The following is a 566,241-nucleotide window of genomic DNA, read 5'->3' as shown; positions in this document are numbered from 1 at the left end:
TACTGAACTAGAGAAAGCAAGCAGGAACTATACACAATAACAATTTTATCATATGGAAAAAAAATCATAGGTGTGGCCAACCAGCAACTAACTACACAAGCTAAACAAGCTACCCACCCAAATGATGGAACAAGAGCCAAACCCATAGAAGGAAAATGATAAGAAACTTGAAATGAAAATGTATAGGCTAAGGGTAGAACAAGATTCACCTGAAGAGTTTAGAGGAATTAGAAAAGACTTGTAAGCGATACCAACAAAGAGGCCCTAGTGAAAAGGAAAATGACCTTGGCTTCTCACTTCAGATATACAACTTAACCTGAAGCAAAATGCTATGCAAAAGAAACACAACAGAAGATAAGAATATGCTGTATTAATATATATGTGGTGAGTGTTTGGCAAATAGAAACACAATAATTGTTTAAAGACTGAATGGATATTATCCCCCCCCACCCCCCCACCCCCACAGAGTCAGCAGAAATTACAAGTCTCATCTGGTTTGATTTAAAAGTAAATTTCTGGAATTAAAAGTTTCAGCTCAGACCAAAAAGAAGAAAAAGTAAAGTGTGTGTAGGGCGGGGTGCAGTGTTATGGCATAATGGGCTAAGCCTCCACCTATGGGGCCAGCATCCTCTATGGGCACCTGTTCCTGTCCTGGCTGTTTCACTTCCGATCCAGCTCCCTGCTATGGCCTGGGAAAGCAGTAGAAGATGGCCCAAGTCTTCAGGCCCCTGCACCCACATGGGAGACTTGGAAGAAGCTCCTGGCCCCTGGCCCCTGGCTCCTGGCTCTTGGCTTCAGATCAGACCAACTGCGGCCATTTGGGGAGAAGTGAACCAGCAGATGGAAGACCTCTCTCTGTCCCTCTCTCTGTCTATAACTCTGCCTCTCAAATAAATAAATAAATAAATAAAATATTTTAAAAAATTAAAGGTGGATAGGGATATACAGTAGATTTTGTAAAATACAGCATCTCCAAAGTTTTGGTTCTTAACATGATAGAATTTTTTAAAAGATTTATTTAGTTATCTATTTGAAAGTCAGAGTTACACATACAGAGGAGAGGCAGAGAGAGAGAGAGAGAGAGGGAGAGAGAGAGAGAGAGGTCTTCCACCCGCTGGTTCATTCCCCAATCGGCTGCAATGGCCGGAGATGTGCCGATCCAAAGCCAGGAGCCAGGAGCTTCTTCCAAGTCTCCACATGGGTGCAGGGGCCCAAGGCCTTGGGCCATCTTCCACTGCTTTCCCAGGTCACAGCAGAGAGCTGGATCAGAAGTGGAACAGCTGGGACTTGAACTGGCACCCATATGGGATGTCAGCACTGCAGGCAGCGGCTTCACCCACTATGCCACAGCGCCAGCCCCACATGATAGAATTTTTTTTTTTTTTTTTTGACAGGCAGAGTTAGACAGTGAGAGAGAGAGAGAGAGAGACAGAGAGAAAGGTCTTCCTTTTCCATTGGTACACCCCCCAATGGCCACCGTGGCCGGCGCGCCACGGCCGGTGCATTGCGCTGATCTGAAGCCAGGAGCCAGGTGCTTCTCCTGGTCTCCCATGCAGGTGCAGGGCCCAAGGATCTGGGCCAACCTCCACTGCCTTCCTGGGCCACAGCAGAGAGCTGGACTGGAAGAGGAGCAACCAGGAAAGAATCTGGCACCCCGACCAGGACTAGAACCCGGTGTGCCAGCGCCACAGGCAGAGGATTAGCCTATTGAGCCACAGCACCGGCCCCACATGATAGAATTTTAAAATGTATTAAAATAAAGTTGGTGGCTTCAATGACTGATTATTGTATCATGATGTATATTTTCTGTGTGCTTTCAAATTTCATTAAAAATAATAAAAGGGTGCAGGCATTTGGTGTAGTCATTAGGTTGCCACTTTAGGATGCCTGCATCTTATATCAGAGTGCCTGGTTACAGTCCTGACTACTCATCTCCCAATCCATCTGATATGGGTAGACTGGCAGTGTGTGACAAGTAACTAAGGACTGCCAACACCCAAGCCGTGCACACCACCCAAATCCTATCAGCTTTCATGGTGATTCAACAAGGCTGAAGACTCGGCACAATCACTCCTCATCACACAGCTGGAGCCTCCTTTTCCATCAGGCCCCAGGTGCCACAACACCGTCCTGGAGGTCACCATATGCACAGCAGCCTCACCCCAAAGCTTGCCTCCTTTGAGCATTCAGTCAGGCCCTGCCCTAAGCACCAGCCCTTACCCTAAAAAAGGGACGACTGCAGCCTGAGTGGGGCTGATTCTCCCTCATGAGGTTGCCTGCACTCGTATCCGAGTGTGCACTATGCTTTGCCTTTCAATAAGTCCTGCTTTCAGCTCACCTCCATCTATGTCTCCTGGGAGTATTCTTACACGTGGGAATGCAAGCACCCGGACTAAATCTAGCCAAGGGTCTCCCTGAGCCCAGTCAGGGCTCTGATTCCCCACAATGCAACTCAGAGGTTCCAATCCCCACAACACATCTCCCTGCTAATGCGTACACTGGAAAGGCAGCAGTGACGGCCCGAGGACTCAAGTTCCTGCCACCCACGTGGGAGACCAGTATTGAATCCCAGGCTCTTATTCCACCTGGCCCAGCGCTGGATGTAGCAAGCATTTGGGGAATGGAAGAATGGAAGCTCTTCTGTCCATCTGTCTTTCTGCCTTTCAAATGAAATAAAAATAGGGGCCGGCGCTGTGGCACAGTGGGTTAATGCCCTGGCCTGCAGTGCCAGCATCCCATATGGACACTGGATCAAGACCTGGCTACTCCTCTTCCAATCCAGCTCTCTGCTATGGCCTAGGAAAGAGGTAGAAAATGGCCCTAGTCCTAGGGCCTCTGCACCTGTGTGGGAGTCCCAGAAGAAGCTCCTGGCTTTGGATCAGCACAGCTCCGGCCGTTGCGGCCAATTGGGGAGTGAACCACTGGATAGACAATCTCTCTCTCTCTCTCTCTCTCTCTGTAACTCTGACTTCCAAATAAATATTTTTTAAAAATGAAATAAAAATAAATAGATAATAACAAGAGGGAGGAAAGCACAGTGCAGTAGACTGGGGTAGCTATAGTTTCTGTTTGTCCAGCACACTTTAGAGAATGCTCCTTGGGGTATGCTGTTGCACAACTATCCCCAATTTTTTTAAAAAAAGATTTATTTTATTAATTTGAAAGGCAGAGTGACAGAGAGAAAGGGGGAGACAGAGAAAGAGATCTCCCATCCACTGGTTCACTCCCCAAATGGCCACAAAAGATGGGGTTTGGCCAGGCTAAAGCCAGGAGACTGGAACTCCATCTGGGTCTCCCACATGGATGGCAGGGGCACAAGTACTTGGACCATCTTCCACTGCTTTTTCCCAGGTACATTAGCAAGGAGCTGGATTGGAAGTGGAGCAGCTGAGTCTCAAACTGGCACTCATATTCAATTCACTGTGTCACAAGGCCGCCACCCCGTCCCCAGTTCTTTACCTCCCTCTATGCCTTTGTATCTTGTCCATCAAAAAATGTTTCCTTACCTCCCTAAAGCTGAGCTGGCCTTGGGGTTTGCTTTGGCCAATACCTTGGCAGAATTGACAGTGTGTGAATTCCAAGTCTAGACCTTAAGAGGCCATCTCGCTTCAGCTTGATCTATCGGAAGTCTTCAACCACCATGTGTGCAAGCCAAGGCAAGCCTATTAGAGAGGAGACACTAGGTGACGGAAAGACAGTTGTCACAGCTAAGGCCATCTAGACCAGGCTGGAGCCAGCCCAAACATTTGGGGAGTGAACCAGTGGACGGGAGATCTCTTTCTCTTGTCTCCCCCTGTCACTCTGCGTTTCAAATTAATAAACTAAATCCTTTTTAAAAAATTGGGGATAGTATACCATGGGGAGCATTCTTTAAAGTGTGTTGGACAAACAGAAACTTTAGCTATTCCAGTCTACTACCAGTTATGACGGGCAGGAGTGCATCTCTGTGCGACAGCTGACCACAGACACCTGGGTAACCCTGCTAGGATTAAAAGTGCTGCCAGTTGACTTGTGAACTCATAAGCAGCAAGAAACACTTGGTGTTTTATGTCACTGAGGTTTTGTGGTTGTTTGGTAGACTGCAAGTGTTGGTTTGGGTTCTCTGGGAATCCAGTGCTGAGATAGAGTTTGGAATGCCAAAAGTTTTGAGAGAGAGAGAGAGGAAGAGAGACCTCTGAAAGGAGTAAGGACAACAGAAAATTGATGAAAGCAGACTGTCATATACAGAGCTGACAAAGCCTCAGCAGGCCAACAGGAAGCTCCAGGATAAAGATCAGAATTCTACTTTCAATAGAAAGGCCCAGGCTCTGGAATCCCTGCCACCTTGCCCAGTCATTGGCTAAGGCTGCCTGAGAGCTGACACACACATGGCGGTCAGCTCAACACATCCTTTGTACATGGGCAGCAAGACTGGCTTGCCTTTTTTTTTTTTTTTTTTTTCAGAGTTAGAGAGGGAGAGACAGAGATCTTCCCTCCTCTGGTTCACTCCCCTAGGTGGCTGCAACAGCACAATGCCAGCCCCGCAAGGCTTTCTTGAAGGGAGTTTTGAGGGGCACACATCTGCGTGGCCCACAGCCCACTCCCTGCACACACAAGCTCACTTCTCCACACCTTTAGGGAGTGGCCCAGCTTAGCCGCCACCACTGCAGTTGGTCTCAGCACCTCCAACAGTACTCACGGTCCCTCTTCTCTACTCCGTTCTGAATTCCTCTCACCTGCAGCTGCTGCTCCTGCTGGTCTTGGTGGCTTATCTGGTGACATGACTCAAACTTTCAGCATTGAGTCTGCTTAGCCCCGTGTGATCATATCCTTCTCAGCCTGGGGTTCCTTCACTCGTGTGTTCACAGTAGCAATTGACCAAAGGATAACCAAGAACCAAGAAGCACCCAAAATGGATTAGCCATATGTCTCCCTATACCCATTGTGTAAACTCAGCCTTACCTCCCACTTAATCAGAGTTAATTATCCTTGACAGGACCATCACTCTTCTCATCTGCAGGTCTCTGACCCCAAGGAACACGAGGTGCCCAGGTGACAGCCACACTATGTAATTCAATTGGACCTTTATCTCCTCTGCTGAGAGTGCATCCCTGTGCACAATAGAACCCCTAACACTATGCAGCCCAAAGTCCCCAGTAGGCCACTGGGAATGCTTCTACCCCTTCATTCCCAGACCCATGTATTCTTCTGATTAGAGACAAGGCGCCATATAAAGGTCTCTGATACCATGTATATACCACATTCTAGAAGATGAAACCTTACCTTCTCAAGGTATTGCCTTTGACTTTGTACTTCAGCTTTGCCTTCAGCAAGGATATGCATGTACATATTAATGTGTGTATAAATATATCATATATACAAAATAATATATATCATTAGCAGAAATAAAATATATAGAATGCCCATATTCTATATGAATATAGAAAATATATTCCTGCTGAAACTAGAGGTAGGAAGCTCAATATACAAAACTTTTTGAAATAAGTGGTATTTCATCCACCAAAGCAAATCTATAAAGAATGTGAACATAAAAGCCAAACCTCTCAAAGTCACATTCACAGAACAAGTGATTATTATTAGTCCCTCTCATAAAAATGCAGCCTATATTGCAAAATCAAGACCAGGGCTCTTAGGAGCTGTGGCTCCAGTTTCAAAAATATAATCAAATACCTGCAAATGTCAAAAACAAGGGAGAATTTCCTGACAGAAGGACATTTTTATTCAAACTCTTGACACATTTGAAAAAGAAAAATGTTGCTGGTTTATATACTGTGACCTGGAGCTTCTAATGTTTTTTTGGGGGCCAGGTCAAGGTTTAATCCTTTTTTTTTTTCTTTTCCTGTCCATATTTTAACTTTCCAAAAAGTGCCGCCTTCCTTTTTCTTCGCTGCTCTCTTTCAGTTCGTCTGTCTCTCTTCTCTGTCCACACCCTTTGGTTTTCTTAACTGCTGTGTGCTTCCATTTCCTCCTCTGTAGAATGGGGGTAGTAGTAATAGCCATCTCACAAGGAAGTGATGAAGATCAAAGCGACTTGGTGAATTCTATTGCTGTAACAAACTGCCACAAACTGAGCGGCTTACACAACAGGGATGCATTGTCTCACAGTTCTGGAGGCTGCAGTCCAAGGCCAGGGAGCTGGGAGAGCCGGATTCCCGCCGAAGGCTCTAGGGAAGAGTCTGTCCTAGGACTTTCTCCCAGCTCTATCCCAGATTAGGTCGCTTTAGGAGGTTCTGGGACATAAGCACAGAAACTGGGGCAGGAAGAGGGATAATTAAAGTCATAACATACATGTAAAAGACTTAGAACAGCCCCTGGCAGCTACAAAGCATTAGGTATGTATTAGCTGTTTATGGAGTACATACCACACGTGGAGCACGGTGTCACGTGCAAAGATGTAACAGGGAATCAGACACAGGTCTGCTCTTCAAGGAGCTTATGGTTGATAAAAGCCATGGTAGAGGTGTTGTAGGGTGACCAGTTATCCCGTTTGTCCAGGCGTGGTGTGTGTGTATGAGGGTGGAGATAGGAGTTGGAACACAAGCCTTTCAAAACTAACACCAGAAAAGGCTCAGGTAAACCAGGCCAAGTCATTCACCTTGGAGGCAAATAAAATAGGGAGGAAATACAATCCTAGAGGTAATGTGGGAGAGGCACTGTGGCAAGAGTGCCAGTGTCTGTTCTCTCCTGGGCAGCTGGTAGCCAAGAATAAAGACTGCATTCCCCAGTGTCCCAGGGCACTAGGTGTGGCCATGTGACTAAGTTCAGGCCAATAGAAATGGTGTATACAACTCTGGAGAAGTGCATTAAAGGGAAGGAGCATGCATTTCTTCCCTCCTTCCCTCTGTGGACTAAAATGTAGATGTGGTGATCAGAACCAGAGCAGCTATCTCGGCCCACAAGTTGGAAGCCAGATGTTCAGGAGCTCAAGGAAACCTGGACCCCTGGTGATCCTGGGGAAGGTACAACCACCACATACACAGACCTCTACACCTCAGGATTTTGAAAAAGAAATACACTTCTCCCTTGTAAACCTTTTTTTTTTTTTTTTTTTTGCCAGGCAGAGTGGACAGTGAGAGAGAGACAGAGAGAAAGGTCTTCCTTTGCCATTGGTTCACCCTCCAATGGCCGCCGCGGCCAGCATGCTGCGGCCAGCCCACCGTGCTGATCCGATGACAGGAGTCAGGTGCTTCTCCTGGTCTCCCATGGGGTGCAGGGCCCAAGCACCTGGGCCATCCTCCACTGCACTCCTGGGCCACAGCAGAGAGCTGGCCTGGAAGAGGGGCAACCGGGACAGAATCCAGCGCCCCGACCGGGACTAGAACCCAGGGTGCCTGCGCCACAAGGTGGAGGATTAGCCTAGTGAGCTGAGGCGCTGGCCGTAAACCTTTCATTATTTTGGATTTTCTGTCACACAATTAATTTAAGCTAAAACAGGTGTGAAACTGCCTTAGGAATGAAAGGAGTTAAGAGGGAAGGCAAGCGTTCAAAACAAAAGAAAGGGCATGTCATAGCTTTTAGCAGACAGTCTGTAATAACTTCTGCCTTAATAGAATAAATTATTTCTAAATATCCTTAATAAATGAAGGGAAATCTCCAAGGGCTAAAATGAACAAGGAGTTATAACCAGAGTCTTAATGATAGTTGACACACATAAGATGCTATTCTACGTGTTTTACATATCTTCACTCACTTAATCCTGACAACAACCCTGTGAGGCATATCTTATTTCTATCTTCATTTTACACAAAGGAACTGAGTGACATAATGTTTATAGAAGATATAATGACCAGGCACAATGGATGTGCAACCAGAATTCCAGAAGCAAAAGAGAAAAGAATTGGTGAACTGCAACATTTGAAAACATAATGATGGGAAATCATCCAGAATTAATAAAAAGCATGACTCTTCAAATTAACAAAGTACAACAAATCCTAAATATGTGTCTAAAACACTAGTGATACAAAACATTATAGCTAAATATATTGAACACTGGAGGGCAGTCAGTTTTAGAAGTATGTTATATAAATTACAGCGTTTAATCATTACAACCACATTAAAGGATGGTTTCCACCAATGTATTCACTTTGCAGACAAGGAAACAAAGTCAAGCAACTTTCCTAAGGCCACAGAACCAGTAAACAAGTGGTGAGACCAAACTCAACCTGACTCAAAAAGCATACTTCGCACATCCACTCCTTGAAACATCTTTTCTGGGGAGGAACAATGCATTTAGGACACTTAAGTCGCGAGAACCAGATGGCAATTAAAGTTGTGGGACTTTGCATCGTCCAGTAGAGCTTATTGTGATGACGGCAATGCTCTGTGTATATCTATGTTGTCTAGTGGTGGTAGTGATGAATCACACTGGTCATCGGACGCTTGAATATGGTCAGTGCAATGAAGGAAGTAAATTATACAGATTATTTTTAAAGATTTCTTTTTTATTTATTTGAAAGGCAGAGTTACAGAGAGAGGCTACACAATCAGGACTGGGCCAGGCCAAAGCCAGGAGCCAGGAGCCTCTTCCAGGTTACTCATGTAGGAGGCAGGGGCCTGGGGACTTGGGGCATCTTCCACTGCTTTCCAAGGCATGTTAGCAGAGAGCTGGATCAAAAGTGGAATAGCTGGGACATAAAACTGGTGCCCAAATGGGATGCTGGCACCACAGGCAGTGGCTCAACCTGCTGCACCACAGCAGTAATGTTCTTAAAGTTTTCTTGTTTAGAGGCCAGTGTTGTGGCACAGCAGGTAAAGCCACCGCCTGCAGTCTAGCATCCCATATGGTCACAGATTTGTGTCCCAGCTCCTCCACTGCTGATCCAATTCCCTGATCACACCTGGGAAAGCAGTGAAAGGTGGCCCAAGCATTTGTGGGAGACTAAAGGAAGCTCTTGGCTCCTGGCTCCTGGCCTAGCACTGACTGTTGCGGCCAGCTGGATGGAAGCTCTCTCTCTCTCTCTCTCTCTCTCTCTCTCTGTCTCTCCTTCTCTCTCTGAAACTTTGACTTTCAAAATAAATGAATAAATCTTGTTAAAAATGTTTTTCAAAAAACCATTAAGTGGAACTTCTGCTTTTATTTATACATTTATTATTATTATTTTTAGATTTATTTGAGAGGTAGAGTTACAAAGAAAAGGAGAGACAAAGAGAGAGCGATTTTCCATCCGCTCCCTGGATGATTGCAATAGGGACTTGGAAGATCTTCAGCTGCTTTCCCAGACACTTTAGCAGGGTGCTGGATCAGAAGTAGAGCAGCTGCAGCTCCAACTGGCACCCATATTTGATGCTGGCACTGCAGGTGGTGACTTAACCCACTGAAACACAGCGCAGGCACCTTATGCATTTCTTTTCTTTCTTTCTTTCTTTCTTTCTTTCTTTCTTTCTTTCTTTCTTTCTTTCTTTCTTTCTTTCTTTCTTTCTTTCTTTCTTTCTTTCTTTCTTTCTTTCTTTCTTTCTACAGGCAGAGTGGACAGAGAGAGAGAGACAGAGAGAAAGGTCTTCCTTTTTCCGTTGGTTCACCCTCCAATGGCTGCTGCGGCCGGTGCACCGCGCTGATCCGAAGGCAGGAGCCAGGTGCTTCTCCTGGTCTCCCATGCAGGTGCAGGGCCCAAGCACTTGGGCCATCCTCCACTACCTTCCTGGGCCATAGCAGAGAGTTGGCCTGGAAGAGGGGCAACCAGGACAGAATCCAGAGCCCCGACCAGGACTAGAACCTGGTGTGCGGGCGCCGCAAGGCGGAGGATTAGCCTAGTGAGCCGTGGCGCCGGCTCCTTATAAATTTATTTTCATTTTGTTTTGAAAGGCAGAAAGAGAGACAGAGACAGAGGGACAGAGAAAGATCTTCCCTCCACTGATTCACTCCCCAAATGCCTGTAATAGCTGGGGTGAGGCCAAGCTGAAGCCAGGAGCCCATAACTCAATCCAGGTCTCCCATGTGGGTGGCAGGGGCCCAAGTATTTGAGCCATCATCTCCTGCCTGTCAGGCACATTAGCAGAAAGCTGCATCAAAATCATAGAGCAGCAGGGACTCAAACCCAGGCCCTCTGATATGGGATGTGGGCATCCTTAACAGTCACTTAACTGCTGAGCCAAATGCCTGCCTTTCTTGAAATTTTCTTAATTGAAATTCAATGCTAATGCCTTTCCTATTACATAAAAATCAATGCTAAATGTATTCTTAAAAATAACTAGGCAGAATCAGGGAAATGCGAATCAAAAACACAATGAGATATCATTTTGCCCTTGTTATAATAGCTAATGTTAAAAAGATGAAAGAAACAACAAATTCTGGTAAGGATGTGGAGGAAGGCCAGAGCTGTGGCGTAGCGGGTAAAGCTGATACCTGCAGTGTTGGCATCCAATATGGGTGCTGGTTCATGTCCTGACTGCTCCACTTCCGATCCAGCTCCCTGCTAATGTGCCTGGAAAAACAGTGGAAGATGGTCCAAGTATTTGGGCCCCTGTACCTGGCTCCTGGCTTCAGATTGGCCCCGCTCTGGCTGTTGTGGCCATTTGGGGAGTGAACCAACAGATGGAAGATTCTCTTTCTTGCTCTGTAACTGTTCCTCTCAAATTAATACTTTTTTTTTTTAAAGGATGTGGAAGAAAAGGAACCCTTATACATTGATGATGGGAATATAAATTAACACAGATGTTATGGAGAACAATCTGGAGTCTCCTCAAAAAGCTAAAAATTAGTCTAACATCTGACCCAGCGATCCACTTCTGGGTATATATCTAAAGGAAATGAAATTGGCATACCAAAGAGTTACATATCTGCACTCCCAAGTTTATTGTGGTGCTACTTGCAACAGCCAAGATGTAGCACCAACCTAGATACCAATGGATGCAGCCATCGATAAAGAAAATGTGTATACAAACACGACACAATATTACTCAGTCATAGGCTAATCCTCCGCCTGCGGCACCAGTACTCCGGTACTCCAGGTTCTAGTCCCAGTTGGGGTGCCGGTTCTGTCCCTGTTGCTCCTCTTCCAGTCCAGCTCTCTGCTGTGGCCCAGGAAGGCAGTGGAGGATGGCCCAAGTACTTGGGCCCTGCACCCCATGGGAGACCAGGAGGAAGCACCTGGCTCCTGGCTTCAGATCGGCACAGCGCGCCGGCCGTGGAGGCCATTTTGGGGGTGAACCAACAGAAGGAAGACCTTTCTCTCTGTCTCTCTCTCTCTCTCACTGTCTAACTCTGTCAAAAAAAAAAATAAATAAATAATATTACTTAGTCATAAAGAAGAATGGAATCCTGTCATCTTGGACAAAATAGGTGGAATGGAGTGAGGTGGCGGGGGGGTGGGGGGGTGGGGTGGGGATTGTTATGTTAAGTGAAATAAGCCAGGGACAGAAAGATAAATTGTTTATGTTTTTTTCACATAAGAATTTTTTAAAAAAAAGTTGATCTGAACATACGATATGATTACAAGAAGGTGGGAAGGGTAGGGAGAGAGGGGAGAGAGGAGGGTTGGAATACTGGCCACACTACCCTGCATGTGCCTACTCTCGTCTGATCTCAGAGCTAAGCCCCATTGGGCTTGGTGAATGCTCGGTTGGGAAGGAGGTTGGATAGTGGGAACCAGAGCACAGATAGAAGCAATATGTTCTGGCATTCCAGGGTGGCTACAGTTCATAAAAACCTATTATACATTTTATAAAGAGCTAGAAGAGAGAGGTTTAAAGACTCCAAAGATAAAGAAATGATAGGCTGATTAATGTGATTCAATCAGTACATGCTGTGTTAATGTCTTGAAATGTCACGCTGTACCCCATAAGCATGTAAAATTATTACATGTTAATAAAATGTATAATACCCTTGTGGAATATTGAAAATATATTAAAATTCTTTTTAGAGCCTGGAGTTGTGGTGCAGTGGGTTAAGCCACCACTTGCAACGTTGGCCTCCCATGTTGGAGTGCAAGTTCAAGACACAACTGCACTCTACTTTCCTATCCAGCTTCCTGCTAATGCACCTGGGAAGGCAGTAGAAGATGGCCCGAGTGCTTGGGTTCCTGTCACCACCGTGGCACAGTAGAATTCTTGGCTCCTGGCTTCAATCTGGCCCAGCTCTAGCTGTTGCAGGCATTTGGGGAAGAGAACCAACAAATGGAAGGTTTCACTCACTCTTTCTTTCTCTCTCTCTGCCTTTCAGATAGATAAATAAATCTTCAAAGCCTATTTTTTTAAACTGTTTCCTGCATGGTTTGTCTCCCTTCAAAGCCTATTTTTTAAAAACTGGGCAGAAATGACATTTCCCTTTTCTCTCAGAAAAGTACAAATAGCATCTTTCTCATTTGGTTAAAGCACTGAGATGTCTTAAAGGGTGGAATAGAGATCAAAGGCTAATTTTCTATTCAGTTCTATTTACCAAAATAAAGAAGCCACAGGATGATGGAAGGAAACATCCCCACAAGTGAGCCATCTAATTATCTGGGAGAGAAGGCAGGTCGGTCCCCTGTAAGGGCTTGGACTTGGTCGATTTTCTTTCCAGAAGTCTCTCTTTCAAAAGAGAAACTGTTTATTTGCGAATCTTGCTGGGTGTGGAATCTTGATTTTGTGTGCTTCCCTCTAATTTTGCCTTTGGAAGACAGACAGCTTTGCTTATCTTTGCTACCGTAGCATCTCTGTAGCAATTGTCAGAACTCTTCCTCAGCAACAAACCCACCACACTGACCTTAGCGAGACAAAAACGTCTCACACAGAGCTTGTCTCATTCCACGCACTCTAAAGGGAATGTTCGGCTTCAGCATTTCTTGGAGCTAAATATCACCAGCACACTGGTGGGACTGAAGCATTTTACGAAGCTCGGATTTGGAGGCTGTCACCAGCTCCCCTCCCCACCCCCACGCTCCAGCCACTCCCAACCCGTCGCTGTCGACAAGCCGGGTCTTTAATGTCTCCTCCTGGGGATGGGCTGTCTTTTCTGGCAAGACTGTTGAGACCGCAGGAATGGAGAGAGAAGACGTCCTCTGGGCAAACTCAGGTTCACTTCCTCATTCATTCGGAGAGGTTTTTTTTTAGCATGTTAATTAATTTTCTGTTAACTGATCAGAAAAGCAAGAGATAGCAGTATCTAGCATTCAAGTGAAGGATTTAACTTTAAGAATTTGAGCCAAATGGTAATAGTTTACATTCAATGATCACTTATTTTGTTATTATACTAAGTGCCTACATTTTCTGAATTTTTGTATTGACGAGATATCTACCATTTAGAAGTATTTTATGACTATTGAAAGGACATTTTTTAACTTTTATTTAATAAATATAAACTTCCAAAGTACAGTTTATGGATTAAAGTGGCTTCCCCCCCCCCATAACTTCCCTCCCACCTGCAACCCTCCCATCTCCCGCTCCCTCTCCCATTCCATTCACATCAAGATTCATTTTCGATTATCTTTATATACAGAAGATCAATTTAGTATATATTAAGTAAAGATTTCAACAGTTTGCACCCACACAGAAACACAGAGTGTAAAGTACTTTTTTTTTTTTTTTTGACAGGCAGAGTGGACAGTGAGAGAGAGAGACAGAGAGAAAGGTCTTCCTTTTGCCGTTGGTTCACCCTCCAATGGCCACCGCGGCCAGCGCGCTTCAGTCGGTGCACCGCACTGATCCGAAGGCAGGAGCCAGGTGCTTCTCCTGGTCTCCCATGGGGTACAGGACCCAAGCACTTGGACCATCCTCCGCTGCACTCCCTGGCCACAGCAGAGAGCTGGCCTGCAAGAGGGGCAACCGGGACAGAATCCGGTGCCCCGACTGGGACTAGAACCTGGTGTGCCGGTGCCGCAAGGCGGAGGATTAGCCTAGTGAGCTGCAGTGCCGGCTGTAAAGTACTTTTTGAGTTCTAGTTATAACATTAATTCACATTGTACAACACATTAAGGACAGAGATCCTACATGAGGAGTAAGTGCACAGTGACTCCTGTTGTTGACTTAACAAATTGACACTCTTATTTATGGCGTCAGTAATCACCCTAGGCTCTTGTCATGAGTTGCCAAGGCTATGGAAGCATTTCCACTGAGATCTGCTACCAGACAGGGATGCCCACTCTCACCACTGCTATTCAATGTGGTTCTGAAAGTTTTAGCCAGAGCCATTAGGCAAGAAAAAGAAATTAAAGGGATACAAATTGGGAAGGAAGAAGTCAAACTATCCCTCTTTGCAGATGATATGATTCTTCACTCAGGGGATCCAAAGAACTCTACTAAGAGACTATTGGAACTCATAAAAGAGTTTGGCAAAGTAGCAGGGTATAAAATCAATGCACAAAAATCAACAGCCTTGTATACACAGGCAATACCACGACTGAGAAAGAACTGCTAAGATCAATCCCATTCACAATAGCTACAAAAACAATCAAATACCTAGGAATAAACTTAACCAAGGATGTTAAAGATCTCTACAATGAGAATTACAAAATCTTAAAGAAAGAAATAGAAGAGGATACCAAAAAATGGAAAAATCTTCCATGCTCATGGATTAGAAGAATCAATATAATCAAAATGTTCATTCTCCCAAAAGCAATTTATAGATTCAACATGATACCAATCAAAATACCAAAGACATTCTTCTCAGATCTGGAAAAAATGATTCTGAAAGGACATTTTTAATTTATTTTTTATTTTTTATTTTTTGACCGGCAGAGTGGATAGTGAGAGAGAGAGACAGGGAGAAAGGTCTTCCTTTTGCCGTTGGTTCACCCTCCAATGGCCACCAAGGCTGGCACGCTGTGACCAGCACACTGCACTGATCCGAAGGCAGGAGCCAGGTGCTTCTCCTGGTCTCCCATGGGGTGCAGGGCCCAAGCACTTGGGCCATCCTTCACTGCACTCCTGGGCCACAGCAGAGAGCTGGCCTGGAAGAGGGGCAACCAAGACAGAATCCGGTGCCCCGACTGGGACTAGAACCTGGTGTTCTGGCACCGCAAGGCGGAGGATTAGCCTAGTGAGCCACGGCGCTGGCCAGGACATTTTTTAAAAATATACCTATCTTATACATTAAACTGTTAGCTCTTTGAAAACCAGGAGATTATATTCTTATTGATTTTCAATTCAGGCAAATATCCTGCCTGACCTAAAGGAGAAACCCAAAGTAAGTTTATTTATTTTTTAAAAGATTTATTTAAAAGGCAGAGTTGCAGAGAGAGAGGGGGAGAGGCAGAGATAGCGATAGAGAGAGAGATAGATAGATAGATAGATAGATCGATAGATAGATAGATCGTCCATTCACTGATTCATGCCCCAAAGGCCCCAACAGTCAAGGAGCCAGGAACTTCATCTGAATCTTCTGTGTGAGTGACAGGGGCCCAATTACTTAAGCCATTTTCTGTGGCTTTCCTTGGTACATTAGCAGGGAGTTGGATGGAAAGCAGAGCAGCCAGGACTCGAACCAGTGCCCATATGGGATGCCAGTGCTGCAAGCGGTGACTTAACCTGCTGTGCCACAGCTCCGGCCCCAAAGTGTGTTTATTTAATGGGCTGTTGGTATGACACTGCTGATATCTTGGCTGTCTCTCCACTGTCACCTTCTCTCACCAAATCTCAGGTGTTAATCCAGTAAACATACTTACCTTGCAGAGTTATTTTGAAGACTGAAAATAATAACACGGCACCAAAAGACAGGAAGAAAACATAAGTACATAGTGCCCAGTGACAGACGTCTGAAATGGCTACGTGTGATATGATTCCAACCCTATAACATTCCAGAAAAGGGGAAATTATGGAGATAAGTGAAAAATTAGTGGTTTCTAGGGGTTGGGGAGGGCAAATAGGAGGAATACAGCAGCTTTTTAGGGCAGTGAAACTGTTCTGTGTAATACAACTATAATTACTTAACAAAATCCATAGAACATACAACACAGAAACATAGCACATACAACACAGGCTTTGGACTTTAGTTAGTAATAGTGTATCAACATTAGTGTATCAATTTAGAATAAATTTACCACCTTAACAGGAGGTGTTTATAACAGGGGAACCTGATGGGGTTAAGTGAGGACGAATATGAGCCTTCTCTGTTCCTCCTGCTCAACTTTTCTGTAAACATAAACCTGCTCTGGCTCACTAGGCTAATCCTCCGCCTGCGGCACCAGCACTCCGGGTTCTAGTCCCAGTCAGGGCGCCGGATTCTGTTCCGGTTGCCCCTCTTCCAGTCCAGCTCTCTGCTGTGGCCCGGGAATGCAGTGGAGGACGGCCCAGGTGCTTGGGCCCTGCACCCGCATGGGAGACCAGGAGAAAGCACCTGGCTCCTGGCTTCAGATCCGCGCAGCGCCGGCCGTAGCAGCCATTTGGGGGGTGAACCAACAGAAAGGAAGACCTTTGTTTCTGTCTCTCTCCCTCGCTGTCTAACTCTGCCTGTCAAAAAAGAAAAAAACTGCTCTAAAAATAAAGCTTATTAAGTGTTTTTGAAAGAAAAAAAATTTAGGGGCCTGCATTGTGGTGTAGAGGGTTAAGCTACAGCCCAGGACACCAGCAATCCATATCAGAGCTCTGCTTCTAATCCACCTTGCTGCTTCTGCACCTGGGAAAGCAGTGGAGGATGGCCCAAGTGCCTGGGCCCCTGCAACCATGTGGGAGACCAGGAGGAAGCACCTGGCTCCTGGCTTCAGCCTGAACCAGGGCTGGCCATTGCACCCATTTGGGGAGTGAACCAGTGGATGGAATATCAATCTCTCTTTCTCTTAGTTTCTCTCTCTCTCTCTCCCCATCTTTCTCTCTTACTGTGTGTGTGTGTCCCAGGCTGTCAAAAAAAAAAAAAAAAAAAACACAACAACAACAACAACAACAACAACAAAAAAAAACAAATCTCTTAAAAAAAGAAAAAAAAATTTAAATGTGAACATAGGAATTCCGTTCAATACATAAATACTTCCTGAATGTCTATGCTGTGCTAGGCACTGGAGTTGTGCAAATAGAAGACCTTGTCCCTGCCTTCCAGGTTTTAAGTGTCATGCAAGACAGAGAGAGACAAAGAGATGGGTTCTGGTCCAGTGTGGCATGCACAGGAATGCACAGAGGAAGCATAGCTAACCCCACTTGGGAAGGAGCCAGGTCCAGGCAGGGAAATCTTGCTGGAGGAGGTTATGCCTGAATTGATTCTTGAAAATATGCAGGGCATGAAGTAGGCAAAGAGGGGAGGCTGTAAGATGAGACTTCCAGGCATGATCAAAACAGAGTTGTGAGGACAGTATTCAGGGACTTCTAAGTCTCTGCCGTGGCTGCAGGGCAGCAGGTGAAGCTGGCGGAGTGGGTAGAGATAAAATCACAAATAGCCTTTGTGTGCCATTGTTGCAGTTGATTTCTCAACAATGTTGCAGTGGATTCATTTCTGAGAGGAGGAGCGTGGTGGGGGCAAGAGGCACAGACCCCGGGAGTTGGGTGAAAGCAGGCCTGAGGTGAGCAGCCCGCAGACTAGTTTATTTGAGTTAGTACAACAGCTTATATAGCCTAGACCAGCCAATCTGGTCAAGGGGCTGTCTATGCCCCAACCAATCACAGCCTGTTGCCAGGCAGTTTCTGCTGTCAGCAGCCATCTTGCCATGAACTTTTCACCTTATCGGCCATCTTGATATGACCTTTTCACCTCATTCCACCACATTTCCCCCTTTTTGTTTATTTTTGAGCAACGGGAGGCATGATTCTTGGCCATACCATTGTTGACCCTGTTTCCATGTGGTCTCTGTACGCAGCTGTGCCTGTCTTAGGTTGTCCCCCAAGGGATCTTACCCATCATTGACTAACCAGCGCTCAAATCGAGAGACCACAGGATTGCTTGCTCAGATAGGGGTAGGAAAGAGGAATAATGGTTATCAGGAATGGCATGATCTCACACAGGCTGTGGGCCGTTTGAGTGGCTGACCAGAGTTAGTGGGGTACAAAACAGTAGCAGATATGGCTATGGGCAGTTTATCAGGGTAGGATAATAGGGCAGGTGCATCTGCTAACAAGGTGAATTCTCAGTCTTGTTCAGTTGGTTCTGGTTGGCTGTCAGTTGCAGACTTGATGTTTCTGGCTGGTACCCAAATGGGCTGTCTTGCATTCTCTGGAAAGACACAAGCATATCCTCGACCCTTGGTTAGCAGAGGGTGTGGTCCTTTCCATTCTCCTGTCAGGGGGTCTTTCCACCTAGCCATAGGGGCTGGGGTCTGGGATGGAAAGGATCCCCAGTGTTTATAAGCTGGGCTTATCCCTTGGGAATCAAAAGTAAGAAAATTGATAGTGAAAAGGACCTCAGTCAAAGCAAGTTGTGGGTCTGAGGGCATATGATTGTTTTTCTGTCTTTGTAACAAGAGATCTTTAATCATCCTATGAGTTCTTTCAATGATTGCCTGTCCCTGTGGGTTGTATGGGATACCTGTGGCAGACTGTATGTTCCAAGATTTCATGAAGGAATTAAATTCCTGTGATGTATATGCTGGCCCTTTATCAGTCTTTATGGTCCAGGGGACACCAAGGAGCAGCATTGCTGATTTAACCGCATTTATCACATTACTAGCCTTTTCTCTGGATTGGGCTGTTGCAAATACAGCCTTTGAATAAGTATCTACCACCACATGGACAAACTTAAGTTTACCAAAGGAGTTAACGTGGGTGATGTCCACTTGCCATAGCTTATTAGGAGCAAGGCCCCGCGGGTTCACTCCTGCTTGTTGCAGTGGGCCTAATGGGGCGAGGGGTGCACAATTCTTGAAGAGTGCACTAGATGTTTGCATTGGCTCATTGTTAGCTCTGGGAAAAGCAATTTTATGTTGCTTGCTGACATGAAATTTTTGGTGTAAAATACGTGTTTGTTCTAAGTGTCCAATGGAAGCGGTGTTGCAGGAGACAAGATGATCAACCTTTCTGTTGCCTTGGAAAATAAAGCCAGGTAACCCAATATGTGATCTTACGTGTGAGATATAACATGGGTATTTTCTGTTCTCAGTTAGCTCTTTAAGTGTTGTGAACACCTGGTCAGTTAACAAACTGGAGGGTCATTAGACTTCTTTGTGTTCAATTTGTTAATGGCTGCAGTCAGGGCCTGTATGGGTGTATCGGCAGGGTTTACCTCCTTTGTGGCTACTATCCATTTAGAAATGTCTCCATTACGGACTGGGGAAATTGCTGCTTTTGCCTCTTTGGTAGCACCTTCCCAAGCTAATTGTTTGACCAGATTGTCTTGATCAGGGCCAGGCAGTAATCTTTTCTCTACGGCCTCCAAGACTCCGGCAAGGAAATCGGGGAACCATTTGCCTGGGCCTTGAACTGCATTTCTAAAGAGCTGACTATAATCAGGAGGATTTATATTTTTAAGGCTTTAATTGCCAAATCTCTGACCTGATCAAAATAGGCAACTACTCCAATGCGGGCCTGTTCTTGAGGATATATGTAGGTGCCACGGCTTGTAAGCATATCAAAGGTTACTGTTATTCCATAGGCAGCATTATTTCTTGCCACAGTTTCAGCCTCTTCCTGATAGGTGGTTTTCCACTGTAAAAACTGTGGTCTCGACAAACATGCTTTGAGCAGGGAAACCCAGTCAAAATGAATTTGAAGGTTTGCTGCCCATTGTTTAAGCAGTTGTTCAAAGTAGGGAGAGTCAGGACCTGACTCTTGAGAAGCCTTTTTTAGCATAGTGAGGTCATTTATGGGCGTTGGAATCCAGGGCCTGAATTCTGCACCCGCTCCTACATTAACAGTAAATGTGCAGGTGGGATGGGGTCCAGCTGCTGCCCTAAGAGCTTGAGGTGTCCGAGTACTGCCACAAATGTGGGGATCCTCACTGGGTGCGGATGGGATGACCTCGCAAGAGTTATTGTCTAGAGGCCCTCTAAGTTCATCCCACGGGTATGTGGGGGGTGGCTGACTAGGCATTGCTACCTGTTTGCTACCTTGTTTGCTACATTGTTATTTTCACTGTCTGAGCTCTCTCTCCCTAAGTCATCAACTGTTGCCTGTGAGGCAGAGGCCTGGAGTGTCAGGCTCTTATCTCTCACAGATTCATTATGTTTGGTAATCTGCACGGGATTCTGAGAGGGGGGTATCTTTCCCATGTCTGAGCGCTTAAGAGCGGCATGCCACGCCAACTCTAGCCAAAGGAAAGACACATACAGCACTGCTGCCATAACAAAGCAAATTCCTAGCACCTCAGTGGCTGATGGCATTTTGCAGGAGGTTTTCCTACGTTAGACAAACAGATAGGGGTGTATCAGATGGTAAGTATGTCCTGTGCTTAGTGGGGGACTTCCTTGATGCGTTAGGTCAAGGCTGTATGCCCACACGGCGTCTCCAAGCGTCACCTCTCTCGAGTGAGGGAAGATGACTTGGTTCCGAATTCTGGGATGATCAGTCCCTTATGTGAATTCGCCGGGCAAACCAAAAGTAAAAGGAGGAGCCGAGAAGCGACGTACGCTTCTGGGCGGTGTGTGCCTAACCTGGGGTCACTTAGACCGAAGACAAGGACAAGGAAAGGGGCGTAGGAGGGGGTTCTGTGCTCACCCTCATAGAACCGAACAGCACACAAAACACCGAGGGGCCTTCTTGCCGAAATCCAGGGGGGACCTCACCAAGTCCGACACGCTGTCTCTTTCTCAGTCATGTTGGGAGCCAGATGTTTCAGCTCAGCGGCCATATTTTTTTTTTTTTTGACAGGCAGAGTGGACAGTGAGAGAGAGAGACAGAGAAAGGTTTTCCTTTTGCCGTTGGTTCACCCTCCAATGGCCGCCGAGGCCAGCGCGCTGCGGCCAGCACACCGCGCTGATCCAAAGGTAGGAGCCAGGTACTTCTCTTGGTCACCCATGGGGTGCAGGGCCCAAGCACTTGGGCCATCCTCCACTGCACTCCCTGGCCACAGCAGAGAGCTGGCCTGGAAGAGGGGCAACCGGGACAGAATCCGGCACCCCGACCAGGACTAGAACCCGGTGTGCCGGCGCCGCAAGGCAGAGGATTAGCCTAGTGAGCCGAGGCACCGGCCCTCAGCGGCCATCTTGATGTGACCTTTTCACCTCATTCCACCACATGCCATGCTAAGGCATCCGCTGATGGGGCAGTGACGATCAATGAAGGAATTCTGAGCAGTGAAGTGAGCCACTGGCCAGGAGGAGCGATGAGAAGCAACAATATTTTTTGGACTCAGCTCCCTCTCCTTATCAAACATGGAGTCTTTGGTCAGGCATTGTGGCACAACAGGTTAAGCCACTGCTTAGGATGCCCACATCCCATATGGGAGTGCTGGCTTGAGTCTCAGCTATTCTAATTCCAATCCAGCTAATAGGCTAACGTGCCTGGGAAGGCAATGGATGATGGCTCAAGTGCTTGGAACCCTGCCACCCACATGGGAGACCACGAGGAGTTCTTGGCTCCTGGCTTCAGCCTGGCTCAGCCCTGGTTGTTATGAGCATTTGGAAAATGAACCAGCAGATTGAAGATCTCTCTCTCTCTCCAACTACCTGTGCCTCTCTGTAACTCTGCCTTTCAAATAAATGATATAAATCTTTAAAAAAGGGGGCTGGCTCTGTGGTATAGTAGGTAAAGCCGCTGCCTGTGGTGTCAGCATCCCATATGGGAATGGGTTTGAGTTCTGGTAGCTCCACCCCCAATCCAGCTCTCTGCTTATGGGCTGGGAAAGTAGTAGAAGATGGCACAGGAGCTTAGGCCCCTGCACCTACATGGGAGACCCAGAGGCAGCTCCTGGCTCCTGGCTTTGGCTCAGCCCAGCTCCAGCCATTGCGGCCATTTGGGGAGTGAACTAGCGGATGGAAGACCTCTCTCCCTCTCTCTCTGCCTCTCTGTACCTCTTCCTTTCAAATACAAAAGTTAATCTTAAAAAAAAAAGTTTAGGCATCAAAAGAAAGTTTTCTCAAAGGAAACCTTACCAGCAGTGGCCACTGGTGTTTCCAGCAAAAAAAAAAAAAAAAAGCAATAACAATAAATAAAATAAAAATGGCACCTGCCTGCAGAGTTTTGGGGCATTGGTGCTAATGAGAGACCACCTGGCTTACTCCTGTTGCAAGGCTACTCCAAACCATCAGAGCAGCTGGACCATGCTGCTAGATGTATATGGCTCACCTCTGGGAAATATAAAAACAGGGCGAAGCAGGGTTATCCACATATCCTGAGAACACACCCTCATGTGCACACTATCTGTATAAAACTATGTTTGACTGAAAGTGGTTTTATTAACATCGCACACAGAAATGCAAAACACGAGTCTGAATTCTGAATGAGGAGAAGATTGAAGAGAGTGACACAGGCTTGAACTATTTGCTTTGATCCAGGAGAATTTTGCTATTCTTATTAATTTATTATGGATTAACATGAAATTAAATGGGTTTCTGAATGTGGAGTGCCTACGCTAAGGACTCGAAGTCAATAGAAGTCGTACCTCTCTCCTACTCTCCTGAGGCTGTGATCACAGAAGCTTGTTGCTAAACTGTGAAGACGAGATCCAAAATGAACTGCCACCATAGATGAGAAAACCCACCCCGGGCCCGTGAGGGTTCTGTGAAGACCACTGCACACCCACCCTGCAGTCAGCAGCTGGGACTTGCTATTGCAGTACTCAGAGTGAATGGCCTTTGAGGCAAATTAGTCCTGACACTGCATCAGGTTGTAGAATTAGGTGCCCATTAGCCCACAGACACCCAGAAACACAGGCAGGGTGGAGAAATGGGTGCATGATATCAGAGGCAACCCAAAGCTTCTAGGTGGGATTTTTTTTTTTTTTAATTTGACAGGTAGTGTTACAGACAATGAGAGAGAAAGAGAGAGAGAGACAGGTCTTCCTTCTGTTGGTTCACCCCCTAAATGGCCGCCGGAGCGGTGCCGATCCGAAGCCAGGAGCCAGGTGCTTCTTCCTGGTCTCCCATGTGGGTGCAGGGGCCCATGCACTTGGGCCATCCTCCACTGCCTTCACAGCAGAGAGCTGGACGGGAAGAGGAGTAACCGGGACTAGAACCCGGCGCCCATATGGGATGCCAGCGCCGCAGGCAGAGGATTAACCAAGTGAGCCATGGCGCCGGCCCCCTAAGATGGGATTTCAAATTGGTGTCAGTTATGAAGCTACCATAGCCCCAGGTAACCCCAGCATATTGAAATTCCCACAAAATAAAATGCTGCCTTCAGTAAAGGGGCAGGGAGACATATTCCTTTCAAAACACGGCCTTATAACATCAGTCATCACCATGGAAGATAAATCCTAGTTCATCACCAGCATTTATCAAAGTGCCGGGAACATCTTAGGCACTCAGTAGTCATTAGATAAATGGACCTTGGTGTTTTAGAATGTTTGGCAGCTGATCCCAGGTAGAAATGATGAACTGAGCAAATGCATCTAATCTGACTCCTTCCAGAACCCTGTTAAGATCCATCAGGGGGGGTTGGGCCATTGCTGTGGGGCAGAGGGTTAACGCCCTGGCCTGAGGCGCCGGGATCCCATACAGGATCTAGTCCTGGCTGCTCTTTTTTTTTTTTTTTTACAGGCAGAGTGGACAGTGAGAGAGAGAGACAGAGACACAGAGAAAGGTCTTCCTTTGCCGTTGGTTCACCCTCCAATGGCTGCTGAGGCCGGCGCACTGCGGCCGGTGCACCACGCTGATCCGAAGGCAAGAGCCAGGTACTTCTCCTGGTCTCCCATGGGGTGCAGGGCCCAAGCACTTGGGCCATCCTCCACTACACTCCCTGGCCACAGCAGAGAGCTGGCCTGGAAGAGTGGCAACCGGGACAGAATCCGGCACCCTGACCGGGACTAGAACCCGGTGTGCCGGCGCCACTAGGCGGAGGATTAGCCTATTGAGCCATGGTGCCGGCCACTCCACTTCTGATCCAGCTCTCTGCTGGGGCCTGGGAAAGCATTAGAAGATGGCCCAGGTCCTTGGGCCCCGGAACCTGCCTGGGAGACCCAGAAGAAGCTCCTGGCTTCGGATTGGCACAGCTCCAGCCGTTGCGGCCATCTGGGGGAGTGAACCAACAGATGGAGGACCTTTCTCTCTGTCTCTACCTCTCTCTGTGTAACTCTGTCTTTCAAATAAATGAAAATAAAATCTTCAAATAAATAAAAATAAAATTTTTTTTAAAAAAGATCCATAAGGGTGGGAAAAGGGGGTGGTGGTTGCTAATAGCCACAGAACTCTGGAGGCTGGAGGGCAGTGAGGGGGCCCTCACTGCAGGCTTGAGTTAGTGGATGTGGAGTGAAAATGCTGACAGACTGAAGTGAGGGAACCAGCTGGAGGAACAGCTAGCATCAGGCGTTGCAGCGTTTGGGGAATGAACCCGAGAATGGGAGCTCTGTCTTCTCTCCACCTTTCAACACAATAAATACAGAAATTTTGAAAGATGCATCTGCGTTTGTGCTTGCTGCTCAGCTTTTATATTTGAGAAAAACAGAATATGCGATGATAGCATTTCTTACAGGTTTCAATTGCCTCCTCTCCTGGTAATTTGAAGTTGGCCGCCTGAGGGTTGAGCCTGTGAACAGTGGGCTGAAGCGGAAAGAGACAGTGTTATAGAAACACAGCCCCTGTGGTCCGTGGACAGCTTGAGAGAGCATCCATCTTCTCTTCCTCCATTTACAAACTTTATTTATTATTTGTTTGAAAGGCTGAGCTTCCATCCACTAGTTCACTCCTCAAATGATCATAACAGCCAGGGACTGGGCAGGCCAAGATCTAGAGCTGGGAACCCTACCCATGTTTTCCTCGTGGGTGCAGGGACCCCAAGCCCTTGGAGCGTTTTTTGCTGCTTTCCAGGCGCATCAGCAGGGAGCTGGATCATAAGTGATATGAGATGCTGGAGTTATAGGCGGCAGCTTAACCCTGCACTGCACCACAACAGCAACCCCTTGGTGCTCCCCACCCCTCAAACTTTGAGCTGACATTGAGAAGATGGGCAGCCTTGTTTGAATGGTTTGTGTCATTTTAAATTTCTGGCTCTATTGATCAGAGTCACTGAGGAGTTGAGCAGAGAAAATGATCTCTGCTGGTTATTGGATTCTTACACTGGCAAGGAGCTGAGACCATTAAGAATTCTTCATCTTTTATGTGAGTCAGGAAAGCCATGCATTGGGGCTAGCTATAAGTAGCAATGATGTTGAGAATAACATTTTATTTTTATATAGTACTCAGTTTACAAAGCATTGTTACATATACTAGAGTTCCTCTAAATGGCTTTGAACTTGTTTTTCTTTGATTTATAACTGGATGATTCAAAGAGCGCACTGTCTATTCATTAATGACTAACATCATAAACATTTATCAGCTAGCAATTTTCTAATCTCAGCTAAAAGGTATAGCTCATGCTGAAAATTCTCCACTGCAATGACAGTGAAAACAAGGAGCCATTTGTACTGTTTGGACTTCAGGGTCAGGCCCTTAACACAGAATCATAAAGTCTTAGCGAGGAAGTGCCGGAGGTCAAGCCTCTATCTGATCCTGGGCTACATTCAAATATTCTCCCTGGGGGAAGGCACTGAACTACCTGAAAGACTGCATTTCCTAGATGATGACCACTCCTTGGACCAATGGGATGTTAACAGCAGTAGGAGGAGGGATAGGGAAGAGTGTAAGGATTTGGGGAAGAAGGAAAGGAAGGGAAAGGAATGGGAAATGCCTTATGAAGAGGTTTTTTTTTTTTTTTTTTTGAAATGTTTATTTATGTATTTGAAAGGCAGAGTGACACAAAGAGGGAGAGACAGAGAGAGAAAAATCTTCCATCCTCTGGTTCATTTCTCAAATGACCACAACACCAGGTCTGGGGCAGGCCAAAGCCAGGAGCCAGGACATCCATCTGGGTCTCCTACATGGGTGGCAGAAGTCTAAGCAGTTGGGCCAACTTCAGCTGCTTTCCCAGGTGCATTAGCAGGGAGCTGGATGGGAATAGGAGCAGCCGGGACTTGAACTGGTGCCTATGTGAGAGACTGGCCACAGAGAGTTTATTCTTTAGTAGACACTGATCTCACCAGGGCACCAAACACTGTTGATGTGAGGATACAGGGAGGGAAAACACCAGACCAAGCTTTTGGGGAGTTTGCAACCAGTGCAGGAGGAAGAGCCTCTCACATACCAAATGGTTAAATGTAGGGTGTGCCAGTGAGTCACTCTGAACTCTGAGTTGGACTCATAAGGTAAAGACAAATCAGACGACATGGGAAATAGGTACTTAAAGGAATCAACTCACAGGCCAAATATGCGATTTGATCAGAGCAGAACTGGAGATGTTAAATATTTATCACCCAGTTGGATAGGGCTGCAAGTTAGAATTCAAAAAGACCCACTCTGAGTGGGTTTTGGGTTCCTACTCCCATTATCAGGGGAGACCCAAATGCTGGCTACAGAGTGCCCAGCTGCGGAGGGGCCTGGAGGGACTACAACCAGGACTGCCCACCCCTGTGGCACGCTGAGCAGCCTCCTACTGCGTGATTGTTGGTGCATTGCAGGCACATCTGCCTGTGCAGTTCCCTGAACACAGCCCCCTACACCTGGGTCAATGAACCACTCCTTCCTCTGCTCCCACATTTATCATGCACATCCCTCTCCTATGGACCACCCAGAGCACACAGGGTTCGTAGTGCTCAGCTGACACTTCTGTCTACCCTACCATTTTGGAATACAAAGAGCACGTTCTTGACATTTTTGTGTACTGAGGGCCTCACAGTGCCTGGTACGCAGCAGATGCTCAGTCAGTATTTGAGTGACAGGATAAGTGAGTGAGTGAATAAGTGAATAAATGAATGAATGGACAAACAGCCAAATGAATGAAAAGGTACATGGAAGCCGGCGCCGCGGCTCACTAGGCTAATCCTCCGCCTAGCGGCGCCGGCACACCGGGTTCTAGTCCCGGTCGGGGCACCGGATTCTGTCCCGGTTGCCCCTCTTCCAGGCCAGCTCTCTGCTGTGGCCAGGGAGTGCAGTGGAGGATGGCCCAGGTGCTTGGGCCCTGCACCCCATGGGAGACCAGGAAAAGCACCTGGCTCCTGGCTCCTGCCATCGGATCAGCGCGGTGCGCCGGCCGCAGCGCGCTGGCCTCGGCGGCCATTGGAGGGTGAACCAACGGCAAAGGAAGACCTTTCTCTCTGTCTCTCTCTCTCACTGTCCACTCTGCCTGTCAAAAAAAAAAAAAAAGAAAAAAGGCACATGGAAGACGAACATGAGCAAAGAGTTCAAGTCAACACTGCACCCGGGAACAAGGCAAGCGTGACCTGCACATGGCATGTTTGGAAAGATTCAAAAGAAAATGAGGGCATATGTTTGGATCAGAGACTTTTTGTTTTAAGATTTACTTATCGGGGCCAGTGCTGTGGCATAGCAGGTAAAGCTGCCGCCTGCAGTGCCGGCATCTCATATGGGCACCAGTTCGAGTCCTGGCTGCTCCGCTTCCCATCCAGCTCTCTGCTATGGCCTGGGAAAGCAGTAGAAGATGGCCCAAGTCCTTGGGCTCCTGCACCCATGTGGGAGACCTGGAAGAGGCTCCTGGCTCCTGGCTTCAGATCCACACAGCTCTAGCCATTGTAGCCAGTTGGGGAGTGAACCATTGGATGAAAGACCTCTCTCTCTCTCTCTCTCTCCCTGCCTCTTCTTCTCTCTCTGTGAAAGTCAAAGTTACTGAGAAAGAAAGACAGAGAGTAAGAGAGAGAGAGAGAGAGAGAGAAATGGAGAAAAAGAGAGAGAGAGATCTTCCATCTGCTGGTTCACTGCCCAAATGGCCGCAACAGCAAGCCTGGGCTAGGCCGGAGCCAGGAGCCTGGGACTCCATCCTGGTCTCCTACATGGGTGGCAGGAACTCAAATACTTGGGCCAGCTACTGCATTTCCAGGTGTATTATCAGGCAGCTGGATCAGAAGTGGAGCAGCCAGGACATGAACTGGTGCTCACATGGGATACCAGAGTCGCAGGAGGCGGTTTAACCTGCTGTGACACATCTGTCCTCTGGTTCAGAGATTAAACCACTGCTTGGGATGCCTGCATCCTAAATCAGAGTGTCTGAGTTCAAACACTGGCTCTGCTCCTGAATCCAGCTTCCTGCTAATGCGTACCAGCAGTAGGTGAGCACTCAAGTGGTTGAGTCCTTGCCACCCATGTGGAGACCTGGAGTAAGCTCCAGGCTCCTGGCTTTGACCTGACTTAGTCCTGGCTATTGTGGGCATTTAAGGAGTGAACCAGCAAATCAAAGATCAATATCTCTTTGCCTCTCTATTTTTTAAATAAATTAAAATAAAAAAATAAAATACTGTAAATCACTGAAAAGGAGAAAAACAATAATAATGATGATAAAAATAAGTGGGTCATCAGAGTTAGGCCAGATAACAGATAATGGAAGATCCCAAGTGGCAAGAGACGTTCTTTTGCTTATTTGCTCACCCCTCCATTCTCCCACCACATTCTCTATAAACTCTCTCTCTTTTTTTTTTTTTTTAAGATTTTATTTATTTACTTGAGAGGTAGAGTTATAGACAGTGAGAGGGAGAGATAGAGAGAAAGGTCCTCATCTGCTGGCCCACCCCCCAAATGGCTGCGATGGCCGGAGCTGTGCTGATCCGAAGCCAGGAGCTAGGTGCTTCTTCTGGGTCTCCCACGTGGGTGCAGGGGCCCAAGCACTTGGGCCATCTTCCACTCTTTCCCAGGCCACAGCAGAGAGCTGGATTGGAAGAGGAACAGCCGGCACTAGAACTGGCGCCCATATGGGATGCGAGCACCACAGGCGGAAGATTAACCTGTGCCACGGAGCCAGCCCCTGCTATAAACTCTTTTAGATAGTATGGGTGATGAAAGTGACAGTCTGTGTCCTTGGGGAGCACACAGCTGAGGAACAGAGAATGCTCTCATTGTAGCTGCGTCACAAGGCAGGAGGTGGCAAGAGTGGGCAGAAAGGCACACCCAATGCTCCCGCCCCCCTGCCGCCCGGAAGTTGAAGTCCCTCCACGTCACCCCTGGTTGTCCTGCCAGGGCAGCATCCGAGCGGACCCTCAAGGGTGAGAGGACCAGCAGAGGACACAGCATCGGCAAGGGAGGCAGAGGAGGAACTGGGCAAGGCCTGGGGGAGGGAGCTGAGCAGGCTTCCCGTGGCCAAAGCCAATCAGGAAGCAAGGGGAGAGGCAGAAACGGTGGAACAGGAGGCTGGGTGAGGCGCTGCGGGGGTGTTCGTCAGGCTGGGGTGGTTACACGCCATTCAGGAGCAGCAGGGCAACAGGTGGTGGCTTGCTGTGTGTTTGGGTGAGGCTAATTACCACGGGCGCTGTGAGCTGTCAGCCCAGCCCTGGATGAAAAGGCAAGGTAAATCTTTTTGACAGGCTTACCCGAGGTTTTGACTTTTTTTACTCTATAATTGTCAAATGCTGAGGTAGTTTCTAAGCTTTTTACCTAGGAACATGTTCTGCTCGGGCCGCCCTTTCACGGCTCGAGATACAGTCATTATCATGATGTGGTGTTTCAAGGCAGCCCGCAGCTGAGACAGATAACTACAGGCTGGGAACTTGGTGGGTTCTCCCCCTGCTACTTACGACCTTGTTGATCAGGGGGTCGGGGAAGCCTCAGGCAAACATACCACGGAAATGTTCAGTTTGAGCTAACAGCACCTGGCGCGCATTAACCCCCGTTACTGTTAGCTTGCGTATGGATATATTTAACTATGGGGAAAATATTTCATCTTCTACAGTCTTGGAGCACACCCCAAGGGCATTTTTTCAAAAACATTTTATTTATTTATTTATTTGAGAGGTACAATTACAGTGAGAGGGAGAGACAGAGAGAGAGGTCTTCTTTCCCTTGGTTCACTCCCCAAATGGCCATCAAGGACAGAGCTGCGCTGATCTGAAGCCAGGAACCAGGTGTTCCTTCCTGGTCTCCCATGTGGGTGCAGGGGCCCAAGCACTTGGACCATCTTCCACTGCTTTCCCAGGCCACAGCAGAGAGCTGGATTGGAAGGGGAGCAGCCTGGACTAGAACTGGCGCCCACGTGGGATGATTAACTTACTGCGCCATGGTGCCAGCCCCCAACCCAAGTGTATTTTGTAGGATTCCACTGGTTGTAGGTGATAGCCCAAGCCAACTTATATAGATTTATTAAATAGAACTGAGAAATTCTGGAAGCCTGGGTATTTTTTTTTGATAGGTAGAGTTAGACAGTGAGAGAGAGAGAGAGAGAGAGGTCTTCCTTCCATTGGTTCACCCCTCAGATGGCTGCTACAGCCGGTGTGCTGTACCGATCCGAAGCCAGGAGCCAGGTACTTCTCCTGGTCTCCCACGCGGGTGCAGGGCCCAAGGACTTGGGCCATCCTCCACTGCCTTCCTGGGCCACAGCAGAGAGCTGGACTGGAAGAGGAGCAACCGGGACAGAATCCGGCGCCCCAACCGGGACTAGAACCCAGTGTGCCGGTGCCACAGGCAGAGGATTAGCCTAGTGAGCTGTGGCGTCAGTCAGCCTGGGTATTATAACTGGGCCCAGGGTTGACCGGACTCCTTTTCTGTATCTTCCCCATCTTCGCCTTTGTTGGTGAGGAGCAGGCTTCTCTCAGTCCCATATTCACATCCTTCCTGCATTGTGTTGTATCAAGATTGAGCATCTTGGGGCCAGTGCTGTGGTGCAGTGGGTTAATGCCCTGGCTTGAGTGCTGGCATCCCATATGGGCACTGGTTCGAGAACCGGCAGCTCTACTTCCTGTCCAGCTCTCTGCTATGGCTCGGGATAGCAGTAGAAGATGGCCCAAGTCATTGGGGCCCTGCACCCACATGGGAGACCAGGAAGAGGCTCCTGACTCCTGGCTTCGGATCAGCACAGTTCTGGCCATTACAGCCATCTGGGGAGTGAACTATCGGATGGAAGACCTCTCTCTCTCTGCCTTTCCTCTCTCTGTGTAACTCTGACTTTCAAATAAATAAATAAATCTTAAAAAAAAAAAAAGATTGAGTATCTCTTACAGCTCTGGTAGAAAATTCTGGATAAGGCTTGGGACGGATTGATTTGACTCACATATGCATCCTGGACCTCCCACTGAAATGGAGTGGGTGGTGGTGATGGGGATGGAGCACAAGGTTTGTCTCAGCAGGGACTCCATACCCCCCCGCCCCGCCCCCAGCCAGGGGCTCTGCACTCTTAGCAGATGAGCAAGGAAGAGAACCGGGCAGGCAGAGACAACAGCTACTATGCAAAGGCAAAAAGGCCTGGGGTAGATGCCTGGTGGATTTGGCTGGAACTCTGGGGATTTCCTGACTTCAGTTGTAAAGGCTTAAATTTATGATTGGGTTCCACTTTACTGAGTATGAATTAACTCTGTCCCTACACTTCAGTGTACTTTAATTATGTCTTAATTACTTGTGGGTCCCCGACACATGATCTAAGTCCTTCAAGTTGTTTAATTTAAAAGGTGTTCCTTTTTATCTCTAATCTCTGTTTATCTTGAAAGACATCTGTCTTTTAACTTCCTTAGCTCAGAAATGGAATTTTCAATGTTGAAAAGTCAAGCCTGTACTTGCTATGCCTTAAAAGACACCACAGTAGCTTTTGTGAGCTTCATCCCCCAGAAACCAGGGAGACACTTGATCGTGGATCGCCAGCAGTGATCGGTGCAGCCCCTTCAGTGCTGACCCTGGCATGGGAGCAGCGGTGTCACTCCTGCTGGGGCAGGGCTGCAGACAGAAGGGAGGACAGGGCCTCCTGCAAAACATCCAAGGGAATGGTTCATTCTTTAAAAACAAAGATTTATCCATTTGAAAGGCAGAGTCACAGAGAGGCAGAAGCACAGAGAGAGAGAGAGAGAGAGAGAGAGAGAAGGAGGTGCCCCATCCGCTGGTTCACTCACCAGATGGAGCAGCGCTGATCTGAAGCCAAGAATCAGGAACCGGGAGCCAGGAGCTTTCTCTGGGTCTCCCACGCGGGTGCAGGGGCCCAAGGACTGGGGCCATCTTCCACTGCCTTCCCAGGCCACAGCAGAGACCTGGATCGGAAGTGGAACATCCGGGACTCGAACCAGTGCCCACATGGGATGACAGCACTGCAGGCGGTGGCCTTACCCGCCACACCACAGTGCTGGCCTCAGGAATGGTTCATTCTTAAGCACCTAAGGTCACTTGGATCTTGTTATGGGTTGAATCCGTGTCCCTTAAAACTCCTGTGTTGAAGTCCTAATCCCCAGATTCTCAAACGTGACCTCTCCTTTGGGGAGAGGGTCTCAATGGAGATAAAGTCAAAACACAATCATATTGAGCCCTAATCCAATATGTCTTTGTAAAAGAAGAAATTTGGAGACAGACAACAGACTGACACACACACACACACACACACACACACACACACGGAGAATGAAGATGAAGGCAGAGATAAGGGGAGGCTTCTCTAAGCCAAGGAAGGTTGGCCCATCACGCCAGCAAAGCAGCAGACACTGGCCGAGAGGCTGGAGACGATTCTCCCTCACAGCCTCCGATGCAACCAGCCCTTCCCACATCTTCATCTCCCACTGCCAGCCTGCAAGTGTTGAGACAACACATTCCTGTTGTTTGAGTCAGCTTGCAGTGCTTTATTATAGCAGCCGAGCAAACTCATACGGATCCTTTGTTCACAACAGCGTACGTTTAACTAACACCCTCCCCCCACCCGGGTGGAGAGCACACATTTTCCCTTGCACAGGCTCTCCCCTCCTTGGCCTATACAATGCACTGCCTAGTTTTGAGCCACGTTTCCTTCACCTCACCCAGCCTTGTTCTTTTCCTACTTCGTTTTCCAATCCTTAACTCCCTTTGCCTACCCTGTGACCCCACCCATCCCGGCTTTGCTGACATCTGTTTTGAATTCTCCTTTGTTGCAATGCCAGCAATAATTCACCCTGTGTCACCTACGAATAGATTAAGAATCTGACTCAGGGGCCGGTGTGATGCTGGCATCCCATATGGGTGCCAGTTTGAGATCCAGCTTCTCCATTTACTTCTAGCGTCTTGCTAATGTGCTTGGGAAAGCAGCGGAAGATGGTCCAAGTGCTTGGGCTCCTGCACCCACGTGGGAGATCTGGAATAAGCTTCAGTCTGGTCCAGTCCCAGCCATTGCAGCATTTGGGGAGTGAACCAGAAGATGGAGGATTTCTCTCTCTCTCTCTCTCTCTCTCGCTCTCGCTCTTGCTCTCTCTCTTGCTCTCTCCTTTCTCTCTCTCTCTCTCTCTTGCTCCCCCTCTTTCTCCCCTTCTCTCTCCTTTCTCCCCTTCTCTCTTCTCTCCCTCTCTCTATCTTTATCTCTTCCTCTCTCTCTATTTAACTCTCTTAAGAAATAAATAAATTAAAAAAAATCTGACGCAGAAGTTATCCTGTTCTGGTGCGGGCTTAACCAAGGCACCTTCTTAATTTTATATTTTAAAACACGTATTTCTTTAAAATATTTTATTTAGGGGACAGTGCTGTAGCATAGCAGGTAAAGCCATCGCCTGCAGTGCCGGCATCCCATATGGGCTCCAGTTCCAGTCCCAGCTGCTCCACTTCTGATCCAGCTCTCTGCTATGGCCTGGGAAAGCAGCAGAAGATGGCCCAAGTCCTTGGGCCCCTGCACCCCCGTGGAAGGAGCAGAAGTTCCTGGCTCCTGGATTCGCATCTGAGTGAACAAGCAGATGGAAGATCTCTTTATCTGTCTCTGCCTCCATGTAGCTCTGGATTTAAATAAATTTTTTTAAAAAAATTTGATTTATTTTAAAGGTGCACACACACACACACACACATCTCATTCACTGGTTCATTCTCTCAATACTCACAACAGCCACGGCTGGGCCAGGCTAAAGTCAAGAGCCCAGAACTCAATCCTTATGGATGGCAGGGACCCAACTACTTGGGCCATCACCTGCTGCTTTCCAGCGTGCACATTAGCAGGAAGCTGGACTCGGGAGCAGAGCTGGGACGTAAACTCAGATGCTCTGATACGGGAGACAGGAACTCCAAGCAGTGTCTTAATAGTAGAGCTGTGTCAAATGCCTGTTCTACCAAGGTGCCTCAACGCATTCCCAGAAAGCAATTTAAGGAACAGTCCCTTTAAAGGAACAGTGTTGGGATGACATTCCCAGGGCTGCAGTGGGCAAGCATCTACCATAAGTGAGAGATCCCATGCTGCACCTGTCAGCACCCCTTTGCAACAGAACCATGGTGAGGCCACCAAACAGGCCTTGTTGAGGGTTTGGATAATTGCTTTCTTCTCTTGGCTTTAGTTCTCTTGTCACGGGAAGCAAAAAAATAAAATAAAATGAGTGAAGACATGGGCTTTGGGTCAGAGGGATTTGCATTCTAGAGCCAGCTCTGACATTGTTCTAGTTGTGTGACCTTGTGGAGCTGTGGAGGTTCTTAACTTCTCTGAGCCTCATCTGCAAAGCACCAATAATAGTTTATATCTCAAAGGGTTGTTAAGAGGATTAAGTAAGCTAATAATTGCTGAGTTTATTGAAGGCTAACGTTTACAGGCAGGATGCTTTGCTGCATGAACCATTTCCTTTAAAAATGTTTTAAAGCATTTAGGGTGGGATCAGGGGACACAGTGGAAACTTTCAGTAGGGCAGAATAGAAGAGGTGGGTAGCTTATGAAGGCACTTTACTTCTTTATTCAGATGTATATCAAATACGAGGAGACTTCAAAAAGTTCATGGGAATGGCATATTACAAATAATTGCAAAGCTTTCAACTTTTTTTTGGTAACAAAACAAGATTATATTTTAATTCCATTTTCCACCAACTTTTTAAGTACCCACATTTACTTGATTAAGAAGTATAAACTGGGGGCCGGCGCTGTGGTGTAGTGGGTAAAGCTGCTGCCTGCAGTGCTGGCATCCCATATGGGCACTGGTTCAAGTCCTGGCTGCTCCACCTCTGATCCAGCTCTCTGCTTGGCCTAGGAAAGCAGTAGAGGATGGCCCAAGTCCTTGGGCCCCTGTACCTTATCGGCCCAGCTCCAGCCATTGCAGTCATCTGGGGAGTGAATCAGTGGATGGAAGACCCCTGCCCCACACTACCTCTGCCTCCATACAACTCCTGGCTTCAGCCTGGTCCAGCCTTGCCTGTTGTGGTCATTTGGGGAATGAATCAGCAAATGGAAGTTCTCTCTCTCTCTCTCTCTCTCTCTCTTTAAAATAAATAAATATTTTTTAAAGGACAAACTGCAACAAAATTTAAGGATTGACTCAAGTTCTTTTTTTTTTTTTAAAAAGATTTACTTATTTGAAAGGCAGAGATACAGAGAGAAATATGGAGAGAGAGAGAGAGAGAGAGAGAGAGAGAAAGAGAGAGAGAGAGAAAGAGGTCTTGCATCTACTGGTTCACTCCCCAAATGGCTGCAGCAGCCAGGCTGAAGCCAGGAGCCAGGAGCTTCATCCGGGTCTCCCATGTGGGTGCAGGGGCCCAAGTACCTGGGCTATCCTCTGCTGCATTCCCACTAGAAGGGAGCTGGATTGGAAGTGGAGCAGCCAGGGCTCAAATCAGTACAAGATGTCAACGCTGCAGGCAGAGGCTTAGCTTGCTACACCACAGTGCATAGAAGTGTCCTCCCAACACAAGTTCTTAATACACTAATTATAATTTATTTTATATTTCTTGAAATAAAATGACTCCAGTTGGAAATCCTTGTTCTATTGAATTTTTGTGTGGTTGTACTTTGTAGTGGAATATGCCCATGGATGTTTAGTCAATCCAGACTTTACAGCGAGTAACTCACTCAGAGTTACTCTGTGTCAGTGGTGCTTAGCCAGGGATGATTCTCCCTGGAGGGGACCTTTGGCAAAGTCTGGAGACACTGTTTTGATGCAAGAACAGCCCTTCACAACAAAGAATTATTCAACCCCAAATGTCAAGAATGCCCAGGTTTGCCAGAGCCGCGGCTCACTAGGCTAATCCTCTGCCTGCGGCGCCGGCACACCGGGTTCTAGTTCCGGTCGGGGTGCCGGATTCTGTCCCGGTTGCCCCTCTTCCAGGCCAGCTCTCTGCTGTGGCTCAGGAGTGCAGTGGAGGATGGCCCAAGTGCTTGGGCCCTGCACCCCATGGGAGACCAGGAGAAGCACCTGGCTCCTGGCCTCAGATCAGCGCAATGCACGGGCCACAGTGTGCCGGCCGTGGCGGCCATTGGAGGATGAAACAACGGCAAAGGAAGACCTTTCTCTCTGTCTCTCTCTCTCACTGTCCACTCTGCCTGTCGGAAAAAAAAAAAAAAAAAAAAAGAATGTCCAGGTTGAGAAATCCTTTCTTTCTGTCTCTCTCATCGTCTGTACGTACATATATGATGGACATGCAAAAGAACAGTCATCAAAGAAATAGTGGAAGTAGCTACACAGTAACAACAAAACAAAACAGAAAAGAACTTTTCCAAGGAAAATGCTGATGGAGGGGGGAGGTGTCGAGGTGAACCGTGTGTCAGAAGAGTCTGTTCTTGGAGCTGGGGATGACAGGGCTGTCAGGTTTCTGAGCAAATCAGCCAACTTTCCAATGCATCTGCCAAGAGCTTAGCCTGATTCTGCCACAGCCAAGTGACCCATCTGTGAGCCTTGGCTCCTGGAGACAAAAGTGCTGCTATCTCTTCGTAGAACTGGGCACCCTTGCAAAGTCATGCACACTAGCATTCTTGTTAGGAGTTGGCAAGTTCACAATTAGCGCAATTGTTTGAGAAAGTGTGCGAGTGCACTATTGCTTCATGTTAGCAATGTCTACAGTGTGCTAGGAATGAAAGGATGGCCCGGGGGAGGGGTACATACATTTTAATTATTCAAATACATGCAGAATTTTGCAGCCTTAAAGACTCTATTTCTGAGGCTCCTTCCTGCATCCCCACAATGTGTTCGATTCTACCAAGTGCTCAAAATAACTCCTTGGCTTTGAGTTTGGAAGTTAAAAAGAGGCTTATTAATTCCTCTGGACTACCAGGTGATCAATTGGTCATTCTAGGTAGGGGGAAAGAAAGTAAGAAAGAGGGAGAGAGAGAGAGAGAGAGAGAGAGAGAGAGAGAACGACCCAAGCCTGGAGGGGTAAAGATCCCCTCGTCTCCCTAACACCCTTTTATATACTGCAGCATCTCAGAAGCATCTTTCATCATAAGTTCCACCTACTCATTATGTTTGTCAACTGCTGTTATCGTGGAATTCCCTTCTCATTTCTAAGCTAAAATAAAACTTGGGTTTCATTATTCCTGAATTATAAAACACAATCTGAGCCGGCGCCGCGGCTCACTAGGCTAATCCTCCACCTTGCAGCGCTGGCACACCGGGTTCTAGTCCTGGTCGGGGCGCCGGATTCTGTCTCTGTTGCCCCTCTTCCAGGCCAGCTCTCTGCTGTGGCCAGGGAGTGCAGTGGAGGATGGCCCAAGTGCTTGGGCCCTGCACCCCATGGGAGACCAGGAGAAGCACCTGGCTCCTGCCATCAGATCAGCGCGGTGCGCCGGCTGCAGCTGCCATTGGAGGGTGAACCAATGGCAAAGGAAGACTTTTCTCTCTGTCTCTCTCTCTCACTGTCCACCCTGCCTGTCAAAAAAAAAAAAAAATCTGACAACAAATATATTTTTTAATTTAATTATTTATTTGAAAGTCAGAGTTACACACACACACACACAGAGAGGGGGGGGGTGTCTTCTTCCATCTGCTGGTTCACTCCCCAGCTGGCCACAATGGCTAGAGCTGCGCTGATCTGAAGCCAGGAGCCAGGAGCCAGGAGCCAGGAGCCAGGAGCTTCTTCCGGGTCTCCCACGTGGGTGCAGGGGCCCAAAGACTTGGGCCATCTTCTACTGCTTTCCTAGGCCACAGAAGAGAGCTGGATCAGAAGTGGAACAGCCAGGACTCAAACTGGTGCCCATATGGGATGCAGGCATATAGGTGGCGGCTTTACCCACTATGCCACAGTGCTGGCCCCAGAAAAAAAAAATGAGGATTTATTTGTTATTTGAAAGGCAGAGTGATGGAGATCAAGAGATTAAGAGGGAGATCCTTTAAACAGATTTATTTATTTTGTTTGAAAGAGTTACACAGATCCAGGGTGGCTGCCCACTGAAGGGATACAGAGCCCTGCCCTCCTGAAGGGACCAGGGTCGGGGCCAGGAGCCTGCCCTGCCTGCCCTGGACCCCAGTGTGCACATCATCCAATGCAGGCAGGACCAGGAAGGGGCCTCAGTTGGCTCCCCCAGGGCCTCGGTGGCCACCCCACTCAGAGGCACAGGGGTCTGCCCCACACCTTTGAGTTTTCACTCCAGCTGCAGATGGTCTTGGGGGAAGAGTACAATCAAAACAGGTTACAAGGTGGAAAAAAAAAAAAAAAGAAAAGAAAGAGTTACAGAGAGAGAGAGAGAGAGAGATCTTACACTTACATCATACACAGGAACTGGGTCTCCCACATGGGTGATAGGGGCCCAAACACTTGAACCATCCTCCGCTGCTTTTCCCAGACAATTAGCAGGGAGCTAGATTGAAAGTGGAGCCGTCAGGATTTGAACTGGTGCCTATATGTGATGGCAGCATCACAGTTGGTAGCTTAACCCACTAGGCTACAATGTTGACCTGAGGAGATATCTTTCATTCACTGGGTCACTCCCCAGGTGGCTGCAACAGCCAAGACTGGGCCAGGCCAAAGTCAGGAGCCAGAATTCCCTCTGGGTCTTCCATGTGGGTGGCAGGAACCCAAGCACTTGTGCCGATTTCCACTGTCATCTCAAGTGCAGAAGCAGGGAGCTGGATTGGAAGCTGAGTAGCTGGACTTGAAACAGCCCTGTGACCCCGGATGCAGGCATTGTAAGCAGCGGCTGAACCTGCTTTACCACCACTGTGCCCACAGCTTAAGCTTTTACATCTTCAACAAAACATATTAACCATTTTAGGTCACCAAGATACTATTTTATGTTGGGCTTAGAGATCAAGGAGGAACCCAAAGTAGAGTGCAGCTCATTCGGGGAGGGCATTGGATATAATGGTTTGGATGCTGCTTGGGACATCCACATACCATACCAGAGAGCTCTGCTCCGGATCCAGCTTCCCACAGCTATGCATCCTGGGAGGCGGCAGATGGTGGCCTAAGTACTTGGGTCCCTGCTACCCACACGGGAGACCTGGACTGAGTTTTCAATTCCTGGCTTTGGCCTTGGCCCGGCCACAGCTGTTGCAGACATCTGGGGAGTGAAACCGTAAATAGGGCCAGCGCCGCGGCTCACTAGGCTAATCCTCCGCCTGCGGCGCCAGCACACCGGGTTCTAGTCCCAGTCGGGGCGCTGGATTCTGTCCCGGTTGCCCCTCTTCCAGGCCAGCTCTCTGCTGTGGCCAGGGAGTGCAGTGGAGGATGGCCCAAGTGCTTGGGCCCTGCACCCCATGGGAGACCAGGATAAGTACCTGGCTCCTGCCATCGGATCAGCGCGGTGTGCTGGCTGCAGTGCGGCGGCCGCGGCGGCCATTGGAGGGTGAACCAATGGCAAAAGGAAGACCTTTCTCTCTGTCTCTCTCTCTCTCTATTCACTCTGCCTGTCAAAAAAATAAATAAATAAAAGAAAAAAGAAAAAAAATCAGTAAATAGGAATCTTTCTCTCTCTCCCTTTCAAATGAGTAAAATAAATAAACCAAAGACAAATTAAATATCTATTTTTTAAAAAAGATGTCCAGTTTACATTCATGAACAAATATAGGTGACCACTGTTACTCATGGCCACTGGTGTTACATGCTGTGAGACATAAATAGATGTGATGACTCTATAAATATAAAAGTAAATGTGAACATGGAGAGGAAATATATTGCATGTTTTTACTTTAGTAGGTCAAATACAGTATTGTGTTGAGGGGCGTTTTGGTAGGCAGTAAATCAAAATTTACTATGGTAGCAGTTAATGGAGTTTCAGACTTTAAGGATATCATAATCTAGTTAGGGAGGCAAATTACATTGATAGTGGAGAATTAATGAGTGTTAACACAGTTTGGTCTTAATTATCAGTGTAATGTTAGTTTATAAAAGGGAAAACCAGATTGCTTTGAACACGGTTTACCCTGTGAAGTACTGAGAAATGAGATGGGGTGGATAATCCGTGTCATGACACCTAATCAAGCTAAGAGGTCTGATCATACACACACATTCGGAAGCAGCTCCCTTGAGCAAGGGAATGGCGGGCTGTGAAGGGCCACCACCATGCTGGGCGTGGGGCCAGGTTCTGGCGGGCATGGAGAGGAGCAGTGTAAAGTTCTAGTCTCATGGAGTTCACAAAGAGGCGTCTTCAGGAAACTGATTGGCTGTAATCCACAGGCTAGGCAGGAGTGGGGATAGTCAAGATCTCCTTAGAGATCAGCTATAAGGATGGACCATGAGATGATGAGGGCCTGGGCTAAATCGGACATCTGGGGCGGGGGGAAGAGGAAGAGTGAGCCTGCCAGGCACTGGAGTGCTTGGAGTGTGAAAAAAGGGGTTGATGAGGCTGGCCCTGAGGCATAGCAGATTAAGCTGCCACCCGTGACATTGACATCCCACATGAGCTCTGGTTTGAGTCCCAGCTGCTTCACTTCCAATCCAGCTCCCTGCTAATGTGCCAGAGTCCAGCTCCAGCCAGCTCAGGGGTCCCAAGGTGTGAGAGGTGCTGGCACTCGAAGAAATGAGAGACACCCTCACAGCAGGGCTGATGGCACAGCTCTGGCTCTTGATCACCAGACTTTATTTTTATATCACATCACATAATGATTTTTTCTTCTTACAATATCAAGTCTGTTGTCCATTTTCACCTAGTTACAATTTCTCTGCTTTTCAAGGGCATATTCAGAACATGGGTTACAATCACAGGTGCGAGACAATGATTTTCAAAGGCAAGTTCAGAGCATGGGTTACTATCACAGACAGGTGCAAGATAACGGGCTGCCCACACAAGCCAAGGCCTGGAGTGCTGTTGAGCTATGCAGAAATTGGTTACAGAAGCTAGAGTATTACCTCCCTAATCTAATCTTTACTAGAAGCCCCAATGTTCAGAGCAGGCCCTTTTTCAAATGTATCCCTTCTTTGCAGTTCTTTCTGTAACTCTAATTTCCTTATTGTACTTATTTAAAGGTTCACTTAGATCTGTCCTACAGTTCTGATGTCCTAAGCACTGTTGTATTTGTGGCATATATTGAATTAAAGTTTAATAACATTTATCTTTATTCTAGTGGGAAGTATATACCAGGGAGCCTGTTACCTTTTAATTCTTTTCCACAAACAGCTCAACCTTGCGTAAAGCATCACCCCATCTCCTATGCTAGCATTTGGTTTGATTAGAATTCTACAAAGCAATGGACATTTTGGGGCTAATGAGACTAAGTGTTCTTCCCTAAAATTAGGAATACAGCAGTCATTAGCGGGACCACCAGGAAGCTCCGGCTTTCTTATGCAGAGTGTAGTTCCCAACAAACCTAAAACCACCAAGACGACCAACTGAGGCTGCCCTTCTCCTGCCTTGCTGAGACAGACCTTCTGCTGTGACCTTGTCAGCCAGCCGAAGTTGCCTTGGCCCCGCCACTAATATGCCTGGGGAAGCAGCAGAGATGGCCCAAGCACTTGGGCCCCTGCACCCACGTGGGAGAAGCTCCTGGCAACTGGGTTTAGCCTGGCCCAGGGCCAGCCATTGTGGCCATTTGGTGAGTGAATCAGTGGATGGAAGACTTCTTTCTCTCTGTCTCTTCTGCTTTCTCTCTCTCTCTCTCTCTCTCTCTGTAACTCTGGCTTTCAAATAAATAAAAGAAAAGAAAAAAGAAAAAGAAAAAAGGGATTGAAAGACAAGGAAACAAGGAGGAGGACAGGGACATGGGAAGAATAGTGGTGCCACCAACTGAAATGGGGTACTTGGAAAGGTCGCCAAGTGGACTACTGAGGATTGTGGAGCTTTTGAAGATATTGAAAGTGACATAGTGGCAGGGTATACACATTGAAATGAATACGAGGAAGATGGAACCATGAACTGAGGCAAGGCAGATGAGAAGGTATGAATTATCTGGGAACTGAGCAGAGACAGAAATCAGAACCTGTGGGGGTGGGGACATCCCTAGAGTTAGGAGCTGGGTGAGGAGGAGAAGGGAGTCGAAAGTCATTGTAAAGGTCAAAAAGAAGTAGGAAAATGTAGTGTAGGAAAATGTAGTGTTACTGAATCTAAGTGAAAGAATTTCAAAGAGTGGGCTGTCAGGGTGGTTAAATACCATAGAGAGGCTGAGGAGAATGAAAACCAAGAGAAAGCCATTCATTGTATAAAGCTGTACCCTATAAAACAGCCTGTGGGTTTTTTGTTTTAAAATTAAATGAAATAAACTCTGAAAGAAAACATCCATGCAAATAAACAACATCAAGGATGCAGTGACTTGCAGGGTTGGGATAACAGTACTTCAGAGTCACACAGCACTTTTGTTTTCAAAGTACTTTAGCATGCACGATTTCAACTGAACTTGATAACATTCTGGGGGGTGACTATAGCCTAAAAGGAATCACATTTGCTTTCTTGTCATTTATTTGCTCAGTCACAGTTTGCACATAAGTACAACTAGTAATACTAACAAGGAATAATTCTCCAGGGACTTCGTGACAGAAAACAAAAGATGATGATAGTGATACTGATGCCCACAGTAATAATACTCAACACTGGTATACCATCAAATGATTTCACATAAGTTATTTTCTTTTTACCTTCAACAGTTCTGAGAAATAAGTCCATTATTTCCAGTTTACATGTGTGGGCAGTTTTTAAAAGCCATGCTCCAAACAAATATGTTGTACAGGGCTAAACTCGACAAAATAAATGGGCTTTTCATGTTTAGTAAACTTAAGATTTGCTGAGAACAATGAAGGAACTTGTAATCACAGAACAAGAATCCCCAAATAAAAAGACACATCAATTAATCTATCTTCTTTTTATAAGCAGAGAAAATTTAAAGCCTTTTTTTTTTAAAATTGAAGGTACTTATTGAGTGTGGATTATGTTCTAGGCATGTTTTTAATTTATTTTTAAGGAATACAAATTTCATAAGTAAAACTTTAGGAATAGAGTTATTCTTCCCACCATACCTGCCCTTTCTCCTCCTCCCTTTCCCCTTCCCAGTTCTATTTTCCATTGAGACTCATTTTCAATTAACTTTGTACACATAAGACCAACTCTATACTAAGTAAAGATTTTGACAATTTGTACACACATGCACACACAAAAAATTGAGAAATAGTTTTACAGTTAACCCCCATAATACAACTCATTAAGGACAGAGGTCCTGCATGGGGAGTTAGTGCACAGTGTCTCCTGTTGTTAATTTAGCAATTAACACTCTTATGTATGATGTCAGTGACCACTTGAGGCTCTTGACATGAGCTGCCTAGGCTATGGAAGCCTTCTAGTCCACAAACTCCATCAGTATTTCAGGCAAGACCATAAGCAAAGCGGAAGTTCTCTCCTCCCTTTTAGGGAAAAGTACATCCTTCTTTGATAGCCACTTCTTTCTGCTGGGGTCTCACTTACAGAGATCCTTCATGTAGAACATTTTTTTGCCACAGTGTCTTGGCTTTCCATGCCTGAAATGCTCTCATGGAAAGCCACTTATTTTATTTGAAAGTCTCATGCATTTCTGTTACTTTTGGATTACAAATGATAAAACCCACCTCAAACCCATTTAGAAACAAAAATGGCAGGGGGATTGCTTGACTCAATCAAGGAGACCTCTAAAGGTAGAAGTTCAATCTAAAGGTCCAGGTGTGTCTGAATCTAAGAGCAATTCTTGCTTGAAAAGACCAAATTCAGAGCTTGGATGGGCTGTGCATATGCATGTTTGCAAGCTGAGAGTTGGAGCATGGGAGCAAGGATGGATCAGGTAAGAAAAGTCAGGTGCTTACCACACAGAAAACGTAGAATGGATGCTGAGCAGGCAGCACCTGTATACTGGCCAAATCACTCCTCCCCTCCAACAGTGTTCCTCCACCTCTGCTGAAATCCCATCATTAGACCCAGTTCCTGAAGGCTTTGCTTCTCAGGAGTTTCCTGCCAGGTTGTAGCTGCTCTGGGGCAAAGGTTCCCAGTGCCAGCTGTGTACTAGCGTCACGTGGGGAGCCAGACATTGCTGTTAAGGACAGCGTGGGCACCTGCGCCTAACTGCTCTGAGCAAAACAGACTTCACATGCAGAGACGTGGAACTATGAAGTCAATGAGGTCTCAGTGTCCTCCAGCAAACAAAACTGAAAACGTGTTTCCCAGTAATTGCAAGGGCGGAAACAAACAACACCCAAAGGCTCAACCAACAGAAACTCAGGCGTAGCCAGCCACACCCTGGATGTGGTCATTAAGAAGACAAACTCTCCAGACCTTGCTGTGTCCAGTCTGTGAGGGCTGCGGATTTGGGAAAACCCAGGCACCACGCTGCAAAGGCTCCACCAGACTCATTGCTGACAAGTACTGATTCTCTCCCTCTCTCTGTCTCTCGTCTTTCTCTCTCTCTTTCTATATGGCCCATGATCCTTATTTTCTTCATTTTTGTATGACATATGTTAAGTAATATGAAATACCACCGGGGCCAGCAGTGGCAGCATCCTTTGTGAGGCCGGTTTGAGTCCTGACTGCTCCTCTTCTGATCCAGCGCCCTGCTAATGCACCTGGGAAAGCAGCAGAGGATGGCCCAGGTGCTTGGGCCCCTGCACCCATGTGGGAGACCGAGATGAAGCTTCTGGCTTCTCCCTTTGGCCTGGCCCAGCCCTAGCCATTGGGACTTTTTGGGGGAATGAACCAGCAGATGAAGCTTGATTTCTCTCTCTCTCCCTTTTTGTCTCTGTCTTGCAAATAAACAGATTAGTTATAATAATGAGACACAACCATATTGACCCACATTGGTGACAGCCATGACTTGGGTGACTCACCCATTCTGACCCCCAACCCCACTGTCACCCCAGGACATACTCCTGAGTGAGGTGGGCAGCACTGAGCCATTCTGTGCTTGGTAGAGCTCCTGGTGTGCTCATCGAAGTCTTCAGGCTCAGAACTAAATTGATGGGTGATCCATTAATAAAGTCTGACAATGGCCTCTTACCTATGGGAGCTGCTGGAGACACCATTCAGTGTCCCAAACTTTGTCCGTGCTGGGAGTGTTTGAAAGGAGTGAAACAGTGCAAAGTTAACAGCAGGAGTTAGCAGTTCCTCAAACCCCTACTTTTCTCTTCAGCCTCCGCCCCAGCCCCATGATGTCAGTGCAGACTGGGACAGAGTGGAACCCCTAAATACCAGTAGGATTGAAGACAACGGAACTGCACCATGAGAACATAGCTATACACCCGAGTTTGGGTGTTTTCCTCCTTTGGGCACACTAGGTACCTACTGTTTGGGACTTGGTGTCTCCAAGGCAAAAAGAAATATTGAACAAGGCAAGGAGGCGTCAGGTGCACAAGGACCCTCTAGCCCCTAAGGGAGAGAGAGGAGGGCACAGGAATTACTATTGGGAGCTGGGGTAGCGCAAGGAGGGCACAACCATCCCATCCTATTCTAGGAAATCAAAACCCTTACCAGAGACTTAGAAGTGCAGCGAGAGCTGCGGGTACAGGGTCTGCTTAGCATGCACAGAGGGGAGCAAGAAGCAGCCTGACCCCTTGGAGGACTTGCTTCCCGGTGGCGGGAAGACGGGGCCGCCCTTACGGCAGAGCTGGAGAAAGAGCCTGGGCCACTCGGGCAGTACGTTTGCTTTACTTATAGGCTTAGGGCTCTACAACAGTGTTTGTTACAGACCCAAACCTCACACCGTCTACATTTGCAGGTTGTTCAATTTCTACTAGTGTATTATAGGCTAAAAAAAAAAAAAAAAAAAAAAAGTCAAGAACCTATGCCAATGGTCTCCCCGAGGCTGTGGGGCTGCAGTGCCACCGCTGGGCCACAGGAGCGCAGTGCAGCTCAGCAGACCGCGGGAACCCGGGAGCCCGCGCCTGGGAGAGGAGGGGTTCCCGCAATCCCCGCTCCATGCTGCAAACATGGCTCCGGAGGAGCCGGGTAGAACGCGTGAGCCTTGCTTCTGTCGGTCCACACCTCCTTCCTCTAATGTAGCTCCTCTCCGCCCTCCAATTCTGCTGTAAATGGTTTGTGTGGAGCACGAAAATGTTAAACGATGCTTCCTCCAAGATTGGCTTATTTGTCCACCTGCCCCAGCAAACAGTGGACATACCTTGTAGAACATGGGAACTAACCACAACGTCCAAGGACCAAGGGCCGGCTCAATCACTTGTAGTATGTTCCTGCAAATCACTGAGATAAAAATCCGCTCTGAGAGCGCTGAAAGGTAGAGAAAGTTTTTATGCATTAAGGATAATGCTGAGATATCCTGGTTTGTTTTACGTGTGTCATTGGCTGTTTTCTTTTTTTTTTTTTTTTAAAGATGCATTTTATTTATTTGAAAGACAGAGTTACAGAGAGAGGTAGAGACAGAGAGAGAGGTCTTCCATCCGCTGGTTCACTCCCCAGTTGGCTGGAACGGCTGGAGCTGGGTTGACCCAAAACCAGGAGCCAGGACTTCTTCCAGGTCTCCTACGTGGGTGCAGGGGCCCAAGGACTTGGGCCATCTTCTGTTGCTTTCCCAGACCTTAGCAGAGAGCTGGATTGGAAGTGGAGCAACCGGGACCAGAACCAGTGCCCATATGGGATGCCGGCGCTTCAGGCCAGGGTGTTAACCAGTTGCGCCACAGTGCTGGCTCCCATTGGCTGTTTTCTTAGTGTTAATTGTTAGAACTGAACTGTCGGATCAGACGTTGCGTTCTTTTTTCAAATGACACCCAGGAAGGGTGCTGTTATCTACACTGTCTTTTATCCATTTTTAATATTACACGTTATAATAAGTCTTGAAATCAGGTAGACTTAGTCATCCACCCTTGTTCTTTTCACAAACGTTTATTTATTTTCATCTCCTTGAAAGGCAGAACAACACAGAGAGACAGATCTTCTATCTGCTGTACTCCCCAAATATCTGCAACAGACAGGGCGGGGCCAGGCTGAAGCCTATGAGCAGCAGTGACCCAAACACTTGAGCCATCACCTGCTGCCTCCTGGAATGCATACAAGGAGCTGGATCAGAAGTGGAGTATCCAGGGGTCAGCGCTGTGGAATAGCAGGTAAAGCTGCCACCTGCAGTGCCAGCATCCCTTATAGGTGCTGGTTCAAGTCTCGGCTGCTCCACTTCCAGCCCACTGGGAAAGCAGTGGAAGAGGGCTCAAGCCCTTGAGTCCCTGCACCTACCTGGGAGACCCAGGAAGAAGCTTCTGGCTTCTGGCTGCAGATCAGCTGTTGAGGCCATTTGGGGAGTGATACAGCGGATGGAAGATCTCTCTCTCTCTCTCTTCCTCTTTCTCTCTCTCTGTGTGCCTCTCTAACAAATAAATAAATCTTAAAAAAAAGAAAGAAAGAAAAAGAAAAATGTCCAGGACTCAAATTGGCACTCAGGTTTGGTATTTGGGCGTCCCAAGCAAAGGTTTAATCGAGTGTGTCACAACACTCACCTCTGTTCTTATTTTCCAAGTTGTTCTGGTTATTCTATATTTCCACAATTTCACACGCATTTTAGAATCATTTCGTCCTTCCTTCAAAGAAAATTCTTGAATGGCACTGAATCTAGAAATAAATTTAGGTAGAATTGACAAAATTTATTTCATTATAAATTTATCTAAGTAACAATATTAGTAGTAATATTTCAAAACTTAATATTTCATAATAATGCTAGGTTTACAAGAAAAGTGATTAGGAAATATAGAGTTCCCACATACCATTTGCATCGACAGTTTCATTTGTTATTTACATCTTGAATTATTTTATTTTTATATATTTATTTGAAAGGCAGTTACAGGGAGAGAGACAGAGGGTTTCTATCTGCCTGTTCACTCCCCAGATGGCCTCAACAGCGGGGTGTGGGCCAGGCCAAAGCCAGGAGCCAGGAACTTCTGCCTGGTCTCCCACATGGGTGTAGGGTCCAAGCACTTGGGCCATCTTCCACTGCTTTCCCAGGCACATTAGCAGGGAGCTGGAACAGAAGCAGAGCAGCCTGGACTTGATCTGGTGCCATATGGGATGCCAGCATTACCCGTGGGCGGCTTAACCTGCTAAACCACAATGCCAGTCCCATTTTGAGGTATTTTTAAAAAAAGATTGATTTATTTGAAAGGCAAAGTGACAAAGAGAGAAGGGAGAGATCCATTGATTCACTCCTCAGATACCCGAGAGCTGGGGGTTAGGCCAGTCTGAAGTTAGGAGACAGGAATTCCATTTGGTTCTCCCACATGAGTGGCAGAAACCCAAGTACTTGGGGCGTTACCTACTGCCTCCCAGGTGCACCAGCAGAAAGCTGGATCAAAAGCAGAGTAACTGGGACTCAAATCAGGCACTCTGAAATGGGATGCAGGTGTCCCAAGCAGGGGCTCAGTCTGCTGAGTCATAGCAGCCTCCCCTACATCTCCAATTATTGTTATGCTTATTTTTTTTTTTAAACTTTTATTTAATGCATATAAATTTCCAAAGTACGACTTATGGATTACAATGGCTTTCCCCCCATACCGTCCCTCCCACCCACAACCCTCCCCTTTCCCACTCCCTCTCCCCTTCCATTCACATCAAGATTCATTTTCGATTATCTTAATATACAGAAGATCAGCTTAGTATACATTAAGTATGGATTTCAACAGTTTGCTCCCACACAGAAACATAAAGTGAAAAATAATAGATGATTTTTTTAAATGATGATGAAATCAGAGCAGACCTATTGTCATGTTTAATCCCAGTGAGAGTCAAGTTGGGAATTGATAATTTCTTTCTTTCTTTTTTTTTTTTTTTTTTTTTTTTTTACAGAGGATCAGTTTAGTATGCATTAAGTAAGGATTTCAACAGTTTGCACCCCCATAGAAACACAAAGTGAAATATATTGTTTGAGTACTCGTTATAGCATTAAATCTCAATGTACAGCACATTAAGGACAGAGATCCTACATGAGGAGTAAGTGCACAGTGACTCCTGTTGTTGACTTTACCAATTGACACTCCTGTCTATGGCATCAGTAATCTCCTACTGATGGAGTAAATAAAGGGGAGAGTGATCCAACATGGGAAGTGAGATACTCAGCAGACTCATAGAATGGCAGATGTCCTAAATAGCACTCTGGCCTCAGAATCAGCCCTAAAGGCATTCGGAGCTGGCTGAAAAGCTCATGAGAGTATTTCAGGCATGGAAAGCCAAGACACTCTGGCAAAAGATCTCTGCGAGTGAGATCCCAGTGGAAAGAACAGGCCATCAAAGAAGGAGGTACCTTTCTCTGAAGGGAGGAGAGAACCTCCACTTTGACTATGACCTTGTCTAAACAAGATAAGAGTTGGAGAACTCAGAGGGCTTCCATAGCCTTGGAAACTCATGACTGGAGCATAGGGAGATTACTGATGCCATAGACAGGAGTGTCAATTGGTAAAGTCAACAACAGGAGTCACTGTGCACTTATTGTTATGCTTATTAACGACTGATGAGCCAATATTGATACATTATTATTAGATGAAGCCCACAGTTTACACAGGGTTCATTCTTTTTCTTGTGCATCCTGTGGGTTTTGACAAATGATATAATGACAGGTGCCCATCAATTAATTTCATACTATTGATTTTCATATATGGATTTCATATCCTATCATACTGCTAAACTTGTTAGATTGAGTGGCTTTTCAGTAGATTCCATTTTCTTTTTTTTTATTTTTAAATTTTATTTATTTATTTGAGAGGTAGAGTTACAGATGGTGAGAGGAAGACACAGAGAGAGAGGTCTTCCATCCTCTGGTTCACTCGCCAATTGGCCGCAACGGCAGGAGCTGAGCCGATCCGAAGCCAGGAGCCAGGAGCTTCTTCCTGGTCTCCCATGCGGGTGCAGGGGCCCAAGCACTTGGGCCATCCTCCATTGCCCTCCCAGGCCATAGTGGAGAGCTGGTTCGGAAGAGAAGCAGCCGGGACTAGAACCGGTGCCCATATGTGATGCCGGCGCCACAGGCGGAGGATTAACCTACTGCGCCACGCTGCCAGCCCCGGTAGTTTCCATTTTCTACACAAACGACCTTATTGTTTGCCAGTTAGAGCAGTTTTCCTTCTTTCTTCCTGGGACTCCCAGTCCAGTGCTGGTGAGAAGTGTGAGAGCCAGCAGCCTTGCCGTGGTCCTGATTGCCGGGCTAATGCAGTCAGACTGGCACAGGGAAGTCTGATGTCAAGTGCAGAGCTCTGACACGTGGCACTTATCAAGCCGAGGACGTCCCCCACTGCACAGAGAAGACGGATGGTGGGTTTTTGCCAAATGCTCTTCCTGCATCTACTCAGATGATTGTACCATTTGTTTGTTAAGCTGGTGAACGATATCGATCTATTTTCTAATGGTAAGGCACTTCTGCATTCCTATGGTTAAACATCACTTGGTCATGATGCATTACCCTGTCCAGCTTGTTGGATTTTGTCAAGAATTTATGCCTCTATGTTAATATTTGATCTGTAGTTTTCTGGCAATGTGTTTGTCTGGTTATTTGTATCAGGGAAACCTTGGCCTTATGGAGTAAGTCAGAAAGTACTTCCTCCCCTTAAGTTTTCTGGAAAACTTATTTATAATTGATCTTATTTCCTCCTTAAACCTTGGAAAAAATTCACCAGTAAAGCCATCTGGGCCTGTGTTTCTTTGTGGGAAGGTTTTTAACCATGTATTCAATTTTATGAATAGAAATAGGGCTATTTAAGCTACTTAGTTCATCTTGAGAGAGCCTTCGCGATTTTGTGCATTTCAAGGAGTTTTTCCCCTGACTCAAGTGGCTTTCTCGCTCACATGGGCTAATCAGTACTCTGCTGAATATTCAAGGGTGCCTTTTGATTTCCTTTTGTGTAGCTTTCTTCTGTTACTCGCTCTGTGAATTCTAGCTGTCTTGGTTTGCTCTATCAACTCCTTCTCAACTCAGGGCACTGCAGCCTGGAACCCCTCCCAGAAGTACTAAGTGAGCTACAGCAATCTCAGGCTCGTCCACGTGTTTCCCGTCCTCCAGGGATCCTCTCCTGCACGGCCTGATGTCCATGGCCTTGAAAATTGGTTTCTTCTATTTCCTCTTTAGAGGGGCAGAGGGTGTTTCTGGCAGGAGAATAAATCTAGCCCCTCTTATCCCATCTTGTGTGGATTTTTTTTTTAGATTTATTTATTTCTATGAAAGGCAAAGTTACAGAGAGAGAAGAGAGAGAGAGAGCGAGCCTCCATCCACTGGTTCACTTCCCAAATGGCCGCAACAGCCTGGGCTGGGCCAGGCTGAAGCCAGGAGCTAGGAGCTTCATCTGGGTCTCCCACATGGGTGCAGGGGCCCAAACACCTGGACCATCTTCTACTGCTTTCCCAGGCCATTAGTGGGGAGCTCGGTTGAAAGTAGAGCAGCTGGGTCTTGAACAGGCGCCTGAATGGGAAGCTGGCACTGCAGGCTGCGGCTTAACCATGGAATTATTTTTAATAAGATAGAATTTCTAATTTACATAAAGATCCTAGGTATGATTATTTAAATGCTTTCTCTTAATTCATTGACTATATCTAGAACTGCAGGAAATATTTAGGTGAAAGGAAAGGTAGCAAAAATGATGTATTAATGAGTATTAAGGAGAAAAGTTAAAATGCCCATCAGAAGCTTTAAAACTCTTATCGTGATTTGAATTAAATATGCTCTAATGTACATTAAAATATGTCAAGGTCAGTTATTTTATAAATGATAAAGTCATTTTAATTTTTCAAAAATAAGGAAATCATAGGGCTTTTGGAGCATTGAACTCTTTTCAGGTTTTTTTTTAAAATAACTGGGTAATAATTCAGTAAACAGTTTAGCAGACTATTATTTGGGACTTCTTTCATCCATAGTAGATATTTTAAATGTCTCATACAAATGGGAAAACAAACAGAAGGGAGCCTGAAGATCAAGCCCCGGGCGGGGGGGGGGGGGGGGGGGTGTTTTTCCCACGATGTGCAGTTCCTTATTCTGCCACTGTGCGGCAGAGCAACGACAAATCAGCAACCAGCCCAAAGTGTTAACAACCCACTCTTTGAAGACCTCCGCATTAGTATTCACAAGTAACCGTCTCCAAGGCTCTAGAGATCAAATGAAACAACTGTGAATCCTTACTCGAGAAAATTCTATTCTCTTAATGATGAAAGGGGAAATAAAACCGGCCCTCTGATGACTGCAAACGCAGGGCTCTTTTAAAAAGGGTAAGGTTGCAAGTTGTCATAAACAAAATCAATCAAATAGAATGAGGGAGCTCAGCTCTGAAGCAAGCCCCCTTCTGTGTTTTGACTCACCCAGTTTTGATGGGTACCGTGACCACATCCTATCAAATACAGAAACCAGTGAGCAGGATAAATTGGACACCTGACAGCTCTCTTGTTAAGCAGTTTTTACAGCTGCCTTGACTGAAGCTATCAGGAAATTTCTACTTGACTTGGATAGAACCACAAGATTGAAATTTCCCATAAGAAAAAATGATTACTTACTATGGTATCAGTCTGGAGACCCCTGGGCGCAATGAAAACAAGCAAGGCGTGCTTTTTCCCACGGGAAATGCATTCCATCATGCACAAGAGTTCATTCCGATTCTGCTTTTTTCAAACACATATGTCCTATTGCAGCGACGGGGGCCTCAGCCACTGTGAATTATTTTTTAGGAGGGACACTTTAGTCCTTTCCTTTTCTAAAAACAATCGTAATAGCTCTGACACATGCTACCACACAGGTGAACTTTGAAGATGTTTTGCTAGGTGAAATAAAGCAGTCACAGAAGGACAAATGCTGTTTGAGTCCATTTATAGGAGATGCCTAGAGTAGTTAAAGTCATAGAGACAGAAAACAGAATGGTGTATGGGCACCGGTTCTGGGCCTGGCCGCTCCATTTCCAGTCCACCTTTCTGCTGTGGCCTGAGAAAGCAGTGGAAGGTGGCCCAAGTCCTTGGACCCCTGCACCCGCGTGGGAGACCCAGAAGAGAAGCTCCTGGCTCCTGGCTTCGGATTGGCACAGCTCAAGCTGTTGTGGCCACTTGGGGAGTGAATCAGCAGATGGAAGACCTATCTCTCTCTCTCTGAGCCTCTGCCTCTCTGTAGCTCTGCCTTTCGAATAAGTAAATAATTAAAAAAAAAAAAATAGAAAACAGAATGGTGGTTGTCAGGAGCTCAGAAGAAAGGAGGTGGAGGAATTGGTGCTTAGTGGGTACACAATTTCAGCTGAAGAAGGTGAAAATGTTGTAGAAACAGAGGTGGAGAAAGTTATACAACAATGTGAATGTACTTAATGATATAACTGTGCAATTAAAAATGCTTAAAATAGTACATTTTATATTACATATCCTTACCATATTTTAAAAAAGAAAAATAATAGATCTTATTATTTTTTTTCTTTATTTATAAAATCAGCAAAATATTTACCATAGAAAGTACAGACACTCAGGAATAAGTTGGGCTGGCACTGTGGTGCAGTGGGTTAAGCCCATGCTTGCAACACAGGCATCCCACTTCCTCTCCAGCTCCCTGTTAATGTGCCTGAGGAAGCAGTGGAAGATGGCCCAGTAACTGGGACCCTGCCACCCATGTGGGAGACCCAGGTGGAGTTCTGAGCTCATGGCTTCCACCTGGCCCAGCCCTGTCTGTTGTGGCCATTTGGGGAGTGAACCAATGGTTGGAAGATATTTCTCTGTCTCTGTCTCTTTCCCTGTCACTCTGCCTTTCAAATAAATAAATAAATAGATCTTTAAAAAATACTACAAAGTGAACCACTGCTAATTTTGCCCTATCACTTTCTTGTCAGTGTGTGATGTATGATAACAATTTATTATGTGCGCTTGTGTGTGAAAGAATTTCTTTTATGACTTGGCCTCTCTCTGAGACCATGAAGCTTCGTTGGAGAGAGAATGTTGCTGATTAGTCTGACAAGACCTGTGCTGAGTCATACAAGAGGAGAAGGTGACTGATCCTGAACAGCAACTGCAGGCTGTTTGAAAAGATTACATGAATTGAGAGGAAGTTATAGCTATCGTGTTTTTTCACTTGCATCAAGGGGACAATTGAGCCCAAATTATCTGGTCAGAGTGTTTAGTTAGCTAGCTATTGGCTTGTCATAAAAATTCCAGAACACTGACTGTGGGCATTGGACAATAAGATTCAAGCAGAAGCATACTGACAAAAGCAAAATTAAGACAATATTCAAGACAGAGTTCTAAAGAAAACATTTTTTAAAAAGATATATTTATTTATTTTAAAGGCAGTGTTACAGAGAGGCAGAGGCAGAAAGAGAGAAGACTTCTCTCTGTCTCTCTCTCTCACTGTCCACTCTGCCTGTCAAAAAAATTAAAAAAAAAAAAAAAAAAGAAAGAAGAGATCTTCCATACACTGGTTCACTCCTCAAACGGCCAAAATAGCCAAGGCTGGGGCAGGCTGAAGCAAGGAGCTTCTTCCGGGTCTCCCACGTGGGTGCAGGGGCCCAAGCACTTGGGCCATCTTCTACTGCTTTCCCAGGCCATAGCAGAGAGCTGTATTGTGAGTGGAACAGCTGGATCTCAAACTGGCACTCATATGGGATGCCGGCACTTCAGGCGGCAGCTTAACCCACTGAGCCACAGTGCTGGCCCCAAGAAAATATTTTTTAAAAAGATTATTTATTTTGAAAGGCAGAGTTACAGAGAGAGAGGGATAGACAGAGAAAAAGAGATCCTCTATCACTCCTCAGATGGTTGCAAAGGGCAGCATTGGGCCAGGCAGTAGCCAGGAGCTGGAGTTAGGAGTCTTGTCTTGGTCTCCCACATGGGTGCAGGGGCCCAAACACCTGGGCCAACTTCTACTGCTTTTCCCAGGTGCGTTAGCAGGGATCTGGATCAGAAGTGGAGCAGCCAGGACACAACCAGCACCCAATGGGATGCTGGCGTTTAGGCAGTGGCCTCACCTGCTAAGCCACAGTGGCGGCCCCAAGAGAACATTTTCAACGAATTCATGAATAATGCAAATAGTAATGCAGATGGTTTCTTTACTCATTAAATTTTGTGTGTTTTTATAATTTGGAAAAATGTTCTGAATACAAAAAAAAAGGTAGAGAATAGTATATAAAAAACCCCACATACGGGCCGGCGCCGCGGCTCACTAGGCTAATCCTCCGCCTAGCGGCGCCGGCACACCGGGTTCTAGTCCCAGTTGGGGCGCCGGATTCTGTCCCGGTTGCCCCTCTTCCAGGCCAGCTCTCTGCTGTGGCCAGGGAGTGCAGTGGAGGATGGCCCAAGTGCTTGGGCCCTGCACCCCATGGGAGACCAGGAAAAGCACCTGGCTCCTGGCTCCTGCCATCAGATCAGCGTGGTGCGCCGGCCGCAGCGCGCCGGCTGCGGCGGCCATTGGAGGGTGAACCAACGGCAAAAGGAAGACCTTTCTCTCTGTCTCTCTCTCTCTCTCACTGTTCACTCTGCCTGTCAAAAAAAAAAAATAAAAAAAAAAATAAAACCCCACATACGCATCACTCAGGATGGACAAAATTTAACAGGTTGTCAAATGAGATCTTGACTGTTTAAAAAATTGAAGTAATAAAACACCACACTCAAACATTGCTAGTCGAGGGCCCTGCCCCAGACTCAGTGCCTTCCCTCTTTTCCATGGGCAACCTCTTTACTTCCCTGGTATTTCTTTCTTGTCTTTTTTTTCAGAAAACATTTTTTAAAAAGACTTACTTATGTTTACTTGAAAGGCAGAGTGACAGAGAGAGGAAGAAACAGAGCAATAGTGAGATCTTGCATCTGCTGATTCACTTCCCAAATGCCCAAAGCAGCTGGGTCTGGGCCAGGCGGAAGTCAGGTGTCTTGCATGAGTGGCAGGGGCCCAGTTACTTGGGTCATCCTCCATTGCCTTCCCGGGAATCTGGAGAGTAAGCAGAGGAACTGGGACTTAAAACTGGCTCTCCAGTGTGTGCTGCCGGCACCGTAAGCTGCAGCTTAACCTGTTGCATCACAATGTCTTCCCCTGCTTTCATGATTTTTGTGTGTTCTTCTAACTCAAACTTTGATCATTTAATACATCCATATGTATTAATAAGAAACATATGGTGTGAAAGTACTTCAAAAAATTGCTGGAAAATGGATTAAGAAAAAACATTTATAATCCCTAGAGCAAGAACAGTCTCTTCAACAAATGGTGCTAAGAAAACTGGATTTCCACATGCAGAAATATAAAGCAAGACCCCCTACCTTACACCTTACACAAAAATCCACTCAAAATGGATTAAAGACTTAAATCTACAACATGATATCATCAAATTATTAGGGAACATTGGGGAAACCCTGCAAGACATTGCCATAGGTAAAGACTTCTTGTCTTGGAAAAGACACTTGGAAAAGACCCCAGAGGCATAGGCAACCAAAGCCAAAATTCACAAATGGGATTACATCAAGTTGAGAAGTTTCTGTACTGCAAAAGAAACACTCAGGAAAGTGAAAAGGCAACTAACAGAATGGAAGAAATTATTTACAAAATATTCAACTGATAAAGGATTAATAACCAGAATATAAAAAGAGATCAAGAAACTCCACAACAATAAAACAAACAACCCAGTGAAGAAATGGGCAAAGGACTCAAACAGATGTTTTACAAAAGAGGAAATCCAAATGACCAACAGACACATGAAAAATTGCTCAGGATCACTAGCTGTCAGGGACATGCAAATCAAAACCACAATGAAGTTTCACCTCACCCCAGTCAGAATGGCTTTCATACAGAAATCAACAAACAACAAATGCTGGTGAGGATATGGGGGAAAAAGGTACCCTAATCCACTGTTGGTGAGAATGTAAACTGGTAAAGCCACTATGGAAGACAGTATGGAGATACTTCAGAAATCTGAAAATAGAACTACCATATGACCCAGCCATCTCACTCCTAGGAATTTACCCAAGGGAAATGAGATCAGCATATGAAAGAGTTATCTGTACTCCCATGTTAATTGCAGCTCAGTTCACAATACCTAAGACATGTAATCAACCCAAATGCCCATCAATTGAAGACTGGATAAAGAAATTATGATATATGTACACTACATATACTACTACACAGTGGTAAAAAAAATGAAATCCAATCACTTACAACAAAATGGATTAATCTGGAAAACATCATACTTAGTGAAATAAGCCAGTCCCAAAGGGACAAATATTATATGTTCTTCCTGACCTGTGTTAACTAATAGACCACCTAAAACACAATCTGCAGAAGTGAAGTTGACACTTTGAGAAGCAATGACTTGAACAGCTCTTATCTTGACTGTTGAGGAACAGGTTTTTTTTTTTTTTTTTTTTTTTATACTATTTGTTGAACTCTACTTAACATAGGGTTAAACATATGTGTATAAAGTAAATTGAAAATAGATCTCAGGCTGGCGCCGCGGCTCACTAGGCTAATCCTCTGCCTTGCGGCACCGGCACACCAGGTTCTAGTCCCGGTTGGGGCGCCGGATTCTGTCCCGGTTGCCCCTCTTCCAGGCCAGCTCTCTGCTGTGGCCCTGGAGTGCAGTGGAGGATGGCCCAAATGCTTGGGCCCTGCACCCCATGGGAGACCAGGATAAGTACCTGGCTCCTGCCATCAGATCAGTGTGGTGCGCCGGCCGCAGCACGCCAGCCGCGGCGACCGTTGGAGGGTGAACCAACGGCAAAGGAAGACCTTTCTCTCTGTCTCTCTCTCTCACTGTCCACTCTGCCTGCCCCCCCCCCCAATAGATCTCAGTAAAAAATAAGAGTAGGAATAAGAGAGGGAGGGGGAAGAGGAGTTGGGAGTATGGGTGGAAGGGTGGGCACAGTGGGAAAAATCACCATGTTCCTAAAGTTGCAATTATGAAGTATATGAAGTTTATAACTGTAAATCTGTATAGTTCTGCATACATTCCTATGGACTTCCTTCTAATGGTACAGTTTAAAAACTTGTCATGGGACCCCAAATACCCTTAAGCTGGGTGGTAAAAATAGCATCTTAAGTGTTAAAGTGATCATATGGATAGGATTAAGGGTCTGGTAATAATAATAGATAGAATTTAAAAAGAGGGAATCTCCAACATGGGAAGCAGTCTGCACAGCAGACTCACAGAATACAATTGCTTTAAATAGCACTCTGACCTCAGAATCAGCCCTTAAGGCATTCTGGTCTGTCTGAAAAGTCCAGAGGAGCATTTCAGGCATGGGAAGCGAAGATACAAAAATGCGCTACGTGACAAACCTCAGTGGGTGAGACCCCAGTGGAAAGAAGTGGTCATTAAAGAAGGAGGTACTTTTCTCTGAAGGGAGGAGAGAACTTCCACTTTGCTTATTGTCTTGTCTAAATACTGATGGATTTTGGGGATTTAAGAGGCTTTCATAGCCTAGGCAGCTCATGTCAAGAGCCTTGGGTGATCAGTGATGTCATACATAAGAGTGTTAGTTGTTAAATTAACAACAGGAGTCACTGTGCACTAACTTCCGGTGCAGGACCTCTGTCCTCAAAGAGTTGTATTATTTATGTCTAAGTGCTTCCAAAAGATGTATCATTCTTGGGTGCTTCTTTAAAGTTAATTAAGCCCTTTTTTTTTTTTTTTTTTTGACAGGCAGAGTTAGAGAGAGAGAGAGAAACAGAGAGAAAGGTCTTCCTTCCGTTGATTCACCCCCCAAATGGCTGCCACTGCGCCGATCTGAAGCCAGGAGCTAGGTGCTTCCTCCTGGTCTCCCATGCAGGTGCAGGGCCCAAGCACTTGGGCCATCCTCCACTGCCCTCCTGGGCCACAGCAGAGAGATGGACTGGAAGAGGAGCAACTGGCACAGAATTCGGCGCCCCGACTGGGACTAGAACCCAGTGTGCCAGCGCCGCAGGCGGAGGATTAGCCAAGTGAGCCGCAGTGCTGGCCCAAGTTAATTAAGTTTCTAAAAAAAAGTGGAATTAACTTCAAGATACAATGACTTTGAACAGCCCTTGTTTTGACTGTTGAGGAACAGTTTTTTTTTTTTTTCTGTGCATATTGTTGAACCCTTTACTCAGTACAGAGTTGGTCTGCTATGTATAAAGTTAATCGAAAATGCATCTTAGTGGAGAATGAGACTGGGAATGGAGGAGGGAGGAGGATGAGGGGTGAAAGAGTAGGTGGGAGGGCAGTTATGTTGGGAAGAATCACTATATTCCTAAAGTTGTGCTTATGAAATGCATGAAGTCTGTATTCCTTAAATAAAACATTTCTTTTGTGGGGGGGCTAAATAAATAATTAAATAAACAGAAACAAGCATTTAGCTTAGCAGTTAAGATGCCAGTGCCCCATAAACAGAGTACCTGGGTTCAATTCCTGGCTCCTTCTCATGACTCTAGATTCCTGCCAGGCAGACCCCAGGAGGCAGTGGGCTCAAGTAATTGGCCACCCACATGAGAAACCTGGATTGTGTTCCTGGCTTCCTGTTCTCTGCTTTGGCCCTGGCAGTGCTCCAGCTTTTGCTGGCATTTGGGGAATAAAACAGTGGATGGGAGCTCTATCTGTCTCTATATTTCTTGAAAAGATAGAATTTTTTAAAAAAGTTTTACTTATTTATGTGAAAGGCAGAGTTATAAAGTGAGAGAGGGAGAGACAGAGAAAGAATTCCTCCATCTGCTGGGTCATTCCCCAAATGGCCACAATGGCTAGAGCTGTGCTGATCTGAAGCCACAAGCCAGAAACCAGGAGCCAGGATCTTTACCAGGGTCTTCCATGTAGGTGCAGGGATCCAAGCACTTGGGCCATCCTCCACTGCTTTCCCAGGTACATTAGCAGGGATCTGGATCTGAAGTGGAGCAGCTGGGACTTGAACCAGTGCCCATATGGGATGCCAGCACCACAGGTGGCTTTATCACTATACTACAGCACCAGCTCCCAGAAATTTTTTTTAAAAAAGAAAACAGAATAAAAGCTTATTTTCTTGAATTTCAAAAATGAAAATTTGCTTAGTCCCTTTCTGGGGTGGTGTTGTCTATGACTTTCCCCACTAGGCCTGACCCCTTCAAGGGATTAACTGTGTAAACTTACTTTGGAAATTCATGACTATGAGGGGGTCTTCAAAAAGTTCATGAAAAATATGTATTATGAAAAACCTACACAGGGATTTAAAAACATTGTAGCATTTATCTTTTAATTCTTTTTTTCCATGAACTTTTTGAAGTATATCATGCTGTTGCTATGGTTTGGCTATGGTTTGAGTGTGCCCACCCTGCCCCTCCACAAAGGGTTCATGTCCTAGAAGCCTGGTCCCCAGTGTGGTGGGGTACTAAGAAGCGGTGCAACCTTGAAGTGGTAAGGCCTACTGGGGAAGGTGGTTAGGTCCTTGGGGGCATTACCCCTTGGAGTGGAGACTAATGCTAGTCGCCTGCACTGAGTTAGTTCTCACGACAGCAAGTTGTCAAGCCTTGAATTTCCTCCTGGCTTCCTGCCTTTCCATGTAATCTCTCCCCAAAGTGCCATTCACCATGTTGTAAGGTAGCCAGAGGCCTTCACTGGTCATGTTCTTGGACCTCCAAAAATGTGAGCAAAGTCAACCTTTTTTCTTTGTGAAATATGCAGCCTCAAGTATTTTGTTAGAAAACAGCCCAATGCAATTTTTCTATGTGTTTCTAAAATGTATATTAGTGATACATACAATACATACTGTCAATATGTTTTTTTATTTGAAACTTACTTTTAAAATTCTTATTTTCATCTACTTGAAAGATAGAGTGACAGTAAGAGGGGACGGAAAGGAGGGAGCAACAGAGAGCAGAAGAGAGCAAGAGTGAGAGAGAGAGAGAAAGACATAGATCTCCCATCTGCTAATTTACTCCCCAGATACCTGCAACAGCCAGAGCTGGACCAGGCTGAAGCCAGGAACCTGGAACTCCATCTGGTTCTCTCATGCAGTTGTCAGGGGCTCAAGCACTTGAGACATCATCTGTTGTTTGCCAGGATGCATTCATTAGCAGGAAGTAAGATTGGCAGTAGAGTAGGTAGAACTCAAACTAGCACTCCCATATGAGTTGCGGACATCCCAAGCAGTGGCTTAAACCATTTGCCACAACACTGGCCCCTGGATCTTGTGCTTTAAACAGTAAACTATATGTTTAAGATGGTTCATGTTACTAGGTCATTCTTCTCAGCCAGTGGGTCTCAACAGGGGGCGATTTTGCCTTCCCAAGGGATATCTGGCAATATTTGGAGACATATTTGGTTGTTACATGGTAGAGTAAGGGAAGATGCTATTGACATCTAGTGGCTACAGGTCAGAGATGTCTCTAAACATCCTATAATGCACAGGACAGCTCCTACAACAAGCATTAATTGGCCCAAAATGTCGAAAGTGCTGAGATTAAGAAACCCTCCTCTAAACCAGTGATTCTCAAAGTGTGGATTGGACCTGCAGCATCAGCTTTACTTGGAAACTCGTTAGAATGCAAATTCTTGGAGCAGTGCCCCTAACGAAAATGAATCAGAAATTTTGAGGATGGTCAACCAGTGCAGGCTGAATACTGAACCATATTCAATGGAATGGAAACTTATTGATCATTTCACATGTATTATGAAACCCAGTGTTCTCCACACCACAACACTCACTTGTCCTCCTTCCTTCGCCACAAAACATGCCCCTTAGCAAACTCAAATGGACATTTTAGTAATGATTAACATTTACCGAATGCTAGCTATGTGCTCGGCATTATTCTGAGTGTTTTTCATCTACTAGTTACCCATTAACCACTCCAGGAAGAAGGTGCTGCTATTATCCAATTTCACAGAAAAAAAAAATATATGGGTAAGTCATTTACTCAAGGGCACCTAACTAACAAATGTGTGGCTGAGCCGTGATTTGAACCCAGATTGTCTGGGACTAGAGCTGCTTTCCTTAATGACACACACTCCCAGCAGCATAGGACATATCACTTTGGCTTAATATTCAGGACCTAGTGTAGTGGAATGCGCATCCAAGCAACTAACAAAAAATGATGTGAAAATAAGAGAAAAATGTGCATAAAATGGTAAAATGGAGTTTAATCTGCATTTGACATATTTCTTATCACATACTGAATCTATATTTTGTGTTAAAAAATTTCAAAGCACTTGCTTCACCCATGTACAAAAGCATTTATATCACTAAAAAATGGATCTGCACACGAAATTTGGAGGAAGATTCTGGCTATTCATCAATACATATATTTTCTTGGGATGCCCACATTCCACATCAGAGTTCTGGATTCAAGTCCTAGCTCCTCTACTTCTGATCTGGTTTCCTATTAATGTGCACTCTGGGAGACAGCAAATCATGGCTCAAATACTTCAGTCCCTGCCACCCACATAGGAGACCTGGATTGAGTTCTGGGCTCCTGACTTCGGGGTGGTCCAGCACTGGCTTTTGCAGGCACTAGGGAGTGAAGCAGTAAATGAAAGATCTGTCTCCATCTCTGTCCTTTTGCCTTTTAAAAATAAATACAATTTAAAAACTTTAATTATACTTAAAAAATAAAACAAAAAAGACAATTAACTTAGTGGTGGCCATTGAATATTTACTGTGGTTTTAATTTCTCTTGAGTGTCACATTCTATTTTGATGTGGCATGAAAGACTTAGTGGCTTTGTCCTAAGATACTTACTTACTGACCACTTTCTAGAAATATACAGTGCTGTTAGAAAGACAACATATACACATGCAAAATAGTTAAACAGCAACACAAGGCCAGATAACTTTAGAGTCTAAAAATGTAGCAGATAGAAAAGGAGGAAAAGCTACTGAAACTCATAGAAACAGGAGAATGAAGTATCTGGATGACTGGGAATTCTTTTTCACCTTTAATTGTTTTGGTCATTTTATTCGACGAGAGAGAGAGAGAGAGAGAGAGAGAGAGAGAGAGAACTCATCTGCTGCTCCACTTCTCAAATATTTGCAATGACTGAAGCAGGGCAAGGAGCCAGGGACTCAGTCTGGATCTCCCATGTGGGCATCAGTGACCCAAGCATCAGAGCTATCACTGTTACCTCCCAGGATCCATATCAGAAGGAAGCTGGAGTTGGGAGCCAGAACCGGGCATCAGATCCAGGCACTCTGGTTGGTTGGTTTGTTTATTTATTTATTTATTTATTTATTTATTTTGACAGGCAGAGTGGACAGTGAGAGAGAGAGAGACAGCGAGAAAGGTCTTCCTTTGCCGTTGGTTCACCCCACAATAGCCGCTGTGGCCAGCGCGCTGCGGCCGGCGCACCGCGCCTATCCAAAGCCAGGAGCCAGGTGCTTCTCCTGGTCTCCCATGCAGGTGCAGGGCCCAAGTACTTGGGCCATCCTCCACTGCACTCCCGGGCCACAGCAGAGAGCTGGCCTGGAAGAGGGGCAACCGGGACAGAATCCGGCGCCCTGACCGGGACTAGAACCCGGTGTACCGGCACCGCAGACAGAGGATTAGCCTATTGAGCGCCGGGCCCAGGCACTCTGTTATGCAACGTGGGCATCCCAACAATCGGCTTAAATGGCTGGTTAAATGCCCACCCTGGCTGGGAATTCTTTATGAAGGAGGTCAACTTGCATGCAGCCAGAAGAATGCATAGTGATACAAAAGAGGTTGAAATTTCAGAAAACGAACATTCCTCTTGATGATGAGCAAAACCGCTGTGGCAGCCTCAGACTCACATCCTTCTGAGTGTGCCCTATTGCCTTGATCCTCAAAATGTGACCCTTGGGCCAGCAGCAACAGTGTTACCTGGAAGCTTGTTAGAAATGCAAAAGGTAGGCCCTGCCCCAAACTTAGAGAAGCAGAAAGACATTTCAACAAAATTGCAGGTGATCTGTAAGCACATTAAAGTTAGAGAAGTAGAGAGGGACCATCTCTTGAAAGCTACTCCCCGAGAGGAACTCTTCCATATGTACATCAGGAGGCATGGGCAAGAACACTCAGGTGAGGTCTGCTCAACATTTAGCAATGTGGTTCCACTTCGGGTTGAAATTGCTGTCAGAGTATTTCTGCAAAATGAAGCTGACATCCAGTGGGAGGCAGAGTCAAGTGGAAGATGTACACAAGCCAATGAGATTATTTGAATCCCTCAAAGCATCCTTGCCTGTAGCCAGTTGCCTAGATATGTGTCCACAGATTTGGTTTTAAAATTTTTTTATTTTCATTTTACTTGAAAGGGGGAGAGAGAGAGAGAGAGAGAGAGAGAGAGAGAGAGAGAGAATCCTTCATGGGCTGTTTGACTCTCCAGATACTCACAACATCTAGGCAGGAGTGGGCCAGGCTGAAACTAGGGGCCAGGAACTCCAACCAGGTCTCCCTCCTAGGTGGCAGGGACCCAAGTACTTGAACCATCATCTTCTGCCTCCCAGGATACACATCGGCAGGAAGCTGGAATTGAAAGTGCAGAGCTGGGACTTGAACAAAGGCACTTCAGTATGGGATCCAGGTATTTCAAGTGACATCTTAACCACAGAACCAAATGCTTGCTCCAATAAATCTACTATTTTGTTTAAACAGATTTGTGTTGGATTTCAGTTACCTGCTACTGGGAGAGCCTTAGGGGGATAGTTGGGCCAGACTACAGTCTTACAGATTAGCCTCAAAAATGTGAATAAATAATCCTACTAGGGGCCTGTGAAGGGTTATGCAGGCATTAGGAAATGGAGCCTTTCAGGCTTTTGAACAACCAGGTGGAGCCTAAGATGGACACAAACCCCAGCTGGTCACCTCTGAGTTTTAATAACTCTATCTGCTTACCCTTGGACACCTCTCATCATTTTCTTTTTTTTTTTTTTATTATTTTTTTTTTGACAGGCAGAGTGGACAGTGAGAGAGAGAGAGACAGAGAGAAAGGTCTTCCTTTGCCGTTGGTTCACCCTCCAATGGCCGCCGCGGCCGGCGCGCTGCGGCCGGCGCACCGCGCTGATCCGATGGCAGGAGCCAGGAGCCAGGTGCTTCTCCTGGTCTCCCATGCAGGTGCAGGGCCCAAGTACTTGGGCCATCCTCCACTGCACTCCCGGGCCACAGCAGAGAGCTGGCCTGGAAGAGGGGCAACCGGGACAGAATCCGGCGCCCCAACCGGGACTAGAACCCGGTGTGCCGGCGCCGCTAGGCGGAGGATTAGCCTAGTGAGCCGCGGCGCCGGCTATCATTTTCTATGAGATCATTGTCTTTGTCTTGCTGGGAAAAAGCTTGGGAATTGGGAATTAGTGCTATCAACAATGGGAAATCTCTGAGGGTATGCATGTTTGCATGTGTGTAATTAGAGTCAAATTACATAAGATGTAAAATTTACCATCTTAACCATTTTTGAGAGTACAGTTCATTAGTGTTAAATACATGCACATTGTTGTACAGCCAATCTCCAGAACTCTTTTCATCTTGCAAAATTAAAACTATACACATTAAACAACTGCTTAGTCCCTTTTCCCCTCAGCCTCTGCCAACCACCATTCTAGTTTCTCTATGAATCTGACTTCCCTAGTTATCTCATATATGTGGAATAATACAATATTTGTCTTTTTTGTGTCACTGGCTTATTTCATTTAGCATAATATACTCCAAATTCATTCATGTTGAAGCATGTGAGAATTTCCTTCTTTTTTCAGGTTGAATAATATTCCACTATATGCATTTATCACATTTTGTTCGTCCATTCATTTGTTGAAGAACATTTGTGTTGCTTTGAGCTTTTGGTGTTTGTGAATATTGCCACCATGAATATGGATGCACAAACATCTCTTTGAGATCCTGCTTTCAACTCTCTTGAGCACATACCCAGAAGTAGAATTGCTGGATGGTATGGTGATTCTATTTTTAATTTTTTGGAAGAACTGCTACACTGCTCTCCACAGTGTCTGCACTGTCTCACATAACTACAAATGCATTCCAATTTCATCACATCCTTCCCACAACTTGTTATTTTGTTGAAAATTCTTATTTATGTCTTTATTTGAGAGGCAGAGACAGAGATTGACAGAGAGCAAGCTCCTTTCCACTGGTTCATGTCCCAGATGCCTGCAATGGCCTGGGCTGGGCCAGACTGAAGGCAGGAGCTAGGAACTCAGTTCAGTCCCTATGTAGGGAACTAATCACTTGAGCCATCCCATTGTCTCCCACCATGTGCACTAGCAGGAGACTAGAATTTGGAGCAGAGGTGGGACTTGAACCCAGACACTCTACTGTGAAATATGAACATCCCAACTGGAATCTCAACTGCTATTCCAAAAGCTCATTCTATGCTTTCTGCTTTTTCTGGTTTTTTTTTTTTTTTTAATAGTTGCCATCCTAAAGGGTGGGAGCTGGTATCTCATTGTAGTTTTGATTTCTACTTCTCTAATGATTACTGATGTTGAGCCTCATTTCATGTGCTTGTTAACCAGCTGTGTATCTTCTTTGGAGAATGCCTCATCAAATCCTTTACTCATTTTGCAATTAGTTTTGTTGTTGCTGTTGTTGAGTTGTAGGAGTTCTTTTTATTCTAGATATTAATCCCTTATCTGATATAATTTGTAAATATTTTCATCCTGTAGATTGCTTTTCCACTCTATTGATAGTATATTTTGAAGCACAGAAAATTTTCATTTTCATGTAGTTCAATTTATCTATTTTTACTTTTGCTGGGTATGTGTGTTTGGTGTTATATCCAATGAATTATTACCAAATCCAAGGTCAGGAACAATGTCATGAAGCATTTACTTTTTTTTTTTTTTTTTAAGAATTTTACAGGTTTAGCTCTTATGTTTAAATTTTTCATTCATTTTGAGTTACTTTTTTGTATAACCATTGGAAGTGTTTGAATAAATTATGTAAAATAATCGTGAACTAAAGCTCTAGTAACTAATAGTAATTGATAGATATCTCGTTTACATCTTTATCTTGTATGTGTTAATCACATCAAAATCTCATATAATGATATCTGGTTTCCAAGCCTAAACATTTGTATTTAATACTTTTTTAAAAGATTTATTTATTTATTTGAAAGCCTGAGTTACAGAGAAAGAGGAGAGATAGAAAGAGAAAGAGAAAGAGAAAGAGAGAGAGAGAGAGAGAGAGAGAGAGATCGTTCATCTGCTGGTTCACTCCCCAAATGATTACAATGGATTACAATAAAACCAGGAGCTTTATCAGGGTCTCCCATGTGAATGCATGGTCCCAAGTACTTGGATCATCCTCTGCTGCTTTTCCAAGTGCATTAGCAGGGAGCTGGATAAGAAGTGGAGCAGTAGGGACTCAAACCAGTGCCCATATTGGATACTGGAATCACAGGCGATGTCTTAACCCACTGCACCATCATGCCAACTCTGCACTGATGCTTTTAAAAGTTCTCTCTATGATTCTAATATGCAACAAAGGATGAGACTCATTGTGCTAGAGAGACGTCCTCTGTTTTAAGAAACAGTTCACTGTGTAATGATTACAGATGTTGCTGATTGTTTTACTTATTGTTGTGAAAGATGACTTATAAATGTAATAGGAAAAATGCATGTCATCCAATATTTTTCTAATTCAATGTGTTGCCTTCCCCGATATTTAGCAATGTTGTAGAGACTCTGATTTCAAGGATTTATACATTTTTTAATAACTCTTAAATTATAAACTGCCTGGGCTATTATTTTCTAACTGTATCATATGCCTCTTTGATATATGAGTGTGATGGCAAGTGTTTTATTTTATGGAGTCATCTTTTGACTCCATGAAGTACATTTAAAAAGAAAAAGTACTGGCAAATGAACTATGGTAAATAACTATAAATGCTCCTAGAATAAAACAAAATGTAGCTCTTAATATATTTCAGAACTGAAAATCCAAGATATACATAAGCCCCTTTCTTTCTCTAAGCTGCTTAGTTTTGGAAATATCACTACTCATAAGTTATAATTTCATGAATTCTGGGCAAGAAAATAATTATAATCTGAGATTCCGTATCAAATACTACAGATTCAGGGAAGCCTGGAGAGGGGTCAGAGGCTGTGGAGGATAAAGCAGGTGTGGGAAGTGATGCTTGTGTCTGGGTCGTAGTTAGCTCTGATAACCGAGATACAGAGCAGAGAACCTGCACTGGTTGGTTCAGGAGTCGTTTTAGACACAGGACATCATGCTTCCTTATCCTGTGGTAGCTCTTGCTGTTTTCATTTTAGAGAATCATGTATATGTTAGCGATGACCAAATCCCATGGCTATTTACAGTGAGAGGATACTTTGTTACTACCAAGGAAAACTTTTTAAAATTTATTTATTTGAAAGGCAGAGAAACAGAGAGACAGAGATCTCTCATATACTGGTTCACTGCCCACATACCCGCAACAGCCAGGGCTGGATCAGGCTGAAACCAGGAGCCAGGAACGCAATCTGGGTCTCCTATACGGATGGCAGGGGCCCAAGTACTTGAGTCCTCACCTGTTACCTCCCACGATGTGCGTCGGCAGGAAGCTGAAGCATAAGCAGGAGAGCCTGGATTTGATAGCAATGCTTCTCCAACTTCACTGTGCACCTGCAGCAGCCGACAGGCTTGTGAAAACATGCATGATGGGCCCTTGCCCAAGTTGCCCACTCTAACAAGCTCACAGGAGATGCTGATGACCCTGAGGTGGGGGAGGCAATGAATACTTTGCGGGCCACTGTTTTATAAAGGCTGAGCATCCTTAACCCCCAAATCTGAAATCCAAACACTCCCAAATCTGAAACTTTTTGAGTGCTGACATGGCACCATGAGTGGACAATTTCACACCTAACCTCATGGGAAAAGTTGCAGTCAAAAGACAGGAGTGCTACAAGTACTGTATAAGGTGTGAATCAAGCATAAAAAATTTTCATGTTTAGACTTGTGTTCCATCCCCAAGGTATCTCATTCTGTATAGGCAAATATTCCAAAATTTGAAAAAAATTCAAATTCTGAATTGTTTCTCAGCCCAAGCATTTTAGATAAGGGGTACTTAACCATTGCTATCTTTTGTAAAAAAAGATTTATTTATTTACCTGAAAGTCAGAGATACACAGAGAGAAGGAGAGGCAGAGAGAGAGTCTTCCATTCACTGGTTCACTCCACAGTTGGTCACAACAGCTGGAGCTGCGCTGATCTGAAGCCAAGAGCCTGGAGCTTCCTCCATGTCTCCCATGTGGGTGCAGGGGCTCAAGCACTTAGGCCATCCTCCACTGCTTTCCCAGACCATAGCAGAGAGCTGGATCGGAAGTGGAGCAGCCTGGACTCAAACCAGTGCCCATATGGGATGCTGGCACTGCAGATGGCAGCTTACCGCTATGTTACAGTGCTGTCTCAACCATTGCGGTCTTAACACTGAGCTCTGTTGGTTACAGGTGTCTCCTACTATTCCTTATCCTTGAGTTTTCAACACATCTTTCAAATTGATTTTTTCATTTGATAGGACTGCTTTCTCAATGCTTTCTTTTGAACATGGCCTCAATCTGATATCTGTTTTTATTTTTCAATGAATAGAGTCCTGGAGAATGATTCCCAGTACTCATATACTTGGGCATATGGATGTATACTGATAGAGTACCCATAACCTTTCACATGGATATAGTGGATTTAGAAACACTATTTGCTTTTCTAACTACAATAGTGAATTGTATGGTCCTGCCACCTTTCCAAAATTTGAATGATCAGAGTTGTGAATTATGGGGGCAGGAGTTGTTGGCAGGAAATAAGGGTTAATGGCATAAAGGGAAGCAGATTTTATTAGGATAACATGTGGGTTTCAATTATTCATGCAATTTTATCTTATGAGTAATCAAGAATTTTCTGTGGCTATAATTTTCTGTTGAAATTTTCCTTTTCAAAACCTCCACATTACAGCTTGATTGTAATCTCTCACTGCCTACTCAGAGAAAACCTCTTGAAACTGGCTGTAGATTTCCTCAGTACTTGAGAGTTTAATGTGCCATTGCGTAGCCCAGGACTAAGGACAAAGTAAGTAATCTAAAATGTATACAGTAAAGCACACAGAGAATGCAATTTGTGGGAAATCTGAGATACCTGGCAAGCATTCTTATATGTATAACAGTAGACACAATAAAGAACACAAGCGAAGGTAGATGACTCGGAAAATGCTAGTTTTTCACCTCTATTTTTAAGAAAAACTTATTACTAAACAGTTAGATTGGGTTCCCCCCTGCAAAGAGAAAGTAAAAAAGAATTCCCGCACTTGCTATGAAAACTTGAAGACTATGTTACCATCATACACTGGGTCAGTTGATATTGCGGGAGGCTAAGAGCAAGGAATCTCTAAAAAATGGGAGGATGTGACAGCAGAGCCACTGACAGCACCAAGAATAGTTGGGGGAAAAAAAGCACTCCTAGGAAAGCACCAATATAACATCCATCTTTTTCTCAAAGAAGGGGGAAAGAATTTGCCTTGTGACTTTAGGATAATAGATTTACATTAAAAGCTTAGAAAGATAATGCAATTGGGCTCAATCACTAAGAAATGTGCAAGGCAATGGGAAATAGTCTACTTAGCTTTCGAAAGAGAAAATTGAGTTGGACTAATTTAAATGTTTTCCATGACTTGGCGAAGGAGGTGGGGGTTTGGCACAGTGGTTAAGCTGCGCCTTGGGACACCTGTCTCATAGCAGAGTGTTTGCAATTCCCCTTTCTATTCTAGTTTTCTGCTACCATGCATCCTGAGAGGCAGCAAGTGATGGCTCAAGTTACTTGGATCGCTACCACCCATGTGGGAGAGCCATACTGGCTTCACTGTGGTCCAGTCTTGGCTGTTGTGGGCATTTAGGGAGTGAACCAGTGGATGTGAGATCTCAGTCTCTCTGTCTCTCTGCCTTCCAAATAAATAAAAATAAATTAGTTTAAAAAACCATCTTCCACGATAACAAAAATTATAAGAGAAAATGAATATTTAAATACAGATTTTAACGTATCTGGACTTTTCCTTTTTCAATAGCAATCACAGCCTGCCAGTCTTAAAGACATCATCTGGCACAATGGACCAAATATTCATGAACCCTTCAGTGAGAAAGCAGGCACAGGGCTTTTGTGATTATCACATAAGAACCATGATCATGAAACAAGGAGCTATTCTACAACTTACACATAAGAACCAGTCTCATCGATTTAGAGATTTACATGTATATCCAGTTCAGTATATGGAAAAAATGCCATATACATAGCTGGTTACCTGTAACCTTTTCGAACTCTCACCAATCTGTTTCCTTGGTTTTCACTCCCTTTTGCTCCAACTGGGCCCATTCTCTGAATGCGTTTTCTTAGCTCTGTTTCATTGTTGATATTCCTTTTCCATAGGAAGATCTTCTCTATCAATCGCAACCTGTTGAAAATCTACAAAGTTCTTCAAAATATTGGTCAAACATTATCCTATTAGATGTTCGAGTCTTAACTTCCCTTTTGAAATTTCGTTATAACTGTAACTTATGTTAATCCTGTGATTAGTGATTTGGGTGAACAGTTATTTTCCTTTCTGGATTATGGTGGTAAAGATGGTATTAGGTTCAGTTTTATGGCTCTCTCAAGGTCTATTGTAATATTTGGTTTGGTAAGTTCTTAAAATATGTATAAATATTGAAAAGAATACATAGAGGAAGTACAGAAGGAAGGAAATAGATCTGTATGTGTGTGTATGTGTATAAAGAGACAAACACAGGCATACGCATATATGCTTTCTTCCTCATCCTTAAGGCATGTAGAGAATACTCCATCTGCATGAATGTTTCATGCATTAAACCAGAATCTTCTTTTTTTTTAGATTTTTTTTTATTTACTTGACAGATAGAGTTAGACAGTGAGCGAGAGAGACAGAGGAAGGTCTTCCTTCCATTGGTTCACCCCCCAAATGACCGCTACAGCCGGAGCTACGCTGATCCGAAGCCAGGAGCCAGATGATTCCTCCTAGTCTCCCATGCGGGTGCAGGGCCCAAGCACTTGGGCCATCCTCCACTGCACTCCCGGGCCACAGCAGAGAGCTGGACTGGAAGAGGAGCAACCGGGACTAGAACCCGGCACCCATATGGGATGCCGGTGCCGCAGGTGGAGGATTAACCAAGTGAGCGACGGCGCCGGCCCCATAAACCAGAAACTTCTGATTCCAGGTAAAATGATAAACTAAACTTAGCTTCTGGCTCCTTCTCAGGTACTAATAATTTTGGAGATGCCAGAAAGGACATATCGACCTGTAAATGAGCACTGATGGGGGAAGGTGAGGTATGAATACATAATCTAGAGAAAGGTAAGAATTTGCTAAGCTTTAGAGACTGATAAGGAAAAAAGAGTATAAACCAATCTTCAGTAAGGAAAGGATTATCATCTGAAGAATAAAAACAAAATATCTAAGTTTAAAATAATTGGAAGAAAATCTCAATCTCTTCAGTGTTCAACAAAAAAGAAAGCATCAAAAATAAAGCTTGTAAAGGATGTCAAATATAGGTAGTCCCAATACATTGGTAATGACAATGCATGAGTGAGTAAATTAATTTAGAAATTGTAAGACTTGAAATCTCATAATGTATTTTTAAAAATTTAGCCTAGTAGGGCAGGTATTTAACCTACCCAGTAAGACCCCCATGCTAGGGTGCCTGGGTTGGATACCTGTCTCTGGTAGAGCCAGGGATGCAGCTGTGATGGCGCAAGTGACTGGGTTCCTGCTACCCATCTAGGAGACTTGGACTGAGTTCCTTGCTCCTGGCCTTGGCCTCTGGACCTTCACCCATTGTAGGGCATTTATGGATTTATCTGTTAGTTTTTTTTTTTTTGACAGGCAGAGTGGACAGTAAAAGAGAGACAGATAGAAAGGTCTTCCTTTTCCATTGGTTCACCCTCCAATGGCCGCCACGGCCGGCGTGCTGCAGCCGGCGCACCGCGCTGATCCGATGGCAGGAGCCAGGTACTTATCCTGGTCTCCCATGGGATGCAGGTGCACTCCTGGGCCACAGCAGAGAGCTGGCCTGGAAAAGGGGCAACCAGGACAGAATCTGGCGCCCCGACTGAGACTAGAACCTGGTGTGCTGGCGCCGCAAGGCAGAGGATTAGCCTAGTGAGCCGCGGCGCTGGCCGCAAACTGTTAGTTTTTAAAATAAGATTGATTCCTCAGCGGTGGCCATTGTGCTGATCCAACTTCGCTCACTCGATTGCCTTGCTCGGCTTCCTCTGCAACCGTGTCTGACAAACCTGATATGGCTGAGATGGAGAAATTCGATAAGACAGAACTGAAGAAGACAGGCTCGCAAAAGAAAAACCCCCTGCCTTCAAAAGAAACAACTGAACAAGAGCAGCAAGCAGAGCAATCGTAATGAAGTGCACTGTGTTCCACAAGCATGGCCTTCATATTTTACCTCTTTTAGCTGCTTAACGTTGTAAAATGCGAGGAGATTGGATCAAGTTTAAATGACTGTGCTGCCCCTTTAAATCATTGAATGGAGAGGACTGACAACCAAGGCCACGCCAGCCTCCCCCGTCTCCATTCAGTCTGGCAGGGAAGGAAAAGAATGTGCCTGTTGGTGAAGGAAGAAGCCAGGTGGGATGATGGTGAAATTTAGAGGAAAAACCAAGCTGGTTCAAGGTGTCCTGCGGGCTGTAAAATGCGGTTTAAGCCGGCGCCGTGGCTCAATAGGCTAATCCTCCACCTTGCGGCGCCGGCACACCGGGTTCTAGTCCCGGTTGGGGCGCCGGATTCTGTCCCGGTTGCCCCTCTTCCAGGCCAGCTCTCTGCTATGGCCAGGGAGTGCAGTGGAGGATGGCCCAGGTGCTTGGGCCCTGCACCCCATGGGAGACCAGGAAAAGCACCTGGCTCCTGGCTCCTGCCAGGATCAGCGCGGTGCGCCGGCTGCAGCGGCGGCCATTGGAGGGTGAACCAACGGCAAAAGGAAGACCTTTCTCTCTCTGTCTCTCTCTCACTGTCCACTCTGCCTGTCAAAAAAAAAAAAAAAAAAAAAAAATGCGGTTTAATCAGAGCGCCATTTTTTTGTTCAAATTATTTTAATTACTGGAATGCACAATTTTTAATATGCAAATTAAGTTTTAAAACCTGAAAAAAAGATTGATTTATTTTTATTTGAAAGGCAGGGCTATAGAGAGAAGAGGAGAGATGGAGAGAGAGATTCTATTGGCTAACTAACCAATTGGCACTGGGCCAGGCTGAAGCCAGGAGCCTGGAACTCCATCCAGGTCCACTAATTTAAAGTGAACACTTTAGGGGCCCCCTCTGTGGTATAGTGGGTTAAGCTTCTGCTTATGGTGCTGGCATCCCATATGGGTGCCAGTTCAAGTCCCAGTTGTTCCTCTTCCAATCCAGCTCTCTGCTAATGGCCTAGGAAAGCAATGGAAGATGGCCCAAGTGCTTGGAGCCCTGCACCTGTGTGGGAGACCTAGAAGAAGCTCCTGGCTCCTGGCTTCGGATTGGCCCAGCTCTGGCCATTGTGGCCATTTGCGGAGTGAACCTACAGATGGCAGTGAACCTACAGATGGAAGACCTTTCTCTCCGTCTTTCCCTTTCTCTGCCTGTAACTCTACCTTCAAATAAACAAATTTAAAATACATAAATAAGTAAAGTGAACAATTTTGGAGCCAGTGTTGTGGCACAGCGGCATTGCTGCCTGCAATGCTAACATTCCATATAGACGCTACCTTGTGTCCCAGCTGCTCTACTTTGAATCCAGTTCACTGCTAATGCACCTGGGAAAGCAATGGAAGATGGCTGAATCCTTGGGCCTCTGTCAACCATGTGAGAGACCTGGATGAAGCTCCTGGCTCCTAGCTTGGACCTGGCCCAGTTTCGGCCTTTGAGGCTATTTGGGAAGTGAACCAGTGGATGGAGGCTCTCTTTGTGTGTCTGCTTCTCTCTCTGTAACTCTTTAAAAATAAGTAAATAAATAAATAAATAAATTCTTTTTAAAAAAATTAACACTTTTGCCTTTAAAAACAGTTGTTGGCCGGCGCCGTGGCTCAATATGCTAATCCTCCACCTTGCGGCACTGGCACACCGGGTTCTAGTTCTGGTCGGGGTGCCGGATTCTGTCCCGGTTGCCCCTCTTCCAGGCCAGCTCTCTGCTGTGGCCAGGGAGTGCAGTGGAGGATGGCCCAAGTGCTTGGGCCCTGCACCCCATGGGAGACCAGGAGAAGCACCTGGCTCCTGCCTTAGGATCAGCACAGTGCATCGGCTGCAGTGCGCCGGCCGTGGCGGCCATTGGAGGGTGAAGCAACGGCAAAGGAAGACCTTTCTCTCTGTCTCTCTCTCTCACTTCCACTCTGCCTGTCAAAAAAATAAATAAAATAAATAAAATAAATAAATAAATAAATAAATAAACCTGTGAGCCAATTCCTTATCTCTAAATATTAGCGTATACGCATCTTATTGGTTCTGCTTCTTTGCAGAACTCCAAGTCAGGGGATAAAGTGAGTGATTTCATATTGGCAAAATAAATTAGATGAAGGTACTTCAAAAAGTTTGTGGACAAATGGAATTAAAAGATAATGTGCATTTTCCATGAGATTCCTGAAGATCCCCCTCCTTGGTGAAGAAAATATAATATAAACATATATAAACATATGTGCCATCAGTCAATGAAGAAATATTCCCTAGACAATACACACTCAAAATACAGACAATAAACACTTGTAGATTAATGGGGAGAAATTTTTCAAAATCAACAATAATCTAACAAGGCAAGTTTAGAAATTTTTGACATGGCAGATAAGAGATAAGCAAGCAAAATATTTGAATAATAAATGTTTTATGTTCTATTTTTCTTTGTATATAACTTTGTGTGCCCAAAAAGCAAATATTAATTTTTCAAATATCTGTGGAACACTTATATTGATTATTCAGTAGTTCATAAAAGAAGCCTCAATAAATTCTAAAGAATTAGCATCACATAGAATATATGATTTCAAAAGTAGATTTTGAAAGATTGTCAATGAAAACTACTAAAGCACCTAGGGCTAAAATGGAAACCAAAAGGGAAATTGTACTATTCTGTTTCTTAGACTGTGTATCTGTGGCAATTTTTTGAAACTTGAATTTAAAATGTCTTCTTCAACATGATTTTTGTTTGCTCCAGCTGGACACAAAGAGGCACAACCTAGAACCCATCTAATCTAATCTTTTGCTTTAGGGTATTTTTGGATCACACAAACTAACTTGGCTTCAAATCAGGTATGGATTTAGTGATTTTTCAAGGGCAACCTATTTTACATTTTTATGATTCCATCTAGAACCCAGGTTCAGATGGACACATCTTTCTTTCAACCCTTGTGTTCCCAGTGTCTTCTGTCTTCACACGTGACCCATTGTAATCCAGGTTCTAGGCCACAAGGGGTCAGTGGATAATTTCAGGAGAAGTATCAGCTCTGATACTTGTTTATTTCACTTTCCTTTTTGAAAAAAGTTAGCTATAATTCATATAAAATAAAGTGTATGATTCAGTGGTTGTAGTAAGTTTACAAGGATGTTCAACAATCATCACTATCTAATTCCAGATCATTCTCATTACACCAGAAAGAAATCCGAAATTCATTGGCAATCATTCTTCATTCCCCTCTCTCATTTTCCCATAGCCAACACTAAGCCTCTCTCTGTATGCATTTGTCTGTTTAAATTTTTTTAAAGATTTATTTATTTATAAATCAGAATTACAGAGAGAGAGGGAGAGACAGAGAGAGACAGATCTCCCATCCACTGGTTCACCACCCAGATGGTCACAATGGCCCAGGCTGGGCCAGGCCAAAGCCAGAAGCCATGAGCTTCATTCAGGTCTCCCACGTGGTGGCAGGGACCTAAACACTTGGGCCATCTTCCACTGCTTTTCCCAGGCTATTAGCAGGGAGCTGGATGGGAAGTGGAGCAGCCAGGGTATGAACCAGCATTCATATGGGATGACGGCATCACAGGCAGTGGCTTTACCCACTTCACCAGAAACCTGGCTCCTGTCTGTTTTAAGTTAAGAAAAATTTATGTATGTATACATGTATGTATGTGTATGTATATTTTTTATCTACTTGAAAGGCAGACCAAAAAGACACACATCCAGGGAGTGTCGGGGAGTGAGAGAGAGAGAGGGAGAGAGAGAGAGACAGAGACACACACACACACACACACAGAGAGCAAGTGAGCTTCCATCTGCTGGTTCATTCCTCCCAAAACCCACAGCAACCAGGATCCAAGAACTTCATCCAGGTGCTCATGTGGGTGGCAGGGGCCCAAGCACTTGAGTCACCATCTTCTGCCTCCCAGGATGCATTACCAAGAATCTGGATCAGAAGCTGGGTGGCTGGGTCTCAGGCTGGCACTCTGATATGGGAAGCAGGTGTCCTAAGCAGCAACTTAACCCACCGAGCCACCACGCCTGCCCAGGATTTGTCCCTTTTGATTCTGGACATTTCTTGTAAATGGAATCATACAATGATACCTTTGTATCTGGCTTCTTTCATGTAACATAATATTTCCAAATAGTGCATCCATGTTGTAGTATGAATCATTACTTAATTATTTTTTATGGCTATATAACATTGCACTGTATGGATAGAACACATTTTGTGTAATCAATCATGAGTTGATAGACATCTGGGCTTCCACTTTTTGCTATTCTGACTAAGGTTGCCATGAATATTCATGTATAACTTTTTGTGTGGACATATATTTTCTTTTTGAGCATATGTCCAAGAGAGCAGTTGCTAGGTAGTATGGTAAGTCTGCGTTTAATCAATTGAGAAACTGTCAGACTGTTTTCCAAAGTAGCTGAACCATTTTACTAAATTCCTACCTTCTTACTGTTTTTTTGGTACTTAAGTAATTTTCTTACTTTACTATTATGCATTTAAAAAGATGTAAAAATAACAACAAGTTATATCTAACATCCAAACAACCATCAACAGTAGAATGAATGACTAATTCACGGAATATTCACTCAGTGAAATATTACATACAAAAAAAAACAACTTATAACTGCATCAACGATATAGATTAATCTTGGAAAAATAGACAGTCAGATGCCAAAGGGTATATGTTGTATTATTCCAATTATGTAAAATACAAAATTAGCAAATTTTGAAGTTGAGGTTTACCCTTGAGGGGAATGTAACTGAAAGGGGCACAAGGAAACCACTGGGTTCTGGGTGCTGATTGCATAGGTCTATTAAGTTTATAAAAATGAACCAAGTTGTGCACTTGCCTCTATATGTATTTTTTTTTTTTTTTGGACAGGCAGAGTGGATAGTGAGAGAGAGAGAAGACAGAGAGAAAGGTCTTCCTTTGCCGTTGGTTCACCCTCCAATGGCCGCCGCGGCCAGCGTGCTGCGGCCAGCGCACCACGCTGATCCGATGGCAGGAGCCAGGTACTTCTCCTGGTCTCCCAATGGGGTGCAGGGCCCAAACACTTGGGCCATCCTCCACTGCACTCCCGGGCCACAGCAGAGAGCTGGCCTGGAAAAGGGGCAACGGGGACAGAATCCGGCGCCCCGACTGGGACTAGAACCCGGTGTGCCGGCGCCACAAGGCGCAGGATTAGCCTAGTGAGCCGCGGCGCCGGCTGCCTCTATATGTATCAAAAATTTAAAATAAGGGGGCATATGCTGTGGCATAGAAAACTAAGCCTCTACCTGCGGTGCCAGCATCCCACATGGGTGCGAATTTGTGTCCCGGCTGCTCCTCTTCTGATCCAGCTCTCTACTATGGCCTGGGAAAGCAGTGGAAGATGGCCCAAGTGCTTGGGCCCCTGCACTCACGTGGGAGACCTGGAAGGAGCTCTTGGCTCCTGGTTTCAGATCGGCTCATCTCCTGCTGTTGCAGCCATCTGGGGAGTGAACCAACAGATGGAAGACCTCTCTGTCTGTAACTCTCTCAAATAAATAAAATCTTTTATTTAGATTTATTTATTTCTTTGAAATTCAGTTACACAGAGGAGAGGCAGAGAGAGAGGGGTCTTCCTTCCGATGGTTCACCCCCCCAGTTGGCCGCAACAGCTGGAGATACACCCATCCAAAGCCAGGAACCAGGGGCTTCTTCCCAGTCTCCCACGTGGGTGCAGAGGCCAAGGACTTGGGCTATCCTCTACTGCTTTCCCAGGCTATAGTAGTGAGCTGGATTGGAAGTGGAGCAGCCAGGTCTTGAACCAGCCACCCATATGGGATGCCAGCACTGCAGGCCGGGGCTTTACCCGCTGCGCCACAACGCCAACCTCTAAATAAAATCTTTTTAAAAAAGTTTTAAAAAGTTAAACATTTACAGATTCTGGATGTGTATTTCCCTGAACTTTATTGCCTCATAATTTTTATTATACAAGCTGCTCTAGAAAAAATAGAGAAATGGGGCAAAGTGCCCAAGGCTTATATAACATTGATGCCTAGTCACAGAGAAAGAGTAGCTTATTGTAAACACATATACAAAATAATCCTAAATAAAATTTTGTTAATGGAATCTAACAACCCACCAATAGAACCCAAAGAACATATGTAATCAAATAGGGTTAATACTAGTAATATAAATTTAGCTCATCAACAGAAGATTGACCAATAAAAACCACAACATTAAGGGACATAAAAAGAAAAAATTACATGATCCCCTCAGATGCAGAAAAAGTATTTTATAAAGTTCAATTCTAGTCAGTGATTTAAAAAGTCTCTTAGAAGTTTTCTTTTCTTTTTCTTTTTTTTTTTTTTTAAGATTTATTTATGGCCGGCGCTGCAGCTCACTAGGCTAATCCTCCACCTAGTGGCGCCGGCACACCGGGTTCTAGTCCCAGTCGGGGCGCTGGATTCTTTCCTGGTTGCCCCTCTTCAGGCCAGCTCTCTGCTGTGGCCCGGGAGTACAGTGGAGAATGGCCCAAGTGCTTGGGCCCTGCACCCCATGGGAGACCAGGAGGAGCACCTGGCTCCTGCCATCGGATCAGCACAGTGCACAGATTGCAGCACGCCGGCCGTGGCAGCCATTGGAGGGTGAACCAATGGCAAAAGGAAGACCTTTCTCTCTGTCTCTCTCACTATCCACTCTGCCTGTCAAAAAAAAGATTTATTTATTTAGTTGAAAGAGTTACACAGAGAGAGAAGGAGAGGCAGAGAGAGAGAGAGAGAGAGAGAGAGAGAGAGAGAGGTCTTCCATCCACTGGTTCACTCCTCGATTGGCAGCAATGACTGGAGCTGCGCTGATCTGAAGCCAGGAGCCAGGAGCTTCTTCCAGGTCTCCCATGCCGGTGCAGGGGTCCAAGGACTTGGGCCATCTTCTACTGTCTTCCCAGGCCATAGCAGAGAGCTGGATTGGAAGTGGAGCAAATGAGACTTGAACCGGACTTGAACCGGCACCCAGATGGAATGCTGGGACTGCAGGCTGCAGCTTTACTCACTATGCCACAGTGCTGGCCCCTCTTAGAAATTTTCTAAGAATCTCAGTAAAGTAAATTTTTTAACATTTGTGATATTATATTTTATTAACTTAATAGTTGAGAGAGAGAGTGAGCAAGCAATTGAGCTGTCTAGTTGACTCCCTACGTGTCTGCAATGGTTGGGGCTGGAACTCATTCCAGGCCTCCCGCATGGAAGGCAGGAATCCAATTAGTTGAGCCATCATTGCTGCTTCTGAGGGCATGCATTAGCAGGAGCTGGAGTTAGGAGCTGGAGCTGGGGACTGAACCCAGGCACTCCAATGTGGGATGTGGGCATCTCAACCAGTGTCTGAACTGCTAGGTTAAACACCCACCCCAAAGAGATGTTTTTGACTTACCACAGGATGTCAACCAACATTTCAGTAAATATCAGACTTAACAAAACTTTAGATGTTTATTGCTTAAGAATGTGTTTGCGCCCGATCTCGTCTGATCTCAGAAGCTTAAGAATATGTTTGCTATATATTAAAAAAAGAAATGAAAATAACAGTAGCATACACACACAGGGATTGGTTTTTATTTTACAGCAAGAAGTCCAGAGTTGAGCAGTATAGTTATGATTCATAAATTTTAGAAAGCTCAGTGTTGTAGGCTCCTTTTAGCTTTGTGCGACACCATCCCATACATTCAGCTTTTGTTTTCATCACATTGAGATGGCTTCTCTAGGTAACCACGGTTCAGACAAGAAGAGGGTCCAACAAAGGGCATAGAGACGTTGGTGCCAAGTCAGCCAGGCTTTCTAAAAGCCCACAGAGGGGCACCCTCAGCTTGGAGTGTGGCATGAGACTACCTTTAGTTGCAAGGGTGCCTGCATTTTGCTGCTACAAACAAGATTGGAGCTCTGGCAGGAAGATAAAGAGACCTGAAATTGAGTAGGCAATTAGTAGTGTCTGCCTTGTATTCCTTGTATTTGAGAGCAGCACACTGATCCTCACTATGACTACTACCCTGCCAATTAGTACTGGATGTCTCGTCCACTGCAGAAAGACAAAAATAAACATGACACACAGCTCTGAGTTCTGCTACAAACTGCAGAAACCATCTCTACCTCATTGGAAAAATAACTTGTTGAATAATACCAGGTAGCTTACTGAGGTGATAAAGTTGTCCTCAGAAGCAAACTTGAAGGCTATGTAACTAGGAAAAACACCCAATTATATCGCCGAGCTGCTGAAGGAGAGACCACTCCATTACCACTTGGCAAAAACACTGCAAAATATACTGCCAACACCATAGCTCTGAGCACTGGATACTATTGCAGGAATCTTTGCCACTATCCTTTCTCTATTTTCTCCCTCTCTCGCACCCTGACTCTGTAGACTGCTTTCTACTGTATTTCACCAATGCCCCCATTAAAAGACCCCAGAAAAAGCAAGCTTCTGTCTTCTATTATGGGAGGTGGGGACTCATAAGGAATAAAATGCTGAAACCTCAGAAAGATGTTTAAAGATGGTAGGTGAGGGGCCAGCGTTGTGGTGCAGTGGGTAAAGCCACCACCTGTGATGCCAGCATCCCACATGGGCCCCAATTCGTGTATCGTTTTGGCTGCTCCATTTCTGATCCAGCTTCCTGCTAATAGCTTGGGAAAAGCAGTGGAAAAGATGGCCCAACTGTTTGGGCCCCTACCACCCACATGGATGGAGTTCCAGGTTCCTGGCTTCTGCCTGGCCCAGCCATGGCTGTTGCAGCCATCTGGGGAGTAAACCAGCAGGTGGAAGATCTCTCTCTCTCTCTCTCTCTCTGTAACTTTGACTTTCAAATAAATAAGTAAATCTTAAAAAAAAAAGATTCTGGGTGACTGTAAAGAGTAGGTATCTGTTACGATATACAAAATACCTTAAAAATTTCTTGGGGGTGGGTGGGTGTTTGGTACAGCATTTAATGCTGTTTGGGATGCCCACATTCCATATTAGAGTGCCTGGCTTCAAAGATTCAGCTTCCACATTTCCAGCTTCCCTTCCTACTAAGGTGCATCCTGGGAGGCAGCAGGTGAGGACTCAAGTTCTTGGATCCCTGCCACTGCTGTGGAGATTTGGATTGAGTTCTGGGCTCCTAACTTTGGCCTGGGAAGTGAACCATTGGAAGGAAGATCTCTCTCCATCTGTCACTGTTTTTCTGCCTTTCAAAAAAAAAAAAAAAAAAAAAAGTTGATGAAATTAAATATTGAAACCCAGGCAGGCGCCGCCTGCGGTGCTGGCATCCCATGTGGGCGCCAGTTTGAGTCCCGCCTGCTCCACTTCCAATCCAGCTGTCTGCTATGGCCTGGGAAGGCAGTGGAGGATGGCCCAATGGCCCAAGTCCTTGGGCCCCTGTACTCACGTGGGAGACCTAGAAGAAGTTCCTGGTTTCTGGCTTTGGACCTGCCCAGTCCTGACCCTTGAGGCAATTTGGGAGTGAATTAGTGGATGGAAAGACCTCTCTCTGCCTCTGCATCTCTGTAACTCTGCCTTTCAAACAAATAAATAAATCTTTTTAAAGAAATTGAAACCCATGCATAGTTTTTTTCATAGTTTATATTTTCTATGAACTGTCTGAAGACCCCTGGTATATGGTTGGGAAAGAAAGGAATAAATTCTCATCATTTTCAGATATTGGCATTTAATAAATGTCTCTCCAAATTCAACCAACTATTAGAACTAAAAGGTGAGTTAAGCCAGACAGCCAGATACACAATCAACATATTAAAAATAAATTTCATTTCTCCAAACCAACAATTATCAATTACACATTTTAATAGAAAATAGATAATGACATTTAAACACCAACAAAGCCATATAACATCCAGAAATTAAGCCAATAAATAACACAGAAAGTGATTATGGAAAAATGGCATTAAACTACTAAAGGATATTAAAAAATACCAAATACCAAAATAAATGAAGCAAACTACCATGCTATCAGATGGGATGACTTAACATTTTAAAGATTTAATTTCACAAAAATTAATATTTAAATGCAATATAATTCTAAGAAAAATTCCAGGAGGCTTTTTGGAGAGAAATGAATAAAGTGATTCTGAAATATACTTGGGAACTATCTAAGAGAAGTTTTGAAAAATAAACCAAAGTACTTGAAACAGTGTGATAATATCAGGTCTTCAAGCCAAGGGAGCAGAGTAGAAAGAACCAGGCCTGAGTATCTTGGGAATTTATTATATGATGGAGAAATAACGTCACAAACCATTGAATAAATGATGAATTATTTAGTATATGATATGGGAAAATTAGCTCAGTACAATGAGAAAATACAATCAGATCCCTATATCTTATTGTGTAAAAAAATAAACTCCAAGTGTAATTAAAAATTCAAATATCAGGGGGCCGGCGCTGTGGTACAGCAGGTTAACACCTTGGCCTGAAGCGCCGGCATCCCATATGGGCGCCGATTCGAGACCTGGCTGCTCTACTTCTGACCCAGCTCTCTGCTATGGCCTGGGAAAGCAGCAGAGGATGGCCCAAGTCCTTGGGCTCCTGCACCCACGTGGGAGACCTGGAAGAAGCTCCTGGCTCCTGGCTTCGGATCGACGTGGCTCCAGCTGTTGCAGCCATCTGGGGAGTAAGCCAGTGGGTGAAAGACCTCTCTCTGTCTCTGCCTCTTTCTGTAACTCTGTCTTTCAAATAAATAAAATAAATCTTAAAAAAAATTCAAATATCAAACATAAAAATGAAGAGGAAAAATACAGGAAAGTATCAGGAAAGGTAGAGGAAAGAATTTATTTACTAAGTGTTGCAGGTTGGATTTGCTGGAAAAAAACTCTAAGAGATTTGCATGCAAAAAGTTGATTGGATATCAGGATCACCACCAAGGGGAGAATGAAGGGAGCAGGATGAGGCTGAGGAAGAAACTGGACTGTGTACAGGCTAACAAAGGTCTCAGCTGATCCTTTAGGGAACTCTGGAGTTGAGAGGCTCTTCTGAGTTGTACTGAGTGGGCCAAACTTGTGTTCCTTGCAAATACCAGTCACTAAATGCAGGCTGCCCCCAGGAAGGGTATGTGACCTTGGGCAAGGCAGGTGGTCAAGGGCAATTACTGGGTCGGCGCCATGGCTCAATAGGCTAATCCTCTGCCTGCGGTGCCAGCACACCGGGTTCTAGTCCCGGTCAGGGCGCCGGATTCTGTCCTGATTGCCCCTCTTCCAGGCCAGCTCTCTGCTGTGGCCTGGGAGTGCAGTGGAGGATGGCCCAAGTGCTTGGGCCCTGCACCCCATGGGAGACCAGGAGAAGCACCTGGCTCCTGTCTTCGGATCAGCACTGTGCGCTGGCCGTGGCGGCCATTAGAGGGTGAACCAATGGCAAAGGAAGACCTTTCTCTCTGTCTCTCTCTCTCTAACTGTCCACTTTGCCTGCCAAAACAAAACAAAACAAAAAAAAGGGCAATTACTGGAATTGCCACCCTCCTCCTCCTCTTGGCTATTTGAATAATATTGCTATGAATGCTGAATGTGCAAATATCTTTGAGATTCTGCCTTTGATCTTTTTAGATATACAAAAGGTCTTCAAAAAGTTCATGGAAAATGCACATTATGAAAAAGCTAAGCATGAATTTCATTTTTTGGCATCAAAACAAATGTGTCCTTTAATTCCATTTTTCCATGAACTTTTTGAAGTACCCTCATATACCTGAAGTAGTATTGTTGCATCATATGGTAACTATTTTTAGTTTTTTGAGAAACTGCTGTTTTCCATAGCAATTGTACCATTTTCTGTTCCCACCAACAGTTCACAAGGGTTCCAATTTCTCCACATTCCTGTCAACATTGGTTATTTTATGTTTTTTAAAATTATTGTAGCCATCTGAATGGGTATGAAATGATATCTTACTGAAGTTTTGGTTGTATTTCTTTAGTTCAATTTGCTTTTTAAAAATAAGACTTCTTTTTATTATAGTTAAAAAATACATGTTCATTATAGAAAATTTAGAAAATCATAATGAAGAAAATAAATATCTCTTAGAATCCTAGTACTTCAATATTAACACTTCATTCCATACCTGTTCAATTTTTTTTCTTTCCACATATACAGATGGCTGATGCTTTCCCCACACTGCCCCTTTGTACAATTTAGGTGCATGCAGCTCTGAGTCAGGGTGTGAGGTTTGACAAGTAGCACCAAGCCAGGTTTCAGATTCTACTTGCCACCTAGGGCAGGTCCCTGGTCCAGAGAACAAACTGCAGAAATATATATGGTAGCTTTGAACATAAGCGCGGGCTTTATATTTTTTTGAGATTGAGATCATACTATTTGGTAGACTATGACTGGAGAGGATATAATTTCTTTTAGTTAATTCCTGTTGGATAGCTGTTTCTGAACTTTTGATACCATAGGATCTTGCTGACATGGCAATACCTGTATGTAAATCTTTTTGCATATTTATAAAATTATTTCTTTCTGATGAATTCCTAGAAATCACACTGAAAACTAAATTTGCTAGTGCTTATTATGTACCCTGGATGATTATGCTATGAATTTATAGTTACCATCCAGTGACATATGTACTATTATTATCTCTTTAGCGATAACACTGAAGTGCAAGAAATAGAATTACTTGATTGAGGTCACAATGCTGGAAAGCGGTAGAGCTGAGTCACACCCTGATTTTCTATTTCTATAATGAACATGTATTTTTTTTTTTTTTTACAGGCAGAGTGGACAGTGAGAGAGAGAGAGACAGAGAGAAAGGTCTTCCTTTGCCGTTGGTTCACCCTCCAATGGCTGCCGCAGCCGGAGCGCTACTGTCGGTGCACCACGCTAATGCGAAGCCAGGAGACAGGTGCTTCTCCTGGTCTCCCATGGGGTGCAGGGCCCAAGTACTTGGGCCATCCTCCACTGCACTCCCGGGCCACAGCAGAGAGCTGGCCTGGAAGAGAGGCAACCGGGACAGGATCTGATGCCCTGACCGGGACTAGAACCCGGTGTGCCGGCGCCACTAGGTGGAGGATTAGCCTATTGAGGCGCGGCGCCGGCCTAGAGCTGGGATTTGAACACAGGTCTGTGGGCTGCATCTGCTGCAGAGCCTGGGTTTTTAACAGGCTATAGTGATTTATTTCAAGGATGACAGATGGATTTGTGAAGAGTTTTAGCAATAAATAAGCCTTACATCATCAGTGGAGGAAAACCTGATCGCTTGATAACTTCCACAGGAAATGAGACCATTCAAAAGCAACGGTTTTTCATTAATGTATTAGAAAGAACAATTTCTTGACAGGATGATGAATATTCTAACACAATACACATTGTTCATTTCTGAGCTCCTTTTAAGAGAAGCAACGTTAGGAGATAATTTAAATTTAGATTTAATCTGACTACCAATGATAATGTCTTCATGTTCCTTTTAGTTGACATTCCAAAGTATCTGTATAATGAAGGCTAGGTTTGGCGTCCTCATCTTGGACCACTAACCTCCCTCTGCTGCACTGCAGCCTCAGCTTTTTTTTTATATATATATTTTATTATATTTAACAAACATAAATTTCCAAAGTACAGCTTATGGATTACAATAGCTTCCCCCCTCCATAACTTCCCTCCCACCCACAACACTCCCCTCTCCCACTCCCTCTCCCCTTCCATTCACATCAAGATTAATTTTCAATTATCTTTATATACAGAAGATCAATTTAGCATATATTAAGTAAAGATTTCCACAGTTTACACCCACATAGAAACACAAAGTGTAAAATACTATTTGAGTACTAATTATAGCATTAATTAAACACCTAAGAGTAATTGTGTATTAATTACAGAGTTCAACCAATAGTTTTAAGTAGAACATAAAAAATACTAAAAGGGTAAAGTATTAAGTTCTTTTTTTTTGTTTGTTATATAGTTATTTTTTATCTAATAAATGTGAATTTACAAAGTGCAACTTGTGTATTGTTGTGGCCCCCCCCCAACCTCCCTCCCCCCGTGGCCCTCCCCTCTCCCACTCCCTCTCCCATCCTGCCCTTCATCGAGTTTCATTTTCAATTACCTTCATATACTGAAGATCAACTTAGTATATACTAAGCAAAGGTTTCAACAGGCTGCACTCACACAACCGCACAAGGTATAGGGTATTGTTCGATTAGTAGTGTTGTTTTTAAGCTTCATTGTAAAACACATTTTTTTTGTATTTTTGATAAATACATATACATGTACAATTTGAGATATAATTATAAGTGGGAATGAAAGGGGTAAGAGTGAGAAGATAGGCAAGCATTGGCACAGCAGTTAGAGCACTGCTTGGGTTGCCTACACTCCACATCAGAGTGCCTGGTTCAAGCCCCAGACCCACTTCTTCTTTTTTTAAGATTTTATTTATTTATTTGAGAGGCAGAGTTACAGACAGTGAGAAGGAGAGACAGAGAGAGTCTTTCATCTGCTGTTTCACTCCCCAAATGGCTGCAACAGCCGGAGCTGCGCTGATCTGAAGCCAGGAGCCAGGAGCTTCTTCTAGGTCTCCCATGCCGGTGCAGGGGCCCAAGGACTTGAGCCATCCTCTGCTGCTTTCCCAGGCCATAGCAGAGAGCTGGACTGGAAGAGAAGCAGCCGAGACTAGAACTGGCACCCATATGGGATGCTGGTGCTGCAGGTGGAAGATTAACCTACTGTGTCACATTGCTGGCCCCCCCAGATCCACTTCTGATTCTGGCTTCTTGCCGATGTGCACTCTGGGAAACAGCAGATAATGACACAAGTAGTTGGATCACTGCTACCCACGTGATTGACCTTGATTGAGTTCCAGGCTCCTGGTTTCAGCCTGGCTCAGACCTAGCTATTGTAGGCATCTGGGGAGTGATCCAGTGAATGGAGGCTCTTTCTCTAAAATAGAAATAAAAAATATTAACTTAAAAATATGAAAAGAGAGGGGAGTCTTGTCTGGTCTTGGCATTAAAAATATCCAATTTCAATGCTTTAAATAGCTATATACAATGTAGTTGAAGAGGGTAAAAATAAAATAAGAGGCCGGCGCCGCGGCTCACTAGGCTAATCCTCCGCCTAGCGGCGCCGGCACACCGGGTTCTAGTCCCGGTCGGGGCGCCGGATTCTGTCCCGGTTGCCCCTCTTCCAGGCCAGCCCTCTGCTGTGGCCAGGGAGTGCAGTGGAGGATGGCCCAGGTGCACCCCATGGGAGACCAGGAAAAGCACCTGGCTCCTGGCTCCTGCCATCGGATCAGCGCGGTGCGCCGGCCGCAGCGCGCCGGCCGCGGCGGCCATTGGAGGGTGAACCAACGGCAAAGGAAGACCTTTCTCTCTGTCTCTCTCTCTCACTGTCCACTCTGCCTGTCAAAAAAAAAAAAAAAAAAATAAGATAAATTAATAAAAATACAATTTAGGAATGTTGGCATTATATGACACATATATGTACTTACAACCAATGTACTTTTTCTTTCACTTAATATTATAACTTCTAAAACAACAGACTCAAACTATTAGCTGCTTACTGAATGCATGCTGTAAAAAAATAGATTGCTAGCGCCAGCGCTGTGGTGCAGTGGGTTAAGCCGCCATCTGAAGTGCCGACATCTCATAAGGGTGCTTGTTCTAGTTCCGGCTGCTCCACTTCTGATCCAACTTTCTGCTAATGTGGCTGGAAAAGCAGGTGAAGATGGCCCAAGTCTCTGGGCCCCTGCCACCTACTTGAGAGACCCAGAAGAGGCTCCTCATTCTTGGGTTCGGCCTGGCCCAACCCTGGCCACTGTGGCCATTTGGGGAGTCAACCAGCAGATGGAAGAGATCTCTCCCTCTGTCATTCTGTTTTTGAAATAAATAAATAAATCTTCTAACAAAAAAATCTTCCCAGCAGCATTAGCAGGGATTTGGATCAGAAGTAGAGCAGCTGGGAATTGAAATCGCTTAACCTGCTGTGCCAGAATACCAGTCCCCAACCTGTTCCTTTCAATGTTCTCCTCCATCCTTGTTATAACAGTTTCATCCCCAGCTGCTCAGGCCAAAAGCCTCAGGGTCACCCTTGTCTCTGTTCCTTCATACCCTGTATTCAATCTCGAAACGCTGTTAACATCGCCTCCACCTGTCTCTCTCTCCAAGTTCCTGCCACTTGCTCCTGGGTTATTTCAATAGCTTCCTGTCTCTGTGCTTCAGCCTTTACCCTCTACTGTCTGTTCTCAATCCAACAGTCAAAGTGATTCTATTACATGAGGAGGCTTCTAAAACTGTGGAAAAACAGAATTAAAGCATAAGTTTATTTTGGTATAAAAATTTGAAACCCATGCATATTTTTTCAAAATATTCATTTTCCTTGAACTTTTTGATGATCTCTCAAATGTAGGAAGGTACCACTTTTCAGTTCTCTGATGGTTCCCAATTCTGGTCTGTTTCACCCTCACCTCTTCTGCCTTAATCTTTTCCATTCTTCCACTCTGCCTTCTTGGTTGCTCCTAGAATACTAAGGCATGCTCTGGCCTCAGGATCTTGCAGTTGCCGTATTTCCTGCCTGGAAAGTTGTCCTCTCAGATAGCCTGCTTCAGAACTTCCCTGAGGTCTTTCTCCGAATTTCACCTCCTCCAGAGGCTTTCCTTGATTGCCCTACTGAAAAGATCACGCTTCATACTTCTTAAACATCATGTTTAATTTTTTTCCATGACATGTCTAATCATCTGTCAGTCCACATATTTTTCTTTTTTGTCCATCGTCTCCCAACTGGAAGGTAAGCTCCATGAAGTTTGGAATTTGATGTCTGTGTTCTCTGCTCTGTCCCAAGCCCTAGCAGAGTGCCTAGCACGCAAAAAGTTTCATTTAATGTTTGTTGAATAAATGAATGATTCTCCTACATCCCACTGTCAGAGGAAGGCTCTGGTGGCCTGCTGTGCAGAACTTTCTAGCTTGTACCCTGATCTCTATCTCTCCCTTGCTCTTTTCCAGCGTTTCCTTAGGCGCCACTTCTTTCTTGCCTGCACTGTCACAGATGAAAGGGAATTCTGAAGAGTACTGAAGGCAGGTGCAACCTGCGTTCCTGCTGCCAATCTCAAGCCCAGGATGGGCGGTAGACAGTTACAGAAAAAGTGGAAGCGGGCACTCTCCAGTGACCGTGCTTGCGGGAGCTTGAAACTAGATACGCCTGATTTGGGTTATCTCTGGATGTCAGGCAGCAAGAATGAAGGAAGGAAGACACTTCCTCCAAAGGAGGATTTGGTGAGGCCCTAGCCCGAGAGGGGACGTTGTTGTGTGGAAACCCCACACATCCTCCTTCACTAACTGGGCCACAGCCCCACCCCCTGGGATTAAGGTTCACCTCAAGTTTCAGCCACACCAACCACAGGGTCATGAAAATGCCCAGAACTTCTAACCAACAGTTTCTGATTTCTCCTCCGGGACTTAAAGTCCAGAAAGCAGAGCCTTGACTTTGCCGCCCCAGCACGTAAGGGGCGTGGGAGAGGAGGTGGTGCTGCCTGCTTGGCACCCGGCTCGGAGGGCTGGGCTCCAGGAAGGGTTCTGAGGTACCCGGCAGGGCCAAAGGCCACCCTTCCCGCGCAGGGTGGCGGGGACACGGAGCCCTCCCACCCTCCGCGAGCCAGGAGTTGGGCAAATTTCCTCTGCGTTGTGGAACCGCGCAAACCGAAGCGTTCTGAAGTATTTTGGGGTGTGAATGGGGCGGGAGGGAATTGTCAGTGAATACGTGACACACACTCCTCAAACCCACGAACTACTCTGGGGACCTCCAGATTACCCCTAAAAAGCAGCGCACAACACCCGGCAGCTCCCATTATTAACGTCTGCTGAGGCCGATTTCCCCCTGCCCGCTTCAGGGAGTTTGCCAGCAGAACAGGCGAACGTGTTCATCACTGGCCTCAGCTGTATTGGGTCTGCGTTACCATTTTTCAAATCCAGACCTCCGGAGGGAAAAGAAAGGCGTATGGGGGAGACCCGGGAGTGCGTCGGGGAGCCGGGGGGAAGTGAGAGCTCCAAAAACGGCCCAGGCGGGGGCAGAAGGGGCCTTCGGGCCGGGCAGGGCCAGACACGTTTCTAGTTTTTTGTCGGGCGGTGTTGTGTGAGGAGGTGACGTCCCGGCGAAAGGCTAGCCCCCAAGGGCGCTGCGTCCTCCAGGGCGCCCCAGTTTTAAGTTTCTGTGGAAACTTTCTCTCCGAGGCTCCTCCCCCTTCACCTTGGAAACCAGCGCGGAGCAGGCGCCTGGCGCGGCCAGTTTCCCGGGCGCACCTGGAAGCCGGGGCAGGGGCGGGGCCTGGGCGGGGCCTGGGCGGGGCCGGCGGCGCGCTCCCCGGGGCCCGCCCGGCAGGTTGGGCCCCGCCCCGCCCCGGCTCTCGCCCCGCCCGCGCTCCCGAGGGCGCAGAGGGGCGGGGGCGAGCCCGGTACTCGCACGGCTCCGGCGGCCGCTGACGCACCGTCGGAAAGTTGCGCTCCGACCTTTTTCTTCGCGGTACTCCTGTGGAGTTTGAGCCCGGCCCGGAGGACCTGGGCCGAGACCTGTGAGCGGCGTCCAGCCGGGGCGCGGAACACGCTGTTCCGGACGGGGTGAGGAGCCGGCTCTGCCTTCCTCGCCGCGCCTTGGCGTGGGTGGCGGCTCTGGGGGCCCGCGCCCCCCGGGGCTGTGACAAAAACTTTCTGGGCTGTTCGGAGCCGCTGGCCCGGCGAGTTCCACACAGCGCGGTGAGGAGGAGCCGCGACGCTCACAGGTACGTGGCGAGCTGACCCGAGCTTTGCGTTTGAAGAGGAATTGTTTAGGGTCGGAGGGGCAGGGAGAACCCCAGTTTCTCTCCCTGCTGGGTACCCGGCTTGGGCCGCAGGAACAGGTACTGGAGTAGGCGCTGGCCGGGAATCGTCCCTCTGGGAGTCGCCGCGTCGGGCCGGGGCGCGGCAGCGCGGAGGTGGCTTCCAGGGCTGCGGGCTCCGGGACGGGACGGTACTCGGTGTCTGACCCTGGGGGAGAGGGGGACGGCTTGTTTTTGCCCGAGGAAGATGGCATCAGGGCTCTCCACCCCTTTTCTCGGTCCCTGGGGCCAGAGAGCCTGGGTCCCGCGGGAGGAACGGGCGAAGGCGTAGAGATCAGGAGCTCGGTTTTCCTCTCCAGACCTCCTGGCGGTGCGGCTCGGAGGTTTGTGGCACTTTCCTGCCGTGAGGACTAGGGTGGCGGTTGCTCAGTTTCCTGAATTCTCTGATGAAACTGCGTTCAGGTTGTGGTGGTTGATTGATTGATAGTGGGTGTTTATCCGTGTTTTCCCTGGCACCAGCAACGCTCCCTTGTCAGTCCCCGCTCTGCCAGTGAGCAGAACTATTTGCTGTCTTATTTCCAGCCTGGCCAGAGAGAGGTGTTGGTTGGGGCGGTAGCCTTGTCAGTCTGGAACTTTGGGAATCACGTGAGCAGGTCTGGTGAATTAGCCCAGTTCTGTTCCAGCCTCCTGGACCCATCAGTTCCTAACAGGTCCTGCTGCTATCGGTCAGCAGGTGCTGCAGCCCCAGGAATGCTAGGGCGGGGAAAAATCTTCCTCTAGAGGAAAAGAGCCCAATACTGAGGGGAAGAGACTGCGTTCAGGAGAGGAGTGTGAACCTCCTGCCAATTGTTGCTTCCATGTAGGCTGTGCCGGCGCCCTTTGCTTCTCTGGAAAGGCTCTGCTATCAAATTCATCTCATTAAGAGGTCAGCTGCTCCCTGCTAATAGGCACAGCAGCCCTGATGAAATTATATAGGTCACTGAAAAATAATTCCTGCTTAATCACCTTTATCCTGTTGGTTAACGAGAGAAAAGATTTCCTCTCTTAATGTACCGTGCTTGCATGTCAGGGTCACCTGCCTGACCTCAAGTTCACTTGTGCACCTGATGTTGGACTGCACTGGGTTTTCTGAAGCTGCTGTTTGTAGAACTTCGGTGTTCTTTAGACACAAATTGAGCGGAAAATTCAGTCCATAAATTTACTCATTAATAGAGCATACTCCTTGGCGTTGGATAACTTTTCAGACAATTAAGGGCTGATTTCTTGTAGCTCTAATCAATCTCTTTCCACAAAGCTCATAAGAATTGTGTCCATGCCTGTGTTGAAATAAATTAAGTTTGGGGTCCCATTTGTTATTTGTCCTATGGCTTTTAGGAGTGGGATTAAACAGTATGGCTGGATGGAAAACTCAAGAGAAACTGTGCATCTCTAAAGTAGATCCAAGCTCTCTGCTGTGGCCCGGGAGTGCACTGGAGGATGGCCCAAGTGCTTGGGCCCTGCACCCCATGGGAATGAGACATTGGTAGAAAATGTCTACAAATCAAGAAGCAGGTTTACAAACGTGTTATTATATAAATATGGAGAAGCACCTGGCTCCTGGCTTCGGATCAGCGCGGTGCGCTGGCCGCAGCGGCCATTGGAGGGTGAACCAATGGCAAAGGAAGACCTTTCTCTCTGTCTCTCTCTCTCACTGTCCACTCTGCCTGTCAAAAAAAAATATATATATATATATATATATATAAATAAATAAAAAAAAGTAGATCCAGAGAGTGAGAGTGATGTAATAATTTAGGTCCAACTTCCCAGCTAGCTTCCTTGCCCCTAACGTAAAGATACTAAGTTGTACCACTTCTGCTGGAGGTCTGTGAGCACTAAAAATGAATGTTCTCTCTATCTATAAAGTCAGAGTAGTGATAGACAGTTCTGTACTCTGCTTCCCAAGTGTATGTACTTCACAGCACGTTCTCTGCAAGGCTCTTTCTTTTTAAATTTTTATTTCTTTGGAAGGGGAGAGAGAAAGAAATAAAATATATTTTCCATCTTTTGGTTCATTCCTCATATGCTTACAACTGCAGGGCTTGGTCAGGTCAAAGCCAGAAACCTGGAACTCAACCTGGTCTCCCACGTGCTTGGCGAGTCCTTGAGTCATCACCTGCTGCCTCTCAGGTGTGCATTAGCAGGAAGCTGGAATAGGAAGTGGAGCTGGGACTGAATCCAGGTACTCTGATATGGGATGAAGTGTCCCAAGTTGTGTCTTCATCGCTGTGCCAAATGCCTGACCCTGCAAAATTTTTTTCTAGAATGAGACATTGGTAGAAAATGTCTACAAATCAAGAAGCAGGTTTACAAACGTGTTATTATATAAATATGGAGGTAGGGGCTAGTGCTGTGGTGCTGTAGGTTAATTCTCTGCCTGTGGCACTGGTATCCCATATGGGTGCCAGTTCTGGTTCCGGCTGCTCCACTTCCAATCCAGCTCTCTGCTGTGGCCTGGGAAAGCAGTAGAAGATGGCCCAAGCACTTGGGCCTGTGCACCCACATGGGAGACCTGGAAGAAGCTCCTGGATCCTGGCTTTGGATCGGCCAGTGGATGGAAGACCTCTCTCTCTCTCTCTAACTTTACCTCTCAAATAAATGCATAAAAATATTAAAGAAAATATGGAGGTAAATATTGGAAGAAACTCCTCTAAGAGGTGAAATTATGCTTTTTAAAAATACAATTTGATATAGAACTTCCCCTCTCCCTGAAAATATAAAACCAAATTGTTTTCTCTGTTCCTTGCGTAGACACTTGACATTTATTGTGTGTACATTTGTCTCATAGGCCCACTGAAGATGTAGACCCTCAGATTCTAGCCTTGAAATACAGTTTACATATTCTTAATTCTCAGCAAGTTCCAACTTAGTTTTTAGCTCAGTTAGGGAAACATTCAAGAGTGACCAAAATACTGGGACTTCTCTTATAGGGATCTTTTAGTAAGGGCATGACTGATGTGGACATTTCTATAGTGTTTTATGATGAACGAAGTGCTTCTGCAGGAGCCACATTTGTGATTCTTGTATTTTGCAATGGGTGCTTGACTACGTAGGAGGAAAAGAGATGAGATTTGGAGATAATAAGGGTCTTTTATGGGCATACTTTGATCCTGTATATGGTAGACTCAGACAATGCTTTTAATTTTTTCCTTATTATATTTTGTGAAGTGGTTGGATGTGAAATGGAATATTATTAACCAAAATGTGAGCTCATGTGGGGACAGGACAATAGGACTGTGTATGTGTGTGTATGTGCACGCACGTGCGTGTGTGTCTGTCTCTGTACTCTTCATATCCTTAGCATTTTTACAGTGTAGCAGTTAAATAAAATTGAACCAATTTCTGTTAAATTTGGGAGAGTGGTGAGTGAATAAATGTCCTAACAGATTAAGTAAGGAACTTTTCATAATGTCTAAAATGGGAAAAAAAAAACCCAGGAAATAGCAATATAAGCAAATGATTTATAAATATGGAGTAATTGCCAGAAGAAATAGCTGCAAGAAGTGAAGGACCTTTTCTGGGGGACTAGAACTTGGGTGAGGAGGAGCCAGACAGTAGTCTGCTCTGTACTTTATAATATTAGATGAAATTTCATACTGTGTGCATGTCTATTTTAAAACCTTTGACAAGGATCTGTTGTCAGAATTTTGGAGCTGGTAGGGACCATAGAGATTGTTTATTCCCTGTTCCTTGGTTTTGCAGATGAGGAAATTGAGTATAGGAGTTTAATTGCCCAAGGTCATGTAACTGTACAGACAGACCACTCTCCCAGCACAAGTTCGCATGTTTTCCCAGGCAGAGAGAACTTTTCCCCATGTTAGTAGTTCCTCAATTTACCTTTTAAGTCAATTCTTTTCCCTCTTACTCTCTACTTTTTTTTTTTTTTAAAGATTTATTTATTTATTTGAAAGTCAGAGTTACACAGAGAGAGGAGAGGGGAGAGGGGAGAGGGGAGAGGGAGAGAGAGCTCTTCCATCCGATGGTTCACTCCCCAATTGGCTGCAACAGCTGGAGCTGTGTCGATCTGAAGCCAGGAGCCAGGAACTTCTTCCAGGTCTTCCACGCAGGCGCAGGGGCCCAAGGACCTGGGCCATCTTCCACTGCTTTCCCAGGCCACAGCAGAGAGCTGAATCAGAAGTGGAGCAGCCGGGTCTTGAACTGGTGCCCATATGGGGTGCTGGCACTTCCGGCCAGGGCGTTAACTGACTGCGCCACAGCGCCGACCCCATTACTATCTACTTTTTTTATAGTTTTTGAAAGGTGACAGGACTATGAATTAAAAAGCAGTTTTCTCCAATTTTTCATATTTCCATTATGAAAATGTTTTAAGTATATTTAGAGTCTGCAAAATCTGAACTTATTTTTTTTTTTTTTAACTTTTATTTAATGAATATAAATTTCCAAAGTACAGCTTATGGATTACAATGGCTTGCCCCCCATAACGTCCCTCCCACCCGCAACCCTCCCCTTTCCCACTCCCTTTCCCCTTCCATTCACATCAAGATTCATTTTCGATTCTCTTTATATACAGAAGATCAGTTTAGCATACATTAAGTAAAGATTTCAACAGTTTGCTCCCACACAGAAACATAAAGTGAAAAATACTATTTGAGTACTAGTTATAGCATTAAATCTCAATGTACAGCCCACTAAGGACAAAGATCCTACATGAGGAGTAAGTACACAGTGACTCCTGTTGTTGACTTAACAAATTGACACTCTTGTTTATGGCATCAGTAATCACCCTAGGCTCTTGTCATGAGTTTCCAAGGCTATGGAAGCCCCCTGAGTTCACTGACTCTGATAATATTTAGACAAGGCCATGGTCAAAGTGGAAGTTCTCTCCTCCCTTCAGAGAAAGGTACCTCCTTCTTTGATGACCCGTTCTTTCCACTGGGATCTCACTCGTGGAGATCTTTCTTTTTTTTTTTCCCCAGAGTGTCTTGGCTTTCCATGCCTGAAATACTCTCATGGGCTTTTCAGCTGGATCCGCATGCCTTAAGGGCTGATTCTGAGGCCAGAGTGCTGTTTAGGACATCTGCCATTCTATGGGTCTGCTGTGTATCTCACTTCCCATGTTGGATCATTCTCTCCCTTTTTGATTCTATCAGCTAGTATTTGCAGACACTATTCTTGTTTATGTGATCCCTTTGGTTCTTAGTCCTATCATTATGATCAATTGTGCACAGAAATTGATCACTGGGACTAGTGAGATGGCATTGGTACATGCCACCTTGATGGGATTGAATTGGAATCCCCTGGTATGTTTCTAACTCTACCGTTTGAGGTAAGTCAGCTTGAGCATGTCCCGAATTGCACATCTCTTCTAATGAAGAACTGGATTAAGGATTCCTCTGGGTTGCCTTTAGAAATCTCTCTTTTTTTTAAATAATAGGTAAAATCCAACAATTTTATGTAGTACAAGCAAGTGGTATTTATCCCACGTAAGCAAGGCTGTCAGCATTTTAAAATAGTTTGTCTACAACTATTTAGAAGCTGACAGTGCTGTTTGATTAAATTTGATAAATACTGGAATTTGGGCTTTTATCCTTGGAAGCTGTCATGAAGGGGAGGAGCTAAGGGGGCTTTCCTAGTAACCATATGTTGCTTAATTTTTAAGAGCAAGGATACTGTTTTGTTCTAAAAGAGAGGTAGCAGCAGGAGATATTTAGAGCTATTATAAAAGTTAATACTTGAGTTTTCAATTTTCTTTATAAATGCAGTTTTTCCTGTTCTCCCAATATATTGCTAACTTAAAATAAAACTTTTTTATTTAAAAAATTTTTATTTTAAAAACTTTTTTAAAAATAAATACTTTCTCTGATTACACATGTAATACATACTATTCAAAATCCAAACATTACAGAAATATTTGATGTTGAAAGTTACAGTGCCCTGTTATATTCTGGAGAAACTGCTATAAATAGATAGATATTTTCTGGAGTTTTTTTCACTTATAAAATATACTTATTACTATTGTGATTATTAATAAAAACTGGGGTAATATTGTACAACTTTCAACTTGATTTTTATTAGTTTTAAAAAGATTAGTTTTTTTTTTTTTTTTTTTGAAAGGCATAGTTACAAAGAGACAGGGAGACAGAGAAAGAACTTCTGTTTGCTGGTTCACTCCTTCATATGGCTGCAACAGCTGAGGCTGGGCCAGGCTGAAGCCAGGAGCTCCATCTGGGTCTCCCATATGGGTGGCAGGGGCTGCTTTCTCAAGCACATTAGCAGGGATATGCATCAGAAGCAGAGCAGCTGTGACCTGAACTAGTGCTCCGCTGTGGGATGCAGGCCTCACACATGGGTACCCTTCATTTTTAACTTGAAAATATTTCCATGACTGTACATGCAAACTTCCTCCTTTTTTTTTTTTTTTTTCCTGGCTGTGTAGTATTGCATTGAGTAGATACGTCAAAGGTTAAAGAATTTCCCATTGCTGGGAATTTGGGTTCTTTGCCATTTTTCTATATTAAGAATAGTGCTTTAGAAAATATCCTTAAAATTATGTTGTTTACCCGAGTGTTTCTGTAGGAAAGGTTTGTAAAAGAGTTACAGATATGGAAATGTTAAGTTTCCCTAATTTGTACTTTGTCCAATAGTGTTGTTTCATTTTCAGTTATTTAGCATTTCAGTTATTTTAGTTTCTTTTTTGAATGTGTAAGGTTGAAGTTAGAAATTATTAATACATGACCAGGCACTGAAAGAAGAATTCCTAATAGGAAGAAGTGCTGAGCTTTTAGGTAGAGCTCATCTCAATTTTTTCACATTTCAGGTTCTCGTTGGTTTTAATGTTTTCCCCAAGAGAAGATAGTAATTGATAACAGCTATAAAAATACTCTGCAGTTGTTGGATGATCTGCTAATTAGCTTTTAGAGATTTTTTTTGATATTTTCATAAGAGCTTTATTCTAGGACATGCCGTATAGGAGTTCAGAAAACCTACTAGGTTTTGTGGAATGAAGAGGGAATGTGTTTTAGTCCCTTTCCTTTTTATCATTAAAGTTTACCTCTGTTGAAATATTGGTCGTGGGTCAATTTTAGTATCCCTGGGCTTGTAGAATGTACCAGGATCTGATTTCTCTCTTGTGTGTGGGAAATGTGAAATAAGATACTTTAGGTAAATTTCATGGCTGGGGCTCATTGAGACAGGAACATTTCAGGAATTCTTGTGGCAAAATTTTTATTGACCATCCTAAAGAGTTGATTAGTATTTTAATTTAGTCCAAACTAAATATGTTTCACTAGAGGAATATGTTTTATTCCTCAAAATGAATATCCTCTGTTTTGTTTATGTTCATGGAACCTTTACTTGCAGTTTATTCATTTTAGGTTGAATTTCTTTGTAACGTATCAGAATGAGTATAGAAATGCATATTTATTTACAATAACCTAGTATATATTGTTTGAACAAATAGAAGAAAGAAGCCCTAAGATTCCAGTCATAAAGTACTGTCAAAGAAGGGGAAATGTGGATTACCCTGTTTTGATCAGTAGACGTTATATAAATGTATTGAAATATCTCCCTGTAGCCCATAAATATGTACAGTTATTACTAAGAAATAAAAATATTTTCATATATAAACTATATAATATACACAATTTTTTTAAATTTCAGAGGCAGATATACACATGCACACACAGATACATATATACATATATAGAGAGAACACCCATTTGCCAATTCCCCCACAAATACTCGCAATGGCTGGGGCCCCACCTGGGAGCTGAGAACTCAATCCAAGTCTCCCAGATGGGTGGCAGGAACCCAACTACATGGGCCATCAACTGCTGCCAGAAGCTGAACTCGGGTACTCCCAGTTGGCCCCCCTACTGGCATCCTGACTACTAAGCCAAAGGCCTGCTCACAGGCATTTTTTTAAAAAAAAATTATTTATTTATTTGAAAGGTAAAATTATAGAGAGAAGGAGAAACACCCACACACCCACACACACCTTTCATCTTCTGGTTCACTCCCCAATTGGCTGCAGTAGCTGAGCTGGGTCAGGTGGAAGCCAGAAGCCAGGAGCTTCATCTGGGTCTCCCACATGGGTGGTAGGTAGCCAAATGCTTAGGCCATCTTCTTCTTCTTCTTCTTCTTTTTAATTTATTCTATTTATTTGAAAGAGTTACAGAGAGAGGTAGAGTCAGAGAGAGAGGTCTTCCATCCAATGGTTCACTCCTCAGATGGCTGCAATGGCTGGAGCTGCACTGATCCAAAGCCAGGAGTCAGGAGCTTCCTCTGGGTCTCCCATGTGGGTGCATGGTCCAAAGAACTTGGGCCATCTTCCACTGCTTTCCCAGGTCATAGTAGAGAGCTGGATCGGAAGAGGAGCAGCTGGAACTCGAGCTGGCATCCCATGCGGGTGCTTCAGGCCAGGGCTTTAACCCACTGTGCCACAGCGCTGGCCCCAGGCCATCTTCTGATGCTTTCCCAGGTGCATTAGTAGGGACTTGGATCTGAAGTGGAGCAGTAGGGGCTGCAACTGGTGCTCACATGGGATTCTAGTGTCGCAGGTGCGACTTAACCCATTGCACTACAATGCTAGTCCCTTAAGGTTTGTTTTAACAATAAGATCTTAAGCCGGTCCTTTAACAGAAAACTTTGAGTGCCCTCAAAATAAAGATTATATCTGCCTATATTTATTTTATTAAGAAAATGTTTCTTGTTTTTTGTTATGTCAAGTTTTCTTAATAAAACAAGAATTTCTTAGGAAATTGAGAACTTTATGATTTGTATATATTCATATTTTGTGGGAAAATATATACTATATTTTTTCATGATTGCTGTCTATTCTTTAAGACTGTTACTTTTCTGATAAGTTGAATGTTTAAATCTATGCTTTGTGTCCATTAAAATATTTGTACTTTGTCATTTTAAGCAGGAGGTGGTAGTTTGTAAATGCTTATGAAAAACATCTGATGAAAGGATGGTCTTGATTTGCTTCAGGGAACAGTAAACTACCTGATATTTACCTGCTAGTTATATTAAAAACATAATGTTAATTTTGTATCAGCTTGATTACATTTGACCTCTGAATTTCTTCCTTGTACTTCTGCACTTTGTGACTGTTTAGGACCTTGCATGTCCTATTAAAAATTCTATACCTGGAGTTGCTATAAATACTAAGTAACCAGCATACAGCAATTGGGCACTAGCTATATTCCCCCCCTTCCCCCCCTTTCCCTTAATGTAAGCCTACCTCTTAGTCATGTTTTAGAATTGGTTTGTCACCTAGGAGTGGCCATTTCTTCATAGTGAATCACAAAATAAATGGGTTTGACAGTTTTCTGACTTAGCTTGACTGATTGAGCCTGTTGTTCTTCGAATTTGTCAGTGTAAGCATGCCAGGAGCAACTTGGCTCTCTTCTCAATGTGAATAATTCCTCAATTTGCATTCTCATTTCTGGCCTTTGGTATCCTGGGCATGCTGCCTCAATTCCTGTTGTATAGGATTACATTTAGATCCTGACATTAAATTAAAACTATATGCATCTTAATGAGCTAGAAGAGTACCTTATATTGAATAGAATCCTAGAAATGTTTCTAATTCCCCCCAAATCCATTTTCAAGCCATACTCAGTTGATTTTATAAAATACAGATTTGCCTGTGACACCTGTCATGATTCCTGTTGCTTACTGAGTAATGACTCAACTTGAGGTGTGATGGTTAATTTTATGGTAATTTGCATGAGCCATGGGATGCTGAGATGTATGGTTAAACATTCTGGGTGTGGCTATGGGAGTCTTTTTGGATGATATTAACCCTGTAGTTGGTAGACTTGGTAAAAAGAGATTGCTTTCCCCAATGGGAGTGGAACCTATTATGTCCTTTGAAGTCATCAATAGAACAAAAAGGCTGAATAAGAGAGAATTTGCTCTGTATTTGCTTTACTTTTTTATTTTTATTTTTTTATTTTTTGACAGGCAGAGTGGACAGTGAGAGAGAGAGACAGAGAGAAAGGTCTTCCTTTGCCATTGGTTCACCCTCCAATGGCCGCTGTGGCCGGCGCTCTGCGGTCGGAGCACTGCGCTGATGATGGCAGGAGCCAGGTACTTATCCTGGTCTCCCATGGGGTGCAGGGCCCAAGTACTTGGGCCATCCTCCACTGCACTCCCTGGCCACAGCAGAGAGCTGGCCTGGAAGAGGGGCAACCGGGACAGAATCCGGCGCCCCGACCGGGACTAGAACCCCGTGTGCCGGTGCCGCAAGGCGGAGGATTAGCCTAGTGAACCGTGGCACCGGCCTGCTTTACTGTTTTGAGCTGCAACATCTATTTTAGCCACTTTCAGACTAGGACCATTGTCCTTGATGTCCAACTTGCCAGCTGTATTTCTTGGCACTTCCCAGCCTCCATAAATCACATGAGCCATTTCCTTATAATAAATTTTTTTATAAATATGCACACTTACCATTTGTGTTGGTTATTGGTTGTTTCTTTGGACAACCCTGACTGATTCTCAAGGCATCTATGATCTGGTGTCCTGTGCAGATCCTCTGGCTGCTAGGCTGGTCTTGTCCTCATTCCTGAACACACCCTACCTTTTCCTTTTTCCTCATTTCTGTTGAAACCAGTCCTTCCTCTTTCCATTTATTTCAGTGATGTGTATTCTTCAGAGCCTCATTCAGAGCCCATGTCCTCCATTAAGTCTTTCTAGTTTGTCTTTCTCTATAGCAGTTTCCTGGCATTTGAATCTCCATACTGGACTTTTAGGGATTTAGTCATTGCTGCTGTCTAGTGTGATCTTATATACGTTTGTCCTTCTTTCCTATTAGATTATAAACTCTTTACTAAACCCCATAGTTCTAAGTCCTCCACTATTTCCTTTCATTTCTTTAGTAGGTAGCCCTTGAATGTTTACTGATTTTTTCTTTTGAAGGTACTTAGATCCACTCAGGGAAGAAAGCCAAGTGAGGGGCATGAATGCCTGCACTCTTCCATCTTGAGCCCATGGCAAAATGTCTTGTGTATTTCCAACAGAACCAGAAATCTTTCTTAATGCATTGCTTCAGGGAGCCCTTGCCAGTTGCTTGAGGTTGTTAATAGAAAATACATTTATATATCATCCTTGATTGAGAACCAGTTTTTCCTAAAGAAAAAAATTGAGTCATTTTTAAAGTCCTGTTGAATTTGTCCTTTCCTAAGATACTGGGATGCAACTAGTTTTGCTGTCATTTGCTTTACTTTTGTTGCCCTTTTTTTTTGGCTCTTTTGGTAATTCCTTTTGCTTTGCCTCTGGCTAAGTCTTTTCATATCTTCGTTCCTAAATATATAGCAAATTTGGTTCAATAATTTTGAATGAGGGCGAAGGAGAAGATATATCAAAAGTGAAGTGCATTTGACTTCATTCCTAGGAAAATTTGTCAGATTTTACACAAACTTCAGTCAAGCACAGTGTGACTTTTCTCATTTTTCCTGCAATTGAATGTAGTTTTTGAGGAACATAATCGTAAATCTGACTGTATTCTCTTCTTTGGCTATTGTTTTAGCTCATAGTTTTGTAAACTGTTTGTGCTTTTTATCTCTCTTACTCTGTTCTCCTGTGCTTTTAACATTGTTAAGGTTTACTTACTTATTATGATTTTGTTTATTGACTGTCTCCCCAAGTAAGAATATAAAGCCCTATAAAGTGCAGAGGATGTTGGCTTTAGTTTTGGCTGAGTTGGCTGTATATCCCAACACACAGACCAGAGCCTCACAGTAAGTATGTGTTGAATTGAATGAGGGCTTGCTAACCTGCCCTTCCCTCCACCCCATAACTTTTGTTGACCATATTTTCTGTTATATCTTCTGAGTCCACTCTTTGTTTTTTCCTTCTTATTGCTGAAGGTGTTTTCTATCTAGGCCTAGTTAGTTCCTTCAAACTATCTGCTTCTCTGGTCTGTGCCTTTGTAATAGACACAGTAATAACAGTTCTTTATAATTCTTTGGCAGTTCATGATTTACAAAGTAATTTTACATATATAATCTCATTTAAATTATCCTTGAGTCTGTGACAGCAGTGTTGTTCTTTGAGGTCTGCCTTTCACCAGAGTATTCAGGTAAAATGTTGTCTCACCAGGGGGTACAACCATTTTCCTGTTTCATATGTTTCCCCTGGCATTGATTTTGTCAAATTATATGTGAAGAGCATGCTTTTTGACATTGTCTTCTGGCTTTCTAGGAACAATCATTCTGTTTTCCACAAGAGTGTATTATGTGATAATAAAGTCCTCAAGTAAAGTGATGAAAATGGGGGAGAAAAAAGAAAAAGGGATAGGCATTTGGCATAGCTGTTAAGACACTGCTAAGCATCTTCACATTCCATATTGGAGTGTCTGGGTTTGACTCCCAGCTCCACTTCCTATTCTAGTGCCTGCTAATGTGTTTCCTGGGAAGCAGCAGGTGATGGCTCAAGTACTTGGATCCCTGCCATCCACATGGGAGACCTGGATTGCATTCTGGGCTCCTGACTTCAGCCTGGCCCAGCTCTGGCTGTTGTTGGCCCACATTGTGGATGTGAACTAGCAGATGGACAATTTGATCTCTTTGTGTCTTTGTTTTTTTTGCCTTTGAAATAAATAAATTAGAAAAAGGAAAAGAAGTAGATGACCACCAACAAATATTTATGGGATTCTTTTCAGTGGAAGGAACTTGGCTAGTTGCTGAAAAACCATGCTTTTCCCAAAGCTAATTTAGTAACAGGAGCTCCATGTAGACCTGTCTGGCAGGAGCTGGGGATGCAAGCATGGAATTGCGGAGGTTGGTCTGAAGGATGCAGATCTAGTGTAGATGAGAGCTGGTGACCTTCAGGTTCCCTGCCAGTAAATTGCCGTCACTATCTTCGTGGCCCTTCTCCTTTCTTAGCTATGAGGACAGAACCATTTTCTCCCTAAAGGCTCTCTGTTCTTGCCTCCAAGCCATGGGAGTGCTCAATAACTATTAATGTCTAATGATGACACAGGAATATTCCTCTGAGCAATTGGAGAGCTGTAGGCGTGTCACACACTGACAGGTGCTCACAAATCTCTTTTTGCTGTTTTGAAATATCACTGCCAGGGGAGTTGTATACAACTTGTTCTGACAGAGTGGTCTTAAATATTCATTCCTTTTACCCATTACTTTAAGAGGGATGCCAGCATTTAGTTTTCAGGCTGCCAGAAGCAATTTTCAAGAGATTGTGTTACAACTTTTTCAAGATACGATTTTCATATAGCTCCTTTATTTATACATTAATGCATTTATACTATTTTTAATTATGGAAGCACATACACTTTGAGTTAGTGGAAATTCAGGGGTTACATGGAGGTCTTTAATCAGTTGTGTTCTCCAATACGTTAATCAGCAAGTATTTATTACCATGTAGAACTGCATGGGCAAAGTGGAAAGAAAATGCAGTTTGGATGCAAATGGGGGTCAACTCTGTGATATACCAATTAGTAAATGTGTGACCTTGGACAAGATACTTTGTTTTGATAAACCTGAGCTTCTTCATCTATAACCCAGCTCAGGAAGTTTCTGTGAGGGCTAAACAAGATAACACACAAAAACACACATACACACACAACTTAACAGAGAGGTGGTAATCAGTCAGTCAATACACAGTGGTGGTAATTTATGAACTGAAGCTTCATTAGCACTCTTCTAAGGGCTCTGGCAGAGATTCAGAAGGTGTGCAGGAGGTATGTTTGCAAAGCCAAAAAGATGGTGACAAATATGCATCTAACTCAGGAAATCGGGACAATATATAATGAAGTAGTGTTCTTACAGAAAGGAAGTACAAAAGTCTGGAAACGTAGAGGTGGCTGTGGTCATAGCCTTCAAGAATCATGATGGAGTAGACATTTAGCACAGCAGTTATGATGCCTCTTGGGATGCCTACATCTCATATCATGGTACCTGGATTTTAGTCCTAGCTCCCTTCCCAATAACAACTTCCTGCTAATGGATATCCTGGGAGGCAGCAGGTGATGGCTCAAGTACTTGGGTTCCTGCTACCCAGATGGGAGAACTTCTACATAGCCCAGCCCCAGCTGTTGTGGGCATTTGGGTAGTGAACCAGCAAGTGTGTGTGTGTGTGTGTGTGTGTCTCACAAATAAAATAAATAAAAATTTTAAAAGGTAGAGAATTATTATACAGATTAGGATTCTTATGGTTGCAAGTTATGGAAATCTAAAGCACATAGAAGGGGGATTTATTGGCTCCAATGCTGAAGTTCAGGGCAAGTGATTGGGTTGCAGGGAAGCCCAAATTGGAAAGTCTTACCCACATAGACACTTGCTCCTCACTTCTCTCTCTCTCTCTTTGTATCTGTTTTCTCCACATGGCTTGGTGTGTGGCTACAGGAAGCCAGAGATAGCCCAGGAAGAGACCCTGACTTTTTTGACTTAGCCTAAATTCTCAAAATCCCTGGAATGGTTCTGACTGGCCCCTCTTGAGTGATATTCCTGGCCTTGTGGCCAGGGGCACAGATTACCTGGTAATCAGCAGCCCCCTCTAGAAATACACAGTTGGGCTGGGAAAGAGGAACATGTGCTTAAAAGAAGGGTTGTACCATGCTTAGAAGAAAGGGGTTCTGGACAGTTAGAGCAGGAGGTATGTTTACTCCTGAGGGGGAAGATTAGAGCTTGAGCTGGTTTCAGGGAAAGAAACAGGCAAGTGGAAGGCTGAACCACAGGCAAAGAGTCCAGGATGAGAAGATGGTTTGTATCAGTGGCATAGGATAGGGTTGACTCAAAGCCGATGATTTCAAGTGCTTGGTTGAGGACTGATCTGATAGGAAATAAACCTAAAGAACTCATATCAGATTGTCATAGTCATGTTGGATCTTGGCTTTTGTTCTTTTTTTTTTTATTTTTTGACAGGCAGAGTTAGAGAGAGATAGAAAGGTCTTCCTTCCGTTGGTTCACTCCCCTAATGGCCGCCACGGCCAGCGCTGCGCTGATCCGAAGCCAGGAGCTGGGTGCTTCCTCCTGGTCTCCCATGCGGGTGCAGGGACCCAAGCACTTGGGCCATCCTCCACTGCCCTTCCAGGCCACAGCAGAGAGCTGGACTGGAAGAGGAGCAACCAGGACTAGTACCTGGCGCCCCAACCGGGACTAGAACCCGGGGTGCTGGCGCCACAGGCAGAGGATTATCCAAGTGAGCCAAGGTGCCGGCCGGCTTTTGTTCTTTAAAAAGAGGATTTAGGGAAGGGCATTTAGCCTAGCTGTTAAGACGGCAGTTAAGATGCCCACATCCCATATGTGAGAGCCTGGATTGGGTTCCCAGGTCCTCACTCTGGTTTCTTGCTAATGTAGACTCTGTGAAGTAGAGGTGTTGGCTCAAGTAATTGGATTCTGCCACCCATGTGGGAGACATGGATTAAGTCCCCATTTTGAACATCAACCTGGCCAAGCCCCAGCCATTGTAGGCATTTGGGGAGTAAACCAGCCAATGGGAATGCTTTCTCTTTGTCTGTCTCTCATTCTCTGTGTGCTTCTCAAATAAATAAATAGTTTTGGTAGTACAGGCCAAGAATTTGAATTAGTAACGGGAAGACTAAGTTGAGTGCAGTTGAGAAGTCCTACTCAGTGACTGTAGACCAGGTGGTCTTCATAGTCAAGTAGGCAAATATACATCCTTAAACACTAGATGCTGGCATGCATTTATCTTACTTTTCCTGTGAAACACACAGAAGAACCAGCCAACAAAACAAAAACAAACAAAACAAGAATCCAGCCAACCAACCAACCAGAAAACCACTGTTTTTCAGAGTAACCAAATAGATGCTTCAGATAAAATCTTGCTTGTTTGAACTGTTCTAGCTAATAAATGTAGGATGAATGATACAAATAAAATATTACCATTTTGTTATTCCAAACAGAATAACAGATCTAGAGAGTGATCATAAGTGGCTGCTAACCCTATCAGGTCAAAGTCTGCTGGGGAGCTTTATTATTGATAAATCAGGCTAATAACCCTGCATCCCACTCATCAGTCTTGCCACTACCAAAAGAGAAAGCATGGCATGCTTCCAAACCTGATGCAGTATGAAATATACAGAACTGTCTATAAAGTGTCTTGCCAAAAAGCCAGACATGATTCTGGTCAAATTTTTACATCAGATTGCCAGTTTTTAAGAAGCACAGAAATACAGTCCTTTCTACTGGGTTGTTTGGTGGAAAGAGCACATTTTTGATGGAGAGATCTCTCCTTTCCCAAGACTGCCAGCTTCTTGAAACAAATCCTTTCCTCTTACCAAAAAAGAAAAAGCAAGCAAGCAAACAAAAGGCACAGGAAAAAGAGGACCTTGTTAAATAATCCATGGAGATGTAACCAGACAAATCCAGAATGTGGAAATTTCTACAGTACAAATTACTCAATTTGTTCAGTAAACCAGAAAAACAAGGAGGGTAAAGGAATTATTGTTAAGTGATTTAAGAGCTATAACAACTGTGTTTGGATAAATCAACTACAAAGTTATAAATACAAAGCTATGAAGCAATTTGGGAAATTTAAACTCTGGATATTACTTAAATTAAAGGATTTTTTTTGGCTGGAGGAATGATATGGTGTATATATTTATATATAATTAACAATTCTTAGAGATATAAATGGAAAAATTTAAGAATATTTGATATTGTATGAATTGCCTATGCCTGTTACAACAAATTACCACGAAGTGGGTGGATCGAAAACCAAAAAATGATCCTTTGCTACTCCTGGAGGCCAGAGGCTAAAATCAAGCTGTGTGCAGGGCAGCATGGCCTCCAGACGCTGTAGGGGAGAATCCTTGCCTCTTTCAGCTCCTGATAGCTGCCCTGGGCTTGTGGCTATATTTTTCTACTCTGTCTTTACATTGCTTTCTCCTCCAAGCATGTCTGTGTTTCATCTCCCTCAGCTTCTCTCTTATAAATATACATATACGATTGCATTTAGGATCTACCTGGAGAATCCAAGGGAAACTCCTTCTCAAGATCCTTAATTTAGTCACATTGGTTGTCACATAAGGTAATATTCAAGGGTTTAGGGATTTAGGAAGTGAGTACATCTTTGGCAAGGCTATTTTTCTCTGTTTATCTCAGATATGGTATATGAAGTTTACTTGAAAACAATCCAGCAGAGGCAAGGACTAGAAATGGAAGATTGTTACTGGCTGAATCAAGATTGACCATACATTCTTTTTTTTTTTTTTTTTTTTTTTTTTTTTTTTTTTTGACAGGCAGAGTGGACAGTGAGAGAGAGAAAGTCTTCCTTTGCCGTTGGTTCACCCTCCAGTGGCTGCCGCGGCCGGCGCACCGCGCTGATCCGAAGCCAGGAGCCAGGTGCTTCTCCTGGTCTCCCATACGGGTGCTGGGCCCAAGGACTTGGGCCATCCTCCACTACCTTCCTGGGTCACAGCAGAGAGCTGGCAACCGGGACAGAATCCAGTGCCCAGACTGGGACTAGAACCCGGTGTGCCGGCACTGCAGGCAGAGGATTAGCCTATTGAGCCACGGTGCCGGCCTACCATACATTCTTAATTTTTGAGCTGGATGACAGCTGTTCATTGTATTATTTTCTCTACTCTGTGTTTGAAAATTTCCTTAAAAAAGTAAAAGCAAGCAAACAGTAAACTCTCACACTATGAATATCTAGTAATCATCTCCTCTCAGAATTGGGAAAATACCATATTAACCCCAATAAACACAAACTTCAGGTTTTTTTTTTTGTTGTTGTTCATAAAAATCAGGTGTGAGGCTTCTAATATCCTGGTAATCTTTCAAGTTCTCAGCATCTTTTCAGACATATTTCTTTGTCCTTCTTAAGAGAAGCAAAGGGTAAATAAAGTTTCCTCAATTGGAATGGTAAAATGACCTGAGATTCAAATACAACGCATTTATCTTCTTACTGGAATGTTGGTGAGTGCATGAAGTGGTGTGATAATTCTTGAGGGGACTTCAGAAAGTTTGTGGAAAAATCAAGTTAAAAGATAAATTTAGGGTTTGGTGCTGTGGATTAGCGGGTAAGACCACTGCCTGCAGTGCCGGCATCCCATATTGGCGCTGGTTTGAGTCCTGGCTGTTCCACTTCCGATCCAGCTCTCTGCTATAGCGTGGAAAGCGGTAGAAGATGGCCCAAGTCCTTGGGCCCCTGCACCCACGTGGGAGACCTAGAAGAAGCTCCTGACTCCTGTCTTCGGGTTGGCACAGTCCTGGCCATATTGGCCATCTGGGGAGTGGACCAGCAGATGGAAGACCTCTCTTTCTCTCTCACTCTGTCTGCCTCTGCTCTCTGTAACTCTGCCTTTCCAAAAAAAAAAAATTTTTTTTTTTAAAAAGGTAAATTTAGATTTGACCCAAGAAGGCTGAATAGAGAGGCCCTTCTCTGTCTGCCACAGAGAAGAATCAGAACAACACAGGAAGGACTGCACTGACTGAAAGAAAACTTCAGTTAAAAAAGTGATGGGAGCTCTACACAGCACAGAAACTCTGAGAGCCAACATAGAGGAAGAAAACACTCTGTGGCTCCTAACCTGGCTCCCTGGCCAGAGGGATTGCATCTTTTTGGGCAATGGTAAGCTGAAAACTCTGTGAATCCTGCCATTAGCACAGACTGGCAGCCCTAACTGCTGGAGAAGCCCATAGTCCTCACTGGCTTTTTTTTTTTTTTTTTTTTTTTTTTTTTTTTTTTTTTTAAGATTTATTTTGTTTGTTAGGAAGGCAGAGTTAGAGAGGTAGAGACAGCAAGAGAGGTCTTCCATCTGGTGGTTCACTCCCCAAATGGGTGCAATCACCAGGGCTGAGCCAAACTGAAGCCAGGAGCTTCTTCTGGGTCTCCCATGTGGGTATAGGGACCCAAAGATTTGAGTCATCCTCCACTGCTTTCCCAGGCACATTAGCAGGGAGCTGGATAGGAAGTGGAGCAGCTGGGACTCGAACCAGTGTCCAAATGGGATGCTGGTGCTGCTGTCCGGGGCTTTAACCTTCTGTGCCACAGTGCAGGCTCCAACTGGCTTTGAATCCAGTTAAGAAAATGAACAAGTTCAAGCAACTGCTTTGTTCCAAAAAAGAAACTGATATGGCCTTTCTCCATAACCAAAAACTCTCACCCAAGTTGCTGCAGTACAGCTGTTAATAGAATCCATCCTGTTTTATGGTACAGCATGCAGCCCTGATGGTGCCAGAAAACCCCCAAGCTGGAGCCAAGGCACTTCATGGGCAGAGTTGCTGGGCACAAGCCCTGGCACCACACACCCTTGCTCTTTGTGATCTAGGGAATTTTCCCTATGCTTCTTGGGACTCAGCAGCCTGTATATGAGCCCAGAGGATCAGGAGTGATGGAGTCCCCTTCTGTATCCCTTAGCACAGGGTGGGTGTAATGTGGCCAGGACATAAGCCCCAGCATCATCCTTGCATGGGTGGGAACTAGGGGTAGTCTATTCTGTGGAGCTCTGGGATTGTGGTAGTTGGTACTACGATCTCTGGTGTAATTTACATTCACCTATGGGACTTGGAAGGCCGTATCTGTGTTTCTCTGCTTCAGACTGGTGGCTGCCAGTTCACAACCCCCAGGATAACCACCATTTACTCTGTGAGACCTGGGTGAGGACTCTACTGCACTCCAGCTCTGGGACCATAACTGTTGTTTCTTTTAAGTCCGTGGACACCTGTGGTCACCCTTGGAGCCTGGGGAAGGCTCTGTTGAGGATTGTTGGAGCTGTATTCCACAAAGTCAACTGAGTTCTCCCTGTGGGACTTGGAGAGGATCCTATCTGCATTCCACTGCTTCAGACCCATGCCTGCCAGGACACAACCCCCAGCTTAATCTGTGAAATTTGAGATCTGGGTAAGGTCTCCACTGCATCCTGCATCTGGGACTATGACTTTTGGCTTTGTGAGTTCCGGGAACACGTATTTAGCCCCATGGGACCTGAGGAAGGCTCTGTCTCCATTCCACTGCTGCAGGCTAATGGTTGCTAGTACACCATCCCCGGCATAACCTGTGCTTTTCCTGTGGGACCTGGGATGATACCTTTCCTGCTCTGCAGTTCCAGAGCTGTGACTGTTAGTACTGTATTCCTCAGTGACCAGAAATTGCCCTGTGGGACCCAGGGAAGACCTGCCTGCATTCCACTGCTCCAGGCCCACTCCTATAACATAACCTGTGTTCATCCTGTGGGACGAGAACAAAGTCCCCTTTATTTTCCCCAGTGCTGGGACTAGGGCTTTTGGTGCTTTAATCTCCAGCATCACCCATGCCTACCCAGCAGGACCTTGGGGGGGGGGGTCTCAACCACATCACACAGTTCTAGGGTCATAGCTATTGGTACCACAAGTCCCAGCATCACTTAGGCTTGTCTGACAAGATGAGGTGACAGCTCTTCTGTATCCCACAGCACCAGGAAAACCCTAATATGATTGGCACCCAACTCTGAGTCTGAAGATACATACCTTTGGAAGCCTGCATCCACAAACTGAAGGACTAGACAACTGTGGCACTCATAGACATTGCTGACATTGATTCCAGCTGATGAAATAACTCGGGTTACACATCTGCACTCACCTACTACCCAAAGCAGCTGTCTCCTTACGTGCCATCTAAACAAAAAAGCCTTCCAACAAAAGCCGCTCTATAAAGAAGGAACAGTTATATCGGATTGTCAGATGTCAATGGGGGACACAAACCTGAAAAAGCATTTTATATGATAATGATGAATTCACTGAAAAGGAAATCATGAAAGAAATGCTATTCAAAATAGCAAAAAAAAAAATCAAGTATATAGGAATAAATTTAACAAGAAATGAAAGATCTCTACAATGAAAATGACCAAACATTGTTGAAAGAATCATCAAGGGCATACACAGAACAATGGAAAGATATTCCTTGTTCATGGATTGGAGGAATCAATGTCATTGAAATATCTGAACTACCTAAAGTAATCTACAGATTCAGTGAAGTCCCTATCAAAATGCCAATGATATCCTTTACAAAATTAAACAATCCTGAAATTCATATGGTATCACAAGAGACCCAGAATAGCCAGGGTGCTCCTGAGCAAGAAACATCTAGCTGGAGGCATCATAACACTGACTTCAAAGTGTACTACAGGGACCAGCACCATGGCACAGTAGGTTAATCCTCCACCTGCGACACTGGCATCCTATATGGATGCCGGTTCTAGTCCCGTCTGCTCCTCTTCCAATCTAGCTCTCTGCTGTGGCCTTGGAAAGCAGTAGAAGATGGCCCAAGTCCTTGGGCCCCTGCACGCACGTGGGAGACCAGCTCCTGGCTTCGGATCAGCACAGCTCTGGCCATTGTGGCCATTTGGGGAGTGAAGCAACAGAAGGAAGACCTTTCTCTCTGTCTCTCCTTCTCACTGTCTGTTATCCACCTCTCAAATCAATAAAAAAAAACTTAAAAAAAGTATAGTACAAAGCTATAGTAATTAAAACTGCATGGTACTAGCATAAAACCACTACATAGATAATGGAATAGAGATCTCAGAAATTACTCCATGTACATACATCCAACTGATTTTTGACCAAAATGTTCAGACCATAAAATGGAATAAGGATAATCTCTTCAACAAATGGTGCTGGCAAAATTGGATATATATATGTAGAAGAATGAAATCAGATACATACCTCTCACCATATCCAAAAATCATTTCAAGATGGATCAAAGACCTAAATTTAAGACCTGAGACTATTAAGTTGCTGAAAGAAAACGTAGGAAACACTCTAAGACACTGGTGTAGCGATGACTTCTCGGACAAGATCCCTAAAGCACAAGCAATGAAAGCAAAACTTAACAAGGGATTATGTAAAACTCAGAAGCTTCTGCACAGCAAAGGAAATGATCAGTAGAGTGAAGAGACATCTGACAGGATGGAAAAAAAAATTCCCAAGCTACCTATCCAATAAGATATTAATGTCTGGAATATACTAGCAACTTAAAAGCTCAACAACTAAAAGCAACCAATGTAGTTAAGAAATGGGCAAAGGACCTCAATAGGCAGTTCTCAAGAGAAGAAATACAAATTGCTAACAAATAGATGAAAAAAAAATGCTCAATGTTACTAGCCATCAGGGAATGCAAATAAAAAAACCACACTGAGATATCACCTCACCCCTGTCAGAATGGTTAAAATCCAAGAGACAGTAACAAAGCTAGTGAGGATATGGAGAAAGGGGAACACTTACACAGTGTTGGTGGGAATGTAAATTAGTGCAGCCACTGTGGAAAACAGTTTGGACATTTCTTAAAGAAACTAGAAATAGACTTGCAATATGATCTAGTAGTTCAAGAATATACTTGAACCATGTTTATAGCAGCACTGTTCACAATAGCCAAAATTTGGAATCAACCAAGGTGCCCATCATTAGATGAATGGATAAAGAAAATGTATATATATACAATGGACTATTTTTCAGCTGTCAAACTGAATGAAATTCTACCATTTGCATCAAAATGCAACTAGAGGACATCATGTTGAATGAAATAAGCTGGACACAAATACTGCATATTCCTTGTTTGTGGGAGCTAATATTAAAAGAAAAATGAAAAAAAAAAAAAAAAACCAGAAATGCTTGTATCAGTATTGCTGCAAATACAGTTTTGTAAAAGTTTTATACCTTTGTCAAACAATAGTCAAGAATGTTATGCTACTATTTTAAATGATCTGTGATTACTTTAAAATTACTGTAAATGGGTGAAATAGTCATTTTACCATTTATTGTTTATAGTCATTGTCTATATTCCCATTAAATAGTGTCTTTTGCTTTTTTACTTGTTAAATGCCCTATTTGGTAAAGCATTAAGCATTTTTAATGTAAATTTAAAATATGTCATCAAAAATGAAAGAATGAGCAAGGAAGGGTGGAAGGGGGGAGGGAAGTAAGATAAAAGGGACTATCATATTCTTAGAATTGTTCTATGAATTATATTGAATCTGTTAAAAACTGATTGAAAATTTAAATCTTAAACCTGAAAAAGCATTGAAGCCTATCTCCAAAACAACATAATAATTCTCCAGAAACAGACCCTGACATGAAGGAAATTTATGAAATGTCTGAAAAAGAATTCAAAGTAATGCTCCTAAGTAAACTCAATAGTATGCAAGAGAATATAGGTAGAGAGTTTAAAAAAATGAGGGAAATAATGAAAAATTTAATGAAGAGATACAAATCATTAAAAAGAATCAAATTTTGGAGCTGAAAATTTCAATTACTGGAATAAAACATACAACTGAAAAAGTTCAATGACAGAGTCGACTAAGTAGAGAAAGAATTTCTGATCTCAAGGATAAGGCTTTTGAAATCACCCAGTCAGGAGACGTGCATTGTGGTGCCGTGGGTTAAGCCGTGGCTTGTGATGCTGGCATCCTGTATTGGAGCCCCAGTTTGTGTCCCGTTGCGCTGCTGCTTCTGCTGCTGCTTTAAAGATTTATTCATCTCTTTGAAAGAGCTACAGAGGGAGGGAGGGAGGGAGGGAGGGAGGGAGGGAGGGAGGTGGTGGGGCGGTCTTCCATCTGCTGATTCACTCCCCGGATGACCACATTGACCACACATGGCTGGGTCATTCTGAAGCCAGGAGGTTCATCTGGGTTTTCCATGTGGGTGGCAGGGACCCAGACACTTGGGCTATATTCTGCTGCTTTTCCCAGACCATTAGCAGAGAGCTGGATTGGAAGTGGAGCAGCCAGGATGCAAACTGGGGCCCACGTGGGATGCCAGTGTTTGCTTTACCCATTGTGCTGCAATGCTGGCCCCCAGTTGCTTTGCTTCTAATCCAGCGTTCTGCTAAAGTGTATGGGAAAGCATCAGAAGGTGGGTTTCCCACCCAGTGCCGTCATTTGGGGAGTGAACAAGCAGATGGAAGATCTCTCTGCCACTCTACCTTTCAAATAACTACAACTTTTTTTTTTTTTTAAAGAACACAGACCAAAAAAAAAAAAAATATTTAAAAAGGATGAAGAAAGCTTGTGAGACAGCTGGAGTGCCATTAAATGAACAAGTACTTATATTATAGTATCTGAACTGTAGATATCTGAAAGAGAAATAAGAAAAGGAAGGAAAAAGGCCTTTGAAAACCTATTTATTGAAATAATAGTTGAAAACTTCCTAGGTGTTTAAAGAACCATAGCCATCCAGATGCAGGAAGCTCAAAGGACCCAAATCAGACACAACCCAAAAAGACCTTCTCCAAGGCATATTAGAGTCAGATTGTCAAAAGTTAAGGACAAGGAGTGAATCCTAAAGACAGAGAAAAATGTCAGGTTACCTGCAAAGGAAAACAACAAAATGACAAGGGTTAATTCTTACCTGTCAGTATTAACCTTGAATGTAAATACATGGAAATTGAACACCATGCTCCTAAGTGATGGAATTTATTGAAGAAATTAAAAAGGGAATAAAATTATTGAAACAAATGAAGATAGAACATCAAAATCTGTGAGATACAGCAAAAAACAGTATTAATATTAATATGGAAGTTTAATAGTACATGCATTTAAAAAATAGAAATATTTCAAATAAGCAATCTAACATTGCATCTCAAGGACTTAGAAAAGCAGGATCAAATCAAGTCCCAAATTAGCAGGAGGTGAGAGAATAATATCAAAGCAGAAATAAATCAAACTTACAAAAGAATACAAAAGATCAACAAAATGAAAAGCTATTTTTAAAAAGACATGCATTTATTTAAACTGATGAGAAAAAAATCAAACATGGCACTGTAGTGCAGTGTTAAGCTGCCACCTGTGACACTGATATCCCATATTGGTGCTGATTCATTCGAGTCCTGGTTGCTCCACTTCCAATCCAGCTCTATACTAATGTGGCTGGAGAAGCAGCAGAAGATGGCCCAAGTGCTTGGGCCCTTGCACCTATGTGGGATAACTTGATGTAGCTTCTGGGTTTTACCTGGCCCAGCACAGGTTGTTGTGGCCATTTGGGGGAGTGAACCAGCAGATCTCTCTCTTTGTCTTCCCCACTCTTTGTATGACTTACTTTCAAATAAACAAAACAAATCTTTAAATTATAAAGGATCATAAGAAACTACTATGAACAACTGTATGCTAGCAAATTATTAAAGAATATGCTGAAAACCTGGAAGAAATGGATAAATTCCTGGATCATACAACCTACCATGATTAAATCAAGAAAATATGGAAACTCTAAACAAAAAAAGTAATGAAATTGAAGCAGAAAATAAAAGTTTCTTATTAAAGAAAATTTTAGGTCCTGATGGCTTTACAACTGAATCCTCTAGAACATTTAAACAAGAACTAATTTGAATGCTATTCAACCTGTTAACAAAATATTGAAAAAAAGAAACTCTGCAAACTCTTTATGAAGCCAGAATTACTCTATTAAAAAAAAAAGGTTGTTTACTTGGAAGGCAGCTAGGGAGAGAGAGAGATAGAGATAGAATCTTCTATCTGCTGGTTCCCTCTCCAAATATCCTCAAAGACTGGTGCTGGGCCAAGCTGAAGCCAATAGCCAGGAACTGCATCAGGGTCTCCCATGTGGGTGACAGGGATCCAAACACTTGGGTTATCTTCTACTTTCCTAGGCGCATTAGTTGGGGGCTGGATCAGAAGCAGAGCAGCTGGGACTCGAACCGGCACCTATATGGGATGTTGGCACTGCAGACTGCAGCTTAACTTGCTGTGTCAAACACCAGCCCCAAGACCAGTATTACTGTAATGCCATAACCAAATAAAGACACAACACACACAGGAAAAATGTAGAACTACATTGTTGATGAAATAGATTTAAAAATTCTAAACAAGTAGCAAACTGAATCTAACATCATATCAAAAAGATCACACATAATGATCAAGTGGGATTTATCCAAGGGATGCAAGGATGGTTCAGCATTCACAAATGAATAAGTATATCACATCAACAGAATGAAGAACAAATCATGTGATTATTTCCATGATGTGGCAAAAGTACTTGGCAAGATACAACATTCTTTTATGATAAAACTGCTCAACAGATAGGGTGTAGATGGAACATATTTCAAAATTATAAAGGCTGTATTTGACAAACCAAAGGCAGTATCATACTGAATGAGGAAAAGTTGAAAGCATTTTCTCCCAAATCTAGAACATAATAAAGATGTCTACTTTCACCATTCTTCTTCAATATAGAATTAGAAGTATTAGCAAGAGCAATCAAGGAAGAGAAAGAAAGAAAGGGCATCAAAATTGGAAAGAAGGAAATCAGTATATCCATGTTTATAGATGACTTGATTTTGTACATGGAAAATCCTCCACCAAAAAGCTTTTAGAACTGATAAACCAATTCAGTAATCACAGGATATAAAACTAAGATAGGAAAAACAATAGCATTTTTATTTATCAGTCATCATCTTGCTGAAAGGGAGATTAACAAGGAAATTTTGGGGTTGGCATTGTGGCATAGTGGGTTAAACTGCCATCTGTGATGGCAGGCATCCCATATAGGTGCTGGTTCGAGTCCCAGCTGCTCTACTTCTGATCTAGCTTCTTGCTAATGTGCCTGGCAAGACAATGGAAAGTGGTCCAAGTGCTTGGGTCTTTGCCAATCACATGAGAGACCCAGATGGAGTTCCATGCTCCTTACTTTGACCTGTCCCAGCCCTGTTCATTGGAGCCATTTGGGGAGTGAATCAGGTGATGGAAGATCTCTGTGTCTCCCTCTCTCTGTAATTCTGTCTTTCAAGTAAATTCATGAATTGAAAATCTCTATAGTGAAAATTATAAAACACTGATGAAAGCATCAAGGACACACAAAAATATTGAAAGTTTTATTCCTTGTAAATGAATTAGAAGAATATCATTAAAATAGCCATGCTACCTAAGGTAAGCTACCAAATCAGTGAAATCCCTCTCAAAAGTCCCATGACATTCTTTACATAATCAGAAAAAAAAACCCTAAAATTCATGTGGAACCACAAAAGACCCAGATCAGTAAAGTGATCATGAAAGGAAAAAAAAAAATCAAGCTGGAGGCATCATTATACCTGATTTCAAAGCATGCTACAAAACTAATTTTTTTAAAGATTTATTTATTTGAAAGTCAGTGTTACATGGAGAGGAAAGGCAGAGAGAGACTGGTCTGAAGGTTCACTCCCCAACTGGCCGCAATGGCTAGGGCCACGCCGATCCGAAGTCAGGATCCAGGGGATTCTTCCGGGTCTCCCATGAGGGTGCAGGGGCCCAAGGACTTGGGCCATTCTCTATTGCTTTCCCAGGCCATAGCTGAGAGCTGGATAGGAAGTGGAGCAGCCAGGTCATGAACCAGTGCCCATATGGCATGCTATGCTTCAGGCCAGGGTGTTAACCTGCTATGCCACAGTGCCAGCCGCAAAACTATTTTTTATTTATTTATTTGACAGGTAGAGTTATAGACAGAGACAGAAAGGTCTTCCTTCCATTGGTTCACTCCCCAAATGGCCGCTGCGGCCAGCGCTGCACTGATCCAAAGCCAGGAGCCAGGTGCTTCTTCATGGTCTCCCTTGCAGGTGCAGGGCCCAAGCACTTGGGCCGTTTTCCACTGCCCTCCCAGGCCACAGCGGAGAGCTGGACTGGAAGAGGAGCAACTGGGACTAAAACCCGGTGCCAATATGGGATGCCAGTGCTGCAGGCGGAGGATTAACCAAGTGAGCCATGGCGCTGGCCTACTAATTTTTTAAAGATATTTATTTGAGAGGTAGAGTTACAGAAAAAGGGGACTAGGGGAAGAGAGAGGGTCTTCCATCTGCTGTTTCACTCCCCAAATGGCTGTGATTGCTGGAGCTGGGCCTATCTGGAGCCAGCAGCCTGGAGCCTGGGGCTTCCTCTGGATCTCCCTCATGGATGCAGGTGCCCAAGTACTTGGGCCATCTTCTGCTGCTTTCCCAGGCCATAGCAGAGAGCTGGATTGGAAGAGGAGCAGCTTAGACACAAAACTGAGCCCATATGAGATGCCGGCAACAGCAGTTGGAGGCTTAGCCCAGTAAGTGCCAGCTCCAGCCCCCTAAAGCTGGCTGAAAGAACATGATACTGACATAAAATCAGATCCGTGGAACAGAATAGAAAACAGAGAAATTAATCTATGTACATATGACCAACTGATTTTTGACAAAGGTCCAAGAGCATATAATGTAGAAAGGGTAGTCTTTCCAAAAATGGTGCTGGTGAAGCTGTACATTCGTTTGTAGAGAAATAAGTTGGATTCCTACCTCTGACCATACACAAAAGTCAACTCAAGATGGATCAAAGACCTGAAACTGTGAGACTACTACATTGGGGAAATGCTTCAAGACATTGGTGTAGGCAGTGATTTCTTGGAGAAGACCCCAAAAGTACAGGCAGCAAAAGTAGACAAATGTGCAAAAATTTCTGCACAGCAAAGGAAACAATAGAGTGAAGAGACATCTAACAGAGTGGGAGAAAATATTTGGAAAGTATTTGTCTGACAAAGGATTAATGTCCAGACTATATCAGGAACTGAAAAAGCCTAAGAAGAAAACAACCAATCTAAGAATGGGCAAAGGAGCAGAATGTATGGCTTATAAAAGAAATAAGAATGGCCAACAAGTGTATGAAAAAGAAAGCTTTGTTTTGTTCCACTAGCAATCTGGGAAATGCAAATAAAAATCTTGGTGACATACCACTCCACCCCTATTAGAATGTTATCAAAAAAGGTAGAAAGTAACAAATGCTGGTCAAGCTGTAGAGAAAGGGGAACTCTTATACCATTGTAAGTGGGACTATTAATTAGTATAGCCATCATGGAAAACAGTATGGAGATTTTAATTTCCAAAAGACGTGCAGTCATTCTGTCCAAGAGATATCTGCTCCACCATGTTTATTGCAGCACTATTCACATTACCCAGGATATAGAGTTAACCAAGGTGTCCATCATCAGATGAAAGGATAAAGAAAATATTGTATATTTACACAATGGAAATACTATTCAATTATATGAAAGAATGAAATCCTGTCATTTACAGCAAAATGGATGGAACTGGAGGAATCACGTTAAATGAAATAAGTCACAGAAAGACATATTATGTTGTCCTTTGTATGTGGAAATTAAAAAAAAAATCTCAATCTGAACACAGAATGGTGATTATTAGAGCCGGGGCAGGGAGTAACAGAGAGAGTTTGGATAATGGGTACCAAAACAGAGTATGATTGAAGGAATAAGTTCCTAGTGTTACACAGCATAGTGGGAGACTATAGTTTATAGTAACCTAGTATTTATTGTATGGACAAATAGAAGAAAGAAGCTCCAAAACTCTACTCATACAGTAATGTCAAGGAGGAATGGTGGTAACTCTCTTTAGATCAGCACACATTGTTTGCGTGTATTGAAATATCACACTGTTGCCCATGAATATGTTCAATTATTGTTAATAAAAATGTTTAAAGATAAACTTATTTAGTGCAAAAATTGAAACTCAAGCACAGTTTTATGATACATATTTTCTATGAGCTTTTTGAAGTCCCCTCATGTTGATGGATTTCAAAATTATTTTGCACCAAAATTTATCTTTTAATTAAAATTTTCCATGAACTTTAAAATATTTTTGTATTTGACAATTCCTTGATAGAGTAACTTATCATGAAAGATAAATATAAAACATTCAAGTGAACTGCAACTTGGCATGCACAGAACTTTGTGTGGTATGGCTCAGTGGCAATACTTTTCTGTAAATTGCTAATTTAACTTTATAATTTCATAAGATTGGAGATTTTAATTCCTATAACCATTCTATTGTATTGATTTTCCTTGGCAACCAAAATTAATGAGAGTTGTTGTTCTTATATTGGAATAATTTCAACATACAATTTATGGGCCAGCATTGTGGCTCAGCAAGCTCAACTGCTGCCTGTGACATTGGTATACCATGTTGGAGCCCCAGTTCAAGGCCTGGCTCCTCTGCTTCCTGCTGATGCACCTGTGTAGGTAGTGGAAGATAGCCCGAGTATTTGAGTTCCTGTGACCCATGTAGGAGACCAGGATGGAGTTCCTGGGCCCTGGCTTCAGACCTGGCTACTGTGGCCATTTGGAAAATGAACGGAAGATTGATATCTAACGTGTGCTCGCTCTCGCTCGCTGTCTCTCCCCCCATCACACACACTCTGCCTTTCAAATAAATAGATGGATGGATAGATAAATCTTTTCATTTCAAGATACAATTTAAATGCAGTCACACAAAGCAGAGCAGAGTATTTTTCAAAGAGTTATTGTGGCATTTCAGAAATATAACATTTTTTGAAAGACCAGTGTATCTCTAATTCAGGCTTAAATGTGTGTGGTATAAATGATGATGACTCTTAAGATTCTGTTATAGATTATTCAAATTACATTATGTATACTTTAGTATATTGTTTTTTAAAGGAAGGACAACAAATTCATGTGCAACATTTCTGTTTAAATAATACCTAGATGGTGACTTAGATTGCCAAAGGAAAAAAAAAGAGGGGGCATGTTTAAAAGTACAGTTTACCTTTATAGGTCATTTTATTGACTTATGATGGTTTTATATTCTTTCCTCAGTGATTTTTGTATTGAATTTGTTTCTTTCCAGATCAAAGGTTTCATTTTGGTGGGGATGGTATAAACTCCAGTTGCAAAATCTTAAAATTAGGTAGTCTTTTTTTAGCTCAAGGAATTAGAATTTAAATGGTACATTTGTTGTTGATATATGAGACTGGTAAAACCCAGCTCCCTCTTCTGTGTTTGTGTTGAGCTGTGGTACAAATTGTTCTATATAAGTTGGACACAAAGACATGTGGTTAATCCAGTATAAAATTAGATTTTTTTATGGTATATGTGTTCATGTAGTCTATAAGGCTGACTACACTTTCAACTTGTTACATCTATGACATTGTGACCCAGGCTTACAGCTTTCCTATAAATCTGAGTTATAATGTGTTTTCTTGAGGGTGTGAACTGGAGATAGCATATTGTAGTAATATACATATAAAAATGACTTTTCCGTGTAGGTAAAGTCATTGGTGAAGGGAAAAGTCTAAATCTTTGCAAACTTCTTAGGCATTCTGATTGCTTATTAAATGGTTTATTATGAAAATTGATGGTGATTATTAAATTTTTCAGCCATCCCATCTTTTTAGAGTTGTGAAATCACCCAATTTATGTACTCTGTAATAAAGGAGAAATGATAAATGGGAATACTCAAGGTAGTGGTTTATATTTTGCTTGATATAGTATCATGATAACCTGTTCTGCATTTTTTAGTATATGCTTTTGTATAAGCAAGAAGTATTTGCTTAGTAATATTTATGAAGGTATGTGTTTTATTACCCAGGCATAACACAGTTTTTCAGGAATATATATTTTTACATAAAATGAGATACTTCTTAATTTTGTTTGCTGGTTTTTTTTCTTAAACTGTGCCATAGAAATAACAAATACAATGCAATAAACTTGATTGAGAAAGAACTCTAATATTTGTATGATTTTCAATTTGTAAATAAATAAGAACCTCTTAGGTAAAATCAAAGCTTGATTTTTGAGTAAATAAATAGTAAATATGGAGTCCTTATCTAAGTCTTCACTGATTTTACATCTTTAGTGTCTCAGTTTATTTCTCTCCGTCTTTATTAACTTCATGCTCTCCTCAGCATTATTACAGCAGCCTCTTGATCTTCCTTCTACACTGGCCACTCCCTATTGGTTCTTCATCCCACCCTTAGTGATAGTTACGCAGTGTAACACAGTGTATTATTCGTTATGTCATCCCCTCCCTCAGTGCCACCCCCCATTAAAAATCCATTTGGCACATCTTGGGCTAAATTAAGATTCCGTTTATTTATTTATTTTTTAACGATTTGTTTATTTCAGACATGAAAGAGGGAGAGAGTTCTTCTATCTGGTTCACTCCCCAAATGACTGCAACTGCCAGGGCTGATCTAGACTGAATCTAGGAGCCCAAAACTATCTAGACTCCCATGTGGGTGGCAGGGGCCAAAGCACTTGGGCTGTCTTCTGCTGCTTTCCCAAGTGCTTTAGCAGGGAGCTAGATCAGAAGTGGGGCAGCTAGGACTAAAACTGGCATTCCAACACTCCAGTATGGGATGCCATTGTTGCAGGCAGGGCCTTAGCCCACTGTGTCACAACACAGGACCCAGGGAAGCCTCTTTACACTAAATGGATCACATTATTATAGGTTTTTATATCATCGTGTATATCCCCTCCATTAAACTTACTGGCTATAATTTATATGCTTATATAAACTTTTTCCATGTGATTGTAAACTTAATGAGGGAAGGTAGCAGGCCTGCCCTTGCTTATCATTATATCCCCAGCACTTACGTATTAGGTTCCTATGCCCCATGGTCATGAAGTAGAGAGATGCATTTTTACTTTCCTAAGTCATTCAGTTTATCTTTTTCTTTTCATCCTTCATGGGCAAAATATTTCTTGCAGAATTTTATTTTTAAACCAATAGGAATATAGTAGAGAATTGAGTTAACAATTACAAGGTGCTTTAAATTCCTCAGATGTTGAATGAATGAATAATGTGAAAGAATGAAAACAGATTTGGCTGCTATCCAGTTGGGTAAGGACACACGTAATGCCTTTTCCAAAGACATTGTAAAATGTGAGGCATGCTGATATGGGCATGGGGTATACTAATTTCACTGTAGGCTCTTGCACGCAGACCGGCATGCTGAATACAGACATGTATAAGGTACATGAAGTGATAACAAATTTGATTCAAAAGTGAGAAAGTGAGCACACACACACACATATTGATTGGGCCACACAGGGAAATACTCATTGTGAGTGGGTAGTGGATCAGAAGATTGCCTGAAAGGATGAGGCCTGGAGAGAGGAGAGAGAGAGAGAGAAGGGGCACCTGGGTAGCACCTCCAGCTGTGGTCTCCAGCAGAGAGAGAGAAACACGTGACAGCACCATCCCTGACCTCATAAAGTAGGCCAAGGATGATTCTTTTTATTTTGTAAAAGGACTTCCAGCTTACATATATCAAATCCCACTTCCAAAGAACCAAATTTGCCACAGTTGAAAATTTCAAAAGAATGTTATATGCATGAAGGCAGTCCTAAAAGAGTTTTTCCTGAAATATTTCAAGCCTTGGCAGGTATTTTTAAAGTAAATGTGTAGTCTTTGAAGAGGCTAGTACTCCTTTGTATATGTGGGTTTTGCTGTTTCTGTTAAAATCTTTCACGGAGTCACTCTTCATGCAGTAAGTAGGTTTCAGTTTTGCTTCTGGCCATGAGGTGGAGAGATGGCATTTTTACTTTACTAAGTCATTCATTACATCTTTGTGCTTTTCATTTTTCATGGGCAAAATATATGTTGCAGAATTTTTTTAAGCCAAAAAGAATGTTGTAGGGAGTTAACAATTATGAAGTGGTTTAAATTCCTCAGATGTTGAATTCTGTGTTTAGGAAAATTCCCTGCTATTGTGAAAGATCACAGTCACAGAACTGGGACTACATTGTTTCCTAGAAAAGTATCAAATATTCTTGCCAAATTTTGTTCATGATTATTTATTCAGTACGTTCGTTGATTTAGCCACTAGTACTTAACCTCTTCTGTGCTTGGTACTGCCTTCTGGTTTGGAAGAAAGTTACAATGTGTACAACCTTCTCTAGTTTCTTAAATCAGCATGAATTTTAAGTGGGAATAACTGAATTTTAAATAACATGTATATCTTTGCCCTTTTTTTTTTGGACAGGCAGAGTTAGAGAAAGAGACAGAGAGAAAGGTCTTCCTTCCATTGGTTCACTCCCCTAATGGCTGCTACGGCTGGCACTGTGCTGATCCGAAGCCGGGAGCCAGGTTCTTCCTCCTGGTCTCCCATGCTGGTGCAGGGCCCAAACACTTGGGCCATCCTCCACTGCCCTCCTGGGCCACAGCAGAGAGCTAGACTGGAAGAGGAGCAACCGGGACTAGAACCCAGAGTGCCAGCGCCGCAGGTGGAGGATTAGCCTAGTGAGCTGTGGCGCCAGCCTTTTGCCTTTTAATTGATGGGAAAACCTCTGGATATAAGGAACTGATGACAGCAGCTATTGGAGATTATCTTCAAGCAGGATATTACTCACAGCTGCATTCAGATCACCATTAACACTATACTTGTCACTTGTTTACCTTTGAGAAAATGTGCTCAAATAACGTAATGTAGATGCTTTCAGAATAGTAGATAGCTCTGTAGCTAACATTTTGGTGGAGACCTTAGTTATGTGGCTAATAACAAAAATTCTGTTGACCTTTTATGCTAATATTCTTGTTTGCACCTGAGCAACAGAGGGTTAGCTTTCATTTGCTTTTGGGTTCATTTGCTTTTTTGTTTCATTTATTGCTGGCCAGTAAAGGTTTATATTTTCATACTGCTTGAGTGCTGAGAGTATTTACTTATGCAAATACATTTTTTTGTGTGCTTGGCAATAATATCAGGATTTGTGAGAGAATGGTCTTTTGAATTTGGTCTTTTAAGTGGCTGTGTGCTATCTTTGGTAGGTCCATTCTCTTTGGTGATAAGCCTGGTGGAAAAAGACCTATCAATGTTTATGCAGAAGACTGATCATGTTTGCTGCCTGCCCCTGTGAATCTCCGTGAATGCTTTCTTGGTTGAGTCACAACCTCTTACCTGAACCCCTGAAATTAGTGTGAATGCTGGCCAGCCACTCCCTGCCTCGAAAAAGGAATTGTCCTCCAGAGGGATTTGAATAATGTCAAATGCACTTTGACTGAGATCACTTACATTTGCATTAAGCCTTTCATTATTGTCTTTTAAAGCCATCCATTCTTAAGCTGAGGTCATGCTATTATGTAATATGTTTAAAGGGTACAGTGCAATGTGCTCATCACTAAACTGATTGTCGTGCTGTTTCCTGTGTGGGGTGTTAAGGGAAAGAGAATTATTCTGTGTGAGATAATGCCTTCTTGGAACATTATATTGCCATGGCCCTAGGAAGTCTTAGGAATTATAGCAGTAGTGTTCTGAAGTCACTTGTGCTCACTGTGAGCACTGAAATGCTGTAAGGTCATGAAAAGTTAATGGAGAATTAATACCTTGTAAACATAATCCCCTATAATGACCTACTCACATCTAGGCAACATATATTAAAATATTCTGACATGAATTGAACATTTAAAAAGTGGTAAAGAAGGGGTAATAAAGGATTTAGTACTGACCATTTAGCTTTGAAGGAAATAATCTGCTCTGTGTGACAGATTCACTTGTCTTTTTTTTTTTTTTAATATTTATTTATCTGCAAGAGTTACACAGAGAGAGAAGGAGAGGCAGAGAGAGGGAGAGGTCTTCCATCCGCTGGTTCACTCCCCAATTGGTCGCAATGGCCAGAGCTGCTCCAATCCAAAGTGTGGAGCTAGGAGCCTCGTCCAGGTCTCCCACACAGGTGCAGGGGCCCAGGGACTTGGGCCACCTTCCACTGCTTTCCAGGCCATAGCAGAGAGCTGGATTGGAAGTGGAGCAGCCGAGACTTGAACTGGTGCCCATATGGGATGCTGGCACTGCTGGTGGTGGCTTTATCTGCTATGCCACAGTGCTGGCTCTGATTCACTTGTCTTTTAAGGAGGGAGCTGAAGTGAAGAGAGGTTAAGATAGTTGCCCAAAGATGAGTAGGTAATCAGCAACAGAACTGGGATCTGAACCCAGACTTCTGTTCAGAGTACTGGTGACCTTGACTTCTACAGAGGGCCTCCTTTCCCTGGGAGGTGAGGCCTTATGTGCCACATGAATGAGTAGACTCCTCCTTTGTTGGAAGATGAGACAAATTCAGATTTAGAAGATAAATTAGTAAATTACTGGAGCAGTCCAATTTAGTAAAAATTTATCAGGGTCTACATGTGTGTAAAGTGCTATGTTAGGTGCTAGAGAGGATCACCAACTATTAGAGCTTGTAAAGTATGAGTATTTATAAAAATAACTTTTTATACAAGAAAGACTTCATTTTCTCAGCAGGCATTCATTTGGCACCTCTGATATGCCAGGACTATGCTAAACACTGAGACTCATTCATCTGTTCATTAATGTATCCTGACCTTTTGATAATTTACTATGTGCCAGGTATTGTTCTAGAGCCTGGGAATATAGTTGAGAACAAAGCAAGCCAGGTTTGTATATTCATTGAATGTCATTTTCAGTGGGAAGGAAAACAAACAATAAATCAGTAAGAAAAGATCTGCTCTGCAAAGAATTAAAGTAGGAAGATGTGGAAAGTGACTGAGTGACTGTGTTAGATTGCAAGCATGAGTAACACTTGGTTCTTGCCCTGGAGGAGACAGACATTTAAACAAATATCTACAGCATGATTCCATCTGTGCAGTGATCAATGGATGTATGAACAAAGTGCCGTGGGTGAAACCATGGAGTACCTTGCTTATCTTCATGAGGAACTGAGGGATGACTCTGAGCAGTGTGCTGACAGGTCTAGATGTGTGTTCAGGTGGTGATTGTGGAGCAGCCTGAGGTCTAGAGTAGACAGGAAAACAGCTGATAAGATGGGATAATCACTCTGGAATTACAGGCTCATAGGCCTACCCAAGTGCAGGGGGAAGGATAGAGGAGGAAGGATTACTAAATAACTAGGGAAGTCTTCTTGAGTGAGATAACTTTGCAGCTTGGTCTTTAACATGCAGAGATGAAGGGGAGAGTGTCTGATGGTTGTGTTACCATTTGCAAAAATTGAAATATATAGCTTATTTGAGGGACTAGATAGACTTGTAGGCAGGTTGGAGTCCAGGGTGTGTGAGGGTTATCAGATAAATTGGAGTAGGGAGAGAGAGGTGGCTGAGAGATAATTGAGGACGCTAGTCTGATGGCCCTGAGGTAATAGAGTACTGATCTAGGAGGTTGACCCTGGAGTGGGAGGAGAGATAGTGTGATGGATATGGAGGTAGAAATATTAATTAGATGCAGGTGTTTGGCAATGGTTAAGACTCTGGGGAGGCCAGCACTGTGGCTCAGCGGGTTAAGCTGCAGCATGCAGTGCCCGCATCCTGTAGGAGCGCTGGTTCGTGTCCCGGCTGCCTCATTTCATATTCCTCTCCCTGCTAATGTGACTGGAAAACTGGCAAAAGATGGCCCAAATGCTTGGGCCCCTGCCACTGATGTGGGAGACTCAGATGAATCTCCTGGCTTCTGCCTGGCCTACACCTGGCCAACCCCTGGCCCATGTGGCTTGAAGGAGTGAGCAGCAAATGGATGATCATTCTCTCTCTCCCTCCCTCCTTCCTTTTCCTCTCTCTGTACCTTTGCCTTTCAAATAAAAATAAATCTTAAACCAACAAACAAAAAACAAAACAAGAAAACAAAAACCTCTGCATGGGATGCTTGCATCCCGTATCTGAATGCCTGAGTTCAAGCCCTGGCTGTGTTCCTGATTCCAGCTTCCTGCTGATGCACACCCTGGGAGGCAGCGGTGACTCAAGTAATTGGGTCCCTGTCATCCACTCGGGGAAACCCAGATTGAGTTTCCAGCTCCTGCCTTTGGCCTGGCCCAACGTTGGCTGTTTGCATTTGGTGAGTGAACCAGAAGATGGGAGCCATCCCTCACTCTGTCTTTCTACCTTTCAAATAAAATGGAAAAAAAAAATAGTTAGTCTACTGAGTGGATATGGGAAATTAGGGATAGAAGAAGAATGTGACTCTGAATCTAAGTCCACATGACTGGAAAGATAGAATTTCCATTACAAACAAGGAATGGCAAATGGAAAAAAGGGTTTGGGAGAAGGAATTACTTAGATTAGTTTGGAATTTAGAGAGTTAATGGTGCTGGAGGAATGTTGAAGTAAAAATGTCAGGTAAGTAAATGAAAACAATATTTTAATTCTGGGTTAGAAAATGTACATTGAAGCATCATGAAGCTGTGGGACAGATGATAAGTGGTCTTGTTGAAAGAAGGGAGCTAGCTGTAGAAACTTAGAAACATCACAGGTTTTGGCCATTTTTAATTTTGTTCTTACAGTTTACTGCTAATTAGTGTTTAATCATGTTTACATCTTTACCTTGACTGCTAGGAAGCTCAGAATCAAATTCTGTGTTCAAGCATATTGACTGTATAGGACCTACGGTCTCTAATGAATACTGTTCCAGTTTCATGTAATCTGGCCACAGCCTTCATTTTCTATTCTGACTTTATAGTTTTCCTTGACCATGAGTTTCAGTTTTCTTCCCTTATACATGCATTTTGCATCTGCCAACTAAAATTCTTTGTGAGATTAGAGGGGAGTAACATCATATTTTTTGCTTTCTATGAACTTTGTCCTCATTGATAGCTTTTAGGCAAGTGGTACATATAATCACAGACTGTGAAAACTAAATGAAAAATGATGCAACAGCGAGAGCCAGGTTTGTGAGTAAATATTTGTACATTGACCCAGTATACTTTGCTGCTTTTTTCAGTTATTCATTTCCATGTGTAAGGAGTTTCGCAGTAAGAACTGAAATTTTCTTCTTCAGTTGGTCATAAATGTTAATAGCTGGGCCTTTGGAAAGTTAGAATCGTTGCTGTTAGTGACTTGGGATGAGACACTGAGATTTAAGCTAACCTGATGTGGTTGTACTTTAATTCCAATCCATTTATGCAGACTTTGGCCTCAAAAGAGTAGTTACTATTGAGTAATGAATAGGTCACCAGGTAGGTAAAAGAATTGAGCTTTCTTTTTAAGATTTATGTATTTGAAAGGCAGAGTTAACACAGAGAGAGAGAGACAGAGACAGAGACAGACAGACACATAGAGACAGATCTTCCACTTGCTGGTTCACTCCCCAAATGGCCACAATGTGTGGGGCTGGACCAGCCTGAAGCCAGGAGCCTGGAACTCCATCCAGGTCTCCCATGTGAGTGCAGGGGCTGAGGACTTCGGCCATCTGCTCCTGCTTTCCCAGGCACATTAGCAGAGTTGTATTAGAAGTGGAGTAGCTGGGGTATGAACTGGTAAACATATGGGATGTTGGCGTTGCAGGTGGTAGTTTAACCTACTGTGCCACAACACTGGCTCAAGAATTGATCTCTTAACTACCTATCATTTTTAGGTTCTGTTGTTTCAAGAGTTTTTCTTTTTCACTCTGTAAAAGGAAAACTTTGATTTCAGTGGCCAGATGAGAAACTGAACTCCTTTATAATAAAACTCTCCTCCTCCTTCTTTTTAAAATTAATTTATTTATTTGAAAGGCAGAATTACAGAGAGAGAGCTTCCATCTGCTGATTTACTCCCCAAATGGGTGCAGTGGCCCAGCCTGGGCCAGGCCAAAGCCAGGAGCTAGGAGCTTCTTTAGATCTCCTACATCAGTGCAGGGGCCCCAGCACTTGGACCATCTTCTCCTGCTTTCCCAGGCACATTAGCAGGAATCTGGACTGGAAGTAGAGCTGCTGGGACTCTAACCAGTGCCCATAGGGGATGCGGGTTCTGCAGGCACAGTAGTTTACTCAGTACACCACAGCACTAGCTGCAAAACTCTTCTAAAATAGCCAACCAATTAAAGGCACCCCGGGTTCTAGTCCCAGTCGGGGCATCGGATTCTGTCCCGGTTGATCCTCTTCCAGTCCAGCTCTCTGCTGTGGCCCAGGAAGGCAGTGGAGGATGGCCCAAGTGCTTGGGTCCCTGTACCTCGTGGGAGACCAGGAGAAGCACCTGACTCCTGGCTTCGGATCAGCATGGTGCGCCGGCCGCAGCGGCCATTGGGGGGTGACCCAACGGCAAAAGGAAGACCTTTCTCTCTGTCTCTCTGTCTCTCTGTCTCTCTCTCTATCCACTCTGCCTGTCCAAAAAAAAAAAAAAAAAAAAATCTGTGATGACTAGATGTGCTCTATTTAGCCTCAAATGAAAAATTTCCCCAAAATTTTAACTTGACAAAGTGTCATTCTTCCCTCAAACTATCCTGTCAGTTCTTACAAAATGAAAGAGTAGAAAGTTATGCTGATATAACCCTAACTGGTACAAAAAACCTTTGTAGAATCACATGAATATCAAATTAGATTTCTTTTTGGAACTTTGTTATAAAAATAGTAATTTCTAGATGTAGGCCACTTTCATTTCTTTCAGACTGATGACCTATTTTCTATGTCTACGTAATGTCAAATTGTTGACATCAAAATGTTTTTTATTTAAGAAAAAAATGAGTTAGATAACACAGTAGCATTTACTTATTTAGATCACATAAATTTTATTCTGCAAAAAAAATACAGGTATTTTAAATATGGCAGTAATGCTTCAGGATCTTCTCTGTGGATGTTACTTACAGACATGGAGTTGATTGTTATGGTTGAGCCAAGTCTTGCTTTTTCTATCTCATGTTAAATGCCTTCATTTTCCTTAGAGCTTCTCAGCTTCACTCAAACTTAGCATTGTTTGCTGTGAAAATACAATTTTTATTACATTGTTTTATTGCATTATTATGCAGATTCTTCTATCAGGGACCACAGGATAAATTTCATTCTAATCTTGGTGTCAAAAATAACTGTTCTTCCTCTGAGCAGCTGTTTATTTTTACCCTGCGGACACTGAATCTTAGATCATGTTTCCTTCTGCATGTTGCCTGCAACAAAGCTCTTGAGTCCCTTCCTTCCCCTCCTAAAAGTCCACAACACTTCTTTTCAGGTTCTCATTTGACCTTGTGGTAGCAGTTATGTACACCTACCTTACTAGTTTCAAAGCTGCTTGAGGACAAGGGTCTGACCGCTGCTTTTTATATTCTTCATAGTGCTTTCACAATGTCTTGCACATGTGTGACACTTAAGAAATGGCTGAGTTTTGTATTAATGAATCATTCAAAAATAGTACTGTGCTGGGCCCTGCCTGGTGATAAAGAGGAGGGGGCAATATATATATGTATAGTGTGCTGTTGAAGGTTTTGAAATATGTTGGGAGTCACAGGGATTGTGTGTTTGAAAATACGCGACAGTGAAATGAGGTGCTCTTAAGGATAAGAAAATATGATATTTGAGAGTCAGCATTCACTGTTTTCCTCTGCATCTTATCTGAATATACTGCTTTACTGATTGGTATCTCCTAACTTTCTCTCATAACAAAGATCAGGTGTGTTCTCAGATAAAGGGCTTGATTGGAGAGGAACAATTTAATCAATGAATATTTAGGAATTGCTTTGAGAACTGTGTCCACAAATGTCATAGATTGTTCCTACTGTGTAATGCAGTTTATATCACCTCTAAAATCATTGTAATAAAGTGGTTGTGATCCCTAGCCAGTGATCCATGTATTCAACTATTATTCTATAAGATTAAGTTCTAGAGCAACTGGACAGACTCATGGGGTGAATTGTAATGGCATGTGACATATAGTCAAACCTCTTCAATAGGAAAGTCTGTTGAAATGAAAATGTACATAGTTAACTGAGGGCGGTGGTCATCAACTGTGGATACATAGCTGGTAACATTTTATAATGTGTTTTGCAAAATCTATGTTTGCTTGTGTTGAGAAGGATAAATTTTTGTTTTCAGTTAAAAATATGTTATAAATTAACATATTAACTTATTACCTGTAAACACAATTCTAATAGTAAAGAATTAGATATCGTCTACTTAGAAAAATGCTAATCAGAAAAATACTCTAATTTTTCATTGTGTTTTTCTCTCTGCCCCTGCTCTGAAAACCAAAGCATAGAATTTATTTAATTAATGAAACAAAGCAATCAAACCTACCTTACCAGGATATTACTAAATCTTTTTTTTGCATTAGGATCTTTTTTTTTGAGTTAATTAATTAATTATTTTTTTAACTTTTATTTAATGAATATAAATTTCCAAAGTACAGCTTATGGATTACAATGGCTTTCCCCCGAATAACTTCCCTCCCACCCGCAACCCTCCCTTTCCTGCTCCCTCTCCCCTTCCATTCACATCAAGATTCATTTTCAATTCTCTTTATATACAGGAGATCTGTTTAGCATATATTAAGTAAAGATTTCAACAGTTTGCACCCACATAGAAACACAAAGTGAAAAATACTGTTTGAGTACTAGTTTTAGCATTAAATCACAATGTACAGCACATTAAGGACAGAGATCCTACATGAGGAATAAGTGCACAGTGACTCCTGTTGTTGACTTAACAAATTGACGCTCTTGTTTATGGCATCAGTAATCACCCTAGGCTCTTGTCATGAGTTGCCAAGGCTATGGAAGCCTTTTGAGTTCACCAACTCTGATCATATTTAGACAAGGTTGTAGTCAAATATCATATGTTCTCCCTGATCAGCGACAACTAACTGAGCACCAAAGGGGAAACTTGTTGAAGTGAAATGGACACTATGAGAAACAGTGACTTGATCAGCTCTTGCCCTGACTGTTGATGTACAATGTAATACTTTATCCATTTTAGTATTTTTTTTTCTAGTACTATTGGTTGAACTCTGTAATTAACACACAATTATTCTTAGATGTTTAAATTTTAACTGAAAAGTGATCCCTGTTAGGAATTTGGAAAATATTATGCTGAGTGAAATAAGCCAGTCCCAAAGGGACAAATATCATATGTTCTCCCTGATTGGTGACAACTAACCGAGCACCAAAAAGGAAACCTGTTAAAGTGAAATGAACACTATGAGAAACGGTGACTTGATCAGCCCTTGCCCTGACTGTTGATGAACAACTTAATACGTTATCCCTCTTAGTATTTTTTTTGTTTGTTCTACTTAATACTTTTGGTTGAATACTGTAATCAATACACAATTATTCTTAAGTGTTGAAACTTAACTGAAAAGTGATCACTGTTAAATATAAAAGTGGGAATAAGAGAGGGAAGAGATGTGCAATTCGGGACATGCTCAAGCTGTCTTACCTCAAACGGTAGAGTTAGAAACATACCAGGGGATTCCAATTCAATCCCATCAAGGTGGCATATACCAATGCCATCTCACTAGTCCAAGTGATCAATTTCTGTTCACAGTTGATCATAATGATAGGACTAAGAGCCAAAGGGAGCACACAAACAAGACTAGTGTCTGCAAATACTAGCTGATAGAATAAAAAAGGGAGAGAACGATCCAACATGGGAAGTGAGATACACAGCAGACTCATAGAATGGCGGATGTCCTAAATAGCACTCTGGCCTCAGAATCAGCCCTTAAGGCATGCAGATCCGGCTGAAAAGCCCATGAGAGTATTTCAGGCATGGAAAGCCAAGACACTCTGTCAAAAAAAAAAAAAAAAAGGAAAAACAAAAAAAACACAAAAACCTAAATGAAAGATCTCTGTGAGTGAGATCCCAGTGGAAAGAACAGGTCATCAAAGAAGGAGGTACCTTTCTCTGAAGGGAGGAGAGAACTTCCACTTTGACTACAGCATTAGGATCTTGAAAGAGTATGTTTTGAAATTGTATATAGTTGAAAACATATCTGTCAGTACTCTTTATTTAATTAATGAAACACCATTGTATTTGGCATAATACTGATTATATAGTTTCAAGTTTTACTTCTTTTTTTTCAAATGAAGTTTATTTGTTCAACATACAAATATGTTATAGTTCTTCTTGCCTCAAATGAAAAATCTAGAACTTAGTTTTCCTAATTAACGATGAAGATTGTACCCTCTGAAGCTATGCATAAATAATTAGAAAGGGATGGTTTAATGTTAAAAGCACTGACCCTGGAGTCTGCTTTGTTGGGTTGTTGTGGGATTAAATTGGTTTATTATTCATGACAAGGATTTAGAATAGTGCCTGGCAGGAAGTGCATTGCTATGTAAGTGTTTGCTTTATTATTATTATTTGCTATTATGTGGCTGAAGCCATTTATTTGTATAATAAAAAATGTTTTGTGTTGCTTTATCCTAAGGATTAGAATCTCTTTCAAGGTGACTGAGCGCTTTTGCTTTCAGTAGAAGTTACTGAAAATCTAGAGTTTTGGAACTTCTTTCTGCCCTGTCCTCTTGTACTAATTTGAAGTCACTTAAATTCTGCACAACTCCTATTTTCTCATCTGTCAGATGACAGTGTAAGATAACATCTGTGAGATGACAACTGCAAGGTGAGGGATCTCTGATACTTCTTTAAGCCACAACAATTCTATGATTCTTTTTATTTTTTTTTTACCTTTTATTTAATAAATATAAATTTCCAAAGTACAGCTTTCAGATTACAGTGGCTTTTTCCCCCTCATAACTTCCCTCCCACCTGCAACCCTCCCATCTCCCACTCCCTCTCCCATTCCATTCACATTGATTCATTTTTTTTTTTTTTTTTTGACAGGCAGAGTGAACAGTGAGAGAGAGAGAAAGGTCTTCCTTTGCCATTGGTTCACCCTCCAATGGCTGCCGCGGCCGGCGCGCTGCGGCCGGCGCACCGCGCTGATCCGATGGCAGGAGCCAGGTGCTTCTCCTGGTCTCCCATGGGGTGCAGGGCCCAAGCACTTGGGCCATCCTCCACTGCACTCCCTGGCCACAGCAGAGAGCTGGCCTGGAAGAGGGGCAACCAGGACAGAATCCGGTGCCCCAACCGGGACTAGAACCCGGTGTGCCGGTGCCGCAAAGCGGAGGATTAGCCTAGTGAGCCACGGCGCCAGCCAAAATGATTTTTAAGGGATTTGGACTGCCAGCGCTGCTTGGGTCTGAGTGCAGTAACAGTAGAGAGGTCTCATGCTAGTTGGGTGGGGTTGAATATTCACAAACAGCATCTTGTAACCTAGAACTGGGGCTAACTGCCCAGTTTCCCATAGAGTCACTTTAAATTCAAAAATGTATTAGTAACATAAAAGTTTCTGCTGGATTAACAGTCTTAATGTGTGTCCTCTGTTTTTTAGCTCCACTGAAGATTTTTACTGATTTTTTAAAAAGATTTATTTTATTTGAAAGGCAGAGTTACAGAGAGGGAAAGAACTTCTTTCTGCTGGTTCACTCCCCAGATGGCTGCACTGGTTGGAGCTGGGCCAGGCTGAAGCCAGGAGCCTGGAATTTGATCCTGGTCTTCCACATGGATGAAGGGTCCCCGGGAATTGGGCTATCACCTGCTGCCTTCCCAGGTGTATTAACAGGGATCTTCATCACAAGTGAAGCAGCCAGGACTCAAATTGACAGGCAGCAGCTCTGCCCACAGCACGACAATGCCAGTCCCAGAAGAGTTTACTGATTCTAAGAAAAGTCTCAAACTCTGCAGCCTGGCATTCAGTGAAACCCCATGGAACTTTCCAATTTTATGTCTCCCTACTAGTGCCCCTTGTCAGTCTTCTCAGGTGAGGCCTCCTCCCTACTGTCTCTTTAAAAGTATTCTCCTTTCTGTCTGAAATTCTCCCGGTTCATAGCATGCTGTGGTCATTTTCCTACTTCTTTACCAGTTCAGGCTCATCCTTCTTTCTTCTTTCTCTTTCCTTCTCTTCTTCCCTCTTCCTCCTCTTCTTCCCCCTTCCCCATTTATTTATTCATTTACTTGCAATACAGAAGTACAGAGAGAGCGCGAGATCCTCAGTCTGCTGGTTAACTCTCCAAATGGTCGCAACAGCTGTGATTGAGCCAGGCCAAAGCCAGGAGCTTCATCCGGGTCTCCCATGTGGATGGCAGGGTCATAAGTACCTAGGCCTCCTTTTTCTGCTTTTCCAGATGCATTAGCAGGGAGCTAGATGGGAAGTGGAAGAGTTCAGACTTGAACCAGGAGCTCATTTGGGATGCCACACCTGCTGCGCCACAATGCCTGCCTCCTTGGTGCCATCTATTTTAATCTGCTACAGAAGCCTTTTAACTTTCAGTTACTAGAAACCAACCCTATCAGGTTTTTGGGCTCCCAAACACTGCATTATTCTTAAATATTTCTCTTGAATATTTATTGCTTTCCTTACTTATGATAACATTTTGAAGGATAAGACTAAGTAAGAGAATAGTGGAGGGAGGAATTAGTGAATCACAAATGACAGCTAAAGCAAAACCTGCTAACATGTGGCACAAAATTGGCTTAATGTTAAAATTGCATTTATTAGCCTATGATGAAATTTTCAAGAGGTTTAGAAAATTTTGAGATCAAGTCCTTCCTACTTATTTTTATATGCTCCTCAAAAATATGGATGGGATTGGTATTTGGTTTGACTGTTAAGATGCCATTTTTTTTTTTGACAGGCAGAGTGGACAGTGAGAGAGAGAAAGGTCTTCCTTTGCCGTTGGTTCACCCTCCAATGGCCGGCGCACCGCGCTGATCCGATGGCAGGAGCCAGGTGCTTCTCCTGGTCTCCCATGGGGTGCAGGGCCCAAGCACTTGGGCCATCCTCCACTGCACTCCCTGGCCACAGCAGAGAGCTGGCCTGGAAGAGGGGCAACCGGGACTAGAACCCGGTGTGCTGGCACCGCAAGGTGGAGGATTAGCCTAGTGAGCCACGGCGCTGGCCCTCTGTCTCACTCTTTCTCAAAGTAAAACAAAAATTGGGTGGTCGTGATTACATCTGGTAATTCAGTACAGTGGTTATGATGCTATTCAGGGCACCTGCATCATATGTTGGATTGCCTGGGTTAGAGTTCCAGCTCTACTTCCAATTGTAGCTTCCAGTAGATGTGTACCCTGGGAGGTGGCTGAAGTAGTTGGGTCCTTGCTACTTATATGGGAGACTTGAATTGAATTCTTAGTTCCTGCCTTTGGCCTGGCCTAACCCTGGCTGTTGTGAACATTTGGGGAGTAAACTAGCAGACAGGAGGTCTTTGTCTCTGTGTCTGTCTTCCTAATAAATAAAAAAAAATTAAAGTTATGTAGTGATAACAGTGGTTTTAACTGAATTACCTTTGTTTTAAAAATAGAAAATCGGCAATTGAATTTGTCATATAGTGTACCCATGAATACATAATGTGTGTGTGTTGTATACAATGTGATTTTACTGATCTGTGAGATCAAAAAGTCTAGGAAGGACAATTCTTGGTGGTTGCTAATCCTAGCACAACATACATACCCTGTCTCAAGTAGCCAACCTTCTTTTCTCTGTTCAATCTCATTGTATTCATTGTTCAAGCTCTTAGACATTAGCTCACGATTTGCATTCTTGACTTGACTGTGATAAATCAGCCAGGACATGGATGAAAGTTACCTTACATGAATCCAAGAGAGTTTTCTTCTGTGTTTTTTTCTTGTTCAGCACAGATTAATCTAGACAATGGCTTTCTATGCCATTTCTAAGTAAATAGGTTTTCAAGTCATCAAAAGAAATTTTGCATGACTTTCTAATCTTTTAGTCTGATTAAAGAAGTTAGTGGGGATACAAAAAGACATTAATTTGTTCATTTTATTTTCAAATCTTGAACCATTTGTTCTCCTGTTCCATATTGTAAAGCAGGTTAACATTCTCCCCCTTTTTCTAATTGTTCCACAATTTGAAGTTTTCATTGAATGTTTCATTGAATTCATTATATGTTTACTCTTGAATTTTGACATTTTAATTATTGGGAATATTTGATTGCTATAATCTTAATGTTCAACAATACCATCTAACTCACATTTGTATAGAATGCTGACAGAATGACAGGTGGTGGAAGCCATGATTATGTGTTGCACAGCTGGTTGAAGAAGGGGAAGGCAGAGTGTTCCCATTACAGCAGACATGATGTGGTATCTCTTGGTTACTGTGCAGTCCCAGACAATAGATACTTGTGGTTTTAGGCAGAGTTTATTAGTTGCAAAGAATAGAAGCCCACTCAAATTAACTTGATGAAAAATAAAAAAATTAAAGGATTTATTTAATTAATTTATTTGAAATGCAGAGTTAGAGAGAGAGAGAGAGACAGATTTTCCATCTGCTGGTTCACTCCCCAAATAGCTGCAATAGCTGGGGCTGGGCCAGGCCAAAGCCAGGAGCCTAGAACTGCATTCAAGTCTCCCACATGGATGCAGGGGCCCAAGGGACTTGGACCATCTTTCTCTGCTTTCCCAGGCACAGGGATCTGGATCAGAATTGCAGCAGCAGGGACTTGAAACACTGCCCACATGGGATGCTGACATTGCAGGTGTTGGCTTAACTTGCTGTGCTACAATGCCAGCCCCAAAACATCCATCTTAAAAATGTGGGATTTAATAACCAATCTCAGTGATAACTAATACACACATTGGAGATGATGACTTGGATTAGAAGGCCAAGAATCATGGTACCTGCTTCCTCACTTGTTCTTACTTTCTCTACTTATCTTCCCTCCTCTCTTGGATGGTCCACATACATCTGACAGCGTTGACATTACCTTTTGCTTTTGGGCCCATATCAGGCTATATTTTAGGCTCATATCAGGCTGCATTTTTCTTAAGTCATATCCCCCAAATGACCAGTTTGGCTTATTTCAGCCTGTGAATCCATTCCCGCTGGGTTAGTTTGCTATACTGAGTTCAGAGATCTTTTGGGGCCTCCTTGTGTTTACCACAGTCTGTGTTCTTACCCTGACTGTGTAGAAAGAGGAGGCAGAGTAGACCTTCCCTATATACACCCCAGCTCAGGTCTTCTGCCTGGTCTGTATTGTGAATGGGGGTACATGGAGTTGAGAAATAAAACAAAAGATCTTTTGGGGCTGGAGTAGGGGAGAACATGTAAGATACAAATTGGGCAGCTTTTACTTGGATATTGCATCTCTTACATTGGTTCTTTGCTTTTGATCTCTCATATGTTCTTTTTGTCTTTCTGTTGCATATCTTAAAATATTATGTGAATTATTTGAAAGGCAGAGAGACACACAGAGAGAAAAAGACGGATCTCCTATCTGCTGCTGGTTCATTCCCCAGATGGCTGAAACAGCTGGGGCTAAGACAGATTGAAGTCAGGAACCTGGAACTCCATCCATGTCTCCCACATGGGTGGCAGGGACTCAGCTACCCGAGCCATCTCCTGCTGTCTCCCAGGGTGCACATTAGGAGGGAACTGGAAGCAGAGCAAGGACTCAAACCTGGGCACTCTGATATAGGCTGCAGGTGTCTCAAGCAACATCTTTTTTTTTTTTTTTTTTTAAAGATTTATTTATTTGAAAGGCAGAGTTAGAGCGGGGGAGGGAGAAGGGAGAAGGGAGAGGGGAGTGGGGAGAGGGGTCTTCCATCCACTGGTTCACTCCCCAGATGGCTGCAATAGCTGGAGCTGTGCCATTCCGAAGCTAAGAGCCAGGGGCTTCTTCCCAGTCTCCCACGCAGGTATAGGGGCCCAAGGACTTGGACCATCTTCTCTGGCTTTCCCAGGCCACAGTAGAGAGCTAGATTGGAAGTGGAGCAGCCGGGACTTGAACCAGTGCCCATATGGGATGCTGGCACTGTAGATGGTGGCTTTACCCACTAGGCCACAGTACTGCCCCCCCCCCCCCACCCAGCAGCATCTTAACAGAATCACCAGTGTCAGCTCCTGTTACACATTTTGAAAGATCTCTCACTGAATTTCATTTTGCCAATCACATTTTCAAAAATGTTTTAAAAGTTCTTATTTTTTTAATAATAATTTTCATCATGTCATTTTTATTTAATGGCTGTATGTATTTTCTTTATAAAGTACTCTTTATTTCCTGAATCAACTCTTTCCTCCCAAGGTCATTTTTCTTTGCCACGTTACCTTGTTTTCCAATGCATTCTGCTTCTGCTTTCTTTTTCTTTCTTTCTTTTCTTTTTTGTATGATTCACTTACCCAACTTGAAAGTCAGAGTTACACACAGAGAGGGGAGGCAGAGAGAGAGAGAAGTCTTCCATCCGCTGGCTTACTCCCCAGTCAGCTGCAATAGCTGGAGCTCTGCTGATCAGGAGCCAGAAGCCCGGGAACTCCTCCGGGTCTCCTATGTGGGTGCAAAGGTCCAAGATCCTGGGCCATCCTCCACTGCTTCCCAGGCCACAGCAGAGAGCTGGATTGGAAATGGAGCAGCCAGGACTTGAACCAGCACCCATATGGTAAGCCACAACACTGGCCCCTTGCCTCTGCTTTTGATTGAGCTTCCCAATAACATGCCTGGGAGGCAGCAGATTTTCGCCCCAGTTTTGGGTTCCTGCTGCCAACATGGGAGACCCAGATGGAGTTCCTGGCTCCTCCTTTGGCCTGGTTTAACCTTGGCTGTTGCAGGTGGAAGATAGCTCTCTTTCTCTGTTTTCTCTTTCACTCTTTCGAATGAATGAATGAATAAATGAATAAATGGATGAATGAATATTCTCTGACACATCATTCAGGAAAGTCCAAGAGTTTTAGGAACTCTGTGCCAGGAATTGAGGAACAGAGACCAAGTGTATTTCTTGTTACATCACATGTTTCTTCTGCTTGTGAACATTTGTATTTTTGTAACTTGCAATCATAAGAAAGATTGGTTTGAACATAGTTCCTGTTGCATGTGTGCCAGGGTTCCTCTAGGAGTTGGAGCTGCTGGCTCTGGAGTATGTGCAGGATTAGTTTTACTACTTCAGGACAACTGCTTCGCAGAGTGATTGCACCAGGGTACAGTACACCAGTGTATGAAACTGTTTGTGGCTGCACATCCTGGACAACATGTGGTATGATCAGACTTTAAAATATTTTTGCCTGTAGGAATGAAATACTTCCTTTTTGCCTATTTTTAAAATTGAGATGTGATTTATATGTAGTAAAATTTACCTTATTGCAGCTTATCTTTCATGTATCTGATTAGTTTTCATATTGCTATTAAACATTCATACTCCTCTCATTTATGGCATTTTACTATGTTTTTCCAACTAGTTTTTTATTAACTGTTAGGTTCTGGATCTGTAAGAGAGGATGTGTATGTACACACACTCACACACACACATTGTTAGGGATTTTTTTTTTTTGGGTGGGAAGATTTATTGCTCCAGGAGAAAATGGCTGGGCTTGTATCCAATGGGCAGTTATTGGCAAATATGAGTATGGCATTCTTCCTTCTCCTTCTGGTTTGGTCAATCATTGACAAAATTGGGAAGTGCGTTTTTGCACTTCAAAAATTGATGGATCTTTTTTTTCCCTTCACCCTCCTTATCTGCTACCCTTATTGTTGAACAGGTCTGGTCGGGAAACATCCTTTGACGTTCAGTAACTCAGAAAGCTCTCCTTGGAGTACATACTATAAAAGTTGTGCATACACTTAAAGCTTGTGATGCTTGCAATGCTCAGTTTTTGCAGTGCTCCACTGATGAATCTCATGGTGTCAGGAACCAGGCTGGCTGGGACGGGGGCTGATAAAGGAGGTGGGCTTTGTTCGCCAACTCAGACCTCCAATTTGAGAGTTTTAGTCTTTCTCTGACCATGTAGTTAACACATTTTTGGAAATTTAATGGAAAAATAAGTTGGCTTTATAAAATAATGGCTTTAATTACCATCTTTATTTTATCTTTTAAAAATTTATCCTAAAATGGACTTGACATTTAAAATTTATTTATGTATGTATGTATTTATTTGCAAGTGAGTGCAGGTACGTGCTCGTTCCCATCTGCTGGCTTGTTCCTCAGATGCTGGCAGTAGTCCCTAGCTGGGGCGCAACTGGGAGTGGAAACTTCTTCCAGGTTTTCCACATGGTTGGCAGGAACCCACATCACTGGAGCCATCACTGCTGCCTCCAGGGTCCTCATTAGTAGGAAGTTGGAGTCAGGAGTGGAGCTAGGTACTGAACTCCATATTCTGGTATGTGACATAGGTATCTCAACCACCAGGCCAAATGCCCACACCTGAGTAATGTTTCGATCTTTATTACTTTTAATTATGAATGAGGCTGAGTGTCAATTGTTATAATTATTGACTATTTGTATTTCTTTTTCTGTATTCATATGCTTTGCCTATATTATCTTTGGGGTTTTCCTCTTATTGACTTGTATTTTTTTACAACAATAATAAAATTTTTATTATGTATCATATTTTCTCAGGTTACCTTTCAATTTATTTTTGCTTTCAATTTTTATATAGTTGTATGCATTAGCTTTTTCTTTTATGGTTCCTGGAGTGTGAATCCTCTGTACTTTATTCTGATGTTTTATGATTGCTTTATTCAATTTTTAAAAATTGTTAAAGATTTATTTATTTGAAAGGCAGGGTTATAGAGAGGAAGGGAGGGGAAGAAAAAGAAAGAGAGCGAGCGTTTTTGATTTTGTTGTGGAAAAGTAATGATAAGATATGGGTTTTAAGTGATCTTCTTGAGATAAGTCAGAGGGATTATGATATGACAAGCCTGTGCTTCTTGATTCAGGCTTATCACCTTGGAGGTGAATCAGGAACTCTTGTAATTATGGGTGTGAAAGACTAGTTGCCATTTCTTTTTTTTCCTGTTTGGGCCAAGAACTTTGTTCCTGCAGGTAACTTTGGATATGGTTGTGTGATTCAGGACCAGCCCTGCCAAAAGGTAGGCATTTTGCACTACAAAGACTGTGAAATGGCTGTTTTATAGACTAAGGATACAATTAAGCTTGATGCCTTTCCTCTCTATCCCCCAAATTTCATATTCATATTTATGGCAAAGTTTGTTTAAAGCATTTCACGTGCCTAAAAATTATAGTGCAATGAAGAAAGCAGGGCGACGTTTAGGCAAATTAGGCCTCAGAAATCGGAAGCAGAAGTAGTACAAAAGAAGTCTGGGGAGACACAGGTATTTCTTTGAGGGGCATTTTTTATATTCTGAGAGTTCTGTGTTTCACTCTAATGTTGCATTATGACTGTCTGAAATATTAGTGTAAAGTGAGTTAGAGTGTTTTTAAGTACATCTCTCTAACATTTAGCTTGTGTGTGAAAATGGAAAAACTTATGTGTGTTTTTTTCCCTAGCCTGCTTGTGTGGATTTCACTAAATAGCAGTTCTTAGTGACTTAGGCTAGTGAACAAGAATCATTCATTGCAGTGACTTGGGATAGACAGAGCTACTCAGCCTTACTGAGAGTTCAAATCCTAATTATGCTTCTATCCCCTCAGCATTCTGCCCATCTGAACTTCTGTTTGTATAGATGATAATTTGACTCTGAGTCTGCTCACTTTAACAATTTCAAGTTCACAGTGTTCTGGATGCACAGTAGCATCACAGGACCTCATAAAATTAATTTTATGCTCACAACGTCATGTAATTTGTACACCCACTGGTTTGAGAATTCACAGAAAATATAATTACAGCTATTGAAGCCAAAGAATATACAGTGTTCCTCTATTATTAGCCAGTCTTCAGCGTCACTGTAATAACAGTGCCTTGTCTAGGAACCCTAAAAACTCTGCCAATGCTTTGTAGGCCTTGTAAACTGAGATAATCGCTGCTGTCATTAATGGAAGCAGGTCATCCCCCCGCAGGGATCCCCAGCTACTTCTGCCTCAAACTGTTTGCTGATTTAATTCTCCTTGGTCTAGTAAAGGAATCCACAACCAACAGCCATGCCTTTCTAAAGGGATAATGGAAGGAGCAGGAATTGGTTAGATTGCTTTCTTGAGATGTGGCATCCTCGAATCTGTTCTAACTTTGGAAGTGTGGAGTTGGTTCATGGAGAGGCCACTTCTTTCAGTGCTGTGGGTGTTTTCTGAAAGGCTTCCCCTCAGTAGACCTGATCTTGGTCTATGGGACCACACCTGTCTGCTATTGCACAGGCTGTAGCACTGCTTCTACAGACTGGGTTTACTTTACTGTTAATTAATTGATTGATGAGTTGTTTCATTTATGCTTAATAAGTAGAAGTCAGCTCTGTGTAGAGAGCTGAGCTAGGCTCTGCAGAGGCATATGCAATAAAAACAAAACACAGTTCTTGTTGAAACTAGCCTGGAAATTAGGATGGAAGCACTGGGTACTAGGGGACATGCACAGCTGGCAGGAAAAAGGATTACATTGTGGGAAAGATGTGTGGCACAGCGAGTTAAGCCCGTCCTTGGGACAACTGCATCTCAAACTAGAGTGCTGGTTTGAGTTCTGGCACCTCTGCTGCTGATCCAGCTTCCTGATAACATGTCCTGGGAGGTGTCAGGTGATGGCCCAATGCTAGGGTTCCTGCCACCCATGAGGGAGACCTGGGTGGAATTCTTGGCTCTTGATTTTAGTCAAGCCCAGCCCTTACTGTTGTATTTGGGGAGCTAACCAGAAGATGTAAGCTCTCTTTTCTCCTTTCTCTCTGTTGCACTGCTTTTTAGGTAGATGAAAATAAATAAACCAAAGATTAAAAAAAGTAAACATTAAAAAAAAGAGAAAGTGCTACATTGTGTGATATGGAGTGTAAGTGCTGCAGAACTTTAGCGAGAAGAATTGGTCATTTAATTTCCCAGAAAGTGGAATAAAGGGAACCCAGATGAGGAATACCAGGTAGAGGGTTCCTTTCTACTGGTACTGCTGGCTCCTCTTCAGACTCCCTAACAGCCCCTGGGAACGTGTGCCCTGATCCTTCAAAGTCCATTTCATACAATTTTGTTAAAACATACAAATAAGCATTTTAATTTGATATTATCTTTTGTAGAACAGAAGACTTTGAAAACACATAGAACACACAAGAGAAGTCACCTGTCATCTACCACCTAGAAATAGCTGCAGAAATGACCCCACCTTATTTTTTTTCTAAGTAGATGATTTTGATTATATTTACTTTAGATTCTCAGTCTAGAAGGTAGAGAGAGATTCCATAAAAAACAAATAAATTAAACTCCTACAGGATTACTCTGGTTATTATGAAGATAATTCTGGTTACGTCTTACCTTTTACTTCACAGTTCTTTTGAAAATTTTCTTGTGACTATTGAACAAAGCATATTTTTTTAGAGTGTTTGAAAGCAAATAGCCTTATTTAATTAAGTTGATCAGTTAGTTACTTTATTTCAGTGGCAGCCGTCTTGCGTGTTTATTGACGCAATGGGGCTCCAGCCCTGACCGCATACTTGCAAGGAGGGTGCAGCCGCACCTTCCGCTGCTTCTTGGTCTTCAGGTTCTCCTCGCGTTTGTTGCGCTGGTGGCGCACTGTGTGTATCTTCCTGGGCTGCAGGTCCAGGGACTTGTTCTTCTTGTCCTTGTGGAATTTCTTGAGGTTTTCCTTCTGGGTCTGGTGAATAGCAGGGAAAACATAGGCTATGGATTTGTGGACAACTCTGATCTTGGAGAGCATGGACGCTGTGCCACCTGTTTGACGTTGCGCGGCTAGGACGGCGCCACTTTCAGGTCATCTCCCTGTTTCAGAAGCTCCTCTTTGTTCTTGTCACCAAGGTCTTGAGCCTTGGTCTTGGCCTTGAGCACACAAGCCCTGCTGCCGCCGCTGCTCTTAGGGAAAGAGAAATGACCTTATTTTATTTAATTTTTTGAATGTATAATGATTTATTTTTTCATACATACAACTTTAGGAATATAGTGATTCTTCCCACTGTACCTGTACTCCCACCCCTCCTCCTCCTCCCTCTCATATTCCCATTCTTATTTTTATGAAGATTATTTTCAATTAACTTTATACACATACGATTAACTCTATACTAGGTAAAGGGTTCCACAAATTGTATGAAAGAAAAAAAAAAGTTTCCTCAACGGTCGAGGATGAAGGCTATTCAAAATCATTGCATCTTGGGGCTGGTTCTGTGGTATAGTGGGTAAAGCCACCCCTTGCAGTGCCAGTATCCCATATGGGCACTGGCTTGAGTCTTGGCTGCTCCACTTCTGATACAGCTCTCTGCTATGGTCTGGGAAAGCAGTGGAAAATGGCCCAAGTCCTTGGGCTCCTGCACCCACGGAGAGACACAGAAGAAGCTCCTGGCTTCAGATTGGCACAGTTCTGGCCATTCCTGCCATCTGGGGAGTGAACCAGTGGATGGAAGACCTCTCGTTCTTACTCTCTCTCCCTCTGCCTCTCTGTAATTGTCTTTCAAATAAATAAATTTTTTTAAAGATTTATTTTACTTGAAAGAGTTACACAGAAAGAGGAGAGGCAGAGAGAGAGACAGAGAGAGAGAGAGAGAAATCTTCCATCTGCTGGTTCACTCCCCAGTTGGCTACAATGGCCGGAGCTGCACTGATCTGAAGACAGGAGCTTCTTCCGGGTCTCCCCCATGGGTGCAGGGGCCCAAGGACCTGGGCCATCCTCCACTGCCTTCCCAGGCCATAGCAGAGAGCTGGATTGGAAGTGGAGCAGCCAAGACTTGAACCGACGCCCTTATGGGATGCTGGCACTGCAGGCGGTGGCCTCACCTGTTAAGCCACAGCACTGGTCCCCAAATAAATAAATTAATATTAAAAAAAGTCATTGCCTCTTGAAGTGTTAATTTCATTTCTATAGATTATCTTTTAGGTGCTCTGTTAGTTATCACAGATCAGGGAGAACATATGGTATTTGCCCTTTTGGGACTGGCTTATTTCAATGTCCAGTTTCATGCATTTTGTTGCAAATGACAGGATTTATTTATTTTTTTTACCATTGTTTACTGTTTAATGATGTATATATGCTATAATTTTTTTATCTTCAGTTGATGGGCATTTTGGTTGATCCCATATATTAGCTATTGAGAATTGAGCTACAGTAAACATGGGGGGTACAGATAACTCTTTCAAATGCTGATCTCATTTCCCTTGGGTAAATTCCCAAGAGTGAGATGGCTGGGTCATAAGGTAGGTCTATGTTCAGATGTCTGAGGTATCTCCATACTGTCTTCCACAGTGGCTGTACCAGTTTACTTTCCTACCAGAAGTGGCTTAGGGTACCTTTTCCCTCACATCCTCGCCAGCATTGTGGTTTTGATTTGCATTTCTCTGACGGCTAGTGATCCTGAGCATTTTTTTCATGTGTCTGTTGGCCATTTGTATTTCCTCTTTTGAAAACTGCCTGTTTAAGTCCTTTGCCCATTTCTTAACTGGGTTGGTTGTTTTGTTATTGTTGAGTTTCTTGATCACTTTATTTATTCTGGTTATTAATCCATTATCAGTTGCATAGTTTTCAAATAATTTCTCCCATTCTGTTGGTTGCCTCTTCACTTTCCTGAGTGTTTCTTTTGCAGTCTGCCTCTCAATTTGATGTATTCCCATTTATTAGTAGTGGCTTTGATTGCGTATGCCTCTGGGATGCCCTTATTTTAAAGACGATGTTTTCAATGGACAGACTTTGGGGAATAATAGGAGATGGTGATTTTATAAAACCTTAAAGAGAGTTATGTCTGTTTGGTTTACTCCTTAAATGCCCACAACAGCAGGGGCTGGGCTAGGCTAGGCTAAAGCTAGGAACTATGAACTCCATCCTGGTCTCCCACATGGGTATTTGAGCCACCATCTGTTGCCTCCCAGGTGTATTAGTAGGGAGTTGTTCCGGAAGTGTGCGTAGTACTGTGACTTGAACCAGGCACTTAGATACGGGTTGCAGGTGTCCCAAGCAGTGACTTAACCCACTACACTGTAGTGCCCACCTCAGAAAAATATTCAGTGTCAGAAACTTATTTTTTTCCTTCTTTTTAAAAAAATTTTTATTTAAGTTATACAGATTTAATATATTTCATATATACAGATTTAGGAACATAGTGACACCCCCCCCCCCCCCCCCGCCAAAAAAAAAAAAAAACCCTTAATTTGTGATAGGTGTGAAGCTATTAGGTGACTTTCAGACCTTGGCTACTGACAGGGGCACTTGGAATAGGAAAGTCTCTGGGCGGGGTCCTTCTGCATGGAGGAGTAAGCCTTGGCTTCCAAAGTACATTTTCTGAATCTGCCATCATTATATTTGCTCTGGCATTTTGTGCCAGACTAGGAAAGGAAGCTGTGGGATTCTGTATTTTAGAAAAATCTCACCAGCTCTCCATGTTTGAAAAATTATTACTGACTATCAAAATGCAAAGTAGCTTTTATTCCTTTTCCCTCACCTGTTACATATGTGCATTAACTGATATTTCTTAATCTTTTCGGGAATTGGTGACTCCTTGCCTTTGTTTTATTTTTTTATTTTTATTTTTATTTTTATTTTTATTTTTATTTTTGACAGGCAGAGTGGACAGTGAGAGAGAGAGACAAGAGAGAAAGGTCTTCCTTTGCCGTTGGTTCACCCTCCAATGGCCGCCGCGGCCGGCGCGCTGCGGCCGGCGCACTGCGCTGATCCGATGGCAGGAGCCAGGAGCCAGGAGCCAGGTGCTTTTCCTGGTCTCCCATAGGGTGCAGGGCCCAAGCACCTGGGCCATCCTCCACTGCAGTCCCTGGCCACAGCAGAGAGCTGGCCTGGAAGAGGGGCAACCAGGACAGAATCCGGCACCCCGACCAGGACTAGAACCCGGTGTGCCGGCGCCGCTAGGCGGAGGATTAGCCTAGTGAGCTGCGGCGCCGGCTGCCTTTGTTTTAAAAAAAGTGCTTATTTAGTATAATGTCTGACTGCCCTAATCCTATAATGTCTTTTTTTTTTTTTAAGATTTATTTATTTATTTGAAAGGCAGAGTTACAGAGAGGCAGAGGCCAAGAGAGAGAATCTTTGATCAGCTGGTTCACTCCCCAAATGGTCACAACAGCTGGAGCTGGGCCAATCCAAAGCCAGGAGCTTCTTCTGGGTCTCCCACATGGGTGTAGGGGCCCAAGGACTTGGACCATCTTCTACTCCTTCCCAGATCACAGCAGAGAGCTGGATTGGAATTGGAGCAGCCAGGTCTTGAACTGGCGCCCATATGGGATGCTGACACTGCAGTTGGCGACTTTATCCACTATGCCACAGCACCGACCCCCTAATGTCTGTATTTAAAAAACACATTCCCTGGGCAAGTGTTGTGGTGCAGCATATTAAGCCGCCACTTGGGGACATCTGTATCCTGCCAGCTAACCTGATTCAAGTCCTAATTTTGCTTCCCTTCCAGCTTCCTGATAATTTGCCTGGGAAGCAGCAAATGATAGCGCAAGTACTTGGGTCCCTGCCACCATGTGGGAGACCTGAATTGAATTCCTGCCTGCCACCATGTGGGAGACCTGAATTGAATTCCTGCCTCCTACTTTCAGCCTGGCATGACCCAAACTTTTTGGGGGCATTTGAGGAGTGAACCAGTGGATAGGAGATCTGTTTCTCTCTCTGTCTTGACCCCTCTCTGTCACTCTGACATTCAAAAAACAAACACATCTTTAAAAGTCATCCTATAGTCCTGAGATCTTTGCTGTGTGTGTGTATGGTGGGATACAAACTCAAAGGCTGGGCAGATAGTATAAAAATAATATAAGGTTTTAGGGGACCAAGGAGTTATAAGGACTGTGACAGATTGGAGAATGCTTCTCTCTCTGAAGATAGTGGAAAAACAATTAAAAAATATATACTTTGATGGCTAAATAGAAAGTCAGGTTTTGATCTGAATCCTGCCAGTTTGAGTCCTGTATTTAGTAGATTAGTAGTATAGTAAAAATAGGTAACATTTATTGAGAGTGTACTATGTGTTGGACTTAACACATTTTCTCATTCTTTCTTCACAGTAAAGATAAGTATTACTGTTATCCTTATCTTAAGACATTAAGGCTTAGAGATGTTATTTGCCCATGTATCAAAGATAGTAAGTTATGGGATCAAAGGCATGTTTAACTGACTTTGGATCTTGAGCTCTGTGATGTGTTTTGTTTTTAAGGCACATAAGTTTGAATTGCAGTGGGTAGAGAAAAAAATAGCCAGTCATTGGTTATACTACTCAAAGTATTGGGACCAGCTGGTTTTGTGACCGTGTAGGAAGGAGTCAGGCCTGGGAGAAAGGGCAGAGTTCTTGGTCTTAGGGGAAGAGCAAACAGCAGGCAGAGGTGTGCTGCAGTGCAGACAGGCTCTGGAAAAGTCTTTAGCAGATGCCATGGGAGGGGATTACCTTGGTAGGGGTAAAGAAAGTATTGGTTTATGTGAGAAGAAAATGTGGGTGGAGTTTGAGGAGTGAGAAGGTGAGCAGCATATAGGAGTGGAAAATCAGACAAAATGGAAGTTTAGTAGCAGCTTCTAATGTAGTTTTTTTGCAGATGGGGGTAAGGTCTGCTGGAATATTTTGTGTTCTTGGCTTCTTAACTGTGTGTGAAGGAATACAAGTATCTAGAGGTACAAAGAACTAAAACGTATGGGGTCTGAGATTTAATCCAGGGCTTCCTGTTACAGTATACTTTAAAACTAAATGAGGTTTTAGTCTGGACACAGGGGACTGTCCTTTGTGGGGTTTATCTCATCAGCTCCTCCTCACATGCACAGAGTTGTTTTCTGGGGCATAGTGGATCTCTATCAGCACTAGTGGCATTTCCTGTGATATTTAATAGAAAAGGGTCATAAAGAAACTATTCTCACAAACCTCTGGTTGAACTAACCAACACCACCAATATGTTTGCCTTTTAACATAGCACCATTAAACAAACAAACGGCTGATTTGTGCATTATCACTCTCAAAGCCACTCTGTCTAAGTGACTTTAACACAAGGAAATGAAAGGTAAAGTCAAACTGTTCCTAACTGGCTACACATGAACATGAACCCTGGGAAACACAGCAGCCTCTGTGAGAGGCCAGTCTGCATAAACCTCACAGGGCTCTAAAGAGAATTAAAAAAAAAAAAAAAATACACATGATAAAATTTTGAGGACGGTGTCTTGACATTTTTCCTGAAAAATGAGTGTGCACTACACAAATATATGGGAAGATAAGATTTAGTGAGTTTGCTTTCTGCCACCTAAACACTTTAAAATAGATATGAAAGGAGGAGAAAGCAAACTTGCTTGTTAGAAACTTAATACTGCTGGAAGAAAGGGGTGGGAGTGGGGCCAAAAATAGAGTGTGAGTGGGTATAGAGAAGCTGTTCTGTTTCGTTCTGTTTCATTGGTTGGGTTTAAAATGATCGCTTTCCTAGAAGCAACAAGAAAAACTGGTCCAGTTTGTTTTCAGAGTTGAAAGTAAATACTATGTAAGCAGCCCCTGGTTTTGCAATGGTGCCATCTGGAATATCATTTCAGAATTTGGCCAGATCTCTAGTGATTTATGTTTAGTAAACAAGATTTTCTTCAGCTTCCTATTGTGAAAGAGCAAATGGTTTGGAGTTTAGGTTGCTACTTTTCAGCCTCTTTTGATGGCTCTGTGAAGGTGATTCTGCATTAATCTCTGTTGTGTTTCTGTAGTGCTGGTTTGCCACACTGATTTCTGAAGCAAGAAACCAGAACAGTGTTTGAAGCTAGAATGGCATAAAATATTAATACACTTGTTATAGAACTACCAAAAACTGCTTCTGTTTCTTAAAGTTGTTGAGCTAGAGAGGGGGAATGAGAAAGCTTCTGCACAAACTTGAGATTAAGGTTTCTGCATTTTTTTTTGCATCATAATACAGATACTCTTAATTTGATGAACAAATGAAATGGAATCACAAGGTAGCTATTTTCAGTGTTTGTGATTTTTCATGATTTAGTTTAATTTTTCCCCAACATAGGAAAGTATTTCTTTTTGAAATTGTGGCTATGTAATGAAAAATGATATCTCCTTTAGATAGTTGAAGATACATTATTCTGATAATGTGAATAATAATACTTCATTTATTAAAATGTAGATAAAATTGTAGTATGTTCTACATTTAAATTAAATATTTTTATTTTTTAAAAATAAACTTATCTTGGGACTGGTGTTATGCTGTTAGCAGGTTAAGCTACTGCCTGTGATACTGGCATCCCATATGGGTGCTGGTTCATGTCTTGGCTGCTCCACTTCCATCCAGCTCCTTGCTAACATGCTTGGGAAAGCCATGGAAGATGGCCCAAATACTTAGGCTCCTGCTACCCATGTGGAAGATCTGGATGAAGCTCCCGGCTCCTGGCTTTGCCCTGGCACAGCTCAGCTATGCAGCCATTTGGGGAGTGAACCAGTAGATAGAAGATCTCTCTATCTGTAACTCAGACTTTCAAATAAACAAATCTTTAAAAAAATAAACTCATCTGGGGGCCGGTGTTGTGGTGTAGAGCCACTGCCTGCATTGCTGGCATCTCATGTGGGTGCTGGTTTAAGACCTGGCTGTTCCACTTCCAATCCAGCTTTCTATTGTGGCCTGGGAAAGCAGTGGAAGATGGCCCAAGTCCTTGGGCCCCTGCACCCACCCGCCTGGGAGATCTGGAGGAAGCTCCTGGCTCCTGGATTTGGATCAGCTCAGCTCTGGCCATTGCAGCCGTTCAGGGAATGAACCAGCAGATAGAAGACCCCCCACCCCCACCCCCGCTTCTGCCTCTCTGTAACTCTGACTTTCAAATAAATAAAAATAAGTCTTTAAAAAAAAAACTCATCTCTTCAGTTTTTCTAAGAACTTTCTATTTACTATTTTTTTATTTATTTAAGAGAGAGAGAGAGACTCAGAGAATTTCCAACTGCTGGTTGAGTCCCCAAGGGCCTGCAACAACCAGAACTGGGCCAGACTGAAGCCAGGAGTCTAGAACTCAGTCTAGGTTTCCTGTGAGGTCATTACCTACGGCCTTCCAGGTAGTGAATTAACAGGAAAACTAGAATTAGAAATGAAGCCAGGGCCGGTGCCGCGGCTCACTAGGCTAATCCTCCACCTTGCGGCGCCGGCACACTGGGTTCTAGTCCTGGTTGGGGCACTGGATTCTGTCCCGGTTGCCCCTCTTCCAGGCCAGCTCTCTGCTTTGGCCAGGGAGTGCAGTGGAGGATGGCCCAAGTACCTGGGCCCTGCACCCCATGGGAGACCAGGATAAGTACCTGGCTCCTGTCATCGGATCGGCACGGTGCGCTGGCCGCAGCGCGCCAGCTGCGGCGGCCATTGGAGGGTGAACCAATGGCAAAGGAAGACCTTTCTCTCTCTCTCTCTCTCTCTCTCTCACTGTCCACTCTGCCTGTCAAAAAAAAAAAAAAAAAAAAGAAATGAAGCCAGGACTTGAAAATAGGCATTCCAGTATGGAATGTAGGCATCCAAGTGGTGTCTTAACCACTGCACCAAGTGCCTGCCTCTAAACAATTTTTAAAGATCCTATATTCAAGATCTTCCTATTGTTAGGCTTAAATTTGTGTGAAGATGTAAACATTTTAATAAAGAAATGATTTATTTTATAAGGCTGAAAAAATATTAGTAAAGTGTTTTGGGGGTATAATGTTTATGAAAAATGTATAGTATGTATTTCATATTCCCTGCAGATAAAAATAGCTACTCACATCTAGCTAGTAAGTCTCCATTCTAGTATCCACCACCAACACCTCTTCTTCAATCTTGAGTTGAAGGGGTCTACCTAAACTGCTATCTTAATATTGAACATGCAGCTCAAAACAAGCAGAAGATAAAATGTGTAGAGAAGGTCACTCTTTCAGATTCTATCAGCTATTTTCAATCTGATTCTGCCTTGGCAGCAAACCATGTAATTGTCATTTTGTCTCATTAGTTGACCCTAGTCTTGAAAAGAACAAGTTTACTAGTCTTTTTAAATTGCCTTCTTACAAATTTTAATATCCAAAATCAGCTGATAAATTTAAATTGGTGATTAGATAGACTAAGGTCAAGTAAAAGTTCTGAGTAGATCAGGAATTCAGTGGAGGAGGGAAATGAAGAAAAGAATGACTTTGTGACTGTTGAGGAATGGAAGATTTCTGAAGTATTTGTATTCAGAAAATGAGATAGGGCTTATACTGTATAGTTGTATGAAAATGTATATGATGTTTATTTCATTAATATTTTCCTTAGTGCATTTTTGTTTGCATTTAAATAGGCCACCCGTTCTTGCAGAGAAATAGAGGCTTAGATGATTAGAAGGCTGAAGAAAACCAGACGAAGACAGGGTGGTTAGGTGTGCAGCCTCTTCAAGGGTAACGCCAGCAGTAACCTGAGGTATGACATACAGAGGAAAGAGGGCTACAAAGCAGGAGGTGAGGAGGTATTTTGGAAGAGAGGTTTGTTTTTTGAGAAAACATTTGTTGTTGAGTGAAATATTACATGCACGCCTCTCTGGGAGTAGGAGAGAGCCAGGTTTCCCAGCAAATGGCTAGGTTTGTTTTGTTGATGCTGCCTTGCTGGGTCTGAGGTTTGTGGGACGTGGCAGTTGGCCTCGTGTTTGTGTGAGAATAAAAGTAGACAAGGATATAGGGGGCTATATTAGTTCCCAGGGAAACTGGAGACAGCAGTTTGTGTGACCTTGAAGGGAGTGGAAGACATTTGATCAGATAACCTAGTTGAGTCAGATCTGAGCAGCCTAACAGTCTCATCCCTTTTACCTCCCTCCCTCCCTCTCCCCTCTCCCCTCTCCCCTCCCTCCCTCCCTCCCTCCCTCCCTTCCTCCCTTTTTCTTTTTATTTATTTATTTGGAAGGCAGAGAGAGAAGTCTTTTATCTGCTGGTTCACTCCCCAAGTGGCCACAATGGCTGTAGCTGGGCTGATCTGATCCAAAGCCAGGAGCTTCTTCTGGGTCTCTCACATGGGTGTAGGGACCCAAGGACTTGGGCCATCTTTTACTCTTTCCCAGGCCATAGAGGAACTGGATGGAAGTGGGCAGCTGGGACTCAAACTGGCACCCATATAGATGCTGGCACTGCCAGGGGGTAACTTTACCCACCATGCCACAGTGCTAGCCCTCCCCCCCACCCCCATCGCTTTTTCTTGAATCATCCCTGACCTGTAGGACTTTGGGCCTGGGACCTGCTCTGTAGTACATTGAGGATAGAACAGGTCATAAAGAATTTTGAGAAATGTGTCATTAGAATTTCCCTCTAGAGGTGGGTATTATGGGGCAGCAGGTTAAGCCACCGCTCACATTCCATATTGGCGCCTGGTGCAAATCCCTGCTACTCTGGGCTTGCAAGCCGTGTTCCTGCTAATGCACTTGGAGGCAGCAGATGATGGCTGAAGAATTTGGACTTCTGCTGTCCTTGTGGAAGACCTGGCTAGGATTCCTTGGTTCCTGGCTTCAGACTAGCCTAGCCCTGTCTGTTGCAGGCATTTGGGGAGAGAACCAGTGGATGTAGGATCTCTTTCTATCTCTCACGTCTGTCTGTCACTCTGATTTAAAAAAAAAAAAAAAAAAAAAAGGAACTAATTCCCCTCTTGTTCCTTACAGGTCTCTCCCGAGTTTGGGAAGAGAAGTCACATGTTCATATCTATAAATTTCTCCATTATATATTTCCATTCAAAAGGATGCATTCATAGAATATTAACTCAAAGAAGTGGTAGCATTTTGGGCATGCCTTTGACTAAGTATTCAGGTGATATTTACAGTGGGGTCATACTATATGCATATTTTGTTCAGTGAAAACTCAACTGATACACTTGGCCAAAAGAAATAAAAAAGTCAAGGAATAGCAATTGAAATATGATAAACATAGTCTTGGAGTGAACCCAGATAGGAGATGGGAGCCTGCTGTTAGGAGATTTAATTTGTTTGCATGTTTGAGTGTTTTAGGTTAACAGCACAGCCCTCAAATGCAAGCCAACTACTTCCTGTGGTGTTTACCTGAATGGACAATAATGTTTTCTAAGGATCAGATAGACTTGCTTATCTTGCACATACAGAGAAATAAAATATTATTTACTTAATGAGCAATTTCAGGTACTTTTCAGGGTAGTTTTGGTTATTTGTAAATAAAATAAAGCTGTTAGTAAAATGTATGCCTTGGTTGACTTTAGACTGAACTGAATTCCATGTACCATTTGCTATGACTTCGTCTTGATTGGTTGAGAGTAGGTATTTCAGAGCACCCTTACTACTGGCCCATGTGTTATTTGTCATTGCCCAACGAGCTTAGAAAATATTTTTGTTGAACGAAATAATGAATTTGTAATACCTTTACCTGATACCTTCACCACCTTCAATGGTCCTTAGAGCATGGGGACATTCTGGCTGCTTTGGTTGAGAGGAACTGAGTTGTGCAGAGTGGTTTAGATTGTCTGTTGGAACTGGATTGCAGGTTACTGACTTACTGAGACTATCTTTTCTTCCCAGCCCTAGGTACTGCCAAAAGCAGGTAGCAGAGAGGGAGGTTGAAAGTAGAGTGAAGGTGTGTATAAGGTGCCAGTGGCCTTGAAGAAGCTGTTACCATTCTTTCTATTTTATAGCAAATTTGTTTCTTTTAAACCATGACAGGGCATGATATTCACTTCAGATAGTTGGCATCCCAGAAAGGGACAGCCTTTAACTTAGAAAGTTCTAGTTCTTCCTTTGCTCTTTGCGTACTGTTTTGAATGCTGGTGTTAAGGGCGCCTTACAAATTAAGTTGCTAGTAAAAATATGCCCATCTACCCTTCAAGTCTCTCTTCTTTCAACTGTGGTCCAGTACTTTATACACAGCTTGTTTGTTAGCTCACAAATATGTATCATAAAGAAAAGTGTTAACTCTTCAGTGGGTGGCCTTGTTCAGTGGCAGTCATGAGCATGAGGCCTCTTACCCTCTGTTTCACAGCACCACTACAACACTTACAGAAAAGATCCTGCTTCCCTAAGATATCTGTCTGACCAAGTGAGATTAAGTCACGATAATTACCGTTGGAGTTTGTTTTTTATATTCCATTAACAGGAGTTCAGCTGCTGCCTTCAGTGAGTTTGGAAGCTCCTGTGTATGATGTCCACACCTTTGTCCCAGACACAAACATGTGACTGTTAGCCACTTGTTCTATGCAGTTTGTAGCCTTTGTCAGCCTCCTGGGCTAGTTTGATATCTTTATCTTTGTAATGTGTCACTTTTTTACTGTTATTAAAAAATCACAAATGAGGCAAAGAAATCCAGTGGTTTTTAAAAGTATTTTTCTGCAAAGTGACAATAAAGCTATTACAAAAAGTAATTAATACCAGGAACTTCTGGCTCAGAGAGGAACAGATGAAAAGCTGAAAGCTGCCTTCATTTCTTTACCTTTCTCCACCCCAACCCTTGAGGTATCTAGGGCTCTGTGGAGCTCAGTTTTAAACCACAGCTCTGGAGTACTGGATGGGTTGATAAGTGTTAAGTACATCTTCCTAGCACAATTTCCTGTTTATTACTTTCTGAGGGTAAATTTTTAAACAAAATTGCCCCATGGTCTCCTCTACACTTATTCATGGTGTTAATTACTTACAGATGCTCACCTGTCATCAAGAAACTTGTGTACCTTCAATCTATTCAATCCAGCTGTAGATGCCAGAGTTGAAAGACTGATCTAGGTGACAAGATGCTACTGTTTTTTAATTTGGTGATGAGAGTGGCATCTGGAGGCCACTGTGAAAGTGCTTAAGAGGTTGCCATGTCCAACATGAGACAGACTCTTAATTGTACAGCTCACTGATCCTCAAAGCCTGGTCCTGATTAGCAGCATCTCCTGAAATTTTTTGGAAATTCTTTGCTTCTGCTCTAGAACTGCTAAATCAGAGGATGGCGCTCAAGCCCAGCAATTCCTATTGAATCAAATTTTTTTTTGATTTTATTATATTTTAAATGTAAACAAAAAATAAAATTAAATATAAATAAAAATTTTAAGTATTTGAAAAGCAGAGTAACAGAGAGAGAAGGAATGAAAGAATGAGAGAGGGAGAGAGATTTTTTGTCGGCTGCTTCACTGAGTGAGAGAGAGAGAAAGAGAAAGAGAAAGGAAGAGAGAGATCTTTCATCTGCTTCAGTTCTCAAATGCCTGGACACGCCAAAGCTGGAATTCAGTAACTCCATCCAGGTCTCTCATGTGGGTGGGTACTTGGGTTATCATCTGCTGCCTCTTAGGGTGCTCATTAGCAGAAAGCTGGATCAGAAATGGAAGCTGTACCTGAACCCAGGCACTCTAATATGGGATGTGGGTGTCTCAGTGGCGACTTAACTCTCTGTGCCACAGTACCCAGCCCTGTATGTTAAAATTTGAGAACTACTGAAATTGTGGAACTCACTTATGGTGCCAAGACTTTGTTTGGGGTGTCTTAACTCTGCCCCCCTTCCCACAGTACTCTTATTGCTTTGCTATAGAAATTTGGTAATTTTTTTTTTAATCTTAGGGAAGTACCTAGAAACTTCAGCTTCAAAACTAATGACCTAGCTTGGACTTACAGGTAGCTTGTCATCCTTAAGCTCTTTTTATTTGGACATTCTCAAGCAGGCACTGGATGTGTATGGATGCTATTTTTCAGATGTTGCCTTAGTTGAAAAACCTGATTGTTTAACAAAAGAAGTCATTTTCTGCTTGACCTATCAGAGCCTCATTTCTCTGACTATTGCCAAGGTAACTCGGGCATTGAAGAACTTTCAACTTCACGTCTCCAGTGGGGGTCTGACAGAGGATTTCCTGAATGCTGTGCCGATGTTACTTGATCATCCTGTCGGGGGTACTTCGTTATCGTTATAAGCTTGCGTCTTTAAGTTTATCTAGACAGTCATTCAAGAGCCTGGAGCTGAGATTACTAGCCTGGGATCCCAAGAACCACCCGTTATACCAGAGAAACTAGCTTTCCCTGAATACTTGGATATGCTTTTTTTGTGGATTGAAGGTTTATAGTTTCCATCAAATTCTGGAAAGGATCAATTCCCTCCTTCCTCCCATTACTGCTTCCCCTTGAAACCATTGCTTTAGTTGCTTTTGAATAATAGTTTCAAGAAGTTTTCACAAGATTTATAGCCATTTGAACTGGAAGAGGGTTCCATTCAATTCTGGCAGTCCTATTTTAGCCTGTCTTGTCTACGTAAGTGCTACTGTGTACATTAAGTAGAATAAGACTGGTTCTGTGCTTGTGTAGTCTTTTCTGTTTTTGTTGGTTGGGAATGGTGCACACTTGTTGCTGACAACAACCAAAATGCATTTAGATAGTGCTTTGCAGAGTATTCAGTAACTTCAGATATTCTTGCTTTTAAGGATTCAATCCTGTGAGGTGTATAGAGCAGGAAGATAATGCCTCTATTTACAGGTGATGACACTGAGTCTTAGAGAACAGAGGCAGCCAGTATCATTAGGTTTACCTGTAATTAAAAGCTTTGGATAGTCCCGCTAGGTTCATGCCCTGGTTACTTCTAAGTATGCCTGGATTATGACCAGAAAAGTCTCAAAAGTTCATTGTGTCTAACAGACTGATTGTTTACTGGCACATAAAGTAAATTTCTAAAGGAAATAGGTCATGTTAAAGTTGTGGATTCCTTTTTTGCTCTCTCTTATTCTTGTGTTTTCTTTTTTTTTTTTTTTTTAAATAAAGCTTTATAGGTTCAGATAAAATCTCCTCAATTCACAATCAAAGGAAAGCTGGCCCTGTCCCCTCTTCTTTTGGCTTCCAGGAAGATCTTATAAAATCCTGCCTAGTCAGATTTTTTTAGTGTATTTGGCCAAAAGAGGGCAAATTATTGGCAGCTGGTAGCATCACCTCATTTTCATGAGATTGTTCTTTGTATTTCAGACTAGTGCCCTTGTAACTTACATTACATAGCCTTAAAACTGCACATAAAAGTTTGCTGTGGAAAAGTAGCAAATGTATGATAAATTGAGAAGGTTAAGGGGAAAACTGTGCTAAGAGCTTCTCATAAATGAATTCTCATCATAAAGTACAATGCTTTCTCCAAGTGACAAATTAACTTGAGAATTGTGCTTTGCATTTTTAAATCATGTGTGGCAGGGAATTCCATTTGTGTTTGAGCCAGAGGTCAAAGCCTCAGCTTATTCCACTTGTACTTTTTGCCTAATAGTGTAGAAAAGATAACTGTATATGTGGATATTTAATTTACTTTCATTTTGCAAATGAGTTTTGTCTGTGATTCAGTTAGCAAAGAGTTGCTGTGTGTTAAGGCAGGCTGACATATGAAAAGTGTTTCTGCTGAGGTTTGGGGCCAGAGACTTTTGGAAAGGATTTTTGTTCTGACTTGAATTACTCTTTCACTTCAGTGGGGTTATTGAAAAGGATAGCAAAATGTCAGTCATTTATTTCCCTGATGTTGGTTGGATCAAAAAGGTATAAGTGAGCATGGTTGGTCATTCTTTATGCCACCAAGTCAGAATTTTGATTATGACAAAACAACAACAACAAAAAAACAGAACTCCAGGCAAGGATTTCATGTTTCTATCAGGAATATGTATATTTTTGCCATTTAGGCATTTTGGGGAGGGGAAAAAATACCTGTATTAATGTAAGAGGTTGTACATCTGTGATTTGTTGAACAATAGTGAGAATAAAGAGAAGAATGTTCCTACCTAGCTTCTTTGAGTCTATCCAGTGAGTCCTCATGTTTTGTGTGAAGGCATTATGTTTTTCTAGTCATCAATGTCAGTATTTTGAGTTTAGACTGGGTAATTAATAATAATATCTTTATGCTTTGCATCTTTCTTCTCATTTTTCATTTTCCTTTCTTTGGCCTGTGGTCATTTTGCATTTTTGCTTTAGGATTCTAATTTGTAGGGCAGAGACAGTAGGCATGATGTTAGCTAATTGCTGGCTGGTGTGGACTTGACCTTTCAAAGTTGGAGCTTGCTGCCAAAGACCACATTTTTACATGAATGAGGTTTTTTGTTGTTTCAGTGTCCAGGGAATTCTATCTGGAGATCAGTTAGTGCAAAAGAGATTTAAGGGACGTGAGGGGCAGCTGCTTGTCCAGCAGCTCTGGAGGCATGTACCAATCAGTCCCCAACCTGTGGTTATGATCTTTACATTACTTGAGAGTAGATTCAAAGACTGGAGGCTAGGAGATACCCAAAGCAAAACAGGCCTCGGGATTTCCCTGAAGTTCCTTTTAACTCTGGATCTCTCTTGATAGCATTCTTTTTTTGACTTTAGTGTATCTTTTTCCAGTCAGCAAAAAAAAAAAGCAACTAAACAGTATCCTGATTCTATGCAACCTGGTGTGCAACCTAGTATTGTAAAATCTATTTGCATTTAAATAAAGAGGGTAAATCATAGTTGCAATAGCATGCCAATCAGCAGACTCAAACACCATCCATAACTATGTGGGTGTTTTCAAGTTGTGTACTCACCTGTCTGGACAGACACTGGACTTATTTAGGGTTAGGAAATAGACGTGACTATGACGTGTGTTGTTTATTAAACATATTACCATTGGGTTAGAGTCTGGTGACTGTGGATCCAAACTTAAAGTAACTTTCCTTTAATAATTTAAAATGCCTCTTTCCTGTCAGATGACTTTTTTTTTTTTTTTTTTTTTTTTACTTGACAGGCAGAGTTAGACAGTGAGAGAGAGAGAGACAGAGAGAAAGGTCTTCCTTTTCCATTGGTTCACCCCCTAAGTGGCCGCTATGGCTGCGTCGCACTGATCAGGAGCCAGGTGCTTCCCCCTGGTCTCCCAGCGGATGCAGGACCCAAGCACTTGGGCCATCCTCCACTGCCTTCCCGGGTCACAGCAGAGAGCTGGACTGGAAGAGGAGCAACCAGGACAGAATCCGGTGCCCCAACCGGGACTAGAACCCGGGGTGCCGGAGCTGCAGGTGGAGGATTAGCCTAGTGAGCCGCGGTGCCAGCCTGTCAGATGACTTTTAATGTGTATTCAGGCCACGGATTTAAAAAAAAGAAGTAAAATTCACATGGCACAAATGCTATGAATTTTTTTTTTTTTTTTTGTCAGGAGAATTTAAGAAACGTTAATTGACTTAACACTTGGTTCATTTCTTTGAATTTGGTGGCTCTATATATATAGGATGGGATGATGTACAGCCAGGTCCTTGCCTTCAAGGAGATCATAGCCTCCTGGGGAGGGTAAAAACATGTAAACAAACACACATGTGAACCTGCCTCTGAAGATGTTGGAATCTTTGCTTTTTGCTGTATATTTTGTCGCTATATATTTTATAGCACTTGAGTTACTTCACTGTCTTACTGTTTCCTGCGTTAGGAATTTCACATGAAAGTTAGAGTTTTGTCAGTTAGAGGTTTGTTCAAAAATGCTTTTGAACATTTCTTCTTTCCAGGTTTCAAAGGCAGAAATCTAGGTGGTGATGTCCTGTGTTGTCTATTTATTGGGATTTTAAAATACACAGCACATTTAGGTGATTTACGATCCAGTGCTAAAATAACTTTGCCTTAATAATGTAAAACAACTTTTTTTCTTGTCAGTAAGTTTTAATGTGTATGAAGGTTATTTGTTCTGCAAGTCTGTGGTAAGACTGTGGAACAAAAACTCCAAATCTGTGTGCTTACTTAAACCAATCTTAATTGCATGTATTTCCATATTTATTATATATTTCACCTCTCTCCTCCAAGTCAAAAACAGATGTACTTTTGTCTTCTTTGCTTTAAAGTTTCCTGAAATTTCCCTTTTTTTTTTTGTCTCTCTTGTTACCAAAATATCTTGCATGTTTGGAAAAGAAAATACCAGTGCTTTTTCCTGAAATCAAGGATTTGCTGGATAATATTCTCTAGAATAAGATCTCTAGAATTCTTAGAGAAAGGACTAAATTGGAATAGTGCTGTGCAAGATGAGTGTTTTTTTTTTTCATGAAATCAAGTTTTATTAAGTGTTGACCAATGCTACTTCTTTCTTTCTCTTTAGAAAAGCTCTATTTACTTTTTTTGAGAGGCAGAGTTATACAGAGAGCTTCCATCTGCTGATTCACTTGGCCACAATGGCCAGGGCTGGGCAAGTCTGAAGCCAAGAGCTGGGAGCTTCATCTCTGTCTCCAGTTTGAGTGCAGGGGCCCAAAGACTTGGGCCATCTTCCATTTCTTTCCCAGGTGCATTAGCAGGGAGCTGAATCAGAAGTGGAACAGGCAGGATTGGAATCGGTATTCATATGGGATGCTGGCATTACAGGTGGCGGCTTAATTCACTACACCATAACACTGGCCTCTCACTGCTACTTTTCTAAGTTTAAGATTAGCCCTTTTTTTCTTTTGGTCATTTTCCTCCCTTTTATAAGTGGTATCTTTAAAATGTTACTTTTAAAATTTATTACAGAATTGAGCAGAATGGATTTTCAAGATTTGTTTTTTATTTATTGGAAGCATAAAGTGACAGAGAGGGGGAGAGTGTGTGTGCTGGTTCACTACCCAAATGCCTGCAGCAGTCAGAGGTAGGCCAGGCTGAAGCCAGGAGCCAGGAATTCCATCCAGGTTTCCCATGTGAATGGCTGAAAACCAAGTAGCTGAGCCATCATCTGCTTCCTCCCAGGCATGTTAGTAGGAATGCTAGATCAGAAGTAGAGGCATGACTTGATCCCAGTCATTCTGATACGGTATACAGGTGTCCCACGGACTGCTTAACCCACAGTGGGACAAAGTCCACACCAAAAATGTAGCTTTAAAAAATTCTTCCATGGAACTGATGTTGTGGCATAGTGCATAAAGCTGCTGCATTCCATATAGGCACTGTTTTGTGTCCCGGCTGCTTCACTTCTGATCCTAGGAAAGCTGCAGAAGATGCCCAGGTGTTTGGGCCCCTGCCACCAATGTCAGAGACCCAGTTGAAGCCCATGGTTCCTGGCTTTGGCCTGGCCCTTGTTGTGGCCATTTGGGGAGTGAAGCAGCAGATGAAAGATCAATCTTTCTTTGTAACTCTTTCAAATAAATAAATAAAAAAAACTTTCTTAATGTCTCTTCCTTGACCTCTGAGAGATAAAAACTGACTTCAGTTTGCTTCACTTTAATAATCTTATTTCATTAAAATCTTGCAACATGTTAGTCAAGCTCTAGAATATGATTTTCATAACTGAAGTTTAAACTTTAGACCTAATTTTTATTTGACCTTCTCCCTATGTGAAGAGCGTTAAGGGCAAACTTATCTGGTTATATTTTACAGTTTTACAGAATGATTCCTTTCCTCCTTTCACCTTCTTGACAACTGAGAAAGTCAAGGGAACAATCAACGAACTGATTTAGGATAGCAGAAATTTGTCCAGTGTGCTGGAATTTGCTTCCTCCCTGTTGTGAAAGCTTTTATTTGTGGCATTCAGCGTGATGCTGTGTGAAGGACAGGTGTTTACTCTGGCCTTGACCAAGGGGAGAATTTGAGATGGAAGATCAGGAGGTGTTTTGGAACTTCACCAGTCTGTCAGTTTTGTTCTCTATCATTGAAACCGAAGACTAAGTGAAGGCAATGTAATTTCACAACTCACAATACAGCTCTAAAATCTTTTTTTCCTTTGGTTGATGTATTTTAAGCAGTAGAATATATTTTCCATAAATTATACTGCCTTCCATTTACTTTTGAATAGAAGCCAATGAAGAGAAATATTTAGAAGGTTATATATATAACAATAGAATGAATTGTTAGAAAAGTCCTCCTGTGGCTTTCTTCAATTGTGTGCCCCTGGAAAAACTACTGTAATTTGGTAGTGAAACATGGTAAAATGATGTTATTTACTATTTAGAAATACCACAAATGGGCCTTGCTTTTTAAATTTGCAGGTTCCAAACTTTTAGTTATGCCTCACTAGCTTGATCTTTCCTCATAATGCTTTATATTGATGGAATTAAATGTGACACATTGCAGTGTTGGATCAGCCCCACAGTTCTAAAATGCAAAGTTTAATTAAATTCTGAAGAAAATTATAGATAATGTTTAGTTCAGGAAAAGAGGTTTGTAAATTTTGTTTTTAGCCTAAAGATGTTTCAAGGAAAGAAGGTATCCCAGTGATAGAAGAAAAGAACGTGAAGAATGTCTAATTGTAACTTTCCTGTTGAATCTACAAAAAGATTGTTTAACTTAGAAAGAGCAAGTAGTTTTCTCAAAGCCAAGACTGTGCTGGTCCTAGTGTGGGCAGTTCCCTAGGAGTGGTATTTCTCTTGTGTGTGTATGTATATGTGTATATGTGTGTGTGTATGTATGTGCATGTCTGCCAGTGCCAGTAGTAAACATGCTTATATGCCATTTGGCCCGAAGCATGAGTTTTATCTTTTGGATATCCAAGGACACATGTGGATGAAGTTCATAGCTTTGTGATACTTGCTTTGAGGCTAATAAGTGGAGAGAGGTGATCTAACTTAATATAATTTCCAAAGAATTCTTTGGAGTCCATCTTCTGACTTGTAAAGGGGCTAGCCACAAACTTTTTTTTTTTTTTTTAAGATTCTATGTATTAATTTGAGAGGAAGAGCCACAGACAGTCAGAGGGAGAGACAGAGAGAAGGTCTTCTACTAGCTCGTTCACTCACCAGGTGGCCACAATTGCCAGAGCTGGGCTGATCTGAAGCCAGGAGCTTCTTCTAGGTCTCCTGTGGGAGTGCAGGGGCCCAAGTGCTTGGACCATCTTCCAGTGTTTTCCAGGCCATAGCAGAGAGCAGAATCCAAAGAGGATCAGCCAGGACTAGAACTGGTGCCCATATCGGTTGCCAGTGCTGCAGGCAGAGGATTAACCTATGGTGCCACAGTCCTGGCCCCGTAAAGAAAAGTTTTCTTCTAAGCCTTCAACCAATAACCTCATTAACCTGTGCTTTAGTATCGATGAGTTTATATGAGCATCTTCTCTAACCTAAACACCTCTCTTTTGTTTTAATGATTAAGGGTAGGTAAGTGAAAGGTGGGGTGGAGTTTTAATCTCTGCTACTGTGAGATTTTGCTTATTCGCTAATTTTTTTTGTATAAAGCGTATATTAATTCATTTGCTCATTTATTCTGTCAACAGATTTTAAGTACTTTCTGTATGTGTCAGGCCTGTTATTGATCCTGGAAAGTGAGCAGTGAACAAAGCAGACAAGATTTCTGCTTTCCTGAAACTTATATTTTACTGGGGAATTGGAATATAGATTAATAAAAATTAAATATTCCTTGGTGTGGGTGTTGTGGCACAGTGGATTAACGTGCAGCTTAGGACACCTGTATCCTGTATTACAGTGTCTAGGATCTGGTCCCATGCCTGCTTCCAATCCAGCTTCTTGCTAATGAACACCCTGGGAGGCAGCAGATGATGGCTCAGCTGATTGGATCCCTACCACCCACATGGGAGCCCTGGATGGAGTTCCTGGTTGCTGGCTTTGACCTGCAGACATCTGGAGAGTGAACCAGTAGATAGAAGATTGATAATTCTCATATATTCTCTCTCTCTCTACGCCTTTCAAAAAAATAAAGAAACTTAAATATTACACATGTATTCACAATAGAATATGTGAAAATGGGCCGGCGCTGCGGCTCAATAGGCTAATCCTCCGCTTTGCGGCGCTGGCACCCCGGATTCTAGTCCTGGTCGGGGCACCAGATTCTGTCCCGGTTGCCCCTCTTCCAGGCCAGCTCTCTGCTATGGCCTGGGAGTGCAGTGAAGGATGGTCCAAGTGCTTGGGCCCTGCACCCGCATGGGAGACCAGGAGAAGCACCTGGCTCCTGGCTTCGGATCAGTACGGTGTGCCGGCTGTGGCGGCCATTGGAGGGTGAACCAACGGAAAAGGAAGACCTTTCTCTCTGTCTCTCTCTCACTGTCCACTCTGCCTGTCAAAAAAAAAAAAAAAGTGAAAATTTTCTATGGTGACAGATGCTATAAACAAAAATAAAAGAGGATTGGAGGTAGAGAATGACGGAGTTGGAAGATTCTTTCTGTTTTGAATAGGGTAGACAGGAAAGGCTTGAGTAATTAGGGCTTATGTAAGCAGAGTCAGAAATGAAGAGAGGAATGATACGTGATGGATAACTGAGGACAGAGGATTCAGGGAGCAGAAAGTATGGCAGACACTGCAAATTGAGGTGAGAAAAGCGTGGTGTGTGTGATAAGTAGTGGGGAGGCCAGTGTGACTGGAGTGAGGAGCAGGCATGATAGCACAGCTCAGCTCGTAGGGCTTCTTAGGAAATTGAGTGAGAACACACTGAGCTGTACTTTGCACATATTACAGAATAAAACACTGTAACAAATGAGGCTTATTTTAGGAGTTCAAGAAGTATTTAATAGTATAAAATTTATTAATGACATTCATCATCTTATTAAATATTAATAGAAAAAAGTTGTATGATCATTTCGAAATTATTTCATAATTTGAGAGTCAGAGAGAGATGGTGAAAGTGTGTTTGAGAGAGTGGCATAGACAGGCTCAGGGAAAGAGAGGGAAGAAGGAAGACAGAGTGCGTTGGTTCACTTCCCAAGTGGGGCTGCGGTTGGAGCCAGGAGCCAGGAGCCAGGAATGAAATCCATTTCTCCCACAAGGAAGTCAGGAACCCAGTTATCTAAGCTGTCACTGCTACCTCTTAGGCTCTCCAGTAGCAGGGAGCTGGAGTCAGGAATCATAGCTGGAATTGAACCCAGGCATTCTGTTGAGGTAAAAGTATCTTAACCACGAGGCTCAATACCTGCTCCCTGATCACTTATAGTTAAGGCATTTCATAGAATCCAGCACCTATTATTGATTTATTTTTAAAAATTCCTCAAATATAATGGGAAAATATCCTGCAAATAGTGGCATGTCTGTCTCAATCTGAAAACAATCTCAGACTTATTAGGAAATTTGAAACATTCCTGTTAAAGTCAGGAGCAAGATAAAGATATCTACTATTTTCACTTTATATTTTGGTCTTTGTAGTCATAAGCCAATGCAGCTGAGCAAAAGAAAAACAAAGTTCTAAAAATATTAAAATCAGAAATAATTAGGTTATAAAATAATATGGGACAATTATTTTGTAATATTAAGATACATAAGGCCCTTCTAAGTAAGATGGAAAACTGAGAAACCATAAAAGGAGAGAATGATAAATTTGATTAAAAACTCTGGAAAACCTGCATAAGATAAGGAAAAAATAAAATTGGGATACATACTTGCTTCTCATATACGAAGTGACTAATTTTTTTTAATAAAGAGCTTCTACAAATCCAATAGGAAGATTGACAAAGGATTCAAATAATATATAGGAAATGAAATAAAACAGTGGCTTTAAGCTTATGCAAAGATGCTTAACTTCTCTCATTATAAGAGATATGCGGCTGGTGCTGTGGCTCACTTGGCTAATCCTCCGCCTGCGGCACTGGCACCCCAGGTTCTGGTCCTGGTTGGGGCGCCGGTTGCTAGTCCAGGTTGCTCCTCTTCCAGTCCAGCTTTCTGCTGTGGCCCAGGAAGGCAGTGGAAGATGGCACAAGTGCTTGGGCCCTGCACCAGCATGGGAGACCAGGAGGAAGCACCTGGCTCCTGGCTTTGGATCGGCGCAGTGTGCCGGCTGTAGCAGCCATTTAGGGGGTGAACCAACGGAAGGAAGACCTTTCTCTCTGTCTCTCTCTCACTGTCTAACTCTGCCTGGCAAAATAAAATAAAAATAAAATAAAATTAAAATAATAAAATAAAAAAAGAGACATGCACATTAAAACCATACTGAGGTACCATTTATCACTGTTAGGTGGGCAAGAATTAAAAACCTTCTGTAGCATACTCTGTAGGGAGAGTATAGCATAATCTATATAGTGACTGCAAAACAATAGTCTTTGGTGGGCAATTCCATGAAATATGTAATAGAAAATCTCATATTCCTTTGACTAGGAATTTCAACTTAAAACAATATCCCGGTGCCGCGGCTCACTAGGCTAATTCTCTGCCTTGCGGTGCCGGCACACTAGGGTTCTAGTCCCGGTCGAGGCGCTGGATTCTGTCCTGGTTGCCCCTCTTCCAGGCCAGCTCTCTGCTGTGGCCAGGGAGTGCAGTGGAGGATGGCTCAAGCCATCCTGCACCCCATGGGAGACCAGGATAAGTACCTGGCTCCTGCCATTGGATCAGCGCGGTGCACTGGTCGCGGCGGCCATTGGAGGGTGAACCAACGGCAAAGGAAGACCTTTCTCTCTGTCTGTCTCTCTCTCACTGTCCACTCTGCCTGTCAAAAAAAAAAAAAAAATCCCAGATTAAAAATACATAGTTCTAGGCCGGGGCCGAGGCTCAATAGGCTAATCCTCCGCCTGTGGCGCTGGCACACCAGGTTCTAGTCCTGGTCAGGGCGCCGGATTCTGTCCTGGTTGCCCCTCTTCCAGGCCAGCTCTCTGCTATGGCCCGGGAGTGCAGTGGAGGATGGTCCAAGTGCTTGGGCCCTGCACCCCATGGGAGACCAGAATAAGCACCTGGCTCCTGCCTTCAGATCAGCGCGGTGCACCGGCCACAGTGTGCCAGCTGTGGCGGCCATTGGAGGGCGAACCAATGGTAAAGGAAGACCTTTCTCTCTCTCTCTCTCTCTCTCTCACTGTCCACTCTACCTGTCAAAAAAAAAAAAAAAAAAAAAAAAAAACAAAAAACCATAGTTCTAAATATACACACACTCATATCTATTCTATTTATACATGGATGTTACATGCATGAATAAATGCTTTATCCAAAGATAGTAATTTTAGTAGTGTTTATAATGGCTAGAGATCAGGAGTAACTTAAATATTCATCGGTGGGATGCTGAATAAATACACTGTTTTAATTGTATATTGGAAATCATACAGTCAGAAAAAATTTCAGTGAGTCTCTTTGTGTATTAGTTTGGAAACGTTGCCAGTATAAATTTGGTGAAAAATGCAAGGTACAAAATAGTGATAATACATTTATCTATGTAAAAAATTATACATACAAGTTGTTTTGTTTACATAGGAATAGAAATAGCTTCTGGGGATGTATTGGTATATTTTGTGTTAATATAACAAAATATCTGAAGCTGGTAATTTATAAAGAGGTTGATTTAGCTTAGAATACTGGAGGTCTAAGGGCATGGCACTGCTATCTGCTTTGCTTTGGTGAAGGGCTCATTCCAGATGGCATCATGGCAGGCATGAAGTAGAGAAGGAGAGGGAGGTTACATGATGAGATAGGAAGCAAGAAACGGACGAGGCTTGCTCTGTTGAAATAATCCATGCCTACCAGACTTGACGTCATAGGAGACAGCAATGATCCATTCATAAATGTCAAGCTTCCATGTCCAAACCATCTCCACTAGGGTCCACCTCTTCAAGGTTCTACCACCTGCACACTGCCACATTGGAGACCAGTGTTCCAGCACAGAAAGCTTTGGATGAGAAACAGCATCCAAACCATGACGGGGAGGATAATTTGGATGCTGAAATTACCTCCAGCTTCTCAAAACAAAACAAAACAAAACAAAACAAAACAAAACAAAAAAACACCATAAATTTTGCACTTAGGACATGTCTTACACTCAGTACTTACTTCGTGTTATTAGTGGTTATTATTTTGATTGTGATCACAGAGTTCCCTTGCCTCAGAATTTATTTATTTTAAAGATTGATTTATTGAAAGATAGAGAGGGTAAGATGGGAGAGAGAGAGAGAGAGAAATATCTTCTATCCCTAGTTCACTCCACAAATGTCTGCAACAGTCAGTTCTAGGCCCGGCCAAAGCCAAAAATTAAGAACTCCATTTGGGTTTCCCACATGGGTGCCAGGGGCCCAAGTACGTGGGTCGTCTTCAGCTGCCTTCTCTGGATCTGAAGTAAAGTAACTGGGACTTGAACTGATATGGCATACTGGGGTCATAAGTGATGGTTTAACCCACTGCACCACAATGTTGGCTCCACAAGTTTATTTTTAACAGTTGATTCTGGAAGAGGAAGCCCAGCCCATCTCACTATAAGTACTGGTTAATAAGTATCACATCAGGTTAATCATTGAGAATGTTATTTTTTTTAGCATTTTTTAAAGATTTATTTATTTAATTGAAAGTCAGAGTTACACGGTGGGGGGGGAGGGGGAAGGGGGGGGAGAGAGAGAGAGAGAGAGAGAGAGAGAGAGAGAGATATGTTCTATCTGATGGTTCACTGCCCAATTGGCCGCAATGGCTGGAGCTGTGCTGATCCGAAGCCAGGAGCTTCTTCCGGGTCTCCCATGTGGGTGCAGGGGCCCAAGGACTTGGGCCATCTTCCACTACTTTCCTAGGCCACAGCAGAGAGCTGGATCAGAAGTGGAGCAGCTGGGTCTCGAACCAGCGCCCATATGGGATGCTGGCCCTTCAGGCCAGGGCGTTAACCCACTGCACCACAGCGCCAGCCCCAAGAATATTATTTTAAAATACATTTCTTGGAAGATATCAATACAAGCTATGCAAACCAAAAATGTCAAATAATATTGGAAAACATTGGATTAACAAAACCAGACAGACTTCTTTTCCACAGGCCTTCTTAGAGCTCTAATACATGTAATATGATTTGTGAATATTCAGGAGGGATATTTAGAATGCAGCATTTTCCAAATGTGATTGCAAACCATAATGACATTTTGTTTTGTTTTTAAGAAACATTAGTAGTCGCATTGGGAACCATCATTTTAAAATTTGATAACTTTGGTTTTTGATTTTAATACGTTGAGTTGGTCATCTTCATTATTCATTTAACAGATCAATGTTCCCGGCTTTTTTTTTTTTTTTTTTTTTTTAAATTTAAGAGTTGGCAAGACAGAGACAGGCATACAGACAGACTTACAGAGCTCCCTTTTGCTCGTTCACTCCCCAAATGCCCACAGTGGCTAAGACTGGGTCAGGTCAAAACTAGGAACTGGTTCTCAGTTAAAACACAGGGATGGCAGGGACACAACTACTTGAACCATCACCTGCTGCCTCCCAGGGTCTCTTCATTGACAGGAAGTTGGAATCTGAAGCCGGAGCCCGTAATTGAACCCATGTACCCTGATGTGGGTGCTCTAACCCCAGGGTCTTAACTGCTAGGCCAGATTTCTGCCTTCTGGTTTATCCTTACAATTCTTGTGATGTTGGCCTGTTTTCCCTCCCCTTTGAGGTAGACGCCTGAAACTCAATAATTTGGTCTATAGTTGAGACTCTCTCAGAGTCATCCAAATTACCTTGAGTTTCTTGGGTAAATGGAGAATTCTATAAAATTAATTGAAGTCTCTGGATTATTGAATGAAAATTGAAGATTGAAGTTTCATTTGATTCAACTTTTTTCATTTGCTGTTCAGAGAGAGACATGGAATCAACTTTGAAGACAGCCTCTTGAGGAATTATGAGCTTGATATGTAGAAGGTGTCATTACTGTGGGAAGGAGAATATAGGGCTTCTGCTTCTGTCTTTGCCATTTACTAGCTACTTAGTTTTGAACAGGTCACTTAGCTTTCTCTTCTCGTTTTATCATCTATAAAATTCAGGGATTTAATTTGGGTGAGCAGTATGGGTCCATCCATTTTAAGCATGCTAAGTTATTAGCATGCTTAATAGAATTAATGAAGATTGTGTGCCTATGTAAGATATTTTGTTCTATTCTGCATTTCTATATGTAAAAATAATGTATCATGTGTCCTAGTACAGCCCTTTTGGAGAATGAAGTTATTCAGCAGTTAACTCATAGTCAGCTTTATGTATTTGAGAACTTGTATCATTTGAGATTTCTCTCTCTGTTGGTTGATTTGTTAAATACCCTCCAGAAAAGCATTCTTTTAATCACAGGTCACTTAATACAATAGATTGGATAAATCTGCACCTCCTGTGTGAATACCCTCTACATTTGTTTCTCTAATGTACAGAGAAATCCAGGATGTGAATATTAATTTTCTGCCTCCCACTAGTGTTCATTTGGTGATTTTGCTGTGCTTTTTGTTCCCTCTCTACCTAATAGCAGATTTGTGAACCTGGCCCGATAGAGTCTAAATTCACTGAATTGATGCCATCTGGAATGAACCTTAAATTTTGTTCTTGACATTAAGGATATGACATAGCTATTACACAGAAGGACTGTGCGCCTGAATGTGATTTTCTTGTGCGGAGGTAGACTGGTGTGTTAGAAGAAAAACATTTAACTGAATTGGTGACTGCCATCTTAGCAGGAGACTTATTTTAGTTTTTAAATGAGATGACAACTGAGAGAATTATCTAGAACCAGTGAATTTAAGGAGAATCCTTTCAGTTTACTTGAGTTCTGTGTTTAACCTTGCCTTTGGTGTCATTCTGTGCATTACTGTCAAAGGACTCAGCTTCCTTTGAAGTCTTTAAGTGTTGCTGATGGTAGAACGTAATAGTGGTTCTTAGTAAAACCCTTTCTGATACACAGTGATGCCTTATTACCTAAGTAAAAGCATATGTGTATGAGTGCCTACAAATGTAGAATGTAAGGGGAGGATATATGATAATGGACACTGAGAGGGGAGAAGTGTTTCTCATGAATTAGGGATGCCCTTTCATAATTGACGAGCTGCAGAATGAGGAAAGGCTTGAAATCACCCGAAAAATCATCTGGAAGCAATCTGTAATTTTTAAGAGGCAGCAGAAGAGCCTGTACTGCTCCAGTATGTGATGATAAAACTGTTCATGTGGGATTATGGAAGAAGTATAATTTTGTTACTTGCAAAACCACTTGTGATTACATGCCCAGAGATTTGATTATGAGGTAATACTGCTAGTTCCCCGGTGATTAATAAATGATGAATTGATTAGAGTGAAGGCAGCTGATTTGAGAGCATTGAGCAAATTGGAATATTAAGAATTTGTTTATTTGCAATGGAAATATTATTCTTTACTTTTCATGCCCCACCCAGTTCATGCTTCATTATCAATACTATGCCCAGTTTTGAAGATTTTGGTCACACTGTCTATGCTTTCCTTTTCCTCATTTTTTCCCTTTCATGTAACATTTGTTATAAGGAAAAGAATTCTATTCTAATCCAAGCTTTTGAAGCCAACTATAGGTTGAAAACTTGTAAACATGTGTGTGCGCACACACACATATAAACCTTTTTTTTTTTTTTAAAGACTGAGTTCAGAGAGAGGTAGAGACAGAGAGAGAGGCCTTCCATCCGCTGGTTCACTCCCCAGATGGCTGCAACGGCCAGAGCTGCACTGATCTGAAGCCAGGAGCTTCTTCCGGGTCTCCCATGTGGGTGCAGGGGCCCAAGGACTTGGACCATCTTCTGCTTTCCCAGGCCATAGCAGAGAGCTGAATTGGAAGAGGAGCAGCCTGGACTAGAACCGGCACCCATATGGGTTGCCGGTGCTTCAAGCCAGGGCTTTAACCCTCTGTGCCACAGCACTGGCCCTATAAAACCTCTTATAGTGACTTCTGGAGAATCATCTTTTATTATATTGGACTATTGCAGAAAAACTGTTATATCAATGAGAGGCTCACCCTTTATGGACTAGTAAATTCTTACCATATAGCTATTTTGAAAGGACATTTGTTATGCAAGATTCTGACTTGGATTGTTCATTAAGATACCTATCCAAAGATGAGGAAATATATTTGCTTAAGTGAATTATTTAGTTGTGTTAAATTTGACTCTTCCTTAGTTATTGGGCATTTAAATGGTGTCTGTGCTCTAAATTTAAGTATGGTATTTATTTGTTTCTTAAAAATTGCTCTTTCTGGGAAATTTCCTCTTGCTTCCATCTATTGGGATGTTGAATAATGGCCTCTTGTGGTTTTGCGTAGTGTTTATATTAGCTTCTGCCTTTTATACTTCCAAGTGTTGGAGGTTAGTCTTTTTAGATGATCTTCCTGCTGTACTGGGCATCTCTAGCTTTTGTTCTCTGTGTTCCTCTCAGGTAGGATAATTTCTCAGCTTGCCTTCCTTCAGTCTAAGTTTTTCTGGTTGGACAGTAGGAATTAAACTATACATTTGTGTTTTGAAACTTGCCTGAACACTTATCCCAATGACATGAGATATGTGTCTATGACAAAGGAGGCTTTTGTCCAGCAGAAGGCAAAAAACTGGATTTTCAGCTGTCAGGGTCTAGATATGTCATAGGTACCAGGAATACATTGTGACTGTTGTACATATTTGGGAAGTTTATTATTATAAAAGTTATTAGTGGTTATTTCTTGGTATATCATCATTTTCTTAATATGATGCTGCTAATTCACAGATGTGGATTCATTTCATATTTTTTTCTTTTCAAAAAGAAGTGTATCATTACTTATCTCCTCTTAGGAAAGACTCCTGCTTTACTTTCTGCCACTCAGCAGAAGTTTTCATTTTTGAACAGCATTCAAATTTCTAAATAAATAATTTTTTTTGACAGGAAGAGTTAGAGAGAGAGAGACAGAGAGAAAGTTCTTCCTTCTGTTGGTTCACCCCACAAATGGCCGCTACAGTCGGTGCACTGTGCCAGTCTGAAGCCAGGAGCCAGGTGCTTCCTCCTGGTCTCCCATGCAGGTGCAGGGCCCAAGCACTTGTGCCATCTTCCACTGCCTTCCTGGGCCACAGCAGAGAGCTGGACTGGAAGAGGAGCAACTGGGACAGAACTGGTGCCCCAACCAGGACTAGAACCTGGGGTGCCTGCGCTGCAGGCAGAGGATTAGCCTAGTGAGCTGTAGCGCCGGCCTAAATAATTTTTTTATTATTATTTTGAATGATAAAGCTAAGTCCAGTCTCAACAACAAGTAGTGGTAAATGAGAGGGGGAAAAAAACCAGAGATACTTTTAAAAGATTTTGTAGTTTATTAGTGATTGAGAAACATGTTTTATTCCTTTTCATAGATTTTGAAATTTGTCTTCTCTAGGTTTCCAACGGAGCCAAATGTTGGAGCCGTCTTTACTGCTCCTGTGAAGAGTGAAGTGAGCAAATACATCCCAGTGGTAGGCTTTTGAGTAGAGCAATTACAGGTAAATGTCTCATTTTCTTACCATGATTGATATGTGTTCAGCAATGTTCAATAATTTATTATACTTTTTAAAAAACAAACCTACTTGAACTTACATATCCAGCAGATTGTTGTCTTGTTCAAAACAGTCTTTTTGCAAGGCTGTACTCTGTCCTTTGCTCAGAGTGTTTACAATTTTTTCTTTGGGAAATGCTAGCATTCTTGTAAGCATTCTGTGTGCTGTGGCGGTGAATCTCATCCTTTAGGGTATGTTTGGGAAATAGTCTAAACTCATTTATAGATAAGGTGACAAATCTGGGGCTCCCTAATTTTGATTAAATAAAATCAAGAAGGATCAATAACACAAGGAAATCAGTTTTTCTTTTTATCACGTGTGTGTTTATTTGAAGACTCATTTACTTTTAAGATGAGGTGACTGAGTTTCAGACAATGGTAGTATTATTAAAATAAGCAGTGTGGGTGTTGTGATGGGGCAGGTTAAGCTGCCACTTGGGGTGCCTGCATCCTACTGTCAGAGTGCCTGGGATCTGCTCTCACCTTAGCTCCTGAGCCAGCTTCCTGGTAATGCGCCTGGGAGGCAGCAGATGATAGACCAGATACTTAGATTCCTGCTTCCTGGCTTTGTCATGACCCAACCCTGGCTTTTGTGGCATTTGGGGAATGAACTGGAAGCTGTAAGGTAGAAGATTGATATCTCCTCTCTCTCTCTATCTCTTCTCCTCCACCTCTTCCTCCTCCTCTCTGTAGCTCTGCCTTTCAAATAAAAACTTTATATATATATCAATTATATATATATATTATATATATATATATATATATTAGGCTTCACAGTTTATGGAGAAGTATGTTTATCTGAATGGATGATTGTTGATACACTTTCATATTAAAATCAGTTAATTAATCAGTACATCTGTCAGTGTTGTAAAAAGGTTCCTGTATTAATTGGGTTAAATAAGATGATTTCTAAACTTCTTTAAAAGGGTTACTTCTAAGGCTTTATAATTTGCCTCTTAAAATTACCCCCTGGAAGTGTGTTTTGTAATTTTTTCAAAGTGTTATTAGAGTGCTTGTTAAAAATATGCATAAAAATCCTGAATTACTATACCTTCATCTAGTGTGTCAGAATTAGAATGAAACCAGTAGGATGCAGGACTTGGGAATTTGTGTTTTCCAAGTATGTGTCACCAAAAGAGTGATATCCCAGATGCAGAAAAATCAGATTTTTACCTAATCTTCACCTTTTTAAAAAATGTAAAGCTTTTATATAGTTATATACTCGACTTTTGCTTTGAATAAGACATTGCCAGTATTTTTAGTGTACTCTTCTAACACAGGGTTATATCTTAGTCAGGTTGCCAATAAAGGGTGATGGCTAGATGGTAGAAGCCCCAGCATCTGTCTATATTCATTTTAGCATCCAATCTAGTGTTTTTCATTAAATATTGTTATCAAAGTTTGGCTTTACAGTTTATGGTTCACAGATAAAGTACTTTGTTTCTTGTGCCTTGGGATTTTGTGAAGCACTTTGAGTCCTCCAAATTAAGGGAAGTATTAACATGAAATGAAGCCGTGACTTATTTTTTCAAGATTTCTTTATTTGAAAGGCAGAGTTATATACATATACACACATTCAGAACTTTTCATCTGCTGATTCACTCCCCAAGTGGCCACAATGGGCAGGACAGGGCCAGGCCACAAACAGGAGCCAGGAACTCCATTTCAGCTTCCCCTGGGGGTAGCCGGGAACATCTGCTGTTGCTTTCCCAGGTGCATCGGCAGGGAAGTTGGATAAGAAATGGAGCATCCATGACTTGAACAGTTGCTCATATGAATGCGAGTGTTGTAGGCAGCAGCTTAATTGCTGTGCCACAACACTGGCCCCAGTGTTAACTTTTTAGATATGTAAACACATTTTTGTTCTCATTTTATTCGAAAGCATGGAGAAAAAGACACACACACACACACACACAGATATCTTATATTTGGTGGCTCACTTCTCACATGGTCATCACAGCTAGGGCGGGGACAGACTTAAGCCAGGAGCCTGGAACTCAATCTTGGTCTTCCATGTGGGTGGCAGGGACTCAAGCACTTGAACCATCACCTGCTGCCTCCCAGAATATACATCAGCAGGAAACTAGTTTGCAGATGGCAGAGCTGTGACTTGACCCAGGTGACTCAATATGGGATGTGGTTGTCCTAAGCTGTATTTTAAATACTGTGGCAAATGCCTGAACATAGATATTGTCAATCTACAAACAAATTATACCTATTAAAGTTATATAGCTTCTAAAGTTATATACTATATCATAGCATCTTATGCATGTTAACATTAAGAGGTAATATATGGGGAAGAGATGCCATGTTCTGAGAGCAAGGTGAGAGCAGATTTTGGTAGCCCATGTCACTGGTGATATTGACTGAGGGAGAACCCTGTGGCTCACACTGACTTTGAGTCTGGCCTGGAGTGCTGGCGGGGGCGGGGAGCAGGGTATTGACCTAATCCTGTGAAAGAAGATAACATTTCTTTCTCCTCACAAATGTGCCCAGTGACCAGCAGAGAGAACGTACTATCTTAATGTAAGCGGAAGCTGTGGCAGCTCACACGCATGCAACTGACTAGGAGATTTTACCAGAGGGAATAATCACATTCCCCACTGACTTTGAGTCTTGCCTGGAGGGTTGCTGGTGCACTCACTCAAGACTGTGAATTGCTCGCATCTCTCCACTCTATCAAAGACAAATCTTTGGGAATACATCAGTTAAAAAAGAAAAAATTTGAAAAATTGAATATAGTGTTTGAGGTTTATGGTATACTATCAAAGAACCCAACATATGGGTCTTAGGAGTTCCTGAAGGTGTGGAAAGAGAGAATAGATTAGAAAGCCCATTCAGTGAAATAATACCAGAAACTTCTCTAAATTTGAAGAAAGGGACATTCAAGTACAGGAAGCATATAGAAAGACCTTCCAGACAGAGATCTAAGATGGTTGAATAGAGTATAGACACACTAACTTAAATTGTTGTGGGATATGAAAAGAACAAAGGAAGGACTGTTTTCAGGGGTCTGACAGAAATTTTCAATGAAGAAGTTAAAAAAACAACAGCCAAGACTACATGGGAAGAGTAGAGAAAACAGAGACACTGCTGCAACCAGCTACGTGGTACAGACAGCTGCTGGCTGTGAGCTGCCATCTTACATCAAGTTAGGAAGAAATCGCATGCACCCCACTGCTCGCAACTTTAGCTGAGAGGGAATTCCATAGTCACCTTCTGTTACTTCAGCCTGAAGAGCTGACTGGGATCTGAGCAATGGCTGAGTTTGGAGCAGGAAGCTGCTTTGCTTCATGCCCCTCCCCATTTCCCATAGAGCACCATACTTGGTGCATCATGCCTCTGTTCTACCAGCATCATAGTCAGGGCAATGTGTCGGGGCAGAGGACAGATTCCCTGCATCTTGCAGCTGTGAGAACTTTTGGCATTAGCCCCAGAGCTATGCTCACACACTATATGTCAGTAAGGGGATTCACCTAGCTTCTGGCAGCTAACACCAGAAGCAGGCCTTAAAAAAATTTGCTCCCCTGGGAGATCTGGGAAATGACCCCACTACACACTACAACACCAGGACTGTAACAGTTCATTCTAAATTTCTGGGTGCCACTGAAATCTACTTAGGATATAGGAAAAAACCTACCTACATTCCTGCTCTCTGGACTTATACCCTCCAGTGTAAACTCTCCTGTGTACCGTGTAGTCACCTTGTAGGACTGGAACAAGGTCCAGTTTACATCTTCTAGTTCTAGGACTAGTGCTATTCGTATTATAAGCTACAGCACAGTTGGGCTCTCCTAGTGGACCTGAGGAAGGGTCCATCCACAACAGTCCTAGAACATGGCAGATACAGGAGATGTGAAGAAGCAAGGTACACTGATGCCTCCAAAAGAACACAATATTCCTCCAGATTTAGACCCTGAACTGAAAGAAATCCATGAAATGACAGAGAATTCAGAATAATGGTTGTAAGGAAACTGAATGAGATGCAAGAGAACACAGATTAAAGAAATGAGGAAATCAATGAGTGACATAAATGAAAATATAAGGAGATAGAACTCATCAAGAAGAATCAAATAGAAGTTCTGGAGATGAACTCCTCAATCAATAGAATAAAAACTATGAGAGCTTTAACAGCAGAACAAGTGGAGGAAAGAATTTCTGACCTCGAGGACAAGAATTTTGAAATAACCCAATCAGAATAAAAATAAAAATTAAAAAGAATGATGAAAGTTTATGTGAAATATGGGATACCATTGAATGACCAAATATTTGTATTATAGATATTCCTTAAGGAGAAGAAAAGGAAAAGGGCACTGAGAACTTGCTAAATGAAATAATAGTCGAAAACTTCCCAGGTCTTGAAAGAGACATGGACATCCAGACACAAGAAGCTCAAAGAACTCCAGGCAGATTCAGTCCAAAAAGGTTTTCTCCAAGACATATTGTCATCAAATTGTCAAAAGTTAAAGACAAGGAGAGAATCCTAAAGGAAGAGAAAAGCGTCAAGTTACGGATAAAGGAAAAACAGATTAGCATCATACTTCTTAATGGAAACCCTCTAGGTCAGAAGAGAGTGGGATGATATATACAAGGTCTTAAAAAATCTTCCAACCAAGAAATTATATCCAACAAAACTATCCTTAAAAAGTGAAGGAGAAATAAAGTATTTTTCAGATAAGCAAAAACCAAGAGAATTCACCACAAGACAAGCCTTACAAGAAATTCTGGAGGGCATCTACATTAGAAGTAAACATCATGAAAACACACGATACAACCAAATTCACTAACAGAACATGTAGAATTGTTACCCAGTTAAAAATCAGTAATCTCTCAGTGCTGGCCTTGAATATAAGTGGATTAAATTCACCAACCAAAAGGCTTAGGTTGGCTAAATGGATAAAAACCACACACACCCCCATGTGCTGCCTACAAGAAACTTACTTCATAAACGTAGACACAGACTGAAAATGAAGGCTTGGAAAAAGATATGCCAAGTAAATGGAAACCAAAAGTATGCAGGTATAACTATGCTCACATCAGATAAAACAGACTTTAAATCAAAAACTTTAAAAAGAGATGAAGAAGGACATTATATTTGGATCAAAGTTTCAATTCAGCAAGAAGATGTAACAATTGTAAATATGTGTACACTCAACACAATACCATCCATATATATAAAGAAAATACTATTAGAACTAAAAGGAGAGAAAGACTCCAATACAAAAGTACCAGGTGATTTCAACACCCCATTCTCATCAATGGATAGGTCATCCAGACAAAAAAATCAATAAATATACATTGGGGTTGAAACATACTTTCGAGCAAATTGACCTAACAGACATTTACAGAATATTTCACCCAGCAGCTACAGAATAAACTTAACCAAGGATGTTAAAGATCTCTACGATGAAAATTACAAAACCTTAAAGAAAGAAATAGAAGAGGATACCAAAAAAATGGAAAAATCTTCCATGCTCATGGATTGGAAAAATCAATATCATCAAATTGTCCATTCTCCCAAAAGCAATTTATAGATTCAATGCAATACCAATCAAAATACCGAAGACATTCTTCTCAGACCTGGAAAAAATGATGCTGAAATTCATATGGAGACACAGGAGTCCTCGAATAGCTAAAGCAATCTTGTACAACAAAAACAAAGCCGGAGGCATCACAATACCAGATTTCAGGACATACTACAGGGCAGTTGTAATCAAAACAGCATGGTACTGGTACAGAAACAGATGGATAGACCAATGGAACAGAACAGAAACACCAGAAATCAATCCAAACATCTACAGCCAACTTATATTTGATCAAGGATCCAAAACCAATTCCTGGAGCAAGGACAGTCTATTCAATAAATGGCGCTGGGAAAATTGGATTTCCATGTGCAGAAGCATGAAGCAAGACCCCTACTTTTCACCTTACACAAAAATCCACTCAACATGAATTAAAGACCTAAATCTACACCCTGACACCATCAAATTATTAGAGAGCATTGGAGAAACCCTGCAAGATATAGGCACAGGCGAAGATTTCGAAAAGACCCCAGAAGCACAGGCAGTCAAAGCCAAAATTAACATTTGGGATTGCATCAAATTGAGAAGTTTCTGTACTGCAAAAGAAACAGGAAAGTGAAGAGGCAACCCACAGAATGGGAAAAAATATTTGCAAACTATGCAACACATAAAGGGTTGATAACCAGAATCCACAAAGAAATCAAGAAACTCTACAACATCAAAACAACCCACATAAGAGATGGGCCAAGGACCTCAATAGACATTTTTCAAAAGAGGAAATCCAAATGGTCAACAGACACATGAAAAAATGTTCAAGATCACTAGCAATCAGGGAAATGCAAATCAAAACTACAATGAGGTTTCACCTCACCCCGGTTAGAATGGCTCACATCCAGAAATCTACCAACAACAGATGCTGGAGAGGATGTGGGGAAAAAGGGACACTAACCCACTGTTGGTGGGAATGTAAACTGGTTAAGCCACTATGTAAGTCAGTCTGGAGATTCCTCAGAAACCTGAATATAACCCTACCATTCAACCCAGCCATCCCACTCCTTGGAATTTACCCAAAGGAAATTAAATTGGCAAACAAACAAGCTGTCTGCACCTTAATGTTTATTGCAGCTCAATTCACAATAGCTAAGACCTGGAACCAACCCAAATGTCCATCAACAGTAGACTGGATAAAGAAATTATGGGACATGTACTCTGTAGAATACTATACAGTAGTCAAGAACAATGAAATCTGGTCATTTGCAACAAAATGGAGGAATCTGGAAAACATCACGCTGAGTGAATTAAGCCAGTCCCAAAGGGACAAGTATCGTATGTTCTCCCTGATCGGTGACAACTAACTGAGCACCAAAGGGGAAATCTGTTGAAGTGAAATGGACACTATGAGAAACAGTGACTTGATCAGCCCTTGTTCTGACTGTTGATGTACAATGTAATACTTTATCCATTTCAGTATTTTTTTTTGTTCTAGTACTATTGGTTGAACTCTGTAGTTAACACACAATTATTCTTAGGTGTTTAAATTTTAACTGAAAAGTGATCCCTGTTGAATATAAGAGTGGGAATAAGAGAGGGAAGAGATGTACAATTTGGGACATGCTCAATCAGACTTGCCCCAAATGTTGGGGTTAGAAATGTGCTGGGGATTCTGATACAATCCCATCAAGATTGCATTTACCAATGCCATCTCACTAGTCCAAGTGATCAATTTCAGTTCACAGTTGATCACATTGATAGGTCTAAGAGTCAAAGGGATCACATAAACAAGACTAGTGTCTGCTAATACTAACTGATAGAAAGGGAGAGAACGACCCAACATGGGAAGCGGGATACACAGCAGACTCATAGAATGGCAGATGTCCTAAATAGCACTCTGGCCTCAGAATCAGCCCTTAAGGCATTTGGATCTGGCTGAAGAGCCCATGAGAGTATTTTAGGCATGGAAAGCCAAGACACTCTGGGAAAAAAAAAAGAAAACCTAAATGAAAGATCTCTGTGAGTGAGATCCCATTGGTAGAATGGGGCCATCAAAGAAGGAGGTACCTTTCTCTGAAGGGAGGAGAGAACTTCCACTTTGACTATGACCATGTCGGAATAAGATCGAAGTCGGTGTACTCAAAGGGCTTCCATAGCCTTGGCAACTCATGACTAGAGCCTAGGGAGATTTCTGATGCCATAAACAAGAGTGTCAAATTGTTTAGTCAACAACAGGAGTCACTGTGTACTTACTTCTTACGTGGGATCTGTCCTTAATGTGTTGTCCAATGTGAAGTAATGCTATAACTAGTACTGAAACAGTATTTTACTTTGTGTTTCTGTGTGGGTGCAAACTGATGAAATCTTTACTTAATATATACTGAATTGATCTTCTGTATATAAAGATAATTGAAAATGATTCTTGATGTGAATGGAATGGGAGAGGGAGTGGGAGATGGGAGGGGTGCGAGTGGGAGGGAAATTACGGGGCGGAAAGCCATTGTAATCCATAAACTGTACTTTGGAAATTTATATTTACTAAATAAAAGTTTAAAAAATCAAAAACAAGAGCAGTAGAATACTCATAAATACTTGGAAATTAAACAACATGCCAATGAATGATCAATGGATCTTTGAAGAAATGAAAAAGGAAATAAAAAATTAAATGAAAATGAAAACAACATTTCAAGACTTGTGGAATATAGCAAAAACAGTATCAAGGGAAGTTTATAGCATTAAGTGTTTACATTAAAAAAAGAGAGAGAAATGTTTCAAATTAAGTTCTAATGATACATCTTGAAGACTTAGAAAAATAAGAACAAACCAAACCCCAAATCAGCAGGAGGTAAGAAATAATAAGTATCAGAAAAGAAATAAATAAAATTGAAACTAAAAAAAACCCAAAATGATCAACAAAGCAAAACGTTGTTTGAGAAGATAAATAAAATAGATAAACCTCTAGCTATACTAAGAAAAAAGAGAAAGAACTCAAATAAATAAAATTAGAGGTGAAAAAGGAGACATTACAACTTATACCACTGAGCTATAAAGGATCATAAGAAACTTCTACAAAGAGTTATATGCTAATAAACTGGAAAACCTCAAAGAAATGGATGAATTCCTATATATATTTATATACATAGAAATATATATTTATATATATGCATATAAAACCCATGAAGATTAAATCAAGAAGATATAGACAATCTAAACATATCCATAACTAGCAATGAGATTAAAGTAATAATCAAAAATCTTCCATCAAGGAAAAGTCCAGGACCTGATGGTTTTACTACTGAATTTTACAAAGCATTCAAAGAGGAAGTATCTCCATTACTCTTCAAACTATTCCAAAATATTGAGCAAGATACAATTCTGTCAAACTTTTTTTATGAGACTAGTATTACTTCGATAACAAAACCAAAGACACAAACTGAAAAGAAAACTATAGACCTATATCCTTGATGATGCAAAGATTCTCAGCAAAATACTAACAAATTGATTCCAAACCCACAAGAAAAAGATCATACATCACGATCAAGTCAGATTGATCCCAGAAATTCAAAGGTGGTTCAACATTCACAAATCAATAATCATCATAAATCACATCAGTGGAATGAAGAACAAAAATCATATAGTTGTCTCAATAAGCACAGAGAAAACATTTGATAAGATTGTATACCCCTTTGTGATAAAAGCCTTTCATAAATTAGGTATAGAAGGAATATCCCTCAAGATTACAAAGGTTATATATCACAGACCAACAGCCAATATCACATAGAATGGGGAAAAACTGAAAGTGTTTACCTTCAGATCTAGAACAAGACAAAGATGTCAACTTTTGTCATTTTTATTCAATATAGTACTGGAAGATTTAGCTGGAGTAATTCGGGAGGAGAAAGAAATAATGAGCATCAAAGTTGGAAAAGAGGAAGTCAAATTATCTGTTTTTGCAGATGACTTGATGTTGCATGTAGAAAAACCTGAACACAGGTTACAAGGTAAACATAATAAACAGCTTTTTTGCATGCTAATAATGAACTCACAGAAAAATGAAGAAAGAAATCCCATTCACAATATCTACTAAAAGAATCAAATATTTAGAAATAAATTTAAAGAAGTGAAAGATCTCTACAACGACAACTATCAAATATTGATGAAAGGAATCAGGGACACACACCAGGTTCTAGTCCCGGTTGGGGCGCCAGATTCTGTCCCGGTTGCCCCTCTTCCAGGCCAGCTCTCTGCTGTGGTCCAGGAAGGCAATGGAGGATGGCCCAAGTGCTTGGGCCCTGCACCCGCATGGGAGACCAAGATAAGCATCTGGCTCCTGGCTTTGGATCAGCGCGGTGCGCCGGCCGCAGTGTGCCAGCCGCAGTGGCCATTGAGGGGTGAACCAACGGCAAAGGAAGACCTTTCTCTCTGTCTCTCTCTCTCACTGTCCACTCTGCCTATCAAAAAAAACCAAAAACAACAAAAACAAAACAAAAAAACAAAAACAAAAACCCAACAACAACAAAAAAGAACCAATCCAGTTGAGAAATAAGCAAAGGATGTCCAATAGACAGTTCTCAAAATAAGAAATACAAATGGCCAATAAATTTATGAACAATGCTCAACATCACTAACCATTAGGGAAATAATGTATCAAAAACACAATGAGATATCATCTCACGCCTGTCAGAATGCCTAAAATCCAAAACACAGAGACTAACAAATGCTGGCAAGGTTGTGGAGAAAGGGGAATACTTATACACTGTTAGTGGTAATGTAAATTAGTGCAGCTACTGTGGAAAATAATGTGGAAATTTTTTAAAAAACTAGAAATATACTTTCCATATGATCTAACAGTCCCACTATTGGATATATACCCAAAAGCTTTGGACACAATGTATCAAAGAGATACCTGTACCACCATGTTTATAGAAGCACTGTTCATAGTAGCCAAAATTTGGAACCAACCAAGGTATCCATCATCAGATCAATGGATGAAGAAAATGTGGTATATATACACAATGGACTATTATTCAGGTATAAAAAAAAGAATGAAATTCTACCATTTGCAGCAAAGTGGATGCAAAAGGAGGATGTTATGTTGAGTGAAATAAGCCAGGCCCAGAGAGACTGGTACCACATGTTCTTCCTCACATATTAGAGCTAAAATTTAAAAACAAAACAAAGAAGAAAAAAGGAAGAAATGTCTGTGTGTATCAGTATTGTTGCAAATATAGTTTTGTAAAACTTTGTTTTTTATACCTTTTCCAACCATTGGTTAAGAATGTTATACTACTATAATTTTAATGATCTGTGAACTTTAAAATTTACTGTATATAGATGAAATGGTCATTTTTCCTTTCAATTTTTGTTGTCTACATTCCCACTAAACTAGGGTCTTTTTCTTTTTTACTGTTATTTAGTGAAATATTAAGCCTTTTTACTGTAATGTAATTTTAAAGTGTTATCTCAAAAACTTAAGAAAGGGAGAAGGAAATGGTGAGAGGGAGGAAGGGAATATTATTATGCTCTTAGAATTGTATCTCAAATCACATTGAACCTGAAGAACTCAGTAAAAATTTAAAAAGTACCAAAAATGACCTTCCAAAACAGAAATTGTAGGAAATTTGTCACCACTCGGCTAGCCTTACAAATGTTTCTTAAGGATGTGCTACATGTAGAAATAGAAAGTGATAGTCATCATGAAATAATGTGAAGGTCAGAAAATCTAGTAAAAATGCAAAGGTAATCCAAAGCAAATGATATTTTTTATCATTTGGAAAAATGGCAGGAACAACTTGTAGTAACAAGTATGAATAATAACTTTGAATATAAATAGCCTAAATTCTCCAATTAAAAGATACAGACTGCCTGAAAGGATTATTTGCTGCCTATAAGAAGCACACCTCGGCCGGCGCCGCGGCTCACTAGGCTAATCATCCACCTTGCGGCACTGGCACACCGGGTTCTAGTCCTGGCGGGGTGCCGGATTCTGTCCCGGTTGTCCCTCTTCCAGGCCAGCTCTCTGCGGTGGCCAGGGAGTGCAGTGGAGGATGGCCCAAGTGCTTGGGCCCTGCACCCCATGGGAGACCAGGATAAGTACCTGGCTCCTGCCATCGGATCGATGCGGTGCGCCGGCTGCAGCATGCCGGTTGCGGCGGCCATTAGAGGGTGAACCAACAGCAAAAGGAAGACCTTTCTCTCTGTCTCTCTCTCTCACTGTCCACTCTGCCTGTCAAAAAGGAAAAAAAAAAAAAAAAGAAGCACACCTCCCCAGCAAAGATACACACAAACTGAAAGTTAAAGGGTGGGGGCCGGTGCTGTGGTGTAGTGGGTAAATCTGCCCCATGTGACACTGCTCCACTTCTGATCCAGCTCCCTGCTAATGCACTTGGGAATGCAGAGGAAGATGGCCCAAGTCATAATTCTATAAATCTGAAATTTGTTCATTTTGTACATACTTTTATTAATTTGATGGATTTTAAAATCTTTTTTTGTTTTTATCTTATCTTTATATTCTCTTTAATCTTTTTACTGTTCAGCAGTTTTTGTTTCTTCACATGTTCCGTGACTCTTATAATTTCGTTCTAGCTTAGTTTAGGTCTTTTCCAACTTTTTATGTCTCTTGTGATTAACTAGAGTGAAATGGAATAAATACATAAAACTTATGTTTGGTCATGTTTTTTATTTTCAACACCATTCCTGAAACATTCTCCTTTGTGTAAAGGGCCACACTGAACTGATGTCTTTTGACAAAAGTCTCTGACAGCCATACTTACAGCCAGGGATCGATCAAAGTATGGTCCCCAGACAAGCAGCATCTAGCTCACGTGGGAATTTGAGCTGAATCGCAAGTTCTGAAGATGGTTCTTAGAAATTTGTATTTAACAGTCCCTCTGGGTGATTCTGGTTTATGTTAAAGTTTGATAACTGCTGTGGACATGTTCATTAGCTATGTAGGATTGTTCAAGTCATTCTTCTCTAGCCCTTGGTCTCTTGAGCAGGTGGTTTAGGGGTTCTCAAGCTTTATGTATGGATGAATTGTTTGGTGGGCACAGATGATTTTAATTTTAATAATTTTAAGAGGAAGTAATTTTTTCTGAACTCATGAAATCCTGACTTAGCAGGTCTTGGATGGCTCAACAAACGTTCCAGAATTGTTCCTAATATTTGTGGTCTGGACTATATGGATGTCTCTCAGTGTCCTTCAAGCCCCACATTGATTGTATTTAAGATGGCTTTTTTGGGGGTAAGGGGGGTTAATTATTGAAAGCTTAGGGCCAAAACTTGATTTGAAAAATGCGGTTTGGGGAGGAAAGAGGTAGAGGAGTATCACTATATTGGAATTGTATCTGTGAACTACATTGAATCTGTTCTCTTTGTATTAATATATTAACATGAGAATTGGTTAGAAAAAAATAAATTTAAAACATGCAGTTTAAATTTTTTCACTGAAGTCCAATTGTGTTCTGATTTCTTTCCTTAAAACTTTTGATTCTTCTCTGCTCAGGTTACTGAGTAATTTTTTTTCTGAGTTAAGGCAGTTTACTAGCTTAAAGAGCCATCTGACTCTTGTGAACTTGGAGATTCTGTTATGCAGTTTCTAGGTAATTAACAAAAGCAGTAAACTGTAAACTGTGTTTCTAGGGAATGCCACTTTTCATTAAGATGTACCTTTTTTGTTCCTACCCTTTATTTCCAGTCTCTTAAGCCTGTTTCCTGTGAATGGTGGTGTGTTTCTCCCCATCTCCATGTCATTCATAGTTTTTTCCCCTTAGTTTTTATGGTATATTCTTACTAGAATTCTCATTTGTGAGTCTTTATCTTGTGTCCTTCACAGTCTTTTCTGCCCTATGTCCATCCCTTGAATAAAGGAGCTTTACAGTCTTCTTGCCTTTCTCCATGTCACCTACATGTTTCTCCCCCAAGGCCTGCTTCTTCATGTCTGCAGATAGCTTCCCAGATACCACTCTAACACCACCCTTCACAAAATCTCTCCTAAGCTTAGCCCTGTATTAGCTGTCCAATGGATGTTCCCCAACAGTCAGATCAGGTTAACATACCTGAAATTGAAATACTCGTTCTCTTGCCCTGAAATCTGTGCCCCCTTTTGCATTCCCTTAGTGAGTGGCATCACCATCAATCATCAAACAAATATAGCTGACATTTATCAGGCATTTGCTATGTGCAGGACATTGTTCTAAGACCCTTCATTATAGCTGCTCATGAATTCCCTTGAGATCGATTCCATTATTTTTGCCCACTATAAGATGAGGAAACCAAAGCACAAAAAGTTGAAGTAATTTTCCCAAGGTCACAAAACTTAATTGGCAGAGGTAAAATTCAAGGCAGGTTGTCTGGTTTCAGAGTATGTGGTCCTAATTATTGTGCTCTGATACCTTCCTATCTCAGCTGCTCAAGCCAGAAATCCAGGATTACCCTTTACTTCACCCTGCTCCTCTTTGCATATCTGGTTGGGCTGCCCAAGCTACTAACTCTCTTTTAGTACCACACTTCTACTACTCTGCATTCCTTTGTATGTATTCTAGTCTAGGTTTCCATCATTTCTTGCCTCCACTACTATATTTGGTGTCTTGTTCCCATTTATTCCTTGTGTTATGACTAGAGCATAATTGTTCACACCAGCAAATATGATAATGACATTTATTTTATTTGAAAGGCAGAGTTACAGAGAAAGATCTTTCAGCTTTTGGTTCACTCTGCAAGTGGCTGGGGCTGGGCAAAGTGGAAGCCAGGAGCTTGGTACTCCATCCTGGTCTCCTACATGGCTGGAAGGGGCTTGAGTACTTGGATCATCTGCTGCTGCTTTCCTAGGTACATTAGCAAGGGGCTGTATAGGAAGTGGAGTATCTGGAACTTGAACCAGTGCTCATATGGGATGCCCACATTGCAAGCAGTGGCTTAACTTACTGCACCAGAGTGCTGGCCCCAATCCTTCTCTTTTATCAGCCTTATTGCTGAGGAAGCTTACCAGCTGTGAAGTACAAGGTGGTTCAGACAATGAAAGACTCTCACCATAAGGCATAGAGCTAGAAGAGTGCAGGTAATACCTGGATGGTACTTGACATTTTGAGGGGTTGAAAATGGAAATAACGTTTTGATTAGGTTTTGTTTGTTTTTATCTTTAAAAGAACAATTTTTTAATATTTATTTATTTGAAAGGCATAGTTACAGAAAGGTATAATGAGAGAGAGAGAAAGAGAGAGAGAGAGAGAGATGTCTTGCATTCGCTGGGTCACTCCCCAGATGGCTGCAGCAGCTGGGGCTGCGCCAATCCAAAGCCAGGAGCCAGGAGTTTCCTTCAGGTCTCCCACATGGGTGCAGGGGCCTGAGGACTTGGGCCATCTTCCATTGCTTTCCCAGGCCTTAGCAAGAGCTGGATTGGGAGTGGAGCAGCCGGGACTTGAACTGACACCCATATGGGATGCACAGCTTTACCCGCTGTGCTGCTATGCTGGCCCCAAAAGAATAATTTAAAAACTTTTGAGTCTAGTCTGGTCCAGAGAGGGATAACATCTGTCATTTTGGCAGGCCATAAGAATTCTCTCTCTACTTTCAGTCCCTGTAGTTTGTCGTGTTTTCTTTTCTCTGGGCCTTTGCATGTGCTTTTTCCTCTGCCTGGAGTACTCTCCCCTCAGTGCTCCATTTGCCTGGCTAACAATATTGTTTCTTTTTTTCAGGTCTCAGTATAAGTTTTATTTTGGCTGGAAAGCCTTCTTGGATCCCATTTCCCTTTTTCCAGTTTGGGTTAAATAGTTTTCTTATATAATGCCACAGCTCCTCATTCTTTCTTTACAATATGACTAATCAAATTTTATTTTGTCAGTTCAGATGTTTCTTTTAGACTGTGAACTGCATCTTTTTTAAAAATAATTTATTTGAAAGGCAGAGTTGGAGAGAGACAGAGAGAGAGGGAGAGGGAGGAAAGGAGGGAGATCTTCCATCTGCTGGTTCACTCCCCAGTTGGTTGCAATGGCTGGAGCTGTGATGATCTGAAGCCAGGAGCTTCCTCCAGGTCTCCCATGTGGGTACAGGGGCCCAAGCACTTGGGCCATCCTCTACAGCTTTCCCAGGCCATAGCAGAGAGCTGGATTGGAAGTGCAGCAGCCAGGACTCGAATTGGCATCCATATAGGATGCCAGCACTGCAGGTGGAGGCTTTACCTGCTAAGCCACAGCGCTCGCCCCTGTGAACTGCATCTTATTTATGTCTGTGTCCTCTAGCATAGTAATCAATAGGTATTGTATGTAAGGCTAAATGGGCATTTAAATGAGCCAACTGATTTCTGCCAATTCCATATGCTTCTTACCTTTGTAAAATAACTTAGTAAATGATATATTGGTTAGGTTGCTGTTAAGTAATCACCAAAATCAATGGCTTAAACAGATTAGGGAATTGTTTTCCTTCTAAGTAAAATAAGTTTGGAACTAGATTGTCCAGGTTTAGTAGAGTGAATCTTTGATGATCAAGGACCTAAGTTTTTTTTCTTTCTGTTTCACTTTATTGAGGTGTGATCTGTGACCTTATATCCTCCTCTTAAGATGCCTGCCAGGGGGCTGGGTATTTAGCCAAGTAAATAAGATGCTGCAGGAGTTGCCTGCATCCCTTATCAGAGTCCCTGAGTTGGAGTCCTGGCTCTACTCCCTGTTTCAGCTTCCTGCTAAGGTGCACCCTGGTTCGCAGCTATGACAGCTCAAGTAGTTGGGTCCCTGCCACCAATGTGGGAGACCTGTATTGAGTTCTGGGCTCTTGTCTTCAGCCTGACCCGGTCCTGGCTTTTGTAGTCTTTTGAGGAGTGAATCATCAAATGGAAGATCTCTGTCTCTTTTTTCATTCAGAGAACTGAAAACAACAACAACAAAAAACCTAGATGGTTGTCAAAACTGTAGCCATCTTCAGATGCTTATTCTAGGTCAGAAGGAAAGGTCAAAAAGCAAAAGGGAGGGGCCAGTGTTGTGGCATAGAAGGTTAATCTGGTGTCTGCATGCTGGCATCCCATATGGGCACCTGTTTAATTCCCAGATGCTCTGTTTCCTTGCTACTGTGCCTGGGAAAGCAGTGGAAGATGGCCTAAGTACTTGAGCCCCTACCACCCATATGGGAGACCTGGATGAAGCTCCTGGCTGTGGCCTGGCCCAGCTCCTGTCATTGCAGCCATTTGGGGAGTAAATCAGTGAATGGTGATCTCTCCTCTCTATCTCTACCTCTTCTCGCTCTTCCTCTTTCCCTCCATCCCTCTTCTGTAACTCTGTCTTTCCAATACATAAATCAATCTTAAACAAAAAAAAAGCTAAAAGAAGCTTGCCAGCAATCTGTCTTCCCCCAACCTCTTTTAGGAGCTTTTCTAAAAGACCTTCTGAGTGATTCCCCCTTATACTCACTAATTTAGGATGATAGCACAGTACCCCCTCTGGCAAGCTACAGGGGAGTCCAAGAGATAGAGGTTTTGCCTGGCTCTTTGCTGCTTGTTAGAATATGGGGCCTTTGTTAATAAGGAAGGAGAGGATAGATATTGAGGGTTTTATGTATATATAAATATAAATATATTAGTAGATTTCAAAGAAAGCTACTTTTTTTGTACCCTACTCACTTTAAAATTAAGTCTGTTTTGACTGTTTAACAGTTTTAATTATAGACATCTAAATGATCTACATGATTACTTTTATGAATCTTACTATTTTTATTAGTCTAGGCCTTTACTTGAACACAGAGGTTTCCTTGTCCTGTGCTTTTCTTTCTGCCCAAACTTAGGAATCACAGTACATTTAAGCATTCTGCGTAGGCCATCTTTTCTTTCAAACCCTTGTTTTCCTTCTTCTCGGGATCTCTCTGTATATTTTAATATTTCTCAGAATATTAAACTTCAAAGTGTTATGTGGATGAAGCCTTGAGCTGTGGCAAGAAATGGGGAGTTATTTCTCAAGTCTTGTATGCCAGGGCATTGAGATGTCCAGATTGCAAGTTTGAGTTTAAAATAGCATGGTGACCTTTCCCTCTGCTCTTCCAGGACTGAGTCAAAACTCATGCCAGAGCTTCTTGGTAGTCTCCCAGGAGATTAGTGATAACCCTGTTCATAAACTGAGAGGGTAGAGTGTTGGTAGAGGGGGAGTCTAAAACATCACAGCCACTGGCCCATATCCAGTGCAGTTCTCATGTTCCTGATGCCCTGACAAGGGGTTCACTGAAGACCAATATCCTGCCATTGTTCTGGCTGTCCATGGTTCCATTGGAGTGTCCTTGAAGACTGTTGAGCTGATGCATTGGGAGACTCTGAGGAATCCCTTAGTCTTTGGATGCCAACCAGAGTTGGAATAGTCCTGTTTGATAGCTGTGATCCTAGGGACAACATAAGCACATGATTTCCATTCATTTGGATGTGTGTTTGTGTGTGTGTGTGTGGTGTCTAAGAAAAAGGGGTGCAGATTGATGCCTCCTCATATGGGGCACCAAATGAAAGGAAAAGGGTGAAGAACAGAGAGGAGACAGGATAAGAACTCACAGCCAGACCGAATTTATTCAAAGAAAATAAATTCGCAGAGGTGGGTGACCAACTCCAGCATGCACACAGACTGGACACACGGTAGAGGGCCCAGACCCCTGCAGGCTGGGGCTTTTTATATCTTAGATGGGCTGAGGTGGGGGTGGGGGGCAGTAGGTGAAGGTGAGCTTCTCCATACAGGTTCTTCAAGTTTGGCCCACTGGCTTCCAGATCTGGAGAAAAAGAATGCAGGGAGTGGGGTTGGGAACAATACAGGGTGTGAGACTGAACTGGCAGAGGTAACAAGAACCCAGAATGGCTGAGGCTTATGTCTTTGTTCCATCAGCATCAGCTGATTTTGTTTCTTGACTGGTGCATAATAATTGCACATATTTAGGGGATACAGTGTGACATTGCAATACTGTATATTGTATAATGATCAGATGGGGAATGAATCTTTATTACTTTTTTCCAGGTTTGTGCTTGGTGATTTAAGTATACACCTTCTTAAAGCTCATTGACATGTGCTCCACCATATGCTTATGAAGTGTAAGTTGCTAGAAAATTTGGCAATAGATATCAACAGATAAGAATTTATAACCTCCTGTTCTTTTTCTACAAATCCATTCTAAAAAACCAGAAATTGAAACAAAAAATTGTAAGTAATTAATCACAGAGAATTTCTAGCAGTGAAAAATTGGGACATGTTAAGTGTTCAGTAATAAGAGAAGGGTTAAATATATATGGAATATCCATATAATAGAATGAAAAACTATTAAAATTGAATTTTGTGGGGAAGAATTTAATGACTTGATAATACTTCAGATATAATATTAAATGGAAGAAGCAAAAATCTACATTGCTTGCAAATATAAACACATTTATTATGCTCCTGATTTTATAAGATTGATAAAGTTGTTAGAAAATTTAAAAAAGATCGGAGAGAAAGATATTAAAGCTTTAAAAATAGTTTGTCTCCCATGGTGGTGCTATGAGTATTTTTATTATCTTTGTATTTTCTTTATATTCTTTTTTACTATGACTATATATTGTTTTTCTGATTTTAAAGTGAATTCTAATAAAAATAAAGATTATGTCTACTCTTTGGAAGATCAGCTACTGATTTGTTTAGGGTTTTAGCATAAAAGCTGACACTTTAGTGTTGATGTTTTAATCAAGAAAGAGTAAGTCCATGGCAGATATATCCTATAGAGTTTGTGATTTACTTTTTAGACATGTTTTCCTGCATTTGTTTAGAGAGTCTTCGTTTTTGGCAAGTGATTTGGATCCTGCCTAATGGAACCTAGTAAGTTGAAATAACCAAGTTGCTAGTCTCTGCCCCCTTCCTCACTGTGGCTTTTTTTGTTTTGTTTTGTTTGTAGCTGTTAAAAACGCAAACACCACAAAGCTTAAATTACTGTCACATTCAGTATCTTGACTGAGGTCTACCCTTTATGTAGTCCTCTGGTTGTTTTCAGTATGCTGTCATCTCCAGGGTAAGCCTGTTTGTTAGTATTTCGTTGATTTTAGAGAAATAAGCTGAAAGGGTTGTAATGCATATGGGCTTTCACATAAACTGACTCTTAAGGAAGAAAGGTGTCCCAGTGACCTGTTTCATAATCATAGCCTCTGTAGCCAGGCATAGACTAATTTTAAAGATGCATTCTAGAATGTTAGATGACAGACAAAGTATGAAAAACATGTTAAATATAAACTAAAATAGTATCAGTAAAAACAAAACCCAAACCAAACTCCTCAATCAATAAAATATAGCTAGAAATTTTGGGACCTAGGGAGGAGAATGCAATGTTTGGTTACAATTTGGGAGGGGGATGGGGCAGATTTTTGGCAGCTTTTCAAAGCAGTTTTTGAAAACCCAGGCAATTTGAGAATGTGCATACCTTTTTATGTTTGTTTTTTAAAGATAAAATTTATTTACTTTAAACATTTTATTTATTTATTTGGGAGGTAGAGTTACTGGGAGAGGGAGAGACAGAGAGAGAGGGCTTCCTTCTGCTGGTTCACTCCCCAAATGGCCATAACGGCTAGAGCTGGGCTGATCCGAAGTCAGGAGCCAGGAGCTTCTACCAGGTCTCCCAAAAGGGTACAGGGGCCCAAGGACTTGGGCCATCTTCCACTGCTTTCCCAGGCTATAAGCAGAGAGCTAGATCTGAAGAGGAGTAGCTGGGACACGAACCAGCACCCATATGGAATGCTGGTGCTGCAGGCAGAGACTTAACCTACTAAGCCATAGTGCTGGCCCCCAAATTTTATTTATTTGAAAGGCAGATTGACAAAGGCAGAAACAGAGAAAAGAATGAGGTCTTCCAACCATTGGTTCACTCCCTAAAATGGCCAAGCAGAAGCCAGGAGACAGAACTCCACCTGGGTCTCCTATGTGGGTGCAAGGCCCAAACACTTGGGCCATCTTCCACTGCTTTCGCAGGTGCATTAGCAGTGAACTCTCACGTCTCCCACGTGGATGGCAGAAGCCAAGCACCTGGATCATCCATCCTCTTCTGCTGTTCCCAGACCGTTAGCAGGGAGCTGGATTGGAAGTGGAGCAGCTGGGATACAAACTGGTGTCCATATAAGATGTTGGCATTGCAGATGGCTGCTTTAGCTGCTACACCACAACTCTTCTAATTCTTGTATTTAAAAAAATGCCTGTTTGGAAGGCAGAGGGATCTATCACCTAAAATAGTCAGAACTGGACAAGGCAGATGCCAAGAACCAAGAACTACATTTAGGTCTTGTGGGTAGCAGGGACCAAAGTACTTGAGCCAACCTCTGCTACCTTCCAGGGTGCACTTAGCAGGAAGCTTGATCAGAAGTGAAGGCATAAGGGAACCCAGGCACTCCTGGATTGTGGGTGTATTTTAATTGTGGGTGTAATATAATTAGTTAAATCTGTATTTTTAAAATGTTATCTACAAATATACACCATTGTTGTCTATTTGGAAAGTGTTACTTTAGTCTAAAATAGAGTTCACCAAACTATGGCCCATGGATCAAATCTGTCCAGCTGCCTTTTTTTTTATGGCCCATAAACTAAGAATAACTTATATTTTTAAATAGTTGACAAAAAAAAAAAAAAGACAAGGAAGAATAGGCACAGAGTGTGTCTGTATCCTACAAAATATTTTCTATCTGGCCTATTACAGAAAAATTTTTGCCAACTTCGCCTCTATAGCAGTGATTCTCAACCAAGTGAGATATTTTTTCCTCCAGGGGATATTTGGCAGTGTCTCACATTGTTAAATTTAGGAGTGTGTGTGTGTGTACTAGGCAATTAGTGGGTAGAGACTGGAGATACTGCTAAATGTCCTAGATATACCACACCCCTCAACAAAAATTATCTGAGCCAGAGTGTTGACTGAGACTCTTTGTTTGATCAAACTTTTGGTTAGGCTCATCTGAACCCTCTTCTCAAGTAGGCCTTGACTGGGGCCTCCATCCTGCCCTCAGCTTGCCCAGACAAATTTCATGAAGGAATTCTGCTAAGTCAGTGTAATGAGAATCTCCCCACCCGTGATATCTGATCATTCTAGCCTGCCTTCAGCAGGAATCCTGTTAGGTCGGTTTATCAGGAACCCGCTGCCCTTAATGTCTCCTTCTAGGGATTTTCCATTCAAGGATACCCTTACTCTGCTGATGGCTATAATCCCAGTTGTCTCTGCTAGATCATTTGAACCTGATGTTGCTCGTCTGTTGTGCTATTCTTGACACCTGTTGCAGTGGTCCTGAATAAAATTTTCCTTGCCATTTTAAGAAGTGTCAGGATATTTTTTTTTCTTTAATAATATCAGTAGTGCAGAGATTGAGAAATCCTGGGATGAAATAATGTTTGGTGCGTGTATGAAGTCAGGGTCCTCCTGTGCAAATGACTCTGAGGAGAACACCTTCCCCTCTAGGGTTTTGTTGTTTGATAAGGAAAGCAGATTGGCCAGTACAAACACATACAAGGGGAACATTTGTCTCAGAAACTTGGAAGAGGGTAGTTGTAAGGATATATTATGCTAACATCTCCAAGATAAGGGAAATCAGTCTGGATATGGGTGACTGTGCTATGTTTGGTCCTAGCTCCACTCCCTGGGTAGCCTTAAAATGAAATAAGATGGACTATCTCTCCAGAGGAATTTGTTTTCTTACTTAATGGCAGCTTCATTAAAAGATGGAGCCTTGGGGTGGGCATTTGTCCTGGTAGTTAGCCTGCCAGTTGGGGTGCCACATCCTATATTGGAGTGCCTGGGATTGATTCCAGGCTACACTCTATTCCAGCCTCCTGCTAATGAGTACTTGGTAGGCAGCAGGTGATGGTTCAGGAGTTGGGTCCCTGATTGAGTTACTGGCTGACAGCTTTGGCCTGGCCCAGTCCTGGCCATTGCAGGCACTTGGGGGAATGAACTAATAGATTTAAGATTGATATCTCTCTCTTTCATTCTCTAATGAAATAATAATAAAAATAAAAGATGAAGCCTAGCAATGTTCATTCCAAGGTGAAATACTAAAAGGCAAATGTCTGAGCTTGCTAAAACAGTGTTACACAGTTATTAAGCAATAAATATAACTCATTACTATATCTTTCCTGGTTCTCATTTAGAGGTGTGGTTGAAGAGAACAAGTATGCACAGGGAGTAGGAAAGTGTGTGCCTATATTTTGGGGTAGAAATTAGGGAGGTTAGAGATCTTCACTGATGGGTGAGATGTAAGAGAAAGCTAAAGACAAAAGGAAAGAACCCAAAGCTATGACTCCATTGGCCTTCTTGTATACCTGAGTCCCAGACCCTTTTTTCTTTTGCTGACTCACTTCGTAAGAATTAGAGCCCTGCTTCTTCTATCTCTGTGGTTTTTATGCTTACTAAGTCTTTCTTCTCTGGGCTGAAAACTCAGAATCCTGTGGCTTACCTATGTCTCTTTTTTCCTTTAACTGGAAGCCAAGTCTGTCCAGTACAAGTCCAGTTTGATCTGCTGAATCACTCCAGCTTATGTTTCCAGTCGTTCTATGTCCCTGTTTTCCTTGGTAATGTTATTCCTGCCTGGAGTTCTGAAATATAGCTTTGTAGAGTAAACAGAGTTTGAAAAAGGCCGGTTCATGTTTATCTCTGCATTCCCCTTCAGTCTCCACATAGACTTTAGTTTTTCCCCATTTTTTTCTGGAAATCTCTCATTGATTCTGAGAAGTTGTTAGAGCAGCCCCTGCTGCTGTTTATAGGTCTTTGACTGTTGTTGACTTTGCATAGCGAATTTATGGCTCATCAGGCTGTTATTAGAGAGTTTTAATGACTTGTTATTGCCAACCTAGAAGATGTCCAGAAGGATGTGGGGAAACTTTATAAGATTTGTGCAGAGAAGAGATGATCATATAGATTTTTAATTGGTACATAGGGGACTTTATGGCCTCTGTTAATTTTTCTGTGCCCCAAAAGGACATTTGATGTGCTAGGGACTCAGTAAAAAGAAGGCATCTGTCTGTTAAGTAACCAGGTAGAACCTTGTAATTTACTATCTGTTAGTAAGTTAATAGATATGGTAATAATAGAAAGACATCCCCCCCCACCAATTTTGTTGAGACCAGCCATTCTCTTCAAATAAAATCCTTCTATTTAGACAAAAGTTAAACATGCTAATGTACCCTAAGACATACTGTAGAATAGGTTGAAGAGTACTGACTTTGAAGGAATGAACCATCGGATGGAAGACTCCCTCTCCCTCTCCCTCTCCCTCTCCCTCTCCCTCTCCCTCTCCCTCTCCCTCTCCCTCTCCCTCTCCCTCTCCCTCTCCCTCTCCCTCTCCCTCTCTCCCTCCCCCTCTCCCTCCCCCTCTCCCTCTCTCCCTCTCCCCCTCTCCCTCTCCCCCTCTCCCTCTCCCTCTCCCTCTCTCCCTCTCTCCCTCTCTCCCTCTCTCCCTCTCTCCCTCTCTCCCTCTCTCCCTCTCCCTCTCCCTCTCCCTCTCCCTCTCCCTCTCCCTCTCCCTCTCCCTCTCCTCCTCCCCCTCTCTTTTAAAGAAAGATTTTAAAAGATTCATTTATTTAAAAAAAAACAAATATTGATTTGCTGAAAAGCATGAGAATGAAGCTCTCTGGGGTTTAGCTTTGGCATGGATAGCAAAATAAACAGAATTCGAATTTAAGTGATATCAACATTAATAAAAGGCAATATAAACACTCAAATTTTGGTTATTTTATAGAATAAGAGGGCACAATAAATGATGGTGGCAATTTCCTAAGTTTTGTACATAGCAATTAGAGATGTTTAATAAGACACTGATATTTATTGACTAATAAAACTGATTAGACATTTTAAATAAATCTACTTAATGCTATTTAGATACACAGAAACATTTCAGATGAAATTTGCTTTCCTAAAATACCAAAGGAAATTCCTAAACTTGTATCTTCATTCATATATATATATATTCAAAATAGTATATATTTTTATGCATGTGTTTGAATTAAATATACCCATGTTAATACATATGTACACATAAATGATTGTAATTATAGTGGAAAAGTAATTTAGGAATAAGATTATGGATTTTTTTTTTTAAATAAAAATATAGTTCTTTTCTCCTAAAGTGATTTTCTTTCAGCACACCAGGAGATCTAAAAAGAATTCTGCTAGTTGAAGTTTTTCAAAGAATGAAACAGATGCTTCATTGATCCTTGATATGTTTATTTATGTGGCTGGTTTTCTGCATGAGGGAAAAAATGTTTCATTAATTACAATGAACTGAGACATGTACCATAGGTGATGTACTTTTTATGTATATATCTACTTTATTCTCTTTTCTTTGGAATAAATTGTTAGCTATGTAAATAGGTTCTGATAAAGCAGCCTGTCAGAACACTTTATGAGAAATACATCGTCCACAAAAGAATAGAATGGCAGTGTTGTCAGGTATTTAGGTGGCACCCAGAGACATTGTGTTTTGCTGTTGTCTGCAAGATTTGCATCTTTAAGTCATTTTTTCTGGGAGTTTGTGTTAGGCTATTGTAGTGCCTGTATATCAATCAGTGAGGTTGCTTACTTAGGCTTGGAGCTGCAGTTTTTTGCCATTAATACCAGTGTGAATAACACGCTAGCCTAAGTTTAAACCAATAAAACTTTGACACCAGGGTCACTCAGGGCATCTTTGTTACTATTCATTAAATTAGCACTTTCTAAATTGTGATAACAATATAATTTGCTGTCTTTTTGCATATATATATATTTTTAACATCCAAGGAGTCAGTAGTGATGGTCCAGCTTTCATTTCTAATATTAATAGTTTGTGTTTTCTGTCTTTTTTTCTTAGTTAACCAGGCTAAATGATTATCAATTTTATTGCTCTTTTCAAAGAACCAGCTTTTTGTTTAGCTTATTTTCTCTGTTGATTTCCTGTTTTCAGGTTCATTGCTTTCTGGCCCGAATTTTCATTATTTCTTTTCTTCTACTTGCTTTGGATTTAATTTGCTCTTTTTATAATTTCCTTGGTGAAAGCTTGGATCATTGAATTTTGGTGTTTTTTTTTTTTTCTAATATATACATTTAATGCTGTAAACTTCCTCTTGAGTACTACTTTTACTGCATTCCACAAACATTGATTAAGTTGTATTTTCATTTTCAGTTCAGAATCTTTAAAAAATTCTCTTGAGATTTCTTCTTTGATCCATGTACTATTGACAAGTGAGTTGTTTAATCTTGCCACATACTTTTTGCTCACTAGCACAGTTGTGCTAAGATACAACCAGAGAATTCTTGTTCCTACATATAAAACTCAACATTGGATTTCTAAGTGGGGAAAGATTTAGGAAGAGGAGAAAGAAAGAAACGGTGGCCATTGAATTTTTTTTTTTTTTTTTAAGATTTATTTAATGACAGAGTTACAGAGAGGCAGAGAGGTAGAGGCAGAGAGAGAGGTCTTCCATCTGCTGGCTAACTCCCCAGATGGTTGCAATCGCCAGAGCTGTGCCGATCTGAAGTCAGGAGCCAGGAACTTCTTCAGGGTCTCCCACGTGGGTGCAGGGACCCAAGCACTTGGGTCATCTTCTACAGCTTTCCCAGGCCATAGCAGAGAGCTGGATCGGAAGTAGAGCATCCAGGACTCCAACCGGCACCCATATGGGATGCCGGCGCTTCAGGCAGCAGCTTTACCCGCTATGCCACAGTGCTGGCCCCCACTGAGTTTTCTTTGATGCTCTGACTAGCTTATTTTCAAAATAGATTTGATGCTGACAGTAAAACACATTTATATAATTGAATCATTATTACAATGATAAAAAGTATGTGATAGAATGGAGGAAATAGCTGTGACATAAGGCTGGTCCTATTAAGTATTAGTAATATCCTTGAAAGGAATTAGACAGTAGATAATTTTAGATTAACATTTCTGAAAAATGCTGTAATTTCCTGTCATTGATTGAAAAGATGAGAAGTTGTTTTTTAAGGAAAGTTAAAGAATTTTTCTTAAATATCTTAAATATTGTGACCAAATGGTAGATTGTTTCACCATTTCATAGAGATGAGCTGCAGTTAGTATCTGCACATAGTTTGGTTACTTTTGTACAGATTGGTAACATCACTCATTTTTCTGTTACTTATGTTCCATCTTGATTCTTCTACCCCAAACTCCCAAAAGAAGGATTGAGCTAGGTAATAGACATGTAGAAAAATAAGGAGGGTGAAATTGTGAAGGTGATGCAAATGCTTTGACAGGGTCTGTCCCTGTTACTGGATGTGGACCATAAATTGGGATCTGAACTTCATAGGAGAAACTGGGTCAAATAAAAGCAGCTAGAAGTGGAAGCCTCACAATGATGTAAGAGCAGGTATGGTTAATGGTATTTGTAAAAGCTTCACTTCCAGAGTTTGAGGACTCTCACTCTAGTCTTTTGTCATCAGTGTGACTTAGTTTTGTTTACTTTTTCTGACTTCTCTTTTTTTCTTCCTACTTCAGATATTTAAGATGGAAATCACTGGATTCAATTGATTCTCCTTGAGATAGGCTGCACAAGTCACCATTTGTTGACTGTCCTAGATGTCTTCCCTAGTAAGAGCTGATGTGCACCCTTTTAGGCACTGCTTGGTTGGGGGCAACTTGTAAGGATTTGCTGCCCATTCTGGAGGTAGGTGAAAGATAGCATGAGTGGAACAGCTTTCCCCAAACATCTCTTGTGAAGTTATTACAGGTTACACAGTGCCTTTGAGATTTACAAACACAATAGTCCTCAAGTAACCTTTTTAGGAGTTGAGACCTGAGGGAAGATTTTCTTGTGAGTCCTTGTGGCGGAAGACACTGGAAGGGTAGTATTCTCTTAACAACATCCCTGTGTCTGCTGTAATAATGATTTTCACACAGTTGCTACTTGTAATGGCCCTCAGTTCAAGTCAAGTGCTTAATATCAGAGTATAGTTTAGTAGAAATGCTTCTTTTAGGATATGAAACAGTATGGTTGAATGAAGTTCTGATGCTTAGGGTTGACTTAGAGACATATTTTAAGCAGTGGTTTCCTTTTTAAAAATTGAATTAAAATTTACGCAAAATAAAATTAACTGTCTTATACTGTATAGTTTAGTGGCATTTGCAGTGTTGTGTAACCCCTACCCTTTTCTAGTTTGAAAACTTTTCATCATCCCAGAAGAATACCCTGTTGGTATTAAATAATTACTTTTTGTTCCTGTGGTCCTCCGTCCCCTGACAATCACGTTCTTCTTTCTATCTCTAAGAGTTTTCCTATTCTAGATACTTCACATTAAATGAATCATATAATATGTGACCTTATGATCTGCTTCCTTCACTTACCATCATGAAGTCATAGGGCATATCAGTACTTTATTTTAATGACTGAATCATATCCCATTGTATGTCTGTATTACGTTTTGTTTACCTAATCATCTGTTGATGGGTATTTAAGTTGTTCGCACCTTTTGTGTTATTGTGAATCATGTTGCTATGAACATTTGTGATAAAGTATTGGAGTGCCTGTTTCAAATTCTTTTTTTTTTTTTTTAAGATTTATTTATTTATTTGAAAATCAGAGTTGCAGAGAAAGAGAGAGAGGTGTCTCTCATCCACTGGTTCACTTCTCAATTGGCCGCAACAGCTGGAGCTGTGCCAGTCTGAAGCTGGGAGCCAGGAGCCTCTTCCGGATCTCCCGTGTGGGTGCAGGAGCTTCCTCTGGGTCTTCCCATGTGGCTACAGGGGCCCTAGGACTTGGGCCATTTTCTACTGCTTTCCCAGGCCATAGCAGAGAGCTGGATTGGAAGAGGAGCAGCTGGACTCAAACTGGCACCCATATGAGATGCCACACTGAAGGTGGCAGCTTTATTTGCTACGTCACAGCTCCGGCTCCTGTTTTAAATTCTTTTAGGTATTTAGCCAGGAAAAGAATTGCTGGGTTATATCATAATTCTGTATTTAGCTTTCTGAATAACTAACCATAAGTCATTTTAAATTCCTACCAGCAGTGTATTAAGGGGTTCAGTTTCTCCCTATCCTCACCACTTGTTTTCTGTTTTTTTTTTTTTTAATAAATATAAAATTTTTCTTGTTGTAGCCATTTCATGGGTATAAAGTGATATTTCATTGTGATTTTCATTTGTATTTCTCTGATAACCAATGATGTTGAACAATTTTTGCATGCTTGTTGGCCATTGTATATCTACTTTGGAGAAATATCTATTCAGAGAGATTTGCCTTTTTTTTTTCTTTTAAAGAGACAAAGAGACACATACGGAGAAAGAGTTAGACAAAGAACTCCTATCTACTGGTTACTCCACAGATGCCTGCAACAGCTGAGGCTGGGCCAAGCCAAAGCCAGGATCTGTGAACTTAATCCATCTCCATTGTGGATGGCAAGGGCCTAATCATTTGAGCCATTACTCTCTGACTCCTAGTGTCCACATTAGTAGGAATTTGGATTCAGGAGAGTGGAACTTGAACCCAGTTACTCTGATATGGGATGGTGGGCATCTTAACCTGGTTCACTGTCTTAACCAAAGTTCTACCTTGTCTTTTATTGATGAGTTGTGAAGACTTATACATTCTGAATACTACTAAACCCTTATTAAAATACTCAGTTCCCAATAAAGATTACAAAGCATGCAAACGAGATTGCTCCTTTGTACTAAAAAAGAAATTGACACAAGCTATTCAAAGGGAAGCCAAACATTAGACTTAATTTGCTAAAGACTTTACATTCACTGTCTAAATATACTGAAAGAGCTGATAGAAATTGTGGATAAATAGCTAAAGGAGGCATGAGTGTTTGACTTAGTGGTTAAGAGGCTGGCTAGGACATCTATAGCCACATTGGAGTACTCCTGATTCCAGATTTCTGGTGATGTGGACCCTGGTAGAGAGTGGTGATGGCTGAAGTATTTGGGATCCTGCTACCCATATGGGATACCTAAGATTGAGTTTGGGCTTTGACCCACCCTCGATGTTGTAGGCACTGGGGAAGGAACCAGCAGATAAATTCAGTTAGCCTCTCTTTCTTGTTTGTTCATTCATTCTCTCTCTCTCTCTCTCTCTCTCAAATAAATAAATAAATAAGATCAAGTAGGTAATATCAGTAAAAAATTATCAAAGGAACCAAATAGAAATTTTGGAACCAAAAGGTACAATACCTGAAGTAAAAAATTCACTAGTGGGTGTCTAAAGCAGATTTGAACAGCCTTGGGTCAACAAACTTGAAAATAGGGTGATAGAAATCACCCAGACTGTGGATGGTGTTGTGGTATAGCCAACAAAACTGCTGCCCACTATGCCGGCATCCCATATGGGCACTAGTTGGAGTCCTGGCTGCTGCACTTCCTCTTCAGTTCCCTGCTAATGGCCTGGGAAAAGTGGTGGAAGGTGGTCTGAATGCTTGGGCCTCTCCATGCAGGAGACCTAGAAGAAGCTCCTGGCTTCTGGCTTTGGCCTGGTGCGATGCTGACTGTTGCAGACACCTGGGGAGTGAACCAGCGAATTGAAGATCTCTCTTCTCTCCCTCTTCCTCTCTCTCTGTAACTCAGACTTTCAAAATAAATAAATAAATTTTAAAAAAAGAAAGCACCCAGACTGAGGAGTAGAAAGCAAAAAGAATAAAGAAAAATGGGCAGAGCTTAAGAAACTCATGTGGTAACATTAGTGTATCAACATACATGTTATGGGAGTCCTAAAAGGAGAAAAGAGACAGGACTGGAAAGATTCTTTGAGGTAGTAATAATGGCTGAAAAGTCCCCATTTTTATGAAATTTGTGAATTTATATATCCAAGAATATAAAATTCGTACAGGATAAACTCAGATCCACAGCTAAACATATTATAATAAAATTGTTACAAGCCATAGAGAAGAGAGAACATTGAAAGCAGCAAGAGCAAAATGACTTGTCACATATAAAAGATTCTCAATAGGATTTCAAACTGATTAGTCATCGGAAACCATGGAGATAGTGGGAAGATATATTAAAATATTATCCAAGAATTCTATATTTGGCACAACTATCCTTCAAAAATGAAGGAGAAATTAAAATGGTTCCATATAAAAATTAAGAAAATTCATTGGTAGTAGACATGTAGCCCTACAAGAAATGCTAAAGGGAATCCTTTAGGCTGAGATGAAGGGACATAAGCCAGTAACTCGAAGCTGTATGAGGAAAGATAGATCATTTGGCAAGGTAACGATATAGTAAATATAAAACTGTCATTACTGGGGCCAGCGTGGTGGCGTAGCTGGTTAAGCCACTGTGTGCAGTGCTGGTATCCCCTATGGACTCTGACTCCAGTCCTGGCTGCTCTACTTCTGGTCCAGCTCTCTGCTTATGTACCTGGAAATGCAATGGAAGATGGCCCAAGTGCCTGGGCCTCTGCACCCACATGGGAGACCCAGCAGAATTTCTTGGCTCCTGGCTTTAGCCTGGCCCAGCTCCAGAGGTCGTGGCCATTTGGGGAGTGAACCAGCAGATGGTAGACCTCTCTCTCTGACTCTCCCTCTCCCTCCCTCCCTCCCTCCCTCCCTCCCTCCCTCCCTTTCTCTCTCTCTCCCTCTCTCTCTAACTCTACCTTTCAAATAAATAAAACCTTAAAAAAAAAACTATCATTACTGTAGTTTTGGATTGTGCTGCCTCTTTATTACTCCTATAGTATTTGAAAGATAAATGCATAAAACAATAATTATGAATATATGACAGTGGGCACACAATGTAGAGGAATGTAAATTGTGACAACAACAACATAATAGTAGGGAAGGGCAGAAATGGATAAGGTCAAAGTTAATACATGGTATTGATGCTAAGCTGATATCAATTCAAACTATATTGTTACAAATCTAGGAAATTAACTGCAGTCTCCATGGCAACTACTAAAAAAAACCATAGAATATGCCATGTTACTAGGGGAAAAAAAGGAAAAAAACTCCATTTATTATCTCAAATAGATGACCAAAAAGCATCTTATGAAATCTAACATCTTGTAAAAAGTCTGAAAACTAGGAATAGAATGGAAGTTTCTTAATGTGGTAAATGACATTTATGAAAAGACCACAGCTAACATCATACTCAGTAATGAAGGACTGAAAACTTTCTTCCTAAGATCAAGAAGGCGAATGACTTCTTTCACCTTTGCTTATTCCACAGTATACTCGAAGTCTGAACTAGAGCAGTAATACAAGAGAAGGCAATGGAAGGCATCTGTATTGGAAAGGAAGTAGTTAACACTATCTCTATTTGAAAATGACATAATTCTGTATAAAGAAAATCCCTAAACACACACATACACACATAATCAGAACCAGTAAGAGAATTCAGCAAAATTTCAGGGTTTATAAGATCAAGAAGTCAGGTGTGTTTCTAAACTCTAACAATGAAAAAAAAATCTAAAAGGAAATTTTTTTAGTATTTACTTTTTTAAAAAAATATTATTTATTTATTTATTTATTTCAGAAGTGGAGTTAGAGAGAGAGAGAGGCAGAGAAAGGTCTTCCATCTGCTGGTTCACTACCCACTGGCCGCAACAGGCAGTGCTTGAGCTGATCCAAAGCCAGGAGCAAGGAACTTCTTACAGGTCTCCCATGTAGGTGCAGGGGCCCAAGTACTTGAGCCATCTTCCACTGCTTTCCCAGGGTATAAGCAGAGAGCTGGATTGGAAGAGGAGCAGCTGGGATTCAAACGGTCACCTGTATGGGGTGTTGGCACCACAGGCAGAGGCTTAGCCTACCATGGCACAACGCCACCTCCTAAAAGGAAATTGATAATTATTTTATTTATAGTAGCAGCCAAAAGAATGAAATATCTGGGAGTAAATATAAATATAAGAGCAGAAGACTTGAATGTGAAGACTACAACACATTGCTGAAAGAGATTAAACAGGACCCAAATAAATTAAATTAGTGTTTATGGATTTAAGGACTTGTTATTATTAAGATGGTGCTGTTTCCTAAAAACAATCTATTGATTCAATGTAATAGTTACCAAAATTCCAGTGGTCTTTTTTTCTTCAAAAATGGGAAGAGCAGTTCTCAAATTCACATGAAATTGCAGGGAGCTCTGATTAGTGAAAGTAATCTTAATAAAGAACAAAATTGGAGAACTTAAGCTTTCTGATATGAAAACTTATTATAAAGTTATAGTATTCAAAAGAGTGTGTTAATGGTATAAGGATAAATGAATGGACTAATGGAATTGAGAGTCTAGAAATAAAGCCAGCATCTATGGCCAGTTGACTCTCAGCTAGTGCCAAAAGACCATTTAATGGGGAAAAGTAGTCTGATCAACAAATGTGTTAGGAGAATTGGACAACTGCAGGCAAGAGAATGAAGTTGGAATCTTACTTTAATACACCAAAATTAACTCAAAATGGTCAACAACCTAAATATAGGAGCTAAAACTATAAAGCTGTTAGAAGAAAATCTATGATAAATTTTAATGACCTTTGCTTGAGTAGTGGATTCTTAGATTTGTCACTGAAAGCATGAGCAACAAAGGAAAAGAAAAATGGTCTTCATAAAAGTTAAAAAACCTTTTGTCCATCAAAAATCATTGTCAGGGTTGGCACTGTGGCACAGTGGGTTAACACCCTGGCCTGAAGATCCAGCATCCCATATGGGTGTCGGTTCTAGTCCTGGCTGCTCCTCTTCCAATCCAGCTCTCTGCTATGGCCTGGGAAAGCAGTAGAAAATGGTCCAAGTTCTTGGGCCCCTGCACCCAGTTGGGAGACCCGGAAGTAGCTCCTGGCTCCTGGCTTCAGATCGATGCAGCTCTGGCCATTGCGACCATCTGGGGAGTGAGCCAGCGGATGGAAGACCTCTCTCTCTCTGACCTCTCTCTCTGTCTCTACCTCTCTCTGTAACTGTCTTTCAAATAAATACAATAAATCTTAAAAAAAAATTATTGTCAAGAAATTGAACAGACATGCTGTGAGATGGGAGAAAATATTTGGAAATCACATAGCTGATAAGACAGAAGCTTCCTTATTTAATTCAAGAAATTATTATTCCAACTCGGTTTTTTTTCTGCAGTTTATTGGTTGCTTTCCAAAGCATGCTGTGTTGTGGTAGCAGTTAATGGCTGCTTAAGTAGACCTGTTCCCCATGCTTTCTCCAGTTGAATTTTGTTTATCAACGGGCAACTGTTGTATGTACATACAACACATTTTACTTAATATTATAATTAAATAATTTAGCTAAATATTGTATAAATTGATTAAATATGAGAACAGAAAGATACTTCTCAGGAAACAAGGTTTAATGCATTAGAATAGCTTCATGAGAATCAGTCAATAAAAATTTGCTTTTGACTTGATTGTAGGTGACACAACTGTGTGTTGTGAAAAAAATTATAAAAGTTCTGCATGGGTTCTACATTGATTGCTTTGCAAGTATTGTGAGTATCTTTACTAAACACTAATGTTATTATCTACATTAAAGAGGCAAAGACTAAAAAAAAAAAAAAGAAAGTGTGTCTTATTTGGAGTGTTTTATGCCAGGAAGAAATATGTAATTCCAGTCAACAGAGTCTCATATTCAAAGTAAACACTTCATCCCTTCACCAAAAGATTAGTGAATGGATGTATATTCATATCTTTAAATGAAATAAGTATTTATGATTCTATCAGTCAAGTTTTTTTTTTTTTTTTTTTTGACAGGCAGAGTGGACAGTGAGAGAGAGAGACAGAGAGAGAAAGGTCTTCCTTTTTGCTGTTGGTTCACCCTCCAATGGCCACCGCTGCAGCCGGCGCACCGCGCTGATCCTGGCAGGAGCCAGGAGCCAGGTGCTTTTCCTGGTCTCCCATGGGGTGCAGGGCCCAAGCACCTGGGCCATCCTCCACTGCACTCCCTGGCCATAGCAGAGAGCTGGCCTGGAAGAGGGGCAACCAGGACAGAATCCGGCGCCCCAACCGGGACTAGAACCCCGTGTGCCGGCGCCGCAAGGTGGAGGATTAGCCTATTGAGCCACGGCGCCGGCCTCTATCAGTCAAGTTTTAAAATTAACAAATGACTGTCCAATCTCATCATCCTGTGCAAAGGAAATTTTTTACTGTTGCCTTTTACTCCAAAGACAGAACACTCCAACTCTAATTCAATATAACTGCAAGGAATTTTATCTTTCATAACATATTTCTATGTTAGATCCCAGGCCTAGTTGACTTGGCAGCCTACAGTGTCACCACCAAGCCATCTCTCTTTTCTCCTGTCTCCAGTGTATTTTCCCTTAGACTGGCCCTTGTCAAGATTGTAAGGTGGCTATAATATCCAGAAGTAGACAGCACCAACCATTCTTCATTTATAGGAATGAGGAACCTATCCCAGAAATCTCTTAGCAGACTCCTTATATGTTTCATTGGCCAGAAATGGGTCATTTCCCCACCCTTAAGGCAAGTAGAAGCAAGGACTCATCAGGCTTTAACCTTGGAGGTAGGGTTTACTCTGAGTCATGTGGGGCACAAGCAGACACCTGAGTAAAATCACGTTCTGATAACAGAGGGCAAACTTGGCTCTTGAAAAGGTGGTTACAGATGGATTGCAAATCCTTTATGTAATCTTCCTTGAATGTTATTTCTTAAAACTTTTGATAAGATGGAGCAGCAGAGAATTCAAGGTTATTTTCTTTATTTGAGCACCAGAGTTTTGCTATTCAGAATTCTTGATTAAAAAAAAAAAAATCCCTGTGCTTCACAATGGTCTTCTGAGTGAGTACCAGGGTGTTGTGCCCTTCTGAAAAATTTTAAGGAATTTAGAAATCATAGACTAATTGGCCACCTCACCTTTTATGGGAGGGATCAAGAGTAGACTGTTGGCTGGCGCCGCGGCTCACTAGGCTAATCCTCCGCCTTGCGACGCCAGCACACCGGGTTCTAGTCCCGGTCGGGGCGCCGGATTCTGTCCCGGTTGTCCCTCTTCCAGGCCAGCTCTCTGCTGTGGCCCGGGAGTGCAGTGGAGGATGGCCCAAGTGCTTGGGTCCTGCACCCCATGGGAGACCAGGAGAAGCTTCTGGCTCCTGCCATCGGATCAGCGCGGTGCGCTGGCTGTAGCGCGCTGGCCGCGGCGGCCATTGGAGGGTGAACCAATGGCAAAAGGAAGACCTTTCTCTCTGTCTCTCTCACTGTCCACTCTGCCTGTCAAAAAAAAAAAAAAAAAAAAAAAAGAGTAGACTGTTGTGGACTGTGATTATGGCGGTCAAGAATGTTTTTCTCTCATTCCAATTTAGTTACAGCAACTCCTTATATTTGGGGATTCCTTTCCCATTTCATTTCATGTGGGTTTGGTAAGGATAATAATTATGTTGAATCTAAAACCTCCAGATTTCCTGTTGCGATTCCTTAGCTGCAGAAGTAGGCATGGGATTCAGGCCTGGATAATCAGGAGATCCCCATCTTCCAGGCTACAATAATATATTCAGGGGCAGGACTGGTGCTGTGGCTTAGCAGGTAAAGCTACCACCTGCAGTGCTGGCATCCCATACGGGTGCCTGTTTGAGTCCCGGCTGCTCCACTTCCAATCCAGCTCTCTGTTATAGCCTGGGAAAGCAGTAGAAGAAGGCCCAAGTCCTTGGGCCGCTGCACCTGTGTGGGAAGACCTGGAAGAAGCTCCTGGCTCCTGGCTTCCGATCAGCGCAGCTCCGGCCATTGCAGCCAATTGAGGAATGAACCAGCAAATGGAAGTGTCCCCCCCACCCCTCTCTCCCCTCTCTCCCTGCCTCTCTTTCTCTTTCTGTGTAACTCTGACTTTCAAATAAATAAATAAATCTTTAAAAAATAATATATTCAGGGAAAGGCACATGTTCTAATCATGGAAATTAGAATCCTCCCTAGAACTTTTGTGGTGTAGCTAGTGAGTCATTTATGCTTTTAGGATAGATGTACCAAACAAATGGTAGCTTAGAGCTTATTTCCTGTATCATATGAAGGATGCACCTGCATCAGAAGAGAGAAAATTTGTAGACAAGGAGACACAGAGACTAGGTTTGGTGGATGATGGATGAGAGCAAACGTGTTTCCTACCAATTTTCTTCTGTTCTATGAAATATCCAAAAATTTTTCCTAGGTAGATGAGCTAATGTATTTGGTGTTTTGCTTAGGCAGGTTTGAACTGTTTTTTTGTCATTGTAACGTCAAATAATCCTGTTTAAAACATTATCGAGGAAGTATCTGAGGAATAGAGTCATGGTTTTCCTTAGAAGATTCACATTAATACTTGGTTTAATGAACTACTGATGCCCCAGTGTTCTATGCTGAAGGGCACGCTCCTGTTAAGTCCAACTCAGAATTTTTCCAAAGCTGATATTACTAATTGCTCATCATGACCACAGGAAAAAAATCTCAACTTGGAAATGATCAGTGGGCAATTTAAGCACTGTAGCTTGTTTCTGCTTTAGAATAAGTGAGCTGCAAAGGTTTTCCCTGAGAGATGTTATTCCAGCTAAATATAGGAAGATATAACCTTCAAAAATATTTGAAGAGAATCCCCAAGTTAAATGAAATAGTTTTAGAGCAGTTGATCTTGAGTCACTGTTTGTGAGGCTAATTTATTTTTTATTTAGTAAATATAAATTTTCAAAGTACAGTTAATGGATTACAATGGCTTCCCCCCCCCCGCCACTCACACCCCTCCCATCTCCCACTCCCTCTCCCATTCCATTCACATCAAGAATCATTTTCAATTATCTTTATATACAGAAGATCAATTCAGTATATATTAAGTAAAGATTTCATCAGTTTGCACCCACACAGAAACACAAAGTAAAATACTGTTTCAGTACTAGTTATAGCATTACTTCACATTGGACAACACATTAAGGACAGATCCCACATGAGAAGTAAGTACACAGTGACTCCTGTTGTTGACTTAACAATTTGACACTCTTGTTTATGGCATCAGAAATCTCCCTAGGCTCTAGTCATGAGTTGCCAAGGCTATGGAAGCCTTTTGAGTTCGCCGACTTTGATCTTATTCCGCCATGGTCATAGTCAAAGTGGAAGTTCTCTCCTCCCTTCAGAGAAAGGTACCTCCTTCTTTGATGGCCCCGTTCTTTCCACTGGGATCTCACTTGCTGAGATCTTCCATTTAGGTCTTTATTTTTTTTTGCCAGAGTGTCTTGGCTTTCCATGCCTAAAATACTCTCATGGGTTCTTCAGCCATATCTGAATGTGTGAAGCTAATTTAATACCAGAAGTTGTCTCTCTGATTATTCATGATTTATAAAACTATAGCCAAATAATCTGTGTCAAATACTTATCTTTATGTTCTCTATTGTTGGAATTCATGCACCCAGGGGACATTACAATTGTTCTGTATTCAGAGCAAATTTAATGTAATTCTGATTATCAAAGATATTGGAGAGGCCAGTGTTGCAGTGTAGCAGGTAAAGCTGCCGCCTGTGAGGCTGGCAGCCGATATGGGCACCAGTTCATGTCTTGGCTGCTCCACTTCTGATCCAACTCCCAGCTAATGGCTTGGAAAAAATCAGCGGAAGATGGTCCAAGTGTTTAGGCCCCTGCCACCCATATGGGAGACTCGAAAGCTCCTGGATTTGGCCTGGCCCAGCCCTGGCCATTATGGCCATCTGGGAAATGGGCAAGAAGATGGAAGATCTCTCTATCTCTCTCACTTTCTCTGACTTTCAGATAAATAAACAAAATCTTAAAAGATATTGGGTAGGAACTGAATGATTGGAGGATGTAATGACAAAGAGTTGAGGTTAGGATCTCCCAGAGGCAGTTTATGTTTCAAAGTCAGGTGGCATCACAGTAAAATAGTTCTGCTTTTGGAACTTAGTATGTCCACATACACTTGAGGAGAAGCGCTGAACCAAATGGAACCAGGAAGGAATAAGCATGCCAGAAGAATTTAGCATTTTTACATCTGTGAGATTTCAGTAGAGTTAAAACTTTTACTTGTTTCTTCAAAGACAAATAAGGGACAAACACAGAGAAAACAGTGGGTACAGATTAATTTCAGAGCAAGATGTGAAGTTAATGTAGTAAAACAAATGTTTCAGCATGATAGTCATTTAAATTCTTTAATTGCATTGAAAACGTGGGCTAACACCAGCCCCATAGTGACTCTATCAAGACAAGGAAATACAGAGCTCCAGCCCTCCTTGGTGTGCATCCAGTAGAGTGTTTTCAGTTGTCCTGGTTTGCTGTGGACTGAGGAAAAAATTGTATGTTGTTCAAGGGAATGAATTATAAATTAAGTGTGGCCACAAATAAAACCCTCTTTTATACCCAGTACCTATCTCTGAATAATTTGGGGTTTCTAAAAATGTAAACCAGTCTGATAATCTCCTGAGCAGCAGACAATCTGCAAATCAGTTTCATTTGCTCTGAGTTAGGTAGTGAAAGAATCAGTAGTCAGACTTGAAAAGACTGTTCTGATAAAGTAGGACAGACTGTGCCACACCCAAGAGACTGATAATCTTGCCAAGACTGGTTAGCAGTTTTTTACTTAAAGGTGTTTTGCCACATAGCTTTCACAAAAAACTAAAGGTCAGGCTCCTGAGTTTTGCATATATTCATTAATAAATCATGTTATTGAACTAAGGCAGGCACTATGTATATTTTAGGGGTAGAATTTGAGTGGGGTGGTGGGAAGTGGTGGAAAGAGATTGACCTAAATAGCGAATAGGTAGGTAGGGGTGATTTTTAACAAGATAATTAATAAAATATTTATTATGACTGCGGACTCTACTGAGTTTTTGGTGACCTTTGTCAGGGAAATATTTCCACTTATAAAAAAAGACATACCTTAAGAAACTGCTGAATATGAGAACATAAAATATAAAAGCAATTATGTAAAATGGGAAGGAATTTATAACTGTGGTAATTATTTTATAATTTATTTACAGTCAGCTGGCTTCCTGGGACAGAGGACAAATCTTTGTACCTTCTCAAAAGAGAAATCAAATATGACGTTCAATTAGATTTAAGGCAAAAACAAGACTTCCGCTATGTTGAACTTGTTTCTTGCTGAAATTGCCTACCTAGAGTAGCACTACATCGTTCAGTGGTATATACTCTGCCTCTGTTTATGTAGTGATACCATACCTAGTATTTTAAAGGAAAACAATAAACAAGTGAAAAAGAAACTAGTAAATAAAAACTTTAAGATTAGAACATATTATGTATTATTTTTAACCTGAACGATCTGTTTATTACCTTTCTCCATTTAGTATTGTGCATTTGTTAGTAGTTAATAATTAAGTGTTTCTTTTTATGTGTTTCTTTTTATGACTTTATACATTATCAAATGGTGTGGCAGATGCTCTTAGATCCATGTCATGTTTTGTTGGAAGTGCTTTCTTAGGCTATTAAGTGAACAAGGGGCATCTGTGATCTTTTGTTTATTTTCAAAATTATGATGACCTATGATGTGCGTTTTTTTTTTTATTTTTTCTCCAGGACTTTGTCATGCCAAAGATATGCATTCTAAGTGCTTACACAAATAATGCGCACAAAGTGATACAGTTTATTTAGCAGGTGAGAAGGTGAACACATACACACACACACACACACAGGAGAAGGGTCTTCCCACACAGAAAAATACCTGTCATGAGTGGACAATGGGCCAGAAGTTGGCCAGAAAGGAGAAGAGATAGGGGAAAGGAGACAGAAAGGGTGCCTGGCAGTTTCTACAGCCATGATCTGTGATGGTATATAGGAACTATGGCTGCAACCAGAGATAAAGAAAAGCAGACACCTTCCCCCCATCCTCCAACACAAACCTTGAAAAGTGGCTGCTCTCAATTTACTAGAGAAACAGCTGCCCCCTGTTATCTTGTCTAGAGAGGAAAGATGTCCTAAGTTCTGCTTCTCTAAACTCCAGTCATAAACCTGTCCTAATAAATCTGCCCCTGGTATCTCTTTCACAAAGATACCGCACCCACCGACCATTGGAAGTGTGGTCCTAAGTCACGTATGCTACACTTTAAACCCACCAGTGCTGTAACAGCTAAGGTATGATGCTGATGAACCTATAAATACTGTAAGAAACTTGAGTTGGGGGCTCAGTTTTCAGGAAATGATTCCAGCTGAGCCTGTTGGCGTTAATAAACTGCTTGGATCCTCCACCGTCCCTGGTCCTGTTTGAGTGAAGGGAGTTTTCCCACCCCAGGTTTCTGTTTTCTGTAACAATGGAAGAGAGAGCCTCTCCCAGTTGTTGGTCTCCTTTATGAGTTCAGGGTGGTGCTTTTGTAGGTGTGAGGCCACTTGGCAATTATATGGCGTCTCCACCAGATGCACCTTGAACTCAGTATCCATATTTTCATGGCATCTTTGCTTAGGTCCCAGATGAGGCAGAGTCATCTCAGGAAAGAGGGCATTTTGATTGATAAGCAGGATGGAATTATACATGGAGGTTTGTGACTTGCAGCTCAGCCATCCTAAACTAACCTCTTGACTATTTATCCTACATCATCTTTACCATCCTACTCCAAATGATTTAAACTCTTTGAGCATCACAGTTTTTATCTGAGAGAGATGAAGACGTAAATAAGGAAAAAAGGGACTGGGAACTAAAATGAATGGTGTAGGCTAATTCTTACTGTAGAGATTGTGCTGTACATTATTCAAACAGTGAAAGTAGATGTAGCTGACTCTGAAAACAGTAGTCCTGAACTTTGCATCTCTTTTTCTGAGACTTTTTGAGCAAAGGATTTAGAAGACAGAGAATATGGAATAAAACCTGAAGTGGTGGATTTTTTTGAGGTGAAGACTAGAGGAGGTGGCAGGGGAAGGTCAAGCAGTCAGACAAGCCTTACCTCCTCTTTTTTCTTTTTTAAAGATTTATTTATTTTAAAGTCACAGTTACACAGAGAAGGAGAGGAAGAGAGAGGTATTTCATTTCCTGGTTCACTCTTTTTTTTTTTTTTTTTCTTTCTGATAGAGTAGACAGTGAGAGATAGAGACAGAAAGGTCTTCCTTTGCAGTTGGTTCACCCTCCAATGGCTGCCACGGCCGGCGCACCGCGCTGATCCGATAGCAGGAGCCAGATGCTTCTCCTGGTCTCCCATGGGGTGCAGGGCCCAAGCACTTGGGCCATCCTCCACTGCACTCCCTGGCCACAGCAGAGAGCTGGCCTGGAAGAGGGATAACCAGGAAAGAATCTGGCGCCCTGACCGGGACTAGAACCCGGTGTGCCGGCACCGCAGGCGGAGGATTAGCCTATTGAGCCGCGGCGCCGGCCAATTTCCTGGTTTACTCTCCAATTGGCCTCAACAGCCAGAGTTGTGCCGATCCGAAGCCAGGAGCCAGGAGCTTCTTCCGGGTCTCCGATGCAGGTGTAGGAGCCCAAGGACTTGGACCATCTTCCATTGCTTTCCCAGGCCATAGCAGAGAGCTGGGTGGGATGTGGTGCAGCCTGGATTCAAACTGGCTCCCATGTGGGATGCCGGCACTGTAGGCGACAGCTTTACCCACTACGCCACAGTGCTGGCCCCAGGCCTTACCTTCTGCAGATGTTTAAAAGGATAGGAACAGTCACAGAGTTAGAACTGGGGAGATAGGAGTAGGGGTTTGTAATGGGATTGCATGATTTTGCATGGCTCAATGCTCTTGAGTAAAAGTTTTTTTTATTTAATCTTATAAATTCTCAGGTGCAGCATTTACAAATGAAAATTCTTTCGGGAACTATAGATCTAGGAAAGGTCAAAATAGGCACAGGAATTCAAGGAAAGAAAAACTCCTCAGGGGATCTGCCTATGCAAGCAGTTTAGTCATGTCAACTGTACTGAGATCTGACCCCTGGAGAGCATCATCTTTGGTTGTTGGCTCTGGAGTTGCTACTTTTTGCCTTGGACTGGAATCTGGCTCATCTGGAGGTTTCTCATCAGAGCACGGGAACTGACAATAACTAGTGGCTGTGGGTAGCCCTAGGCTAGAGGCTAGAGGTACGGATGAAAGGATGTGGGGTGAGAAAGAACAGGCTGCCTTCTAGATAAAAAGCAGCGTACCAGTGATATATAAGCAGTCTGTCAGCAGTATACTTGTGTAGAAGAGGCTCTTAGGTTCAAGGTTTGAGGTTTTTAGTGTTTTTGTTTTTACTATTGTAAGGCTTGGAATTATGGATAAACCAAAAAATCGATAATTTAGAGCTACAACTCCCTGAGTCCTGGAATCAGAAAGGATCATCTCTAGGGGTTGACTATCTGATGCTGCCAGAGTAGGGCAAACAGGCAGCTCAAGGGTTGGAAAAATCCCTTTCTCCACCAGTCAGCTCTTACATAGCCTTCTCTTCCCCAGCAAGCCTTCTGAAAAAACTACTCATAACTTTGAAGAAATGCTTTTCCTGAAACTTCTGCCCCATAAAACTAGGAAAACCCTTAAAACAACTTTAATCTCTCTGAAGTTTTGGATGAAATTCCAGTCTGTGAACCCTAGCGTGGGGCTATCCTTCTACAAATGAATATTTAATAAATATTACTCGAGGAGAGTAAATGAGCTGGGAAGGAAGCTGACTCTTTCAATCATCAGCATCACTGGGAACATTTATTAAGCTCTTTACCTTCATGGGGCACTGAGCCAGCGATGGTACAAAACACATTAGCAGATGTGACTTCTGCCCTTGGAGACTGAAGGCACCATTTGTGAGCTCATTCTTGTGTGAAATTTACCTCTGTTGTCATTCTCAGGTGATAAACAAGTAAATAGTGGTTGGGGCAAGGAATAATGGTAGCCAACAGAAGGCTAGCATGCAGCTAGACCGGACCCCAGGGTGCTCACTTTGTTACTCTATGTTCCAGTCTCATCGAGCTGCTGAGTACCTTACCAGTTAAAAGTTTTTTTTTTCTTTTAAATTTATTTTGCTTGAAAGAGGGAGAGAGAAAGAAAGGGAGCACATGCAGATGCACATATTCCTACCATTGGTTCACTCCACAAATACCTACAACAACTATAAGTTACACCTTGGAAGTTCTTTTAAAATACAGTACTTATGGGCGGCGTTTGGAGCTGTGGTTGTTTCTGTTTTCACCATGGGCTGAATCCCATGTTGTAGTGCCTGGTTCCAGTCCTAGATTTTCTGCTTCCAATGCAGCTTCCTCCTATTGTGCACCCTAGGCAAGTGAGGTGGCAGTGGGGAACAGCATATGAAGGCTCAAGTATTTGTGCCCCTGTCACTCATGTGGGAGACACTGATGGAGTTCCAAGCTCCTGGCTTCAGCCTGACTCAGCCCTTGGTGTTGTGGGCATTTGGGGAGTAAACCAGTGGATAGAAGATCTGTTTTTCTCCCTGTGTACCTTTCAAATAAAGTGAGAATGCATATTAAGAAATACTATACTTCATAAAGTTATTTCTTATGCTTTCTATATGTTGGTATAAATACATTTAAGAGATTTTTTCCCAAATATGTATTTCTCTATCTTTGATGTTATAATCTGGATACAAAACATCATTGTAACCAAAGAATTATTTATCTTTCTTTGCTGGGCAGGAACCTGTTAGGTTCCACTACTTTTCTTACAACTGAAAGTAGCATTAAAACATGGCTACTCCTAGACAAGATTGGGAACTGGAAGAAGATATTTGTTCTTTCTACCCTGGGTCTTTCCTTTCTGGGTCCTTGTGTACCTTTTGCATCTTTTAGCTATCTGTCTCCTCACACATGGTCCAGGGCCCTTCCTGACAGCACTGCTAAGAAGACTTTTTATTTTGAAATAATTTTAGAAGTATAGAAATGTTGCAAAAATGGTATGGAGAGTTCCTCTATCACTTCATTGGGCTTTCTCTAATTTTAACCTTTTACTTAACCTGTCAGCAGTTTGATAGTGATTGCTGCTAAGAACATTTTTTTTAACCTCTCTAGTCCAAGGAAGCTTGCTGTTCTCAGGAGGCAGCAATGACACAGCTCTTTTCTCTTACCTTCAGGGAGCTAGCAATCTAGTAGTAGGTTTTAGTGACTTAAAGACTTTCCTTCTCATCAGAATTTTTAATTTTTTTTTTTCTGGTAGCTGCAGTGGGGAATCCAAAGGTAACAGTCTCTAGTGCTCAAATTTTAGCTGCAGTAGAATCTGTATTTTGGAATTGGGAGTACTTGCTGGTATTTTTTTTAATTTTTAAAATTTATTTATTTTTTGAATTTCTATTTAGTTAATGTAAATTTCCAAAGTACAGTTTATGGATTACAATGGCTTTTTCTCCCCCATAACTTCCCTCCCACCTGCACCGCACCCATCTCCTGCTCCCTCTCCCATTCCATTCACATCAAGATTCATTTTCAATTATCTTTATATACAGAAGATTGGTTTAGTATATATTAAGTAAAGATTTCATCAGTTTGCACCCACACAGAACATAAAGTGTAAAACACTGTTTCAGTACTAGTTATAGCATTAATTAACATTGAACAACACATTAAGGACAGATCCTACATGAGAAGTTAAGTACACAGTGACTCCTGCTGTTGACTTAACAATTTGACACTCTTGTTTATGGCATCAGAAATCTCCCTAGGCTCTAGTCATGAGTTGCCAAGGCTATGGAAGCCTTTTGAGTTCGCCGACTTCAGTCTTATTTCTACAAGGTCATAGTCAAAGTGGAAGTTCTATCCTCCCTTCAGAGAAATGTACCTTCTTTGAGGGCCCGTTCTTTCTATTGGGATCTCACTCGCAGAGATCTTTCATTTAGGTGTGTGTGTGTGTGTGTGTGTGTTTTTTTTTTTTTCCAGAGTGTCTTGGCTTTCCATGCCTAAAATACTCTCATGGGCTCTTCAGCCATATCCGAATGCCTTAAGAGCTGATTCTGAGGCCAGAGTGCTGTTTAGGACATCTGCCATTCTATGAGTCTGCTGTGTATCTTACTTCCCATGTTGGATAATTCTCTCCCTTTTTAATTCTATCAGTTAGTATTAGCAGACACTAGTCTTGTTTATGTGATCCCTTTGACTCTTAGACCTATCAGTATGATCAATTATGACCTGAAATGGATCACTTGGACTAGTGAGATGGCACTGGTAAATGCAATCTTGATGGGATTGTATTGGAATCCCCTGGCACATTTCTAACTCCACCATTGGGGGCAAGTCAGCTTGAGCATGTCCCAAATTGTACATCTCTTCCCTCTCTTATTCCCACTCTTATGTTTAACAGGGATCACTTTTCAGTTAACTTTAAACACCTAAGAAAAATTGTGTGTTAATTACAGAGTTCAACCAATAGTGTTAACTAGAACAAAAAAAATACTAAAAGGGATAAAGTATTAAGTTTTCATCAACAGTCAGGACAAGGTCTGATCAAGTCACTGTTTCTCATAGTGTCCATTTCACTTCAACAGGTTTCCTTTTTGGTGCTTGGTTAGTTGTCACCGATCAGGGAGAACATACGATATTTGTCCCTTTGGGACTGGCTTAATTCACTCAGCATGATGTTTTCCAGATTCCTCTTTTGTTGCAAATGACTGGATTTCTTTTTCTTTTCTTTTCTTTTTTTTTTTTTTTTTTTTTTTTGACAGGCAGAGTGGACAGCGAGAGAGAGAGGCAGAGAGAAAGGTCTTCCTTTACTGTTGGTTCACCCTCCAATGGCCGCCGTGGCAGGCGCACGCGCCTATCCTAAGGCAGGAGCCAGGTGCTTCTCCTGGTCTCCCATGGGGTGCAGGGCCCAAGCACTTGGGCCATCCTCCACTGCACTCCCTGGCCACAGTAGAGAGCTGGCCTGGAAGAGGGGCAACCGGGACAGAATCCGTTGCCCCGATTGGGACTAGAACCCGGTGTGCCGGCACCGCAGGCGGAGGATTAGCCTACTGAGCCATGGCTCTGGCCTGATTTCATTGTTTTTGACTGCTGTATAGTATTCCATAGAGTATATGTCCCATATTTCTTTATCCAGTCTACTGTTGATGGGCATTTGGGTTGATTCCAGGTCTTAGCTCTTGTGAATTGAGCTGCAATAAACATTAAGGTGCAGATAGTTTTTTTGTTTGCCAATTTAATTTCCTTTGGGTAAATTCCAAGGAGTGGGATGGCTGGGTTGAATGGGAGGGTTATATTCAGGTTTCTGAGGAATCTCCAGACTGACTTCCATAGTGGCTTTACCAGTTTGCATTTCCACCAACAGTGGGTTAGTATCCCTTTTTCCCCACATCCTCTCCAGCATCTGTTGTTGGTAGATTTCTGAATGTGAGCCATTCTAACCCGGGTGAGGTGAAACCTCATTGTGGCTGGTCTCTTGAAATTAGTTTGTTTATTGTTTCTTCTATTCACTTAACATTCATTTACCATTTACCAACTTTCCCATATGTGTCAAATACTGTCTTGGTCTCTGGAGATACTAAGTAGAACTTCAGGATGTAGCTCTTGTTTTTAAGGAGATTATGATTTATTGAGGGGAGTCTATAATAGCAAAACGGTATAGAAATGTTGTGGAGCTAGGATGGGGTGCTGTGGAGACACATGGGAGGGGGCCCCAAAGAATCACCTAATTTGACACATTATTTTTAGTTTTCCCTCAGAGCACTCTTTGTAAACTAAGAAATAATATGTTCTATTCAGTCCAAACTTGTAATTAAGGTAGCCTAGGTAAATTTAGGGAACTGTCAGTGCTATGTTATCTTACAAATGGATAATACTTTTTTTCCTCATTAGATAGAGTTAAAAATAATCATTAAATGCTCTAATCTTTTGATTCTGGTTTTCTTCCCAGTCCTTTTTTGGATATCATTTTATATCCTTTCTCTCCACCCCCTCACCCCTGCCTCCCCCCACCTTATCTTTCCATGTCAACAAATAACTCTTCTCAGACCATGCTTTTCAACATTTTATTATGAAATATATTACTACAGAGCAAAGGAGAGGAATTTTACAGTAAAGACCCATGCCCATGATCTTGGTTTTCCCATTAACATTGATCTGTTTATCACAGATCTGTCTATTCATCCATCATGCTGTTTATCCATTAATTCATCTTAATTTTTGATATGTTTCAAAGTAAATTGAAAATATAATAAAATTTCCTCTAAATTCATCAGCATACCTAGCATTAACTAGAATTCAATGCTTGTTGACAGTTTTTCTTTTGATATAAAATTTGTACTCAGTGAAATGCGTGCGATCCTAATTGTATATTTGCTGAGTTTTTATACTTGTGTAACCTGAACTCTACCATGATATAGGTAACACAGCATCATTACCCGCCTAGGAAATGTCCTCAGAATCCTTTCTAGTCAGTCCTCAGCCTCTTACCCTTCTAGATGCAACCATTCTAATATTTTCCAACATAGATTAGTTTTGCCTATTCTGTAATTTTGTAGAAAATTTACAATTCTGTAAAATTGTAGAAATGGAGTAATACATCTGTTTTTGTATAGTGCTTCTTTCACTAAGCATGATACTTTTGAGACTTGTCCAGGTGATTATATGTTTCAGTAGTTCTCATTTTTTATTGCTGAGTTGTATTCTGTTGTGTACTAAAATTTTCCTGTACCCCTTTGTATAGGCAGTTTGTTTTCAGGTACTTGAAGGAGGGGAAGAAGGAGAGGGAAAGGAAGGAGATTATGTATTTAGTATATTTAATTTTAGTCATTTTGATTGGTGTACAGGAGCGTAATGATGTTGAGCACTCTTTATTATTGGTCATTTTGACTTCTCTTATGTCTAAATATTTTTCTCATTTTAAAATCAAGTTATTGAAATTCTTTATTCTGGTATCAGTCATTTAATCTTATGTTGTGAATCTTTACTCCCATTTTATGACTTGCCTATTCATTTTCTTAATTGTATTTTTTATGAGAAATTTAAATTGTTGACAAAATCATTTTTTTTTCTTACTTTCTGTGATCTATTTGGGAAACTTTTAGCCACCCCTGAGTTATGATGTAGTCTCCTTTGTTTTCCTTTAATAGGTTAATGGTTTTAGCTTTTACATTTGTATATATGTTACACCTCAAGTGGGTTTTTATGGGTGATATGAGTTAGGGCTCAAGGTTAATATTTCTCCATATGGTTAGCCAGTTATTCAACCGTTTGTTGAAAAAGATTTTCTTCCCCTGTTGGATGCTGTGGAGCCTTTGATGAAAATCATGACTGTGTATGTGAGGACCTATTCTTATTTTGTTCCATTTTTTTTGCATTTATTATGTCAGTCTTCCACAATTTTAAGTAGTAATATAATATATGGATATTCCATATCTTGTGGAATCACTTTGTCATTGTTGACATTTTGAATTTTATAATTTTTTGCTGTTAAAAACAGTACTGTGATATATATTGTAGCTATTCTTTAATCTTTGATAATTTAAGTTGTAGAATAAATTATAAAATTTCAAGGAAAATATGTATAAGTGTAACATTGTAAGTATAAATTAATATGTGGTTGGAAGGACTACTGTACTGGAAAACTATTGCTTCCATAAATTACTTAGTTATTTCTGTGGTATAATCAAGGTTTGAAAGTTGCAGCCTGTGACAAGCTAGATTTTGGCAAAGCAGAAAGACAAAGGACTATGCCTAGGTTTGTATCATAGAAACCCTGTATCAGAACGAATTCTTCCAACTTTGATAGATTCCTTTTCGTTTGTCAGTAAATTACAGACTTCTTTTCTGGGCCATGTAGTTATTTTTAACCATGTGAAAACTCATGTCTGTTTGAATCTTTCATTTTCAGACTATGATCTATTATAAGTAAATTAGAATCTCTTGGAGGGCTACCCCATTTTTCTCTCTTTCCTTTTCTGCAAGGTGACATGAAAAAGAACAAAGTGAATCAAACAGCCATTTACCCTCTATTCCAGCCCCAGTGCTGATTCCAACTTTCAATGCTGATCCAGTTTCTGGATTATTGCTAATACAAGGTGTGGGAACCACTCTAACCCATACCTTAGTTGGATTAAACTTACGTGGTGTTTTAAAATTACATGGTTGGTTTTAGTTGTATTGGCCTTAAAGGTTTGAGATGTGTCCCAGAGTGAATTACAGAAGTGTTATGCAGAACTTAGTCTTTTATTATTCTTTGTGGAAAAAAAAAAATCTTTCCTCAGTGGTTCTCTGTTCAGAAATCTTCTGTGGGAAGTCAGTGGAGATTTCCCCAGGTTGGAACAGAGAGCACAGTCACAGCTGGTTGCTGACTGCCACACATTCCCTTCAGTATCCAATTTGCCAGTCCCCTGCCTATTCTGTTAATGAGAAATAAGCCAGAAAATGGGACAGATAAAAACCTCAAAATAATATAAACAAGTTTAAGATGAATTTCATCCTTTGACTTTATAATCTTCTCATCTAATTATTCTATTTTCAGCCACTTTTGATAATGTATGCTATTTGAGGGTACTTCAGAAGGTTCATGAAAAACAGAATTAAAATAAGTTTATTTGGGTGAAAAAAATTTTTGAAATGAGAGAGAGGAAGTGAGTGTGGGCATCCTCTGGTTCACTCCCTAAATGGCCAGTAGCCAGGACTGGGCCATGTGGAAGATAGGAGCCAGGAACTCCATCTGTATCTCCCACCTGGGTAGCAGGGGCCCGAGCATTTGGGCCATCTTCCCAGGAACATTAGCAGTGAGTTGGATCAGAGGCAAGACAGCTGAGACTTGAACTGTTGCTTTGATATGGGATGCCGATGTTGTAGGCAGTGGCTTGATTTGCTGTGCCACAACACCTACGCCTCATAATATTCGTTTTTCATGAGCTTTTTGAAGATCTCTTATATGCGTGAATTTCAAAAAAAAAAAAAAAACCTTTTTAAACCCAAATAAACTTATCTTTTAATTCCATTTTTGCATAAACATTTTGACATTCCTTTATATGTGTAAAATTACTTTATCTCTCTCTCTTCCCTCCTTTTAAAATAAGAACTGAGAGATTGTGTGCTCATGTAGTTCTAAAGTGGAAACTTAAGAACAGTTTTTTCCTCCCTCCTTCCCTTTACACTGTGATCTTTAACATCACTCTCAAGGAGAGCCTGTTTGGTTTTGTGATCAATTTAGCTGTCTGGTGTTTGTGATTTTCTCAGGGCTGACTCTTGCTGCTAATGAACATGATCATTTATACAGTGTCACTGTAGTGTAGGCATGTTAAATAATTGATCGGGCCACGGCAGGTAGAGAATGGCAAATGTGCTCTGTTCGTTGCCATGGTGATACATTTGGTTAAGGGAGCTGTTTGTCATTTGGACCACATGGATCTAGCACACGTGACATAATTGCCTGTGGTTGAGGCAGTTGGAGGAGAAAATCAACTTAAGAGGAGATGGCATTTTGAAGCAAATTAATGTATGTTTCTGAGAGTTTTGGGGCTTACCATTGTGGAATGACTTACTCTTCTCTATTAAAAGGCTCATCCTTAGCTAATGCATCAGCCTAGAGAATGAGTCAAGTGACAGATTTGTTTACTTGCTAACACAGTGGGATTTGATCATTTATTGTATAAAATGGTTATTGTGTAAGGTTTACATCCTTCCCTCTATTATCCCTAGGAGGGCTCCTTGTAAGTGAAATTGATGCCATATTTATAGAGTTCCCGAAGGGAAAGGACAAACGCTCTCTCCTTTTATTCTCCATTAATGTCCCCACCCCCATACCTCTAGTTCTTACAGTCATGTTTATGTATTCTTTCAGCAAATATTTATTGAGTCAAGTTCTCTTAGAATTTGGGAGTACAATGTGAGCAAAGCATCAGATATGGTCCCTGCCCTCATGGAGGTTGGACTCTAGCGGCCCTTTTACTTTTACTTTTCCCTGTAGCATCGTGCTTTGCCTTATAGAGAACTTTTTTCAGTATGTAATGCACTTTTAGAATTGTTTTCCTTCCCAGTATAGTTCCTTGATGTGTATTTCTTGCAGTGGCTTATTAATACTGTTTGTCCATAACCAACACAAAAGTAAAGGAAAGCTTAAGTGACAGAAGTCCAGACCATTCCATCAATCTCTGTCCTTCCTACCTCTCCTGATACAGCTCAAGTTCTACCTTTTCCAGAGTACTTTTTGAGTATTTTACTCATGTTATTGTGGCAGGTTTTTCCCCTGTGTTTTAGTTTTTAATTTAAAAAAAGATTATATATTTGCAAGGCAGACACAACCACCCACCCACCCCTTCCATCCTCTGGTTCTTTCCCTAAATGACCACAATGGCTTGGGCTGGCCCAGGTCAAAGCCAGGAACCTGTAACTTCCAAGTAGGTACAAGGGCCCAAGCACTTGGATCATTTTCTCCTGCTTTCCCAGGTGCGTTAACAGGGAGCCAGATCAGAAACAGAGCAGCTGAGTCTTGAAACAGTACTCTGGTATGAGATGCTACATCACAGGTGGTGATTAACTTGTTGCACCACAATGCCAGCCCCATTTTTTAATTTTGAAGAATATTATTACTTAATCTTTCATATGTTCTCTGCCATAACTCTTAGATGTATTGGGGCAGGCAAAAAAATTCCTGAAAGCCAGTAGTCAAACCCAGCATCTGAATTTAGTAAGGACAGAATTATATCTGTAGAAATTATGTGCTTACTGATAAATAAATCAGGACTGATATCCCACTCTCCAAACTCTAGGCTCCTTCTCTTTATCCTTCTTGGGCCATTTCTGAAAGGAAGCACTAGTAAGTGCTATGTGCTCAACTTGGAGTAGGAGTCTTGTGACCAAGGATGGTGAATGGGAAAATTGACTCTATAAACTGTTAACCTCAACATAATGGTGTATGACAGTGGTTGGGTAATGCAGAACTAATTGATACAATACTTTATCAAGAGTTTTAGTTTGATACATCAAGCAGTTAGAAGCCACACGAACCACTTGCTGCTGTGTGTCAGTAAGATTGGGGGCAGGAAGGAATGACAGCAAGATATGCCCTTGGAAGGGAAGTATTACTATTTGACACATTGAAAAGCAAGGCTCTTTGATTTTTGTACTGAGATGCTATAATAAATACATGACAGAACAAGGAATCAAATTCTCAAATGGCACGTCAGCCCATTTCTTTTGATCAAAAATGAGTTTTCTGGCTCTGAATTTTGATGATCATTTTTACTTGCTGAAGGATCATTCTAACATTACTTAACCCTTATCCCAAGCTAGCTCTGATTAAAATAGATGGAAATTAAGAGAACCTACTAGATTGAATAAAAAGGAAAGTGATCAAAAAGGGGTTGGAACTCGGGCTCAGCTGTAACTCAAACCAGGAATTGGAATGACAGCTTAGCCTCCTATTCTGCTTGCTTTCTTTATCTTATTAAACTGGCTTGCACTTCACACAACTAAACTGCTGCTGGAGAGCTCCTGAGTTTATGTCCTGGTTGTTGAAGCAACTGGAGGAACACATGTAGCATTTTCCATTTCTGATTTAGGTTCCTGAGAAAGAGAATTGGGTTGGCTCAGTCCATTTTGGGTTCAGTCAACAAAGGAGGGAGGCCCACCAGCAGGCAAGCTCATACAATGCCAAATTGGCTGCCGGGTCTCACCCTTGAATTGGAGGTGTTGAGGGGAGAGAAGCGAATCTTTACAGAAATCTCCAACAAATTGAAAATCTTCATTTGTGGTTACCCAGTTTTGCTGTTTGTAGCATTTGTATTTTAAATTTTCTTTGTGTCATAATGAGGAATTAGATTTATTCTGTCCATTATATCAATTTCATCATATAAAAACAATTCTGATCCATAGCTTTTTCTTGAAGATGGTGTCTTCTGTTCACCTCTATGCTTCCCAAGCCTGTTGTAAAACAGACATTCTATTTGGTGACATAGATATTGAAAAGTTAAAGACCTTCAGTGCTTTAGTATAACGCCCTGACAATTAAAATATGAATTTTTGTGCATTACAAAATTTTGTTGATAATAAACCTTGTATTTACACCCTTCCCAAAGAGCTTTAGAAATGAATAACCTTGAGATGTTCAGACCTCAGAAGGTTTACTAGCTTCAAAGAGTCTGATTTTATTTATAGCCTGGAAAAAAAAAACTCAATGGAGTTTGTTGTGATTCACTGCTTATCACCTTGAGCTATTCCCACTCAATGCCAGGAAGGTATTGAATCTTGTAGGGCAAGAGAATAGAATAAAAACCATGTAGCTCCAACAGAAGCCCAAGTGTTATTATCTCAGGTATTTCTCATAACATATTGCAGGGACCCAGGCCAGTGGCTTTAGATCTGAATTTTGCTTCTCTTGCCCCTATGAGAAGTGAATACTTTGTCAACACAGCAGATGCTATTGAGTTGTTGTTGTTGTTGTTGTTGTTTTTTTTTTTTTGGTGGCTGAAGGAAAAGCTTACAGGAGCCAACAGTTTTCAAGCCTTGTTGAGTAGTGGTCTGACAAAAAGTAAATCTGGATAAATTATGCTTTGGGTTGTTCAGGTACCCCTGTTTCCCTCACCAGATTTGATTTATGCAGGTGTGCTTTTCTGCTGCAGCTTTTAAATATACTGCAAACAAATTTTCTATGTTATATGCAAATTTGAGAGAGGTGCTGAAGCAGGTCGCTATGAAACGTACATCAAGGGTGTCTATTGAAACCTGTGTCCATTCTGCTGAAATGTGGAGCTCACATATTTAACCCAAAAAACATGAAGTGGAACAAATTGGGTTACAAGCCAGGTAATAAAATAAATGATAAATGGAAAGGGACCCTAAAAGTGCTCCAGAAAACTGGCGTGGGATTGGAGGCGAGGCTAGGAGGAGGAGGGGGAGGTGGGTGGGGGGAAGGCTTCATGTTACAGCTCCTGCACAACCGATGCAGCTTGTTGTTTTGGCTCTTACTTTCCAAATTATGTATTTGGAGGAGAGGGAGAGCAGAGAGAAGGTTTGCCTACTGTTTTGGTTTTTGTTTTAAAACTTTTTTTTCATTCCTTAATCAAAATTGATCTCACAGAGGACGATGTAACATTTGACCTTGTTGCTGTCTCAAGATACACTGCTTCCCCTGTCACCTACACAAAGGATCCTGTATGTGGTGGCAAAGGTCTGAGGGCTTCTGGATTCTGTTCGGTATTTCACTTCGTGGAACTTTTATTTTTTATTTATTTATTTTGAAAGTAGAGTTACAGAGAGGCAGAGAGGCAGAGAGAGAGAGAGAGAGAGATGTTTTCCATCTGCTGATTCACTCCCCAGTTGGCTGCACCAGCTGAAACTGCGCCAATCCAAAACCTTGAGCTTTGGATGGGAAGTGGAGCAGCCGGGACTCAAACCGGCACCCATATGGGATGCCAGCACTGTAGGCGGTGGCTTTACCCACTGCGTCAAGGCACCGGCCCCTGTGGGATTTCTGAAAGATACCTGGGTGTTTCCTTTGCTCACCTGCATCTGTAAGAGGCCTCTTGGGCACCTCTCACCTACATGGGTTATGCCACTCCTCCCTCCCAACCTGTTTAACAATGTCCCACAAAGCAGCATCATGGTGAATGGTTCTCTGCCCTTGAGTGGCCGGTTTCACAGGTGGGTGTAGGCTCCTCACCTGCCTTGTCTCTGCTTGCAAACGACAGAGACACACCTGTGAGCTCAGCTGGTAAGAAGCTTATCGTTAGATCCTAGGAAAAGGGAACAGCTGGGCTTCAAGAAAGCAGGGGCCGCAAGGGAACTGGACACCTAGAGGCTGGAATCAAAAGGCTGTTGGGGTTCCCACTAGTTCTGAGAGCCCAAATGGAGGAGTCATGGGCTGTCATTCTGGAGGTCCGCTCCTTTATAACCTGGCTACTCTTTGAGTTGCCAGCCTGTCCCAGACCTTTCTGCTTCAGTGCCAGTTCCCCAGCAGCTTTTGCTTTCGAGTTCAGATCTCTGTGAGAATTTGAATGGCTAAGCTAATTGATCATCATGTCTGACATTAAAGCATGCCACATGTTGAAGGTCAGCCTACAGATCAGATTCCCATCCTTGGTTCTGTCAGTTCTGCTTCATATGACCAGCAGGTTATGATGTGTGTGTTTTCATGCACAAAATCATTGTTTAAAGCTGCCCCCAAGCAGTGGCTGGGAATATTACCAGTGTCCTTTGGGAGGGGCTGTGGCAAGGTGTACACAACTGGAGTGAAGAGCGCCCCCCCCCATACCAGTAACATGGAGATTATTATCCCTATTTAAAATTGAGGAAATTGGGGCCCAATGGGGCTAAGTATTTTGCTTAAAAGTGATAGACTTAGTAGGTGGCAGAGGTGGGATTTGAAGTCAGATTTATTTTGGCTCCAATAGGCCATTATATGTTTTCAGGTTTTGAGTTCTTCAGAGATGAGGCAGAGCCATGTTGAAAATTCGTGTCTGGTGCTGGCCCTTTCTATATTCCTGGAGGATGGAGGCTTGAAGATTTCAGAACTGTTTTTCCTAGTGCCCAATAATCAGGATAGTGTCTCATTTTTTCTATCTGTAGAAAAAGACCTTGTAAGAAAGATTCAGAATTTTCAATTGTTGAAAAGAAATAGTTAAAACTCAATGCCTTGGATTTCTTACTGCGCTCGCTGTAGTACAACTGAATTAAAGATTGGATTGCAGGGGTTCTCAAACTGAGAGGTGTTATCTGAGATGCAGTATTTCTGGAGTAGACCCCACCAGTCCTGCTCATTTTCCCTGCCCAGGTTCTCTTCCTTGTTTGGTGTTATGGTTGCTGTCTAGCTCACGGAGGCTTGTGATTGGGGCTGTAGCTTGGCAACTGGCACTGCAGGCTTATGGTACATGTATAGCTTGATAAAAAACTGGCACCCTTGAGACTTCACTGCCTGTCTTCGGATGGACACTTTGCTGAATTATTCTTTCCTAATGCTACTGCCTTTTCATTTCTCTTTGTTCCTATTCTACATGTCTTGGGAGGGAAGACAAGTTTTCTGATGAGTGTTTGAGGAATCTTTAGAATTCTGTTTGAGCTTCTTTAGTGGTTCAGCATTTCAACATCTGTGGTTCTGTTTTAATCTTGTAATCCATGTTCTGGGAGAATGTTTGCAGGGGCCAACTCCCTCTCCCTGTCCCTTCTTACTTCTTTGGTGACATTGTAATGATTAATAGTATAGATTTGGAGCCAGACAGACAGGTTCATTTCTCTGCTCTGACATTCTGGCTGGACAACCTGTGGCACTTTACTCAGTCCCTTGTGAGTTCAGGGCATGTAAAAAAGCACTTAGTGCAATGCATGGCAAATGATAATGTCTCAGGAAAAGTTAGGTGCTGCTAACATTTTAATAATGATAATTATTGCATTTCTTTCTCAGAACTGTTAATCCTCCTTATTCCCAAAGGGGGGAGCTCTTAACTTTAATCTGTAGTAACATAGTGATGAACAGGAGCCTTAGTGCATGGTCTTTTTGTTTATAGTCTGTTGTCACCTTACGGTTTGCAGCATTTGAAGTGTTATAAAGCAAATTTCGTATGAAGATAATTATCATGCTTCTAATGTAGTTGGGAGCTGAGGTGTTTTAATTAATGATGTGCCAGCAACCCTTTTCAAATAGGGTGAAGTGTAATTTTTAAGGGCTTCAGCTATTTGGTCATAATTAGGGACATTTGGAATCTTATAGCATAATATCTGCTGAGTCACACACTTTCATTAAGCAATCAGGGTTGAATGACCCAGTGACCAGACTATGAGATCAGGTTCCAATTTTTGAAGCAAGGAGCTGACTACAGTTTCTCTCTTCTCTTCTGCCCTGTTTTCCTTCCATAACCTTTAGTCAAATTTTGTGTTCATCTAAAAAAATGCTGCTTTAAATTTTTTGGAGTCCATGATTTTTTTAAAAGAGTCTCTCTATTGCATTTCCTTCCTTCCTTCCTTCCTTCCTTCCTTCCTTCCTTCCATCTCCCTCCCTCCCTCCCCCTCTCTCTTTTCCTAATGAACGAGGCTCTTTATTAGAAAATAAAATCATATGGCACTGTTTTGTGGGTATTAGAAGTGATTAATAATAGGGATGGAAAAGGTGAAGTTAGTATGACAAGATTGAGAAGAGAAAAAAAGTAAGGATAAAAGCTTCAGAACTGAAGGGGGCTATTGATTTCATACTTAATCTTTCATTTTTATAGATTGAGCCATGTAAGGACAAGGACCATGTTTGACTTGTTGAAGATGCTATTCCTTGTATCAGTACTGAACCTGATGGAGAGTAGAGTTTGTTGAATAAGTTGTTGTCAATTGGAAGCCCACTGATGCTTCCTTACATCAATTACGTTGACATCTACAGAGACAGAGCCTGGGCTAGAATCTAGATCTCCAGTGCCCAGTAAGAGATGTATAAAGAATAAAATAAAGGGGGACCTGAGCTGTGGTGTAGCAGGTAAAGCCGCTGCTTGTAGTGCTGGCATCCCATATGGACACCTGATTGAGACCTGGCTGCTCCACATCCGATCCAGCTCTCTGCTATGGCCTGGGAAATCCTTAGAAGATGGCCCAAGTCCTTGGGCCCCTGCACTGCAGCGGGAGACTTGGAAGAAGATTCTGGCTCCTGGCTTCGAATTGGTGCAGTTCCGGCCATTGCAGCCATCTGGGGAGTGAACCAGCAGATGGAAGACCTCTCTCTCTCAGCCTCTGCCTCTCCTGTTCTGTAACTCTGCCTTTCAGACAAACAAACAAATAAATAAATCTATCTTTAAAAAAAAACAGAGATTGGGTAAGGTGCACAACAATTTTTCCATTCATTGGTGTGTATCTTTTGTTGGATGTATCATTTTATTGTTTAAACCAGAAGGACTTTTGAGGCTCAGAGTTATTGATATTATTGTCCTTTTCCACCTTGGGTTTATAGTAGTTGTGTTGAATTTTGTTAATTTCAAAACCCTTTTCTATTAATGCAGATTGTGTAATTTCTAATCTATTTTCACTTGTCAGATCCTTTATACTTCAAATGGGTCAAAAGCTAGTGCTTCAAATATCTTAACTCAATAGGATTTTGCATTTTAAGCCACTTCTGCAAGCATGCTACCTGTTGTGCAGGGTTCATGGAACATTTGCCATTCCTTTTTCCACTCCTTGGCTACCTTCTCTGCAGAGATCCAAAGGTGCCACATTTGGTATTTGCTCATTAAGCACTGGGGCACTTTCAGGCAGCCTGATGGGTGGTCTCTCTTAGCCTTTCCTGAATTGAGTCAGAGTGGAAGCTGTAATGACTTTATGGGATAGGGGTGACGTAAAGGAGGAGACAGAATCTCCTGAAGAGTGACAGAATAAAGATTGACCATTGGCTTCCTCCCAACCTTCCCTTTTCAGCTCAGGGCATATACTGATGATTGTGGTATGTGGTGAGTGGCAGTTTCCTTAGAGGATGGGGGTGAGGATGCCCCTCTTTCCTTGTTACAGGAACCTGTCATTATTTTAACTTGGTGAGTGCAACATGTGACTGATAGTAATGGTAACCCTCGAAGAGTAGAAGTGATTACTACTACAAACTGCCTACAATAGGGCTGGAATATGAAAAATATATATTTATATGTGTGTGTGTATATATACTTATATATATTTGTGTGTGTGTATATGCCAATTTAAGGGCTATTTTTGGTGGCAATATGGGATGAATTTCCTGTAGTGCACTGGAACACATATTGTGACTTCTAATTATGTGGGCATCCAGAAAAATTAGTTTAAAGATCCCTAAAGTATGCCTGTAAACCTGTTTACCAATCCATCTGTAATTATTTATTGATTAGGTACCATGTGACCAGGTCTGGCCAGCCGTTGCTCAGATAGAATAGTAAAATTTGGTATAGGGTTTTTTAGCTGTCATTCTGTTTGTGATTTAGGTTGTTAGGGAAAGCCCATTTACCCTGAAATCAAGACAGATAGCCTCTGGGAATTCTAAGTGGAAATTCATCTGTTTTCTCTGTCATTTTAGAGAAGGTACTGCACTTGTACTTTCAGCAGTGGATTATGCACAATCAACAGTGATGAATGTATGAGCATTTTTAATTAGTCTTCATGCCCTCTGTCTAATGCAATCAGAAGCCCTGTGTCAGAGTAAAGGTTTATAATCAATCATTCATCATCTTCTGAGGTGGATGGAAAACCATTTGCTTTTAGTCTGCAACTTAAAATATCTGCTTTAGAGAATTATTATTTAACCAGGGAGATATCTATAAGCCAAGTATATTTTGAGCACGTAGACTTAAATTTTAAATTGCAGATTGCTTTGATTAAGTGTAATTGTGAGAATTAAGGTGTCTCTAACTTCCAGTCTGTACATAGAAAATCTATCAACAAACAAAATAGTGTTAGAGAAAAAGTATCAGACTGACATCAGGGAGATCTGAGTTCTAGGCCTAGCTTTGCAAACTGTTGTTTTCCCATCTGTAGAATGAAGATTGAAATAGCTGCCACTTAAATTCTGATTATATTATGTTAAATCTGTGTTACTTATAATAGAAACTCTAAGAGTAAACATTTTTGAACCATTTCATATGTGCTGGGCACTGGGCTATGGCGCTGTCTCTTATTCTCACATTACTATGAAGAGGCCACCTCTGTCCTAAGCTTGGAAGTTCTTGGTGGGGAGGCTTTTCTCTGTAGGCTGAAGATTTGGAGATGCCAGATAGGAATCCACAAGGATCATTGAATGGAATATAGAATCATATAGCAATTTTTTTTTAAATTTACTTATCTTAGTGGATCTGACAAAATTCTGCAATTTAAGCAAAGTTGACAGATTTTCTAATTTAAATGACAAATAATTCTTGAACTTTGATCTGTTGTTAAAACAATTATTTTCCCAAAAGGGAAATTCCAGAGAAACCAACAGCAAGTTAATCCTTAGTGTTGGTTAGCAGCATTAGTGAGCTAATGGAGGAGAAATGGGTCATTAATTATTGGCAGAATAAAACAATGGGCTTTTTGGGATCCACTTACATCAAAAGACTTCATTTGCCCAGACCACATGAGCTGACATTTCTGGGATTTTAACTGAAGGACCAAATCATGGGTATTCTCGAATGTTTAGTTAAAAGAATGTTTCTTGCACACTGTTTGAGAGACTGACAGCCTGGAGGTAAACTAAATATCTAGCCATTAGTAGATTGGTTTAGCAAGAATATTTAACATTAAATATGTCATTCAAATGGCATGTGTTATTAAGAAAAGAAAAGCACTCTCTGTGGACCAGTTCTTTTTTCTCCAGTAAGGAAGAAAAATTCATACTAGTGATACTGGCTAATTGTAGAAATTTAGAATATTCAGATAAGCTAGTAAAACCATTAAAATATGTATGCAATCCCACTTCACAGAAATAATCACTATTAACATTTTAGGTTATATCCTTTCAAAGTGTACATTATATGAATATTTCTATATGTTTGTATATGTGCATATGTGTGTATATACTTCTAACCATTCACAGAGATGTATATTTTTTCACCTATATTCTTCACTTTTCAGTAGAGAACAATCCACTGGACTGTACAGTTTAGTAAGTAAAGAAACTGCCTCATTTGTCATGTTAAAGATCCCAGGACAAGAATAATGCCTGAAACATAGTCGGAATTGATTAAATATTTGTGGTACAACTGAATATGTCTCATCTTGATCACTTTTCCAAGCTGTTTAACTCCCAAAGATTACTTTGATGACTTGGTAGAACTTTACAGCATGGATGTACCACATGCAGTTGTTTCTAGTCTTTATAACAAAAGCCACTATTGAAATAAATGCTCTTGCCACTAACTGACACATCATAAATTAGTAATTTAAATTAATACACTAGGAATGGATTTGTAGGGTCAAAGGTTTTGTGTATGCTTCTCACTTTTGCTAGCATTGCTGTGTGCCATTTTATATTTCTGGTGAAGGAATACAGTGTGTCTTTGCACCTACACACTTGAGATCAAATTCCTCTTTTTAATTTTTGGTAGATAACTAGATATTCAGTAACTAGATATGCAGTAACTAGATATTCATGTGCTGTTGTAAGAATAATACAGAGAAATCCCTTGTGCACTTAAATTAGCTTCTCCCAATAGTAACATTTAACAAAACTAAGCTATAATATAACCAAGATATTGACAGTGATATAATCTGTAGATTTTCCCCAGATTTACTTGTATTCATTTGTGTATTTGTATTAAGTTTTGTAAAGTTTGTCACCTGTTGTAGCTTTGTGTATCTACCACCCCAGTCAAGATACTGTATAGTTCCAACACACTAAGGATTCCTCCTATTGCTTTTTCGTAATCAAACCACTTCCTCCTACCCTCTGTGCCCCAGACTTCGCATACAGAATCCTCAGCAACCACTAACCATCCTAAAATTTTGTCATCTAAAATATGTTACATAGATGCAGTCATACAGTGCAACTATTTGGGGTTGACATTTCTTGCTCAACTTAATTTCCTGAAGGTTCAGCCAAGTTGTTATAGGTATCAGTAGTTCATTAGTTTTTAGTGCTGAGTGGTATTCTGTGGTAATGTTGTATCATAATTTATCTAATCATTAACCCGTTGAAGGACACCTGATTGTAGTTTTTGGTCCTTAGAAGTAAAACTGCTGTGAGCATTTCGTGTATAGGCTATTGTGTTAACATAAGTTTTCATTTTTCTGGGATAAATCCCTAGTGTGTCAGTTTCTGGGTTGTATGGTAGTTACTTGGTTGGCTTTTGAAGAAACTGCCAGATGTCTCCCAGAGGGATTATACCATTTTACATTCCCACCGGCAGTGTATGAGTGATCTGTTTCTTCATATCCTCACCAATATTTAGTATTGTCACTGGTTTTTATTTAAGCTATTCTGATAGATGGGCAGGGATATATCATTTATATCATTGCAGATTTAATTTGCATTCTCCAATAGCTAATAATGTTAAACGCCTTTTCACATATTTAATTGCCTTTTGTATCTCTTTAGTGAAATAACTGTTCATGTCTTTTGCTAATTTTATAATTGGATTGTGTGTTTTTTCTTAAACTTATAGTTTTGTGAGTTCTTTGTAATAAATTTACAGTGGAACTGTATATTTAGCTTGTTTACAGGCATGTCCACTGAAGTCCAGCATGTGTGAGACAGTAGGGAGTGGTGGAGTCTGACAAATCTGGAATATGAATACTAGAAAAGTCTGTGGGATTCAGTATTCTGGCTGTCAATTCATAATGGTTGTTAGCAGGTATAAAGCAGGTCTTTTTAGTAATGTAAGGAAGGAGAATCTGTTTGCATATCTCTATGTCAGGAGCCGGCCTTGTGGTGCATTAGGTTAATCCTCTGCCTTAGGCGCTGTCATCCCATATGGGCGCCAGTTCAAGTCCTGGCTGCTCCTCTTCCAATCCAGCTCTCTGCTGTGGCCTGGGAAAGCAATAAAAGGTGGCCCAGGCACTTGGGCTTCCGCACTCACGTGGGAGACCCGGAGGAAGCTCCTTCAGATCAATTCAGCTCAGGCTGTTGTGGCCATTTGGGGAGTGAACCAGCAGATGGAAGACCTCTTTGTCTCTCCCTCTCACTGTCTGTAAATCTACCTCTCAAATAAATAAATAAAATCTTTTAAAAAAAAAAGCTTCATGTCAATTTTCTCTTTAGAGGGCTGCTCAAGGTCAGCAGTTTTTCTGCCAGTCTGTCTATCAGGGATTATTGTCCAGTGTACAAACTGAAAACTCTAGGGATAGCCTAAGGCTATGTAGTTCCAGTAGATGCTTCCTTTCTCAAAAAGAATGACTCTAAGGCATTTTTTCTCACAAGGAATGTGACAGAAAGACACGCAGGTTCCCTCTATCAGAGATTTAACTCACATTTCCTCTGAGTAACAATAACTTTGCCTGAAGATAACCTTTTAAGTTGAGAATAGCTTTTGAGAATACAAAGGAAGTTCATTTTCTTCCTAGACTTAAACAATGTTTGTTTATTTTAATCTACTTGAAAAGCAGAACAACAGAGATGGAAAAAGGGCAGATAACTTCCATCTGCTAGCTCACTCCCTGAATGCCCACAACAGACAGGGTTGAGCTAGGCCAAAGCTAGGAGCCAGGAACTCCGTCTGAGTCTCTGACCTGGGTGGCATGGGCCCAAGAACTTGAACCATCATCACCTGTTGATCCCCAGGATGCATTTGCAGGAAGCTGGATTGAAGAGTAGGTGCTGGGATTTGAATCTGCACTCCAATATGGGATGCAGGTGTTGCAAGTGATGGCTTTACCTGCTGTGCCACAATGCCTGCCCCACAAAGGAAGATTTTTTAATCAATCTAAGTGGTTCTCTGGATTGCCAGTGCTTTCCATTCTCACTGAATTACACTGACTGCTGGCTGAGTACTCTGCTTGGTGGGCTGTTTCCAATGTGCTGTCAAAGATCTCAAGGTTCTCCCATTGCTGAGTAGTGTGTGCACTGTAACAGTAATTAAATGATTTTGATAAAGAACATATGAACTGATGAAATGTTTATGGGAAAAGAAAGTTGTGAAGTTGAATTCTTTGAAAAGATGAAATAAAGTTAACTTGCTAAAATATATTGCTGTCAAATTTAATGTGGAAGAGAAAACTCTAAATGATTGGGAAAGATGCTGAAATATGGATATTTTGAACACTGAGAGTGATTTATTCTGAGGTTTTTCTCAACTTCAAATAGCCCAAATAGGAAATTATAGATTATGCATTACGCATGGGGTTTATGCAAGAAAGATTACTTTGAGCTTAGATCTGTACTTGAAGAAATAGCTATAGTCTACATGAAAATATTGGAAAATAAATTTGCTTTTTTGTGTTTCATGTTAAGATAATTTAAGATATACTCATGTGTCATTTTTAATGATTCCATGCTTTAAGTGAAATTTTCCATTGATCTGCCTACCATCATCCCAATTGCAGTAGGATTTCTTCATTTGTTCCATCCCATGGAACTATATGCTAGCAAAATTGGATAGTTGATTATCCAAGACTAGTCTGTAGCCACATTGAAGAGAGTTTGAGTTTCTCTTTTGAGAGAAAATAGTGCTCTTAAGCAAAAGATCTATAAATACCTAAAAAATCCTTAAGTGTTGGGTGTTGTGGTATAGCAGATTAAGCTTCCACTTTTGATACCTACATCCCATATTGGAGTGCTGGTTGAATCCTGGCTGCACCATTTCTGGTTTAGCTCTCTGCTGATGCATCCTTGGAGGTAGTAGATGATAGATCAAATATTTGGGCCCCTGCCACCCCTGTGGGAGACTCAGATGGAATTCTGGGATCTTGAGTTTGGCCAGGCCCAACCCTGACTGTTGTGGGCATTATGAGGAATGAACCAGCAAGTGGAAGTTTTCCTTCTCTCTTGCTCTGCCTTTTAATTGGATGAAAATAAACATTAAAAAAGAAGGCTTATTCTTAATGAAAATTCTTTTTGAAATTTTAAGTTTGATTCTCATTTTATACTATATTTTATCTATTTTTAGTTTTTCAAGTACTTAAATATCAATAATGATACATTTGATGAAATAGACACTTTATTTTTCTGTGAAAAAATTTCTTGTGTTTTTCATAAATGTTGCTTATTAGTCAATATAAGATGATACAAGGTGATTTATTTCTCAGGTTCAGGAGCATTCAAAATACTCTATAGCAGGAAAATTGGCTGGAATAAACTATCCTTCAGACAGGAACTGATAACACATTTGAGATATGATCTGAGTGGTGAAAATGAGAAGTTTAGAAAATGACTTCTGGTGTGTCCTCGGCATGTATCTTGCTTTCCTGAGTCAAGCAGGCTGCCTAGCAGCTTGGTTATTTCCAGCCCACCCAGAGCTCCGGGAACAAGAGCTTCTATGGCTTCCTGGACTGAGTGATGTTGAAGGTAGAACAGGAAAGGCAATTTGGATAAACAAGTATATAAAGTGTTATTTATACTGTATTGACTCTGGCCTGAGTCCATGAGAGAGACACAGTTGAATAATATTCTCCTCCCTGAAGAAGAAAATTTGCTTTTTGGAAATATGTGTGTCCCCTAAAGGTAACAGGTGAGTCAGCTGCCTTTTGTGATCAGCAGCCTGTTTAGATGAAGCCAGTGTTGTCACTCTTCTCTAGATTATTCATCTCTTCCCTTTAAGGATTTTTTTTTAAAGCGTATCTAACTGGTTTTTAGATCTTGTCTTGCATTAGCAACAAAAGTCTGGATAATCACTTATTACCTGTGAATGAGAAGTGCTCAAGAATGTTTATTGAATGAATGAATGAGTTTGCCAACCTCAACAGACTTGTATTTGCTAATAACCTCAAGTGAAGAGAAGCATTATCAGTTCCATTAATAAACCATTAAGCTGAGAGTGGGGATGTTAATGCAGGCATAATGTGGTAAAATTGTCCGCCCGAGCTGGTAATTGGAGTTCAGCCACTGCGCGGACATTTTTGCAGTCCTTTATGTTTCTTCCTCTTTTCTGCCGTGAGAGCTCATTCTCTTGAAGCTCATGTCTGTGTCATCACTATCCAATAATATTCATTAAGCTCCTGCATGCTGAGGACTGCCGGGTTTCATCCCTTTTAATGAGTGTGAATGTCTAAGTTGAAGGAAGAATAGGTTTTTAGGCAGCAGTGCTTTGTCCTGGAAGAAGTAATCTGTGAGTATACATGATTTTGGCACACTGCTTTCCCTCAATTCAGCAAGCTAATTAGATCAATCACAGATTTTGTTGTTGTTGTTGTTGGCAAGCTCTAGCTGTCTCTAAAACAAGGGGAAAATCAGCTGCCTTTATGCTGGGAGATGCTATCAGACCTGGGCTGTTTGTTGCTATTAGATATTAGTGGGCTGTATGTCTTGATTTTGTGAACAACCAACCACTTCATTTGCACCTTAGATATTTATGTACTGTGATTCCTCACTAATCACTTTTGTCACTCATTGTAGTACATTCATTTTTTTCTGTCACCAAGCATTGCTTTTGCAGAGCACAATGTTGTGTGATGCTTTGTGTTTTGCTGCAGTTGGTTAGGTTTTTAAAATGAAATGCTTTAAACATAAGTAATTACACAAAACATTTAACAAAATTCATAGAAATCACAATAGAAGGTAACACTTCTTGTCCAGCTCTGAGTGGACTTGTCCCCCTGCCCCTTTGTTGCTCCATGTACTTAGTGTTTGTAAGTTCTCAGTTTTCTCTTTGGTGTTTTTGGTTTGCTTAATTCTATACTCTCTTTGCTGTCATCTGGCTCAGTCCCTCAACCCCACAGCACCTGCTTTGTTTGTAATATTCTCTCCCTCTCCCTTACTCCCAGCAGCCTCTTTTGCCTCATGCTAGTTTATCCCATGTTTATCTGCCCAACTAATTTCCTTCCATTCCTCTTATGTCCAGTAACTCCTTGGCTCAGCATTCTCCATGAGCTCCCAGTTGCCTAATGAATTAGAGCTTAACCCCCTTGCCTGACCTTCATTATCCAGTTCCATACCCTCTGTCAGTGATAGTTCCTATCCTCTTGGAAAATAAGTCATTTACCCATGGCGAGGTCATTTACTGCTTCCTACAGAGTGGTGCCTTGGGTCCACGTATAGCCACTGTTGTCAGCTTTCCTGGGGTCCATCAGCCTTTTTCCTCAGGAAGTTAACCTCTCTGCGCCTTAGATTTCTCATCTATAGATTTGGTGTAATGATAGTTCTTCCTTTATAGACTTGTGATATGTGAGTTGTATATGTATCTGACACATAGTAAGAATTTAACAAAAGGGTGAACTATTATTATGTTGCCTAAAATGATCTCATAATAATTATGTTTGCTCTTAGATTCTGCTTACTATGTGTCAGGAGGATACTGTCCTCAAACTCTTTCTTGTATGAATTTAGCCCTCAGGAAAACTGTATGAGAAAAGAATTGCCACCACTTCCATTTTTTTTTTTAATTTATTTGACAGAGTTATAGATAGAAAGACAGAGAGAAAGGTCTTCCTTCCATTGGTTTACTCCCCAAATGACCGCTATGGCCGGTGCCTTGTGGCCGGCATGCTGCGCTGATCCGAAGCCAGGAGCCAGGTGCTTCCTCCTGGTCTCCCATGCGGGTGCAGGGCCCAAGCACTTGGGCCATTCTCCACTGCCTTCCCGGGCCACAGCAGAGAGCTGGACTGGAAGAGAAGCAACCAGGATTAGAACCCAGTGCCCATATGGGATACCAGTGCCACAGGCGGAGGATTAGCCAAGTGAGCCATGGCTGGCCCTTAAGTATTATTTTAAATCACCATTATAATGGATGCAAATAATTTAGTTGCTTATTCAGTTTGTCTATGGTGGACATATTCCAGTTTTTTAAAAAAATGATTGTAAACATTTCTACAATGAAATGTATCAATGACCATGGCCTTAAAAAGACTTTTGGTATGTTTTCAAAAGATTTGTATGAATTTATTGCTTCTCTGTAGTAGGGAACTCCAGGGTGTTTCACAGTATTTGATGACTGCTAAAATTTTCATAACTTTTGCTAATGTGGTAGATGATACAGGGCAAAGATCGTGGCTCAAATTTCATTGAACCTAAAGTTCTTAGAATGAAAATGCCTGGCAGTCCATGAGTAGTTATTTTGTTGATATTGGATGGCAATTTGATGGACTGCATAGCATTGTAGGATTTAGAAACTAAAGGAAGGAGACTGTGAATCATTTAATATAGCCCCATGTTTTGAAGATAAAGAGAGTGAGACGCAAGGAACTTAAGCAACTTGTCCAGGTTCATAGAGCTGTTCAGAAGTAGAGTGAGTATTAGGTTTTCAGTTTTCAAACTCATTTATTTTTTATTATGTCACATTGTTTCTCCTTTGCCTTAGTCAATCCACATTCCTCCCTCTGGCTTCACTCACAGTGAGACATAGCCAGCCAGATTTGGTGGTGTATGAGGCTACTTCAAAATGTTCATGAAGAAATGGAATTAAAAGATAAATTTATTTTGTTGCAAAAAAAAAAAAAACTACTTTGAAATCCATGCAGAGTTTTGTAATATATATTTCCCACAGATTCTTTGAAGATGCTTCATATGCATGGATATCAAAATTATTTTGTACTAAAATAAATTTATCCTTTAGTTGCATTTCCCATTAAGTGTTCACCCCATTGTATAGCTTATGACCATAGAACAAAATAATGTTTCCAACTCTTTGGGGCTAAAGTAAAGGAATTCTGGTTAACTTAATCATTCCATCCAGCTTTCACCATTTGATTCTTCCTTTGCACTCTTATAGTTCCCAGGTGCCAGTGTTTAACTCTGATTGCATGGAAAGAGTGTGATGGTCTGAAATATGGCCTGTCCTTCACAGACAGAGGCCTCAGATCCCATGAGCTAGTTCAATACCTTGCGCTAACAGGTTCCTTACTAGTATGTCTTCATGTGGTCGTTACAGTGTCTGACTGTGTGGCCTTATTTTACCATGGTTTTGAGAAGAGATTTAGTGCAAGTTAATCCCTGAAAGCTGACTCATCTTTGCTTAATCTTGCCCCTGTAACTAGTTCTCTGAACCAGCGGTTTTTAAAGAAAAAAATTTATTTACTTATTTATTTGAAAGGCAGGGTAAGAGAGAGAAAGGGAGAAACCGAATGAGAGAAGAGGGAGAGAGACAAACAGACATCAATCTTCTGTCTGTTGCTTTACTTTCCAAATGGTTGCAGCAGCTGGGGCTGGGCCAGCCTAAAGCCAGGAACCTACAACTCCTTCTAGGTCTCCCATGTGGGTACAGGGGCCCAAGCACTTGGGTCATCCTCCGTTGCTTTCCCAGGCACATTAGCTGAGAGTTGGATCAGAAGTGGGCATCCAAGACTTGAACAGGCACCCATATGGATGTTGGTGGCTTAATCTGCTGTGCTACAACTCTGGCCCCTGAATGATCATTTTAGCACAGACCTTTCCTACAGATTCCAAAGTGTGGAAGTCCTCACTGTACTTAATTATCTTTGCATTTCCCTAAAGAACACTTGATTTCCGAGGGAGGTCTGGGTAGCATGGGTTATTATTTCTGTATATCAATAATGTGGAATGAGTTCATCTTTTTTGGTATTGTTGTGATTAAGCCATAAAAATGGTTAGAAGTTCCAAGACTGGGAGCACATGTTAAACCTGTATCTCACCTTTATTGCCAATAAGGTTGACTAAACTTACAAAGGCAAAATATTTCCTTCTTATTCTTAGTCTCAGAATAATCTGCATTTATCACCTCTCCCATGCTTAACAAGCAGCAAAAGATATTATAAATTGATTATAAGAATTATCTTGGGGAATTAAAATTTCCTGATAAAAATACAGTCAAAAAGGAAACCAGCTTTGAAAAACCTCTTGCCTTTAGGGAGAGGTTAATGCCTTAATACTATTCAGTATGCTTTTGGATGAGAAGCTTAGAAAAGGAACTTCTTGAAGATAATTATCTCTAATAGCTATCCCATTTGTCTTTTGGGAATACATTACAATTGTTTAAACATCATGGAAATGATAGATAAAACTGGGCTTAAATTTTTGGCACACCAACCCTCTTGCCCTCTCCTTTGCTTATTCATTTGATAAATCACTCAAGTATTTCTAAAGGGCCTGTTATGTGACAGGCATTGTATAAGTAGATGCTGCAGTGAACAAAAACATAGTTTGTCTTCATAGAGTTTGTAGTTTTATGGGGCAAAAAAAAATAAAGGGTTTTTCTGAGGATGCTTGCCAGTGATGGAGACGTCTAAGCTGAGAGCTGAAGAGTACCAAGCAATCTTACTCAGGACTGAGGAATATGCCAGCCACGATGTGTTCTGGAAATGCCACCAGGGAGTGGTGATTCAGTCCTGGGCTTGCCTGCTAATAGGAATACACACATTCTGTGTTAACAAAGGGAGACCATGAAAACATTCAGGTTTAATGAGAGTCTTTGTCTCAAAACCAAAAACCTTTTGCAGCTGTTTTAGAGCCTAGACTTTATTTCTTTGCATACTGAGGATTCAAGAGCCAGGGGAATATTCTAAGTTTCAGGTTCCAGTGGCAAAGACATTCTCTTTGGTGCACGCTTCATCAGTGCAGGTAGATACCTCTGCCTTGCTGCTTCTCCCTTCAGTAGAAACTTGGGTGGCATTTCTCCAGGATGGCAATTCTGGTTACGGACTTCTCTCAGAAGCCCTGGGAGAGTAGTGTGTCATGCTTTTGTGCAGTGGTGCCATTGATTGGCTGTGTTTGTATCTTGTTCCCTAAAGAGTTGTCCTTAAGGACTGTAGGCCATCAGTTGTATCCTGTATATGTGAGAAATGGCTGAAGTACCTGCAGATACAGTGGAATCTGAGAGGATTTTTCTCTGAAATAGCTGAAACACATTTCTCTACTTCAGTGTGTAAATGGCAGTTCCAAGAGAAGAGCTGCTTTTGGAACAGCCCTCACAGACTCGCAGAACGCTAAGGCTCAAGCTCCAAGATCATCTAGTCCAGTGTTCTTTGAACTTTCTTAGACACTCTTCCCCCTCCCCCCCTCAACAAAATCTTTTCTGGAAATCTATGATATAAATCTGATAAAAGTCATGAATTGACACCCTTAGAGAGTTTTAATATTCATTATTTTCTAAATGCCTGAAGCACTGCTTCTCCCCAAAGTTCTTAGATTCTGGTAGGCACAGATGGAAAAAGTAGTCAATAGCAATCAATAGCTCACTTTTTTGAGTGGTTGTAATGAGACAGACACTGTGCTGAGCCCTTACCCTGAGTGCCACATTTAATATCCCCTGTAGCCCCATGAGGTAGGCACCATTATGATCATCTCTTCTTTATAGATGAGGCATTGAGCTTGGAGAGGCTTAATGTCCTGCCCAGGTCCCAAAGCTCGTGTTGGAGCTCGTGCTTGTACCTGGGTCTCCTTGGCTAACCAGCCAGTGCCCTTAATTACTAATCTGGTGGCATCTCATTCTCCCATGCCACAGGTCAGTGCCAGCATCTGGACTGGGTAACAGGAATTCTGAATCCAGGTCCAGTGTTCTTGTGCTGTGGTTTTTTTTTTTTTTAATAAGAGTTTTTTTTTTTTTTTTTTTTTTTTTTTTTTTTGACAGGCAGAGTGGATAGTGAGAGAGAGAGACAGAGAGAAAGGTCTTCCTTTTGCTGTTGGTTCACCTTCCAATGGCCGCTGCGGCCGGCGCACCACGCTGATCCGATGGCAGGAGCCAGGTACTTAACCTGGTCTCCCATGGGGTGCAGGGCCCAAGTACTTGGGCCATCCTCCACTGCATTCCTGGGCCACAGCAGGGAGCTGGCCTGGAAGAGGGACAACCGGGACAGAATCCGGCGCCCCGACTGGCACTAGAACCTGGTGTGCCGGCACCGCAAGGCGGAGGATTAGCCTAGTGAGCCGCGGCGCCGGCCCTTGTGCTATGTTTTAATGACAACTGTTTTGGAAGTACCAAAGAGAGATTTAATAGTTTAGCTAGTTTCCAGGAACACAGTTTTTTCTCTCTCTCTCTCTCTCTTATTTTATAAATGTATCTTTTAATTCCACTTTTTTACAAGTTTTTTTTTTAAGGTTTTATTTATTTATTTGAAAGGGTTACAGAGTGGGAGAGGCAGAGGCAGAGGCAGAGAGAAATAGAGACGTCTTCCCTCTGCTAGTTTACTCCCCACATGGCTGCAATGGGCTGGACCAGGCTGAAGCCAGGAGCTAGGAGTCTCATCCAGATCTCCCACATGGAAACAGGGCCATCTTCTGCTTTCCCAGGCCACCAGAGGCTTGAAATATTTTTGAAAAGGGTTTAGTATTTATTTAAGATTTATTTATTTATTTGAAAGGCAAAGTTAGAAATAAAGACAGGGAGAGAGGTCTTCCACCCGCTGGTTCGCTCCCCAGATGGCCACATTGGCTGGAGCTGGGCCAGGCTGAAGCCAGGAGCCTGGAGCTTCATCGGAGTCTCCCACGAGGTGGAGATATCCAAGCACTTGGACCACTCTCTGCTGCTTTCCCAGGTACATTAGCAGGGAGCTGGGTGGAAAGTGGAGGAGCCAGGACTCAAACTGGTACCTTTGGGGATATGCCACAACAGTGGCCCCTGAAAAGAATTTATTTTTGCAAGAAAAAGTGAGAGTCTGGGTTAACTTATTTTTCTTGTTATCCTATTTATGATACTTGTTTATTTTAAAGTTATCAAGGTGACCCAACAGTCTAACAGGAAGAAGAAATACTTTTTAAATGATAATGACAGTACACAGAGCATTTCTACTTTGTATAACACAAAATGTTGCCTTTTTGGGACCAGTGATGTGGCACAGCAGGTTAAGTCATTGCCTGTGATGCCAGCATTCCATATGGGTGCTGCATCGTGTCCCTGCTGGTCCACTTCTAGTCCAGCCCACTGATAAAGTGCATGAGAAAGCAGTGGAAGATGGCCCAAGTCCTTGGGCCCTTCCACCTACATGGGAGACCTGGATGGAGTTCCAGGTTCCTATCTTTAGCCTGGCCCAGCCCTGGCCATTTGGGGAATGAACCAGTGGATGAAGATCTCTTTCTCCCTGATTCACCCTCTCTCTGTAATTTTTTCGAACAAAATAAATCTTTTTAAAAAATCAATCTTTATTGTTAATTCTTAAGACTGATTTGGGAGTTATTTAGCACTGTAAAAATCTGAATGTTGTAAAATTTTGTTTGAGCTTATCGAAGCAGCCTTGGTTTGTTTTTGTTTGCCTAGCAAAGGTGATGATCACGTTGGAAGAGTTGTACCAGGTAGTAGAATTCTTGTTCTTCTTAAGGAACTACATTTTTCTTTCAAAGTATCTTTAATAATCTTAAACATATCATTTCTTAGCTGACTGTTAGTGGTGGTACTTGCTGCTTGTTACCCTGGAATGCAGATTCTGAGGGCACTGTTTGCATGTGGGAGTTAGGGTGTGCTGACTCAGCACCTCTGGAGGAGAGTGGGAGCAGGGCTGGACAGAGGTGAGGGTGGGCTGCCATCAAATTTGCCTCAAGACCTGGACTGCCCCTATAGGGAACTCTGGATCTGGGGTGTCCCATCAGCATGTCCAGAGTTGGAGTAGGGGGTCATGTTTTTTTCTTAGACATAGGTATGGGTTGCTCTCAAGAGCAGGTTATAATCTCAGGCAAAACTGCTACCTTCAGTACAGATCAGTTGCTGAGGAGAACAGTCAGCCAGCAGTACTCCCAGTGGCAGGAAGAATACATCTTTCAGCTCTGGAGGGATTAGCAGAACATCTCCGCATCCATTAAGGGTGCTGTTAACTCTTGAAATTCAGTGAAAGGGTAAGGCAATGTGGAAAGATCTTCAGATAATCTCTTGTGATGAATAAAGCCTTAAAGTAGATGCATAGTTGTACAAAAGGTAATCTGTTTTCCCCATGTCTCTGTGTATGTGCGCGCGTGTGTGTGTGTTAAGAAAGTTTGGTACATAACCCTGTAAAAAGAGAACCACTTTACTTATACAATTTACTTGGTTCTTAATGTGATTTATTCTAGTATTAAATTCCAAACCTGGCTAAGTCACAGATCCTTAAAATTGCACACCCAGATATGTGCTTTTTATTATAATTATCTAAGGAAAAGTCTGTGATCATAATGCATAGAGTGTACGTGCATGGTCTGTAGAAGTTTTATAAAACCGGGAGTCAACCCCTTTCTTAGCATAAGGTGATAAATTGGAATATATTAAATGGTTAATGTTTAGTGGATTTTTTTTCATTCTTACTAGCAGAATAATCAGTTTTGTTCATCTTTGTCATAAGTATTGGAGTTATTAACCAATTGGATTTCATTCACACAGCTAGCTCTTACTTAAGGAAATACAGTATCTAAAGTGGCTAAAACCTCATATTTTCTAGACTGATACGTTGTGGCCATAGTAGCAACTAGTTAACCAGTGGTTATTGCCTCATCAAGCCATTATTTTGCCCTGTCAATCTTTTAATCTTCCTAACAGTTGGATTTGGGATAGGTACAAATTCTGGCAGCACTCTTCTATTGACCTTATGGCAAAACAAAGCAGCAAACAAATGGAAATGTTTAATTTCGGGCTGGAATGTAGGGAATCACATTATGTTTTTATTAACAAAATTCTCATTTGCTTAGATGAATTGCTTCCTTCTGTCACTCTCAGATGTATGTTTATACAAACATGGGGTTTGTTGAAGGAGCCTCTCCTTCATGAAGCCATTGCTAATCCTTACCATGATGATGACTTCACATCAATTCCTTCTCCCTGCCATCCAGTTCCTCCGGACCCTTGGAGGTGGCAGCCCTTCTCCCTGGTGGCTGTTTATTACTTGCTGACATCTGCTGACAGTGAACTGCCTCTGCCCTGTGTCCTGCCATTGGGTTTTATTTTCATATCCCCCATTGCACATCTTGGGCACTTGAGTTAAGTGCTTATTGAGTCAACCCATGAGTAATGCAGGATATGATCACTGCCTTCAATGAGACCTGGATTTGGTTCTGAAATAACTACAGAATAAAGCAGAATTCTGTGATATCACCATAGAGAAAAAAAAGAGTTAAATCAAGAGGTTCAGAAAAGAAAGATGTCAGTAGGCAGGTTTAAAGCAGTACTCAGTAGGTACGTACTTCAGCATAATGTTTTTGATCTCAAAGGTTTTGAGATGCTGATATTTTTGCTAAATTATATTGTTCATGTTGTTTTGACTCTGAATTTTAACCCCTTCTACTTTTAACTTTTAACTTGATAATTTGTTCTCTGAACCATATAAGTGACAGTGATGTGCGCAGGGACAGGAATAGCTCTTTTAGTCTGAGCAAGTGGAATTATATGTGGGAGTGTGTGTTAAGCATACCTAGTTCCCTTTGACATTTTTGGAACCATTTGTTGATTACGTATTCACTTCTGTGTAAGCTGTAATATGCAGTAATTCTGAGTATGTTGGCTTAATGTGCCTGGTTGTGTTTAGTATGTACAGATAATTTGAACATTTTTGCTTCTTAAAAACTTTCATTATACAGTCATTCTGTTTAACGACTTTGAAAAGATTCTTTTTTCCAGAGAAAAGACCCAGACTAGAATTAATTATTTTTTAATCACATTTTTGAGGATAGCAGGTTCTGCTTTGTGATTCTTCCCCCAGTCACATAAGCTAGATTTAGGAGAGGAATCATGAGGGGATCTGTTCAGACAGTTACTTGTTTGATTCCCCTAGAGGCACTGGCTCTTTGATCTTCTACTGGTGTAGCTCCTCTGATCTTTTATTCTGTAAAGTGTTTGTGTCTCTGTATGATGGATGTTTCACTGACCCAAGTAAATGGAAGAAAATTTTCTCCAGCCCTTAAATGTATTGCTTTCCTTGTTCTTTCAGAAAACACACTTTTCTTGGATAAGAACATTTTAAAGGCATCTGGTATCAAATCAACAGTATTGTGGCCTTTAATGGGATTTGAGGCATTGAGAAGTGGTTTGATTGGTAAGATTCCATTTTTGTTTCTTTCTCCTTGACCGTATCCCCTCACACAACAACAGAAACAACTTTCCCACTCCTCTACCTCCTGTTATTTTTTGAAACAGGAATTATCTCATTTCATTGAATTCATCGTTCTTCTTCAGTTTTTATTGTTACGTTCCCATTTTTCTGGTGAAAGAGAGGGAAAAACCCACAAGTAAATTAAATTATAAAGGAAATAGTCAAGTTAAACAAGATGAACTGAGGTTTTGAAACTGAATCTAAGGATTGTCTTGATGTTGTAGATAGTCTGATAGTCTGTCTAATCCATGATTCAGAAACATATTAGTCATGTGATAGGCTGTTGATTTGACTAATTATGCTGAAATCTGGCTGGCTGACTTCATTGCTCAGGTGAGCTAGTGATTTTGATCAAATCAACGAGTAATTATGGTTTTTTGCAGGCAACAAATATAGAATATTGATTCTGTTAAACTAAAATGTTATTGTGATATAATTATATAAAATATTTAATTCTAGCACAACAATCCTTTTACCTTTTTCTTTTTAAAAAAGATTGATTTTATTTATTTGGAATAGAGTGACAGAGAGGAGACAGAGGGAGAAAGAGAGAATTCCATTTGCTCATTCACTCCCCAAATGACTGCAGTCTCCCCAAATGACGGTCTTCCACAAGCATAGCAGAGGCCCAAGAACTTAGACCATCTCCTGCTACCTTCCCAGGCACATTGGCAGGGAGCTTGATTGGAAGTGGAGCATTTGGAATTGGAACCCATGCTCTAATATGGCATGCTAATATCATTAGCAAATGGTAGCCTGACTACAATGCTTGGCTCCTATTTACCTTTTTCTAATTCTAAAGCTTAAATTCTCAGAACACATGGTAGAAAAGGTTGTGGAAACTTTTTTGGAGAGAAAAATTTTCTTCTCTCAATAAACAGTTTATAAACATCATCAGAAGAATATTTAGTGCTAAGGTAAAAACTCATATTTTAAATGCATTTAATTATAATGGTCATATTTTTGGAAGCCCTCAGAACTAAACATGGTCAGATTTAAAGTCAAAGTTCTTTTTACATTTTTCATAGAAAGAACCTGGAAATGAGCAATCTGTACATCAGAGCTCGATATTGCCACTAATATCACTTCTGGTTTATTAAATATTAAATAATAGTGTGATCAGATCTACCTGAAAGCCAAATGCTTAAACTTGTTTGGTTCCTATTCTGTCTTCATCCTTTCCCTTACCTTTGAAAAATCTTTCCACAGAGTATGGTGTTTATTATAGAATTTCTAACTGGCAATGTTTATATGCAGTATTTGTGGGTATAAATTTAAAGTATTTTAATAGCAGATATGTTTGTGTAATTGAAAAAAATCCACCTTCAATTTTACTTGAGTTGTCTCCTGGATGGTTTACCTGAATTAGAGTTCTTATGAAAGCAGGAATATGATTGATCTGGAACTTTGTGCAGACTTTAATATGTAATTAATGTTTGTGCAGTTCCTTCAGGGCAGTTATTCTGAAGAAAGTTCTAATGTTGTTTAGTCATTTCATTGTATATATCCTTGACCTTCCCCTTCTTCCCCCAAAACAAATCAGAGGTTGTGAGGGAGGCGGGGGGGACAGTCATTTATAGCGTTCAGATAATTTCGAGTTTATTCCTGAGGAATTGTAGAACACATCTGCTGTCTTCTTTCTTGGTCCCAGTTTCCACCTGCCTCTTATAATATGGGTATTTCACTGTGATGAAAGTAGTTCTTGCATTTGAAGACATGCATTGTTTTTATGTAGTCTGTCCCCAAATGCCTACTGCTTTATTAGATTCTCAGCTGTTTTTTCAGCTTAATAAGTATGTTGATTTTCAGTGAGTGCCTTACTAAGGGATGTTCAGTAGTAATTTTGGGTATTTTCATGTCTTGCCTAATGAACTAATGTTAGAATAAAATCCCTAGATAAGTTGTAGTTCCTCTGTAATAGTATTGGGTCAGATGGTCAATTTTTGATGCTTCCTTAGGGTATAAAATGGAGGGGAATTATTAGGAGTATAGGTGTTAATATTATAGTTTGTAAAATTATTTTTTCTTGAAAAAGGAAGTACCCAGGTTCCTCTTTTGCTTCCATTTAGTCTTCACAACTCCTTTGATTTTAGAAGTTAATTTAACTTTAAAGCAGGGTGTTTTGCTAGGGAAATAGGAACTCTTTTCTATTCTTGCTCATTGTTTTCTACCTGAAGCACCAACTCTAGAGAATTAGTGCCAAATGCAAAATTTTTCTGAAGGAAAACTTAATTTGGAACACTATCTTTGATTTTTTTTCTTTCTTGTTTTTACTTTCTCTTTTTTTTTTCCTCCTCTGTACGAAAGACACACATGTTAATTTAGTGGAGAATAGTTTTAATTAAAGAAGCTTAAATAGCCTGAAACTGTGCAAGTCTGTGTTAGCCACTCTAGAGGCAAGTGTAGATGAATTGAAGCAGAATATGGGAGAATTGTGATCTAACGCTTGCTTCTGGATTAATGCCTTCCACCCCATGAGGGCAGCCGCTCTGCAGGTCTGCTTCGGGGAGTGGCAGTCATCCAGTCAATGAGCCATCCCTGCTGTGACAGAGGAATTGTTATTGCAAGTCATGTCAGTGCTTCCTTTTATTTCTTGGAAGAGTAGTGTGGTAACCTAAATTCTGGATCCCCAACCAGAAATTAGAACCTGTTACCCTTTGTTAATTGCAAATTCCACAGGGTGTTTCCATTGTAGGGTCTTTGAAAAGGCAGCAGCCAATGATTAACATTTACCTCTGAGTGCAGAGCCGGACTTGAATGAGTGTGTGCGTGTGCTGCAGCATGTGTGTCTAGGTATAGTGGGAGAGAGAATGTACCCTTCCATAAGGTACAACACTGCTCCATTCATGGGAACCAGCATTCAGCCCCTTGCCAGACAGTGTTTCAGAATTCCACAGAATAAGGCGGATGGCTCAATGAAAGCAGCAAAACTCTCAGATCTGTTTATGAGGGCATTATTTTTGTTATAGATTTATTTATTTTACTTGGAAGTCACATTTACACAGAGGGAGGAGAGGCAGAGAGAGAGAGAGAGAGAGAGAGAGATCTTCCATCCGCTGGTTCACTCCCCAGATGGTCACAATGGCCGGAGCTGTGCTGATCCGAAGCCAGGAGCCAGGAACTTCTTCCAGGTCTCCCACGTTGGTGGAGGGGCCCAAGGACTTGGGCCATCTTCCACTGCTTTCCTAGGCCACAGCAGAGAGCTGTATCAGAAGCGGAGCAGCCGGGTCTCTAACCGGCTCCCATATGCAGGCTGCGGCTTTACCCGCTATGCCACAGCACAGGCCCCAGAGCAAATCTTAATATGAAAGAACAGGTATTGTAGAAGTGGGAAAAAAATCTTGTAGCAAAAGCCAAGCAAAGAGTTTTGGTAAATGGTGGTGGAGCTGCTCAAATCCAGTAAATTGCAGTACAGGATGCTTTCTTTGGATATGAGAATTTTTTTTTAAAGAATTTATTTATTTATTTATTTGAGAGGTAGAGTTACAGACAGAGAGATCTTCCATCCGCTGGTTTACTCCCCAAATGGCCGCAGTATCCAGGGCTGGACCCATCTGAAGCCGGGAGCTGGAATCTTCTAGGTCTCCCACGTGGGTGCTGGAGCCTAAGTATTTGGGCCATCTCCATCTTCCACTGCTTTCCCAGGCCATAGCAGGGCTGGATTGGAAGAGGAGCAGCTGGGACACGAATTGTGCCCATGTAGGATGCCAGTACTGCAGGTGGCGGCTTAACCTACTGCACCACAGCGCTGGCCCTGATTTGAGGAATCTTCATAGTGACCTGCACTTACTTTGATTTTTTTTTTTTTTTTTTCAAAAAAGAGAGGTCCTTGGAAAAAACTGTTGTGAACCTATGGGACATAGATGTCTTGGAGGAACTTCAGGGTTTCAGAGACTACCTTTGGAGAACCACCAACCTAGACTTACAAAACATTTGGCAGATTGTTGACTTGACAGATTTCTGGAGCTGTGAACCCTATAGACTGAAGATAAATTGCATACATTTAATTCAATGAATATTATTACACAATAATATTAAAATGATCTTAAAAATGTTCTTTAAAAGTAAGACTATCACTTCAGAATTCTTTATACTTTCTTGACATGTCATTTTCATCAATATTTATTTCATTGGAAGTTAACTACTTGTAGAACTACAGTTGTAGTTGGTTTTGCTTTGTGTGTTTTGTATTAAATATGTTTCAGGGCCGGCGCTGTGGCTCACTTGGTTGGTTAATCCTCTGCCTGCAGCACCGGCATCCCATATGGGCGCCGGGTTCTAGTCCCAGTTGCTCCTCTTCCAGTCCAGCTCTCTGCTGTGGCCCAGGAAGGCAGTGGAGGATGGCCCAAGTGCTTGGGCCTCTGCACCAGCATGGGAGACCAGGAAGAAGTACCTGGCTCCTGGCTTCAGATAGGCACAGCACTGACTTTAGTGGCCATTTGGGGAGTGAACCAACGGAAGGAAGACCTTTCTCTCTGTCTCTCTCTCTTAACTGTCTATAACTCTACCCATCAAATAAATTAAAAAAAACTACGTTTCAAGCAGTTTGAGGTCATTATTACTGAGTCAAATAGCATACTGTAATAAGCTACCCTTCTAACCTCATGCCAATCTGTCTGTAATCACCCTGCAGGTCTTTTCATTTTGAGGCTAGGAAAAAACTTCATATAGGAGGGTACTTCAAAAGGTTCTGAACAAATGGAATCAAAAGATCAATTTATTTTGGTGCAAAAAATTTGGGATCAGTGCATTTGAAGGGACCTCAGTAAGGTCATGAAAATGCATTTGTAAAAGTATGTATGAATTTCAAAAATTAAAAGCTTTCCCATTTTTCCAAGAACTTTTTGAAGTATCCTTGTTATTGCTATACTTGGGTACTTTTCCTATTGCATAGGATTTCCACTCTGCCCACCTTTTTGTTAAAAAATGTTTTTGCTAAGTTGTATCTAAACATGGTAGTAAATTCAATAAATGAGAACAGTGCACTGTGAAAATAAGTCTCTCCTACTCAGCTATCCCCTGGCTATCCAGTGCCCCTGTGCTGATGCAACTGGCTTAGAGTTGTGCATCCTCACAGAGATCCTCTGTGCTTTTACAAGCATATGAGTAGCACATTGCCTTTCTTTCTTACACAAATGCTGGCATCCTATCCTTGCTATTCTCTCTCTCTCTCTCTCTCTCTCTCTCTCTCTCTGTGTATATATATATATATATATATATATATATATATATCCTGGCAGGCATTTCATATTAGGACCTTAGAGCTGTCCCTTATTTTTTTTTTTTCTCTTTCTTTTTAACTGTGACAAAGTATTCTATTATATGAAAGTGCCATCGTTTTTATAACCAGACCATTTTTGAGGGGTGGGTAATGACTTTCCAACTGTTTACTACTTAAATAATGCTGCAAAGGTTACCACTGTAGTTAGAGAGGCACAGTAGTTAAGAGAATGTGTCTAGGGTCTGACTGGACAGTCTGAGTCAGACCCTAGCATATCTGTGTGACCTTGACAATTTACTTTACCTCTTTTTTTGGTAACAGAATGTTTTGTTGTTACGCAAGTCATAAAATTTCACAAGTGTCTCTTCAGTAATATCTTTACAATTTGAACTGGTTGTTAGTCTGTTTTGGGACTCTAAAGGAATGCATCTTTAAAGTGGCTTTTAAACTTTTATAAAGGAGAGCAATTGATATACCTAGCTTCTTGAATAGCCTTAAATTTAGTCTAGAAAAAAAATTCCAAGTATGAATTTGAGTATTAATATTTTTTTCTTTCTCCATGCACTCTACATACCAGTTAGCTGCATGACATTTGAGTATGATGGTATAAAACATGGGATTATTTTATGGCATTATTAATAGTGATCTCTAATCTTATTACTGTTTTGAAGCATGCATTTATCAAAGCCTAAAATCTTTGGACTGTGTGGATTGAAAGAATTTTCTTTGTGCACACTGCGTTAACTGGTGACTTACAGATTGGTGGAAATAAAGAAGAAAGTGCTATACTGAAATGATGAACATTGAGCAATGGATGAGCCAGAGTCAAAGTATGGCAAGTTTGAGGGAGGCTTAGGACAAGGTCCTGGAGATTCAAGGGTTATTAGATGTTTGCTTTATTTTTCACAGCCTAGCATTGCTGTGTGACATTATGGTGAGAGAGAAAAGGAAACTGGGCCAGAGGATTAGCACACAAGGAGGATTTAGGTTTAATAGGATTTTATTAGGCTCTAAGAAAGAGGTAGTCTGAGGTAGTTTGACCCCAAGTGACCTTCCCCACCCCCATTGCTATTAGTTATAATTGAGGGCACAAGGTTTGCTTCTCCAGGTGTTTCCAATATTTGAAGAGTCTTCACCCTTAGATGGAATTTTACATGATAAGTGCATTTACAGTAATAGACTTTCTATGTATTTAGTAACAGCCAATGCAGGACATTCCAACATGCATTTTAAAACAATGAGTTTCTATTGGCAGTTCCTCAGGAAAGAAAAAAAGAAAAAAAAAAAAAAACTGAACCAACCAAGGAATTACATTTGAAATGGTTGATTCCTGTGCAATAGGCTCCCTAAGTGATATATGCTTTGATAGTAAAAATAATACAGATAGTCTCATTTACAGCTATAATTCTTATAAAGACTTTTATATGACTGTTATCCTTCTTTAATGATTATTTGATTGCAATCCCCAATTAGCATAGCAGTCACAGTAAAGTAGTAAAATAATGACTTTTGAGCTACAAAAGATCTAAAAAGTCATAATTTAGCCCTAATTACTTACATAAGCAGGTTCTAGATACAGAACCTTGTTTTTTTACTTACATCTCCATGGCTTTTTGGAGCTGGAACTATAGTCTGGGAGAGGTAGGGTAAAGGGGCTGTCTCCTCATCAAAGCTCAAGTTCCTGAGTTGGGACTTTAAATTTTTAGATTTCCAAGCTTAGAAAACTGTGCCATAAGCTCTTAGCCTTTACTTGTTGTTTCCTGCTTTAAATATACCTAAACTCTCTGAACATTTCCATAAACCAACCATGGACATACAAGTTAGGATGAAGAAGGCAAGGTGAAAAGCAGGCCCTCCATGTTTTCCCATCAAGTTCACAGTGTGACTTCTGATTTTGGTAACTCCGTTTGAAAAACCTAGACTTTGCTTCTCTTTTACCACTAGGGCTCTCCTACCTGAGTTATTAACCTCATTTTCTTTTGCTCCATCAAAATTATTTTTGTTTTCTCTTCAAATTAAACACATTCACTGGAGGGCTCTGTTCTCTTAAGCCTGCAAAGCGACCACTTTTCCTTTAATAAAAAATAAAAAACGTTCCCTTGGTTCTGTTTCCCCTTGGGGTAGCTATCCCATTTGTTTCCCTCTGGGAAAGTAATTTTCAGAGGATATTGTATTTAAATAGATAAGGAGTTGAAGGATGATATGAAATAATATGTAACTAAATGCCACAGTATTTGCAATTCAAGTTAAAATAGAGGGATTTATTAAAATATAACTGTTTTTTTTAGTAAAAATGTGATTTTTGACACATTTATACCTTTCTAAAGTATTTTAACTTTCTGGGATCAGAAATTAGATAAAATGTCTGGGAATGAGACTGAAGAAATTTTTACATCAGAAAAAGATGTGTTGTTGATGACTAGAATCTAAACTTTTATGATTATCTGTGGTATGTTTTATAATTTTTTAATGTGAGAGCATATGCTTATACTTTTTCCTAGTCAAATAAAAGATGTATATGCCCTTTCAAAAAAGGGATAATAAAAATATATGTGATTCTATGTCAGTTATTTCTGTTTTCAACAATACTTAAGAAAATTTTTTTTCTTATTGATGGGAATAAAATATTTTTATATTTTATATTATAAAGTATAACTGTGGAAAGTCAGTAATTGGAAATAATATGGTTAATTCTGTCTTTTCAGTGTGGAATTTGTGCTAAAATATCAGGCTGTTACACATGTGTTTTAAAGATTGATTTTATTTATTTGAAAGACAGAGTTACAGAGAGAGGTAGAGACAGAGAGAGAGAGGTCTTCTATCCACTGATTAACTAGAGAGAAAGAGAGAGAGAGAGGTCTTCTATCGACTGATTAACGAGAGAGAGAGAGGTCTTCCATCCACTGATTAACTCCCTAGTTGGCCGCAATGGCTGGAACTGCGCTGATCTGGAGCCAGGAGCCAGGAGCTTCTTGCAGGTCTTCCATATGGGTGTAGGTACCCAAGGAGTTGGGCCATCTTCTACTGTTTTCCCAGGCCACAGCAGAGAGCTGGATCGAAAGAGGAGCAGCTGGGACTAGAACCGGCGCCCATATGGGATGCCAACAATGAAGGTCGTGAATTTACCAACTACGCCACAGCACCAGCCCCTACACATGTGTTTTTTTTTTTTTTAACTTTTATTTAGTAAATATAAATTTCCAAAGTACAGTTTATGGATTACAATGGCTTCCCCCCCCCATAACTTCCCTCCCACCTGCAACCCTCCCATCTCCCTCTCCCATTCCATTCACATCAGGATTCATTTTCAATTATTTTTATAGACAGAAGATCAATTTAGTATATATTAAGTAAAGATTTCATCAGTTTGCCCCCACACAGAACACAAAGTGCAAATTACTGTTTGAGCACTAGTCATAGCATTAATTCACATGGAACTACACATTAAGGACAGAGATCTTACATGAGGAGTAAGTGCACAGTGATTCCTGTTGTTGACTTAACAAATTGACACTCTTGATTAAGGCATCAGCAATCTCTCCAGGCTCTAGTCATGAGTTGCCAAGGCCAAGGAAGCTCCCTGAGCTCGCTGACTTTGTTTGATCTTATTTCAACAAGGCAATAGTCAAAGTGGAAGTTCTATCCTCCCTTCAGAGAAGGGTACCTCCTTCTTTGATGACCCATTCTTTCTACTGGGATCTCACTTGCAGAGATCTTTCATTTAGGTGTGGTGTTTTTTTTTTTTTTTTGCCAGAGTGTTTTGGCTTTCCATGCCTAAAATACTCTCATGGGCTCTTCAGCCAGATCCAAATGCCTTAAGGGCTGATTCTGAGGCCAGAGTGCTGTTTAGGACATCTGCCATTCTATGAGTCTGCTGTGTATCTTGCTTCCCATGTTGGATAATTCTCTCCTTTTTTAATTCTATCAGTTAGTATTAGCAGACACTAGTCTTGTTTATGTGATCCCTTTGACTCTTAGACCTATCATTATGATCTATTGTGAGCAGAAATTGATCACTTGGACTAGTGAGATGGCGTTGGTACATGAAACCTTGATAGGATTGTATTGGAACCCCCTGGCACATTTCTAACTCCACCACTTAGGGCAAGTCAGCTTGAGCATGTCCCAAATTGTACATCTCTTCCCTCTCTTATTCCCACTCATATTTAACAGGGATCACTTTTCAGTTAACTTTAAACACCTAAGAATAATTGTGTGTTATTTATAGAGTTCAAGAAATAGTATTAAGTAGAACAAAAAAAAAATACTAAGAGGGATAAAGTATTAAGTTGTTCATCAACAGTCAGGACAAGGTCTGATCAAGTCACTTTTTCTCATAGCGTCCATTTCACTTCACCAGATTTCCTTTTTGGTGTTTGGTTAGTTGTCACCGATCAGGGAGTTCAGTTTAGCATATATTAAGTAAAGATTTCAACAGTTTGCTCCCACACAGAAACATAAAGTGAAAAATACTGTTTGAGTACTAGTTATAGCATTAAATCTCAATGTACAGCACACTAAGCACAGAGATCCTACATGAGGAGTAAGTGCACAGTGACTCCTGTTGTTGACTTAACAAATTGACACTCTTGTTTATGGCATCAGTAATCACCCTAGGCTCTTGTCATGAGCTGCCAAGGCTATGGAAGCCCCCTGAGTTCACTGACTCTGATCATATTTAGACAAGGTCGTAGTCAAAAGTGGAAGTTCTCTCCTCCCTTCAGAGAAAGGTACCTCCTTCTTTGATGACCCATTCTTTCCACTGGGATCTCACTCACGGAGATCTTTCATTTAGTTTTTTTTTTTTCCCCAGAGTGTCTTGGCTTTCCATGCCTAAAATACTCTCATGGGATTTTCAGCTGGATCCGCATGTCTTAAGGGCTGATTCTGAGGCCAGAGTGCTGTTTAGGACATCTGCCATTCTATGAGTCTGCTGTGTATCTCACTTCCCATGTTGGATCGTTCTCTCCCTTTTTTTATTCTATCAGCTAGTATTTGCAGACGCTATTCTTGTTTATGTGATCCCTTTGGTTCTTAGTCCTATCATTATGATCAATTGTGCACAGAAATTGATCACTTGGACTAGTGAGATGGCATTGGTACATGCCACCTTGATGGGATTGAATTGGAATCCCCTGGTATGTTTCTAACTCTACCGTTTGAGGTAAGTCAGCTTGAGCATGTCCCGAATTGCACATCTCTTCCCTCTCTCATTCCCACTCTTATATTTAACAGCGATCACTTTTCAGTTAAGTTTCAGCACTTAAGAATAATTGTGTATTGATTACAGTATTCAACCAAAAGTATTAAGTAGAACAAACAAAAAAATACTAAGAGGGATAACGTATTAAGTTGTTCATCAACAGTCAGGGCAAGGGCTGATCAAGTCGCCATTTCTCATAGTGTTCATTTCACTTTAACAGGTTTCCTTTTTGGTGCTCAGTTAGTTGTCACCTATCAGGGAGAACATGTGGTATTTGTCCCTTTGGGATTGGCTTATTTCACTCAACATAATGTTTTCCAAATTCCTAACAGGGATCACTTTTCAGTTAAATTTAAACACCTAAGAATAATTGTGTGTTAATTACAGAGTTCAACCAATGGTACTAGAACCAAAAAAATACTAAAATGGATAAAATTTTACATTGTACATGAACAGTCAGGACAAGAGCTGATCAAGTCACTGTTAAGAATTAATTATTTATTAGAGAAAGAAAATGCTACCATTTGCTGATTTGCTTCTCAAATGTCCACAGTGGTTGGGACTGGGCTAGGATGAAGTCAAGAACCAGGAATGCAACCTAGGTCTACTTTGTGGTGTCAGGAACCCAATTACTTGAGGCATCCCTGCTGCCTCTCAGGGTCTGTATTAGTAGGAAGCTGGAGTCACAAGCTGGAGCCAAGAATTGACCAGCCATTTTGTGATGCAGGCGTCTTAACTTCTAGGCCAAATGCCTGCCTCCTCTTTGTTTTATATTGCCAGTGTTTTAATATCTAACATGGGAAAAAGAGAAAGAGTAGAAACATTGAACTTTCTGGTCTTTGTGTTAGGCAGTGTTCTCATTTTTAGAATCTTCTGGCATAGTTTTGCCTTCTCAGACTTACTGTGTTTGACTTGCCTCATCATCCTTTTCCTCTCAAGTTTTCTTTCTATTGCAGTTTCTGTGGTCATGACACATTGATTCTTCCAGCATCTGTCTCAGATGTATGATTAGAAAACCACAAACCAAGTGGGATACACTTTTCTTAGAAAAGATGTGGATTCTTGGGGGAGGGGTTGCAGGGTGGGGAGCACTGTGGTGCAGTGGGTTAACGCCCTGGCCTGAAGCGCCATTATCCCACATGGGCGCTGGTTCAAGTCCTGGCTGCCCCTCTTCCGATCCAGCTCTTTGCTGTGGCCTGGGAAAGCAGTAGAAGATGGCCCAACTCCTTGGGCCCCTGCACCCGCGTGGGAGACCTGGAAGAAGCTCCTGGCTCCTGGCTTCAAATCAGCGCAGCTCTCGCCGTTGTGGCCAACTGGGGAGTGAACCTTCGGATGGAGGTCCCCCCCCCTTTTTCTCTCTCTGCCTCTCCTCTCTCTGTGTAACTTTGACTTTCAAATAAATAAAATAAATCTTTAGAAAAACAAAAAAGAAATGATGTAGGTTCCTAAAGTGAATAGGACCAGGGAGTATTGCCATCAGAAAGGAATATATGGATTCCTAGAAAAAACAATTGGAGCTCAGAGATCTTCATTTTTTCCATCAAAAGTAAGTAGTAAGGAGCCGGCGCCGCGGCTCACTAGGCTAATCCTCCGCCTTGCGGCGCAGGCACACCAGGTTCTAGTCCCGGTTGGGGCGCCGGATTCTGTCCCGGTTGCCCCTCTTCCAGGCCAGCTCTCTGCTGTGGCCAGGGAGTGCAATGGAGGGTGGCCCAAGTGCTTGGGCCCTGCACCCCATGGGAGACCAGGAGAAGCACCTGGCTCCTGCCATCGGATCAGCGCAGTGCGCCGGCCATAGTGTGCGGGCCGTGGAGGCCTTTGGAGGGTGAACTAACGGCAAAGAAGACCTTTCTCTCTGTGTCTCTCTCTCACTGTCCACTCTGCCTGTCAAAAAATTAAAATAAATAAATAAATAAGTAGTAAGTCTATGACATTGGCTGAGCTCCTATCTGTACAGCAGTCTCACATCTCTGAAAAGATTGCAAGTAAGGTTCTTTTGAGAACTAACTTAAAGAATCTTAGCATATGTTTCTATTTTGGATTTAGAGGCAATTGACATGTGTATGTTGCTCTCATTCCTTTGATGAATCTTAGAATCCTGGAGCTAGAAAGAATATCAAGAAGTCTTTCTGTTTTTCAACCTCTGGGATAAACCAAAACACTTTGATTTTCCTCTTTATTTTCACTTGAATGACGATTATACTCTGAATAAAAGGCCTTGGTATCTTCACTGAAATACAGTGCTTAGGACAGTGAGGCAATTGATTCAAAATCTTGTTTCATTCTGCTGTGTTTTAACAAGGCTAGCCAGATGAACCAGACAGCTGGGGGTAACTAGCTGTAAAATCCTAGGAGGTGGTGGCAGTGTGGCTAGTGGAAAACACATACTTTGCATGTGTGGGCTGGCCATTCCTGAGATTTAAAATACCAGAAGGGCCCCAAAAATATACTTCTCAGTGGCTATGGGCCATGGTTATTGGTGAACCATGTCTGTTGAAGACAAGAACTTTGTATTTTTGGGAATTATAGGTTGGGGAATTCACCAGTTCTAATAATATAATTATGAGAGATAATAATTCTAATAATACAGTTATGAGGAGATAGATATAAGCTATTGAGCTGTTTTCCCCAATCATGTGATTTAAAAAAAAAAAAAAACTATTTATTTAAGAGAGAGTTATAGATAGAGAGGGAGAGACAGAGAGAAAGGCTTTCCATCCATTGGTTCACTTCCCAGATGGCTGTACCGGCCCATCTGAAGCCTGCAGCCTGGAGCTTCTTCCAGGTCTCCCACCTGATTGCAGGGGCCCAAGTACTTGGGCCATCTTCTGTTGCTTTCCCAGGCCATAACAAAGAGCTGGAGTGGAAGAGGACCAACCGGAACTAGAACCAGCACCCATAGGGGATGCCAGCGCTGCAGGCGTAGACTTAGTCTGCTATGCCATAGCACCGGCCCCCACCTATGTGATTTGCATTGTGTTCCTAGTAGGCTGTACTTTCTGCATTCCTTAATCATCCTCAGTTCTTAAAAATGTTTCTTTCCTCAGAATTATTAATTCTTGGAAGTTTTCTTATGTCATGAAAAAGTATTTTCCAGTGTTTAATTCTCCTCACAAAGAACTTAATCCATAAGTCTATCCTGAGTCATCAGCTTATTCCCCCTTTCTCACATTCTATTGTTTGTAGAGAGGAACAGCTGATTAGTGTTCTCCTTGTAATACCCTTCATGTTACTGTGTTCAGAACAGATGGCTTTTTTTCGTTCTTTTGGCACTACAAGTCTAAACTTTTATCATGGAGTCTGCTTTCCAGTGCTCTGCTGATTGTAATTACTTACTTCAGAACTCTTTCCAGTCTGTACACTACCAAAACATTTATTTTGAGATGTACCTAGTACTTTCATAGGCTGGTCTAACTGGTGAGATAATACCAAAGATTACACTGCCTTTTTTTTTTTTTTTTTCACCGAGTTATCACCACACAATTGGATCATTGTATACTCTTTTTTTTTTTTTTTTAGAAAAAAAAAAGATTTATTTATTTATTTGAAAGTCAGAGTTAACACAGAGAAGGAGCGTCAGAGGGAGAGAGAGAGAGAGGTCTGCATCTGCTGGTTCATTCCCCAGTTGGTTGCAACTGCTGGAGCTGCACCGATCCAAAGCGAGAGCCAAGAGCTTCCTCTGGGTCTTTCCATGTGGGTACAGGGGCCCAAGGACTTGGGCCATCCTGTACTGCTTTCCCAGGCCATAACAGAAAGCTGGATTGGAAGTGGAGCAGTTGGGTCTCGAACCGGTGCCCATATGGGATGCCGGCACTGCAGGCAGTGGCCTTACCTGGTACGCCACAGGACCATCCCCTGTATATTCCTTGATCTCAATATCTTTCCCCCTCTACTGACTCTGTTGTAGTAAGGATTTCTTCATATTTTATCCACATAATTGATTTTCCATTTGTAAGTGTGTTCCCTTGTATTCATTCATACCTACCTAATAAGCCATCTGTTGTTTTTGACGGATCACTTCTATCTCTGATTTGTCAAAGTTACTGGGAATTTTGTGATTTTTTTTTTTAGAGAAGCTGGAAACCTTCATCTAGTTTACAGCCACAGAATGACTGAGAATGCTTTCAGTTTCATTGTGACAGTCATTGATTAGAAAAAATATTCAATCATATTGGGTGCAGTAGTCTGGGCAGTGTTTTATAACTCTTCCAAGTTGAATCAAGCCATTTATTTCTGTCACTATTAACACGTGATTTTTCAATGCTAGGTGCTTTTAAATTCCACTAACATTGATATCATAATTTCTTGTATGATCAGAGTGATTTTGAATAGTAATTTGGGGGGGGTTGTGGTTCGTTATACTGGAGAGAAGAAATCCAGTAATCCAGTAATTGTGTAAATTATGCATGTAGCTTAGATAGCATCATTACTTTATATTTTAAGTAGCAAGATAAGAGAGAAAAGCCTTTTGATTGAGTTTAAATAGTTGTTCTGTAGATTTGTTTTTGTATTGGATTTTGAGACTGTCTATGCTGTGATTTAAATTGAATAGTGTCCTATTTAATATGTGATCATAATGAGTTGCACTTTTTCCTTATTGTCATTACAGGTTTCAGAAGGTGACAATGAAATGTTGAAGAAGTTACATTTCTAATATGATTCCTGAAAGTTAGTGACTACTTACAAAATTTTCATGAAAATTAAATATGACTTAGAAGCATTGATGGTCTATGATGTCATTGGTTTCTACAGAAAGCAAACTCCAGCAGGCTATGAGCCTGCAGGGAGTTGACCCAGAAACATGCATGATTGTATTTAAAAACCACTGGGCACAGGTAATGTATGAGTTCTACTTTCTCTGCTGGTGTCCCTAGCCCCAGGGACCTCCATCACACTGAACCAGGGTTTCCTATCTCTAAGACAGGTAACTTTGTTTCCTGAAACTAGGGGAAGGAAAACCCTTTCAGATAGGAAGAAAAGCAGCTTTCTCTCCTTACTTTCCTAGAATAAGTATCTGGTTAAAACTATGGTTTTCACGAAAGCAATTAGGAAACATGTTGGTTCCTCAGATATTTTTAGCAGAACAGCAGTTGTTCCTTGAAGTGACTTTCACATCCCTTCATGATATACTTGACCATAATTACATTCTCTTACTTTCCTTCTTCCCTGCTGCTTTCCATCTAGTCCTCAAGCTCTAATAATACTGAAATACACATTTATTAAACATTTGCCAAGTACTGTGATGAGTACTTCAAATGCCTTGTGTCTTTCAGTCTTCTCCAGAAACCTGTAAGATAGTTAATATTAGCCTCCTCATTTTACAGATGATGGGATGGAAAAACTACTGAAGGTAAATGCATTGCTTGAGGTTATATCAGCAGTGAGTTGCAAAGCCAGTACTTAGCCATTGTCCTCATGAGATTGTGGCACCTATGTATTTGACCTAAGTGCTCTACCATTTTTGAGCTGTTGATCCTTGGGTGATTAAAGGAGAGGAGATGCCTGGCTGTACCTGAATGTATGTCTTCTTTATTACAAAATTAGTTATAAAAGTTTTTTTTAAAATGATTCATCTTGACTTCTCTGTGACTTTTCTCTGATCTGCTTGCCACACAAGCAGGGTTGTGTGGCAATTAAGGGTTGAATGTTCAGAAAATTCACCAGTCCTCCTCTTTCCTCAGGGAGTTTACAAGCAGTAAAATGAGCAAAGTTGGCATTTTTTACTATTTGTCCAACATTGCACTCCCTAGGTGAGCTGGTAAGTGGCTATTTATGTGACAGTTTTTTAATGACTACCCAGTTCTTCCTGTGGCCATAAAGAGCACATGGGTTAAAGTACTGAGCCTGTATATCATAGCAATTATAGGGGACACAGTTTACATCAAAAAGGAATGACATCAATTTTGCTTCTGGATTGTTTACAGTTTGTAGCTTCTTGCCACCATCTGGTGTAAAGTTCCCAAGATTTTTGTGTGTGTGTGTGTGTATTTCCTATTCTCTGACTTTTTACTGTTAGAATTTTAATGGATTTGCTATGAAATTAAGGGCACATCTGCATTAGTAAGGGAAAGAAAGTAATTCAGGAGTTTTTCAGGTAATTAATTACCTTTGTCTTTGTACTTTTTTAAGTATTTTAAAGCTGTGGCTCCAAAGTGGAGGTCATGAACCCTTAGGGATGTGCCTAGTAGCCTACTGGGTGTGGGAAGACTGGGCCTATTTCTTTTCTGCCTTTTAAAATTTTGTATTGTGTGTTTGTAATGTATATAATATATTTGTATACTAGTACATGTATGGTTACTAATTTGGTAATTTGTGCTCATTTTTTTTTTTTTTTATATTTGAAAGAATTACAGAGAGAGGTAGAGACGGAGAGAGAGGTCTTCCATCCGATGGATCACTCCCTAGATGGCCGTAATAGCCAGAGCTGCACTGATCAGGAGCCAGGAGCTTCTTCCGGGTCTCCCACTGGGGTGCAGGGGCCCAAGGAGTTGGGCCATCTTCAACTGCTTTCCCAGGCCATAGCAGAGAGCTGGATTGGAAGAGGAGCAGCCGGGACTAGAATCAGTGCCCATATGGGATGCCGGTGCTTTAGGCCAGGGTGTCAACCCTCTGCACCACAGTGCCAGCTCCTGTGCTCATTTTTTTTTTTTTTTTTTTTTTACAGGCAGAGTGGACAGTGAGAGAGAGAGACAGAGAGAAAGGTCTTCCTTTTGCCGTTGGTTCACCCTCCAATGGCCGCCGCGGCCGGCGCGCTGCGGCCGGCGCACCGCGCTGATCCGATGGCAGGAGCCAGGAGCCAGGTGCTTTTCCTGGTCTCCCATGGGGTGCAGGGCCCAAGCACTTGGGCCATCTTCCACTGCACTCCCTGGCCACAGCAGAGAGCTGGCCTGGAAGAGGGGCAACCGGGACAGAATCCGGCGCCCCGACCGGGACTAGAACCCGGTGTGCCGGCGCCGCTAGGCGGAGGATTAGCCTAGTGAGCCGCGGCGCCGGCCTGTGCTCATTTTTCAATCTGCTAAGAATTCATAATCACACAGTTTTTAAAAAAGATTTATTTTGTTTGGAATGCAGAGTTAGAAGGGGAGAGTGAGAGTGAGAGAGCATGTGCAAGATCTTCTATCTACTATTTTACTCCCCAGATGGCTGCATCAGCTGGGGCTGGGTTAGGCTGAAGCCAGGAGCCTGGAACTCCATCCTGCCTCTCACATGGGTGGCAGGGGCCAAAGCACTTGGGCCATATTCTGTTGCCTTCCGAGACACATTGGCAGGGATCTGGGTCAGAAGTGGAGCACCTAGGACTTGAACTGGCACTTATATGGAATGCTGGCATCGCAGACAGTGGCTTAACCTGTTGCCATAATGCTGGCCTTGAGGTTTTTTTTTTTTAATTTTATTTATATTTTTAAAGTTGGAGTTAAAGGAAGAGACAGAGAGGGAGACATCTTCCATTCCCTGGTTCACTCCCCAAATAGCCACAACAGCCAGTACTGGGCCAGGTCAAAGTCAGGAGCCAGGAGCTTCTTCTGAGGCTCCCATGTGGGTAGGAGGGGCCCAGGTACTTGGATCACCATCTGCTGTTTTACCAAGTGCATTAGCATGGAGCTGAATTGGAAATGGAGCAGCTGGGACATGAACTGGTGCCCATATGGAATGGTGGCATCACAGGCAGCAACTTTATCTGCTGTGCCACAACACAGGTACTCACCCCCAACCCCTGCCATCCAGCCGAGATGTTTTAACTGAGAACATTTTCAGCTCCAGTTATTTCTTTTGTCCGATGAAATCTGTTATTATAATATATAATCTTTGCTCTAGGCTGCATTTTGTTTATTTGTCTATGTGTAATATCTTTGATTATCATCATCCCTTCAGGGGTAAATATGATGTAATCTGTGTAGTATTCTGTCCCACTTTTCCAGACTTGATACAGTGTCAGTGTCTTGATTATATATAGATGGATCATCTACCCTGACAAATTGCATCTCAGGCAAGCTTTCTTCAAAGCAGTGAGAGAGTCATTTACAGTATCCTAATTCAGAAATGTATCAGTGCTTTTTCACATTGTTGAAAGAGTACGCATTAATCTCCAAATCATGCTACTCATTTCCAAATCCCAGAGGAATGACTTGAGCATTATCAGAGATTTTGGATTATCTGAAACAGTGCAGTTATAATAGCACCTGCCTCTTAGTGCACAACAGCATTGAGTTGAGGGTGAGAATAAGGTTGATAGAATGGTGTTTAGCCATTACACATTTAATTTTGTAAGGCAGGGACACTCTGGTTTTCTCTTGGCTCAGCCACAGCTTCCCCCTTCACCCCCTTAGGCTTGACTTTCTTTTAACTGAATCTGGAAAGTGCCCACAGGTTCTGTCTACAGAGGCTTTTGAGGGCCTTTCTGTTACCTGTATGAATGAAAATATTGGTTGAGAAATCCAGGTGGGTGTCAAAGTGGTTATTGTTCAGTGGAGACTTCCTGAGCCCACACTCCAGGTATGTTGCTGTATGTGTCACGGGTGGGACTTTTAAGTATGCATAAGCTTTGGTCTGGGCTTTTAAAGAATGTATAAGTTGGCCGGCGCTGTGGCTCAGTAGGCTAATCCTCCGCCTACGGCGCCGGCACACCGTGTTCTAGTCCTGGTCGGGGCGCTGGATTCTGTCCCGGTTGCCCCTCTTCCAGGCCACCTCTCTGCTGTGGCCCGGGAGTGCAGTGGAGGATGGCCCAGGTCCTTGGGCCCTGCACCCGCATGGGAGACCAGGAGAAGCACCTGGCTCCTGGCTTCGGATCAGCGTGGTGCGCCGGCCGCAGCGCGCCAGCCGTGGCGGCCATTGGAGGGTGAACCAACAGCAAAAGGAAGACCTTTCTCTCTGTCTCTCTCTCTCTCTGTCCACTCTGCCTGTCAAAAAAAAAAAAAAAGTATAAGCAAATTCAGATGACAGTGTAAGATATGTTATTGGAAACAGTATAATAATAATCACAAGAATTAAGTCAAGAGAAAGGACTGTTATGGATGGAAATAGCCTGGGAAACAAGCAGAGTGAGACTTGGCCTAGCTTGGCTGTGCAAAAAGAAAGTTTTGATGACAGAGGAAGAGAGCATTTCAGGAATGAAATATTGGAAACAAATGCAGTTTGGTTTTATTTTGGTTGTTGAAAAAAAGGTAAGGCCAAGAAAAAAAAATCAGAGAAAGGCAGAGATGTGGGGCGATGTGTGTGGTAAGGAATGAGAACTTTCATTGATAAGAAAAAAATACCATTTTTTCATTGTTTTGGAGTTTTGTATATTAGCTCCTTTCTGTGAGTTGTTCTGGCTGGGGATGGATGAAGAGCAGTTGCTGAGGGCTGTAAAGTGAGCTAAAATCTGACATAAATTCCTATGACTCCTGTGACTGTAGCCTCTGGGTTCCCCCGAGGCAACCCAAGAAAGTCTGTAAGACTGGTAAGAAAGTGGCATTGAGAAAACTGGATGACAACATTTTATTTACTGAAGTGTCTCATTAGCTGCCTGGTACAGTGCTTTTTTATATGTTAAATTGGGAAAAATGAAGGCAATGAAATTATGTGGTATCCTGAGTTCTTTGTTAGAATACTGCAGCAAGGGTTCAGTGTAATTAACATGGTTTTGACAGGTCCTATTCTACTGTTTATTAGTAGATCTGTTCCAGAGCTTGTTTCAAACACTGCTGGGGAGCATACCCATTTACCTACTTAAACCAGTCTGTTGAGGGGAAACTAGTTATACAGCCAACCATCATTCAAGGCAGGCAGGCCGTGATTCAAAGGACTAGTCAGAGGAGAGACCTTTATGTTCCGGTGGTGTTCTTGAATTTCCAAACTGTTCCCTGAGTCCATTGCTGTCATGGCATCCCCACAATAGGTCTAGAACAGGCAGATGTTCAGGAATAATGCCATTACTATAGAGGTAGACCCTGGCCTGTGCTTCTGTGATGTTGTTTTGCACCTTTAGTTGCCAGACCAATGTATCGAAAACCCAGATCTGTCTGGGTCCTTTCGTCATTCGTCTAGGCTGACTTTGGCAGCGTCTGGACACCTACAGGCCAGGATGGCACATAAAATGCTGTATGTCTTGGCTTCTGTTACTCCCTGCTTCTCATTTAGTCTCCAGAAAGTTTCTTACCGTTCCTAGTCATCCCACCCCCGGGCAAGCATCCATCATGCTGTTTCATGCCACTGTTGTGCCGTACGCATTTGCTTTTCCTCCTGCCTGGAATATTCCTCTCCCTGGTTAAATGCCTCTGCCGTAACACTCATTTGGAACATCATTTCCTCTTGGAACATTTCATTTCTCCTTCATGCTCCAACTCTGAGCATGCACTGTTACACCAACCATCTAGTATTAAAATTAAATGTACCTATGCAGCGTCTTCTTCCCAACCTCATTGCAAGCTCTTCAAGATCAGAGACTGTAATTTGTCTATATTCCTACTGTCCAGAACTGAATGTGGCATATCATAGATGTTCAATAAACTGTTGAATATGAAGTATATGAAATACTTTAAGACCTAGGCAAATTAAGAAGCAGCTTTGAACATATAAAAATTCTAAAATGTTGTATAATTTGCTACTAGAATGATCTTTGGACTTGCATTCAATGATCAGGAAGAATTATGTATTTTATTTTTGTGGTCTATAAGAATAGTTTTTAATCTCGTGCATTAATGCTTTTATTTGTTGCCGTTGTATCCTTGTTTTTCCTCAGCGGAAAAGAGGACAAAGTGGTAAGAAGGTGGCCCACCAGCTAATTACTTGTTCAGGTAGACTGCCACTTTGCCAAGCCCCATGGACCTTACTCTGTTCATTCTCTGCTTGTTCCTTTCAAGCACTGAATACTGAGTGCTATCTGTTCTTAGAGCCAGAAGAGAAGAAATAGGTTTTTAAAAAATCATTTGGAAATGCACATTTGTATCTCTACTTCCAGTTAGTTAACAGCTCAGAGTTCTTAACTATCCTTAGCCTCCAAAAATAAGTTGCTTTACATTTTTTAAGTCTAAGAAAATGTCAGAACTGAAATAGAGTAATGGTGATGGATGAGGAAAAGCCAGTGAGCTTAATAATCTTTTTCATCTTGGAGTGGATGGGGAAAAATGGAGCCATTTAGATTGACTAATAAAGTCAAATGTCTTCCCACAATAATGAAAGATAGATAATATTGTATAGCTCTTGTGAACTCCAAGTAGCTTGAACCTATTAAAGAAGTATAGAGGATCTTTACATGGTTTTGACATGTGTAGTTCCTTTACTCTGTTCATCTTCACTCTTTTGACTTTTGTCTTGTCATATACTAAGTGATGGAGAAAAATAAAGTCTTTGAGAAATGAAAAGTTGGAAGGTCGGCGCCATGGCTCAATAGGCTAATCCTCCACCTTGCAGCACCGCACACCGGGTTCTAGTCCTGGTCGGGGCGCCGGATTCTGTCCCGGTTGCCCCTCTTCCAGGCCAGCTCTCTGCTATGGCCCGGGAAGGCAGTGGAGGATGGCCCAAGTGCTTGGGCCCTGCACCCCATGGGAGACCAGGAGAAGCACCTGGCTCCTGCCTTTGGATAGGTGTGGTGCGCCGGCCGCAGCAGCCATTGGAGGGTGAACCAACGGCAAAAGGAAGACCTTTCTCTCTGTCTCTCTCTCTCACTGTCCACTCTGCCTGTCAAAAATAAAAAAAAAAAATAAAAAAAAAGGGAAAGTTGGAAAGTATTAGAGAGCCTTGATAATCTTATGGATATCTCAGTAAATCAGTGTTTGTTAACAGTTAAAATAAAAGCTATACTTTGTAGGATAGAGGATGGAGGTGTAGCGTGTGCTTCTATCAGACTCTAAAGTGGTTGAACTTGTGGAAAGGTTAGCAGCTCTCCAACTGCATGCATGCTCATTGATAAGTCGGATTTTGGCTGTGGTTGAAATTAATGTACCTGAAACATTATTACATTTGTCATTACTCTTAAGTCCTTTCTGTAGCTCCTGTTTTATGTTGTTTAATTTAAGAGTTAGAGAAGCCCCTGGAGCTCAGGACTGGAGCCACCATGGAACAACTGGTGCAAGTGCACACTGCATGTTATAAGTTTGTTATTTTAATATAAAAAGAAATGACTTGGTAAAGGTCTGCAGCCCTGTGGAGATCAGTGTGCAAGGACTGCCTCATATTGAAAGACACAGCTATTAAGTTAATGAACAAAGACTGGATGGAAACTTAATTTTGTTGTGATTATTTGGTACATTAAGTGGAGTTTGGGTTAAGACCACTAAATCCTGTCCTTCTGTGTGATGGAAAATGTTGCTTAGTAACTTAGTTCTTTTTCATAGTTCCACTTTAAATTAGCATTCCAAAGGATTTGTAGGTATGAGTTTTTCTCATGTGACTTTCTTGAAATAACTAGGCTCTAACAAGTTACATAATCAATCACCTGTTAATATGTATATGTAATAAAATCTAGAACCATAATAAGAAGGAATTGAAGCTAATCTCCCAACAGAGAAACGCTTGTGTTTGTCGTGAGGGGTAGCTTTAGGTACAGTTATGTGGTTCATGTAGATGTTTAATTCTGAAAATGTTTGAGCTTCTGATTTAGAATTTGTAACTACTTGAAAATCAGGTTCATTATCACTAACTGAGAGGTACCATCATTAAGGACAGGGATTAAGGATGGGGTATCTGATACTCCTTAGTGAAAAAAAAATGTACTGTTTGTTCATCTTGGTTAGCCCTAATAATCCTCATAGGTCACATGGCTTTCAAGTTAGGTTAAATTTAGATATTGATTAGGTGGTAATTTGAACACCATTATTCATACTGTTGATTTTTTTGTTTCTTTTTAGAATTGCAGTAATTCACATGTGGATATGTATGTTATTCAAGCTCATGATTTGCACATAAACCTCATATATACTAGCCTGTATTTGTGAAAGATTGTGGGTCAACAAATGCCTAGCTATAATATGTTGTTGTTGTATTTAAAAGCAAGATTTATTTAAGTCAGACTTCCAGCCAGAGTGGCCTGGAGGGAGGGTTCCAAGAGAGGGAAAACCCAAAAGGGCTGATAGTACTGGGATTTTAAAGCACAATTTTGGGGAAGAAACTGTCAGTTAGTACAAGGTGGGTATCAAAATACCTGATTTTTTAAAAAAGATTTATTTATTTGAGAGTCATAGTTACACAGAGAGAGAGAAGCGGAGAGAGAGAGTGAGAGAGAGGTCTTCCATCTGATGATTCACTCCCCAGTTGGCTGCAATGGCCAGAGCTGCACTGATCCGAAGCCAGGAGCCAGGAGCTTCTTCCTGGTCTCCCACGTGAGTGCAGGGGTCCAAGGACTTGAACCATCTTCTGTTTTTCCAGGCCATAGCAGAGAGCTGGATTGGAAATAGAGCAGCCGGGTCTCGAACAGGTGCCCATGTGCCGCTTCAGGCCAGGGCATTAACCTGCTGCACCACAGCGCTGTCCCCTAGACCTGATTTATATTATATAGTTAACAAAACATTTTAAATTGCTATTTCTGATCTCAATTGGTTTACTTAATTCACTAGTATAGGCTTTATCACATGTTGCTTGGCTTATTAAATGGTATTTTCAGCCTTACAAAGTGAACTTGGTTTGTATAGGAAATATTTGCACAGTGTATTTTCTTACTTTCAGTGTTTTATCCACTGGGATCCCTCCAGCTCTGTTAATTGTATTTTTCCCCTGAACTGAATCTCTGAGATTAAAAGTATGTAGCTGAGATGACAGGGCAGGGAAATCTGAGGCAAGGTTGAGAGTATAAGAAAATGGGTCATCCTAGGAGTGAGCCAGACCTAAGGAAGCCACAGTGAGTGTCTCAGGAATCGTGATCTCCATGGGACTGGAGTGTCAGAGTTGGTAAGTAGGTAAAACTAGGCAGCAGACGAAATCAGGGACATAGAAATATTGGAGTTTGATGGGAGGAGAGGACATTAAAGCCAAAAATAAGGAAAAGTCTACGTCATATCAGGAATCAGCCTATAGAATTGCAAAGAACGATGATACCACTTGGGCAGCAACCTTGGGGCCCTCAGGATAGAGTTTGTTGGCATTTCAGTGCAAGTTGTGTTCTAGGCCGGCGCTGCGGCTCAATAGGCTAATCCTCCACCTAGCGGCACCGGTATACCAGGTTCTAGTCCCAGTCGGGGCGCTAGATTCTGTCCCAGTTGCCCCTCTTCCAGGCCAGCTCTCTGCTGTGGCCCAGGAAGGCAATGGATGATGGCCCAAGTCCTTGGGCTCTGCACCCCATGGGAGACCAGGAGAAGCTTCTGGCTCCTGCCTTCGGATCAGCGTGGTATGCTGGCCGCAGCGCGCCAGCTGTGGCGGCCATTGGAGGGTGAACCAACGGCAAAAGGAAGACCTTTCTCTCTGTCTCTCTCTCTCTCACTATCCACTCTGCCTGTCAAAAAAAAAAAAAAAAGTTGTGTTCTAGCCAAGAAGCTTCTTAAGAATTCCCTCCCAGGGTGGGAACCAATCCCAGGGTGTGGGCCCCACAGCCTACTTGTAAAAGCTACACCCTGGGTGTATCCTCCTGCAAGGGAAAAGGAGGTAGTCTGGGAGGGCCTGACACCCAAGAAGAGAGGTTAAAGATGTGTGGCAATACAGGCAAGTCAGCACCTTGCGGAGCATTGTGTATTCCATGACTCAGAAGCCTTGGTTTTAACACACCCGTCTTCCAGGCAGTAAAACACCGGGCCAAGGCTGGAAATGCTGAAAGTGGTCTTACTCTGTTCCGTTCCAGAAGATCAACAGACCTTCTATAGCTGACGGTTAATTGTTTCTCTGCCCATTAACCCAGAAGGCAGTGTAAAGGAGCAGGGTAAAGGTGCTTCACTTTAAAAGCTGTTTAAGTAGTTTGCATTCTGTATGAAAATCTTGGTTCTGTTTTTAAGGTTTAATTACAGCACAAAAAGTAGATCTGTTTGTAAAGGAATGCACTGGAAAGAGTAATATAAATTAAGATTAATTCATGAGAAAAATATAATTTGTGATCATGTAGAGTTTTGCTGTATGTTATATACATTTAGATATGTAATATTTGCATGTGTATATTGCATAAATATATGTGTATTTATATGTATATATTTAGGAGTTTCTGAGATTTAAGAGATTTCCAATTACTGCTTTTAAATGAGTGGGTCCTTTCATTTGGTATTATTACAAAATTATTCTTTTATTTTTCTTAGAAAATTTGGTCAATTTATAGGAAATAATGAATTAACTTTAAAATATCATTTATATTTCTTCAGACTCACTTCTAAGCATGTATACATTTACCTTTTAAGAAAATTATTTTTGTTAGAGAGGCAGAGAGAAAAAGATAGCAAGAGAGAGAACAAGAGCACATGCTACCATCTATCTACTGGTTCATTCCCGAAATGCTTGAAGTGGCAGGGGCTGGGCTGGAGCCAGAGCCAGGACCCAGGAATGCAATCCAGGTTTTCCATGTGGGTGACAGACATGAGCCATCACTGCTGCCTCCCAGGATCTGGATTGGTGGGAAGCTAGAGTCAAGAGCTGGAATCGAACCCAGGAATTCCAGCAAGGGATATGGACATCTCAACTTATAGATTCAATGCCTGCTTTAGTATATGTGTTTTCAACTTACATTATTTCATGTATATATTTGCATGCAATTATATAATTCATTTAGTGTTTATTTTCCATAGTTATATTATATGATGATATAACATTTTAATTATTATTTTACTCATAACAAGGTTGATACTATTTTTATTTTTCATTATTGGAAAATATCATTGGTGTGAACATTTTTAAACAAATTTTTGAGTTGTTTCCTGGGACATTTTCCCCAAAGTCAGATTAATAATTCAAAGGGCAGGGACAATTTTGTAATTTCTGTTACATATTGCCAGATTGTCTTACAAAAAGATTGAGCTAATTTCCTACACTACTGTCAATGTGTAAGGCACAGTCCCAGTTTTAGACAGTTTAGACAGTCTGAGCACACATGAGAAGTGTAATTACATTTTTACCCAGAGGCTTAGCTGTAAAGATAGCTGTCATAAGTAAACTCAGTATGTGGACTTTGAAATTACAGAACTGATAAAGTGGGTAGCAAATTTGTTCTTCAGAATGTAGAGCCTTGAATTGAGGGATTTTAAGGGCTGGAGAGTGTGTGGTGTTGAGGCAGAGGCCTCTCTAGGACCAGTGTGGTACTGATTGCACCGTATGAGATGCTCTCTAGGCCCAGAGTAGAGGGAAGTGAGCACAGTAGGTCCTGGGTTTCTGCCACTGGTGAGGTCATCAACCTGTGAGGGGTTCTGGAGGGCTCCTCCTTGGAGGTGGTGGGGTCAGTGGTGGGGTCGTCTGCATACCCTGGAGGCAGGCATGCAGCAGAAGAGAAGTCCAGTGGCTCCAGTGTAGCCAGCAGTGGTCCCTGTACATCCTGGTAACTGCTGATGGGAGGCTTTCCTCATTGAAAATGTCAACTCAAGGGTGTGGAGGTGACACAACATTATTGACTTTATAATGGAAGTTGATAGAGATTATAGATTCTACAGAAATGCATTCATTCTCTCAGGATGTAGCTGCCCAGTCTATAAAGATTCCTTTCTCCTGCTTCTGGCAGGAGAGAAACATAGATCTCTCCCTGAGAAGTAAGTTTTCTTCATTGCTCATGCCTGCTGACATAGCACTGAACATTTTCCAGCTTCCCCAGTGACTTCGCAGAAATCTTGTGACCTAAATACAGAACATGCTTTGGCACATCTTAGAACTGGGCTGGGAGAGTACTGCAAAAGACAGACTTTCCACACAGTTCAGAAAGGCAAAAAGTAACAAAGATAAAACCATCAGTAAAACATTTTGCTGTTTAAAAAATTATCATGTGTATACATTTTAAAGGGAATAAATTATGGATATTGTGGAAATTCCAAGTCATAAAGTTAAATAGAAATTGAGATATAAGATTGTTTTAATGTCCAGGTTCCAAAGTAGAAATAACTATTAGTAAACAGAAAGGGGTAGGAAGCAATCAAATGCCAGCAATGGTAAGGGACAGACACAGACCAAGGACTTGATTGAGAGATTTATTTATTTATTATGGTTAATTGATTTGTGTGTGTAGTTCATATTAAAAATGTGCCACCTTAATTATTTTAAATCTATAATTCAGTGGCATTTATTACATTCACAGTCATTACCACTATTCCCAAACTTACACTTTTAGGATTTATTTTGTAATAGATTCTTGTAGAATTTTTCAGTTTAAAAAGATGCAGGATTCAAATCTTTAATTTTGTAGTTTTAGCACATTCCCTATTTTAGGGTTGATTATGCTACCTACAGATCTCTTTCTCATCAGCTTCCTTGTTACTGCTGCATGCATGATTGAAGAGGACCCACATCTTAGTAGAGGAGGGAAGGATATCATGTGGTCAGAGACGTACCAGTAGGTTTGGGGTGTTGTGGCCCAGTGGATCAAGCTGCCACTTCAAATGTCAAATGCTGGTATCGCATATCAGTGTGCCTGAGTGAGACCCAAATCTTCTGCTTCTGATCCAGCTTCCTGCTAATGCACCCAAGAAGACAGCAGATAGATGATGGCCTGTGTTCTTGGATTCCTGCCACCCATGTGGGAGACCTAGATGGAGTTCTGGGCTCCTGGGCTTGGTCTTGCCCAGCTTTGGATGTTGTGGGCATTTGGGGAGTGAACCAGCAAATGGAGGGTCTCTTTCTCTCTGCCATTCGAATAAACAAATCTTTATATATATATATATATATATATATATATATATATATGAGTTACTGTGTTAATTCTGCTAAAATCTCCAAAACAACTCTATTTGTAGGAGAGTATGGAAAGTTAGGTTTCCTTTTACTTATTTAATGTAATTTAGCATTTTAAGAGAAATATTATATTATTGACAGTTTAGAAAAGATTTAAGAACTTGTCATTTTGAATATAAAATGTCATTTTTGCATATTTCTTTTCACTGTTTTCATATATATGTCTTTGACATAGTTGATAATTATGGATCTAACAAATACAGGTAGCTTACTTTTTCATCTAATATACCACTTACAGTTTTTCCTTTTGCTCAGCAGTCTTTGTAATAAGAGTCCAAGGAATGCATGTGTCTTAATTCATAGAACCATACTATTTTCTTTGTTATGTAGGCTGGCAAAATATTAAGCTATTTTAAATTATTTAGTTCATTTATTTGAGAAGGGAACAGAGAATGAGAGAGAGAGAAATCTCTTATCCACTGGTTTACTCCTTAAATACCTGCAGTAGCCAGTGGAGGGCCAGGCCAAAGCCAGGAATCTGGAGTTCAATCTGGGCCTCTCACACGGGCAGCAAGGACTTGGCTGCTTGAACCATCACTTCTGCCTCCCAGGGTGTGCATTAGTAGGAAGCTGGAATTGGGATCAAAGCTGGGAATTGATCCTCAGCATTCTGATATGGAATGCAGGCATCCTAAGTGACATCTTACCTGCTGTACCAAGCATCCAAATTCTTGTAATAATTTTAAATGAATATCTTCTTTTCTTTTGAAAGATTTGTTTATTTATTTGAAAGTCAGAGTTACACAGAGAGAGAAGGAGAGGCAGAGAGAAGGGTCTTTCATCTGCTGGTTCACTCCCCAAACGACCACAATGGCTGGAGCTACACTGATCCGCAGCCAGGAGCCAGGAGCTTCTTCCAGGTCTCCCACGTGGGTACAGGGGCCCAAGGACTTGGGCCATCTTCTACTGCTTTCCCAGGCCATAGCAGAGAGCTAGATCAGAAGTGGAGCAGCCAGGTCTCGAATTGGTTCCCATATGGGATGCCGGCACTGCAGGTAGTGGCTTTACCGGCTAAGCCACAGCGCCTGCCCCAATGAATATCTTCTAATCACTTCTTTCTGTTGTTTAACACCTTCATTTTACTCTCATGAGAGGAGAGAGACAAGGCTCATATGTATCTTGTGGGTAGTGGCTTCTTCATTTCTAGTGAAGATTTGGTAAGAATTAGTGTTGTGCTTTTGTAATTATGATAAGCATCAGAGAGATGACAAATGTTTTGTTTGGTTTCAGGTTGTAAAAATCTTAGAGAAGCACGACCCCTTGAAGAACACCCAGGCAAAATATGGGTCCATCCCTCCAGATGAGGCCAGTGCTGTGCAGAATTATGTAGAACATATGCTCTTCCTGCTAATTGAAGAGCAAGCCAAGGATGCTGCAATGGGGCCAATTCTGGAATTTGTGGTCTCTGAGAACATCATGGAGAAGCTCTTCCTTTGGAGCTTGAGACGGGAATTTACTGACGAGACTAAAATTGAGCAGCTGAAGATGTATGAGATGTTGGTCACTCAGTCACACCAGCCTCTGCTGCACCACAAGCCCATTCTGAAGCCCCTGATGATGCTGCTGAGCTCCTGTTCGGGAACGACCACCCCAGCTGTGGAGGGGAAGCTGGTTGTCCTGCTCAATCAGCTTTGTTCCATCCTTGCCAAAGATCCCTCCATTCTGGAGCTCTTCTTCCACACTAGTGAGGACCAGGGGGCTGCCAACTTCCTCATCTTCTCCCTTCTGATTCCCTTCATTCATCGAGAGGGGGCAGTAGGCCAGCAGGCTCGGGATGCCTTGCTGTTCATCATGTCTCTCTCTGCTGAGAACAGTATGGTGGCTGATCACATTGTGGAGAATACCTACTTTTGTCCGGTAAGTCCCCTCCTCGATGTGTTTTCCACTTACTTCCCTTTTCCTCTGTGCTAATGACAAATAGTTTTATTTCCTTTTTGTTAATAATTTTTTCTTGGTTCTTTCTATGGAAAATATTTTGAGGAAATATTTTGGAGGGAGCAGAGGAGTGGTGAATTGAGACACTATTTGACCAAGCAATGTCAAAAATAAGCTTATTCAAAAAGAAGCTGACAGAGGGAATTAGGTGTATTACCAGTTCTTGGCCTATTTTATTTATTTAATCTATTTATTTTTAAATTTTGAGTGACAGAAAGTGAGACAGATCTTCTGCCTGATGATTAACTGCCCAAATGGCTCAAGAGTCAAGAATTCAACCCAGATCTCTCATATGGGTGGTAGGGACTCAACGACTTGAGGCATCATCTGTTGCCTCCCAGGGTGTGGATTACAAGGAAGCTGGAATTGGGAGTGGAGCTGAGACTCAAACCCAGGCATTCTGCTCTAGGATGCTGGTGTCCCAAAAGGCATCTTAACTCCTAGAACAACTGCCCACCTGTCTTTTCCAGTTTTATTGGTTTAGAAAGGATTTTAGGTTTTTTCTAAGCATACATCCTGAGAGATTGGTGAAACCTATAGTTTCTTTTTTTTTTTTTCTTTAAAGATTTAGTTTATGTATTTGACAGACAGAGTCACAGAGAGAAGTAGAGACAGAGAGAGAGGTCTTCCATCCGCTGGTTCACTCCCCAGATGGCTGCAATGGCTGGAGCTGAGCCAACCTGAAGCCAGGAGCCAGGAGCTTCTTCCGGGTCTCCCACATGGGTGCAGGGGCCCAAAGCCTTGGGCTATCTTCTGCTGCTTTCCCAGGCCAAAGCAGAGAGCTGGAAGAGGAGAAGCCGGGACTAGAACCGGTGTCCATATGGGATACCGGCGCTTCAGGCCAGGGCTTTAACCCGCTGCACCACAGCGCCAGTCCCTGAAACCTATAGTTTCTAAATTCCTATCTTTTCAGTTTGATTTTACTGCAACAAATCAAAACATGCGTTAAGACCTCTCACAGCTGGTTGCACAAATTAATTTATTTCTCAGCAAGATAATGACTATTGTAGATTCAAAGCATTGATTTCATTTAAAGTAGTAAAAACTGAGGCCAGTGTTGTGGCTTAGTGGGTTAAGCCACTGACTGGGATGCTGGCAACCCACATGAGTGCCACTTAGAGACCCAGATGGGCCACTTCTGATCCAGTTCCCTACTAATGCACCTGGGAAAGCTGTGAAAGTGTTTGGGCACCCACATGGGAGACCTGGAAGAAGCTCCAGGCTCCTGACTTTGGCCTGGCAAAGCCCTGCTGTTGCAGCCATTTGGGGTGTGAACCAGTGGATGGAAGCTCTTTCTGTCTCTCTCTCCTTCTCTCTCTCTTTCAAATAAATAGAAATAAATCTGAAGAAAAATATTAAAACAGATTTTCAGTTTTAAACAAGAAATACTTGGTATAGTTTCTTAGTCCTTGGTATGGTGAGAAATAAAGTGCCAGGTTCTTTGTAGATATTGGAGTAGCTCAGGCCCATTCATAGTTTGAGGAAGTAATAGGAGTAGTCTGGGACTCTTTTTTTAAACTTTTATTTAATAAATATAAATTTCGAAAGTACAACTTTTGGATTATAGCGGCTTTCCCCCCCATAACTTCCTTCCCACCCGCAACCATCCCATCTCCCACTCCCTCTCCCATCCTATTCTTCATCAAGATTCATTTTCAGTTATCTTTATAGACAGAAGATCAACTTGGTATATACTAAGTAAAGATTTCAACAGTTTGCACCCACGTAGATACACAAAGTATAAAGTACTGTTTGAGTAGTAGTTTTACCATTAATTCGTATAGTACAGCACATTAAGGACAGAGATCCTACATGGGGAGCAAGTGTTGATTTAACATTGTTGATTTAACAATTGACACTCTTATTTATGATGTCAGTAATCTTGTCATGAGCTTCCAAGGCTATGGAAGACTCTTGAATTCACAAACTCTGACCTTATTTAGACAAGGCCATAATCAAAGTGGAAGTTCTCTCCTCCCTTCAGAGAAAGGTACCTCCTTCTTTGATGGCCCCTTTCCATCAGGATCTCACTCACAGACATCTTTCATGTATTTCATTTTTTGCAACAGTGTCTTGGCTTTCCATGCATGAGGAATTCTCATGGACTTTTTTGCCAGATCTGAATGCCTTAAGGGCTGATTCTGAGGCCAGAGTGCTGCTTAGGGCTTTGACATTCTATGGGTCTGCTGTGTATCCCGCTTCCCATGTTGGATCATTCTCTCCCTTTTTAATTCTATCAGTTAGTATTAGCAGACACTAGTCTTGTTTATGCGATCCCTTTGACACCTAATCCTAGCATTATGATCAATTATGAACTGAAACTGATCACTTTGACTATTGAAATGGCATTGGTACATGCCTCCTTGATGGGATTGAATTGGAATCCCCTGCATGTTTCTAACTTAACATTAGGAGTAAGTCCGAGTGAGCATGTGCCGAACTGTACATCTCCTCCCTCTCTTATTCCCATCCTATATTTAACAGGGATCAATTTTCAGTTAAATTTAAACACCTAAGAATATTGTGTGTTAATTAAAGAGTTCAACTAGTGGTATTAAGTAGAACAACAACAACAAAAAATACGAAAATAAAATAGTAAGTTGTTCCTTGACAGTCAGGACAAGGGCTGAACAAGTCATTGTTTCTCATAGTGTCCGTTTCACTTCAACAGGTTTCCTTTTAGGTTCTCAGTTAATTATCACTGATCAGAAAGAACATATGATATTTGTCCCTTTGGGACTAGCTTATTTCACTCAGCATGATGTGTTCCAGATTTCTCCATTTTGTTGCAAATGACCAAATTTCCTTTTTTTTTTTTTTACTGCTATATAGTATTCTATAGAGTACATATCCCATAATTTCTTTATCCAGTCTACTGTTGATGGGCATTTAGGTTGATTCCAGGTCTTAGCTATTGTGAATTGAGCTGCAATAAATGTTGAGGTGCAGACAGCTCTTTTATTTGCCAATTTAATTTCCTTTGGGTAAATTCCAAGGAGTGGGATGGCTGGGTCATGTGGTAGGGCTATATTCAGGTTTCTGAGCAATCTCCAAACTGTCTTCTATAGTGGCTTTACCAGTTTTCATTCCCACCAACAGTGGATTAGTGTGCCTTTTTCCCCACATCCTCGCCAGCATCTATTGTTGATTTCTGTATGTAAGGCATTCTAACTGGGGTGAGGTGAAACCTCATTGTGGTTTTGATTTGCATTTCCCTGATTGCTAGTGATCCTGAACATTTTTTCATGTGTCTGTTGGTCATTTGGATTTCTTCTTTTGAGAAATGTCTAGTAAGGTCTTTGGCCCATCTCTTAAGTGGGTTGTTTGTTTTGTTGTTGTGGAGTTTCTTGATCGCTTTGTAGATTCTGCTTATTAATCCTGTATCAGTTGCATAATTTGCAAATATTTTTTGCTATTCTGTTGGTTGCCTCTTCACTTTCCTGAGTGTTTCTTTTGCAGTACAGAAACTTCTCAGTTTGATGTAATCCCTGTTGTTAATTTTGGCTTTGACTGCCTGTGCCTCTGGAGTCTTTTCCAAGAAGTCTTTGCCTATGCCTGTATCTTGCAGGGTTTCTCCAATGTTCTCTAGTAATTTGATGGTGTCGGGTCATAGGTTTAGATCTTTAATCCATGTTGAGTGAATCTTTGTGTAAGGTGAAAGGTAGGGGTCTGGCTTTCATGCTTCTGCATGTGGAAATACAGTTTTAGTCTGGCACTCTTAAGATGCCTTAAGCTTTGGTAAATTTTTGGTGTTTGTACCATCATTGGAAGGATATTTAAATGATTTATGGATATATGTGTTCCTCTGGTTTGTCAGACATGCTGGACAACAGCTGTTTATCCTTCCCCAGCTCAGCGAATATTTCCATTGTTCTTCCAAACATTCTTCATAATCTATGTTGCCGTGAATATGCCTCTTTATCTTGGAATAATGTGTTGAGACCCTTAGTGAGTTTTGTTGTAACAGACCAGAGAAGTTGCCGTGGATTAGATTCATTTTTTTTTTTTTTTTTTTGACAGAGTGGACAGTGAGAGAGAGAGAGACAGAGAGAAAGGTCTTCCTTTGCCGTTGGTTCACCCTCCAATGGCCACCGCGGCCGGCGCTCTGCGGCCGGCGCACCGCGCTGATCCAATGGCAGAAGCCAGGTGCTTCTCCTGGTCTCCCATGGGGCGCAGGGCCCAAGTACTTGGGCCATCCTCCACTGCACTCCCGGGCAACAGCAGAGAGCTGGCCTGGAAGAGGGGCAACCGGGACAGAATCCGGCGGCCCGACCAGGACTAGAACCCGATGTGCCGGCACCGCAAGGTGGAGGATTAGCCTAGTGAGCTGCGGCGCAGGCCTGATTCATTGTTAATTAACACTATTTGAAGCAGTTAAGGAAAGAAAAAAGCCCTTTATTTATTTGGAAAGTCAGAGAGGGAGAGATATCTTAAATTCATTGGTTGTCTTCCCAGATGGCCACAATAGCCAGGGGTGGTCCAGACCAAGCTGTGGGGAGCAACCCGGACTAGACTGTTACTGGAATTAAGACTTATTCTATACATCTGCTCTCCCACAATATGGCGCTGAGAAGGGAGAAACAGCTTCTACGCAGCTGCCTCCAGTTCAATCAATAAACTGTAGGACCTGCTCCTGATTGGAGGAGAGCAGCGTACTCGGCTTGTGGGTAGCAGAGTTGGGATTGGTGGAAGAGGACTATAAAGGAGGAGAGAGACACCATGTACCAGGAACATCTAGGGGGAACATCTATCTGAAGGAACACCTGTGCAGCCCCCGAGAGAGCCCGCCGGCGGTGTGCTGCTCCCCCGCGGAAGTGGGGAATGTGGCAGGGGGAACCGCCCTTCCACGGAGGTGGAAGGGTCGGTAGCCAACCCCGGAAGAACCAGCAGCAAACCCGGGGAGGGCCGAGCAGACAAAAGAACAGCGCAGGGTCCTGTGTCGTTCCTCCACGAAGAGGGGGAGCGACATAATGGTGCTGTGACTCGGATATGAAGCCTAGGCAGGGCTTAGTGTCGTTCCTCCGCGAAGAGGGGGAGTGACACCAAGCCAGGACCCAGGAGCTTCATCTAGATCTGCCATGTGGTTGACCATGGCCCATACACTTGGGCCATCTTCTGTTACTTTTTACAGGCCTTAAGCAGGGAGTTGCATCAAAAATAGAGCAGTCAGGATACGAACCAGTGTTCGTATGGGGAGCTGCCGTCATGGGTGGCGGCTTTACCCGTTATGCTATAACGCAGGCTCCTTTAGGCAGTTTTTGACCATGAGGAATGTACTTCCTAGAGAGCATTTAGAAATGTATATGGGGTAGGTGGTAAAACGGGGCTTCAACTGGCCTTTTGTGTGCAGGGACCACATTAACAGCTCCAGCTACCAAGATGTGGAGCAAGGGGAATTGTCATTCATTACTGAAGGGAACGCACAGTGATCCAGCCACTTTGGAAAGAGTTTGGCAGTTTCTTACAAAACTAAACATATTGTATGAACCAGCATTTGCATTCCTCGATACCAGCTCACAGGAATTGAAAACTTATGCCCACACAAAAATCTGTCCGCAGATGTTTATAGCAGCTGTATTCATAATTGCCAAAACTTGAAAGCAACCAAGATGTCCCTCAGCAGGTGAACAGATGCATAAACTGTGGTACAGCCAATGAAATTTTATTCAGCTAAAATGAAATGAGCTATCAAGCCATGAAAAGACACCATGCTACCTTAAAATTCTTGTTACTAAATGAAAGCAACCATCGTGAAAAGGCTACATATTGTATGATTCCAACTGCATGACGTTCTGGAAAAGAAGTAACTGGATACAATAAAAAGATTAATTTTTTCCCAATGACTAGGGCAAGAGGAGGAATTACTAATTGAGGAATAGAGGATCATTTCGGCAGTTGAAATACTCTGTGTGATACTAGAATGGTGGACACACATCATTATACATTTGTCCAGACCCACAGAATGTACAACACCAAGAGTGAACCCCGGTGTGAGCTATGGACTCTGAGTTACTATGATGTCTCTGTAAGTGGATCAGTTGTAACAAATGTATCTCTCTGGGAGAGGATTTTGATACAGAAGGAGCCTGTGCTACTCCCCTCAACTTAGTTGTAAAACTTAAACTGCTCTAAGAAATAGTCTTTTTGGGGGCCAGCTGTGACATAGTGGGTAAAGCTGCTGGCATCTCATATGGGTGCCAGTTCAAGTCCTGGCTGCTCTACTTCCGATCTAGCTCTCTGCTATAGCCTGAGAAAGCAGTGGAAGATGGCTCAAGTCCTTGGGCCCTTGCACCCACGTGGAAGACCCGGAAGAAGCTCCTGTCTCCTGGCTTCGGAATGATGCAGCTCCTCTGCCTTTCAAATAAAATAAATAAATCTTTTTTAAAAAAACTTTTTTTTCAAGTCAGTTTCTTGAGGGTGCTATACAAGGCTTGTGTTATGGCTTATTTGAATTGGTTTGAGTATTTCTACTGTTAAAGGAGAGGAAATATTTGAACAAATCATCAAAATATTTAGGTGGTTCACTTGATCAATATGCAAAAGGTGATTTGAAAAGGCAACTTAAAAAATATCATTTGTAAAAGCAACACATCATAAGGTATCTTGAAATAAATCTAACAAATATATAAAAGATTTTTATGGAGAAAGTTATAAAACCTTATTGAAGGCTGTAAAGGAAGATATAAATAAATGGAAAACTCTGGATGCCTCATTCCTGCAAATTAGTTCATAAAATTAATGCAATTTATGATATACAATTTTTTATTAGGGAAAAAGTAAAATACATAAACTTTGGAAGAACACTAAACTGCACACCATACAAATACTGCCTAGATTCAAAATTGCAAATATTTTGCCATTCTTTTATATATTTATAATCTATACTTTTTGTTTTTGCTGTATCATATGAATTTAAGTTGTAGAATCAAATACTTTAGTATGTAGTTCCTAAAAATGAGGACATTCCTGTTTAACCACAATAGCATTATTATAGCTAAGAAAATTTAACAATAATTCTTTAATGTGATCTAATATCCAGTTCTCTCGTTATACCCAAAGTTAATTTCATAGTTCTCCCCAACCCCCAAATTACAGTCTTATATCAGGTATACATTTGGCTGTAATATCTCTTTGATTTCTAAGATAGCTAGCCACTCAAAAGTGAGTTTGAGTCTCTAATGAGATTGATTTTCTTTAAGGCACTGAAGTTGTTATTCCTCAACATTTTTCTTTAGTAATTTCCCTTTTATTTGAAAGGCAGAGATATAAAGAAATCTCTGATTTGCTGGCTTACTTCCCAAATGGCCACAACACCTGGGGCTGGGGCAGCTAGAACTCCATTCACATCTTCTATACTGGTGGCAGGGACCCAATTACTTGAGCAATCATCTGCTGTCTCCCATGATGTATTTTGGCAGGAAGCTTTATCTTAAGTGGAGGAGCTAGGACTTGAACCAAGGAATTCCATATGAGATTCAGGCTTGCCAAGAAGGGACTTAAACCCTGGGCCAGAGACCAGTCCATTGTCTTGTAGAATATCCCACGTTGTGGGTTTGATTATGTCTTGTGTGGTTTGACTTGTACCTATCCCCTGTATTTCCTGTATGTCATTGGAATTAGGTGTACAACTTCAGTTAAAGTTGGGTTAAATATTTATGTCAAGAATACTTTACAGTTGATGCTGCATACTGACTACTGAATCACATCAGGCATGTTTTAGGTTGTCCCACTATTGGTGATGCTACATTTGATCACTTGGTTGGTTGAAGTGGTGACTACTGTATCTTTCCATTGGTAACAGCACAGTTTTCCCTTTGTAAATGTCAGGTCTAGTTTGTGAGGTGGTAATGCAATATAAATAAAAATCCCAATAAGGTTTTCAGTGAATGTGACAAACTGATGCCAAAAGTCTCCTAAAAGTATGTAAAAGGGCCAAGAAAAGCTGTGGTAATTATGAATAATAGTAAAAATGATATATTTGTTAGGAGCTTACATGTGCCAGATAATCCTCTTAGGACTTTAGACATATTAATTGTAGGTACTGGTCTCTCTCTCTCTCTCTTTCTCTCTCTCTCTCTTTTTATAGAGGAAGAACTTGAGACACAAAGGATTAAGTAAATTTATATAATCCCATAAGGCTAATAAGAGATGGTCGTGGTTTGAATCTGAGCAGTCCGAGTCAAGGACCCATGTGCATAAGTAATAAAATATCAAGATATCCTACAAATTACCAACCATAAAGGCTAGAATTAAGAACAAAAACATAGGGGGCCGGCGCCTCTGCCTGTGGTGCCTACTTGTATTCCTGCGGCTCCTCTTAGGATCCAGCTCTCTGCTGTGGCCTGGGAAAGCAGAAGATGGTCCAATGCTGGGGCCCCTGCACCTCTATGGGAAACCCAGAAGAAGCTCCTGGCTTCAAATTGGCACAGCTCTGGCCATTGTGGCCATTGTGGGAGTGAACCAGTAGATAGAAGACCTTTCTCTCTGGCTCTCCCTCTCTAACTGTACCTCTCAAGTAAATAAATAAATGTTTAAAAAAAAAAGGAGAGAAAAAGAACACAGATTGGGAGAAAATATTTGCCATACTTGTAACTACAAATGATTGATACTGAACATATAAAAGTGTAATGCTACCAATTAACAATAGAAAGATGAAACAAGCTATCTGAAAAATGAGAAAAGGATAATAATGGACATTTCCTTGAAGACACAATTCCTGAAGCCTGTAGACATGGAAATACATGCTCATCTTCCCTAGAATCAGGGAGATGCAAATGAGACAATGAAACACCAGTTAATACCCATCAGAATGGCTAACCATTTGGAGTCTCCATAACACCAAGTGTTGTCAAGAGTGTGGACAAAACAAGAACTTTGGGAATATAAATTTGTATATCAACTCAGGAAAGCAGTATGGCGATATTTAATAAAAATCAAATATTTGCATAATTTGTTATCCTGTAACTTTACTTCTAGGTATTTGCCCTAGTGAAATCTTGCACATATTGACAAGGATACATATCCATAGATGTTCAGTAAAAAGCTTATTTGAAGAAGAAATGTATGAAGGGAGAGGTAACTGGTTTATTCTAACATCAATGGACTACTGCATTAGCATGGAACTACATCTACATGTATGAATATCAATAAATCTAAAAAGACGTTGAGTAAAAAAGTAGCAAAAAGTTACATGCATGCAGTATCTTAGTATTTACATAGTTTACATATAACTTTATTAAAATTTAAAAATGTTCATTTGAGAGGCAGAGAAAGAGAGTCAGACAGTGAGAGAAAGAGCTTGCATGTACTGGCTCACTCCTCAAATGCCTGCAATGGTTAGGTGGAAGCTAGAGACCAGGAACCCAATTCAGGTCTCCCCAAGTGGGTGACTTGAGCCATCAGTGTTGTTCCCCAGAATACACATTTGTAGCAAGCAGGAACCAGGAGCCAGAGCTAGATATCAAACCCAGGTACTCTTCTATGGTTCCTGGTGTGTTAATCCCTAAGCGAAATGCCTACCTGTACATAAAGTTATAGAACAGATGACTTTAGTGTATTCTCTTTTTAGGTTACATATATAAACAGTAAAGGCATAAAACAAGCACAGCAATAATACATAATAAGTTCAGGACTGGTTACTTTTGGGGAAAAAGGGAGGAAAGGGAATGGCTACGCTTTATAGAGTGCTGTGAGGACATTATGACAAAATCTGTGAAATCTTGATGGATTGTAATTCTGTTCTTTATGCTTATTTCATAATTTAAAATTTAAATATATTAGGACAAGAATGGAACATTTTTTTAATGTTTAGTGTTCACTTACTGTATTATAAGTAGATTTCACTAATTATTTTTATAAAATGTGTTTTAAAATACTGTACAGTTCATTAAAATTGGATAGAAAACAACATCTCCAGCTGACCTTATTTCCTAGACTGGAAGATGAGCTTCAGTATGTTAAGTTGCCCCCAAGGATAGATCCCATAATCTCATTTGTACCCAGTTTTCTATAATTACATCTGACAACATAATTAAAAAAAAAAGGCTCTTTGTGTTGAAGATAAAAGCATACTCTATTAACCATCCAGCTAAGGACCACAATTGACAAAAAGCTTTCTCTAATTAGTATGATTGTCAAAGTGTGTTAGCATCAAGCTGTTGGAAGAGTAATGATTCTTTTCAGGAAATTGGGCCACTTTTGGAAACTTTTGTTGTTATAGCTGATAGAAGAGCTTGTGAGTTTTGTTGCCTCTTATCTCAATTGTGATTTCCCAAGAAAAGGAGATGAGGATACTCTAGGGAACAATTTGATGACAACAAATGGTAGAAGACTAAATAAAGCTATCATTTTTTTGGAGTTTTTAAAACCAAATATCAGTGTTTAGTCCATTGCCATTTGTTTCCTACTGGCAAATGTGGGAAACCATGTACACAAATCAAGAAATGCAGATTGAAAAAGCAACCTTTATGTCCATAGCCGCAGGTTGAGAGTTATTTATCCCCTATCTAAAATTTATGAGGCTTTTTATTTTGGTGAGGTGTGTCAAATGGTCCCCACCAGGTGTTTTGCTGCTAGCTGCAGACCAAAGCCATCTGCTAAAAATCTTTGTTTTTTGCTAAAATTATCTAAGTACCATTGGATGTTTAAAATTCGACTTTACTTGACTTGTTCAGTGTCTGTCATCTCTCTTCTCTCCAATGGAAACTTTGCGGTGTACATAATGCTAATATTCTGTGTAATATATGGTATGCATATACATCCTGTGTATGGTATGTGCACATTATGCTCACTTTACTGTGTGTAAATTATGCTAATTTTGTTACATGCATTATTTTCTTTAAGCTTTGCAATAACACAATGGAGAAACTGAAGTTTAAAAATTTTTAATAACTCCTGTCAGTGGCAGAGAGTGGTTCAAAATTGTATTAGCTTGGTATTACTACCCATGATCTCAGCAATTACTCATGCTGTTCTGCTGCTAGGAAATATGTTTGTTTCTGTCTGTTTTTCACATGGTTTCATATGGTGATTAGGTTATTTTTTGGGAGGACATAAAGATATTGGGTTAGTTTTTAATGTGTTGGAATAAATATAGTGTTTTTACATTTTTTGTGGTCAAGATCAATAAAGTATAAAATAGTGGATGGACATTTTATTTTTAGTTAGTTCTTGAGTATATGTATGTATTCAAATTTTTATAACAATTTTTATGTTGAAATGAAAATTTAAAAGTAAATAGATTATGCTTTTAAATTCTTGAACTTGGAAAAATGACGTACCAACCTGTTGCTACCTCCCCTTTTCCCTTGCCCTGTTGCCACAGCACTCTGTAGTCTTTTGAATAGCACTTAACTTTCTTGTGGTTATTAGTTTATTAGCTGTCTTCTGTATCTCCCCAGGTTTGACTTGTTCACTGCTCTTTCCCCAGTACCAATCTTCCATATGCTTGTCCCACAGTCTGTATTGTCAAAATCTTAGAGTTCTTCAAAAAGTTCATGGAAAAATGGAACTAAAAGATAAGTTTATTTTGATGTAAAGGGATAGAAATCCATGTGTCGTTTTTTTCATAATAAACATTTTCTATGAACTTTTTAAAGATCCCCTTGTATGTATGGATTTTAAGATTGTTGTGCAAAAAAAAAAAGATTGTTCTGCATCACAACAAGCTTATGTTTTCATTTTTCCATGAATTTTTTGCAGTACCATCCTGTATGTGGTCTGAGTGAATGAACCTGAACTCTGAGCAAAGCCTTGTGGTGAGGAGACTATTCATTTTCTCTGCCCTGCCCCTTTCTTGTGCTTGTGAGGAAGGTAGCAGAGACATCATCACTTTATAGTGGCAGGAGCATGGCAAGACCCTTCTCACTCAGCTGAAGATGTAGCCTGAGGCACTCTGAGTAGGGGGCATCCTGTGAGGGCAGTAGCCTTGTGTAGGAGCAGGCTTCTTTCTGTTCAGATCCCTCCATGCCCGTTTCCAAATACTAATTTAAAAAAGTGAATATTAGGTGTGTGTTATTTTTAATTACTGTCAATGATGTATGTAATTTGAAAATTAATGTTGCTGTAATTATATTGATATACTGAATAGTTATTCTCAGCTTTTTAGTCAGACAAATTAAGCCTGTCTTTATGAATTCATCTTCAAAGCCTGAAAGTGGTTAAGAAATCAGGAGTATGCAGAATTAAAGCCTTTGTTCTGTGGTTAATTTAGCATGAGTTAGCAAATGTAATTGATTTTAAAAATGTGGCATCAAGATTAGATTTCTCTTCAAGAAGAACTTTTGGGCTTTGTTCTCTTTTGCCAGAGGTTTCTAATTTATAATGGGCAACTCATGTGCGAGACATTCAATACTGGAATTAAAGTGCTTAGTTTGAGTAGTTGACAAGGAGTTAAATATTTTGAATAGGGGACATTCTCCTTTGGGACCACAGATGCCTTGATTTTGAAAGAGATAAATATTCTATCTTGTTTACTATTGTACTTCCTGTATTTAATATAGTATCTGGCCTGGAGTAAGTGCTCAGTATTTTTTTTTTTTAAATGAGTGAATGAATGGGTGAATAAAGGTTACTAGGAAATAGAACAGAGAAATGTATACAGTCTTGATTTCTCTGGGATTGAGGTGGTTCATCTGTATCTCTCATTGCCTTGTATACTCCGTGTAGGCTCCTGTACAATTCCCTTCTGCCCCCAGTTCCTCCTATGCCTTCCTCTGGTTTCTCTGTGTTAAAACCTCCCAGGCCTGTACTCTGTTGTTGAGTGTGTCATTTGTGGGAAATACTACTACCCTCAAACTCAACACACCTGACTGGAGAAACATTCTTACCTCCACTGTGGACTGGAGTGAGCAAGTCAGATCAGGTGAGATGGAGAAAATGGCTATACTTTAATAAATGCAAGCCAGGTGGCTGCTGAATAAAGGTGAACAAAGTGCTGTGGGAACAGGACAAGAAGAAAAGAGAGGCATGAATCTGTAGAAAATATTTTTTCCAAGTTTACCATAATCTAAACCCACACCACCTTCTGACTTTCTGTTTTCTGATGACAGGCGCTGTGAATTGTTTTTATCATGTCTCACCTGTCTAAATCTCTCTTTTCTTTTCCCCAATCTGGTTTACATAGTTGGAGATACCATTCACAGGTGGATAGCTCCAGGTACCTGTCTCTAGACCCCAGCTCTGTTTCAAGCATCAGATGCACATTGTATGTCAATTGGACTCTCCATTTGAATGTCTCCTAACCTCTGCCTATAAAACCCTGGGGAATCCAGCCCATATTAACTTTTAAAGATTTTATTTACTTATTTGAGAGGTAGAGTTACAGAAAGGGAGAGGGAGAGACAGAAAGGTCTTCCATTTGCTGGTTCACTTCCCAAATGGCCGCAACAGCTGGAGCTGAGCCGATCCAAAGCCAAGAGCCAGGAGCCTCCTCCAGGTCTCCAATGCGGGTGCAGGAGCCCAAGCACTTGGGCCATCTTCCACTGCTTTCCCAGGCCATAGCAGAGAGCTGGATCAGTAGAGGAGCAACTGGAACTAGAACTCGCGCTCATATGGGATTCTGGCACTGCAGGCAGAGGCTTAGCTGTCTATGCCACAGTGCTGGCTCCTCCCATATTATCTTTTCAGCCTCTTTCTGATTCTGTGCCTAACAATTCTGTGCTTTTCTTAGATTCTGGAAGAAACCATCTTTTCTCTCTCTTCTGAGCTTTAGTACATGCTGTTTCCTGTTGTATTTTCTATACCTGAATCTGGAGTAATTGCTCAGTATTTTTCTTAATCAGTGAGTGAATAAATGAGTGAATAGATGGGACCAGCGCTGTGGTGCAGTAGGTTAATCCTCCGCCTGCGGCGCCAGCATCCCATATGGGTGCTGGTTCTAGTCCCGGCTGCTTGTCTTCCAATCCAGCTCTCTGCTGTGGCTTGGGAAGGCAGTGGAGGATGGCCTGAGTCCTTGGGCCCTGCACCCACATGGGAGACTGGGAAGGAGCACCTGGCTCCTGGTTTCGGATAGGCGCAGCTCCGACCGTTGTGGCCATTGGGGAGTGAACCAACGGACGGAAGACCTTTCTCTCTGTTTCTCCCTCTCACTGTAACTACCTCTCAAATAAATAAATAAAAATCTTAAAAAAAAAAGTGAATAAAGGAGACTGTAAACATGCAGGTACCATTTCCTCTGCTTACAATATCTTCCCTTCACCATTCTTTTTCTGGCTACTCCCTGTTTATTCTTTGGCATCCTGGACATTGCTTCTGAGAATATTTTCTGCTGCCCATCCCCCAAATCTCAGTTAAAGGTCTTTTGTATACCCACAGCACTATATATTTTCTATTGTGTTTTCTGAGCATTTCTAACACTTTGCCATTCATCTCTCATTAGGTGGTGAGATCACTATTTCTTTTTTAGGCTTTACTATAATTTTACTTTACTAGGAATGTACTAGGCTGTACTAGAACTACTAGTATATTTTTTTTGAATGTTTCCATCCCGCTTTAGTTCATCATAGCCACAGGATTTGTGCCAGACAGAGCAGTGCCTTTTGAAGGTAACTTGTGGCTCCAGTGTGTGCCATTCCTATTTGTTCTGTACATATTTGCCAGAAAAGGATCTTTAAGGTGTTGCTTAGCTAGCTAGCATCACTTCTCAGTTGGAGGTAGTTGTGAATCCCTGGTCTTGTACAACCCAAGATAAAATCACCTAGCACTCAGCATTAAGTGGGTTCCATTTCTACATTGCTGTCTCTGTTAAAGGCATCACTATTTTCTTGATAACCAAGCTTAATAATTCGCTAATTTTAAGTTCTCTTTCATTCTCCTTTACAAAGGCCAAATGCTGTCAGTGTAGGCATGGGTCTCTAAAGGGAGTAAGTGAACCTCAGGAGCTGTGGCTTAATACCCACTGATGTCACGGCTAGATAACCCTTGTATCCACTTCACATGCGATGCTCAAGTGTGTTTTCTCTGTTTTTTCCTCTCAATAGTGATTCAGTGTGAATCTGCTTTAGCTGTGTGCCAACTCTTGTCATCACATCTAACTGACTCGCATCTCTCAGTTCTATTTGCAGTTGTTTGTGAATACAACCAGATAAGATGATATACGTAAAAGTGTTTCTAAACTATAAACATATAAGTGTCAGTCATGACCTTGAATGTGCCAGGCATTGCAGGGAATCTTTCTCGTAAGTATACTTGTGGTTCCTGTCTGAGTAACCTTTCCTGGACCACCTTAGTCTGGGACTTCCTCCCTTAGGCTGTGATACATGTGCATCTTCTGTATTTGCATTCCATGTATTTGCATTCCATGTAACATTGCCCATGAACCTGTTCTGCTCCTGAACTTCTTGGGGGGCAGGATTCATGTTTTATTCACCTTTGAACGTGTCCTCCTTGCTCCTCCCATTTCCACCACAGCACAGTGCCTGGCACATAAGAGGTGAGCAACCTATATCAATTGTGTATGCATTAACCAAACAGCTCTGATGATGCTATTGCTCTTCCCTGCAGTTTCCAACAGTTGAATCCTTCCTACCTAGCTGATATCCTCTGGTATCGTAGATACCTTCCTACTTAGAGTTTGGTCTTTGGACTGGCAGCACCAGAGTCACCTGTCAGCTGTCTGTTAATTACTTTTGTATTTCTGAATGTAGGTACTTGCAACTGGGCTCAGTGGTCTCTACTCTTCACTGCCTACGAAGCTAGAAGAGAAAGGCGAGGAATGGCATTGCCTTCTGAAAGATGACTGGCTCCTACTGCCTTCTCTCGTCCAGTTCATGAACTCCTTGGAGTTTTGCAATGCAGTCATCCAGGTACCAAAGCACAATAAAAGACCTCTTTGTAAATAGTTTGCAGACATACACTTTGTTTATTTTTATAAATGCATGTGGAATATTGATGCTTTATGTCAAGCCTACTGAATGTCCTTAAGTGAGTGAGAATGTTAGTTTGTAGGCTTCTGGGAAGTTTTAATTGAGGAAAAAAATGGCTAGGTTTTCTTTATAAAGAAGTATTAATTCTGTTTTGATTATCCACTTAACCATCAAAAATAAGTTCGATGTTAGACTCATTAAATAGATATTTTTAGGCCTCTAAGTATTCCGAGTTATACTACTTTTACTTCTAGGTCTTCTTGGGAGTCTACAAAGGAAAACACTTTATTTTGCTTAATGGTGCATGCTACATAAAGAATATTGTTATCCCAATTGAATTTAGAAGAAGTTAAGCATCTTCTTAGCAACCCAAATTAAATTTGCTTTGAAATTGGCCTGCTTTGGGGAAAAAACAACCACTGAACTCCTGTATCTTTGGCTTCTTGGCTGGATTTTTACCTTTTGTTATTGTTATTGTTTTCAATAAAAATCTGATATATATATATATGTAGTATATTTAAAGGAAGTAGAATTGGTTTTCATCAGAAATGTTTTACTTCTATGTAGTATAAATATTACCTTAATGTTGGATTTATTAAGAAATCAGGTTTACTTTATGGTAATCTTAGGATGAAAAATGTTAGCTATAATCTGTTTATCTAACAAATAAAGAAATAGCTTCTCAAAGAAAATGCAAGTAAATTACTTTAGTTCTCATCTCACTTTTATTGCTAAGTCAAGGGAAGTTTTATTTATATATAAGACAAATGAGTTACTTTTTAAATTATTTTTTTCCTTTAATATTACAGTCTATCAACATTTTCTTGCAGAAGTGTGTAGAAATAATAAATATAGAATACTGTTAGTTATTCAGTTGTACACAGAGAGATTATCAGTAACTTAAAAATCTATCCTGATTTCTCTAGAAATTGCTTTTTACTTTATTGTTCTTTTTTATTTTTATTTTTTTATTTTTTGACAGGCAGAGTGGACAGTGAGAGAGAGAGACAGAGAGAAAGGTCTTCCTTTGCCGTTGGTTCACCCTCCAATGGCCGCCCTGGCCGGCGCACCGCGCTGATCCGATGGCAGGAGCCAGGAGCCAGGTGCTTTTCCTGGTCTCCCATGGGGTGCAGGGCCCAAGCACCTGGGCCATCCTCCACTGCACTCCTGAGCCATAGCAGAGAGCTGGCCTGGAAGAGGGGCAACCGGGACAGAATCCGGTGTGCCGGTGCCGCTAGGCGGAGGATTAGCCTAGTGAGCCGTGGCGCCGGCCTTTTTTTTAAGAAAGACAAGTAAAGCTAATTGGACATAGTTAAGAATAGGGAAATTAAATAATATATTTTTGAAATTGAAACCATATACTTGTAAGATTTTTTGGGGTACTGAAAGGATTAATTACAAAAGATATCAATAAATGGTTATCTAAATTAAATATATTTTGAAAATAAAATATGAGATGTGTGGTAACTATCATAATGTATTTTGTTTCTGAACATTGTCTGTTTTTTATGACAATATTTCTAAATGCCTTTTTTCCTAGTATAAATGACTATCAAAATGTATCTTCAAGATGAGAAAATTCTTTGTTCTAGCAAGATACATGTATTTAATTGTCCAATTATGACAGTTATACCCTTTTAGTTTTAGTTAATCACAACTTGAGATGAGACCTAAAGGAATTCAGGAGGAAAAACTACACTTTCCAGTTTGTTAATTTTAATATATGAATCCTTGTTTATATTTAGTCTATTTTAATCTTTATTGAAATACTTTATACATTTCTTGAAATTTGAAAGTACAATCTCTACTGATTTTTCAATTTTTTTTTTTTTTTTTTTTTTTGACAGGCAGAGTGGACAGTGAGAGAGAGAGACAGAGAGAAAGGTCTTCCTTTGCCGTTGGTTCACCCTCCAATGGCCGCCGCGGCCGGCACGCTGCTGCCGGCGCACCGCGCTGATCCGATGGCAGGAGCCAGGAGCCAGGTGCTTTTCCTGGTCTCCCATGGGGTGCAGGGCCCAAGCACCTGGGCCATCCTCCACTGCACTCCCTGGCCACAGCAGAGGGCTGGCCTGGAAGAGGGGTAACCGGGACAGAATCCGGCGCCCCGACCGGGACTAGAACCCGGTGTGCCGGCGCCGCTAGGCGGAGGATTAGCCTAGTGAGCCGCGGCGCCGGCTAATTATTTAAAAATTAATTTTTATTTATTATTTGAGAGAGACAGAGCAAGATAGCTCCCATCTGTTGCTGGTTCACTCTCCAAATGTCCATAACAGCCGGGGCTGGGCCAGGACCATAGCCACAAGATAGTAACATAGCCCAGGTTCCCACACGTGGAACCCAGGCACTTCAATGTGGAATACTGGTGTCTTAATCATTAGGCTAAACACCTGTTCTGGCCAATGTTAGGTGGGATGTTTATACTGGAATAAACCACTTGAAACAATTACATGGCAGTATGAGGTCTGAATTGTTCTTTAATTCTCAAATGACCAAAATTTGAATTTTTGTTTCAGTTTTAGGTTGTACACAGAAATGTTTGATTTTAAGAAGTCCTAAAGATTGAACTCTTTTTTATGACTTCCTATTTCTGTCTTAGGTGGCTCACCCCCTGATTCGAAATCAGCTTGTCAATTACATTTACAATGGATTCTTGGTACCTGTCTTGGCTCCTGCTCTTCATAAGGTCAGTGATTGTCTAATGTAATCTTTTTTTTATAGATGGAAACTGAGTAAGGTAAACACAGTGTAATTGAGTTGATGGTGGCCTTAACCTTGTTTTTCTCCTCATCCCATCCATATTCCTTAGCAATATCCAACATAATGTTAACGCTAGCCACAGATTAAGTCTGATGGATTCCATTTGGTGTCATGGAATATGGCATTGTGAATGGCAAGTAAAATAGCCTGAAGTAAGATTGGCAAGTAGAATCTGACTCTTGTACCTGCTTCGTTCAGTTTGTGGGGAGTGGTTATTTCTAACTGTTAAGCTGTCCTTCGAGTCCATGTCTGTCAGAGAATGCAAGTTCTGGTGTTGACATGGGGAGGGGCAGTGATAGCAGAAGTGCCATGGATGTGCCATCTCCTTAATGGAACATAATTTTCTATTATAATACTTTTGTGACAGCAAAAATTAGAGTGAAGCCAAGTTAAGGCCCCATCAAAGGTTGTCTGTTTCAGTAACACCACTCCAATTTCCTTATGATGCTCTCATTTCATTTAATAAATCAACTGTTATTTTTTTTTCCATTGTGAGCTGTCAGAAGATACCTAGGGACCTAAAATTCTAAGTGAAGAGACTTGTATTTAATTCATAAGATATTGGTCAAGTGTTTGGGTAGGGATAAAATTTAGGAGCAATGTATATGTTGTTTTGATGGGATATCCACCTTTCTACATCTTCAGATTCTATTTCTATGGGCTCTTACTTTATAGAATATAAGAATACCTGGTTATGGCAACTTTTGCTGAGGGATTTTCTGGTTTAGAACAACAGGTTGTGATGGAAGAGGTTCACCTCTTACCATTTAGTATCTTTTTTTTAAGGTTTATATATTTATTTGAAAGGCAGAATTAGAAGAATCGATCTTCTGTCTGCAGGTTTACTACCTAAATGGCCTCAATGGCTGGGGCTGGGCCAGGCACAAGCCAGGAGCCTGGAACTCCATTCAGATTTCCCAGATGGGTAGTAGAGACCCAGTCACATGGGCCATCTTGCGCTGCTTTCCCAGGAGCATTAGCAGGAAGCTGGATTAGAGGCAGAACAGCCAGGACTCCATGCGATGCCAGCATTGCAGTCAACAGCTTAACCTGCTGTGCTGCTGGCTTTTACCATTTAGTATCTTAAAAACACTTTTGTGTATTGATTTGAGAGTCGGACATAGAGAAGGGGAGGGAGGCAAAGAGAGAGCGAGAGGGAGCAATAGAGTGCACTGCCATCTGCTGATTCACTCCCCAAGTGTCTAGAACAGCTGGGGCTGGACCAGGGCCAGTCAGGAGCCAGAACACATTCCAGGTCTCCCAGGTGGGAGGGGCCCAACTACTTGAGCAATTACTTGATGCCTCCCAGGGTCTACATTGGCAGGAAGCTGGAGTTAGCAGCTGGGAATCAAACCCAAGTACTGTGATGTGGGATGTTGATGTCTTAACCGCTAGAATAAATGCCTGTTCCCCATATATAATATCTTTTGAGCACAGTGGCCATGTTTTCCAGAATAGGTACTTGGTCTGACTAGGAGCTTTGTGTTGCTTTTAGGTTCAGGAAGTAATCTTAGGTATGGTTTAGACATCAAATTACTGAGATTACCAGGTTATTTTTGTGATTTATGGGCACAAAGTAGCAAATCTATGAAGTCCGATTCATCTTGGCAAATATGGAGCATATGTGGAGAATAGACACCTTATCTAGGTCATTGTTCTGTAGTCAGAGTCTTGCTGTTTCAGAGATATGGTGAGTGTCTCAGATTGGTAGGCTGTAGGCCTCTGCATGGAGGAATTTTCCTCTGTAAGAACACAGCAGTGCTGTTAGAACTCCTTTGCAGTAATTATCTGTAGACTCTCACACATTTAGATTTTTCTTCCTCATTTATTTTCATCGTTTTCTTCATTGACCTGTTGACATAAAATAATTTCCTGTCATTATCAGTGAAAATTATTACAATTACTATTTGTTCAGGATGTTTTGTTATTAGAATTAACATCAGTTAATATTACAGATATTAATAATAACTCTACCCTTAGTTGAGGATGAGAAGCTATCCCTGAGAGCTGTTATGAGGATCTTACTGATCATTCCACACTTCTCCTTCATAGACCTAGCACAAGTGGAATTAAATCATTACATGTGTGATCACTTGTTCAGTGTCTATTTGGATGTCACATCTTCAGCATACTTTCCAGTGGGTAGTGCTCGCTTGTGTTTTGCAGGTATCTCCTGGGTTGAACACATATCTCTCTCTCTCTTTTTTTTTTAAAGATTTATTTATTTGAAAGGCAGAGTTAAAGAGAGGCAGAGAGAAAGGGGGAGGGAGGGAGGGAGGGGTCTTCCATCTGCTGGCTCACTCCGCAGATGGCTGTAACGACTGGACTTGTGCCAATCTGAAGCCAGGAGCTGGGAGCTTCTTCCAGGTCTCCCATGGGAGCACAGGGGCCCAAGTACTTAGGCCATCTTCCTCGGCTCTCCCAGGCTACAACAGAGAGCTGGCACAGAAGTGGAGCAGCTTGGACTCGAACTGGTGCCCATATGGCCAGCACTGCAGGTGGCAGGCCTTACCCACCATGCTATAGCACTGACCCCTTGAGCACAGTATCTTAAAATTTAGGAGGTTGAGTAAACAACACATATAAATGGAGGGGAGAGGGGGTTGGTATTGTGGCATAGTAGGTTAAGCCACCACCTGCAGTACTGGCATCCTACATGGGCACAATTCGTGTCCCGACTGCTCCTCTTCCAATCCAGCTCTCTGCTATGGCCTGGGAAAGCAGTGGAAGATGGCCCAAGTGCTTGGGCCCCTGCACCCACATGGGAGACCAGGAAGGAGACCTGGAAGAAGCTTCTGGGATCCTCCCAGCTCTGGCCATTGTGACCATTTGGAGAGTGAACCAGCAGATGGAAGGACTCCCTCTCTGTCTCTCCATCTCTCTTCTGTAACTCTGACTCTTAAATAAATCTTAAAAGAACAGAATAACGCATAAATGGAATGCTTGTTAAAGTGCAAATGTAGTGCTGTTACTTGGCCCTTCCTCGGCAGTGATTTATAAAAGAATAATAGTTTATTATATAGTACTTTGCATATTTTATATAATATTTTTCTCAAATATCCATAATCAAAATATAAGATTTTTAAAACAATGAAATCTATACATGATTATTCTTAATAAGGTAGAGTCAATATTGAAAATATAAAATGAAAAGTAAGGAGGCAGAGCAAGATGGTAGCTTAATTAAGATGTCCCAGCAAGTCTCCCCACAGAGATACCAATTTATACAGCTATTTATGGATCAAGTCACCTTCACAAGATCTGTGGAAGCCAGGTTGTAGTATAATAGTAAGAAAGGATACATTTAAGAAGGCTGGAAGGAAAGAGTTAGCATGTCATCCCTCTGTCAGCTCATAGTAGCACAGCATGGAGAGATAGCTTCCTGCTTAGGGGAGGGAGAGGGGATTAGGTCCAGCATTTATACTTGAAACTCTGTACCAGGCCTGCTGTGGTGAAACCTAGAACTGGACAGGTCCCTTGTGCAGATGGTGAGGAATAATATTTTCACAGGGGAGTAGGGCAGAAAGCAAGATCAGGAGTTTGCTCTTAAGATCAGTACCAGTCCTACTACAGTGAGACCCAGCACCAGATAGAGAACACAGGCTCCTATTACTAGGCTAGTACCTGCAGACAGAGCCTGAAGATCCACCCTGGCATTAGGTGGAGACAGATGCCTTAGCAACTGGACTAATGTTCCAACCTGCATCACCTCCAACCTTCTGTGGGCTTGGTGTGCATCCATAAGACATCACAGGGTTCTGTGGCTGTGAGATTCACATACAACCCAATTTAGTGTGAGCATGAGCAGTCAAGGGGCTGCATTTTTGTCTCTCCGTGAATGATGAGCAGACAGCTAGGAGCAAGACTCCAGCCACTGGGGAGTAAGGCACCAAAGTGAGCACAAGATTGCATTTGGGAAGTGGTAAGACCATCTCTGTGTGGATACTAATGGTCTCTGTCCCCAGGCCAATGTCTATGAATGGAGCCTCTGGGCATATCTTAGTTCCATGGCCCCAGTCAATTGGACTCTTATGCCATTCAGCATCACCTGTGGTTGACTGCAGTGGTCCTTGGATGATAAGTCTACCTCAGCAGCAGATAGTCCATAACAAAGTGAGCCTAGGCTCTGCCCCATGCTGAGCTGATCTTGGCGGACTATGGGCTGTTGGTTTGGTCTACCATTGCGTTATTGGTGGCTACAGGATTGCTCACTCTGTTCCTGCTCCAACCCCAGATAACGTAACACAGGATAATTGTTTTAAGGTTGAAAAGATAGATGGGTACCAAAACATTTCATAGAAGCCTAGGGATGCCATCATGTAGACCTGCATATCCTTACTGCACTTTGGGCCAGTGCTAACTACAACCCTAGCCACTCATGCCAGTGTGGGTACCAGAGTGATAACTCTCAAAACTTAACCGGCTGGCGCTGTGGCTCAATAGGCTAATCCTCCACCTGCGGCACTGGCACACCGGGTTCTAGGCTCCTAGCTTCGGATCAGCACGATGTGCCAGCTGCAGTGCGCCGGCCGCGACAGCCATTGGAAGGTGAACCAACGGCAAAAGGAAGACCTTTCTCTCTGTTTCTCTCTCTTTCTCACTGTCCACTCTGCCTGTAAAAAAACAAAAAAAAAAAAAAACAAAAAAAAACAAAAAAAACACTTAACCACTGCGGACTGAGGGCTAGTACCCTCATGACCCTAGACTCTTCCCTGTGGGCTGGGCTGCTTCCCAGACTCATGCATTCCTGCCGGAACTGAGAGGAGTCCTCCTTGTCCCCATTGCTGCTGCTATTCTTTGCTGTGGAAGAAGATACTGCAGATCCAGCTGGAGCTACAGCCTGAATACCCGATCAAACCACCACCTGAAGATACTTCCTCATGAAAGTGACAGAAACAACTAATACTCCCGGTGTGCAACTATCAATGTAGGGATACAAGAAGTATGAAGAATAAGACAATATGATGCCCCCAAGGGAATAAAATAGTGCTTGGTAGCAGACTCCAAAAAAAAAAAAAAAAAAAAAAAAAAAAAAAAAAAAGATTGGTGAAATACCTGATAAAGAATTCAAAATAATTATTATAAAAATGCTCAAAGAGATACAAGAGATTACAAACAGATAGTTAAACAAAATCAGGACAGCATGCATGATATGAATGCAAATTTTTAACAAAGAGATCAAGATCTCGGAAAAGAGCCAAATAAGAGAAGTGAAGAAATAAATTCAAGTCAAGCAAAATATCCAGCTGAAAACCTCAGCAACAGACTGGATCAAGCCAAAGAAATATTATCTGTACTCAAAGACAGATCTTTTGAAATTTCCCACCTATACATATGTAAAATTGAAGACTACCTCCAAGACTTTTGGGACACCATCAAGTGAGCAGGTATTCAAATTATGGAATTCCTGAAGGCAAAGAGAGGAACAATGGCATAGAAAACCCATTCAATGAAATAGTAGCTGAAAATTTCCCCAATCTTGAGAAAGATGTGGATATTAAAGTACAGGACACTTACATGACCCCAAAAAGACATGAACAGAAAAGTTCCTCACTGCGGCAAATTAGTCAAACCCTCACAAGTACAGCACAAGGACAGAATTGTAAGATCTGCAAGAGAAGAGCATCAGATCAGACATAAGGGGTTCCCCAATAGATTAGTAGCAGACTTTTCAGCAGAAACCTTTCAGGCCAAGAGGAAAGTGGAGTGATGTATTCCAAGTTATAAAAGAAAAAAAATCCTGCCATCCCTTCATACTATGCCCAGAAAATCTGTCCCTCATAAATGGCAAAGAAATAAAGACTTTCCAAGAAAAGCAAAAACTGAAGCAATCTGTCACCAGCAGACCAAGCTTATGAGAGATGCTTTAGGGAGTCCTACATTCAGAAGAAAAGGAAAGATAACTATCATCATGAAAGCAGGTGAAAGTATAAAGCCACCTAGAAAAAGAACAGTGGATATTTAAACAGAAGGAATTTTTGAAAAGTGACAGGACTAACCCATTACTTAATAATAACTTAGTATGTAGATGGACTAAATTCCCTAATTAAAGAATGTGGACTGGGGCCAGCCTGGTGGCATAGCCGATGAAGCCACTGCCTTCAGTGCCTGCATCCCATATGAGTGCTGATTCATGTCCTGGCTGCTCCACTTCTGATCCAGTTTCCTGATAATGGGCTGGGAAAGAAGAAGAAGGCAGCAGAAGAAAGGTGGACCAAATGCTAGGGCCCCTGCTACTCATGTGGGAGACCCAGAAGAAACTCCTGTCTCTTGGCTTTGACCTGGCCCAAGCCCAGCCATTGTTGAACCATCAGATGGAAGATCTTTCTTCATGTCTTCCTCTCTCTGTAGCTCTTTCAAATAAATAAATAAATCTTTAAAAGAAAAAATAAATAAATAAAAGCTGGAATTCCTAACTTAAAAAAAAAAAAGAATGCAGACTGGCTGAATGGATTCTCCATTAAAACCCCACTGCATATCTAGGTTGTGGACCCCCATGAGGCCCCACCCATGCTGATCAAGGAGTGGAGAGATTTCTGCATCAAGATCTCACCTGCTGTAGACACCCCTGTTACCCTCAATGCTGACCTGGCTCATTTCTCAGAGATCCCAATACTCTAGCTGTTCCTGCCTCTTATCTTTGTGAACAAGTGTTCATTTAGCTACAGAATAGAACTTCAGGTTCTTAAGGGGCTCATGCGGAGCCCCCAGCCCATGCTGCTGGGCCTCCTGGGCCAGTTTCTGGTCATACCCTTCTGCATTTTCCTAATGACCAAAATCTTCATGCTGCTCAAAGCCCTGACTCTTGACTTCATTATCACCTGTTCGTCACCTGGCAGTGGTGGAAGCTCTCTTCAGATCCTTCTTGGAACGAATGTCACCTTAACCATCTCTGTGACTTTCATCTCAGCAGTGGCTGCCACTGGTTTCCTGCCACTGTCCTCAGCTATCTACAGCTGCCACTCAGCATCCATGAAGCATTCCGCATACCCATCTCCAAGATCCTGGTTGCCCTGCTGTTTGTCACCATCCCAATAGCAGCCAGTGCGGTGATCAAGTCCAAGCTTCCCAAGTTCTCCCAGTTGGAGCTGCAGGTCATCAAGCCCTTTCAGTGTTGTGCTGCTGCTGGGTCGCCTCATCCTGGCAGGTATCAGGCTACCCATCTTGCTGGTGGACTTCACAGTGAACCTGGTTGGCCTCGTAGTGGGCTACTGCCTGGCCACATGCCTAAAGCTGCCAGGGACCCAGTGGCAGACAGCACCGAGGTAGAGGTACAAAATAGCCTACTGGCCCTTGGCCTTCCACAGCTGTCCCTCCACTATCTTCAAACCAACTATGCCTCCCAGTTCCCCTTTATTGTGATGCTGAGTGGAATCTCTGAGATGCTAGCTGTGGTCATTGAAGTGTCATCTATAGCAGCCTGTTCCAGTTCCCTGCGGCTCTTGGGTCAAGCTTTGGTCATCCCTAGCCCCTGTTCCCCACTCACTGTCCCACAGTTCTTGTGCACCAAAAGCCTTTAGTTCTCATGTTCTGTGCTTTCTGAAAAATCTGGTCTACCCGCCCTCCCCCTTTTGTTTCCACTGATTTTCTTCCCCCTCCAGCTTTCAGAGCCAAAGAGGCCATACAGAGTTAGGTAGATGAGCACTGCCCAGAAAGTATATTGCAATAAAAGAAGCAAATACGTACATATATACATACAAACAGGTAAGGACGCAGAGAAAAGGGAATCCGTAGACACTGAAGGTGGGAATGTAAATTAGTGACTGTTATGAAGAGTAGTATGGAGGTTTCTCAGAAAACAAGAGATTTACCATATGACCCAGCTATCCTACTTCTGTGTATATATATGAAGGAAATGAAGTCAGCCTATCAGAGAGATACCTGCACTCCCATGTTAATTACAGCACTATTTAAGATAACCATGCTATGGAGTCAACATAGGTGTCAATAGATTGATGAATGGGTAAAGTAAATGTGTATACACACATTTACACACATAGTAATCATGTTTAAGAATGAAGCCCTGATGCAAGCCGGCTTCCCACACTCCAGAGTGGCAGCATGCAGGACAGTGTTTTTGGATAGAAATCTTCATACTCCAGGAGAGAATCAATGAGTGCAGAAACTGTTTTCCTGCCTCATTCTTGGCTCCTGGGCAGTAGTTCCATGAATAGATGTCTGTAGCATCCTGTTTCCCTGAAGGAGATGACCCACCTGAGCCTTTTTGGAGCCTCAGTATTATCCCCTGTACAAAGAAGATAAAATGCCTGTTTGATTTTTTCCCCCTGTGGGCTGATTAGTTGTCTGTAATGTGGACATGCAGTTCCACATTTCCCCGTTCCAGTGTCTACTTCAAAATATCCTGAGAACTAAATGCCTGCTTATAATTGATTTGGTGCACAGACTAACCTTTGCTTGAACTCCTTTGGTGTCATACCCTACCTTAACTGTCTTAAGGCTATTTACTTTTAATCCACTTGTGTTAATGTTTGTATGTTTTGTGAAATAAATATTCATAAAATTGATCATAGGGTACTGCCCAAGCCCCCCTAGGAGGTTGTATAAGATGTGCATATTATGTTTTATAAAACTTTTGGATTTCAAAATACACATGGTCTCCAGGATTTTGAATAAGAGATTGGAAGCCTATTTTGGGTATTTGGGAAAGGATAAAGTTTTAGAGATAGGTTAAAATTACACTTTGTGAAAACCATGTTGAAGAAAATAATATCAGTAATATATTAATTAGATCCATCTATAAATATGAATATAAATTATTAAAAACCAGTTATAATTTCAGATGAATGGAACAGCCCTTATGTAATAAGAGCTACTCTGTTGTCTCTGTATGTTTGCTTTTTCAAAGCTAAATATTCAAGATGGAATATTCATTGGTATAGTTGTGTTAGTCTGGTTTCTCAGTGAAGGCAAATGCCAAAATAGGACAAAAATGTGCAAGAATTTTACATGAGGAAATGCTTGTATGAGAGAAGATGAGAAGGCTAAGGGAATTGTTAGACCTCAATGCCAGTCTGCTTCCAGGTGAAGCAAAGAGACTGAAAAAGTTGACTGAATATGTCCGAGACTGCTGAAGAGTCTGAGGAAGGCTGTTGGAGGAAGCCTGAGTCTCCTAGGGATGGGTCTGCCTTAATATCCAGGCCACACTCAGCCACTGGTTGGGAGCAACCTGCAGGAAGTGTGGCCTTGAACCACACTAGAGTGTAGCTGCTGGGACCCTTGTTTAGAAGCTCCGTAATAGTTGACTGAGTTCCATGTTTTCCTGACCATAGATGTGAAAAGGTTGGCTATAAACATTTGCTTATTTTTATGACTTATTTTCTGGTGTGTTGAATATTCAGGAGTTCAGATGGATCCCTAATGCAAGGGGTTATTTTGGTCATTTGCTTAACAAAGGAGCTCACTGTATCCATCATGATGATTATGTTGCAGTCACATTAAAATCTCAGGGGCTGAAATCACGAATGTGTGTCTCTTGTTCACACTGCATGTTTATTTCAGGTGTGTAACGAGCAATTTGTAGGTAGCTTTTCTTTTTGTTTTCCTCACTTAGGGATCCAGATTGATAGAACCTTCACCACTGGGAACTGATATCACTGGTCATACTGTTAGGGAGAGGAGAGCATAGGGAATGGCATTTTTCTGGAAGTGACACATCTTTTCTGTTCACATTTCAGTGTCCAAAGCAAAGCAAGTCTCCAGGCCACATCTGACTCAGGAGGGTGTACAGTTCTACCATTTTCTTAGAAGTCTGTACTGATTATTTGTCTTACTGAGTGTCATGAATATTTTATCAGTCAGGGCCTCAAAAGGAGCAGGTGACACTCAAATTGGGTACCTTAATAAGTGGACTAGTTACAAGAGCATGGTGTTTCAGTGATCTGCTACTGTGTAATAAGCTATCCCCATACTTTGAGACTTAAAACAACCATTCATCATTATTATGAATCACAACTGTCTTGTTTAGGAATTGGGCAGGCCACAGTGGGAACAGTTTATCTCTTCCCTGTGATGTCTGAAGCCTTGTCTGGGATGACTTCAGTGTCTGTGTCTAGAATAGTTTGGGGCTGGATTGATCTTTGTCCTACCCTCTTTCCCTCCTTCTACGTGTCCTGTCCACAGGGCTAGCTTGAGCTTATTCCGGTGTTATCCTTAGCTTGTTGGACTTTTTGTGTTAACTGAGCTCCAAGAGTGATTGTTTGAAGGGAGTGAAAGTAGAAGCTGCCAGTTCCCTAAGGCTTAGTCTGGAACCTTGAACAGTGTCACTTGTGCTGTATTTTATTGTTTGTGGTGATCCACTCATTTTCAAGAGGAGGGGACATAGAATCTACCTCTTGATGGTAGGAATGTTAAAGAATTTATGATCATATTCTGGGTGATTACTATTCCTAGAACTGCCTGAACGTGTATGTAGAGTGTTATAGACAGCTGTATTGAAAGAGCTTCCTGATAAGAACCATGAACTTGAGTTGTGTGTTATAACCATCCCGAGGCAACCCCTCAGACAGGGAGTTAGGAATAAAGAGCCAAACGCGATTCCCCTCCTTTCTTCCCATCTCCTGCTGGAATCCCACTGGGGGACCCAAGTGAAAACCAGATGACAGGGGCCAGTGATTTGGCATGGCAGGTAAATTTGCTGCCTGCGGCACTGGCATCCCATATGGGTGCCAATTTGAGTTTATCTGCTTCCAATACAGCTCTCTGGTAATGCACCTGGAAAGCGTGGGAAGATGACCCAAGTGCTTGAGTCCCCGCACTCACTTGGGAGACACAGAAGAAGCTTCTGGATCCTGACTTCGGCCTGGCCTTGCCCTGGCTGTAGTGGCCATTTGTGGAATGAACCAGCTGATAGAATATTTCTCTCTCTGTCTCTCCCCTCTCCACCCATAACTCTGCCTTCCAAATAAATAAATCTTTTAAAACAACAACAACAAAAGATGAAAAGGGAATGTTGGAAAGTGGGAAAAATGTGGCCCATATGGGGCAACTGGGGTACAGACCGAGGAGGAAAGTGGAGAGTGCATCTGGGTGGTGGGGGTGGGGGTGGGGAGAGGAGATGAGGTTGGGGGCCGGGGTGGGCCGCATAGTGGAAGCTGTCCAGCACACTCCTGGTGAAGATCAGCAGCTTGGGGAGTTAACAAGTACAAATGGCATCTGCGGAATGGTTTGGGTCTAGCGCTTATGTACACTGCTGCTTAACATTTTCTAGAAACTCATTAGAAATAGTCACTTTTCATGGCTTGAAGTTACCAGCTAGTTTTATGTATTGATCTTTGTCTACTGGAACATCAAATTATGGTTAGATCCTAATGTGACAGGTAGAAGTGCCAATATATGAGACATGAGTATATAATGAAGAAATACAGCAAAGACAACCCTCACAACATCAGGATTGTTATTACATGAGTTCATGCAGAGACAGGGTGTGCAGCGGAAGAGCACTAGACTGAATCAGAGGATCTGGGTTCTAGTTGTGGCTCTTGTATTTACTGTTGCTTGACTTTATACCAAGCTTTTAACTTCCCTGAGTCAGTTTCCTAAGCTGCACAAAGAGGGTAGTAATACACCCCTGCCCTCTTTAAAGGAGGAAAAATTATACACTGTTATATGCAAAGGTGTTGTCATAGTTATTCCATTACAAATTCTTCCATCTCGCATGGGGTAAAAGGGTAATGTCATTTATTCGGAGGTCATTTAGCAAGTATGCACCAGGTGCAAAGTATTTACCAGGCCTTGTGGGGAAGTCAAGGTGACTGAAAAACCCTCTCATCTCCATGGAGTTTATCATCTGGGACCCAGGAGACTGACAGGTTAACTACAGACTCAGTGCAAGAAAGACTGAAATAAGTGCTTTGAAAGGGAAAGAAGCCAGGGCAGGTGGGGCAGGGGTGTGAGGCAGATATAGAAAAGTAAGTGGCTAGGGAGAAAATGGTCTTGAGCTTAACCTTGAAGGAGCAGTTAGGGAAGGTTGTTCCAGGGACAGGGCGCTCGGGCAGAGACAAGCACATTTGGATAGAAGTGTAACACGGACTCTGGTGTGCAGGAGGCCAGGGAGAATGAGCGCTGAGGAGAGACCCTGATTTGATTCTTGTGGCAGGTGAACACAGCAGGTGTAGACTGGCCTTCTGGGAAGTGTGTGGTAACTAAAAGAAAACAGGGAGGAAGGGAGTTCAAGATAATGGAGTAGTTGAGGGGAAGGGGATGGGAAAAATGGGGATACAAAGGGTTAGATTTGGGAGAGGGGTTACCTCTACTTGCCAGCCACAAAACTCTCAACTTCCTGAAGAGGTGACTGCTTTTTCCCTATTCACAGCATTTTGCCTTTCCTCACCAGACTATTAAATGCTCTTAAATGTCTGCTTAAATGTTTTAGGATTTTAAAGGCTCATCTTTATTAACATTTCCCCGTGGCTTCTGTCTCCCAGGATCTGGTTGCCTCTTCAGCCCTTTGACAGTACACCCGTTAGCAAAACTAGCCCTGGTCAAGCCATGTGAAGATTGCTGCAGTTTCTGTTTTTAGGTTTTCTCATGTTCTAAGCACATGTTGAAATACATTACTCTTCCTCCAAAACTTGTATGGCTCTGCCTTCCCAGTCTCCTTAGTCTCTACCATGTGCCACAGCCCCCTCCTCCACTGCCACCCTCATTCTTGATTTAAGGCCTCTCCTATACAGGTTGAGTATCACTGATCCACAGTGCTTGAGAAAAAAGAATCAGATTTTGGAGTTCTTGGATTTTGGAATACTTGCATAGGCTTTACTGGTTAAGTCGTTTTCCCAAAATCTGAAATCTGAAATATGAAACTTTTTGAGCAATGGAGCACAACTATGTTTAGCTACTTGCAGTAGAGTATTTTAAAAAGGGCATAAAAAAGGACATTCTGACATAGGCCACCACGTGGGTAAACCTTGTCTATGCCATGCTAAGTGAAGTGAGTCAGTCCCAGAAGGATAAATTTTGCACGATTCCACCTATATGGAGTCCTTAGAGTAATCATATTTATGGGGACAGACATTTTATGGAGGCGAAAGTAGAAGGGTGGTTTTCAGGGGAGGAGAATGGGTGTTACGTTATACAGTGGGTTTAGATTTAAACATAGTCTGTGGCTCACAAAGCCTCAGATACTTACTTTTTGGCCCTTTACAGAAAAAGTTTGCCAACCTCTGTTCTCTTCAGAGGTAGGTAGGGTGTCTTATATATTTTAGGTGACCAATAAATGTTTGAAGATGATAACCGTGAAAAAATTTCCCCAGATAGCAATGGTCTCATGAAAGGATTATTAAGTGGTATTTTCTTTGTTTTGTTTTGTTTGTTTTGTTTAAACTGTGGAAGAACAGACAAAAACAAATGAAGCAGCCAGACTGGCTGTCACCAGCTTGTCCAGGCGTGTTGTTTAGGGATCTTGGGGCTGGTAGGAGACCAGTAGACAGTTGACAGTAGCAGTGGAAGATGGCTTCAGTGCTTGTCCTGAGTCTAGCAGGGTTAGAAAGAGGGGACCGGCAGGGTGTTTGGATGTGAGAGGGTTGTGTAAGTCGCACCTTAGGCTCAGCCATGCTATTGTCTGTCGGGTGTCTGGAGACCAGGGTGGTCTTTTGTTCTGTGGGTCCTTTTGACTCCTTTATTTAGATTTTGTTAGGAAATTTGGGCAGAAGTTTGGGACTGTGTCTGGTAGCTGGAGGCAGTGCCCTTGAGGGACATGTGCTGGAGCAGGTAAAGGGCAGGTGCAAGGGAAATAGTTCGACACTCCATCCTTTTTGACAGGCAAATCCCAGACATAAGCAGTGATAACTGTGACCTCAAAGAAAGTCTATACCTTTGGTTTTTGCAAAGAGCAGCCAGCTGTGTGTCACTCAGCAAATAACTCTGTGCAAGTACGCTTGGAAAAACAGAAGCAAAAAAACTACCAGAAAAACTGATTTTCCTACCATCTACTGTGTGCTAAAACCATGCTTGAACAATATCCATGGGTGGAATTATTTCAGCCGTTTCCTCAAAGGCATGTGTGCCGGGTTCATATACGCCACTGTGGAGCTCATTTGTTTTACAATCTTGTCTTCCAAACACACACATACATATTCATGATCTGCATCCTGCCAGCTCAGTAATTCATGGCTTATTGACTTAGCATGATGGATGGAAGTTTTTTGGGGACTAGAGAAGAAGGAAAATGTGAGAGGCTGGGAGCAGCCACACTTCGGACTTTCCCACTTGCAATTAGTGTGTATGTGAGTGGGGTGGGCTGGAACTCTTAGTGCCCAGTTTGGCTCTCACTGGCTAAGCATGTTTTGAACTTTCATGCCCAGTGGAAGTTGTGACTGAAGACTTTAAGAGCAGTTAAGTACCATCTTCAAATTATTGCCACATTATAAAATATTAATGGACCATAATTGGATGCTGAGTTTACAGGAGGAATACATTGATCCCGTATGTCATGGTGAGGACTGAGCTGAGCAGCCTGCTGCTTGGACATTTTGTCTAGCTATATTTCTCCCAGCCCTCTTCCCTCACATTTCTCTGTGGTGGGAGACAGTAGAGGAGTTCTGAGGTAGATGGAGGATAGAGACCCATCCCCTTATTTGTCTTGGCAGACTGTTGTGTTTTTGGATGCCTCATATGTCTGTACTCTTTGCCACTCTGCTGTCATCTGTGCCACTTTCTAATGCAAAACACCTTGTAGTTTTATGTGTGGTTTCCAGTGATGCTGTATAATGTGTTTGATCATGGTGTTCCTTTTTATGGAAAATGGAAAGAAAGAAAGAATGTAAAGCATGGAATTAGGATGCCTTGTTGGCTTTGGAATTTCAAGGTTTTATTTTTCAGATTTGGTGGTTCTTTGCTAATTGTTGTGTAGTTTCCCATGAGTTATTTGAACCTGAAACTAGACTCTAGTTCTGCAGTGAGCCATACTGAAAGAAACAGGTAATGTTTTTGGTCTCTACATTTTATATTCTTACATAGGCACTTCAGTCATATTTTTTAAAGATTTATTTATTTATTTGAAAGGCACAGTTACAGAGAGGCAGAGAGAGAGAGAGGTCTTTCATCCGCTGATGTACTCCCCAATTGGCCACAACAGCCAGAGCTGTGCTGATCTGAAGCCAGGAGCCTCTTACAGGTCTCCCACGTGAGTGCAGGGGCCCAAGGACCTGGGCCATCTTCCACTGCTTTCCCAGGCGGTAGCATAGAGCTGGATAGGAAGTGGAGCAGCCAGGACTTGAACCTGTGCCCATATGTGATGCCAGCACTGCAGGCAGCAGCTTAACCTGCTACGCTCCGGCCCCTTCTGTCATATTTTTTTTGTTTGTTTTGTTTTTGTTTTTTGACAGGCAGAGTAGACAGTGAGAGAGAGAGGCAGAGAAAAAGGTCTTCCTTTTCCATGATCTGAAGCCAGGAGCCAGGTGCTTCCTCCTGGTCTCCCATGTGGGTGCAGGGCCCAAGGACCTGGGCCATCCTCCACTGGACTCCTGGGCCACAGCAGAGAGCTGGCCTGGAAGAGGAGCAACCGGGACAGAATCCGGTGCCCCGATCGGGACTAGAACCTGGTGTGCCGGCGCCGCAGGTGGAGGGTTAGCCTAGTGAGCCGCGGTGCCGGCCACTTTCATATGTTTTTAAAAACCTATTTTCTTAAATTTTTTTGCATTTAATTTGAAAGGCAGATGGACAAGCAGAGAGAAGTCTTCTACCTTCTTGTACACTCCCAGAATGCCTACCATAGCTAGGGTTGGGCAAGGCTGAAACCAGGAGCCAGGATGCCACATGGGTGGCAGGTACCCTAGTACTTAAACCATCACCTGCTGCCTCCCACAGTGTGTTATCAGGAAGCTAACTCAGAAGAGGAGTAGCTCGAACTGAACCAGGCACTTCAAAATGGGATGTGGATGTCCTAAGGAGTGACTTAACTGCTGTGCCAAGTGCCTGCCTCTTAAAAGCTATTTTCTGCATTCCTAACCCATGGTTTTTAATCACTAAAAGCTTCTGACTATTATCTTGCCCTGTTTTTGCTCGCTACTTCTTATTCTTCCTGGAATAATGCTGGACTGTTCATATGGCACTCTGTCTATTTCCAACCAAGCTTGGAGTAAACTAGTCACTGCAGATTCTGTTCTCCACTGCACTGAAAGCATACCTGTGTGCCTACTGGGGGAAAGGGTGTCTCAGAGAAATGAGATAATTCTTCTTGAAAGTGGCTGTTTCAACTCCACAGGTGCACTAGCTCTAAGGCAGGCAGGTGTTCCCTTATGGCCATATAGCATCTGGGGAATCCAGGTGGGCTGGGATGCCTGAGCTAAGCAGGGAAGCTGATGCACCTGATGCTGGTGCCATCTCATGCTTGTGTTGTGTTATTGTCCTTGTCCAATGCTGGGGATCCTGCTGTGACTGATGAGGCCATAATTAAGGAGTCTAGCTCACCTGGGTGAAGGGTGGGGCCCACACACTCACTCTATCTCCCCTATTACCCTGAACTTCAACAGAAGAGTACTGTGGATGCAGAGAGGCCAGATGTAAGGATCATTGTAGTCAGTCGGTAATCGCAGTTGAACAAGGTAATTAAAAGGCCCAGTCCTGTCATGGGCCTGCAGCTATGTAACACGGAGCAGCAGTGGCACTATTAAACCTGGGCTGGAAAATTCATATTAAGCAGGCCAGGTCTAGAGGAACTAAGTTAATAATTATACTATTCAGTGCGATACGCTACTAAATAGACCTAGAAGATTTCAGTGATAAAAGGAACTGACTTGGAAATACTTATTGATAATTGAAAACTAGAAGTTAGTGTATACCATCCACTATATTCACTTAATATAGTCAGTTAATGCAATTTTGGAAAGCAGGCTAGCTTCAGCCTCCTATGCTCACTGAGGCACGGATGTTAAATCAGACCCCAGGGTCACACTGCTCACTGAGTTCATCCTCAGAGCCAGAGAGCAAGGAAGTGAGGGAGCCAACCCTGCAGAGACCTGAAAAAACAGTGGGTTTTGACTACAGAAAGATCCTGATTTGAGTTCTGGCTCTTTGTTACTTTAGCAGTTTAACTGTGGGAAATATTCTCATCTGTGTATAGGAGATAACTTCAAGAAGTTAATGGAAAAATCGAATTAAAAGATAATGCACATTTCTCTTGAACATTTGAAGTACCCTCATATGTATCATCTGTGGGAAATAATACCTACCTAAAGGGCTCTTGTGAAGAATAAATGATGTAATATATTTAAAGTGCTTATTGTTGCCTTTGGTACATACTACATATTACGTATTACTATTCATGATCTGACTCTCTAAAATGGGACATGCTTCACAGGATACTGTGTGTTACTTGTCAGTGCATTTTATGACAATTTTGGTCACTATAGTATTTTGATTTTAGATAATGTGAGGGTACTTATTGAAGCTAATAGAAAAGCTGAACTAAAAGAAAAGTTTATTCTGGTGCCTGAAACTTTGGAATCTATGCATAGTTTTTTCATGTTACGTATTTGCCATTAATTGTTTGAAGACCTCTCATGCGCTTGTTATTCCCTAACACATTTGTATTATTTTATAGACAGGATTAACTTCAGATTTTCTCTGAGAGTGTGATATTAACTCAGTTATTCACAGTTATCTTCCTATTTATTCTAATTTCCAGTACTAAATGTTCTCAAACGTAAGTGTGTAAAGACAATTACTTCTTAAAAGTGAACTCCTACGTTCCAGAGAGTCTGATGTTATTACAGGGATTTGTACTTTAGCCAGCACCTAGGTGTTCCAAGGACCACACCTGGAGGAATACTGATATGTGTCCAACTGCTGGTGCCCTGGCTATGCTTTTTCACTAGACTGAGATTCAGAAGACATGGTTGTGGTTTTTTGTTTTTTTTTTTTTTTTTTTTGTTTGTTTGTTTTTTTGACAGGCAGAGTGGACAGTGAGAGAGAGACAGAGAGAAAGGTCTTCCCTTTGCCCTTGGTTCACCCTCCAGTGGCCGCCACGGCTGGCGCGCTGCGGCCGGCGCACCGCGCTGATCCGAAGGCAGGAGCCAGGTGCTTCTCCTGGTCTCCCATGGGGTGCAGGGCCCAAGCACCTGGGCCATCCTCCACTGCCTTCCTGGGCCACAGCAGAGAGCTGGCCTGGAAGAGGGGCAACCGGGAAAGAATCTGGCGCCCCGACCAGGACTAGAAGCCGCGAGGATTAGCCTATTGAGCCACGGCGCTGGCCAAGACATGGGTCTTAACACGGGTAAAGTTCCCATTTTGTCATTTGCTATAATCCTCACCCTGTCAGCCTTCCAAGACTACAGTGAAAATCAAATGACAAGGGATGTAAAAGTGCCCTGAGAACCTGTGTAGCCTTTTCCAAATGAGCAACATATTAAATTGGAGGTGGCACTGATATTGTAAAACATGGGTTATGCTGCTGCTTGTGACACCAGCATCGCACATCAGAGTGCCAGTTTAAGTCCCAGTTGCTCCACTTCTAATGCACCTGGGAAAGTGGAAGTACTTGGACCCTGCCACCCAAGTGGGAAACCAAGATGGAGTTCCTGGCTTCTGCCTGTCCAAGAGGCGGCCGTTTGTGGAGTGAAGCTGCAGATGGACGATCTCTCTCTCGCTCTCTCTCTCTCTCTCTGTCTCTGTCTCTCTCTGTCTCTCTCTCAGTGTCTCTCTGTGTGTGTGTGTGTGTCTGTCTGTCTGTCTGTCTCACTGTTACTGTGCCTTCTAAATCAATCAACCTTTTTTTTAGATGAGATTAAAGGTGGGCTTTGAACTGGAGGCTAACATGCCCTTTGGGATGCCTGCATCCCATATCAGAGACCTAGATTTGAGTCCCAACTTCTTTCCTGATTCCAGCTTACTGAAGTGCACATCCTTGAGGCAGCAAATGATAGCTCAAGTAGTTGGGAGACCCTGATCGGGTTCCTTGCTCATGGTCATTGTGGGCATTTGAGGAGTGAACCAGCGGGTGGGAGCTCTTTGTCCCTCTCCCTCTGCCACCCCACCCCCTTAACCTCCCTCCCTCCACATCTCTCTCTCTCTTAAATATTTATTTATTTATTTCAAAGGCAGAGCTACAGAGAGAGAGAGAGGAGAGAGAGTAAAATTTTCCATTTGCTGGTTCACTCCACAAATGGCTGGAGTTGGGCCAATCTGAAGCCAGGAGCCAGGAGCTTCTTCTGGGTCTCCCACTGATTGCAGAGGTCCAAGCACTTGGGCCATGCCCCACTGCTTTCCCAGGCATATTAGCAGGGAGCTGAATTGGAAGTGGAACAGCCAGGACTCAAACCAGTGCCTACATGGGATGTCAGCACTGCAAGTGTGGGCTTTAGCTGCTATGCCACAGCACTGGATCTCTCTCTCTCTCTCTTAAATATTTATTTATTTTATTTGAAAGATTGGGGGTGGGGAGAGCGAGCCAGGAGCTTATTCCAGGAGTCCATGGGTAGCAGAGGACCAAGTAATTGGGCCTCTCCCATTGCTTTTCCCAGGCCATTAACAGGGAACTGTATCAGAAGTAGAGCAGCCAGGACACAAACTGGCACCCATATGGGATGCCAGCATTGCAGATGGTGGCTTTACCCACTAAGCCACAGTGCCAGGCCTCCTCCGCATCTCAAATTTGGTCTTCTCTGCATGTCTGAGCAGTGTTTCGGCTATTAGAGTTGGTAACATAGGTCAATACACTCATCATAATTGAAGGAATTAGTAATGGTAGTATCTAAAGATGAGTAGTAAGATTATTGGTTCTATGAAAGTATTTCTAACCCTGATGTGTGCATAGCATTTGATTGAGAGAAGTATTTTCTGTTGTTCAGCATGCTGGACAAGCTCCATTATTTATTACTTAGAAATCAACTCTGCTGTTCTATGTAGTTCTATTAAAGAATATGGACAGTGATATCAATACCATTAAAAACTCCTCTCAATTGGAAATATTATCATTTTGGGGATGACACTACTGGCCACTCCCTAAAGTCATGTGTATCACAGAATGTTATAAGGTATCACCCTTCCTCCATTGATTCAGTCCCAATAAATGTCTTGATGCTATGGGCAGAAAGGAAGAAGAATGCTTCTTGTGATTTCAGATTTCACAATAAACATGGGATTGCATGATTTTCTTCAGTTGACTGTAGCATTATTAGTTTTTTTCACTTCCCATATTCTTGGTTATTAAATGGAAAGATAATGTACAGACATTTAGATCCAAATACAAATTCACTTTTCCCTTCATCAATATATAGAAAAGCCTGGAGGAGACAGCGCCGTGGCTTACTAAGCTAATTCTCCGCCTGTGGCGCCGGCACCCCGGGTTCTAGTCCCGGTTGGGGTGCCCGTTTCTGTCCCAGTTGTTCCTCTTCCAGTCCAGCTCTCTGCTGTTGCCCGGGAGTGCAGTGGAGGATGGCCCAAGTGCTTGGGCCCTGCACCTGCATGGGAGACCAGGCAGAAGCACCTGGCTCCTGGCTTCAGATGGGCGCAGTGCACCGGCCATAGAAGCCATTTGGGGGGTGAGCCAATGGAAGGAAGACCTTGCTCTCTCTCTCTCTCTCTCTAACTGTCCAACTCTGCCTGTAAAAAAAAAAAAAAAAGCCTGGAGGAAAGCATTACCACTTGTGGGGCCACTGTAGAACATAGAGAAATGACTAATGTTTACCATAGAAAGCCTCTGAGAATGTGGAAATACATTGTAATCGAAGCTATTAGAACATCTTATTTAAAAAATCTTGTAATTAATTTCTGAGATTTTTGTACTGAGTTTCCAGCCCAATTAAGTACTATATCTTTTTTTTTTTTTTTTTTTTTTTTGGACAGGCAGAGTGGACAGTGAGATAGAAACAGAGAGAAAGGTCTTCCTTTTGCCATTGGTTCACCCTCCAATGGCCGCCGTGGCCGGCGCGCTGCGGCTGCTGCACCGCGCTGATCCGAAGGCAGGAGCCAGGTGCTTCTCCTGGTCTCCCATGGGGTGCAGGACCCAAGCACTTGGGCCATCCTCCACTGCACTCCCTGGCCACAGCAGAGAGCTGGCCTGGAAGAGGGGCAACGGGACAGAATCCGGTGCCCCAACCGGGACGAGAACCCGGTGTGCCGGCGCCGCAAGGCGGAGGATTAGCCTAGTGAGCTGCGGCGCCGGCCAAGTACTATATTTTTAAAAAATTTGTAGAAACTGAAATTCCACATAAGACACATGCAGGTATAACTGAGATCTGGGCATATTGTTGTATGAATGGATTCTTACATCTTCTCTCTCATTTTGCATATAAACAGAATAAGTACTAAACTTAGTTGGACATTGGATCCATGACATCATCACCTTGGCTTACAGCCAACTTCACAGTGTCATGGGCCATCCCTTCCTTAAGGCTGTGTGCTAGCTAAAACAAAACAAAAATAAAAATGCTGGCATAAGTGAAGGGAACAAAAAGAAAGAAAAATATATTTATTTACATAAACCTTGATGTAGTGGTGTTTGGGAAATATGCTCTTTGCAAAAGATTAAATGTGGTATGGACTTTTAGAGTCAGACCGCGAGGGTGATGTCCCACCTCTTCCACTTTCAAGCTGTGTGCCCCTGGATGGAACACTTACCCTCTCTAAACCATTTTCTTCACTTATAAAATAGGGATTATAACAGTAGTGCTACTTTATAGGATTTAAGAGAGTTGATGCTTTAAAATGGTGCCTGGCACATACTGCAATACAAAAGTTTTTAGCCTGTTTTAGTTTTTATTGTTGTATACATGTTGGGAAATCATAGTTGTATGACTAAATGTGTCTTTCACTGATGTGTAAAGTGTAAAATTTGTCATACTGCCAGGAAGAAAATGTAGAGAACTGGAGACATCAAGGTATGCTAAGCCTAGTGTAGACTTTGTCACATCCAGCTATTCCTAGTCTTTCCCTAGACTTAGGAATTCCTCTTGATAGGTACTTCTGCCGCTGTCCCAGGCCATTTGCTATACTCTGAATGTGAACTCGATTCTTAGCTTGTACTTATACTTCTTCTTGAGAAGCCCTTCTCTTCCAGCTGTACTTACCTGGATCTTTCTCATCCAGACTTCTGGCACCTTCTTCAGAAACTCACTCTGATCAATCCAGGTCTTGGCAATCATTCTGCTTCTCTAGAGTTGGTCTGGTGTCACTGATATGGCACTTAAAGGTTATTGTGTGTGATCATTATGGGTTTATCTTAATTCTCTTGCCAGGTGGTAAACATCAGGAAAGTAGGAACCATACATGTTGATTTATTCATCCATTCATTGAACAGATATAGCAGCATATCTAGCATGCGCTGTGTACCTAGAAGGCACTACGATGTCTTTGGAATGAATGCATGTGTGAACTTGGATGTGGTGACTAGGTGTGTGTGTGTGTGTGTATGGATCAGATGGGAGGAAAAAAATCTAAGGGGAGGGTCAGTAGTTTAGGGCTGGAAGGGCCGGGGCAGGTCGATGAGCTGATGTTTGGTAGATTGCTGCGCTCTGGGGGGCACTGGGTTGGGAGAACAATGAGGTGCTGCTCCAGGGGAGGGATCCTGAGGATTGAGGAGAAGTGGTTGTTGCCAAAAGTGAGACATCTCTTAATTGTTGTGGAAATGCAAAAGGGAACTGGTTTGAGATAGTTTTTGTTGGAAAAAATTGAAAGAAGATGTAGCTGTTTTACAGAAAGTAGCAGAAAGAGAAAATAAACAAAAAATATTACTAAAGAATTAGTGATGGCTTCAAGAATTATGTTTGAACAGTGCTGTTCATATACAGAAATGAAATTGTATGAAGCAGGCAAACTTTATTGCTTTGATTTGAGTTACCTATGAGATAAAAAGTTAAAATAATTCAATATACCATTGCCATGGTTTTTTTTTCTTTTCTTTTTTTTATTTTTTTATTTTTATTTTTTGAGAGGCAGAGTGGACAGTGAGAGAGAGAGACAGAGAGAAAGGTCTTCCTTTGCCGTTGGTTCACCCTCCAATGGCCGACACGGCTGGTGCGCTGCGGCCGGCACACTGCGCTGATCCGAAGGCAGGACCCAGGTACTTATCCTGGTCTCCCATGGGGTGCAGGGCCCAAGTACTTGGGCCATCCTCCACTGCACTCCCGGGCCACAGCAGAGAGCTGGCCTGGAAGGGGGGCAACTGGGAAAGAATCCGACGCCCCGACCGGGACTAGAACCTGGTGTGCCAGCGCCGCAAGTCGGAGGATTAGCCTAGTGAGCCGTGGCGCCGGCGCCATGGTTGTTTATCAGGGCATCAAACTATCTGAATAAGCATGTGTAACATTAATATTTATGTTAATAAAACTAAAAGGTGTAACTGTACAGTTTATTTCTTTGAAGGTAGTGTTCTGTTTGTCAGAATTTGGCAGTTTAGGATTTGAAATCCATTCAATTTCAATTTCACAGAGGAGCTGTGTGTGGAGCAAAGGTGAGGGGCTCTCATTTGTCTCAGTCCTTGTTGCCTGGCATAGTGTTAGCCTAATGCTTGGCAGAGGGTAGGATCTTTAAGTGTTTTTCAGCAAATAAATTAATAGTGTTTCAGTTTTTAAACATTTCACAGACTGGATGGGTTCCATGACACATATTCTTTATTTTTAAAGTTCTTGAGAAGGATTGCTGCTGTGGTGTAGTAGGTTAAGCCTCTGCCTGCAGTGCTGGCATCCTATATGAGCATCAGTTCGAGCCTGGGAAAGCACTGGAAGATGTTCAAAGTACTTGGGCCCCTGTACCAACCTGGGAGACCCAGAAAAATCTCCTGGCTACTGGCTCCAGCCTGTCCAGCCCTGTCTGTTGCAACTATTTGGTGAGCCAGCGGATGGAAGATCACTCCCTCTCCTCTCTCTGTATTTCTGACTTCAGATAAGTAAATAAAATCTTAATAATAATAATAAAGTTCTTGGAAGCTGGCATTTGCCCTCACAGTGTGTCCTCTATCACAGTGTTGGGTTGGATTCCTGGCCCTGGCTCCTGACTCCAGCTTCCTGGCAGTGTAGACACTGTGTGGCAGCTGTGATACTTTAAGTAATTGGGCTTTTGCCACTCAGAGAGGACACCTGGATTGACTTTGTGGCTGCTGGCTCTGGCCCTGTTCCAAGCCTATTTGTTGCTGCTATTTAGGGGGTGACCCAGCAGATGAGAGCTGTCTGTCTCTCTGCTCTCTTTCTGTCAAATAAATAGGTAACTGTTTTTACAAAATCTAAATAGAGAGATTAAATTGGGTATGGAAACATAGTATGTTGTATACACTTGTAGAATTTTAGTACTGGACATAAGGCCGTTGAGGACTAGAGAGGTGAAGTGACTTGGTCATGCTCATGGAGCTAATGACTAGCTAAATGTGGAACAAACCCAGCTCTCTGAATCTCAACCATTCAGTATCATCTCCTTCCATTAGCCCCCTTTGAAGTAAAGTCTAATTCTATGACTCATTCTATGGCTTAAGTTTAACTCCTGAACTCCAAAGGCAGAATTTAGAACAGTTCTTCTTTATGTCTTTATTAATTGCAAAATACAAAGGCTTCTTGGAGAACACATACTCTTCTCTCTCCAGGCTCCTGGACAATGCAGGAGCTGCTTGGGTGCACCTGAGTTAATCTGCATTAATTTTTAATATACTGTCCTCCTGGTAAGTTTGCTTGAAAAGGAGAGCTTGCACCATCTAGTGGCTCTAAGAAGAGGCTCCCAGGTTTAATTTTTTGGTGGCCCGACTTTAAAAAGAAGAAAGGAACAATGTGTTTGTTTAATGGATCTGCAGATTCTGGCGTGGAGCCCTTTGTTCACATCCTGAGAGTGGTGTTAAGTTGCACAGAGTAGGCCTGTGCCGCGGCTCCCTAGGCTAATCCTCCGCCTGCGGCGCCGGCACCCTGGGTTCTAGTCCGGTTGGGCCGCCAGATTCTGTCCCGGTTGCTCTTCTTCCAGTCCAGCTCTCTGCTGTGGCCCAGGAGTCTAGTGGAGGATGGCCCAAGTGCACCCATTGGGCCCTGCACCCACATGGGAGACCAGGCAGAAGCACCTGGCTCCTGGCTTCGGATGGGTGCAGCACGCTGGCTGTAGCAGCCATTTGGGATTTGAACCAACGGAAGGAAGACCTTTCTCTCTGTCTCTCTCTCACTGTCTAACTCTGCCTGTCCAAAAAAAAAAAAAAAAAAAAGTTGCACAGAGTAAAGGTAGAATCACTTTGTATTTCATGGTGCTGAAAACAAGGCATATTATTAACCTTGTTTCTTCCTCTTGTTAGTGGTGGTGGGGATAAGGAAGTGGATAATACATTAACCTTGCTTTTTCAACTGGTCCTTGGATTCTTTAACTCATTAATTAAAAATATTAGCTCTTATGTAATGTGCCTTTCCATTATAGTTGGGGACTAGTCAAATCCTGTTAACTCCTGGGAAATCCTCTATGGATTAATTTATTAATTTATTCAAGAATGTACAGTATTGTACAACCTAATTGGATAAATGAAGTTTTTGTAAGCTTCCAGATTACCCCTTTGTTCACCTTCATTGGAGATTTTAGGTCTTGATACAAGCTCTTGAAAATATTTATCTCCTGTGGCAGGTGGCAGAAGATAGCATCTGTCAGGAGGGATAACTTGAAGACTGAATGAGCAGGACAGGGCCTCACCACCGTTTTGCTCTGTGATCTGGAACTCCTAGGTTTGCTGTTATTTGGAACCTGCTAAGCCTGAGTTTTCTTTGAAAAGAGGGTATTTGGGAATCTCACAAAGTGTCTTTCTGTTTTGCTGGTGTAATAATGAATTTTACTTGTTTCTTGGGTTTCCAAGGGTGCCCAGTGAGTTCTTTGAAGAAGCAATTTTCTGGAGTAAACTCCTAATCTGTCACTGGGAATAGCTTTCTTCAGGCAAATGTAGTTGACTTGGTTGGAAGGAGGGATTGTAGGGTGGTTCAAAGGCAGGAAGTGGGTGCAAATCTTCTAACCTGGGAGACTGTATCTTTGTCTACACGGTCCAAATGGTTGATGCAAATAACCAGTTTCAAGGGATTTCTGCCTCTTGTTTTCAGAGAGCAGAGAATAAGAATTCTAAATGCTGTAAGATTTCTTTTCTTGGTTTCTTGTCCTCAAAATGTGTAAAGAACATGAAATTTTATATCCTGTACACTTGAGTTTGAATCAAGTCTATGACACTTATTGTGTACTTTTATGGTATATATTTTTTTTTAAATTTTTTTTTCTTTTTCTTTTTTTTTTTTTTTTTGACAGGCAGAGTGGACATGTGAGAGAGAGAGAGACAGAGAGAAAGGTCTTCCTTTGCCGTTGGTTCACCCTCCAATGGCCGCCGCGGCCGGCGCGCTGCGGCCGGCGCACCGCGCTGATCCGATGGCAGGAGCCAGGAGCCAGGTGCTTCTCCTGGTCTCCCATGGGGTGCAGGGCCCAAGCACCTGGGCCATCCTCCACTGCACTCCCTGGCCACAGCAGAGAGCTGGCCTGGAAGAGGGGCAACGGGATAGAATCCGGCTCCCCGACCGGGACTAGAACCTGGTGTGCCGGCGCCGCTAGGCGGAGGATTAGCCTAGTGAGCCGCGGCGCCAGCTTTATGGTGTATTTTTGAACCTCAGTTTTCTTATCTGTAAGATGAAAACCTTAATATCTGCCTTAAATGGCCAAGAGGAATTAATTCAGATGTATATAGAGTATACAGCACCTAACAGAGCAGGGACTTTGTAAATGGTTGTTTATAGAACAATTAACAGTAGTAGCAATTAATGATAGTGATAAACAACCTCCCTGTACCCCACTCCCCAGAAATGGCGGCTTTCTGGCTTGTGTGTGTGCCCATTTTCCTGTTGGGAACGGCAAGGGGCTGTTAACAGGGGCGGGGAAAGTGCGCTGAGTTTTCATTCTGATTATAAATAACATAATTTAGAGTCGCCATCACATATTTCTCCCTTAAAAATGTGGGTATTTGCTAGAAGAGTTCATTTTATTGAACACTCATCTTGTGTACATCCTGCTGTTTAACTCAGAGGGGACAGAATGCAGATTTTTATGTGAACAGTGCAGCAGAGAAGAAGAGAAAATACAATTGTTGAGAATTAGTTTGGTGAAAGTTGTACCTGGTGCCATAGGATGTTGTGGACTTTGGACATACAGGACATTTGGGAAACTGAGAAAATGATCAGAGGGTAGGGAGGGCCCAAATATGACAGCTGTCAGTTTTGCGTTGCTGTGAGCAGTCCCTTGGGATTGCCTTGTGTGCTGCTGTAAGTTTTTCTGTATGCTACTTTTGTCATTTGCCATAAGTCATAAGTCGGTAGTGCCTGGAGTACAGTATCATTTCATTGAAGCTCTCAGCCTAGAGTATAAAGTGTTTATGTGAGTCAGTGTAAACTGAATTTACATAGCTGAGGGACCTGTAATGCAGTTTCAGAAAAGTCAATATAGTCTAATTGAGGTATAAAGGGCTCTCCCCCCATCTGAATTCTGACAAGTTGAGAAACGTAAAAAAGTGAGTCAGGCAGATGGAGGACTGAAATAGCACCTTTATTACCAGTAAAACTGGTGCCAGAGAACAGGGTTTGTACTTGTGGACCAGACTTCATGATACTAAGCCTCAGAATTGACAGACTCACACAGATACGTGAGGATGTCTGTGGCTTGGAGGGGCAGAGAAGAACGTTCACTTCTTGCTGGGAGAGAGAAGGGGACAAGTTCAGTCCCATACTCATCAAAATGACCAGTCATTCCTCTTCTCCTGGAGAATAATTAATTACTGAGGGAGGCAGAGGGAGGTCGAGGAAGGTCAGAAGGACTCTGCCAGGAGATCCTGCGTATGAGAGGAAACAGAATTGGAGACTTCATTTTTTTTTCTGTTGAGTCTACAACAATTAAGCATTTTTAAGTTCTAGCAAATTAGGAAGCAGTAATTCATACGTAAAAAACAAATGGGGGTAGTTTAAATGTGAATCCTATACACAGGAACCTTTACAGGTCCCTGTTACTTGCAGAGGAGAAGTTAGACTCTTTTACCTGGTTTTGAAAACCTCACCTAATCTGGCCTCGTCCTACTTGTTAACCTTCCTTGCACTTGTGATTTCCAAAAGCAAATTTGAAGTCATATCAGTGTCATCATCTTTTGTATTGTCAATTCTTCTTCTCCTGTTCTTGCTGGATTAACCTTTCTACTCCCTTTCTGTCTGTCCACAGTATATTCATGTGTTGTGTCCCAATACAAGCCTCATATTGGGTGAAAGCTTGCGCTTTTAAGTGTGCATTATATCTCTTGTCTCTAAACTGCCAATGAGCCCTTACATGGGACCATGTAGGTTAGCACTTGTTTTAAGGGAAGATGTGTTTATGTGTCCCAGCTGCTGCTAAATTGTACACTCAGAGCACTCAGTAGATATACAGTTGGTTAAATGTGTCAAAAGAAAGTGACTAGCACCATTATCACTACGTTAGAATACAGCAGTGTATTGGTTATGCTGGAAAATGATCAAGGCAAAGAACTGAAACAAGCTCTTAGTTTCATGTCTCTGACATGGAATAAAAATCTCAGATTTTTGGAACTGAGAATATAGATCATCTAGTTTGTTCAGTACCATCATTTCACAGTTGAGAAAATGAAGGCTCACAGTTTAAGTAGAAATGGTGTGAATCTATGAGCTTAATATTTGGCAGAGGAATAGAAGATATGGCATAAATTATCTTTCTGTTCTTTCACATTAAGTTATCCAGGGAGGGTTTATGTGGTAACTTCATATTTGCATTAGAGTCTTCTAAGTGTTTCATAGTGTTTTTCTATTATCTTGTGGGTCCTTATTTATATTCTCACCATATCAGTGGAGGGAGGCACTTTACATAGACACTTGCATCACATCTCATCATTAATCTTCCTCATTGACACACGTGAACTTATTGTTGACTACACAGCATGCAGATCTGAGGCATCAGGCTGTAGCAGTTGAGATACCCAAAAATCATTTGACTTGTCCATGGTTGACAGCTTCTAAGGATTAAAATGCAAGTGCAGACCATTTTCTCTTACCTTATGATGCCTTTCTATTCCTTAAGTTTTTATATATAGACCCTGAGAGAATCCTGGCTTAGAAAGAAAGCAAATTTTCAATCCACCAGTTGACAAAGAGAGCATTTCACACAAGTGCTAAATCATCCAGAATAGAAAACTATGAACCAAGCTGGGAGAGTATGAGCTTGGCTTGGATGAGTACTGAGAGAGGGTACTGCCCTTTATCAGTGTGAGAAGCACAGGCTGGCCAGCCAACTCTCAGCTCCCCCTGGTCCCTGGAAGGTTGTCCAGGACCTTTTTGTTGCATGCTTTGTATTGTAGAGTTCTCTAAGCATCAGTGATCATATTTAGCTGTCGTACAGAAATGTCAAATATAAAATAAACACAGTGTTTTGGTTATTTATGCTCTTTCTTTTCATTAAACTTTAAACATTCTAGCTTTTTAAAAATATTTTAAGAGTTGGGGGGGAGGAGAACTGAGAGAGAGAGATCAAGAGAGAGAGATGGAAAGATATCAAGATCTTACATCTGCTGGTTCACTCTGCAAATGGCTGCAATGGCTGGGGCTGGACCAGGCCAAAGCCAGGAGCCAGGAGCTTCTTTCAGGTCTCTCATGTTGTGGTGGAATGAGAAGGCCATGCCAAGATGGCCGCTGGCAAGTGAGCATCAGTTACTCAGGAATGGGTTTGAAACCCACATGGCAATGGAGCCTGCCTGGCAACAGGCTGTGATTGGATGGCTTTGAAACCCACATGGCAATGGAGCCTGCCTGGCAACAGGCTGTGATTAGATGGCTTTGGAAACTGCCTGCCAACAGGCTGTGATTGGTTGAGGCATAGACCGCCCCTTGACCGGATTGGCTGGTCTTGACTATATAAGCTGTTGTACTAACTGAAATAAACGAGCCTGCGGGCTGCTTGCCTCAAGCCGGCTTTTACCCGACTCCCAGGGTTTGTGTGGTGACTCTGTGCCTCTTGCCCCCACCAGGCTCCTCCTCTCAGAAACAATCTACTGCAACATTGTTGAGAAATCAGCTGCAACATCACTTGAGTGGAGGGGCCCAAGCACTTGGGCCATCTTCTGTTGCTTTCCTAAATGCATCAGCAGGGAGGTGGATCAGAAGGTGCAACAGCTGGATCTCAAACTGGTACCCATATGGGATGCTGGTGTTGCAGGTGGAGGCTTAACCTGCTATGCCACAATGCCAGCCCCTAAACATTTTATATTTTTAAGTAAAAAAATTAACTGTTTATGTTGACTCTAATTTGTTAACAAAAAAATTAACAGAGAAAAACACTGAATCTTTATACTAGTGAGTCTTAAGTCAATTTGATAGGTTATAATTATCACTTAAGCCATGGTTAAATAAAGTTTGAAAACACTATTATGCTTTTCAAGATTATTGGAGGATGGATTGCTCCTTTAATCTTGGCATTGCATTTCTGCTTTATCATGGGCTGCAAATGTTCATTGATCTCATAGTATAAGCATTTGTTTATTAATTCAATCAGCAAATAGATCTTGAACATGCAGTATATCGCAAGCACTGTTTGTACTGCTGGAGATGAGAGCTCTAGAAATCTTATTCTCAGAGAATAATCTAACAGTTTGCATTGTTAGGTTTAGGTGTAGATAACAGAAAACACCCTTAAGCGATCCCTCCTGCTCCCTGCATTTCTGTTGTTTACATCTTACTGACCAGAACATATTTAGCCATATCTGCATGCAAAGGAAGCTGGAGAATGTGTGTGTGGGTTCTTCTTTTCTTTCTTTCTTTTTTTTTTTTTAGCTACAAAGTCATGATTTTCCAAAGAAGAAAGAATAATAATGTGGAGGTACTTGGTAGTGCTACAACAAACTTCAAAGCTTCTTGCCTGTTAAAATTTTGTTTCTGTTGTTGGGAAGCTGAAGGTTGCTGTTATTGTAGATGCTGGAAAGGCACAGACTGGGCAGGGCCACCATGCAGAGCTGTGCAGTTTGCCTGCTGTGCAAGGGCAGCTAGGAGACGGAGTTCACGTTTTACCTCCAGACTTTGCGCTCTGGCATGGGGCTTTGTCCTTTGTCCACACACACAGGCACCCTGTGCCCTGGCCAACCCATCGGCTTACCAAACTGTGGACCTAGAGGTGCTGCTCTGCTCAAGGGAACTTTTTTTTTTTTAACTAATTTTTAGAAATGCCCCACTATGGGCTGGAGCTGGCTGAAGCTGGGTCTCCAGCAGCCTAGAGATGGTCCTAAGCTTTTGACCCTAGGCATCCCTCATTCTGATCTTGCTTTCCATATGCCTCTTCTCATCTCCTCATGCTGCTGTTAAAATTACAGAGGTTAGGTAACGAAAGTATATCCATATTCAGAATCCTTCCGCACAGGCAGAGTAAACTTCTGGAGTTTGAACTACAGGCCCTGCAGTCTTTTCGTCTTTGACCTCTTTGTGGTACCTCATGTTACTTCTCTCCATGGTAGGAGAGGAAATTAGGGTTATCAACTAAGCTTACATTTACTTTTATTTGAAATGGAAAATCAGATTTTTTGTTATTTCAGCAAGTACATGAGAGATAAAATGCTATACCAAAGGATTCATTTCTTAGGCATCAGAATTTATGAAAAGATAGAAGAAACACAAAAAAACAACTCACAAAAAAACCCCACCTTATCTGAGGAAGCCAGGTGTAGAGAGAAGAGGGAAAAATCTGGTCTGAAAGTTGATGTAAATCTTTTATTCTTTCCCCCACATTCTCCTAAGAGAACATTAAAAATGTATCAGCACCAAATGCCCTGCATGTTTTTCTTGAAGTAATCCTAAAAATACCAAAAAGCAAGGAAAACAGAAAAAGAGTGTCTTCTGTTTATTTTGCCCTCTTGCTGTCATCTTCTCTTGACCTGTGCTGACTTTTCTAAGGGCCTGCTCTCCCCTCATTTTTATGTCTGCCATGTATGTCCATGAGGTATCGAAGGATGCTCCTCTGCGATGTTCCAGCTCCAGACTATGAGCAGGTTTGGGATAAGAGGAAAGTAACCAGAGTGACTAGAATTACTGAACTGGCTTGGGCATACACCTGTGGGCATTTTCAATCTTCCCGTTGTGTTATAGTCCTATCTCTCACAGAAAATAAGCCGGGAGTGAAATCTTTATCATCACTGCTTGCTTTTTTGCCTGGAAACATGGTCTAAATATGACATTCCACCCAGACATGATACATTTAACCCAGCAGACATATTGAGAGGGTTGTGGCGGGTGGAGTGGCAGGCCTTGGACTTCACCTTGTAATCGTGTTTAAGGACTTCAGTTATAAGGAAGCTGCTGGTTGAGGCTTTGATCTGTGAACCATTTCCCCTCTACTGTTGGTTTCAAGTCCATCTCATAACTCAATAATACTGTCTTACTAATCAGGATGAGAAATGGGAGAATTCCCAGGAAGCATTTCTATGTTGCTGTAATTTGGGACATGGCATGAGTTAGGCTCTGTCTTTTCCACAAAATGTCATTCACTATAAATGGAAAATTTCTTCTGCTCTTCAGGTTTTGTCAAGTTTATCTAACTACTCTGTTAATTAAGACATCCCCAACATAAACTGTGAGAACTGGGTGTGTTTCTTAGTTACAGGGCTTATTATTTACTTTTTTTTAAAAAAAATTATTGACAGGTAGAGTTACAGAGAGAGAGAGAGAGAGAGAGAAAGGTCTTCCTTCCGTTGGGTCACTCCCCAAATGACCGCCATGGCTGGCGCTGTGCCGATCCAAAGCCAGGAGCCAGGTGCTTCTTCTTGGTCTCCCATGCAGGTGCAGGAGCCCAAGCACTTGGGCCATCCTCCACTGCCCTCCTGGGCCACAGCAGAGAGCTGGACTGGAAGAGGAGCAACCTGGACTAGAACCCAGCGCTCATAGGGCATGCTGGCGCCACAGGCATTGAATTAACCAAGTGAGCCATGGCGCTAGCCCCTTTTATTTACTTCTTAACACATTCATTGATTACTCTTTGAGTACCTGATGATACTTAAATTCCCACTGTGGGTCAAATGTCATAATTTCTATAGTAAGTGATGAAAGGATGGATAAATGTATTAAGAAAACTGAGAAACAAAATTGGCTTAGTCTATGAGCTGGGGATTTGAGGGATGTAATAAGAACTCCTGAGTAGAAAAGAATGTTGTTTTTTGGGGAGAGCATTTCCCCATTATGACTTCTTTTTTTGTAGATTTATTTATTTATTTGAAGTGGAATCTCCCCCCCCCCCACCCCGAGAGAGAGAGAGAGAGAGAGAGAGACAGAGACAGAGATCTTCCGTTTGCTGGTTCACTCCCCAAATCAAAATGTTCAGGGCTAGTTCAAGCTGAAGCCAAGAGCCTGAGCTCCACTGTGTTTCTGACATAGGTGCAGGGGCCCAAATACTTGGGCCCTTTTCCTCTGCTCTTCCAGGAAACAGGATCAGAAGCAGAGCAGCTGGGACTTGAACCAGCACTCCAATATAGGATGCTGGCACTGCAGGTGGCAGGTTAACTCCTTGCACCATAATGCTGGCCCCTATTACCACTTCTTAAAGTGAGGGCAGAGCAAGGCACAATTTAAATTACAGCAAGTTGGGAGACTGGCGTTTGATGTAGTGGTTAAGATGCCTCTTGGGGATGCCCATGTCCCATATTGGAGTGCCTGTTTGAGTTCAAACTCCACTCCCATTTCCAGCTTCCTGCTTATGTGTACCTGGGGTAGTAGCATATGATGCCTTAAGTAGCTGGGTCCCTGCCACCCACCTGGGATACTTAGATTGTGTTCCTGGCTCCTGCCTTTGGCTTAGCCCGGCTGGTACAGGCCTTTGGAGAATGAACTAGTAGATGGTAGATCTCTGTCTCCCTGCCTTTCAAAAATACATACATGCATACATATTTTAAAATGACAGCAGGTAGAATCTTTCTTTATAACAAGGAAGGCTTTCTTCTCAACTGCAAAGACCGTGAGCTACATCTGAGCTGTGTCGGCAAAGGAAGCCGTGTCACCTCTCGCGGGGTTAGAAGGGTGTCGGGGATGTTTGTGTTTCTGCCCAGCATCAGACCTCCTTGCCTTTCTAAGCCTGTTTTTCAGCCATCTGGTGATTCTGTGAGCTCACCCCAGGGTCCTCTCAGTAAATATCTTTTCTGCTTAGGTTATCTGGAGTCAGTTTTTGGAAGATTGTGTAGACTCAAATAACTTAGACAAAATATTTGGAGTAGTCCTTAATTGTACAGTAAGTGCTCAATAACTGATCAATGATGTTGTCGTTTTTAGTTTTCTTTCAAATTGCCACTAAGAAGTTTGAAATAAAAAGGAAGAGTCTGTCCGAAATGAATAATTAGTAAATAAGAACGGGTGCATTAAGTGACCTTCGGAATTCACTCAGGTTTTTGCTTCTGGGCTAAAATACTCCTTCAGTTTCCTTGTTAATTCTGGCCTCAGAGCCATACTGCAAAATCCCTTTCTTATGTGATATTTGAGGTGTTTGAATAGCTGAATGTTATTGGATGTGGTTCAAATATAATGGATCACATATTGAATTACACTTTGACAAATTATGTTATAATGAAGTTGTAGGGTACAGATTATGCATTCACAGTAAAGGGAAGAAATCTTTAGAAATAGCCATTTGCTGTATCCTCCAAGGAGAGAGAGGTTTGCCATAGGCAAGAGGAGAAGAATGTAGATGTTATGAGGGCACTGGCCTTTCGGTTTGCCAACCCTAGTTGCAGCATGGACTCTTTGGACATATGGCATTTTTGTTGGCAATAATAGCTTTATTTCTGGACTCTCAAACATTGGATAACTGGCCCTGTGGGGTTACAATGAGGTTAAACTGGCGAACATTAGCAAATACAGAAGAAACCAGTGTTTTAGAGCCTTCCAGTGTCTTCTCTGTAACTGCCACCTGCCCTGGGACACGCTGTCCTAGCTCATTCCTTCTGACCACCCCAGCGTCTCCTGATTCTACAAAATGCTTGGGAGGGAACTGGAGAGGTGGGGCGGAAATAGAAGAGATACTCATTTTCCATAAAGGCTATTGTGCTTTCCCCTCACCCCCCAAAATACATACACACAGGCCCATTTTGTTCTTTTACCACCAACACCCCCAAACACTTTCTGGCCCTCTTTTCCTCTGCTTTGGTCTATTTTAAACTCGTGCCCCAAATCGGAAAGTTAATAGCCATCCTTTACTGAGTGAGTCCCTTCCATGTTTTTGAGATTTATGTACATTATCTTTGGTCTTCTCAGTATTTTCAAAGATAGTGAATAATCCCCATTATATAGAGGAGGAAACAGGCTCAGAGAGATGAAACAAACAGAACCAAGGTCACATGGATAATGCATGTTAGGATTTGGGCTTGTGTCTGTTTCTGAAGCCTCTGCTTATTCTGAAAACCACTTTCCACTGTCTCCCATTGTTGGCTTCTGTTTACAATAACAAAGCATTTGGAACTGTGCTTGTCCATCTTTCTGTCCCTAGCACCCACCACAGGGACTTAACATGTGCTTATCAAAGTGTTTGTCGCCATTCCTGATATATTCCCACTTCCAGGAAATGCAGGAAAAGTCGGGAGCCCCAGCAGGTACAGTATCTTCAACAGTTGACAATATTCATAACAAGGTTATCTACACACTGAGAACAAAATGGGAAATACACACAAACACAAGTCAGACAAAGCCCAAATAATAATTAGGAGTAGACTCGAGGGAGAGTCAGTAAGAACAGTTGGAATGCATTGAGAACATGCTTCAGCGATGCAGTACTTGGTGAGGAAGCCTCATGGCCTTGGAAGAACCAGCATTGCCTGTGTGTGTCTAGTCCCTCCTGGCAAAGCCTAACCCTGCTTCCCCTTGGGTAAAAGGAGAGGTGTTTGTCATTCAGGGTCTGTAAGGTTCCAGAAAAACCATTTATTCCTTGTTTCTTTTTTCTTCTTGAACATAATATTTATTACATTTTTTTTTAATGTATTACAGACACTTTGAAGAAACACGGTGGGAGGTGGAAAGGGAAGGGCAGAGACTTTTTTTCCTAAAAAAGGCTTTTATTTTTTAATGTATTTCCTCAAAATGTTGCCGAAGTCTTCATGGCAGCTGTCATTTTCATCTCCTCCTGTCTCAAATATTTTAGGAACAAATAGCCAACCAAACTACTGACTTTGAAAGTCACCTCCATTCACCTCCGCAGCCTGCCTCCAGCGGTAGTATCAGTGTAGTGTGTATAGAGGTCGAGGAGCAGAAGGGAGGCATGAGGGGGGCCGGAGGGAGGGAGCCTGAATCATCAGCTGCAGACTATTTTCAGATCTTGAATAATTGAACGTTTTCTGTCCTGAATTTTTGGCTGAAACAGTAGAGCCACTCGCTGGGAACCAAAGTGTCTGCATCTTCCCTTCTGTACTTGAACGTTCTTCTAGGTGCTTTGCGCCCTTGGCGGGGAGAACGTGACCGTGAAGAGCCCATCTAGCTGCTATCCTCGGCTGCCCACAGGTGGACATGCCTCCTGCCTGTTTGCTTGCCTGTCTCTGTCAGCAGCAGGCAGGTTTGTAACCTGTGTTCCCTGCGGAGACCCGGTGCCTTCTGTTTCCTGTGACCCAGCATTTCTAATTCCTTTCCCCTCTGCTGCCCTCAGTGGGTCACGTTCTCCCAGTCTCACTATTTCCTTGGTCTGGTTGGAACTGCCAGGGCCTAGGACTTGCTGATGGCCTGCATGGACCAGCTGTTAGTTTTCCCCACTGGCATTGAAGGAAAAGTCAAGGAAGGGTGGCTTTTCTAGCTTGAAGGCAGGGTCTCAGACTTCTGACCACATGGCCTGCCACCTTCCTACCTTCCTGAATGATGGAAGGTAGGATCCATTTGTTTGCTCCAATGTGACTAGATCACAAAAAAAACAGTTAGCAGGTGGGAAATTTATTTTTCAGGACACACATAAACCTGCCATTACAGGGAGGATTCTGGTGCTAATTTAGATGCAAATGGAATCGCCCAACTAGAGCTGATTACAGAAAGGTCAGAAAGTCTATATGCTCAATTTCCCTCCTACACATTAAGTTAATGTGCTACTGTGATTGTGGGCATGATGGTTGGGCTTGGTTCTGATCTTAATTTTTTTATAGAGGAGTTTTGACTTTATAGAAGTGGTCTGTACACAGGATGTCACGTTGTCACTTCTCTTTTTTTAAAATAAAGAAATCCCACCCACTTCTGAGAAGCTTGAAATACTAGTAAAAAATAAAAATACACGTTTGGAGTGCATAGGCGTAGATAAAAAGGAGTAGACTGACCATAAATTCAGTTGCTACCTTGTTCAGAAAACCAGTGTCGATTGTGTGTCCATTTCTTCCAGGCCAGGCTGTGGTGGGCTATGGTCTGGAGGATGGGGGTATGGTGACGAGAACTGGCTGGAAAGGGTTGGCACACATGATTGTGAAAGGTGTTGTGGTTGTTTTTCAGATGTATTTGTAGCTCACAATCAGGAGTATATTTTATACATTTGCATATATATATTTACTGAATATTTAGGCAAAGCACATTTAGAAGAGTACTTTGAAAAGTTAGTGGAATAATAGATTTGAAAGATAAGTTTATTTAGGTGCAAGCTTTGACATCCATGCATTTTCTGTGAATGTATGGAAAATCTAATTTAATATATACTATACAAATATTATATATTTCAGTGAAATATGTATACAAAAGTTTCACAACAGTTCTTTATTTATTTGAAAGAGAGTTACAGAAAAAGGTAGAGACAGAGAGAGAGAGAGGTCTTCATCTGCTGGTTCACTCCCCAGATAGCTGCAATGGCCAGAGCTGAGCCGGTCCAAAGCCAGGAGCTTCCTCCAGGTCTCCCACATTGGTGCAGGGGCCTAAGGACGTGGGTCATCTTCTACTGGTTTCCCAGGCCATAGCAGAGAGCTGGACCGGAAGAGGAGCAGCTGGGACTTGAACCGATGTCCATATGGGATGCTGGCGCTTCAGGTCAGGGCTTTAACCTGCTGTGCCACAGCGTCGGCCAAGCAGTTCTTCACCTTAATACATACAGTTTGTGCTAACATTTTCCCTTTGAATCAGCTGTAAACCATTAATGAGCCCATAAATTGCATTCACTCACCCACAAATTACAGTTTGAAGAATGCTAGTTTAAGAGACTTGTGAAGGTGCTTGGCATGAAAGACCAAGGCCAAGGGCTAAAGGAGAATGGGGAAGGTGAATGAAGAAGGATTTCTTTCAAAGGATGGACTAAAGAGGACTTAGTGGTAAAATGCAGTATCTAAGTCAGGACTTCATTCTAGAACTTTGGCAAAAAATGAAATCACATAAGAGGGTCTGAACAGGTACGTTCTTTAAGGTTACAGTTGTCTTTTTCTTGTCAAAGATAATTATTTGTTCATGGAAACTGAATTTTCTTTAGGTTATTCTAATCACTGTGGCTAGCTTTTAGTAGGCAATAACATTCTTAAGCTTTATTAGTATGCTTTAACTTTATTACTGTGTATGATATGAGAGTACCTTAGAACCTTATCCATGCTTCTGTGTAAATTTGTAGCTGCTGGCAATTCTCTATACATCACAATATGTAAATACTGATAATCTTCTATAAAGCAAAAAGTCTTGCATTAGCCACTGATTGTCCGTCGTAACTGAACACGAAGAGGATGCTGCTTTTCTATTTTGCTAATACTTCTTTGGGGGAAGATTCCATTTCACATTCTGCACAGCAGAGCATCTTCCCCTGGTGGTTTGTCTTTAGCCTTCAAGTGATCACACTTAGGCTCTGGTCTCATCCTCGTTAAGGAGGTTGCCTATTTGGGGGGATTAGAAGAAGTTTCTGAAAGTAAAATAATGGGGCAGAAAATGATTTTCTGGGATAAAAAGGCTTCTGCAGGCTCTGAGGATATGGTAGAAGGAAGAGGTGGAAAGAGAAGGAAACCAGATTTTCTTAGTTTGCCTATTAGTTTAAGGTGAGTGTGACCTCAACATTTTTTAATAAAGAGTTTGCAACTTGATGCTTAATGGAATTGAGTTTTTAATATTTATAGCTCATTATATAAATGCTCCCTCTCCAATTGCTTTCTTAAATCCTCTTAGCTTATTAACAGCAGCTTTGATTTCTAAAAAGAAATAAAATCTTTTCATTTATCCACCCAAAGAGTGGTAAACAATGGATGGGATGCTTAATGCCCTCCTTTCATGTTGGCCCCGAAAGACTGAGACTTACATCCTAGGGCATTTATTGCTGTGCTTTTGAGCTTATTAAGGTCATGTGTAACTCAAAGGAGAAAGCTGATGCTGCATTCTTGGTACAAAGGAAGCTCCTGGAATTCTGTGTGATGTATCAATTCAGCGGTACTCACTGGGTGAGTTGAAAATGTGGTGTTACAGAAACTACTTGTATGGTTCATGTGGATTGATTACACTATAGTACTTTGTCTCTAGTTATCCAGGCTGTTAGGGAATTACATTTTGCCTAAATAAATTTTTTTTATTTTTTATTTTTATTTTTTGACAGGCAGAGTGGACAGTGAGACAGAGAGAAAGGTCTTCCTTTGCCGTTGGTTCACCCTCCAATGGCTGCCGTGGCCGGTGCGCTGCGGCCAGCGCACCGCGCTGATCGGAAGGCAGGAGCCAGGTACTTCTCCTGGTCTCCCATGGGGTGCAGGGCCCAAGCACTTGGGCCATCCTCCACTGCCTTCCTGGGCCACAGCAGAGAGCTGGCCTGGAAGAGGGACAACTGGGACAGAATCCGGCTCCCCGACCGGGACTAGAACCTGGTGTGCCGGCGCCGCTAAATGGAGGATTAGCCTATTGAGCCACAGCGCTGGCCATTGCCTAAATAATTTTGAATTAAGTTTCTGCTAAAGGATCCTGAAGTCTTAGTAGTGGAGTGGATGTGAACTGATGGGACTATGTACATGTTTGTAGTCGTGGTGAGTCATTTTCCCCCTTAACTATACTTCATGTCATCAGTTATTTTAGGATGTTTATAAAAAACCCAAAATTCTCTACCCTCTGGGGCCTTCAGGACAACATGTAAAGGATAAGGAAGAACTAAACATTAAGCTGAACTCTGGGCAAGTACAAATTGCTAGGTCCTTGGGGACTGTCATTTATTCAGGAATGGCACCTTCTATGAGCCAGGCTCTGTCCCCTGTGCCAGGATAACTAAGAAAAATGACAGGGTTTGTGTGCCAGGACAGTGGGAGGAGGGCCATGTGCATGGGACTAGAGAACACCGGGAGACACAAGAATGGAAGCAGTGTGTTTCAGAAGCAAGGGCAGCCTGTGAGAAGCACACTTCTCAATGCAGTTTGTCAAGTGGCTGAAGCTTTCCTGTTTCCATTGCTATATTTGGGCTACTGAGAGCCCTTTAAAGTTCATTAGAGGACACAGTGGAGTATTGAACGTTTTGAGAGCTCTCAGGCAGCACAGAGTTTGGGTGGGATTGGGGAAGGAGGGTATTTGCACTCTGATGCTGCCTGCACTCTAGCCACTCAGGGCACTGCCCTGTGAGTCCTCAGTAGGTTCTGAGAAAGTGGATTCAAATGGAGCACATAAGCATGCCTTGCTTAGGATCAAGAAAACGGGCAAAAGCAGGCAAAAACTGATCTGATGTAGTAGTATCTTTTCCACCTGGACTCATCTATCCAGAGCACAGCTGAGCATCAGGAACTTTTAAAAAGTAATTTTAAGCAGCCAAAATAGATATTGCCAAGCCTTTATGCACAGATGCATCTGCACAAGGCCTCTCCACACTTATCTAGCAGATCTGGACATCTGGTTTCTAAACTGATCTGTGGATTTTGAAAGGAGAAAATTAAAAGGGGAAGAGAATGTCGTCTAAAAGGAATGGCACAGTAATGGTATAATAAAGTGATGGTTAACACTTTTAAAAGGAGAAAGAAGATGGAGCACTGGAAAAAAGAGAAGGCATCACTCACAGGCATTGCAGCTGTTTCATTTAGAGTCAAGTGCATTAGATGCATGGCAGGGAGATTTCTAAGATTTCTGAAGTATTTGAATAGTTCAAATCTGAAGGTTTGAACTGTTTCTTAGGTAATGTTCATGCATTCAAGTGTGAGTGGTTCTGTATGCCCAAGGAGGGCAGTTGATGATCCCAGTGATGACCTCTAGTCGTCAAGTGGTGTGCCTTTTGCTTTAGGAGTAGCTCTTAGAATATTATGAATCAGAATGTTTAAGGTTAAAAATTTGATGCTTAAAGCATCGAGTCTTCAGTTGTTTGAAAAACTTAACTTTCTTCATAGTCTTGTTCACTAAAAGATTGACATTTTACTGCATAGGAAAGTCATACCAGGTGGAAAATAGTAATTTTTATTATAAAAAGTCACGGTTAACTTTATAGGCAGTAAGCTTATATAGCAGTTTATAAATAACACTTTATGTATGCTATTCAGTTATACAAAATTGACATACAACTCTCCAGAAACACATCTGAACATCTGTGACACTTTCTGTACTTCTCCTTTGCAATTTACTGTGTTAACATTTTGTTTGTTATAGCCCATCTTCCTGTATGTAAAACACATTCTTATGTTTTTGGCTCCGTGTACATGGCAGATCCCAATAAATGTTTATTGAATGACTAATGATTAAACAAGTAGTGCCAAGCTTTCTAATTAATCCTTTACTAACAATATAAATACTTTTCATTATCTTTGTTTCCCATTTTTGATTGCACTCTAAAATTTTTATGATATTTGAACTGTATTTGATGATTAGAGTTGTCAGAACACTTGAATTGCTTCTTCATGCCTTTGCTTTACCCTTACTGAATTAAAGGGCAGAAGCAGCATGAGGTATTGTGGAATGTGAATAGGTTATGGGCTTCCGATGAAGCACTAAAGTGGGTTTTCATGGCAGACATGGCTTTACCTTGATGGGGTCATTGTGGAGAGGCCAGGGGCCAATGGGGGGCATATACCAGAGTGTTGAGGGGATGTTCCACCTGTGTTTACTGTGTCGTTGGTCCCAGGTGACTGTGGAGGAGGTCATGACCACAACTGCGTATCTGGACCTTTTCCTGCGTAGCATCTCTGAGCCAGCTCTACTTGAGATCTTCCTCCGCTTTATCCTATTGCACCAGCATGAGAATGTCCACATTCTAGACACTCTCACAAGCCGAATCAACACCCCATTTCGGGTAAGGAGAGCACCAGAAGAAGGGAATTCACAATTCAGATTTCAGGGGAGTTTTCGGAATGAAATTATGAGTGTGTTATATCCCTCTCCCCTCCCCCCACCTTTTTCTTCTTCTTCTTCTTCTTCTTTTTTTTTTTTTTTTTTTTGCAGCTATTTAAAAACTCTTTTTGTTAGGGTGGAGATGAACTCAGTCCTGAGTTTTGCCATCAGGAGTTCTTCTGTCGGGTAGGGTTGGTCTCACTGCCTTTCAGAGGCTATTTCTCTCATTTCTGTCTGTAATGACATTTTCTGCTACAGAACAGGTAGAATGTACTTATTAGGGGGTAAGAAAACAGGGAATACATATGGACTTAAGTGTAGATAGAACCAAGGAAATAGAATAGATCAAGTCTGGGGTTAGAGATCATTATTTCTGTCCATGAGTGTCTTGAAATGGAAGTATGAATTCAGATGGTCATTCCTTAGTTTGGAGCTCTGATCAACCTTCAAAGCCATTAGTGCCACCCTTAACAACCTCTCCCCAAAGGCTGTCTCTATTTAATTGCAATTATTGTTTTAAAAGCTAAAGAATATCATTGAGTTTGTAACACATGTAGATGTAATATGTTCAATAATAATAGCACAAAGTGGGGAAGAAAGAATAGATCTATAGAGTAATATTGCTATATTTCACCAAAGCTAATGTATAAATTTGAAATAGATTCTGATGTTATCTGATTGGAAGATTCTGATAATATCCATTGGAAGCCCTAGAGCAGCCACTAAGAAAATAACTGCAAAAAATATAGTGGAAAAACTCATTAAGGGAATTAAAATGTTATACTGAGGAGAAAGTTCATTTAGCAGTCCACCTACAGCAAGAAAATGCGTACTTTCCTTGAGAGTACATGGGGCATTCTCAACACAGACCATACACCAGGCCTCAGTGACTTTAAAAGGATTGAAATCATGTACATGTGCTGTGATCACAATGGATTGAAATTCAGAATTATTGACAGAACTAATTTTGGGAAATTCATAAACATTTATGAATTAATATACTTCAAAATAACTGAGGAGCCAAAGCAAGGGAAATGAGATGAATGAAAATGTAGATCAAACATTTAAAGAATAATTAAAAGGGGGCCTGCGCTGTGCCACAGCAGGTTAAAGCCCTGGCCTGAAGCATTGGCATCCCATATGAGTGCTGGTTCTAGTCCTGGCTGCTCCTCTTCCGATCCAGCTCTTTGCTATGGCCTGGAAAGCAGTAGAAGATGGCCCAAGTCCTTGAGCCCCTGCACCCACATGGGATACTCAGTAGAAGCTCTGGCTCCTGGCTTCAGATGGGCTCAGCTCTGGCCATTGTGACCATCTGGGGAGTGAACCAGCAGATAGAAGACCTCTCTCTGTGTCTCTAACTCTCTCTGTAACTGTCTTTCAAATAAATAAATGAATAAATCTTTTTAAAAAAGAATAATTAAAAAGTAATATCAGCAAGATAGTGGAATAGGAAGCACTAGGTCCTTATTCTCTTATATAGATACTCAGTTAACAAAAGTTTAGGGACCAAATTGCCTTTGTGAGAACCCTAGAAATTGATTAATAGGCTGCAGTGCAAAGTCAAGAAGAGACATAGGAAAGTTGGTGGAGTACTCATATTACCTGCCCTATCTGCTCCCTCTTTTCAGCACTGTGTGGCAAGATCTGGAGAAAACTCCTAACCACTGACTTTTCCCTTGGAAGGAAAAGAGAAGAGTGAACTTGTCCAATGTGTTGTCTTTTGGTTGGGAAAAAGAACAAAATAACTGTAAGACATACAAACTGCAACAAAATGGCAACGGGAAATCCTTCCATATCTGTACTTACTTTAAATATAAATGGATTAAACACCCAAATTGAAAGACATAGGTTGACTAACTGGATAAACAAAACAAGATCCAAGAATATCCTGTCTATAAGACATTAACTTTTGATCCAAGGATACCCATGGGCTGAAAGGGATCAATGGATGGGAAAAAAATATTCCATGTAAATGGTAATTAAAAGAGAGCAGTAGTGGTCACACCTGTGCTTTATTTTAAAGATCAATTTATTATAATTACTTTGAGAAGCAGAAACACAAACACAATGACACACACACACTCACACACACAACCCACTCATCTGTTGATTCACTCCCAAAATGCCTATGATGACCAGGGTTGAGCCAAGACCAAAGCTGAGAGCCAGGAACCTAATTTCTTGAGCCATCATTGCTGCCTTCCAGGGTCTGCATTAGGAGGAATCTGGAGTCAGAAGCCAGAGGTGAGCATAGAACCTAGGTACTCTGATATGAGACAGAGGCATCTCAGCCAACAAGTTAACTGCTTGCCTGCCCCATACCTGTGTTTTAAAAATAGACTCTAAGATAAAGAGACACAGAAGAGCATAAGATACAAAGAAGGGTCAGTTCACCACTGGAAGATGCAACAATTATAGATCTCTTTCTCTCTCTCTCTCTCTCTCTCTCTATATATATATATATATGCAATTAACATCAGTGCTGCCTAATATATGAAGCAAGCATTGGCAGAATTGAAGAGAAAAATAGAGAGCTGCACAATAATACTAGGAGACTTTATTACCCTACTTTTAATAATGTGAAAAACAACCAGACAGAAGATTATAAAGAAACAAGATGTGAACAAGACTACTAACCAGTTAGAGCTAACAGGCAAATACTGAACACTCCACTGAGCAACAGCAGAATACTCATGGAACATTCTCTTGGATAGATAGAGTTTAGGCCATCAAACAAGGCTTAACAAGTTTATAAAGATTGATATCATACAAAGTATTCTTTTCTGACAGCAGTGGAATGAAACTAGAAATCAACAGAAGAAAAACTAGAAAACCCACAATATGTGGAAATTAAACAATACACTCTAAGCTTTGGGCTAAAGAAGTCATAAGGGAACTTGGACATATCTTGAGAAAATGAAAGCACAACATACCCAGATTTATGGGATGCAGAGAAAACAGTGCTAAAAGGGGTTTTTATAGCTGTAAACACATATTAAAAAAAAAGATGTTAAATCAATAGTATAACTTTACAAATTAAATTCAAAGTTGGCAGAAAGAAGCAAATAATATAGATGAGAGCAAAAAAATGAAATAGATAATAACAATAAGATAAAAATATATAAAAATTGAGAATAGAAGGAAACAACTTCAGCATAATAAAGGCCATATATGAAAAACCCATAGCTAATGTCATAGATAGGGATAAAAGATTGAAAACTTTTTCTCTGAGAAAGAAGTTGAAGCCAACTAGATATTTGTTGATGAATGGATAAAGAAAATATGATGTACAACTTTGAAAAAGGAAGGTGGTAACAGCATGGATAGAACTGGAGATAATTATGTTAAGTGAAATAAGCTAAGCACAGAAAGACAAGTATTACATGATCTCATTTATATGTGAGTCTAAGAAAAAATGATCTCATAGAATTTAAAAGAATAACAGATGGAACCCGTGCTATATGTAATGGGCTAAAGTCCTGGCCTTCAGCGTCAGCATCCCAGATGGGCCGTGGTTCAAGTCCTGGCTGTTCCACTTTCCATCCAGCTCCCTGCTAATGGGCCTGGGAAAGTGCTTGAGCTTCTACACCCACATGGGAGACCCAAAAGAAACTTCTGGCTCCTGATTTCAGATCGGCCCAGCTCTGGCCATTGCAGCCATTTGGGGAGTGAACCAGTAGGTGGAAGACATCTCTCTCTCTCTCTCTCTCTACCTCTCTACCTCTCTACCTCTCTCTCTCTTTCAAATAAATAAGATAAATCATTGGGAAAAAAAAATAATAACAAGTGTTACCAGAAGCTGGGGAGGGAAAGAGAAGATGGGAAAATGGGAAAAGATGGATTAATGATTACTAAGTTTTAGTTAGAGAGCAGTTCTGAGGTTTTGTCACAAAGTAGTGATACTGTAGATTATGTACTGGATATTTCTCTCTAAAAATATAGGATTTTGGATGTTTTCACTATATTGAAATGTGTGTGTGTGTGTGTGTGTGTGTGTGTTTGACAGGCAGAGTGGACAGTGAGAGAGAGAGAGAGAAAGGTCTTCCTTTTGCCGTTGGTTCACCCTCCAATGGCCGCCGCGGCCGGCGCACCGCGCTGATCCGAAGGCCGGAGCCAGGTGCTTCTCCTGGTCTCCCATGGGGTGCAGGGCCCTAGCACTTGGGCCATCCTCCACTGCACTCCCTGGCCACAGCAGAGAGCTGGCCTGGAAGAGGGGTAACCGGGACAGAATCTGGCGCCCCGACCGGGACTAGATCCCAGTGTGCTGGCGCCGCTAGGTGGAAGATTAGCCTATTGAGCTGCGGCACCGGCCCACCATATAGAAATGTTAACTGTTTGAGGAGATACATGTATTTACCTTGATTGGACATTATACAATGTATATATGTTTCAAACCATCACATAGTACCCTGTAGATATGTATACTATGTATGTGTATATTAAAGTTTTTTCAAAATTTAAGAAGGGGATATTGTCACATTCTACAATCTGGCTGAACATTGAGGATATTGTGCAAAATGAAGTAACCCAGGCACAAAAAGACAAGTTGTATGATTTTGTTCATGTGGAGTACCGAAAGTAGTTATACTGATAGAAACAGAAAGTAGAGTGGTGGTTAGCAGGCCTAGGTTATAGGAAAATTGCAAAGTTGTTGTTTACTGGTTAGTGAGTCGTCATTTATCAGCTTTGCAACATGTACACATTTTAGAGATCTGTTGTATAACAATGTGAATATTATGCTTTCAAAAATGATTGATATTATGTTTTTACTATATTTTTAAAAATATAAATTTCTTACAAAATTTTTAAAAACATAGAAGAGGAAGGAGTGTTTATTATATGAAGTCAGTTTTATCCTGGTTTCAAATCAGACAAAGTTATCCCAAGAAAAGAAATCCTAAGAAAAAAGAAACTATAGACTAATATCAATTTTTTTTTCTTTTTTCTTTTTTTGGATAGGCAGAGTGGACAGTGAGAGAGAGAGACAGAGAGAAAGGTCTTCCTTTGCCGTTGGTTCACCCTCCTGTGGCCGCTGCAGCCAGCGCGCTGCGACCGGCGCACCGCGCTGATCCAATGGTAGGAGCCAGGTGCTTCTCCTGGTCTCCCATGGGGTGCAGGGCCCAAGCACTTGGGCCATCCTCCACTGCCTTCCTGGGCCACAGCAGAGAGCTGGCCTGGAAGAGGGGCAGCCGGGACAGAATCTGGCGCCCCGACCGGGACTAGAACCCAGTGTGCCGGCGCCGCAAGGCGAAGGATTAGCCTATTGAGCCACGGTGCTGGCCAGACTAATATCAATTATTAATACAGACACAGGATTTCTAAGTAAAACACTGGCAAATAGAATCCAGAATAAATGAAAATGATTATGCACCATGTTCAAGTAGAATTTATCAAAGCAGAATTGCAAAACTGGCTTAAAATCTGAAAATCAATTCATGTAATATGTCAACAAGATAAAAGAAGTCATATGATCATTTCAGTAGACACAGAAAAAGCATTTGACAACATTCAACATGATCAACATACCTAATAAACCAGGACTAGAAGGAGACTTCCTCAGTCTTACAGAACATCTATGAAAAACTCAGAGCTGACATCAAGCTTCATGATGAGTAAAGCAGGCTAAGATAAAGATGTCCACTCTTTAACAACTGTGTTCAGTGTGGTACTTAGATGTTGTAGCCAGGGCAGTTAAAGAATAAAATACAATTAAAAACACTCATTTTAGAAGTAAAACATTTTGTAGTTGAGGATGAGATGATCTTACATGCAGAAAAACAGGGAATGTGCTAATAAAACATCAGAATCAATAATGGGTTTGGTAATATTGTAGGATACAGGATTAATGTAGAAAGATTTATTGTTATTTCTATACAATATAAGGGAACAATATAAACAATCCCATTTATAATAGCATCAAAAAATAAAGAGTTAATTTCACAAAAGATGTATAAAACATATTGTGAAAACTGTAAGACAATGCTGAAAGAAATTAAAAGAGACCTTAGTAAGTGGGAAATATCCCATGTTCATAAACTAGGAAACTTAATATTGTTACTATAGGAATAAGTACTTCCCAAAATTATTTCTAGAGTTCATGATTTCTCTATTAAACCCCTTGCTTGCTTCTGTTTAAATTGATAAGCTGAAAATTCATGTAGAAGTACAAAAGACTAATAATAGCCAAAACAAATTTGAAAAAATAAAAAAAGGTTTGGAGAACTAACACTTGCTGATTTCAGAACTTAACCACAAAATTACAGTAATCAAAACTGTGGTACTTCTATAAGGATGGGCATACAGATCAACGAGAGTCCAAAAAGAATGCTATGTATCCATGGTCAGTGAGTTTTTTTGTTTGTTTCATTTTTTGAAAGGCAGAGAGAGAGAGAGGGATCCTCCATCTGCTGGTTCACTCCCCAGATAGCCACAATGACCAGGGGCTGGGCCAAGACAAAGCCAGGAGCTAGGAGCTTCTTCTGGGTTTCCCATGTGGGTGCGGGGGCAAGCAGTTGTTGGACCATCCTCCGCCACTTTCCAAGGCCCATTAGCAGGGAGCTGGATCAGAAGTGGAGCAGCTGGGGCTCAAACCAGCACCCATATATGATTCTGGGACTGTAGATAGAAACTAAACCTGCTGTGCCACAGCGCAGGCCCCAGTCAGTGAGTTTTAAATGAGGGTTTAAAGCTCATTCAATGGAATAAACAATAATCTTTTCAACAAATGATGCTGGGACAATTGGATATCTAAATGCAAAAAATGAAGTTAAACCCTTACCTCATGTTATGTATAAAAATTAATTTAAAATGGATCAAAAACCTCCATGTAAGCTAAACTTATAAAACCTTTAGAAGAAAACATAAGAGTAATCTTCATGACACTGGCAATGATTTCCTAGGCAAGACAGCAAAAGCCTAAGCAACAAAAGAATGAATAAACTGGACATCATCAACATTAAGTGCTTTTTTGCTTCAGTAGACACCCTTCAGAAATTGAAGACAATCCAAAAAACAGTGGGAAAAACTTTACAAATCATATCTCCTAAGGTACAAAGACTTCATAGATAGCACAGAGCATACATAGAACAAAGATTTCCTATAACTCAATTTTAAAAAGGTAAATACTCATATACCCTGCTGAACACCCCTGGTGATTTACAGGAATTGCTATGGCAATAGATAAGGATACCTAACTAAGTATGGGGGAAAGAGGAGGTAGGGGGCTGTATTGTGAGAAGGAACAGAAAGATTTCCCAAGGGCAGATGATGCCTAAGCTAGGCCTTTGGGAATAAGTAAGAGTCGGCCTGTGAAGAAGGCAGGAAAAGGCATTCTAGGAATAACACGTGCATAGACTTAGAATGAGACAGAGTATGTTGCTTCTGGCTAGCCTGCTCTGAGTATAAGAGATGTTGTGGGATAGTCCGCATACAGCTATTTATTTGCAATGCTGTTCTGGATTTCATTGACCAGGTTTTAAGCCCATCCTTTCTGGAAGACAGACCAGTATTTATTCTGCTATGTGAAAAATGAGAACTTGAATTACTTAAATGGCCTGGAAGATTGATAAAAGCTTCCTCTCAAAAGATATGATGATTTTTATAATATATCTTTGGGTATCTCCCTAGTTGGGAGTTTATCTTTGTTCTTTGAAAATGTGAGATTAAAAGACTTTTTAAAATTTTTTTAAGATTTATTTTTGTTTGAAAGGCAGAGTGACAGAGAGGGAGAGACAGAGAGAGAGATCTGCCATCTGCTGGTTTACTCCTCAAATGGCCACAACAGCCAGAGCTGGGCCAGGCCCAAGCCAGGAATCTGGAACTCCCATCAGGTTCTCCGATGTGGGTGGCAGGGGCCCAATTACTTGTATAATCTTCTGCTTTCCCAGGTGCGTTAGCAGGGAGCTGGATTGGAAGTGGAGCAGCCAGGACTCAAAGTATACTAACAGGGGATGCTGGCATAGCAGGCCACAGCTTGACTTGTGTCACAGTATCAGCCCCATGCTTCTTGTTTTTTAATGAACTTCTGAGAAAAGTACATTACTACCCTCTCAGCACCACAGAAAATTGAACTAAGGAGAATGTTAGCCCCAAAGGCAACAGAGAAACTGAGTCTAGGAGCTGAGAACTCTAAAGGGAGAGATGGCCAGGTTATATGCATTTCCCTGTGAGTCCTGTCTTATAAGTAGCCAATGTCATATTTGAAAATAACAGCAAAACAAATTAGCTGAACAGCAGATCTATGTCAGTGTATGTGTATTGGGGGAGACATAGGGGACATGTTTATCTGGATCATTAAGACTTGAATCGTGAACATAGGCATTTTTGTAGGAGTTTAATTTTGCATGATAGCGTAATTCCAGGTATTAGCTTTCTAATCAAACCCTACAAGGAGATATCCTGAATACACATTCTCCCTGGCAGTAGCATGGTTTTTATCAAAAGTGCTAAAAAAAAAAGAGGTCATTTTATTTATGATTTGCCGTCTGTGGGGAGCAGAGTTACCATTCCAGTATCTGAAATAGAATGTGTTGATTGCTTCCCAGCTTTGTGTGGTGTCCCTGGCATTATTCAGAACTCTCATTGGTTTACATTGTGAAGATGTGATGTTACAACTGGTTCTAAGGTGAGTTGCCTTTTTTGTTTCCTCTCAAGAAAAATTCATTCTGTACTATTACTATTTTATGTTACTTTGGTAATAGAAGCTACTAAGGGCCATGTTTCTAGGGAAGAAAATCTTCAAGAGCATCAATTTAATTTCTGCATTATTTCCCAAGGTTAATTTTAACTTCACTATTAAAAGTACCTGGGGGCCACATGTGTTATATTAAAAACATGCTTCTGGAAATAATAGATGGAATGTTTGGAAATCTCCTGAAGTCCTGTGAGAATTCCTGTGTATCATACCTGAATGTTTTTCTCCTAATAGGGATCTTTGTTATTTATTTTTAAATAAAGATTTATTTATTTATTTGAAAGGCAGAGAGGTAGAGAAAGCAGGTCTTCCATCTGCTGGTTTACTCTCCAAATGGCTGGAATAGCTGGAACGGGGCCAGGTCAAAGTCAGTAACCTAGAACTCCACCTGGGTCTCTGGCAGGGGTGGAGGGGCCCTTATCCACTGCTTTCCCAGGTGCATTAGCAGGGAGCTGGATCAGAAGCCAAGCAGCTGAGACTTGAAGTGGCATTCATGTGGGATGCTGGCATTACAGGCTGTGGCTTAACCTGCTGTGCCACAATGTTGGTGCCAAGGATATCCATTATTGAAAAAAACTTGGACATTATTCCACTTTTTCCAACGAAGAAATGCTGTTGGTATTAGATACTTAGACTTTGGCTTTGGTACACATGCAGTGTACATGATCTAATCTGAGTGTTTCCAGCTAAATGCAGTAAATATTTCATGTGTACTTGTAGTGTGTAATTCAGAAACAGTAAAGCAGGGAGCAGATGGCGTGAAAGGGACTTACAGACTGGGCAGCCAAAGGTAGTAGTACTTCCTTCAGTACTACAGGTGGGAAGGGTTTCATGAAGTGGCTGGCATGTGAAAACAGTGAGTCAAAGTGTAGTGCCCCTAACTTTACCTTACTTTGGTGATTTGGGTAGGGGACTGAGGAACACCAGATCCTACCGGGGCCTGCTATGTATCATCTTCCCTGGATCCCCAAGGGAAGCATGTTCTTTGTGAAGGCAAGTAATGAGGCTTCACTGTTAGTTCAGGACTCGCTCCTGAATCCCAGTGCAGCGTTTTCCAGACCTCAGACTAGACAGTGGTATACTTCTTTCCTCCTTTTTTAAAAAAAAATTTTTTTTGCTAAGCTCAAATCCTGAATCTTGGAATTAACTCCTCAAGTGAGATCCTCCCTGGCACTGCAGAAAACAGAAATTCCAGGGGGTGAGTTGGCCAGTGCTTGTGCTCCTGCACTCCCTTCTTAGCAATGTGGAAGCTAAAAGGGGGAAGTGAGACAGCCAGGATCCTCTAACACGCACTCCCCTCTGCTTTCTCACTGGAATTTCTGACCCTTCCTTTGACCTGTCCTTTGGGAGCGAGGGTGGATGAAGCTGAGAGCAGAGAGAGAAGGAAGGAGACAAGCTTTCCCTAGTTCACACGGGGGTCACGATTTGAGTAGTGGTCACCAAGGAGAAGGCATCCCAGGTGGATGTAATAGGTGTCTGAAGAGGTAGCTCTAGAAAGGCTGGGGAGTGTCCAGGTTGGGGCCTGAGAGTAGCAGTAAAGGCACTGCTTGGGAACCAGCTAGAAATGCAGAGTCTTGCCCTCCTCCCAGATCTGTGGAGTCAGAAATGCAAGGCAGGGCCCTGAAAGCTGTGTTTTGACAAACTCTGCAGGGGATTTTTCCTGGAGGCTCAGAGTGCCACTGGTTTGTGCTGTGGCTACAGCATCCTGGACTAGGGAGAGATTACAAATGAGACTGAAGCAGTAGGTGGTGGCCTCCTGTGGAGGACCTTACAGAGTTCTTACTTCATGGGAGAGCATCACCTAGTAGTTTGTTAAGTTTAAAAGAGTTTTTTGGACTTTTGAAGGGTTTAGATCAAGTCATGAGTAACTAATCTTAAGGCATTAGCAGAGAACAAATCCGATCATAAACACACACCCTGGGTAGTCTGGGTAGAACATTAGTTATCTATCTAAAAAGGATTACTTCAGCTCCCCATCAAGTCTCTACCGATATGACAGAATGCATTAGCTAGGCCTGAATGAAATCCGGGAGGACCTGGGAAAGCCTTTTTTATTGCCAAAACAAGGCCTTTATTCCAATATGGGTGAAATAGGATTGTATTTAAATGTTCTTAAATACTGCTACTCTGATGGCAGGACAGGCAGGTGTCTGTCTTTTTTTTTTTTCCACCTCAAAGCCTGGTGTTGATCAGGAGGTGCAGAACTTGCCCATTCTGGGTCACCTCCTGGCCAACACCAGCCTTCCAGGTACACTGAAAAAGTCAGATTTAGCCCAGGTGCTGGAAGGTTTGCTGACTGGCTGATTAGTGACGTTTATAAGGTAAGCACCAATCACCTTTTGCCTGCATATATAGCAAGTGTCTTGTATTGCAAACTGTCCTCAGAAATAGCATTAGCAATGGCTTCGTTAGAATCCCACTGTGCACACTGTGAAGGTGAAGAAATCATCTCATGGTTGAAATACATACATGACCAAGTGATGGATAATCCTTTCCATGGTGAGTAAGGACAAATAATTTCCGAGGGCAGTACCTGAAAGACATGTTATCACAAACTTAGAGTTGGAATAATGGCGGGGGAAATACTGGACATGAGGTTCGGAGATAGCCTTGACCACCTGTCCTGCTGTCTGAGCCAGTCTCTCCTTCCATTCTTTAATGAGGATGGGGGTGATGATAATGAGATTTCTTTCCCTTTTGCTCATTACTGAGTGCTGCCTCTATCTTTAACTCCACCATGCTGCCTGGGGGATTTCATGAGGGGCATGAATAAGAGGACTTACTTTTTTTTTTTTTTTTTTTTTTTGATAGGTAGAGTTAGAGAAACAGAGAGAGAGAGAGAGAGAGAGAGAGAGAGAGAGAAAGGGCTTCCTTCTGTTGGTTCACCCCCTAAATGGCTGCTACAGCCTGCGCTGTGCATATCCAAAGCCAGGAGTCAAGTGCCCCCTCCCATTCTCCCATGCACGCAGCAGCCCAAGCACTTGGGCCCTCTTCCACTGCCTTCCCGGGCCACAGCAGAGAGCTGGATTGGAAGAGGAGCAACCGGGACTAGAACCCGGCGCCCATATGGGATGCGGCTGCCACAGGTGGGGGGATTAACCAAGTGAGCCACGGTGCCGGCCCCGTAGGAGGACTTTCATACAAGTAGCCTGGACACATAACGGGCACACCGAAGCCACTGGTTCCCTGAGCTCCTTCCTCTGACCTGATTTGATTCTACTCATCCCCTATCTTGGTTTTGGGGTATACTACCTCATAGAGTTATTGAGAGGGTCAACTGTAGTGATACTAATAACTGTGAAAAGGATCTGGAGCACTGTTAGGTATTACATGATTTTAAGGGAGGGGAATTTTCTAGAAAATACACTGTCTTTTCTGATTTAGAATCTGTACTAAAAGCAAGGATAATGAAAAATCTTTATTCTTGGCCGGCGCTGCGGCTCACTAGGCTAATCCTCCGCCTTGCGGCGCCGGCACACCGGGTTCTAGTCCTGGTCGGGGAGCCGGATTCTGTCCCGGTTGCCCCTCTTCCAGGCCAGCTCTCTGCTGTGGCCAGGGAGTGCAGTGGAGGATGGCCCACGTGTTTGGGCCCTGCACCCCATGGGAGACCAGGAGAAGCACCTGGCTCCTGCCTTTGGATAGGCGCGGTGCGCCGGCCATAGCGCAGCGGCCATTGGAAGGTTAACCAACAGCAAAGGAAGACCTTTCTCTCTCTCACTGTCCACTCTGCCTGTTAAAAAAAAAAATCTTTATTCTTCTAGTCATTTAAACTTTATTGTAAAGTACATAAGAAAAACAGATTTATAATCCACCTCTTATTGTTACTGGTGCAGTCATTTGAATGTGTATGATAAACTCATAGATCTGAGAGGCAGTAGAGCAGTGAGAATTATGTGAGTGCTTTTAATGAAGTTACTTGTTATGTGATAAGTAAATAGCTATATGTCAATTTTTGCTGCAACTTAAATACTCTTAATTATTGACATTTTGAAATGATAATCCATTTCTAACTAATACAAATTTCTTACATTTAGCAAATGTCAGAAACATAGGTTGAAATAAGGTGTATCCCAAAAGAGGCTAATTTGGGTAGCAGAATACTGAGGAGAAATTGTCTGCCTCCATGGATGTAATGCAGGATAGACCAAAAGCAGGTAGGAAATAAGTGGCAAATCACCTCCAAAGCCTGGAGTGTCCTAGGTTAGACAGAATTTAATTCCTTTATGCCTTCAGTGCTATTTCTGAATATTCTGGGTAAGATTTTTTTCCCCAGAAGTACTGGGCCATTGTCAGGCTTATGAACTGCATTGCCTGTTAGGTTCAGATAGAGGCTGCCTGGCTGCACGAGAAGCTGTATGTGTACTTCAGAAGCATCTCCATCTTGCACAGGATTAGGGGTCAGGAGGAGAGGGGAGAGAAGCCCAGCCAGACTTCAGGGAAGACGACTAGGGGAGATATATGACCAGCATGTCTTTGAAAACAAGCCATCTTCTGAAGTTCACTAACGTTGCCTGTTGGTCCATTGCTGGCGTTCTCATCATCTCAGAAGAAGCATTTTGCTTGCCTCATTGTACTTCACTACTTTATGTTTTTTTTTTGAAGTTTATATATTTTTAGTTATGTGAAAGGTACAACCATGCGTGCGCATGTGGGCACACACACACGCAAGTTCTCATTGCCAGCATAGCAGTAAGCAGTCTGTGTGCTTTGTTATCAGTTGCTTGTCACTGGATTGTTTCAGAAGTGAAGATGATCTACTTGAGTGAGTGATAAAAAGGGAAGTAGCCCCAGGGTTGTGGAGGATTGGAGAGATGATGAAAACAGGGAGGACAATATTAACAATGTGTTTTTTTTCCTGCTGTATTGAGGGATGGCTTCAAGTAATCTGGACCTCTACAGTCAGCTATGCTTTCGTCTCTGATTGTTTTTACTGCTTTCTGAAATAAAACTCCCAAACTAAATAAAGATAGTATAAATGAAAAGATAGCTCGATGATAAATACCTGTACAAAATTCCTATGGGATTTTTCTGCCATCAACAACTGCCTTATTTTGATATTTGACATTTGCATTCATTCTACCTCTTTAATCTTTCCCTGAAAGTGATGGGAAGACAAGAGCGGGTCAAGGTGTGGTTTTTCTCCATTTCCCTCTGGGATGATCCTTTATTTTGCAGGCACAGCAGAACTACCTGTTTGAATACCAGGGTTTTTTCATTTCCAGTTTCATAGAACCTCTCCCTACATATAAGGGGTCTCCCTCCATTGGGTTTATTCAGAAGAAACTTTTAGTTTCTGCTGCAAGCATGTCTTTGCAAAGTTGCAAATTCCCATTAACTGTTTATTCTAATACAGTTTCAAGCTCTCTACTGGTAGTATTTGATAAATAGCCTTATTAGCTTTCAGTGTTCCGTAGAAATGTATATATATCAACTTTTTTTTTATTTTTTTACTTTTTTATTTTTTTATTTTTTGACAGGCAGAGTGGACAGTGAGAGAGAGACAGAAAGGTTTTCCTTTTGCCGTTGGTTCACCCTCCAATGGCTGCTGCGGCTGGTGCACTGCGGTCGGCGCATCGTGCTGATCTGAAGCCAGGAGCCAGGTGCTTTTCCTGGTCTCCCATGCGGGTGCAGGGCCCAAGCACTTGGGCCATCCTCCATTGCACTCCTGGGCCATAGCAGAGAGCTGGCCTGGAAGAGGAGCAACCAGGATAGAATCCGGCGCCCCGACCGGGACTAGAACCTGGTGTGCCGGCACCACAAGGCAGAGGATTAGCCTATTGAGCCACGGCGCCGGCCTTATATATCAACTTAAATCACGAAATATACTTGGTTTGATCTGCCAGTCGTTATTTCCTGAAGTATATAAAAGCACCAAGCCAGTTTATTTTTAAAATAATTAATGATCACATAAGGCTACAGTAAGTCCTATGTAATCTGAATTTCCCTCGGCCTCACTGGCCTAAGGGAAAACAAGAATTCACATCAACAGCCACAGGAAAGGTTTCCTTGGCCCTCAGCTGAGCCACCTCCTGTCAGCTGTTGGCCCTCTACAAGACATCAGCCATCATTTTCTCTAGGGGTTCCTAAGTGAGGGCTTTATACGCATTCATGAGCAAGTCTGTCTCTCCCTCAGTTGTCCCGGTGTCTGCCATGGCTCTTCACCTGCTCTGGCCCCTTTGGTTGGTGCTTTCTCACCTCTGTCCCTACCATGCACCCGTAGCCCCTTCCTGCGCTGCTGGAGCAACACTGCCTGTTCTTGGTGCCTACTGATCCCCAGCAGTGCTGTGTTCAGATAGAGGTGGGAGAGGGTCCCTCTTCCTGCGTCATTCCTGGTCACCAGGGCATCTCCACTCAGAGATCCTCATGAGAAAGCACACCTTCATTTCCTGCTTCCAACATCCACTTCCCTCCAGTAGGGCTCAGATACAGGTCCCCAGAGCTAAGCCAATAATTGGAACAGACCTGTCCCTTTCCCACACTGTCTTTCTCCATCTTCTCTTTTTGTTTTCTTAACTTTCAGTTTTCTTGAAGTTGAGCTTATGAGAACAGATGGCACCACGCATACATGAGTGACTGTGTCTGGATGTTAGTATGTCACAGTTTAATTATGTATACACCTGTGGGTAGAGGGGGTGAGAGGGAGAGCAGGAGAAGCCCCTTACCCAGCTACACTAGGTGGGCAGAGTACATGATAGATGGTTTCATTTTTCTGAGAACTGAAGGGTAAGTGGCAAGATTGTCATTTCCTACCTGGAAGGTGTCATTAAAACGCTTAGCGTAAAGTACCAGGAAGAGAATTGAATCTTTTTTCCTCCTTGACTCAGGCTCTTGCAGTGTGGATCTGTCATTTATATCAGCTTGGGTCTTCCTCCTTTAGATCAATAGCAGCAATGGGAGACAGCTTAATGTTTACAGGCCTCAAGACATATCCTGAAAGTTGTACTTTTTATCTTCTCCACAGAAACCTTAATCATAGCTTGTTTCCCTTTGCATCGCCTCTTTCTTGAATGTTGAATGTAGAAACAATCATTCAGGTTTATTGCAAGGTTGTGACTGTTCACACAGGGCTGAGGCTGTTGTGGAATTGGCTCCTGCACACGTATGTGGTGCCTGGCTTGGCTATGCATCCTTGATCCCATTAGCTTCATCTCTGTCTAACAGGATGCTTTCTCCCTGGTAAGAAAGAAAGGCATTTAAACAGACTTTGCTCTCCCCATGTGCTCTGGGGGTGTCAGGAATGATTGCCCAGATTTTCTTGTCTCTGGGTTCATGATGCCTCTAAGGTAATTTTGGTCACACCAAAAATATTTTGTGCACAAAGGGGCCTGGGGCCCAGTGCTCCTTGGAGACTCCTTGGCCGCTGTATTTTCCACTGGTCATTCACAAGAACATAAGAGGAGGCTTACACTATGGCATAGTGGTGCATTGCTCTCATTCAGTACTCACCGTGAGCCAGAGTTTCTGGGATTTTACGACAGAGCTTTTGCAGCAGGTCGTTGCTCTGGTAGCACATTCAGATCAAAGAGGCAGACGCTGAGATGGTTGTGACCCAGGGCAATAATGCTTCAGTAGAAGGCTGTGAACGTTGTAGAGGGAGAGGTGAATGCTGTCTCAGAGCAGGAAGCCAGGGAGCCTTCCCACAGAAGGTGACACTGAAACTGGCCTTCGAGCCTTTGCAGGATGACAGAGCATTCGTTCCACGGAGAACAGGGCAGACACGCTCCAGGTGAAGTGTACAGTGGGTGTAGAGGCAGGGAGGCAAAAAGGATCTTTCCAGAGATGAGGAAGTTCCCGGAGGTTAAATTGAGAAGCCTTCTGAATGCTATGTAAAGAGGCTCTCCTAGCACAAGAAAGACTGCCTTAACATGTTTTTAAACAAAGGAATCAACCCGCGTAGCTGATGGATGGGTAGTCTGAGCGAGGCAGAGGTGAGTCTGCTCTAGCCACCACCAGTCTCGACCATGGTTTCGGGCCTTGCAGAGGCTGAATACTGCTCTTTGTCATTCCAGGTATCTGATCCCCTGCCATCACATGATGCTGAGTCAAAGGCGCGCCTTGAAGGAGAGGGACTGTTACTCTGTTTCTGCCGCCAAGCTGCTCGCCCTGACCCCTGTCTGCTGCTCCAGCGGGATCACCCTGACGCTTGGGAACCAAGAGAGGGATTATATCCTGTGGTCAAAGTGTACACAAGATGGTTCAGGTAGGAACTCGCTAGTGAATTTTAAATAAAAGCATGCCAAATTCCATCCCTCCTTGTAGTCTTGATATAATGTAGAGTCCCGTTGGTTTTAGAAATGCCCAGGAGGGGTCTTTTTCTCTTCCCTAAGAACTTACAAACACTTTGTGATAAGTGTTCATTGAAGACCTTGGCCATCACCTGGTCAGCTGATAGGGACCTTTATTTGAAGTTGGCTTTCTGGTGACTTCCTCGGAATCCAAACATGAACTCATGTACTCATGTGGCTTTTGAAACCAAATGGGAATGAATGGAGTGGAGTTGGCCAAATCCAAGAAATAACTTTTATTTTCATTTTCTAAGTGACTGATTTGTGGATTGTTTGCCTGTCAATAGTTGTATCACTCACTGTAGACCTTGAAATTTATGGTATGGCAACATTAACTGTTTTTGACAGGAGTTAGAATCCTCACCTTGTACAAGTAGCATTTAATTGACCATTCTGTCAGCTTTTGCCCTCCCCAGCATCAGAAGCTGGGCATCCAGCTTTGACGTTCATGTGGCTCTTTTAGTTCAGAGACGTTCTGCCTGTCCTGTGACCAGTAGGAAGGAAATGGCACAGTCCTGGGATTGACTCAAGTGTGTTCTGATATTCCTATAGCAATGTCAGTCTTTCCACTCTCCTACAGTCCTCTGAGGTAAAATGTATCTTAAGAGCCAGGCTACTTGACTAAGAAAATATTGGCATATTTGATATAAATGTAATTTTTAGAGATAAAGGTTGTCTTACTGGTTCTTTGTCTTTTTGTAAAATGTATGCATGGAAATGAAACATTTATGTGGCTTTATCTTTAAGATATTTTCTTGTTAGGCAGACCAGTGTGGATATCATGCTTTCTCATCTAAGAGTTACTTTTTAAAACATACTTCAAAATTTATGACTTCAAATGTACTATGAAAGCTGTTTCAGGAATGATTCTGTGGCTAACCTTGCCTCAGAATTCAGAATTCAAATTAAATGTATGGTTGTCCATTACTTGACACCTTCATTACCTGTGTGATCAGCTCACGCTTTGAAGAAGGTAGGATTCCCATTTACAGCTGAAACAAACTCTGAGGGAGGAATTGTGCAAGGTTACACACAAGGTAGGTTCCCTTATTTCAAACTCTGTCCCCGCTACTGCCTCTGGAGTTCCCTGCAGCAGATAAAAGCCCAAATGGATAGAAGGCTGTGTAGTAGCTGGTTTGCTACAGGATCTTTGTGCAGTAGTTAAGTTAGCATTGTGAGTCTTGACTCTGTCACTACCTTAGGCAAATTACTTGACCTTTCTAAACTTTTCTCCTCATCTCTAAAATGATGCCTACCTCAAAGGATTATTTTAAGGATAAATGAGTTAAGACTCCTAGTTCTTAGAAGACTGCCTGGTATATAGTATGTGCTTAATAAATACTTCTAGTGCAGGGGCCAGCACTGTGGTGCAATGGGTTAAAGCCCCAGCCTGCAGCACCAGCATCCGTATGGGTGCTGATTAGAGTCCTGGCTGCTCCACTTCTGATCAAGCTCCCTGTTAATGCACCTGGGAAAGCAGCAGAGGATGCCCCAAATTCTTGGGCCCTACAGACACATGGGAGATCTGAAAGAAGATCAGCTTAGGTCCAGCCATTGCTGCCATTTGGGGAGTGAACCAGTGGATGGAGGACTTTTCTCTTGCTACCTTTCTGTGTAACTCTGTTTTTCAAATAAATAAAATAAATATTTAAAAAAATACTGCTAGTGCAGACCTACATCATGTGATAAGAACGCGTTCTGAGAAATTTATGGTTAGACAACGTTGTCATTGCGTGAACATTATGGAGTATACAAGTAATTACAAAGCCTGTGATGGCCTTGACATCACTGCAGTATAATCTTAGGGAACTACCAGTGTACATATACAGGCCCACTGTTCACTGAAGCATCTTTATGTGGCATGTGACATAGTAGTTTCTGATGGCTTTTTACTTAAAGTAGATAATAGAGCAACAGTAATGTTTTGGCAGTAGAGGGAAATGAATTTTCTCTACTCTAGTGATCTGAAAACTTGTCTTGTTAAGGCTTATTCCTGACCCAGTCTAGTAGAGATGCATTTATTTTTTAAAAAGTTTTATTTATTTGGGAGGTAGAAAGAGTGAGTGTGTGTGCTTGCTGGAGGCAGCCTCCATCTGTGGGGCTGGGATGAGGCCAGTGCCAGGCGTCCAGAACACAGTCTAGGTCTCCCATGAAGATGGCAGAAGCCGTCACCACTGCCTCACAGGGTATGTGTTGGCAGGAAGCTGGAGTCGGGGGTTGAAGCCAGGAATTCAACCTAGGCGCACCAGTGCAAGTTGTAGGTGTCTTATCTGCTGGGCCAAGTGCTTGTTCCCTGGTAGAGATTTAGGCTTGCAAAGGTGTGGCATCAAAGTAAGAACCGGGGTGGGGAGGGGGGGTGGCCTGAGATTGCCCGTACTTGAATTGTGACTCTGCCATGGTTGGTGTTGGGTATTGTCTCCGAACCTGGGTTTCTTCATCTGTAAGTAGAGAAAATAACCACCATATAGGATTAGTGGGAGAATTAACTTAGCCTTGCTAAAGCATCTGCAACCCACTAGATGTGTAAGAAGTGGTAGGACGTACGTATTTTTTCTTGTCTGAGTCTCCCCCCAACCCTTAGTGAAAATATAAACTTATGTGCAGGTGTTTTGACAAATGTATCTGTGTAAGGTGGAACTTTATGTCTATCTCTCTCAAATATATTTTAAAAATAAAGAGAAAGATCCCATCTGCTAGTTCACTCCTCAAATGCTTGCTATGCCTGGGGCTGAGCTGAGCCAGGATCCAAGAATTCAATTCAGGTCTCCCACGTGGGTGTCAGGGATGCAACTACTTGAGCCATCGCTGCTGCCTCCAAAGTTTGCAGGAAGCTGGACTCAGGAGCTGGTGGGGTGGGGGGAGTACTGAATCTAGGCACTCCCATCTGAGATGTGAGCATCTTAACCTGTGTCTTAATTGTTAGGACAACCTCTCTCTGTCCTGAAGTTGAAACTTTAAAAAAAAAAAAAGTTTTATTTACTTATTTGAAAGAGTTACAGAGAGGGAGTGACACCAAAAGAGAAGTCTTCCATCCACTGGGTTCACCCCCGAGATGGTTGCAGTGGTCAAGGCTGGGACAAGCTGAAGCCAGGAGCCTGGAATTCTATCCCAGTTTCCCACATGGGTGCAGGGGCCCAAGTACATCTGTTGCTTTCACAGGTGCATTATTAGCAGGGAGCTGAATCAGAAGTGGAGTGGCTGGGACTCCAACTGGCACTCATTTGTGATGCCGGCATCATTGTAGGTGGAGGCTTAACCAACCAGCTGTGCCACAGTGTGGGCCCCTGAAATTGGAACGTTTAGCATCAAAGGCAGTCATATGGTAACATAAGCAGCATTCTTAGGTTAAAATGCCTGTTTTGGAAGCAAATATGGTTTTATTGTAGGAGACCCTATGATACCCTTCCCCATTTCAGAAGCCAGAGGAAGCCACAATGAGTTAATAACGGGCTTTCCTAAAAATCCAAAATTTTTCTTTGGGAAGCTGGTTCTCAAAGTACTGCATTATAGGCCTCCTACTTCAGAGTCAAAGCCAAACACTGCTACATTGTTACCTGCTCTGTGGCTAGTCCTGCAGGAGGTATGTTACCCACTGGAATCCTCTCAATACTGTGCAAGGTTGCTGTGGTTGTCTGTCAGGTTTCTAATGGCTGATGCCAGGTAATGGTTTGCTGATGGCAAATACTGGTTTTATGTCTTTGATGAGATATTCTTTTTTAAAATTAAAAAAGGAGGGTTGTGTGGACTGTGGTGTAGTAGGCTAAGTGCCTGCCTATGGCTCCAGCATACCATATGGGCGCAGGTTTATGTCCTAGCTGCTTTGCTTCTGATCCAGCTCTCTGTAGTGGTCTGAGAAAGAAATGGAAGATGGCCCAAGCACTTGTGTCCTTGCACCTGCATGGGAGACTCAGAAGAGGCTCCTGGCTTTGGATCAGCTCAGCTCTGGCTGTTGTGGCCATCTTGGGGGTGAACTAGTGGATGAAAGACCTCTCTCTGTCTCTCCCTCTCTCTGTCTGTAACTCTACCTCTCAAATAATAAAATCTTTAAAAAATATATATATATATATATGTATTTCTTTATTTTCATTTTATGCGAGAGACTGTGATAAAGAGATATACTGATTCACTCCTCAAATACCTGAAACAGCCAGGGCTGGGCCAGATCAAAACTAGGAGCCAGGAACTCAATCTGGGTCTCCCACATGGGTGGCAGGGACCCAAGTACTTGAGCCTTCATGGCTACCTTCCAGGGTATGCATTAGCAGGAAGCTGCAGTTGGGAATAGAGCTGTGACTTGAATCCAAGCTCTCCTATATAGGCTGCAGGTGTTACGGGGGCAGCTTAACTTTTGGATCAAGTGCCAAACCCCGTGAAGGTGTTCTGAAAATCTAACCATTTTATTATCACTTAGAAATTATCGGGCCAGTGGTGTGGTGTGGTGGGTTAAGCTGCTGTCTGTAACACTGGCATCCCATGTAAGTGCCGGTTTGAGTCCTGGCTGCTCCACTTCTGATCCAGCTCCCTGCTAATGCACCTGTGAAAGCAGTGAAAGACAGTCTGTGTGCTTGGGCCCCTCCTGCACCCATGTGGGAAACCCTCATGGAGTTCCTGACTCCTGACTCCACCTGGCCCAGCCCTGGCTGTTGTGGCCATCTGGGAAGTGAACCAGTGGATGGAATAGCTCTCTCTCTTTCTGTCTCTCTCCATCTGTCTCTGTAACTCTGCCTTTCAAATAAATAAGTAGATATTTTAAAAAATTATTGAAGTAGAAATTATTGTACATGAAATTGCTGGCTCGCCAGTCTCAGCCTGAATGAGCCTTTGCCCGTTCCCTGAGGGTGTCCCCAGGCCTCTTGTGCTGACCGGTCTCTGCCTCACTGCAGGAGCCGTGGAGCAGCAGCTCCCTGAGGAGTTCTCCCCATCAGCCTGCATCGTGGAGTACGGGAAAGCCCTGGACATCAGCTACCTGCAGTACCTCTGGGAGGCCCACACCAACATCCTTCACTGCATGAGAGACTGCCGTGTCTGGTCTGCCCTTTATGACGGAGACTCCCCGGACCCCGAGATGTTTCTCCAGAGTCTGACGGAGGACGGTGGTGCTGCTCCATCCTACCCTACATTCAGAATCCCGCAGCAGCTCCCCAGGAAGACCGGGCCACCACTGGCTCCAAGAAAGGACAAGGGCCAGTCAGAGCTGGAGTGGGATGACAGCTATGACACTGGGATCTCCTCGGGGGCTGACGTGGGCTCCCCTGGGCCTTATGATGATGTGGAGACAGCAGGCCCCCCTGCGCCTGTCGAGCCCCCCAAGCACATCCAGGAGATGAAGAGGAACGCCATCCTGCTCTTCAAAGGGTCCTACATCGAAGAGTCGGACTTCCAGGACGATGTGATGGTGTACAGGCTGTGTGCTGAGAAGGATTCTGAGGATGCGAGCAGTCCGCGGGAGGAACCCACAAGGCCGCCCGCCGCCGTAGCCCAGCCCCAGCTTCAGAGTGCACCCCTCAACAATGGCCCCCTCTCTAGCCCCCAGCCAGAGACGGATCCCGAGGAGGATGGCCACAGGGACAGCACAGACCTGCCTCAAAGCGTGTCCTCAGAACCAGAGCGAGACGAGGGGCCTGTGGGAGCCCCAGCCTCAGAGTTCGCACCCCCTGACTCTGAGGCAGAGCACAGTTCCAGCCCGGCACCTGCTAGTCCAGAGCGCGAAGATTTCATTGCCCAGTACGACCAGATCATCCGAGAGCTGGATTCCGGCGCCGAGGGCTTGTTGGAAGAGCATTTCCCCACGCCCGACCCCTTGCTTCTCCCAGAAGAGGAGCTTGGGAAGGAAGCCGGGAGCACCGAGGAGAAGCAGGAGCAGGAGGAGGAGGGGAAGAAGGAGCCGGAAGAGGAGGAGGACGACTTTGACTCCTTCATAGCGGAAAGCCCTGCCGTGGAGACCGTGCCTTCCCCTTTTGGGGTGCGAGATGAGGCCGCCTTAGCCGGTCGACAGCCCGTGAGGACTCAGAGCACCCCGTTCACAGGTGATGAGCTTGCATTGCTTTGTGACTTCTGCCTTTGTAAGTGCGTGTGTGTGTTGCAGCAAGAAAGTACAGCAGGTAAGGGGCACCACCCGGTCGCCTAACAGAGGAGGGAAACTGCTTTCACAAAGAGGAAGGAGGGCTGGCTTTATTTTCCTGCTGCCTTTCTTGATTGGTATTTCCATTTGCCCAGGAAGTTGGAGTTTAACTGTTACCTTTTCATAACTTCCCTGATATGCCCATGATCAAGAAATAGGACTGAGGGCCTGGTGCTGTGGTGTAGTGGGTGAGACTGTTGCCTGCAGTGCCGGCATCCCATATGGGCACCAGTTCAAGTCCCGGCTGCTCCGCTTCCAATCCAGCTCTCTGCTGTGGCCTGGGAAAGCAGTAGAAGATGGCTCAAGTGCTGGGCCCCTGCACCCATAGTGGGAGATCCAGAAGAAGCTCCTGGCTCCTGATTGGCACAGCTCCAGCCGTTGTGACCATCTGGGGAGTGAACCAACAAATGGAAAACCTACCTCTCTCTCTCTCTCTCTCTCTCTCTCTCTCTCTCTCTCTCTCTCTCTCTGTAACTGCCTTTCAAATAGATAAATCTTTAAAAAAAAGAAAGAAACAGGATTGATGAAACCAAACAGGAATCCTGTCTCATTCTTGAATAATCTTATTTCCTTTAGTCTGATTTATTTTTCTCCTTATCACTTACTTGTCTGTGTGTGTGTGTGTTTTAATTTTGAACCGTCTCTCTCGTTAGAACGTGTGCTCCTTGAGAGTAGAATATATTTGTTCTCCGCCCCATCCCTAGCCTCTGAACAGTAAACAGAGCATGTTGAGTGATAGTAGCTGTATACACACATTGGAGGCCCTTGGGGTTTGTTGTACCTTCTCTGGGAGCGTGTTTCAGATAATCACAAAACCGTCATCTAAAATATGTAGATCAGACCCGCATAAATGCACAGATGTATCAAGTGATACACTACCAACCAGAGGTAGAAATCATGTAAGAGGCAAAGGGGTAGAATCAGATACCAGACATGTGGGTTTGATGAAGGAATAAGGAGGAAAACCTCATTAAGGAGGGTGGGTGTTATGGCACAGTGGGTTAAGCTGCTGCTTGTGAAGCCTATATGTAGTGTTGAAGTGCTGGTTCAAATCCTGGCTGTTCCACTTCTGATCCAGATCCCTGCTAATGTGCCTAGGAAGGCAAAGGATGATGGCCCAAGTGCTCGTTCCCCTGCCGCTCATGTGGGAGACCCTGCTGAAACTCGTGGCTCCTGGCTTCATCCTGGCCCAGTACTGGCTACTGTGGCCATTTGGGGGAGTGAATCAGGTGGAAGACCCCTGCTTTCTCCCCTCCTTTCTCCCCACTCTGCCTCCCTCCCTCCCTTTCTCTTTCTCTATTGCTCTGCGTTTCAAATAAATAAATAAATATTTAAAAAAGGAAAAAAAAACCTCATTAATGGTTAACCTGAGAACTCTGAATCTGCAGTTGGTACTGCCAGGGAATTGCCACAGAGGAGAGGGTTCATTGAGGTCAAGGGTGGAGTTGGACCCCTGAGTAGAGTTCAGGTAGCAAGGAGAGGTGCTGGAAGGAGACAGCAATACAGAGGGGCAGACAGCAGCCGTGGAATCAGGCTGTGGGTGGGTCCTGGCTCTAGCCCCTACAAGGCACGTGGCTTTGGCATCCTCAACACTCCACTTGTCCCTTTCAGGACTGGAGGAGCTTTGGGGATTCTTGATTCCTGTTCTTCTGAGTAGCCCTGCAGCCTCGGCTGGTGCGCAGAGAGCAGCTTGCCAAGGAGGGATCATGCTCCCTCCTTCCTGGGTCACCCCAGGCACGCAGAAGCAGCTGCCTTCTTGTCCAGCCAAGTGTACTTAGGTGATTTCAAGGAGCTTTTCTACCTTCATATATTTACTGATGCCTGAATATTTTTTCATGAATTTTTTTATGTATTTACTGATGCCTGAAGATTTATTTAAACATGGAGAGAGCTTTTAATTCCACAATTAAAAGGCTTGAAGTGCTAGTTGAGATAACATTTCAGTGTGAACAAGTTTTAATTAAAATTCAATCAGTCAGTCAATCAGAAGTAAAAGGGATTAGATAATCTCAACATTTCCCAGCTGATAAGGGGAGGGGAGAGGGAGAGGACGCCTGGGGAGCTTAAGCAGAGATGGGGCAGAGGCGGCCTGGTGCAGCCATCAGTCTGGACCTGAGGCCCGCCCCCTTTGCTCTCTCTCACCCAGCCCGAAATCCCCGCCTTGCACTGAGGCCTTTCTTAGGACATTGCATCAGGGCCTCCATGGTAAGAAGGTTGCTCTTAAGACGCCGGCTCTCTTGCAAAGGAGCTTCATTCCTGGGAATTGTGTAAATTGAGGAGGCAAAGTGTAGTTTAGGGCTAAAAATAAGCAAAAAGCTAATGTGACACCTTATTAAATGACATCAATATTTTACATGCGATATGCTTGAAAACTGATATATAAGGCAAGTTCTTTGATGCACACTGGTAATTATAACTGGAACCTCATCCTTTTTCCTCCTGTGAAACTGGCACATAGCTTTAGGAAACATCTTTTTCTCTTCCAGTGTATGTGTGCTTTGTAGCTTCCAAACCTGCGTGCTCTGTAGCGTGAGGCTTAACTTCCTTCTCTCTAGGGAACCTCGATTTTGGCTGCCGGGAATCTGCTTTCCAGCCACGTCAAAGCATTCTGTTTACCTAATTTCATTATTCACGTATGCAGCCATCTTTTATTGATTTCTCATATTTGACAGGTCCCATGCTAGGAACCGATGACACAAAATGAAAGGTGTTCTCAAACTCTGAGAGGAGACAGCAGCAAAGAACCTGTGAGTGCCCTGCTAGTCAGAGACTGGTCGTTAGTCACTGCGTGCCACGTCCGATGGCAGCTCCGCAGAGGGAGTGGGAAAGCCTCCCAGACGAGGGGCAACAGGGCGACAGGGGATGTCCCTGGGTTACAGTGGATAGCACTAGCAGTCCAGGTAGAGGAAAGAGCAGGAGGAAGACACAGGAACCCCACAGCTTGTGGGGTACAGACCACATGGGCCAGGGAGAGGGGAGAACAAACCATAGTGCAGTGGTGCCAGCTAATGGGTGTCTGTGGGCCAAGCCAAAGAATGGGGGCCTTGTGCCCCTGGCACTGAAGAAGCCCTTGCAGTGGTAAAGTTGGGGAGTGATGTCACCGGACCTGCGAAAGCCAGCCTTAGTAGCAGTGTGGAGTGAGCACTGCAGTAGGCAGAATTTGATAACAAGGGAGAGATTCTTTTTGTATCAGAATTCAGAATGCACCATTCTTCAACCCTGTAATGCTGTTTCTAGGAGTGGCTTCTTTGCCGTGATACATGGATCAGGATGTTTGGTGTGGCATTGTTTATCATGGGGGAGACCCTGGAAACAACCCCAATGCCCGCCTGATGACACTGGCTGACTTTATCCAGTATTTTGTGGCCTCAGAGATGGATTGAGACAGCTCTGTGTGTGTGCTGAACTGGGACAGTCCCCAGGAAGTATTAAGTGAAAAAGAAAGCTACATAATGGTGTTCAGAGTTGTTAATTATTAAAAAACAAAAACTGATAAACATGGATGTCAGATACACACATATACATACATGTGTACATATATGTGTGCACACATGCTTCCCTAGGAGGTGAGATAATGTGTTGGCCAAGGGCATTGGAAACAGAGATCCGAATTAAATTTCTGACTCTGTGTTGTTTATTAGCTGCCTGTGCTTAGCATTTCTGCCTCATCTTTCAATTGGAAGTACTTGCAGTCAGCATCCTGCGTGGGGTGGTTCTGAGCATTGAGCTGATCCATGAAAAGTGCTTGCTTACAACACTGGCTGCCACCTAGGAGGGGATGGATAAATGTTTGCAGTAACAATTCAGTTATTATATATGTAAAACTTTTTTAAAGAACACATTAGAATCTGTTAACAGGGGTTTCTTTCAACAAGGAGGTCTATTTCATTTTATACTCTTTATCCTGTGGGTTTTTTTTTTTTTTATGTTACCAGTTTTAATTTCTATTACAATAGAAGAACTGTCTCTTGAGTCAGGACAAGCAGTGATGGGACTCTGCCCTGAGGCAGTGCTGGGAGGTGGAGGCGAAGGCCCACAGTCAGGAGACGTTTCCAAGGTAGAATCTGCAAGGCTGAGGCACCAAACTGATGGCAGCAGCTCCATTCTTGGAGGTGGGATATGCAGGGAGAGGGAGCCTGGTTGGCTGAGGCAGGGGACAGGGCCCTGGAAGGGAGAGCAGGGAGTGACAGTGAGGGGTGCTGGAGATACTCATTCTGAAAACCTCTTTCATGGGTGGGAGTTTATCTGTCATCCCAGGAGAAGAGGGGGGAAAAACGCCTCCCTCCCCACTCCTCCCAAGATCTCTGAGTTCTCTGGTTTTTGGCTGCTCACCAGTTTCCCCTAGCAACTGCTTCTTGCTAAGTAGTTTTCTTTTTTTAAAGTACTGGAAATCAACTAAGAGTAAAATAGGGATTGGAAAAAGATATTTTACTTACTGCACATACTTTAGAAATTATAATTAACACCATTGGTTGGTTATAATGGCAGCCTTTTGGCTTGACCTCGTATTTGTCCAGCCAAGTTAGACAGTGATGATATAGTCTGTCTCTCTGTGGGATGTGGGGTTCAAGTTGTCTTTCCCCACCATATTGCAGTCATGATAGACTGAACAGGGATCATCTCCCTTGGACACTGCATGGTCAACAGTTCTCATGGCCATAGGGTGGTCCGGTGAACACACCTATAGTCTGGGCCCAGGGACGGGACTTTGAGGGATCACGTTAGGGGCATGTGGTTGACATAGGACTCTACCCAACTAAACATGAGTTCACCAACTTGTTTTTGCTGCATCTGGAAGGACACAGATTCTGAGCCACGACAGGAAACAGGTGAGAGGCCCTGGGGGAAGACTGGGTCCCAGGTTGACCAGGGTAAGGACAGCAGCCTCATACTTGTCCATGTAACTTAGAAGCCAGACTTGTGCTCTGATGCCTTAAGAAGAGTCACCAGTCAGGTACCAATGCCATCTTACTAGTTAAGTGATCAGTTTAAGTTCATAATTGATCATAAAGATAGGATTAAATGTCAAAGGGATCAAATAAATAAGACCAGTGTCTGCTAAAAATAATTGATAGAATTAAAAGGTAGAGAATGCGCCAACATGAGAAGCTGGATACACAGCAGACTCATAGAATCACAGATACCTTAAATAGCACTCTGGCCTCAGAATCAGCCCTTCAGGCATTTCGATCTGGCTAAAAAGCCCATAAGAGTATTTCAGGCATGGAAAGCCAAGACACTGTGGCAAAAAATGCCCTAAATGAAAGATCTCTGTAAGTGAGATCCTGGTGGAAAGAACGGGCCATCAAAGAAGGAGGTACTTTCTCTGAAGGGAGGAGAGAACTTCCACTTTGATTATGGCCTTGTCTAAATAAGGTTGGAGTTTGTGAACTCAAGAGGCTTCCATAGCCTTGGCAGCTCATTACAAGAGCCTCAGGTGATTACTGACGTCATAAATAAGAGTGTCAATTGTTAAATCAACAACAGTAGTCACTGTGCACTTGCTCCCCACATAGGACCTCTGTCCTTAATGTGTTTTACTATGAGAATTAATGGTAAAACTAGAATGCAAACAGTACTTTATATATTGTGTATCTGTGTAGGTGCAAACTGTTGACATCTTTACTTAGTATATACTAAGTTGATCTTCTGTATATAAAGATAATTCAAAATGAATCTTAATGAAGAATGGGATGGGAGAGAGAGTAGGAGATGGGATGGTTTAGGAGTGGGAGGGTAGTTATGGGGGGAAGAACCGCTATAATCCAAAAGTTGTACTTTCAAAATTTATATTTATTGCATAAAAGGTTTCTATAAGAAAAAAAAAAAGAATCACCAGGGACATTTCTGGGGTTCTTCAAGGAAAATGCATTTTTTCACTTTCAATCTGTGGCTCCAGTCCAGAGTTTCTGGATGTGTTTGGCAAACTCTCCCAGTTGTTTTGTGAGGTTCGCCAGGGGCTCCCTGTTTGTAGTTCATGGAAGTGTCAGAGCAGCTCCGCCTCACATCCCAGGGACTGGAAGCCGAGGCTAAATGCCACACAGGAGGCAGGGGTGCCTCTGCCTTTTTGTCTTCATGAAGACAGGAATCCTGCACTTAAGCCTGCTTCTCACCTGCGTGGGTGAAGGGATTAGGTGTGGTGTTCCTGTGTCTCATAGGCAGCTTTGTTTCCTTGCAGAGGATTTTGTGCCTGTGAGTGATGAAGTCTGTTTATGTTAAGCTCCTGACGTTGGGGAAGTGTTCATAAGGCACAGTTGCTTACCCAGTGTCATGTGCTTTTGTCATGCATGTGCATCGTTTGGTGGCATCATCCATAGCTCCACTGGGGAAATACCAAGATCTCATTGATTTTGCTTATTGGGTCCATTGTATGGTAAAAATTTAAAAGCATCTTTGTGTGTGTGTTTTTTTTTTTTTTTTTTTTTTTTTTTTGACAGGCAGAGTGGACAGTGAGAGAGAGAGGAGAGAGAGAGACAGAGAGAAAGGTCTTCCTTTTGCCGTTGGTTCGCCCTCCAATGGCCGCCCCGGCCGGCGCACCGCGCTGATCCGATGGCAGGAGCCAGGTGCTTCTCCTGGTCTCCCATGGGGTGCAGGGCCCAAGCACTTGGGCCATCCTCCACTGCACTCCCAGGCCACAGCAGAGAGCTGGCCTGGAAGAGGGGCAACCGGGACAGAACTCGGCGCCCCGACCGGGACTAGAACCCGGTGTGCCGGCGCTGCAAGGCGGAGGATTAGCCTAGTCAGCCGCGGCGCCGGCCTCAAGTAGTCTTATTAATACCAAGTTTCTTTCTTTCTTTTTTTTTTTTTTCTCTACCTCTGTGACCTGTAACATCAAGCACCTGTTGTTTTCTAGCGATCCAAAGCAGTAGAAGGTCCTTTTGCCTAATCTTTTTATGAACTGCTCTTGTATTCTTAGGGATTTTCTTTTTTAAGAAATCTGTGACACATCAGACTGTATTTCTTCTCTCGCTGACTCTCATCTGAAAATCAAAGATTGGCTGCCGAGTTACCAGGGCTACCAAGGTGATAGCCCCGGTCCTCATTCACCCCCATGCCTTTCTCTTTTTCCTTTTTTTTTTTATATCTTATGTCTTATGACTTATGACACTTGATGAAGCAGAGTCTTTCTTAGGGTGCTTGTTCAGGATAGTCTCTGTCCACACTGTTGCTTTTTGGTAAATATAGTTTGTATTTGCTTGGTATTTTTATTATTATTATTAGTAACACAAAGGTTCTTTTGTCACCAAAACTTTTAATGGCATCTAAAGTTTGTAGGAAACCTACAGTCCACAGCATCGTAAGGTGATAAATATCTGTTGCGGACATTGGCAGCCCGCAAGAAATAGAGAAACAGCATAGAAAAGATTTTAATTTTTGAAGATTAAATTATTTGATGTCTGTTTATTTCCCCCCCTAAAGGTCTGTGATCATTTTCAAAGTGTTAAAACTACCCATGGAGTCAAAATGTCAGCCCTCCCCCCACCTCACCCTGTCTTCTCTTTATGGTGGTGGTGTTTTGTTTTTGATTTGGCCGGAGGCAGGAGAAGCCTTGGCCACAAGTGTCAGTCTGGGTTTGCACCTGCTGAGCCCGTGTGCAGGTGTTGAAGAGAGGTGTCCCCACGTGCCCAGCCAGCGCTGAGGCCTTGCGTCTTCCTGCAGGTCCATTCATCAGCGTGGTCCTGTCAAAGCTGGAGAACATGCTGGAGAACTCTCTGCATGTTAATTTGCTGCTCATCGGGATCATTACTCAGCTGGCCAGCTACCCCCAGCCGCTCCTCCGCTCCTTTCTGCTCAACACCAACATGGTCTTCCAGCCAAGCGTCCGCTCGCTCTACCAGGTACGTCCGTCAGCTGTGGCCACGGCCTTACCTGCTGTTTTTGTGGGTGCTGATTGGCTGGGCCTTGTTTGTTCCTTTCCCCTCACGATTTGGTTTTTGCTCAGAGGCTCTCTGTCTTACTCCATTTGCTTTCTGTCCCTATCCTGTGAAGCTAGCGGTGTAGATTATTTTGGACAAACTGGAAAGCTTCATTTATTTGATGTTGTGAGGAGGGTGCCCTACCAAGAACACCCAGGCAGTTAAAAATGAGCAAATGCCTAATTTCATAATAGGTCCAGTAATGAGGGCTGTGCCTGAAAGGGGCAGTGATGACTGAGGGTGGAACAGCACTGTGAGGCCACTGGCATCCTGCATGTTGGTTTTGACAGGTCCTTGCATCTGTGAAAAACAAGATTGAACAGTTCGCTTCTGTGGAGAGAGACTTCCCAGGACTCCTCCTGCAAGCCCAGCAATACCTGCTCTTCCGAGTGGACATGTCGGATCTGACCCCAGAAGCACTAACCAAAGGTCAGCCGGCTCTCCTGGTGTCTCACCTCTCCGTAAGCTGTGCCTCCATTTCCCCGCGAGTTGGTGTGTGTCTGCAGAGGCTGTGTCAGCTCCTGGGCCAGAGAAGCATCTGAAGGTTGATTTATTTTTACACAACGAGGAGGAGCCTCCTCTTCATGTTGCTAAGCCTGAAAAAAGGCCTGCCTGGCCCGCGCCCGGCCCGTTCCCCCTTCAGAGGAGCCAGCAGGCGTTTGTTCTCCTCGCTGAGAGCGCTTCGGGGAAGGCGCGCTGTGTGGGGTGTTGTCAGGCTGGAATAAATCACACAGCACATATGGGCCAGGGAGAGGCATTTTGTGCACTCCTGGAGCCATTTTTTGGCCAGTCCTGTCCTGAGGAGGGCATCTGTTCTCTTTATTATGTTTTCAGAGGCCCTTGGGCCAGAAATAAATGTGCTTCAGGGCTCTGTGAGGTTAGGAAAAACCATTTGGACTAGGAGAAGGGAGGTTTATGCTCAGTCTGAAGTTTCTGTGAGTGCCTTTTCTATCAGCTGAAGAAGCAGGGCTGGGCGGGGGCCTTGGCAAAGCCGAGAGAAGGAGGCGGGTGGGTGCTGAAATCAGGCCTGCTTCCGGGCCGGGCCTGGGGAGCACCGCTGCTCTGCCTGGGTTAAGCTCTGGCTGGACAGATGAGATGACTGCTCTCCGCTGTGTCTTAGGTGCTGGTGAGTACAAACCAGGACTGCTCCACGTCACACTGGGTTTCCCTTATTTTCTTGTGGACAAGTCAGGCTTCACATGGCGGCTGTGCAATGGAAAGAGCAGGGCTCTCAGTCCTGAGCCAAAGGCAGGGGGTCAGAAGCAAGACTGGGAGTAAGAGGCAGCAATGTAACTCGGCACAATTTCCAGACCTTTAAAGGAAGCCCAAGGTGGGGTTCTGCCCCTTTGTAGCCATGTGATCTTGGTCACATGACCTCCCGGGGCCCCCCTGTTCTCCACTTCTCAGTGAAGGAGTTGTCCTCAGGGTCTCGGGTTCTCTCTGACTGGAGCCAGAGTTCTGGCTGTGCTGAGCCTTTGGGTATGACAGGACTGATTCTGAAAGAAGGGTGGGCCATGTGCACTTGTGGAGGTGGGTTTGGCTTCCAGCTGTTGGACCTGGAGAACAGCAGGCACAGTCAGCCATGGAGGGAGAGAAGCTTCCACATCTTGGTGGTAAGGTGGGCTTCAGGCCCCTCGTGGCCTCTGTTAGCCACATGGGTGATTGTTCTGTGAGCTGTGTTCCTCCTGAATAGGGAAGATGCTTACATAACCCACCCTGCGAGAGGGGCTCCATCACTTAGCATTTGTGCCTAACAAACTGCTGAAAAACCCAATGGCTCACACACAGCCAGTTGTGATTATCTGGGGGCTGCTGATCTGGGCTGGGCTTGGCTGATTTTGCCTGGCCTTGCTTGTGTTCCTGCTGTCAGGGTGGCTGGGTGTCTGCGACGGCCTCACTGTGGCTGCTGGCTGGAGTAATGGGGGTGTTTCTTCCAGTCTGCTAGGTAGCCCAAGCTTATCAGCATCATAGCTCTAGGGTACCAAGAGTGAGAGCCGTAACAGAAAATCTTTTGCAGCCGAGAGCACTCCTTTATGGTAAGTTCTGCTATATTCTGTCAGCCTAAACAAGTCACAGGGCCAGCACAGATTCAAGAATGGAACAAAAGCCCCACATCTCATGGGAGTGGTTTCGGGAATTGTGGCCCCTTTTGCAGTCTACCAGACAGAAGGTGCCTTATGTATCCTTATATTGTACTCTGGGTTTGTTCTTTTTCATTTTATAGTCTGTTAAGTGCTTTCTCTGGTAGTCCATTTTTGGTGTCAAACAGTCTTGAGAATTGGGCAAGAAGGGTACCCCTGACTTCACTTCATGTACGGAAGTGGAAGTGGAGGCCAGGGAAGTCAGCCAGGATGCTGAAGCCCAAGTACGGAGACTGTCCTGCTGGGTCGTTGAGATCAGTGCACACGCATTGACCAGCCTGGACAGGGTGGTGTGTTGAACCCAAACCAGCACGTTCAGGGTGGGGAGTGTGGAGTCACTCAGGCCTTGGGCATTGTCCTGGCTTCAGGCTGTCTGGTGGCCATGGCTGCAACATATGTGCCCAGAGGAACTGGTTCTCTCTGCATATGGTTGTTGGTTGTCAGCTAGGATCGATAGTTTTTAAGTCCTGTGACATTCAGGGTACCTGTAGGAAGCTCTCCTGGGACCCAAGACTTCCCTATTAATTGGGTATTTTGCATTCATGTTCTAATAAGGTTGACCCTAAGGAGGTGTTAGCAAAGTGATACCCTTCCCCCATCTTTAACGACCTCTAAAATCACAGAGTGAGCAAGTTCTCAGTCCCCTTGTACATAGCTCCTTCCAAAGCACTTACTGTGACACAGAGGTCTTTGAATGAGCCAGAGCTGGGAGCTCTGTTCTCACCTGGTCACATGGGGGATTGTGATGTAGGCCGATTTTAGCAGCACTGCTGGGGATTTGTGTGTGTGTGAATGCATCAAATTTTATTCTCCTAAGTTCTTGAATCGTCCTAGTATTATTTTTTTTTTAAGATTTGTTTTATTTATTTGAAAGAGTTAGAGAGAGAGGTAGAGACAGAGAGAGAGAAGTCTTCCATCTGCTGGTTCACTCCCCAAATGGCCACAGTGGCTGGAACTGAGCTGATCTGAAGCCAGGAGCCAGGAGCTTCCTCTGGGTCTCCCACATGGATGCAGGGGCCCAAGGACTTGGGCCATATTCTACTGACTTCCCAGGCACGTTAGCAGGGAGCTGGATCAGAAGTGAAGTGGAGGCCCGGCGCTGCGGCTGACTAGGCTAATCCTCCGCCTTGCAGCGCCAGCACACCGGGTTCTAGTCCCGGTCGGGGCGCCGGATTCTGTCCCGGTTGCCCCTCTTCCAGGCCAGCTCTCTGCTGTGGCCCGGGAGTGCAGTGGAGGATGGCCCAAGTCCTTGGGCCCTGCACCCCATGGGAGACCAGGAGAAGCACCTTGCTCCTGCCTTCGGATCAGCGCGGTGTGCTGGCTGCAGCGCGCCGGCCGTGGCGGCCATTGGAGGGTGAACCAACGGCAAAAAGGGAGACCTTTCTCTCTGTCTCTCTCTCTCACTGTCCACTCTGCCTGTCAATAAATAAATAAATAAATAAATAAATAAATAAGTGAAGCAGGCTGGGACTCAAACCAGAGCCCATATGGGATGCCAGTGCAGCAGACCAGGTTAAACCCGCTGCACCACAGTGCCAGCCCCTCAGTGTTAGTTTTAAAAACCTTGTGTTGCCCCCTTTTATACCCAGGGCATCATTTCCAAACCATTGCTAATTCTGACGTTCACTTCTCTTTCCTCCCTGCTTCTTCTTGTTGAACCCAGTTAGGAAGGGTGTAATTCAGGTGCCTGCAGCCCGAGCTGCCCCATCCCGCAGGCCCTGCCTTCCCTTCACCTCCTGGAAGCCGGGTGGGGTGGGAGGACGAGCCTCCTGCAGTGCCAGCCGGGCAGTCACAGTGCATGTGCTCGTGCCAGCTGCCACCTGATCCCCGGTGGCACTGCTGCTTGCGAGGGGCCAGGCTCTTCTTCTTCCCCTCGAGTACTTCCCAAACCACAGAATAACGCTTCCTGGTCGCTGTCCAGACTGCTTTAACAGATCTGGTTCTAGAAATGAGGTCAGGTGGCTCTTTATCCCCTCTTTACAGAAAAGGAAACAGACATTATGTAAAGGGACTTCAGAAAGCCCCTGGGAAATGGAATTAAAGGATAAATTTATTTTGGTGCCCCCAAAATTGGAATCTTTGCATGTGAAGGACCAGCAAGTCCGTGGAAAATGCAGTGACTCCACTGGGATCTGGGACAGGGAAGGGCTGCCAGGCCAGGGCCTGGGGTGCTCATGAGGTCAGGGGTCAGCGGCCCCTGTGTCTGTGACAGCTGCCATCTGCTTTTCCCTTCTTAACTGGATGGGCTTTTGACTTGCTGAGATGAAAGAGGGGAGGCGACCTGCCCGCAGTTCCTCAGCAAGCTGTGCCCCTCACAGCTGTGCCGGGGTCGCTGGCGGCTCGGCTGCAGGCCAGCAGAGACGAGGGGAGGAATTCCAGGCCGAGGAACCTGCGCGAACCGTGCTGGTTGGTGTGGGAATAGCACCCACGGGCGGCCCGCTTCTCACCTGTGTCTCCCGGCTGGCTTCCTTCCTGCGCTTAGCTGGGCCTTTTGGAGAACCACAATGCCCGAGGGCCAGGCTGGGCATGGCCTCCGAGTTGGTGGCACGTCCTCCCCCCGCTGTGGGCGCGTGCTCTGTTTCTGTGGAAAGGTGATGGCAGACAGATTCCTAACAACTTCCCCAGTTCTTTATGGATGTGATGAGCTTTAATCTAAAAGGATATTTAAAGCAGTAAAGTGGAGGATTTTTTTTTTTACACTAAAGACTATAGTAGTGAGATGTGGAAAGTACTATAAATGTCAAGAATTTTTAGTACTGTAGTTAAGTAACACTCTGCGAAGGGTGTTGAAAAATGGGACTGAATTTTAAAAAGCAGCCAAAATAATGAAGAGCTTGAATATGGTGATTTAGGAGTAATGAGACTGTTTGGGGAGGGGGCAGAAGAAGGCATATGTAATTCCTACAAATATATAAGGGCTTGGGGTGCTCAGGAATTAGGCAGGGGAGTTGGACCGTTTTAATTAGTAAAACTGACTTGATAAGAAATGTAGATCACTTGAACATGTTTCATACAGTGTGGCCTCGCCTCCCCTTAGACCTGACGCTGAGCCGGGGAACCCTGGGTGCCCTCTTAGACGTGGGCTCCTGAGCCACATGTCGCCACCACGTGCCCGTGGCTTCCCCATGGTGGCAGGAAGTTCTTAGTCTAGTACTGCAGGCCCCTAGTTCCTCTCCATTGTTTCTCTTCCTCACAAAGACTCTCCCCATCCTTTCCGTGAAAGGCTGGGGGGCCCAGCCAGCAGACACCGGAGCACCAGCAGCCTCCGAGGCTGGTTGAACGCAGCCCCCCTGTGGGAGCTCCCCCATGCACAGGGCGTCCCCAAAGAGGCATCCTGGTGAGCTGGGTCTTCACCTTCTGGCAAACACGTGGGAACCGGAACACTTGCGGCCGTGTGTGCACCAAGCCCACTGCCTCCCAAACACACAGGCCTACACAAGTCGCCTCGGGGTGGTACGAGGGCCATGGAGGGTTATCGTGACAGTCTTCTTTCTGGTTTCAGATTCCATTCAGGAAGCTTCCAGGACAGGAAGTGGCAAGACCCTGTTGGATGGCCCTCCGAGAGTGCTCCAGCCCTTCCTGACAAACAGAGCCAAGGTGGCCGGGGCGCCCCCGCACCTGCCCCTGGCAGTGAGGAACCCCATGCTGGCAGCAGCCCTCTTCCCCGAGTTCCTGAAGGAGCTGGCCGCCTTGGCCCAGGAGCACTCCATTCTGTGCTGCAGGCCCCTGGGGGACTTCGAGGACTCCTACTGGTAGCTGCTTTGTTTTTTAAAATAGACATTCTTGTTTTATAAGGTTTTAGCGTCTGGACTGAATGTTAAATGCGAAGCTGCTTACAAAACTTTCTACTTTGATGTTTCCTGGCAATACTTGATTGTGGGAGGGGCATTTTCCAAGTGTCTCCCCTCTCCCTGGGTGGTCTTCCCACCTTACCTTACGCAGACTGTGTACCCCATAAGCCGCTTGTGGCCTTGGCAGGTTTCGTAAGTGCAGCTCTTCCTCCTCACGTTGTCCAGTTACGATTCACTCGCTCAGCTCACACCAGGCAAATACTGGGGTGCAGGATTTCTGAGTGCCCCGCTGTGCCGGAGGGGGCTCACCCCTGCGGGGACACACCAGCTCCTGCTGCCTTCTGTGTTTTGGCGTCCACTTTGTAATAGGGAAGACTAATGCTGGAGCCCCCCTCAAACAAGCACAACGTAGTGCAGGTCCTTCTGAAAGCGACTTCTGCGTGTGTGCTACCCAACACGTGTTGCCTTATGGGGTGGGGAAACCCAGTGGCCTCCGTGCTCTGCCTGGGAAGTCAGATGCAGCAGGAGATGCAGCAGGAGCGTGCTGGAATGCAGGGAATCCTGGGTGCTGGAGACATTTCTCTCACACCGCCACCCACACTCTGGAGGTAGCCTTATCTCAGTGAGATGTGCACAAGATGACGTTTACCTATGCAAACTGTTACTTTGGGTTTCGGGTGCTGGATCAGATGAAGAAAGTGTGGAATCATGTACTTTGCAAAAAAGCAACCTTCATTAATTTTTAGTGTTTTAAGAAATCAGACACGAGCTTGTGGAGCTCTCTCACGGTGCGTTGTTCAGGGAATGCACGGAGTGGGGGAGGTGAGCTAAAAGCACCCTGTCCAAACACCAGTAGTTACTTTGAATTGTTTGCTTCTGCTAAGGTGTTGTGCTCCGCTCTGTGCAGAAACAGGAGCCAGGCAGCTGGGATGTAAATGCAGAGGGCATAGGGAGCCCTGCAGAGCCAAGTGCCTGCTGCCACCTCCCTCCGCCCGGAGACGGAGACGCTGCCTTCTGAGTAATGGGCTTCATTAGAGGCCCCAACGTGATGCATTAGTGCCTCTGCTGCTGCTCAGCCCGCTCCGAGAGGCATAATTATGTTTAGAGCCACGGCTGCCTTAAACCACCACCAAGAGGGGAAACGCACAGCAAAACTGTGCACTAAAAATAAGACCCAAAAATGTGTGTGTGGAGATGAGAGCCCACTCTGCTGTTTGGGCCCTGTGGTGCAGGCGCGAGGCAAGAGAGGTGGAGGGGCCCGTGTGTTTGCAGGCAGTTGGAAAGCCTGTCTCCCCCCGCCCCCTGGCTCTCTCCTGGGTGTCCCTGCTGAGCCCCAAGGGCAGCCGTAGGTCTGATGCTCCTGCCTCAGGAGCACGGGTCTGGCATCAGTCGGGGCCTTGGTGCAGAGGGGAATGGAGGCTCACCTCTGAGACACTGCAGAGGCCAGCAGCCCTTTTATGTTCCAGGGCTCTCGAAGGGGCTTTGTCCTGAGACAGATTGAAAGCCAGCCCGTGGAGTGAAGGCGCCAGGAGACCTGGCGTGAGCTGAGGGAGCCCTTAGGAGCCAGCCTGCAGGAAACCAAGGTACCTATTCGAGGTTTATGTCTGACTTCAGATGGGTTTGTCTCGAGCTGTGGTTTGCCCAGCTGTAGTGCAGAGGTGAGGATGTAGGTGGCCTGGCCATCTGGCCTGCTGCTGGAGTCCATTAGAACCCAAGGTATACAGAGATGGGATTTAAGCTGTAATTTATTATCCTCTTTATTTTGCACAAATATTTATCCTGTTTGGACTTTACCAGGTCACAAAATGCTAAAGCCACATCTAGAAGCTGTATTCTTTAGCTGTTGGGTTTGATTTGCAACTCTATCCATTATTTGCTGATGGTATTGGGCTCTCTGCAATGCCTTTCTTTTATTACAGAATACCACATCCCCTTTGTAGAAGGTGGCCTTTGGGAAAGAGCTTGGTTTTCGCCTTTTATATATGTATAATAAAAGATAAATAAATAAATGTTTCCCCCCTGAGTAGGTGCTGAAGTCACCCTGCTTTAAAGGCAGGCAGCAGAGATGGTATCTGGGGTGAAGGCAGCACATGGGACCTCCCATGGCAGGGTGCTAGTAGCAAGCTCACACGCTGGCCCTCCCAAGCTGCCCACTGGGATTTGGAAACCGATTCCCGTTTTTGAGCCCATCACAATCTGCCTCCAGAGGATTGGGCTCATGGTTTTACAAAAATGAAGTCCGAAAATTCACCTGCTGGTTGAGTGTTGGCTTACCAAAAGAAGGTATAGAGACCGAGGGCTCCCACTAGGAGAGAGGCAAACCCTGCAAGATTTGGAGGCGTGAAGGCTCCCTTCATATCTAGGTAGAAATGAAGATAACATACAGCTGGTGAGTGATGGTGGGAAGAAAATCATGGTTGTGAAGTGGACTATTCCAGCTCTAAACAGGTGAGGCCTTTAGAAATCTTTTAATGTTGAATTTGGGGGAAATGTTTAAAAGAAACTCAGCATGCTTAAACATATGGTTTGAGAGTGGGCCCTTTGCTGTGTGACAGGCAGGCTCCCATGTCAGCTGCGGTGCCACTTACTTGCTGGGACAACACAGGGAAGAAACAGTGGATGCACAGCCTGTGGGGTAGGCCCTGCGCTGGCGTCACTGTGTAGATCCAGGTCCTGCGCAGGGAAGGGGAGACGAGGGTTCCTGCAGCATCACGTTAACCTCAACTCATAATTCAGGGTCTGATCTCAAGTTCCAGACCGAGTGGGTTTTGTGGTTCAAAATATGAGCACACTGGGATACTTAAAATTGATTTTTTGAAAATGGCTGTCAGTAAATGTTTTTACCAAAGTTTTAAAATATTTATTTGTGTGTGTGTGAGAGGCAGAGAAACCCCCAACTGGTGGTTTACTTGCCAAATGCCTGCTAAGGCCAGGAGCTTCCGGGGGCACAAGGGTCAAAGCTAGAGGGGGGATGGGATGGGTACCAGGAACTCATTACTCGAGTGCTCGCCACTGCCTCCCAGGGTCGTCCCTAGCAGGAAGCTGGAGTCAGGAGCCGGAGCTGAGCTGACCCAGGCACTCCAGTGTGGAAGGTGGGCATTTTAACTGCTGTGCTGACTGCCTACTCGCGCTTCAAAAATCTGAAAGAAACCCCAAGTTAGGTTCAGCCTAAAGCACTGTTAGGGAGTTTGTTAGCAGTTTTCCACCTCTGCAGTGGGGATGCTGGAGTAAGCAGAGATGCAATTTTCCTCATTAGCTGGCTGCTTCCTCTTGCTGGGAATCAGGAGTTGAGAACCGGAAAGTACTAGGATATGCTGGGGTTGGATCTGATGATGGCTGTGTAGCAAGGATGCACTCAGGGCTTGGAGGGGCCCTGAGCAGGGCTTCTATGCAGGGCAGTAGCTGTTTATTTTCAACCCATCAAGACTCAGGGCCAGGGTGTCGCCAGGAAAGCATCATCTTTTGCAGAGAATCTAGAACGGGACCCACAAACATGCAAGCTGCCTGTTTAAACTGCAGCAGCCAGGAATCCTCAGGGCTCAGAGCTCTTCTCCTGGTCTGGCTTGGTGTGGCGGTCACATGAGCTGACTTCCATGCACTCCTTCAGGTTCAGAGGTTAAGGGCTGTGGATGGCTTTCCAGCTCTGGATCTGTGTCTGGGGAGCACTGCCTGGGCAAGGGGCCTGTGCACTGTGTGACACTACAGATCTGCCTATGCTCCAGGGCTCAGTGTAGTGCTGACCGTGAGCCCTGTTTAGTGAAATGGCTGTCGTGCTGGCCATTTGTAGGAAACACACTTTTGCAGGACAGCTACTATGCAGGTGCTGCTTCAGGTCACCATCCCCGCCAGCGTGGCTGTCCACAGCCCGAAGCGCTGGCCTTGTGGCTGAGGCCGCGGTAGCTTTGAGTCGTTAAGTAAATATTCGAGGCCCCTTCCTGCTTTTGCCATCAGTTGATAAATCATGCAACACTAATTCTCCATCAAATAGCAGCTTAAAACAACAAGGCAATAAGAATGAAGCTACTTTTTTTTTTTTTTTGGCTTGTTTCTGAATGACCGTCATAAACCTAATGCTTTCGAATGAGCTCTCGGAAGACCAAGAATGGTTTGGGGGATAATTTTCCTTTAGTAAATGAGGTCTACATTCAGGCATTTATTAGGCCATTAATTGACTTGGAGGACAGATCATTTTGGAAGCTCGTTAACTGGATAAACAGGGCTTTTCAGCAAGGCTCTTTGGGAAAAGAAGGGCCAGGACACATTCAGGGGCCACCTTTAGGTCTTCAGCCTCTTGTACCTAGAATCCTAAAACTGATCACGAATCTGGCTAGGACTGATCCTCCCCACCTGTAGGTCACTGTGATTTTTTTCGTGTCTTAGAAGACACAGTTGTAAACCTGACTTGTTACCTACCCAGGTGAGGAGACTGTCAGTAGGATTCCACCTGAGTGTGTGTATTTCAGCATCTTCTGGAGAGTGTTAGAGTCAGCGCATCACTTCAGAAGCTGACAGAGGCCACGGAAGCTCCTGGGCCAGATAATTCCCTGGGGCCGAGGCTGCAGCAGTCATCTTAGTGTGCCTGCTGACGATCCCCTGGGGCAGGGGGCACATGGCCCTTCTTGCCCTGCAAATGCTTGACGGAATGTGGCGTCGGTGGTCTCAGTAAGGGAGGCGGCACGAGAGGGCTGCAGCGAGCCACGGTGCACCTCGCAATCCAGGGCCAGCTCTGCTCACAGCCACGCTGCAGCCCCCGTGCTCACGGGGAAATAACAAGGCCTTCCAGTCGGTTAGATGTAGTGTTTTTTTCTTCCCCAACAGTCGCTATGATATAGCTAAATTCAATTGAAGTGAAAATACAATGTAAGCTGTAGGTCATGGTCGTAAGCTAAAACGGAATTGTCCAATTTGAAGCTGAGAGGAGGTGTATTCTTTCAAAAATGTCATGGTGTTCTTCCAGGTGGGCAATGATTACCAGGAAAATGGGGAGAGGAGGAGCGGCTCAGTGGGAACATCCTTACCCTGGTGCAAGAATGCCAACTTTTTTCCACCTACACCTGGAGACAGACAGATGTTCACCTTGATGAATAAGTCAGGTCAGAGACAAAACTAATTTCTCAGCCCAAGTGACCCAGAAATTAAGTCTGGCAGTTGTGAGCACAGAACCCCACCCGGTAGTTTCATGAAGTGAGTGAACTCTTACTGGAGACTTCCTCCGTGCTGGGGCTCACCTTCCCACTGGAACCCACCAACCTCTGCCTCAAGCAACAGAACACATGTGTGGGCCCTACCAGGCCGAGCTGGTTCAGGCCGCTGTGGGGAGCACAGTCCCCTCGCAGACAGCCTTGGCTTCAGACACCCACCCTAGCTGTGTGGACTGCAGTGCAGGCTGACAGTGGCCTCATTTTAGTCTCTCCCGCTGAACAGTAAACAGAGGAGCACCCACACTCACGCACCCTGTGTACAACGGCAGACGAGCCTGGTCCTTAGGCGCAGGACCCCCCTGGGCGGAGCCCTTAGGGTCTAAGCTTGTGTAATATCCAATCAGGTTCCAATCAGATGATCAGAGCTCTGCCTCCCTTTTTGTCCTGGTAGCAGCAATAGCCACAGAAAATCTGGTTTTCAGGATTCTGGAAGTTGACGTTCAAGACAACAGGCCATTGGTAGAGCTGGAGGAGAATTAGCCTTGTAAAAATAGATGTTTTCATGCTGGCATTTTCTCTAGGAATAATCAGTCCATGAAAAAGTTTTCACTGACATCACGGTTTTGGTAAACTGTTTATCTGGATACACTCCCATTAAGCCCGCCCTTGACTTGAAATGACCTGGAAAGATCCTTCAGTGGGTTCGATGATCTAGAAGCTAGAATTTGTGATGAAAATGGGGTTCATAACACAAAACCAAACTGTAGTAATTCTGACCTAATACAGATCCTGCCAGAGTGCAGCTCAGACCCCTCTCTGCCCACCCGTGTGTATCGCAGAGGCTCACGGGGAGGGGAGGGAACGGGTCCCCCAGCAGAACGTGGGGCACGTGGCTTCCTCGGGGAGGGAACATGCTGGCTTCCAGTTCTAAATCACTCGTTGTGCTTGCCACAGCTGGTTTCCTTTGACCCAGCCGAGAAAGCAGAGTTAGCGAGGGCACTTACTCACAGGGTGAGGGAGGCCTGAGCTCGTGTGCACACTTGGGAGCCAGAGGCTGGTGGGCGGTGGGGAGGTCTACTTCCCCCAGCTCGCCAGCTGCCGCCAGGGGTGTTTCCACCATCCTCAGCAGGCTGAGAAGCAGGCCTCCCAAGGTCCTGTGTCCTGCTACAATCACTTTGACAAGCCTTTCTGAAACCAGCATTTGCAAAGCTGGTCTTCAACACTGAGCGGCGAGGGGATGGACGCGCATGGTGAACCAGTGGGTGCGGGCGTGCCCGAGGACTCCTGTCTGAGGCCAGGGCACAGGCCAGCTGCATTGCGATTATCTTATCATCGGGTCCAGTGTCTGTTTCCCAGCTCTCTTCTCCCCGAGTAGAACAAGCAGTGTGCTGTCACAGCTGTTCCGGCTGAGGCTTGGGGCGGGGGTCATGAGCTGCACATCTCTGAAGTGTAAGTCAATTTTGTATGTGATACAGCAGTATATATTTTATTCAGTAAAGGTATTTGAAGACATCTGGTGTCCAAAACCATTCATTCATTCTCGGCCCGTGCCTTCCGGGCTCTGTGGACGCTACCGCTTCCCGCCCTCCCTCCTACCCCCTGGGCACCTCTCCAAACAAACGCAGTCTACGCTACGCTAGGGGGTGCTGCTGCGTTTTCTTCCATAATCTTTGAGGTCTAAACAAACCGCGTCCAGGTGACCGTCTGTGCTCACCGCTGCTGGCAGCAGGAACCGCGTGCCTGGTGAGGGGCCGCTCACAGCAGCAGTGTGTGCAGTATCTAAGCCACCGCTGCAGTGTCGCCGACGCACACGGGTGTGGCTGCTGCTCTGAAGACGCCGAGACACCAGCTCCAAGTGCGGGGACGCCCGCTCCGTTCTGTCGGCCCCAAGGGCTCAGGGTGCTGGCGAGGACAGCTGCTTCTCCAGGATCTGCTTGATCAGGGCGGGCTCTGCTCGGCCCTGCGTGGCTTTCCGGACCAGCCCGATGAGCTTATTTATAGCTCTGGGGTTTCCCCCCTTCACGTCCCTCACCTGCAAGGACAGACACAGTTTCAGAGGTGAGCCATGAAGCACTCGCACCTAAAAGCTACGCTGCACATGGAGGGCGGGTGGGGGCGTCAGGCTCGCAGGCTCCTCTCCAAGCACCACTGGGCTGGGCTGGGTCACCCAGGAGAATCCCAGAGTCTGACCACAGCTTGCCACTCCCACCAGCAAGACCCGAATCCCCCTCCCATGAACCACCAGAGCACACAGCCGCCTTTTGCAGTCTTTGTCCGTCGCTGCAGACATGAGGCAGCGGCAAGATGGAGACGGCAGGCCCGGCAGGCTCATTCTCCTTATCAAGAGCTCTCTGCGGAGCTGCTGGTGCCCCAGCAAGCTGCCAGGGAGGGGGCTGCTCTGAACGCGACGCAGGCAATGTCCCCCACTGACAAGCGGCCCTGGACAACCACAGCAAGGGCTCTGCAGCGTATGCAAATCCTCTTCCTCTCCTTTCTTCCCACTTCTGCAGGCCGGAAGCTCAGGTGTTTTCCTGGCTCTGCCCTGTGCACCTACGCCTGCTGGGTTAGCATGGGGGCTCCTTGGGGAGTGCAGCCAAATGCCACATGGGTGCCAAGGTTGAGGCCTGGATTCAGTGAGCTCAGGACTCACTGGGGGTAGAATTTCTCCTACAGGAAAAGCAGTTGTAACTCCCCCATGTCCTGTACTACAAAGCTGGCAGAGGCAGGGAGGGGACTGCTGACGGAACAGGGCGCCTGTGGCCGCAGCAGCAGGGGCCCCCGCCTGCCCGCCCCTACCACTTGGGGGTGTCCGTCCAGCGTGGCGCGGCACAGCTCTTCCAGGGCCTCCCGATCCTGCAGCAGTCCCAGCTGCTTCTCCGAGACGATCTGCGCAGGCGGCTTCCCCGGGCTCTTCCACAGCTCCTCAAACACCTGTAGGCGAGGCAGGGCAGCAGCAGCAGGTGAAGCTCACGCCGCCCCTGCACAAGCGCAGACTTGCAGAGCGCCCAGCCGGGTGTCCGCAGGCCGGGGCGCCTGGCTGCCTGTCCCCCAACCCCTGCTCTGCGGAAGCTCAGGACGAAGCTGCTGTAGGTGGAGGCAGACAGACCTGGGTCTCCCGACGCTGAGACCTCAGCACCAAGGACAGGAGGGCTCCGGGGCCAGCCGGGCGCCCCCCGCTCAGCGTCCTGCACAGGGAGGGGGCTGTGGGAGGCGGGGGCTGATCCTCGCTCCCAGGACTCCTGCCCATAGCAATCGCAGGGCCGGTGATGGATCTGTCTTGTGTCCACAGAACTAATCACTCGAGGTGACATTTTGGTGAAGGACTGGGGACACACTGGGGGGGGGGGGGCGGGCAGAGAATGGAGAGTAACCGGGCCTGCTGCCTTTACCCTTGCAGGCGGCTCCTGGCTGGCCTGTCAACCGCTACCGCTGCGTGTTTTCCCACTGGCAAAATGGCAGCACCACATCCCCAGCCACCAGACCCGAGCACGTCTGAGGAAGCGGGCCCCACGGTGCTGGTTCTTATGCGGGGCTTTTCTAGCAGAAGCACACCCACGAGGGAGCGGGCGCTCCTCGCTGTGAGCTACGCCACCAGTGCACTGGATGCTTAAAAAAGAAACCTAGAAAAACCCAAACGTTGCCACTTCCTGTTTGAAAGTCTTTCTCCCGCTCACCACACAGGAGCCGGGAGTGGGGTCCGCCGTGGGGTGGGGGGCAGGCACTTAGGAAAGTACCTTTACGTTCCTCTGCACTAGTTCTTCCCCAGAAACTCCGGGATTTTCTCCCAGGAAAAAACGAGGAGGAAAAACAAACCCTAGGCAGACAGACGCGCCACGCCAGGGTGCGCGCACACCCGAAGCTGACGGAATGCCCTAGCGCCAGCGTCTTCCAGCATTTTCCACATCTTAGGACCAGAACGATGCTATTCACTGCACTAGGCCTACAGAGTTTTCTGTTTGTTTTTTCTTTTTGGTGGGGCAGGGCGGGTAGGAATCAGGAGTGGTTTTTTCCTGTTTCACTGTAAATGCTACAGCGCTCTGGCTCCTAGGTATTTGTTTTTTCCAATCCTCCTGCGGCCGTGAGGCCAGCCTTACACATTTGTATCTCTGAGCCCGGGGGAGGGGCGCCTTGAGCAGGTGCCCTGTCCAGGGTCACAGTGCAACGCCCTATGGGTAACCTTTCCCGCCTGTGGGTGCGTGTGACCATCAGATGCAAAGGCACCCGTAGCAGGACGGCGAGCTTTCGGCGGTGGCTCCACCCAGGTGTGCCCTGCGGTCCTGCGTACTGACCAGGAAGGGTTTTCTGAACATGGGAACCTCAGCCACCTCGCACTGCTGGGGGAGTCTGCAGTGGGAGTGACCACACGCCAGGGACGGCTGCGACATTTATCCACTAAGTGCACCCCCATCCCCCGGGCTCTCCCTGCTGAGGGCAGCCTGAGGGACAGAGGCAGCCCTGGGACTGGCCGGCAGCCTGCGTGGAGTCTGGCGGCCCCAGCTTTGACAGGGCAGAGCCACACAACAGCGATCCTCCCCGATTAGCCAAGAAGCATAAAAGCACGCCCGCCAGCACGTCACACTGAGTGACAGAGGTCACCCTGCGATGGCATCTGGGTCTCACAGCCAACAAACAGCTGGGTGGGCAGAGGCGCCTCGCGCAGGCTTACCTGTTTAGCTGCTGCTGACGAAATGGCGTGGGTGTGCAGCAGGTCGAGAAGCTCAGCCAGGGCAGAAGGTGGGACAGGACTAGCGGCCCCCAAAAAAGGAGAGAAGAGAAGCTGACATTTCATAACGGCAGGGGCCCGTTAGTGGTCCCTCCAGACCAAAGCTGTCCACCTGCAGGTCTACATAACTGGACCCACTCCCAGGGAGGAAACGGCAGGCCGACTGCCCTCTCGCTAGCTATTTTGTATTTTAGGATCTACCAAATTTTTGCGACTAGCACTGTTTTTTCTTTATTTGACCTGCAACACTAATGGCTGTTAGGCAGAAGTAGCAACAGACAACTGCTCAGGGCAGTCAGTCAGAAAAAGCAGGGACTGGGGCCGGCGCTGTGGCGTCGTGGGTAAAGCTGCCGCCTGCAATACCGGCATCCCAAATGGGTGCCTGTTTGTGTCTGGGCGGCTCCACTTCCAATCCAGATCCCTGCTAATGGCCCAGGAAAGCAGCAAAAGATGGCTCATGTACTTGGATCCCTGCACCCACGTGGGAGACCTGGAAGAAGCTCCTGGCTCCCGGCTTCAGTCTAGCCCAGTCCTGTCTGTTGCAGCCATTTGGGGAATGAACCAGCAGATGGAAGATCTCTCTGTAACTCTTTCAAATAGATAAATACATCTTAAAAAACAAAAACAAAAAAACCCACCCACATTCCATGTCAGAGTACCTGGGTTTGAGTCCTGGCTCCATTAAAAAAAAAAAAAAAAAAAAATTAAAAGCAGGGGCTACAAAATTCCTGAGCCATGAAGAAGAACAGGGAAAAAAACTCATTAACGAAATATTTGTGATTGAAAGATCAGCCTAAAAATTGCCTGAAACAAAAGAGCTGACCCAGCCAGCTTCTGGCGGGGGTGGGGGGTGGGGGCGGTGTTTCTATGCAAACAGCAATTCCTTCTCACTGTAAGAGATTTTCTGTCGGGGACGGTGCTGGCCACTGGCCACGTCTTCATCCGTCCTCAGCCCCTCCTCCATGCTCTGTCCTCCGCAACCACAGAGCCCTCAGGGACACAGAGGGGTCGAGGATCCATGGTATGTGTACCTTATTTACCAAGACCCCATGATCTAAAAGGGCAGGGGGCAAGCGGTCCTAACTACCCTTCGGGGCAGTGGGCGAGGCAAACGCCCACGCGACTGAAAGACACAAGCGAATTCCACTCAACCTGACCACTTTCCTAGCTGTGAACCCACAGAGCCAGGCCAGCGACCGCCACCTGTCTGGGGTCGCCAGGGGCCTGGCTGTGAACAGACAGGGGTGACTTACAAATAGCACGCCGGGGAGTCTGGGTAAGTGAAGGCTCTGGAAGGCTCACTGCCACTTGAAAACACCTTCTCTTGAAGTCTTGGCTCCCCTGGCTTTCTTTGGAAGCTCTTAACTAATAATAAAGAAACTGCAGCTCGGCCCCTTCTGCCAATTTCCATGGATTCCCAGGCAGCCGGGTGGTGGGGCCAGGCGCGGTCCTACAGAATGGCCGGCTGAGGTGTTGCGTGGCCCAGGGTATGGGTAAAAGGCTTCCGAGCGCCTGGCATTATAACCCGGCACTCAGGACACCTGAGAGGCACGCTAATGAACTCTGGGAAGGAAGCGGGGTGGAAGGCTGTGACGTGAACCAGGGTCCTTCCCAGCCTGCCATCTGTACGGCCAGGGCACGAGCACCCAGGTTCTTCCCAGAGCCTGGGTCGCTCGGACACTCTCAAGTCCGAAATGCGACGGCCAGTTCCACAGCACTGGCTGTGTGCGGGCCCACGGAGAGCACCGAGGGCCGCCTGGATTTCTCGAGCAGGCCCGGGAGTCCAGGCTGTCCCAGCACGCCGGGGCTGCTGTGACAACGGCACAGACAGCAGAACCCGAGCTGTCACAGCTCTGGAGGCTGCTCGTCCACGCTCTGGGCGCCGGCAGAGGGTGCTGGGAGGGCCCCGTCCCCGGCAGGGGGGCCTGCTCTCCGTGTGCGCATGTCAGGGAGGGGACCTAACCACCCCCTGAAGGCCCCACCTGCTAGACCCCGACTTCGGGCTCAGGACTTGAACGTGACACATTCAGATCACAGCAGTGACATAAAGGACACGGGAGTGCGGAGGGGCAGAGGAAGATATAACTGAAAACTCTTCGCCGTGGAAACGTTCACCTGACTTCACTCATCAGGCCGTCGACGTCCTGTGACATCTCTCGCCCCCTGGGATTCCTGGTCCCCTCTGTGTGCCCACAATGCTTGCCAAAAAAATGAGTGCTGTTTGTGTCGCGGGATTTCCGCCACCGACAGGGCTTTCTGGCATACCGCGCACACGGATCGCGGATACGCCAGGGCCAAGCATGGGGAGGGTGACAGGCGCTTCTGTCACCCCAACCACCAGAGACCCCCGGGCTGTCAAGTAAACAAAACCATCCGATCGGAGACCTGGCGGCAGCAGAGGCACACGCTACACACGTGCTGCCGTCAGAGAACGCTGGATTCCAGACAGGGACTGTGTCTCCCCCAAAGCGCTTGACGCCGCAGGCTTAAGCTGTGTGCACCTGCCTCTCTTCCTCCAACTGCCCCAGGCCAGCCTGTTATGGAGGGGGCTGGGGGTGGGGAGAGCAGTGGGATCATTGCAATCTTCAAGTTTCCTTCTGGGATCACAACTCCCATTTCCAGCTTGTACTTCCTAAGCATACGTGCCGACATTTCTGCAACAGGACCCGGCCTGAACCTCCCTTCCCCTCCCTACTTCTTCCCTTCCATCCCCATCTCTTCCCCCCCCTCCCCTCCCCCAGTGAAACCTGCTGCCCCTCTCCACCCCACCCCCGCAGACTTCAGGCCCCAAGCCTCCCTCTCTGCCTGTGTTGACACCAGCCGTCCCTGGAGGGAGACACTGGGTCCTGACCCTCCGGGGGGCACCTGCTGCTCCTGTTCATCTCACAGATTCCTGGAGTACTGAGCAGCTGTTCAGACCACCCAGCACCCACCCTCACCTCCCACTCTGTAAGGACATCAGCCTGGGCAAGCTCCAAGGCTTCCACGGGTGCCTTCGGCCTCTTCCATCAAAGCGCGCTGTGCCGGAACCCCTTCCCTTTGCACTCCCACGCGTCCTCCTCTGAGGCTCACCTCTGCTGTGGCGGCTTCACTGTCACACTTCACAAGCGCCACACCCTCAGCCTTGGACCCTCCGCTCCTGCTCCTGCCCAGCTTCCCAGGTGGCTCCCATCTTCCCCCGCAAGCAAAGGCCTCTGCCTTCCAGCCTGTCCCGTGCAGCCCTGACCCGTGCACAGACGCTTGGCGTTCCCTAGTCTGCTGCACGCACAGCCCCGTGAGACCCCTCCCACCTGGACCTCCAGAACCTCCTCCTGCTCCTCAGGGTGCGCCTGGGCCCAGGGCTGCCACCACTCTGCTCCCGAGAGGCCCCCGACCCCGCACCCAAACGTGTTCTGAACCGGGGGAGAACTTCTGGAAAGCACCCGACAGCTACAAGGCCTTGTGAGCTGCACACGGTCTCTGCTACACCGAGGGGAAAATGCAGCTATCCACGGGCTGCACCGAAACAGGCCAGAGGCCCCCACAGCACAGCCGCCAGCCCTTATTCTCACCCAAGCTCCTCTTCACAGCCGGCTCCCGGCCATCACCCCACTCACTACCCTGACCGACCACAGCCCTGCGCTCTGGTCATGGGGCGGCAAAGTGAGCACCTGTCCTCCTTAAATGTCCACTACACATCCAGAAGCCCCAAATCTGAAAGGCTCCCCCAATCCCAAGCCTTTTGAGCATCATGTTGGAGTCCAGGGAGTTCCATATCAACGAGCATTTTGGATTTCAGATGTTCGGATTAGGGATGCCCGCTAAATCTGTTCCAAATCCAAGATCTGAAACCCTCCTGCTCTCCAGCATTTTGGATATGGGATCTCGACCCGTATCATCAAAGCCTAGTGATCAAAACCTTCACTGACGTCACCCCCGGCACCACACTCCCAGTGCCACCATTTCTCATGTGGCTGTGGCTGCGGCCACGCCAGGCTCCGTGGGCTTCTAGCACACGGGGGCTAACCCACACGTCACACTGCTGGGCTCATCTTCGTGTCAGCACCAGTGCCCTCGGAGCTCCAAGGCCCAGTGGGGCAGCTGCACTTGCTGATGTCCCCACAGGACCCCCAGCCAGGGAATCTGCACGCTCCCTAATCAAAGCTGTTAGTAATGTAGAATGAGCTTTAAAAAAAAAAAAAAAAAGGCCTCTTAAAGCCAATGCCTTCAAAATAACTAAAAAGCCAAGTTCCACACATGCTTTCGTGCCTGGGCCCTTTAAATGCCACCCTGCTGAGGGGTCTTGAAGGAGGAATGTGCATCTGTTCCTCGCCAGGGTAGCACAGGGGCCTGCGGCTGGCGGGGCAGCCACTGGCCCCAAGCCCAGGAGACGGCGGCCCTGCGAGTCAGGCTGCCGTGTCCAGCCCAGCTAAGCATCCCTGCGCGACGCGGGAGCACGGCGGCCACGGCGTGGCTTTGCCTCGTGGTCGGTTCTCTGTAAGCTGGGACCCGGCGGCGGCTGAGCTCCCGCTCTCCTCGACTCTGAAGCAGTCAGTGCTCCCGTGTTGAGAACCGGGTACCCCCCGGCTTCCTAGACCTCTGGTGCTTAGGAATGTCTGGGTAAACACCAAGGGCTCCAAGTTGACACAACAGGTTAATTCACCCCTCAGCTCCTTCAGAGACCGCCACGGCGGCTGTTAGCAAAGCCCTGACTTCACAGCTCATCCTGCAGAGCAACGTGACCTGAGAGCGGGGCCCGGGGCGTCCAGTCCACGCAGCTGTGCCGCACGAGGCGGGTCGCCTGTCTCTCACCGAGTCGCTGTCCTCAGCCAGGTCAAAGAGCTGAACCTGAAGGCTCCTAACGCAGTTCCTAAGCCCACGTTCAGCAGCTCCGTGAATTATCACCAACAATACGAAAACACGTATGCTGAAAGCTAAGAGACTTCTGTTTTCTCCTGAGGCTCAAACAGCTTTGTGGGTTACTGAGGCTAACACAGCCTCCCCCTGTCTGCTCCCACCGCACTGAGCACAGCTCTGGAGCAGGGAGCAGGCCTTCCTGCCTTCAGTTCAAACACCATGCGCACGCTAGTGCCCTAGGAGACCGACAGTATCTCGGGAGCTGGGACCAGGTCCTGTTCAATCCCATACACGCACTGCAGGCCACTGGGAACCCATCCCACAGGCTCCCAGCTGAGGCCCATCATGTACCCAGCCACATACCCGGCCGCACCGCCCAGCTGTGCCCGTGTATAGCCATCCTCACCTCCCAGCTGTGCCCGTGTGTACAGTCAGCCTCACCGCCCAGCTGTGCCCGTGTATACAGTCAGCCTCACCTCCCAGCTGTGCCCGTGTGTACAGTCAGCCTCACCGCCCAGCTGTGCCCGTGTGTACAGTCAGCCTCACCTCCCAGCTGTGCCCGTGTGTACAGTCAGCCTCACCCCTCAGCTGTGCCCGTGTGTACAGTCAGCCTCACCCCTCAGCTGTGCCCGTGTGTACAGTCAGCCTCACCCCTCAGCTGTGCCCGTGTATACAGTCAGCCACACCCCTCAGCTGTGCCCGTGTGTACAGTCAGCCTCACCCCTCAGCTGTGCCCGTGTATACAGTCAGCCTCCTTTGAGCCGTCTTCACCTCCGGCTCCTGCCAGCCACATTCCTCCTGTTCCCGCATTGCTGGCTCTCTGCCACTTCCACACAGCGCCGTCCCCTTTCCCTGGGTGTCACCCAGTCCCTCCCTCCCGTTCCAGCCTTCTGTGTCCCCTCCACACCCTCTCCAGAGACTGCGCCTTCACTGAGTGGCCACAGTGCTGGGTGTAGAGGGGGTTTGAGTGACAGCTCACAGCTGGGAGGGCAGTCGGGGGCCACAGATGCCACACGTGTTCATGTGGTCACACCAAGACCCAGGGGCACACAGCTGACTCCGAGCACAGCTCGCTCTTGAAGTCAACGACCTTTTGGAACCTCACATAGTAAATGCCTGTCTCCGTGCCACCTCTGCTGGGCCGGGCTGCTGCTCAGAGAACGGCAGCCACCCGCCCGGCCCACCTGCCTATGTACTGCAGCCTCGCTGTGGCGCCTCTGCGCTGAACAAGACTCTCCTCCATTCACCTCGCTGCCCAGGCAGGAAACCCACCAGCCACGGCGGCTGGGAGGACTGCCATCAGCCTGCCCCACCTCCCTGCAGGTGCGCGGCCGCCGCGGCTCAGGCCCAGACATGTCTCCCCGGCACCCCTGTGAGATGGCCCCAACCGCCTTCTGGCCTCTAGTCTGCCCTGCCCTGTGATGGCTGAGTGTCTGTGTCCCCAAGAAATACACGGGCTGAAGGCCGCCCCTGTGACGTGAGGGTCCAGGAGGTGGGGCCTCGGGCAGGGGATTAGGTCTAGACCTCATCAGGCTGAGGCTGCCCTTGCAGGAAGAGACTCAGGACTCTCTCTCCGCCAGCACGTGAGGACACCGACAAGCCAGGAAGGGACAGTTCGGCCGGCCCCTCCATCGGGGACCCCGGGGTGGTGGGAGGTCAGCACATGCCACTCAGGCTGCCAGCCTCACTCAGGAACTCCAAGTTCCCTCAGCGTGAAGCTGGGGCCAACCTGGGATCCTGAGCTTCCAGGGTTGTTGATAAAGCCCCCCGGTACTCCAGTGCCCCCCTGCCCCACCTCTGCGATGTGGCCCCTCCCGTCCTGCTCGCCTGCCTTGGCACCCCGCAGGCTCTGGCTGGCCTGCGCTCGCTCCCCAAGGCTTGGCCCCAGCATCCCCTCCCCGGGCTGGCGCGTGGTGGGGAGCCTGGCCATCCCCGGCCCGGTCGGGTCGTCTGCCTCCAGCAGCACGGGGCAGGCCGAGGTGCCTGCCTGTTGTCTCGGGAACGAATCCCCGCAAGTTCCCAGACTCCTCGTCTTATTCCTCTTTAAGCCGCCAGCCCCTCGGCACAGGACAAAGGCCGCAGTGCAGCGTCAGAGCCTCCAACACACAAATGCGTTGTCAGATGCGCTGGAGAACATTTTTAGAACCTGGAGTTCACAGGGGACGTTTGTTGTGTCTGGGGGAGCAGAAAACGGGCCCCGCCCTCTCTCGGCGGCTCCCGGACCCAGGGGCAACGATGAAGGCGGACAGAAATCCCAGCACTCTCACCTCTCGCTGACTGCAAGGTTCTGCTGCTTTAAATAGCCCAGGAAAGTGTTGAGGACCCAGCTCACCACCTTTTTTGGCTCTGCCCTAGTTTCTTTTATCACATTTTGGAAGAACTCCAGTAGGCCAACTTCATTCTGTTAAAAAAGGAAAAAAAAATAAAGAATTACATAAAAACTCCCCTCAAAATGAAAGATCAGCAATTCTGCAATGTCCCCCTTTGCTTCTTCTGAGACAGCCACTCTCTGCCACACGCTCAGAGGGCACCAGAAAATTCTCATCACGTCCCCGAAAGGGCAGGCGTGCTGCTTCTACTACGGCCACTGTGCGTTCACATGGCATCTGCTCAGGGCGACGAGCCAGTTCAGAGGCCTTGACCTTGATGGCCAGAGGGCAGTGAGGTCCACCAGTCCCCGCACACCCTCTGCCCTCGGGGCTGGGCCGCAGTCTTTATCCTGGAGCTGCAAACCTGGCCTGCGACACCAAGCCTAAGTTTAAGGCTGGTCCCTTTTCTGTCTTGTCCTCTGCTGAGTGTCAAGATAGAAGGAACCAAGAGAATAGTCCACCTCTGGAAAAATCAGAAGTGGACTGAAGCTGTATTCATCATCAGAGCACCCCCAGAGGTAGACGGGAATGGTTCTGGAATGTTTTCCAAAGGGAGAACACAGGCGCACACGCCCCGATTAGGCCAGCCACACATGGAGGGAGCAGCTGGCCTCCGGTTCTGCTCGTGCAAACAGCCAGCTGACTGTCTCACGAACACACCTCTGGCCACCCGCGCCCATCAGCTCCATGGGCCTGGCTTCCGCTCTTGCTGAGTCAGGGCTGGGCCAAGGTGAATAGATGCAACGTCTCCCGTCACTGCGAACGCCTGTGAAAGGCACACGGGTGCCATGTTCACCGTCAAACACTGCAATTCCAGTGGTGCTGCCTACCAGTGACCTGAGGCGCTCATCAATCACATACTGTGGCCAATGCCGGCTCGGGCCAATGTCGCAGAACCAAGACATTCCGCTGAGTCCTCCCTGAGGATTTCTGTTAAGGAATGGAACTTGTGCCACACGCGTGGGGAGGCGGTGGTTGCCAAATGCAGAGGGTACAATTTTAATTAGCAGACTTCCCTCACCTGCTGCAATCTACTCAAACTACTCTCCTTGAAATATTCCAGTTCACACTGCAGCTAAGCCCCCCCCCCCCCCCCCCCCCGGTCAAGAGACCCTTCGTTAGCCAAAAGAACTTTCCAGAAAAATAAGAATCTCAGAAGAAACCAGACATCCTTATTACAAAAGTGCTCTCAAGGTTTCGCTACTGTAACAGCTGTAATATGTACTCAGGCACGTAGTCACTAAAGGAGAAATTCCATAACAATAAATCCATACACTTTTCGTCACAGATAAATTCTCTGGTGACAAGTCTACTGCACAATCTCATAATCATCTCGAATCTCCTTTCAAGCCAGTGCTATTATTCCACTCTTGCTAGAACAGGGCAAAGGCCGCTACGGCAACCGCAGACTGACTGCAGAGAAAGCCTGGGTCCGGGCAACGAGAGGGGAAGTCTTATGGGGAAGTCTTTTTTTTTTTTTGACAGAGTGGACAGTGAGAGAGAGAGACAGAGAGAAAGGTCTTCCTTTGCCGTTGGTTCACCCTCCAATGGCCGCCGCGGCCGGCGCACCGTGCCGATCCAAAGGTAGGAGCTAGGTGCTTCTCTTGGTCTCCCATTGGGGTGCAGGGCCCAAGCACTTGGGCCATCCTCCACTGCACTCCCTGGCCACAGCAGAGAGCTGGCCTGGAAGAGGGGCAACCGGGACAGAATCCGTTGCCCCAACCGGGATTAGAACCCAGTGTGCTGGCGCTGCTAGGTGGAGGATTAGCCTATTGAGCCACTGCCGGCCCTTTTTTTTTTTTTTTTTAAGATTTATTTATGTGTTTGAAAGAATTAGAGAGAGGAAGAGACGGAGATAGAGAGGGAGAGAAAGAAATCTTTGATCCACTGGTTCACTCCCCAAATGGCCACAACAGCACGGGGCCACACCAAAGCCAGGAGCTTCTTCTAGGTCTCCCATGTGGGTGCAGGAGCCCAAACATTGGGGCCATCTTCTGCTGCTTTCCCAGGTGCATTAGCAGGGAGCTGGATCAGAAGTGGAGCAGCTGGGACTCGAGAAAGCACCCGTATAGGATGCCAGAGTCGCAGGCGGTGGCTTTACCAGCTGCGTCGAGGTGCTGGCCCGGAGAAGTCTTCAAACTTCCACAACGGTACGTAAGTCAGCAGGCAGGTGGAAAATCGAAATCCGGGCAGGATTCCCTTTGTTCTCACCGAGACAGGCTGGCCCGCACGTGACGTGAGCCACAGGAGGAGCGCTCTGCGCTGTGCCAAGGTGAGGTTTTCTCAATCCACCTAGAAACAATGCACTTGAACGTGCAGGTGTGCCTGAGCTGCTGGGACGTGATGAATTTCCACTCCTCTCCCCGTGGGTGGCTCTCTTATTGGACGGATCCCTCAGCAAGTCAGATTCCTGTTTGTCTTTTCGTGTCAGCGCTGTGCTGAGGCCTCTCCGAGCTGGGACTGCGTACTCCGCCAGGGGACACATGGTTTCCATCCACAATTGAAAGCCGACGTGCGTGTGCGATGGGGTGGGGCCGGAGGAAGCCGAGCTGCTGCTGCCGCCCAGGGAATGATGGATCAATGAGAGCTGCCCACGCGCTGGCTGCGCCGGCTCCTCCAAGCACAGGCCTGCTTTTTGCAGGGGGAAACACATACACACACACACAGAGTCTCGTTTTCTAGTGAGTTTTTCCATGAGACTGGCAAACGCTAATAAGCTTGGCGCAGCTCTCAGAAGTCTCTGCTGAACCTGTCAGAGCAGCCATCTGGGTTTCTCAGAAAAACAGTGGACCGGTAATTCCCTTACATAAAAATCCTGGCGAGAGTGACGCGCGAGAGCCATTGCATTGGGGGGCCTCGATGCCCTCCTCCACAAGAACAGTGAGCGAGCGAGCGTTCCGCTGAGGACTGATCCATCCTACACGCGGCAGGTCTCGGCACCCGGCGACTGCCTCTCTCGGCTGCTGCCGACTGTAATTGTCCCTTCCGAGCCCGCTAACGCAGCGGGGACAACTGGTCTTGTCTTTGGGATAACCCCAGTCTTATGGCTCCATGACCAGGAAGCAGCTTTTTCATATTTTAATCAAATTTCCCAAAGCATTCAATTACACTCGGAGTCAATGCCAGGTCAGCTTCGTAGATGCTAACAGGAACCCTCAATTACTAATGGATTTGTCAGCTGATCCACGCTGGCGGGAGGCAAAGCAGAGGGATCACCTGGCCTACGTCGCCGGCTCTGGGATGGGACCTCAATTGAGCCCGCGTGGGGCCCTGGGAGCAGCCCCACCTCAGCATTCTGCCCTTGGAGACGGTAAAGTTGACGAAACCGTCCAGCTGGCAGGGGACGAAGGCCGATTTCGCACCTGCAATTCGTGTTCGCAGTCACACGCCCTGGAACCCTGACAAGAGGCCCCAAGTGAGGCTGGGCTATGTTTGCAAGCCGACGGTGACGGCTGCCCAGTGGTATGCTTGGAAGAAAAAGGAGCACAGGTGACCCAAGGTGAGCAACAGGTGGCCGGGAGCGCCCTGGCAGCTACCAGGGACTCTGGCTGAGCCATCCTGAGCTGGTGGAAGGCTCCCAGTGGCACCGACTGCACACCTGCTGGACACGGGGTGGGCAGCTGCACACGGCCGTGGCTGCCGCTGCTAATAATGATGATAATAATGTTGTAGAAAGGCAGTGGTTACAGATGAGCTAGGCACTCTCTCCACAAACTCGTCCAACCCCACTGACACGCCTCTGAGCTACATTCCCTTAAGCTGCTCTTTGACAGGTGAGGACATTGAAGCACTGACTCGCTTGAGGTCACAGCGCAAGAGGGTAGAAGCGCCAGGATTCACACCTCTGCAGTTTACATTTGAATTAAACCTGTGCAACGGCCTCCCCACCGCCTTCCTGGGGACTGACAGTGAGCACCTATCGGGCAGGGAGCTCATGAAAATACGGTACCTTCCATCTCCATTGTTTTATCTGCCAGCTGCCAGCTGTCACCCATATTAAAGATGCTGCAGGGCCCACGCTGCCACTGCCTGCGATGCTGGCATTCTAAACAGGCACTGGTTCGTGTTCCGGCTGCTCCACTTCCAGCTTGGGAAGGCATCAGAAGACGGCTGAAGTGCTTGGGTCCCTGCTACCCACTGTGGGAGACAGATGAAGCTCCTGGTTCCTGGCTTCAGCTTGGCCTGGCCCTGGCCATTGTGGCTCTTTGGGAAGTGAACCAATGGATGGAAGCGAGTGGTCGCACTCTCTCTCTCTCCCTCTTTCTCTGTAATTTTCCCTTTGAAATAAAATAAATAAATCATAAAGAAAGATGTGGCAAAGGCTCTGCAATTAGCTTAGAAATTAGGAGAAAATGGCTGGTTCATCTTCTGCTTTTTTTAAAGATTTATTTATTTATTCAAAAAGCAGAGTTACAGAGAAGGAGAAGGAGAGGGAGAGGCAGAGAGAGGTCTTCCATCCACTGGTCTACTCCCCATATGGCCAAAACGGTGGGAGCTGTACCGATCTGAAGCCAGGAGCCAGGAGCTTCTTCCGGGTCTCCCATGTGGGTGCAGGGGCCTGAGGATTTGGGCCATCTTCCACTGCTTTCCCAGGCCATAGCAGAGAGATGGATCGCAAGTGGGGAAGCCGGGACTAAGAACTGGCACACACATGGGATGCCGGCCCTGTGGGTGGTGGCTTTTACCCGCTATGCCACAGCCTCGGCCCCATACCTTCTGCTTTTTCTAACGTACACCTATGCCATGTGTCCCTCAGCGGTGGCACCACACACACATCTGTCCTCAGGCCAGCCAGGAAGACAGTGGCAACACATACTGCCTGTGCCACACTGGGCTCCCGGGGATCAGAAGGTGGCCAGAGCTCCCCTGAGCCTGCACAGTTCTCAAATGCCTCCTGACATATCAAGACAGAGCCTGTGACTTCTCATACAGCTCTGGGGGTGAGCATGTTCAATACGGGTCACTCCACAGCGGGCTTAAACCTAACCAGGCAGGCCACACCTGAGGGAGAACAGCGACAACAGAGGCGGCCCCGCATCTGCACCCTGAGCCGCGGTGGTTTCAACAGGGCAGTGCCCTCTCAGGTGGCAACGTGGCACAAATTAGAAGTGTGTCCTCCTCCACGCGGCAGGGGTGCGGGGAGCAGTGGCTGAGCTGCTGTGCAGGCTACAGAAGGGGCTGCCACCTGCATACTGACGGAGGTGGAGGGACAGCGGGGGGAGGGGGGGCAGGGGGCGCCATGCTCTTGTTCCTGGGCATTCCTGCGCATTCACTCCTTGCAAAGCGAGAAAACCAGAACTCAAACCCCACGCCTATACTACAAAAAGGGCCCTAAGAAACCATACCAAATGCTAGTTTTGGGGGTGGAGGTGCAGTAAAGAGGTCTGGAGAACAACGGGTTTGGGCCAGGAGGCGGAAATTAGGGCGACATTACAGAGGGCAGGTTCAGTGGGGCTCAGGGCTGTGATGTGACTGGGCCCCGCTGCTTTTCATGGAAACAGATGCGCCGGGAAAACCTTCCAGCCGTGCTCCTGTGGGCAGGACAATCACCCATTGAGAGAGGACTCTTCCGTGGAGGAGCCGAGGGGAGTGCACCGGCAGCGTGAGGCTGGCGAGGAGGCGCGGCCCTCCACGTGCATCCGGAGCCCGCCTCGTCACTGCCACCTACAGCGGCCCTGCCACCGATGCACAGTCCTGTGGGTAGGCTCTGCAGCCTGCGCTCAGGGCGCACAGCTAGAGGCCCAGGGTTCAGCTTAGCTCCCCACAATTTCCACCCCGGAGTCCTGTTCTCAGCCGGCTCGGGAGGCCCTGAACAGGAGAACGTCTGACAGTTTCACTTGCATTGTTTCCAGGAAGCACTCTCGTACTTCTCTTGAATGCAACCCCCCCCCCCGGCCACCGGTTCCATGCAAGGAGCATTGAGAATAATGTGAAAATGAGTTTACATTCTCTAAGATGCACTAACTCTAGGAGGGGTGTTGGGGAAAACCAATTCAGGAGTAAGATTTTCCCTTGAATAATCAAAGCGCACCTAATTAAGCTAAGAGAAGCTGACGGCATGGTAAAAAGACAGTATGGGCAACTGTGGGACACAGGAAGCGGCTCGTCAAGAAGGCCACTGGTTGTTAAGGGACACATTTCAGTGGCCTTAAAACCACCGCGGTGTACCAGCCGCTGACAGCAATGAGGCTGAAGGGCGCCGTGGATTCGCTCATCTCCCCCCAAAACCTGCCTGAAACCGGAAATCACATGTTTTATTTGCCCAGAAATGGGAAATTGTTGCACAAACAGGAAATTGGGTTTGGGGATGGTTTGGGACGGAATCCCTCCCAGGTCCCTGAGGCTGAGCACTCTCTCCTTCCTGTGTTTTCTCCATAATAGGCAGGTTCCGGAGGGGGCCATAAGGCTCCCTCCCCAGGGATCAGCCTCTTGCCACCTGCATCTGAAACAAAGGGGCTGCTGGCGGTGCAGGGCTGGAGTTAGAAGATGCACCTTTTTATTCAGCTTTACCACCACAAAACATCGGTCATTTTTTTTCCAATGTGTAGAGTAACTGTCCAAGCACCCTCAAGCCGGCAAGCACTGGATACAATTTATAAAATGAAAAATAAAATCAATTTTGAAAGCTGCATGGAGCTGAAATATGGTGCGTGACAATGTTGACCAAATGGATTTTCCTTCAACAGTGGTTGGAAGGTGAGTGCTGCCTCGAGCCAGTCAATACGGTGTCCGATACCACTTCAAACTATTAGCTTTACAGGAGTACTACATATGGGACACATAGCTATTTATCATTATTTTATAGGCAGTTCGTCCAGAAAGCAAAGCTGGCCATTTCTTCCTTACTAGGGACATAGCATCAAACTCGCAAACAGCAATCCGTTTAACAGCCAATGGTAGTCCTGAGAGCTTTTCTGTCTCTCTGTCCCTTGGAGACACCTTAACCTTTTCCGGGATGTCAGAAACAGAGGCCTTCGGATGGGGGAGAGCCGGCTGGAGAAAATGAAGCTGTTCAGGTGAGACGCCACGTCTCGAGGCTGATAGAGAGCAGGCACACTCGTGCGGCACACGGGCCATGGGTTCCCGAGTCACAGCCACACTGACCTATACACACTCTGCCTGGGGCCACTGCATTTCCCCAAAATCCTGCCGTGCGGCCCCAGATGAACTGCGTCGGTACACGGCTTGCTGTCACTGCTCTCTGCCCTGCCAGCGTATTCCTATTCCTGGGACTCTGCAAGGCCAATTTTAAAAGATTCAGTGAAGACTCTGTAGTGTCTGCCATCTTTAGGGCCGGTGAGCCATCTCCTCCTCTTCCACGAAGGGGCATCAACAGCTCGGGCTGCCCTTGTACAGCCCTCCCAGTTCCAAAGTGTCTGGGGCAGGACGGAATGGAGCCTGTCCCTCTGTCAGCGCTGCGACCCATTTCCCTGTGGGGCTGCTTCGGAAGTTAAGAGCAACCTGGCGGAGCTGCAGTGCCTCCGCTGGGGCACAGGGCACTGTGACAGGCATGACCAGCCCTCCAGAAACTCTAAGGGGTGGGGGGTGGAGTGCAAGATGAGTCGCATCTTTCCATTTGCTAACTTCACACACAGCCTGCTGCCCTGGGAGCGCCCAGCTGGGCTGCACCAAGCGCCTACCATGCGCCAGGCTGAATGACAGGCAGCCCCAGGCGGAGCACCCCACAAACCCCGCCTCTGTGGTACACTCTGCAAGGACTGCGACAAGGGGAGCCGAGTACCTCCGGTGGAAGGTTGAAGAAACGCATAAATAAAACCTGCACAGGACGGCTCACATTATTTTTCTGACTTAATTTTTCCACTTGGAAAACAAGACACGATTTCTGCTTCTCGTTGGGGCTGACTGGTTTCCCCATATTCACTAGACAGCAGCTTTTTTTTTTTTTTTTTTGCAGGAAGTCTGGAACCTTCCAAACCCCAAACCTTCAGGAGTGGTCAAAATTTTTAAAGGAGCCTACATCCCGTGACCGAGCCTGATGAAACATTAGTGGACCTGCGTAAAAGCATGGACACAAAAACTCCTCTTTTCTCTGCTAATGAAACAAAAGCGATCCCAAACAGCAACTAACTAAAATCCTAATTCCTGCTTGGCACTGTCACTCGATTTATAAGCAAGCAGGTCGCGGGACTTAGGAATAAGGAGCCTGGGCCCTGACCTCAGCCTGGGTGGGACCTGGCTCCAACACAGGCTTGGCAAGTTCCTTAACCAAAGCGGTTTTGTTTCCTCGCCTGTCAGAGGGGAGAGCGCCAGGATGTGCAGCAGAGGGCTGCAATGAGGATGAATCTAAAGTACCAGCTGCCTGCTGCGGAGTGAGCCGTGAGCAAGCAGCCTCTTCAGTGCTGCTTAGGCAGATGGCCACACTTACTCTGCACCTCCTGACTAAAGTAAGGCATGGAGGTTAGGAAGAGATGCCTCCACAGAAGCTGGCCTGGGGGTGGCGCTGTGGTGCAGAGGGTTAAGCCATGCTGCAGTGCTGGCATGCCAGATGGCTGCCGGTTTGTGTCCCGGCTGCTCCACTTCTGATCCCGCTCCCTGCTAATGTGCCTGGGAAGGCAGCAGAGGATGGTGGGAGACCCAGAAGCTCCTGGCTCCTGGCTTCAGCCTGGCCTAGCCCCAGTCATTGCGGCCATTTCGGGAGTGAACTAGCGGATAGCAGATCTCTCTCTGTAACTCTGCCTTTCAAATGAATAAATAAATCTAAAAAAAAAAAAATCAGAAATTGGCCTGGGAAAATTTTGCAAAGAAAAATACACTCACAGGAGTCACAGGGGTGGGTGTAGCCTAGTACTTGAGATGCCTGCATCCTACACCAGAGTACTTGAGCCTGATTCCAGCTTCCTGCTAACGCAGACCCTGGAAGGTGGCAGATAATGGCTCAAGTAGCTGGGGCCCTGCCACCCATGTGAGAGACGTGGATTGAGTTCCCGGGTACTGGCTTTGGTCCTGGTCCAGTGCAGACCGTAACAGGCGTTTGGGGAATGAGCCAGCAGATGGCAGCTCTGTTTGTCTCTCCATCGCAAGTCTTTTCTTAAAAAAAGAAAGAAAAATGCACACGCACATAATCCTGATCATTCTGATAATTACTCTGGGGCACACTGGCTCAGAGACAGACTCATTATGATATTAGAATCTCTCATTTTTCAGAGTCCTAATACCTGGGTCTTAGCCTCCACATTTCTATTCCTTAATCTTTGCAAATGAAGTCAGAAAGCAAGGCAATTTGACATAAGATAAGGAAGCAAGATTAGCTAAAGAGGTTGAAGTTTCAGGTGAGCCAAGTCATTTATTATGGCCAGAGGAAAAACAGTAACACGAGTTTTCTTTTGTGAGAGCATTATCAGGAGGGCCTAGGAGAAAAAATCAGAAAGTAGATTTGATTTAATGCCCAAAGAAACCAGTTCAGAATTTAAGAGTTAGACCAATGACTTGCATATGGTCACAGTACGTGCGGTGGCATTTCGGGTTTTCTTGTTCAGAGATCAACAAAACAGGTACTATCTTACGATCCGCTGAGTTGTCAAAGAGCGGTTTATATATCTGGCCTCTGGAAACAGGGATGCTTTTCTCAGGGTCATGAGTTCTACCAGGATTTTCATGGGCACTAAATGGTGTCCCGTTCATGCCCTCATCCAGCTGCTGAATACCTACTGCATGCCAGCTATTACAGTAGACCCTGGAGTGTGCAGTGCTATCAATATCAATGGTCATGTTAAAAATACATAGCTTGGCCGGCGCCGCGGCTCAATAGGTTAATCCTCTGCCTGCGGTGCCGGCATCCCAGGTTCTAGTCCCGGTCGGGGTGCTTGATTCTGTCCTGGTTGCTCCTCTTCCAGTCCAGCTCTCTGCTCTGGCCCGGGAAGGCAGTGGAGGATGGCCCAAGTCCTTGGGCCCTGCACCCCATGGGAGACCAGGAGAAGCACCTGGCTCCTGCCTTGGGATCATGACAGTGGACTGGCCGCATCGGCCATTGGAGGGTGAACCAATGGCAAAAAGGAAGACCTTTCTCTCTGTCTCTCTCACTGTCCACTCTGCCTGTCAAAAAAAAAAAAAAAAATACACAGCTCAGGGTGGGCACGTGGTACAGCAGTAGCGCTGCTGCTCAGGAGGCGGGGATCCTGAGCCCCAGTGGAGCGCAGCTCCTCTTCTGATCCAGCTTCTTGCTACTGTGCCCCCGAGAGATGGCAGCTGACAGCTCAACTGCTTGACTCCCTGTTGCCAAGGTGGGAGACCCAGACTGAGTTCTGGAGCCTGGCTTTAACCTGCCCTAGCCCTGTATGTTGCAGCCATTTGGGGAGTGAACCAGTGGATAGAAGCTCGCTCTCCATCCATCTTGGTCTCTGTTTCAAATAAAAACGAAAATAAATAAAATTTAAAAAATACATAATCCGGTGGCTACTGAACAATAAAATGCCAAGATAAATTCCAGACTAGGGTTAAATTCTGAAGCTTCTCAGTATTTGTGTGTTAGGTGTGTGTGTGGGGGGGGCATGTGCATGATGCTTAATTTAATAAGCTTTCCTAAGGCTTGCAGCATGGAGCTGAAGCTCTGTGAAGCACACCTCCACCACTGCTATTTATTTAATGAATACTCCTGGGCACTCTTTAAATTGAAAGATGGTTCATTAGATTTGTGCATCTGCCCTTCTCAGCAATCTGTTGTGTTTCTGATGAAGGCAGGAAAAACCACGACCATATCATTTTTGGTTGTGTTATGAGTAACTCAGCTTCCAATGATTACAAAGTCATAAAGGGCTCAGGCTGCCTCATTTCAGGAAAATAATTTGTCTGAGTCATTCTCTTGCCAGTCCTTTCTTGTCTTATTCTTATCCTGGACATGTCAAGTACTAGCCCCTTTGAAAAACAAAGCACTAATGAGCTAATACATTATCTGCAAGTGATAAAAATAAGGTTTATGAGGTATCAAAAGATAAGTCCTTTAAAAAAACAGCTAAGAAACAGCTTCCTTCTTGAAGCTTCCCCTTTTTGTCTCAACCGAGTTACTTACAACCTGCTCTGGGTTCCCATCGTACACTACGCATCTCTAGAATGACCTGCCGGGGGCTTGGTTACCTGTAGGGGCCTCTCCACATACAAGCGGTCTTTAAAAAGCTCATGGGAAAATGCATAGTATGAAAACACTATACATAGATTTCAAAATTATTTTGTACCAAAAGAACTTCTAACTTCATTTCTCCATGAACTTTTTGAAGGAGCTACACATAAACTCTTGAAAGCCAAAAAAAAAAAAAAAAAAAAAAAAAAATCACACCTTTTAAAGTATCTTTGTTCTTGTCTCTACCTGCTACTAAAGATGCTAACAAAAGTGGGTTTCCCTGAACAGGGCCTTTAACTGAGAAATCACACACTTACTCGTTCGCCACCCCTACCAAATGCTAACACAGGGTCTACCTTGGTGTGGCACCGTGAAGGAGCCAGGAATGAAGACGGACACAAACACAAATGTAAACATGTCCGCCCTCACACGTCAAGGCGGAATGCAACAACCCCGCACAGCTGCCCTCTGCAGCCTGGAGCAGAAACGGCTGTGCCGAGAGGTGAGTCTGAGGGTTCTCTGACTTCTCTTACGGATAAGGCCGATACGTGAAGCGAACCTTTAATGTTACATTCAGTGACTTCTCTAAAATCAGACTGGAGTAAAGAAACAGTCAGGAAACCCTGTTCATCACACACCACCCGAAGGGCTGGCCTTTGTCCAGGTGGCCACATGCCACCGAGAGGGTACCTGAGGTTTTTGAGGCTGAGCAGCCGGATCCATCACCTGTATAATCCACCTGCAGGCTTGGTAATCAGCTCAAGTGGGCCGGATATCCAAGCAGTCTTGACAGGGGCTGGGGTGGGGGTGGGGTGGGGAGGAGATGTGTACGACCACAGTTCAGTCTGGGATATCAGCCTGGGGAAAACAGCTCACTGGAAGGAAGCTTCAGGCTCAGAAGTGCCCTGGACTGACTCGCAGAGCCAAGACGTGGCTGTCAGCACTGCTGCCGTGCTCGTCAGGGAGAATGGAACACAGAGGATGCCACAGCCCTTGCCCTCGCGATGTTCAACGATATTCACTGACAGATAATGACTGCACCGCGGATGCTGCGGCCACAGAGGTGTGGAGAAGGTGCAGCAGCAGCCCGCACCTGGCACCAGCACCTCTGTCTGAAGCGCCAGAAGACACCTGGCCACACCTAACCATCACTGGAAAGCGGAGTTCTCACGTGAGCTCTCTGGATACGCACTTCTCCGAGCAGCTGCCTATGGAGGATGACGAGTAATCACTCCCGCAGCAAAGCGAATGCAATGGGACATCATGTAACATGAAATAAGCAAGACACAGATACACGGGTACGGCATGTCCTCTCCAGAGGTGGAGCTTAAAAAAAAAAGCCCATCTGAACTAGAAGAGTGATGACCAGGGACGCAGCAGGGTAGGGGAGAGAGCTGGGAGGAGGTTGGACAGTGGGTGCCAACTCAGTGAGACAGAAGTAACAAGTTCAAGTGCTCCACAGCGGGGGACGGGGGCACCCACAGCGCGCAAGGCTGTCTGGTGTTCTGTGGGAAGAACTGGAAGAGAGCACCTGGCAGGCTCCAAACACAAAGGCAAGATAAGGAGGCGGAAAGCCCAGTTGCCTGGTTTGATCAGCTATGATGCACAAGTTGAAATAATGCTCTGTACTCCATAAAAATGGACAAGTGCTACAGGGTAATCAAAATTTTTTTAAAAAGCTCAAAAATGGTTAAAAAAATCTGTCATTCAATACACATTTGGTTGCCTATTCTGTACCAGAAACTGCTAGGCTGCCGTTGTTAAAGCATATAAATAAAAATACAAGGGGTACGTTAAAAAGTCCACGGAAAATGGTGTTAAGCTTATTTTGGTACAAAAAATATTTTAAAGTCCATGCATACAACAGGGACTTCAAAAAGTTCCTGGGAACTGTGTATTATGAAAAAGCTATGCAGGGATTTCCAATTTTTTTTTTTTTGCACCAAAATAAACATCTCTTAATTCCATTTTCCGTGAAGCTTCTGCAGTCCCCTCGTGTTGGATTCCCGCGCTCCTACAGAGGTATTACTGGCCATTTAAAAAGCTCCCACAGAGCCTGCGGCTGCAGAAGGCAAGTGCGGCAGCCCCGAGAGGCAGAAGAGCAGCACTTTCCGCTTCCTCCCTCTCAGACAGGAGAAGACAACTGTGACAAAACGCTTCCCTCGCTGACGCCGCAGCACTCCACGCTGCCTGACAAAGAAAACCGCAAAGCCCCAAGCAGCTCTGAAGCGGATGGAAACTCCCCAAGCAGCGCTGAACGCTGTCTGGTTGTCTACCGGCTCCTTCAGACGCTTTGGCCAGCCTCCAAGGGCAGAGGCTCCCAGTCAGGGTTCTCAGCACTTGGTGCGGAATAAAAGTTTCCTCCCACGGGCGGCAAAACCACTGGCAGGTTTTGAGACCCCCGCCTCCCGCCCGCCCCTGCTGTGGTCCAACACTGAGGTTCTGTGGGGATCCTCGCCTCACAGCGTCTGTGCAGCTGCTGTGAGCGGCTGTTCATTTCCACGCCCAAGAAATCATGAATGCCAGATTCTGCTTCCTCTTCTGGTTTTACCAGGAGCACACCCGGCATAGGGGGTAGGGAGCAAGGGTTCCAACGCCCATTCTTCCCAGAGGCACCTGGAGTAGAGCCGCGGCGCCCTGCCCACTCCACTCCAGGCCACGGCGGCCCGCTGTCTGCCGAGCCGGGTTTCTTGGAGCCCAGCGGTGCGTACCAGCAGAGTGAAGCTGTGCTCGGGCAGCATCCCGTACTGCTGAACCAGCCGCGCCCGCGTCTCGCTCGGGAGCTCGGGGAGCGTCTCCCGGATCCGGTCGATATCGATCACTTGCTGGGGGTCGGCGCCTGCAGGCAGAGACGTGGAGTCGTAGAGCAGCAGGGGAGGCAGGTTGGGTTCTGGCATAAACCTGGGCCGAGAGAGGAGATGGGGCCTGAAGCTGGAGTCCTTGGTTTCATGAGGGAAAAACCAATCTACCTGGAATCCGAATGCTTCCGTGCTTAGATGCCACGTTACTTTCTCATGTCCTGCAGGATCAATTCTGTCTCCCAGGACAGTCTCCATGCAAGTGTCCAAGCCGCCACACTGCCCCCTCCCTGCTTACATAATGATGAGTGGAACGAGCAGGACCTGGCACGGAAGCCACACTTCTGTTTACGACTGTGGGTGGAGGATATATTTGCAATGACCGGAAACAACAGAACCAAACAAGAACGCTGTACTTTGGAAAGAGAGCCCAGTCCTCCATTCTTAATTTCTACTGGCTCTTAGCAGTACTTGCGCAGTAAAAGAAAAGTTAAAGGGGGGGGGGGGGGGGGGGCGGCAACTTTCCTTTTTGAAGAAGTGCAAGAAATGAATGGCTTTTGCCTCAGTGTGGAAGGTGGTGGGGCGGGAGGAGGGGTGCACAGGTGGAGCGCAGGGCTTTTTTTTAGGGCAGTGAACCGGCAGGTTTGGCACCGTGCCGGTGGGTGCGGCGTTACAGCCATCACAGCCATGTCAGATCCCAGAGACTGGAGCCTGATGCACACTGTGGGCTTTAGTTAAGGAGCTAGTGCTGGTTCATCATTGTAGCAAACCACCTACCACTCTAACATACAACGTTAATAACAGAACCTGGGAGGGGCGGGGCGGAGAAGGGAGCATATGAGAATGCTCTGTACTTTCCGCTGAGTTTTGGTCAACCTGCAACTGCCCTTAAAAACACTGAATTGTTATACAATGTGGCCGCGTGGCCGCTAGACCACTGCATATAATCCTATGAAACAAAGATGTCCCCTCCCTCTGCTCCATTCCAGCGCTAGCGTTTTCTTTCTGCCCACATTTGACAAAGAACTTATGTAAATGCAGAATAATGCACAACGAATGGCAGCTGGAAGGTAATAGATCAGAGGTGTGAGCAATCCATCACCTCAATGCCGAGTCTCTGCTATGAATCAGCCTGCCTTCTGAAGGCAAGAGGGAGCCAGAGGGAGGCGTCCTGCAACTCACGTCCACGCACGGGCGGGGCTGCGCTGGAGCTTCTGGCTGAGTTCAAAGCCACACTCCACGCTCAGAGTGCAGCAGCGACAGGGAGGGAGCAGCCGTGAAAACCAAGGGGGTTCCGATCACAGGAATGGAAGTCGTCACTCTGACAGACGCAGGGCAGGAGTTCTTGGTGAACTTCACTCTAGGGACTTAAATGAGTCTCTTCTCTCCCAAAGCACAGTGCTCTGTTTGGTCCTCACTGACAGCAAGAGCTACGCATCTGCCTTCCTACACTTCATCAGGCAAAGTGGGTTCTACTCAACAACTGTGCTGCTTAAGAAACTTCGATCTTTGCAAACTGCTCAACTCAGTGGGAAAAAATAAAAGGCCCGATTTATCTGAGGCCTATCCTCGCTGGTGGCTGTAGCTGTGCCCCTCATAGTAAGCTTCGTTTATCAATGAAACAGCAGCTTTTGGGGTCTGAAAGGAACTACCACGGGCATTTCTGAGAACGTGTCTACTTTCAAGACAGCAGTGCATCTGTCATTGATTGTAAGTACAGCAGCCTCCAACCCAACCCCAACTGCCATTCTCTCAGCTCAACGCTAACAACTTTGACACGAAGAGTGAGCACGTGTTTTCCAACAGCTGCATGCCACCACACGAGGCACCCAGATGCCAGTTTATCAAGAAAATAGTTCTCTCAAGGACACAAAAAATAGAAAGCCTTCGCTTTCCATCCTGGAACAGCACCACCGCAAGCGGCCCCTGTCCAGGATCATTAAGTTGATCTTTAACCGGATGAGAAACACGCCCCTAACTCCACATATGTTGCGGCATTTTGACACGAGCAGCAATTACCTGTAGTCTTGTTTTCCTTCTTTGTCTCTCATTGGCACAGTGCACCTGCAACAGGGAAAGAAGATGTGAGACGCACACTGCACACAGCACTGACCTACCTAGATGCAGAGCAGGTTTCCCCTTCTAGTAAGGGACACGGGCAAACTCAAGTTCATCAGGCTTCCACAGGAGACACTTACGTGACTCCTTTTAAAAAGAGTAATAAAGGACAGAGAAATAAACAGAAATAAAAAAACAGAAATAAAGGACAGAGTGGTAATTAAAAAGAAAAGAAACTGCATCAGTGCTTTCAGGCTTCTAGCCACCTTTTCAAACTCTACACTTTTGAGTTTTTTTCAGTATTCTGCGTAGAATATAAAATCCTTACAATTCAGAGTCAGGAAAATTAGGATCAAAGTTAGCTAAACAACAAAGGCATCTCCATAGCCAGGTCTTTGCTGTCTTCGACCTCTAGCTTAAGCTGGTAGAGATCTGAGAGATTATTTGAGGAAGTTAAGATTCTGCCACGAAGCAGGTGAACCAGAAGCAAGGGAAAGGGCCAGGACCCAAGACAAAGCATTTATTACAAGCCTGGGAAAAAGTAAACCCTTAACACTCGACAGGGCATGTCATATCCTGGTAGTGAGGAAGCTGAAATGAGAGAAGCTAAGTGTTTGCTTCAAGGCTACCAGGCTGGTGTGTAGCTGAGCCCAGACCCTCGGGCCCCAACTTAATGGATGCAAACTCACCCCAGCTTGTAATCAAACGAGCGAGTCTCATTCAGAATTTCACCTCCATTCTCAAGCTCACTGATTTGCCGCTGGATTTCATAGTCTATGAAAAGCACAATTTACTTAGCATCATGTTTTGATTATACCTTTCATCCACTCAAGCAATAATTAGAAACCTTTTTCAATCTTCAAGTAAAAAACTAATCAGCACATAATAATCCTGGCTTCCTGGGCTGTATTTTCCCCTCACTGCCATCACAGAAAACTGGTGCTGGAAAGGGCTACAGAGGTCCCACTCCTCATTTTTGGAGAAGACTCAGGTTCAGAGAGATTAAGCAACCCAGGTAGGAGCAGGCCTAGGTCCAATATCCCAGTCTAGTGACTCAGAACTAGGGTTGGTACCCGTAAAACGTTCTCATTTAGGATCCACAGATGTTTCCAATGATCATATCCCCTGAAATTATTTACAAAATATGGGTGTGTGTCTGTGGAGAGAGGGTCCAGAATTTCCATTCTATTTTCAAATAGATTTGTGATCCAACGCAGTTAAGAACCATGCCATGCTTCCTCCTCACCACCAAAAGGGCAGGCTGTGGGAGTCAAAATGTAGCCGCCACTGCTAGGCTCACGTGACCAGCCTGCGCCGCCCCTAACTCGCCAGCCTAGCCCAAATCCAAACCCCTTCTCTGAGCTGCCAGGGAGCAGCAACCCCAGAACGGGGCTATTTTTACTCATCTTCCTCACGATGGCAGAAGGGCCCCACATCAGGAGAAAAACGCGATGAAAACATGACGGGATGAGAACCAAGTCTGTGACAGGAAAACTTTGGTTCTTCTGGTCTCTTCTGACTACAGGTGGGATTCTCAGCCTGTGGTTCCAGAGGGCCCCTCACAGAATGAGGAGGTTAGGCAGAGCCAACCATAAGCCAGGGGCCTTTGTAACTCATTCTGGAGGAATTTACCTAAAGCACAGCTGTTGCTTGTTTTCTTAGCTTTCCATCACCATGTCTTAGAGTAATAGGTCTCCTCCCACCGACCAGGGGGAGCATGGGACTGTGTTCTGTTTGTTCCAAGCCTCCCCTTTACCCAAACCTTCCATGATTTGAGAAACACTGCACGTGTCTCCTTTCAGAGACCAGCCTCATCCTCTTCAGTCTCTTCACATAGGAACTTCCTCTACCTTCCCCACCCCATACTTTTCTCCCTTCACCATTTCAATGCCTTCTTCCTGAAAATTAGAGCCTGAATGCCCTCACCGAGACTGCTTCAGTTGCTAAGGTTTTATCCTACACTAGAGTTGTCTTTTCTGCATTGTTTCTAACACTTTTTTTTTTTTTTTGACAAGACCCAAGAGTCTAGTAAACATCTGGCTACAGCCTCATTTTGGAACTACACTCAGCTGTCTCGTTGCCTGCACACTTTTCATGGGGTATACTTTCAATCCCCTCCCTCCCTCCGATCCAGATAGCTTTGGCTTTAAAATATATTTTTGGTCTTCTAAGATGCTCTCTCAGATTCACATTTCTATGGGACAACCCTGGATGTCTGTCTTGCTCAGCTGTTTTATTTTTATTATTATTGTACTTCTGTCATCAAAGAAGTACCCATGGCATGTGCACCAGTAAGACCAATACTTGACTGGACAGGCACACACAATCTATGTTAGAAACAGGAAAGCAAATAAAAACCCACAACATAGTCACCAATTTGGTCAAGCCACACCAATCTAAAATGAATGAACATGACCTCAGAGAATTCAGGCTAGCCAGGAAAACAGCGCTGTACATGACAAGACACAGTCGCTGTACTGTGCAGATGTTCCTGTAAAGAGGCGAACTCTGTTTCCCCTCTCCTTGACTCCACTTGGAATTCAAGTGGCTTTGAGTCTCACATGGTGGAAAATGACATGGTGTGGGGCTTTGCGGCTTCTGCCTTACCCTCCTAAAACGTTCCCGCTGTCAAACAGGAAGCCCAGGTTTGGCAGCGACTGAAGACCACAGGGGCAGAGAAGCCTAGCAGACTTCCAGCATGAAGACCCCAGCGCCACGGCCGTGGCAGACCTTTGCTTCGCCTGCCCTGCCAGTTTCCTACAGCCTCGTGAGTGCGTGCCTGACGTGGGACCAGCAGAAGAACCTCCTCCCAGTCCCCAGAGCCACGACAATGAGAAGTCGGGAGTGGCTTGTTACACAGCAAGGGGTAACTGCTACAGGGAAGTCTATCAGATAGTAATGGCTGACATTCACCTATGGCCTTGGCCAAGAACCTGATGCTGTTTAGATTCTTCACTTCGGTCCGAACGCCCAAAGGCTCCCCGGGGTGGTGCACAGACACATTGGCGTCCACTCTCAACTGGCCCTCTGGAAGAAGAGAAAAGACGAGTCTTCAGAAACCCTGTAGGGCAACACAGCCTCTCGGAGTGGGGAGTACGTCAACGGAAGCCACATCTCACTGGACCAGCTGTCACACTCCCCAAACTGTAGAGAAGGCACGGCTGGTCCTGAAGCACATGGCTGGGACTTCTGTCCCCTGGGAAGAGTGCCAGTGCTCAGGTGTCTGGGTTGTGCGCACGCACGCGTGTACGTACTCACAGAATGTGCGCTTGTGTACTCTCCGGAGAAAAGACAGCCTCTGGATGTGCCAGCAACACTACGGCAGTGGAGACTGCTCTGTCGTCATCCTAAGGTTATTCTTGTCAGAGCTGGGGTGAGTGAAAGGTCCCCCAAAATGACTACCTGGTAACACTGCTCTCCAACCGAAGGTGGGTTTCTAATAGTGACTGCAGATGGTGTCTGCAGACAATTCACAGCTCAAGGGCAAGAGCTGAAATCTGGGTCTCCCTCCTTGCTCCGGGTGCTGTCATAATCTCTTCCTTCCACAGACACGACCCTGAATCCTAGGACTGAGGCAGCATGGAGACAGGGCTGACAGACTGTGGCAGGGAGGTATCTGTGACGGCATGAGAGAGGGCCGGCACCTTCCTGGGAAGAGTTTTTCTGCCCCAAAGCCCCCATACATGTGGAAGAGTAACCCCAAAAGAAGCAAGTGATTTGTGGAGAGGGCTCCTGAGGAAGGCGCATGGGGTGTGGGGAGGGGGGATAGTTAAAATCCCAAGACAGAGAGATACAGATAGGAAATAATCACATCTTTCACCTGCAAAGCAAAGCTCAAATTCTCCTTTCCAATCACTTACAACCATTAAAACACAACAAAATGAGAAGACAAAATGCTGGATTTACTTTTTCTAGGGAGGCTTTTAAATTAAAACACAGGGGCCTACGTTGTGTTGAACAGCCAGCTAAGCCACTACTGTGACACCAGCATCGCATACGGGAGGGAGTGTGGGTCTGAGGGAGGGAGTGCAGGTCTGAGTCCCGGCTGCTCCACTTCCGATCCAGATTCCTGCTAATGCACCAGGGAAGGCAGTGGAAGATGATCCATGTACCCTGGTCCCTGCGATCCATGTGGGAGATCTGGATGGAGCTCTATACTCGTGATTTCAGCTGGGCCCAGTCCTGGCTCTTGCAGTAATTTGGGTGAGTAAACCAACAGACAGAAGATCTCTTTCCCTCTCTCTTTGAACAAAAAATAATTATTAATTAAAATGTAATCTGCTAAACCTGAGCTTTTTGCTGGACTGAATAAATTCATTTTCCAAGATTTCACAGCAAAAACATATTAAAACAATAAAACAGAAAAATTATATCCATGCCAAGAAAAGGAGACATTTGGAACTGTCGTTCCCTCAGTACTGAGCCAAGGACTCAATTCTACACCAGGTTCAAGATCATCGGTTGTCACCTCCCCTTGCTCCACCCACACCCTTGGAAGAGGGAACAGCTCACCCCCTCTGCAGCTCCACATGTCATGCGTGCTGATGGTGAGGGAAATGATGCCTTCCCACAGAGCAACTGCTAACCTTCTCCACCACTGACTTCCCAACACTGCTGCAAAAATGCTGTTCCCTATTTCTTTTGTAGCTTATTTATTTACTTTATTTTTATTTGAGAGGCAGACAGGGAGAGAGAAAAAGAGAGAACACTCATCCTCCCCAAATGTCTGTGATGGCCAGGCAGTGGCCCAGAGCTGGGAACTCAATCATGGTCTCCCAGGTGGATGGCAGGGACCCAAGTACTTAAGCCATCAATGCTGCTTCCCAAAGTCCACACTAGCAGGAGGCTGGAATTGGAAGCCAGAGTTGGGAATCGAACCTAGGTTCTCTGATGTGGGGTGCAGGCCTTTTTTATTTTTTTATGATTGACTTTTATTTATTTGAAAGGCAGAGTGAGAATGAGAAAGAGGGGGGAAAAAGAGAGAGAGAAAGAGAGAAAGAGAGAGAGACTGACCAAGACCTTCCATCTGTTCACTCCTCAAATGGCCACAATAACCAGGGCTGGACCAGGTCAAAAACAGAAGCCAGGAACTCCAACTGGGTCTCCCACGTGGGTGGCAGGAGTCCCTCCAATACGGGATTTGGTGTCACAGGCGGCAGCTTAACCACTGTGCCACAATGCCAGCCCCAGATGTGAGCCTCTTAGAACCAGTATCTTAACCACTAGGCTAAATGCCCACACATAGCCCCCTATTTTTAAGTTCCTTTTTGACAAGCTATATTTCTCTGAATCTCAAGAAATCCCCATTATTCCAGACATCACCAGACTCTCAACCTAGGAACTTCAAAGTCATCTTCCACTTCTCCGTTTTCCTTCCTGCTTTTATCCATCAAGCCTTTCCTCCAAGCAGGCCTCACATTTGTCCCTTCCTTTCCACTTCCTCTGCAGCCATCGTGGGCCAAGGCCTCAGAACCTCAGGCCTGGGTTATGGGATCACATCCTGACTCGTAACACAGCACAGCCTCCTGTCTGGTCACCCACAATGTGACTACAATGCTCCCCCAGCCACAGCCTAGTTTACATCACCCTGCTCACTTAAGGGCACACGCAGCTCCCATCAGATTCGTCCTATCTCCTCTGCTTGGGAGTAAGAGCCCTCACCCAGTCTCTGGAGGCATGACCTCCACTTCCCCATGACTCGCTCCACGGCAAAGCTCCCACCCCAGGAGGAGAGCTTTCTGCATCCAATTCCCAGCCTACCCAGCTGACTTGTCCCCTTTAGCAGTGTCTCCGCCCCTCTTGCCAACCTCTGCTCGTCCTTCAGGGATGTGCAAAGTCAGCCTCTATCGGTGGGTCCTCCAAACTAACTAAACACAAAAAAGTCTTCTCCAGGGGCTGGCACCGTGGCGCAGCGGGTTAACGCCCTGGCCTGAAGTGCCAGCATCCCATATGGATGCTGGTTCGAGATCCAGCTGTTCCACTTCTGATGCAGCTCTCTGATATGGCCTGGGAAAGCAGAAGATGGCCCAAGTCCTTAGGCCCCTGCACCTGTGTGGGAGACCCAGAAGAAGCTCCTGGCTTCAAATTGGCACAGCTCCCACCGTTGCGGCCATTTGGGGAGTGAACCAGCAGATGGAAGGCCTCTCTTTCTGCCTCACCTCTCTCTGTGTAACTCTTTCAAATAAATAAATAAATCTTAAAAAAAAAAAAAAGAGTCTTCTTCAAAGTTCTATGGAACATAGAATTAAAATCTAAGTTTATTTTGGTGGAAAAATATTCTGAAATCCATGTATAGTTCTTTCATAATATGCATTTTCCATGAGCTTCAAGAAGACCACTTGCATGCGTACGTTTAAAAATACTCTGCACCAAAATAATCTTTTAATTTCATTTTTCTATGAACCCTCAAAGTCCCATTGTACATCTAACCTATACCACAGAATGCAGCTCACAACCACGGCTGGGGCAAGGACAAGGTACAGAGTTTGTGGGAGATGTGCACCTCCTTTTAACGTTGTTTTTCAGGAGCTTTGTAGAACTGCCTCTCGTTTTGACCTCACCTGATAGTTACGTCCAGAATTATAGGCCCCTGACCGCCTGGCCCAGACTTTAACCTCTCTCGGGAACATCAATCTTTTAGTCATCCCTGCTCTCCCACACTGGTCATTCATCTCTTTTTCAGCATTCCTTCTGAAACAAACATATGCAGCTTTCTTCATACAAAACAAACAGAAACCCCAAAACCTATTTCCTGACGCCCACTTCTCACTCCACCAGTCACTCAGCTAGGGCTCCCTGCATTCCCTCTGAGCAGATCCTCTCAGACATCTCTCACACACGTTTCATCTGATGGTTGCACACGTGGTCTTCCCCCATCTCACCTAAACCCACTGCAGCCTGGCTTCTGCCCCCTCCTCTCTGCAACTGCCTGTCACAGTCACCAGGAACCTCCTGGCTGCCAAATCCAGGGGACCCAGGACATGGCTTGCGTTCGCCTCACTGGCCTCCTCAGCAGCAGAGACAGGTCGACTAAGCCGTCCTTCTCCAAGGGTCTTGCTGCCTCACCTCCTGTGCTCCCTTGCTCTCGTGGTTGTCCTCTTACCTCCTAGGGCACCTGACTGCTGGCTCAGTGCCAGTGTCTTCTTTCTCACCCAAACTCAGGGCCCTCTCCTTTACTTCTGCCCTGCCCGGTCTCTGCTGCCGACAGCTCAGTTTCTCTCTTCAGTTCTGGCCTCCCCCTTGGGCAACATAATTACATATCCAGTCCTCACCTGATGCCTCCATAGGGAGGGCTCACACGCACGTGAACTTCCAAAGCCAAATCCTATTTGCCCCTCATAAAGCTCATTTTCCAATTCAGTAAATGGCAGCACCAGGGCTTACTCCTCAAACTCCCCTAAGGCATCCTCACTTTCTCCCTGTCTTCTTCCTTCCCTATCAGATGGCTCCAAGTCCTCTTATTTCTAGAAGCTATCTTGCATCACCCACCTCTCCCTCTGCACTGCCACCAGCACTGTTCCAAACAGCATCCCCATCGACCTGAACTACTGCGAGAGCTGCGCTTCCACTCTGCCCCTTCTGACGTCTGCTTCCCAAAGAGCGGCAGAGTGGCTTCTAAGGCACGAAGCGGCCACCATCCCCTGGCTGAAAGACCTTTCTAGGGTTTCCGCTGCTCTTGGATTGGGAGCTAACCTTCTTGCTATCATCTGGACTCTGTCCCTTGCCTGCTTTCAGTTTCAACCAGCGCACGGTCCCGCTCTGCTGTCCCCACAGCGGCCTCCCATACCCTTGGCTATCTCACAGCATATGCTATAGATGAACTTTCCATCCCGGGGCCTTCGCCGGGGCTGTCTGCTGGAATGCTGGCCCTCATGTCCATGCTGGCTGGGGTCCCGAATCAGTCTGCAGGTCTAACGTCACCTCCTCTGAGGGCCCATAAAGGACAACATTATGCAGTACCGGGGCACCTCATTTATTTCTTTTGAGCACTTGTCACTACAGTGGGTTTTATAAAAAATTATTTATTTATTTACTTGAAGGGCAGAGGGACAAAGAAATCTCATCTGCTGGTGTTCTCCATAAACGCCTGCCAGGGTTGTAGCTGGCCAGGGCAGAATGCGATCCAGTCTCACCTACTTGGGTGGCAGGGACCCAACTACTTGACCATTAACTGCTGCCTCCCAGAGTCGGCCCTAGCAAGAAGTTACAGGTCAGGAGCCGGAATTGGGAATCAAACCCAGGTGCTCTGTCCAATACTGGCCATGGGTGCCTTAACCAGTAGGCTGAACATCTGCTCCTAATGGTTTTATTGTTCATGTATTTGTGTCCCTCGTGAATTTCAACTGTGTATAGCAGGAACAAGGTCTTTTTCAGAACCTAGAGTGGGCTCTGGCACATGGCAGTTGTTCCATCAATTAAACCTTGCTGAATGGTGAATGGCAACACCGGGCATTTTGCTGAGCAATGAGTAAGCAGACTGGCTTCACAGCAGGCTCCTGAGAAGTTCTGAAATTCCATCTGAACAGGACAAATCTGCAGTTGGAACCAGCTGAAAGGCCCACGAAGCTTTGTGAACAACTTCCAAAGTCCGCTGAGCCTGCTCCACCAAGTCCCAATACTTGGGAGACACTGCTTCTTCAGTTCACTCAGGGAACCCTGAATTACTCACCTGCTTTTAAAAAAATGAAACCGCCTTTTACAATTTAGGATTCTAATTTGGAAGAGGAATAAAAGCACAAATTTTAGAGAAGACCATACTACATAAATGTCTGGAGGAAGCATTTAGCATCCTGCAGTGTTGAAAGAGAGCTCGCTAGCCTGGATTCAAATATGTATCAGACACTAACAAAAGACATTCCAGACGGTGAAGACGAAATACCTTTTAAACAAATTAAGTTAAATTGCTTCAAGTGCATGAAAAGCTCCCCAGTCAGGTTTACTTCAGTGCAGCTACACCACTGGGGGAGGGCCTTCGTGCCCACGCGAAGATAATGGCATCTAGCATCCAGCTCAGTTTCTGTCTTCCCGAAGTCGAGACGTGTAATAGCGAAGCCAAAAGCCAGACCACCGAGTGCACTGTTTCATTTACATACTTTTCTCTCAAACACACCCACACAACAGAAATACAACTTCAGTAGGCCAGTGTTGTGGCACTGCGGGTGGGGCTGCCGCCTGGACGAGGCATCCCAAATGGGAGCCAGTTTGAGTCCCAGCTGTTCCCTTTCTGATCGAGCTCCCTGCTCCACGTGCCTGGGAAAGCAGTGAAGAAGGCACGAGTGCTTGGGTCCCTGCCATCCAGGCTGAAGACCTGGGTGAAGCTCCTGCTCCTGGCTTCAGCCTGGCCACTGCAACCACTTGAGGAGTGAACCAGATGGAAGATCTTTCTCTTTCTCTCTCTCTCTGCCTTTCACACAAAAGAAGGAAGGAAGGGAAATACAACTTCAGAACAGGAAACAGTCTCCACATGCATCAGGGGCTGGAGGGTCGAGGAGGGTCTGTTCGGCCATCTCTCTCTGATTGCCAAAGACTCTCCAAAACTCCAATCACTGGCTTCAACCAAAAAATCACCAAGTGACTGAACTTGAGTGAGCGTGTTTCAGAGTTCATTCATCCAAACGAGTGGTGACGCTGTAACAGCGGCACTACTTCTCACTGCTAACAAAACCAAGGAGACATTTACCCAGCAGGGACGCTCAGCCAGGCCCGGCTGCCCCCTACAGGGCAGCTCTCGTGACAAAGCCACTTAGCGCTGAGGCATTTGAAACTGAACAGAGCCAAAGTGGAAGTCCAGATTTTGGAATGAGAGGGGTCAGTCCTCTCATTCCAACTTTACCTGATGCCTTGGATGACTCCTTTTCCTCCACAGTTTCCTTCCTCCTCTTTCCACACACAATTATGTGGGGACTCACAAGTGTCAAAAGTGAAATGCACAGAAATCAAGTGACTTGTCCAGTTCCTACAGCGCGAAGTTGCAGGACAGGATCCCAAGCCAGGCCTGGAACCTCAGAGCCCTCAGCACCCACCTTCCCCATCCTGTCTTGCGAAGGCAGCATCCAAGGCAGGTGGGACACTGCTGCCACTACCAGGAAGCAGCCTGACATTGAACTTGAAGAAAGGGCTTCTGGAGTCAGCCACACCTGGGCTCCAATCCCAACTCAGTGACTTCTTGTGAGCTCTGGGCAAATAGCCCACGCTCTACCTCTCTACAATGGGTACAATATCACCTCTCCCTCAGTGATGTCACAAAGTTCATTTAAAAAGAAAAGATTTATTTAGTTTGAAAGGCAGAGTAGGGGTGGAAAGAGAGAAAGAGACCCCGAGACCAACCTTCCATCAGTGTTTCAATCCCTAAATGGCCACAATAGCCAGAGCTGACTCAGGCCGAAGCCAGGAGCCAGGTGGTGGGGGTCCAAGTACTTGGGTCATCTTCCACTGCCTTCCCAAGCACATTAGCAGGGAGCCGATCTGGAAGCAGAGCAGCTGGGATTCAAACAGCACTGTGCATTGGCATATTGCTGTGCCACAACACTGGTCCTTGTGATAGTTTAATAAGACAATAAATTAATTTTGAAAAATGCTTAGGCTGATGAGCACATACTCCAAGTCCCAACTGGAAGTTATGATCTTTGGGACAGCTGGGATATATACTTCTACACATATTCAACTCAACCAATTGCTTTGCAAATTTCCACACAGTAGCTAAACACTGTCCACTGAGCAGGCAATGACTTGGAATCTGGGCTGGGCTGGTCCATGCTCCTCAGGTCACTGGAATCCCAGTGCAGGGTGATATACCCTCCGTTCCAAAGGCAGCCTGGTTATCCACCAGCTTTCAGTGCTGCCTCTTCAGGGCAGCCCTCAGTTCAGGCTGCTGTCTCCAGTGACGACACAGTGGGCCCACAGTAGTGCACCAGAAGGAGCTGGTGCTGAAAAATGCGAACAGCACCAAGAAGCGGGACTCCAAGTGGCCCTCAGCTCCCCATGGCACTTTGAAACCTCCAAAGTCACCAGGCCACAGTGCCAGAGACAGGACTGCTGCATCTATATTTATAAGCTTCTCAAAAATTCTTTTATTTATTTTCAGGGCCATTGTTGTAGCACAGCAGATTAACCTGCTGCCTGTGATGCCTGCATCTCATGAGTACAGGTTCAAGCCCCAGCTGCTCCACTTCTGACCCAGCTCCCCTCTAATGTGCCTGGGAAAGCAGCGGAGGATGGCCCAAATACTTGGGTTCCCGCCACCCATGTGGGAGACCACAACTAAGTTCCAGGCTCCTGGCTTTGGCTTGGTCCAGGCCTGGCTATTGCAGCTATTTGGGGAGTGAACCAATGGATGGAAGATCCCTCTCTCTTTATAATTCTGCCTTTCAAGTAAATAAATCTTAAACAAACAAACCAAAAAAATTGCTTATTTTCATTTATTTCAAAGGCAGAGAGAGAGAGAGAGAGAGAAACAAGCAAGCTTCCATTCTCTGGTTCATTCTTCAAATGCTCACAACAGCCAGGAGCCTGGAATTCCATCTAGGTATCCCACATGGGTGGCAGCAACCCAAGTACTTGAGCCATCACTTGCTACCTCTCCCAGGGTGCACATGAAGCTCGAACTGGGAGTTCAGCTGGGACTAGAACCCAGGCACTCCAGTGTGGGATTGTGGGATGTGGGCATCACAGGTGGCATCTTATCTGCTACACCAAAATCCTACCCTTGGATTTGTATTTACAAGAAACAAAAAAGTGTCACAGCAAATGTGATCTAATGAACACTCTCAGCCATTACTGACTGATGAGTTCTTGCTATTACGGCTTCTCTCTTGGCAAGGACCCAGATGGGACCACTTCTCAGCTAACAGGTGGCCTATTTATTATTCCATAGGGTTAGCAGGAATCCCAGATTTTCTGAAGGAGAATGGAATAATAAAAACTTTATTTTAAAGCATTACAGAATGAACACTTAGTGCATAAATGGATAACCAGCCAATCTGCCCACATTTCATTTATGTTCTGTGGGTAAAAGAGCAGAATGAGTGATAAATCTAAAAAGAACTCTCATTTGAGAAGCCTCATTTCTATAAAGTGAATTGTAGGCGGCTAACCTTTATGCCACTCAAACTCAAGTGGCTGTGTTTTTCCAGTTTTTACCCTACAGAAGATAGCAAATAAGCAAGTTCTGTCTTGATTCAACTTGTACAAGGGCTTTGACGTTATAATTTGCTGCTTGTAATATGTCTGATGTGACAAAAGTAGCAGTACAAATTCAGAAGTCCCCTTGTAAACATGCAAATGTACAAGGTAAAATGTTGGTAAATGGTATTACGGACTGGCAGAGGGATGAACAACTTCCCCCGTGGGCACTCACTGATCACTGCGCTGTGTGCTAAGGAAAAATACAACTCTAGATTCAGAATCTCTCTGCTCTCAAGAGGTGCCCTGAAGGTGGCAGAAGCCCTTAAAAAGCTCCTGAGAGGGGCTGATGTTGTGGCGCAGCAGTTAGGCCACTCCTTGCAATCCCTGCATCCCATATTAGAGTGCTGGTTCCAGTCTGAGTTACTCTACTTTGCATCCTATTTCCTGCTAATGTATCTAGGAAGGCAGTGGATAATGGCCAAGTACTTGGGCCCGTGCCATCTATGTGGGAGACCAGGATGGAGTTTCTGATTCCTGGTTTCAGTCGAACCCAGCTTGGGCTATTGTGGCCATTTGGGGAGAGAATCAGCAAATGGAAGATCGATCTCTCTCTGTCTTTCCCTCTGACACTCTTCCTTTCAAATACATAATTTTAAAAAAATTTAAAAAGCCCCTAAGAAGAGAAAGCAGGGAAAACCTTAGTTGAGACTAGTCTCCGGGCAGTTAAGGGAAGATAAGCCAGCATGACACAAGGGCTAAGGGAATAGAGGCACGAGGAAACTGAACTTGACTCAAACTCCTGATGTTCATATCTAATCTGCAAACACTGAAAATTTAAAGTGTACCATTTTCTTGGTCCCAAGAGTGCATGTGTTTCTTTTGTTTATTTTAGTTTCCCACTATATTTCTATTGAAGTTAGGATTTTAGCTCAGGTTAAAATTAAGCATTATTCTGGGTTATAATCAACATAATTTGGCTTCAGCTGCACACGGACAAAATCCTACAAAAGGAGTGGGGAAAACATACTCAAAGGAGAACTCACAAACCGAGAATTACTCTTAATAAACACGGTGTCTTCTCTCAGGGAAAATCAAACTGTCGAGCTATGTTATTTCATTAATCCTCATGGCTCTGGTGCAGAAGCCGGAGAAAGATCTAGTCCTGTGCTGCTTCTGCACACATTCTTGAGCTCAAAATGTCGGTGCACTGCTGCTGTTTGTTATTTTTTATTTAGGGCTCAGAAAATAACCCAAGGAAAACCTGAAGGACACAAAAAACATAGGGGTGTGAAAGGCAAAAAAAATAAATAAATAAAAATAAAAAGATGTAAATAACATCAATGTCACGGACGGCAGAGATCGAAGCAGGAGTCAGCAGAGACCCGGGAAGCAGTAAGGGAGGGTGGAGATGGGGGACGCGGCTGCAGGGGCCTCTACCTGCCATGTTGGCCTGGCTGGTCCCCAGGGCTTGAAGGATCAGCTGCAGCTCCCTGACCACAGTCGCAGCCTCCTCTCCGCAGGACAGGTCAGGCTCCAGGACCACCTCCAGAAGGCCCACTCCTACGGAAGACAGCCAGGGTCAGCTTGGCTGCGGCGCCCCAGCGTCTTCAGCAGCCCAAGGAGGTTCACATCTCGTGGAAGGCCTCTCACAGCAGTTCCAGCCTCTGATTCTTTCCCTCCTCCCCTCCCACTTTTCGATTCATAGCTTTGGTTCATTTCTTTTTATGTCTGCTTATGATGGCTTGCTGCTGGGGTGGCGACTAGGTGGGCAAGTCTGACTAATCCTAGTGGTGAATTACTAGCAAGGTCCGTAGTAGTCACAGTTCAAGCAGTGCTCTCTAATCAGCTACGCCAACACCAATGCTGATCGTTTGGCCTCCATCTGTCAGGTTCCTGGGCCTGCCTCTTCCATTTGGGAAAACTCCAGAAGGGTACAGGGGTACCTACAACCCAAGAACTAAGGTGGCTGGAATGAGAAGGAATGGAAACTCCACGCCTACCAGCCCTATTCAGATCAACGAGCGTCTGCGACCGCAGGTCATCGTGGAGGCTTTTGCCACTGTCTTGCTCCAGCTGGATCTGCTTGACCCTCACCGTCTTGGTGATCTCACGCTGCTGCTTCCCCACACAGATGCTGTATGCCAAGTTCCCATTCACAGCGATCGGGAGCCTCTGCTGGGTGATTTGGTAGCCTGCCTGCACACAAACATGGCTTACATGGTCACTAGTCCATATGTATAAGCTAAGATTCAGTTTGCTATTCCTTCTTTATAAAAATATTTTATTTTTTTATTTGAGAGACAGAAAGGCAGACTCCCATCTACTGGTTCACTCTCCAGATGCCTGAAGGTACCCTTGGCCAGAGCTGACCCTAGGAGCCAGGAATGCAATCCAGCTCTCCCATATGGGTGGCAGAGATCCAATCAATTGCTTGAGCCATTATCACTACCTCCAGGGTCTGCATTAGCAGGAAGTTAAGAGTCTGGAGCTAGAGCCGGGCACTGAATCCAGGCACTCTTCCCACAGGAGATGTGGGTTTTTTAACTGCTAGGCCAAAAACATCCACCCCCACTGTTCCTTTTAATGTCCTGCAGCTACAGGCTTACTTACAACAAAAACAATAAAAAAGAAGAGGAGAGAAAGCAAAAGGAGAAGAAATTTGGGATCATGCACTGCCATCATGATTTAGCGTGGCTTCTTCTGACTTCCCCATCACCCTCTTAGCCTCTCTAACACTCACCATCCCCAGTGGCACCACGAATCCTACCTTCCTTACCCAAGTGCCATTCTAGGGAATAACAATAATATCCTTGTCAAGGGCCCCTAAGAAAAGAATTTATTGTTTCCCTTTAGTTCATTAGCCTAAACTCTGCATCTCATTACATCTCTTCACAGACCTGCCTTACTAAGAAATGCTGGCCAAGCACTTTGCCTTCTACTCTCAACAGGGCCAACGGCAGTTGCTAGTGCGTTGAAGCCTGTTTTCTTTCTGCTCTTTCAGCTAACCAGTCGGGCCAGCTGCCCTCCTTGACCCAACCTGCCTGGCTCTTAGTGTCGCTCCCCCTCTTCGTGGAGGAACGACACTAGACCCTGCACTGTTCTTTTGTCTGCTCGGCCCTTCCCGGGTTTGCTGCTGGTTCTTCCCGGGTTGGCTACCGTCCCTTCCACCTCCGTGGAAGGGCGGTTCCCCCTGCCACTTTCCCCACTTCCGCGGGGGAGCGGCACACCGCCGGCCGGCTCTCTCGGGGGCTGCTCAGATGTTCCTCAGGTGTTCCTGGTGCATGTTGTCTCTCTCCTCCTTTATAGTCCTCTTCCACCAATCCCAACTCTGCTACCCACACGCCGAGTACGCTGCTCTCCTCCAATCAGGAGCAGGTCCTGCTGTTTGTTGGTTGAACTGGAGGCAGCTGTGTAGAAGCTGTTTCCTCCTCTCCCAGCGCCATATTGTGGGAGAGCAGATGCATAGAATAAGTCTTAATTCCAGTAACTTAGTCTAGTCCGAGTTGCTCCCCACACTTAGTCAGAACATGCTGCGACACTCATACTCGGCTAATGGAAAGCATGGAGTATGAAAACACTGAGGGATGCTGCAAAGACTCCCTCACTTTTTTCTAAGTGGAAAGGAAGAACTATGAAATGCACACATGCATCAACACACGCTAAAGCGATAGCAGGTCAACTGGAAGAACTGGAGAAGAACAATAGAGAATAATGGCTCAAAGCATTTACGGCACTTGCTAAGTCCTGGACACTGTTTGTACATTATACTCATTGAAGGCTGTGACAACCCTCTGAAGAGGTACAAGGCACAGAGGGGGCTCAGGGCCTTGCCCAAGTCACAGAGCTAGTAAGTCTCAGTGTCTGCATGTGAACTCAGCCTGGCTCCAGAGGCTGTGCTGCCAGCCACTGGGCTAGCCATCAGTTTTTAACTTTAACTGCACTGAAGCACAGTAGACTTGTCAGAACACAGACTGCTGGGGCAAGCACTGTGGCACAGCAGGTTAAGCCACTGCTAGGGACGCCCACATCCCACATTCCCACATCAGAGTGCCTGTTCGAATCCCAGTTCCTCTACTTCCAACACAACTTCCTGCTAATGCATTTTGGGAAGTAGCGGGTGATGGCCTGAGTGTTTAGGCCCCTGCACCAGTGTGAGAGACCCAGATGGAGTTCAGGGCTCTTGGCTTCAAACTGGCCCAGTCCTGGCTATTGTGGGTATTTGGAGAGTAAACCAGTGAATGGAAGATATCCGGCCCTATCCCCCACCCCACCACCTTTCAAGATGAAAATATGTAAATAAACATTAAAACACACTTACATATACATGCACACACAATTGCTTGGTCCTGACTCATGCGTTTCTGATTCAGTAGGTCTGGAGTGGGGCCTGGGGTTTTGTTATTTCTAACAAGTTCCCAGGGGCCTGCCCTTTGAGAATCCCATGGGAAGCAGACTTCTAGGCAGAGACAGGCAGTCTCGATGTGTACAACTGAACTCTGAGGGAGGGTTGCCAGGAGGCCCAGTTTGATCTGAAACCATGGATGCTCTTTCAACATGAGAATGTGCTATGCACCTCTTGGCAACACCAGCTCTGGATTTTCTATACTCTCTGGACCAGCAAGGACAGACAGCCACGGCTAACCAAACCATCTCGTTTTAGTCACAGATTAATGAGACCCCCCCATTGTAAATCAACTCTTAAAAGAGGAAGCAAGGCAGCTGAGTGCTCTCCACCACCACCAAGCAGAATTTGCTGAAGGGCTGGGGGCCCAAGGGGAAAAGCAGCAGCCATGGGGAGTACCCAGGTCCTGCTCCTCTCTCTTATTTCAGGCCTGCTCTCATCCACTAACAGCTCACCCCAACCTTCAGTGCAAGCAGCAGGAGGTGGAGCCACATTGTCCCTATTGCTTTTCTAAACCTAAGGGAGAGTCACATTTGCTATTACAGGCTCAGATCAAATGAACTACTACTTGGGGAAACCCATTCACCATTTTAAATTTGTTTCAGCTTAATATTATGAAAAACTGGCTCTCTTGAGCTTAAAAGAAAAAAAAAACTTTCTAATTTTAAGAAAAAAAAAGTAGGTACATACTGAGTTTCCTGCTCAGCCAATTACCGTTGTTAGTTCAGGTTTCTGGTTCATGTTTCTGCTTACTACTGTCCACTTACTCGCTCCTTGTGAGATGACAGCAATGTCTCCAAAGGAGACAGCCCTATTATTGGAAACTTCAACTTAAAAGAGAGGTGCTCTCACTGCATCCGCAGAGCTACAGTGTGCATTTGTCGTCGCATCAGCCAGAGTTCGCTTTTGTCCTAACAGGCAATTAGCAACAAACGCCACGGTTGGGCTGAGCCAGAGAAGGCTGGCTCCTCCTGGTCCCCGTTCAATTAAGAGCGAGCCACCAGAAGCATGAGGCTAAGCAAGGAGTCAGCAATCAGGACAACTGCATCCAATCTCACAAGCATCAGGGGGCACCTGCCTTCGGCAGGGCCAGCCAGTGCTTCCCGCCGCAGGGGGAGGAGGGGACACAGCGGTGACCGCAAGCAAGGCCGGGCCTCGGTCTCACTGCAGGGCCCCCACGGCAGGGCTGGCCCAGCACTGAGCGCTCCCAGAGGGCTGCGGCACAAGGCCTAAGTACTCACAGGGAGGTCTGCGTAGAAGTAGTGCTTCCTGTCAAACAGGGACTTCTGGTTGATGTGGCAGTTCAGAGCCAGGCCTGTCATCACCGCTGCCTCCACACAGCGCCTGTTGAGAACCTGTGGACACGACACACGGTGCCTCTCAGAATCACGGGCTGAACCACTGCTTCCCCCACCCCGACAGCTACTCCAAGGCTTCCGCTGGGCCCTTCAGTGGGCATCACCCGGGCTTCTCGGGTGGGCGGCTGCACTTCCTCAGCACACTCTGTGAATCAGGAAAATGCACGCAACAGCAGGCCCCACTGGGGACCTTTTCCCCCAATGCCTGGCATCAACGTTAACAGAAGAGCACCAGAAATTCTGTGCAGAGTGGCCTTCTTGTGGAACAAGTCTAAGCTCCCCCTCACAGACAGAACCAAGAGCAGCGAGAATACTTGCTGGGAGGCACGGGTTTCCAAGAACAGGAGCCACAAACAGCCCTGGGGAGGTCTGAAACGGCAAGGCTCAGGCAGGCCCCCCGAGCCTGAGGGGAGCTGCTTCCCTGTGATACGGGAAGAACAAATTCTGAAATCTACAGGGCTTGGGAAAGGGCAACAACGGGCTCCTAGCTTGCAGCACCCACACCTGGCCAACTCCCGCAAAGGGGCTCTGAGCGCCTGCCCCTCCACAGCTGACTGCCCTGGGCTGCTGGCCTCGCCGCAATCTTGGAAGACGAATCTGTCTTGCTCGGCTATTTCAGATACAGACAGACCAAGATCCAGAGAGACTGAGAGCCTTGCCCAGGTTCCTGAGGCTGGCACATGGTGGAACTGGCTCGAGAGCCTACCCGTGCCCTGCCTAGAGGCGGCAAACAGGGCCAAATGGCTCATAGAGAGGCTCTCTGGGCAGGGATGATGAGTGATTAAATACGCAGGTTTTAAAAACAAATGTGACAGGGGCTGGCAATGTGGCGCAGAGGATAAAGTCACCACCTGCAACACTAGCATCCCATATGGGCACCAGCTCGTGTCCCGGCTGTTCTACTTCAGATCCAGCTCCCTGCTAATGTACCTGGGAAAGCAGCAGAGGATGGCCCAAGTGCTTGGGTCCCTGCACCCATGTGGGAGACCTGGAAGAAGCTCCCGGCTTTGGCCTGACCCAGCCCTGGCCATTGCAGTCATCTGGGGTGTAGACCAGCGGATAGATCTGACTTTAAAATACATTTTAAAAAAAACCTTAAAAATAAAAGCAAACTTGACAGAGGGTATGGGGCATGACAACTTACTGCAACATAAAGCCTCCCAAAGAAAACCTACAATAATGCCCCTCTAAGTGGCAACATGACACCCCTGGTCTTCAGAATGCCGGCTGGGAAACGGAGCCATCTCACAGCTCCTATTTGGAGTTCTTCCTTCTGGGTCTAATAATATTGTCAGCTCTGCAGTAATAATGGTTTTCAAGAAGTGATGTGTGTGGGGAACGGGATGCTCTAATTATTGATGTTTTCACTTGTGAATGTTTGGCATTCTGCTGAACGGTTGTTACTGCATACAAATATAGCCGGGGGGGGGGGGGGGGATCTGGCCAAATCCAAGCCTGGTGACTGGGGTCAAGGCACGCACACAGTGAAGCTGGCAGCCTGGCAGCTTGGGGCCGGCCGGCTGTGGTGTGGGCTCCGGGCGCCCTGGCCTGCACCACTTCCACCTTCTCACTGGCAAGGCTCTCCCAACCACTGCTGTCTCTTTCGTTTCAGTCCTGTCTACCCCTTCAAGGCCAACCTGCTCCTTCTTTCTAGGCAACTGCAGAAGCCGGGTGGTTTCGTCGTTTGCTTTTGAGCATGCATAATAACTCCTGTGCCTGACGCCGGGAGGGAGGGAGAGTGAGGAACTGCAGGTGATCACAGACTCTGCTCTCACTGTGCCTGCTTGCTTGCACACAAGCACACAGGCACTTGATAAACCATCAATTTCCAAAGAATAAGAATGCAGTAAAACACACAAACATCACAGCGATATTGAATATACTTTAATCTTTTTTTGATGATTTAGAAGGCTTGAAGTACTTCAGGGTCAGAATTATAAGCATCAATCACCACCACAGTACAGTTGCACAGAGGGGCTAGTAAACAGAGTGCCAGTTAAAAGAATGCCAAGAAAAAAGAATTTATGATGATCTTAGGCAAGCTGCTTGTGACAGATGGAGGTCCGGGTCAGCATGTTTTCAGGATAGGATGCAGAACTGGAAAATCCAACTCGGGCTGCCATCATTCCAAAAAAATTTCTCCAGGCTTCATAATGTTTTACACAATAGGAGTACAGTGATAAAGCGGACTCTGTCCCTGCCCTCAGTGACTCTGCAATTGTGACATCAACTTGGCCAGCATCTCAGGTGTCCTTTTCCGGTTTGTCTTCCATATCAGGTGATTCAGCTAAAGATGCAATCTTGTAGCATTCTGTGGTCTAAAGTCCCTCAGCCCCCCCCCCCCAATGCCCCAAAGGCAAAGGCCTGGGTTGTCATCACTGCCCTCCTGTCTATGTCTTCAATTTCATCTCTAGCCACAGCCCCGCCCACCCACCAGCGGTCAATCTGATCTGACTCTCCCTATACTTATTCCCTTTACAATCTAATTGGCATGTCACCACCTTGCTGAAGCCTTTTGGATTATCCTGTGTACTTCCATGCAGTTCCATTGAGATGCTTTATAAAAATAAAAAAAATATTTTTATTTATTTGAGAGGCAGAGTTACAGAGAGAGAGAGAGGAGGGACAGAGAGAAAGGTCTTCCAGCCACAGGTGCACTCCTCAAATGGCCCCAACAGCCGAAGCTGGGACGATCCAAAGCCAGGAGCCAGAGGCTTCCTTGGGGTCTCCCACACAGGTGCAGGGGCCCAAGCACTTGGGTATCTTCTACTACTTTCCCAGGCCATAAGCAGAGAGCTGGGCGACTTCCCTGGCCCCCGCTCTTTTGGGACCGGGGAACCTCGCCCGGGAGCGGAACCCCAATAAAAGCCTGTGAATGAATTGATTCGTCTGCCTGGGAAGATTTGTTACGCACCGGACACCTTACAGATGGTGCCAAAACCCGGGAGCTGAGGTTGCGAGCCTGCCCTTTCTGAGTTTGAGGCCCCCTTGCTTCTTGAACCTGTCTGGTGCCCCAGGTTGACTACGGACCATGCTTGACCAACTCCTCCCTTGCTCTCCCTCCCTCCTCTGGGTTGGCCCAGTCTCTGCGATCTCTGGCTAGCTCTCCGTCCGGACAGAGACCTCCAAATCGTGCGCACGTGGCCTCTGTTCTCTCTGCTGTTTAGCCTCCCAGTGGCTGTTGGAGACATCCCACCGCTGGCTTGGCCCCGTGGACTGACCTCTAATCCATCTGCTGAAGTCCGGGACAAGGGGACGCCTTGACCGAATTTCAGTAGATCCGGGCTACTGGGGAGACCATGGGATCTGGCCAATCCTGAGGGTGGGACTCAACATGCCCTCTGGCCTGCCTCCTAAAGAACTTGAATAAAGTGGGACTGGCCCAGGACCTAAATGCCTAATCTTCTACTCCACCCAGGCATGGCCTAATTACCTTGAGAATTTCTGCTGCAGGGAGAGAAAATGGTCAGAGGTCCCTATGTCCAGGCTTTCTGAGACCTCCGCTCCTGTCCTATCCTCTTCTCCTCTAATTTCCTCTCTGCCTGCTCCACAGCCCAGGTCTTGCTGGCCAAGATCGGGCCCCCACCGCCTAAGGACGCCTCTTCTGTGTTATTGCCAAACTCTCCACCCTCCACCTTTTCAGACCCTCCTGAGTTCCTGGGGATCCCACAGCTAGCCAGGAACCTCCCACCCCCATATGTGCATTCTTCCGCCCTGCCCCACCCCATGTCCTGAAAAAAATAAATAAATAAAATAAAATAAAAGAGAGCTGGATCGGAAGTGGAGCAGCCGGGACTAGAACCAGTGCCCATATGGGATGGTGGCACTGCAGTAGGAGGCTTAGCCTACTATGCCACAGAGCCAGCCTCTCACTGAGATGCTTTTTATCACAGTAGAAGGATCTACTTATATATATTTTCATACGACTGTAAGTTTCATGAGGACACGAACTGTCTGTTCCTTTGTATACTTGGAGTCTAATAAAGAGCCTGAAAAGCAGCAGTACTCAGTACTCAATCCACGATGAACTCAGGTGAGGAGGGAGGTGACAGGTCTTCGGAGAAGGTCTCAGAGAGGCAGTGACCTCCCAGTCTACACTAAGGTGCTGTTACCTGTGACCTGCTGGTCTTCAAATTTGTGTCTAAAAATGTGCTCAAGTGACAATTAATTATGGCTGATGGGATCAGAGGTAATCTGAAAACTCAAAAGACTGATTTGTCCTGAAGGAGGCAGGCTCCAGAGTTTTCTTTGTGATTAACGTAAGTGACTACGAAGGACCTCAGGGCTGACCGGAATTGCTGTCAGGTGGAAGGAAGGCTAGGTTCTCGGCACTCATAAGGCACGCATTCCCAATGAGCTGGTGGAGACATCTCTCTGGCTTCAGTTGTGATCAACAGTGAGTTACGGTGGTGCGCTGGTATCCTGTCAGGACGTGTGCTGTGCACACCACATACATGTATACTTAACCTTCTCTGTGACCCTAGGGTAGCTGCTGGCATGGTCCTCATTTCCAGATAACGAAGGGAAGCAGGGGCTAAGCAGTTTGGCCAAGATGACATATACGCAGAGCCTTTAGACAATTTGTGGAAAATGGAATTAAAAAATAAGCTTATTTTGGTGCAAATACATTTGGAAATCCATGGTTTTTTTTTTTTTAAATAATACGCATTTTCCACAAATGCTCTGAAGACCATCTCATACAGTAAGTGGCACAGACAGGAAGTTGGACCCAGGACCCAGAACCCAGGCTCCCCGTCACCATCAAAGAACAAAGTGAGTTTGTTATCAAGAATAGTAACACCTGGTGACAACTCCAGAGCCGTGCCTTAAACCAAACCCCACTGCAGTCTGTTTAAGGCAGATACTGGGTCTGAGGTTTTTCTTGCCAGGTCCTGTTTCCATAGGTCAGCTTCCAGGTGCTGAGCTCCCAGAGGGCAAGCTCTGTGTTCTCTGGACTTGGTGGAACACTCTGCACCGTCTCTGCTGTGCGCAGGGCTTGGTAAGCAGGGCTGATCATTTTCTCGACCAGCAGAGGAGGTTCTGTTGCTAGATTTCTGAGACTAACACAAGCACCTATAAAATGATTTATCAAATAGCTTCTTTAACTTACTCATAAGAAAGGCGTGATAGACAGAGGCAGGAGAAGGGATAATTATGCAGTGGACAGCCAGCAAATCTCATGAGAGAGCTTGGGCAGAGCATGGCCAGGAAAAGGATATTAGGGTAATGGGTGCGGGGAGGAGTGAGCAGTTTATAAAGAGAAGGCTCGTTTGGCTTATTTGTAAAACCTGGGTAGTGCTGCAACCATAATTAGTTTGGAATCTAAAATACACGCATCATGCAACGCAGCATGAACAACTCAGAGAGACCTATAGGACCTGCACGAAGACAGCTTGACCCCAATTGGAAGACCAGTCTTCTAGTTTTAAAATTTAGCCTAACCAAGCAAATATTCCCTGGTCTTACAGACGATCTAATGGCAACTCCCAACACATCTGAAACCCACCAAGTTCTACACATTCTTTCTTAGTAGACCTTGCCTTGCCCCTCCTCCGCAGTCGGGTGTGTTCAAACAATCCTTCGCTCTAATCATGACTTCTATATCGAACCACGTGGCCAGTTTCTGGACCCCTTCCTCCAGCCCTCTAGTCTCTTTCCCACGCCCCTTCACGAGTGACCTTTCTAAAGGATAAATTTGCAGGTAATTCCTGTGTTTAAAATCCTTCTTCACCAAAAGGATAAAATCCAGCTGCTTGGCACAGACTGCAGCGGCCACTGTGATCAAGCCTCTGCCTCTGCTCCCAGCTTCCTCTCCCACCACCACCGCTAACGCAAGCCTCTCATGCAGCCGAGCGTGAGACACGCTGGTGTACCAAGTGCCGCTTCTGGCGGGACACCCTGCTTCCTGGTGTGCCGGACTAAGATCTCAGCATCTGGCAAGATCCCAGATGTCACTTCTTTTGTGAGCTCTCCCACCACTACTGCAGTCTAGGTGCTCCTTCCTCTCGGCTCTCAGGGAACACAGACTGAGCCCACTCCATCCCCCACCCCCTCCAGGGCAACTGTCACTGGGCTTGTCCTTCTATGCCCCATCACTTAGGCAACACAATGCTAGGTGACCAAGCATGAACGGAGGTAATGAGCAATTTAACATTTCCTTTATCAACAACCAAAGACTAGAAGCTGTGAAATAAAAGCAAAATCGTTCCACAGAACGGACCAATCAGGCAAAAAGGAACAACTCTTAGCAAGGAAGCCAGGACAAACGGAGTAGGCAGTCTTCATTACACACAAGAGAGGGGCTGAGACGCCAGAGGGAGGCATGCGGGGATGTTCTCAACAGCAGGGAGCCACGCCCATCCCAGGGCTGGAGGGACAAGGAGAGGCAATGTCACCACAGCCAGGGCATGGGGCTGCCGGAGACAGAGAGGGAAGAAAAAATATCTTTTCCTCTACTTCCTGTCTTTCACCAGAGCCTTCTGTTGGCCTAGTCCAGCCAGAAGGCAGCTGACCTGGTTCTGGGATCCACAGCTGCAGCAGTTCTCCTGCTGTGAGGAACGGGGATGCAGGATCTGAGAACACATGGGCCACGACCAGCACGGCACATACTTTTCTGTGATTTTTTTTTTAAAATTTGGTGGGGGGTGGGGGAAACAGGAGGAAAGAGAGAGACACATAGAGGGAGAGAGATGGAGAGAGTTCCCATCTGCTGATTCATTCCCTTAAATGCCCACAACAGCCAGGGGCTAAAGCCCAGTCTCCCATGTGGGTGGAGGACCCCAATTATTTGATCCATCCCCACTGCAGTCCACGGTGTGCATTAGCAAGAAGCTGGAGTCAGGATCCAGAGGCAGGTATCCAATCCAGGTACTCTGATATGGGCACAGGCATCTTAACCACTAGGCCAAATGCCTGCCCTAATCCATAAAACAAAATCCTCTCAAATCTGTTCCAACCAACACAAGCCTAAACATTCATGGACTCCTTTTTCACACACTGAAAGCCAAGAATTATGAAATGCTACTAATTTGTAAGGAACATTTGTGATAACTTAACCTGGGTTGCAGTGAACTCATCTACATGAAGTACTAGGAAACAATTTGCTAAGCAAATTAACAGAAAAAAGATTATATAACCTACATAAGAAAATATTCTTTGGGATTTTAGCGCTTTTATATGAAATTCTACTAATTACAAATAAATCTATTCACGGAAGCTGCCTCTGGGACCTACCCTGGGGAGTCTGGGAAGTACTTCAAAGGAAGAAAACTGTATTTCCAGTCCCAAGTTCACACCGTTTCTCTCCTCTTCCCACTTTGCCCTCAGCTGGGGAGCCCATGATGCTGCAATACTGAAAGTTGGGGCAGTGAGGATCAGTTTCTCCTGACAAAATGTGGCGGCAACAGGCCAAGACTAGTGTCGTCACTGAAAATCCAGTTGGCAATTCCTCTGGAACATTAAAACAAAGACTATAAGGTCATGTTTTCTGAAAAGCCCAAGTGGCAATTACTCTGTGAAATGGATGCTATATATGACAAATCGGATGATTAGGATATAGCATGGTAAATGCCTTAATTTATGGAGAGAAAGTAATTAAGATTTATTAAGTAAAATTAAGGCATTAAAATGGTCCTTTATATTACTGCTAACCGTAAATTTGTCTCAAAGCATGAACTCCCTCTGATTCGTATTCAAAGCAAAATGTACCATGCAGATAAATTTTCATTATGGTAGAGAAAATTGTTCCCCCATTTCTTCACCTCCACACCTCTTCTCACCATTGAGCCCTTTTTATCATCATCCACAACAATTACAACACCTCTTGTGCTGTAATGATCAAGCTTGCTGAAACCGGCCGGTTAGTTCAGATAATTTTTACATGGAATTTGTCCATCCAAAGGACTAGTTTTATGTAGATATAAAATATTCATCAAGACATACACATATAACTATGTATGTTCCTTAAACATACATGTGGGCATTGCCTAGGGCAAAGGGAAAAGCGAATGCCACACTTCTTTCACAAAGGAAAAGAATCAAATATCCATCACATGGGTAGCAGCTCCAGGTCCCAGGCAGAGAGGTGGGCCTGGCAGCCTCAGCACCCTTTAGCTCTGCCCACTCCTCTCTATTCCCAGCCCTCTCGTACAGTTCCACTCCCCAGGAGTCCTCAGAGTCAAAGGCAAGAACACTTCCCTGCTCCAGTGTCAGAAGCCCATTTTTTTTCTCATCTAGGTTTCAATTCTCCTCCTACCTCTGCCAAGCTGGCATATTCTGTGCCCACAGTCACTCCCAGATAAGGCCAGATAAAGCAGCCCATTCCAGGCTGACTTTTGGCATGTGAGCAAGCCCTCCTGCTTTTCCATGGGCCACAGCAATACTAAGATCTGAGACTTACTTCTGGGATTGCAGCAAAGAGTGAGCACTAGAACTGCCTCTATCCAAAGCTTATTATAAAGAGGACTCACAGGACAACGCCAGGATTTGGGGGGTTTCACTTTGGGGTTGGAGGCCAACGGTTCAACAACTTCAATGTGCCTGTGTGGAATCTCACACTTGGCCAGTTAACCATGCCAGACAGGAAAGTTAGAGACTGGCTGGCAACCAGTAAAAAATAAGACTGGGTATGCAGGTTAACTGGTCTCCACTCCTGTTTCCCACAACATTCCTAACAATTAATAATCTGAGATTACTCATTGGCCATTAAGCTGATCTCTAGGGAGATTTTTACTAATTGATGAGCTGGGGCAAATTTAAGAAAGACCTGAGGGGCCAGTGCTATGGTGAAGTGAGTTAAAGCTCTGGGCTACAGCACCAGCATCCCATAGGGCCACTGGTTTCATTCCTGGCTGCTCCACTTCCAATCCAGTGCTCTGCTACTATGCCTGGGAAAGCAGTGGAGAATGGCCCAAGTGCTTGGGCCCCTGCACCCACTTGGGAGACCCGAAAGAAGCTCCTTCAGATTAGCTCAGCTCTGGAAGTTGTGGCCATTTAGGGAGTGAATTGATGAATGGAAGACCTTTCTCTCTCTGTTTCTCTCTGTAACTCTTTCAAATGAATAAAATGAATCTTAAAAAAAAAAAAAAAAAAAAAAGAAAGAAAGACCTGAATCTGAATCTCTCACTCCCACCATCTTACTAACTGTATGACCTTTTGCAAATCACCTAACTCTCCAGGTCTCAGTTTCCTTACCTGTTAAGGAAAGAGTAGTTATTCTGTAGGATCCTTCTGTAAGTTAGGGCAGATATATAGTCATACTAGTTTCAGAATGGAAATATCATTTTATTTATTTATTTTTTTAAGATTTGTTTTCATTTACTTGAAAGGCAGAGTTACAGAGAGGGAGAGAGAGATCAGATCTTCAATCTGCTGGTTCACGCCCCAAATGGCCACAACAGCTGGGGTTTGGCCAGGCCAAAGCCAGGAGCCTGGAGCTTCTTCTGGGTCTTCCATGTGGGTACAGGGGCCCAAGCACTTGCGCAATCCTCCACTGCTTTCCTAGTCGCATTAGCAGAAAGCTGGATTGGAAGTGGGGCAGCCAGGAATCAAACTAGGTGCCCATAAGGGATGGTGATCTCCCAGGCAAATGTTTAAGCTGGTTTGTCACAATGCAAGCCCCAGGAAATGTTACTAAATGCAAAGTGTCAGTCTCCACCATCTTCATTCAATCTTTCATATGCAAACTCTTCTAGGTGGCAAGGGAATCTAATGAGAAAAGGTCTAAACAGCCCAACAGATCAATTAGTCTGGATTTATGATCCAAAATAAGGCACAACAGATGCTGAAATTATGTAGTGTGTTAACATAATATTTCCCCCTTAAATGATAACCAACACCTTTTGTGATAATTACTGCGTTATCTCCAGTGGAACGCAGACCATATTTCTCAATGACTCAGGAAGCTTATACTACTTTATTTTGTTTTACAGAAATGCAAAAATTTCCTGGATAATATTGCATGCCTACATGTGGCTGGAAAAAAGCTCCCATTCTCAAGTGAAAGGAACTAGCTTCTAAGAAGCTGAAAAATTACAAATAATTACAGTTAATTCAGCCAGCTGGTATCCCCGTCTCACCATGGCCTGCCATATTAGTGACTTCTAGTCTTGGGAGGTAGTTGCTACTTTTGAAATTCAATGCAAGTCAGTGGAGAGAGATATATGAAGACACAGTAGACATAGGAATCGAAAAAGAAAAACAACATTAAAAAAAATTCCAGTGTTCTTTTTGAATAAAACATTGCAATGGAGTCAGGATCTTTAATAAAGAAAAATATCCCCTTCCTCAACTTGGTATTTTTCTTTCCTTTGTTTGTAACTTTTAAAAATAGTACATTAATGTTAACAAGGCTAAAACATGTAAACCCATCCAGTTTCAGATATTCCCCCATACGGAAACTGCCAGGACCTTTCTGATCTGTTGCAAAATCTACTCATGACACTCTACCCCGGCAGATTCACAGACCGACAGACTACTTCAGATCTCCGAAACTCAACAGTGATCACTATAGTATAGCGTCAGTATAAGAAACTGAAAAGGCTCTAATGATCCAGAATGAGATCTACTTTCTTTACATAAAGATTAGTATTAAGTCAAAAGATCTGTTGCTGAGAAACCAAGCAAACCCTAAGACATGCAGCTAGGTGTTCCTTGCTCACATGGGTACTGGATTTGGTGGAACAAAGCCTGGGATTAGCAAAAGCAAATTCCTAGAGACACAGGCCATTTTATCAAAAGTGCACCTGCATGTGCACCACTCTCACAAATGTCCTGAGAAGTGAGTCTTTCGAAGAAGTCTATCAGGACACAGATTTTTAGAAATAAAAAAAGCTATCTTTAATTTCATGCATCCAATAGGAATACAGCTCCCTGTTAGAGGCTTTCTGGTAAACCATGAAATTATGGAGGTTAAAATGATGGGGGGAAAAAAGGCCAAACTTTCACATGGAAAAACTCCCTACTTCCTTAATTAGGTCTGTCTTAAGAGTAGGTAATAAGAAAAATAACTAGCATGGATATTTCAAAATGTCAAGGGGGCGGGGAAGGGAAGGAAATGGAGGGAGAAGTAGAGAAAGGAAAATAAATGACACTAAAGAAACATGACACAATGAAATGCAATGTGTAGCCTTTCATTGGATCCTGGATTGGGAGAAAAAATAAAGAATGATAGGGGTTAGCGCTGTGGCGTAGCAGGTAAAGCTGCCACCTGCAGTGCTGGCACCCACCGTTCAAGTCCTAGCTGTTCTACTTCAGATCCAGCTCCCTGCTGATGTGCCTAGGAAAGCAGTGGAAGATGGCCCAAGTCCTTGGGCCCCTGCACCCCCATGGGAGACCTGGAGGAAGCTCTGGGCTCCTGACTTCCGATCAGCCCAGCTTCAGCCACTGTGGACATTTTGGAGGAGTGAACCAGTGGATGGGAGACTCCCCCACCCCTCTCTCTCTGCCTCTCTGTAACTCTTTCAAATAAATAAATAATAAATCATTAAAAAAGGATAATATTGAAGCAATTGTGGAAATCTGTACATGAACAGTGTCTTAGATAACAGTTATATATATATATATATATGTCCTGCATGTGAAAATTACACTGTGATCGTGTAGGGGAATGATTTTTCTCCTTAGGAGACAAAAGCTGCAGTAGTGAGAGATGAAGTGCTGTGATTTCTGCAACTTAGTCTCAAATGGCTCATCCAAGGCAGGGCAGGGGTGGAGGGGTAGGGGGGCTACAATTCAGATGCAGGATGGACAGCCACTGTCCTATTCTTTCAGCCTTTCCATAAATTTGAATGTTTCCAGAATGAAAAATGCACCGGAAGAAGGAGTAGATAATTCTCCTACCTGAGAGGATGATGAGCTGTAAGAACCCTCCCACACAAATCTCAAGGAATATACCAACTACAAAGAGAGGGGAGAGAGCACCTAGAGGAGGCAGAAGCTGTTTAAAGTGATGTTACCTCAGAGACCACACGTGGATCTGAGGCTTCCATTCACGGGTGCTAAAAAGCAGTTGTACATAAGAAAATATTCTATATACTAATCTATCTAGCCTTTCCTATGCCATGGATTCAAGGAAGGGACATACTGAGACCCTTATATAAGCAATTACGTCTGGTATAAACCTCTTAGTAACATGAAAACTCTGTTAACAGGGAACCCTACAATATCCTATAGAAGTATATAAATCCCACACATAGATACTATATCATATATATATGTATAAATATATATTTCAAGAATATGAAAGGCTGGGGCCGGTGCTGTGGTGCAGTGGGTTAAAGCCCTGACCTGAAGCGCCAGGCATCCCATATGGATGCTGGTTCAAGACCTGGCTGCTCCACTTCCCATCCAGCTCCCTGCTGTGGCCTGGGAAAGCAGTGGAAGACGGCTCAAGTCCTTGGGCCCCTGCACCCGCATGGGAGACCCAGAAGAAGCTCCTGGCTCCTGGCTTCAGATCAGCGCAGCTCTGGCCGTTGCGGCCAATTGGGGAGATTGAGGAGTGAACCATCACATGGAAGACCTCTCTCTCTCTCTCTCTCTCTCTCTCTCTGCCTCTCCTTCTCTCTCTATGTAATTCTTTCAAATAAATAAATAAATCTTAAAAAAAAGAATATGAAAGGAAGACTTATTCTTTCACCTGGTAGGAATATAACTTTTCCCAATTATATCCTTTCTAGTTGAAATACTTTTAACTTCCCCTAAACTTGTATGTGTATCTGTGTATCTTATTTCCCAGTAGTGCTTCTATTCTGTTGCCTCATTACATAAATTCCATGAGCATTCTCAACTTGTGCTTCTGTGACCGGAAACATCACATTGTTACTCATGCTACTGTGAATACAGGCCACCTTAAGTTATTTCACTGCACAACACTACTGACCACTACGAAATGTAAGTATCTGTGTTTACTCTGTATTTTATTTTTTTAAAGCTTTTATTTACTTATTTTAATTTTATTTGAAAGGCAGAGAAGTACAAGCACAGAGACAGAAAAATCTTCCACCTGCTGGTTTACTTCCCAAATGAATGCAGCAGCCAGGACTCGGCCAGGCCAAAGCCAAGGAGCCAGGAGCCTGGAATTCAATCCCAGTGTCCCACAACGGTGGCAGGGACCCAAGTACTCGAGCCACCTTCTGCCACCTCCCAGGGTGCACAATAGTGGGAAGCTGGATCAGAAGTGGAGTAATCAGAACTGAAACCAAGCACTCTGATATGGGATGCGGGTGTCCCAAGCAGCAATTTAACCACTGTGCCAAACAATCACTCCTGTGTTTATATTTTAATGATGCAAAGTTAGTAACACAAAATGTAAGTGCCACTTGAGAGTTTATGAAGTGCTTTCTTATAACTTCTCTGCATAGATGTAAAAATGGAAAAGAATAAGAAATAAGGTAAAAAGCTAGCTAGCTGACTGTGAGAAGCAAAAGGTTACGAGTGACTACCAGCATCTTAAATGCTTACAAAAAGCTTTAAAGGAAAAATTCCCTGTTACATTTTGCTGGAAATCCACAATTAGCAAATACTGCAGAAGAGAACACAGCCTGCAGCTTTATGCTAAGAATAGGGACTAGGCAATTCTCACGTCTATTTTCATCCAGGCTCCTGACCTCCCTGCGTCCTTCAGTAAATCAGTAAGGCCCTCCTCCTATCACTTGGGGTTGGAGCCCCTGACCTTGCTCACAGGGGTGGCCTGTGAGTTGGCAAATATCACTGCAAATTCAAAACCCTCTTGACAATCACATATTACTGCTGTCTGCATCTCCTGAGAAAGCTGCAGAGCATGACAAAGACCCCTGATTGATTATGCATTTTGCTTCCACACTTGTGAAAGGAGATTCATACATCACAATTTGGGATGGAATATTGTAAGGCTCCTGAGAGTACCGATGTATTTTGATTCTCACCTGTTCTCCCTGCCTCAGCCCCCGTCCTTTTTATAAAGATGCACCCATAGGTGCAAACACAAAGGCTCGCTTGCAAGAGCCCTCAGCCATGAGGGACAGAATGCTCTTTAGAGGAGAGCAGCCTGGCTACCTAACTATGCCAGAATCACCAAGCCTACACTTGTCATCTCTGGGATGCCAATCGCAGAATGACTTCCCCACTATGCCAAGATTTTTAGAAGAGCAAAGGAGAAAAACTCTCCAAGATGCTGCAGTGGAGAAGACAGCCAACTCTCTCCCCACCCCTTCAATACTAAATTGGAGCTGAAAACACAAAAATAACCAACTCAGAAAGGCCATCTGCAATGGCCTCAGACAACAGTGCATACTCTTGTGGTGTGGACCAAGAATTCCACAGAACCCACCTAGAAGGAATGTCTCCCATCTCCTTTCAGACACGACGGAGACACTCAACCTGGCCTCATGCTTTCTCTCCTCGGATTCAGGCAGCTTCCACTCCCATGCCCCCTGCTTCCAAGGCAGGACTTTGCTCTCTACTCCAGCCTCTTTTGCCCCCAAAAGAATGATATTTTGACACGTGACTTGGCAAAAGGAACCAAGCAAGTACAGGACAGCCCCTCTGGGCTGGCCCAAGCTTTTCTTACAAACCATCAGAACAAAGCCCATATGAGTGCTTTCTGATCAGCATGCCCCTAGAGATGGTATACTCCGCTTTGCTCGGGCCACGTAATAAACTTTCTGCAGAAACAGGCTCTTCCTTGCAGCTGAAAGGCCTGCAGTTTTAGGGAGCGGAGTTCAAAGTAGGCAGAGTACCAGAAACCATCTGGCTACACATCGAGCTGCAGTTTTCAGTTAAGCTATTACCAGTAATAATGCTGATCTGCTCCTTTCTGACTTCTATGATGACTTCTCAAATAGCTCTGATCAAGAGAAGGGAGTGTTTTTTACAGACCTCACCCAAAACCACAGAATATCTTCCCTGAAAACTTTCTCTTTAAAGTTTTATTTACCTGAAAGCCAGAGTGAGAGACAGAGGGAGAAGGAAAGGGAGAGAGTGGAATGAAGGGGGAGAGCAAGAGAGATATTTTTCATCTGCTGGTTCATTCCCCAAATGCCAGCAACAGCCATGGCTGGGTCAGGCTGAAACCAGGAGCCTGGAACTCCACACATGGGTATCTGGACCCAACAACCCGAGCCATCACCTGCTGCTTCCCAGAGTGTGCATCAGCAGGAAGCTGGATCTGAAGCAGAGCAGGGACTTGAACCCAGGCATTCAAGATGGGATGCAGGCATCCTAAGTGGCATGCAAACTATGGTACCAAACATCTGCCCCTGGAAACTCCATTTTAGTTCTCAAAATATCTACCTGGAAGCCCCCTCAGCATGACCAATGATGCCATAATGCAGAGAGATCCAGTGGCTATGGCCAGGCACACATTTCCTATGAGGTAAGGTCCTTCCAGGTCTGCTGTAATTTTTTAAGTTCTGGAACTGTCCATGGAAGAAAAATGAACGGTACCCAGCTGCATGATTTCAGGCTGCATTTTTATTATAGGCATCTAGGATAAATCACTAGAACATGCATATGCTACCTGAAAGTCACAGACGAAAACGGTGTCACTGAACACTGCTAGATTATTTTTTTTAACTACTACATATTTATATCCACAAAATACCCCTAAGCTTTCACACGCCTGGGCATCTTTAGTAAAATGTTGATATTTTATTTTTTACACATTCCTACCTTCCCTTCTAGTATTACAGATTTTTTGGTGTAGTCAGATATAAAATTCATATTAAAGAGGTAAAAGTTCTAGATATAGCATTAGCTCCTTTAATAAGGCAGGTTGCTGGTATGCTCACTATCTCATCCAGGTGTGCATTTATGGGAAGAAAACAAATCAAAAAGGGGATGTGGAAATGGGAGAAAGGCATTTCCCATACATAACAGGGAAGTTTCCTGCTTGGAAATGAGTCTGGGCAATGAGGATGCCCTTGCAGGCATTCCATTGTAAGAAACGGAGAAACACCACCTGCTTGGTTACACTCTGCAGAACCAGCAGTCACCTGGGGAGAGGTTCCTCAGGGTCCCCAAGCACGGGGAGGACGGAAAATGAACCAGTTTCCTCCTGGAGTCCTCCCTCCCACCCACCAGAGCCCACCTGCTCCACTCCATCCCATCATGTTCCTTAAGAGGAATGAAATGGCACCATCATTTCCATACAAACGTTAAGGGAATAACTTTTCAGGAGAAAATAATTATCTTTAAAGACATTGGTGGCTGTGTGCATCCTTGCAAATCTAGGGGCAGTGAGGGGAGAGCCTGGTCATCTGTTGCATGTCTGCGACAAGAGGACAGGTCAGATGAGGCAAAAGATACACAGATGTCAGCCTGAGCTGGTGTGAGGAACCACAGTATGTACAACACAGAGGGCAAGGGAGCAGGGAGATGGGTGAAGATGCCTTTCCTGTCTCATTCTGAGTCTCTGAGTCACCCGTATGCACAGCCTAGGCCACAAGCCCCAGCAGCTACATGGTCATATCCTCTGTTCCCTTCTGTAAGGTTTCAACTTTAGTATAATCTTGGCTCAGACTTCAAGCTGAAGAAAGAAAACAGTCAGTCCTAAGAATTGATAGTCTGCTCTTAGGCAGGCTTAGGGTGAAGTTTATTATCTCTTTGGTCCTGAGATTCACATCATCCCCCACAAACTAAAAGATAAACATGAAAAACAGCCATGGCGTGGGGTAAAGCATTTGGCCAAGCAGTTAAGAGAGGTTGGTTAGGATACCTACATTGAAGTAGCTGGACTCAATACCTAGCTCTGGCTTCTGATTCCTGCTTCCTGCTTTCTGCTTCCCATTTCAAAGAGTTGGCCCTGACTCTGGCTCTGGCCATTGAGGACATCTGGGGAGTGAACCAGCAGATGGGAGCTCACACAGTCTCAAATAAAAAAAAAATAAATAAATAAACAAAAACCCTCGTGCAGACCTGCAGCGATGGACAAAAGCCACAGCAAAAGTTTTCTGGAAGGACTCAATCTCAACACACACAAGTGTCCCACTAATAAAAGCCCTGTCACACATGGCCTCATAATCCAAAATTACAAAGTACACACGAAAAATCATCTGCCATTAGCCAGAATCAGGAGACACATAAAAAGCAGAATAAGATCATGCAAGAACTTCAGGTAATAGAACTGCTGAACACTGGGTATAAAATAAGTGCATCTAAAATTACTACAGAAATAAAGAACTAACTAAATAAAAAGGAACAAGATGCTTTCAAAAAGGAGAGAGATTTAAAAGAGTAAAATAGCATTTCTGTAAATCAATACTCTTGGTGAAGTAAAAAACTCAATGGAAGTTGAAAGAGCACAGCAGACAGAGTAAGAGGAGCACTAGTGAACTGGGGGACAGCACAGAGAAAAATACCCCAAGTGAAACAGACAGAAGATTCTAAAAGAACTTTCGATTAGGACCACTACTCACATGGTGATGCATGAGGGTGCCTCAAAAAGTTAATGGGAAATTAAAAGGTGAGTTCATTTTGATGCACAAAGTTTTTGAAATCCATGCATCTTTCTCATAATATGAATTTTCCATGAACTTTTTGGAGATATTTCATATGGATAGCTTTCAACTTTTTTTGCATCAAAATTAACTTATAATTTAGTTTTTCTAAAACCTTTTTGAAGTACCCAAAAATACAGGTGAAAGTCAGAGCTACTTTCTTAAGGGTGATCTGGAGAAATCCAGGGCATGCGGCACTGAGTTGGCAGCTAATTAGGTTAGATCTCCTTTCAGCCATTTATTCTGACTCAGTGTGCTCGCACTCGCTCACTCTCGTGCGCGCTCTCTCTCTCTCTTTCTCCAGGTTTAGATCTTAAATTTAGAGGACATAATAATACACTGTGAATGCCTCTGGATGTATACAATCATGTGGGCATGCATCTATAAACATATTACACATATATCTGCTAATGGCGTTAACATTTTGAGATCTATATACCTGCAAAATAATGGTCCCTACATAAATCAGACTCCCAGCAACTCCAACTGTAATACAACAAAAGTTGGAGCTGATCATTAAACTAGGAGTAAGAAACACTGGCTCAAATCTGAGGCAGACATTAAGTAACTATGCCCATGGGCAAGTCACAACAGCAGTTTTCTCATCTGTAAACTAAAAGGACTGAACTAAATGATGATCGGGATCTCTTCCTACTTTGTCTCATACGGTTTATAGCCTCAAGAAGCCAAACGGCTTTCATTCTGCTTGCCTACTCTGTTTTGTAGGACAGGTCTCTACTCAAAGCCTTGTTTGTATTTACATTAACAAATGTGATCGTCTGGCTCTCTGGGTTACCGCAGATCAGCAACAATAATTGAGATGTGGAAAGTGAGCATGAAGGGTATTCTAAACCAAATATGAAGACAGTAGTTTAAAAAAGAGGTGAAGGGTTAAATGACAGTAAGATCAAGGAAAACAATTTTAACATGAAACCTAAATAGAAGGGCTATCTTTAGGCTTTACTTACTATAGGATCAGACAGCTTTACACACCTCAACAGCCCCTAAAGGCAACATTTTCTTACAACACTGAGCAACAGTGACACTGCTGGTAACCCTGAATTATCAAAAAGAATCCTTTGTGTTCAATATATCCAATACACTTAGAAGCAGGAATGTAAATAACATATTTTAGAAAGAGTACCATAAAGAGGTTTAAAAATATCAAAAGGGTTTAAGATACTTGGAAATTCTTTCAAACAGACTATTGATGCGCATGTTTTAAGTATGTGCAAGTACATAGAGCAACATTTATTAAAGGTGCTAGACACATGTTCTATGCAGAGTACTGACAAATGGCCTAAGAGCTATGAGTTGCTTTTTAGAACCTTAAACAAAGAAATCCTTATAAACGACAGACACAAAAGGATAGTCAACCAACTGTATAAAATAGATATCCACTGACAGGAGGCAGCAGCACTACGATTAACACAGACTTCACGTGGGACCACTGCATGGAAAGCTGGCAGGGGGCTGGGGGAAGTGGAAACGGTTATGCAGAGGGAGGCTTTCAAGAACCCACTGAAAGCTGGAGAATGACCCATGGCAGGGAAGGAGTCAAATGCTTCCCCATAAGGGCGGTGAGCTCATGCTGCCTGCCAAACCAGAAGTCCATCATCAGCATGAGTCATCTGAATTCGTGGGAGACGTGCCGTGAGCGCCGTGCTAAGGCAGGCCTGGGCCATTGGAGGAGCTGGAGGGCTGAGAGGGAACCTTCCCACAGCTGCGGGATGAGCTCATGGATACAACTCCTTCACAGGAGCTGGGGGCTCAGCACAGAACACCTCATCCCTGGAACACACCAGTCCACAAAGGAAGTAAGAGAAACTCAAACCAGTGACTGGCAAGAACGAAGTCTGAGAACACAATGCAATGATAAGTTCTACGGGTTACACTAAAGCAGTCACCGAAATGAAAAAACTTCTTCATAAAAGACTGTCACATTTTGTCTTCTTAGTCAAATAACTAAACATCATCTAAGTGTGAATGGGCACAGAGATAAACACAGATCTGATGATAAGCACACTCTTCTCTAATGATGTTTTCCTGACTTTCTGCCTTGTTTCCACATTTTGAGTTGAAAAGAACTTTCATAATTATTTAGGATTAAGAGTCAGGAGAAGCCGTGCTGTGGCATAGTGGGTGAGGCTACCACCTGCGGTACCAGCATCCTATATGGGGGGGGGGGGGGGGTTGAGTCCTGGCTGCTCCATTTCTGATCCAGCTCTCTGCTGTGGCCTGGGAAAGCAGTAGAAGATGCTCCAAGTGCTTGGGCCCCTGCACCTGACCTGAGTGAGAAAACCCAGAGGAAGCTCCTGGCTTCATATCAGCGTAGCTCCAGCTGTTATGGTCAATTGGGGAGTGAACCAGCAGATGGAAGATCTCTCTCAGCCTCTCCTTCTCTCTCTGTGTAACTCTAACTCTCAGATAAAAAAAAAAAAAAAAAAAAAAAGTCAGGAAAGTACTTCAGTCTGACAACCTCTAGAACTAGTCCAGCCTCTCTAACCCTACTAGGTCCTTCAAAACGAAAGGTATTACTAACACTTGCTATGCTCAGAGAGTTGGAATACTGTGGATTTACCTAGTTTCAAACAATCCATCGTAAGAAATGTGAAAAATAAATGAATCTCAAAGCATTCACATCATCATTTCTTAGGGGAGGTAAGACCCCTTCTGGCACCTGCATTCCCAGGATGGAGACTGCGGCTCCAGCGCAAGCAAGGTATCTGCATTGTTCATTCGTTCCCAGAGGGCAGGTGTCTCATCACACTTATTCAGCTGCTTGTTCCCCTCCTCATTTTCTTTCTTCTTTTCAATAATATATAGGCTTCTTAATCCTCCGCCTTGCGGCGCCCGCACACTGGGTTCTAGTCCCGGTCGGGGCACCGGATTCTGTCCCAGTTGCCCCTCTTCCAGGCCAACTCTCTGCTGTGGCCCGGGAGTGCAGTAGAGGATGGCCCAAGTCCTTGGGCCCTGCACCCCATGGGAGACCAGGATAAGCACCTGGCTCCTGCCATCGGATCAGTGCGGTGCGCCGGCCGCGGTGGCCATTGGAGGGTGAACCAACGGCAAAGGAAGACCTTTCTCTCTGTCTCTCTCTCTCACTGTCCACTCTGCCTGTCAAAAAAAAAAAAAAATATATATATATATATAGAGAGAGAGAGAGAGAGAGAGAGCCTTCTGATTAAAAAATGTTTGGTAAAATGTGGCAAACAACATTCCCATTGTCATTCCAAAATTTGCAAGGCCAATTTTAAATGCCTTTGACATGGGAGTCTCAAACACTTTTTTATAGGCAGGCTGATCCTGGGCTAAGAGGAGAATGTTCTCGCATGCACGTGTGGAAACCACTGCTGATGGTCTTTCCCTCAGTGCTGGAAACAAGAGGCACTCACCATGGCTCGGGGTTCTGTAGCACCTACAGAGGCAGCAGGGTCCTCTATCCATTCTCCATCACAAAGAGTGAATGTGTGTGTGTGTGTGTGTATACTTGAGGAGGAAGGGAGAGATGGAGAGAGGGAGGAAGAAGGAGGGGGAAAGGGTGGGTGGAGAGGGAGGCAGAGAGAGACAGACACTAGTAGGTTCCCACATGCAGAAATTTCAAACGAACTCAATGCCTTGCTGAAACCTCATCATTATTTGGCCAATTATGAAACAAATAGACTTGTAATTGCCACAGCATTTTATCAAGCTCATATATTCCCAAATTTCCTTCCCATTTCACATCCATATACACAATATTACACGTGGAGAAATTGGAATGACACTGACAAATAGAAAGTAACTAGGCAAATGGTCTAGGATCCTGTCTATAATCCTGCAGGTATACAATTAATCAACTAAGATCTTGCACCACAGGATGAGTTCCGCCGCGTCAAAATAAAGAAGCTGAATCACGCTAATAAAAACAAAGAAGGTTGTCCACAGTTCAGCTGTATCCCTGCCTATAAGCAGAAAAATGAGCTGAATGACCTTTTCAGTCTGAAGACTTATGATGGGATTCCATAAAATTCTAGAACTAAGGGAAAAGGAGAAGATAAAATGCCTCTGGTCCTAACATTCATTCAGAAGCAGAGTCACTAACTGCAGTGGGGTAGAAGGTGTTTGTCCACTCTCCAGACAGCTACCTAAGAGATGCAGACATGGAGATCCAAGATGACGGAACAGGGAGAGAGCTTACTGCTCTAGTCTAGGGGAAGAGAGTTTAAAAAAAAAAAAAATCAAGAGAGTGCAATCTTGGGAAAGAGTTGGCAAGAAAACAGCAGAGGAAACTCCACACAAATTAGAGGGACACTGTGAACCTATGTGGAGGGTGTGGACATGCACAACTCAGGACCCCAGCAGCCAAGAGCCTCAGCACCAACTCTGGAGCAAGGTGAAACCAGACTGCAGCAGCCCAATCCCCTGCGATAGCTGCAGGAAGAGCCTGGTACAAGTCCAAGTTGGAGCACTGTAGGGGACTGTGTACCTGCCAAACTAGAGAAGCAAAAAAGGGGGGCACGTTTCTCTCTCCCCAACCACACTGCACTGGTGTCCTGTAATAAGCTGAGAGGGCAGGCACCATTTTGGATATACATAACAGCTGCACCAGCTCGTGTATGCACGCCAAGCTATCAGTTGAATGGAGACACCTGAGTCTGGCTAGGAGCCCTAACAGGGGACTAGGTGCTTGTGACTGTGGGAGCCTTGTGTGCTGGGACTGTGAAAACACTGTGCCTGCATGGGAGGGTGCAGGCTGTGGCTGGGTCTTTGGGCAGTCACTGTAGGTGGCTCCACACACCCAGGGCTCCCTGATTCCCTGGTGAGAGTCATTGCTGCAGGATCCATGCTTAAACAGAGGACTACACAGATCCTTTGGTTGGTTCTTGTGTCAGTATGGATGAATATTCTACCCACTAGGGATAGCACACAGGCATTGGTCTTCTTTGATGGGAGGAGGTGAGCATGAGAATACGCCAACAGAGAAGAACAAACCTCCCCTCTGATTAAAAAAAAGAAAGAAAGAAAAAAGATATTTACCACATCCAACCTGGGTGTCACCTTGAAACTCCCTTCACCCTGGAGCACTAAACAGAGCTCCCTGGCCCCACCCACCACAAGCCTTTGGGTATTCACTGAAAAAGCAGACACTCCACTAAGCCACAGAGGCATAGTCCAAAGATAAAAGCCATCACAGGGGAAAAAAAAAAAAGAAACCAATAAGTATCTCCATAAATGTCGAATAATAAACGCAGCAATTCAAGAAACAAGAATAAGACGTGACACCCCCAAAAGAACACAACACTACAATACTAAATGTGAAAATGAAGAGATTGAAGAAATGCCAGAAATGGAATTCAAAAAATGGTCATAGGATTACTTAGAAGTAATCAGAAGCAAATCCACAAACTAATGAAATCCAACATGACATGAAAAAAAAATTTCTTCCTTGAAATTGAGATTGTAAAGAGAAACCAAAATGATATCTTGGAAATGCAGAATTCAACAGAACAAATAAAAAATGCAGTGGAAACACTTAACAATAGAATCAGTGAAGTAGAAGAAAGAATATCTAAGTTAGAAGACAAATCGCTGGAAATTTTACAGTCAGACAAAAAAAAAGAGAGAAGAAATTAGATAACTAAAAGCAATGTTGGAGAGGTATGGGATACTATCAGATGGCCCAACATACCCATCTTAGGAGTTCCTGAAGGTGTGGAAAGAGAAAGAATTAGAAGGCCTATTTTAATGAAATAAGTACAAAAAACTTCTGTAATTTGGAGAAAAAAAGGGACATCCAAGTACAGGAAGCACATAGAACTCATAACAGACATGACCAGAAAAGATCTTCACCATGGCACATTGTAGTCAAACTCTCCACAGTAAAACACAAAGAAAAGATTCTAAAATGTGCACGAGAGAAACATCAGATCACTTTCAGAGGATCTCCAATTAGACTCACAGCAGACTTCTCATCAGAAACCCTACAGGCTAGGAGAGAATGGTGATATATATTCCAAAACTTAAGAGGAAAAAAAAGCCATGAACCCAGAATATTATACCCTGTAAGCCTCATCTGTGAACGAAGGTGAAATAAAGACCTTCCATAACAAACAGAAATTGAAAGAATCTGTCACCACCCAGCCAGCTTTACGAAAGATGCTTAAGGATGTGCTACACTCAGAAACACAGAAACAAGGTCATCACTATGAAAAAAGGTGAAGGCAGAAAATCTCCTAATAAAAGTATAAAGGAAATCCAAAGTAAACAATAGGAATACTTATGGAAAAATGGCAGGGCCAAGCCATTACTTATCAATAGTCACCTTGATTGTAAATGGCCTCAACTCTCCAGTTAAAAGATACAGACTGGCTGAATGGATTAAAAAACAAAACTCATCTATTTGTGGCCTACACCAAAAAAGATGCATCCAGATTGAAAGTGAAAGGATGGAAAAAGATACTCCATCCTAACAGAAACCAAAACAGAGCTGGTGTAGCCATCCTAATATCATACAAAATAGACTTTAACACAAAAATTGTTAAAAGAGATAAAGAAGGGCACTATGACATGATTAAGGGATCAATTCAACAGGAAGAAGTGACTGTGACTATCATAAACATATATGCACCTAATTATAGGTCAACTGGCTATTTAAAAGAAATGTTAAGGAATCCAAAGGGAGACAGACATAGACTCCAATACAATAGTAATGGAAAATGTCAATACTGCATTTTCAATATTTCATTTTCTGTCTGATCAACCAGACAGAAAAATCAGCATGTAAACAATAATCAACACTATAGACCAAATGGACCTAACAGATATCTACAGAACTTTCCAAAATTGCCAAAAACACATTCTTCTCACCAGTGCATAAAACTTTCTCTAGAACTGACCACATGCTAGGCTGTAAAGCAAGTCTCAGCAAATTCAAAAATATCGAAATCATACCATGCATCTTCTCTGCCCACAATGGAATGACACTGGAAATCAACAGTTCAGGAATCTCTAGAACACACATAAACACATGGAGACTAAACAACATGCTCTTGAATGAACAGCGTGTCACTGTAGAAATCAAAAGAGAAAAAAATTTCTGGAAACAAATGAAGACAATACAACCTATCAAAACTTATGTTATACAGCAAAAGAAGTTAAGAGGAAATTTTATAACAACTGGTGCCTACATCAAGAAATTGGAAAGGTACCAAATAAATGAGCTATCAATGCATCTTAAAGATCTAGAAAAACAACAGCAAACCAAATGCAAAACTAGGAGAAAAAAATAATTAAAATTAGAGAAGAAGTTGACAAAATTGAAACAAAAAAATACAAAAGATCAGCACAATGAAGAGCTATTTTTTGAAAAACTAAACAAAATAGACATACCATTTGCCCAACTAACCAAAAAAAAAAAAAAAAAAAAGGAAGGAGAAGACCCAAATCCATAAAATTAGAGATGAAAAAGGCAATGTAACAACAGACACCGTGAATTAAAAAGAATCATCAGAAATTACTACAAAGAGCTATATGCCAACAAACCAGGAAACCTAGAAGAAATGGGTACATTCCTGGACACTTACAATCTACCTAAATTGAGCCACTAAGACACAGAAACCTAAACAGACCAATAACCAAGACAGAAACTAAATCAGTAATTAAAAAAGACCCTCCCAACCAAGAAAGGCCCAGGACTGAACAGCTTCATTGCTGAATTTTACCAGACATTTTAAAGAATAAACTAAAATTCTTTTCAAGCTATTCAAAACAATTGAAAGAAAGGAAATCCTCCCAAATTCTTTCTAGAAGTCAGCATCACTTTAATTCCTAAACCCAAAAAAAGATACCACAGAGAAAGAGAACTACAGACCAATTTCCCAGAAGAATATAGATGCAAAAATCCTCAACAAAATACTAGACAATCAAATCCAACAACATATCAGAAAGATCATTTGCCCAGACCAAGTGGGATTTATCCCTAGTATGCAGGGACAGTTCTACATTTGCAAATCAATCAATGTGATATACCACATTAACAAACTGCAGAAGAAAAACCATATGATTATCTCAATAGATGCAGAGAAAGCTTTTGATAAAATACAACACCCTTTTATGATGAAAACTCTAAGCAAATTGCGTATAGAAGGAACATTCCTCAACACAATCAAGGCAATTTATGACAAACCCATGGCCAGTGTCCTACTGAATGGGGAAAAACTGGAAGCATTCCCACTGAGATCTGGTACCAGACAAAGATGCGCACTCTTTGCATTGCTATTCAATATAGTCCTGGAAGTTTTAGCCACAGCCATTAGGTAAGAAAAAGAAATCAAAGGAATACAAATTGGAAAGGAGGAAGTCAAACTATCCTCCCTATTTGCAGATGACATGATTCTTCTTTTTTTTTTTTTTGGACAGGCAGAGTGCACAGTGTGAGAGAGACACAAAGAGAAAGGTCTTCCTTTTTCCGTTGGTTCACTCCCCAATGGCCACTGCAGCTGGCGTGCAGTGGCTGGCGCACCACAATGATCCGAAGCCAGGAGCCAGGAGCTTCTCATCAGGTGCAGGGCCCAAGGACTTGGGTCATCCTCCATTGCACTCCCTGGCCACAGCGGAGAGCTGGACTGGAAGAGGAGCAACCAGGACAAAATCTGGCACCCCAACTGGGACTAGAACCCGGTGTGCCGGCGCCGCAGGCGGAGGATTAGCCTATTGAGCTGTGGCGCCAGCCTCAGATGACATGATTCTATCTATAGGGGATCCAAAAGACTCCACCAAGAGACTACTGGAACTCATAAAAGAGTTTGGAAATGTAGAAGATACAAAATCAATACACAAAAAGCAACAGCCTTTGTATACACAGACAATGCCAAGGCTTAGAATGAACTTCTAAAATCAATCTCATTCACAAAAGTTACAAAAAAAAAAATCAAATACCTTGGAATAAATTTAACCAAGGATGTCAAAGATCTCTATCATGAAAATCACAAAACATTAAAGAAAGAAATAGAAGATACAAAAAAATAGAAAAATCTTTTATGTTCATAGATTGGAAGAATCAATATCATCAAAATGTTCATACTATCAAAAGTGATTTACAGATTCAATACGATACCAATCAAAATATCAAGGATATTCTTCTCAGATATAGAAAAAAAATGATGCTGAAATTCATATGGAAACACAGGAGACCCTGAATAGCTAAAGCAATGTTACACAACCAAAACAAAGCCAAAGACATCACTGTCGCTCCCCCTCTTCGTGGAGGAACGACACTAAGCCCTGCCTAGGCTTCATATCCGAGTCACGGCACCATTATGTCGCTCCCCCTCTTCGTGGAGGAGCAACACTGAACCATGCCTAGGCTTCATATCCGAGTCACGGCACCATTATGTCGCTCCCCGTCTTCGCGGAGGAGCAACACAGGACCCTGCGCTGTTCTTTTATCTGCTCGGCCCTCCCCGGGTTTGCTGCTGGTTCTTCCCGGGTTGGCTACCATCCCTTCCACCTCCGTGGAAGGGCGGTTCCCCCTGGCCACTTTCCCCACTTCCGCGGGGGAGCGGCACACCGCCGGCCGGCTCTCTCAGGGGCTGCACAGGTGTTATTCGGATAGATGTTCCCCGGTGCATGTTGTCTCTCTCCTCCTTTATAGTCCTCTTCCACCAATCCCAACTCTGCTACCCACACGCCGAGTACGCTGCTCTCCTCCAATCAGGAGCAGGTCCTGCTGTTTATTGGTTGAACTGGAGGCAGCTGTGTAGAAGCTGTTTCTCCCTTCTCAGCGCCATATTGTGGGAGAGCAGATGCATAGAGTAAGTCTTAATTCCAGTAACTTAGTCTAGTCCGAGTTGCTCCCCACAATCACAATAACAGATTTCAAGACATACTATAAGGCAGTTATAATCAAAACAGCCTGGTACTGGTACAAAAACAGATGGATAGACCAATGGAACCGAACAGAAATTCCAAAAATCAATCCATGCATCTACAGCCAACTTATCTTTGACAAAGGAGCTAAAATCAATCACTGGAGCAAGGCCAGTCTCTCTCAACAAATGGTGCTGGGAAAACTGGATCTCCACATGCAGAATTATGAAGCAAGACCCCTAACTTACACCTAACACAAAAATACACTCGAAATGGATTAAAAGACCTAAATCTATGACCTGATACCATAAAATAGAGAACATTGGAGAAACCCTGCAAGACATTGGCATAGGGAAAGAGTTCTTGGAAAAGACCACAGAGGCACAAAAAAATCAAAGCCAAAATTGACAAGTGGAATTACATCAAATTGAGAAACTTCTGTACTCCAAAAGAAACACTCAGCAAAATGAAGAGGCAACATACAGGATGGGAAACGTTATTTGCAAACTATGCAACAGATAAAGGATTAATTACCAGACTATGTAAAGATATCAAGAAACTCAACAACCAAACAACACACCCAGTTAAGAAATGGGCAAAGGACTTAAATAGGCATTTTTCAAAAGAGGAAATCCAAATGGCCAACAGACACACAGAAAAAAACTAAGGATCACTAGCCATCAGGAACATGCAAATCAAAACCACAATGAGGTTTCACCTCACCCCTGTTAGAATGGCTTTCATGCAGAAATCAACAAACAACAAATGCTGCTGAGGCTGTGAGGGAAAAGGTATCCTAATCCACTGTTGGTGGGAATGGAAACTGGTAAAGCCACTATGGAAGACAGTATGGAGATACTTCAGAAATCTGAATATAGACCTACCATATGACCTAGTCAACCCACTCCTGGGAATTTACCCAAGGGAAATGAAATCAGCATATCAAAGAGTGATCTGTACCCCCATGTTTATTGCAGTTCAATTCACAATAGCTAAGATATGGAATCAACCCAAAAGCCAATGAACGGAAGACTAGATAAAGAAATTATGGGATATGTATACCATGGAATACTTAACAGTGGTTAAAAAAAAAATCTGGTCATTTGCTACAAAATGGATGAAACTGGAAAACATCATACTTAGTGAAATAAACCAGTCCCGTAAGGACAAATACCATATGTTCTCTCTGAACTGTGATAACAAATAAAGTACTTAAAAGGCAATCTACTGAAGTGAAGTAAAATTGACACTTTGAGAAGCAATACTTTGAATAGCCCTTGGCTTGACTGTTGAGGAATAGTTTTCTTTTTATACTATTCGTTCAACTTCTTACTTAGCATAGAGTTAATCATATGTATATAAAGTTGACTGAAGATAGATTTTTTTTTTTTTTTACAGACAGAGTGGATAGTGAGAGAGAGAGAGAAAGGTCTTCCTTTTTGCCATTGGTTCACCCTCCAATGGCCGCCATGGCTGGTGCACTGCGGCCGGCACACAGCGCTGATCTGAAGGCAGGAGCCAGGTGCTTCTCCTGGTCTCCCATGGGGTGCAGGGCCCAAGCACTTGGGCCATCCTCCACTGCCTTCCCTGGCCACAGCAGAGAGCTGTCCTGGAAGAGGGGCAACTGGGACAGAATCTGGCACCCCGACTGGGACTAGAACCCGGTGTGCCGGCGCTGCTAGGTGAAGGATTATCCTATTAAGCCGTGGCGCTGCCGGCCCTGAAGATAGATCTTAGTAACAAATAAGAATGGGAATAGGAGAGGGAGGAGGAAGAGGGGTGGGAGGGCAGGTACAGTGGGAAGAATCACCATGTTCCTAAAGTTGTAATTTTGAAATGTATGAGTTTGCATTCCTTAAATGAAAGATACTAGGGGAAAAATAAAAATTAAAAAGATACACACATGGTGAAGGGGTAGGGATAAGAATGAGAAGTTTATGCACACACTGATACATATATTTTAATTTATAAATATAGACATGTATGTGTATATACTGGGGGGTTAAGAAAATCTCCTGAGGCCATCTGACACCCACAGGACACAAGAGGGACAGGACACCAAGAGACCTAAGCGCATGAACTCTGAATCCTGGCTCCTGGCTCTGGATCCTGGCTTGTCCACCTACCTCCTGTGACAGTGACAGTAACTGCCTCACAGGGCTCTGATGAGGTGAGCACATATAAGGCAGCTGGAGCAGTGCCTGCACACGGTAAGCACTCAGGAAATGTTGGTTGATTTCACTATCATGATTGTCAAGTGGCTGCAGAGACACCAGATGTGGGCAATCTATAGCACCTGCAGAGCAGAGGTCAAGGCTGAGAGCCCATGTCGGGGAGGGAGCTGGGATAACTCCTGTGCAAAGCTGGGAGTCAAAAAAAATCCTGGCCCAGTTGGAAAACCTCCTGCCAACAAGCAGAGAAGCTGACACGGAGGCAGCCAACCCCTTCAGGACATGGCTCTGAAAGAGTTTTGAGAAATCAGAGCCCCTGACTCTGTACCTAGTCTGGATGTAAGGCTTGATGCACCATCCAAGCTGTGTGGCTGTCCAGAGCTGGGAAATTAGCCAAGAAACTGGTTCATTCAATAAAGTACAAGGGGCCTAGGCAGGGGCCACCAACAATTTATCCCACCAAGACACCTCCACAGTCCATGTACAGTGAGTATGTTAAAAACCACTGAGCACTGAGCAGAATAAATAAAAGCAAGCCCACACCAGGACACACGCTGGCTAGAGCTACGAGAGCGGAAACAAATTACCTACAAAGGATGCAACTTCTCATCAGCAATAATAGATGCCTGAGGACAACGGAATGATGTCTTCCAAGTGCTGAGGGGGAAATAAATGTCAGCTTGGAATTTTCTATTGCCATCCAATGGGGAGGGAGGAGCAGAAACAGATCCAGGCACACAGTGACTAGTTCATCCTGTGTAGCCCCAGAATGCCAGAGACGCTAACACAGGAAGGAAACAGCACCCCAAAGAGGGATGTGTAAGGAACAGTGCTGGCTAGAAAAGGAAGAAATCAGACGGGAGATTCCTTGACCTTCCATGACCAAATCTGGAGTCTTCCCCGCCCCACCTGTCTCTGCCCTTGTGTTCTGGAGACACCTGCTTTTTTAGGAACCTTATTCAATCAATACTCTTCCCTCTCCCCCTTATATTTTTCCTCCTTTCAGCCTAACTTAACTTTTTAACAAATATTATAGGCACGTATTTTAAAGTACCTGAAAATGAAAACTAGCAGTGCCCTGCCCCACTCCTTCTCCCAGACAGTCCTGTTTGCTGGCAGCATCCCCTTCAGATCTTTGAACTGTCTGTCTGGTATTTATCTTCCTAGTTTTAAATAGTACATTGTGCCAGGGGATCTTGGGAAAATCCATCACCTGCTAGCCAAGCCTCTTGGCCATTTACCAAGTGACAATCCTTTCTTAATCTGGCAAACAGACAGACTTGATAAACTGTCACAGTGACACAGTGTACTTGGTTTCAGAACATGGAGCCACAAGACCTGGCCCACTCCATTCCCAAGAGATAAACTGACAGAGGTTTACAAAGTGAAAGAATACCAATTATGAGTTCATTTTGCAATATTTTTATAATTTCACTTTATTTTAAGAATTTATCCAGGCTTGCTTCTTTATTGTTTCTATTCAAAAGTAAATATGTCCCTTCCTAGGTGCCCCTGTGAGAAGCTGGGTAACATAAAGTCAGGTGGCTACCGTGGGGAAGCAGAGACAAACCACACACATGAGCTTGAGTACAGGTGAATCTAAAATGAGGATGGGTTTAATCCTTCCAAAATCAGAGTGAGCGTTGCAGCAAGGATGGGGGGAGGGAAGAAGCAAGGGGACAATCTTTACTACTTGGAACTTGAGAACAAATAAAAAAGCAATTTCACTAGCAGGAAACAAACTAGTACAGGTAACATCTGGTTATTACTTACCATTACCTTGGGAATAAAACAACAAAAATCTTGTTTGGAAAAAACCTTTATCTGTCTCTTAGGAGCTCAAAATCTTTTCCTCATTAACTGATCTTAAAACAACAAAAATGCAGTTAACAACCCCACTTCCATGCCTTCTTCAAAAGAAACAAATCAAAACCAGTCTACTGACTTGGGGCCTGAAAAGAGGATGCTTCCTCTAGCAAGTGGCCAAAAATGTGCCAAAAGCACATACTTAGGTTACTTTTTCTTGCTTTAGCAATTTAGAAATGTGACTTATAATTAGGGTAAATGGAAAATTTAGTTCTCTGATTTCCCAATACCGAAGCGATATTATTTTTTGTTAGAAAAGTAGTTGGTGCTTCTATTGTTATTATCTAAATACATTTCTCTGCTGAGTGATTAAGTATACTGAGATTACATTTTCTTTCTTTACCAGGAGCTTCATTCGGGTCTCCCATATGGATGCAGCAGCCCAAGGACTTGGGCCATCTTCTGCTGCCCTCCCAGACACAACAGCAGAGTAGCCAGGACATGAACCGGTGCTCATTTGGAATGCAGGCATCGCAGGTGGTGGCTTATCATGCTATGCCACGATGCTGGCCCCTGCTTCATTTTTTTTTTTTTTTTTTTTTAGTATACTGATTGCTCATTCTTCTCAAATACTGAAGATAACATGTAAAAAACTCTTCTCTACACAAACATCAGACACCTGCTATTTCTACCCCATGCCCACCCCCACCCCCAGCTAGAATCCTTTATTCTGGGGCCATCCTTCTTCATCTCCTAACAGGCCTTGGGACTGCTGCCAAGCAGCCACCCTGGAACTTCTCCCCTATTCCAGAAGGTTCTGAGAGGGAAAAGGCAAAGTTTTTTTGTGTGCCGGTTTGAAAATATCATTATTCTATGGTCACATCTGCTTGACAGTACTGGGTACAGGCCTTCAGGTTAGAATTTTAAAAGACTGTTCCATTCTCCTCTAGCCTGAAGTGCTCCTGTTGCAAAGTCTGAAGCCTCTCTGACACCAATCCTTTGGATATGACTTGTTTTCTCTTCCCCGTACATTTTAGGATCTGATCTTTATCCCCGTGTTCATAAAAAACACAACGTGCCTGTGTGGGACTATTTTTATGCCTTGTTCTGGGTGGTCGGCAGGCCTTTTCTGTTTGGAGATATTAGTCTTTCAGTTATGGGAAATTAATCTTTGCTTTGTGAAAGCTCCCTCATGTCTCTGTTTTTGCTCTTCTCTCTTTCTGAAACTCCTATTAATCAGACATTGCACTTCCAAGATCGATTCTCTAATTTTCCTTCTATTGTTAAAATCATTGCATACTTCTACTTTTTAGAAGACTTTCTTGAATTTATCTTCTAATTCTAGAGTTTTAGTGTAGGGGTAGGGAGAGACACTATAATTTTAATTTCTAAAGGGTCATTTTATTCAATTACCCATTTTTTAAAAAGTAACATGGGGGCTGGTGCTGTGGCGTAGCAGGTACAGCTGCCACCTGCAGTGCCAACATCCTACATGAGCGCTGGTTCGAGTCCTGGCTGCTCCACTTCTGATCCAGCTCTCTTTATGGCCTGCGAAAGCAGAAGAAGGCCCAAGTCCTTGGGCCCCTGCACCCACATGGGAGACCCAGAAGAAGCTCCTGGCTCCTGGCTCCTGGCTCCGGATCAGTGCAGCTCCGGCCATTGCAGCCAACTGGGGAGTGAACCAGCAGATGGAAGACCTCTCTCTCTCTGCCTCTCCCTCTCTCTCTGTGTAACCCTTTCAAACAAATAAATAAATCTTTAAGAAAAAAAGTAATATAAAGGTTGGCATTGTGACATAGCAGGGTAAGCTGCTACCTGCAATGCTAGCTCCCCATTTGAGTGCTGATTCAGGGGCCGGCACTGTGGTGCAGCGAGTTAAAGCCCTGGCCTGAAGCGCCAGCATCTTGTATGGGTGCTGGTTCTAGTCCCGGCTGCTTCTCTTCCAATTCAGCTCTCTGCCATGGCCTGGGATAGCAGTAGAAGATGGCCCAAGTCCTTGGGCCCCTACACCCACATGGGAGACCAGGAGGAAGCTCCTGGCTCCTGGCTTTGGATGGGTGCAGCTCCAGCTGTTGCGACCATCTGGGGAGTGAACCAGCGGATGGAAGACCTCTCTCTCTGTCTCTACCTCTCTCTGTAACTGTCTTTCAAATAAATAAAATAAATCTTTAAAAAAAAAATGAGTGCTGGTTCAAATCTAGGTGCTCCAATTACAATCCAGCCTTTGTGATCTGGCAGATGGAAAATTCTTTCAATCTTTCTCCATGTCTCTGTAACTCGGCCTTTCAAATAAATAAATAATTCTTTAAAAAAGGAATAATCTGTCTTGTTTCAAGGATGCAGCTACCTTCTCAACTCTCTAAGGCTATTTACAGAAGCTTTTAATTTTTAAGTATTCTTTTAGCCTGCACATTATTGACTGCCTCTGACTCCTTTACTTTTCTTCTTTCTACTTTTGAGCTCTGTCCATTATGCTGGAGAAGTTCTTCAACTGTCTGATGGTTTCTGGCTATCAATTTCTACTTTACGGTGAGGTAATGAGATGCTGATTGAAAGCCTGTATGTAAATGCCCAGTTCCTGTTGATTGGTGGCCTTCATCACTTTAGGACAATCTAGTGGCCAGGGAGTTTTTTTTACTGGGATACATGTTCCTCTCCCTCCAACCCCCCCCCCCCCCAATGGCAACACCTGAAATTCTTCCCTCTAGAGATATGTCCTCCAAAGACATTCTTGAAGATTCTTGAGAAAAGAGGGGCAAAGGAGAGATGGATATACCAGGCTACTTGAGTTCCCAAAACAGGGCAGGGCAGAGTGGCCTTGCTGCTCATATGCAGACTCGGACTTAATCCCTTTGTTTTCACCTCTCTCTGGCCTGCCACAGTACCTGAGCTTCCCAAGTCCCAAGTGCTTCTGAGGTTCTTCTCCCTGGTTCTCCTTCCGCAGGCACTTGGGTTATAGCTCAAGCTGCTCTGAGTCAGGCCCTCCTTCACCTACCATCTCTCACACACTCTTGTCTCTTATCCCATTCTCCTGTAGGGTTACAACTTTCTGTTTTGCAGTAATTGCTGTGGGGTTTCTGTGGGTGGGCAAGAGATGGGTCAACACCCCCAAGTTCTGTCTGCCACATTGATCCAAAGCTTCTCCTGTCTGTAAGTACCCCTTCTTCATTGCACCTTAAGAAAACTTGTATTTTATTGCAGTAAGAACAGTGGAGATCCACTCTTAGCAAATTTTTAAGTGTATAATATATTATTATAGATTATAACTCATCAGCACTTCAATATTCTCCAAGCTAATATTAAGGAAAACATGATTAATCACTTTTCTCTCAATTCTCTCTCCTTTGACCTACTTCTTTCTCTGCTTCACACACAATTTCTTGAAACAGCTGCCCACACTGCTCTTCTTCATTACCCCTATGTTTCTCAATCTATGGCCATTTCCCTTTCTCCCTCTTTACTCTACTGAAACTGCTCTGGCAAAGGATACCCTTGTTGGAATGCCCAATGGACACTTCCTAGTCCTCATCATAACAGGCCTATCAGTAGCATCTGATGCTGTGGTACTCCCTCCTTCTCAAACCCTCCTTTCCTTGGAGTCTCTGACCTTGCACTCCCCTATGTCTTCCCACCTATCCACAAATGGGATTCACCCTCTTTGGCAGGGCTTCAATGGTACAGGCAGTGCCACGTCCTCTAGCCTCACTTCTTGCAATGTCAATATTCAAGTTCTTTACCATGGCACATGGACCCCCATTCCAAGTTCTAGAGCAAGCTGTGTCCTGTTTTCTCCTGGTCTCTGTATATCCTATTCACTTTGTACTTGGCCAATTTCACCCATTCCTATCTGCTGAATACCTCTCCTATGTGCACTGAAGCACACTGCATTTCCATTGCCAGTACACTAAGAAAAGGTACTACAGTTACCTGCTTACTTGTCCACAGCCCATGAGGGCAAGGTCATGTCTGTTTTCTACCTAGTTCAAAGCTGTGTCACTAGAGCTATCACAATGGCTATTACCCAGTAGGCATCCAAAAAACTGCCTTGGTGAGTGAATGAAGACCCAACTGACAGGAAGAAGAAAATGCATTTAGGCATATACTTTCATAATTTTTAAAGTAATAATCTAAATTTTTACAAAGTCAAGAGAGAATTCCACCAATTTGAAGGCACCCAATAAATACTGATCAACCTTGAGGTATTTTCAAGTACTCCCATCCTTCTAGCTTCTGTAATCACTGGCATCCCTCTGACGGACCAACAGGAAAACGAAGCTACATATACACCAAACATGGACTAGAGAAAAAGACAACACTATAACCTGAATTCTTTTGTCTGCCTTTTCCTGTCTTGTTATGACAACCTGTCACTATTTTGCATGCCAAACAACATCCTTCCATACGATGACATTAAAATAAACTGTAGGCAGGCGCTACAGTGTAGCAGGTTAAGCTGCCATGTGGGATAACCACATCCCATATTGGGGTGCTGCTTCAAGTCCCAGTTACTCTGCTTCTGACCCAGCTTTCTGCCAATGCATCCTGGAAGGCAAGCTGAGCATGGCCCAGCACTTGGATTCTTGCCACCCACGCGGGACACCAGGATGGAATTCTTGGCTCCTGACTGTTGAAGGCATTTGGGGAATAGAACAGCCAATGGAAGATATCTCTGTCTCTGTCTGTCTCTCTGTTTCTGTCATTCTGTCTTTCAATAAATAAATAAAGGCATCTTTTTAAAAACTCTTGCCAGTCTTCTCTCTTGCAAAGTCATTACTCACAATCCAGAAATACTTTCACTCAGTTTATGGTATTTCTCAATTTTTTATTGCCCATTTAATTTCTCTATGTTTCTCTGAGATGACAGAAACAGCAGGTTAGCTTTGCTGACTATCTTACTTAACTCACACAATAAAGGTTAAGTAACCAACTGCTGTGTGCAGCATTTAATTCTGCTGTCATGAGCAACAGAAGTGTGCCCTATAAACTTCAAGAGAACCTCTAGAAAGATGAAAGCCACCAGTCTCGCTAGGCTGCGCTAGTAGTAAGATTTACAGTGCACTTATTATCCGTAGTCACTATCTGAAGCGTTTTAAAGGCATCAATTCATTTAGTTTTCACAAAAATCCAATGAGGCAAACACATTATCCTCACTTACCAAGTATGAAACAGAGGCAAACAAGATTAAGTAGCCTATATGCAAATTATATCTTACTGAAAGTTTTATATTTAGGACTTTCCTTTTTTGTTTCATAATGTTCCACTACAGAGTGTATCCTAATACACTCAAATCAGTCCCCATTACTGGGAAATTCTAGTGCTTCCAAGTTCCCACTATTATAATTAGTCCTGGTACAGACATCTCTGTATACAAGGGTGTTTCCAAAAGTTTGTGGAAAAATAGAGTTAAAAGATAAATTTACTTGGGCAGAAAAAAATTCTGAAACCCATGCAGTTTTTTCATAGTACATACTTTAGACAACTCTTTGCATATAAGCCCTTGCCCACATTTTACATGAGTTTTCAGGATAGAATCCCCCAAAGAACTAGTAACTTAGTAAATATTTGCTGGATGAGAAAAGTGTCGGTTCTCCATCATATTGCCTTATGAGTTTTTGCTCTTGTTTTTATGCTTAGAAAGTTTTCCCGTTTTGAGAGAAGAATATTTTCCTAAATATTTTAGGTTTAATGTTATATTTAGCTTGTAAATATATATATATATTTGAATTTTTTTGATATATGAGATGAACTATATACTTTTCTAAATAGCTAATTTTTCCAAAATTATCAAATAAATCATCCTGGGGCAGGCATTTAGCCTCCCAGTTAAGACACTTGCATCCCATACTGGAGTGGCAGGGTATGATCCCCAGCTCCTGGCTCCAGATCCCCAACTCCTGTTAATACAGATCCTGAGCAGTGGTGGTGATGGCTCCAGAAACTGGGTTCTTTTTTTTTTTTTAAAGATTTATTTATTTATTTGAAAGTCAAAGTTACACAGAAAAAGAAGAGGCAGAGAGAGAGAGAGAGAGAGGTCTTCCATCTGCTGGTTCACTCCCCAGTTGGCCACAATGGCTGGAGCTGCGCTGATCAAAAGCCAGGAGCCAGGAGCTTCTTCCGGGTCTCACACGTGGGTGCAGGGGCCCAAGCCCTTGGGCCATGGTCTACTGCTTTCCTAGGCAACAGCAGAGGTGGATCAGAAGTGGAACAGCTGGGTCTCAAACCGGGGCTCGTATGGGACGCCAGTGCTTCAGGCCAGGGTGTTAACCTGCTGCGCCACAGCACCAGCCCCCTAACTGGGTTCTTGACATCCATGTGAGAAAACTTCATTGACTTCCCAGCTTCCAGTTTTTGCCTGGCCTAGTCCCAACTGTTATAGGCATTTGAGGAATAAACCAACGATTAGAGATCTCTCTGTCTGCTTCTCAAATAAATAAATATAACTTAAAAAAATATAAAATAGGGGCCAGCACTGTGGCGTAGCAGGTAAAGTCACCACCTGTGGCACTAGCATCCCACATGGGCGCTGGTTCAAGTCCTGACTGCTCCACTTCTTATCCAGCTCCCTGTTAATATACCTGGGAAAGCAGCAGATGGCCCAAGCACTTGTGTCCCCCAAACACGTGGGAGACCCGGAAGAAGCTCCTGGCTCCTGGCTTCAGAATGGCCCAGCTCTGGCCACTGTGGCCATTTGAGGAGTAAAACTGTAAATGGAAGATCTCTGTGTCTCCTTCTCTCTCTTTCTCTCTCTCTCTCTCTCACTTATACTGCCTTTCAAATAAATAAATCTTTTAAAAAAAAATCCTTTTCCCATTTTTTTTCCTTCTTTGATCTCTCTTTCTCCCTCCCTCCCTGCCTCCCTCCCTCCCTCTCTCTCTCTCTTTCTCTCTCTCTCTCTCTCTCTCTCACACACACACACACACACACACACACACTCCCAACATCCATTTCTTAGCAGATTATTTTTTCCACTTGTTGGTTTATTCTTTTGTCATGAGGTGGTAAAATTTTGGGGAAAAAAGATAATAGGCTCCATTTTTTAATTGCTGAATTCAAGATGCTGATACATCATTCAGGTGGTAATGCACAGGAGGACATGAGAAACAGATTTGTTACTTGGAAAAGAGGCAGGAACTCAACTGGAAGGTGAAGAAGACTGAAAGGAGAACACAGGGAAGAGAAGTGAAAGCCAGAGAACGGAGCATGAGAAAGGGAAGTCCATGAGTTAATGGGGAGAGAAGGGAACAGGATAAGTCCTGGGCAGGGAGGTTGTTGAGTATCACCATGAACCACACATACTGCGTGGTTTAACCAATCAAAACAGTAATGCAATATTCTACTCCGAGCCTCAGAAACACACTCGTAAATTCTTGGTTTGTGACAAGTAGTTCCCAGAGGCAGAGTCAGGATAGAGCACCATTATACCCATCCCCCATAGAGCTTAAACAAGGACAGCTACCACAATTCTTGTACATTTCAAACTGATTTACAGGTAGATCACAAGCTTTTGAAATGTTGTTAGTGCCGATGTTTTATTCTGGAAGTTTTGGTACAATTTTGCTCACATACTCCTAAACATTTCTGAAAAGGAGGCGGATCAGCTTTGCTGGAAAAATAAACCACTGAGGCTACTCAACCTTGAATACTGAAGGCTCTGAAGAGGCAAAACAAATCCTAGCCCACGCGAATCTGTGTCTAGCCTTTCTTTACCCTTCAATTAACCTAAGCCAAAATGCTTCAGTGTCCCAAACACTTTCACTGTTTTATTATATGCTTGTTACTGGACCAACACCTTCTTTTTTGGTATGTGACAAAAAGTCTTTCAAAGCAAGTTGGCATTTTAGTTATTTTAAATCATCTTTAATATTTGGCCACCCTTAGGCACAACTGAAGAGTATATTTATAAAAAAAAAAAGTGCCTATCTGCAAATGGATGTTCTAAATGCAAACCATGTTAGATATCAGATTCCCAGATATCCTGTTAGATATTACATTCCCAGCTGGAAAAGCCTAGAAAGAACTCAAGAGTTTATGCACAGTCTCTTGATAATCAACTACTACATGGGAAAAAAAATCTGAATTCAAAAGGAAAAAGGTGATGAGTTGTCTTCCATTTCACCTGTCTGAATAGATGTTATTTTATTTCTGTTATAACTGAGTCTACCCAAAGAGTACTCATGTATTTAAAACTCAAGAACTGTCTCTTCTCAAACAATCACCAAAAAACTCCATAGAAACTCTCAGCTATACATATGCAGAGAGAGAAATCTCTCTATACCTGTCTTCTCCCAGAGAGAGCCAGCAGGAAATCAAAGGTGATCCTGGATGGACATGATCTGCAGGAACGGGAGTCCTCCGTGACAAAAAGCACAAGGAAGAAAAAAGTTCGAAGACACAGATTCTGTCCCAGTACAACAACAGCCCTAAGGAAGATGGAGGCATGGGAGGTACTTCTTCCACGGGGCAGAAACTTTGAGAGAAGCAGACCTCTGTCCCTGGAAACCTGTCAGTGCTCAGTTCAACCCACTTTCACCTGCACTCAGATGTCCAAGAGTAGGGAATTCACCCATGATGAGCCCTGCACACGCCTCTCATCATCACCATGTATACACAACACCTCTGAAGATGGCAGGGAACTGCACACCCAGAAGATACTACAGGTCCTGGACAAACCATAAGCTGTTTATTAGCTCAAAGATTAACACTGTTCCTCCCATCTTTTTATTCAAAATTCAGCCAATTACAGGAAAATAGATGCCTAAAATCTGCTGATCAGTGGACTGGACTTTCAACCATTCTTTAGGGTTAAATGAAAATGTGTCATTAGCTCACTGCATATTGTGGTTAATGCTTTTTTTCACTTATGGTCACTTCTTAATTTTCAATTATGATAATCATTATGGACCTTACCCTGTAACACCATGGTTCAATGCTGCTTCCTGTGGTTAGACTCTTGCTCCTTTTTCATGTGTCTGCCCAACTCCCCCCTGGCTTCTTAAAGAGTAGCTTGATATCACTCTGCAGCAACCCTTCCTTACCCAGTTATCTCATATTTATCCCTCCTCTTACTGAATTTAAGTGTCCTTCCTCTGGGTTGTGAAAGTATCCTCTGCATGTATCCATCACAGGAGCGACCACACTGCACTCTATTTGTTTATAGCATACATCTCTACCAATTGTTGAGGCCCTCACAAGCAAGGATCTTTGCTCATCTGTAGGAGCCAGTTCATATAGCACAGGGTCTGGAATTAGGAGGCATTCTAAAATGTCTGTGAAATGAGTGAATACTCACACGTGCATGAAATATTCAGACTTAGAAAAAGATTCAAAGATGGGTGGTTCGAAAACATTTAGCCCATCCCACTTCACCCCCAATTACCTAGATCTGAAGTATTTCCCAAGAGTCCTGCCCAGATACTAAAACAAAGACATCACTAACTATGATCAAAATGACATAACCATTTCCAATAAAAATAGGATTAAACAAACACTTACCGGCAGAGTTCCAGGCAGAGACGCATCAAAAAAAGAAACCAAAGAATTTGGAGGTGCTGCAAAGCGGACTTCAGCTCCAGAGAACAGTTTAGAGTTGGAAGAAATCTGGGCATGAATTTCCAAACCTACCACAGCTGCCCATTCCTGCGCACTAAAGAGAAAGAGATAAAAAGGTTAAATAGTTACATTCTTCACCACGTATCAACTTTTAGGAGCCTAAATCCCAAAGGTTAATTGCCTATACCTGATTTTAATGTACTAAAGTTTTATATCCTTACATTTAGAAATGTGTCATATTGTTTTGGTTACTACATCAAGTCAATGTATAAGAAACACCTACAGTGAGATTGGCAAGGTAAAATTCATTTACAACAGGACACCAGGCTTGCTGTACGAACTGGAAGGTGATAGAGAGGAAAACAATTTAGCACCTAGAACAATTTAGAAACGAGTATCAGGTGACAACTGCTTGGCTGACTTCAGCGAAAAGCAGCATTTTCTAAATTCACTGCACCTTATCAATTAATCACTCAGGAAAGAGAGCTGATCTTTCAAAAACTTCTTAGAATTAACATAAATGGCATGATTCTGCAACTAGAGAAATAACAGTAGTAAAAAAAAATTCTCAAACATGTTTGGAATTCACTGTATAACAATGATGTGCAAGTACAATGACACAGTGACACAGGTATAGATCACCACTAAATGGTATTCCTGAAAATTCTGTGCAAAGGAAAACAGTAACCCACTAGACGTGTCTTGCTTGTTTCTAGAAATCATTTCCAATTCCTGAGATCCAACTTTAGGTTCCTTTGTTCATTCATGCCTGACTGCTATCAAACCTAAGAAGCTGTTAAAAGCTATAAAAATCTCTCTTATCCAGCCATTCTTACTGTGCTGGGTCTGTACACAGGTCTTTCCAAGTTCTCCTAAGTGTGGCTTATTCCCTATGAAATCCACGTATGTTCTTATCCTGTCCTTCCCCCAAGCAACTCTGTGTATTATACAGGTTTTTGTTTATATGTATTGGCATTTGTTTCAATCATTTCAACATACAAAGTTCTACATCTAAATTACTTCAAGATTAAGTACTTTTTAAAGTTTGGAAGCCCATAAACGAGAGGAATTCAATCAAGAACTCTAGGAGTTCTGCATTCACCAAAGCATGATTCAGATTATTTTTGCAGTATCATTACATGGCAAATACACACACACACACACACACACACACACACACTACCCATTCACAGGGAAGTTATTTAATATATGCAAAGAATAGAAGTGGAATGCTTCCGGACATTTTCCCTCTGCTCCTCCAACTGAAAAGCAAAAATATGCCAACCAATCTCAAAGAATAAACAAATATTAGAAAAGCGCCTTATGTTCCTGTATTTCAAAAGAAACTATTTAAATCTTCTACAGTGAAGCATTAAACAGCTGTTCAGAGGATGGCTAGCAAAATAAGCAAAACTCTCTACATAACCAGAGGGAAGATAGCTCCTATTGGCTGCATCCTTCTAAGTTTAGACACACGTAAAACATCAAACGCCTCTGTAGAGAGCTGGTGTTTTCTAACGACTCTGAACCACAACAAACTCCAGAGTGGTCTACCTTTAGAACACCACTAGCGCATAGCAGCGCTCAACCCTCGCTGAGAGCTAAATATTACCCCGAATATAAGGCCACCCAGCCCGCGGCAGAGGCAATTAGTAAGGTGTATGAACCCACTCCTCTGTCTGCTTAGCTTTTGGTTCAAGAAAATACTTGCTATTTTACACTCGAAAGTTCCCCGAATACGCCAAATTGAAGACAGTGATTTACGTGTGGTGGCGAGGATCACACGGGGTGGTTGGTTTGTTTTTCATTTAGGTTTCTGAGCTACAGAGAGTATCTCAATCCCTTCCCGCCCACCAGAGCGTCTTAAACCTGGGCTGTTAATGGCCATCATCTCCCCTGACCCGCAGGAGCACCCCACACTTTCAGTGGACAGTAGTGGTATGAAAATAATAATACCCTTTCCTCGGCTTCTGGGCCGTGTGGAGGGGCTGCTGAGCCACTGAGCTCTGTCCCCTTATCCAGTTGAATGTGGCGACAGTTCGATGGCGACAACCCCTGTCAACCAAAGCAAAAGTCCAGCGACTTCCACTGAAGCCGCAGCGCAGCGTGGGCACCGCCATTGCACCGCCACGGTTCTGGTCAGGTGGCGCAGCGTCTCCCTGGCGCGACGCTCTCTGGGAAACGTAGTTCCGGAAATGTTTAAAATCTTTATAGACTCAGACAGGAAGACTACTATTCCCGGCGAGCATTGCGACTTGAAAGTCGCCGGAACTGTGGCGGGGAGGGGAGGGAAGGGGAAATAGAGGAGAGCGTGGGAGGGTTTTTGGGTCGGGAGGTGTGACGACTCCTAGCGGGGAGTTGGAGAGGTGTTTGCCCGCCTGCAAGTGTGTGAATGTGAGTGTGTGTCAACTCAGAAGCCTGGGCGAGGTTTTACAGCGCCGTTAACCTTGTCAGCTGAAATAAATAACCTTGACATCACCGGGAAGACTTTCCGAACCTCCACACCCACTCTCTTCTCTATCAACTCTCCTACTTCACACACCAAATCAGGTATTCATGCATCAGATACTTTTTTTTTTAAGATGTATTTATTTACTTGAAAGTCAGAGTTAAACATAGAGGAGAGTTAGAGAGAGAGGAGTTTTCCATCCGCTGGTTCACTCCCCAGTTGGCCACAACAGCCGAAGCTGTGCCGATCCAAAACCAGGAGCCAGGAATTCTTCTGGGTCTCCCACGCGGGTACAGGGGCCCAAGGACTTGGGCCATCTTCTACTGCTTTCCCAGGCCATAACAGAGAGCTGGATCAGAAGTAGAGCAGCCAGGACTCGAACTGGCGCCCATATAGGTTGCCGGCACTGAAGGTGGCAGCTTTACCTGTACGCCACAGTGCCGGCCTTTGCATCAGATACTTACTTGGTACCTTGGTCAGGTATGGTTCTTAGCTATTGGAAATACAGCCAAGAGCAGGGCACTCATGGCCTCTGGGTTCATGGAGCTTACATTCTAGCGAGAGGAGACAGCATAAAAGAAGTAATAAAAATAAGATTTTCATGTAGGTAGAGTACTACCTTTAAGCAAGGTTGATTGGAGATAGACCTAGATTGAGCGTTCATGTGCATTTTTACTTTTTTAGTTCTTGACCAGCATACGAAACACTTTCTATAAGCAAGAAACCCTTGATGGCACATACCATCATCCCAGCAGAATTACTTTATTTTCTCAATTCAAAATGCATTCTATGGGTCAGCGCCATGGCTCACTTGGCTAATCCTCCACCTGTGGCGCAGGCACCCCAGGTTCTAGTCCTGGTTCGGGTGCTGGATTCTGTCCCAGTTACTCCTCTTCCAGTCCAGCTCTCTGCTGTGGCCCAGAAGGGCAGTGGAGGATGGCCCAAGTCCTTGGGCCCTGCACCAGCATGGGAGACCAGGAGGAAGCATCCGGCTCCTGGCTTCGGATCTGCACAGCACCGGCGATGGTGGCCATTAGGGAGTGAACCAATGGAAGGAAGACCTTTCTCTCTGTCTCTCTCACTGTCTATAACTCCCTCTGTCTCTCTCTCTCTCACTGTCTAACTCTGCCTGTCAAAAAAAATGCATTCTCTATCATTATATTTTGATTCCTCTCTTAGTGCTATGACTAGTGGATGTTTATCTTACATCTCCCCAAGTTCCTTGTCTGCCAATCACCATAGTATTTCCAGAATACAACATAAGCCGCTCAAAAATATTTATGGAAAGTATTGACCACCATCAAGAATGACACAGTAACTTTCCAGACAGGGAAATTCATGACCAACTGAATACTTCAGAGGAAAAAATTGGCCCTTGATGTCCTCCACCCTGAGAAGGCAATAGTCCCTAAGACAGAAATTCGAGAAAAGCTAGCCAGAATATACAAGACCACCCTGACCTCTTCTTTGTAGTTGGATTCAGAACTCATTTTGATGGTGACAAGAAAACTGGTTTTGGCATGATTTGTATTCTTTGGATTATGCAAAGAAAAATGAACCCAAACATGGACTTGCAAAACATGGCCTGTATGAGAAGAAAAAGACCCCAACAGAACCTCTGAAAGGAGGGGCTGGTGTTGTGGTTAATCAGGATAAGCTGGCTGGCGCCGTGGCTCACTAGGCTAATCCTCCGCCTAGCGGCACCGGCACACCGGGTTCTAGTCCTGGTCAGGGTGCCGGATTCTGTCCCGGTTGCCCCTCCAGGCCAGCTCTCTGCTGTGGCCCAGGAGTGCAGTGGAGGATGGTCCAAGTGCTTGGGCCCTGCACCCCATGGGAGACCAGGAGAAGCACCTGGCTCCTGCCTTCAGATCAGTGCAGTGCACCGGCTGCAGCACGCCGGCCGCGGCGGCCATTGGAGGGTGAACCAACGGCAAAGGAAGACCTTTCTCTCTGTCTCTGTCTCTCTCTCTCACTGTCCACTCTGCCTGTCCAAAAAAAAAAAAAAAAAAAAAATCAGGATAAGCCATGCCTGCAATGCTGGTATCCCATATGGATGCTGGTTTGAGTCCCAGGTGCTCCTCTCCCAATCCACCTCCCTGCTACTGCACCTGGGAAATGAGTGGAAGATGGTCCGAATGCTTAAGCCCCTGCCACTCATGTGGGAGACCTGGGTGGAGCTCCAAGCTCCTGGCTGTAGCCTGGACCAGCCCCAGCCACTGCAGCCATTTGGGTAGTAAGCCAGATGGAAGCTCGCTCTCTCTCCTTTCTTTGTAATTCCGCCTTTCAAATAAATCTTAAAAAAATGAATGCAAAAATAGGATGAAGAAAATCAGGGGGACTGCAAAGGCCATTGCCAGTGTTGGTAAAAAGTAGGAGTCGTAAAGACTCTGCAGTGACTTCATCTGCAGTGATTGTACAGATTTTTCATGCAGATTGATAAACTGTAAAACCCTTAAAAATAAGGTTATTGAATGAAGTGATGCAGTATAGAGAATGAAGTTGACATAGGATTGAGTGTACATTTTTTTGAAGTAGCAATGTTTAGGAGAGGGATGATGAATTAGGGTGGTCATGGAGGCAAGGAGAAGTTGACCAATTTAAGATAGATTTAAGAGATGAGACCGAAGGGTTGAATAAGATTGTGGAAGCCTGGGGGGAGGCCACGTAACTGAGATTTCTGGCTTGCACAACTAGATGGCTGATATAGTTATTCACTGAGATAAAGATTCCAAATAAGGAACAGGTTTACAAGGAAAACATGTTTGGTTGCCTTGGAGACATCTAAGAGAAGAAGTCAAGTAGACATCATTGATGCCTAACTCTGAGCATACAGAAAGGGAGAAAGCCATATATTTTGTATACTTTACATTGAGGTTTTTGATTATTGATCTATTTCCTATTGAATGGACATCTGTCTATAATCTATTTCCATTAATACTCTAGTATGTTTATGTTATTATGCAATTTAATCCCTCCATGTGGAAGAAGGAAATTTTAATTATTTTTCTTAAAATGGTCATCATGTTTTCTACTTTTTCATTTTTTTTTTACTTTTTCATTATTGATTCAAATTGTGAGACTGGAAGTATTTTAACGTAGCCAAGGACGAAAATTAAAATGATAGCAAGTGGGATGTACATGTGGAGAGTTCTTCCAAAATTTATCTCTGATTATTACTCTTTCTGTCAGGTTCAGGTCACTCTTAGAACCTTCATCAGTGTCTCTCCCCTGAGTGTCTGTGTCTTCCACCTCTACTCTAGATAAGCTTGCTTTTTCTTTTTCATTCAGCTCTTCTGGGTTTTCCAGAGTGGGGGGTCCTGGAAGTTGTCTCTGAGCACAGCATGGTTCCACCTTTGGCAGGACTTCAGATGAGGAGGGAATCGTGTATCTCAAGTCAAAAAGAACAAGACACCTCCTGCCTTTCCACTGGTAACCAGCATACTTAGGAGATACTGCACTGCCTCAGATGAAGGGTTGGGAATGTTTTTGAAAACCATCATAACGGACAGCATCACACCTAAAGAAAACCCTAATTTTATGGACAAAATGCCCTAGAATGGAAACTCAGTTGATGAAGCAAGCAATATCATGAGGTGATTGGCTATCATCTCAAAGTTCCCCACCCCACCACTAGGGGGAGAAAAAATCCCATGTATGTAAATGTATTTCATTCCTTTCATACATGGTAACCTAGTTTGATGCATCTTACATCCAGTCAGGAGCTTTCAAAGCCCCACAAGAGCCAATGGCTGACACAGGGACTTATATCACCCTTCTCTCGGGCTCCTCTCTCCCCCAGTATTATCTGTCAACTCCAGAGATGCCTGTTGGCTTCTTTGCAATTGGCCCAGTCTCTAGGAGGGTGCTCCATCTGCCTTGCTCCTTAGCTAGTCAGGTGCTCCCTTGGTACCTCCTTCCAGGGACCATTTCTCACCTTCCTCCTGTTCACCAAATCTGATATCTGTCACAACTCTTACTGACAGACAGCTCTCTAGCTGAGAGAGCTATTTTGGTTCCACCGACAAGGTGGCTGTCATCTGGAAGACACTGAGATTTTCATTTTCAAGGAGCTCAGTAGGTAGCGGGACAGAATTTCCAGCAAAAACAACATTTTGAGAGGGAGGGTTCCTCAGCTCGTTTTATCCACAGAACTGACACTGTACAAATAGATTTGGAACAAGTTTTTAAAAAATGTGAGCTTGAGAAGAATTTTGAGTTGTTACTCAAAAATGGCAATAGCTTAGGAAGTATATCTAAAACAACATCCTTGGTATTGTTTAGTATTCTTCAGAGAATCTTTGTCAGTTTTGGAATGAACAGGATCACCTCTCTATTTGACTCAAAACTCCCAGGTATCTGTATAGACACATTGATTTCTAAACACAAATCATTTTCCCTCACATCTTAGTTATGTTAATTGTAATATTCTCTTCATCATCCTTTTACTAGATTACAATGGAGGAAATTATAAAAAAAGAAACCCACAGTATCCTAGGATTTATACCTTCTTTGATATTATGGGTACAAAGAGAGGGACTAATACAGGTAGTTCTAATTTTCCTTGTTTAAAAATGATTTATTTATTTATTTGAAAGTCAGAGTTACAGAAAGAGAGAGATGATACAGAGAGAGAGAGAGAGACAAAGAAAGAGAATAGTCCATCCACTGGTTCACTCTCCAAATGGCTGCAATGACCAGGGCTAGACCAGTCTAAAGCCAGGAGCCAAGAGATTCATGTGGGACTTTCAAGTGGATTCAGGAGCCAAAGGACTTGGGGCATCTTCTGCTGCTTTCCCAGGCACATCAGCAGGGATCTGGATCAGAAGCGGAGCAGCCAGGATTCAAGGGATTCAGTCGGCGCCCATATGGGACGCCAGTATTGCAGGCAGAGGCTTTACCTGCTACACCACAACGCCAGCCCCCTAACTTTTCATTTCTTAAAATCAAAGTAAACAATTTTAATGAAAAATGCAAATTTCAATACAATTAAAAGGAAATTCTACTATTTGTATATATTTTTGAATATTAAAATTGTGTTATCTATCCAGTTCTGTGATTGACTATTTTTGTCCTGTAGAAATAAGGGCATGGTTTAAAAACATTTAAGATACCAATAAACAAAATGCCCTTTGATGTCTAGCAGAGCTGGATATGGGTGCTTATCTTAGTGTTTCTTTACTTGGTTGTGAATTTGATTCCTCTGTTGGCTGTGGTATCTGTTCTAAGACTAAAAAACAGAGCTCACTGTCTTGAAATTTTATGCCATGTGGGTACAGAGGGAAAGAAAGTAGCTTAGTCAACACAAATTCTCTAAAATAATGACAAAAAACCCACTTAAGATGTTGTACAGGGGTGGGTATTTGGCACAGCGGTTAAGATACTAGTTGGGTTGCCTGCATCCCATACTATAATGTCTGAGTTGAAGCCCCAGTTCTGCTCCTGACTCCAGCTATGTGCACCCTGGGAGGCAACGGATGACGGCTCAAGTACTTGGGTCCCTGCCACACACGTGGGAGACCTGGGTTGAGCTCCAGGCTCCTGACTTCAGACCAGCCTAGCCCTGCCCTGGTTGGTACAGACATTTGGAAAGTGAGCCAGAAGATGGGAAATCTCTTCTATCTGACAGTCTCTCCACCTCCCTCAACCCCTGCCCCATTCCGTCTTCTTTTTAAATAAATTAAAAACATTTTAGGATGATGTGCATATGCAAAAATTGGCAGCATGATTTTCATGGAGAAAGAACATCAGAACTAGAGGAGGTCCTGCTTTTGAAAAAAGCATTCTAAAGACCATAAACTTTCTTCTTAGGGGAAAAAAAAAAAAAAACCATTTTGAGATCCAGTTAAGTGTCACTGGGGGAAAAAGGAAGGCTGGGAATACACGCCCACTGAGCAGTTGGGAGAACAGGATTCATTTCCGTTTATTTTCCCATTGAAGTCTTGATTCTGATAAAATACTGATGAGGCGGGAACAATTGCTTTCTCTGGAAGATTGCTTTGGGGGCAAAGCAGTCTATAACTCTTTCTTCCTTTCCAATGCAAAGAAATAGAAAAGTCTGTCCAATGCCTCTGCAGAGCCAAAGTGTCATCCAGGGAAGACCAGCCTACATGCTGCACTGATAAGGCCGGCCTAGGAACTGCCGTCTCTCCACGGTCTGCTTCCTGTTATCTCATCTCAAGGGATGCTTTGCTGTGTTCCCAGGGAGAGGGGGGGTTCTGTTCTAGAAATCTGACTAATCCCTGGGAGCAAACACAAATGGTGTGTAATGAAAAGGTCCACCTCCACACATCCTTCTGACTCACGGCTTACTTGAAGGGGGATACTCCTGAGTCGCAAGTAACAGGTGGTAGAACACATTGGACTCCACGTTTCATGTTCCTGTGAGCTGTATTTTGCACATGAGCAGATCTCTCCTATGCATGAAGAAGTTCTGTCTTTTGTGTCTTGGAATTGGGTGCTTGACCTTCAAAGTTTGAGAGTTACAAACACACACACACACACACACACACAATTTCTAAGCAGTTTCTCAATTCGTGATCACGCATAAACAGCAATCAGGAGCTTGTAGGTGTTGGGATGTCAGACAGCTCTGGTTCTCATCACAAAGATGTTGAGGAGTCAAAGTCTGGCGTTAAAGCACTGCTCTACCAAGGGAATGCTGATGAGAGCTTTCCTTCCGTGAATGAATGCTTACCTGATAACAGAAGGGAAAATGTATCAGAGTCCACTTGGGTGGTACCGGAGAGAACGGACAGGTTTATCTGACACATCCTGCCAGGTAATCCGTGTCATTACCTGTGCGTGTCTGAGCTGGTATCTCTGCATCTAGGCTGTCCTTGAACCAAGAATGGATGGGCTGCAGAAAGCAGTGAAGGCTGAAACCTTGTTGGTGGTAGAGATTTCAGGGCTCACCACAGCTTAATGTTATAGCCATTCAGAGGAAATTTAGTGCTCCGTGAAGAGGCTCCAGATTGAATTAAAATCAAGCAGCAATCAAATGATATGACTACTGAGAAAAATGCAAAGAGAGAGACACAGAAAAAAAATGCCCAGTGATTCATGAATACCAATTAGGGAGGGAAAGACCAGCAGACATCATTATTCGTGTCTCCTTGGAGTCTGACTCTAGATCCTAATTCAACAAAAAGATTTGAAAACAACTCGTGATTTTTAAGTTGATGTTGACTCCATACTTGGAGCAGCTTTGTTGCTAAACTGCATTTTCACTTCTCTCACATATATTAAAAATGGAAAGAAATAGTGTTAAGAGGGGGACTGGATGCTGTTTTTCAAAAGACAATAGAAAGAGCCGGCGCCGTGGCTCAATAGGCTAATCCTCCACCTTGCGGCGCCGGCACACCGGGTTCTAGTCCCGGTTGGGGCGCCGGATTCTGTCCCGGTTGCCCCTCTTCCAGGCCAGCTCTCTGCTATGGCCAGGGAGTGCAGTGGAGGATGGCCCAGGTGCTTGGGCCCTGCACCCCATGGGAGACCAGGAAAAGCACCTGGATCCTGGCTCCTGCCATCGGATCAGCGCGGTGCGCCGGCTGCAGCGGCGGCCATTGGAGGGTGAACCAACGGCAAAGGAAGACCTTTCTCTCTCTGTCTCTCTCTCTCACTGTCCACTCTGCCTGTCAAAAATAAAAAAAAAAAATAAAATAAAAAAAATAAAAAAAATAAAAAAAAAAACAAAAGACAATAGAAAGGAAGAATACATAAAATTCCAATTTTGCAAAGAACAGGGGTCCATCTAGTTTAGTATTCTATTTGTTGTTCATTCTCTAGTAGTGTCATCTTTATCTTGGATATCAGAGTTGAGTGGTCCTGTATTTTTGGAAACATTTGGCATTGACTTGGAGCCCCTGATTTTACCATTTTTATAGTGATTTATTCATTAAATGTATTACTCTCTGCTTACCACATCAAAACTCACCCAATCTCATGAAATGGTCTCCCAATTCTTAGGAGGGTCAGCTTAACATCTCACAGTCTCCTTAGCAGTTGTCAAAAGGAAGAATTCTGAGTTTAGCAAAGAAAATATTTGTTTTGCTTAGTCTCTGGGCTAGTTAAGTTACCACTTTAGGTGCCTGAGGCCTTTCCCTTGGGGTCTACAGCAAGAGGACTTTACCCGTTATGTAACAACCCCCCTTACAGCAATTCTGGCTATTAGAATAGGAGCTCACTTCCCCAAGGAGGATTGAGAAGTTTGCTGTTGGCCTACAATTTTTATTATTTCCTTCTAGAAACTTTTACTGGACTTATCCTCTTGCCCCTGTGTTCTCTTTACCCAACAGAGATACAAGGTGTCACTCATTTCAAAGTGATAATATACCATTGCCATGGGTTCTATTGTGTGATGAATCAAATGAATTATGCTTCTCACTGTGTAGGTTAATAGAAGTTGTCCTTGGAGTTGAGAAATAAAATTGAATGTGTGTTTTTGGTTGGATTTCTGTGGCACTGTTGAATCAAATGTTGTGTTTACTCCACAGTCTTCCAAAGAATGCTGTTATCCATTTTCAATTGTCAAGAAACAGCAAGCCTGGAAGTGGGAATTTTTACTCTGTCTGAAATATAATGTGGAAAGACAGGCCAAATTATGGAAAATCAATTAATTTCCATTACAAGAGTCATGTATCCAAGGTCTTGTTCTGTCTCTAGTAACTAACGCTAATGTCTGCTTATCTACAAAGGAACTCTTAGGAGAAAACCACCCAAAGATTTTTTTTTTAGACAGAGTTTTTTTTTTTTTTTTAAAGATTTATTTTATTTATTTGAAAGACAAAGTTACAGAGAGAGGTCGAGACAGAGAGAGATGTTTTCCATCCGCTTGTTTACTCCCCAGATGGCCGCAACAGCCGGAGCTGTGCTGATCTGAAGCCAGGAGCCAGGAGCTTCTTCTGGGTCTCCGACATGGGTGCAAGGGCCCAAGGACTTGGGTCATCTTCTACTGCTTTCCAAGGTCACAGCAGAGAGCTGGATTGGAAGAGGAGCAGCCAGAACATGAACCCATCCCATATGGGTGCCGGTGCTTCAGGCCAGGGCTTTAACCTGCTGCGCCACAGTGCCAGCCCCCAAAGATTTTTTTTTTTTAGAGCAAAAACCCAGTAGGACTCATGCACTTAATCTTTGTCAATAAGGCAGAGGCAGAAATAAATTTCTTCCTTGAATTCCTCTCTTTCTATTCTTTTAAAGACCCCACATATGTTCTTGCAGAAGTCTGATCTACATTAACAGTCATTGATAGATCTACATTAAGAACCCCTTGATAGATCAACTAATAAGTTCAGTAGGATAAATACATTCATATCAAAGTTTTCATTATTTCCATTACTGTTACATAGATTTACAGTTGAACTTGCCTTTATGGTAAGAGAACAATTGCTCCAAATTTTTCCTTGCTTTTCTCTTTGATATGTTTTTAAGGGGAGGGCTTCTGTTTCAAAGATTCATTTCAGTGTCAGATAACTTCTTAGATTACATGTAGGGAATTCCAGATCTAAAAACACAGGCAACAGATACATATTTTTCAAGATAAACAATACTGAGTTCAAAATATTACTGTTTCCATTTTCCCCAGTGTAGAACAGGACAACTATAATCAACAAAATCTTCAGTTACATTGACTTGCACTAAACACAGCACAAATGTAGGAGAATCATTTGAAAGAGTTATTAAGTAACATAAAACTTGCAGCAAGCCAAGGTATAACTCCTGAATTATCTAGGGCCTATAATTAATTTTTTTAAAATCTGAACAGTTTTAAAAATAGTCTCATGTGTTGAATTCCAGCATAGTGCTGCTTTTTGTGGAGGGATTTCTGTAAAATGTAAGTTTATTTATAGATTGCAAGTGACTCAAAGATCTTAGGATATAAGAGAAAATGACACTCCAGAGTCTTTTTTTCCCCCTGTTTGGGCTGTCTTGGAATGCTTGGTTCACTCAGAGGGATTGCTTCTAATCTTCTGAAGCAAAAGGAATTTCATAAATTGTAAGCGTTGGCCAGATGGAATTTCTTGATTAATTTTTTTAGTGTTTGGTATTAAACACAATGATGAAAAAGGCAGTTCTGCAAGTAAACCCAATTAACATTTCATAAAATGTATTGCTCTAAATATGGCATACCCTTCATTTGACTGTTTCCACTCACTCTGTGCTGGAAAACCTGATAGCACCTTGAAAAACGCCCCTCCTCTGTATCCCCCCTTCTGTTCCTTCCCTTTCTTCTTCACTCAGCTTCTCCTATTGATCATTGCATCCTTACTGGGCGACAGGACTGCTCTAGGACTTTGTCCTCTTCTTTATGGACCTGGTAGAAAGAATATTTTACCACTTTGTAATAGGAAGTCCTGATGCTAGAATGGTGTCACTCTTGTACTACAGGCTCTTAATCCCCTGTGAGCCCAAGACTAGCTTAGAGTTTCATAAAACTCATCATGGTGGTGTTGATATCTCCCTGTATTTTCTTTTCCTATTGCCCACTTTCCCATGGCAGGTCGGTGTTCCCATTCACATCCAGATGAATATGTCCTTTGGGTATGTGGGGAAACAGACACAAACATGAAAGAAAATCTGTCTTTGTGAGAGTTTTTGAAAACAAGAACCCTATCTTCCATACTTTGATGTCTTTTTATTACCCAGAACTATGCTATCTGGAGTAGGTGTTTAGACTGGCAGTTAAGATGCCCACAACCCACATCAAGTGTCTGGGTTCAGTTCGTAGCTCAGGCTCCTTCCTGACTCCAACTTTCTGCCAAAGAAGACCCTGAGAGGCAGTAGTGATGGCTAAAAAAACTGGGCCCCTGCCACCCACATGGGAGACCTGGATTGAGTTCACTGCTCAACTTCAGCCCCAGCCTGGCCCAGGCTGCTGTGGGTGTTTGCCGAGTGAAGCAGCAGATGGGAGCATTAGCTCTGTCTCTCTCTGCTTCTGGGAGCTACTGTCTCCTCCCCACCCCCCTCTACCCCAAGCAGTTGTACTATCTGAGCAGGACTAGCCCTCCATACCAGGGCTCGCTAGTTGATTCATGGGGTACAATGGGAAATGGAAGATTGTTAGGCATTTCTAGATGGAAGCAGCTGAGCAGTAAGCCAGTCATGGGGTCCTTCTATTTTTTATTTATTTTATTTTTTTATTTTATTTTTTGACAGGCAGAGTAGACAGTGAGAGAGAGAGACAGAGAGAAAGGTCTTCCTTTTGCCGTTGGTTCACCCTCCAATGGCTGCCGCGGCCAGCGCGCTGCAGCCAGCGCACCGCGTTGATCCAATGGCGGGAGCCAGGTGCTTCTCCTGGTCTCCCATGGGGTGCAGGGCCCAAGCACTTGGGCCATCCTCCACTGCACTCCCGGGCCACAGCAGAGAGCTGGCCTGGAAGAGGGGCAACCGGGACAGAATCCTGCGCCCCGACTGGGACTAGAACCTGGTGTGCCGGCGCCGCAAGGCGGAGGATTAGCCTAGTGAGCCGCGGCGCTGGCCCATGGGGTCCTTCTAAACACAGGTCCCTGTGCAGCTGTGCAGGTTGCACGTCTTGCTGTGCCCCCCTGCTCCACCATGGCTTATTAGGTACTGGGGAAAAGGCAATCTCAGATCAAAGTGAGATCAATCCGAGTTCTTTCCTGCTTTATTTATTTGCACCGGGACTAATAGAAAAGTTTCTCTTAACTGGTCAAAAACTGGGAACATGTCAGCAGGATTGATTTTGGCCATGTGAAAACTTCTGATGTGTACTGCAGCACACAGCCTTCTGTCCTATGCCATGCATGTGCCAGGGGATTTTATGCATGGCTCAAACCCCACCAAAGGACTGATGGCCTGGTGGTCTTCCTGCTCACCTGCAGCTTACCCTACACCTAGCTTTGGGGCCCTGGGCGGGGGGGGTGGGAGGGGGGCTGGGAAAGATGACCTCTTGAGCATTTTGCAGTTCTGGAATGATCTGAGTTCTATAGCCACCAGGTTCTACAAGACTGACTTCATCTATAGCCATCCAGGGGCTGGAATGCAGAAGATGGTCTTGTTGATCACTTTTCTTAGTCAAAGCCTCTAGGACAGTCAACTGCTTAGGTCTTGATACTGTGGTGACCAGTGAGGCAATAACACAAAACCTGTTCCTTTAAGGCAGTTTTTTAGCATTGCCACAGCAAGGTGATTCTGTGAGCTCCTTAGGGGAAACCACTTTGAGGTTTAAGCGAAGATGACCTCATACCCCAGGGAACCTTTGTCGCCACAGTTTTAGTCTTTTCTCCTTTTCTCCTTAGCACCACTCCCAGGAACTTTCTCAAGGAGGATTCAGAAAATGCTGGTAAATGAATAAAGATGGGCTCCTGGCAGCCCTCTTGGCTGGCATCCTTCTGGGAGTTCGTTTTAAAGGGCAGCTTTAGGAACGCGGCATGATTTCCATGCGCTGGGCCTTGGTCTCTGGCATTTGTGAGTTTTTCTCATCTCCTGTTAGACTCTTCAAGAAAAGCAAAAAGACCAGGGTATAACAAAGGCCTTCGGGGAAGTTGAAACTTAACAAGTGATTACTTCCCAGCTCATTCATTCACTGAGGCAAACGAAACTGGGTTTACTGTGTTACCTCATGGATTTTAAAGTAGAAATGTGTGCCGACTGACATCTGCTCCAACAAGAGGAATAATTCGTCAGATATACCTGAAACTTACTTGGGGCCATACATACGGGGCTGCTTGTTGCAGAACAATGTTTAAGCAAGTTGTCGTCCCCAGGAGGATTTTTTTTTTTGAATTACCTCTCTCTGGCGATTTCTTGGTGAAAATACTGGGCCTGTAGGTCAGAAAACTCACTTTTCACGTTGCTTCTCCCGAGCCACCCAGATCTCTTTTTCTCTAATGCTGGCCGGGTTACTGCCTCTGTGCTGTGCCTCAAGAGTTGAGAATTTGGTATGTATTGTAATGGTGACTCGCTCTTACGTTAATATTTTGTGTTCTTTCAATAGAATACAATTTAGCTTGAATCACCTAAGCAAAAACAGGGGAAAGTACGGGTGAGAGGCACAGGAGTGGATGTGAGAGCAAGCTCGTAAAACCATCCCCGAGGGAAGACTGTCCCACAAATGTCCAGAAAATTCTGTCCATATGTCTTTCTGGAACAGTTGCCAAGACAGTCACAGGAGCAAAATTACTTCTTCAGGGCCATTATGCAGTGTCACCTCTTCCAGAGCCAAAGGAGTAAATTCAGACATGCAGAACACACAGCCCGTCTCCTCTCTCAAGCAGGCTGTCTGACAACCCCACGGCATTAACGCACACATCAGAAAGGGCAGCCGGAGCCTTAAGACTTTTCCTGCTGCTCGCTTTCTTACTGTCTGCCTTCCCAGTGCAGTGGAGCGAAAAACCTACAACCAGGCCCTTGACCCCCACACTACCTTCCCTCATGCAGGTTCTCCCAGCTGAGAAAAGGGGCCGGGGGCATGACCAGAGTAGGAGCAGGAAATATAGGGAGATTTTGTCAGGCAGAGAAGGAGAAAGAAGCCATATGTAGTATCTTCAGAAAGTCTGTGGCAAGTATATACTACAAAAAGAAAAAAACTGTATGGATTTCAACAGTTTTTTTTGCATCAAAATTAACTTATCTTTTGATCTCATTTTTCCATGTATTTTTTTGAAGTTCCTTTGGACGATCAAGAACCTTAAGCAAAGAACCAACCACAAAAAATGTGACTTGTGCTGCCTGCCTCCTAACCAGTGAGAAAAGCACGTTCCAAAAGCCATTCCTTTCCCTCCGGGTTCTTCTTTCTCTCCTCCCTTATGGTCTGTCTTCCACAGCCGAGTGCTTCTGAGTGTTTTCACTCTTGGAAACAGTATGATTCCTGTCAAACTACAGTTTCAACTTTTCAGAAAAGCTCTTGAGCTTTCATTTCTGTAACCAAGATCAACAAACTGTCATGTACAGTGGCATTTCCAACTGACTGCAAGAAACCTCCACCTGAATGCCCTGCCAGCGCCTCGGAACAAACACGTCCACCATCTCAGCATCTGCTCTCTGGTGTGTGATCTTCCTTCCTTGTTTCCTGTTAATGATAAAACACTCGCAGTCATCCCAGCCACAGACACTGAAAGTACATCTGATTCGTGCTTTGTCTGTACTGTCGCACAGTGTTTGGTGATCGTCAGTTTCTAGCCTGAATGGCTAAGTGGAAGTGATGTGCCCGTAGGGACACAGGCAGGGATGCAGGAGATGATAGCAAGTGCATTTTGGGACACACTGAGTTTGAGATATCAGTGAGACATATGTCTACATGTATACAGGCTAGTGGAAGATCAGTCTGAAAATCAAGCAGTCTTGACTGCAAATATAAATTTGGGAGTCGTCAAAAATAAGTGGTGGTTAAGACCATGCGTGTGATGAAGTTATCCAACTGTGTGTGTGTGTGTGTGGTATAAAAAAAAGTTTTAAGTGTATGAGGGAACTTCAAAAATCTCAGGGAAATTAAATTAAGAGATCTGCTTATTGGGGCCAGTGTTGTGGTGCAGCTGGTTAAGCAGCCACTTATATGAGTGCCAGTTCAAGTCCTGTCTGATCCAGATCCCTGATAACATGTCTAGCAAAACAACAGAAGATGGTCCAAGTGGTTGGGCCCCTGTCACCCACGTGCGAGACCTGGATGGAGTCCCTGGCTCCCGACTTTGACCTGGCCCAGCCCTGGCCATTGGAGCCATTTGGAGAGTGACCCAAAAGTGGATGGAGGATCTCCCTCTCTCTGTGTAACTTTGTCTTTCAAATAAATAAATATCTCTTTTTTTTAAAAAAAAATAATCATTTTGATGCAAAAAATTTTGAAAGCCATGCACACAAGGGATCTTCAAAATGTTCATGGAAAATTGTCACCAGGACATAAAAATACAACTGGTTTGCATTCTGTAGCCTTGTTAAAATCACTTGCAAGTTCTATTAGCTTTTTGGTAAATTCCATCAGATTTTCTAGGTGGACAATCATGTTTTATGCAAAGAAATGTATTTTATTTATTTCTTTTAAATCCATATGCATTTTTTTCTTGCCTTATTGTTCAGACTAGAATCTCTAGGACAAAGTTAAATAGAAATGGTGAGAATGTATGTTCTTACTCTGTTCTTAATTTTAAGGGAAAGTGTGTTTTTGTACATTTGCCCAGGTAGCTGCCAGCTCCTACATTCCTTGGTCCTTTGTGCATGTGTAGATGCAGATTTTCACCAGTTTTCATTTTCTTCCCACCTAAAGGACTTCCTTTAACATTTCTTAGATTGAGACTCTGCTAATAATGAATTATTGCAGCATTTCTATGAAAAAGAGTCTTTCTTTTGTCTTCATTATTACATTGAGTGGGGGGTGCTGGGTTGACAGTTATTGGTTTATTTTTTTCTTTCCTATCCTTTAAAGATGCTCCTCCAATGTCTTCTCACTTCCATCCTTTCTGACAAGAAATCTGTTGTAATCCTTATTGTTTTTCTGTGTATAATATCAGTTTTCCTCCAGTTGCTTCTAAGATTTTTCATTTACCACCAATTTTGGGCAATTTTATTTGACTTACCTTGTGCTTGAGATTTGTTTAGCTTCTTAGATCTGTGGATTTATAAATAGATTCATGAAAAATAAATAGATTTCATCAAGTATAAAAATTTCTTGGTTATTATTTCTTTGCATATTTTTTCCTAATAACCTCCTCCTCTACTCTCAGGTATTCCAATTTCATATATATTAAGTTTTTCAAAGCTATTTTAGGAGTGGATGTTGTGGTACAGCAGGTTAAGCTGCCACTTGGGACAATCTCAGCCCATATCAAAATGCCAGTTTGAGCCCAGCCCCTTTGGATCCCATCCACCTTCCTACTAATGTTCCTGAGAAGGCAGTGAATGGTGGCCCAAGTACTCAAACCCCTGCCACCACATGGGAGATGCGGAATGAGTTCCCAGCTCTTGGCTTTTGCCTGGCCCAGCCCTGGCAGTTGCAGATATTTGGGGGAGTAAACCAGCAGATGGAAGATTGATCTCTCTCCCTCTCTCTTTCTCTCACTGTCTCTCCCTCTCTTTCTGTCATTCTGACACTCAAATAAATAAATTCTTTAAGAAATTAATCTACATCATAGTGAGGCTCTTTTCAACCTTTAAATGTGTGTGAATTTTTATTTGGATGGTTTCTATTGCTAGCCTCACGATAACCAGTCCTTTTTTCTGCAATGTCTTCTCTGACAGGAGTCCCATCCAGGGCTTGCCTTTTTTTTTTTTATTAAACACACACACCTGCAACAATGAGGTCTGTGAAGGAAGGAGCATCATTTATCAGATGGCTATGCAGGGTCCTAAAAAAGTTTTACAAAATAAGTACTTAGCAGTTCTTCTCTTTGTGCACTTGCTGTCCTTCCCATTACTCTTTTAAAAGTTCTATCAATATTATACAGACAGGGTTTAATTAACAAGGTAGATCTTCAAGGTATATGTAGTAGTTAGAATTAGCCTCTGTTGCATTTTTTTTTCTTTTGACAGGCAGAGTGGACAGTGAGAGAGAGAGAGAGACAGAGAGAAAGGTCTTCCTTTGCCGTTGGTTCACCCTCCAATGGCCGCCGCGGCCAGCCGGTGCACCGCGCTGATCCGATGGCAGGAGCCAGGAGCCAGGTGCTTTTCCTGGTCTCCCATGGGGTGCAGGGCCCAAGCACCTGGGCCATCCTTCACTGCACTCCCTGGCCACAGCAGAGGGCTCGCCTGGAAGAGGGGCAACCGGGACAGAATCCGGTGCCCCGACCGGGACTAGAACCCTGTGTGCCGGCGCCGCTAGGCAGAGGTTTAGCCTAGTGAGCCGCGGCGCCGGCCCGCCTCTGTTGCATTTAACAGAAACCTGAAACAACAGACTTGCTTTCTCACAGTGAAAGCTGCTTAGTGCTCGTAGGTCTCGAGCTTCTTTGACAATCCCTGGAGATACCGGGACCAGAGGCTCCTTTTCCCTGTTTCTCTGTTCTTAGTCACAACAAGCTCCAGCCCTTGTGTCTGCAATCCAGGCAGCAGGAAGAGGAGAAGGAGAGGTCTCCCTGGTAACTTCTGCTCATGTCCCACAGTGCCACACCTCGCTGCAAGAGGGATGCGGCCTTTTATCTGAGCATACTGCTCTCCTGAGTATAATTTTATTACCGAAGACAAAGGGGAGAATGTTGGCTGCAAGTTCCTGTCGTAGTTTCTAAAACCCTGTCCCCTGAGCTGTCTTCCTTCCATCCTAACTCTCACTCCCTGGAGGCAACTATTTTCAACTCTTAGCGGTTCTCCCTAGAATTTACATTCTTTTTCATATTCAGACAACAACATTGTACCACTAATTAGTTATTTACTTGTTAGTGTCTATTTATTTTACTACAGGAAATTAAGCTCTTACCTCTGTTGAACCTTTCCAGGGGTGGGGAACTTTATTCTGCCAAGGGCCACTTGGGTATTTAGAACATCACTCATGGGCACACAAAATTGTCAATTTAAAAATTAGCCTGCTATAGAGTTACTAAATTTTGAGCCTTACCTAGGGTTGCCTTGGTAGGGTCAGACCAAATGATTTCAGGAGTCTTGTATGTCCCATGGGCCACATGTTCCCTGCCCAATGGGCCAATATCTCTCCTACTTCCTTTCACACACTCTTTAATATAATTCTATCACAATTTCCTTGAATCAACACTCAATATTTATATTGTTATGAGCACATCAATGTCATTCAAAGCTGAATTATGTAGTAAATTGTCATTAAGTATCCTTTAAAGCTTTTTAAAAGTGTTCAGAAAATTATTCTTCATTTGTTTATTTTGTATGTCTCTAGCTTATTACAAGGCTTTTAATTAATTTGTAAATTGTCTCTCATTATAGTCAAACCTATCCTTATTGATTTTATCTTTAAGACATGCTTCTCAAATCCTGTTTCTTTTCTTTTTTTAAGTTTATCTGAGAGGCAGAGAGACAGAACGAGCTCCCATCCACTGGTTCACTCCTCAAATGACCACAAGGTCTGGGCTGAGTGGGGTTGAAGTTGGGAGCTGGGAACTCAATCCAGGTCTCCCACATGGACAGAAGCCTGGTCACTTCAGCTATCACTGCTGCCTCTTAGGGTCTACACTAGTAGGAAGCTGGAGTCATAAGCAGGATCCAGGAATTGAACCCAGATACTCCAAACTAAGTCTTAGTTGTTTGTTTGTTTGTTTGTTTTGTTTTGTTTTGTTTTTATAGGCAGAGTGGACAGTGAGAGAGAGAGACAGAGAGAAAGGTCTTCCTTTTCCGTTGTTTCACCCCTCAATGACTGCTGCGGCCGGTGCACCGCACTGATCCGAAGCCAGGAGCCAGGTGCTTCCTCCTGGCCTCCCATGCGGGTGCAGGGCCCAAGGACTTGGGCCATCCTCCAATGCACTTCCGGGCCATAGCAGAGAGCTGGACTGGAAGAGGAGCAACCGGGACAGAATCTGGCGCCCTGACCGGGACTAGAACCTGGTGTGTTGGTGCCCAGGCGGAGGATTAGCCTAGTGAGCCGGCCATCTTAGGTGTCTTACCTGTCAAGGCTAACCACACACCCATCTCCCAGAACAATGCCATCAGCATCATACTGGGGATTCCCTTCACTCCTCACGTGTGCTGCGTCTCCTGCTTCCTTGTTCCCATCCTAAGTCTTCCCTCTTGGTTTACTCTTTCATCAGGGTAAGACACATGCTCTAGGACTTTGCCGAGACAGGACTCATTGGCAGTAAAATTTCTGACCTGTGTACCTGCAAATATCTTCCTTAGCCTCATACTTTATTGCTGGCTTGGATGATGCTGGAACTCTAGGTTGGAAATGATTTCCCCCAGACTTTTTCTTTTTCTCTTACATTTCTAAAGCCATTGTTCCATTCAAGTTTTCAGTGCTACTCTGGAGAAGTGCTATGCCATTTTATTTTCCAGGCCTTTATGTCACCTTTTTTTTTTTTCTCCCTTTTTGGATGCCTTTAGGATCTTCTCTTAATTCTGGTGTTCTGAAATTTCATTATAGTGTCCTCTGTGTGGGTCTTTTTGCATGTGCTAAGATGGACATTCCATTGATCAACTCACTCTGGAAATTCATATCTTTCACTTCTGGAAAAAAAGTTTTTTGAATTAATTTAAAGGTAATTCCTTCCTGTCTGCTCTCTTTCCGGAGCTGCTACCATTCAGATGTTGATTCTCCTAGACTGAACTTCTTCCCTCTCAACCTCTTTGGTATTACAAGCTTCTGTTCTGTTTTAGGCATTTTCTGTCATTTCTATACAGTGTCAAGAAATAATAATGGCAAATACATGTGTCGGTCCTCTGTGTTGAACCGAACTTCTCCGCCCACTTTTTATGTCTCTGTTTTGTAGGTAAGGAAGCTGTTGCGGAAATCCAGATGGTCTCTGAGATGAGCAGCAGATTGCCTTTGGTTGCTCGGATTCTCCCACCTATCGCAGTGTTTCTTCAGGATGTTTACACAGAGTAGAAACAAAGGCAAATACATGAAAGTAGAGCAGGACCAGGTGCAAGCCCTTTGGGCACGTTATCATCCTCTCTGGTGTCAAGTTTCATTATTTCACAAGTGAGGGGCAATTTTCTCATAAAACAAGAAAGAAATGAGAGACAGTAGTGCCCACCTCTTAGAGCTCTGGGCAGCGGTGAAGAACAGATGAGGGCTCACGTGTGAACGTTCTTGGGAAGACAGCTATAGCGGTAGATGAGAGTGAGAGATTACAATTCTCAGCCTTCTGAGGGATGCTCAATTAGAACTCATGGTTGCTATTTGGGGCCAAGGAAAACAAAATAGAACAAGAATCCGGTAAGGCAGTGGCAGGATCAGTGGAAAGTTAAGTCACAAGGGAACTCGGGGCATTGGGGGGCCTCTGAAACAAGCAGGCAGGCAGGCAGAATTTATATCAGGATTTCAGAAACTAGTACCCTCCATGAATGTCTGCAACATGAGGAAAACAATACACACCTCCATTCCTGTAAGAAACTGGCCTACAGAGATAACGCCTTTGGCACAGAGCCGGCATTCAATACATGGTGACAACCATCAGTGGTCAGGTATGCTGGCCCTGGAGCCAGGCTGTCTGGGTTCTGTGTCATCGTTCCACTTAGGGGTCATATGATTTGAAGAAAAGGAACTCAACCTCCTGATTCTATGTCTGTGAGATGAGATAGGAACGGTAGTCATCTCACAGAGAAGTTGTGAATATTAACTCTGTGAGTCGATGGTACTCAAATGGAGGCCTGGCACATGATCAGTGCTCAATCAATATTGACCATTACTATTCTTACTCGCTGCTCAACAGGGCTGCTATTTCAACCGTGTATTAAGTCATCATTTGGAGTCCAAAGAGTTATCGTTTCATTTCTGCACTTGTCTTTAGTCACTTGGAGCTGATGGAACAAAATATCTCAGGCTGAGTAATTTACGGACAGCAAGGATTTATTACTCACAGTGCTGGAGCCTGGACAGTTCAAGATGAAGGCTCTGGCGGCTTGGGTATCTGATGAGGGTTCGTCTGCCATAGATGACGCCTGCTCTGTGTGCTTACTTGGTGGAAGGGATGAACGAGCTCTCTCGGGCCTCTGTTACAAGGCTCGATTCGTGAGCGCTAAGCTCTCAGGACCTAATCGCTTCCCACAGGCTCAATCTTTTAATGACCATCACCCTGGAGGTTGGGTTTCAGGCTATGCATTTTAGGGGGACAGAAACATTCGCACCACAGCCTGTGTGAAAATAAAATTGCTGTAACACCCATTGGCTTGCTGTCAAAAGCACCTCCAGTTGCTCTGTCTCGGATCCTAAATGTCCTTAAGTCAGGCTGGCTTGAGAACATGTGGAAATATTCTGCTGCCAGGGCTCTGGGGCAAGTCCAGATTTTGGTCCTGAAAAGGGAAGGCCCTAACTGGCAGACAACAAAGGGAAGGAGGACAATGGTCTGCTCATCGGCATTCCAGACTTCATGGGCACCCCCAAAGGGGATTCATTCAACACACAGAGACCCATAGAACTTACTGAACATTGACTATCTTCATACCAACAGACTATCCCAGCCAGTGACTAGACTGGCCATAGATACCTGCTAAACCATCAGTAGCCCTGACTTTATCCCTTCTTGCCTTCCATCCTATGCTGCCTCTTACCCTAGGAGCGCCAGCTTCATGCTCTGACGTCCTTCCAAATTACAGGGCTGGCAGCATTGCCCAGGCGCTCAATAAATATCTGTTGAGTGGACAACTAATCTATGGGGAGGCAAGACTAGAGTGAACTTATCTGTGTTCAGATCGCATCATCTACAATCTATAAAGGTAATAGCTAACTCATAGTTTGAAAGGTTATGTCATGTTCCTCCACTCCACCCGAGTCCTGGCACTTGCCTTAATGTGGTTTAGTATTTGTATGTCCTCTAGAAAACTGTGCCTCTCTCACAGGCAGGGAACCTATTTTTATCATCTGTGATAATTGAGGAGTAGATGAATAAATAAATTTATACACTCAACAAACATTGTTGTGTTCCAAGCAATGATCTGGAGATAGAGCAGTGCTCAAGACAGATGAGATGTGTGATTTCATGGAGCTTACATTTTAGAGGAAGAGACAACCCCCCAATGAGTAAATGAACAAGGGTAATTTCAAATAGTGAGTACAATAAACCCCTCACGAATTTGATCAATGCAAATTTCTTTGGCATTTTCTTATAAGGAAAATATAGTGTGTAATTTGGCCCTGAGTGCTTTCTCTGCTCAACAGATTCTGCAGAGGGAAGAAGGATAGACTGCAAAGAGAGATCTGAACTACTAAACTGTAATGAGCTAGTCCTCCACAATGAGACAAGCAGGATCGCAGCATCGCTGAAGCGTTTCCCTTTGGCTTGCAATGCTCTGACCAGAGGCTCAAGGTGATGTGCCATACCACTGCACAGGTTTACAGAAGGCTCACAGCACATCTATGTCCTGTAGTTAGAAGTTTAAGATAGAAATCTCGGGCCTGGCACTGTGGCATAGCAGGTAAAGCATCCGGCTGCAGCACCGGCATCCCATATGGGCACCAGTTCAAGTCCCGGCTACTCCACTTCCAATCCAGCTCTCTGCTATGGCTTGAGAAAGCTCTAAAAGATGGCCCAAGTCCTTGGGTCCCTGAACCCATGTGGGAGACCTGGAAAAAGCTCCTGGTTCCTGGCATCAGATTTGCCCAGCTCTGGCCATTGCAGCCATTTGGGGAGTGAACCAGTGGATGGAAGACCTCTCTCTCTCTCTCTCTCTTTCTCCCTCTCTGCCTCTTTGACTCTGCCTTTCAAATTAATAAATAAAAATATGTTTAAAAAAGATACAAATATCAGGTCATCTGAATACAAAAGTACAATACTCCTTCCACCTTTTCTCCCCCTCCCCAAAATGGAAAGAAAACATCTCTGGCAGAAATAATCTGATATAAACCTATAACTCCCAGTGAGGGAAAAAAGGAAAACTATTAACTACTTAGCTCCTGCATTAGGTACCCATGGGCCTTTTATCATATAAGTGTATGTAAAAAAAATTCTCTCTTAAAAACATGATAAATACATTTTGGAAATACTGTTCTACATGTATAAATGATGAAAAGGAAACAAACTTAATTAGTCTAGGTCAAATTTCACTCTTTGATACATACAGATAACTCCCACTGAGATAATTATACCGAAGAGAAGGCAGTATTTGGATCTTAGAATTGTGTGTGTCTTTCTAGAAGTTGATCTTTAGCATATATATTTGCATGCATCCTATAGTCATATTTGGGGTTTGTGGATATGTGTAGTATTTCTGTAAGTCTATCCACTGCCTATGGCAAGTTAGATTTTGAGAACTGAACTTGACAGGTAGAAATTGGGTGGAAGTTAGGGCTATGTGAATAGGCACTCCCTTCCTTCTTGTTACATTGTCTCCACCATGGACTTTCAGAGTAATTTATGTTTTAAGGGTTACAGTGGAGTGGAGGACCGATTCTCTGATATTAGCTAATAGGCTATCGGCAGCCAGGATGTGGGACAAATAGCAAATGAGGTCATGGAAGAGAACTGCCGTCAGCCAGGAAAAACTCTGTCAGTGCATCCCGCCCCTAGCACTGCCTGGATTTCTTTCCCATCCCTGTGCTACAGGTGCCTGAACCAAGGTGGGGGCCGAAGGGAAACAGAGGCTCTGACGTCTCTTCGACAGCCACATCCTTCACGTTTCACACCAAGCTGTTGAATCAGGAAATGGAGGGCACTGACATGTGGGGGAAGGGTACACCTTTAAGTGTGTATTAGGTCAAATTCCACAAAACGATAAAAACAAAGCAAATGACAAATGCATTTTGGGCCTCCATGAGAATAAATTATCCCAAAGTAATTACTCTTCAGAAAAAACCCATTATACAAGTTCTACCCTTGCTCCTAATGTTTCACTTAGATTTACATTCATCATGTTATCAGAACACATTCATCCAAGCAGGACACTGCCCACGAATTTAGCTATTTATTCTCTTCAACCACACACACTTGCGAAGCTGAGGACAGCCGTGCCTGCAGACAGACAGGCAGACAGGTTCCCACACAGAACCCTGTTTCCACAGGGGTGTCCATCGATTGGTTTCACAGCTTAGCTACTCATCGTCAGACAGGGTGTCTGTGCTTCCCCCATGCGCTCCCAGCGGGCCGACGAGTGCCAGACGGGCATCATCGTGTCTTGTGACTTGATAAGAGATCCCATTAATAGCTCATGCAGGGGCACTGACATCCCGGCCCTCTCAGCTGGGGGGAATCTGGCAATTAGTGCCAGCCTGCCGAGCTACAAGGCTTGCAATGCTGGTGCCAGGTCAGACATAAGAGGCTGACTGTGAATTCACACCCTCTCTACGTGCAAGGAATTGCAAAAGGGGCTTTGAAATGAGAAAGATGAGGAGACTCCTGGGCAAGGACTTCCTTGATATCAGCCCTTTCCACCTTGTGAACTGGGGAGGAACAAAACCGTCATTGTTCCACTAGGTTGGGAACACGCCTGGCTCTGTGCTCTGTTTATCCCTCAGCACATGGCTGCTTCCCAATGATTATCATTATCATTATTAATGATGGTGATAATTGACAACATGGTAAATAACTTGAAAAGAGCTAGTTTCCTTGAAGAAAAAAAAATAAGTCACTGTAATAATGGCTCTTTTACACAGGAATGAATAAATAGCACATTTGTGTCTCAGTATTTTAAATTATATCTTTGTTTGCTGAGGCTGGAGGGCATGGGGTGCAATTTTAAACTCCAATAAATGAACAAATGAATTAGCATTAGGAAAAGGGTATATGTTAATCAAAACCAGCCATTTGGATTTGGGGCCCTAAATTACATGTAGATATTGTGTTTTTGCTTCTTTCCCTGTAATATCACTTATTACTGGATCTGCCGAGCTGGTCTTATCCTGGAGAGGGGAAGAATGCTGCTTGGAGGATGCTGAGGTTTTAGGCCCTGGCAATAAAATGATTTCTTTACAAGGAGATACCCTTTAATAAAGCTAAAGCTTAAGATGCAAATATACCAAAAGCAGGGGCTGAGATGGATCTGGAAGTCCTGACCCAGCCAGCTTCTCTCCCTTTGTTCAGGCAATGGCAAGCAAGAGCAGCCAGTAAGCTATGGCCTGCAATGCCAGTATCCCACATTGGAGCACTGGTTCAAGTTCTGGCTGCTCCACTTCAGTCTAGCTCTCTGCTAATGCTCCTGGGAAAGCAATGGAAGATGGCCCAAGTACTTCTGCCCCTGCCACCCATGTGGGAGACCCGGATGGAGCTCCTAGCTTTTGGCTTCTGCCTGGACCAGACCGGATCTGGCTACTGCAGCCATTTGGGGAGTGGACCAATAATTGGAAGATATTCTCTCTCTCTCTGCCCCTCCCTCTTTCTGTCACTCTGCCTTTTAAAAAAATTGTAGGAAAGAAGGCAGACATGGGTCACCAGTCTCTAAAAGTCAGAGATTTTTTAAAATTATTATTTGTAGAAGATTTTCCAAAGATACTGCTCAACAGTCTTACTGAGAAAAATATGTGTTGTTTTCTCTTGCAAGTGTTTTCCTACAAGGTAAACATATCTACCTTGGTAGATAATTTCAATTAAACTAGAATTAGAAAAAAATAACACCTCCTGCAACATGAAACCATTTTTCAAGCTTTTCCACCCTACCCTTCTGTGATTTACAATGACATCTAATACTGGAATAAAAACCCAAGTATGATCTATGAAGCTTGACATGGATTTTCTTTTGAAGTGTTTGGCATGAATATGTTTGTGCAACAGAACTCATTTGTTCTAAACGATGGTAGAGTAGATTTTACCTAGAAAATCCTTTGGAATTCTAAATAGATATTCTCTGGGGTATGCATTTATTTTTGGAATTTGGTAGAAAAAGATAGGAATCCATTTTACCTGAGAAAACCTTTCCTGAAATATCAGCTTGGTCGATAAAGTGTCAACTTGGTGAAAGTAATAATAATAATAAAGATGATGATATGCCCCCAGAAAACAGACTGAGGACATTTCATTCCCCCTCTTTACAGAGCGCCAGTGACGGGCTGCACTGCATCTTCGGATTAGGAATTTATATTGCTCCCCAACGCCTCATTTCCTTGGGCTCCTTTACTTAAGGCCCTAGAAACAGCTCACACATTCTTGGAGAAGGGCCATTCCATCTCCTGTTTTCTAGTTTTGTCAATGATTCCTCATCTCCGCGATGCATTTTTGGGAAACTTCTTGTCCTGCACTTGAAGGTTGAGTTCCATCTTGGTCCGCTGTAGGCTTGGTTTCTCCTTGGAGCTACAAAGCACAGTTTCTAGGTATGGAGACATCTCTTTGCTAGGTCTCCTCTATTGTTTGAGCTGAGCTAGCAACTTTCATGCAACTACTTTCCCCAGTCACTTCTGCACCTCTCCAAAAGATATAGAACACCACCAAAGCTGGTTGGAGGAATTCCTATGGAACTCCCAAGACTGTGTCTGCTTGCCCAATGTGCCTCAAGCCAATTACTGATCCTGGGGTGGTGAAAGCAAGCAGGTATTCGTTGCAAAATGCAAAGCAAGGAACTGGGCTTGCTGCCTGGGCTTCTCAAGGGGTCAGAGGTGAAGGTTCTTATAGACTGAGGTTGGGACCGATAGGTGCTCCTTGAGCGCGTGTCCAAGTTCCCAGCTGGTTGGCAGTGCTTGTGGCCCTCCTTCAACTGGCTGGCGATATCACATTTTTCAGGCAATGCTGATGATGGCAAAGTGGGCTTCAGTCAGTCCAGGGGCTATGAGCAGGTGGTGGTGACTTTTTGCCTGGGGCCTGGGATTTCAAGAGAAGAAGCTCCTGAAGATAAGACTGAACATCAATATGTCTTGGTGGAGGAGATAAATGACCTTGTGAGCCCCATGGTTAGGAACCTCGAAGGGCTGGCCCACTACTCCTTCCACTCAGGTGTACTAATTTTAGTTAGTGGTTGGTTTGCAACTGTATAAGCAGGGCAGGGAAATCTTATAGGGAAGGGAGACTGGGAGACCATGGGAGACAAGAACCTGATGGTACCTGGCATGTCTCCAAGGCACTGTATACCAGGCTTGGTTTCACCAGCAAGAGCTGAGAATGCCCCACTTTCTGTGTGAGGCCTTTCTCCCTCCACGTGCTCTCTATCCTGCATGAACATCCTAACATCTTGTGTGAGCACTCCTTGCATGATACTTGTATTCTGCTGTAAGGAACTGACACAAAAGGCAGGGCTTAACACAACATAAATGTATTCTCTTGCAGTCCTGGAGGTTGGAAGTTTGAAATCAAGGGCCGGCAAGGTTGGGTCCTGCCAAGGACTCTGAATGAATTGCTGCTCCACGTGGCTGTCCATGCTTCTTTTTTTTTTTTTTCTTTTACAATTAGAGTGGACAGTGAGAGAGAGAGAGACAGAGAGAAAGGTCTTCCTTTGCTGTTGGTTCACCCACCAACGGCTGCCGTGGCCAGCGCACTGCGGCCCGCACACCGCGCTGATCCGAAGGCAGGAGCCAGGTGCTTATCCTGGTCTCCCATGCGGGTGCAGGGCCCAAGCACTCGGGCCATCCTCCACTGCACTCCCGGGCCACAGCAGAGAGCTGGCCTGGAAGAGGGGCAACCGGGACAGAATCTGGCGCCCCGACCGGGACTAGAACCCGGTGTGCCGGCGCCACAAGGCGGAGGATTAGCCTAGTGAGCCGCGGCGCCAGCCCTGTCCATGCTTCTGAAGGCTGCTGGCATTCCCTGGAGCTCCCTGGCCTGGGGCAGTGTAACTTCCACCTTAGCCTCCTCCACATGGTACCCTCCCCTGTGTGTGTCTCCCTCTCTTATCCTCTTATCACTTCATCTTAACTTGATTGCATCTGAACTACAAAGATAGTATTTCCAAGTAATGTTACCGTAACAGGTGTTGGAGGTTAGGACTCAACGCATCATTTTGGGGGGACACAGTCGATCCTCACCAGTATAAATTTGTTCACACTGCCTCCTTTTCATACTACATCACGAGCTCTTTGAAGACAGTTCTGGATCTACTATACATACCCTCAGCACCTGGTACAGCACAGTGCTCAATAAATAATGACTGGTTAATGAATAACAAACTATGTGCCTTCATAATTACTGAGTTGGGGTTTGGGGAGATGTTGACATTTGATGGAAAAGGGCTCCTGTCTCCTGCTGGAATATCTGGAATTCATTATCCTGCAGAATGTCGACTGGAGTGGGTTCCAACACTACAGTTTCACTTCTTCAAACTAGTTTCAATATTTCAATAAATCTGACAGAAACGGTATGTGTATCCAGAAAAAGGCCGCACAGACTAACCAAAATGTCAAGTTTCTTTGCAGTCGGCTCGGAATTTGTATTAGAGAGGAATTGAGGGTGACTGAGAGAAGCCAAAGCACAGGGCCTTCTCCGATCTACGGCATTGTAGGGTCAGTTGGAAGGAGCTAGGCCCCAAACTGGGTTGTCTCATGCAGAAGTGCAGCAAGAGGCTGCATCTGTCCCTGGGGGTAGCCTCACCAACTTCCCTTCTCTGGTCTAAAGTGGGCTCACCCATGCTCTCTCTTTTTCTCTTCTTCCCTCCTCCGCTACTCTTCCCAAGCTCAGTATTGCTCTTCAACTCCCCCGTGCATTACTTCCTCCTCTGACTGAGCACAAATCTTGCTGGCTTTCCTGTCTTAGAGGGAAAGAGATCTTACCACCACAGGAGGACTCCATTATTGGGCAATAACTACGTTGATATTAGAGGATTCTGAGCAATCCTCTCCGCACAAATGCCTGGCTTGTACAGTTATTGTTTTGCTGCATAATCCTATTGTGAAAGTCAGAAGTGAATTCAACCCTCATCCTTTGTTTTCATTGTTGCTTCTACAAAGAATTCTAATCTCTCCCAAGGCAGATGGACACCTTGGGTCTAACTATACAAAAAACAAACAGGAAAAGCTGATTAAGTAATTTTCAAAATATCATTTCTAGTATACCAAGTAATTGCAAATTAGCGAGAACTGCCAAAGAGGAAATCCAGTTGGGAGAGCAACTTGGTGGGGCATTTATCCAGGGCCTTCCAGCCCATCCAACAGCCTTGAAGGGGGAAAAAAAATCACTTAAGGGGGAGGATCCCCAAAAGACCATGTTGTTCTTTTTATTATTATTACAGAACATTTCCCAGAACTGTTTGGGGCAATTGCTATAGAACCCCCAAACCTAGGTCCACCTAGCCCAACACAGAAAGCCAATTACTGACGTGGGGTGGTGGAAGAAAGGAGTTTATTGTAAAGTGCAGAGCAAGGAACTGGGTGGCTCTCAGTTCCCAGGCTCCCTGAGACAGAAGAGGCAGCGACTGTTACAGGTGAAAGCTGGGGTGCATGTTCGGCAGGTGTTGGTGGGGATAGGTGGGCAGTTTTGTGTTCTTCATGATGGAAAAGTGGGCTTCAGGCAGGTAGCAGCTGCCTCCTGTCCTGAGGGGAGACTTTGTGAGATGATACTGACCACTTAGAGCTTAATTACTGGAGAGTTTCTTGAGGCCAGCTGCACCACTCTCTCATTTCAGTGACTTCCTTCTGATAAGTGGCTCATCAGCCGTCCTAAGGAAAGGCGAGGACAGTCTGAGCTATAGCTGAGACACTGGGTGCTGGTGATATCTCTTAAGCCGTCAACCACTCGGTGTTAGTCTCCAGATCAACAGGCATCTTTTAAGCGGTTTCCTCTTGGGTGAGGCTTGTGATACTCTTGGAGAGCCTTGTCTAGTGACCTTTTGCTTGGAAAACCTGCTATTTTCATGGTGAAACCTGGAAGAACTACTTCTTCCGTGCTGCTTTTGTAGGGGCTCAGAAATGATACCCCAAAGTTATGGGCCTTGGCATGCTGGGTGTTTTTGAGCAGAAGGAAACAAGGAGATCTCTCTGATCGTGTCCTGTCTCATGCCTCCTTCCCTTCCCTTCCTCCTCCCTCTAGTTACAGAAACTAGAATTCCTCTTCCCAAAGTCAGCCATAAAGCCAAGGAAAGTGGCTGACTTCTTTTTTTCCCCTGGAAGGTTGAGAACCAACTACTACCCCTGAAAAGCTCGTGATGCATTCAAGAGAAGCAATTTTGAGCCCAGCGTGAGGGGTGTCTGGACCCAGCTGTTACTCTCACCCACCAGGTCCATTTGACTTGAGTGATGGGCATGTTGGGTCTGGTTCATCTTAGCCATATGGAGTAACCTTGCACAAGCCTTTATTCTCTACCTATACATTCCTTGTTAATCCCAGAAATATCCTTAAATCCATCAGTAGCTTTGTTTCAGTAGCCTCCTTGAAGAACGGTACTCTGTCTCTAAAAGATTCGTGTTACCAATCATGTTCTAAAAAAGCAGTCTTGTGAGACATTTGCCCCGACTTTCCTAAAGCCCATCTGTTCAGGCCACATCATTATGTTCATTGTGTAATGTGAATGAAAATTTACTGTCATGGAATACATAAATTCCGACTAAAATCTGACCACTTTGGAACATGTCACAAGACTCATTAAAAGTCATTAAGCTCATGCCTCCTAGGTCTGGGTGTCATACTTGGCCTTGAAGAAACCTCGTATTAACCTTTTTATGGCGCCTACTTATGGAGCCTACTTATTTCCATCAACAAGGTTCTCACATGGCTGGTGTCCTGCCCCACACCCTGAGGGAAGGAATGTCTTACAAAGACACAAAGAAAGAGTCTGAACAAAAGGTCTTACTAACAACTTTCTCTCTGTGTGTCAGGATCACATCTTTACCCTTTTTGTCTAAGAGAGACAGGGAAGCAGAAGAAGCAGTTGAACCACCTGGGGTTAATGGTTCCTATTATCCCAAGACCTACAGGATATGGATTTTGTTCCCCTTGTTCTGAAGATAACCAGACCCCCTGCCTGGGCCAGGCTCTTACCAGTTTAGGGGGCAAAGCTGACCTAGATTGACCTACAGCTCATTCTACTCTCATTGTAACACATTAGCATGCTAAATGATGCAGGTACCAGCTGCTATAACAGGAAACACTGAACCCTGTAAAGAGTGAAAAGGAACAGTGGCCAAGTTCTGGGAAATCTCCACTTACTTCCCATTAAAGCCATGAATATTCCTCCCTCTAATTAGAAGGCACCTACACTTTTACCAAACAACCCATGTAATGTTAAATACAGCTCAGAAACAAGGCCCTCTCCTCCGAGCAGGCCCCACTCTGTGGAGTGTGTTTATTTTCTTTCTAAATAAAATTTCTTGCTGCTTGCTATTTGCTCTGCTCAACCAACTCCTGAATTCCTTAACAGAAGTCAGGGACATGCATACCAGGCAGCCCTTGGTTTCTCTACAACTATCCACTTCTCTGATCAGATTTAGTGTAAAAATACAATTTTCCCTTGGGCTTTTTTTTTTTTTTTTGACAGGCAGAGTTAGACAGTGAGAGAGAGAGAGACAGAGAGAAAGGTCTTCCTTCTGTTGGTTCACTCCCCAAATGGCTGCTACAGCCAGCGCACTGGGCAGATCCAAAGCCAGGAGCCAGGTGCTTCCTCCTGGTCTCCCATGTGGGTGCAGGGCCCAAGCACTTGGGCCATCCTTCACTGCCTTCCTGTGCCACAGCAGAGAGCTGGACTGGAAGAGGAGCAACTGGGACAGAACTGGCGCCCCAACTGGGACTAGAACCGGAGTACCAGTGCCGCAGGTGAAGGATTAGCCTAGTGAGCCACAGCGCCAGCCTGGGCTTCATTTCTGAATACTCCCATGTTGTATAAAATGTTGGCTAAATGAATCTGTTAGGCTTTTCTCTTGTGACTCTGTCTTTTGTTATAAAGGTATCAGACATGACTTTGGTAACGGGTGAGTAAATGGTATCACTATTTGTCTCCTACACTGTGACAGTAGGTGTCAATTTTGGCTGCATATTGGAATAACCTGGGGAGCTCTACTTCAAAAAGTTAATGGAAAATTAAAGGGTATTTATTTTAGTGTTAAAATTGTTGAAATGCATGCACATAATAGGTCTTCAAAAAGTTCATGGAGCATGTGTATTGTGAAAAAATTATGCATGGTTCTCAAAAATGTTTGCACTAAACATTTTTAATTCCGTTTGTTCCCATGGATTTTCAAAATACCCTTTCACATATACATGTGAGTGTGTAAGAGTTGATTATTGCTTATGCCCTGGTTTCTGGGATGTCATTGATCAGGTACTGAATTCTTGAGAATTCCTTTTAGATTTCTATAGTCAAGTTGGGCCCATGATACCTCTGTCCCTTGGCCTATGCTAGAGAGCTTTTGTTCAGCCTGTGGTCCTCCCCATCCTGTGCTCTCAGCTCTTGGCATCAAAAACTTGACTTTAGCCTGAGTCTGTGCTCACTGTCAGACAGCTGGGGGCAGTCACATTACTGTAGGACCTGTAATGTTGCCCCACAGGGCTGTGATGCCTCAGCAAACACTGATGCTTTGCCCAAGATTGCATTGTAGATCATGCGTATCTTGTTCCAGCAGAAGGGGTGGCACTGAGACTGAGGGCTCTGCTTAGGTTACAATTCTCTTATTTAAAAAGATTTATTTGAAAGAGTTACAGAGAGAGGGAGTGGGAGAGGGAGAGCAAGAGAGGGAAAGAGAAAGACTTTCCATCTACTGGTTCACTCCCAAAATGGCCACAAAGACCAGGGCTGGGCCAGGCTAAAGCCAAGAGCCAGGAGCTACATCCAGGTCTCCCATGTGGGTGTGGGGGCCAAACACTTGGGCCATTTTCCACTGCTTTGATAGGACAGGTGCCCATATGGGATGCCAGCAGTGTAGGCTGAACCTGCAGTGCCACAATGCCTGCCCAGGTTACTTCTCTTTATGAGAGATTACAACTATCAAAATTGGCTACCTCTGCAGTATTTGGTCACCTAGTACTCATATTTTCATTTAACCCCATGAATGATAGAATGAAGAGTAAGGCCATTCATCTTATTTCTTGACATTTTATAGCCTTTTCTTCAGGTTCATAAAAATAAGTAGACCAGATTCATTTGGGTTCATCTGCTTGGTGTGGCCCATGTGAGTTTGAAGTCACAGCAAGTGGGATTTAGGATTTGTTATTTGTGGGTAGAGGAGAAAGAGTTCAATAGGAGTAAAGAAGAAAGTATCTAGAAGAGGGCTCCAGGTACTAGAGAATGTGTGTGTGTGTGGGGGGGAGGGTAGGTGGAGGTAGGGGTAGGTAGATATTTGGTGGTGTAGCAGTTAAGTTTGTTACAGCTGCATCCCAAATCAGAGTGCCTGAGTTCAAGCCCCAGTCCCCTTTACGATTCTAGCTTCTTGGTAATGTGCACCCTAGGAAGCAGTAGGAGATGGGAAGCAGTAGGAGTGGTTGGGTCCCTGCCACACATATGTGGGAAGCCAGGATGGTTTTGGGATCCTGGCTACTGAAGGAACTTGGGGAGTAAACCAGCAGATGGATTTTCTCTCTGTCTCTGTTTTAGTCTCAGTCTTTCAAAAAAATAGAAATAAATAAACATTTAGAAAAGAATAAGTGGACTTTGAAAAGTATTGGCTCATTCATTATTTACTGGTTGCGAAAACATTTATTGTGCCACATGGAGCTAGCTGGAGAGGCTCTGTGGGTGCCTAGCTCACAGAAGGTGCATCTCCAATATTTGTGGAATGTGAGTCAATACAAAGATGACTTGGAGAATTTGCTCCTTATTAATCGTCCTGGCTTACACTTTGTTTCCTAGACTTTTTTGTGTTGTCATTTCCGTATTGAATGTGGATCAACTTCTCTCGCTTACTGATCTCTCCAGCTACCTTTTCTTCCCGGCTGTTCACAGGAATGGACCTCATTTCTGTCTGGCTCCTACATCCTGTCTGCATTCTCTTTGGACACAGCAATCCTGATAGTCACATGCTTAAATCCACTTATATAGTTTTTCATCTAGGAAAACTTGGGGTTCACTTTCATATTGTTTATAAATCAATAATATCCCACTTTTCTATGTTTGTCTTAATTTTCAGCATACTCTTTGTCTTTTTGCCTGTTTTGTTCTGTTTCTCCTCAATTTCCCCCAGCCACTATTTTCTTCTTCATACATAGATTAGGATTAGAATGAGAGCTAGTGAAAAAGTCTATTTCAAAGAAGAATTGCGATAAGGATGCTCTTATTTTCTAAGGGCATTTTTTTTACTTCTTATTAATTCTAATTTATGCAATGCATTTCACTGCAATGATGAAAGGAAACAACTGGAGCCAACTCTGTGATTATTGGGCTCCTGCTCAGCACCTTGGCTCTGGTTTTTTTCTTGTCTGGGGCCTGGTACACAGTAGGCTCTTAATAACTGTCTTTTTAATGACCAGAAACAGAGGCTTTTCAAAAACTCACGTTAGTTGGAAAAGAAGATTGAGATGTAAATAGGAATAGAGAGATGGAAGTGAGGTTCCAGAGCTCCCCGTAGATCTTGTTTCTCATCTCTGCCTTCTTCCTATTAGTGCTGATCATTGAAAATCACTGCATTTAACTTCAGAAGTATTGATGGGCACCTTATTTTTCCCTGGGGGTGGAGGTGGAAGATCCATACTGTTTTATGGTTAGACGGCTTATCAGTTTGCTTTATTCAATTAATTTTCAAACTTCTGACTTGTTTTTATCTTGCGAACTTGATCTGGACTTCCAAATGATTCAAATAAACCAGCCTCCTAAAACCCCTGGCAAGTTAGTAGTAAAGCTTAATGTAACAACCACAACAATGAATCTTAATTTGGTGGAGTCCAATCTTGCAGAGATGCAGGCTTTATGGAATGAAAAGGACAATTCCAGTCTATGGTTTAAAAACCTGCCTTCCGTTCAGGCGGATGGCAGAGACACCTGCATTAGCATCCAGACAATCTCCTTTTACCACCTGCCCCTTGGGCACCTCTGATTCCATTCATGACCTGGCATTGCTGTTCCCGAGCTTGTCCACTGCATTTCTCACTCACACCATCAGGCAGGTGTGAGCAGGTGAGAGCTGCTTCTCTATTTAATTTCCTGATCATCTCTTTTCTTCTCCGTTTCCAAGAACTGCTCAGATTTGTCTTTGAAAATGAGTCTTCTAGATTTCCCTTTTCTTCTCTTCTGGGTTAGACATTTGTTGATGTATTTCCTTGGCGATCAGAATTTGTAACCCAGTGAAAATGTCAACACCTGCACATTACTTCCAAGCTCGGGCTGCATTTCCTGAGAACAGCGGGCTGATTTCCATGTTTATTGAATATTATTTTTTAATGGCTGTGCCCTTAACCATGACCTGTCCTGTGCAAATAAAATTTTGTTTTATTTCCCCTCATTTCTAGCTGGGGATCTGAATCTGATATTCTTGTATTTGAAAGCTATGTTTTCTAGCTTTTATTCCTCTTAACTCATCCTGACCATTTTTACTTGGATTGTCCCTTAGTTTTAGCATGGAAACTAGCAAAATAAAGCGTAATTGATCGGCTAAGAGATTGCCACTGGTGTTTGCGGATTTTTAACCATGTAATCAATGAGTTGACTTCATGTTAGCCATGGCCTAATGTAATATATTAGCTCTTATTACTTGGAAGTCTGGAATTCACCTACAGGATGGCAGCAGTGACTTATAAATCGCTGCAAATGATGAAAAGGAATCCAGGGAAACAATCAGGGTTAGGAACAGAGAAAACACAGCAGGCTCCTGATTGTCCTTAAATAAGAAAACTATTACAGATCCGAGCACATGGGCAGCCTCTTTCACAAGTCACTTGTTAGATTTTTTTTAAAGATGTTCCAATGAAGTCGGAGTACTCTTCCTTTCCTTCCTTCCACAACCCAATAAAAGGAAAGGAGACAGAATAATACAATAGGTTTTCTTCATTTCCTGCTGATGTGGACGCCTTTATTTCTTCGCTGCCACCTCTCAAAATGTGCAAAAGATTTGTATGCGATTGAAAATGCATACCTATGTTGACTGAGGGACAAACAAAATAAAGAAAATTCATGGAAAATGCATAATAAGGAAAAACGCTCCGTGTATTTCACATTAGTAAAATCGACCCCCTTTTCAGTGAGAACACTGCTCTCAGGCACCTGCAGCAACCGTGGCAGCCCCTGGCAGGCCCCAGCCTTTCCACCTCCCAGAGAACTTGGCCAATGCCCCATTGGGCCTGAATTTGATACAAAGTCAGCTTGCAGGACAAGTGAGTGCACTGCATGTTGTTTCCTTGTTCCTAAAGTCAGATTTCCAGTCAAGGAGGCCGAACTGCTCCTCAAAGCACCACAGCTTTCCCTGGGGGTACCTGAGTAGCGTGCCCTAGGGCTGGTGTTGTGGCACACCAGGTTAAGCCTCTGCCTGCCAGGCTGAATCCCATAATGAAGCTCGGGTTTGAGTTCTGGCTGTTCTGCTTCAGATCCAGCTCCCTCCTAATGGACCTGGGAAGGAAGTGGAAGATGGCCCAAGTGGCGGGGCCCCTCCCACCCATGTGGGAGATCAGGATAGAATTCCTGACTCCTGGCTTTGGCCTGGCCCAGCCCCAGCTGCTGCAGTCATTTGTGAGAGTGAACCAGTGGATGAAAGATCTCTCACTCTCCCTCCCTCTCTCCCTCCCTCCTTGTCTCTGTCACTCTGCCTTTCAAATAAAATTTTAAAAACTAATGTACCATAGTTCATGACAGTGTCAAAACAACAACAACAACAACAACAACAACAACAACTTCTGGGCTCACTGAAGAACTGTCAGTCATCTCTTAAAGCCCAATGAGTGAATTAACAGTGTTCCATTCTCCGCCCATCTTTCCCCATCTGGCATTATGCCCTAAGCCTTTAACAGATTTTTGATACCAATTCAATAACCTAATATTTCCAAGTGAAAATGTATACATGTATTCATCTGAAAGTTGCCTTTTTCTAGGTGGAAGGGTAGACAAGTGTGATATCCATCATAAAGGACATGGCTGACCCTCCCGTTAACAAAAGAAAAATGCAACAAATTTATTTCAACAAAGTTTTATGTGACATGGAAGTCTACAGAAGTGAAAACCAAAGCACTCAGCAAAAACTGTATCTTTATGCTTGGTTTGATGAAGAATAGACAACCATGTAGAAATGTGATGAGACAAAAAAAGGAATGGCTTGAAGGAATAGACTGAAGGGGGCGGGGCTTGCCTAGAAGGCCTGGCCGTCAGCTTCTTCTTGGCCTCTCTGCAACATGCCCTCTGGAACAGGGGTCTTACGAGCTGCTGTCAGACAAGGTAGGGCAGACTTACTTCATGGACCACACTTACATGAAAAGAGGAGAGAAAGGTTAGAGTGACATTTCTAGGTTTTCACGTCTGGCTTTGAGGACAGTTTCTATGGCCACCTCTAAGGGAAAAAGAATTCTAATTTCCCTGGCCTATCTTGGAGAGAAAGGGGAACAGGCAAAGGCCAAAGACTTTGTTTCTGGAGCCCTCCTGATCTCCTTCTGTTCAGAGTTCCCAGGTGCCCCGGGCATCATCCATCAGGCCCTCTGCATGGAGTTGCGGCAGAAAGCCATCTGTGACCTTGAAGGAGAAGGGGTAAGAAGGACACCTTGGGGCCGCAGACCAGGATGCCCCCCTGAATGTGCTGAAGGGACCTGATGCACACTGAGCCGTCAGGGCCGCGGTGCTTGCTGGATCCAGAGGCAGAAGATTCCCGCCAGGCTAAGAATTTTAGATGGGATTTTGCTTTTGCAACATTGCATCTTTGTAGGGAGAGACATCTCCCAGTGTTTCTTTTAATGAAGATTCTAAAGTGATTTATGACGATTCAGAGAGACATTCATCTGGAATGGTGCTCTTTGCAGATTAATGATGATGGCAAGATGTAGTGTGCCCACATCTGCTAAGAATGAAAGGTTGTTGGAAAATGCATGTCATAAATTGTTAATGAGGAATTCACAAATTGCTCATTCAAATTCCCCACTCTCTTTTTAAAGAACCAAACCAAACCAACAACAGATAGGCACATCCATACAAAAATGAGCATGAGCCAATGCACCAAAACACACACAGTGCTCATTTAAAAGGGGGGATCCTTCTTTGTACCAACCAGACTCTAAATCTTTCACAAAGTGCATGCAGTAGAAGTATTAAACACTGAGGCCGCCACCTGCAGTGCCGGCATCCCTTATGGGTGCCGGTTCTAGTCCCGACTGTTCCACTTCTGATCCAGATCTCTGCTATGGCCTGGGAAAGCAGTAGAGGATGGCCCAAGTCCTTGGGCCCCCCTACACTTGCGTGGGAGACCCAGAAGAAACTCCTGGCTCCTGGCCTCAGATTGGCACAGTTCTGGATGTTGCAGTCTTCTGGGGGAGTGAACCAGCAGATGGAAGCTATCTCGCTCGCTCGCTCGCTCTACCTCTCTCTCTGCCTCTGCCTCTTTGTAACTCTTTCAAATAAATAAACAAATCTTTAAAAAAAAAAAAAAACTGTTAAACACCATGGTTTGCCTTTAACATGGCTCCTGGTTTTGAGGTCATAAGACAAAACCAAACCAGAAGTTCTGAGAAGAGCAGGAAATTCGAGGAAGACGGGCAGGCCAGCTGAATGCCTCACCCCCTTCCAAGTGCCCTGTGTGCAGAATGGCCATGACGGCTTGCTGAGGTTAAGATAACAGCCAAGAGAGAAAGGGGTGGGGGGAAGAGAGAGAGGCTTTTATTTGAATTGTCAGCCTTAGCCTTGAGATACAGTGCAAATGGTTTTAACAGCCAAATCACATCATTGCGAACAATGTCACAAAGATAGAAAAGGAGCATTATATTTTTTTATCTCACAGATGTCCTGAATAAAGTACACTTGGTTCCAATTTCATCTTGATAGTGCATCACAGATCACGGTGACAGCCTTTCGGGACGAGTCGCTGAGACCGGGTTTAGCCTGGTTTTTTTCCACTCCGAGTGGAGTGTCTTGGCATTTTCATGAGCACACGCCCGGCACAGACCCACTGCTATTACTCACTATTCGAAAAGTCTTTTGGGTTTGGATGGATCTCTCAGCTCAGGTACCAGAATGTCCTGGCCTCCTGAGAATGCAGATGGGACGGGTGAGCATGAGCAAGGATCCCATCTCAGTAAACACGCCACGGTATCACCGACCATCTGCTGCGGCATATGCCTAAAAGACAAGATTTACAAACCAAGGAGACAGTAAAACTCAGGTTTCCTTGGCACACACAAGCTCCAGTAAGAACTCCTAGCTACATTTCCAAAGGCATCAGGAACCAAAACAATGACGACCTTCTACAGGTCTCTAGCCCTGGTTGGTTCCCTTACTACAGGGTCCACGAGACCTGGAAGGTGGAACGCAGCTGCCCACAGAGAGCCCCTCCTCCCCCGGCAGCAGCAGGTCCGTGGCCTGCTGTGCATGGAAGTTAAGGGCTCCGTGGAAGCTGACACTGTCGATAACCTGGGGTCGGTTCTGGAGAACGTGGGGCCAGGTCCACTTTGATCTGGGGCTTTACCTTACCCAGGGACCCACAGAAAAAAAAACAAGAAAGTCAAAGGCAAGGCCACGCCACTCCCAAGAGGGACGCTGTACATAAACAGGCATCAGACAGCAGATGAGAACCTTCCGGGTGGGGGCGGGGGTGAGGGCACAATCTCCATGGAGCTCACTATTGTCAGCAGCGTGAGTCAGCATCTCTTTGTTCTAGGTGCCTTGAGCACCCTGGGGAGAGCTGGCAGAGGAGGAAAAACAGAGGAGGAGGAAGGAAAACAGGAGGAGAGGGAAAACCGAGGAGGAGGTGGTGGAGATGAGAGGAGGCGGTAGTTTCATCTGCCTCCCAAACTAGACCGGCAATCGTCGGGCGCAGAAACGGTGCTCTGTAGCTGTGTTGCTCCGAGCTCCTGGCATGCTTCTGGGTCAGCGAGAGGAAGGGTGACAGGAGGGAGGAGAACAGGGGTAGCAGCCCCCACCCCCACGCCCACCAGAAACCCAGCCGCTTTCCTTTAACCCGAACATGACTTCTCTCCTTCCCAGAGAATACACACTTCTGAAGGAGCCTGCAGGATTTTCACTGACGCCACGGAGGTCTGGCTGGCTGAGAGCATGATATAAAGAACACTGCCCTGGATCTACAGGAGGAGGAGCACACCCACCCAACGTGGCCATCGGAATCTTCAGAAATGTCCCAATCCTATCGTCCCCATCCTATTTTATGCTCAGATATCTTCAAAAACATATCCAGAGTCTGACCATTTGGCATTATCCACACGACTGGCTTCGCCCATTCTCTCCTGCCTGAACTGATGCCCCCGCCTTCTCTTTTCTGCCCCCACCCTACCCAGCTATTCTCAGCAAAGCAGCCAGAGTGAAGCTTTGAGAACAGTGGTCATATATCATCGCGAGTGCTTTTGGGTTGCAGCTCCCATGTCTCCCTGACCTCATCTGCTGCTCTCCCTCCTTGCTGGCTTTGTGCTCTTGGTACCAGCTAGGCACACTGCCACCTCAGGATCTTTGCACTTGCTGTCTTCTCTGCGTGGTGAGCTCTTCTTCTAGATACTGGCATCCATCAAGATTGGCCCTGACCTCCTCAGACTTGTAGCCTGCCCCACCTTCCCTGGTACTTCCCCAGGAGATTTTTCACTAGGAGGGTGGCTTCAAAAAATTCAGGGAAGGCCGGCGCCGTGGCTCAATAGGCTAATCCTCCACCTGCGGTGCCGGCATCCCAGGTTCTAGTCCCGGTCGGGGCACCGGATTCTGTCCTGGTTGCTCCTCTTCCAGGCCAGCTCTCTGCTGTGGCCCGGGAGTGCAGTGGAGGATGGCCCAAGTGCTTGGGTCCTGCACCTGCATGGGAGACCAGGAGAAGCACCTGGCTCCTGGCTTTGGATCAGCGTGGTGCGCCGGCTGCAGTGTGCCAGCCGCAGCGGCCACTGTGGGGTGAACCAACGGAAAAAAGGAAGACCTTTCTCTCTCTCTCTCACTGTCCACTCTGCCTGTCAAAAAAAAAAATCAGGAAAAGATGTGTAGCATGATGAATCTATGTATGGATTTCAAAAAATTGTTATACCAAAATAAACAACTTTTCACTCCAATTTCCATGAGCTTTAAAAACTATCCTTGAACAGCACATCACAATTATCATCTTAAAAGTAAATGGCAGGGCCGGCGCTGTGGCGCAGTGGGTTAATCCTCTGCCTACGGCACCGGCATCCCATATGGGCGCCGGTTCTAGTCCTGGCAGCTCCTCTTCCAATCCAGCTCTCTGCTATGGTCTGGGAAAGCAGTAGAAGATAGCCCAAGTGCTTGGGCGCCTGCACCCACATGGAGGACCGAAAAGAAGCTCCTGGCTCCTGGCTTCGAATCTTGTAGCTCCGGCCATAGCGGCCATTTGGGGAGAGAACCAACAGAAGGAAGACCTTCTCTCTGTCTGTAACTCTGCCTCTCAAATAAATAAATAAATAAAATCTTTAAAAAAAGTAAATGGCTTATTGATTTTGCTTATTGCCCATGTCACCACCAGCCTGCCACACACTCGAATAGAAGCCTCATGCAGGTAAGCTCTTTGATGTGTTCTGTTCATCACTGTATCCTCAGTACTTCAAGATGGTGCTTTCTACAAAGCACACACTCAAAACATAGGGGTGAATTTGCTGAAATGTTCTCAAAGTCTTGTCAGTTTTCTCATGGATTTTTTTTTAAAGAAGGTAGTGGAGTTTTTCTATTTATTTGAAAAGCACAGAAACAGAGAACAGAGAAACAGAGAGGCAGACATCTCCCATCTTCAGATTCACTCACCGAATGCCCACAATGGCCAGAACTGGAGGGGGCTAAAGTCAGGAGCCTGGAACTCAATATGGGTCTTCCATGCATGTGGCAAGGACCCAAGCAACTGAGTGCACATTGCTGCCTCCTGAAGCGTGCATTAGCAGGAAGCTGGACTTGGAAGTACAGCCAGGACTTGAGCTATAACATGGGAGGCAGGCATCCCCAGCAGGGTCTCAACTGCTGCTCCAAAAGCCTGCCTCACATGTAAGTTGTATATAGGCGAGAGGTCGTGCCTGACTGACTGGAGCAGGAGCATGTTTGTAATATCTTACACACAGCATCTGGAGGCTATATATGAAATGGGCTGGAACTGTGGCTAGAAATCCACACAGAGAACTTTCCAGGTCCTTGATGTTCCTTCTCAAATGGAGTCGCAGCTTGTAGGCTGAGGAGAGTGTTTGTGACTTGCCATTATCTGGGCTGTGTCTGGCACAAGGAAAAATGTCCTCTGCTGCCTCCCACCGCCCTACCCCACAAACAAAGCAGTGCTGCATACCCTGAATTTATTTTTAAATGAAATAAATAGAAAAGGTAGATGTGGTGCCAGATGCCTCCAAGCTCACTTGTATACTTGATTATTTTTCATAAGGTTTGCTTCATCAGAGATTTGGACATAAATGACGAGAGCTTATTGGATTGTTTTTGGTTGTATAGTTGAAAATAACTGTGGTGAGATAATAACTTTAGGGGCCTTTCAAGGGTATTCTCTGGTACTTTCTCTGATGTTATTTACATATATCAGCCCTACTGGCTAAAAATCCATAATGATTCTCCTGACTTTTCTTTGTGAATTGATATTGCTATTGGAAATAACATCCCCGAAGACAGAGCAGGGCAATATTCATTTTTTACAAAAGCTATCCTATTATGTTTACCTTGCTGTTAAGTGTGCTTCTTCTTTAGCCTAGAAGTGCTATAGTGTGCCAGAGCATTGTACCTTACATAATGATTGTAATTTAAAAATGAAAACCACTAGGTATCATTTCTTCTTTGCTTTGGTTTTGCTGGCCGTGTGATTTTTTTTTTTTGCTCTATCTGTAAACATATATAAAATGAATAACAGTAAATGAATTACAGAGGTATAATTCCATTGAGGGTTCTGGAAACAGCTTTTAGCCTCAAGAGCCAAGCTCTCACAGTCTGTATCAGATCAGAATTGTGAGACAGAATTATAGCTCTGTTACTCAAGGTTTTGCTTGTTGTTAATTTTATGGAGGACATAAAAGCTAACGTAAAGCATCTGTCGTATCCTTGACCCCTTTAAGAAAGCTGTAGCCATGGCAGCTGATGTCAGGTAGAGGGAGGGGCTCTGGATCCCCACAGGGCATTTCAAGAAAAAGAAACACCTTGTGCCTTGAATATCTCTTTGACACTACTTCCACGTACAGGTAAGCCTGTGGTAAATTTCCGTCTGTTACATCAATGCTTAGTTATTGCACTCACACTAGCGGCAGGTCCTGCACAGATGCTGGTCCTATGCTGTGAACAAACCTGCCAAGAATCCCTCCTGCCCTCTTGGAGCTTACCTATGCCACAGCTAAACAAGTGCAATAGAACATCTAGTCCATGGGACAACCCATTCCATACCAAACTCGATAAGGAAAGAGAGTTTAGGGGAGACAGGGCCTTGAGGGTTAGGGGTGAGAATTGCTCTTTTTTATATTTATTTATTCATTTGAAAGGCGGTGACACAGAGAGGAGGAGAAGAGAGAGGGGGAGAGGGAGGAGGGAAGGGATGGGAAGGGGGAGGGAGGGAGAGGCATTGAGATCTTCGATCTATTGGATCACTCACAAAATGGCTTCAACAACCAGGTCTGGGTCAGGCTGAAGCCAGGAACTTCACCAGGTCTCCCACATGGATAGTGGGGTACAGGGGCCCAAGCACCATTTGTTGCCTTTCAGGTGCATTAGTGGGAATCTAGAAAGTATATGGGATGCCAGTGTGGCAAGCAGTGGCTTAATCCACTGGACCACAATGCCAGCCCCAGCGGTTGCTCTTTTTAAGGAAACTGGGTAAGAAAGAGTGTACTGATGATATGCTACTTGAGCGGAGACCAGGAAGAGTTCTGACGTGATCTCTAGGGCAGATACCCCCAAACTACAGAAGACAGCCTGTGCAAAGGCCCTGAGACAGAAGGCTTGGCAGAGGGCTGAAAAAGGGAGTGATGGAGGGTGAGGTCCCAGAAGATGGGGAGGGCTGAATTCTCTAGGACTTTTTAGGTCAAGGGCAGTCCTTGGGATCCTCCGAGGGGACAGGAAACTGTTGAAGAGCTTCAGGCAGAGAAATGATTACATTTCAAGGGGCTGGTCCTGGCTGCTTCATAGGAAACGGAATATGGGGAAGCCAAGGTTTGAACAGGAGACCAGTGAGCAAGCTACTGGCAACAATCCAGGCGAGAGGTCAGGTGGCTCAGGCTCAGGCGGCAAGTGGAGGAGCTAAGACTGAGTGCACTTTTGGGTCTATAGAGGGTGGGTCCAGTAGAGTCTGCTGATCGGAGCGGGGCTCACCACACAGTTCTGCCTCCCTGGATCACTGCCGAGGCACCAGAGCATCTTGAAGAAGCCTCCTCCCTGCTGCTTGGGATCCGGCTACGGGTGCTCAGCACTGCACCAGTGCTCATATTTGAGGTTTGCTTCTTCCTTTGCGGGTTTCGGCCCTGGGCACACACAAGGCATTTTCTAGGGCACAAAACCCCGATTCTGCTGCCTTTCAGTTTTCTGAAACTCAGCTTCCTGCCGCCCTTGCCCGGGGTTCCCGCTGAAGCTCAGCCATTCTCCCGGCCCCATGAGCAGCGGGTGTCTGCGCCTACGTGCCACCAGCACCCCTGTGTGTCACTTAGCCCTCCGCCATCGTCTCCGATGTCTCTTTCCTTCAAACTCGGCTGCAAGCCTTCACTGCTTCACATTCAGACTGCTGCAATAATCTGCATGCAGGCCTTTTGTTTCTATGCTTCTGGAAAGCTACCAGCTAGCAGCAGCAATCAGCTGTGGCCAGCCTCATTTTCGTCATCTTACGGTCCCTTTCAGATTCTGGTCCCGGCTTCGAATTTTTTCTCCCTGCATTGCACTTCCCGCCCTCCAGCCCCCTTCCACCACCTTGCATCAAAGGTAAATGGGTTAGCATATTCTTCGTGCAGATTCTCACCCCATCCTTTTCATCCTCAGCACAGAGTTACCGAATTTGGGGTTCACACTGGCAAACTGCTTAGAAAACTCAGGGAGCACAGCAAACAGTGGGTATGACTTAGGGAGAAATTCTCCCTTTGCCCATTATCTGACGCTTCCTGCCTAGCACTAGAGAACTGAACACAATAAACTTCACTGTACCACCGAATACCTTGGGGAGACCTCTATTTTTTTTTTTTTTTAAGATTTATTTATTTACTTGAAAGGCAGAGTTACAGAGAGGCACAGGCAGAGAGAAGTTTTCCATCTACGGGTTCACTCTCCGTATGGCCACAGTGACCAGAGCTGGGCTGATCTGAAGCCAAGAGTCAGGAGTGTCCTCTGGGTCTCCCACGCCGGTGCAGGGGCCCAAGGACTTGGGCCATCTTCTACTGCTTTCCCAGGCCATAGCAGAGAGCTGGATCGGAAGTGGAACAGGACTTGAACCGGTGCCCATATGGGTTACCAGCACTGCGGGTGGCGGCTTTACCTGCTACGCCACAGCGCTGGCCCCAGGACTCTTTACTTTGTGCATTGTCACTGCTCTTCTTAGTGCAAAACATTGAGTTGTCACGTTAGCCATTTACTCTGCTCACTATGGCTTGCTCTGTGCCTTCTGAAGCACAAAGAGGGTGGTCCTTCCTGGCCCTCTTTCAGCTGCGTGAGGTCGTGTGATTAATTCTGGCTAATGACTTGAGAGTGGAAAAAATATTTATAATTTCTGGGCCAGTGCACTTCATTGCCGGAAGACTCTAGTGCCTTTTCTCCTAGGAGATGGTAACTGCAACTTTTTTAAAAAAAAGATTTTTAAAATTTATTTATTTGAGGGGCTGGCACTGTGGCACAGTGGGTTAAAGCCCCAGCCTGCAGTGCCAGCATCCCATATGGATGCCGGTTCTAGTCCCAGCTGCTCCTCTTCCAATCCAGCTCTCTGCTATGGCCTGGGAAGGCAGCAGAAGATGGCCCAAGTGCTTGGGCCCCTGCACCTGTGTGGGAGACCCAAAAGAAGCTCCTGGCTCCTGGCTTTGGATTAGCTCAGCTCTGGCCATTGTAGTCATTTGGGGAGTGAACCAGCAGAATGGAAGACCTCTCTTTCTGGCTCTACCTCTCTGTAACTCCGTCTTTGAAATAAATAATTCTTTTTTAAAAATTATTTATTTGAAAGGCAGAGTTATAGAGAGAAAAGGAGAGACAGAGAGTTCTGGTTTATTCCCCAAATGGCCACAGCAGCCAGGGCTGGGCTCAGGCAAAGCAAGGATTCTGGAATTCCATCCAGGTCTCCCACATGGGTGGCAGGGGTCCAAGCACTTGGGCCATCTCGTTCTGCCTTCCTAGGCACATTGGCAGGGAGCTGAATCAGAAGTGGACCAGCCCGGATTCCAACCGGTGCTCATGTAGGATGCTGGCGTTGCAGGAGGTGGCTTAACCCGCTATGCCACAACACCAGCACCAGCAACAACAATTCTCAGGCAGTCACTTGCGTCACTGCTGGTGGCCTGGGTCACTGAGCAGCCAAGGGAGAAAACCTTGTTCTGGCTCCTGAGATTTTAGAGTTGTTACTGTAGCATCCTCTCTGATGGAACAAGGACATAGCCACTTCCTGCTGGAACCCTGTCTTGACCATGGGTTCCTTCTCTGCTCCTACTCAGCTTGAAGGAGTCAGAGCAGTCCTCGCCCTAACCCCTGACAGCAGCCAGAGTTCTGATAAGCAGAGGGAGGAATGAGGGAGCCCAGGACCAGACGCAGGCCAGACTGTCTCCACGCCACAGCTCCCTGCCAGCACAGACACACTAAACAAACCGGGAGCATTCAGGCCCACACCTGTCTGCACACTAACTGGACGGGACTCCCGCTTTCCTGTATCCCCCTTTGTCCTCCTCCTGTTGGCCATCGTTTCCACCACAGCCAACATTTCTAATTCCTCCTTTTATCTTCATAGTCATTGTGCTCCTATTCCTACTATGTATAAAGTCCTACAGAAGCGAGTGACTGCTGTATCCCAAGCCATCCCGCAGGAACAACACAAGACTGCTCTTCAATGAATCCGATCCCAAGTACAGACACCCCGCCCTGAGTCAACCCCCAGATCAGCAGGAATGAGCCAGGAGGAAACCGGGGCCCCATCTCCTTATCTACACTCAGAGTCTGGGCTGATGGAACAAGGACGAAGCCTCAGCTGTTTTGGGTTCTTGTTACCCCTGCCTTCTTTCAAGAGACCATTCAGTCTCACACCCTGTTCTCCACCCCACCCCCTGCATTCTTCCCCAGGTTTGGAAGCCAGCAGGGCCAAACTTGAAGAACCTGTGTGGGGAAGCTTACAGCTGCCCACTGCCCCCCACCCCAGCCCACCTGATATAAAAAGGCCCAGCCTGCTGGGGGCTGGGCCCTCTGCCACATGTTTGGTCTATGTACACGCTGGCACTTGGTTGATCTCTGTGAGTTCATTTTCTTTGAATAAATCCGGCCTGGCTGTGAGTTAGTGTTCTGTCTCCTCTCTGTTCTGTGTGCTTTTTCTTAAATTTGGTGCCCCTTGTGAGGCGGCACCAATCTGCACCCCTTTTCCATACACCCTCGCATATCCTGATACAGACAGGTCCTCTCTGTGACAGCTGCTTGAGAACAGGACCTCAGACAAATGAGGGTGCAGACGGATGCAGAGGAGTCACCTGAGTTGGACACCAAAATGATCCCTGCTGGTTGTGGGGTTCCTAAGGACACTCGTTCTAGAAAGGGGACCAGGCTGCACACAGGGGAAGAAGATAGACCCTGAAGGCGAAATGGGAAGTATGCAGGGTTTGTCTAAGTTGGGAACTGTGGTCTCCTATGGTTTCCCCATGGTGTTAGAAAAGAGGCTCAGTGTTCCCTAACTCTTGGCCTAATCCCGGATGCTTGGCAGTGAGGAGGGTCCCAGTGGGTGAGCAGGTCCTTCTGGTACACATAACAGGGAGAAGCCAAGGCCGGAACCTCCACAGAGGGTACCTCACATGCCCCATGCTCCCCAGGTCTACGATGGTTATTCACACATGTGACCAAGACACTGAGAGGAGCTCTTGACTCAACAGGGCCTGCTGCTGTCCGAGTGCCACCACTGTCAAGGGAATGATTTCTGGCTTCCTGTAGATGCCATTAGCTAAATGACAATATCTGCTTCTCGTCCCGCCTTTGCCAGGATCAGTGTTTCATGCTTTGAACCTTGGGGGAAGGAAGAGGGAGGGAGGAGGTATCCTCTGCCTCCCTCCCATTCTGTAAAGCCTGCAAAAGGAGCCTGCTGTTTAGACAGTGGCTTTGCTGAATTGGTGGGCGGAGGCTTGCGAGAGCCTCTGGCTTTCTGTTTGTGTTATGATTCTGTGACAGTGTGAAGTCAATCTTCCAGCATTTACAGCTCTCCTGAGCTGTCAGTAACTCAGACTTCAACTCTGATTAAAACCCGTGACCAAAAAAAAAAAAAAAAAATTACCATAATCCAGTGACAGGCATGAAGAGAAAGCCCTAGTAATACTGCTACCACTGTTCCAGTTAAGAGGTCATTCTACTTAGCACCTTACTTCAGCGGGGACACATGTGCTGAGGGCTGCCGCCAATACAACCAGCGCCTTGTTAATGGACGTGGCCCGGTGTGCACAGGGCGGCCTCAGACACTCACCTGCATACACCCGGAGCAGGCAGAGGAGGAGGGACACCCGGAGCCACTGGCTTGCTGCAAGTTCTGTTGCTGGCAGGAAGTCGAAGCTGCAGCTCAGCGTGGTGAAGAGCCTAACAGGAAATGAGGCTTCAGTCCGAGGAGTCCAGTTAACTGCCTGGACGTCACCCAGCACTGCCCTTGGAGTCTCTCACCCTACAGTTCTCAAAAAGCTCTGTATTGTCACTTTCATCACCGGGCCCATGCCCCATCCCCAGGGGATCCAGGACATTTCTTTGCCACTCAGTTCTGATGATGTTGGCCCCTAAATGAGAGTACACACTGTAGAGGCTTTCCAGGTGACCCCAGCTACCTGATAAGCTCATCTGAGCTGAGTTGTTATCCTGGCTCATCCATCTGCATCTTAACAGGGACCTTTCAGCTTGAAGCCCAAGGTGTCAGTGATCAGAATTGAGGGCACACACCAGAAAGCTAGTGCCTGGGGGCGACATTCAGGAGCATGAGTGAGGTGCACTGCGAATCATAGCAGGCACAGAGTGCATTCCTGGGCAGGATACAGCCTTCTCCCTGAAGCTGGGACTCTCTCTGCCTCTCTCTGGGTCTTTAGAATCAGACTCAGCGGCACCTTTTCCAGGCCTCCTCATCTGTTGCAGCAGGAGGCCTTTCCTGTTGTCTTCTCTCTACCCTGGCTCTGCACAGCACAGGTCCCTCCCAGTCTGAAGGCACCTAGAGGCGTGCCTGTCACTTAAGTGGCATAGGGGTCACATGCGATAGTTCTGAGTGGCCGAGAGACAGTCACTCCGCTCATAGGCTGGCAAGCCCTTTTGAGAAATGGAGTTAACGCTTCCAATAAAGAATTCGAGTCTACAGGAGTCTCTCTACCAACTGTAGATATTAATCAGAGTAAAGTCGGCTTATAAATGGCAGGGGAAGGATCCTGTAGGTTTAAGTCACACAGGCACACACACACAGAGCAGTCCCCAGTAATAAGTCATTTTATGTTAAAACAACCACCACCACCACCACCACGCCCCCTGGGGCAGTCAGAAATAGGTACGGCATATTTAGAGGGGAATTTTCCAAGAAAGTATCCAAAGTCTTAAGAACGTGCATATACTTTGACTTAGCAATTCTACATTTAGGAATTTATATTAAAGTATTGGTCAGAGATGATGATTATGTATGAGGGTGTATGAAATGCAGTCAGAGCCGTTTTAATAGCAAAATATTAGGAATCATTCACATGAAAACAATGGAGGGTTAGTAAATGGTTATAGTATTTATAAATTAGCCATTATAATTATCCATTAAAATTCCCATCCTAGGGACTGGCATTGTGGCATGGTGGGTTAAGCTGCTGCCTGGGACACCAGCATCCAATATGGGTACCGGTTCTAATCCCAGCTGCTCTACTTCTGATCTAGCTCCTTGCTAACAGCCTGGGGAAAGCAGTGGAAGATGATCCAAGTGTTTGGGTCCCTGCCACCCAATTGGGAGACCTGGACAAAGCTCCTGGCTACAAAGAATGAACCAGTAGATGAAAGACATCCCCATCTAACTCTTTCAAAATAAATAAATTTTTTAAAATTCCCATCTTAGCAGGATATTTAAAGACATAAAAATGTTCACAATAGTTGGGTTTAAAACTATTAACCTTAAAAGCGCTAATGAGTTTAATATACATTTCATAAAATATACACCTTCTATACATGGACAAAAAAAGACAAGGTTCACCAAAATGTTAACAGTGATAATTGAATAAGGAATTTAAAATTTCTTTATATTTCAGATTGTCAATGAGAGTTATTACTTTTATAGTCAGTAAAAGGAGATTAAAAATATAAAACTCATTTGTTCAAAAATTCAACCCAGGAAACTTGGCCAGGTACTATATGATGTACGGCCAGGTTTGGCACACCATGGGGAGCCTAGCCTGGTCCAGCCTAGGAAAAGATTCTGGCTTTGGATTAAAGAAAAATGGGGTCAGGAGTCTAGTTTTGTCACTTGGTAAAGGCACATTTTTTTAGTGGTAAGCCTTAATTTTCACATCTGGGTAACAAGGACAATAAAATCTCCCTCCTGGGGTTATTAAGAGGATTAACGGGAAGCGTTCAAAAATAGTAGCTGTTACTCCTAGTGGCCCAGGGTTATAAGTGGTCCTTCTTAGCCACTTTTTTCTTTTTAAGATTTATTTATTTATTTGAAAGGCAGAGTTATGGGAGGAGGGGAGGGAGAGAGGAAGAGAGAGAGGGAAGGAGGGAGAGAAAGAGAGAAATGAGGATATCTTCCATCCACTGGTTCACTCCCTAAATGGCCTCAATAGTTGAGGTTGGACCAGACCCAAGGCAGGAGCCTGGGACTCCATTCAGGTATCCCTATGTGGGTGACAGGAGCCCAAATACTTGGGCCATCAACCCCTGCTTTCCTAGGCATATTAACAGAGAGCTGGATCAGAAGTGGAACTGGGACCTGAACCAGGCACTCATATGGGATGCCAGGGTCGCAGGTGCCTGTTTAACCTGCTGTGCCACATGCTGGCCCGCTCCCCCCTCCTTCTGCCTCATGCATTGCAGTCACCTGTGAGGGTCACAGTGGCTAACAGATTGGCTAGCTGACTGATATGCATACAGGATTGTTTCAAATTATAAGCTTAGATATTCAGGAATGGCAAAGGAAACAGACCAGGAAATGACCGCCATTGAAAAAGAGAGTTTCCTGTACTCACAGATCCCAGGAGAGCAGGCACGGCACACCATGGGCAACCACTGGACGTGTGCAGGAAGCAGAGAGGGCGGAGGAAAATGCAGGCAAGAGGCTTTAGTGTGGACTCTGGATTAGTTGGTTTACACTGGAAAAGCACTGTAACCCTGGGAGGGGCAGTACCTTCAGGGCCAAAAAGACCCCGAGATGCCAAAGCAGCAAAAGCACAGCCTAAAATGGCATGTTGAATTCAGCTATAGGTTGGGCAAACTAGCAGTATCACCTCTTATCACTCCCCTAAGAAAAGGGGCAGACTTCAGTGTGTTATACCACTCTTGTCAACTTCTGTTGCATAGGATCCTAATTAGACTTCTTTTGGCTATCTATTCCTGGGTAACAAACCATCCCCAAACCTAGTGACCTGGAACAACCACCACCCTGCTCACGATTCTGCAACTAGGGCTGAGCTCAACTGGGTGGTTCTTTTGCTGGCCTTGCCAATGGTCACGCACATGTCTGCATTTAGCTAGCTGGACAGCTGTGGGCTGGGTCCAACTAGAATGCTGGCATGGCTCTCTCTCTCTCCCTCTCTCCTTCTACTTTCTCAGATTCTCACCTCTGGGCCACTATCCACCTGTCCTAGTCACCCCACGACCCAGTACCAGACAGCCCTGAGCCCGCTGACTTCCGCAGAGCAGCCAGTCGGGGGCCTGCTCGTGGAGCCTCGCCTGTTCCTCCACAGAACCCGTGGTAAAGGCTCTTGCACGCGTTTTCCTTTATCCTCCCTGCATCGGGACCAATCCCAGTGCTCTCCTGTGGACAGTGTGGCCTGTGTTCCCTTCTCATGGGATCTGTGAGTACAACACACTACCTTTCCAACGGAGAACGTTTCCTTGCCATAGCTGAATAATATCCATAGTTGCTCCAACTGATTACTGTATTAATCTTGCCTTTTATTCTGTGTTTTGATCACTGCTTCTTCATGTGATTTCTCCAGCAGAGAAGCTAGGCATCTTCCACAGCACTGCAGGACTCCAAAGAATGCAGAATTCGGGGCAGGTGTTGTGCACTGGGTTAAGCTGCTGCCTGTGACGTTGGCATCTCAAACTGGAGTGCTGGTTCGAGTCCCGGCTACTCTGCTTCCAATCAAGTTCCCTGCTAATACACCTGGGAAAGTGGTGGAAGGTGACCCAAGTACCTGGGCCCCTGCAACCACAAGGGAGACCCAAATGGAGCTCCTGGTTTCATCGATCCACCTCTGGCCATTGCAGCTATTTGGAGGATGAACCAGGGGATGGAAGATATCTTTCTCTCTGTCTCTGAATCTCTCCATAACTTTGCCTTTCAAATAAATAACTAAATCTTTAAAAAATACATAGAAGTTGTCAGGCTTTTTATAATTTTTTTCTTTTATTTGAATATTACAGAGAGAGAGATCTTCCAGCTGCTGGTTCACTCCCCAAATGCTCACAACAGCTGAGACTGGGCCAAGCAAAGGCCAGGAGCTGGGAACTGAATCTGGATCCCCTGTGAGGATGACAGGGACTGGCTCCCAGAATGCAAGTTAGCAAAAGCTGGGATCTGAAGCAGAGCCAGGGCTCAAACCCAGGCACTCTGATATGGGATGTGGTCATCCCAAGTGATGTCTTAATCTCTGTGTCAAATGCCTGTCCACTGCCAGACCTTCCAAAGGCTTAATACTGAAACAGCCACAGCATCACTTCCACCGTGTTCTCGTCATCAAAGCAGGGAACAGCCCCAGCCCAGAGGGCAGCCTGTGAGGGCAGGACTGCCAGGAGGAGTGTTTCACATAGTGTTCCTTGCATAATTTAAGGAGCCATCCTAACAGGTGGGGCAAAAATTCATTCATTCTACAATCCTTTCAGAGACTCTGAGACCCTTGGAGGCGAAGAGACCTGCCGAGTGCATCTAGCCCAGCCCACAGGGGAAACTGGCACACTGAAGAGCACTGTCTACAGGGGCTGTGTGAATGTTCTGGGCTGTCTCTTAAAGAAGCAACATGTGAAGGAGCCACACTTGCTTGCAGAGAAAAGGTGTTGCAAAGCTTGGGCCAATTTTCCATACTCAGGCGTCACAGAATGAAGATATATGGAATATTCATGCACAAAATGTATAGGTCATTACTGATCAAAGTCACACTGGAATGACGACACTGGAGAGCCACTTACTTGACTCCCAAACAGCTAATAGAAGGATGTTTCTTTTGTCTTGTAGGTTTCTAGTAGAGAGACGTATTTTGTACAACCGTGTAGGGGAAATTATATTTTCCCTCTACAGAAATTCTGGGAAGCAATAAGATTCATGAGTCCTGCCAAATTTCCTCCCCAATTTTACTTTTTCTCCCAAAAAAAGGCCATTCTACTACCAGAGTTGCTGTAATTTCTAGGTGGGAGTTAGACTCCTGGGGAAGTGTGTCCAGCTTAGGTTGAGCCGGCTGCTCCCTTTCCCTGCACAGTGCCCCTAGTGGTAAATGAGAAGAATGCGTGCGGCTGGACCAGTAATTGGGAAACAACTGGAAAACAGGCTTCCTTGAATTCTCATTTCACTACCTTTTATGGATAGTCTTTCCTTCTGCCCCATGACACATTCAACGTTGTTTTACAAACAAAATATAACGTTTTGGATTGTTCATCACTTCCCCTCTTTTCTCTGGTTTCCCAGTTGCTGGACATCTTTGAAAGCTTTCACTGTCTCATTCTTTTTATTTTAAATTATCTTTTTGTTTGGAAAATACAAGGGTACTTGGGGAAGTTTATGGAAAATGTAATTAAAAGACAAGTTTATTTTGGTGTGAAAATTTTGAAATCCATGCCTACTTTTAAAATATGCATTTTCCCACATTTTGAAGGCCTTTCCTACTATCTGCCTCCACTTTGACCTCCATGGGGAGAGTGTCCTTTCCCACTTACACGTTTTAAATGAGTCTGAATTTCCCTTCCAAGTTTGTCCCTCCTTTGATTGTCTCCTTCATTTTTGAAAACAAGGATTTATTGATTTGTTTGAAAGGCAGAGTGACAGAGAGGGAGAAACAGAAAGATTTTTCCATCCACTGGTTCGCTCCCCAAATGCCTGAAACACCTGGGACTGGGCTAGGCCAGATCAAAGCCAGGAGCACTCTGCCTGAGTCTCCCATGTGGGCGGTAGGGACATATGTACTTGGGCTACTACCTGCTACCTCCCCAGGCACATTAGCAGAAGGCTGGATCAGAAGCAGAGAAGCTGGGACTTGCACTGACACTCCAATATGAGAATAAAGGTGCCCCGAGTGGTGGCTCACCCCATGGCACTACCACGAGCTGCCATTTTCTATTGTTTTAAAAATAATTTGTTTTCACTTATTTGAAAGGCAGAAGCACAAAGACAAAGAGACCTTCAATTTTCTGGTTCACTCCCCAGATGCTCTCAATAGCTGGAGCTAAGCCAGGAGCCAGAACTCCATCTGGGTGTCCCCCCATGAGTGGGAGGGACTGAACTATTCAGGCCATCACCTGCTGCCCCCCAGGTTGCTCATCAGCAGGAAACTGGAATCAGAAGCGGATATGGGACTTGAACCCAGGCAGCCCAATACAGGACGCGAGTGTCCTAAGTGGCAGATTAACCGTGCCACAAAACCCCCTGCCCCTCCCCTGTTTGCAATACACAGTTTCTGTCTACTGATTCGAATCAGGCTCAGACACTTCCACCATCGCAGTTCCACCTAATTTTCTCTGACTTCACTTCTGTAGCTTCTTTGATAGCTTCTCCCACCTCATGTAGCCCTTGAGTCGTTTTCTCTCCTAGGCTCCCAGGTTAGCCCTCTTCATGTTCTTCCTAGATCATCTCACCCCTTCCTGTGAATCCCAAAGTCACCTACCTTCTGATTATTCCTTATAAAGAACACAGCCCCTTTACTGAGAACTAGAAACCGACGTTTTTCAGCTCATTGGACAACTCTAAGCAAATGCCCCATGGATCCTCAAATCTCAGTGTCCAAAACTGAACTCATTACGTCCTCCACAAAATCTGTTTCTCCTCCTGCGTTCCAATCTTAATGCTGTCATCCTCTCAGCCACCCAAATTAGAACCCTGGAGTTATATTTGCTACCTCTTCTTCCAACACTAGACACCACACTCCTGTTGCATCTAGTTCTAGAACCTACTAAAAAACCCTCCCTGTTTTCTTCTAGGTCAGGACCACACCATCTCTTGCCTGGGGCTGTGTTTAGCTCTGGCTGCCATAACAACAGACCATAGACTGGTGGTTTACATAACAGACATTTAACTTCTTAGAGGTGGCTGGACAGTCTAAGATCAAGATGCAGGCAAGATGCTGGCTTGCAGGCAGCTGCTTTCTTGCTGTGTCCTCATGTGAAGGAGATAGGCAGTTCTATTATCTTTTCATCACCAGGGCCCCAAGCTCTTGACTTCATCTAAACATATCTTCTAAAGCCCCACCTCCCAGCATCATCACAATGGAGTTAGGGTTTCAACCTGTGTTTAGAAGGACAGCAGGCTTTTGCACTGATGTCTGAACTGGTCCCCATCACCTTTAGTCTCTGCACCCCTCTTCTACATAGCTTTCAGATTTGACTTCTTAAAAGTGCCGACACCACTCCCTTGGGTAAAACTTTTCAATAGCTCCCTATGTTATTTAACCTTGGCATTCACAGCAGGGTAGAACGGGGACTCAACCAGTCCATGTTAGCTTTACCTCTAGTTGCTCTATCTTCCTTCCCACCTCCTCTTCTTTGTTTCCCTTGCTAATACTCTTTGCTCTGTCACCAACTGCTTGGCCGGGAAAATACTGTTTGCTTTTCTGGGCCCATCTCAAATGTAGTGGCTCTGTCAAGTCCCCTCTCCAGACAGAATTATTCATTCTCCTATCAGTCATTGGTTCTTAACATTGTTTGCAAATAGAATCACCTCATCAAGATTCTCTAGGAAAAAATCATCAGCAGGACACAGGTTTTCATTAAGGGGTCTTTAAAAAGTCTATAAAAGGGTCAGCCCTGTGGCTCACTAGGTTAATCCTTCACCGGTGGGCATCCCATATGGGCACCAGGTTCTAGTACTGGTTGCTTCTCTTCCAGTCCAGCTCTCTGCTGTGGCCCGGGAAGGCAGTGGAGGATAGCCCAAGTGCTTGGGCCTTGCATCCGCATGGGAGAACAGGAGGAAGCAGGTTGGCTCCTGGCATCGGATTGGCACAGCGCTGGCTGTGGTGGCCATTTGGGGAGTGAACCAACAGAAGGAAGATCTTTGTCTCTCTCACACTGTCTATCTGTCAAATAAAAAAAATATATATTACAGGGGTAAGGAGTTTGCATAGTGTTTAAGCTGCCTTTTGGGATGCCTGCATCCCATACTGGTATCTGCATTTGAGTTCTGGCTGTTGCTCACCAAGCTTCCTCCTAACACCTACTCTGGGAGGCAGTAGATGGATGGCTTAGGTACTTGAATTGCTATCAACCATGGGGAGACCTGGATGGACTTCCAGGGTCCTGGCTTCAGCCTAGTTCAGCCCTGGCTATTGTGAGCATTTAGGGTGTGAACCAGTGGATGGAAGACTTCTCTTTCTGTGTCTGTATGTCTGTGTGCTTTCAAACTAATAAAAAGTATATATTATGAAAGGACTATGCATAGATTTCAAGTTTTTGCACCAAAATAAACATATTTTTAATGTTTATTTTTATTTTTTTATTTGAAAGGGAAAGAAAGGGATAGAGGAAGGGATGGGGGGGGGATGGAAGAGATCATCCATCCACTCGTTCACTCCCCAAATGCCAAAACAGTGTGATAGCTAAGGCTGGGCCAGATAGAAGTCAGGAACTCATAAGTCCATCTGATCTCCCATGTGGGTGGCAGGAACTCAACACTAGAGCCATCCCCTACTGTCTCCCAGAAGGCATCAGCAGGAAGAATGATTGGAAGTGGAACAGTCAGGATTCAACCCAGCCACTCTGATATGGGATGTGTGGGTCCCAAATGGTGGCCTAACCCACTATGCCACAACACCTGCCCCAACAAACTTCCCTTCTGTTTTTCCACTAATTCTTTGAAGTCATCTTATATATCTATCTTATCTATCTTATATGTGTATATCTTACATGTGCATATATATCTTACATGTGTGCATATAAAGAGATGTGTTATGACTCATTGACTCACATGATTGTGGAGGCTGACAAGTTCCAAGATCTGCAGTTGGTAAACCAGAGATGCAAGAGAGCCAATGGTATGGTCCCCATGCAATGGCCAGCAGGCTCAAGGCCCAGGGAAGAGCTGGTGAGTCTGAAGGCGGGGTGGGGTGGGTGGGGAGGGTGGGGGGGGGGTTGGGAAATAAACCAGTGGCCCAGCTGGAAGCAGTCAGGCTAGAGAACTTCTCTTACCAGCCATTTTGCTCTGTTCAGGCCTTCAGCTGGCTGGATGAAGCCTGCTCACACTGGCAAGGTTAGTATGCTGTACTCAGTGTATCAATTACATATGTTAAACTCATTTAACAGTTGATGGTGTGAAAGTGATACCCATTCAGTTGAAACCATACTTCGAATTGTTGAATGTTATGTTTTCCTGGGAAGTGGCAGCATCTGTAGCCCCTGGTCAGCCCCACAGTCATGTGAAGAAATGACCCACATGTTATAGTGCTGTTAAACTATGATGTCCCAGAGGTTAGGGGTACTCAATGCATTTTTGACTTACGTTATTTGCAATTTAATGATGGGTTGGTCAGGTTGAAGCCCCATCATGCGTAGAAGAGCATGAGTGTGCCTGTGGGTGTGCATCTTCCAATAGGGTGTAGAATCTTTCAAGGTAGGGACTGGCCTTACTCCTGGTTACAACACCTGCCTCCTTGGTACCTAACTGTTATTTAATTCAATGACACCGTAACGTGACTGGTAAGGAGTAGAACTGTCTCCCAAAGCGTTGACATCCCAACCCCCACTACCTCAGAAAGTGACCTTATTTGGAAATAAGGTTGTTACAGATGTAATGAGTTAAGATGAGGTCTTAATGGAGTAAGGTGGGTTCCTGATCCATCCTAACTGGTATCCTTATACGAGGAAAGGGACACAGACACAAATGCACAGGGAGAAGCCCATGTGACAACGGCAGAAGCAGCGGTCTGCAGCCATATGCCAAAGAATGCCCATGGTGGCTGCTAAGCACCCGTGGGCTAGGACACAGCAAGGAAGGAATCCTACACAGGTTTCTGACAGCACTGCTCTGTGCCACTCAGATTTCTGACTTCCAGGCTCCAGAACTGCCAGCTGTTAAGCCACCCAGGCTTAGGAAGTCAATAAAACAGCCAGTTAAAGATGGGTAAACAGGTAAACAGGCCAGTGGTCTGTTAAACTCCTGGGAAGAAAGATGGCCCAAGCAGGAATGGGTTCTTTCAGCACTGTTTGTGGAAGGGATGTTTCGAGAACACTCTCTTTTTCCTTCTTCTTTTTTTTTTTTAAGATTTATTTATTTGAATGGCACAGTTACAGGGAAGGAGAGGGAGAGACAGAGAGAGAGAGGGCAATTTCTTCCATCCATTGGTTTATTCCTCAAATGGCTGCAATGGTTGGGCTGGGCCAGGCAAAAACCAGGAGCCTGAAGCTCCATCTGAGTCTCCTATGGGGTTGGCAGGGGCCCAAAACATTTGGGCCATCTTCTACCACTTTCCCAGGTGCACTTGCAGGAAACAGGATTGAAAGCAGAGCAGCTGGACTCAAACTGGCTCTCCGACATGCGATGCCAGCACAGGTGGTAGCTTAATCTGCTTCGCTACACCACCATACCCCTTTCTTGCTTTCTTGTTTTTTAAGCTTTAAGCCTTGGGATATTTCACATCCAAGTGCTCCTGTAACATAACTGGGTCCCCTGAGGAGAACGACTTTCCAGAGGGCGTCACCAGAACTGATAGCTGTCTCATTTCCCGAGCCAGCCACAGATCCAGCAGAAATTATTAAGCAGGCAACTGGTTTCTCAACCCAGCCTTGCTTCCCTAACGCTTGATCAGCCCAGGGGCCACTCCTCAGAGGACATTTCTGGAACTGCGAAGTTCAGCATGAGTCAGGGGCCTGGGTGCCCCGCCGCCCACCAAGGTCATTAAGATGCACTGCCGTGGTACTGGTACAGAAACAGATGGATAGACCAATGGAACAGAATTGAAACACCAGAAATCAACCCAAACATCTACAGCCAACTTATATTTGATCAAGGATCTAAAACTAATTCCTGGAGCAAGGACAGTCTATTCAATAAATGGTGCTGGGAAAACTGGATTTCCACGTGCAGAATCATGAAGCAAGACCCCTACCTTACACCTTACACAAAAATCCACTCAACGTGGATTAAAGACCTAAATCTTCGTCCTGACACCATTAAGTTATTAGAGAACATTGGAGAAACCCTTCAAGATATTGGCACAGGCAAAGAATTTCTGGAAAAGACCCGGGAGGCACAGACAGTCAAAGCCAAAATCAACTATTGGGATTGCATCAAATTGAGAAGTTTCTGTACTGCAAAAGAAACAGTCAGGAGAGTGAAGAGACAACCGACAGAATGGGAAAAAATATTTGCAAACTATGCAACAGATAAAGGGTTAATAACCAGAATCTACAAAGAGATCAAGAAACTCCACAAAAGCAAAACCAACAACCCACTTAAGAGATGGGCCAAGGACTTCAATAGACATTTTTCAAAAGAGGAAATCCAAATGGCCAACAGGCACATGAAAAAATGTTCAAGGTCACTAGCAATCAGGGAAATGCAAATCAAAAGCACAATGAGGTTTCACCTCACCCCGGTTAGAATGGCTCACATACAGAAATCTACCAACAACAGATGCTGGCGAGGATGTGGGGAAAAAGGGACACTAACCCACTGTTGGTGGGAATGCAAACTGGTCAAGCCACTATGGAAATCAGTCTGGAGATTCCTCAGAAACCTGAATATAACCCTACCATTCGACCCAGCCATCCCACTCCTTGGAATTTACCCAAAGGAGTTTAAATTGATAAACAAAAAAGCGGTCTGCACCCTAATGTTTATTGCAGCACAATTCACAATAGCCAAGACCTGGAACCAACCTAAATGCCCATCAACGGTAGACTGGATAAAGAAATTATGGGATATGTATTCTTTAGAGTACTATACCGCAGTAAGAAACAACGAAATCCAGTCATTTGCAACAAAATGGAGGAATCTGGAACACATCATGCTGAGTGAAGTAAGCCAGTCCCAAAGGGACAAATACCATATGTTCTCCCTGATCGGTGACAACTGACTCAACACCAAAAAGGAAACCTCCTGAAGTGAAATGGACACTATGAGAAATGGTGACTTGATCAGCATAGCTCTGACTGCTAATGGACAACTTAATACATTATCCCTCATAGTATTTTTTTTTGTCTGTTCTACTTAATATGACTGGTTTAATTCTGTAATTATCACACAGTTATTCTTAAGTGTTGAAAATTAACTGAAATGTGATCCCTGTTAAACATAAGAGTGGGAATAAGAGAGGGAAGAGATGTATAATTTGGGACATGCTCGGGCTGACTTGCCCCAATTGGTAGAGTTGGAAACATACCAGGGGATTCCAATTCAATCCCATCAAGGTGGCATGTACCAATGCCATCTCACTACTCCAAGTGATCAATTTCAGTTCACAATTGATCATAAAGAAAGGACTAAGAGTCAAAGGGAGCACATAAACAAGTCTAGTATCTGCTAACACCAACCGATAGAATAAATAAAGGGGAGAGTGATCCAACATGGGAAGTGAGATACTCAGCAGACTCATAGAATGGCGGATGTCCTAAATAGCACTCTGGCCTCAGAATCAGCCCTAAAGGCACTCGGATCTGGCTGAAAAGCCCATGAGAGTATTTCAGGCATGGAAAGCCAAGACACTTTGGCAAAAAGATCTCTGTGAGCGAGATCCCAGTGGAAAGAACAGGTCTTCAAAGAGGGAGGTGCCTTTCTCTGAAGGGAGGAGAGAACCTCCACTTTGACTATGACCGTGTCTAAACAAGATAAGAGTCGGAGAACTCAAGGGGCTTCCATAGCCTTGGAAACTCATAACTGGTGCATAGGGAGATTACTGATGCCATAAACAGGAGTGTCAATTGGTAAAGTCAACAACAGGAGTCACTGTGCACTTACTCCTCATGTAGGATCTCGGTCCTTAACGTGCTGTACACTGAGGCTTAATGCTATAACGAGTACTCAAACAGTATATTTCACTTTGTGTTTCTATGGGGGTGCAAACGACTGAAATCTTTACTTAATGTACACTAAACTGATCTTCTGTAAAAAAAAAAAAAAAAAAAAAAAAGAAAGAAATTTTCAATTCCCAACTTGACTCTCACTGGGATTAAACATGACAATAGGTCTGATCTGATTTCATCATCATTTAAAAAAAATCATCTATTATTTTTCACTTTATGTTTCTGTGTGGGAGCAAACTGTTGAAATACTTACTTAAGGTATACTAAGCTGATCTTCTGTATATTAAGATAATCGAAAATGAATCTTGATGTGAATGGAAGGGGAGAGGGAGTGGGAAAGGGGAGGGTTGTTGGTGGGAGGGACAGTATGGGGGGGGAAGCCATTGTAACCCATGAGTCGTACTTTGGAAATTTATATTCATTAAATAAAAGATAAAAAAAAAAAAAAAAAAAAAAAAAAAAAAGATGCACTGCCGGCTCAGCCATCTGCCCCTCACTTCTTGACGTCTCTTTAAATGAAACACCACACCCTGTGGGAAAATTGCTCTTGCTCTATAAATAGCTGACTTGGCTTGGATTGCGCTGAAATGCTGCGGAGGAGGAGGAAGATGGCAGAGAGAAGGAAAAGGAGAGGCCACAGATTCAAGGGCAAGTATCTCAGTCAGATGATTCCTGCCTGCGAGGAATGCCAACAATTCTCCCCACCGCCCCACTACTCTTGCGACTTCCCTTCCTAGGATCTCATCCGCCCAAGTACATGTCCTTCCCAGTATCTCCATGCTTGCAATCATTTTCCATCGGGAATTTGCTGACGGACTGCTTAAAAGCACACACAGGCTCCTTTCTGCAGATGCAGGGCCCACTTCTAATTTCAACCCCATTACTGCTGAATTAAAATGGGAACCTGCCACAGCCACTGCCCTGTGGCTGATGCTTTCTGTAGCCACGTCGTAGTTACAACATCCTAATAGAATTTTACAACCGATTGGTCTACAGTTTTATGGTACTGCCACAAACCTCACAGTCTGCTCTCTGAGGTGCTCTGCTCTCTGATGGCTTCCCAACTCCTCGCTCCTTCTCTCTGTCCTAGTTTCTCTAAATTCTCTGTCCCAGCCCCTACTGGGCACTCTTACCTTCTACTGGCTGCCACCCTTGGTCACCTGGTCACGGCTGTCACCACTCCACCGTCAGTAAGCCTCTGCCAAGCTTCCCGGGCAGCTTCTCAAAGGCTTGGGCCCTGGCTACTCCTGAGTGCACCCACTGTGCCTGTTGCTCCTGCCCCTTCTCTCCCTGCACAGAGCTTTCCTGCCTCGCAGGAGTCCTCCCTCCTGGCCCTTGCTATTGCCCAGGCCCCAGTCTCTCAGTCGGCTTCCTCCCTGTGCCCTGGGTGTAAAGACTGACGAGGGATTTTTGCCAAGGCAGGGGCTCTCGGCTCCACTAAAGAGGCTCACTCTCTGGTCCCCAACCTTCTGTCTGGGAAAAAGTCTCCCTTCCAAGTCCCTTATAATGCTGGGGCCTGTTTTTCTCAGGTGATTTCTCTAAAAGGCAGGTGCAAAACACAGAGGACCTGAGGGTGGCGCTATCCCTGGACCCATCTTTCTCAGAAGCTGGTTTGTGGCTGTGCTCCTCTCTGGGATCAGGATGACTCTGAGACCAAACCCCTACAACGTAAAGGCAGAGACGCAGCCTCTCGTCTGTCCCCCTTAGCCCCAGGTGTCATTGCCCGTCCTATACCAAGGGAATTCATTGAATTGAGGGAGTGATAGAGCTGGCTCAACAAGGGTCGAATCACCGAACTCAAGAAGTCATTTGCTTCTCCAATAGATGAAACCCCGTTGGCTAGCATTGTCCGGTGGGCTCGTTTAAGGGAATGCCAAGTCCAGGCAGGAAAGTTCCAGGTGTGGGGCAGAAGATAATGGTCACTTACCAAAACAGCTGAAGCCCACCTGGACCTCATAAATTCCCTAAAGAGCACAACCAATCACCAACTAGCCAATCAAATGAAGGTCATGAGCATGCTGCTGACCAATTAGGAACTCAGACACGAGCTGAACACGCACCACTCAGTCCCAATTTCGATCTGTAAGAACCCTCACTCCTAACCCCCCAGGGAGTCTGGGAATTAAGCCATGGCTGCCTGGCCTATTGCTCTGTGCTTTGCCATACATGCCTACTTTCTTCCACTACCACCTAACGTCAGTGTTGGGTTTCTGCGTATCCGGACAGGGGACCCAGGTTTGTGGGTTCTAAAGCAACACCTTCGATAACTTTGAAGTTGACTTCATTGTCTGCATAATCTATTGCTTCCTTCTTTCAACCGTGGGGGCCTCCGAAAGCAGGGTAAAAGGCTGGCACATTAGGAATGCACCTCATGTTTAGGGTTGCTCTCCCTGAAGCTAACCCAGGCTGCCCCACCATGGGTCTGTTTCCAAGCCTTGGGTGCCATGTTACTCCTTTCAGTGTGCTCTGGGGTTGAGCAGCCCCAGTGGCATCATCAGGGAGCTTGTTAGGAATGCAAACTCTCAGGCCTCACCCCTCACCTATGGTGTTGTCATTCTGTTTTATCAAGACGCGCAGGTAGTTCTTGTTCGGTGTGAGGATTGTGTATGAGTGAGTGGTGTTCCACCCTTGTGTGTAGCTGCCCGGGGCAGCCTGGGCCCTGGTGCAGCTGCAGGAATACTCTGAAGACTGTTGGTAGGCTCTGTGCATCTAGAGGTTATCAATGTGTCAGCAAAGCAACCTCTTTATGGAGATCGTTTAATTAATGTTAATTGCTCTTGGCCTATTGTGCAACTCAGGCAGGATTTACGGAAAATCACCATAATCTACAACCCTATAAACGAGTCATTGCTTTTAGAGGCCCTGTAACTCAGGCCTGGAGACATCTCCTGAGAGTGACGTATCACCCAGATGCAGGAATACAGCCTGTATCTGCATGATTCCCGGAGGTGTCGAGGCACTTCATTTTTAGGGGGCAGGTGCATCCAGGCGAAGAGCAGTGCTCCTCATATGTTGGCGCCTGGGTGGCAGTTGGTGACAATGTGTTTTACAAAGAGAGATGCCAGGTCCAGCATTACTACCCAATCCTGTGCTTTCATGGGGTGCATCAATCTCATTGTTATCAGTGCTTTCAGCCCAATGGATGGTTCAAGTTGTTCCCATTGCTGGGACACCCCAACCTCCCTCTCCTTGATGCCTCTCAGGGCAGGGAGAGGAAGAGGTGGTCTTGAAATAGAAGGCAAGATGTCCGTGCTGTGGCTCACTTGGCTAATCCTCTGCCTGCAGCGCCGGCATCCCATATCGGCGCCGGGTTCTAGTCCCGGCTGCTCCTCTTCCAGTCCAGCTCTCTGCTGTGGCCCGGGAAGGCAGTGGAGGATGGCTCAGGTGATTGGGCCCCTGCACCCGCATGGGAGACCAGGCGGAAGCACCTGGCTCCTGGCTTCGGATCGGCGCAGTGCTGGCCATAGCGGCCACTTGGGGAGTGAACCAGTGGAAGGAAGACCTTTCTCTCTGTCTCTCTCTTTCACTGTCTATAACTCTACCTGTCAAATAAATTAAAAAAAAAATAAAGAAATAGAAGGCAAGATGGGGGACTGGCTCTGTGGCATAGGAGGCTGAGCTTCCGCTTACGGTGCCAGCATCCCCTGGGGCACCGGTTTGCATCCTGGCTGTTCCTCTTCTGATCCAACTTCCTTCTTATCCAAGTGCCTGGGCCCTTGCGCCCACTTGGGAGACCCGAAAGAAGCTCCTGGCTCCTGGCTTTGGATTGGCCCAGCTCTGACCATTGCGGCCATTTGGGGAGTGAGCCACCTTTCTGTCTGTCTCTCCCTTTCTCTGTAACTGTGTCTCTCAAATAAATAAATAAATAAAATCCTAAAAAAAAGAGAAGCAGTGCCAGGTGATGTCATGAAGGGCAGCGGCCAATCAGACCTGAGCTCTGGCAGCCAGCGCCCCTCTGCCGGGCAGAGAGAGGAGCAGCGGGGTGGTGACACACCTGTCTGGGGGCCACGGTGGCCTGAGAAGAAGAAGGCATTTGCCTTGAGAACCCTGAGCTTTGCCTCTCTATTCTTGCCCCCTTTTCTTGATCACTCTATTCCATGTGAAAGGGAGGTAGATGGGTCTTGGATTTGTTCATTCTTTGCTTCAATTACCTTCAAGAGTAACTTATGTTCCGTATCTGTTAGCCTCCCTAGATGAACTGCAGGCCTCTGAAATGTTCACTTTTCAAGCTTAAAAAAAAAAATCACTCCTCATGATCAATTCGTTCCTAATGTGAACCATGTCTTACTTTCAACTTTGAAAACAATCTCTTTCTAAAAAATCTGTTCATCCCCAGGCAGCTCATCCCTTCTCCAAAACACAGCATCATTGGCTTGCTCAAGACCAGTCTCAGCCCTGAGTCAGTCAGTCTTTGGTGGAAGGCTGGCAGTTTCTGCCACATTTTGCACTTGCTAATTTTTAAAATCTTCACTCAAACTCTGAAATCTAAGTAGTGCAAGTATCTTCATGTCCATTTCACAGATGAAGAGCTTTTCTCAGTAATGAGTCAGGGCTTGAATGAAGACGTCCTGCTACTGGTCCAAAGGACTTGCGGCCACACAGGGCCACCTCAGCACCATGGGCCTGCGTTCTCTCGGGTTCCAGCTGTTAGGCGGCAGCAGCTCCGCTGCGCTCACCTGCCAGTCTCACCACATCCTCTCCTCTCTGTGCAGTGGGGGCTGGCCCATTTCTGCCTGCAGAGGGCCCAAGTCAAGAACCTCACTGTGGGGCAGGCCTCGTGGCACAGTGGGTTAAGCTGCCACTTGGGACATCTGCACCCTGCAGTGGAGTGCCGAGGATCAAGTCCCACCTTCCACCTGCACTTCCTGCTAATGCATGTCCTAGGAGGCAGCAAGTGAGGCCTCAAGTGCTTAGTCCCTGCCACCCATGAAGAGACCCAGAATGAGCTCCTGGCATTAGCCTGGCCACTTTGGTCATCTGGGGGAGTGAACCAGCAAGTAGAAAAATCAATTTTTCTCTCTCTCCCTCCCTCCCTCTCTCTCTCTCTATCGCTATCTTTATCTCTTTCTCTGCCACTCTGCCTTTTAAATGAACAAAAATGAATAAACAAACATTTAAGAAACGAGAGCCTCCTAGCACTATCTCTTGAACCTGGTTCAACATTTTGCCCCGGGCACCCACCTCTGGGGTGTGGCCAGGGCAGTGCCGAAATCTCTACCTGGCTGCCCAAAGTCGTTCCTGAGCAGCCTGTGGGAGGCACGAATACTCTGGGCTTCTGCAGATCTTCCAGGTGCCCTATAATTGGTCTGGGAGCAATGACCCATTTTTCTACACTGAGCAGCACGTGCCATCTGTGGGCTCTCTTGCCCAGAGGACTCAGGTTGTCTTAAATCCACTCTCGCCGTCGTTTGTCATTTGCTCTGTGTCCCAGCTCTGCCTCCTCTGCTAATCTGCAGATCTGAATTTCTGTCATTTCACTCTTTTCTATCTGGAGATGAACCGACAGAGATTCAGTGACTGGCTATTGAGCACTCGCCTTGCCCAAAGCCCCGTGCTGAGTACCGAGGGATGTAAACCTGGCCAAGGCTGGAGGATCCCTGCCTTCCACGGCCAGATATTCCAATATCACGCAGTGAAACAAAGCAAACGGGGCAAGAAAGGGGTAGCACCAAATACTAAATCCCTTCCTCATCTCATGGAGTTAAGCTCCCGTGGCGGGGTCGATGGTCCTCCTTGGCACATGCTGGTGCTAGGGAGCACGGAGTTAAGGTTCAGTTTACGTGTCTGGCCCTTGTTGTCCACCCTCCCTGATTCACATTTTTGTCATGTGACTAGGCAGTCTCTCTAGCAAGGCTGAGGAACCTTCTGCCAAGGGCCACTTGCATATTAACATCACTCATGGGCCATACACAAAGTAATCAACTTAAAAATGGGCCCACTGTAGATTTCTTGAATTCTGAGTCCCGCCCCCCGTTGCCATGGCAGGGCCACATCAAATGATTTCACTGCCTCCCATGGCCCATGGGCCAGACGTGCCCCGCCCCTGCCGCCCTGCCCCTTGACTCTGGGGTCTGCCCCGCGGCTTCCTTTACCAATGGCATGCAGCCAAAGTAAGTGACATTGTGCTGGTTCCCGGTAGGCCCCTTAGAGCTGTCACACATTGCCACTCTTTGTTGGCCTCTGTCACCACCATGAGAAGAACACGTCTTGGCTTACCCATGGGTCCCAGGAGGGTGAGAGACAGTACAGGATATGCAGACCTGCAGACTTGCAGCAGAGGGCAGAAGTCCCCAGCCTGGCCTGGTCGGGCCCGTGTTAACTCACTCAGCCAACCCAGAGGCATGAGCCCATCAGCCAAGTCAGCAGAGCGGCTCCCGCTGAGCCCAGCTGAGCCCAGCAGGTCCCTGCAGGTGGAAAACACAGTGGTTTTTTTTTTTCTTGTCTCAATTATTAACGTATTTAAGAGGCAGATACATAGAGATAGAGATGGAGAGAAGGATAGGGATAGAGCTATAGATAGGGAGAGCTCCTATCTGCTGGTTCACTTGGTAAACGCTCACAACAGTTAAAACAGGGCTGGGCCAAAGTCAGAAAGCAGGAACTCACCCAGGTCTCCCAGTGAGTGGCAGGAACCCAATTACTGGAGCCACCATTGCTACCTTCCAGGGTCTGCATTAGCAGGAAGCTGGAGTCAGGAGCACAGGCAGATATAGAACACGGGCACTCTGTGGGTGTCCTAACCTGTGTCCTAAAGCCACTAGGCCAGATGTTCCCCTTGGTACTGTTACCTAAGACACAGAAAATTGGAAGGTTTGTTAGGTGGCAGTGGCCGCATTGTGGAAACAGCTAGTTGATTCTATCTAGTCTGCTACATTGTTTTTTCAGGGCCTGGGCCTCTAAGGCATTATTGACCCTCATGGTGGTTCCAAAACCAGAAGTTGGCAAATTTTGCACATAAAGGCTGACAGTAAATATTCTAGGTTTTGGGGGCACACATAGTCTCTATTATGACCAACTTCCTTCGTTCATTTCTTCCTTCCTTCCTTCCTCTCCCTGTGCCTGTCCCGCCCCCCCCACCCCCCACCCCCCAGGCCTTGGTCTGGATTTGGCCCAGGACCTCTGTTCTAAACCACAGAAACACACTCACTGGGAAAGGTCCTTAATCAGCACTCGTGTTCAGATCCAGACTGCTCTCTTTACTGGGGGGTCTGCTGTGAGCCCTGAACTCCTCCAGGCACTTGCAAGTACACTGTCTGATTTTACTGTGGGAGGATTACTTTCCTAGGGAGGAAACAGGTGCAGGGGACCTCATTGAAGTGGCGGCAGGCACGGGCTCATTCACGTCCCCCGTCAGAGCACCTGCCCCAGCCCGAGTTTCTGATTCCCTGTGTGTGTCCCAGTTTCAAGGCGAGACTGACCCCAGAAGCCAGGGACTGTGCTGGAGCTCGGCGGGATGTCTTTGGGGCCACAGAGCTCGTCACGCTGAGATTCTAAACTGGGCTGCTCAGTAGGGTGCTGCTTGTGCTTGATCCCAAAGGGTAAACCGAATGCGTCTTCCGGGCCCATCACTTTTAATGACATATTTTTGTCAAAAACGTTAATTAGTAAAAACGCTAAGCTGATTTTAAATGTTGTAAAACATGAAAACACATTATGAACAGCACAGGGAGGAGAGAGTCACGTTTGAAGATAAAAGAAGCCGGGAAAGACATTTTGGAATTTTTAGCTTTGGACCTACCCTCGAGTCCCTGTTGCTAACTTGTCAACCTTTTTTTTTTTTTTTTTTGCTATGAGGGGACTTTATTTAAAAAGCTAGAGGAGCCCTTGCTCTTCCTCCCTCCCTCCCTTCTATTTTTAATCTCATGTAATGAATTAATTAGTTTTTCAGTGAGGGCACAGGTGCTGCATTCTTAGGTAGTCTTTTCGGCCTGCGTCTTAGCTTCAGCAGTTCCATTATAACGAGCAGCCCACTGGTCTAAAGAAAACTCCTCCAGCAAAGGAAACCGCCCAGCTGAGTCCAGTGTCTCTCCTTCTGGACCAAGCTCCAATCTTGGGCTTGGAGTCCACGGATATTCCAGACTCGTCCCATCCTAGCCACAGGAGGTACTCTGTGGGTGGGAGACACAGAGGCTGGGGGTGCACTTGCAGGGGCACCAGCTCTGTGCCTTGGCTTCGAGTTGGGGCAGGAAGAGGAGGGGGCACCAGGGGCCAGGACCTCGGCTCCTGCTCTTTCCCTGGGCTAGCAGCTACTCAGGATGACCCTGACCGCAGTGTACATGCTGCTCTGTGATCAGGTGCATCCCAGGTACAGAGATACGAATTAATGACAAGAGGGAGGATGTGTTTCTGGGCCTGCTTTGGTGTGGTTAGGTATATATTTTCCCTTTCTAAATTTTTTTTTTTTTTAGGCTGTGAGATCTAAAAAATTCATCTGAGGCTGAAGCTGTGGAAAGGTCAACTCTCCTCTGTAGTTAGAGAAATTTCCTGCCTTGGAAACACCAAGTGTCCTCTGCACTTAGAAGGTGGCTCACCGTTCCAGCCCAGGCTGTCCTGTTGTTGGGAACAGCTCCTTTCATCAACTAGAGGCTGTCTTACAAACGTGGTCAGAACTGTCATAGCAGGCCTCTTTTAATCGGGACGGTCTGAGGCACTGATTTCAAGATCCATCTAGTCAGTTCTTAAAAAAAAAAAAAAGTTATTTATTTATTTGAAAGGCAGAGTTTCAGAGAGAGAGGGAGAGAGGGAGAGACTCTCTATCCACTGGTTCACTGGCTGCAATAGCCAGGGATGGGCAAGACCATGAACTAGGAGCTTCATTCAGGTCTCCCATGTGGGTGTCAGGGGGATAGATCCTGGGGCCGACTTCTGGCTGTTTTTCCCAGGCCATTAACAGGAAGCTGGATAGGAAGTGGAGCAGAAGGGACACAAACTGGCACCCATTTGGGATACCGGCGTTGAAGGTAGCAGCTCTACCCACTGCGCCACAATGCCTGCTCCTAGTCATTCCTTATACCATTAACAATTTTTTGAAACGAGTTCATTATTTTAAAAATAGGATCACTTCAGTGTTATGAAAGTCCAAAGGTATCCAGTTTGGTGAGAATTAAGTCACCTGCCCAGTCATGTCCTCTCGTGTCCTGTATTCCCTCCCTATGGAGGCAAACACAGTGATATATTTCTTCTAGATCCTCCTGAGAGCATCTTCACACACAGAGTCATGTAGGTATAAATAGGGCTCCCCTTTAAATGCAAATGAGGGCCTATGGCCCTTGTGTGTCTTAGGAGCACCTACCATCATTTTTTTAGTCAATGTAAAAGATGCATTGAAAGAATCTGGGGCTTGAATTACAGAGGACGTGGCAAAACTAGAGATTCAATATAATGTAGTATTTAGTGGCAACTTCTCAGGAAATCCACCCCTGGGGCTGGCATCATGACTCAGCAGGTTAAGCTGCACATGGGATGCCCACATCCCATGTTACAGTGCCAGTTTGAGTCATAGTTGCTCTGTTTCTGATCTACCTTCTTGCTAATGTGTCCTGATGGTTCAGATACTTGGGTTCCTGCCACCCACCTGGAGACCCAGATGGAGTTCCAGTTTCCTGGCTTCAGCCTGGCCCAGCCTGGAGAGTGAATCAGTGGGTGAAGATAGCTCTCTTTCTTGGTCTCTCCCACTTTCTCCGTGACTGTGCCTTTCCAATAAATACACCTTAAAAAAAAAAAAAAAGAAATCCATCCCCAATTCATCCAAATCAAGGTTCAGTCCATTATGCCCCACTAGGTAAATCTGACCTGTCACCTTTTTTGATCTGACCCAGAAGCTATGACATTTACACACTGAAAAAAATTGAAAGAAGACTATTATGGAGGGGAGGTCTTTGAAAACTGCATGGAAAGGACATACTGTGGAAAAACTGAGTGAGGATTTCCAAATGTTTTGTACCAAAATGAACCCATCTTTTAATTCCATTTTCTGCAAACTTTTTAAAGTATCTGTGATTCATGCCAAATGATATTGAAGTTTCAGTGTTCATAAAGTTTTATTGGGACACAGCCATACTCAGTCATTTATGAGAGTGTTGCTCTCATAAGCAGAAGGGCTGCTTCTGCAATATAATGGCAGAGTGGAGAGGTTGGAACAGACTAAATGGCTACAAACCTGAAAATATTTACTATCTGGCTCTTGGTAGGGAAGGCTGACTGCCCTGACCTAATTACAAATAAAGTTGAACATTGATCATTTAAAATTTGGTGTTTTCCTTGTGAGAATTAAGGAATTCCCTATAGTATTTGTCTCATTGGGAGAAATTCTGGAATATTTTTACTGGGCTAAAGCTGGCATAATTCTAAATCAAAAAGAAAATGGATTCTTTCATCCTATTTGAAACTCAACAGCCAAGATACACTAATTATCAAAAGTTATTTAAAAGTTCAATCAAAACCAGACTGACTAATGGACTGGAGTGAATAACTTCCTAACCTTTCTTGTAAGCGTGTTCTTAATTTAGAAATTAGCTGTACATTAGCAAATAAAATATGAAAGAGAGTTGGTACTAAAGGGAACTGACTTTTGGTCCTTTTCATTCTCCGAGATGAATCAGAGAGGCCAGACAAATGGTCTTTTTTCAGATCTGGAGCAGAGGAGAAATTTTCAGACAGTGAATCCCTATTCATGTGTTATTTAAGGATGCATTATGGCTAACAGGTTCTTCTTCTTCTTCTTCTTTTTGAACTAAACATTTAAAACTGAAAAAACGTAGGAGCCAACACTGTGGCACAGGTGGTTAAATTGTCAGTTATGACACTAGTATCTCATACTGGAGTGTTGGTTTAACGCTCAGCTCCTCTGCTTCTGACCCAATCCCCTGTTAATGTGCCTGAGAAGGCAGCAAAGGATGACCCAAGTACTTGAGCCCCTGAGACCTATGTGGGAGATGAGGATGGAGTTCCTGGCTCCTGGCATAGGTCTGGCCCAGCCCTGGCTGTTGTGGCCATTTGGGGAGTGAACCAGCAGATGGAAGATTTCTCTCCCTCTCTGTCACTTAGGCTTTCAAGTAAATAAATAAATCTTTTAAAAAACAAAAATAAGTACTTTATATATAACAAGAAACTGAGTTTTTACTCTTTTTTTTTTTGCAGCAGAAACAATAATGATATACAGCTGTCACTCAGTACCTGTGGGAGGTTGGTCCCAGGGCCTTGCAGGGATACCAAAATGATGTTCAAGTCCCTTATCTAAAATGGCACAGTATTTGCACAGAATGTATGCACAGCCTCTTGTATGTTTTAAATCACCTCTAGTTTACTGATAATACCTAATACATAGTAAATATTATGCAAATAGTTGTGCTGTATGGTTTAGGGAATTATGACAAGCAAAGAAGTCTGTGTATGTTCAGCACAGACATATTTTAAGAAATATTTTCCACCCACGGTTGCATGCAGAACCTGTGACTATAGGGGGCAGACTTTGCATCCCAGGGTCTCAGTATTCTCTCTCAATTCACGTAGGTAACTCTGGGACCTTTGGGATACACAAAAGAAAAGCGAAAGGTACCAGGATCACGAGGAAATTGAGGTTTCAGTTCACAGAGGCATTGTAACTGCAGCGCAAAACAGTGGATTTAGAGGAAACATGCAACCAACAAGTAACCCAGCTGGAAAAGGAAAAGCTCCCAGAGGCCGCACTCATCTCTGATACGGCTCTCAGAGCTGGACCTAGGAGTGGCAGGCAGGTGCAACTGGGGAACAATGGGGCTAAGATAAGAGAAGGAAGAGTAGTGCCTGCTCTGGAAGGCTGTCCATCTGTGAACATGAGAGCTGTCATCTAAAAGTGTTTCATCGGGCCTGCCACGATCGATATTTGCTGTTATGTGAAGTTTTGGGGGGGGGCAGTAAAAGCCATTTTAAGTGTTCTTATTCTTCTAAAGAAAAGGAAATTGAGGATCAGAGAGATTCCTTTATCTGACTTAGTGCTCAAAGCTGAAACTACTGCCAGACATTTCGAAACAGCTCACCAGCAATTCAGGGTTCTTTCTCAGTCATGATCGAGAGCTTCCTATGTTCAAATCATTGTGCTTACATAGAGAAAAAAAATGCATAAAACAAGGCTCTTGCCTCCCTGAAACCTACAATTTAGTGGAGACATAGACTACAAGCCATTGAGTCGCTCCTGATAACATCACCTGCAACACAGACTCCATGACCCTCAGAAAGATTTGTAGAAGTCAAGCACGTGAGAAGCTATTTCAACATTTATGTTTCATCCATAAAAGCAGCTGGCTTTGACTGGGGGCCAGATATAATATACAATTAAGAGTGGGCCGTAGGCCGGTGCCCCGGCTCAATAGGCTAATCCTCCACCTAGTGGCGCTGGCACACCAGGTTCTAGTCCCGGTCGGGGTGCCGGAGTCTGTCCCGGTTGCCCCTCTTCCAGGCCAGCTCTCTGCTGTGGCCCGGGAGTGCAGTGGAGGATGGGCCAAATGCTTGGGCCCTGCACCCCATGGGAGACCAGGAGAAGCACCTGGCTCCTGCCATTGGATCAGCGTGGTGCGCCGGCCGCAGTGTGCCGGCCTCGGCGGCCATTGGAGGGTGAACCAACGGCAAAGGAAGGCCTTTCTCTCTCTCTCTCTCTCTCTCTCACTGTCCACTCTGCCTGTCAAAAAAAAAAAAAAAAAAAAAAAAAAAGAAAAAGAGTGCGCTTCCCCAGTGTTTGCGGAACGGGAGGAGACACCAATGGAAAACCCCTGGTGCTGAAATTAACATCTCTCCAGGGTAGATCAGAAAACTGGACTGATAGGCCCAGTGAAATAAATTTCTAATTACCAAACACTGAGTTTATTTTACATGCATATTTTCTATTCCCACCATCTCTGTGTCTGCCCACCCCTACTACCATGTCATTCCATACTTACTTGAAAGCAGCAAAGGGTGGGCTCCATCTTTACAAACTAGACAGGCATCTTGGACAATGCATTCTTGGCAGTGGAAGCTGGGCAACATTTATCAAGGACGGTGGGGAAAGTTCTCACTCCGCATTGTAGAATGGACAGCCAGATATTATCTGGTAGAGAAACAAAACATGATGGAAAGTTTTAACAAAATGAACTGTTTTTGTAGAGACATCTCCCATTGCCAGCGATTTTGAAGAGCCTCCTGCTCAGTCATCCAGAAGCAATTCTTCACATAACGGATGAACTTGATTTTCGCTTTTGGGAAGAAAACCACCTTTTTCTAAACTTGCTTACATTTTTGCTTTATGTCTTCTATATAATCAGGTCCTGTTGGTGTTTTAAAAGGTTTTTCTCTTTTCCTGTTTCAGAAGGATACTTGACCTTTTAATCCTGGAGTTGACGGTTCTGTTTGATTTCTGTGCACTCTGGCTGGAGTACTTCATACAGATTTTGTCACTGGCATTTTCCTGAAGTCTCCTCCTCCTCCTCATCTTCCTCATCGTCTGCATCACGAGCAGCACATTTTCCTTTGCTCAGGGGTAGCCTGCTCCCATTTCCAGGGGCAGATCATTTTCCATACAGTTAGAGTTCACAGTATGGGGCTGGTGTTGTGTGCAGAGAAAGCCGCTGCCTGCAATGCTGCCATCCCATGATGGGTGCTGGTGGAGTCCCAGCTGCTCCACTTCTGATCCAGCCCCCTGCTAATGTGCCTGGGTAAGAAGCAGAGGATGGCCCACGCAGATGGGCACCTGCACCCATGTGGGAGACCCAGAAGAAGCTCCTAGCTCCTGGCTTCAGCCTGGCCCAGGTCTAGCCATTGCAGCCATTTGAGGAGTGAACCAGCAGATGGAAGATCTTTCTTTCCTTCTGTCCCCCTTTCTTTCTGTAACCCTGCCTTTCAAATAAATAAATAAATCTTTTTTTTTTTTTTAAAAAAAGAGTTCACAATAGCCACACAAAAAAATCAGATATTTAGGAATAAATTTAACAGGACTGAAAGATTTCTACTATGAATATTCTAAAATATTGATGAAAAAAATCAGCAAGCGCACAAAAAATGTAAAGATATTTCTTACTCAGGGATTGGAAGAATCAATATCATTAAAATGTCTATATTATCTAAGCAATATACAGACTGAATGCAATCCCTGTCAAAATACCAATGACACTCCTAGAGAATTAGAAAAAAAATACAAAAAATCATGGAATCACAAAAGACCCAGAATAGCCACAGTGATCCTGAGTTTAAAAAAAAAATCAAGTTGGAGACATCACAATACCCAACTTTAAAGCACACTGCAAAAACTATAGTAATTAAAGCAGCATGGTAATTGGCATAAAAACTAACATAAATTAATGGAACAGAATAGAAAACACAGAAATTAATACACGTACATTCAGCCAACTGATTTTGACGACAGTGCCCAGACCATGCATTGAGTAAGGATAATCTCTTGAATAAATGGAGTGGGCAAAATTGTGTGTGCGTGTGTGTGTGTGTGTGTGTGAATGAAATTGCACATTAACATATATACTATATATACTAATGCTGCCAGCAATACTTTAACTGTACCGCGTTCTCAATTCCTTACCCCTGCTTCAGCACCTAACCTGGTGCTGGTTTCCGTCATTATCCACCTGCTTGTCAGCCTTTAGTTCACAACTGGAAAGATAGTTCTGGAGCCTCAGGGGCTCCTGTTTATGTCCACGGAGCTTTCCATGGGGTGGTGGCATGCATTTGGGTGGGAGAGAGGGTGGGCAGCGATAAATCACTACTACTCCAGAGGACAGCCGTGCAGGACAGAATCACGCCAGCAGGATGAGTAATTTTTCAGATACAAATAGTTGGTTACAATTTTCTCCTAAATTTTTGATCCAATTGGAATTTACCTTGGTGGACTGTAGATTTTTTTTTTTCTCCCTAGTAACTAATGGTCTCGGGCACTATTTGTTGAATAATAGATTATTCCTTTCTCCCATCAATTTGGAAAAATATTCATAGTCAGAGTCAACATTTCCTGAATGCCTGCTATGTGCCAGAGGCTTTGATGTATTTTGTAATAGGCTTGTACTTTTTATAGGTAATCCAGAATCTAAAATTTCTTTTTCTGGGAAATTCTCCATCTTATGAATCTTGCTGGGGAGGATGGTTGCCTTGACTGCAAAACCTGAGAATGCTAAAAATGCATATTCCCAGCCTTCTCTGCACTTAGGTTAGGCGCAACCAATCAATGGACCCACTCCACACTTTATGACTGGATCCTGATCCAAAGAAAGTACACAAAGCAAAAGCCATTCTGATGAGCGACACTGCAACACCAGCTGTGGCAGCTCGTACTCCGTGGAGGAGATGGCAGTTCCACAGCGTTTTGGTGGCATGAATCTCTGTGGTCATGGCTGCTGCCCAGCCTTCCTGTTCTTCCCCTTTCCCAAGTCTGGTTCTCTACCCTTCTCAGAAATTTTATAAGCAACACAATCACTCTGAATAAGTTCCTGTGCTACTCCCATTAGCCAAAGTATATCGCTGGAGTTTGCCACTAAAAATCTTGACTGATACATGTAGGATGTCATTTGATTATCAAATCCTCACACCTTAAAGATATGTCTTACCACATCCATTAGGTTCTAGGCAATTAGTGTTCCGTAAGAGTGTTAACTTGCTCAAGAGCACACAGGTCGGAAGTGAAGGAACTGGAATTCAAATCGTTTGAATTGTCTGTTGCTAAAGTTCATACACTTTATATGCAATGCCAACATTTTCAAAGATACACCTCAGACATTCATATACATACACACAGGTTGAGTGCTCTAGAGAGACAGTTCTCTTTATAGTTATATAGAGCTTGCTCTCTTTCTCTTTTGAGAGGCAGAAAGCACATATAATATTTTGTCCATGCTTTCATTATGCTCCATTGGGCTAGCCTGCCACTGGAATCACACTGTTTTGTTTATTACAGCTTTACAATACGCTTTAAAATCTACTGTAGAAAGTTTTCTGTTATTCTTCTACATCTTTGTCTTGCCTCTTCTTTTAAAAATTATTTATTTCAGAGACAGATAAACAGAGTGTTCTATTTACTGGTTCACTTTTCAAATGCCTACAATAGCTGACACTGGCAAGGCTGAAGCTGGAACACAGGAACTCAGTGCAGGTCTTGCTCAAGAGTGGCAGGGACCCCACTACCCGAGCCATCATTTGCTTCTGATGGTGTGCCCTACTGGAAGCTGGAATTGGAAACACTGCTGGGACTTGAAACCAGGCACTCTGATTTGGAATGTTGACATCTCAACTGATGGCTTAATTGTTGTGCCAAACACTGACCCCCTTGTCTCTTCTTGAATGTTTATTTTGGATCAACAACTGAATAATTGTGTAAAGTTTGCTAAAAATGGAGGAAAGAAATTAACAGCCTTAATTTTTTTAAAGACATTTTATTTTATTTGAAAGGCAGAGAGAAGAGTTAGAGAGAAAAATCTTCCACCTGCTGGTTCACTCCACAAATGGCCTCAGTGGCCAGAGCTGGGCCAGACTGAAGCTAGGAGCCAGGAACCAGGAGCTTCTTCCAGGTCTCCCACATGGGTGCAGGGGCCCAAGGATTTCAGCCATCCTTTGATGCTTTCCCAGGCTCATTAGCAGGGAGCTGGATTGGAAGTGGAGCAGCTGAGACTTGAACCAGTGTCCATATAGGATGCTGGCACTGCAGGTGACAGTCACACCTGCTTTGCCACAATGCCAGCCCCCATAGCAGCCTTAATTGAATGTGTTTCTACCTTGATGTTATTCTCAGTAATCAGGGCTATGTGAATTATTCATAGCTCCCATGTGCGTACGTGGCACATACGTTCATACACACTCACACATATGAACCCACAAAAAGACTACTGGTACTTAGGTAAAGACTGTGTTTGTGAGCTTTAGCATATTTAAAAATTCTCCAGAGGCAGAAACTGCAGCAGTGTTGGCCTGAGACGCCCTCACATTTGAAGCCTGGCCAGCAGAATGAAAGAAGATGCCTTGATCAGAGAGTAGCAGTGGGGAGGAACAGAGTCCATCACAGGTTTTATTTTTTATATTGCTTTGTTCCTGAAAAAAAAAAAAAAAAAACTCAGCATGGTTCACTTTGAGTCTTCCATTTTTCTTCCAAGCATGATTTTGATGCGAAGGAAATCTCTTCAAGTGAACAAATCCCAGGAGAATATCTGATTTGTGTTTGCACATAATTTTCCTGGTGTGAATCCTGGGTAATAGAAAGGGCTAAATAATATCCATGGTCCAGGAAGAATGTTCTCAGTTACGGAGTTGTTGAGGCTCTGTTGAGAAGCAGTGGGACTCACGGTCCCTGCCTGGTCCAATAACCGGGAGAGTAATTTTCATCTCTTGAACTGGATGTGGATTTGATGAGTATATACTCATCACCAGTTAATGAAAAGCCCGTGGTTTTGATCCTGGAGGATACCAGGCTCTTCCATTTCTTCTGCAGAAAAACATTCCCGTATAAACATCCTTGTGAGAATCTCCCACAGGAAACTCCATGCATCTGCTCAGATTAAAAAGGCATCAACTTATTTATTTCCTCTAATAGAGAGGGACTTCTCTGAACACTGAGTTCTCTCCTGGAAGGCCGATGGCATGGTTCTGGGAATTGTGAGATGCTAGCAGATTGGAGTGATGCCCTTAATAGTAGACTCTGAGGGTGTACGAATGCTGAGCACCCCAGGAAACTGTGTTGCGAAATCCAGCTGCCTTTGTTGCAGGCACAGACTTGACAGTGCCAGGAAATTTCTGAGACTTTGCACATTTATCTCACATTCAGGGTGGGTCTGTGGGACCACAATTCACACAGGTGCCTCTAGCCTGTCCCTGAATTGTGGATAACATCAGCAACAGAACACAGATTGTAGCGAGCCGCAGAGCTAACTTCTTCTTCTAAAATTAAATTAAGGTTAGCTATAGACCTCATATCTCTGAAAGCTGTGCTGCATAATAAGGTGGAACTGAATGCTGGGCCCAGGAAATTTATGCCATATTTGCAGCAACATTTCCCATAAAAAAAATCTGAATTGATGAGCAGAGAGTTAATCATGTTGTAACCGCATATAATCTCATGAGCCACTCTCCACCGGAGTCGATAATTAACTGTTAGTGTGCGCTGGGCTACCCGGGTATGTCTCCTGGTTTGGCTTTCCATCAGCAAGAACCCAGCAACCAGGCTCAATGGCTCCTGAGGACAGACTGTTAAGAAATTGGATTTGCCTATAAAAAGCTCAGTTTTAGTTCTGATTTTGAGCAGAGCTGGTTTCCTAGCTAATGTCGTGGTGACAATGACTCGAAATGCGTTTCTCATCTAGGCAAATTCTGAAAGGCTAGTTCTGGGCATCTAAAAGACTCAAAGGTAACCCGAAAGATACCAAATGAGGTGACTACAATACTGCTGTCTTGGTGCTGCTGTCTGCAAGCCTGCACAATAAGGTATTACTGGTCTTTTCCCACACCATCGCTGTGAAAAAAAGAACTTGCTTTTTCTTCAGAGAAATTAGGTTTTACTGCTAATTTAAACAAATTAAAAATACATATTTGATCTCCTTTCAGCTTTTTGAAGTTTCTAACACCGAGGATTTTGTAACCAGTACACATCTGATTCCTCTAGTGGTCATGAGTCTTGGTATTAATATGTATACAAAATGTCTGCAAAGCCAGCTCACAATGCAATCTGCTATTGTGCTTTGAATGAATGACTCATGATTATAAGTTGAAATGGTAGCTGCAGAGAAAAGTCATCTGAGTTTTTAAATGCTGTCCCCATTCTAGATAAAATGCCAAAAATAATTCTTCCATTTAGTTTTTCTGGAATCCAATGAAAAGGTACCACCCCATATTTCTTCCCTCTCAAGTGAACAATTAACCACTGCTCAAAGACTAATGCAACAGTCTGAAATCTGAATTGAATAAAACCGATTTCTTTCATTGCTAAATTTAAATTCCAAATTTAAAAAAGGTTGACATTCAAAATCGCTTAAAATATTATTCACCATAGCTAGGAAAAAGTCCAAGGAACTACGAGCTATTTATTTCTTAAGTAAAGAACATTTGGTGGCTTTGCAATTTTTATGGGAGCCAAGTGAAATTATGGTTCTCCTGGCATGGTAGAGTTTTCTGGAGGGTCTCTCACAGGTGAAAATAAGGCAAGTCGTTGCTTGTCAGATGTGTGCTATTTTAGAACTGTCCCCAATTCGAATAAAGTTAACAAGCATCCAAATGGTGACAATTTGCTAAAACAATGCAAACCAGTCGGTCCCACAATGTGTGATTCACAAAAGGAACTGGAATGCATTCATTAATCCTAGGTATTGAACAGCCCAGAACAGTTCTACTGATTCTGTGAAATCTTGCTATTTATGTAGTTCTCCAATTTTGGGCCTCTACAATCTGTGGAGCCCCTTAGACCCACCCTGTCCAAAATGGTAGCCACAAGCAGCCTGTAGCTATTTAAATTTTAGTTAATTAAAGTTACATAAAATTAAAAATGTATTCATCAGTTGCACTGCTCCCATTTCAACTACTCAATATCTGGGTGAGGCTGATGGCTACCTTACTGAACGGTGCAGATACTAAACATCTCCATCAGTGCAGAGAGTTGAATCGGATGGTGCTGCCTTAAATGAAGAAAACAAACATTGATTGAGAAGCGTTGACGAGATAGGCACCATACTCGACCTGTACTTTCCCCATTTCACTGTGAAACAGTTTAGAGAGCCCAAGGCGATTGTTGAAGTCACAAAGCGGTGCAGGGCAGGGCTAGGACTCCAACCAACTTCTCTTGACCTGAAGCTCACTGCCATTTCTGGTACTCAGCCAAGTGTTGGCTCCATCCACTCATTCATTTGTCATGTACTTAATAACAGAGTGACTGTTTCTTTTAAAGATGGCAGGAAATCAGGTGAAAACAATTACAGAGAAAACTGGTCCCTCAACTTCCTGAGCACCTGGCTAGCAACTGAGGCCGTAGGTTAGAAGGATGAATACATTCTTGACTTCACAGCACTTGTGGCCTAGTAGGGGAGTCAAACATTAATGATGTAATCACGAAAGTAATTATCAGCCACAATTGTGATAACTGTCAAACAGGAAAGCCCATCTGTTTGGGGAAAGGCTTCCAAATCCCATTAAATAACAACAACAGCAATAATTAACAGTAAAGCTTCAGTTTCCAATGCCTGTGAAGTTCATATTGGGAAGGCAAATCCATGACATTGTGGGCCTCCTGATGGATGACCCACTGTAATCTTTATGCCTGGTAAACAGACAGAGCTATTTCATTCAAGGTCATCCTGGGTTGGAATGACCAGCTTCAATTTCATCTGATTCTCCTTGGGTAGAAGCATTTTTGAGACAAGGAGCGGAGATCAGCTAATTTGTCAACATTACAAAGCAGGGGCCTTATCCTCATAACTCTTCTCCCTCATTGAACCTTCCCAGAGCCACAGCTGCTGACATATGAACCTTGCAGATGAAGATGCCATAGCATGGTTGTTTCTTGACTGCACTGCTGAGGATACCATAGTGGGATAATGCTTCTTCTCAGCCATTTCTCTGTCATTGTTAACAGGGTCAAACCCAAACACCCATAAAAGGAGATTGAGAGCCAATATGCTGCACCATCAAATTTAAAAGGCGAGAGAAAAAAAATCAAAGCCATAAACTGTTATCATTTTCAGTATTTCATTCTTTTTAAGGCTAGTCTATTAGTTTCAATAAAAGAACAACAGACTGTCCATTACACTGTAACTTGACATGCCTATTATGCCAATACGATTAGTTTTTGCAAAACACTCATGTACTGGTTATAGTTTATAGAAAAATTGATTTCACAGAATCAGAGAAATTAGAATTGGAAACATTCCATTAGGTCACGAGATGTGTCCCCTGAGGCCAGTATAGAATTGATCTCCAGTTGCCAGTGTGTTATGAGAGTCAGTTTTCTATCAGGTTTTGATGGGCTTATATATTTATTATAGGCTGGCAATGCGTACCTCTAAAATTATACCAATCCATCTGAGAAATAAAATTCTAGAAAAATAAGCATTTACCAACCACTAATTTTACTTTGGTGGATACATTTTTAATATACTAGCATTTATAACCTCTCTTAAGAGGCAGTAGTAGCACTGGATCCTGGGTCGGCATTATAATCAAATAGAGAATTTGCATATCTTAAGTTGCAGAAATTTCCCCAGACAAAACTACCCATCAGATTTATACAAAATATGATATGAACGTTTGATTCCCAAGAACGGCTTATTACCCATATAGGAAATGGAGCTCTGTATCACGGGTAAGCACTTGCAGTCACACACTTGACAAGCCTGACATTCTTGACCTCTTGGGCAGTGAGTTCTGAGCCGGGACTCTGGGAGAGACTTTTGCAAGAGGGTGGCAAATGCAACTCCGAACTGGAGGGCTAGGGATGCAGCCAAGGGGTCAGCTAGTGTTGTCCAAAGGCCATGTGTTCTCTGTTTTGCTTCTTTTTCCCACGCTCTTCCCCAGTGTGGCTGCTCTCTGGGCAGGGACTCCTAGGAATAGAGAAGTTGGTTTCTTCAGATGAAATTTACAAAGAATCTTCTGCAGGCACTCAGCCTACAAACTCCCAAGATCTCCCAAGTGGCATGGATAGGATCGCCGGTCTCTGCTTCAACACATACCACTCAGGAATTCTCTTCCCTGGAAGACCAACCTTGCTGTTCCTTTCCACCTGACTTTGTCTACTGAAGATGCTGGGGGAAAGCGCATGATGTAAACTTTCTCAGTTCTGCTAGGTTTCCCTGCACCCCTTGCTTCTCCATGGAGATAACAGCAGCCAGTTGGATGTAGGCTAAGCTGGGAGAGAGTTGGAGGGTGGGGAATCAGGCTTTGTCCGGGAAAAGGCAGAACATGTAGCATTCAGCTGTATAATGCCTACTTCCGCTTGTGGTTCACATTCCCACAACCCTGTTGTTCTTGTGTTTTCAGGGTGCAGCTGAGGAGTGGAATGTCTGGAGAGCATCCCAGCGAAGGTCTTATGCATCTTTTATACACCTGCATGCTAAATGAGTAGGCACCTCCAGGTGCTGAGTAAGACTTATGCATTTGCTGTACATTATGCAAACAAGTAATTTTGCATGTCCAGAATGTAGTGCTATCAGTGGTACAGTTTTCCTAAACTCTCCATAATTTAGGAGAATGCAAACTGAAAGGCAGTCAAAGTGTGACAAGGCCTAATTGCTCAGCACAGTGTATCAGCTTCGACAGGTGCCAGTCACTGAGAAGGCTCTTGCCCACCAGGGACTCTTTTGTACCCAAAGCAGCAGCCAGTAAAACAGTTCTCAGAGCTTAAAATAGGCAAGGACCTTAGTTAGCTGTATTAACTCTTGGACAGCAGCAGGCCAGGAGGCTTCATCTACAGGACCCAAGGCTGTGGCAAAGTCAAGATGGTGAAACCATTTGGAGGAAGAGAACCAGGCAGCTGTGCACTTGAGGTAAAACAAACGTTCTGTAGTGATCCAGTCTCCCTTTGCAACTCATAGTGTCATCCATGGGCCAGCAGAACCAGGACCCAGGGACTCTGTGGTACCTATACGATCCCGGGCCTGCTCCCAAACCTTATGAATCAGAAGTGCATTTTTCAAAACTCTGGAGGATTTATTTGCACGTGAAAAGCTTGAGAAGACCTAGAACACACCACCATCTTCCCAGCGGGTTTTCCACAGTGGTACCTGGAAAAGCCAGGAAGGCTCACTGCATTTTTTTTAAAGCCCAATAGAAAGTTGATCTCATCTTCATTTCATCAAAATGCAATGAGTGATTAGGTTTCTCTTCATGAGTGTGCATTCCTTATATTTTTAGTTTTGAAAACTCTTTTTTTCTAAAGATTTATTTGAAAGTCAGAGTTACACACAGAGAGAAGGAGAGGCAGAGAGAGAGGTCTTCCATCTGTTGGTTCACTCCCCAGATGGCCACAATGGCCAGAGCTGCGCCGATCCGAAGCCAGGAGCCAGGAGCCTCTACCTGGTCTCCCACGCGGGTGCAGGGGCCCAAGCACTTGGGCCATTTTCTACTGCTTTCCCAGGCCACAGCAGAGAGCTGGGTGGAAAGAGGGGCAACCAGGACTAGAACCGGAGCCCTCATGGGATGCTGGCACCACAGGCAGCGGCTTTACCCGCCGGCCCCTCCAAGCTTTTATCACCAGCAGAGAGAGAAATATTAGAGACTGGTTTTACATGCAAATAGGAACAGAGCTGTTTTGGCAGTGGGAGAATAAACATACGTTCGTGTGTATGTGTGTGTGTGTGTGGGCTGCCCCACACTGAGAAATACCCAAAGAGTGGGCCAAAGAGCTGCCCATCAACTAGGGAGAAAAGAAAAACTGAAAACGCTACCTGCAAGTGGGAAAGTCTGAGAACAGGAGAAGGAGAGCGTGGACAACCTCCCTCCGAGATCCGAAACAGACAGGCTCAGCACCTCTAATGTCGGTCCATGACGGAAGCGAGCGCCCGGACTTCACCCACCCGGATGCATCATGGGAAGCCGGGTGCTTTGACTGACACTTAGCAGGGGACAGGGGACCGGGTGTGGGGGGCGTGTCTTGTGGCCTTGAGCTCTGCACACCCAACTAGCTGCCTACCGATCCCATATCAGAGTCAGAGCAGAAAGTTGGAGAGCGGGAATTAATTTGAATTGCCCATGCTGGACAACGATTGGACTCTGAATGAATGAGACAATAAATTCAGTTTAGCTTAAAGCTGTCTTAGGTTGGTTTTTGTTGTTTGTAGCTTTAGAATGGCCTTGAACAATACATTGCTGAAACTGTATTATCCATTCTTCCAGCTGGGAATCTTTACATGTGTACACATAGGAATAGATGAAGAGAGTAAATTCACGGTGAAGGTGAAAGTCACAGCTGGGGGACATTGTAGTGGTGCAGCAGGTTAAGCTCTGCTGTGAGTCTGGCATCCCATATGGGGACGCTAGGGGTCCCTTCCGTTCTGCTTCTGACCCAGCTCCTTGTTACTGTACCCGGGAAAGCAGCAGAGGACAGCCCACGTGCTTGGGGACCCCTGCCATCCATGTGGGAGACCCAGAGGGAATCCCTGGTGTCAGGCTATTGTGGCTGTTTGGGGAAGGGAGATCTCTCTCTCTCTCTCTCTCTCTGTCACTCTTTATCTTTGAAGTAAATAAATAAATCTTAAAAAAAAAGTCCCGACCTGTAATTTGACCACTGTGTGAATATATGTGTAGGTATAATCTAAGTATAATTAAATATATAAGGTTTTAAACTAAAAAAAAAAAAAGACATTGATTTGAAAGGCTGAGAGATGAGAGAGACATGGAGACATGGAAAGGCAGAGCAAGAGAGAGAAAGAGATCTTCCATCCCTTGGTTCACTCCCCAAATGGCCGCAATAGCCAAGGCTGGGCCAGGCTGAAGCCAGGAGCTTCTTCCCAGCTTCCCATGTGAGTACAGAGGCCCAAGGACTTGGGCCATCTTCTGCTGCTTTCCCGGGAACATTTTCAGAGAGCTAGATTGGAAGCAGAGCCACTGGACTCAAACAGGCGTCCTTAGGGGATGCCTGCTATGCCACAATGCCAGCCCCTAAAGTTTAAAACTTTTAGGTACTCATGAGCCCAAAATACTGGTTAGTTGTATAATTGCATCAGGCTGCATTTATTTTCTAGATTTAGAGGCGAGGTCTATTGGATTTAATATTTAAATTTATGCCAACCGACATGCAAATCAGCATGCCTTTGGTTCTTTAGAAGCAAGAAGATGGGATTGCAGCACTGGTATTTCAATGGTGCTGATGCTTTGATGAAAGAAGACAAAGAGGACTAGAATGCAGATGAAGCATGTTCCCTTGGAATACCCAATGCAAATGGCAGTATGTGACTCAGCAAACTGTTTTGAAACAGAAAGCAATACTTCAACTTAATATAGTAGTTTAACCATTCATTAATTTGCTCGGTGCAAACACTGCAACTTTTCAGAAAGGATGCCACCCATAAATACAGTCTATAGCCACAAAAGAAAATATGTATTTTCACCTCTGCCAGATGTTGAAATTTAAATCTATGGTTATTAATTCCAGTAGAAACACTGAAGACTGCCTCTGTCTAGTGACGAATGATTATATACTATCGGACATATATTTCACTATTATGTATCTAGTTCAATATTATTATGATGTATGTGTGTGTATGTGTATATAAGCAATCAGGGTTAGCTGAAGTTTTGAATAAATGAAACTAGAAAAGTAGTGGCTTAAATAAGATAGAAAGCTTGAAGGTGGACAGGACTGGGCTAGTAGAGTGCTTCTGTGGTTACTGAGGAGTAGAGATCCGTGTAGATTTTCCAAGCACAGAGCTTAGAATGTGACTGCAATGTGACTAGGCTTGAAGTGGCTCCTGGGTTTCTCCAGCCATGACATTAGTTTCCCAATGGCAGGATGGGAGAGGAGGAAAATACTGCCATCTCTTTTTGAAGGTACCTTAGTTCCACAAAGTCTCTTGACTGATCATAATTCAGTCCCATGTCCCTTCCAGATATAGAGAGAGGCTTAGAAATAGGATCTTTTAGCTCAGAGGTCACAAGTCCAGATAAAAGTCATTAGTCTGTTAATCTGAGAGAGTAGGAGAGAAGAGATGTTTGTAGACAATTAGCAAACTCTGCACCAAATATTAAAATATGCATCTATTTGTCTATTTTCTGTGTTTCCCCAGTAGAAATTAGCTCCACAAGGTCTTTGTTTTGTTCATGGTTATATCTTTAATACTGTGTTATGTTTATTTTCCCTGATTTTCTCCTCTCAGTTTAAGAACAATGATCCACCAGATTGTTGTGTTGAGAATAGAGAAACTACATGCAGACACTGGTGAGAGTGTTGTGATCAACTACTAATGTCTGCAGTGGTCAATGCCTGTGGGTTATGTTTTGCCATTACTGGCTTAAAGCATTCCCTGCAACCACTCTCTTTCAGCTGTAATACTTGGGAAGGTATGGCTACAATGCAGCCAGTGTCAATCTTCATGCCCAAAGGCTTTATTTAGATTTGTTGTTTCAAATGTTTTATTGTGAGTAGAGGTAGTAGTCTTTGAATTTTTTCTTTTTCCTTGTGTAGAGCTCTCTTGTGCAGTTGTTAACTTTTGTTGGTTCTAGAATGTTGCTGAAGGAATTACATGCAAATTCTAAGTTACACTAACCACAATGGTGATGCTGGGAGTGGAGATTTTTCTCCCTCTATTCTAAAAAGGACACAATGGAAAAACAGGTCATGAGTTGTCTGCTGTCGGACTAGAGATGCACTCCTATGACATGTTCATCTTCTGATTCATTGAGAAAGCAGAAGGGGCCTGGAGCAGTGATAAGGACTTTTCAAGTTCAACACAAATGCTAGAAAGAAAATCTTACGCTTTCTCTTTATTTAGCTCCCACAAGCCAGAGACAGGGACAAGAAGGCCAGAGTTAAATTAAACTTCAATTAAAAATAGCTGAGACTATTGAGTAAGGTACCAAATTACATCCAAAAGGCCGTCATTGCAGCAACCTTCTGTTCCTGCCCCAACACATTTCATCAGTACAGTGACTTGATGAGGCTGTGATTCTTTCAGTGGGAAGGAATTACACAATCCTCCATAAAGATAAATCAGAATTCCCAGGGTGTAGTTTTGAAAAGCCCCTTGAAGACTCTTACACACTTCCCATGAGGCACATGTCCCTCATTATTTTGCTTTCCCACTTGTGAGTCAAGAATTACTGCCTTGTTGGAATAGCTTGCTTCACGGTTTAATTTTTGCCCTGTTTAGCTATATCCAAGGAGAATGCCTATTTGTAGATAGTATCTGATATTTCCATGTCTTTGGCTTCTTTTGAAAGCAGAATCTAAGGGTTTTGGGAGCAGGTTGTTTATTTGCAAGGTGGTCCTTGAAGGCAGGAGAAAACAGAGAAGTTGAGAGAGAGAAGGAGGAAAATCCAATACATGAGTGTGTTACTGATGTCACACTGTGGCAACAGTGGCTTTATTCTATTAGGATTGTCAGAAAAATATACAGATGTGTCCTGGAATTGCCCCCTCCCCCCCGAAGCATGGGTGATTCAAACGTGAAACCACTGGTTTCCATTCCCACTGCTTTCCAGTTGCCCCAGGAGCATTGATGAATGCCTCCTCTCTACTTCCTGGTTGTGTAGCTGTTTGGGCTGAGCACTCTGTAGCACCAGACAACCCTCTTCACAGCTGCCCATGACATGAGACAGACAGTGACAGAGCAAGGTGGGCCTGCGGCTACTTGGGGCTGTCCATCAAAGCGACAGTCAGTCAGAATTGGAATGAAGGGGAATGGCATGGGAAAGGGGGTCCCAGAGGGGTCTGCTACAACCCTTGACTAAGATCTGGGAGTCAACTCATATTCAGCAGTTTAGTGTCGATCCCGTAAGCATAATAGCTATGGATTGAACACGATCTGTGTCGCTCCCCCTCTTCGCGGAGGAACGACACTAAACCCTGCGCTGTTCTTTCGTCTGCTTGGCCCTCCCCGGGTTTGCTGCTGGTTCTTCCCGGGTTGGCTACCGTCCCTTCCACCTCCATGGAAGGGCGGTTCCCCCTGCCACTTTCCCCACTTCCGCGGGGGAGCGGCACACCACCGGCCGGCTCTCTCGGGGGTTGCTCAGGTGTTCCCCTTAGATGTTCCTGGTGTATGTTGTCTCTCTCCTCCTTTATAGTCCTCTTCCACCAATCCCAACTCTGCTACCCACACGCCGAGTACGCTGCTCTCCTCCAATCAGGAGCAGGATCAGCTCCTGCAGGTCATCACTCAAGTTGGCGAGAGGCAGCTGCATAGAAGTTTACTCCTCCTCTCCCAGCACCATATTGTGGGAGAGCAGATGCATAGAATAAGTCTTAATTCCAGTAACAGTCTAGTCCGAGTTGCTCCCCACAATCTGGTTCTCCAACTCATGCAGATGTTTCAACCTTTGAATTAGGTTAATAATAACAAAGAGGGAGGAGGCTTCATCCCATGATGAAGATGAGCCCAGTGGGAGGATCTTAGGTCTCTGAGGGCATGCCCTCAGAAGGCAGTTCTCCAGAAAGGGTTGGTCAAGGTTTGAGAGTGGCCCCAGTGGCTCTTCCTTCTTCCTGCCTTACCGTGTGGCTGTTCCCCTACACGTGCCATTGTCCTCTTCCTGCCTCTGCACACAGCAGAACCAGTGGAGTCTGCCTGCTCACAGACTGTGAGCCAAAATAAACCTCCTTGCTCCATAAGTATCTTCTCTCAGGTATTTGTTATAGTTGCAGAAAACTGGTACAGTAATGACTGCATTTGATTGTTCATTTGAATCGAGGTTAATTTTGATTGGTGTTAACCTAAAGCTACAAAATGAAGACCAACATTGCCATAGCCATCTTGCTTATATACAGATGAAATTGAAACCTTTGGACCCTATTTTCTCTCTCTTCCTGCTAAGTTTCAAATTTCTCTTCCGTCTGCTTCTAGCTCTACCCAAGGGTAGAGATGGAAAAGCAAGGTGGTGAAAATAGAATCTGACAAATACTGTCACTTGTTAGAAATTCTTCCAAAAGTCCTCATGGAATAGGAGGCTGAGACTATTGGCCAGAATGAGATTTGGGGATTACACGTGATTTTAATTTCTCCAACTATTAGATTTGCAAAGTTAACTGAGACATGATTTATGGCCCTGAATAATTGACATGGAATGCAGGAAAGAAAACATCAACTGCCTACTGCTGATGTGTTCTGCATTTCCCATGTGCAGTGGGCACTCTAGGCAACGGATGCGTAGGCAGCCTGGCGTGCTGAATACGGCAAAGTTTCTGTGAGCAGAGTTTGCCCTTTGCAACCATGAGATGTAGGGCAAGCTAATGAACCTCACCTCACTGAATCTCTAACACAGGGGCAATAGTAGCCTCCAGGGTTGTTGTGAAGAGTAAGCATTATACAGAGTATTTAGCATATCAAAACTGGATTGCTACAAGCCAGAGGCTGCCAGAGGTACCTGCTACGGTCAATGAATAAATAAGTGAAAAATCTCATTTCTATTTTCTATCCCACTTTGACTTTGTTTCTGGGGACTGCTTACTTTTACCGAAACGAACAGCTTTGACTCATTTCAGTCTAAATCATTGAACATAAAACTAGGAAAACCCTGCACACTCCCCCGTTCTACAAATCCCAACAAGATGAAGCATTTCCCTGGTGGCCACAGTAACTACTCCTCGACCGGAAGTACCCAGCAGTGAGTGGTCCACGGCCCTCCCCACACTTATGGCCACTGCCCCAGTTCTGGACAGCATGAGGTGAGAGGCAGGGTCTCAGTGGTGTGGAAGAAGGGCAACCCTTGATGGTCCGTCATCACCCCCAGCTGTTTGAAACCACAATTAGGAGGGTTTTGGTTCCGTCTGAAGCCCAAGGTAGACCTTTCCCCAAGAGCAGGAGGGCAGTGAGCCTCAAATGTGGGGATCCAGAGGTGCCCGATCAGGCCTGGATTTAAGGGAGTCTCTTTCCAGATTCGCAACTTCCTGTACATGTACTATTTCTAAAATGAGTAGAGATGACCCAAAAATATTAGCTTCTCTCTTCCAAATTTCATTTTATAGTCTCCTATCTCCCACTGCACTAAAGAAAAGCGTGTATCTCTCACCCACCCCAAATCATCCTATACTGCATTGCCCAGCAGGTGCCAGCTCTTTGTAGTACCAAAGGGTCAAGTAGCGACATGTACAGTTCTTTTTCTAAAAAGAAACTCATCTTTTTCCTACTCCACATATCACCAAAGAAATGCTCCCTGCTGAAGGAGAGCCCTGCGACTTCTGATAAGGAGTAATGAAGGCAGGCTCCCTTTCCACGGCAAGGCTGCAAGTATTGTCTGTAGTGCGTGGTTGTCATAGAGACACGTCATAACACATTTACCTGGATTTCTGACAGAAAGCATGCCTGATTTGGCTGATTGGTTTGACAATGAACATTGTTAATGTGGCAGACACTTTACATTAACAAGCGAGCTAAGTATGTGCCTCCAAAGTTGTGTTAAAAATATTTAAAGCATGTGAAAACACTACAGTGTTAACTATGAAATATTGATATTGGAAAAGGTCTACGGAGTAAGCAATAATTTGATTGTCCAAATCCTTTACATATGCATCAGGGTTAGCAGGTTACCCTTAACAGGAGAAAAAAATGGACAAACAAGGGTCATTTTATTTATTATTTAAAAAATTTATTTAAGTGAAAGGCAGAGTTATAGAGACAGAGAAACAGAAGGAGAGAGAGACAGATAGAGAGAGAGAGATCAATCTTCCATCTGCTCATTCACTCCACAAATGGCCACAATAGCCAGGGCTGGGCTGGGCCAAAGCCAGGAGCCAGGACTTGTCGCACATCTCTCCTTCTTGGGTGCAGGGGACCAAGCACTTGGGCCATCTTCTACTGTTCTCCCAGGTGCATCAGCAGGGAGCTGGATCAGAAGTGGAGCAGCTAGGACTTGAACCAGCATCCATATGGGATGCCAGCGTTGCAGATGGTGGCTTAATCTGCCATGCTATAACCC

General features: G+C 43.9%; 3 protein-coding genes, 2 long non-coding RNA genes, 1 other non-coding gene and 3 pseudogenes across 21 annotated transcripts; 5 read left to right on the top strand and 4 right to left on the bottom strand.

The window, feature by feature from the left end:
* Window positions 1-37,466: 37,466 nt before the first annotated feature.
* On the bottom strand, window positions 37,467-44,104 carry LOC138843376 (uncharacterized). The gene is made up of 2 exons (XR_011378035.2): window positions 43,761-44,104; window positions 37,467-37,700 (listed from the first exon to the last, which is right to left on the bottom strand). It is a non-coding gene; the product is annotated as an uncharacterized LOC138843376 (long non-coding RNA).
* Window positions 44,105-73,016: 28,912 nt separating this feature from the next.
* LOC149124997 (thymosin beta-4-like) lies at window positions 73,017-73,145 on the top strand. The gene has a single exon (XM_089303235.1). The coding sequence runs from the start codon at window positions 73,029-73,031 to the stop codon at window positions 73,143-73,145; it is 117 nt and encodes a 38-aa protein (XP_089159361.1). The 5' UTR covers window positions 73,017-73,028.
* An 18,565-nt stretch (window positions 73,146-91,710) lies between these two features.
* FHIP1A (FHF complex subunit HOOK interacting protein 1A) lies at window positions 91,711-382,591 on the top strand. 3 transcript variants are annotated; one of them, XM_008267334.5, is made up of 14 exons: window positions 91,711-91,850; window positions 176,892-176,994; window positions 252,536-252,640; window positions 267,728-267,953; window positions 282,166-282,792; window positions 298,515-298,673; window positions 301,330-301,416; window positions 343,431-343,598; window positions 352,180-352,259; window positions 360,338-360,528; window positions 365,497-366,639; window positions 374,394-374,572; window positions 374,941-375,079; window positions 380,294-382,591. In XM_008267334.5, the coding sequence occupies exons 4-14, from the start codon at window positions 267,849-267,851 to the stop codon at window positions 380,545-380,547; spliced, it is 3,132 nt and encodes a 1,043-aa protein (XP_008265556.2). In that variant the 5' UTR covers window positions 91,711-91,850; window positions 176,892-176,994; window positions 252,536-252,640; window positions 267,728-267,848; the 3' UTR covers window positions 380,548-382,591. The 3 variants fall into 3 exon arrangements, with proteins under 3 accessions (XP_008265556.2, XP_017202787.2, XP_002716942.2); XM_017347298.4 differs by having other exon boundaries at window positions 374,941-375,111; XM_002716896.6 differs by lacking the exon at window positions 252,536-252,640.
* LOC127483345 (small nucleolar RNA SNORA51) lies at window positions 140,180-140,311 on the top strand. Its single transcript, XR_007909540.2, has one exon. It is a non-coding gene; the product is annotated as a small nucleolar RNA SNORA51 (small nucleolar RNA).
* LOC100357409 (large ribosomal subunit protein uL29 pseudogene) lies at window positions 146,463-204,857 on the bottom strand (annotated as a pseudogene).
* LOC103350696 (P3 protein-like) lies at window positions 307,008-309,203 on the top strand (annotated as a pseudogene).
* Window positions 382,592-387,181: 4,590 nt separating the features above from the next.
* On the bottom strand, window positions 387,182-474,447 carry GATB (glutamyl-tRNA amidotransferase subunit B). Of its 8 annotated transcripts, none has more exons than XM_002716908.6 (13): window positions 474,267-474,447; window positions 472,254-472,404; window positions 431,348-431,461; window positions 427,705-427,900; window positions 427,142-427,264; window positions 416,495-416,608; window positions 414,271-414,355; window positions 413,543-413,587; window positions 411,437-411,626; window positions 397,550-397,683; window positions 390,390-390,468; window positions 388,520-388,654; window positions 387,182-387,755 (listed from the first exon to the last, which is right to left on the bottom strand). In XM_002716908.6, the coding sequence occupies exons 1-13, from the start codon at window positions 474,428-474,430 to the stop codon at window positions 387,618-387,620; spliced, it is 1,668 nt and encodes a 555-aa protein (XP_002716954.2). In that variant the 5' UTR covers window positions 474,431-474,447; the 3' UTR covers window positions 387,182-387,617. The 8 variants fall into 8 exon arrangements, 7 of the variants coding, with proteins under 7 accessions (XP_002716954.2, XP_089158483.1, XP_089158482.1 ...); XM_089302357.1 differs by having other exon boundaries at window positions 427,799-427,900; XM_089302356.1 differs by having other exon boundaries at window positions 427,705-427,896.
* A 1,092-nt stretch (window positions 474,448-475,539) lies between these two features.
* LOC149124996 (small ribosomal subunit protein eS24 pseudogene) lies at window positions 475,540-477,132 on the top strand (annotated as a pseudogene).
* A 6,986-nt stretch (window positions 477,133-484,118) lies between these two features.
* On the bottom strand, window positions 484,119-537,005 carry LOC138843375 (uncharacterized). 7 transcript variants are annotated; one of them, XR_016211877.1, is made up of 4 exons: window positions 526,353-526,530; window positions 525,507-525,546; window positions 522,785-522,894; window positions 484,119-484,255 (listed from the first exon to the last, which is right to left on the bottom strand). It is a non-coding gene; the product is annotated as an uncharacterized LOC138843375 (long non-coding RNA). The 7 variants fall into 7 exon arrangements; XR_016211882.1 differs by lacking the exons at window positions 484,119-484,255; window positions 526,353-526,530 and adding exons at window positions 512,844-513,324; window positions 536,832-536,972; XR_016211878.1 differs by lacking the exon at window positions 484,119-484,255 and adding an exon at window positions 512,844-513,324 and having other exon boundaries at window positions 526,353-526,507.
* Between the last annotated feature and the right edge of the window lie 29,236 nt (window positions 537,006-566,241).

This window comes from Oryctolagus cuniculus, chromosome 8 (genome assembly GCF_051225735.1).
Source record: "Oryctolagus cuniculus isolate XC-2025 breed Fujian yellow rabbit chromosome 8, ASM5122573v1, whole genome shotgun sequence".
NCBI classification, from domain to species: Eukaryota; Metazoa; Chordata; class Mammalia; order Lagomorpha; family Leporidae; genus Oryctolagus; species Oryctolagus cuniculus.
The sequence above is the reverse complement of the archived record's forward strand: the minus strand, read 5'-3'. Positions and strand labels throughout refer to the sequence as shown.

Excerpts from the sequence above, each read along its gene's own strand:
- LOC149124997 (XM_089303235.1), top strand. The coding sequence starts at position 73,029 with ATGGCTGAGATGGAGAAATTCGATAAGACAGAACTGAAGAAGACAGGC.
- FHIP1A (XM_002716896.6), top strand. The coding sequence starts at position 267,849 with ATGATGTCATTGGTTTCTACAGAAAGCAAACTCCAGCAGGCTATGAGC. Across the intron at positions 267,954-282,165 it reads TTAAAAACCACTGGGCACAG|GTTGTAAAAATCTTAGAGAA; the intron begins GTAATGTATGAG and ends GTTTGGTTTCAG. Across the intron at positions 282,793-298,514 it reads AGAATACCTACTTTTGTCCG|GTACTTGCAACTGGGCTCAG; the intron begins GTAAGTCCCCTC and ends TTCTGAATGTAG.
- GATB (XM_002716908.6), bottom strand. The coding sequence starts at position 474,430 with ATGGCGGTGCCCACGCTGCGCTGCGGCTTCAGTGGAAGTCGCTGGACT. Across the intron at positions 414,356-416,494 it reads GTTCTTGGCCAAGGCCATAG|ACTATGAAATCCAGCGGCAA; the intron begins GTGAATGTCAGC and ends TGCTTTTCATAG. Across the intron at positions 388,655-390,389 it reads CGTCAGCAGCAGCTAAACAG|GTGTTTGAGGAGCTGTGGAA; the intron begins GTAAGCCTGCGC and ends CCTCGCCTACAG.